The sequence below is a fragment of the Meleagris gallopavo genome, chromosome 17, assembly GCF_905368555.1.
Source record: "Meleagris gallopavo chromosome 17, MGAL_WU_HG_1.1, whole genome shotgun sequence".
Classification (NCBI taxonomy): Eukaryota; Metazoa; Chordata; class Aves; order Galliformes; family Phasianidae; genus Meleagris; species Meleagris gallopavo.
The window spans coordinates 2,810,627-3,287,738 of NC_139420.1; the positions used below are offsets into that span (position 1 = coordinate 2,810,627).

Genomic DNA, 477,112 nt, shown 5'->3' on the forward strand with positions numbered 1-477,112 from the left:
AGCCCCATTCAGATGCAGAGGATTGGAGCTCTGGATGTCAGAAGCAGGCGAAACCAGAAGTGCAATTTGCAGAGCAACTTTGGGAAGTTAATTATTTCTCAGGATTTAACTTTAATGACTCCTGCATACTCCCTGGATCCTCAGCAGCCAGCTATGTCACGATGCATTAAAAGCTGCAGCAGACAGCCCAGCATCAGATGTGGGGGGAGAAAGAAAAGAAGAAAAAAAAGAATGGAGTCCCAAATGGTTTCCCTTTTCCAAGATCAAACATATGCAATAGCACAGCACTTTGGAAATAAATTGCTCATGAACCTTCTGGCTTGAAGCTACCAGTAAATCTTGTTTGCAATGATGCCCAGGTATATATGGCAGAAATCTTAGGCTCTATTAAAGGCCTTAGAGAAAAGTCTCCCTACTTCACAGAAAAGCTCTTATTTACCCCTTGTGTCCTCGGAATAACAGATTACCACAGCTCCTGGCAATCACACACAGCTCAGCTTTGTGTCCACACTGCAGAATAAAGTCCATTACATAGATTGCAAAGCTGTTACATAAACCAAACTTTTATTATGGTGGTTATAGTAGCAAAACGTTCAAAGGGACACTTTATGTACAACCTCTCTCCGTGCTTAATCAAAATACAACGGAATGCCTTTTTAAAAAAGAAAAAAAACAAGCCTTCACTAGAGAAATGCTTTATTATTTTTAAATCATCCAATACTTCACCACTAATTCCCTGCGCTATTAAAGCTTGAACAAGGAGACCAGGGTCTGGCTCCTGTAAATCCTCCATCTATTGAGTTTGGGGTTTCTAAAGCCTCCACACCAGGCAACTCAGACCCAAATCCTTTGCATTAAAGCCATCACAGGAGAGGTGCCAGCAGGCAGGAGGCTCAGAACACCCCGCTCTGCCATTACTGTCCCTACAGCATGCCCTGGAGCGTGCAGCGGGACAGAAGGTGGGCACTGCTGCAGCCTGAGCACTCCATGTGGGTGCAGGCCCCCCAGCAGCTGCCCACCTGCAGGAAGAGCTGGGGCCAGCACCTTGTTTGCCAGGGGCTTCCTAAGAAGGCTATGGGCAGAGCATAAGGTGGGGTGTTAGCTACAGCCGGCCTCTGGGGTAGGAAGCCTGCTGCATCCCTCTGTCGAGCTGTACCTACTGAGAAAATTTATGTAGTATTTCCTCAGCCTTCAGGGAAAAAAATAAATACTATCTGGAAAATAAGAGACCTGTGGAGGCTGTGATTTGAAATTCATCACACCATCATACCTCCTGCTCCAGAGACATGCCTAAGGACAGATACTTCAGAATGTATAAAAGTATTTTCCAACTTAGCCTCATCCTGCATGTCTGGTTTGCTCTGATACTTGCTTCAAGAGAAGAGCATCGCAGGGGTTGCTGCGGATGTTTGAAAGGGAGAAAAGAGCCCTTTGGTGCCCAGGGGGTGAGCAGTCCCTCAGAGGAGGAGAGGCACAGCACTGTGTTAATGTGGAGTCTGATGGATAAAGGGTTTTAACTATAGAAGCAAGCAAAAATAATAATAACAATAATAAAAAATCATCACTCACAATAAGCAGAGAAATTAAGACAGTTTCTTGTTTCCCCCATAGCTTCCTTCAAATAATCCTGCCAAAACATTTTTCCTTCATTCTGAGGCTTAGAGGACAGCCAAGAAGATTTAACTGTTAAATAGAGCCATTTATTCTAAAGGTTGTAGTAAAATACATATAATTTTAGCAGCAATTGCCTTTGGGCAGCAAAGGGACGGCTGCTGAGTGTGCCATTAGCAGAGATTGCAGAGAGGGCGAGAGGAGAGAGGGGAAAGGGCTCCGCTCCCCTGCGGGTCACAGCCCTGCAGAGCAGACTGAGGGTGAGTCCCTCCATCACGGCTGTGTGACACGACAAGGGGATGCGGCTTCAAAGCATAACTGGAGATTAGATGGCGTAAAAGGAAGAAGGTTTTTGCACCAAGGGTGGTGAGGAGCTGGCACAGGGTGCCCAGAGAGGTGTTGGTGCCACATCTCTGCAGACACCCACGATCAGGCTGCTCCATGCCACACAGCCCCCTGTGCTCACAGAGGAAGGGAGCCCCTCATCAGCCCAGGAAGACCCCAGCACACAGCCAGTAAGCACAAGACATAACGTGGGCTTCTCAGAAAAAGAACAACCACCAATAAAAATCAACTTTGGAGCATTCAGAAACCATTTGTCAGAAGTTTTCGTTCACCTGAAAAAATTAGATGCTTAAGAAGCTTCTTTTGCTTCATGTGTTTGTACACACATACAAATCTATCAGCTTCCTGCAGGACTCTCCACACTTCAAAAAACAAAACTCTTCCTACTCTGAAAGTGCTGAACCACTTCCTCCCGCTCCCTTCCCACCTCCACTTCCCCATCACTTTTCCAGAAATCACACACCACACTTACCTGTACCTCTGACACTTCCCTAGGCACCTTCTGCCCCTCTCCAGCCACATCTCTGTGTCCCTTCCCCTTCCAACCACGAGGCAGTACAGTTACAGCACCAACCCTTCACCCAGCACACACCACTCCTTGCTGCCCCCAGGATTTCCCTCCTCCCTGCACAGCTCCCAGCTGAACCCTCAACCCCACCAAACCTTACAGCCAAGCAGTGCACACGGCCAGGTATGGCTGCAGCACGTGAACACCCAGCTGCAGAGGATCAGGAGGCTGATGCTTCATTAGAACACCTGCTGAAGTCTTTATAAAGATGTAAAAGGGCACTGCTTTCTTCCCTACCAGAAGTATAACTTTGTTGTTTAATAATGTGAGTGAGGCTCTTGGCTGTGTGCTCAGCAGCTCACCTTGCAAACATGGTGCTAAAATCGGATCCCTCCTGGGATGTGTCCTCCCTGCATAGAGGAAAGGGGGGTCAGGGCTGCTGATATGTTCTGTAAGTGGAGAATTCAGCTGCATCCCACATCTCCTATGTCAATATATATATATATATATATATATATATATATTTTTTTTTTTTTTTTTTCTTGAAGAAATCAACACACTTGGGGTTGAGCCCAGCTTTATAGCTCCCCTTTAACTGCTTGGCTTTTCAAGTGATTTCATACAGAGGGAGACCAAAAACATCTCCCAGGCAGGGGGAGGTTGTTGTGTGCAGCTCTGCCCATTGGGTGCAGTGGCAGAGGGGATTGCAGGATGTCCAAAGGCAAAACTTTCCCAGCACCGCTGAGAATGGGGATTGCTCCAGGGATTGCTTGGCCAGGGCTGCAGCCTCCTGTGCTCCATCCCAGGGAAATGGCCCTGAACACAGTCACGGCACAGCTCCTGGTGCAGCTCCTGGCACTGACGGGTTGAGTTACATCCCGTGTTTTGAGCTGAAATGTGTAAAACGTGCTGGAGAAAATGAATCACGGGGAAATGATAGGGTGAGAAATCGGCTCAATAAAACCAACTGCCCTGGGGGCTTCCTGCACGTAAAAGGAGTTGACGTATTGCTGCATGGATGGGAAACGATGGACTTGCAGGAGAAATGCCAGAGAAACTTGGTTTAAGTTTGGGAAACTACCAAAAGCAATGGGAAAACTGGTGCAGAATGCTTCAGCGCCCTGGTCCTGCTGCCACCTCTGTGTCCCCACCTCTTCTTGGGAGTTCTGCTGCTGCCATGGGACTCGTGGTGTGTGTCACTCTTACAGCACTGAACACAACTGAAATCCCAGTGCATGCTGTTGTAAAGCAGCAGGGCTGACTGACGTGTAATCTGCTACTGAGCCATCCTCAGAGTGGGCACACCAGACTGATCCCCAAAAGGTGAAAGGCTGAATTAAGAGACTTGAGAGTAAATTGCAAATCCTGTGTGAGCAGGTTCTGTTTGATGAGACTTTCAAGTTCTTCAGGGACAAAGCTCATTTAATTGTGTGGCCACTCCAGGGCTCTTTGCTGCCCAATGTGTTTTATCAGCTCAGCACAGGCTGGGAAGGGCTCAGGGGGTGTTTGGTTTTAAGGAGCTGCATTTTGCAGTGTCTCAGCCCTGCTCCTATGCACAGCTGGGATGTCACCCAGAAATCGCCCAGGTGGTGACAACAACCAGATGCTGATCTTGGAGGTTTGGCCCTGGTTTAACACTCCTGCAGCGCCCTGGGGACGTCTGCACTCAGCAGCTTGCATTTTATGACTGTTCCTGCAAGGCAAAAGAGAGCTGAATCTTGTGCGCACAGCCGTCCCACTGAGGGCTCCTCTGAGCTGCTGTGCCCAGCAGCATCGCTCTTTGTTTTGGCCATCTGCATCCCCCTGATGGCTGCTGGGCCCAGACGTGCACTGCTGCGACCAGGAGCAGACTGCAAAGTATGTGGGAGGGGAGCTGACCCTCCCCAAGAACTCATCCTTTCAGTTTGTGTGCTAACAGCACGCACTGTCACAGCTTTATTTTTAAATGGCCTTTCCCTTTATCACTGGAAAAATTTCTTCCCATTGACCTGAACAGCACTAGCAAAGTCAAGTGGAATATATATATTTTTTCCTACTCACTGAACATAGTCATTGTTAATCTGAGCATGTTAAAACCAAAATGGACAGGACCTGGGAGGTGGTTAATGCCAACACAATGGGAGCAAAGGAAAAGGGGTGAGGACCAAGCTTGTCAAAGGTAGAATTAGGAGTTTAAAATGGAAGCAAAGTGACTGTTAGGGATGTGTGGCATCCACCTGTATCCCAGAGGATGTGGGCATGACACAAAGACTCAGGGCTGAGAAGAGAAGGGAAGCAGTGGCCTTGTGGCAACAACAGCTGCACGCACAGCAAGGAGACACGTGGGAAACCATGGGAGATCCAGCACCAGAGTCAGCAAGAGCAGCTCGCACAGCACTGCTGAACACACGGCTGTCAGCTCACTGGGAGAACGTTTCATAGCCATGCTGAGAACAGCAAGCCAAGGCAGCAGATACTCAGACACTTTTTGAATGTAGCATCCTTTTCTTTTAAGCCAGACTTTATGTAAGTTCAAGGTCTGGGGTACACCATTTCTTTTCAATAAGCCATGACTTATTTTGGTCAGGATGGCATTAATAAATAGCAATTAGGTATGCAAATGCTAATTTGCATTAGCAGCATTTGAAGGTCAGTTGGTAGCACCACGGTCTCATATGCAGATGAAAGGAGGAGCAGCCCTGCATTCAGATCTCAGCCTGCTGTGGATGCCTGCAGCTCCCTGCCAGGGTGCTGCTGCCTGCAGAGGGCTGGAAATGATCTTACAGCTCCCCTGGAAGTGCTCCTTGAAGCTCTCCCTTTCCAAGTGGAGTTTCTTCTTCCTAGCACAGAGGGGTAGAAAATCTCTGATCAAACCCAGTGCCAGAACAATGGACTGCAATAAACCTGCCTGGGCTGTCTCAGCATTAGACATGCTTTGAAACCACACATCTCCTCGAGCGTATTACCTCCGCCTAAAAGCACTGCTCAAGTGCTCCAGTACAGAAAGATGCCACATCCCTGGGGGGAATCTCCTCCAGCTCCATGTGGAACAGGGACATCGTTGTCACTCGTCCCATGCTGCACACTGCTTTAACAAAGTGCTCCTGGTAAAGAGCAACCCGTAATGATTCTTTTGCCTTCCTCTGGCTTTAAAAGCTTTTGTTGGTTTAAGTGGAAATACCCCTCAACGTGAAATAAGCTCAGAGCAACCCAAAAGCTTTTCTTCCAATCAATCAAAACAACAGGAGGAGAAGAGTCCTTGAAGGGGTGAAGGGGGAGATTGATGTGTGCGATATCCTCGTTGCTCCTCCAGGTGTAATGCACACACCTGCAGTATGTCTAAAGGGGTCTTTGGGGCAACATCCACTTTTGCCCTGAAGCAGCACCAGAAAGTCAAGAGGAGGAGCTGCAGCATGCAACAAGCAGACGTGGCACCTGTTTGACTATAGGAGGGAGGACAAATGGACTTTTCTTTCCACGCTGAGCTAGGTTTGTATGTTGGGATGATTTTTAGCACAGAAAATTCCAATTCTAACTGTGAAATTCATCTGCAGCAGAAAAAGAAAAAAAAAAAGAAAAAAAGAAAGTACCAAATCACAGCAATCCATCAGGTTCTGTCAGAACTGAAAACGTGTGCTCCTCATTCACACAGTGCCAGACGTGCAGCGCAGAGCACAGCCTCCTGCTGAACTGTTTGGATGATATTTAACTGCAGCACAATTTATTCTGGGGGGATCCTGCCCAGTAAGCCTGGGACGTGGAGAGGAAGAGAAGCAAAATGTACGTCTGCTTCCGTTGATTCCATGCAGCCCAAACTCAGCAAAGTTGTTTATTAGCCATACATTTTTACCTAAAAGCTAATTAGAACTGTACTGCAAAACTTAGGGGCTGAGGATGGTAAAGGTGAAGTTTAATGAAGGTTTAATTACTGGAACAATCACAGAACGTTTTGGTTCGGGTGCCTTCGGCAGCAACAGGAGCTGCAGAGGCGCCTCTGCTCCAGAGACAACAGTGACATTCAGCAGAAATAATGGAACACTGCAAGGAACAGCAACATTCAGGAGTCCCCAGCAGATGACGTTTTTGCACAGAATCATCATCAGTGCAGAACAGAGCGAGACGGCTTCACACACAGAGTGATCATTACTCTGCTGCCAATGTTTTTTCAGCTCAGAAAGCCAAAGTGCCCTCATTTCTGAGAGTGATGAGCCGAGCTTCATTTTGGCTATAATGGCCATTCAGAGCATTAGTACCAACACCTCCTCTCTAAAAACGTGTGTTACTGGTCTATGGAAAATTCCCATTAAGAGAAAAATCATTATAAAATATTTTAACAAATTGGGACATGGCTATTTTAATGAAAATGGATGCATTTTCATTGGTAAGAGAAATATTTGCTTTTTCCTAGGTGCATCACAGCAGCAGCCGCAGTGACTTTGTGACCCCTGCACAGAGCAACACTTTCTAACTGGAAACAGCATCAGCAATGCCCAGCACATCTGAAAACTTGATTTCTCTTTAAGGCATTGCTAATCACAGCAACGAAGGCCATAGTCACAGCAGATAAGACCCATTCCATCAAGCTGCAGCATTAATTAATTGAATTATAATTAACTTGGGGTTCGAGTGAACATGAAAATGACAGGTCTGACACTATATTTCTATCATTAAAAAGAAGATCAAAACAATAGTATCAGCTGTCTACATGAAAGTGAAAACAGGAGAGCCCATTGCTTGTTCTGTGTGCTGAGTGCTCCTGCTGCCCCAACCCACCGCCGTGGCATTGGGTGCTGGGTTCTGGGTGCTGGGGCTCGGGGCAGCCCCACAGCCCTGGGACCTCCTCGTGCTGGTGAGGCTCTCTGTCCTGATCCAAGTTCCCACATGCAGTGCTGCCCTGGTTCTTTCACTCCTGCTTCTCCAGGCAGGACTGCGTGCAGGAGCTCAGCCCATCACTGCCTCTAACCAGGTGTCCCAAAAGGTTTTTATCACATGTATTTATGTGACAGCAAGCAAAGCCAATAACCCAAACTTGTTTTTGTCACCATCTTGAGGTTCCTTACTCACAGCAAATGCCTTACCAGCCATTTAACTCTCAGCTTCATGGCAAGGCATGGCAATGAGAGGAAATACAAAACCAACAAGGCAGCTGCAAACTACCTCCATGTTCTCACCCTGATTTAATAGAGATTCATGAGGCTTTGCACTAATGCACAGAACAAAAAGGATTACAGGGTTCTTGCACCTCACTCAGATTTAAGGGAGGTGAAAATCAGCCATCAGCCTGCAGATGACGAAGAGCATGCAGAATTTGTCCCCCAAGAGGATCTTGGCAACGCAAACCAAAGCAGCACCACTTCAGCTGGCACGGTGCAGCCTGGCCAGCCCTGCAGCTCTGGAGCTCAGCTTGGAGGTGGAGGAACAGAGGACATGGGCACACGGTGAGGGAGTGGGAGAAGCCAGACAGCTTCCCTCCAGACCCAGCCCTTCCCCAGTGTCTTCTCTTGCTACAAATGCATTTTTCCACCATGATGCCGTGTGGACTTCAGGCAGAGCTGGGCCATTAGCAGGGTCTGGCTGCTGAACTCCAGCTGTCAGCGTGGTCAGTGGTTTGCAGTAGATGAGAAAGTCCCTTGTGCCAGAAAACACCTCTCTGCTCATTTTTTATTCTTTTTTTTTTTTTTTTTTAATTTCAAGATGCAGTTCATTCACATGAAATGCAGCATGCCCCAAGAAGGCCTTTCCACCTCGCATCCTCTGTCGCAAGCTCAGGAAGCCATAAAACTGGCTGCTATATATTTTCCTTCACCAGCCAGGAAACCTTGGCTGTCATTCAGGAATGTGCCTGGGATATAACAGTGCCACCGAGCCTAAAGCAAACCTGCGTGTGATAGGATTTATTGGCACCAAAACAGCCCTGAAAGAGCTTTACCGGGACCAGGCTGTGCAATAATGGGCACAGGATACAGCTACAGAAGGGATCCTGAGCCTGAAACCCCTCATCAGGCAGCAGGAAGGAGACAGCACACGTAATTACCCTGTTTTATTGGTGTGGAAGCTCTTTGCCATAAATTGCACAAGCCTTGTGCTGAGCCAAGAGAGGAGTCCCAGGAACAAAGCCCATTTACTGCCCTAGCTGAGCCACGGGGCCACAGCCTGCTGCAGGTGGGGACACTGGTTGTGCTGGGGACGCTGGCACTGGGGACACGTGCTGCACGAACCACGCTCAGGCTGCAGTAAATAAAGTGGGGCAATGCACAGCAGTTAAACCAGTGCTTTTTTGCTGTCCATATTGAAGACACTGACCTCTTTATGCTCTGCACATTTCTTATTGAAAATAATGGAGCAGATTTCACCTTTGTAGCTTATTTCCAACGAGCCAGCCTCCGTGCCCCTAAATGAATGATAACAGCTGCCGTGCTGCTGTAACTCCCGTGCAGCAAAGCGTGTTGAAGCCTGTTAGCTCCTGTTTGTTCTCAGCACGGATCATTGCTTCTTCCACTGCTGCGGGAGCCAAAACCAAAAGGTGGGCTCTGTGCAGAGGGCTTAATGGCTGCACTGACAGCAGTGGGAAGGAAGCTGCAGCCGCAGTGGGCACGAGATGCACTGCAGGGCACTGGGGATTCCAGCACTGACTCAGGATGGATCTCAGGTACAAAGCCCCAGATGTCAGTGGTTTCCAGCCACAGCTGCATGCAGGCACAGTGAAAGCTCACTGTGCTTATTGCTCAGGTTGGCTCTGTGAAAGAGGGCTGCTTCGTTCTGTTTTGTACCTCTGAGCTACTGTCAGCCTTAAGCCAAGGACATATAAGGCAAGAATTATTTTGAGCAATTTGAGGATGTTTTTTATTGCCTTTTTAAAGAAAAAGAACTTTCCAGAAGCAATCATTTTTTATTCTGCACATGGTCACATTCAATATCATAGGCACAGAGTGCACTTAGGCAAAGCAAAGGCAAGAATTCATGTAAAGAAAAAAAGAAACATGCTTTTTGTCCAGTCCTCCAATTAACTTCGCAGGCAATTTGTAACTGGGACTTCGTAAAAAATCCTGAGGCGCTTTTTAGAAGTAAGATGGAAAGTGTTCTGTTATTTTTTTCATCTCACAGGACTTTTCCTTTTCTTTCTCTGCAGCAAAAGCAAACATGTCAATAAATAAGGAATGAATCTCTAAAAACTTTCTTTGACTCAAAGGCAACCTGAAATTATACAGCCTAATTCCTTCTGAGCACTCCAGCCTGGCCGATGTGTGCGTCATTCCCGGAGGCAAGTGCTGCATCTCCAAAGGACAGTCCATTAACCAGCACAAAAGCCCCTCTTTCTCTTTGACATATCGGATTAGATTGCACGTTGACTCAGTGTCCTCATCCCCTCTCAGCGTCAAGTCCCTTAATTCGGCTCTGATTGCTGGCACAAGCAGCAAAGTCCTCTGCAAACATCACTTTTCCTGCACATCTGAAGGTTGGTGATGCAAAAAACAAATCCTGGATGGCCCGACGGTGAAATATTTTTGCAGAAAAGGACCTGCTGTCCTCACCATTGTCTCTGGTGCTCACTGTTCACATTGGGATGGGTGTCGGTGGGGAGCAGCAACTCCCTTCCCCGCAGCCTCCTATTGCTTTGGTGCATGGCGAGGGCACATTGTCAATTTCAGCAAGTCCTTCAAGTTGTCATGAGGGTTTTGTTACTGAGAGAAGAGTCAGATGTCATCTCCTTTGTAAGAAAAGCAAGTGTCATAAAAAGGCACTTGAGCTGTTCTGGTTGTCGGCAGCAACCATGAATGTGTTGGGTAAGTTAGGTCACAACAAGCATCAGGAGAACTTATTTTGTCTTTCAGACTGTTCAGTACCTGGGAGTCATTTGGAGAAGGCTTTAAACAGCACAACCTGGCACCAAAACAGCAGTGTCATTTCGGGGGGGGGAAGGGGGGGATGAAAAAAAAGGATTATCTGGATTAGGTGTCTGCTCATGGAATTAGACAGGGCTTGAGAATTGAGTACATTTCATGACATGCAGCAGGGCAGGCCAGCACAACACTCAGTCCATGGGACAGACACAGCTGGTGCCAGGCAGTATGGGACTGCCTCTATGACAGCATGGCACAGAGAAGTTGTGGGTTTGCTCTAGAATGTAGAAACACACCTGGAAAAAGTATTCCCCAGACCAGAGCTTTTCAGCCACTCAGTTCCCAGGAGAAGGAAAATGCTAATTCTGCTGCACAAGATCTGGTGGCCTCAGACCCCTCCTTCAAACACATCCACCCAAGCACATTTTTCCACTTCTCATCTTCCATCAACAGTTACTTCACGGGCTTTGCTCTTCCCACATCCCTCTTTTTCTTTTTCTTTTCTTTTAAATCTCCCATCTGTTAACACCTCTTTTATTATCCTTTTCACTTCTCAAGTCAATGACTGCCATCCACATTCCCTTCCACCATACATCTGCTGCCGTTTGCAGTTTGGACATATTTTCAGATGCCCATTTGAAGGCTGCCTTAAAACCTTAATTACATCTGTTTCTCCCAGTCTGAGATAATTGGGTGTTAGAGACTGCTTCTTTTGCTTATTTTTAGAAGAAGGTAAGGCTGCTTTACAGGTGTTTCAGCACCCTGGAGGAGGGAAGAGGAAAAAAGTCAATCATACGATCTGAAACTCTTCAGTGCTTCCCCAGCTCCCTGCCCTCCTGTGCAGAAATTGTTGGTGTGCTGAGGTGAGATGAAGTGCCTCAGCAGCAGCAAGGTTATGTTTCACCTGACCCCAGGGTCCTTGTCCTCAGCTACAGCCAGGTCTTCACCACTTCTGTTCTGCAAAGACAAAATGCTCCAATCTAAATAATTTTAAAAGAATATAACGATTATTCAGCAATCTTATGCAAATTAGGGTTTCCTCCGATACACTTACCTAATTATGTGGGATTTAAAACTGGAAACATGACACATTGTTCAACAGCCAGCATCCCGACCAGTTGGTAATTCCTCTCGAAAAGAAGGATTTAAATAATGAACAACCATTTGATGTATCTTTGTGGGTGCGGAAAGAAAGGAAAAACCCACATCAGATCATGGAAACTTGCTCTGTAGAGAAGCTTCAAACATCAGTTCAGTGATGGCTGTGGCGATGTCTCAGTGCTGGCCAGGGCCAACCCACCATTGCCCTTTGGAGCTGTGACCATGGGACAAGAGGCCCTGTTAACTACGTGCCTATTTACAAAAGAACTGAGTCAAAAGGCTGCTTTGCTGCAAGTTACTCAGGGAATTTATTGGGGTCAGATCTCAGAACTAAATGCAGACTTCCTGAATCCCCCCAGGTTCTGTAGCAACAAGACCACCGCTAGGAGCACTTGGGTCTATAACTGGCAGCTGATGAATACAGAGATGCCAGGAAGGCAGCAGAACGGCACCCACCAGCTGTAAATTCAGCTCAGAAGCACTGGCTTCTGAAATAACATACATGCAGTCATTTTTTAGAAACTATATTGACACTAAGAGTTGCATGAATGCCAGTAAATCTGTCATTAGCAGTGTAAATTAGCATGATTTTTTTTAATAACCATCAGAAAAAAAAAACAACTAATCTATATTTAGCAGAGGAAGAATATAATTACTTAAAGGAACCTCTTTGTTCTTCTGTGCTGTTTACAAAACAATGTTAGAATGTGAAAAGGGCACGGGTAAAACAGCCATAATGAAAATTTCTTTGAACATAACACTCCTCCTGTAGTGGCGGAGGGCACGGGGTGTAAAAGAGATGAGAGCTGGGTGGGGAATAAAGCACACTAACAGTTTTCCACAAAATACACTGATTCCCAGGATCAATCTCAAGGGCTTGGGCTGGGCTCCCACCCTAGAAAGCTGTTCTCAGTGCGTTAGTGTACACAAATTCACCAGCAGCTCTAGAAATATTTGTACAGGGTAGTGGAAAGGAGTGGGTGGATTTCTCCATTAAGCCACTCGCCTGTAATTTCTTGTGGAAAATTGTGTATCGCTTCAATTCTACCCAGACACATTGAAAGAAAATGTGAAGGTCACCAAAGCAGTCATTAATATTGCACACATGTTGCAGATGACGACGACAGCAGGTTGTCACTCACCGAGAGCTGCCAGGGTCCTGAGCACACGCACACACACACACACACAGGCTGCTGTGAGTGCTGGCACTGGGTGTGAGGGTTTTGTCTGGGAGGAGAGAGGAAAACAAAGCTTTGCTTTGGATCTGATAAATGGGTCTCTCCAGAGTGCTCTGGGAAGATCTGCAAGGGAAAAAAATGACAGTCCTGCATGTACATGAATTACGTATCAGGAGCATTTGTAGGGCTGGGGATTTGTTGGGAGGCAATAATTTTCAGAAGAATAGGAAGAGAGAGGCAGTATGTTTGTGAAGACTGTAATAATGGTATAATTTATTAGGGAGATGGTCATAAACGCCCATTTCCTTGTTTGTATCTGTTCACACTTTGCTCAGTTTTCCCTGTTCCTGCCCAATCCCACTGCTCCTGTAGCTCCTCTCTATCCCTACATCCCCATCCACGTTCTCCAGCTGTCCTGTTGAAAATTCTTCCCTCCTCTCAGTCTCTTTCTGACTTCACTCTGATGTTCCAAGGCATTTTGTTAAGCGCAGGATTTTCCCCTCAGGGAGGTAACAGGACTAGCCCATTGTCAGGGCTGTTTGGTCAACAGAAGCCAAAGAGCGGAGCCAGGAGCAGAGCTGTGTCACTCATATCCCTTGCTCAGCAACCGTCTCAAACACAGTGCTGTTTCCTGGTCTTACCCTCCAGATCTTAGGACTAGTACTTCCCAACAACTTTCATGTCTGCAAAAGCAGACTGTCACTACTCGCTGGACAGTCTGTTCCAATACATTTTCACTCTTTCAGAGAATAAATTTTTGCTAATATTCAATCTAAATGTTCCCTGGGGCAACGTCATAATCTCTTGTCGTATTGCTAGTTACGAGGGAGAAGAGGCTGACATCCACCTTGCCACAATCTTCTTTCAAGCAGTTGAAGAGAACCATAAGATGTCCCCTGCTCCTCCTCTTCACCAGACTAAACAACTCCAGTTCCCTCAGTCTCTCCTTGTAATACTTGTGCACCAGACTCCTCAACGACTTTGCAGCTGGGGACCCTGTGCTGACAGCAGTAACAACAGAACAAAGTGCCAGGTTTCAGCTCCACTCAACAGGTTCCTACCAAGAAGGCAGAGACCCCATCACTCAATTCATCTGCTACTGCTTTCGTTCTGCCTTGCAGGAGAAAGCACTGGAAAAGCTACTGTGATGTGTGGTAATAGTCAGTGAGTAGCTCAGAGTGGAAAGAAAACTGCATGCTAAAAACCCAGCACACTGATCATCAAATTCATTGCTGGTTTAAGAGAGCACAGATTGAACAGAATAAACGAATTGTGCCAGCTGCAAAACTTCTGGCAGATGGAGCAGGAAAAAAGCAGCCTAAGATGCTGGGAATGATCTTCACCTCTTCTGAGGGAGGTATTTCTACAGTGAATATATTTAAGAGATGAAAAAAATCTTGTGCAAAGATGATCCTGCTTCTTTCTCAATGTTTCTTTGAAATAATTATTTCAAACACAGCAGCTCTTAAAAAGATCAATGGCTAGCATTATAAAAATATCTCAGCACAGACAGATCACTGCTGAAGAAAGAATTATTACTAAGGTTCAACTTTACGTTTTGGTATTAAATAGAGAATATTTACAGCCCAGAAAACTACATGTTTCAAGATCTGAGATGTCATTTTTAGCTATGCATTAATCTTTTAGGTTCACATCAACCACCATCATCCATTAAGTCAATAGTTATTTTTCCTACCTACCTCTGAGATGCCCTGAATGAATCCATCAGTCACATAAGTCTTCAGTTCTACTGCTGCTGGAAAGAAGAAAAAAACACGCGGCAGAAGCCAGGCAAGGAAAGTTTCTTCATAACTCATCACTGAGCCTGTTTTTCAAAAATGGGTACAAAACACCTCTTATGTACATGAAGATATTTAAGATGTAAATCAAACAAAATTGCTATGCCAGATTATGGGCATTTGCTGTGAGATTCTAAGACACAAGTATTTAATCTATTTAAAATTAATTCCAAAGTCAATTTTAATGCTGTGATGCATCTCAAACTGCAGGCTCTAGCAAAGGTGGAAGAGGATACAGTTAAAAAAAAGTTAGAGGTCCTGTAGAACATCTCTGGTACTCATAAACCTCAATCCATCTCCACACAATTGGAAATGAATTTCACATCAAGTATGGGTGCATGCATGGTGACAGAGCATCACACCTTAGAACAGGAGTGCAGACATCTCACTGTAGTTACTGCTGGCATTACAGTGTGGCCTCCAGAAGATTTTAGTCTTGTTACATGGTACATACAACAAAGGTACGAGGCTCATAGTTTTGAGCAGCAGTCTCCAATCACGCACTACAATAGCAGTGTCACCTCTGCACTCCTTGCTGGGCTCAGCCTGAGCTTTTCCTTCTTGTCACCTCGGGGCTACGATGGAAGGTCTCCCAGTCACCACAGTACCCTTCAACCCAGGTTGTGTGTCACTCGAGCAAAGCAAACAGTGCAATGATCTTAATTTTTCTGATATTGAATTGAGCCCTGAAAGTCTAATACGATCAGAATGAGATCACACCAGTAGGCAGTGGGAGAGCTGGGATCAGAGCACACTCCCACCAATCCGATGCTCTGCCCACACCCAGTCCTGCCCTACTTTTAGACAGTTCCAATTTCCAGATTCACTTTCTCTCTCAGATCTGCTTGGCACGTTATTAGGATGTTGTAGGGAATAATACTCCAATCTCCTGTTTCGGGAACACACAAGCTAAGAGGATAGTGACAGGTGAGAGGTACAATTCACAAATAGCTATTAATTATCAAAGCCTTCTGAAAATATTTATCTTAATAAATTAACAGGTAGAAAGCTCAGTGCAATTAGCAGGAGAGCCCACAGCCTGATGCTGTGTAGTTGGCCCAACTTTAATTAGTTAAATGGCAACACATTTGTAGGAATCTTGACAACTAAAGGCAGCAGGTAATAACAATCACAGTGCTAAGCTAAATTGTGTACACACAGAAATTGTAATACACTAAAACTGAAGCTATAATGCAACCTCTCAAGAACATTTCCTGCAGATATCCTTAACCCTTTTACGCCCAAGGCCTCACACAAATTGCTCTGGTTCCCACATGACAGCAGAGGTTTTCCCCTCCCTTTGGCGAGGGTGAACATTTTATCAGCACTACTCAAAGGGAAAAGCTGATTGCTTTCTGTGCTGGCAGCAGCTACCTCCCCACTTCCCACTCAGTGCAGCATTCCATCAGCTTCAGACCCACTGGTAACAAAGAATGTTTTGCAGTGAGGAATCAGTCTGTTACGATTTATACTGATAGGGAGAAAGGGGCAGACAGACCAACACTGTGCTAGAAATTAGCTGCTTTAATGTATTTCTTCTGTCCCTTTTGAGTTTTCATGGGTTCCTATAAGCACTGTGTGGCCTCACCATCCTGACAGTCCAATTAAAAGAAAAGCTAGATTTGGAGATTCAGTATTTTAATACAAGCACTGTTTACAGCATTTTTCCTCATTATTTCATTACATCAACAGTTGGCAGAATAAAATCCATTTTATCTGATTTGTTGTTCATTGGCCTGACTTCCATTTGCAGACTGCTGAATTTTTGGAAAGGAACATTTTTACATCGCAGCAACAGCATTTCATTTTCCTCATAAAGGCAGGTTTTCTGATAGCTGCAGTTACAGCCACACAGTTGAACCAAGCTCTTAGGTATTTCAAGATTTAGCTCTTATCCCTTCCTCCTCTCTTAAATGTATTAAAATCTCCTGAACCTTTTGGTTATCAGCAATGGTTTTTCTCATGGCCCTGAGTTCTACCAGCCATGTAAGAGCTTAGCACTGTGGGAACCAGCAGAAGGTGAGACCCCACACAGTGCAGCACAGCCATGCATGCATCCCTTCCTCTCAGCCCCATGGCAGCCAGAGGCCCAGCCACCACCAGGCCTTTTTAAGTTATTTTTATACTTCTTGGGCTGCAAAATAGGGAATAATTCCCTCTTTTCACGCTTTTATCTGAAGCCATGCCTAATAAACCCACACACGTGACTCAAATTACAGCTGCCCACCAGCAAACAGCAACCTCTTTCCATAACATGGCGTAAGTCGACGTGCTGCTCATCCGGAATGCTTTTCAGAGTGCTCAGCTATGCAGTCAGAGCTAAAATACCCCTCTGAGAAGGTGGGGAAAAGCAAGAGATCAGCATGCCATTTTTATTTACTGGCAGATCATTCACAGCCCAGGCCTGTGCAGTATGAACAATGGGAGGATTTGGAAGGCCTTTTACAAGCAGCCCATTCTACAACGATCATTCGTTTTCAGGGAGGTTCTACAAAACCTCCTCACTGCAAATTTCTGTCTAGGCAATGGAAATGGTATTGAAAGCTTTTTCTAACAGAGCGAGCAAGATTTCAGTTGAATTCAAACTATTTGATATGGATAGAAAAAGTAACTGTATAAGAACAGGTAATAGAAAGCTGTTCCTTAAGGTAATACTTAATTTACAGAAGATGGATGAGAAGCTGCTTTTGTGCTGCTGACAATGCCACAATGAAATCAGTGATTCTACAATGACTTAAAAGAAATTGCAGTTAGATTGTACTTTGTTGTATCTTTTATTAAGGTGTAAAACTCATTACTAGTGAAGGGATAAAAGGATAAGTTTGGTCTTGAAAATTCCAGTATTAAGATGATGAGGCCTCAGAAAAATGGGGCTTGAATGGGCTGTGAAGTTCAGAGTTGGAATAGGTTTAAGGTGTTTGTCAGAAACACAGAGATGTGGCATGCCACTGCTCCTTTAGGGTCATCAACCCATTTGGCCTGATGACCAGAAAAATGTCATTCCTTCCAGCATGAGACAGGCACCTTCAGGAAGCCCAGGATGAAGCTGATCCAAATGAGTCACTAGGCAAATGGAAAGCAGGCGAAAGGAGGAAAAAAAGCCACATATTCTTAACTTTCTTAAATAATAACTTCTACTCTGGCCTTGGAGGATTGTCAAAAAGAAGCAGCAAGTTCAGTGATTCTGAAGGTAAGCAGCTCAATCATTCTCTACAGCAAGCAGCTGACCGCATGCATACTGCCTGCTACCTTACCCTCCAGGTTCTTTGGCATAGGACTTAATATCCAGGAAATTGTCACTGTCACAATAGAAAAACAGGTTCTCAGAAAACCATTTCAAGGCCATTAAAATCATTAGGTTGTCAGAACTGAGCTGATATCGCTTTGCCAGCTAAACATCACCAGACAAATGCCATCAGATTTGCCAGCACTGCTCACTCTTTTTACAGTATTGTCTTAAATTCAACACGGAATATCAATACTCGTCCATTTTGCATCCTTATCTACGACGCCTGAAAATAGAAATAGCTTTAGGATAGGATAAAATATGTGTTTAATTTTTGCCAAGTGTGATACCACTGAAGTCATTAGCCAATATTGGTTCCAACAGGAGATTATGAGCAGCAGGACTTGAACGTGCTCCCTTCACAGGATTAATAGATACATGTCTCATAATGCCTTTGTGTGCAGTGACAGCTTGAGGCTGTCAATTTCTACCCTTTCCTGATTAAAAGCCATCAGATAAGCTTACAGCTATTCAAGAAGCATGAAGAGAGGATGCAGCTGAGGACAAATAGCTACGTGATGTATGAAGGCTTAAAGCATAGCAAGTTTCTGGCAATGAGATGTGCGGGTTCACAGAACATTTTAATTGGATCACATTCTAAGAATGTGCCAATGTCCTGCTACTAGAACACTCAGATTACATAGCATATTATCATTTTTAAAAAGTATCTTTTTTTGAAGGGAAGGGAGTTCAATGAAGGCTGCTTTAGTATACTGGCTTTTTTTCAGCCACTGAGACAATTTCTATTGCCTACTGTAGTAAGATAGGGATCATTCACCTTTGGAGTTAATATACCTCTGTAAAGCTATTACAGAGACACACAGGACAGCTTCCCTTGAAACAGACAGTCTGGAGGGCAAGACAGTCATTTCAATCCTGATTAAGATAGCCAGTCTTTGACTGTTAGAAGAGAATCATAGAGCAGCTGAGGTTGGAAGAGATATCTGGAAATCATTTCACCTGAGCCCTCGGCTCAAAGCAGGGTGAGCTGGAGCAGAGTGCTCACAGCCGTGTGCAGTTGGGTACTAACCATCTGCATGGATGAAGACAACAATAGCAGCCAGAGAATTAGACTAGAGCAGAGAGCCAGAGCAGCAAGACCCATTGCCTTGCACAGGCATGACTGGGAAAATGGATGTTACAGCCTAGCAGGAACTGAAGGGCCAGGGCTGAGCTGAAATAGAGCCTCTGGTCAGAGGATGTGGGTGAATGGCCCAAGCTGAGCCATTAAGGTCTATTACTACATTCAGGGCCCTGACAGGGGGAACACAAATGAAATAGAAATATATTCCCACTGATAGATTGCAGCATTGCTCACAGGAACAGTATGAACGCAAACAGATAAGGGACCTGCACAAAAGAATAATGATCATCTATTCTCTCTTTGCTGAGAAAACCATTAACTTACAAACTTAAAGGCCTTCACTATTCATGATTCAACAGAGTAAACTGGTGGCTTCTTATTATGCAAATACATGAAATGCTTTGTTCTGGGAATATAAAACAAAACAATAGATTGGAGCATCTATAAAGAACTTTTATTCCTCTGTATGTCATTATTATATCAGACTTACATGTCACATATCTTCCCCACCATAACAATCCAAGGGAATAAAGAGGCCTCCCTCTAGTGATTCTACACCTCTTAGTAGCTGCCTGTTCACTGTGTTGATAATTCACTGGGAGGAGGTTTCTAGGTGAAGACAAGTTGCTACAGGTTTCTAACCCCTCTTGCAACATAGGCAGCTTGCTGAAAACGGACTGTAATCTGCTGTAACACAGGCTTCTCCCATTTCCTAACCTTTCTTTAAATGCAACATATGATTTGATAAAAGTCTGTTAATCATTGTAGTTGGTGATTTATAATCATTATGCACAAGGTAGGGTACTCAAAGACCTGTGGACAATGCATTTGGAGTATTTCAATAGCTTAATGCTGAAATATCTTTTAAGCTTACTCAATCTAGAAAAATACTTATCTTTTCAGCAGTCATCCTTGGAAAATGAATTAAAACATTAAAGCTTCAGAAAGAAGGAATAGCCATTACTTTTTCCTTCCAGGTAAAGCCAAACCCCCTGACCTGTTTCTTAATCGCAGTTAAAGGTTAGTTTTCTTCAAGCTTCGGCATATCTGTAAGAAAAAAAAAAAGCTGTTATACAAATGAGGGCTTAAGAGACATTCCTACAGTCATCAAGGCTACCACGTCCTAATAAATAAAGCTGCATAGACATCTTTGGATTGCATTTCAATAAGAAAACCTGAAGCCTGCTTTTTAAGGATGAAATACGAGCATACACAAGACTTCTCTCTGGAAGAACACATTCTTAGATTATATTTTACAAAATGCTGGGCAAGAAAAAGCTTGTATCCTTAAACTGTGCCAGTTTCAGTGAAGAAATGTATCACACCTGCCAGTCATTGTGTTGCCTGGGGAAGTCAGCATCTGTCCTTCTCCAATCTTGCATACTGGGATGTTCCTCACTTTATCACCAACAGTATTTATAATACTGTCAAGTACCATCAAGAAATCATCACATTTTCTGTTCAGACATTAACAGTTTAGTATTCAGTCTTAAAAATAAGTCTGTCAGCATCCATCTACATGTGTGGCCGTTTTGTCTGTACCAGAAAAACAAACAAACAAAAAAAAAAAAACAACAGTACATCTCCAGAGGAGAGTATGGCAGCGATCCAAAATGGCAGATTAGCACAGCTTTTAAATTGGTCTGGCAGAGCTTTTTGTCATGTTTGTCATGCTAAATGATCAGGATTAATGGTTGCCATGAGATTATCATCTTCATTCAAATTAAAGGTGTTAATACCACAGAAGTTTCAAATTCGCTGGAAAGTTGAAGTGGATTTGTTATAAATAGTCAGGAATTTGCTTTAAGATGGCATAAAATCCAGCTGGGTATTTCTCCATCTACACTCACCTCCTGTGTAATCCAAAGCAGGGAATATTAAGGTGAAATCAAAGACACTTTATATCAAGAATTATCAGGAGTCCTCTGATAGAACAAACAGAATAACAAATGAAATACCACACCAGCTGACCATCAGAAAGATAGAAATTTAGCAGGTAGGTAGGCATTAGCTTCCAAACTGCTTCAGTAGCATCTTTCCCCTTACAAGTAATACAGTGCTGACAGAGCACATCTAAAACCAAAATGAAATATTCAGATCGTGCTCACAGTGAAATCATAACAGAAGAAACAAACACTGAAGTTCCAACTTTTAAGAGCTGCACCTTCAGAGAATTTCCAATGACTCTTCATATAGTCAAATAAACTTATGGAACAAAAATAAGGATGTTAGAACAGTGTAATGCTGCACTGAATGCTTTCAGAACATGAGGCAAAATTAGTGAAGATGATGCTTTACTAACCTCAATCCACAGGTCTACTTCTTTGCTTCATGTACTTAGTCACTTGGTAAGGATGGGAGAAGTTAAGCATACAGTAAACTTGATTTAAGTAGTAATTTAATTAAAGGGGACTTTGCAATGCATTTTCTTCACAGAAGATGATATTGCCTTAAATCCAGGAAAACATTAATTCTGATGCTATTATTTGTTGTTCCATTAAAAAAAATTGGGAGTATGGTCTCAGTTGTCTTAATGCATGAAGGTTAACAAGTGAGAAAGTGTATGTTCCAAAATTATTGGTGGTGTCAAAACGTTACAATATGAAGTGTTACAAGTGACAACTGATGTGAAATCATGATCAAAGCCAAGACACTGCAGGTATATTTCAACAGCTGTCAGCTTCTTCGTAGAGCTAAGTAGTTCAGTGCCAAACCATTAACTCAATTTGATAGTAGCTGGACTTTGTGTAAGCGAGGTCTCTCTACTTGAAGGAAAATTAATTTTAAACGTTCCACACTAAGACCCCCAAATAATCGACTTTTTGTTTTATAATTAACAGGTTACCCAACAGCTGACCGAAGAGCCAATTAGAAAGCTGTCTAACTCATTAAAAATAGAGAATCTTTAGTAATAGATATTATGCATATACCCTTTAAACTATAAGAAACGAGTGAAAATTAGAACCGAACTCATAGTAACTACAATTTGATTACAGATCAGATCACAGACCACTCTAAATAACAGATAGTAATTATGCCTCCCTGTTCAGAAACCTCCACTACTAACATCCAAATAAACAAGCATTCTTAGATAATCCTGTACCTGAAGTGAGATGAAAATTATTTTTCATCCTAAGGAAGCTAGACGGTTGTTATTTCAAAAAGCAGAAAGAATTAAAGAAAATAAATATGTATCAGAAGTCAACCTCAAACAGTTAAGGACTCTGGAGCTAATGAAAGATGTTTCGTTCTTTATTATTGTGTAATACTTTTATCACAGAAACATAGTATTTACAAATATACACATATAGACTGCTGATCATAAAATGTTACTGAAGAATTAGTCAAAAAATCAATATACAAAAACCAAAAACTTCCCAAAGATATTCTGCCTGAAAAAATTTAATGAAATTTCAAGGAGACAGTTCTGTACAGAAAGATAGGTTTTAGCTCCTCAAGTTCTGGTAATATTAGAGAAGAGAGTTGTGAACCAAGTGAGCTACGCTCAGCTGTACATTTGAGATGAGGCAGTTTTAACGTTGTTCTTTTACATAATTTCTTGATGATCAGATCAACAGGTCTCAGGAGGCACTAGTTTGAATGTTTTTGGAAGCTGCAAGCATTGCTCTCACTTTGGCCATAAGATCCTGTAGAATACAAGAGAAAAAAAATGATCAGGCTTGCTTGGGCTTTAAACAAAGATAAAGCATGTGACCAAAAAAAAAAAAAAAAAGAAAAAAAAAGAAAAAAAAAGCATGAAGGTCTCTGATCATGTAAAATACTGAAATTCATGATCACCAGGTATTAACAGTCTCCAGGTTAAGGAAGTGAAATAATTTGGAGAATGTTCATATCACATCAACTGTTTTCATAAGTCTGTTTTCACTGCAGTGCTACAAAGTGCTCTGCTTAAGTAATTAGAGTCGTTTCTAAACAACAAAACACAGAAATTATCTTAACTGAAACAGAAAGAAATTATATCTCCTCAGCACTGTAATAAATACATAAAACTACTATCCAATCAAGGCAAAGAAAGAGTGCAAGAGCTCATTAAGATGAAAGCACTAACAATTCTTTAACAGAGAGCTTTTTGTAAAGCTGAGCTGAAAATTTACATAGCAGCGCTATTTTTACATACAACAGTGAAAGAAACATTAAGACTACTGTGAACCCACGAGCAATTCTGAATCTTATCAAGAGTATCCAGTTGAAACAGCATTACAAAAGGAAATTTTCCATGTAAACACATCTGATAATTGGGTTGCAAAAAATGATCAGAAAATAAGAAGTGTTTATCAGTAATAAATTACAGATTAATTAACACATTTCTTCACACATGTAATGTAAATAATCCTTAGTAATTTTAAAGCATTTTTCATCCGAAGCTCTTAAAACACTTGATTGTAGAATTCAGCATCACTATTTCACTTTGCAGATGTAAGGAAATGAATGAGAAAGGATACTGAAACCAGGGTAAACTAGCAGTTTGGCAGCAAAAAAATCTTTCTAATAATGAGGCAAATTAAAATTTCTTTGGGCCTTTACAGATAAAAACATGCCAAACTAAATTATGCCAGGAAATATCTTGGAGATACACAGAAGTCTAATTGTTCTTCCTTACTTTTTGAAAACTGTAAGAACTGCATTTTAATGTCACTTTGCAGCTACTGAACAGACGCATTCTAAACTGTACTGCAAGTCCATGTTCAGTGCTAGTGATATGTGCTCCTCTATCAGCTGCCCTTTCACAGAATCATAGAATCACCAAGGTTGGAAAAGACCTCTAAGGTCATCCAGTCCAACCATCCACCTACCACCAATATTTCCCACTAAGCCATGTCCCTCAGTACAACATCTACACGTTTCTTGATCACCTCCAGGGAGAGCGATTCCACACCTCCCTGGGCAGCCCATTCCAGCTCCTTTGAGCAATCAGATGAATACCAGCTAGCAAATCCTGTGGCATAAGCAATATTTAATCCCAGAAACTCATGAATTTTACCTTTGTCTAAAAGAAGTATGTTTTTAAAAAGGTAAGGCATTTACTGTACTTTTAACACTTAATGTCTCTACTCTTACCAGGAATTTCCATGCATTTCTCTGGTAGCTTATGAAGTGCTACGGTGTCAGTATTCCATTTTCTTTTGCCAGTGCCTGCACTTCCTATTTGATTGCATATTCTTGTTTATGGTTTCTTTTCAAAATGAATGACATATTTTATGTAAGATATTAGTCTACTTGTATTAATTTCCAATTACTTCTATTTCTCTAGAGGAACTAAATCTTGGAATGATACTGAAAGGATAATCTACTCATTGGGGAAAAAAAAAAAAAAAGGAATATAAAAAGCAATTCTGATTCTATATTGTATATATCCCAGAGCATAATAAAGAGCTTTCCTGCTCTACACTTGGCATACTGAATTGAAAGAAGTTCAAAACGCATGAAGTTTCTAAGAGGATGAGTAAAATTAAAAATTTTAGAACGGTTTTTACCAGGCAGTAGCTTTTAAAAAAGAAACTGTATTATTTTGACAGAGAATGGATATCTTAAAACTGTGATGAGGATAGCGAATGCATTTAGATTATGGCATGCCATACAGATGCACATACCTGATATGGTTGCAGAAAGCTATGCTGTGAGCCACAGCTTGAATATAGCAACAAGAAGTTCATAGGCATAAACAGCAACAAGGGTAAGACAAATAAGCTGTAGGTATTGCTCAATGCAAAGCATGCAAACTTAAGTAAGTGTAAGAGGACACATCTTTCCTCTACTGACAACATTACAAACTTTGCAAGATATTCCTTCATCCTTTCATAAAACTTGTTAAGATCACTACATGATAAGATGGACTCTCAGTAATACCTGCTGTTTGCAGTTGGTATATTGTTCTAGCATAACGTGGACTTTCATATCTTCACAGTATACTGCATCATGATGAACATAGCTTGATCTTTAAAGGTTTAATTAAACTTGAAAAGAGAGCCGCTACATAAGCAACAAAATTGCTTTTCTCATAAACAAACAGATTGACAATAAACGTCTCTATATTGTATGCAAAGCTAGAACTGCACAAAGTATTAAGAATTTGCCATGATGGACACACCTAAGTAAGCAACACACTTAATTTGTCTATTTGTACCTGAGTGATTTTACTCTGCACTGAAGACACAATCGCTGAAGAGATTTGGCCATCTTTTTCCTGAGAAACTCCCCTAAAAAGTACAATGAGAATTAGAATTCTACAGCATATGTTTTCAAAATGCATTTCCACTCATCATCACAATTTGGAGCACCACTATACAACTATCTCATGCATTAGTCACAAGTTCTGTCATTCAACCAGAAGGCAGAATAAGTCAAGGTCAGAAGACTAACTCCTACACAACTGATTAAAAGAAATCTGAACAGGCTAGGGATTATCAACAGGACTGTAGGATACTCTGTGGAAATAACTGTGAATTTCTCAGAGACACTGAAATTCAAACCATTCTGTTAAAATTTTTACTTCAAAGAGTTATCCTGCTTAGTGAGAATTATAAACTTAGAATTACATCGTGGGATATTCCACACAACTGTTATTGTAGGAGTACATCAAGATGTGTACTTGAACAAGAAGCAGAACCTTCTGTTTACCACACTTAAGTGATCCTATTTCATCTCAAATGTAACATGAAAAATCCTTTGACAGATTAAATTTGTACAGGGATTTTCTATATAAAATAGCAAATGTAGCATAGAAAGTGTTATGTGTTTTCCAGGCTTTACAATCTGATCCTGAATTACATGAAAACTCCAGCAGAAAACGGTGTCACTGTTAGACTGACGTATGCAGCACTGCTCTCCCAGTGTCTTCTACTTTTAATAAGCACACATATGTATTTGCACACAGAGCTTCTTACCATCCAAATTATGTCAAAAGACACATTCATAGTCAAGAGTCATCAGCATAAGAAAGCATATTACCTGGAGCGTTCCTGGCTGGATTCCCTGCTCTCCACAGGAGAGACACTATTTGAATGCACAGAATTTTTGTGTGTGGATGGTTTGCCTGGTGACACAGCTGGTGAAGGAGACCTAGCTCTGGACTTAGTTCGTGATCTAGACCTCCTCTTCTTCTTCTTTTCATGGGGACTTCTGTGAGGAGAAAATATTCCATTGAAAGGTATCTACAGCAGCATGAAACTAGCTCAGTGGAAGGCACTTTTCACCCTTCTAAAGGATTATGCAGTCCTCTTCCATAGAATACATGCACTGAGGATGCATTACAGTTGTACCACAATATCATACTTTTAAGTCCAATATTGCATTTCTCTGGCTGTATCAGAAGCTCTTTTTAATAAATTGCAATAAGCAACTGCTAGTATTTAAAGAATACATGGAATACTACTTCCCAGGTACAGAGGAATTACAGACAGTATTTGATAGTCTAAAGCATAACAATGAAAAGTCTTTAATTGAAAATTTGCAGAATAACTTTGCTAGAAGTAAGTTCCTTTCCAAACAATATCAGCCACTTGGAATATAATGAGGAATAGAAGCACTTATATTTCCCTGTATTTCTTAGCCCATAAATGAACAAACCATGGAACTATCGATAAGAAAAAGATCTAAAATGCAAATCCACAGTTGGTTTGCTTGCTTTTTAAAATTATCTCAAGTTGATGAATATGAAAAACAATCAGTTGAACTATACTGATGATCTCATTCATACGTATTACAACTCAATTCATTGAGGGCTGTCAAAAGATGGAAAACTATCTTATGAAACAATACAAATATCTTAAAAATCGCAGGTGAAAGTGATCACTGCTTCCAACTCCACAAGAGAGACAGAAAAACAGCTTAAAACCTAATCTTAATGGACGACAAAAAAATTCTGTATGCTCAGTTTAGAAACCTTAAGATACTGTATTTTGCATACACATTAGCTGCACATAATGAATTTAAAAAATTCATTTGCGTATTGACTTTAGAGACAAAACATTTCAAGCCTTTTGTGCACACACTTTCCAGATGCTTTTATTTTGCAACTGTTGATCAGAAATAAAGGTGGTTATGCTAGCTCGATGATAGCAGGTTCAGAGAGACTGCATGCAAGGTGCTCTCAAAACAGACATTACTTGTTTCATATTTCACATTCTACTCAGCCAGTAAAGTAATTGTTGAATGTAAAGCATACCATCTGCTAAGCTGGATTCTCCCCTTATTTGTGCAGATACAATGAGTACCCAAGCAACTTTCAAATACCACTAAGAATAATACAGCATATGACCTCTGTAGGGAGCAAAAGAAGATTTGAAACTCCAAATAAATCTCAACTTTCACAGCTTGTAGACAGTAGTGTATTAATGCTTGCTAATTCAGTTGTACTTTCAGTGTTCAAACACAATCAAGATCAGGTTAACAGGAACCAGTGCTTGGTTTTTCTTTTTCCTCCACAGAGTATTTCTTTATTAAAACAGAGCCCCATAGCAAAAACACTGGAGTTTTACCTAGGGACTATACAATACTTCAGGCAGCATTTAAAGTATCTAGTGATACCAGAACATAACCTTCACTTGGATGAGGTGTACTTACTTGGATCGTGCACGTTTCCTACTATTTCCAGGACTATTACTAATGCGATAAGCTGTTGGAACACTCCTTTCCTCTCTCCGCCTTTCTGGTGTGTGAGCTCTCCTCCTAGGTGATCTTGATCGTGACCTAAGCAGGAAAAAACATCCAAAAGTTTGCTTTTTGTTACTTACGTTATCTGTACTGCTATTTTTATTTCAGTGGAATTAGTGCTGTCACCAAAAGCAAACATATCACCATTCATATTTTTATTTTATACCAACACGGGGTACCTATTCTCCAAGACTTGTCAGTTGCACAAGAATTTCTTACCCACCCCACACATTTAGAATGTAGTTATGCTTTTCAGTCCCAACAGTGGGGAAAAACTTTTTTTTTTTTTTTTTTTTTTTTTCCAGTATTGTGTGCTAACATCAATATTTGTGTTAGTAGGTGGGAATGTTTCTCTTCAGTGCAGTCACCTATTGTGGCAACAGAGTTTACTAATGCTGGTACACAGAAGTCCAATTTGGCTTGAAGCCTGGAACTGTCAGGCCTGACCTTGTCTTCTCAGATTAATGGTATGTTTTCAGAACTGTTGCATCATAGAGATAAATGCAAGTTTTCGTTTTCAATGCATCTCCAATACTGACAAGTCCAGGAAATTTTATCCCCACTGCTGCAGAATAAACCTAACATAGCCAATATTTTCACCTGTGCAAGTGACCAACTACCCACAACTGGCATTGTTCGGCACTAGCACTTCAACTTAAAGTATTTTTTCCTAGAAAAAGACCAAGATGAAAATAAAGAATGCATGCCCAGTTAAGATCAGAGATCAACTTAACAGCATAACTCTTTTCTATGATCTGCAATTAAGTGGATATGAAAAAAAAGTGAGTATTTTTTAAAAACCAAATAAATTGAATGAGAAAAGTCCTGAAGGATGGAAGGGAAAGGGAGATAAGGTTGAGAAGGGGGCAAGATAAGGTTCCAGCTTGAAAAAAAAGAAAGAAAAAACACCAGACCCAAGATGTACCCCCAATTCTTTGTGGCTGCAGTTAATTTTGTTCCCACTGACCTATATAGTTCTAATAATTTGTTTGCTTTCAAGTTTATCTATGTACTACAGGTACACCATTCCATGTATACCAAGCACTCATTCTCTTTCATTCTCTTGCAGTGACCAAAAGAGAAGCAATTTGTGAAATCACTGATCTGCTGAAGACTTAAAACTGTATATTTAGCATATACACACGTTCCTGAGCCATTTCTCTTATACCTACAACAGAACGGATCGATTGAAAACGAATAAGTAATCACAATGGCAGTTAAGTGTTGCAAATTAACTGCTCAGTCCCTTAGAAATCTGATCTTTACCAGGCCTTTCAGAAGGAATAAAAAAGGAAAAAAAAACAACAGATCATAAAGTTTGGGTCAGTCAGACACCTTGACATTTTACCAGGATTTCCCTCAAAAGAGCGCCAGCAGTCAAATCTTTTCGTTGTCGAAGCTGCCTGATAACTTTCCCGCTCTGTTGCTGCTGCCACTGATGAGCTGCTCAGACTCGGTTCCATGCTCAGTGTCCCTGTGGATGCTGTGAGTCTGTGATACGGAGGCACACACTTCACATTCAGAATAAAATGTGCTAGTTTTGGTATTAACTAGAATCCTGAAAGGGCTCCCTTAACCAAAAGCTGAACCTTAGTGAAACATGCCTATATGGACCAGCCTAAAAAAAGTCCAAACAATCAGAAAGAAAAATGCATTAGCTTCATTTTTATGAACTGGATATGATGGTTTTGGTTTTACAACATTCTTCCAATCGCTAAACGTTAAGAACTTTGGCCATTAGTTTCAAACAATTAAAAACAGCTTAACAGTGTTACTGTGACATTACAATTATTACCTTCATTACACTATTATTTCAAGACATTCCATTCCTTTAAAGTCAATAGAACTTGTATTAAGAAGCGTTCCAGAAGTTCAAAGGATTACAAAGCTTGGCATGTCTCATTACAACATAAGAATTAAAACTAAGTGAATTGATACTGCCTCAACAGTAAGAGAATTGGTTTGGAACAAGGAGCAGTTACTTCCAAGTTTCATTTTCCTGCAGATGAGGCAAAAAGTCAGTCTCTATCTCACACACGTGGTAGAAAGACAGTATAATGAAACAGGATCAATATTCAACAGAGTTTCAGATTTCCATCTCTACTCTTGTTCAAAATAAACTTTCAGATTTCAACTAACCAAATTATTACATCATTCAATATGCAAAGAGCATTTCTCCATCTCCTCCTCTCACATAAACCACACTTCCACACATCTTTCATATATCATTAGCTTAGACATGCTACAGAGAGATCTACTGATAGAAAATAGATGCAGATAAACACAGTCATTCCTTACTCTTACTGTCCACTTGCGAAATCAAACTTTCCACTGAAGCAGCATACTTAAAACTTCAGCAACTGACAACGTACACAATTCACGTGAACTTTCTATGGCACCTTCAAGTTGATTAGAAGAAAGATACCACAAAGCATTTACTAGAGATGACCAGAAGGCACCAAAATCTGTTTGCCAATAAAGATTTAACACATGTGCCTCATACATAATAGTTATCTCTTTGGTACTAACATCTCCAAAATAAGCCACACTAGAATACCCTACAATTAAGTTTTTGTACATGGCTTACTCTTTCTATGGCTTTTGTTTAACTTGTCATGTTGGTCTAGAATTAAAGCTGGACCATCCGAGGAGCTTTATGGGACTGTTTGCACCGGAGCTCCCTGAATTAGCCACACTTTCTCACCTGGTGCTCAACCACTGTTTCAGGCCATAACTTGGCAATTACCATGCACGAGACAACAAATGGAAATAATTTTCTACACTAAATATGGGAATATGAAGAGAAAAAAAAAGTCACATCTAGCTAGGCACCAACATTTGCCTCTTCTGGGGAAATTACTAAGACAAGGCATTATTTTTACCAAAACATTTGAGAGACAAAACACTTTAGTATCTCAATGGGTTTTGAATCAGCCTCCCACTCTTGATTACTTGATTATTTTAACACCTTTCAAGTTTCAGGAGCAAGAGCTTTAATTTTGGAAATATACTGTTTATGTTAAGGTATAGCAAACACTTTCAGCAAAGCTTGGCTATCACAATCATTTCTTGTACAATGTCAGACTGTGTGGATAATTTTTCAGGGACCTAATTAGAAATACAAAGTCTCAAGAAATCAGACTCCTTAATACTCTCCAAACCATCATCCTTAATGCAGAAATTTCCCATGATGGAGCTTTTACAAGCTGTATTAACCACTGAGAAACTATAAAAAGCTTTCTAGTCTCTCTTCTATCAATTTACATCCATTACTTACTGTCCAAACCCTAGAGACTGAAGAAGAATGTTCTACACTTCTCTTTTTGGCATACACAACAACTCAATTAATCTTTCTCCAGTTTTTTCACTCATCATTCTAACTCTTTCCCCCTCATCCTATCTAAAGCCAAACAAATCAACAACAAAAATATTTCCCATTTTAAACATATCTCTATAAATCTTATTTGCATTTCTGGAACTTGTCTTCTAGCCAAGGATTCACTCTATCAATATTATGTAAGACCTGCTTGTCTTGCCTGACTTCTTCCAATGTCAAATTTTTACCATATTCCCATCAGCCTACTCCTTATTGATAAATAACAAAAAATATATGTGATAAAATGATACATTTCCATTAAAGTAAACCAATACAGTCACCATACCAAGATCCATGAAGAAGGTATTCTGTGTTAGTTAGAGAACCTCAAGCAGAAGGTTAGTTACAGTCTTGTGATATGCTGTAGTTAGTAAGGTAAATTTTGATTTCTAACAGGTCTCTTGACCAGAAATCTCACACATGTCCTGCAGAAATCTCAAAGTGAACAGGCGGCCACTCAGCACTGAAGATACTGCCTAAAGTTCCCATTACACTATTAGTTTCTGACTGGGAGACCCTTTGTTTGAACTGGTACACTCAGATCAGAAAATATGATAGATGAGAGTCCTTTCCTGTTCAGTTCTAACCTGGCTAAAGTTTTATGATGTGCAAAATGTTCTCAGTGCAAGAATTGGCGCAGTCCTGAAAATTCAGCCAGCCAGAAAAACACTGGACTTCTCAGGTGTATCATTCAACAGAGACCTAGGAAAATCCATCCAAACTTAATTAGGTGTTGTGTTGATTCATTACGTTAGGACTACTATGTAACTATTAATTAATTTGTGCCAGAAGGCATATTCAACATCGCACACAAAGATCAGCTTCACTGAGCAGCATACACAGGTGCTGATAAGAATCTTCTCAGATGATACTTTTTCAAGGTGCTAGAAAAGAATATATTTTTTTAAATCATCACAATCATGTTACTAATTCCATCCTTTTTTTTACCACTGATAAATAAAATAATGGATAAACATATGAATCACAGCTTGAATTAAGACATGCTGGAGCTCCAAGTGAAGATACGGCTTGACAGGGAGTCAAAAAAAAAAAAAAGAGATTCAGTTGATGAGACTTCTCCTCAAGATATCTTTAACTCTGAAAAGACTCATATTCAATTCATAAGCAAAGAAAGCTTAATTTAGCACCATTCCATTTACACATTAGTTATGTACAAAAAAGGAATGGTACCAGATTCTGGAATGCAGCTAATAACATACATAGTACTGTGACTTCCAGTTAGTTGAATAAGCAGTGTGTCAGACTGATTGTTTAAAGCCCAAGTTACGTTCATTTAATTTCTTTCATCTCCGAACAACAGAGATGTCTTCAGTAAAGTATCATGCTAAACCTAAAAAAACCTAGTAGAAAATAACATGTCGTAAAGCATTAACACTTGCTCATATTACCATACTTAGACACTTTGTTAAATAAACAACAGCAACAAAAGTACAGGGAAGATATATGACGAGAAGATCTGTCACATCACCATCAAGAGCTAGAAAAAAATTGAGAAATAACTGGGCCATCTGTTTCTGGGGAAGAAGCATTTAAGCCACAGGCATGTCCACTAAGATAATAAATAATTCTGCATCAGACACACACAGCTAAGGTAGTATTTATAGGCACAATTCATTTGAACTACAAGTTACAGAAATACTGTTTAGGTATTCTGTTGCATGATCCAGAGACTATAACCCCAATAATATGCCTTTCTGACCAACCACAGTGACTGCTACATGGCCTGACATTAAGACAAGACAAAGTTTACACACAGCAAACTTTGAAGGTTCTGAGACCAAATGTCTTAGATGTAATTAACAACATTAATAGAACATAATACGTATTAGTTTACAGCTAGATAATTAACATAATGTATTTACCCTCATTAATAACCAAATATACAGTTAACTGTGCTGGGCTACACTCTCCTATGGCTTCCTTCAGCAACTCTGTTTTCACCCTTCTTGGATGCCTGCCACATCTCTCCAGTCATTCATCAATCACATCTTTTCATATGCTACCCAACTGCTTGCCTTCCTTCTGAACTTTGCTGTTCAACTACCTGGTTTTCTTTCCTTATTTCTTACTTCAATACCGTGTCCTGGTTTCAGCTGGGACATATCGTTACTGTACCGCAGCAACAGGCACAAACTCCTCCTGTTACAATCAGACTCCTAAACGATATTGCCAAGTAATTCACAGACCAGAGTGAAATCTACTGATGAACATTTTGCACTGTGTAATTAGAACTTAATGATCATTCCATTAAAAAAATATTTTCAGAGAAAAATATTTTCATTAAAAATATTTTCAGAGCTTTTCCACCGTTCATATTTACTCACTGTCTTCAGGGTGACTATATCTCATCTAATGGGTATGAAAAATGCAATATAATTAAAGAAGTGCAAAAACATTTTCAGTATTAGCCACACAGCACTAAAGAACATGGTTGGTTTCCAAACCCACCTTGAATGCCTGACAGTCCTATAGGCAGTGGGAAGTGAGTGCTTTGCTTTTGAATGTGATCTAGATCTGGTCTTAGATGATGAATGATACTTGAAAGGTGATCGAGATCTTGACCGAGATCTTTTCTTGTGTTTTTTTCTCTTTTTTTCTTTTTCTTCATCCCGAGGAGGATCTCTGCTTTTGCTTGAAGGCCTTTCTGCTGCAGAAGTTCTGCTAACTTCTAAGGCAGGTAACGTTCTGACTGCAGTCACAGGACATGATATACTACTGACACTCTGAAATTAAATGTAAACAAAGAACAACAGCGTTCAGATCTCAAAGTTGCATACAGATCTTTAAAAAGTCATACACGTGTAGACAATGCATAAGCGTCTCCAATCCTTTATACTAACAGAGGGCTACATCTACTCCTGTGCATGACACATAAATATACACTTCCAGCGAAGAAACATAAGATATCCCACTTGGTAGCCTTGTCAATATACATTTATATAGAAGAAAAGCAGGATAACAAGTACAACAGCAAGGAAGACAGTAACTAATAATATTCTTACTTTTTTTTTTTTTTTTTAAATCATAGAAGTGTGAAAAACACAACCATCTTAAGAAAATAGTTGTTAAATCAATAACAGTTTAACCTTCCACTACTGTTTTAAATCCTCAGTGCATTAATACTACGTAAAGCATGTGTAAGTAAGGTTCACATCTCCAAAAGCACAGATCTAACAGTATTTAACGGAGGTCCATACAGTCCCTCAAAGTTATATATGCAAGTTGTAATACACATGCTAAGGCTGTCACCTTAACTAGGACACAGTCCTGAAGTTTTCATCTTTAATTTTTAGAAGAAATGTATTCTAAAAAATGGGTACTATCAGATAGCTTTTTATCCATTTGTCCCTTTAATTATAAAGGGATAAATTTGAGAATACAATCAGGATCTGCTGATACTCAACATCAAGTTTTAAAGTCAGTTTCATCCCTGAGCTCTGATATTTTGGTAAGAACCTCAAGGAAAACAGCAAAATGAAATACAGCCGATAAAAGTTATTTCTGTACTTTGTGAAATAAGTTTTCTTGCACGTAAAGGGTTGGAACAAAGACAAAAGTTATTAATCTAACAATGGAGCAGGTCCTTGCTCAAATCATGTTTAGTCAGTCAGTAATTCTGACTACAATTAAGTCGATTAAGCAAAACCTACCGCACTCCAAAAAGTTTTCAAATTATCTGCTCATACCCAAGAGTATTCTGCTCAGCACCTTGTGTAGAACAATTCAAGTCAGGCACTGTCGATATGCTCCTCATTTCAAAATCTGTCATTCCCTCAGCTGCCATTTCAAGGCAACTGGAAAAAACAGTTTCCCTATCATAATTTCTGCTCCACCTGATCTGACACTTTCACTGTTTGATACAAGAATGCTCACCGTGACCAGAATGGAAACTAATACATTAAAAGCCAAAATAACCAAATTAGAAGCAGGTGATCTTTTCCTCTCTCTTTACCCCTCTTCTACTGTGAATATGTCAAGGCAATAACTGAGTACATTTGAATAATGAGAAATTTGGTTTTGCTTTATGTTAGAGCAATGACTCTTTCCTGAGATTTAACTGATAACTGTGATCACAATATTTACAAAAACAGCAATAAAGCAGCACTAAAGTGGTTTGCTTCAAGGACTGTAAATATTTTCAGTCATGATCATTTGAGTGACTGGTTTACCGGTGGCCTATTTCCAATTTCCCTAACTTCACAATCCACGTGCAATTCCAGACACCTCATTTCCAAACTCAAGGGTTTCCTCAGAGACTACTGCAGTCTACTTTTGTTCCTTCACAATGTTATTCATGTCTTTATACAGTACCCCAGTCTTCTCTTTGAACACTGCTGAATATGTAATAGACCATTTTGCCTTGAAGTAGATAACTCTAATAGCCTGAAACAAAATAGCTGTAGGCAAAGTAGAGTTAAGAGGAAAACAAGACAAGAAAGAAAAAACAACATTTTTCAGTGCCCGAGTTTATTTGGCTGCATGAAACATCAGCTATTATACCACTACCAGAAAGGAAGTTAATAACTGAACAACACGGGTACTTTTAGCTTACACTCAGAGACTATTTCAGCAATCAAAATGAAGAACTCCCCCAGTGCTAAGCATCCCTACATAGATACCAAAAGCACTGGATGCTGAAATGGAGGTCTCCCCTTGTCTTACAGGACACTCACCACTCCTAGAGTGTCCATCTCTCAGCTGCTCCGAGTTACTAATGAACCATGTTTGGAAAGCTCCAGCAGAAACCATACTGAGATAATGGAAAGATCCTCCAAATGAACACGTAGGTCCCAAGTGTAAGACTACAGCTAACACGGGGAGAGAAGCCACGTATCAGCCAAGCTGAGGCAGCACGGCAGGGACCAGGTGCTCAGAAGTCCTCAGGTTCCAACAGCAAGATCAGCTGCCAATAAACATGCTGAGTCCCTCAGCTGCAGCTCTGTTTGCCTTCAAGACAAAAATCATCAACAAAATGGCTGGAAACAGACCTGGAGGCAGAGCTCTGTGAAATAACTAAATGCCAGCAAGTTGCCAGGACACACACAAAAATTTCAGTGTGTATAAATACTGCTTCAGAATAAATCTTCGAAAGAAAACAAAACTGCCTTCTGTCTCGCAAATGGAAGATGCTGTCAGTGACTTGTGCTTTTACAAGGGAAAACTGACCCGTGCAAACTAAGGTAACAGATGCAAGAGATTGGAAGTGAGAATGGAGCAAATAAACAAAGACTCAAAGCCAGTGCAGATACTGGGAGATTACCGAGCATTTCCAAAATGCTGTGTTACTGATCAGACTGTGCAAACCTGCAGGTCAGCAGAACGCAATTTCAGGAAGCGTGGCAGCAAGCTGATTACCTGACAAGTCTTACAACGCATCTCAAGGGAAGAGAGATTAACATTTTTTGAGAGCTCTGCTAGGAAATGACATTACAAATTTTCCAGGAAGCGTTCAATGAACCACACTTCTTTGTCCATCTTGACTAACAGCCCCTTTTTTCACCCCTCCTTAAATACTCCAATAGTCTAACACCATTGGAGTTCCTCTTGAGTGTTGTATTTGGATCACTGAGGGAAATTCTTCTAAAAGAAAGCTTCCTAAAATAAACACCCCTTGTGAGAAACAATTCAAACATACTTCTTTAGAAAACAAAGATGACTGAACAACTGTTCTTTAGCAGCAGTGGGTTAGGAAAGAGCTCTCTCTCAGGAAGGCTTTACAGCAGTGTGAGAACAAAACCAAAAGACCACTTCATAACAAGACACTTACTTACTTGCAGGATCCGCAACAACAGGACACACACATTTTTTCAGGGGTTACATTACCTAATCAATACTCAAAAGCAACATCTGAAGTGAACCAAAAAGGTGCCTATCACAGCAGAACAGAACACTGGCACTGCTCCTGGAGCAAATTAAATTAACTGCTAAAGAGCATTACAACTTAACTAACACTCCTGCAGGTGGACAATATTTTTTCCTACTCTGAACAGCTGAATTTTGCATTAATTTGAATCTTTATTAGATCAAAGTTGGAAAGACAGAAGCATGTTACAACTGCAAAGAGTTAATCAACAATTCTTTTATTTTATTGAAATGTGAAATCGCTTCACTCTCTCTTCTCTACCACAGAACCTTTTTCACTGCAGACTCCCCAAAGACTATGCTGAAATACTCCCTGACAGAGAAGTAATAAGTAAATGTCTACCAGCAAAGAAAACATAGTATTGCTTTGTGCACCAAAGGGAGCAGAGTTATTACCTTAAGAAGATTTCATTAGTCCTACCCTAAATAAAACAAATTACCCCAAAGCAATTAAAAGAGTGATAAAAACACTTGTTCCTATAGAACAAATTAAATACTAAATACTCAAAAACCCAACTGTTTCATCTCTGTTCAGCTGCTGCACGATGTACAGCAATTAACATTGCATTGACCATGAGAATTTCTTTGAAAGCAGAACTTCTCATTTTCAATTCTGAAAGGCCACTGAAAAAAAAAAAAAAAAAAAAAAAAAGAAACAACCGTGGTTGTGAATCTGTGTTAGTTACATGGAGCAGTATGCCTTTTTACCCTCAGTAACATGAAGGATAAAATTCAAGGCATAGAACATTCTTAACTCTCCCACATATCTAAATTCTTTAGGTGGCAGCTCCTGATATTTAATTTTTTTTCCTTTAAATATTAGTTAAAGTAATTACAGTGTAAAGAATTACAACTCTCATGTAGTTTTTTGTTTTGTTTTTTAATGGTAGGGTTCTCGCAGTTAAAAAAAAAAAAAGTCCTAAATGCCAGCAAGGTCTCCACCACTTGTGCCCCAAATGCTACACCAGTATGCAGTCTTCTGAAAAGGTTAAATAAAAAGAAATTTCCAAACAAACTAGCTAACAACCCCACTAAGCATTCCATGCTAAACAGAAGATAATGATACATATATTCTGAACAAAATGTAAAGTGAGAAATGGATGACCCTAAAACATTTGAAAGCCTTTTTGTTCCTCTGAATACTAAGCATATGGTATTCTTTAAGCAGTTACATTCTGATCACAAACTGATTTTTTATTAAATTTACATGCAAACAGAATATTATGCTATAAATGATTATTATTCTAGAGAAGCATACAGTAATACCTACTGCCTATTGCTCAGAAAGCAGGATCATCTACAGCAGAAAATGTGAAAGATGCACATGACCTGCAGTTCTTGCTAACCCTGTTAAGCTATTCATTAAACTTAAATAGCACCTTGTTTTTAAACCTGTACTACAAACTTCTATGTCACTTGTAAACAGACTAGTCTGCACACACACAGAAAAGAATACTGTTATACACAGGATGAAAGTAAGCACAAGCCATCTGAGAAAGAAGCAAAAACCAGGTCTTCAAAAGAGAAAGGATGAAAGAGCCAAAACAAGTTAAGTACTGCTTTGTTCTACAGAATCTTTATATTCAGAGGCACAATAGCAGATGACATTAGGGACAAGCCAATCAAATTATGTGCTTGCTTGTTTTTGCACCACTATGATAGTGGATTTTTTCCCCTTGTTTAAATTTGATTTTAGAGTTTATATAGGTAACAGTTTGGATTCAGCCAACTGTCTTTTACATACAGATCAAAGTACTTATCCATAAAGCATTTCTGCCAAGATAAAACACGAGAGATGAGCAGAATACTCACTAGTCGATAACCATCATCAGTGATAACCATCACCAGACATGCTATTAGGTAAATCATGCCTCGTATACAAAAATTACACTGTCCTACACATGCAGAACACCTGTCAGTGCACTGCATAGCTGCTTTGAAGAAGTCAAACAGACCAAGCTGCTGGGAGCACATAAAGCCTGCCTAGCCAGTCACCAGCGCTGCCCCCTCCTATTTTTGTCACCACTGTCCCATGTTGTCTATTGTACCAGTAAAGTCTGGGAGATGCTTTCCCTCTTAACTGACTTCAGTGGTTGCTTAAGACTTCTTTCTTTGACAAAGAACACACCTCTGCATTTGTGTCTGCCTGCAATTTCTCTTTATTGACAAACCCCACAGATTTCTCAGCACGATTTTCTTGCTACAAAAGCATGCACTGATCACATACACAAACACAGAAAGGGAGAGGCTACCCTGTTACTGTTACTCATGTCTCCAAAAAGGGAGGACTTCACTTGCTGCAATGTTACTGGAAGCTGATCAGTTTGGGAATCCGAGCTAGTGCCATGTTTTACAAGCACTGCTCGGAGGCAGGACTAGGCTCTCTGCCCTGACTGTTCTCCTGTAACACTCCAAAGACGGGTGAGGATTTGTTTCAGAAAAGCTGTGCTGCTTCGCTGCTCAAGCTCAATTATTAGCTTTCTGCTCCTCTTGCTTCATTTCGCTTTAAAGGAAAGCAGGAAACAATATAAAACAAAGAATTGAGCTAGGGGAAAAAGTGGATCTAACTGTTTTTGTGATCCATCTGAAGCCAAAAAGCTTCCACGCACTACATTCTATGGTATCGACTGCCCTTCACGTGCAGTCAGTGCAATCAATCGTTTTCAAAGATGTAACATATACTCACTATCAGCCATTTTCTTACAAAAAGCAAGGTATCAGGAAAATCTGACAGAGGTCAAAAAAGCTTTGCTCATTTAATGCATTTCTACACAGTGTGATAAACAGGTTTTCAGCATCACTCTACACTGAGCATACGCATAAATAGCATGACTAGTTTTTATGCAGTATTTTGCCAAGGACAATCTCATGGGAATTATGCATCTCCCATGGAAATTCTCAACCCACTTTCATGCCTTATTGTATTTTTCAACCACTTATGCCATTTTTGAGACAGATTTTAAGCTACCAAAAATCACTGTACTACATTAACTCTATGACCACTGCGTATCAACTTTTGCTCCCTGGATCCACACTGGTTGCTTCTATTCACAAAAGGGAGGTGAAATATGCTAAGTGGTATTTCTGGTGGACTAAAATGCTTATGTTTTCATTTTATTAAATTTCTTTTAGTTCCACTGACCAAAACTGCAAAACTAGTTTTATGTCCCCCTTTCTATTGATTCTATGTATTTCCTTGATTACAGCTATTGTAGCTACTTTTTGTTACTGGAGAATACTTTTACCATCAGTGTTCTCAAATGAATCTTTCTGAAATATGACTGAAAAAAACCCATTAAAACAAAACAAAAACTGTGCTATGCATTCCTTTATAAATAGACGTGGATACCATGATGCAGCTTACTGGATTTTGAGCACTGACTACAGCAAATGCCTGCTCAGTAAGCCAGTACTGGCACTCCCAGTACAGCAGTCAATTTTATTTCAAAAATGAAGGTCACATCAGGAACACTTAAATATACATTTGAAATTCTAAATAAGCCCATTTACAAACAAGTAATTTCCCAACCTTTTCTACTGGTAAGAAGCAGTGAAACTGGTTGCATTAAAATTCTGAGATATACCAGACTTCACCTGTGAGAAAAAGAAATGCCTTCTCTGAAGCTGCAAATACATGGTAGAAGAAAAACAGACGTTTTTAGCAAGTAAGCTTACTTAGAAATGGAATAAGAGTGAGATTTTTGTTGCCAAGTTGACCTGTTTTCTAATAAGTTCAACTTAGAACTTCAGAAATTTCAGATGCGAGTGGAGACACTCATCTGCTCTTCTGAAAAAGACACAACTGTTACTGAAAAATTATTGATTTTTTCAAGCATTCCCTTAAAGAAAAATGACAAAAGAATCTTAGCTTAGAAATATCTATGTCCTTGGAAAAATCCCTTAAGAAGAACAGACTGAAAGCCTCAAGAATTCTGCACTGGCATGGTCTCTTTGCATTCACACTTCAACAAATAACTGGAAAACTATATTGAATGTGTGCCAATCACAGGGAAAATTCATTAGCATTAGCAATGAGAATCCTGAACAGGATTTCTTTTAGCATGCGATCACTTTTAATTCACAAATCTGCCACTTTGTGCTGATATGGTTCAACTAGAATACACGTAATTCTCTTTTATATGTCTCTTCTCCTAAAAGTTTTTTGAAGGGTAATTCATGATTTACTTTGAAAAAATCAAGAACTGGACAATGAAATATTTGCACTGGAATTCTTTCTGTGGGAATGGACATGATTGAAAGACACATCATTCACTCACGTTCCAGTGTGTCACAGTTATTACCTGAAATTTTCAATCAATATCCAAAGACAAAGTTTTGCTTGATCAATGCAATCAAGAATTTCTCGCTGGCCTTTCTAGGAGTGACATAGTTCCAAAACCAGAAAACTGAGGTTCTATTTGCCAACAATATTTGTGTTTGCAATATGCACGCTAAGCCTAACTGCAGCACACATAGGTAAACACAAAAATATCTTCCTGGTTGGTGTAAAACCCATAATGGCACCTTGAAACTACATAAACTTCAGCCCCAATTTATGTTGAGTTACAGGTAACTACACAGCCTACACCAAATCTTATTCCTACCTTTTTCCCCACAGGCACTGACAGCTACTACAGTAAAGCCCTGAGTCTAAGCCTTTTTCACTGAAAATTGGCTTTGACGTGATTTTTTTTTTTTCCATTAGGAAAAGGGATTGCCTGGACTTGCTGGAAGTGACCATGCAGATGCTGAAAACACACAGCCACATCTTTTGGCAGGCATGCATGACATCACACTGGGCTGGAATGTGTTATGCTAAAACAACGCTCAGGCTGAAAGAAAAAAAAAAAAAAAAAAAGGGTGACACTCCTGGAAGTAAAGTTATCACTTCGTAAACTATGACAAGCACTGGCAGAAAGAGTGGCTCACTGTAATAGCCAGAATGAGTGAGGAAAAAAAGGACAAAAACCAAGAAGGAAACTAGCTCCTTCTCTTCTAGGGAAAGGATGAAGTTAAGCAAAGAAAAACTTAAATGGAAAATATACAATGCATGTGGGAATGTGATATTTGGATTGAAATTACAGCTCTGCTGCCAAAACCTACAGATGGAGAGAAAAGCTTCAGGACAGAGCTATGATGTATGAAGAAATCAATACTAGAAGGATTTTCCTATATAATAAATGTAAATCCCTTATTTAGGCTTTTAAAATTGTGATTATTTTACTGAAATCAAAAAGGATTTATGTGAAATATGTTAATTCTTAATTATCGTGAATGGCAATTTTCATTCATTAACAGGAAAAAAAGCAGCTCTGTGGCTTTGATTAATCAAGTTTTTAGAGTTTGTTTTATATTTCAAGAATAAAATTTGCAGAGAAGTATTTCTAGAACCAGTATCTACAACTAAAGAAGGGAGATGAAATTCCAGATTTCAACAAGCTGGAAATGATAAATTCTGGAAACACCATCTCTCAATTTCTATATAGTGATCTTGAAGATGCAAATCAAAATTATGAATATACTGTTAAAGTAAACAGTCTACTGAAGTAAGTCAACAAAATATATTTCACTGTTACTAGAGTGCTGAACATGACTGAAGTACAATAAACAAAAATTACCAAAGAAAAAGCTGAGACTTTAATTCCAGTTTTGTCTTCAGTATTATAAAACACAAAATTTGTAATCTGAATTTCTCTATAGCTTGTACTTTGAGTTCTCTTTTCTTGCAGACTGCCTCTTTTTAAAACAACGCAGAAATAAGCATTTTGAACCAATGTTGATCTAATTTTGTGAGCTCAATCACTTCAATTTGAACTTCTTGTTTTGATTCTTTATTGACAATCTGCCCAAAGAGGAGCATGTACAAACACGTTTGAATTTTGCACCACTATTCACAAACTGTTTTATTTTTAAAATCTAATAACAACAGCAATAATAAATCTCTTATACTAAAATTTAGCCTAAGAGGAAAATCTCTTAGCATTCTAGTCTTTTAAAGCATCTGCATGAAACACTCAACTAACATAATGATGAGTGACAATCATTATAGAGTTTAGATTTTTCCTATCTACGCATTTATTTTCTCAAGCTAGAAGCCTTGAATTGTATGGATCAATTCCATACCTTTTTATCACAGTTTTACATCAGCTAAATTAATAAAATTAAAAAATAATCAACAAACGCACCAAAATAAGTGAAAAGTAAGCTCAGTTGCTGACAACTATTTTAAAATCTTGAAGATGTCTAATCACAACAAAACACACATTAAATAAGGAAACATTAAAATAAATACCTAAATAAATTTGAAAGGGAAACATTCAAATTCATGGGCCACTACTGCAGTTAATTTTGCAAGCTTATTTTGCTTTTTCTAACTGGCAAACTGAACTCTGAATTTCACATCATATTTCTCTACCAGTACTTAACTGACATGTAAGAAACATCTCAGATAACTGAAAAAGATTAACAGTTTTTAAAATATAACTTTCTCTCCTTTTGGAAAGATCTTCCATCTCTTCAGTCAATCTGATAAAATACTGTCACATTAACATCCTACAAGCAAGTCTTCCGCTAGCTTTATGGTAAAGAGAAATTTATCCCCTCCTTACCTCAACACTGAAGGAATTCTCCTCAACCTTCTCAGTTTCTGCCTCTGACAGAGGATTTTTCAGGGTCTGCAAGAACAGTGCAGCTTTCCTTTTGCGTTCTGCTTGTAGCTGCTTTTCCTTTGATTCCTTGGAGGCCTGTGCAAGCTTCTCTCTTGCTGCAGCTGCTAGTCTATCCTCAAGTTTCTGTTTTGCTAAGAGAGACAAACATTAAGTTTAGTGTGAACCACACATCCGCAACTTAAGTTTCCTTCAAAGAAACAAAACCCAGCAGACTAACCAAACAGCCCCCCCAGCTACATACTCAAACATTTTATAGTGCTTTGAAAGGAAGTACTAGAATGACATATTAGCTTGAAATTATGAAATTCTAACCATTATAATTTATAGATAACGTCAACTCCCTAACAAAAAGCATTAACAGATATGTAAAAATCTTTAAGCTTGAAGAAAGTGACATGAAAATCCGATCCTGAAAATGCAGGATACTTGTGCTTTACTCAGTATTTACGAAAGCTGTCTAAAACAGTAGCAACATACATTTGGAGGCTTTTCTCCTTCATACTTTTTAAAGTAATGCAGAGTCTCCATTTTGCTTTTCTCACAGGCCAGACCATTTCCTCACATCTTCCATCCCATTTGCATACCTCTTAAAAAAGCTCCAGATAGCTTCAGAAACTGTTTTGCCATTGTTACAAGCAACAATTACTGTTATGTGATTAAAGAAAGAAAACAACCCACTTCATTTTGTGATGCATCTAATGGAAATTTTGCCTAAACTGCTCCATCTTACACTTCCAGTTTTGTGTTGTGTACATGCAGCATAACTTATTTGATTAGTTGCAGTTTACCCATATACAGCTTTTTCCAATCATCTCTCACATTTCATGTATTATCATGGAAAATATTTCCTATCTGCTTTAGATCTGTAGCACTACAGCATACTCTGCATAGAAAGAAACTACTACTTAGGAGTGCAAAAAGTATATTTTGAAAATGAAAAAATTAAATTCCTGTGGCATACTTACAGTTCTAAGAAAATATTAAGTCTTTAAGCTGGTACACACGACAGCATCTCTATTTTATTAAACAGTCTCTACTGTGCAACTGCCTGGGGGATGATTCCTTTAAAAGACCATTTCATTCAAATTCACACAGCCTACCTTTGTGCCCTTACATACACAAACACAGTAACAGAAAAACCCATACAAAGATTTAATGGCACTTCATTGTAACAGTAACAAAACATCAGCAAGGTGATATTAGTGTATATGGGCATGCTACATTATTGAAAAATAGCTGGAAGCATTCATTGTTCTGCAAAGAAAATGAGAAATGGACATGTCTTTTTCTGGGCTGTGTTAATGCAAACTGGAAACCAGAAGTTTAATGCTTTATTCCAAGGCTGTGAATAAAATAAGTAACAGTAAGACCACGTATTAGGTCAAAGCATTCAGTGACAACATATTACAGCGTCAGTTTTAGTTGAGCAACCAATGAAAACTCACATTAAAAATAAACAAGGAACTGTGGGAAAAGGAAAAAAGAACCCAATTCCTACTAACATGACAGAGTGATACTGAAAATAATCAAAATGCTATGCTTTACGAAGGACTCAATCTGTCATTTTGTTTTCAATATAACATGAGATACCTTGTTTAGCTTCCAACTCCTCCTGTGTAAGTTGAGGTTTTTTCTCTTCAGCAGCAACACAAGGAGTGGTAACAGCTGGAGTACTGTTTGAAGCATTATTAGCATTCTCCTGGCCCTCCTTGCCCTCTTCTTCCTCCTCATCACTGTCATCATCTAATTTGACACGGTTTTTCTCCAAAGGAAGAAGGTCATTTTCTTTGGCCTTGATTGCAAAGCTTATTGGAGCAAATGATGCTGTGAATGAATGGGTGAGATTTTACACATCATTAGACTACAGTGGAATGCAGGTTGAATTTGACTTTACCATCCATAACATCTGTAGCCTACACCATGACAGAAACCAAACCAAAAAAAACAAAAACAAAACCAAACAAGCTTGTAAGCTTGTATAATCCTCACACTGTGATTTTATTCTGAGGGATAGGACAACATAACCATTCTTTTTTTTTTTTTTCATTGAAGAAATTTTGGAAGCTTCATTTGCCCTGTAACGTTCAGTCTCAAATTAAAAATCTCCATATTTCAGTTACAAACCATTTTCTAGACACAACCATATTACATGGTTGTTAAAATGTTTCTCCGTTTATTCAAAATTAGCTGAGGGTCTCCCACACTTAAAATTACGTGTCTCACACAATAACAAGAGTGTGTTAGCTGACTGTCTTTCAAGAAATCCTTCCACATTATCCTTGTATTTGCTGCTACAAATGCAAGAGGAGCAACAGTCCACTTGGACACAAAAAGGATTTTTTTTTTCCAGTATGACTATCATCCAACACGCTGATTAACCAAGTAATAAGCCTAATGCACTTCCTCACACATATGGTTTCTAAGAACGTTGCTTTTATTCAGAAGGAATAACTTCTTTCTCACACGGAGCTTATAACTGTCAAGTTTTAAATGACAAAAATAAGATTCTATTATGAACACTGATGAAAGCTTTCAACTTTACACAAAATTGAAACAAAACAATTTATTCTGTCAGACAGTAAATACCTCACAGTCTGATAAAAAAAATATGAAAACAAGCAAATCGATTACTTGCTACTTTTTGACTCTTTTAATGAAAATGCTTTCTGCATGCTGAAATTCTTTCCCACACCTTCCGCCACCCCTTTTTTTTCTTCAATATGTGCTGACAAATATTTTTATGGCCAACAAACTGTGCCAACATACCTTTTACCAATTTGCCATCACTGACAGTTTTAGGAGGAACATCCTTTTTAGTTTCTAGAGCTCCCTTAGCACTGGGCTCAGATCCATCTTCAGGTGTGTGCCCATCTGCAAGCTGAGTTTCACTTGGTGCATCAGTGGTAGAATCTGCTGGAACATCTTTGGATGAAGATACTCCCTTTTCAAAAGAAATACACAAACTTACCAACTGAATAGCTTATGATAGAGTTAACACAGTGCCTGGGGTGCTGCAATTCTGCCAGCCATTTCAAAAATCACTATCAAGAACTAATTGTACCTCAATAAGCAGTCAAGACTGAAAGCCTGCTTCTTATAAATACAACACACTGCTTCACATAAACCCACAGGCTGCACAGACCAAAGATCTGCAGCAAGATGTTATTTTACAGGTAAGGAAACGTTCTTCAGCCAGTACATTTCTGCCAAACAACTGTTTCAAAAATGGTGCTTTTTAAAACTAGAGCCTAAAAGCATACACTTTCTTTCCAAAGTATATCCTTTTAGGTCTTGATCTCCAGGGCCCAGGACAAAATCCATTAAAGTTGACTGACAGTGACAGAATGAAAGCTCCTGACATTTTTTGCTAATGTATAATTGCACGATACTTTCTTTACAAAGTCAAGTTATTATAGAGATGAACACAGGTTAATGTTTGATGACTTCTAGCCTTTTGCTGAAGAACATCAGACCTATCCATGGCTTTTGTGGCATTAAACTGATGTAGTACAGATCTTCTAAGATTTTCAGAAGAGTAAACAGTCACTGTTATGTGACTGAATCATTCAAGAAAACTTCTAAACTCATACTATAAAAATACTAAGACAGATATTGTAGAATATTAAACATATTTACACAGCAAGTTGGGTGATCACATTAAATAATTTAACATTTAAATGAGTCTCTCTCAACATGGTGTTAAATATATTTAATATTGAAATATAATGTGTTGAAGAGATCCCTTCACTGCTCCCTGAAGCCCTCCCCTTACCAACAGAACTAATTACTGAAAATCTCTGGGGAAGAAATGGACTTCATGTATTTACTGAAGCCAATAGTACAATTCTCTATTAACTTTAATGGCCAAATGGAGAATAAACAATTGCATTAGTTGCCCGTATTTGTTATTAAAGCATAAAAATAATATTGAAATCTTTATTCTAAAAAATTAAAAAGAATGGCATTATCTACAAAATCTTGCAGTAGGAGGATATACACTGCCACATACAACCTCAGGGAACTTGAACCAGTTTTTCTGCTTATTTCTTAGCAAGCACCTAGGAGGAAAAGGTTCCTAAAAGGAACACCTAAAAGGAAACTCCTGTTATTACGTTTTTGGTTGGGGTGCAGTTTCCCCAGAAAAAGAATATTAAGTCCCAATTAATTAATTATGTAACACGTATGAATTCAACAAACTAGTTTGCAAATAAGAAATTCTAGAATAAAAGTTATCATTGTGGTACAGGATGATTTTGCAGTAACTTATGAACTGAATAAGATTGTATTTACTACAGCTTATCTTTAAAAACAATGTTTTCAAAGCATTTTTCACAGTTAAAATATGAGACAAGTGTTTCAAACATTGCATATTACTGAATTTCTTCATTTTCCAGAAAGTTATTTTGAGGAGTATACCCACAGGCCTACCTTCTTTCAGTTTAAGTAATTAATTGTTGAGCACTCCAATATAAGCCTTGAGATGACAAATGACATAGGGCCTAAAAAGAAAATAGCTCTTTCCCATGAAAAGTTAACATCAGATAAAATATTTCTGATAATATTTGCAATTTTCTTTTCAGTAAGAGAACAAACAATCTAATGCTATTAGCTAACATGAGAATGGTTAGAAATAAGGATGCCAAGTCTGGATACTATCTTCTAATTACACTAGTAGAGTAAGCAAAGGAAGCAATAAGCTGTCATGAGATTTTGAAGGTCCAGTATTATTTCAGTCAGTCGTGCCAGTATTCTTCTCTTATAAAATCTCCCTTAGAAAAAAATCATGCCAAAAACATAGCTTAGCTACTATTTTACAAAGAATCATGAAGCTGTTAAAAATTTATATCTCACCTTTCTGACGAAACAACACTAATCCTAATTCTACAAGTCTCTAGACCTCCACAAGGCATATATTCAAAAGATTCATGGCTTGCCATTTTAGAATACAACAACAGTGAGTGGCTGTTCACACTAAAAAGCAAGATCTAAATATCACATCACCTCACATATCCCAAATTAAATGCTATACAAAATTAAAAAGCAACTTGCTGAACAAGTTCTCCATCATTCAAAGTTCAATTTTTAACAAGTCTCACAGTAATACACTCAATAAGCAAGTGCTTTGCTCACTTACACTGCAGTTTTAACACACATACCTGACAGTTGTCACTGCTCTCTTTTTGAAGGAAGAACTGTTTTTTAAATTCATAATAAGGGTTATACTGGTGCCATGGTTGTAGGAACTCAAATCTGTTAAAAGAAAACTGAATTTGTGAAAATGCACATGAACACAGTAAATACCAGCAATCCACTGCTATCTAAATCTTTCTTGCAGATGGAACCCTATTTGGAAGTAATGTATGCGTAAACTTCCAGGTCTTATATGCTGAGAGCATGGTTTGTACAGAAGCTTTCTGGTTGCTTGGTTGCTTTGATGATTGGAGCAATAACACTCTGGCATTACCTTTCAGTAGGACCCTGAATTTCATTAAAACACAAAAACAAAAAAAAAGTAATCCCCTTCTTGAGATCTGCATGCCATTTTAATATACTTGTAAATGAAATCCTCAACTTTTAAAATAAAGACTGAAATAATGTTTTCTCTTACCTGAGATCATTCTTGGCACGAACACTTGTTTCAAATTTTATCCCATTCCTAGCAACATACTCAGCCAGCTTGTCAATAACAGGTTGGATATCTGGGGGTGGAGGTATAATGGCAACCACTGGAGTAATTGTGCTGAAAACATAAAAAATATACTGTTTTTATAAATAGAATATAAATACCTTTCAGTCTCCTGTTTTAACAAAAAACATGAAATAGAGGCTTGTTCCTTGGTCTCATTATGCAGTTAAAGTAACTGCTGATTTTTCAACTAGCAAAAACTTCATAGAAGACAAATAAAATAACCACACATAATATCAAAGACCAAAGTGAAACCAGGTAACCAAAGCTGTACTGATAATGGCAACATGACTGAGGCATCACCAATCACAAAGCTGTCATTAAATATTTTGTACTGCATTGTAGGAAAGAGATCCCTCCACCAAACAAGCATATCTATAAAATTATGTGGTACCTTGTAGAAGTTGTGGTAGAGGTCAACCCACTGCTGCTATCAGTTGTGTCAGGGGGAGGTGGAGGTGTCGTACCAGGGGGTGGAGGTACAGTTGCTACCCCTGTAGTGCTTGATACAGTCACCCCTGCAGGCAAGGCATTGTAGTAGGTGGCAACATCTATTCCTGGAGGTGGAGGTGCGAGGCAGTAGGTTCCATCAGGTAGCATATAGTAACTGTAATACATGGCTGCCACAGTTGCTATAAAAAAACATTTAAAACATTTATTTAAGAATCATTTTCTTTTAAAAGAAAGACATCTAATAAAAAAATAAAGTAATAACTGCATCAGTACAAAACCACGAGAATTTAGATTCATGCAACACACTAAGAAATGGTATCTAATTCATCATGTTAAAAAATGAAGAAATGCATAGATTCAAAGACAGAATCAGAATATACTGAGAGACAGCTGGAAGCCAAATAAGTAGAAATAATTTACAAAAAAAAAGTGAACCAGTGGAAGCCTACAGAAAACAACCACATACAAAATAATTTCTCCTAAACTAACTCACCCCAGGCTGTTCAGCTTAGTTAAAATTGTGTATGCATTAAGAAAGATGAGCATATATTCAAAACTAACACTGAGGAATTAGATGGCTATTATCAGTGGCCAATTAATTAAATTACAGCATTGCTATAAGAACAAAATGTATTTTCAATACAGAAAACAACAGAATTTTAGGGTTAGTTTTAAGTTCCATTTTATTAACAACCTTTCTAAGTACTATTGGTCAAAACAAAAGTATTACAGCTATATAAAGCTGGTAAAAATCTGTTTTGAATGTTTAAACAGTTTTTCTTCTTATCTGGCAAATACATCTGCATTACCAGGTTTGGTTATTACAACTGTATATCCACTTAGATAAATGAAAAAGTTGTATTTCTATATTTAAGAAACCAAAGGTTTTCAGCATTAGGGACTTTGAAAAGAATTAGAGACACACAAATACAATGAAGTTTGACTTCACCTTTTTGGTTATGAGAATTCACAAAAGCTGCACGAGCTTTAAATATGTGTCCACCCTCCCCACCCCATTTAAGCTTTTTCTAAGATGGTAGCAGTTTGATAACTACTCAGTGGAAGAATGCACCTTCAAAGACTGAGGAGATTGGAAAAGAATAAATATCAGTTATGAATGATTAAATATGAATTTAACTTATTTTCTTCCCACTAGCCTCTGCACACCACCAGCTGCCTAATCACAATGCACTTACAATCAGAGGAATATTCCACTTGTGATGTTTGTACAGCTGCCCCATCTGTTGATTGTGGTGTTGATGAATTATTATCTGATTGTGCTTTGCGGACCAGTGCTGCAAGTGGATGATCAGGATCTACTACCTTCAAAGGCTGAAAAAATTTTGAGAGTAAGAATAAGTTAAAACTTGAAGTACATATTTAAAAAAACATGGTATGATCAACCGAATTTGGATTACATTAATTAATTATCAATAATATTGTCCAAATACTGAAATTACTGTTTCCGTAGCTCCTATATCAGAATCGGCTTATTTTTCAAAAACTTGTGGAAAAAAAACAAACCAAACCAAGGCAAAAAACCCCCAAACTTTAATTTGATAAAAACACAGATCCATATCATGAATAAATAAGTGGTTATTATTTTATTGCTTACATACAATGCTGGAATAAGACACAGAATCTGAACTGACTTGTCTAAATATCAGACAGCACTGCTGCCATTTCTCTGGGAACCTCAGATGTGTACAACCATCCTTCATTCCCTTTATTCCATCACTGATCAAACTCAGAAAAGAAAAACATCTTTAACACTTCCAGCAAAATTTATAATTAAAGAGCAGCATTTTGCTGAAAAGTTATTCACTAAAATTGTTACATTACGCCAAGATTTTATTTACTAAAAGCTGAAAACATTTCATCTCAGTTTTTATCAAAATACATTTGTTTCAAGGACAGCTAAACTTGTTAGCAGGAGATTAACACCTGCATATCGTAACCTCTATGCCCTGTAAGCAGATGTTTTAGAAAGTTACTTTAATACAATGAAGTACCTTCACGAGCTCTTCAAGTCTACTGGATTTTTTTGATGCAAAGAGACTCGGGTGCAGATAGTTTCCATCATCGTCATCATCATCATCATCCTCTTCCTCAGATTTGACTTTTGAGTCTGAATAAAAGCAATGTCTGAATTTAACTTGGGTTTGCTACAGATTTTTATTGGGAGAGGAAGAGGGGACAGGACAAGCATATGTTCTTCTTTTAAGAAAGAACATTTTTCATAAATCTATTATTCACAAAAACACAGATAAATGACGACACTGCTAGTCATCAATAAACCTTCTGTTGGACGAGAGCTACAGAAGCGTTTATAAAAGTTCCAAGACTGTAGCAGTTTTGTATGAGCAAGTTTTCCTAACATTTTTTTCTTCTAGAAAAGCTTATCCAATTTAAGGGAAATTCTGAATCATCACATCAATCTCAGTTACAGTGTAACAGTACTGCTACCACAATACTCCCAAAATATATGGCTATGTTACCTAAAAAGACCAGTGGATGTCCCAGCGATTCACACCCCAAGGCCATTTATTTAACAAGCCACTACTTACGTTTTTTCTCGTCTGCTTTACTCTCAGAAGGAGCGGCGTATCGTCCCTCCTTCATAGCTTTCTGAATGAATTTGTAGTAGGGATTGAGGTAGTGATCAAATCGCAAGAAGTCAAACTGGGAGTTGCGTGCTTGCTTGGCTTTCAGCATAATCTCAAACTGAGCTCCCTGCTTGCAGACAAAGTTTGCAGTTCGTTCTATAATCGCATGCATTTTTGCTGTTGGTGGCTGTGGGAGTAAAATAACACGTATTTATATTTTCATAAGCAGCTTGTAGAGTGCCAAACTCCAGAAGGAAGTAGAAAGAGCAGCAGTTCCCTGACCGGCTTCTCAGCTTTCTCTACCAACAGTATCATCATCACTTTCAACTGGTGGAAGCATATCAACAATGAGAAAGAAAGAAACAGTCCCCACCTCCCCCAGCAGCTCATTTTCTTTTGCAAGATGTTCTGCATGTTTCACACCAAACTGAACTGGGGAACAAATTCTGGTTGAGCTTGATGCAGCAAAAACATTCTTTAAAGCTAGGCACACTCCAGAGCCATACCACAGGCAGCACAAGAGAGGAGACAGACATGTTTGTTGACACAGCAGTGCCAACGTACAGTGGATCTACCTTTAGATCTCAAAGTGCTCTGGAGATCCACCATGCATGGTCTTATGTCTAAAAGTGCAAGTATTGTTCCCTACCTATAAAAACCTCTTACAGTGTTCCCTCATGAAGCCCCAACTGGTCTCAGGTCTAGATGACCTTTAAGGTACTTTCCAGCCCAAGCTATTCTATGACTCTGTCTTTCCTTGGAAGGGACATGTTGCACTGTAAGAAAAACATACTGCAATTTTATGTGCTATCACATCCCACAAAGAGTCATTAGCTATTTTAACAATAAAAGAAAATGAAGAAATGTAAGTAGCATCTATACATTTCCACTCCAGCAGCCCATGCTATGTCAAGGAGTGAGAAGAACAAGAACGAATAAATTCACCATTAACTGTTCTTAATTTCATACTTAGATAGGTCTCTTTTTTTCTTGTGCTCAACAAACTGTGCATTTCTATAATAAATGAAATGTCACACTAACAATTCATTTCAGCTTTGAATTTTTATTGGTCCAAAGGCAGATGTATGCCACAGATCTCAGAAAATCTTTTTCAGAAGATCAGAAGCACAAGAGACAGTGGTGCTCTATTCAGGGAGAAAGTCTGAATGACACTAAACAGCACATATTTAGAAATTATTTTCAGCCAGTTGGAATCTATATTAGAACAACATGTTCAATCAGGAAAAATAATTAGTTGTTTCAAATTTCCCTTGTCCCTCTAGAACACTACTGAAGATTATTTTAATTAGAGATAATGAGGTTCTCAACAAATGGACTGTTTTGTTCTTAGCCTGCTTCACAATTTAGTCATATATGAAATTTATCCTCTTCTGCGGTTCTTACACTGAAATATAACGTTTATTTCAAGGCCTAGAGATTTACGAACGAAGCAACAAATCAGCAAGGAAGCTCAAGAAAGATCGTACTAGAAATTACTATCTGGCTTTGAATTGGAAACTGACATTGTATAAAAGCTCTGAAACACCAGTGATCTGCAAAACTTCAGAAATTTTAAAAGCAAAATGCATTAAATCACCATCAAGTAAATGCAGATGTCACAGATATATTTTACTTTCCTACAACATTTAATTAAAAGACTGAATTAAACTAATTAGAACTATTTGTTATAACTTCTAAAAGCAAGACTACCTGCCAGAACACAGAAAAATAGTCAAATTATGGAAGTGCTATCATCTAGTCTCATATTCTGTTCCAATCTTTAATTACTATGGTAATTAAAAATTTTTCCCGAGTGAGTATTCCTTACTGCTAGTTAAACAACAACCCTTCACTCTTGACTGAGCCTGGAAATCTTATCTTGCCTCTCAAATATGCTCTTTTTTGAGAAAACACAGCAATTTTCAACTTTCTTCATAAAACTGATAATATCCTCTTATTGCACACTTTCATGGCATCCACAGACTTCTTAAAATGCAGTGGTGAAAAAGCCTTGCCATGAACCCAGACCACAATCTAAGCGGTAGAAGACATGTATGCATGACATAACTCTTGTTTTTATGTTCCAGAATGACGTCACTGCTGCAGCTGCAGTTGCCATACACTCAACATTCAACAACTCAGCCTCTGGATCTTTATTTAAACAGCAGTGTTAACAAAATGCAATGCATCTGTACATGTTTGCCAATAAATTGTGCATCAATGTAATGGCAAATTATTATTATTATTATTTCTAGACAGCAGGGTAGAGTGAGCAATATACTTCGCAGCAATTGAATTAACACATGCAAAAAAAGCCCACAACAGAATATAACCTTTCAATGTTAAAACTGAATTATTTGCTTGGAACAACAACAACATCATCATCATCACCACGGCTCACAAAAATATTCCCAAAATTTCCAGTCCAGGGTCAAGCACACATTGTTTTCAGAATGCTGTCTAGACCTTTGTAGATTTGTTGGTTTGTTTTAAAACCCAAACTAAACATTCCCCTTCACTTTCTGTTCATTTGAATATACTGAATTTCAATAGCTGACTTACATGAGAAATTACTCCAGTAAGCCCCACACTCCACTCCGCAACTATATAATTTATAAGAAGTTTCAGAACAAAAGACAGCAAAGCAGATTTCTAAACAGCAAACTTTCTTTCACCTGCAGACACTTTTTGGAAACTGCATACAAATGCCAAATAAGCAGTTTCTGACCAAGAACTCAACACTCCTAAGACTAAAGGGTAACTGCTAATCTAAAGGCAATAATGTACAAAAACCTGAACTCAGAAGCGGGTTTGCAAGCACTTAACTGTTGAAATATATTGTAAGACTGCACAGAAAAAAATAGAAAAAGCTGTATAATGGAGATGTTAAACAGCTCTTAATCATATATTAGAAACAAAACAAAACAGGAATTTTCAATTAATGGCTAATGAAACAGATGAACAGTCTCAAAGAAATACACTGTGTTCATGATCAGTTATTCTAAAAAACTGCTTTAAGTCTTGACTATCCAAGATTATCAAGCTGAAAAGGCAAGCCAAAGGCAAGGACAGTACAGAAGAATATTATGAGACTTTCCAGTATCTCTTCTGAAACTTGAAATTATTCAAGTCTTCATGTTTACAACTGTTCTGAAACACCCATATTACTTCAGTGAAAGATCTTGGAAGGAAAAGAATTGTTCAGTTTCCCTCAAGGAAAACACGCAAACTGCCTGTAGTTTAGAACGTAGCAAATCCTGGTGCAATCACATGTAGGGAAAAGCTTCCATAACTTTGAAGTTACTTCAGAATCTTCTAAAAATAAACCACTGCTTTCCTCTTTGTCTAAGTTAGTCTAAATGCAGCCTTTATGTCTGGTCACTTCCTATACCCTTCAGACTGGGACTGCACATCCATCTTTCCACATGATTTATAACACCTGAAGTGATACTAAATACACTTAGTGTAAGCATTTCAGCATGAATAAGAAGATTCAAGAGACTTAAAGAGAACTTAAAAATTAAAGAAGTACATTTGAAATGAAGGTACAATTTGAGAATAATTTCAAGTCCACCAAAATGAAATTAATAGAAAAAAAGCACCACAAACTCCTTGAAAATCCAGAGAAATGCAGTATATGTTAAAAGTACACACATACCAGTTCCACATCAGAAGGTACATTCAGTCCTGGAGGGGCAACAAAAGGTTCTTCATTTTCTTCCACGTTTTCTGTCTGAGCTGTTTCTACAACAAATGACAGAGGAAAACATTACAGCACATAACATGACAGTGTATCCAAATGTTAACAAAAAATTACTACAACAAAGTTTATCTAATAGGATACACAGTGCAGAAATTTCTCAGATGAAACCTATAAACAGTAACACTAAAGATATTCAGATATGATTCCTCTGCCTGATGTTGCACGTAGTTCTGTTTATACTAAATATGACTAAGGTTGCATAGATTAGGTATTATAAGAGGTATTAGGAAAAAGAGAAACCTGTGCACATCAGACCTGACTACAGAGTTGGAGACAGATAAGTCTCAAATCAAACTAAAAACATGCACTCTCATTACTCCTTGTTTTTACAAGAAAACCTACACAAAATTATCTCATAACAAAATATAGACACCCAGTATCTCTGAAGCTATTAAGATCCACGCATCAGGTCTGACTTCAGTTCCCTGTTATTTACCACTTCAGCATATACAAACAAGTCAAAGTACTTTCACCACGTTCCTTGCCCTAATGAAGACTGTAGAACAATGCAATAGAGAGAACCAAACCCACTTTCATAACCTATAGAGATACACCACTAGTTGCCTTAATAATTGATCAAATAAATGTTGCTATTCATCTTAGAGTTCAGCCTCAAGTTGGTATGGTTGCTTTCGTATCAACTTTAGCATAGCCAGATATTTAACAGATTTATTACATGAATGACTCATCTGAAATAGCTATTGCCTTACAAAAGTCAATTACATCCTATTACTAGCTATATCAGAAATATTACTCAAAAAATCTTGCTTTATAAAATATATTAATTGAAGCAGTTTACATTTAAATGCAACTTTCAGTATTGTCTATTCTTCTAACTACGGTTTCAACATTTTAAGGAAAAATGAACTTCAGTTATATTCTAGCAATTTAGAGAATACAAAGAAACCTTAAGGGAGATTGAAATATAACTTGGACACTGAAGTCGATGCCTGTATTCTAAGGTAACGTGGTATCATTCTGATGTTACACTTTTATTACTGGTCAGCTTCAAGAAGTTACAAACAGTTAAATGCAAACTAACTTTGCAGAGACCAGAAGTGTAAATAAACCAATGACATTTGCACAGTAATGCATGAAAGTTCAAGTCAATATTTTGTGTCCTTTAGAAAATGCACGTGCAGTCTAGATGCTTTTACACATTGTTAACTGCTAGTAACCTCATATGGGTCAGGAAAACTATGGACACAGGCAACAGAACAGCCTAGTTGTGCATCAAGAGTCATAGTGGCTACTCGCATGCAAAGTGTTACCATGCAAGAAAGAGAGCAAACTTCTCTATTGCTACAGCAATTTTTTTTTTTTTTTTAATGTATCCAAACATTTTAAGTCCACAAAGGTACACAGAAATTTCAACATTAGGGAAAGGAAGAAGGAGCAGACAAAGAACAACTCTGCTTCATTTGGCAGCAGCTCCAACTAATATTTGAAGTGTTCACAGAAGTACAGCCTGTAATTCACGTTACCGTTACACGCATCTTCCAATACTGAATTTTACTCTATTACAATTTATAACAAACAATTTAAGGATTTATAGTCCTATATTATTGGAAATGGCTACCATACAACAATCTATTAAAAAGCTGTACAGTTTCAACTACAGCAAAATGTAATACTGATGTTTCTCTCTTCTTCTCCAACTACTCTCAAATACTACTAGGACGTGCCCCTTTGTCATCCATCATTACTGTAAGTTTTCAATTTGTAGTCTGATAAGAAAAATAACAACTAAGATAATGTTCCCATGAGCTACTATGAGGATTTCTGCTTCTTGTCAGCAGCATTAGAACTCTCACATTACAATGAAAGATTTTGTAACAGTTCAGTATGGCGCTCCCATGCAGTATCAAATATTGATTAAATAAATATTAACTTGAAGATTGGAATAATTCTCTCTTTTTCAATGACTCAGTAATGTTCAAGCTCTACCTTAATCCTGGAAAAATGATTCCACTAAAACTGAAATACATTATTCTAGGTATCTCATCATTCCAGGAAAGAAAAACCATGTACAGCAACCCACATAAAACTAGAACTCACAACTCTTTTACTATAACACTACAGCACGTTATCACAGCTTTGCAAATGCTTCTTTCAATGAAGACATGCTATAAGGTTCAACAGATTCCATTTTTAGCAATCAACAGAGAGGGGAACATTCACTTTTCTAATGTGGCAGCCAAACTAAAAACATGTTCTTAACAATCCCCAACTTTTCTGCAGGTGCAAGCTGAACACAAATCTTCACAACATGCAGAACAAACATTTGACATGAAACACTGAAAAACTGTATGCAAAGAAGACACAGAAAGTATTCAGTTATGTAATCTACCAGACATAAGGGAATAAAACAAATGATTATACTGAAGACGACAACACAAATTCAGCATCAGTACTGAAGAGCACAGGAAAACCCACTTGGTGAAATGCAAGCACCAGTGCCACTGCTCTGACACAGCCAACCTTCCCCACACAACAGCAAGAACAACCAATCTTTAATAGCTAAAACAATCCTGCATTATATCCCATACCTTGGTAAAACAAGCACATCTCATATCTCAGTAACCCAGTAACATATAGTTAAACAAGCCCAATCACTTATTAAACAATCCTAACTTCACTAAGACAGAGTTTGCCAACACTTGAAAGGTTCCTTAAGATTTCATATTAAAAACACAATCGACTTCAACTAACGATTATCATAGGAGACAGAAGAGTTATGCCCTTCCCCTTAACTAAGGCTCACTACTTTTATGCCTTACCTCTTTGTTTTGCAGGCTGATGCTCCTCCTCCTCAGTTGGTTCTGAAGGGTCATAATAATCACTGCCATAACGAAATCCCACTGCATTATAGGTACCATCTTCAGCCAAAGCTTCGCTCAGTCTTTTATATTCCTCCTCTTGAACAAAAACACAATTATCAATTAATACAACATATTTAAAAGCTTAAGTCATAAAAAAAATAAAATAAAATAAAAGGTAATGATTCTTACTTAAGTTTTCAGATGAGACGTTTTCACCTAATCAATTTAACTTTCATTAAAAATTAAATAGAAAAAGGCAGCATGTACATATGCTGACTACTAATATCTCCCTGAAGAGATAAAGGCTGATGGTTAAGACACTCTAATGCAATTATGCAGACAAGAACAATGACTTTCAGTTATATGACACTGGAAAAAAAGCAGGATGTGTTTATTTTATTCTTTTTGGGGGAGGGGGGGTTGAAATCCCAGTGCCCTCAGAATCAGGGCAATTTCTGTGTGGATCTATATTTAAACTATCCTGTGGTCCTCTCACATACGCAAAGACTCCCGTTTTTCGAATCCACTGGATACTGTCAAGATAACATCAGAAAAAAGAGAGTATAAAATAAGTAGGAGTTAATTTAATTTCATAATTATTTATTTAAACATGTGCTAACTAAGGAAGTTTCCTTGAGCAATACCTTGCCTCGCCTCCTCCTCAAGCAAGTCCGTATGCAAGGCTAAATACCTCTCTTCATCACAGAGGGCCTCTATTCTAGCTTCCTCTTCAGATAACTGATAATCTCTGTTCCACGTAGAATATTCAGCATCATATTCAGAAAGGTCATGCAGGTGACCGCGCCCATCATACCTGCAGGACGAAAAAGCTGGTCAATGCAAAAAACTTAGGGCTTGAGTTCATGTGACTACTTAAATACTTACCCATTAAAAATGAAAAAAAATAAAAACAAAAAAAAAAGCACTTTTATGTTAAAGCATACTTCCTTTTAGAATTTACATTTAATTTTGCTTATCATTTGTCACCAACTACTGAAAATTTGTTTAATAGTCTAAATTCCTCTCAGAGAAACTAAAAAATTATTACGATTAAAGGCAAAGCTATCCTTTAATAGTTTAAGCGGGATCCATTTCCTTAACAGCTCTTACCGTACGTGGTTCAACCAACCAATCAACGTCACTTGCAAAATATCGTTTTCTGGAAAGTCAAATAGCTTACATTCACACAAACCCGAATACATAAATACCTATCCGTAAGAACCAAACGGTCGAAATTTCCTCGCTTCTTTCTGCTAGTCCCGAACTCTCAGGAGATATCTTCACCATAGAAACTTGCGTCCATTGGAGGTAAAATCATGGCTAGGCTCGGCCCCTAGCCATTTGGCTGAGGAAATAAGTTCTGGGTTATGTGATAGAGAGACACACATACATAGGAACAGTAACATATACATGCAATTTAAGGAGGTTCACCGTCAAAACGGCAAAGATCAATGATGTACACTTCCTTTCTACTACGCAGAAATCATTTTATTTGCAGGAAAAGCATTGCATTGGGATAATGTGTGTGCATCATAAAAGAAACTGATTGAAAAGTGTCAGTAAAGTCCACTCCGCTGAGGTGTCTTCCCACACACAACTCTTGACTTGTGCCAACTTGCTAGACCAAAAACAAAGAAAGTAAATATTCTAATAGCAAAAAGTTAATGAAACATGTAGGTCTGGTTAATCAAGCTCTGTTAGAGAACCTTCAACCCATGTCTTCTCACAGCAACGTGCTTTTCTCAAAATGGTGAAAATGAAGACTTCCTGCTGCTGGAGATAAAAAGAATCTAAGCTTCTAAAGGAGTCTATAGGATTAGTAAATGCAAGCTTCCTTAACTTATGCATGTATGTTATTTGATTTTTTGGGGTATTATATGTATGCACATACATGCACATACTTATTTTTGCTCCCAACAATTTCTGTGACTACCACAAACTGGGTTACTGCTGGATATAACCACAAAATGGCCTCTACCTACTAACAAGATCAATCATAGAAGTGAGCTGCCATCAGAAGTGTGTATTATAACACTTCTCATGTGAATAAGAAGTGCGACATAATATCAATATACAGTTGTTTTTTCATATATTCATATTTACTCGAATTTAAGAGATAAACTTCAACCATAAGAATCCAACATAGTGCAAGGTTCTTTCTTTTTTCTCCACTCTTGTGGATTCTTTTTCAAGACAATTAGAGTTGCGTTAAATTGAAACAAGAAAAATCATGCTTAGCATTAAATCAACAATGAAATTGAGGGAACAAATATGTACAGTATGCCATGTGATCTTTTTCAAGCCAAAATTCTGCCATCTTTCCCAGTGAAGTGGTCAAGGTCAGCCATAACTCTTCTTAAATTGTGCTAAACTGTACTTTTAGCGTTCCACTCACGTATACCGAACTTGATTTCTAATTTTCTTGTTCCAGGTAAATGCTCAGAAAATTCATCTGAATAAACTGTTTCTAAATCCCACTCTGCACTGCTGATACTGCTAAGAGACCAGAATAAAACTCAAACCACCAGATTCTGATACACTCTCTAGCCATGGTACTCTCTGGTACCTATTCCTCAACAATCTAAGAAGCCACCTATAACATAAAATTTGAAAAGCAAGTGCCCAAAATCAGGGCCATTCTGGTTGATACAGTGATTTACACATGGCACAAGGAAAATGCAATCAGACGAAGCATTACTTTTGGGGTACTCCATCAACAGCTTGTAGTCAAGATTATACAGAAATAAATCTCATTTTGTGCAAGGTGGGTAGACATCTTTTCACTTCCCACGCTGCACCCTGTTTGCTAAGAGAATGCATAACGCTCCTAATAAAAGCTCCCATGCTCTCTTGGTTTTCGAGTGAGAAAAGATGTCTGTGGTTTGCATGGAAAACAGATCATTCCCCCCTTCCATTCCACAAACTCAGACTGAGCAAGTGGAGGAGGAAGACCCCACACAACGGTGTCAAAAAGATGGAAACTTCCCAACACTGCCAGAAAGGGGAACCCCAAGTTCCCATTGCTGGGGACAGCAGCATTCCACACACACCACTGGAAGCAGCCCAGCAAGAGGCGCGGCCCTCCAACGCTGCCAATGAAGATTCCCACACATCTGGCAGCGAGCCCTCCGCTCATCCCCCGCCCTCACTTGCCCACAGCACAAGGGGAGGCACAGAAAGAGGCTATAACAGGAGATCTCGCAGCACAGTCTAGGGGTTGTGTTACACCGACCTATCGATCATGATCTTGGGGTCTCCCATCCAAGGAATAAGGTGTCGCCCCTGCTCCTGGTACTGAGCCTTCTCATCATCTCGAAACAGCTTGCAGGCATAGCCGAACACCAGCAGCTCCACACGGCTATTCCCACCTCCACCTCCTCCTCCTCCACCTCCTCCGGGGGGCCCGGGAGCCGCTCCCCCGCCTGACAACAACATGAGGGGCGGCGGGCCTGCCTCTTCTGCGATCCGTCGAGAGCCCCCGACCCCTCCGTATATCGGCGGAGGGCGCGACGAGGAGGAGGAAACTCGCAGTAACAATGACTGTCCGAGCTACGAGTGCCCCAGGAGGCCGGGCCCGCGCTAAACTCCACAGCTCCAGGGCAGCACAGTCGCCATCACCCGAAACAAAATGGCGAGCCTTCCGCTTCCGCTGGCCGGGCAGAGAGCTGCCTGGTTTCCGGCACTCGATAGATTCGCCTCAAATTTCTGGGACTCGAGCGAGAAATTAAGCGAGTGTGCAGCGCGGACGGACTCCGTGCTGCCAACGGTCGTGGTGGGGGTAGTTCGAGGCGGCGTGAAGTAGAACGGTCGGTTGTCCTGAGAGAATTCTTACGTCAAGGGCGTGGCGAAAGTGCAGAGTGGGGGGGGCTCGGGCCTGGTTGAGGCGCCTTTCGCATGTGCGTCATGCAAAACGCTGAGGCGGCCGTGCGGGGCGGCGCGATGTGCAGAGGGGGCAGGCGCGGGCCCGCGGGCGGGAGCTGAGCGGGATGAGCGGCGCGGCGCGGTGGGGCGCGCGGCCAAAGGGCGCGCGGCTGTGTGGGATTGGGTTAGCTCACAGTCGGGGCACAGCAACCCCGGAACCGGAGTGGAGGTGGATCGCCGCGCTGAAGATTTTTTCGAACAATTGAAAAATTACACTTCTGCTAAAAGCACGTAGTCCGGGACAGAATTTTCAGTAGTGTTTATTTCAGCGTGATGACTTTCTTCACCTCAGTAAAGCAGAGCTCTTCAAGAATCACTGTGAAGAAACGATTTGTCTGTGTTGCAACAAACGTTGTAATTAAGCGCATCACGTTTCCCAGTCTGAAATGGGGGTTAGTCCATAGCCTTTGTTAACAACAATTCTGGACACACATGTTTTTTCTTTCTTCCTTTTTTTTTTTTTTTTTTTCTTTTTTTTTCTTTTTTTTCTTAATTCTGTACCAAGAGTAGTGACATCACTGCATGGAAGGGAAGGGAGGACATAAAGCAGGCCAAGAAAAGCAGTGCGTGGACACTGGGAAGCAAACAAGCAGCTTGTGTCAGCATCTAGAAATACCTGCTACCGTGTACACGTATTGAAGAAATTAAAGCTTTCTTTGGACAGTTACTTGTTTCAATCGTGGCCATGCAATTGAAAATAGAATCCGTTGGGATTCCACCGTATCTGTGACACTACACTGCAACGTTGAAGTAAACTTCATAGTACTTCTTCTAGGTAATTGTGATGTAATGCACCTGCAATTCCACGTCCAATAAAAGATGGTTAAAAAGTGAAATTCCTGAAGTTTACAAATTTGTACCCCAAGAACAAACTTCATGATGAATACTGGAAGTTTTGCTAACTATTTGATGGCTTCACAGCCCTAAGTGAGGAAATCTATTAAAGGTTGATGCTTCAGATGTATCTTGCTGTCTCTTAAAAGTAATGACAGTTGTTTTAAAAAAGAGTAGTTATTATTGTGTTCCTCTTTGAACATATGAATACCAAGGCGATGCATGGGAACAGGCTTGAACATCACCTCACAATGTGCCCTTTGGAAAACCTGCAGTAAAAAAAAGTGTGAGAAAAAAACATCAGAAGTTAAAGGACAAACAATAGACTGTTTATGAGAGGGTGTATGAAAATAATTTAATATTGATATATGGTGACGTTTTCATTACTTCCTTAAGTCTGGTAATGCAAATGTGCATAAAGATAATACAGCACTGAAATGGCTCTGAGCAGTTGAAGTGGTCTTGCAATAAGTGAACTTCAGAATATTTTACCACGATATCAGCATCTGAGATGAGCGTGTGAGCTGTGCATGAGTCAGATAAAGGACAAACACAGAAATCTTAGTTACAAAGAATGCAATTACAGAAAGATGGAGGGAATATTCTAACGAGCTCTTTAATGTTGAAATGGATAAAGGCAAACAAACAGCAAATTTCCAGTCAGCTGAGCTTTTTGTGGAAGAATCAAGAGGCAGTCACAACACTCAGGAACAATACGGCACCAGGTGCTGATAATGTTTCCACTGAATTATTAAGAACAGGAGGGGATATGCTAACTCCAAGACTATAAAAGCTAATGTGTGTTAATTTGGTGATGTGAAAATAATGTAGAGAAATGGGTAAGAGCAAGTGTATGTCTGTTTTTGAAACAGGATAAAGTGAGACCTAAGGGCTCTAGCATCATCTCACTGTTTATTACAGCATGTGATGTTCTAGGCTATTTGTTCACATGCAGTTAGCCTTCTCAAAGAACAGGAGTACAGCACAGTGATTACTTTCAAATTGTAAAGTACTCAAGGAAAAATGTAGGAACATGAGCAGACTACATATAGAGATGTTAATATAAGAAAGCACATGATGGTACATTTGCACTGTAATAAAAACATCAATAATAGATTTTTTTTTTAAAAGTATGTGTAAATATGCTACCCCATTTTTATTTTTTATTCTAATATACGTCATCATCATAGTCAGAAAGGAAACTTGGTGCTAGTCGTAGGGCATGTTTTGTTTTCTTATTTACTGCATTTAAAGACATTGAATTTTAATACCAGCTAATAAGAAAATACAACCTGAAATGATGGTAGGCTTCTGTTTTGAGGTCTTTGTATAGTAGAATGCGTGTATTATTTCATGTAGACACTCAGTTCTAGCTCAACTGGCTGGGAGAAAGAGTAGCTAGCTATAACAAATATAAATATGAATCTTTCTCCCTCTTAATTTTTCCATTTTTACTCTGTTGGAGGTAGGAAGCCCTTTTTGGGGCTCATACCTATCTTTTTTTCCTCCATCATAGAACTGTAGTCATCTAGTATCATGCAGTTTACCTTTAGTTAAAAGTTTAGAAAACTATATTATATCTCAGTTCTGAAGTAGGTTTGAAAGAAAAGTGTGTTGGGCTGATTCTAAAGAAAAATACTGTTTGCCTCACTTTTTGTCTTTCAGCGATATAAAGGAAATTTCAAGCATACCAAAAGAATGTTATGCCAGTCAAACAGGAAAAAAAGAAATCTCAAGTGCTGGAGTTAAGAGACCTTCCTGAAAAGTAAGCAAAGACAAGATAAGTTCCAAATAGAAATGTGCTATTTTTTGGTAATGAAGAAGCTGTAATTTGGGGGTGGGAATTTATATAAATTCAAAGAAAGGGATTAAATTCCTTTATTTTGCTTATATAGAGACAAAACTGCATATAAGAGTGCTACCATAAAAAATTATTGTTGATCAACACATGCATAGTGTCCTTTGTAGTAAAAATGGAAAGCTTACATATCATTATATCAGTTTTGAGACTGGGACTCAAAGTAGGTTTGTTATTTTTGTAGAAAATGCTCTACTTAAGCTGCAGCCAAGATCTAAGGTTTCTTAGATCTTAAGTTTCTTAGTTCACACAGAACATGGTGTGAACTCACACTTCTGTCAGATGTCTTTATTCTATCTCAGTGGTATCTTGTAATGAAAGAGCTGCTGTGTTCTTTAGGGAAGTATGCATAGAATCAGTGAGCTTTACTTGAACATTAAAATTGTATATAATTAATTTCTTAAAGAAGACATGCTCTAAATTATCATGGCTGTTTAAACAGATGTTAGTGTTACTTCTGCCATTACTATAGAATCCCCATATCAAACATACAGTAATTCCAGTCACATTTTATCACATTTTAAACACAGAATTGCAGTGTCTAGGTAAACAACTTATAGGTATGGTAATGGCTGTAGTATGTAACTGGCCACATTAATGACTGGGAGCAGAGTAACAAAGTAATGGTTGAGGATTTCTGTCTCTTCCTATTACAAGGTTCCTGTAATTCATAGCGTAGTTACTCAATTTATTTCCAGAGAGTTACTTACTACTTACATGAAGCTTATATTTGCTTGTCTGTATAAAAATATAAGGTTAAATGCTCTCTTCTTTTTGATGCAGCCATTATATCTATTAAGAACCTTTTTTATGTATCCTCTGTTGCGTTCTTTATTCTGTGTATGTATATTTCACAGCTGCCAATTTCTATGACTAATTTATCTAGTTACTATCTTCTGGCCATAGGTCTGCTTTCTTGAGGGTGATTTTAAGAAGCAAAGATGCACATAAAAATAAACAGAAAATGTTATACCAAAGCAGGAATAAAAGGGAGGGGGAAGGGAGTGGGGAGTATCTGGGAAAATATGTAACTTTTTTCCCTAGAATCATAGAATTATAGAATCATAGAATCACAAGGTTGGAAACAGCCTATAAGATCATCTAGTCCAACCATCTTCTCATTACCACTGCTACCACAAGCTACTAAACCATATCTTGCAGCTCCTCATCCAGACATTCCCTGAGGTGTTTACCTTGAAAATGCCCAGCAGGTTGTATCAGACACTCCTTGTCACAGAACTGAACAACACAGCTCAGCTAGTAGGTGCTGTCATTTGGTTGAAGAAGTTTCAGTTACTTTCATTTTGATGGAGTAGAATTTAATGTGCAGCTGATGACAAAACACAACAAAATTAAATAAACTTGTCCTTTTTTTCCCCTTGTATTTCTTTATTCAAAACCATCTTCACTGTTGTATCATCAAAGGCATTTTACTACTGTGTGCCTGGAAAGAGTAAATTAAGGTTTATGAGTAGCACTAACAATCAATTTTGAATTTGCTCCTGAATTCTCTTATAGCAGTAGCTCTGTTTTCATGCTGTTTTTTTCCCCAAAATGGTGATTTGTGTATGAGACACTGCAGTTAAAATGTGTAACAAACCTTTTCTGTTACTATATAAAAGATTTGAAGAGCAAGTTAAATAGTTTTAAAATATATTCAGTTTATAATTAATCAAATTCCTTAGTTTCAGCTTTCGTTATAGATTTGCTTTTGTTGTTACTGTGGAAGCCCATTACATAAGTTGTTTGCAAAACATAATATCACTGGAAATTAGTTTCCATTCTGTTTTATGTCTTGTGTTTGTGTTGTTTTTTAAAGTAATGTTCCATCTTGCAGATAAGGTAACCAAAATGGACTGCTACTTTCTCAATACCATAGTTATGTTTAAGAGCAACCTTCAAAGTTGATAGCAGATCTGTCTTACTGCAAGGAGTTTTTATGCTAAATTCTTTATGCAACAAAGCTTCCAACCCTGTATTACAGTTTGTCCAATTGTATTTAATCTCCTCTTAGCCATTAAGAAGAATCCTCTCTTCTTTTCAGAAGGTCATAGCTGAGTAAGTTTATTGCATGTGGAAAATAGGCTTATTTTTCCTGTGAGGAGTACCATTTGTTGTGGTGCAATAGCATTCCTAACCAAACCTTGGCAACTGTTCATCTGCTGCTTGAAGAGAACCACACTTTATACAGGAGGAAATAAAAGCTGTCTGATTTTTATTTTTATTTTTTACTTTACACTATTGGAATATACATATGTCAGAAGATCCAAGTCTGCCTTATGTAAACTTGTGTTAAAACCACTACTATTTATTTATGATAGCATACTTAAAGAACTGAAGACGTTCATTAGCTTTAATGGATTGTGAGGCCATATTTATTGCTAGTAACAACAAGGGAATACAGATTATAAATAGCTGTCATTTCATATTATAAAATGAATGTAGAAGCTAGTTACTTGCAAAGTTTGTGGTTCTGCAAATTCTTCTTTTTGCAAATGAAATGAATGTTACTCTTAAGGTGCCACTGCTTTTTGAGCCTTCTCTCTTAAATGATGCTGTGTGCTTTAGAAAAAATCAATGCTGCACTGCTATGTGGACATAATTACTAAAGATTTGGGCCTGGTAGGCTACTATTCATTCCTAGAGAAAAAAGATAAGGAAGCAGCAGTTTGCATTGCTCAGTAGCTTTAATGGACTTTGATCTTCTGTTCTGTGGATTTGTTCATTTTATTTGCACCTAATTTTAAAATATTTTCCCAAAGACCTATCATTGACTGTAACCTGATAAAAGTTTCATAGGTGGGAGTGTGAAAGCAGTCGCTGATGGTGCATTAATCGGTGCCAGATGGCACAGCTGGACAATGTACTGCAACTGTTCTCTGCATCCTGAAGTTGCCTATTGAGCAAAGACCTCTAGCAGCAGTGTCTTCTTTCTGTAAGGCTGTATGATTCAGAGAGATATCAAATGAGAAGGCTGAAGGGCCTTCATATTGCTACTGGCAGTTCAAGTAACCAGACCTATTTTTCTCTCCAATGCTTCAAGTTTTCTTGGATGAAAACTCCTTAGATTTTTCTTTCAGTGTTAAATATTTAGCTTCCAAGTGTCTCAGCAGTGTCAAAAGTTTCATGCTCAACAGGTGGTGGTTTCAGAGTATTGTATACACTGTGCCTTTGGATCAGCCTGTGTGAAACCTTATGTTATTTGCCACTTTATTCGTGTGCTTTTTTTCTCTAGTGCAATTTGTCATTGTCCATAGCACACAACTATTGCCTTTATCATTCACACTTTGTCTGGGATCAAGTGGTGAACATGGGAAGCCATTGGAGCTGTCAGACCTTGATGCTGGATCTTCTGTGTATAAACTGCCAGCGTTTCCATGGTGCAATAACAAAAAAGCTCGGTGCAGCTGTTCATTGAAGTGTGCTTAAGTGCTTTATTCTCTGCTGTTTGATTGAGGTAACATCTATTTCTGCAAATGGATGAAGATGGAGAAGATACCTCTACTTTCAGGCATGCACTTGTACCCAGTGATTTGTAGGAGGTGTGGAACTAGGTGATCTTTAAAGTCCCTTCCAACCTAAGCTATTCTATGATTTATTTCAAATAATTCAATCTGCAAAAAATGTTAATAAATCTGAGAGTAATAAATTCTCATATAGAATGCCTCTTTCATCACCTAATCGTCGCTTTCTACTCAGAAATAGCACTGACTAGCTCAAAGTGGTGCCTGCCCTGCTGTCTTCCTCTATTGGTGTTGCATTCCACAGCTCCTTTCTGCTGTTTTTAATTACTGCTTTTCATAATGCATAATTCTGTGTGTACGTCTCAAAGCATTATTGCTCTGAGTGGAAAAAAACTGAGCTACCACATCTGGAGGAAAAACAATCCAGGTTCTCTTGATGCTTCTTAAAGGTGCCCCTCTGCCCAATGTAGTGGTTATGGTTTTCTTAACTTGCAAGTCTGAACTGCTGAAGGCATTGCAGTCAATATGACTTACCTGTACTGGAAAAGCAAAAACAAATGCTTCATCGTGCTGAGTAAGTTAATAGAATCTGCTATGGTTACTACAGGCACACAGACAGGATGCATTTACCATCTCCATACTGTGTGTAATTTTAGCATCTAGGGAATGTATGCATAATAAGAAGTCAGTATTGATCAGCATGATAAGTTGAAGTCTCAGCATACAAGCAGTCCGAGTCTTAAGTCATTTTTCTTATTTTGCTAGGCATCATAATAAAGGAGAACTTCAGAGGGAGATTGCAGCCTAGCATCTGTATCTGTGCAGCCCAAACGATCTGTGTATCAGCACTGCTGCCCAGGCATGTTGTGTCTGTGCTAGTCCAGCTATAAGATGAGACTTTTAGTAGAGTTTTTTTCATGGCTTTTCAGTGTTAGCAATCCGAAATCTTTATTTATTCACATTTTAAATGTGAATATGTATGTACTGAAGGCATTCGATCTCATCTCAGAATTATTCGGTTACGCTGTGATTCTGGTTCTTTAATAACCTGATGTGTCAAAGAAAAACTTTAAAAGAGATAGGTGTGTTGAAGGTCAGTCAGTGTTAACTTCTTCAGTAAGCCCAAGGGTTTCCACTGCTATAGACCTAAGGCAGAAGGACTCGATAATTAGCTCTGTATCACTTCTGTTCTGATCTGCATAAACTTGTTCATATCTTACCTTGTAAAAAAGGTGTCAGAGTGAAGGAGAGCACACCTAAATGTTGTTAACACAGAAAGGAAATAAATGCTGCTCAGCAGTTGCACGTTCCAGAAGTTCCTTCCAGTAAAAGTCATTTATATTCAGTACCTTAGTGGCTTCTGGTTAAGAACTTAAGGGTTTGAAATATTGGATCAGACAGCTGGTTCGTGTTTCAAAGGGAAATAAAGCAATAACATAATGTAGGTGTTTGATGTGTCTTGGGAAATAAAATTAATGTCTTAGAGATCTAATTTATGGCATATGCAGCAGTATTTTCGTAATGGGCTCTCAAGTTAGGATGGACAACAATAACATGCAAACTGAAATGAGAATGTTAATTATGCATGTTACACTGTATTGTAAAACTGCTTTAACTCTTTGTCCCAATGATAAAACCAAGTAAATAAATAGAATCAGCCACACAGATCCCTAAAGTCTGGAATAATGAAACTCTTCTTCATGTCCTGGGTTGCTGTTTCACAGAAAATCTCTAATTTTCATGGATGCTTTAATGTTGATTTCTGGAAGCTTTATACAGTTTCTATATAATCAGTTTCTGGAAGGAGAAGCATCTTCAGAAAATTGTAACAAATAAAAAGTTCTGAAAGACATAGAATATCCAGCCCAAGGATTTGGCTTAAGCCTCGAGTAACTTTGTCAGACCTCATAGTCACTGTTTCAGGCAGGTGGTTGAACTGATGACCTCCCGAGGTCTCTTCTAATCAGAATTATCCTATGAATCCACACGTCTCTTCCACTGACACATACTTGGTGTGAGGAATACAAGGTCTCAATAATTTCAAGTAGGTCTCCTAGGCATGCAGGTAGCAAGGAGTAGAGAATGGGGACTATGCTGCTATAAAACCAATATGAGCCTTAGGGATTTTATTTGTTTTTTAAGTTTTCCTCTGGAGCGTTTTACTTGTTCACCAGCATTTTGACTGAGGTTACATTTTTCTTTATTACCAAGGCTGGAATAAAAAACATGCATTGCTGAAGGATCCTCATTTTTTCCCCCTTCTTTTCAGGGCAGTTATTTTTTCCTTGTTGCATTTCCTGGGAACTCACTGTTGCCAGCAGATGAGATGACAAGCTTCGAGATTAGCATTTCATTGAGCAACATGGACAGTAGTACAGCTACGTGAATCACTTTTCTGCACTTCTGCCAAGATGCCGATCAATGAAAAGCTCTTAATGTTAAGTAGCATATATGGGTGTGTAACCCCCATATGAATGAGGGAGTGTGATTGTCTTGCTAGCAACCAGGGAATGAAGAACACTTACTTTCTTAAATTTCTGCTCATTTTGTGACCCATGTGTGTGGATTTAAAGTGCTTTGACAAGGAGTACCAGAGGAAGACTATCGAGGATTACAGTGTATTGATAACTGGTTGTGTTTTACTTACGAATATTGATCACTGGACTTCCGTGAAAACCAGCGAAGAGACTGGGTTTGAGCTACAAAGCTGAGTGAACATCAGCCTGCTTTGATCACTGAGCTGAGTGGTTGAGGTGCAAACCAGGCTTTGAACTATACTAGTGAAAACTTTGTGCAGAGTGCAGACATTAAGCTGAAGATGTAGAACATATTTTCTTTTAAAACACAGAGGCTAAAATTGAAAGCCTTTATGGGAGATCTTTGACAGCAGAACAAATGTCTCAAACATAGGTAAATATCAATTTGTGTAAACAGGACATCAGGATTAGAAAAATCCTGGAACAGGACAGCAGACTAAACTGGAAGGCTTTCCTCCACAACAGAGGAAAACCTTAAGAAAAAGCTGCTGTCAGACCTAGCAACTTCTGAGCAAATCTGAAGGAACCTAAATTTACTGTGCTCAAAAAATTACATGATTTATTAGAGACAGAATGGGATCATCTTTATACTGTAAAAGAGCAAAGACACTGCTTTTTTGGTTGTTTTGTATCTGGGTGATTACTGACAACCTGCTGTCTTGATAATATTTGTTTCTGGGTCATTCTATATTAATTAAATATTGAATTAATTGTATTCACAAAAGGTCAGTATGGTTTGGGAATATGTTCTAGCAATGGAGTAGTTTGTGGTGGTAGTCTTCACAGCTTCACTCACAAAGCAGACTTTGACTGTATTTTCTATTGGCAGCATTGAACATAAGCAACCAAGCACATGGAGGGCAATAGAAATGGGAAGTGAACAATTTTGAAGTAGAAAAATCTCTTGATATGACGTTCAGTGGAGACGTTGGAAAACAAGGCTTAGCTTTGCCTGGCTCTGAACAGGAGATGAAATGCCCTCCAGAAAGCACTTTACCCCTTGGGCATTTGCTAACCTGGTACGATGTGCCTGCTTTTCACTCTTTTTTTTCAGTGTAAAGAGGGAAACTATTAAAGTAAAACTTACATGTAAAGTAGTATTTCAAAACCTACATTTCACGGAACTAATACTTTTCAACCAAGGAATCTGAAGTTTTAGGCTGTGTGCAATTAACACTATCTAGAGATCTTCACATTACGCCAGTTGTCCTTGCCACACTTTCTGACCTTCAAAAGAAAGAGCTGGCTTGCAATCTGTCCTGCAAACGTTTGCAAAAAACTTAATGCTTAGAGAAAATTCTCCACTTCTCCATTTCTCCCTGCTTTGGGAACTTGGAGCAACTTACAAAGGAGGATTTTAGCTGATCATTCACCTTTGGGGAGAAGAAATCCATAAGTGAATCATTTGTTCCTGCCTAATTAGTGCTGGCTGTTTGGGGAAAAAAAATAATCAAACAAACAGTGCTAATAAAAAACTCATACTTCCAACCACATCAAATATACCTGCTTGGAGCACGTCCATGTTTTTGCCTTGTAGTTTTACATGGGCACAGTTACTGCAATACATTTGAAGAGGGCAAACTATTTTATAAATGCAAGAAGCAAATACCACTTTGTTCTCAAATGCACGGTTGTCTGCTGAGATACTTTACCTGAGAAACCAGTGCATGCAGTTGTGCCAGTAGAGACGACACAGTCTGACCACACGAACCTTTCCCATACATGTACTCTGTTGGATTATTTAAAGCTGACTTTCTCTTGGGGAGCTTCTGTATTGGCAGGCCCATAAAGAAACACTTTCCTGTCTCTCCACAACAACTTGTTCTCGATGCAACTTTACCAAAAGTCACTTCTTTCTTCTTCTTACTGCTAATATTATTGTTTTTCAAAGGCTTATGCTGAGCAATAAAAATACATTTAGTTATTCCAAGTAAAGACTTCTTTTTTTAACAAAACGAGTCTTAAAATTCAGGCTGCCAGAACTGTAATGCCAGAAATGACTCTATTGTCCTCTGTGGTAATCTGCTCTAACCACTCCTGAAGACTAGTAAGATTCATCTGGGACTTGGTGTTCTCAGAAGACAAGGAAATGATAATCTTTTCATCCCCTCCAACATCAATTCCGCATTGCATCTGATCTTAGGTTTTCCTTAAAACAAACACAAGTCTTACAGGATCCGCAGTACATCTTTCCTTAACTGGTCTTTGGGTTTGTACCATAAATCCACTACAACCCACTTATTCCCCTGAGAGCATATCTTCCTCAGACGTAATGGAGCTCACAATAAACAAAAATACAATTCCCAAGTGATGTTGTGTATTCAGCTAGTGAAGTGTGACTTCTTAGTATGAAGCTGCAGCATGGTGTTTAATTATTTTCTGTGCAATTATTCCGGCATTTTTACCTGGTTCCTTCCTTAGGCAACCATCTCCAATGTTATTGAGGTATTGCTGAGAGAAAGCTGAGTGCAATATGAGTATAAATAACTTCAGACCTGGCCAACCGAAACATAAAAAAACAAAAGTGTTGAATTAGCCTTGCAGCTCTTCTAAGACTGCCTGAAAATGTATCCCGAAAAATAATTTTCAGCTTCTAAAACTGCCTCACTACTGCACTTCAATCTTGAAGGTGGTTCTTTCCGCTCCTGCATAATTTTTCATCCTGAATCTTCTTTTTCTATTTTTTTCTCCCAGGAAACTGTTTCAGAACTGTGAGGGATGTGACATGTTTTGGCAACATTATATGTATAAAGATGTGTTCTTTTGCTTTTAACTTAAGAGCACCAAGCCAAAAAAGTCCATATTTGGTTTAGTAAATAGTACAATTAAAGACATATTCAACCTATTGTCTTGATAATTCCCACACATTACATCTGACTGCACAAGCCCCTAGGTTGCCTTTGCCTAATGCCAGGGTCAGGAAGGCATTCTGTCCATTTCAATACTGGAAGACTCCAGCTTTCAGTTTTCTCAAATAGTGCCAGCCGCAATTTTACACTTCACCTAAAGGATTGTATGTTTTCCCTGCCCAGATCTGTTAGATGGTTTGGTAGGTCTCAAACAAACATGCAGTCCTGTGTAAGTTACTTCATTCTTTGATATATTTTCCATTAACTGTAAATTTAAGGACAAAATTAACTGCAATTTCAAATAAATTAAAATTTGCATAGGAAATATTTTCATGATTATGATTTAATGTATGCATATTGTACAGTCAATTTTCTGCTTAAAAAGTCTTCAAACACCAAGTAAAAGTTTACTCTTGATCTAATTACTTACACTATGCGACGAGGAATAAGAAGTAGCTTATTAGCCAGTTGTGACCTCTTCTGATTTCAGATGAATAAAACTGAATTTCATCTAAGTTTCTCCTTAACATCCATTTTAGAACTGCTCTGTAAATAAATGCTTGTGTTTGAGAGATATGAAAGCTTTAATTAAAAAGACAGAACCTCTCTTTGACAACGTTTTGTAAAAAGATTCTTTTCGTGAGGAATGATCCCTTTTATATGCAGTATGTGAAAATTAATCTTCCTCGTGCTTCTAAAACCTCCTTTTAAGCATCACCTAGCTATGGTCACATTGACATTGCTCTATCTTAGCCAGAGATTCAGCCAAGCTCTGGGAAAGAAATGGGCACTCCTGCCCCACCAGTGCCTGCTGCTGCCCTCGGCCTGAGACCTGCCAGTGCTGATTGTTGTGCTCTGCCCACTTCTCCAGGTGGGAATTTGTGGGACAAAATACATTTATTCTACTCTTACCCACTCCTGTTGTTTGTTAATGAGAAAGCGTGGACTTTAAATGTACGAAGGCTGCTCTGAAAGTAACGACTCCTATTTTATTATGTTGGTCCATGATGTCAGAGGCGGATGTTGGTGGTGTGGAAACAGAGGCTGAACCTTCCCAACAAAATTCCCTCACATTTTGTTGCCATGTGACAGATGGCAGCATATGGGCAGTCTGACAGAATGGTGTCTGAAGTGCGTAGGAAGCAAAGGTGAGCCACTGAATTCCTCCATGTGGAGAAAATAGCATCTACTGGCATTCATCAGTGCTTGCTGAATGCTTATGGAGACCAAAGAGTGGATGTAAGCACAGTGAGGAGGTGGGTGGTGCCTTTTGGCAACAGTGACAGTGGGTCACCTCTGCTGCTTCAGATTTTTGTGAGCGCTGCATGCAGGCTCTTGTTCATTGCCAGAAAAATTGCATAGCTAATGGTAATGACTGTGTTGAAAAATATTTTGTAGCTGAGAATTTGCTCTATCAAATTTTTACCTGTTGTAGTTTCCATGAAAATAAATAAGAGGTGTTGCTTTTGGAGAAACCAACATAAAAAAGGTGGCTTTAAGCAGACAAAAGAATTGTAGGTTTTCTTGAAATGTCTGCCAGCATCTGCCTGAGCAGTAATTGCTGCGAAGTGGTACCATCCCTATCTTATTTTCCTGCAAGCATGGTTAATTAAAATTTTAGAATCATAATCTGTGAAGATAACTATCGTCTCTAAGCAGGATCTCGTCAATCAAACTCTCCCCAGTGAGTGCCTTTTATCTCCAGTCAGAAGAGGATCTGTTAGGAGGCTGCAGTGAATGCTTCTCAGCACCAGTTGAAATCTTGTTGTTTGGGGAAATTAAAACAAAATTAATTTATATAATCCCAGTTTGGGAAGGGAGGATGGTTTGGAAATGCGTATAGCCAAGATTGCGAGTTTAACTGGAAGTGAGCTGAGCTTTTCACTTTTTTATTGAATGTATTTTTTTAAGAGATTGAAATGTTTCAATTACAATGAAGAAGCATTTTCATGGGGAAAATCTGTTAAGTCCTAAACAGTGTTTTCATAGAAATTGGAAAATGGAAACTGAAGGCAAACATATGCCAGTTAAAAAGACAGAGATACGTTACAACTGCTGAGATTGATCCGTAGTTCTCTGCCCCAGAATGTCTTTGAGCTAAGGTTAAATATCTTTCTGGAAGATTAAATTTAGCAAAATATGAGTTAAGCTTTAGTCAGATGTAAGTAATTGCTCTTGGTCTAAGTGTGATACTTTTGCAGACAGCCATGTGGTTCGACCTCCTGGGCTGCTGGCTCAGGATGGAGCACAGCTGCCTCCAGCAGAGCTCGGAGCAGAGCTGCGGAGCTGCAGAGTTCATGTTTGGTATTAGATCTTGGGAAAATGTGAATGGAAATTGTGGGGGGCCTCAGGAGGATGTTTTGTTTGTGGAAACAGCCAACCAAAGAGCATTCTTGGGAGACTGAGCAACCTACATGGCACACCATGCAGTAACAGCATTAGTACAGCTACCAGGCTAATAGCCTACTGTGAAAACATCTTGAACATCATGGGAGATGGGAACATTGCAGCTTCACACTTGCGTAAGCTAATGCACTCTCCTAAACGGGATGCTTCCTCATCAGCTGTTAATGATGATGAGGGAACATACTGTTCTGGAGACTCCTTTTCCGTTTATGAGCAATGGTAATTGAATAGCAGGCATTCGGAAAACACATAAAGAATTTCTACAAATTAATCTGTGAACCAGAGCATTTGCTCAGCTCTTAATGTCTGCTGTTGTGTTTCAGGCTGTACGCATGACTCACCTCTGCAGCAGGGTGTAACCTCTGCTATGCTTCACAGCCTTTGATTTGACTTTCTATCCATAGATCCAACTGTATCAAATATATTGCTGAGCACCGGTCACTGGTGATTTACGGATCTTCATTCTCTAAGCAGTGCTCAGGAAATCAGCAGTATAAGTGTAATAAAGGATCTTAGGGCATCCACTGGGGCAAATCAAATGTTTCTGTACTCACATAGAGGAGATAAGCTGCTGTGCCAACACCCTTTGTTTTGCTTTTATAAAAATGTATTCTCGTGCTCTAAACTACTTGTTATTGTCTTCAGTTCTGATAGCACAGAGAAAGTGGCACACTTACCATAAATCAGCGCGTGGTACTGCCTTTGTGTTGAGAGAAATATTGTTTATTAGAACAGCAGTTGGCAGCACTTGCTGGCAACTTTTCTCATCTATTTCAGTGATAGATAGTAGCCGTTGTGCTGCATGCCTAGATGCACCTTTGGTCGCGTGCTGTTTTGTTCTTCATGCAGGATTAATGTATGGTTTGAGACACTTTATGACTATAATAAACTATGTTGTAGTTTATTATACAAACCTAATTTCACAGAAACATATCATCTCTTTTAGGGTTTGTTTCCTTGATTCTGCACTACTTGTGGGGATTAAACCCCACAGATGTTTTGTACAGAGAAATCTGATCACACCCTGAAAATATAAAAATGCAAATAGATTGTCTTGAGTAACTTCCACCTACTTCTGTTAGTGATCTACCTACTGCAAGGAGTCAGTTCCATGCGGGATCAAGGCAGGTCTAACCTGAGGAAAGGAGATCTTTGTTATCATCCTTCATGAAGATGTTCAGGAGTGCACAAAGAGTTCAGCAATACTGATGACTAGCTCCAGATTTGCAGTTCTATTCCAGTAATTTGAGTGGAGTCCCAATTTTTTTTTAAAACTTGCTGTCCCTCAGAGTGAAGTCAATATAACATAAAGGTTACACTGAATTGTGTTCTGGAGCTCATGAAACACTACTGATTTCTTTCACATTGAGGGGGGAAAGAAATGGAATTACATGGTTGACACTGAGTGTAAGAATCACAGATTTCTGCAGAAAGCTTGCAGAAATTGTTATCCAACTGTGAGCTGAAGCTGAGCAATGAGACTTGGATCCTCCTCAAAGCTAATTTATCACAAAAGTGTTTTGCAATCAAGGTTGGTCTGATCCTTGAGTGCAGTGGAAGCTTGGCCACAGGGCTGAACCTGCTTGACTTTTTTCGTGTAGGCCTTGGGCTTAGTTATCTTTCGTGTTTCAAATCAGTGTGGTGTCTCAGTGTGTGCCAGCCACATTTCTCACTGGGAAAACCTATGAGTCCAGGGCACCGAGAGGCAGGTGCTTTAGCTGCTTTACCAAGTAAGGGTCACTTAGTTACGAACAGCAGACTGCCACATTCCCCCGAGTCTTGCCCCAGTAGTTATTGTTCCGGTCATAATTATCCTTAGTCAGTAAGTCAGGGGTAGGTCTGATGGGATAGTTGTCTGCCTGCTGTATAGGCAGTGTATAGTGCAGTGCTGTGAAAAAGCATCACTACGGGGCTTGAGGTCAAAAGCGATAGATGCTGTACAACTTTCAGCCTAATGGCAGTGAGGTGCCATAAAGCCTATCCTTAGGCATGACAGCAGTAACTATGAAGTGCAGGATGGACATATCCAGTTATCTCCTATTTATTATATTATCTTAGAGTACTTAACTAAAATAATAAAACCAAACTGACTCTTGATATCAGTGAGTATTAAAATCTTAAAGGGAAAAAAAAAAAAAAATACACGAAATAATTCAAGGATTTTAGTCATATTAAAAAAAAAAAAAAAAAAAAAGCTTGTTATTCTTCTACCAGGCAGCTGCTGTGCCTGGTAATGAGGAGAAGAAATGAAAAACCTTCAGTTCATCTGTGCACTTCATTTTTAATGCAGCAGCAGAGGAGGAGACACACCAGAGCCCGTGAGAGATTTTTGCTTGATCTTTGAAGGGCAGGGGAGTACTGAGCAAGGTGAAGCTACTGCTAATAACAGGCATGAACTTTGCACATCTATGAAAGCTTGCTTGCTTTCTCTTGAAATTACCCACTTTTAGGGTGCTCCCATAGCAAATTAATCTAGAAGTTAATCTGCTCACCTTGCTCTCTTTCTTCATTCTGCAATTTACACGTGTGCATTAGGCATGCTTGATGTTATTGTGAGTTTACTTCAAATGAGGCTTACATTTAATTTGAGAATTTGTAGGACTTAGTTTATTAGGCTCTTTCAAGGGGCAGAACAACACATAATCTCTCTAACTGTACATACAGGCACGTATACCCCCCTCCTTTGGTCTGTACTGGGAACTTTGTTATGTTAAGGAACTGTGTAGTCCTTGCATGTCTCAGTGAAAAGGACAGGATAATCAGTAGTGGAAGTCAGCAGTCTGATGACTTCACCCAGTTGGGCCATTGCTTTGCTATTTGTCACCTCCTGTTTTACATCTACAGCTCAGTGCAGCATGGTGGCTCCTGGACACTTGTATAAAGAAATTTTCACAGCATGATTTATGTTTTCAGAGAACCATCCAGTCCCATTTACAAACATGATACACATGCATGGAAATTACTGCAGTGGTCTGCAGAATGCTTTTCTGATCAGGTCAATAGCATCCTTTATATTTGCTTGCATGATGGTCATTAGAGACCGATGATAAATGCCTGTTTGGTTCCATGTCTGCAAAAGATTAGTTGATGCAAAAGTGCTAGCAAATAATCACCATTGAAATGCTTGAATAACTTGAAACAATTAACTGAGAAAGTTTGAGTCTGCATCAACCAGAAACCAACCTCCTTAGAAACAGGAGTGTGAGATCCCCTCCGGCTGGTGGGAGTCCTCTGGGAGGAAACAGCTGTTAATGAATACTGTATTACTTACTAGCCATGGATTTTGTTTGGCACAGTCCCTTGTTTGTGCCTCTTTTCTAGTCGCTCAGTCAACCAAATTATGATCATGTTGCACTCTCAGTTATAAGCCTTACAGAAATAGAGGACTAATAGAAATTAGCATAATTGTTTTATGCAGTGGATCAGGAAAATATCTTGTTATGTCAAAAAACAGTTGAATTTCAGTTGAATTTCAGAGTTCATTAAAGAAGTCTTCGAGATAGGTATAATTTGTTTCTTTGTATACATTATACAGTCATGTATCTGTGACATTTATATGTAGAACATTGTATATAGCCTAGAAAGATGCTGATTGTAGCAGCATGTTTATCTGCAACCAAATATTATTCTGTGCCTGCAGATTACATAATAAATGACTCAAATTAGAGGAGATATTTTAATCAGAAAGCTTATGCAGATTAACACCCTAACGTGGATGATACTGTACTTATAAGGTGCAGTATTACTGTAACCTTCTTTCACAATTGCAGTCTCTCTCTCTCTGTGTTGCTACTGTAACACATCCAGCCTGATTACTGTATTAGAAATTTTCCAACAGAGGCAGAAGTTGGTGATAATTCATGCCAGAACTTCATAGTTTGAAGCTATCTGAGTTATATATAGTAAGAATCAAATCCTGATTTCATTAAAGCTTGATGGCAATATTCCCATTGACTTAAGTGGGACCTGAATTTGGATTCCAAAGAGGAAATTGTCCTAAGTGCATGTACTATAAATATGCAAAGTGCATAAGGAGGACTCAAATGGTATAGGATTACAAATGAAATACCTCTTTAGTGCGTCACAAAAATTACTGGAGTAATATTCCTTCTCAACATCAGTTGACGGTCTATCTTTCAGAAGTTCTTTTTTTCTTTCTACCGTATGTCAGGTTAAATAACCTTGGTCAGATGACAACCCAATCACAATTCTTTCCAAATACGTGGTTTGAAAATACAAAGTATATTTAATCTCATTAGGGGTGACCACATGAAAATAAAATCAGTGTCCATGTAATGAAGCTGTCAGTGATGTCATATGGAGGATGAACACCATGAATCAATACAAGTTGTTCTGCTTGTCAGCATTCGGTGAATAAGATGAAAGAAAAAGAAAGCCGAAGGCAGGAAGCTAGCTGAAGGACTCCCTTAAGGACTCACTTCTGCAGAGCTGCTCCAAAAAGGATGAGCCTTGGAAATCGGCATGAACAAGCTTAGATTCAAGTTCTCATATCCAGCAATGCTTCTACAGAGATGGGACAGTTTTCAAGTAGCAAACTAGCTTTAGGATGTAGATGGCAGATAGGTTTGGGCATGAAGGCCACCCTAACTTGCTGCTAGAATCACAGCTAAGGCCATACTTACATGCTGCAGTGCAGCACAGGTAGAATCACTGGAGTAACTCTAGACAGCCTGGTGCAGTGCTGCATGTCTTAAGGTCCAGAAGGAGTAGAGGCATATATTCTGTGTGTGGCCCAGGAAAAGTAACTCTCCAAAAGTTGATTCAGAAGCTGCAGGAGATGTACCCTTAGCAGCTCCAAAGCTTCTTTTTCCAGCAAGGCTGAGAGATTGCATTGTGCTGGGACTCTGTGCCGACACCTACAAATGCTTTCAAACAGAGAAAAGAACAGGCTCATAAATACACCCTCCTGTGCTACTTGTTGAGAGAGTTAATCATTCACAGATTTTGCTCTCAATGTGGTCTATGTTAGTCTACTTTCTTAGGGATTCTCAGCTTTCTGCACTTTAAGAATATAGAGGTGATGACTTTGCTACCAAACTGCTGTCACTTTTCAAGCAAAGCTTGACAGCTACTCAGCTGCTATAAGCAAGACTATAAAAGTGCTGTACAGCAGCTAGCACAGCTGCTTATGTACAAAAGAAAAGTGGATAGGTAAGTAGCAGGTAAATCTCCTTAATTAAAGATATAAGATCTTGCTAAAAGGAGGTTGTGCATTATGATGAACTTAATGTCACTCTATGAGCTGTTTCGTACATCTGTATAAATCTCTCTGTGGAGTGCTTGGCTTGATGGATCTGCTATTGGTGAAAGTAATTTGAAATCCTTAATGAGCATCACAGGTATCCCGCTCAATGGGGAATAGCATCATTAGCACAACATACAGAATAACCAGACTTGCATGCCTAGTAATTGTGCTGGCTATCATTAATTATCCGTTCCAGAAAGTGCTTTAAGAGTATTGTAGGAATCTTCTATCTATCCAGTGATTGTTTACATCTGCTTAATGGGGAGGTCTGAATGATTTGTTGCCCTCAGTACTAAGCTGAATGGTTTAGACAAATGGCCTCTGATTTTTTAGAGGGGAGTAATTTTTTTGTTCTCTCTGGTTGTCAGATTATATGCTTTTTTTTTAATGGGCACACTTGTAGTCAGGCAATTATAATTTTGTTATTGGGTTAAATTGAAAGGATTGCTGTATAAAAATGACAGGTCTATGCATGTTTCAGTATTGCTGAACCTGAACAGTATGCTCTTCATCTCATAACCATACCCATCTGCAATCTCCCCTTCCTTCACTCCTTGTCACTAACGCAACAGCAGCAGAGCAGCTGCCTGATCACATGTGGAGAGCATATTGTTGTAAGGCTTCTGGCTTGTCTTCGAGTCATGAGATGACTTAACTCTTATAAAGCAAAGGACTCCTTGGGCTGAATGCATGCTGCAGTCTCTTGTGTGACTGAGAGACAACACAGCTTTCATAGCTAAAGGACTTTCACCAAGTTGGATAACTTAAGGAACAACCTAGAAATAGTCACTGTTTTGATCCGAATTACCACAGCTCTGACCTCAGAGTACTGCAGCAACACACGCAGCATGCCTGGGCTAAGAATGGCTTGACTAGTTTGGGCACTACAAAACAAGGAGCATTGCTGGAGAAACAAAATACAGAGTTAACCTGAATTGACTAGAAACCTTGTACAGCACCAGACTCGTGTGGGTCTCGGAGGAAATGAGCTTTCTTCTAAGCCTGAGTGATAAATGATGTTTAAATTTAGTGGAACAATTATCACTTAACTTCATTTTTAGGAGTAATGTGAGCAGTATGGACAGCGAGGTGTTAGCCTTCCTTTTATGGTTTTGGCTTTCATCATATTCTGTTGGGAACTAACATCTACAGGAAGGCAGAATTTCCTACAGTCAGTGACAGTTGTAAATCAGTTCCCAAAGGTGCAAGGTATGTGCAAATTAGTTCCCTGCTGTGTGTGTGTGTGTGTGTGTGTGTGTGTGTGTGTGTGTGTGTCTGTGTTTCTCTTTCCTTACTCTTCTGAGTCAGAGAAATGCAGGAACTCTGAGGAACTGTTTATATTTTAATGGTCATCATGGAAGTTAGAAAAATTATTTCCCTTCCTGCAATGAATAATCTCCTCAAATGCAGTTTTTGAGAAAACCTGTATTAAATGAAAGCCAGAAATCTGAACTGCAGTCTTGTCTGTATGGAGAGTGCACAGCTTGCCATGTAGTGTTCTATCTATTCATACCTTCCATGGATAGATAAAATATAATGCATAAATAATAATAAAAAAAAGGATGTTGGAACTATCATGTTGTTTAGACTTCTTGTTTATTAATTGGTAGTATGTAAGAATGCCTTTAAAATGAATATAACAGCTCAGTATGGAATAGCCTGTGTCAAGAAGCACACATCTCTTCATCCTAAATCAGTTATAATTTGTAGGTATTTTTAATCTTTTGAGGCATACAAACTAATTCTTCTTCCAAAATTCCTTTGAGGAGGTAGATTTAATTTGATTATCTGTTTTGTATTGTGTGACGTTGTCTGAGTAAGTATTTAGTTACAAGAATATCCACAACAGCACTTTATGATCCTACTAAGCTCTTCCTGCATCCTCTTTTTGTTGACCTTACTAATTGGTAGAGTTGCTTATTGCATGTGGGAGTGTATTTAAAAGAGAGGTTGACATGGGCAGTGGGAAACCTTGTGTATTAGAGAAAAAATTTCTTGCATGTTTGTTTCCTTCAGATGAATTCTTCAAACAAGCTCCTCTGACATTTGGAAAAATGTGTAATCCATTATGCTAAATTTCCCAAAGCTGTTGGGATTCTTGCTCCTTTATGTTTGTGAGTACTCTCAGTGTGCAGAAGCCGTGTATGTGAAGAGCCACAGACTCTTTATCCTCCTTTTGGTAGACACCGGGTATTTTTGTTTTATCTACTTTGGAGAGGAATTATCAGTACAATGTATAATCTAGTTGCAAGACCACCAAGACTCAATCCTTGCCTGGGGTGGTTACAGTCTTTACTGCTTTCTAGTCTTTCCCATGCAAGAGCATCAAAAGAAATCATCCCCCTCCCCACCATCTCTGCCATGTTGTGTCCCAGGCAGTTGTCAGAACTTGGAATGGACCCAGATTTCTTAATGCCAAGCGCAGTGCTCTCCTCACTATGCTACATTTTTCTTACTATGTGATGTGAACTGGCCTTTGGTTTTCCTTGCACAGTTGTTAACTTTGCAATCAACTTACTGGATGGCGCATGCTTGCTAAATTTGTGTATTTGCTTATTTCAGCCTTCTGAAACAGTAGATACCTCTGTGTAATGAAAACTCAATAAAAATTTAACGGCTTAAAATCAAAACAAACAACACAACCACCAAACAAACCCAGAACAGAAGCCAACCTTTTCATCAACAGATCATTATCTCATTGCTGGCAAGTCATGCCAGAGTGTTGTGGGCCCAGAATCTAAACACTGACTAACCAGGAGAAGTCATTCTTCAAACATAAGTCCCAGAATGAGCAGTTGAGCAGTTGTATTATATAAGATCAATGAATTATTCATCTGCTCTGATTTAACATTCATCCTGCCACTGAGGCGGAAGCCAGCCATATATTTGCTGGTAAAAGAACCAATTTACATTACAGTGGATAATAATGCAAATTGTTATTTTATCCTTAACTGACAATATCATTACTGTGATGACTCTAAATACAGATAGAAATCCTGTCACTTCATACTTTGTAGTCTTCTGAGACCCACAGTAATTCTTCTAAGCTTGTTTTATATACTTACGTGTGTGTGTTTTTATATGCATCTACACAGTCATATACAGATGAAGTTCAGGCTTTGGATTTTGTGTAATACCAGAGAGGCAAAATAAAAGGACTGTGGAAATAACAATGTACTCAAAGAGCTAGTGTTGCATTTTACTTTTGGTCACAAGCAATCTTTCATGTCTGGTTCTCTTTCCTTCTCCATTCATTTTTCACCATGACTTTTCCTTATGCAGTGCACACCATGCATTCAGTATCTCCTTTTTTCAGCCGCAAATGTTACAAATTATGTTCTCTGACTTTTTCCCTTTGTTTTTACATAGCAGCTGAATACATTGACTCCTGAGGGTAACAACCTACAGTGACCAGCTCTGCCTGGAATACTGAATGTAGAAGTCAGTATCATCGATTGGTAGTATTAATTATTTCAGCCAAGTTTCTTAGCCCTGTGTTGCAGCTTTCATTTAATTATATAGTTAATTCCTGGTAGTTCTATAGGACAGCAGCAATGTGGGTAATGTAACCTAAAGGATAGGTTCTTTTTATTTTTAAAGAAATTAGTGCAGTCTTCCTGCAGTATTAAGGGTCCGAGCCCACAGGCCCATTGGGCTGGCTACAAAAGAAGGTCCACAGCATGTCAGTTGCACTGCAGTAGTCTGAATGCTTGTAGACTGACTTGAATGGAGCTTTTCCCGCTTGGGCTTGTTTCATCACCCAGACAAACCACTGACAGTGCCATCAGCTCTTTACAGTCTGCCCATCTGGCCTGTATATCCCACCCTCCTGTCCTCACCACCTCCAGAAAATTCATTAAAGACCTTGAAGTGGATCTCCAAAGTAGGGCTGAAGAGTACACTCACTATATGTGGTTAGAGATGAGGGAAATAAATGTGATGTTGTGTATAATCAATGGATATACAGATGGTATATAGTCAATAGATATACAGATGTATGTGTGAGTGTGTGTGTATATATATATATCCAGGAGCTTGGCTAATATAATTTATATTGGAGAAATGAGAGAAAGTCACTCACCCTGTCCTGGGCTCACAAGATGAACTCCTGATGGAACAGATCTCCAGAGAGATCCTTCCCCACTGGCAGTCAGCTCTTAAATGGCTCTAGGAGAGGTGCAGCCAGGCTCCACCCCTTCCTGCAGCACAGGTGAGTTGCCTTCACCTGTGCTCCTGTGGCTGACTCATTGCTCACCTCAGGTGATCAATCAAAGGTTCAGGCCGTGATTCAGCAGTCCCATACATGTTGATAAAATGAAATATGATAAACATATTTTATTTTTAAGTCATGTGTCATTCATCTAAGATTCCAAAACACATATAGTGTGTCTTTAAAAAGTGAACAAATACATTTGACTAAGATCTCCTTTTTATATTGAGCCAGTGATAAATGATTGGCCATGTCAGTCTCTCTTGCTATCGTTACATTTTTCCCTTGCATTCCAAGCAAAATTCCACTTTGGGAATGCTCTCTTAGATTTTGTTTTCTTTGACTTTGTGTGGAATAATTTGTATGCAGAGAGTGCTGCAAAACAAAAACAGCACTCTAGTGCAAGCCTGGTGCAACCTATTGTCTGCCTAGTCCCAGTCCCAGTGGGAGCTGGACGCGCATACCAAAACAGCCTGCACAGCCGTCGTTTTTCCTGGCAGCAGTAATGCTCTGAGTAGAATCTGCTTCGCTCTTATTAGTCTTCAGTCATCAGAGATACAAACAGTGCTCTTTATGCACTGGCAGAAGCAGATGTTTCTGCTTGTGCATAATGGAGAGACTTTCCTGTGGAGAAATAGAAATAGAAATGTTTCTAAGGAGAGTTGCTTGTCATGGGGGGTGCGAGAAGAATTGCATTTTTTGGTCCTTGCAGTTAATCTTGATCTATTTTGTGTGTTTAAAGTAGTGGAAAATCATCTTTAATCACTGTGGGAAATAAATAAATGTATGTTCCCTTTATCATGGGTGCAAGCTGCTCTAATCAGCAGAGCTCTTGTAAAACCTTGCTGTGTCAAACCCAGTGTGTTCTGCCTTTATTATTTGTATGCGCCAACTTGCTTACATGCACAGGCCATTTCTGTTGAAAATTATTGCGGATTTAAACATGAGAGACTGGAGAGTAGTTTGTTTAGTTCTAGCAGAGGCATTGAGTACTGGTTGCAGTGTCTCTTAGATCTGTGGTGGAAGAAACCATCTCCTTGGTTTTCCCCTTCTGCCCATCTTAATTCAACCCATCCTGGTAGCCTTTACTCGCCTGCGTCATATGTATTGCACTGGACTACTGAGCAGATGTGAATTAGTGGCATCCCTATAGAACAGGCTAAAAGTCTGAGGACAGAGACAAGAAGAGGAACGGGCATGTAGAGGAAGCACATCAGGGATTTAAGAGTTGTAAGAACCCAAAGGAATAACTCTGTAAGGATTTTGCCCCAGCCAGGTTTGGCTCCAGCAGAAGCAGTGCACTTGTAACCACAGCTCTGGAAAATCAGCCCTGCGGGGCTCTGGGATCAGACACCCCCAGTGCTTATGTGGATCCATGCTTAAGATTTCAGAAAAGGGCTAGAAAATGGTGAAGGTCAGTCTGTATCATACATACATGAGACTTAAAATATAATATCAATGGGCTTTGATGTATAAAGCAATAGGAACACCCTTACACAAAAACCCTGCTTCTCTGCTGTGGTTTATTTTGAAGTACTTGTCACTGGTGCTTTCATACTGCACATGTACATCACAGCACTGTTTAATAACCACCTATTAGATTATTTTCATTCTCTCCACAATTTCTTGCACTTTTTTTCTTGGATCCTTAACTGTTGTGCTAAGGCTAATGTTAGCATAGGAAAACTTGAGAAGCCGCATATGTATTATTATGAATTTGGCTCTATACTTTCTACTTCAGAACAAAACTGTCATGAAAGGCATCGCAGAGGCAGTTCCTGTCCCAAGGAACTTACTGCCATGACAGGAGCTATGATGGGACCTTTGTTTGATGCTGTGCTATTATCTGTTGCCATGTTCTGGGGCCAAGTCTGCAGCTGTTGAAACTAAATATCGTCAGTGGTTTCAACAAAGTGGAGAAAAAACCTGCAAATTTCCCACATTGTGATTCTACACCATGGTAGAAATAAAGCTCTTGCTAGTTCACATGGATACTGGCAATTAAATTAAACAATGCCTTAAAATACCCAGCTTTGTGTAATTTTCAATAGTGGCTAATTTTTGCGGGGGCACTTTCTCATGTATGTGTATTTTTCTAAGATGATTTTGACATAATATCCATTATTTTAGAACTTTAAATCCCTCAAGGGCTTGACCAGAACCTCTTTCTCCTAAGCAGAACCTAACCTCTTTCCCTTCAGCGGAAGGGAAGGGAAGAACATTGTTAACAAGGCAAAAAATCAACTTGGATAAGCAGCTAATTTCAGCTTTTTATTAAGGCTCCTTTGATCTATGAATCAAGGATATATAGAACATCTTTCTTGATCTCAGGAATTTATTATTCATAAAATAGTTGAAGTCATTCTCTGTTATATTTATCTCAGTGAGCATGGTGAGGTATAAAGCAACAGAACATTTGGTAATGTGTACCAATATGCTTAGAAGTGTCCTAGTACTTTTTGTTATTTCAGATTAGACTCAGATGAGTACCTGCTACCGGCACATACTGTAGTTTTCTAGTTAAAATCTGTGCCAGTGCTCACTGCAAGAGAGAGCACATATTCCAGCAGATCTTGGTGTCCATCTCTCAGTTGTTTCAGGAGCTGATATCATAATCTGCTTTTCCAGAACTGAGTGAAGTGAGATTTCTGTTATCTCTTCAACACAAGAAAGTAAGCATGGAGTTAGAATTTAAAATATGGTTTCACTTCAGAGACTATCTGTCAAATAAACCATCTACAACTACATTTTTCTTCTGCCTGCTTGCCTTCCAACATTCACCTAATGGCTGGAATGTAACTGTGGGCTACCTTTTCCACATCTTACAGTAGCAGACTGTGAATTCTGCTCAGTAAACTTCCTGAATTTCTTACTAACTATTGATGATGTAAATGTAGTGTGATGAGATGCTACCCTGGATCTTGTTCAGTCTGCAGGTTCTAGGAGGGGAATGTTGAATGGGTTGCAGTGTGGGAGGTTTCTCTCAGCAGCAAACAGCTTGTGAGTGTTTCTGGGGCTGGCACCTCCTTCGTTGCTCTGTAGGATTCACTGTCTGTACAGCAGCTAGGGAGACGTGAGGCTGTCTGCAGGTGAAGAAGTGTGAATTTACTGCCATGGCATTACCATTTGTTTTTTGGATGTGTTTTTCCTCAATTTTCTGTGCCAAAAACAATTGCATCTAGGAATAATTTTATGGTAAAAGCAGCAAATTCTTCCTCTGCTCACAGTTCTATTTTCTTTAAAAGTGCTTTTATTATGCCTTAAACACCTTTAAGCTGAGGAAAATGGTACTGCTTTCACTGCCTGGTTTATAAATGCTACAGCAGCCCTGGTATGGTTTCTCTGTGCTCACTGTGCAAGAAAAGCACAATTTGTGTCACCTTGTTATTTCCCTATCGTCTCAGTAGTTTAATGCTGGTGAGAAGGGGGGCACACACACTGGGCCTGCAGTTCCCTATAGGCATGGTCTCCAAGGCTGGGATGGAAGGTGCAGAGGAATTGCTGGCTGTCACAAAGTGGGCAGGAGTGCGATGTGGTGATGGCTGTTCTGAAGTCAACTTTTGCTTCCTTTCTTTCAATGGAAACTGTAATTTTGGTCTTGTTCCCTGCTTAGCTGCCAGTTTTTATTAGGCTTAGAAGCATTCATTTAGAAACCTTTTTCTCTACCAATTTTATTTGAAACCAGCCAACAGGTTCAGAATTCAGGTGGAAGGAGTATTAACAGCACATGGATAGGCAGATGGCACAACTGCATAAGTTTCATTTCCTGAGGGAAACCAGACACAGCTTTCCATCAAAAACTTGCAGTTTTGAAACATTTAATGGGAAGTCATTCGAAGCAAACTCTATAAATTGCAGAAACTTCAACGTAATGCGTTGGTATCTGTGCATAGTTAAGTGGTGTATGAATAATACATACACTGGAGATAACTGTATCTTAAGTGACTCGCATTTTGCTGAATTTAGGGTTGCCTCTCTGCTGGCATTCCCCTTCTGTGAAATGGGAATAGCACTAACTCTTAAATCTACAGTACTGACAGAAGGCAATTTCACAAAAACGCTGTAAGAAGTGCTCCAAAAAGCCGGCAAGGAAGAAGAATTTTGTTTACAAACCAGGATTTACCTATGGTGCCGGGAGAAGGGTCAAATGGGAGGCAATAAAACAAAGATTACTCATCTGTCAACTAGAATGCTGCCCATTCTGTGCATTGGATGAAGCTGGAGCCCTGTGGAAGTACCAGTATGTGGTCACATAACTAAAGACACAGACATAATGCATTCTTACAAGGTAGTTTAGCTAGGGTTGTGTAAATAACACCAATTCTGGCATTTCCTGATGCCTGAATGCTTGGCTTTTTACTATAATAACACTCTTCCAAGTTTCCTTGCATGCGTCTCAGTATACCAGCTAGTTTCTTCTCCCCTACAGAATTGCCTATCTGCATAGCAAATACAGGGACTAGCTCTGGGTAATGCAAAAGGTCAGCAGAAATTATTTGATTCTGGTTAGCATTTCCATCTCTATATTTTATTTACATCTGTTTGAATCCCCTTCGTGCCACTAGTTAACATATAATCCAATTTTTTTCACTCTTCCAGGAAATGGCCCTTTCCACTGACAACCTAGCAGGATCATTATCCTGTCTCAGTATCACACTGAGTGCTCTGCCTTTAAATTCAGCCCTTTGCATGTTCCACCTCAGGCAAAGCCCTGTCAATCAGATGATGAATAGAGGAGAGAAAAATGGAATTCATTTTCCCATCTGTGAAATATCCACCTGTCCACAAAGCAGTTCAAAAACCATAACTGTTCCAGTGAAATTTACAAAAATTCCTGCAAAAGTATCACGGTCACCACCAATTTTCTGCTTTCTTATACCCAAAACACTTGAAGCAGAAGATGTCTGCAATTCTTTTGCATTTCTTAGCTGGAAGTGCATTGAAGTACATTGCACTGATATGATGACAAATATCTGGGAAACTGCATGTCACAGACATACAGCTGCTCTGAATACTTTTTTTTTTTTTTTTAATACTACAAAGATCATGGATTTCAGGAATGAATAACTCAGTATGCCACCTGGATTCTTATGTCAACAGTTTGCTCAAATCATGAGACAGTATATGCAAAATGCAGTGAAAGAATCAATCCTTGGTAACATTCCCCTAACTGACTTTGACAAATGACACATCGTCCTGAAAACATTCTCTACAATTCCTCAGTGTATCTGGAGTGCTACCGAATGTGTCTAGTCTTCCATGAGATCTCAGATCTCCCTGGGGCTAGCAAGCCTCATCAACTTTTTAAACCTGAGTTTTGGAGATCAGCTTGCCATGAGAGGAAAGGTAAATAATTTACAGGTCTGACACAGGAAGGAGTTCTCGTATTCTCGTTCTCATCTGAGGTGCAGTTACATGCCATGAGGATATGTCACAAACATAGGATTTCAGTCTTGCAAATCAATTAACTCACCTGTGGCTGAAGCCTGGATAGATTATGGAGGAGAAAATCCATATCAGTATGTCTGTAAAACCTGTAAAAGTTTTGAGAGCAGATTGAGCGCATCAGATACAGCCTTTCCTACTGATGCAATAGTTGTCTCTCCTGCAGTACTAAATGTTAATTTCTGCAGTGTCAAACGATGATGTAGGACTGTTCTTTGTTTATAATCCTTGTATTTTATATCCTATGATATTGAAATAAACAAAAAGCAAAAACAAAAAACAATCCCACCAAACCACCCCACACATCAGAGAAAACAAAAGAGAACAAATCCACATAGCAACCCACTGTGGGATTGCTGACACCTGAGAACAAGAACTCTCAACATTATCTAGGCATTCTTGGAATCCCCACTTCGGTTTGTCTCCATTTTCATTGTATGCACCTTCTTGTGAGTGATACTTTCCGAAACACTGAAGAACAAGAGCTGCCTTCTAAAGAACATAACTGTTCTGTTAAGAACTGCAATCACGTGCTTGGAAAGCAACCTTGCAGTCATTATCCTATCCTGCAGAGATGTAGAACAAAGTGTTGAGATTTTATGCTCCTACTGCTGTCTCTTACTTGCTTTCATCTTCTGAAAGAGATGAAGAGAAAGAAAAATATTAAAACCTGCAATACTTTCCTATGTTCCTGTATTTAACTGAGCAAGAAGCTTCATCTTTGGACCATGATCTCAGTTACATGTGTAGATGAGAGGAATAGGTGGCAAGAATCTAGCATGAAAAAAAGTTATTCTAAGTAAAGATTCATTACAGCTGTTCTCTTCCATTGCAAAGATTATTGTAGCTGTTCTTGATTAGAGCTGTGTTGATACAGTCCTTGTCTGCTGCGTTAGTTCCTCCTTTCTTAATTCTATATACAAGTTTCTGTACTCTGCTTTGAATGCTCATGTGCCCTGAGATGCTGGTGTACTCCAAGCCATGGATATTTCAACAGCATGTCATGCACAGTGCAATCCATGGAGAATTAAATAAAGACACAAAGAGACAAAACAGTAGGAAATGAGGTACTTCAGAGAAGAACTTCAAGTGTGACTGCTGATGTGGTAGTACCCTAATGCAGATGCTTTGAAAGCATAGCCACCTGTCAGTCCTGGAGTGTGGGACTGTGGGTCCTTTTGTCTTGTGTCACAGAACTGTGACACCACCTAATCTCTAAAAATTGTCATCATGATGTCTCTAAGCTGATATCTAGGACAGACACTCTGGAAGTCACTGTGCTCTACTGTTTTCTAGCATGGGCTTTTATTTTAAAAAGAGAATAGAAAGGATATGAAGAAGGAGAATATTGCAGGGGCTGAGAAAAGTTTCTTCATGGGAACTTTACAAAATTCATCATTGTCTACACATGTGAAAATGACTGCTGTTTTGCCCTTGAAACAACAGATAGGCTAAGTTATTAACTAAAGCTTTTATTAATGGGGGAAAGAGGGAATGTAGACACCTTAAGAGCCTTCTGTTCTCATTACAAGAGGAGTATCTCCTTTGTTTTTGTAATCCGTGTAAGAGTAAAAGGTGCAGCTCCCAGATAAGAAGCAATATCTAGTTAAAGATGCACCATCACTTCTGCCTTTCCAGGGCATTATTTCAAATGAAGAGACAGTGTCTATAAGCTCTCAGTGAGGAAAGGTCAGCCTATCAGCCACCTTGCTTGTCTTGTACCAGGCATGAATCACGACCGGATTGCTGCAGCAAGTTCTGAGCATTTTGCCACTTTTGTTGCCAATTAGGAGCCCATGTAGGTCCTTCAAACTGGCGATTCCTCTTTGTGTTAGGCTGTACGTACAGCAGCGATTTCTTCCTCTCTGGTGATTCTCCATCCATGCATCTGATGTGCTTGTTTTCTTAAGTGCACAGAAGAAATACTCTGGGGAAGGAGGTTATCCCGCAGAATCCTAGGATGTGCTGATGACCATCATTTTAATTAAACTGTCTTTCTGCTTCCTCAGAAGTCAGGCTAATAGAAGTATGGTGAATTAACTAAGACTACAGTTTGCACACTCATTTGTAAACCATGTGGGCTCTTGGGCAACGTGCATGATGTGCCAGCTTGGCTTCCAGCAGTGGGTGCATCATGTGAGTCAGTTCTGGTTTTGCGGTGAGCTGCTCAGATGCTCACTGCTAAGATTTGTAAGCAAGAGTGTGGATTAATCAGCTGTCCTTTGAGACAGAGGCTCTGACATAAAATAATGGCTGCTTATTTTAAAAATGAAGCATGCTCTCTGGAATGGTGTGTTTAAGTTCACAGTGAATTAAGAAAGGCATAACACCAAAGGCGAAGATGACATCTTGAGGCAAGGAATCAAAGCTGACAACCTCCCAGAATGAATTAAAAGAGAGGGGTAGGCAACTCGTTGCAATACACGGAGCAATGATAGGTGATCATGTTTGTTGATGGAAGTTGAGTAATGAGGAGCAGTCAACTGAGGAAGAGATAAAAGGCAATAACTGCAGCGAATAGCAAAGTCTTCACAATTCACATAGAGTTTTTTCTTATTAACAAGAAAATAGCTAAAAGAAACCCCACTCATTCCTAAACAGCAATAGGTGTGAGACTATTTTTAAAGAAATGCAGCAGTATATTGGAAGCTTTCACTATGTTTTGAAAAGGTAACTTGCACAGTATTCCTATAAATTGGAATGAGTTTTATTTCCATGTTACACTTTGGAACTAAGGCACAGAGGGGTGAGAGCAGGAGATGATTTGTTTAAGGTCACACAGAGTATGACTGTTCCCAATGCTGGCATGGTCCTTAGCTAATAAGTTGAAATGACTTATTAGTGCTGATTTCTCTTTACCAGCCCGCAGGCAGCAGGACATACAACAAGATATTGACACAGAAGCAATGTCTTCATTTTACTAACAGGCTGTACCGTATATTGCCACTAACCAGCATCTTTTCATAGATGTGAATTTTCACAATAGCTTCAGAGCAGTTAGGATTTGTCCATTCAATTAGCACTGTAACCTATGTGATATGCAGAGCTCTCTTGAAATATGGTGAAGTGAGGTATGTATGCCCTGTTGGAGGAACTGCTACATGAGACACAGCACTTGGAACCAGCTGCATCTTCTGAAGAATTTTCCTAGGGAGACCAGCAACTAGAGGAATACCAATCAGTGCACTGGGTGACAGAGGCATTAATCAGAGTAGTTGCTGCTTCTATTTGTACAAGGTCTTGTCTGAGGTAAACTGTGCACAGAAAGGAGACTGTTAGTATTCTTCATGATGTGTAAAGGAGAAAAAAAAACCGGTCAATTCCTAAAGTTTGAAAATTGTTTGTGTTTAATAAATTCCCTTATTAAAAAGTAGTACATCCTAAATAATGCAGAACCTTAGGACTGTTCTATTTGAATCAGTTCCTCTTTTGCTTACATTCATTTGCTCAACCATAGCACTTGGTGCTAGCCATCTTTCCTGCATACATGAGAGATGCTTGTGGTAGAATGCTTTTGTGTGACTTTAGTAGTAATGATGTGCCTTCAATACAGTCTCATACCAATACAGTGGTGTGTACAGTGTTTAACAAAATATTTGTGGACCTGTTTTTTTTATACCTTTGTGTTAGGAGTGAAGGTCAGAGTCATAACTTGTCAAAGAGGAGGTAGCATATCTGGGGAAGGCCAGAAAGCAGGAAAGAATCATGGAAATATGAAAAACCTTGCAACACTTAACACTGCTTTGGAGGTCACGAAGCAACAATGCATGAATCCTTCCTTCATCCACCAGTCTGTGCTCCAGTAGAATGGAGATGGTTGTTGAACATCATCATAGAGCATAGGACAGAGCATGCCAAAGAGAGAGAATTATGCCTGGGAGAGCAGCAAATATTCTCTTAGATGAAAATGGGAGAGATGGGGAAAAGCTGTTAAACTAAGGAATGTTGTGTATAAATGCTTAACGGATTGTGCCTTGTCTTTGTCGAGAAGGTCAAAGGAGAAACATATATCTCCTCACTTCACCTTTTTCTCCCTTCCTTTCTCTGTCACATTATCTTTTTCTCCCTTTATTTCTCTGTTCTCTCTTAAAGTGTCTAATTCACACTAGAGGGAAAAAAGATACTGACACATAACTGACCTGAAGATAAGTTTTAAAAGGGGAGATTAAAAGATAACTGGCATAATGTGCTTCATGCTAAAGGCACCTAGGAAAAAAAATCCGGTTTTTGATGTTGTTTCTTCCTCTTTCAATCCCACACTCAGCAGCTGCTCAGTAAAATCTTGTTGAGTAAATTCCTGAGTTCTGGGTTTTCTTCATGTTCATATACTGCTGGTGTGCAGAGATCCTGGTAACTATGAGCACACAATATTTCCAGTTTTCCTCAATTACTGTATTTAAATCATATAGATTATGTCATTGTATGGGTATTTGTACTCATCACTCACAAATTAGGATCAAATCTAGTCCCCTGTGACTTCTTGCACTGGGAACCTGAAGTGCATAATTCACGCATAAAAAGGTTAATATTGATTTTGATACAGGAATAACGATCTTTTTAACAGAGAAACAGTGATTATAAAAGAGGGAAAGGAAGCTTTTCATTCTTCAGTAATTCATGTGAGGAGTTCTAAAGAATTAAAGGAAAAATCGTCCTGAGGTATATGTTACTTGGTAGGCCCATGTGAGCAAAGAAAGGCTCCAGCCCTAATCCTCCCACACTATGCAGATATCTCAGCCCTTCAGTCTGTCGTCTTTAGAGCATGGCTGTGTTTGTGCAGCAGAGGGTTTCCTGGTAATCATTGGTATAGGTGATGACGATAGGCTGCAATGGCTCACAACACAAACAAGTTCAGTTTGTGTTTCTAACTGCTCCTGTGTTGTAGCTAACACACATGGGAGATGCTCAGACATGAAGAGAGGTGAACCATCCAAGGTCTCAGTTTTGTCTCTGTTGTTTCGCAGCATAATTATTTCTCACAGATGAAGGCATTTTTTTTCATGAGGGGATAAGATGGGACTCTTTCAGATGGACTCATTTTCTGCAGTGGAGGAGGATGTGTGTTTTTAACAAATGTAAGCAAGAGGTCACAGAAGAGGGTCACCAATAACAAGGAGTTTCAGCTATTAGTTTTTATGGTTCAGAATAATGTCAGAACCACAGACCACCATTAACTTTCACTCCGTAATGGAGCATAATACCAGCCAGAGATGGGATGCTTGGTTAGCATATGTCAGAGTAATTACAGAATTCATATGAAAAGTACAGCTCTTAATTAGCTCTACAGTCCAGAGGAAACGAATGACAAACTATCTGTATAATTCATGACCTGCCTCTGTTAATTTGATGCTGTGATGCATGAAGTTCAAATCCTCTGTTTCCTACCAGTCATTGAAAGATTGTTTATACTGATATGCCTCTGAAAGGACATAGATATAAAGGAAGATGATGTTGTAAACTTTGACAAAGAATGAAATGAGCAAAATGTTCTTAAACTATCATCCAGTGTCCCCTCTTTTAAATCACGAGCAAAAGAGATACTGCTTGCATAAGCAATTGTCTCCAAGTTGTTTTCAGAGGCTTGATTAGAATCGAGTCAGTTCTTAAGTCAGTCTTTCTAGAGAGTGCAATCTGGTGTAACAAGGATTCACATTAAACATCCCACGCTGCTGAAGGAGACAGATGTCTTTGCAAAAGACCGAGAACGTTGCCTTTCTGAGCTCAGGTGCATCACTTTTTAACCTGCTTGGCATTATAAAGATTGCAGAATTTTGCTGGAATCTTCTCAGTGACACAAATGAATGTTGCATCCAACCCTGAGATAATGAACAATCTATGTTCATGTTTTCCTTTCAAGCGAGACAGAAAAGTAATAATTTGGGGTTGAAGTTACTTCGCTGCTGATGAAATGCTTTTTACGTAACTTTGAAAAGTGTAAAAGTGTCACTGTTCATGACTGCAAATGAGAAGAATGTGAGGAAGTATAATACTCAAATGTGAGGAAGTATTGATGGGAGAGAGCCTACTGAGGAATGCATTTTTTCCCGTTTTATTTCAAGACTCTGCAGATTTTTAGTCCAGTGCCTTGTTAAATTCCTCTCCACCATCTCCTGGCATCACACCACTTCCATGGCATTCCAGCCTTACCCCAGCATCAGCTCCCATAGACTGAGAAACAATTTAAGTTTGTGCATGCTAATTGTTCCATTTTTATTTTTGTGGGAAAAAATATAAATAAAAATCCTACATCATTTTGCTGTGAGATAATGAAGTAAAACTTATTACCCATCTGTTATACACACATTTCAGGTAGCAGATTTTTATTGTGGTAACACTGCAGAGGCTCTTGAGAGCAGAGGATTGGGTTGGTTTGATGTAACTCTCCGTGATCCATGTTGGATTCTGTCTTGTCATCTTCCAAAGGCAGTGGGAATGATTGCATCCATCTTTTGGCACATTATGAAGGTCCAGTAATCACACTCCCCTGTGTGTTTCCCCAAGGTGTGCAGCACATTGCATGCATGGGCACGGAAGTGGAAGGGGATGGAAGGAAGCAGTTGGGGGATGCTGCTGGAGGTGTGGCTGTCCCTTCGTGCTGCTGCTCCTTTTCCTCACCCCCTCCCTCAGCTCCACCTCTGCCACGGAAGGACGTTAGAAATGCAAATACATTTGTGTCACCCCTTGGATCTAATTTCACCTAAGTGAATCCTCATCATGTTATAAATCACTCAGATTGTATAAACCAGTAATTAGACATTATGACTGGAGTTAGGTGTAATTAGCTATTTAAAGGAGAGCTAATAGTGCTGCTAGTGGAATTTCTCTTTGTGGGGAGGGAAGGGCTATAGCTTTGAAATACATTTGTAAGAGACTCCAGTTAATGCATAGAAATAGCACTCAGCTGATTTTCTGTGTTTTGTTCTGTAATTCTTCAGATAAAAGATGCTCCATTTTACTGAGAGATTAGCTCTAACTTTAGCTGATGGGAAGCTGCTTCTTGTTAAGTTAATGATAACATAATTTTTCTGAGCTGTGCAGCTCACACTGCAACTACTGCTTGCTTCCAGAGTGAATGTTTTTGTCTGATCATTTTATGTTGGTTAGGAAAATGTCTGATCATGTAGTCTGGGTCCCACAGGATGAGACATTTGTATATTATATATGAAGCCTGTCTTAGAGTATGCTTTTACGTCACATATCTTGAGCCAGCCCAGAGCACGCTGAACAGAGGGTAACCAATCTCTCTGAAAAACCATTTTGCTTAATATGACTCTCACTGGCTGCCTTCCTCATACTCCTTTAAGCAAATAAATTGAAAGTGTTGCTTAGTGATGGGTAATGCTTTTTCCAGTTGTATGTGGAAGAAACCTGGACTGTTACTGCTTTTGATTTTTTTTTTTACTCCCCCTTATACTAAATTTCATTTAACAGTAAGTGATCCTCCCTATTTAAAAAATACTCTCTATATAATTTCGTCCATCTGTGTATCAAATGGCTGTCAGTAGTTATATTTAACTCCCAAAGTGCCATAATTTAATTAGCCCTTGAGAGTCATATTTTCCATGGAATAATGTTAAAAAACGAAACAAAATCCCCAAACCTCACCCTCCAAATCTTTATAACTGAAGTTATTTCTGTTTGTTTTGAAATATTCTTTCAATAACTACTTGGAAAAGTCTTGGAACTTTTTGGTCAAAATGCTGGAAACATTCAGGATCTGATGCGTATGGTGACAAGAAAGCTAGACTAAAGCTTAAAAAGATATGTGGAGAAGAAGTTGTCGGTTAGTTAAGGTTAGGAGGGACCTCAAGGGATCTCTAGTCCAACCTCTTGCTCTGACAGGGTCAGCTGTGAGGTCAGACCAGGTAACGCAGGTTTGATGCCATCTGGTCCTGCAAACCTCAAGGGCTGGAGTCCAGAGCTCCACTCTGAAGGGCTGGATCTACTGCTTGACTGTCCTGGTCGTGAAGAAACTGTCTTGTTTCAACTTACTGCCATCATTTCTTGTCCTACTACGGAATGGCACAAAGAGCCTGGCTCTGTTGGCTGGATGGGCCTCCTTATAGGTACTGGAAGGTATCGGTTGACATTAAGTCTCTTTAGCATAATGTGCTAGGGACAAGGATTGTGTTTACTGCTCACGTTGGCTCCTCCAAACAAGAAAAATACTAAAAAAGAAAAAGAGAAAAACCTTTTCCAGAGGAAGGTTAGGTGAGGAATGTGCCCACACAGGCTCACAACTGTTTTTGAGTGGCATCCAAAGATTTATCAAACTTTCTAAGTTTTGTGCTAAGTAATAGCTTAAAAATAGCAGCACTAGAGAAAAGGAAAACACTTGTAGCACGCTTGGAAAGATCAATGATAGTGTTTCCTATGATAAAGAGCTAACAAGTCTCCTAAGGGCTTGGAGACAGAAATAAATATTTCAGCTGTAGGATCTTAGGAGCTGGGACCATATTTTATTCAGTTTAATGGGAGTGAGGGCTTGAACTACTGTGATACAAATTATAGTATTAGTAGAATCTGTACTTCCTAAAGTAAATTGTACCATGAGTTTGACAAGGACAGCGTGATTAATTCATTAAAAATAAAACAAGGATTTGTTCAAACTCTGAATCTTCGCTGACATGGTTTTTGGGTGTTTTTTGACATACAAACTCTGCCATTAGAGTTCTCAAGTTCTTTCAAATACAGTTGTGAGATTAAGTTGTGGGCCTTTTTGCAGCTCCATCATCTGGCTTCTTGAAGGTAGGGATGCAAAGGGGAAGAAAAACAAAGTTTCCTTCCGCCAAAATGGAAGGGGCAAGTCTGTGCAATTCTGTTAGGCAGCTTGTGCTTTTTTCTCTCTTACCAACTCTGTAGTAGAATGATAGAAAGGACATTGAGCTGCTGGAGTATCATCAGGAGATCTACATGAAGTAGAAGAACTTTATTTAAAATCAAGCAGGAATGTGGTGTTGGTTTTTTTATTTGTTCCCTTCCTCCCTCCCAGGAAATATCATTGGCTTTAATTCGAGTTGAGAAATAATTTTTTTCTTTTTTTCCTTGCATTACATTAATGATTTATTCCACACAGAATCCCATTTTGTTTCACAGTGAAAAAACCTCTGTTGTGGATCTCAGTCTAGTTTCAGAAGAAAGAACCGAAGGGTTGTTTGTTCCCGTCTCTTGCTGAAGATGTGTTGTTTAGCCCATGAAGTCTGACTGGTAATCCAGCTACTTCAGGCTCTGTCAGTGAGTTGTTTTCTCCTGGAGCCCATAGGGAATGAAATTTCTCTCTTATCCTCTGTGTTTTGAAGCAAGCTGTTCTGTCCAGTCTTCACGGTTTGCCTTTTTTTCTTTGCTATTTCTTTCTTGGTGGAGAGTACACCACAAAGCGCCAAGCAAAAGGCAGGAGAGACAAATCTGTCCTGAAGCTTCTTCAGCAGAATCCCTGCTCCTTATCTGCAGTTTTTGAATAACAGCTGTAGCTAGCCAGAAGTCCTTGGCGTAAATAGGAATTAACTGAAGTCACATACTTTGTTTGTGACTCTGAAGGGCGAGCTGACATGCCTTGGCAGCCAGGAACAACCACAGCATCAGATTCAGCAACTCACTGAAGCTAGTTTTTTGGGCAGGGATTTCAGAGACATCACAGAAGGATACAGGCCTTTTTTTTTTTTTAAGATTAAAGGTGTGACATGTTAAACAAATGCTTCCTGACCTTAAAAGCAAATTCACTTTTTAATGAAAATGTGAGGACAATGGATAGTAGGGCAGGAGGTTGAGCTGACTTTTGTAAAAAGTGTGGAGCTGGGAGTATTTCAGGACAAAGTAGAGATATGTGGGTCCTGTGGAAGAGTTATTTTATATTTTAATCATACATAGAAATGGGTTTCGTTTTCAAGTGAAACCTATATCAAACCTAAAATCATAATCTCTTTAAAACATAAACACTGAACAGCAACCAGAAAAAATGACTGAGCCTCTTCTATTTATGTTTTTTAAAAATCAATTTAAATACCATCTGTCTGTTTTTGCAAAGCAGTGAAGAGGAACCAGTACGAAAACACCAGCAGTGTTTGGTACACTTTCTGAACAGCCTATAGCTGCAGATTAAAGATAGTGCCACGTTCCCTCTGTATCAGCAGACTATTTTTCCAGGTGTACCACCAAGGGGACAGCGAGGATTGGTGTGTGACCACCTGGCTGGAAGGACGAGTGGCCTGGTGCTCCCAGGGGACACGTGGCAGCCCCATGCATGCCCTTGCCTAGGGCTGCTGGCTGGAGCAGACTGAGCACTCAGTGCAGCCATCTCTGCTGCCTTGCTGCAGTCGGCATTGTGAGCAGCTGAGGCAGGAGAGTAACTCATGCCCTCCTCTTGGGCCTTCTGTGATTTCCCTTCTATTTCCTGGGCTGGCTGTTTCCCTAATGGAATGAATTGCTCATTCTACCATTTCTGCTCTCTGGAGGAGAGAAGCAGCTGAGTAGTAAGCAGCGTGTGCTTGGAGGTAGGCCCAGCCAGTACGCTGAGCCACTTCTCATTTAGCCAGTACGGGATTTATTGCACCTCTGAGCTCCCACCCAGAGGGTGGGGACACAGAGCACTGAGTGCTCGAGCTTGCAGCTGCAGGAGGAAGCTGAAGGGAACCCAAGAACTACTTACAGGTCTTTTGGCATTAAGGCTTGTCCAACTATGCAGAAATTATTCATCCCCAAAGTTTTGGTCTAATAAGGAGCCTGGTCAAATTTACTGTGACTGATGTGCCAGGGGTCAGTTCTATGTTTAGCATGAGAAAACCACTGATGAGGCTTTCCAGTAAATGAAAACAAACCTTGTGCTGGAAAGAAGTAAAGCCAGTGCTTCTCATCATTAGAAAAATCAATTGTTATTTTATAGTCTGAAGACATTAAATTGTGAGCGGGGTATTAAACAAACTTTATCAAAAGTGAAAAGGAAGAGAGCTAGAAATTGTTGTTCAAAACAGCCTTGCTCAGCTCTCCTCTAATTTGCAAGGAAATAGGAATACCAAAGTACTGAAATGCTGTTGTTGGTGTAATTTCAAACAATGTAAATATTTAATTTATAGATGTTAAACAAAATCAGACATCAATCAATCAAGCATAAAAAGAAAAAAAAAAAGCAACCTGCGTCAACATTTTATAGGCACTGTTGGGCAAGCAGCTTTCCATGCTGCCACAGATTAAAAAAGGTGGGCATTGAAAATTAAATTGGATATTTCTTAAACCAATATTTTAATTTAAGTCTCAAAAATACCCCAAACAAACAAGAAAAGGACAAACCCAAACCTCTTCGGTGGCATATTAGAGAGAGAAAATTAGAGAAGAGGGGAATGTACAAAGAAAACCTGTACTCAATACCAGTCCCCAAGCCTGCTTTTCAGGTATCCCAAATAACAGTTTCTACAAATTCTTGATGGGAATAGACATGGTGTAAGCAGTAGAGGCTCACTGTAGACTTCCAGGACATTAATTTGTTCATATTGCTTTGTGCTTCAGAATAAATAATTATGTTTACTTTCAATTATATAAAGTCTTTTCCTATCAACTACCTGACTGCACATGAATCAATTCCTTCAGGTCCCTGTTTTTTTTTTTCTCTTTTCTGAATTGCATACAGTCTTTCAGCTCCTCTGTGATAATGAATAATGATAATGATGATAATGAAATGGAGTGCTTACAAAAGGCTAGAGAAGGAGGAAAGTGATGTGATTGGAAGACCGCTATATAAAACTCATTTCTTTTATATTGGTTTATATTGTGCAGATGAATTTTTGCATCTAATTTGCCATATTTCTCTGCTCCTGCATTTCTTTCACTGGTGCAGTTTCCTCAACATCTCTCCCATTAAGCTTCATAATTGGCTTTATAATTGTTGTGGCTTCCTGTATGATGAAGAATGTTTTTTTCAACTTAATCTCCCTGTGTTTCCACCTGTATCAGTGATATTTCTTCAGTGTACTCTTGTCATTGACTTTTATTCCAGTTTTCCACGTCAAGATAATCTGCTAGCTAGTAAATCTACTTATGGATGCTACTTGTTTCTACTGCAGAAATGCTTTTCATGCAGCACGATGAGGCATTTTGCTCCCTACGGCATGGTGCTGGCACCAGCCTTGCTGAGGTTCCCTGCTGAATCCATCCCATCCAACGTGAGACCATGAAGACAACCTCCTTCTCCCTGCAAGTTGCTCAAACCATCTGTGTGCCACTTTCTCATAGTAAGAGCAACAACAGTGTCAACAGACTAAATAAGTCTGCACATCTTTAAGACTAATTTCATCTCCGGGCTTTCAGATTTTTGCCAGGTATTTCCATCTCCTTGCCACTATTCAACCTTCCCCTTCAGCCTCAGACATCAGGCTGGGAAAGAAGGAAGCAATTATTAGAACAGAAATGATGTAGTTAAACATGTTACAAGACATCACACTGTGACTACATCAGCCATTGAAACTTCTCTTTCTAATTAGCCTGAATAATTAATAGCTACCTCGAAGCAAGTTTCAGATTAATTCATTCCCACTAAAGTTGCTGTCCAAAATACTCTTTTGACCAAATATTCAAGGTACCTCATTGTAGCATGAAAGTAATCTAGGAAAGTATTATTAGCAACAGTGCAAATAGTGGTAAAGTTTGTAATTTTGTTGCTCTTTTTTCCGCTGTCTGGGAAAAAGGAGAAAAAATAAAACTCTCACTATAAGGCTGTATTAATTTCTATTTCCTACATCACCCTGCTGAATAATTTAAAATGGCATAGCCATATCTTCATTAATATCTTAATGAAGGGAGGAAAAACAACCGAGTTCTTACTTTGGCCCTTCAAGTAGACAAACCATAGGTTTTTAGTCGTCTATTATCTTATTTATCCAAACGTGCAAAGTGAAGAAGTGAAAGCAGACCTCAGGTGACCTCAATGGGACACCACTGATTTTATCAGAAGTATGATTTATTCTGCAGTCCATGTGTTATGTAGAGTACTGATTGACTACATCAACAGTGATAGCTAGAATTTCCTGCTTACAGCATTCCAAAAATTGAGTGATAAAGTACTAGATCTGCTGTTCCCAAATAGAGCTGTTCTACAGGTTCATTCTCTCCTTAGAACATGAGCCTAGAGTCTTTTTCTACTTTCAGTACAAGGGTTTCCTGTGTATTTTATTCCAGGGACATCAGTTTTTCTTTGACTCTTGAAACATAAATTAATTGCAGATCCACATGGCAGCTTTCTCACTCGTAATGCCTTTAAAGCTGCACTGGTAATATATGCATGAGACCTTTTTACCAGCGTTTTTGTTTTAGGAGTTTTACTTCCACCCAGTCTATCAAACAAGAAAGATGAGCAGAGTTCCAAATCCTCTGAGGATTACATCACTGAAAATGATGAGGCTTTGGGGAGACTGCCTGCCCTTATCCCCTAAAATCTGTCTTGGGAGGATTTTCGTAATCTCTCTGAAATCCTGGATTTCCAGAACTCTTCACAGAACTCAGTAAAACCTCTCCTTTTCAAGAGCTGCACAGACTGGCAGTCACGTTGCTCTGCTGCGATCTGGCTTTATGCTGTTAATAGTTTCCCTACACCATCATGCATTTTTAAGTCTTTCTAAAGACGGAATGATCACATGAAACAAATATGTATAAAATCTACTTTGAAGGGGCTGGTGTCTAGTTTTCAGTTTAGCTTTTTATTTGGAGGTGGCAGAAGGTATTTTGTTTAAGAATACAGGAAGAAAAAGGGTTGTAGGCAGAGGTAAAATCTTTTAATAGATTTAATGGCAAAGTGGGAAAAAATGAGTCTAATGTACCCAGGAAGTTGTCTGAAGAAGGGATGTTAAAAATAAGTTGTATAGCTGTAAGCTTTTCTAATTTGTCCAAGTAAATCAGCTGATCTGATACAGCTACTTGCAAACTCTGCCCTTAGTGTAAAGGAGAAATGAAAATCTTACAGCCTGTTGAATATCCGCAGCTCCTTTGGGATGATCAAGGCTTTTTATGTAAAAAATCTAATTATTATGTTAATCACTGTTCAGATGGCATGTAGTCAACTACAGAGCTCCAATTGCAAAGTAACAACAGGAAGATATCAATCATTAGATTTGGTTCTGGAATAAATGAATGTTCATGGTTTATTGAAAGCAAACAATCTCTCCAAGGGAAGAATGCCTTGAAAATCAGTGAGGTCATTGCAGTTATAATTCAGTGTTTTGATAAAACTGAAAATTATCCAGATAAAATTCTTGTCGGAAACATGAATGGTTGTGCAGAGAGTTTTCTGTGTGGTTGTTTAAATACGTTTATTTCTATGTAAGAATGTATATGTTTAATTTCTTTTGCTTTGGTCACATTGTTTTTAGCAATGGAAAAGACAGCTCAGAATCAAAGGATGATTAAAAAAGATTCTTTTCTTGATAGTGCTATTGTGTTAGGGGAGGAAGAGGAGATAGAGAGCCTTTGGAGACTGCATCATCGTGATGCTGCAGCGCACAGGCAGTAACAAGTCTAAAAATAACAGCGTATGGGCGAAGTCAAAGAACACAAGGCTGCATCTCTGCAAGATGCTGAGCAGCTCCTGAGCATTTGGTACCTGGTGGTGCTGAGCTCCTGAACAGTGACACCGGGGTCCTGGTTGTCCACCTCACTTTGATTTCACCTTCATCTTTCACAAGTGTTGAAGGTGAAAGAGTGAGACAGGCTGGGCTGAGCAAGAAAGTTAGACCTGTACGAAGTAATATAGCAAATTGAAAGCAGAGGGGTTATTGTGGTCTTGAATTGTTGTAAGGAGGTATCTGCAAACGTCAACCATCGAGAGAACAGCCCAGGACTTGGAGCATAGGGATATAATTTGGGAGAAAATCTGAAGATTCACAATAGATTTCTCATAACTTTAGAACTGCAACTGGGTTTCATGAGGATCAGTCTCATATTTTTAATTCTGAGGTGGAAAAATCTCTTTTTACATACTTCTGTGGAAGAATAAGCACTTTCCAGACCTGCTCAGAGACAAAGGTGTGACGTGTTGCAGGGGCAATGTAAGCACATTGGAAGTTCATCAGATTTGATATCTACATCACAGCTGTGACTTTCAGTTTCCATAGCATGTAACTGGTGGAAAATTCATCTATACCAACAATAATCCAAGTGCTTTTTGCTTGTCTAGAGCTGCTTACCATGGCACAGCTGCTGCATTTCAGGTGCAGGATGAGCTGCTGGGGGTGTGATGGGTTCCTGGTGTCACATTCTGTTGTGGTGGAGGACGTGGCCAGGGACTTGATTTGTAGCAGGGTAGGACTGACCTCTGTTCTAAACGTACACTTGGAAGTAACAGTGAGCAGACGGTGAATGTGGAAGGCACAGCTGACCTCAGTTGCTAAGGGGGCTGTCTCGAGGAGGAGCCTTGTCACATCTGCTCTGCGTATAAACTGTGTGACACAGGAAGGTAACTGTGGATCACATTTCTCTGAAAACTTTTCTTGGTCCCTATTTGGGAGAAAAGTCAGATTCTGCGTGCCAAACAGGACTGATCTTCCTCATCTCCTACAGTTAATTAAGAAAACCTTTCCTCGTCAAGCTCAGGACTCAGCCAGCAGCTCAGGGATGTGTTACAGGACATTTGTTCCTGAGGCTGCTGTTTTTCTGGTGAGATGGACAGAACTTTGTTGTATGTCAGTGGATACACTGACAATCCCACACCGTTTACCCACAGAGGGAGCTATTTCCTGTGTTCTGGCTTTATTCCATTTCACGCGGTTATTTAATTTCATGTCATTTCAATTAATGCTTGCAGGCATATGGTGACATAGATTGAAGGATGACTGAAAAGACTGGAAGCACACTAGGGAGCAGAGAATTAATTGGAGACATTGGTAGGTTCCATGTTTGCTAAAGGATACACCTTTGTCCAAATAGAATCAGGAGACCGAGCCAAATTGAAGATGACAAATTCAAAAGCCAATGAGGAAAATGCACTTAATACAGCATATAAATAACTCGTGCTTCTTGGAAGAAGTACTGAATTAAACGACATAAGGACCTACCATTACATAAAAGAGGAAGCAAAAATATGCCTCTCTAAAAGCTCTCTCTTCAATTTGACTCAGAGAGTATTAAAGCACAGACTTCTAGCTCATGAAAGCCTTGATTTAGTCAACTGCTTGAGCATGCTCCAGTATTTTAGGCTCTAAAGTAATTCCACTGACTCCATTAGCATCCCATGCTTACTTGGAGTAAAGCACATGTAGAGGAGTTTCATTAGATGTTAGCCTAAGAAAGCTGTTAATTATATGGCATAAGGAAGATTTCTTTCCCTGAGAGCTCCTTTGGAATTAGTTCTGGTGTGTTGCTTTTTTCTTGTAGTGCTCCATAGGACTGCCAGGAGACCTGAATGCGTTTGTGGAGTTTGTTAGCCTTACTAAACTATATCTAACATAGAAGTCAAAGAACTGAAAAGTATCATCAGTGCCTTCAGTTGTATTAATGGTAGACTTGAAGAACAAAGACTTAGAATCAGTGCAGGTAATGATGGTTAAAATAGAAACAATTTATATAAAATGATTTAGTGTCAGGCTAAAAATATTTAGCTTCACATTCAGGAAATTTATGAAAATTAGCTTGAGAAGTGAGAATGGACTTCTGGTATCTTCACAGAGAGGATGCACTTTGTTTAAAATGCTATTAAATCAATAACAAAGTCTATGTTCGTTGGCTTTAAATCTTTGCATGCTGCTGCTAGGCTTCCTTTTCTCTGAATTTCAGAAAGAAACCAATGGTCATCAGCATCACTTTGTGCTGAGGGGTTCTTCTCTATGGCCCTCTGCTCCCATTACACATCTTGTACTGCCACCAAAGATGCTGATCTCTCTCCAGGATAGCTAAAGGGAAACTGGATCTATAAAGAACTTTAGCACCTGCTGATCTTCTAATTTTGCATTGATAACTCTTTTCTATGCATGTTCATGATAAAGCTTTGTGTGGAGAAGGCATATTGTGCCATCTCGTGTATTGGTAATTTCTGTGGATTAATTTAATTAGACTTGTATAGCATCCTGTTTGCTTGGGGTCAACTGCATCCTCTTTCTACCTTCAGCATCATCAAAGTGGGGTACTGATCAGTGCCAGTGCAGGAAAATGACCTTTACCATGCATTTGTTCATCTTTGCAAAGCCTTTCAGTAAAGTACAATAACATTCAGTGTCTGTAACATGAAAAAGATCACTGAGGAGGAACACAGTATCCTATTACCTTTTTCTTATGGCAGTCATTACAAAATCAGTCACATGCCACAAAAGGGGCGCATCACAATTCATCAATTTCATTGTGTGTCAGTAATAAATTTAATGTTCTTTTTACAAGAAATTCCATTAGATTTTTATGTGATGCAGAAATATAAGGATTCTATTAAACCCAAAAGAAACCATAGCACTCCTTTAAAAAGGACTTACCTTAGAAAGAAACACCGTGTGATCCCAAATATATTCCTCCAACTTAATTTTCCTTTGCAGCATTCATTTTTATAATGTGAGCTTTACTCTATTAAGCTACTAGATAAAAAGGGAACAAACGGCCTGGCCACATTTTCCTCTAACAAAGGATACATTTAGCTAGCTCAATTACTAGTGGAAGCCTTAGATAGAACTGCAAAAAGGAGGATGACAGAACGATTTATTTTTACAATAAAACTATTAATTCTTGCGCCCTCCCCTCCTTATAATATTCTGATGCTTAACGCTACATTAATGAGACACTTTTAAAATAATTATGGTTGCTTTTGTTCCAGCTTTTCCTGATTTTTCGATGTGGCCTTAGAATTAACTGTCCTTGGCCAGAGTTAAATGTTCCCCTTAATTGGTCTGAAACTGTCGGCTTTTTACAATTTCCTGCAACATCTTGTGCTATATTTGTTACCATTTGGATTTGGGGTGAAGAAAGAAGAAAGCACCATGTCACGATACTCCTCTCTTCAGATAATTTAACCAGTCTAAAATCTGTAGCATCGTCGCTGGAGACTGCAGTCTGAAGCTCAGCATATGGCCACCCGACTGCTTTTCATCACAATTTTTGGACACAATATAAATTACCTTTTTACAGCAGGCTAAAATACACAAGATACAACTCTTAATACAAGCAATTCACTAGCAACAGGCTATGTTGATCCTGGAACTAAGCACAGCAGTTACCCAAGAGGTTTTTATATTTTCTCTTGAACAGCTCTGTGAAGGAGCAGGTTATTCATGCAGCTGGCAGCCAGCTGGGAGCATTTCATCTTTGGGTTGCTGGTCAGCTGTTGGGTTCTGGCTGTGCCTGGTCTCCCTTGTTTGTGCTCTGTGACAGAGTGGGCTGGGGCTGCACCCAGCCAGCCAGTTTGCAGGCTCAAAAACATAAAGGAATAAATGGACCAAAGCAGCTGAATTCTCTTTTAATTTCTAGCCTGCCTCCTTCCACTCAGTGCAGGGAACAGAGCGCTTTGTAATTCAGCTCACCGACTTCACTTGTGGCGTTTCCTTCATCACTATGCATGTTGTGAGCTGTGACTGGTCTTTGATATGGTTATGAAATGGCCTTTTGAATTACATCTCTCTCTTCCTGTCTGAAATTTATACCATTACCCCCTTATGCATATTAAGAGAAAACCGGTCTTTTGTTTCAGCACAAAAAGTGATCTTCTGAACATAGGTGAGAAATTCCTCTTGTTCTTCATGATTCAGTTCCCCTGTGAACTTTATGAGCCACTACACCATTATAATTCCAGCCCCAGCTCTTTCAGATATGTTGCATGGGCAGCAGACCTTTCTCTTCAGTGTGCAAGAGAAATTCTGTTGTCTTTGTTGTACTCTGCACATCCAAAGCCAGGCGATAGCTCTGTTCCCCACCAACCTTCCTGTGCACCCGAAGCCCCATGCTGCTGCACGTGGCTCTTCAAGAAGAAGGTGTTGTCTTCTTCTGCTCTGAGGTCTGGCTCAATGAAGAGAATTGCTAAGGGATATAAACCTCCCACTGGAAATACAGTCTACTGCTTTCTTTCATAAGGAACAATTCCTTCAGCATTCCTGGAAAAATCTGATGTATTTGCATTCACACAAATGAATGTATTTTGCATTCATACGTTTAAGAAGTGTTGGAGCTCAAGGATCTTTAAGATCCCATCCAACCTAAGCCATTGTATTGATTTTATGATTGTTTCACATAATGACTGGTGGAACTGTGTTGTGCAGCTCAGGGACAGGTCGGAGGTAATTCCACAAAGTGTGGAGCAGTGCATGGTGGGAAAGCCCTGAAAGAAAGCTGGGGTTTGTGCTCTGGAGAAAATAAAAATGACAAAAGAATAGTAATAATAAAAAATATTTGGCTTGTTTTAGGAGAATAAATAGCTTACGCAGATAATCCACTTGGGATTTGAAGGGATTCCTTTGGTTGAAAAAAATGATTAGGAATGTTATTCGAATTCTCTAGGTGGGAATACGTGAGATGGATTGAGGCTGTGTGGGTGGAAAGACAAAGGCCTGCTCTGATGCTTCGACAGAATGCAAAAGGGAAGATTTCAAATTAAACGGAGGCAGTAGGAAGCAATTGCTCTGAGGGCATGGAGGGGTTCCCTGGGGCTGCCCTGGCAGAAGGGAAGAAAGGTTTATAGGTTTCATAATGCAGTGTTTATGTGCCGCGCTCGCTTTGCTGCATCACTCATCTGAGAGCTCCGCAGCTGTGCGCTGTGACAAAGGCACCGCAGCGGTAATTTTCTGTTGGACAAAATGTGGTTTTCATTACCAAGGCTGGCAAAAAAGGATAATAGAGACTTTTCTAACTTTTCTATCAATGCGTGGAGACTGCTCAGGTCTTGAAAAAAATCACAAGAGTCACTTGCTTCACTGCCTAAGGCCACGTGCTCCGGTTGCTCCAGGGTAGAGATTAATATTTAATGACAAATCACTCTGAAACTGAAGAAAAAAATTAGTGGTCATCTTTGGCCTGCCATGTTCAGGGTTTAGTAGAGTGTAATTCTTAATAAGAAGAAATCTTAGCCAGATATTTAAATCTCGCATTGTCCAATGAATCATTCCATGATGAAATATTCTGAAATCATTATAATTTTTAAGAATTAATCATACATTAAACTTTTTGTACCACTTAATGTAGCAACAAAGGATACTATTTAAAAATTATAGACTTCATTCGCTGAAACTAAGCTACTGTTTGAAATCAAGTGCATGAATCTCCTATTGAGGGATATCTGACCTATATTTATTTTCTGCTACTGGAATAATTTTAAAGTGCATTGTACTGCCATTGTTAATTTTGGCCTTCATGTTGGGAAACCTTGCAATGTTCTGTTTTGAGGTACAGGCGGGGTTGGAAGCTGTTTTAGCACCGAGAAATTTGCTGACTCTTCCTATTTTATTTGTGTCCGCTTGGACAGCTCTTATAAATATTTATTTTACTGACGTCCCCCAAGAAACTCAGATCTGCACAGTACCTAAGAGATGGTCTGGATCAGAAGAGAGGAGTAAATATCCATACTCACCTGCTTGACTCCTGCACAATATATAATCATTTTTGCTGATGTGGTGACGATCTGGTTGATATAACGGGCCTGTTAAATCTGCAGACTCTTTGTGTACGATGGCCTTATCCAACAAGAATTCATTTCATCTGGTATGCTCTCCTTCTGCTTCTGTACACTGTCTGTCTGCATGCAGCTTCTCAGTAACATAAGTTGATAAAAGAATGCACTGATGTGTACAGTTGAAAACGCGACACGAAAAATGCTAGTTTTTATTAGAAAAATGCAGTGACTGTTATATTTCAATAGCATGTTCTGTTTCATGTGAGGTTACATGGGTGCAATCAGAAACGGTTATCTCTTCAGGTATGTTCACATAAGATCAATAACTCATTGATCAAAGTGATAAGAGAATTACTATTAGATTTTATGAAGTCATTAATTAGCAAACCACCAGTAGTGCTTACTGAATCACTGGGGTATTATTCCTTAATTATATGCCTAACTAAGCATACCCTCTGCTCTAATTAGTGGAAAATGAGTTAAAAATATACAGGATATGGCCTACTTCTGTTCCTAGCTACAGCTTAACTCATTTTCTTTAATTTCTAGATATTATATCAACATTATAAAATATTCAACGTGTGTGTTTCGTAGCTCTGCTACCATTAGTGTCAATTTTTTTTGATGTAGCTTAACTGATCTAGAAACAAGTTTAGAAATTAACATATTGCTTACAAAGTCTGCCATTTGAAAAAATTCTTTCATCATAAACAAGTCATATTAATTTCACGTGGTTATGTTAAAATACGATTAAATACCAACGGGAGAGATATTCAGTAAGACCAGAGGTACAGTGGAGAACCCCTTTTCAGTAAAAGACTCTTCATTCCTTCTACAGCAGGCAACATCCGTGGATGATTCAGTAGCAGAGATTGTGTTAGGTTTTAAATTACACTTGTTAGCTGAAAAATGTGTTGAATAAATTACTGTTCATCAATGGATTTAGCTGTGATCAGTCAGTACCTTTCAGCAGAATCTTGCACTCTCTGCATCGACACGCTCCAGGTGTGAAGGAGACTAAAATCTGAATTCTGCTTAGCTCACTTATGTTTATTATAAAGCTTTTGGTTTGGCTTGCATCTATTTGCAAGCAGTAGGAGTTTCAGGTGGTCACAGTTCAGAAGTTCAAGGTGTCATCAGGTTGTGCCTCCACTTGCTGTCCTGTCAAGTAAGAGCGCCCAGGGTTTGGGCAATGTTGTAAGTGACTTTGGCTGGAAGTTGTCTTGGAAATGTGAAGTGCTACGAGGAAAAAAAGAAGAAAAAATGAAGCAAAATCCATCTCAGGCTGCTAAAACCAACGAACTCTCTAACACCTCTGACTGCAGAAGCATGAGCTGCGGATCCCTGGATGCTGGGAGCAGTGTCACACTGTGTGTGCCCTGCTCTTGTTCTCTCCAGCACTCACTGCTGGAGACAGACTCCTGTTCTGCACGGCCCTTTGATCTGACCTGGTCCGGACACCTCCATGTAATTAGTGCTTGTCACAGCCTGCAGCCATCTGTGTGATCCGCCGCGTTTCTCTGGCTGCCTCTTGGCTAACAGGTGGTCTCTTGCTCGAGTCTCAAATAGCATACATTAGTGTCTGTGCTGAAATCATACTTCAGGCACTGAAGTTAAAGGCTTCCTTCACCTACATCAGCCTGCAATTTGGATCAGAAGCATCAGTGTACCATAAGGGCACTTTTTTCATAAAAGAGTTTTTGAATGGCTATGTGAAAGCTGTCAGCTATAAAATTAGAATGGATAAGATAGATAAAAACCTACTTTGCATAATTTTTCAAGCCTTCTTTACAAAAATTTGCATTTCATGCTTTCCTCTGCCACACATATTTTTGTTTTACGTATTTTGATTATCATTGCTGATTTTTGTCTTGTGTGAGTATGTAGTAACTCGTTTTCAGTTTGAAGTCTTCTACTCTCTTAAAAGATGTGTTCTATGGCAGGTTTGATACAACATCTAACTTCTACACAGACAAAAGCCACTTTTAAAACTGCACATCCTCAATGAAAGGGTACAATGTAGCTATTTATACAGAAATCTACAGCAATTAAGACAAAACAATCTTGACAGCATGGAATTAAACATGACAATAAGAAACCAAATAAAATCTTTAAGTATCAGTACAGAGGGAGAGTGAGAGATGTGCTGGAAATTTGTTCAGCAGGAATTGGTGTAGTCAGCTTGAATGAGGAATATAAAACCAGTGATGTGTGGATACCCCTGCCTGAACAGCACATAATTCCTGCAGAAGGGAAAAAGGTTTTACAGAGTCATGGTTAGCCCTCCAATGATCACAGCAATAAAATCAGTTCTAGGCTGATTCCACTGGGCATCTTCTAGTGCATATCGCCAGGACAGGCCATGGAAATGACTTCCTTGTGAATGCTTTATTATCCTCTCTTCTCCTCCACCTCTGTGTGCATTCAGGGCTTTCTTCCCACAACAGGAGACTTCAGCAGATGCATCATAATCCAGTGCTGGAGTAGCACTGGGAGTTTGTGCAGCAGTCTCACTGTAAAGGTTCTGTATGGAGGAACAGAACAAGTTAAGCCTGAGATCAGAGAGCAAGTGATCCCTTTAGAGAGTGAACAAGACCCTGAGCTTTGTTCAGCCCTGCCCTGAGCAGGGGTTTGGCACTGTATCATCCACAGAGGTCCCTTCTGACCTCCGCTGTTCTCTTATTCTGTAAAATTACGTCTGTTAGCATGCATGTCAAAGTTTTCTTGGTATGGCAGAACATCTTCCAGTAGGAGTACAGAAAGTATTCAGGCTCCTCTACAGAAGTCAGTCACTCACAGCAAATGTCTTTATATACATGGGAAATGCCTGTGGGGAGATAGACAACTCTGTTATTATCTGCTGGCAATAACACATTGCTGCATATAGTTTCATTGCCATCAGTCATATTTCCCTTGAGCGTACCCAAAGTCTGGGATATCCAGGAGATGACAAATGTACTGGTATGGAAGAAAACTTTTTCAGTAACATCAACTTCTGACACTTAAGAGTGGTGCACTGAATGTACATCTGTGCTTCCACCCTCACAAAAGCCATCCCAGAAAAGCATAACAAACTTTCTGCACAAGTCCTTTTGTCCCGTTAGCTAAATCTTGGCTTTCCCAATAGTCTTGAGTCATACCGATCTGATACATAGCAGGAAGCTGGCATAGCACAGGAACTTCCTGAATTAGTAGTGCGTGACATATTTCACTCACATTTCACATTGGCTTAAAAGCCTCTCTAGAATGTCTGATATGTTATGTATGACATGACAAAGCCCCAAGTCCTTTCCTGTGTGTGGCTGTCATAAAAGTTCCCAGTTTGCAAATTCCCAGTGGTACAGACACTGCTCCCTCTGCTCAGGCCTGGCCTAAAAACCCCAGCAGGTTAAGCTCATAAGCTTAGATCCAAATTCCATTTATCACCTTCTGACCAATTGGTCTTGTAGCTTTACTTGAAATTCTGGTCACTTAACTGTTATAAACAAGTGTAACCCAGAATGCCTTGAAATCTGGAGATCTGTAAAGCATTGCCTCAAGCTGCCTTGCCTCAAGCGTCAAAAGAGCCACTTTAAAGTCTGAACCCCAAGCATCCTTTCGTACATACCCATGAATTTCAGGTTTATTGAAGAAGGTTGTTGCCAAGAAATCCTGAAGGGAGTCTCTGGAACTGAGCAGAATCCCTGGGTAACTCCAGCTTCAAGAACCTCTTAAATGAACATTTTATAGAGGAATATATCTCTCCTTAATGTTGCAAGTCCCTCCCAGAATGCATTTGCTGTCGCGAGCTGACTCCTAAAAGCATTTGCAACAAAACCTACAATATACATAACAGCAACAAAGCCACCCAAATGACTGACTAAAGAAACGAGAACAGTAAACAAATGCATTACTTATGTGCTGAGGTTTTGCAGCTTGCCACACAGAACAAGCTCACAGAGCCTTATGTGGCTCGTCTAATGCGAGTAGATAAAAGTAAGAAGTTTTTACACAGAGAAGCTCATAGCTCTTAAAGCTTTTTAATAGGCTGAAGTTCTTGGTGGAAGCTATTTAAAGCAGTCTTTAAATCTGCTTGAATAACACGCTTTATAAAATTTCACTGTAAATTAAAATGTCACTTCTGATATTAAAAAGAGTTGAAAGGATACTTAAAAACATGTGGGCAGCACCTTTATAATTCATATGAAAGCAGATGTCTGAAAACTTCAGGAGATGACTGAGCAGTTTGACCCCTCGCTTTGCTCACCTTTGAACGGTACTTTGCTTACTTTTGAATGCCAGAAAAGAGCACATCACACAGGTATGGAGATACTGACATTGCTATCCCTGCTGAAACATTTCCAGTGCAGACATCCAGTATTTGCTGCTATTCCTCTCAGAAGTCCTTGGAATACCTTTTTTTTCATATGGTTTTATTAACAGATTTCTTCTGAGTATTGATCTGGTGAAGTGTCTTGAAAAATCCTCAATGTTTTTTTCTGGATTCAAGCACTCTGTAATGGCTTTTAATTGTGTGACATTTGGAAGAGCTGGTGAGCAACTTTCATTCAGAAAATCGCCCTTTGTATTTCGTGGAATAAAGCAAAGAGCCTGGTCCTCACTGTATCACTTTAGTGCCTGCTATATGAGGTATGTCTAAGGAGGAAGATCAATAGGCAATACCATTTCCTTTCACGTTTTATGCTTTCCACTACTCACACAGTTTCAGAGATTGCTAAGGCAGCTCTATATGTTGCCTCCACATATAGGCACAGCACAGTGTTAGACTGTCATCACTTACTAAGAATTTTTCTTTCCCATTTTACTCTGAGCTTTCTCTCTTTCAACTATGCTATCATTATCAGAAAGACGAATCTCACAGTGCCACAGTGATTTGGTTTCTCCCTTCTGAGTTTTATCCACGTACATCCACTTGGGAGGGGGGAAGAAATTGTTTAATCTTTGAAAATGATGCAGCAGCAGAATATTCTTAATGAGGAGGGTAGACATGTTACAGCAAAGGAGATATTGGCCAACAGAAAGAGGCAAAGAAGATAATCTCTACTCAGAGAAGTGGATTTTGATGTGCAGTCAACTGGGAATGGAACATTTTCTCTAACAGCTATCAGCAAGTTTTGTGCTGACCTCAAAATAAAAAAATGTACTGAGCCTGGTAGGTTAGACTGATATATAGTTCTACTGGAATGAGAAATGTTTTCGAAATAGAGGCCAAAACAAGCCTCCAATACCAAAGTTGTTACTGGCCAGCTCTGCTTACACAGCCACAGTACCATAGGGGTGGGAAGGGACCTCTGGAGTTCATCTTGTCCAGCCCCTCTGCTACAGCAGGATCCCTACAGCAGCCTGCACAGGAAATCATACTGGTGGGTTCTAAATATTTCTAGGGGAGAGTCCACCACCTCTCTGTGCTGCCTGTTCACTTTTTTTGGAAAGGGACACATCTCTGTTCTTGCCATGGCCCACAGTTGTATGCTGTTTGCTGAAATACACAAGTAGCAGAATATTGGATGAGGCAGTGGCTGAATGCCAAGAACTGAAAATATGTTCATTTCTACTGTGTAGACTTAAAAAACAACAACAACAACAACAAAACTAAATAAGATTTTGTTTTAAAATGCATTTTATTTGCATAGCTTAATCATATACCTGTTTGCTTACCATTCCTCTCTTGGTATTTCGGAATAAAAAAATTCTTATTTATCACAACAGGTAGGTCTTCAATTTCCACTCAAGTCTTCTAGAAGACAAATAAATTCCTTCTTTTCCAATTCACAGGAAAGCAAAGATAAATATAATCTTCCCTACCTGTAATTGCACTGATAAACTGTATATATATGTGGCCACTGATAAAAGTATCACATCTGTTTTAAGGAGTACAGCACTATAAAGATTGCCCTATTCATTTCTAACCATATGAATCTGACAGGATCCCCTTAGATTTCTATTCTACGGTGTGTGTCAGTAACCTTTGAAAAATGCATTTCCCTGCCCTGTGAGACGGGGTTGATAAGGTAAACTATTAGAATGGGGTTTAAGTAGTTGAGGGGACTTCAAGGACATCTGCTGGGAGGAAGAAGCTGCTTGGTTTTCTCTGTTTCTCCTTCATTACTAGGTGTATTTATGCCATGGATTAGCAGTACTTAGAACTATCTGCATTATCTTCTTTTAAAGAGTTATTATGAATATGCATATATGCCTAGAAACATGCAACTGAGCTGTGTAAATTAAAGATGTACTCTGTCCTTCTCCAGCCTGGGGCTTGCAGGTGACCTCCCTCTGAGTCTGGAAGCTGCTGTCAGGAGGGCTGCCTGCCCACAGCACTCCACTTGCTCTCTTGCTGCCTGAGAAGAGGTGAGCACCTTTTCTTCTTCAGGCTGCAACAGAAGCAGCAGCACTTTTCCCACTACCACCTCGATTGCTTCTGGAAACTTTGCAGTTAACTGGACAGAGCATGCTAGACTTAGCCCTTCTTACAAGTACCTACCCAACCAGGGACATGGTCTTTTCATGCTCTGTCAGACAGCAGAGCAGAGAGGGAAGAAGGCACTGAGTCAAATCAGTTATTCCTTTCTTCATGAAGCATTACTCAGTGATTTTTTTGTTGCTTTGTCCTCCTAATCAAGCCTTGATGGAGGCTTCCCACTGTTTTCTCCTGGAGTCTGTATCACAGTCCTTAGAAAATTTTCCTGGAATTCATCCTAAAGATTTCCTCCCTTTTCCTGGTGTCATTGCATTACTCTTGGTTACATGCTCATTGATTCCCTTCAGTGATTTCCAAATGCTCATTAATGTGCCCCATAGATGTGTTGGCTTATCGCGAAGTGATGCATTGGGTGGGGGAAGGAGAAATGAAGCCAGGCTTGGTTTTATCCTCCATGTACACTGCAGTGGGCCAGTGCATCATTTAGCACATTTTTTCATTTATAGGAGAATGTGGAAGGTGTGTACACTTCATGACAGCGGTCTGCACGCAAACAAATCTCATCACCAGAAAGTTCTTTGAGGCTGGAACTCAGCCCAAGAGCCTTGTATTCAATCATACAATGCTCTACCTCCTGGTAGCATTGCACAATATTTCCTTCCTTTTAATCTTGTGCTGGCAGTGATCAGGGGACTCTTAGTCACTGCTAAACTGAACAAAGGTAGCCTTTTATCCCAGGGGTAGGAAAAGTACCACATCAAAAACCTAATTCTGTTTCATAGACTTCGTTTCCATCACTGCACTGCATATCACCCCAAATCTGATTGACAAATTAATTCATAGTTTATAGTTTGACAATAAAAATAGACTTGCTGGAATGTATGCAGACATTCTCCAAATATGAAGCTGAAGTTAGAAGTGTTGAAGTGTTTAAGAGTCCATGAAGCGATGTTGAAGATGCTTGTTATCGTCTCTATTTTCCTTTGTGAGTAACTCTTCTGTAAACCAGAAATAACAATAAATTATAAAGCCAATTGGTTTAGATTGAACTATAATGAGAGCATTTCAAGCTATGTTCTGCATGGATGACGGTGCAGGAAAGCTGTAACTAATTTCAAATGTGCTTGCAAGAGATTGGGTTCTGGCCCAGCTTTTAAGCTTGTGCGTGTAAACTAACAGGTAGCTCAGGACTGAGATGGGCCCTGACTCCAGCTGAGCACGTTCTCACTGCTTGTGGCTCACTGCTGGCTGGTATTGTGATTATCAAGCTATCTTTGACCCAGAAGATGCACTAGACAGAAGAACAGGGCGCCCTTTCTAGAGCCAGCCTCATGCAAGGCACCTTAAGTATGGCACAGCCTGCCTGCAGACTGATGTTTGGAGGGACTGAAAGAGCTGAGCTTACAATCTAAAGGAAGGGAAGCCACCTGATCTTTCAGTGGAGGAGGGAATTAGCTGGCTGCTGGAGGGCAGGAACAAGCAGTGCCGCGCTGGAATAGTTGGGGTTATACTTAATAGCAGTGACAAATGTGCAGTGGCAGCATCACTCAATTCTTCATGCCCATGAGCAAAAATTAGTCTGTAAATTTTTCTTTTTCCAATTTTCCGTAATAACAGGGCATTATTACCTAAGTGTCTGACAGTTGAACTGCTGAGGTTTTGGCAGCATATGAATGAAGTACCTAGATACTACAATGCAGTCAGGTGGCAAAGGAAGTGAAATCTATATTCTCTCTGGTGCATATATATAAGTATATACATATATAAATAATTTTATGTGATAAACATGCATTATATTTCATGTAAATAATAAGCAATGAAACCAGAGTACACAACTAGGTCAGCTAGGGAAAAAAAAAAGGAAATAAACCTGGCAGCAATGTACTGTTCTTTAGATGAACTCAGAGATAGCCTTGTTCTGGTCCTACTCTTGTCCACCAGCCTAAAATAAATGAATGGACAATAAAATATGAAGTATAATAAAAGATCAGGCTAAACTGAAAGTGGTTTTAATCCCCTACCATCGATGTCAAAGCAAAAGTATAAAGCACTTCTATAGTGACACAGTTTCACACTGAAGCCTTAAGGAAGTTCTTCAGTCATTGAACAATTTGAATGAATTTAACACTAGATAATCCCATTGACATCATAATCATTATTGTGGTGTTACTGGGAGGGGAACAGATCCTATGATTCAGATATTTAGAACAGAAAAGCAGATAACAGGTGGAGAAGAAATTAAAAGCCTGTTACCTCGTCATAGTAGGCTGAAAACAAGGGAAATAAGATATAACCTAATCTTACGGTTCTCATGCCTGAAATTAACATTTACACCTAATTATCCGAATGAAAGTTCTGACAAAGAGTTTGATTTCTAAATATTATTTTCCTACCTACATCTCAATTCAGTTGCTGGTTATGGTTGAGAGATTCCTGTTGGCTTTATAATGAATGATGATTCAGAACTCATCTCAATTCATGCTTATTTTTGAATTGGTGATCTAATAAAATAAGCAGATGAATGATGACTACTTTTTTTTTTAAAGGATACAAGTGTTCTAATCTCTCACAAGCTAAAGTTTGTTCTTCCATTTTCACCCACACAAGTTACATTTTAATTCAGTTGCGAAGCTTGCAAAGGAAGCACTAATAATTTTGGTGCCGTTTTAACGCAGCATTTGGGTCTTAAGTGAATAATCAGATTGAAGAGGGTTCTGTTGCAAACGTGACACTGCATGCTGGGCTTCTCAAAGGGATCTGGGCCATCTTCATCTGCAGTGCTGCTGAGAGGGGCAGAGGGAGCCCACTATAATCCAGTCTTCTCCCTTCTCCCAGCATTAAGCTTCGTGCAGCCAAGAAATCACTCAGTTCAGGAAACTGATCTGGCCCCAAAGCAGCAAAATATTAACATTCAGCTTAATCAGCCTCCTGATTAATCTGGCTGCAGGGCCCAATATATCATGCTGGTGCCGGCGCAAGAAAGTGAGCATGCAAGCTTGCAGTTGAGAAAGAAAAAGGCAAGATCAGCATTAAATCAATTTGACTGTGAAACAGCATTTCAGGTCTAATAAACTACATAATGAATTGCTGTTTAAAACTCTGGTGTAAAAACCTTTAATGTGTGTCTAAAGCAGAGCTGTATTCAACACTAATTGGCAGAGAATAGCAAGCAGGGCATGCCGTGTTAAGATGTTTCCCAGTCGGTCTGCTGGAGATGCACTCACTGTCTCTGTCAGACCAGTGAGGGATGGGATGCTGTATGAGTGACAAGTTCCTTGCTAGACACAAAAATGAGTGGGAGCCCCTTTCTTTGGGGAGGGCACCTGCAGCCACTTTCTCTTCACATTTTTCTGCTCTGTCAGCTGAGCATTCTCTAGGGGCCCTTCCACACTTTGCTACCAAGGCTTTCCCATATGGCAATTCTGCAACCCAGATGTTGTTTATTTATTCATTTGTCACTTTAAAGGGAACAAGACCAAGAAAAGAATAGAATGAGACAAGTTTGTTCTCCTTCAAGGAAGAAAGAAGGAAACTTGTCAGAGTTTCCAAAATTTGCCTTTTTCAGCTCCAGAAAGTTGTCGCAAACACTTGCTCCTCTCTTAGAAGATTCTTTCCCATTCTTTTTCTGCAAGAAAACTTCTCCTCTTTGGGAAGCTGGGCTTTAGAACTCCATTCTTAAAAGATCTGAGAGGCATTCCAGGGGAACTACTGACATGTTGTACCTGGGATACTTCTCTTCTGCTGTTGGGTTAATAGCTCTGTGATGGCCTGTGGCAGAGCTCCATGAACATCTCTGGAACGCCTCTGTGAGGCACGACTGCTCCTGCATCTTCCATGGGGTTAAAATACACATATTTTGGAGGCACGCTTAGATGGCTGCCTGTCACATTAAATGTGTGTAGGCAGCTGACAAGTGTTGCCATTTCATTTTCAGGGACCTATTTCAAAGGCACAGTTAGCAATCCCCTGCAGACGGCCCTGCCAGATCATAGCATCTCTTATTAATATTGCAGAGAATCCAATATTTATGAGATCAGCCTTTTGCAAGCATTTGAATAATAGCGAGTGAGGAAACCTTGGGTGCAAAAGTTCAAGCATCAGTAGCCTTCCCTCTGGGGTACTCAGGACCACTCACTTCCGGAGGTCATTCAAGACCTTTTCGACTGCACTGCTACGCTGAATAACGGGACTTTCAGAATTGCATCATTTTTTCAAAGTGTTTCTAAAGAGATTTGAGAAGGACTTGGGCTACAATCTCTTTAATGGTATCACTATAAAGGCTGAAACTCTTGTCCATTTGTTAGAAAGCATTTTTATAGCAGATACAGCTATAGAATGCTTGTCATCCAAGACTAAATATAATAGCAAACATCACACAGTACTTCACGTGCAATGCAGTTCTCTTTCTCTGCATGGGACAAAGATGTTCAAGCAGACTGTGGTCTTTGACATCTTCATCTGTTGCACACAGTAGAAATAGATGTGCTACATCTGAACGAACACGTGTCAAAGACACAGTCAGTGTACAGTTTGTTTGGCTCTTGCAAGACCTAGAAGAGCCACACTTCTTTTTTTTTTACAGATGTGGAGAGTGCAGGGTTGATGTATTTGTATCTTCCCTGCTACTGATCACAGCAGCAGCTGAAGTAAAATCAGTCTCATGATTAGCAATGCTCAGAGCCTGAAGAGAAGTTTTAATGGAGCTTGCGGAAAGTTGTGGTTTTTTTTTAATATATGTACATTTTTCTAGAAATTGTTCGCAGTCCTTCATTGAAGCATCTTCTAGGAAAGCTTGTGGACAATTTCAGGCTTTGACAGGATGGAGCCCATTAATTTCTACCCAAGCTAAATGTCAATGTACATACTAACGTCAATTTTTTCTTACCTCAGTGTCCCCAGCCACATTTTTTAGAAAACCAAATGCTTAAAGTAATTTTTAATCCATGAAATCACAACAGTTAAGAAATCAGCCGCAGGTATATTTCTCCAACAGGAGCTGCTATGTAGTGAATTTCAAACTGTGGGCTTGTTATCTAGCTCTCTTAGAGAAGAAAGTGGTGTTTAAAGGAATTCTAGTAAGAGTAAAGTTTTATCTATGTAGTAAAAAAAGATTAAATACATGAAAATTCTGCAGAACACTGAATGTTGTGGGTTTTTTTCCCAACTTTAGATCATCAGAACAAATTAATCTGTAATTGGTGATTAAGAAGATTAATAGAAATGTTGTAGAAGGCGGTGAATAACAATGAAAGAGAAGATGTTTCTCTTTTTCAGTACATGCACGCAGGAGGTAAATCCATAAGACAAAAATAGGAGAGCTTTTTGCATCCATAGAATAAACATGCCAAGCTTGCTCCCAAGAGATACAGTTAACAGAAGTTTGTTCACATTAATTTAAGCATCCACTCCTTCAGGCAGAGATTTTTTTGTTGTAAAAGAAAATTTAATCATCAGAGATTCGTGCCATGAGCTAAGTAACAGCCAGGGGGGAAATATAAGAAAGGGTTTTAAAACCATTTTCCATAACGCTGTTTTGTCAAGGTTTTTGCTTCTTTCTTTGAAGCGGTTTGTGATACTTATTAAGGCAGGACTTTCTTCTAGGAATAATCTTCTATTTATTCTTCATTTTAGAAATAAATTTCCTTGAGCCATATTTGTGGTTTGTATTCCTTTTGAAAAGCTTTGCTGTATTTCATTGGCTCTTGGAAAATGTGGAGCAACACGTTGCCAGGATCAGGAGCAATATAAGTACCAATGCACTGCACTTGAGACAGAAGAGACAAACAAGGTACGAGTTCTTTGGCCACCAACTGCAGCCCAGCAAGAATTGCAAAGCAAATATTTCATAAAAATGATTAGCAATCGATTTTTAATTTAGTGGCGAGGAGCCTTGTTTTGACCAAGTCTGTACCGGGCAGTCACATCTTCCCCATTTAATGAACATTTCAGAATAGAAAATATTTGCATACAACACTGGAATTGCTACAAATGAATGTATTTCTGCTCCCATGTAAATTAAAAAGAATTTATCATTATTTTGAAGTGCAAGTAAGGCAAATTTTTGATTTCTGAGACCTTCCTTTCAAATGCACGGGGTGGGATTTGCTGCTGCTTATTATTGCTGTCCTTCAGTAAGACCCAAAAGTTGCCAGCATTTGCAGATTAGTGGGTACTCCCAAAGCAGTAATTTAGTAAAACCAGCCAAGTCATATTTGCACCACTGCCACTTTTGGGCACTGGCTGATGCTTCATTGTACACGTGCCAAGAAACAGCAGGAAGCTTTCTTGACCATAGAACAGGTCCTTATAGGTAAGCTGAGAGCAGAGGTAAAGTAGCATGACTAAACTTTTCCATTTCTGCTGTTAATAGCTTCTGGTCTTGGTCCAGTACCTTGTGATCCAATTTCTAGGCTATGGAGTGTGCATGATATATATTTTTGTCACCTTGAAAACGTGAAAATACTTACTAACTGGCTGAAGAACTTCACGGTGAGTGGAAAGTAATTTTTTTTTGGTGGCTATAAGCACCCTGAAGTTTATAGACCTAGGCATGGAGGAAGCTACAGACTAAATGCCTGCATATTCAGATTAGCACATTTACATAACATACTGAACAAGTGCCAGCCAGCTTGTCCACCCTGTACAGAAAACAGAGCCTTGGATGTAAGTTATCTGTAGGTGACAGGACAAGCTGTGCATTCAGATTTATTTTTGGAACATCAACTATACAAACTTTTTGTAAACTCATGGGGTTGGATTTGCAGATTTGAAAACCTTGGCTTCACAGTGCATCTAGCAAAACTGTTGCTAGTACCACCAAGAAATGTAAGCGATAGGCTGGGATGCATCCCAGTTGTTTTATGTCACAGGTGAGAGCTGTCGTGTCCCCAGAAGGCAGTTCCAGGCTGATCTCCAGAACAGAGAGGGCTTGGTCCAACTCCAAATCGATTTCTTTTTTAAAAATGCTTATTGCATACAACATCAGTAAGAAGTTTTACAAATCTCACTTCCCATTTTGACTTGTTCCATGATGGAGATGCTAAATGAAGAGATGGGAGAAGCCTACAGCCCCTTACAATTTGAGACCATTATAGTTAGATTATTAATATTGTAGATGGGGGTGAAATTTTGTTCTGTTGAGCTCTGAATTTTTACAGCAAAGTGCAGGGAAATCATTCAAATCAGGTGTTTCAGTAATTGCAGTGCATTAGGGGCAATTCTGAGCGCTGAATAGATCCCAAATTTACCTTTTCAGCTGAATGATGCAGCGGTTCAGCATTAGTATGCAAGGTAATAAATTGCAGGCAGGCTGGCTTTAAACTGCAGTTTTAATTGCATTTTGTGTCTTTATCTTTTGCTTGCTTTTGTTTAGGCCTTTGCACCAATATAGTGATATGGAAGGTAAACCCCTGCGTTAAAATGGAAAGAAAACTGCTTGTAATGGCTACAAGTCAGCACATTTACAGTATGCCCTCCACTCTGGTCATTGGCCTCATGTGTGGGACTCAGGAAATGATAAGGTGATACCCAGAAGGAGGGCTGGGAATTGAAAGTATTGGGAGAAAGGAAGGGAAGATGACAGGGAAAATTAAAAAATCAACTGTGAACTTCATAAATCCCAAAACGTTGGGTAGCACTTCACTTTAAACACATTTTAACGTACTGTCCCAAGGTACTGTTTAATGCAAGTCTGACGTTCTCTATAAAGTGCAGATTTTCTACTGTACAATTGCATACGTGTTATCTGGCTTGTCTGTACATCTTTTTTTTCTAAGGCCTGTGTATGACTTCCAGTGTTGTTATTCAAATGTTGTCTTGGTATTTTAATTAGATATTTATGAGTACTTCCAGTGAAAATATTATCTCTTGGTGGAGTTCTTCTTTTGACAGCCACATCTGGGTCCTTCTGACAGAATATTAAATCTGACTTTTGCTACCTGTTTTATACAGTCAGCTTCTGCATATCATTTCCAAATAATACTCGAAAGGGGAGAAAAACAGGAAGGCAGCAAGCTCTGTAAATGAGTTTCTGGAAAGCAAGAAAAGTTCATGAAGCTTTTCAAAGTTCAGCCAACTAAATCCCAGATCTTTTCAGTTAGCTACAAAGATAGGTCACCAAAATTAAAAATAAAATTAAATAAATGAAGTTATCTCAGCTGGTGCTGCTAATGTAATTTTGGCTCATTTTTGAAGTCCTTCTTGAATATCCTTTAATTTGTTAAGTGATACAATTTATTTTGAAATTGGATTACCATGGGATATATTTGGCCTATTTCTGAAAGATTTAATAAATTTGCTGTGATAAGATCTATAGGTTTTATATAGCATACAGTGTTTATATATCATCACTTATTTTAACGTACCCTAAGCCAGTTTTTTGAGTATTAATATGCAATTATGAGAAATGTGGAAAATAGGGTTTGCATAAGGAGATTTGTCTTTGAAGCAATATGGATAATCCTGTGCTGAAGCCAGGATGAGCTTTAACAGAGATGGGTTTCCAGCAAAATTGCCCGATTTAAACCAGAACATCATTCTTAAAAAGACAAGATTTTGACATCTTATATTTAAGGATTGAGCATCTCTGTCATACTAACTCTGATAGACTTTCCTTGTTTACAAGAAAATTCAATTGTTTGTGAGAATCATTATATCCCTTTCATGTATCATCTGCATTCTATTGTTCATGAAGAGGGCAGAAGTTTTCATGTTTTTAAATCAAGCTCTTTCACATGAACTCTCAAAGCTCCCTCATTTTCCTTTTCTTTTTTTTTCCAGTAAAATGGAAACTTGTAAGTAATGGAGGTGTCAGGAATTTCCGGGGTACGATATATTCAGACGGCCCTGGAAATGAATCCTCCAAAGGTGTTTCTGCAAAGAGGAGGGGTGTCATTTTCAGGGCCTCATTTCATTGACCTCTCAAGCTGCTGAGAGTTTTGAAAGCCTGTACAGTGAATGCAGTGTAGGTGTCCAAGTGAGGCACTTGCAAGTGATTGGTACAAGCACTCCCGTCTTTCCCAGTGAGAATTTTGGGCCTTTGTACATCAGCATTTGTAGTTCCTTCATTAAACATCTCTGCTTTGCTTGCTGGTGGGAAACTAACATAGAATCACAGAATCACAGAATGGCCAGGGTTGGAAGGGACCTCAAGGATCACGAATCTCCAACCCCCTGCTGCATGCAGGGCCACCAACCTCCACATTCAATACCAGCCCAGGCTGCCCAGGGCCCCATCCAACCTGGCCTTGAACACCTCCAGGGACGGGGCATCCACAACCTCTCTGGGCAGCTGTTCCAGCACCTTACCACTCTCTCTGTAAAGAATTTCCTCCTGACATCCAACCTAAATCTCCCCTCCCTCAACTTAAAAACATTTCCATGCTGTTCAGTGCTGTACTTCTCTAAAGACATAGGTGTTCTTCTCCAGAATCCTCACAAAAGACACTAAGATGATGACAGTCTTGCACCTGGACATCACCCTTGGGGTGCAGAACCTAATGCCCTGGCTTTGCCTCACAGTTCCTGTTCCTGCCAGGGCTGGGTCTCTGATAACCTTCTGCAGGTCCCCAAACACAGGAGGAGTTGTTACCTCAGTGAAGATCATTGTTCAGATCCTAGGAAAAGTGTTCAGATTGTAGGGCAATGGGACTTACTAGAAAATTATATTAACCTTTAATAAGGAGGTGAAACCTATTTAAGAACCAACCACAGCATATGCAGAAAGTGCAGTTGAGTGCATAAGCCTTAGAGAAGCCACAGCGATCCACGTGAGCAGGAATGCATGCTCCAGGAGGCTGTACGCGGGCCAACCTTCATAACCTCTAGCTGTCAAATAACCAGCATCAGTAAAGGAAGGCAAATATAACGAGGCTGAAGCATTCCACAAACAAAATTTATATCACAGAGCTTAGGAGCTGCAGGCCTGGTGCAGTGCAAATCTTACATTGCCTTTTTCTCATCTGGTTCTCAGGAAAAGCAGGGTGGAATAGTAAACAACGTGTATGGAGGGAATATAAAAAGGAGCACAGATAAGAAGCAAAGGGATGTGATTATTCAAAAAAAAAAAAAAAAAAGAAAGAAAAAGGAATAAAATAAAAACATGAATAAAGCCTGCAAGATATAAAAACACTTGGCTGACAGCTGTATCTCAAAGGAAATGTAACAGTGAAAGCAAATAATGCTTTCTGCCCTGACAGCATTTCTCTCTTCTACTCTAAATCTAGTTAATTTTTTTTTTCTTTGTCTCACTGATCTTTTTATGATAGAAGAAGTGTATCTCTCTGAGCTGGTTCCAGAATACTGATTGTAGTGGTGCTTCCAGTGCTACTGGAATATAAAATGTTCTTAATTTGAAATCAGCTAAACATAGTGGGGTTACTCACATGCTCAATATTGAGCATGCATTTACATGTTTTATTAAATTAGTTCCCATATTTACATCTTCAGTGCTTCCGTGCCCTAATAAGAACTTAGCCTTCTAACCACATAACACGTTGAGTTTGCATACTGTATGAACCACTACTACAGGGATTTAACAGGCTAGATTTCACTGTAGGTAAGGAGGATTAACTCAAACCCCATTGGTGTCATTGAGAAGATTCCTACTGATTCCTATACTTTTTGAATATAGAAGAGAGAAACTAGAGAAGCTTTTCCAGGAAAAGAAGTGGGAGGTTCTTGTAAGTTACAAAACAAAAGATGTCTTAGTTCTATGTCAATTATTTCATTTGTGATTACTCTGCATTATGACCCTGCCCATGGTAATTTAAATTATAGCATCTGTGGAGGCCTGTAAAAGATGTTATCTTTGTGTGGTAATGATACACTTGAACTGAGTTTGTCTTCTGGGAAGCAGTGGGTAAGATGTGAACGTAATATGAACCACAACAAGGACATCAGTGAAACTCTCGTAAAATGCAGAAATTATGCTGAGATGCTTACAGTTTGCTCTTGCTGCTTTCATTTTTATACACAGTTCTCTTTGCACAGAGCTGCTTTGGCTGAGGGTTACTGTATTTCTGTATTAGCTTCTAAAAAACTTGTAAGGAAGGTTGCTGTGTTTTTGTGTTTTTTTTTTTAATCATTGTCATTATTTGTTTGTTAGCTTGTTAAATAGAATCATAATGATGAGGAGGGCAAATACAAGCAGTTAATAGCACATATTTGGTGTAACTAGTCAGCATTCAAAGTTGTTAAAGGATGTTATTAAAAGGATGCACTTAGTCCAGCATTTGTAATGCAAATTGGAATCCAAGATGTATTTTTGCGAAGGTTTGTACAGCTGTTCTGTAAAGCTGCATTACAAACTGTCAAAACATGAACATTTCTGCCTTTTGTTCCCCAGCTCTCTGTTAGTTTTTGTTCTACAGGGAGCAGCACACAGAGGAATAACTGGAGGTGTTTTTCCACGAAAGGTCCCTTCACTTTTTCTCTCTCCTCCATCCCATGGATTGTTATTATGCTCAGATTGTTATTAGTTCAGAGAAGATCAAGGTCATTTACATGCAGGTCTTTGTCCTCTACACACTTAAATAAAATTCCTGTCATCTATGTGTGAAACCTGCAGCAAAAAGTTCTGTAGTTGCTAATGAATGACTGAGTGGCTACTGAATTAACCTTGATCATGAGCCAAAAAGAGATAGAATACTGGGCCCTGGTTTCTTTGTGAGATCAAGCTGTTTTTCTACATGGAACGCCGATGAAAAGCCTCTTACTTGTCATTATTCTTCTTTTGAGTTCTGTGTTCTTGTGCATATGGTGCCTTTCCTACAGAGCTCAACTTGTGTTACTCCTCGAGGCGCCGATGATAATTCCAAAGCTTAGTCTTTCCCTCAGAAGTTAAGGCGGTGTTGGGAACAACATGAAATGGGAAAACCACAGGAAAGAAAGACATTTCTTCTGTCTGTGGAAAAACCAAATAAACAAAAACTTTTGTAATTCATTAGCGAGTCAGTCTGTTTTCTGACTTGGGCCGTCTTATCCGCGGAGAAGGGCTCACAACGTTACTCCTTCCTGTGCCTTATCATTTCTCCTTCCCTGGTTCTTTTCTGTTTTTGTGTCCATTCATATTTCTTGAGACTAAGACTTGAATTTTTTGTCTGCATAACACCTAGGATATAATTAATTCACAAAATGAAACCCACTGACTGTAGGTAACTCAGCTGGGAAGGCTGTAAAAACTGCAGGAAGGAAACAAGAGCTTTGGCAATTAGTTATTTATTTGGGGCATTTGGAATTCTTAATGGCCCCATTAAGCTTATGAATACCGCTGATGTGTTTGCTGCACAGTGTCATTGAGATATACCATTACAAAGCATTTAAATGAAGGATGAGGCAGTAACTGTGACTTATTGGCTTGACTTTTATAAACCTCCACAGTGTCAGGTAGGGAGGTTGGGGCAGTTACGCTAGTTTGATTACAGCCAGGACTGGTCTATGGTATATGCAAAGCCTTTCTGTCTGTGTGTTCATGCAGGCAGTCTGCTGGAGCTGGGAGCAGCACTTCTTCCTGGACTTGGTCCAGAAGCTGATGGCTGTCAGCTCTCCAACAGCACCGGGTTCTGCTGGTGGGAGGCAGCACCGCTCCCCATGTCAACGCGTGTTTTCTTTTGGCATTATGTTCACTACTTGCTGAGATGCACTCTTTATTTCTGGTGATTATACCATTAATATGCACATTATGCAAGTTGTGATAAGTGGTTCCAGAGCTATTTACTAGCAGGAATATGTAATGTCAGATGAGGCTTCTAACTGTGAGTATTCTTTTCAGTATACTGCCCATAGTTCTGCTGCAACCTTCTTAGTTTATGTAAGTAAAACTGACAGAGTCGTTTCATTTGTTAGCTATAACTGCCATATGATGTGTATTCTTACTCCCTTGAAAATCACAATTGCTGTATATTCCAAAGAGATCTACTCTGGAAGCCAGAATACCACGTAAATTGTACATTTGTTTAAAAAGTGCTACATAGTGAACTATATATTTCTTCAATTTTAATTGGGAAAGTTTTGTAGAAGGAAGCTGTAAAGCAGCAAGGCACACATACCTCTCTCTGCCTGTGAATGTGCTCCAGCTTGCCAAGAGGAGACACAAAATGTTCTGGAGAGTGAAAGTGATTTGAGTGGCGGGACAGCCTCAGTGCAATGCCATAATGCAGTGGGACTGCCTCACTGTGCAAGAAGTGATTGCTCACATAAACTTCCACTGCTTCCCTTGCCTGACAGGTTTCAAGAACCACACAAAGTGAATAGCTTGTTCTTTCAGGTTCTGGATATCCTTCAGACCTAGAATGGCAGCAAGTGTCAGCAGAGGCAAATGGCATTGATATCAAGCATGGGTAGGGGTTACAGACTGATACTGAGATCAGAATAAATGTCGGCATTTAGAACAGCAGAACGTTTACACTCAATGAGCAGAGATCAGTTCTACAAACCCAGTGGCTGCAGGATGAGTATCACCTTGTCTTGCTTGTACTCACGTCAGGGACATCCTTAAAAGCTTACCTTCACTTCAGCTTTGTGGGTGTTGAGGGACAGGCTAATAAGCAAGACTTGTCAGTCTTTGCTGTCCCAAACTGACCTTAGTCATTACTCAAGCCTAAATCTTATGCTCATCATTGTAGAGGTATCTATCCAAAGTATAAAATTAACTGTATAAATTGGTAACTCAGCCTGTGCCAGAGCTGATGACAGTGAGTAAACCTGCTTTGCTGAGAGCTGATCCTCTAGATAAATATTAGATATTGTCTGCAGAACACCCCTGTCCTCCTCCTCTGACCCTCAGACCTCACAAATATTACTCAGAAGCATTTCAGTGCAGGTTTTACAGTGCACAATATTAAATCAGAATGTTTGTGCTTTGCTTACTCGCTCAAAACACCACGGAAAATGCAACTACTAAACTAAAATATTAGATTTTCTTACATTGTTCCATAAAACATTTATTTTAAATTTAGAGAGATGGTTGGATGTGTGTAAGACTTAAAGGAAAATTAACCAAAATGTAAACTTCTGAGGAAGATTTCTGTAGCTTTAAGCTGAAAGGAAACAAAAATATCAAATGCCCAAGGAAGGAGCACCCTGATCTCTTTATTCTGAGCCTTGAACTCCGGCTGTTAATAGTCACAGGAACTTAATCCAACAGGCATGTATATAATTGATTTGTATACACTTTGGAAGCCGAACAAATCTGTGAACCCTAAACAAAGCTAAATAAGGAGGATATAAGGATAACTTATCTGCAGAGTGAAGATTTTCTGATGTTCATTATTGTACTAACTTGGCTTTCACCAGGGTAAATATGAACTCGTCTCCTTGAAATAGAGCATTTTGGAAAAAACCCACTTATTTTCACCCTGATCAGTTCTGTCCCTGCTTAAAGAGAGTGCTATTAAATATTATGCTCATGTAAAGATTCAAATTTTTTATAGCCTAGTGTGGTATCTTTTGAAAGTGAGTGCACTGGTACCACATGGATAGCTTTCCCATCTTTAAAAGAACTTCTAATTAATAGAGGAAGTTCCGTTCTGCTGATTTCTGGGGGCTTTCTGTGCTATGCACTTACTCAAGTGCTCGTACCGTTTTTCTCATTAACATTTACTGGAAGCTTTGCTTGCCTAAAGAGGACGTGAAGTGTCCATTGTGTTCTCCACATTTTTTAATGGAATAGAAGAATTAAGGGGAAAAAAAAAAAAAAGGAATAGAACTCGGTGGGAAACAAGGATATAAAGGATATATAAGACTCACGATGTAAAGAAAACTCAGAAGAAACAAGGTTGACTAGATTAGAAATCAATTTCTCTAGTGTAAGAAATGTAATCTAATCTTAATTTTAACCAAAAATTTGTTAAGTACTTGGCAAGAAAATATGGATTTTTTTTACAAGCATTCTGTTTCAATTTTAAGTGTAAATGACATTTGGCAGTGGTAACTGAACTGCAAAATGACTTCCTCAGATATTTCTAATTTTCCTTGCCTGTCTCCTAGCTTTTGGAACTCTAGCTTTACTTGCAAACTTAGAGAAATTAGCTCTGCAGTTGTATGCAGTTGCTGCTTCTTATTTTTCTGACTTGCAGGAATAGATATGATGTGTTTATTAATAAAACATGAAATTTTAAAGAAAATAAACATGTGTTGATCAGATCCCCACTTGATTGATCCTCATACAGCTGATCTGTGGGAAGCTAATACCAAGCAATTCCATAGGCATCAAGTGATATTTTGCTTTTTTCCAGGGATGATGTCTAAGGTAACATACGATGCAAACATGAGATAAACTGATGTGATTTACATACAGAGAAGAGTGCTGCAGAACAGTACTTCGGAACTGGGAGCAGTGAGGAAAAGCTGAAACCCTCCTAGACTCTCACTAAGTTCACACCACGATACAGAGTAGCCAAAAGCATGGCAGTTAAAATCACAGTATGACTTAAACACATTTAAGTTCTTGCTGATAATTAGCCCAGTATTTCATCTGTTTCCTAGATTGGTTAAAATCACCCAAATTACCTTCCTTACAAACACACAGACAAAAGAGAGAAAAGCGGATGTTTTGTTTTCTTTTTTTCCTGCTCTAGCTGTTTTAGAAAGATGAGTGCTTGAACGCACAGCATAGGCACAGTGAAATTAAGACATGCCACAGCTGATATTCCACATGGATCACAGAATGCATGATCCAAAACAAACAAAAATAACCACCCCAAACTTCACTTTTTTTAACATTCTGGAAAAAAACTTGATTTTCTTCTGGTAGGGAGGTAGTAGAATGCTTCAGACTTCTTCCTTAATGATTGGCTGAAATTTGAGAAGATAAATGACTTTATTTTGCCTGTGAATAACACTGGGCTATCGTAAGCTAAGTCAATTGGTTGAAGCTTTATGGTGAGCTAATAACCAAACTATATGTCTAATACATTTAAGTATGACTGTGACCATATTTTCCTACTGTAGACATTCCCACAAAAAAGCATGCTCCTGAATGAGGATTACCTTTTTCTCTGATAGCACAGTATCAGAAAAAAAAGCCCTCAGTGCCTCTTCTTAAACCTTCAGCATCATCTCAGCAAAAATAAACACAACAAAATGCAATCTCTAAATCTTCTATTAAAAATGTTTAGTTCTGCATTCTCAGCCTAATTTGAGTAAGAAGACTTTCGTATTTATTTTTTCATGTGTCAGAGCCAGTTAAGAACTGATTGAGTATCATAAAATGGTAAATGTTTCCTGTGTGAGGATGAGTAGCCAAACCCGTCTCCATCTCAGAGGGCATTTTTTTATTTTTTTATTTTTTCCTGCTATCAGTGACTTAGAAAAACAAGAGGAAATTGAATCCAGAATTTTGGTGCGGCGCACAGTCTAGACAGATCTCATGTATCAATAGAAAGAGAAATATTAAGGAAATGTTATTCAGCCCAAAACAAGAGCCAGCTACAGCTGCTGAAGGTGGTGATTTTGCTCAGGAACTTGTGTGGAAGAGTTGTGCAGTGAACAGCACGCAGCAGAAGATATATGATCCATCTCGCAACAAACCCCAAGTGCTAGGTGTTTTATTACCTTACACAGAGTTACTTGCAGAGATTGTAAATTTTTTTTTTTAAACTTCCTTTGTTAGCTATAATCACTTTGATTTCTTCCTTTAATTAAGTCATACAAATTTTCTGGCTCTTTTTCCATTGTTCTTTTTAACTACTCACACTCTTTTTAACAGCAATGAGCAGAGGAAGAATAAATGCCTGACAAATATACCTTGACAGCAAAACCAACTACAGTAAATCCTGTGACTGAAATACCAAGTTGTATTCTGAAAGATATTTATTGCATTTAGTCATCCTGGAAGACAGCTGTGAAAACTCTCATCTCCCCTAGAATCTCAGATTAGATGCAGTAATATGATAGGAGATGGATACAGTTTTTAGGAATGGATTTTCTTCTACACATTGTAATTGTGGTCTCAGGGTGCGCGTTCTGTCTCTCGTGCTATTTAGTATAGTTATCTATTGATAAAACATTTTTATTATTACATCTCTTTCAGTAATGCAATGTGTGTTGAATGCTGCTTTTGTTTTTACTCGCTCCAAGTTTTTCTTAGCAGCACAAGGAAAAAGGTGGTTAATGATTGAACTCAAAACAAAACAAACAAAAGACCCCAAACACAGTACTGATAACTAGTTAGAACATAGCTTATTTTTAAAATTACTTAATGGAATGATATTGAAAGTAGGAGGAGTAGGGCTTGTCTGAACATCTGTCACTAGTCAGTGATGTATACCCTGTAAATGTGACAACTCCTCTGCCAAGTGAGTTCATCAGGTTTCTCAACAGGTAACAATGCTCTACAAGACCTTCCTATTGCAACAATGACTAATAAGGACTAAGAGTAACTAAAAATAACTAATGCTGGCTAGAAGAATCACAGTTACCCATTCTCTGCCCTGATTCTGTTTTCTTTTTCTTTTTCTTTTTTCATTTTCTTTGTTCCTGTGGCAGTCGGCACGTGAGACAGTCAGGCTTTTGCCATAAACAACAGGTTGGACAGAGTTTTGCTTTTAAAGCAGGTCTGAAAAGTACATTAAAATATAAAAACAAGGACCAACCAAAAATCGATTCACAAAATCTGTGAACTGAAAAGCAAATTCTATATTTGATTTCTGAAAATAGTGCAGTGTAAACAGAGAATCGTAACAACACTGCTGAAGTAAACACTCCTTCTGTGTTTGCTTGTTTTGATGTACATGCTTGACCAAAAATTCATTGGGTGTTGATACACAGTTTGAGTACAACTGAATCACAGATGTCTTAACTCTTGCAGTTTCAGAGGATCTCTGGAGTTTTCTAAAGATATATCTGAAGTTTCCCAAGCTCTTTCAGGACTGAGATACAGTATTTAATTTGGCTTTATACAATAAAGAATTCTTCAGTAGCAAGAGCATAAATGGCTGCGAATTCTTCTGAAGGCAGCCTGGCCTCAGGCTATCTTAGAGGTTCCCAGGGAATAACTTCAGATCGCCATGCGCCTCCTTCCTGGAAGAAGCGAGATGGTAAAACACATCAGTGCCTTCTTCAGTTCTTTGCTCATAACGTGTGACATACACAAAACCATTTCTTAAATTATCCATGAATTCTAAATGGGTTTATATAATTTATATTTATTATAGAAAACAATGTTTTCTACAATTTGGTAACTTAACCCATAATTATGACTAAAACTGCCTCTTCATTTAGTAGAAGTTAGTAGTGGCATTTCCTCCCTAATAATAATGTTGTTGAACAATGTGTGTAGCTGCATGGAAACCATTAATTCCCCACATGCAGAATGCCACTGTCAGTTCTTGAATGTGTGAACAAAAGCTTCTGTAGTAACTTCCAGATGAATGTGTGAAATTGCTCTCTGCAAGGATTTAGGCTACTAGGGAGCAATCTCAGTCTGCAGACAGAGCAAGGAGAAAGTCTCCCACACCATTTGGAGTCCAGTAGATGGTAAAGGGAATAATATTCTGTTCTCTTCAAATCCTGTAGAAGTGCATAAACCAAATATATATATTTTTAAGTGAGATATCAGTAGCAAATTCCCTGGTAAAAGGCAGAACTGGAGAGACTTCAGTTGAGAACTTAGAACATTTGTAGTATTTGTAGCTTCTGTTTTCATTCCATATTACATCTGACCTTCTGAGCCACTTATTCTGTGCTCTTATAATGCAAAGGAGGTTAATTTCAACACGATTCCATGATTTCATTGAAAATATCTAAAAAAAAATATATATAATGATATATATATATATTTTTTTCCTGATAAAAATATCGAAGCAAAGCTTCACAGGTTCTGAGGTTTTTACTCTATGCTGTAGTTGCCTCATCTATAACACATGGGTCAAAATAATATTTGGTGAGATACTTTTTCACCTTAAATTCTCAAAGCATTTAAGTGTTAATTGCTGTTGATGTTTGAGAAATGTTCTTTTCATAATCAGCTGTTTCTTTTCATTATTTGCTTAAATATTCTTATCACGCAATGATCTTAATTGGTCTTAAATCAATTCTATCCTCTGGTTAGGAGCAGGAGCAAAAGCTCGTGGATTATACGTTTTAGATTTCTATCTTCATTTGCATCTGAAATTGTAACAATGTAAAGGATCCTGAGATGCTTTCCTGTCATGTTTGATAAAACTATAAGAGAAATTATTTCCCCCCTTCAAGCCTGCTTTTATTGTGTTTATTAAGATGAATGCTCTTAAAACAGTTCTCAAGAATAATCTCTGAGATTAAATAATTCCCACTGGCATCCCTCCACTAATGAGGAAAAAACGTAGTACTGAGGAGGCCACACAGTGGAGACTGGATAGCCTCTATAACTTGTAATGCAAATTAATTTGCTTTGTATTGCAGTAAGTGATCAGTGAAAACATCCAGCTACTGCACTTCAGATAAGGACAAGCAACATTTTAGAATTGCTTTACTACAAGTGCAAACATCTTCATGTTCACACCCTTGTATTTCTCTGCATTGATTTAAAAAAAAAATAAATTGAATAGGGATAAAATGGACAGCAGTTTCCATGCGTTAGATTGTGTGAAGTCTGTAGAGCTCACCTCTAAAAATAAGCAGGTGGAATACGAACAAAATAAAAGTCTGTAATGTGAAAGACTTTCTGGCAGTAAGCACTATGAAGCCATACTTGATATATAAAAATCTTCTTGTGAAAGGATTCCCCACTGTCCAGCAGGTAGTGTGCAGCTTCTTGAGAGTAACTTTATGATCTTAAGAGCAATGTATTTAACAGAACACAAGAAGACATATTTGTTAAAACTACACTTTATGATGATAGAACTTGTGCAACAATCAAAGAAAGAAAATGTACCGCAAACTGAGACTGTTTATTTATTATTCCATTTAATGAGGGAATCGTTGTTCTATTCAGTTTCTAGCAACAGAACATCGTACTGTCAAGCAAGCACTGGCTGATTTTAGGGCAAATTATTGGAATCAAATTTTATTCTAAATTAGTGAGTAGCTTGAAATATTTTTATTGTTTAAGGCAAAGAGTACATTAAGCCTGTATCTTGTGGTACTTCACATGCAGTCTTCTGGATTGTTCTCATTTCTGTGCCTGCATCTGACAGCTCAGGTGCAATCATGATGAAGTACTGTTCAAACCACTCAAGGCAAACTCCAGGCTGGTATAGCTACACAGCATACTGCAAAGCCTTGCAGTTACAGCAGCGAGGCTGAACACAGGCTGCATGAAGGCACTGGAGCTGCATAAAGACTTGCTGGTTTGCACACTGGCATCCAGCATTCTGATACTGACTGCATATGGAAGTGGGTGGCATGCATTGTGGCACTGCCTGACACTCCCTGGTGGTGCCGTGCCCTGAAAACTGGAATCTCATGGGGTACAGTAATGGCACATCAGCCCAATGGTCTGCCCGTTGTTGTTTTTTTTCCTTCTTTGTTTGTCAGCCATTTCAGCAGAAATACAGTGCAGTGGAAAAACATTGCATATGCTTTGCCTCCGTTTACATGAAAAGACAACAAATACACAGTGACAATTAAAAAAAAAAAACGCTTTAGAATTTTATATATAAGTGTCAGAGAAAACTGTATCTACCAGCAAATCTTAGACTGCATTTTCATTTGGAACAATAAATCTCCCTACTGGTCTTCCCCTCTGGTCCATATGGAAAATCATAACACATCACTTCTCTTCATGTACTGGCCATGCTTTTGGCAATATAGCCCATTACGTGGTTCTCTCCTTGTGCTTCTTTTTGGACTGGAAAGTAATTTGGCAAATTTCTGATATAAATGAATGTATATGCAGGAAACGTGAGGTGCCTCCAGTATTTCCATCATTTTTCCACAACTCCAGAGTTTCCATCATTTTTCAATGGAGATTTATCTTAAATGTAAAGATTTTTAAATCTAAGAAAGCATGTGTAGAGTAAGTCATGTCTAGTGAACACGTCCTCAGCTCTCATATCCAAGCTTGTTACTCAGGGTAGCTGTTTAGTAGTCTTTCTATACTAAGGTTTGTTGCAAAAATACTAGTGCTTTATTGCAATCACTTTTGTCATTTCCATCAGTTATATGCATAATCTCTTAGTCAAAATTAATTTGAACTTCTAAAAGAGGCTGTACTTCTCAGGTAAATAACCCATTTCTTTTTATCTCCTTTTCTTGCTTGTAGTCCTTTCTGCTGCCCACGCGCTCTCTGTAATCTCAGCAGCAATTCTGACTTCTCCCTGCTGCTTCTTACCCTACTGAAATTTCTCTGCGTAAATCCTGGGCCAAACAGTGAGAGAAATGTGTACTGCTTAGCTCACAGCAGAGCAGAAGCCCTCAAGACAGGAAGAGTAAAGGACATTCTGGAGTTTTGCAAAAAGAGATTGCCTATAAAGTTCTGCTTTCATGTCCACTTCTGAACGTTCTGGGAAGGTAAGAAGTGCGTGTGAAGGATGGCTCCTGCTGGTACCCAACCTGAAGGTTTTTAGTCAAAGACATAAAAACTACTTGCTGTCTGAAGGCATATTTTATTTTACTTTATTTCAAATCTCTATAGAGACTGCAATATATAGGAAAGAGTCATTTTGTTGCCATTAAAGCATAGATGTGTGCGTGTGTGTGTGTGTGCGTGTGTGGAGTAGTTTTATAGATGAAGGTGATATAAAGGAATGCAAATAGTGAGTGAGAGCGTTTAATGTCTTCTAATCACGAAGAGGAATGCACGATGTGCTTTAAATCCAGTGAAAAAGTGGGAATGCAAATGAAGTTCTGATTAAACAACGCAGCACTCAATCCAGAACTCGATTCAGGAAAGCACTTAAACAGAAGTTCCAGTCCTGTTAATTTAGAGTGTTATCTCCTGCCCTTAAATGCACTTTTTAAAGTATTTCTCTGTTCACGTGCACTTTACTAAGTCAGAAAGAAAAGGAGGACCCGCTTCCCGCCCTTTTTGCTCAGCGCGGTGCTGCACGGCCGCTTCCCGCCCTTTTCGCTCAGCGCGGTGCTGCATGGCCACTTCTCGCCCTTTTTGCTCAGCCGTTGCTCCCTCGCCTCGCGCCGCCCCCGTCTCGCGTCGCCTGAGGGGACCCCGCTCTGCTGCCCGCCGCTGGGCACGGGTCCTGGACAGAAGCAGAAAAAAAGACCAAACATAGCACAACATTACCTTGGAAATGTTGTCAGAAGGTGCTGCAGCAAATCCTGAAAAGACTTGCAAGTAATTGCATGGCTCTTTTCAAGATAAGAAGGGAGAGGAAAGGGACGATGAACTCCGTATTCATCTGAGGTACGGGTTGCCTGGGGCTGCCCTGGTGGCTGTTAGCACTCGGGTTAGTTGTGGATCACATGCTAGGACCGCTGGCTGCAGACTGAAGCTGTTTGGTCCTCTGCCCCAAGGCTGACACAGCTACAGCCGGGCCAGCCCTTGAGGTGATGGCATCTTCAGTAACACGGATACATTGCTGGATCCCATCTTAGCTCCTGCATCATACCTGAGGCTATAAAGATAAAAATACTGCTTAGGTGTTGATAAAAGTTGCTTTATTTGAGATGAATGCGTTCCAGAAAGCAAAGCCTGCAGAAGGATTAATTAAGATAAGCTATGTTTACGTCAAGTGGATCTGAAAATTGAGTCTCTTTGCATGCAGCTTGGTTAATGGAAATATAAGTTGTTTTATTAGTCAAATGGCACAATTAATTATAGGGAAGATATTTTTTTTTTCCTCTGGGGCTTCTTTATGACTCTGCTTACACTGCTTAAAATTAATCCTAATGGAAAGATCAGACTAACAATCCACAGTCTCTTGTAAACTTTCAGAAGCTGATTATTGCTTCCAAATGCCCAGTGCAATGATGCCTTTTTCAGAAAATAAGCGTTCTATGTTTCATACAGTGGATAGCCCAAAATCACTGTTTTCCTGCAGCATCTGATCCAGGCAGGGTGTTCTGGGTTCTGGAATTGCTGCTTCTGGCTGGCTGCTCGTGTGTCTCCTTGCTCCCAGTGCACCAGGGAGCATCGTTCCTTGCAGTGCTGAGCCACTGAAGCTTCAGCTGCAGGACTGTGTGGTCTTGTTGGTGTCTACTGATGTGCTCAGCTGTGTGTGGCTGCTGCTCAGTCCACCACAAGTATTGCCACCCATATGTTTGATTTATGCATGTAATGTGTTAGAGTTTTGTCTTTAAAGCTGAGTTCGGAGCGATGCTGTTACAGACATGTTGTTTGCCTTTGCATTCACTGAGCTTCTTGGAAGGCAAACAGCTAAAGGCAGGGAAGGGACAGGGAACTCATAGTAGGCTAAAAACTCCTTTCATCCTGTAGCTTTATGGACCTTGATGTGTCCTTCCTATCTATTGAAATTGTGGTTACTTCTGCTGTTATGAAGGCTGACGTTTTTGGAATATCATAATTCAACTGTAACACTGATGTGTTGGTAGCAGAAACTCTCGTTAGTGGATTGCAAAGTGCCTTCCTCCTCTTCCTCTGAATGAGACTGAGGACTTTCATGAAGTATTTTAATATCATTTTAGAAAATACATTATTTATTATTTTAATGGGAAATGGATCAAATTGGGATGGCTCTTTTACTAGAACATCTGCTAGGGAGCAGCGCTGGCTTAATGTGAGTGAGCAGTAATGACCATTGCTCACTGGGGACAATGTCAGCAAATGCTCTGCTTAGTGGAGATGTCCTTAAGCAGTGCCAAGAGATACAGCGGTGATCAGTCAGACTTAAGGAGTCAAATTTGTCAAAGATGGTAAGCTCAGACCTACTATTAAGCCAAATAAACATTAAATGCAACAAATTTTCTCATACATTATTCACTAAGATACTGCATTGTCTTGTGGAGGCTTCTCTGATTTATTTTTTTATAACGTTCTTTCTAATTGCTTGGTCCAAAAGGCTTCAATTAGATGAGCATTTCAGTGATTGGAGGGATCAAGGCCAGGGCACACTGCCTGTTGTAGTTGTTTTAATAATTTTAGCAGTCTCCAGGTATTTATTACGTGATTCTCAATTTTGCTGCAAGATGTGGTGAGATTCAGCTCAATAAATAAAATAGATTGTCATGGACTAAAAAAAAAAAATAACCCACAAGCTTTTTTTTTTTCCCCTGAGCTCATAATCATAACATATGGAGTATCTTCAGGCTGGTGCAGTAGTCCTGCAGGTCAGGGCTGCCTGAGTGCACCCAGCCTACCTCAGCCTGTGTCAGCACCATTCCCTGCCACAGGGTGAGGCACGGTCTCTGAGTCTGGGCAGTGGGAGGGAGAGAGAGGAAGTCTTCAGAATCTCTGAGTTAATCAGTGCTGGAAAATGTTTTCTGATCCCATGCTGAAGCTGAATATTAAGATTTTTGGGTATCTAATGTGCTACACAGACCAGATAAAGAGTTTTAAATAAATGGAGCTACAGCTTGGGAATATAGAGATGAATCTTAAAATGCTTGAAAAACTTCAAAACTTTCAAAGCGTAGATCAAAAATGCAAAGAAAAAGACTCTAAGATTTATAGTTGATCTTGACTGATTCTGAAAATGTAATATATACAGAGGGCATGGGATTTTGTTCAAGTTTCATTTTTTCTTAGGAAGGTGTTTTATATTACTGTTAGGAATTTCCTGTCATATGACTCTTGATGGCTGGCCGTAGCATGCGTAAGGGTAATTTCTGTCAAATTTTGTTTCCACAACCCTATGCTTCCTAACCCTTCCAATATATTCCTGTAAAAAGCCAACCCACATCCATGCCTTCTGCTCCCCTAAACTCCAGCCTGTTCTCCATGAGAAAGGCTTTGTGGAACTACTGATGATAACTGCTGAAAATGAAAAGTCAAGGAGGCATTGTAATGAAGTACTCACCAGAGAGAGATTCTTTAGCTCCCTTATTGTATTTATGAAGCTGAAACCCCTTGCCTGCTATTAACCAAGTTATTTGAAATAAGGATGAAATTGGAACGATGGGAAATAATTTGATCTTAAAACTAGAAAGATCAATCTGCATATTTCATAGAGCTTCAAATAATTGTGACTACCACCACTTTACTACTAAGCAGTACTAATGAAGAGTTATTTATGAAGTCCATACTAAATGCAACTCTGAGCAGCTCCATTCTGAGAGCAGTTTTTCAGAAGAAATAAGTGGAAGACCATAGTTTTAGTTACTGTATCTGCTCTTTTCTTCTTTTGAATAAAAGCCTGGATTGGACTCACAGACTGCTCTGTGTTTCAGCCAGACATCTCTCAACTAGTCGTTGTGTTGCCTCGTTTTTCCCTCTATTGTGGCTGTGGGCTAGTGCTGACAAATGGGAGCAGTGGAGGAAGGATCACCAAGATTATGTTTGAAGATTGAACTAAAATGTCCAAATGCCTTCCTTATCCAAGCCTTCCCCTCTGAATCTGAGATGCATGCATGTTGCACAGATATTAAAATTTCCTTTAGCACTGATATGAATGTTGGTTTCCTTGAAAATTAATTTAGGGTATTTTGCTACAATGATTTGAAGACTGCAGGTTGTCCTGTCTGCTACCTCTCATAAAGCAATAAAAATAGCACAATTGTAAAACTGTTTTTATTGTTCTTAGTCTCTCTCTCTACATATTTTGTAACAATGTTTATTGTTGTAGCTTCTATCATCTAACTTATGGTATGCAACTTGTTATGGACAGTGGGTATCCTTCTGCAGCTTTGTTGGATGTCCAGGCAGCAACATGCCTGCATCGGATGTTTTGTTCACTGTGGGTTGCATGTAGCCACACCATTCTGTTTGAATAAGGGCAAGAACTGCTATGGCCTGAATAGCCCTCCCTGCTGGGCCTGTTCTCAGTGTCACTTGTTCCTATTGAGGCAGCTTAGAAATTTTACAGGGCAAATTTGAGAGCAGAGGATGAGCCCCCCTTGATCAGGCAGTGGCGTTCTTACTCTGCTTGCTAGAAGCTTGAGCACTCCAGCCTTGACCCAAAATGCTGGCATGATTTACAGTCTTCAGTTCTAGTGTTTATTACTGTGGGGCTATAAGACAAAGCAGTCATCCTTTACGTTTTGTTACCTGACGTTCCTTCCATTTTGGCAGGGAACAAGCTTAGCTGTACTGAGCTGTCTTAAGGTATGAAATGAGATGTTGTTGTTGTTATTAAACTAGTGAAGCAGGAGACGAGGAGGGAAAGAAACCTCTCTTGAAATAACAGATGAATCCATGCCTGTTATTCATGCTCAGTTATTACTGTTCTTACAATTCAAAATAGAATGATGCTATACAAAATATGTATATATATATAAAAGGAGAATCATTAGTGCTCATTTGTGATTACAGAGAATTAGCTAGGTCCTGCATCCTGTGAGAACTATCGTTTGTAAGAAGAGTGTACTTATTAAGGAAAGAATGAAAGCTGTAATTGAGGGTATTTTTTCTAACAATGACTGTGACTGCATTATAGATTACTATTTCTACAATAATTTTCCAACCATTTGGCAGTGGATACGTGTAAATCCTCTGCATAACCTGCAGCAATAGCAGCTGGTTGTGTGATTCTGAGAAATACCACACACACACACACACACACACACACACACACACACAAAAAGCCTGAAGAATAATGAGAAATCTTTTAAAAAGGATGGCAATGATACAGTAGCATCACCCCTCCTGGATAATATCCACCAGTAATTGTATGGTCCTTTGCTGGAAATGTGGCAGTTGGGGTTTTATCTGGTGCTGAATCCTGTACTCCTGTGTGTGACTTCAGTGGCCCAGATACATTTTCTTATTTCAAAAGTCAGTTGCTCTCAGATTCTCTCTAAGGCTCCAGCTTTAGCAAATTACAACCTCAGTGCCTATCTTTTCCTCCTTACTCTGTGCTTTCTGCAAAATGGTATTGCGGGATTATTTTGCATTTGTAATTTGCCTCTTGTGTCAGGCAAAAAATATTGTCTTTTTAGCGATTTTTTAGAAGTCAGTTTTCCATGTGTTTCTTTGGCAAGGAGCAATCAAGTAAAATTGATTCTGTTCTGTGTACATGAAGGTGCCCTGTAGTCTTACAGTAAATTAAATCACTACACGATTAATGTTCACAGTCAACAAAAATCCAGTTCATCTAGCTGTGAATATGTAGTACAGAGTTAGAGGGCACCTTGTCCATGCAGCTCTCGTTGCTTTTGTTGCAGAGAAAAAAAAATCATGGCTCTCTGAAGTTATCAATAGAACATAGATCTACATATGAAATAGAGACTATTTGGATGTGCTCTCATTCTTATGAGGTTAACTATTTGTAAGAATTATTTATAATTCGGAAACTTCAATCAACGCTTTAAATAAATAGTAGAAGAATTCTCTAGAGGTCTTTTAAGGTCAGAGTAAATGAGAAAGATTTATAGCATCTAAGAACATACTGAACAGGAAACACTTTGGTAGAAGTGCCTGCGAGGACGGTGTGCAGTGAGCCACACAGGTTAGTGGGTATCACCTTCAACTTTCCAAATGAACTACAAGGAAACACAACATGATGCCCAAATGGTGATGTGGCAGGCTGGGATGGATTCTGCTGTCTTCCTTCAGCGGATCTGTGGGTGAGCTGGCATGATGACTAAACTCTAGGAGAGCGGAGATTTCTTAGAAATTCATCACAAAAACAAGCAGTGATGTGCTTAAAAGCAGTGGAAATGCTATGTAAATGTAAATGAAAAGGCGTTTTGAGCTTTTGAGAGATGCATTGAAGCCTTCCATCAGTGATGAACTTGTTGCTTCTCATTGATGAAGCTCCTGCTGAGGAGTTAGCCAACTTGCTTTGCCATAGTAGTAGGTAAAAAGTCCTGAGTGATGTAAATGCGATTATTTCTGCAAGTTCTACTCAATTGTCTGGTTTTCCTGAAACAAGCAGTAGGCACTGTGCTGGAGAGTCCATAGAGCTTTGTTAGACTAATTATCAAAAAAAGAGAAAGGGTTCTTGCAGCTCTGTGCTGCTCTCTGTGCTAGCATTTGTTTTCCACCTTAGAAACTCTTTTGGTAGATGAGATGAGACTCCAAGAATCTTCTAGAACAGAACAGACTATTTGGTTAATGTCTAGTTTGTACTAACTTTAAAAAGGATGTATTTAGACAATTTGGGAGAACGAGATTTATATTTAGTGACTTTTTACATTCAATGCTTTACATAAACTCCTACATCCAACAAATTCAGCAATTTGTGGAATTATTTTGGCAACCAGAATTACTGTGAAAGGAGTGTATAGCTGCTCTGTCAGGTCACTGCTAATTTCCTAAATGCAGGAGACTTAACAGCAATAAATGGCTGAGTAGACCTTGCCAGTCTTTTAGCCATTTTTTCCTAGGAGACGATGTATGTCCAAACAGAAAATTCTCCTAGGTATGAGATTTAAGCAATTGTGTGTTAAGTATAAAATGCAAGAGGAGCTGGTTTAATAGTGTTTGGAGAATATAAATGCTTGATTGGTGTACAAGTTGGATACAAGGAGCCTGCTGGGGAAAAATGTTTAGTGATTGATTGATTGAGAATGTGCTATTTAAACCTTTTTGGATTAGAGTAGTCAAATACAGTATTTTATAGTGAGCATACTGTCCTCAGAGAATTTGCTTTCCATTCCCTAATCAGGTTGATGAGCACATTAATATGCAAGTAAAGGAAATCTCACAGAAGAGTTGATTATCTTATCACGTGTGAAGTAGCTGATATAGGAACATAATTGAAGCAGTGCTAAAAAAGCTTTTTTGGGTCAATAGTTAGCAGTACCATACTTAAAGATGCAAAAGAAAAGACTGTATTTTAACACAAGGATAGCAGTATTTTGAGAAAATAGGTTGGTTGGCCTAGTCTCAGCACTTGGTTGCAGAACAGAGGTGGTAGCTGCTTTAGAGACTTCTTCCTGCGTGGTGTTTGCACCAGTTAAGAGACTGCAGGGTGTTTTTTAGTATAATAAAAAATGAAAGCAAAAAGCTGTGTTCAGAAAATGAAATACACTTTTGTTAGGAGAAGTTCTGATTCCTTGCTGAAGAAGACTGCAGAACAGGAAAGACCACGCACTCTATCTTGGTTTTTATATTTCAGCTGACTTAATTAAATTCCTTTCATGTTTTCCATGTGCAAATACAAGGTAGACATGAAGGATTGAGATTTCATTAGTGTTTTGTGTAGGGGAAGGAAGAAAAAGAGGTAGCGCTTCCACTTCAGATTTTATAAATATGAGGCTAATCTGAATGTTTGTCTATGTTTTAATAAGAATATTTAAGAAAAAAAAATGTTACTCATAATATATTAATATTATTCTATATTGCTCTGATACTGCTCCTTCTCGCAACAATTAGATCATCTGTCAAATCTGGAGGACTCAGACTTTTTCATTTCTCACAGTGGTTCTTGTGCTGACTCCAGGAGCTTGTGTTTGACAAGTGCCTGTGTGGTGTTGACTTTAGAGATGGCAGGATGGCGTTCCCTGTGGCATTAAGCTTTTGCATTCTTTTGCTCACTTTTTGCCTTCACAAGTCTGCAGACTACAATCAGGAGGAAGTGATGGTTATGAGGAAAGCATGAGCTGAAGTCTGATTCTTGTTTGTACATTAGATCTGCGTTCAGTATTTTCCAGCCAGGTGTGAGCTCTCCTCCCTGCCCCCATGCACAGGAATGCGCTCTGTGCGCACAGTCAGTGCCAAGCTGAGTGTGAGCAAATGAAGCCTGTAGAGAAACTGTGCACTGTGAGGTTGAGTGCTGTGCTTCACCTGGTCATTGCTGTGGCTTCCAGTCAGCTCAGTCTGTGGCAGAGCCAGCTCACCCCTGCTAGCAAAAAGCTGTGTGCAGCATAGGCATGTGCATCCATGAAGCCTTTCTTGTCTCCCTTGTGCTCTTAGCTAATGATTCTAGTTAAATATCTGATACATTTTTAAAATGATGGTATTAAACCTTACCATCATGCTGATTGGCTCGTTTATGTAATCTATCTGGAAGTAAATACAACTTATGATTCACTGTGTGGATACCAGTAACCAGCTGCTTTTAATCACTCATGCATTTAAAAGGGTACTGCACAAAAATTACTGAATACTTTCCAATATTTGTGAAACTGGTAATAAATAGCAAATGTATAAAAAGGTATAGAGACTCAGTGAATAAATTACTGTTATTAAAAATGGAACAAATAATGACCACGGAGCAAGATTGGTCAGCATTTTATGAAATATCCTAAATAATATAAGTTACAAAGAAACTTTTCTCAAAAGCAAGCAAGCTGGGATAGAATACATTATGGGTAATGAGCTCAGAGAATGATGTAAGAGAACAGAGATTTATTGTGGATTGATTAAACAGAATGTATTCATCCTGATCTTGAATCATAAATGTCTTGTGACATCTTGTATTTTACTTGTTATTTAACTTGTTGAATGGCATGGAGCTGCATAATGGGAGGTCAGATTGGATATTAGGAAAGGATTCTTCACTGTAGGGTGTTTGGGCACTGGGACACGCTCCCCAGGGCAGTGGTCATGTCACTAAGCTGCCAGAGTCTGAGAAGTGTTTGGATAATGCTTTCAGACACAGAGTTTGGAATTTGGATTTGGATAGAGGCTGGAGTTGGACTCAGTGGTCTTTGCTCTCTTCCAACTCAGGTGGTCTGGTGATTGTTACTTTTCATCAGCTGCTCATACACTACCCATGGGAAAAGATGGGAAAATGATGTAGAAGTTATGAGGGTCATCAACTTAAAGACTCAGACAACTTGGAAGGGACTGCTAGAGAATTTCAGAGATCTTTCCACCTTTCTAATATAATGTTTTCCATTTACTGTTACCTCTCAAATTCCATTCAAAAGATTTCATGTCAGGATGTGCTCCTCCCTCCAGGAGGACAGATTATCTGTCAGCAGTTGCTTGGTAGACTGCTTAGTTTTGTTTTAAATTTTTGGCATGTTTCAATAGTTACAGCTGTTTTCAGTTAGACCTAGCTTTCAACTGAATCATCTTGCAAAAGATCCTTCCTACTCCGAGCATGTTTCAGCTGTTACAGTGGTTTTTGAATGCTCCTTTGCATTGTCACAAATGTCTGTTAGACTGATTTCTGCTGTGTAGCTGTATGAATGTGAATTAAAAAAAATAAAATTCCAGTGATGAACTGATTACCAAAAGCGTATGACTGGATACACGGTCACTGGCATTTATACTCAGTTTAAAACCTTACTGTGAGTGGGTAAGAATGTGTGTAATTGCTATTCTGGATAAAGGATGATTTTTATTTTATTAACAAATTTTATTTCATTTTTTTTGCGATCATGGAAAATTCACACAAATTCTTTCAATGTAGTTTCTCCACAGATGATTGGCTGAAATAATGCATGTTGGGCAGTTTATTCATTCTGGAAGCGGAGCCTGTTCTTGCAGGTGACTTGAGGCTAGAAATTGGATCCCATCCTGGACATCTCACCAAGGACAATGCCGTATCAGCTAATACTTTGCAAAAAAACATGAGAGCAGCAAACAGTCTGCTCCTCAAATAATTTAGAGATAGTCATCACAGCTTATATGAGTAAAATTAAACTATCTTTCAACCAGATAACTAGAACTGCCAAGAATGCAATAGTGTAAGCTACAATGTCCAGGAAAATATTGGCCCATGGCATCCAAGCCCATTTCATGATACCAGGAGCAGAAGTATTGAGAAATGATAGAACTATGGAAGCTCATACCACACAATACTAGAGAGAAAGGAGAAATAGTTTTATCTCTGCTTTAGAGAATAGCAGTGGATACACTTCTTGCTAAAGATCACTCATATAGCCTGCAGCAGACATCCAAACTTATCTTGCTGCATTTGCTGTGTGACTACAGATTAAAAGTGCAGCTTAAGTGTGCATTGTGGCCTGTAATAAGACCTAAAACGTTCAGAGCATTTGAGTGCAGTCTTTTCTCCTAGCTCTTGCGGTAGCAAAGCCTCAACCATGACTAGGTTAGAGATTTTGTTGCTTTCTATTTGTTATCAGAGTGAAACAGTTATTGCTATTGCAGTGCTAAATGAGTCAGGTGGAAATGGAGGTTGGTTACTGAACAAATTAGCAAAACTGTTGTTGCCAAGCTAGAAAGAAAGGACAGTGAGAAAGAGTGCACTTTGTTACCATGCAGTCCTAGAAGAGAAGACATAGAACACATAGACCAAAATACAATTTTGACCTTGATCAAGAGCATCATTGTCATTTAGCTACAATCATGGACAGTCAAGAGAGTAAAGAATTCATCCATATTTCTTCTAGCTGAAATTGTTTTCTCCCAGTATGTGACTGGAAAGTTATTTAAGTATATTGCTTTATTGACATATAATTCATATGCTAACATTGTTTTTATTCCAAAAAATTTAGTAAGCAAAAATCATTCTGTAAATGACTTCTTCCTAGTAACTTTTTTTGGCATGGTTTATTGAGATAACTTGGATTAATGGTCCAAGAAATTGGAAGCCAAATATTCATAAATATTGATAAACGAGAGCTTTGTAACATCATTTTTGGTGGGATTCCTAGGATTATTCTTATCAACTCACACTGCTAACGTAACATTCAATGTTTATGTTATGTTAACAGGAAGAGATCTATTCCTCAACTGAGGAAATTATCTGAAGCTGAGACTGTCCTGTGCTTGAAGCATGACAGGTGATGGAGGCAGGCCAGAAGTAATTAATATCTAAATAATCTCTTTGGGTCTTTGGAGCGCAAAGGAGGTCTTTCCTCGAGGGAGCCTATGATCAGCTAAATGTGCTTGTAGATAAGTTCTCGTATTTTTTTGAAAAGATTGTGTGTTTAATAGGAAAAAAAAAAATCTACAGATAACTGACACAAATTATTTACCACATCATTGCAAAATATTGCCAGGTATTTGGCAGGAGCCTGTAGAAGCTCCAGGAAACAATGGCAACTCATGAGTTAAATTGTGATCCTCCTTTAACTTAAGGTAATTATGTAAATAAGTTATGTCATTGTTCTCTGATGCTAAGGAAGAACAACAATGCAATAGAGAAGATATTCTTATCACTTCATCTAGATACACTGAAATGAGAATTAATAAAAATTTAAAGTGGTAATTATTCTTTTTACTATGTGAGCCAGTCAAGGCAAAAACTGCCATGTTCTTAGCTCAATACAAAGAAGTCTGAAGTAGCAAACATCTAAAATCTTGGAACTCACTGGAACTTTAGTGCTCTAGTATTTTGTCATCATCTATTCACACAAAAACATGTTGGACAAGCATTTTAACTTAATCATTTGTTCTTGTTTAAAAAGCCATGACTTTGTACAAGGCTTTCATATCTTGTTAGAATTAGCTCTGTATTTTCTCAACTTGGTTTTATGTGACTTTATGCTAGTTGGCTTTATGCAATACACTCTAAGTAATTGCTTACTCTGCTAATACGATTGTAAGCCAGAAAATTTTTGTGTTGCTCTTACAGAAGAGGTCCTGTCTGAAATGAGGACTCAGTTGGGCTCAATATTCTGTGTGCACAGTTATATGCAATCATTGTCTGAAAAAGCCATCTAATTATAGTTAGTGCCTTTGCCAAACATTGTTCTAAACTATTAAAACTACTATAAAACCACACTATAATCCAAGTTAAGCACACCACATACTGATAGAAAACTACTGTTTTGGATTCTAAAGTAAAATCCTAAACGCATTAGTTTTTTCTGAATAACTGAAACAGTTGAACTACTGAAGCATAGAACCGACATGGAACAACCCTCCCTATGGTACAGAATTTTTCAAAGGATGCCCTATGCAAAATCTTTTACTTATCGTTATTTTACAGAAAGAAAAATGCTGAAGTGCTTAAGTAATCTATCGAGAGCTTTAGCAAGCAGAGACTGAGTCAGATGAGGCTCTAACCTTCACTGAATCCTTAGGTTTTCTGTGGGAAGAGTACAGTGCCTGCTACAAGGCAATATAAATACTTCTGTGGAAAACTGGAAGCTGTCCTCTATAGACATTTTCAGAAGTCTGTTACTGAATGAAGGGTGAGGCAAAGGACCATGCTCTGTACTGTCATGGGGAAATTGAACTTGAAGTATGCAATTCCTCTCATGACATTATTGCTGCTCCCAACGTCCTCGTCTGACTGTACTTTTTGGTTTTTATTTTTCTTTTGTCAGTCTGAAAATTCAGAGTTCTCCATTCTTTGTTTTTGCTTTGTCTTTGCTTTGTGATCTCACTATCTGAGATCTTTGGAGGGAGAAATTCCCGAAGAAAATTCCAGTTTTGCTTGCTGGCTATTTTAGCATGCTGTGTCAGAAAAAAAATAACCACATCCTTTTGTTGAATTCCACGGAAGTTCCCTTAGCTTCATGCTGATTTGTATGCTTTGCAGTTCTTTGCTTTTCAGACTTTGCATGCTTAGTACTTTTCTGTTAATTTCCTTTCTAATAGGATTTTAATACATAGAAAGAAAACAATCTCTTTTGAATGTTTAAAGTCCTAATCTAGCTGTGTAAGTCTCTCATTATCTAAGCATTTCTTATTCTTGATAGCTATTTTAAAGCATTTTCTTGTGGCTTTCACAGGAGTTTTGATTTGCATTTGGTATCTAGGCATGTAGTCATTTAAGTCTCTTACAATATGCTATTTAAGTGTGTGCTTATTAGCTTGAGCAGCATTTTGGTCTGGAAGATAAGACAGTTGAAGTTAATAAAATGTGAAAAAGTATGAAGATGACCAGAGTTTTTACTGAGAAATTTACTGTACTTAACATATTTTAGCATTATATTGAAGTATTGGTAAGAATATTTCTTGTAATTTCAGTGATAGAAAGGTGAGCAAATAGAATAACAAAGTCTGAATATGCAAAACTTAGCAGAACTTATAAAAAATATGTGAGTGATCCTGAACCTGTTTTCTGGCATTTCTGTTGTTAGCTTGCTGGGGTTTGAGGTAGATAGAAACATTGCGAGTGAGAGAGAAAACTGCAGTGTTGATGAAAGTACTGTGCATATCACCTGGAAACTGTAGGTCTTCAGAGCTGAAGGAAAGTGGGGAGCAGAGAGAAGAGAGATGGACTGCACACTGAGCAGGTTGTGACAGTGACAGGTTGGGTGATGGCTGGGGAGCTGCAATTGCCAAGAGTGCCAAACTAAGGTACTCATCGTGTGACTAAAGAAGATGGTTTGTGTAAAAAGATTGAAAAAGATCTTGTCTTTCACTCTGAAGAATATTATGTGGATATTAATGATGTCCTCAACAGTCTCCTCATTTTTATTCTTACAGTATATCTTTTTCTCTGCCCCTGGATGCTTTGTACACAGAAGACAATCAGCTTTGTATTCTCTCTTGTCTTCCATTTCCTCATGCAGCTGATACTCCATATTACTCCCTATAGACAGCTTCTGGAAACAAGGAAATAAGATCTTTCTTTGCATATTGCTTGTGGTTGTCATATTACTTGTCTGCTTAGAAAAAAGTATGCGTAGCATTAATAGCTGATGTGTATCACGTCTAAAAGGCGGTGCTGTACCTTTTATTTGCAGTGTGTTGCCCTCTGTTGGAACATGTCTCTGTCTATTCTGTTGATGGTGATAACAAGGTGATGCAGCAGTTGTACTGTGGTAGGTAATGCAGCACTGGGCAGAGGAGATGCTGTCAGGTTATAATATGGAGTTAAATGTTGCAATTGGAGAGAAGTTGCTGTCAGCTTAAAAATGTTATAGTACAAATATGCTGGCAGTTTGGGAAGGCGTAAAGCATTTTTTTCTTGATAATGAGCAGTCCATAAGACAACTGAAGTACTCTTTAATTTACCCTTTCCATTCTGAATAGTAAACAGTCAAATAATTTTAAAGAAGCTGCACATAAACAACAACAACAAAAAATTATGCAATGATGGATGCGACGAATTCATTGCTGAATATGTGACTGAATCTTGCTACTTAAGCACTAGAAACTACTTTTTCTAACGGTAGAGAAGATTTTGTCTAATAATGTATAAAAATAATGTATTGATGTTATAGCCACGAAAATGGTCTCTGTAAAGGACTGTGGCACTGTGTTAAGCAGACAAGAAAGCTGCTTTGGAACCACCATAATAACCCGCCACAGTCAACTTTGGAACAGCACAATTTGTCTAACACATACATTAAGAACAAATTGAAGTATTTAAGCCCAATTAAATCTATTTTAACAGAATATAACAGCATTTATCTACCTGTCTAGATTTGAATTTGTCTCGAGTCTGCACCAATGGCTACATAAGTCACTGAACAGATTACTGTCAGCTTTGGATCAGGCAGGCAGATGTATACCATGACACTGGCATAACAAATGGCAGAATATGTATTTCTGAAGCCAAGCTGTTGTCTGGCAGCTGTTCCTTTAACATGTATCTGAACCTACAAGATCAGCTACCCAGTTAATGGATCATAATGCATATATGTAATTGTTGACTGTTTCCTGCTAAGCAAACCGATATCTTTCTACTTGAGCACGGGCAGATATTCCTTCATGTATTAATTAGACTTCAACATAAATTCTAACTATGAACTTCATTTGTTTTCTTATGGACCTGAACGTTCCAGTTTCACTAAGATCCGACCTCTCATAAAAGCACTTTTTAAATATGAATTTAAAACAACAGGACCTACCTAGTTTAGCACCCAATCCAAAAAGAAATGTTACTTTATATCTTTAGAAATAAACATTGCATCGCAGGAAGAAAGCTAAACACGCTTGCCAGCCGTGGGATTATTACAGGTAATGTACTCCATTAGAACATTTTAAAATCTGAAAGGTAATGCTGTACATACAATGTTATGTTAGCTCTGTTTCTATGTATAATTGGATGAACGACTTAAATAGCATCTCTCAGTGAGAGGGAAACTAAATAGGCCAACACATGCATACAATTTTTGTCTTTTACTGTGGATCTGTCATTGAACTGATGAGATCTGCTGTAAAGCAAAGAGAAACATCAATATTTTTTAGAATATTTTAGAATATGATGTAGCGATCGTATGAATTTTTGGTAAATATTTGATTTGGATTACTGGCCCACCTCCTGTGAGGAACAAGATAATGTTTGAATATTAGTTAGGTTCAGTTAGAATGGGAAAATGGCATTTTTTGCTTTTAGTTTACATCAAAGACCTTCCTGCCTGCCTGTGGCTTTTGGCTCCCAGCTCTGCAGGCACGCTTTGCATCCACACCACTTAGCTGAGGAGTTTTGTCTGGACTTCATCTTTCTTAACCTCACATGTTCTAAAATGCTGAAAAGGAGAAAAAGATGGTTGCATTGTCAACGGAAAAATGTTTGAGAGCAAAAAATTTTGGCACTGATGTTTCAGTTTGCAGGGATATGTATAAGGTATAAACTTGTTATGAAAAATCATATTTGGGCTTTGTGAGTTAAAAGGATCTGTAAATTAATGTTTTAACTGATACCAGCCTTTTTTTCATCTGACTGACTTAAGATTTTCGAAGTGGTAGCACTTCTTTTTGAACTAAGGTTGTATGTCTCTCATGTGGTTGAAAGTGTCCTAGAAAAGCTTGAAAGAGATGCTGCATAGCTGGAGTGTCACTTTTGAGAAAGTTGCATGTTGAGATCATTACAAAACACCCATGGCTTTTCACAAGAACAGGAGACATTTGGAGTTCTAGTTCCACCTTGTATATTGCTTTTAGCCAATGGATATTTTTCACAGCCTGTCAGTAGTGTATGGAAGTGAAGTGCAGTAGCAAAATATTGCTCTGTTCCACTTTATCTTATTCTTTCAAGGATATAATGTGTCCACTTTCTATTTTTCTTTTGAGCCTTTTGCTTTCTAAGAAGGAAGGGACCCTGCTCTCTTTATTTTTAAGGGATGCCTGTACTATACTGTTTTACTTGAATCATTCCTTGAGGTTTCAGTAGATGAGGAGACCTCTCCTAGACCATAGCTGTTCTGTCCCCAAATACAACTGGAGGGTCCAGGCATGCAGTGTGCTGAAATCAACCCAGATTACTTTTGTGTGACCAGTAAAGCTTCCTCAGGCTCACAGCAAGTGAGGGAGACATGTAATGTTAAAAATAAAATGCAAATGCCTGAGTTATTTGAATATAATCACTTTATTAATTTAACTGTCTAACAGATACTGATGGCAGTCTAATAATAAGGTCCAAAATGTTCTTTCTCATTAAAGGAATTAATGAACTCACACATCTTAAGAATTTCATTTTAATTAATTAGGAATAATTTCTGTGAGACAGAGTGGGGAAAAAAAAAGTGCCAATTAAAAAAAAAAATCCCTTCTGAGAGTGGAAAATTAGTAAATCTGTTAACGAAGGATGCTGAATGTCAAGGTTTCATGAAATGGGTGCCTACAGTTTTCTGACTCATGTAGAAAGTCACCAGGTGGTGGAGTCTTCCAGAATTTCAGCACTCTTGGCATTTCCACTCATTGCTTTATATAAGCTAGCAAGTACATAATCCCTCCAGCAGACACAACAGTCATTTGCTTCATGATAAAAAAAAAAAAAACCCAGTCACTATGCATAGGTAAAGTATAAAAATGTGACACTGCAGCTGTCACTTTATTTTTTTAAACTACGAGTTAGTAAGTATTTGTTAGTAATATCATTTTTAATAAAAACAAAGTTACAGAAAGTAGAAAAACCAAACAGAAATATTTTCCATGAACTGTAAAGTATGTGTTTCTCTTTTGAACTATAGGTCTTTCAAAAATTAAATTTCTAAAGCTGCACTTCAAAAACACTCATTTTATAACTAATCATGTTCTGTGTTTCTGCAAAACAGAAATCTTGACTGCCACTACACTGTATTATGATACTTTTTCATCTTTCAGAGCTTAAAGAACAGTATAGTGGAAGCATTTAACATGTTACTCTCAGGAACCAATTTCATATATGAGCATTTCTGGATTTTATTATTATTATTTTTTAGCATCTAGAATGAACTTTCATGTCTGACTGAAAATGAACAAACTATCATTTTGGTTTATGCTTCATTGGTTTAATTTCCTTTAACTGTCATACCCAGATTTCAGTACATGTTGGCTTCAGAATCTTGTTAATGTTAAAAATAACTAACTTGGAACTGTTGGAGCCGTGATTGATAACAGGTAAAATTAAATCTGCAGGAAATTCTGAGAGAAGTAAATTAGGGATAAGTACTATGCAAACAGATGCTTTCTCGAATTAGGATCAGTATGCAAAGTTGCTAGAGTTAGGATAGGAGCAAGGGAGTACTTACTGTTACAACTTTTTTTTCTTTTTTTTTAATATATGTTTCATGCTGTAGGCACACTTTAGGAAAGACAACTCCAGCTGAAACTCAATGAACAGAAGAGTAGGGCATTTGCTTTGCATTATTATAGTATGACAGATAAGCTACATACATTTAATTTTGAGTAGCAGCTGTTTCAGCATTGTTTTTAGCTTCTGCTTGATTTTTTTAGCCATGGAGATTGTAGTAACTACTGTGCAAATTTCCAATATGTGAAACTCAAGCTGGAAGTGTGTGTGTAGTGCATTTGGTAGGAATGCTCTGTCCTTCTTGGGGACGTTGCCTTTATACTTAGGGACTGAATACTATTTTGACATTAAATTCTTTGGCGAAACACAGGGAGTGAAATCAAACGGAGAACTTAGTGATAAATGTCAAATAACATAAATGATCTGCTGGGGTAAACTCCATTTGGAATTATTTTTACACTGTGTAAAGAATGTATGGCTATACATATATATTTATACTTTTACAGACTAAAACGTTTTCTTACTGATTAAATATTTACAGATCACTATAGTTTCCAAAGGCTTTTAACTTTCTGCTAAAAAAATACACAAGCCTGCAAAGAAAGAAAAATTCAATTTAGACACATCTCAAAAGGATTGATAGAATATGGTTACAAAAGTTGTTATGCCGAATTTGTGTGTGTTCTAGAGAACAGGGTAATAGGTTGGAAAATGGGAGATCCACTTTTCCTTCTAATGTGATTGCTTTGTAGTTGAGCAAACTGATTCGTGATTTAAAAGCTCTTCTGAGCAAAACCTACTTCTTACTCCAGATTTGTCTGCAGAAATACACATTACGTGCTCATCACCACTGATGTATGGACATTAGAATAACAACAAAAGACAGGAAGGAGTGTATAAGCTTTTAGGCAGAATCTGAATGGCGTGGATGGAAGCAAGTAACTAAAATAGTAGATTTACAACTTTAACATTCTATCCTGTATTGTAAAAATATCACCCAGTGCAATCTTAGAAGAAAAGGGTGCCAATGAATCTTTCTGCAGGGCTTGGGCATTTGTGCTTCCTTTGTTGTGATAGTGAGGAGTCAGCGTTACAATTGTCCATTCAAAATGCCAAATGGAGGAAAACTGTATTTTTAGGCAGGCAAATGTAATTTTAAAAATGTAGTTGAGTTCAACAGCACTGACTATTTTGATGGATAGAAACTTGGAGATGGGTAGCAAGGCATAATGATGGGTGCTAGGAATCTTTTCATTAATATGCAAGCAGTGTTTGGGAAGATAATATAAATTGGTGAAACCTGGGCTGATTTTAGCAAGGTGGGGGTGAGCAAAAGACAGAGCACAGTGCCACCTAGTGCCTTCGGCAAAATCAAACCGAACAGTCTCAGTCAACTTTCAGGCAGATACAACTGAAAAATAAATAAAATACGTGAAAGGGGCATTAATGTCTTAAAGTAACATTCTGAGGGCTGGACTATCCATCAGGAAGCAAGTCTGGAGTTCTGGGAGAACTTCCTAGGTATGAGAAACATTCTCAATTTGAGGGGAGTGGATCCCACCTAAGTCCCTTTTTATGGTTAAAATACGGGTGTACCCTGGGCAAAGAAAATGCAGTTATGCATTAAATCTCAGCAAAAATTTCGTGTCCTAAAGAATATTACAGACCACGTGTACAGTTAGGCAACAGGGGTAATGTCATGCTCGGAGGCCAGATGCACAAGTTCACTTGAAATTCGCATGAATAAGCAGAAGTTCTACTTTGTATTATATCAGTCTTTTGTATCGTGCGTTTGATAAAGGGTGTGTCAGAAATTTTGATGTAAAGAGAGAGTAAATATGATTTAAAAGTACACTGTTTACAGCACTGAAGTGTGACATTTGTCCTGGGAAACACAGACCAAGTCTGCTCTTTGAGTTTAATTGCTCTCAGGACTTCCCTGCCTCCATTCACTGTGGAGGGGGCTGGTAGTGACTGTCTTCTTTTGTTTCCTTAGGTGAGTGGAATGAATCTGAGCCAAGGCATGGGATGTTTGGGTTTGTGTGAGTGCATATCTGTATATTAGACTGCTTTAAATTTTCAAATTTCATGTGTATTTTCACATGCCAAATACAGGGGAAGCAATAGCTACATGATTGCTTACAGAGAAAACACAATAGCTTTGCCCTGTGTGTCACTGTAGGATGATAGTATTCCTGCAGTAATACAAATGAAGTACAGGCAGAATTACAATCACAATGCTTTTCAGATTCAAAGGAAATGGGACAAACTTGTAGCATCTGATAAAATGGAATTCTGTTTACTGTCAACAAAGGATATCTCTGTCATCTTGACAATGCTTAAGTATTAGTAGTTACTTCTGTTATATTAATGAATCTGATTTCCCCAGAAATGAGCTAGTTGTATGTGAGCTAGTGGAGAATCTCTGGAGGTAGTACCAGGGAGTGGATTTGCTTAGAGATGGCTCTAAAAGGAGGTATCAATCAAAGACTTCTTAACTTCTTTACTGTTAGGATCTTTGTGGTCAACACCCCTTGGATTGTCTGCATTTTGATGCTCAGAAACTTGGGATAGAACAAAAATTTGTAACTTTTTTTTTGCAATTAGATCTGGTAGAAGTAAGGGTGATTATTTTAATGTTGTGCAATTGTAAGCTATGTGTAAGACGTAGTGCAAAAATTAGTGCAATTTGTGTTCTTAAGGAGTCTAAAGCAGTTGTTGGTTAGTTGCTATGCCAAAGGTTTAATTTTATTTTTACTGCTTGTCTGAGCAACAGAAAGAAAAAAAAAAAGTAACTTGTGAAAAGTAAACCGCTAAGTTTATTCTGCTGTGATTCATAAGTTCCATTATTTGATGACTTGCTATTTGTATTATTCATCCAAGTTATTTAAATCACCCAGGCTTCTATTATCTTAGCAGTGATGTGGGTTTTTTTTTTTTTTTTTTTTTTTGCAACAAAATCTCTTAGCCAATTGTTATCCTCTGCCTCCAAATATCTCAGTCATCCAGTACAAGGGCAGAAATAGTGCTGTGAGATGCTGAGTGATCTATTAGACAATATGAATAATGTACGGCACATAGTGTCGGTCTCTTGAGCTATCAGTGTCATTTAAAATAAGCAGCTTTGAAAAACAAAAATAAAAGAGGAAAACTGCTTAAGAGATTTCCTAAATTGCTTTTTGCTTACTGGTTGAGCCAATAGTGTCATCAAAACTTAAAAGATGTAGTTAATATCTTTTCCTTTTTGCCTGGTTTATTGAAATTCATTTTTCATTTTTGTCACCTTTGTCATTCACTTTTTCACCTCCATTTGCATTTACCAGAGTTTTTTAGTCAAAGTACGAAGTGAAAACTGCAGCACTAATCAAAAGTGATCAGTTAAAACAGATGCATATTAATTAGACTAAATGAAAGATCATCTATCCTGCCTTGAGATCCAAAGCCTTGAAGCACTCTGAAAGTCCTCTTCCTTTCCTCCTCGGTCAATCCAAGTGTACTCTGACAGCCTTTGTTCATGGCACATAGCTCATGGTCTTAATTAAATCACAGATGGTAAGCAATTGCACCCTTAAAGAATCCTTTGGACTTCTTTTCATCTATTAGATGGTTTATATTTCTGAGGGCTTTGATACATCCTGGAGATTCATATCTACCTATTGCAAAATTCTACCAGAATTGCTTTAATAATAGATGGGTGGTATTGTTGAAAACAATTTTGACTTCATGTAATTGAAAGTTTTAATGTGTCATTGGAGGTTGTTTGAGGTTTAGCATTTAGCACGAGGTATCGTTTGTACCTCCTGGCTTAGCAGAAAAAATAATTGTAAGTATGCTGCTGAAGCCAAGCATTATCTTTTTTTTTTATTGCAATCATTTTTAAGAGTAAGATCAAGAGTCTAAAACTGTGGATGCTGTTGGTAAACCACTTGAAATAACGTGGGCCCTGGCCTCCTGCTCAAGGCGTTGTTTTATAACCATTAAATGCTAATGACAGTGGGTTGTTATGCAGTAGAGTTTCAACTTCTTTTTTAATTTTTGCTTCACTGTTGCCTGACTGTGAACCCTTGTGATTGTGTTTTATATGGATTAAAGCTATTGCATCTATTCTTTAGGAAATACCTGGAGCATGAAAACTGTTATATTAAATGGGTTCATTACAGCATTACCTGCATAACTGCATAAACATCTATTTGGTCTTTCTTTGATCAACACTGATCTTGGCTCTTACTGCTACTGACACCTATGAGCCTTTTTTTTTTTTTTTTCCCTAGAATGTTTTTTAATTCTAATTTGGAGTTGTCAAGTATAGGTTCTCTTATTTTCTGTGATAATGACTTTCCAAAATTTTTAAAATACCATGGAATTTAAATCAGTTCTACTGGAGGCAATTTCACATCAACGTTAAAGAGGCATTGATGTGCCAGCAGTGTTTTGCTGCTGCAATGTGTTTCACCTGGAAAAGCACCTTGGTCTGTCACTGAAGGGCACTGCATAAATGCAGTATAGTATTATTTATTTATTATCATAGCACCACACTCCAAGCTACCTCCCAAATACATCAGTAACCAACATACCTTGGCAGTTTTGTCATTTCAATTTTCTTTGCTTTTTCTCCCCCTGTGTCTTTTTACTTATGGCTTCTAGTGAAATTGCTGTGGTCTTTCTGTATAATTAAGCACTAGCCTGCTGTACTGAGTCTACCTGGTTTAGCCCTTCGAGCCATTCATTTATTATTATGCTTTTTTTCCAATGCGTAGTTTTTAAGTGGCTCATTTCCCCTTACTGTCATTGGTATTTTGACATTCACTATGTAGGCTTTTTTTTTGTTTGTTTATAACAAGCAGCAACATTTTAGTCCTACATTCTCTAATGTCAAGGCTGTGTTTCTAATTAAATATTTATTGTACTTGCTGTTGAATTCCAGTGTTGAAGACAATTTAACGCTGCTCCAAGATCAGTCCTAGCAAAAGACTGGAAGACAAGTAAGGTGGAGGGTATGTCAGAGGGAGAAGGGTTTGCTTGTAAGTTTGAGTGAATGTTACACTAGTTTTAGGTGTTCATGGGCACCACTTCAGGTGGAGCTTCAGTGGGCTGTTCTCACTTCTGTTCTTCTGAATGGCTTTACTGCTTTGCGGGCAGGTTCCTTGGCAGAAGGAAAATAGTTTGGTGAGTGCAGCTCATTGCTCTTTAAACGATGAGCTGAACTCATTGGTTTTATTTAGATACTTGTTTCCCTGTTGAACATTTTAACAACAAGATGTGCAAGTTTAAGTTCAAAACATTTCTTAAATGAACAAGGAAGCCTACTGGTACAAATATTGGAGATTTCTTGTTGTGGCACTTCATTTTATGAGAGCAGATATGCAATATTAAGCTGTGGTATTACATCCTAACAGAATAATAAAGTACTTCATGCTATGTAGAAATTTTACTAGGCATCTTAATCTTATTTTATTTATATGCATTATTAGCCAGGTCAAGTTTAAACAAAAAACACTGTTTTTTGCCCTGAGGATTTTTTCATAATGGTACATACTCTGAAGGAGGTTTTGTGTTGCATTTTCCTTTAAGTGGTAGGGGAAGCTGCCATTGCAGTGGATGACAGTTAAAGCACTATGGACTGAACCATCTCATGCAGTATAATGTGATGTGTAGTTTTAGACGATTTCCTCTGGCTTTTGTAACTACTCTGCTATAGTGCTGAAAGTAGGAGTACAAATTTCCACTTGATATTGTCTGGCAAAGCTGAAACTACTGTGTGGGAAAAGAAACCTCAAACCATCAGGAAACAAGCTAACAAGCTTCTGATTTGAACAGCTTTAATAATTTTGTGAACCGTTCTAAACCTACTCATACTCCAAATGCATACAATTACCCATAATATAAATTGTCTTGGTCTTATAATTGTCTTGGCTAATTACCTTTTTAGCAAATTGAAAGGTGAGAAGGCTGAATACTTATGTCTGTATTTCTTTAGCAGTGGACACTTATATTGTTCCTTTGTTCATTGATGTGGATCTCTAGTTTAAAAATGTTAGATTTCCAGTTTTCCTCATTAGCCCAAGAAAAGCCTGGCTGCCCAAACTGCGCTACCTGTAAATAAGAATGTTTTATAAATAAGATCCACAGACCTCTCTTTCTGCAGAACTTCTTCCAAATGGGAGAAAACACCCGAATAAAAGCTACTTGCAATTAAAAATCATCTCACACCTTTACAATGCTTGCAGTGGCCTGAGGGATGGTTTTCTTGTTTTCTAACACAGCTGAAGACTGACTGGATTGAAAAAGAGAATGCATTATGAAGCTGAAAAGAAGCAGAGTAAGCTCATTTTATCACTAAATAAACATAAGAGAATACCTATAGAATTGGCAATCCTGCCTTGACATTTTAAACCTTTTATGCTTCTGAATTTGCACAAATCCTGATCTATGAATAGGAAGAAATGTAACAGCTAGACAGAGATCTAAGCTGCTTAGAGTTGGTTCTTCTTGTTTGAACAAGATTTGTCATAACAGCCTCCCAGCCAGAAGGCAGAACCATAACAGCACTACCATTATTCTTGCTATTTTCCATTTCTCTGGCAAAACTTTCAGACAAAGGAGTTAGACAATGACTCGAATTTAAAAATGTGGCTCTCTAATGTCTGTCTATGAAATGATACAATGCGCCTGTGTACTTAAAAACTTACAGATATAATTGCATATATCCAAGTGTTGCAACTGTTTTGTATTCATCTTGGGAACAAGAATGCATATAAGCAGTTTTTGCCCACATCTTTCTCAACTAATTAGCAATACTTCTTAAGTTCATTTCAATATAAAACCCCTGAATTTTCACGTCACTGAGAAGGGTTTGCAACCTATGTGAATTAGGGAGCTTTTTCTATGTAGTCTGCTCCTTTTAGAACTTGAATAGAAGAAATAAGAATATGATGTTTTCATCACTGCTCCAGTTCACTTTCCTGTTGCTCTGGCAATCCACATGGGAAGGAGGGCTCTACTACTCACTGCCTGAAATGATCTTCATTGAAAAAAAAAAAAAAAAAAAAAAAAAAAAAAAACCCAGCATCCTGGTTAACTTACCTCTGCTGTGATTATTTCTGCTTCAAAGCTATATTGGAGTTATTGTGTGATCATTTGCTCTGTACACTCTGCACAAATATATCCTCTGACTCTTGGAAGCAAATGCAATAAGGCAGAAAGAATCAGCTTTGATACTTTCCACTGGATTACAGGATAATTTGTTTGGCTTCTGAACATGTGATGAATTATAGGAAGGCACATGATAAGTATTTGCACTGAGAAAATGCTTCTAAGCTACTGGAATGAAAGCAGCATTCTGGTTTTCATTTACATCTCCAGACCACCCAGATTAACCCAACAGTAAATGCCCTCTGTGTTCAGTTAGGAGATTTTTTTTGTGCCTGAATGAGAGAGGAATAAGAGGTTACATGTCTGAGAGCTTAGGTAAGTTCTCCAGTGAAGACTGTTGTTGCAATATGGATTGTGCAATATGCCATAAAGAATGAGTATTGTTGTCCTGCAGATGACAGCAGATGACGGTCCTTTCTCTGTTCACGTAATTTCAAAATGAGTTCTGCACAGAGAGCTTTGTATCAGATCAGCATTGTTGCTTTGAGGTTTTTTCCCGTCATGTTTGCTGAGACTGGAAATTTGGTCAATCCAAGGCAAGTTTGAGACAAAGCATAGGACTCCCCATATGAAGCATAATCTAGTTTTGAATCCTAGTTTTGATAATAAAAGCAAATACCTAACAATATTGAGAATACTCAGTGCTCTCAAACTCCCCTTCAGCTAGAATTGTAAAAGCTGTTTGAGCTTAGAGGACAAGTTCTGCTTCCTCTGTGAGTCCCTAGTCCTACTCTTTATTTAAAGGGCTTTAAGCCAGTTAGCCTAGAGGGGATAAATTAATTAAAATCAGTAGAGGTTTTAAAACATAAAGGTGATATAAAACAGTAATGTTACAGGCTAGATTCTCAGGTAGTCTGAACTAATGTATGTCAGTAGCTTCAATTTAGTGCAAGTGGAAATCCTTTTCATGTATTTGTTTTGTTGTTTTGTTGTTTGTTTGTTTGTTTTGTAATCATTTTAACCAAATTCTGAATAGCGAAACTTGTTAGAGGTTTTTTTTTGTTTGGTTGGTTGGTTTTCTTTTTTCATATATGGTTTTTCATATCTGGTCTTTGAGCCCCTGCTTCCTTTATTCTGGCTTGCTAATTTGTACCTGATGAGGGCTTGTAGGAAAACTTAGAGAAATCTCTCCTATGCAAAAGCTCCCTGCCTTGGACTTACTTTGGCTGCTACTTACCACTTCTGTCAGACTCTGCCTCATAGGCGCAGAAGAGTAGCTCTGTGTCTAAGAGACTGTCCTCTTTCTGTTTCTTTGTGTAGGTCAATACCTTTGTACGACTGCATGCTTTGAGGGAAGGTAGAGCTGCAGTACTTGGGCAGCAGTTGCAGACTAGGTAATGCGTTAGATTAGCACTTTCAGGACCATAAAGTACATAAGATATTCTTTTGGTGCTTTCGGCGTGTGATATTTGTATTCTAGGAGACATTTCTAACAAGTGCATTTCTTTGATTCTTTACTCTGCCATACAGTTCAGTAGACAGAGAAAAAACTGATGGAAGTAAAAGACTGAAGGTAACAGTACAGAAAAGTTTCCTTGGTCTGTTAGACTTCTTTGCTTTCATTTATTGCCGTCCTTCTTGCTGAGTGCTGTAAGAAAGAAGTGATAAACTATAACTGAAGAAGACAGTGGTCCTGGGTAACATTTTAGCCTGTAAGAACATATGCTTCTTCCAGCTAGGTGTCATTTTTGTGAGAATGTCTGCAATCAAGAAATAATAGCACATCTCTTTTGTCAGTTAGCTGTCTGCTTCAAGATGTGAGTCCAGATGTCTTCCAGAAAACAGATGTACAAACTACAAAAAAAAAAAACAACAAACCCAACCCAACAACACAGATATGACAGCCACGTTATTCAGTGAGTAATAATGTAAATCCTGCTACATCCAACTTCCTCCATGCATTAAAAAGATTCCGTTTTTTTCACTCCAGAAAACAATTCTGATCAGAACAATGACATGCCAGTTTCTGTTTTTGAATTCTCTCTTATTTCCTTGCCTAATAAAAGTGCTAATACTTTTCAGTCCATAGTATATTCCTGTTCAGAAGCCATCTGCTTGTTTATATATAGAAATATACTATGCTATCACTCTTTGTCAGCTTTGTTATTTCAATTTTTTTCTTTTACTTTTTACACCATTGAGAGGCATATCACCTTTAGCATGATTAACTTTTGTCCTGCTGACCTAATGTTGATATTACAGGAAGATTTTGAACCTTTGAGTGTCACAAATGTGACATTTGTGTTTTGAAAGCCCAAAGAAAGTTATCTCAGAATGTGACAAATATCAGCTGTTTCACAGATGCCATCAAGAAGTTATTAAGGCTAATGAAAGCTGAACAACAAATCTATTTATATAGTACAGATGAATAGAAAAGCCAATAACAGAAATATTACAGATAGCAAAGAATGAAGAGGGACATAAAGTTGGTGGTCAAGCCCTGAACTTCATCTTAGTAAGCCTTGGAAAGCCAAGAGACCTCTCTACTTCCACTGGCTGATCTATGAGGTGGGAACAGAGGGAAGTGTTATAAGAATGTTGCCCAAAACACCCAGCCTTGGTTTCCCAGAATGTACTAAATCTACAGATTCAAGTGAGAGAAGGAGAAAGCTGATACTAACACAAAGCTGTATCATGCAATTTCACTTATGAATGGGTTTCCTTCTTTAAGCTAAAGCTGAAGTTAGGGTAACAGCATTAAACATTTCAAATAGCTTAAACACTGTAATTAGTAATAAGAAGCTGTAGAGTATGGGGTACTAAGAAAAACTGGAGTTGTTAGGGACTGGTGCCTTTAGTTGTCTTTTATTACACAGCTGAGTCCTCTCTTTCATGTTGATGTTAAGGTGAGGATCACAGTTAAGCTCAACTTCACAACCAAAGCATAATGTTTTTATGTGTGCACTGCGTGACCCATTTTTCCAGGAAAAAAAAAAAAAAGGTGATTTATTCAGAGGTTTGGTGTTAATGAGTCATTTTGTGAGGATGAGCCTTTTCTTTGTAACAAGGGGCCAGGTCAAGTAATGGTTAGGCAATGTAGGAACTTGTATGTTTGCACTGGGGAAAGATGTGGCTTGCTGTTATGGATGTGACAGATATATTTGTTATCTTGTTTCTTAGCATTTTGTCTGTGTCAGAGATATTTCATCTGTCTGTGTCATTATCATTGCTATCTAAATAGCCTGCCTTTCTTCCTGCATAGCTTTTAGATCATTAATGTTACCAGAGTTCTACAGTATAATTACTTCTCCATCTAAGTTCCTTAACTCCCTCATTATCTTTACAGTAAATAAGATTGATAACTTTATCTCGGATCACAGTCAACATTTGCAAGCCCTTATTTTACAGTCCTTTACCCTCTCTGTCAGTACTTGATCAATTAGCGATAGATCCATTCAGGAGCATGAGCATAGAATGTAAAAGTACCTTTTCGACTGGTAATGAAACTTGTCTTTCTGTGCTTGTAATTAATCTCTTATTCATTTACTTTTGGCTAGTCAGGGCTTCTTCTTGTACTCACAATTAATTAAGTTGAGAAAAGTATGTTTCCTGCCTTTGACTATTAGTATTAAGATCTTTTGTTTCTAAGAAGTAACTCAGGAAGATGTTGAATGAATCTGTCAGATAGTGAAGGTAGAAAAAATATTTTGTGTTCCTCCGCATCCTTACATTCAAATAGAGTGCAATTTTCCAGAATGAAGTGACAATGATCCAGCTACCTGCCACCAGTATATTCTTAGCTTATGTAGATATACACTCACTGTTGTTTTCAAAATTGCCTATACTCTATTACTGCCTGATGGCATTGTAGCCACGTCATGCTCTCTCAGAGAACTGTTGATGTTACTTGCACCCTTAGGCTTGCAGTCCTTTATCCCAGCAGTGGTCAGGAGTGTAATTCAAATATGAAGTTTTTTTGAAAGGTCCACCAGGATAGAATGTGCATCCAAGATATTTTGTTGTGCCACTTCTAACTATGTGATATACCGTATTATTGATTTTACAAACCTTTAACATGTTCTTGGTGAATTATCATTGTGAAAGTTTCATGAGGTCAGAGAATGAAATAGGGAGCAGAATACTGGAAACTACAATAGAAGATGCTTTCATCTTTAGTGATATTCCTAGTCCATGTGATCTAGATTGCTTCTCTAGAGAGACAAGGATGTTCCAATGTTAGTTATTTTAATAAGTCTGAATGTGAACTCTCAAAAATAAACACGGTGATTAAAGTGAAATTTCAAATGAGAAATAAAGATCATTTTTATACAGCTTTGTAATATTTTGTCATTTCATAAAGGTTCCCATGCTGATAATCAAATAGAAAATAGATGTCTTTTTACCACAGAGAGAACTGAAATACAATTTGTTGTCTGAATTAGATTTTTTTTGGTGTGTTTTGTATTCTTTTTTTAGAACTGGAAACTTTCAATCATTCTAATGCTTGAGTATTGATTGATGTCTTGGATTATCAGTCTGTGCTAGTGTTTTCTGCTCATCCTCATTTTCATGGAGTGCTGTTCTGCCTGAGCTTTCTCTCAGAAGGGATTTTGCATTTTTCAAATAGAAAGTCAGAGATGAGGTCTACAGTTATAAGATGTGCAGTTGAAGAGCTCTTTACTCCTGGAGCCATCGGCACATGTGGTTCTATTACAGACAGAAAACAAGCAGCTGCTGAAGGCAAGGAGCAGAATGGTAGCAACAGGGGGCTTAATTATGCCCAAGCTGCACAACATTTAGGTGCACCTGGCACCCCTCAGCAGGGTATGTAGGCTTTTATTACAGAAGCATTTGTTGACGAAAAAAGCTATTTAGGATTTAGCAAACATTCTGTAAAAGTATTCTATTGCTATAAATGGTAATTCAGTGAAGTTGATGAGATGCTATTTTTGATGTGTACCTTACAGGTGTCAGGTAACACTTGTAAAAATAAAGTTTCATTGTTGTGGTTTGGCTCTGTTAGGTAAAAAGCAAGGTGCATAATGGAAAAGCCTTATTACCTGCAGGAGTTATATGCAGCTGTGAAGCATGGTGCAATAATCATCTGCAACCTATCTGAGAATGTGTGGGGTAAGTGTACAGCAGCAGAGTGTAAGAGTGAGAAATCAAAAACCATCAGATTTGTGCTCACAGCATTCCCAGAGGGTCAGAGAGATCTTACCCCTCTTCTGATTGGTTTGGAGATGTCTGTTGGATGCACCTGTTTTCTACATCTGACATGCCTGTCCTCTTCAGGGGTTTACAGAACCGTAGAGATATTCAGGGCTTTTGTTTGTTGTTGTTGTGGTTTGGTGTTTTTGTTTTTTTAACTTCCGTTCCCTGTTATTTCAAGCAGTCATGCCATTGTTTGCTTTCTGTGTCCTGAACAAGCTCAGTGTTCAGACTAAACAGATTTTTTTGTACTTCTCCTGGCGCTGTCATTTCCTGATCTAAAACTTCAGAGCCAGTGGAAGGACTGAATTAATTGTAGTTCTGTCAGGAGGCTGAACAGCTGAAGAAGAATTGATACAGGATTGTGTCCAGTCTTCTATTAGTTTTAAATTAAACAGGAATCATCCTGCAATATTTCAAAGTACATGTATACAGACTAGTATCTGTCTTCATGGTTTATTTTCTGTCCCATTGAAAAATAAAATAAAATGAAAACTTAAAAACCAAACACTAACTCTTCCCCCAAGCCTCATGTCTTCTGCTTACTCAGCACATTAGTCTGTCTGACTTTGAGTCCATGCTGTGCTTAAACACTGCTTTATGTTTTCCAGTGAGTAAGATGTAAATTTTTTAAGAAGTTATAAAAGTTTGAGTGAACTTTGTAATGCATTCTTAACTTCCAGACTCTTAATGAGTCAATTGTGTGCATGGAAAAAATGAATGTAAGTTTTCCTAACTCTTATTTTGAGAAAACAAACAACATTCTGAGGATTATTCGTAGTAATAACAGATAGTCCTGCATAATATCAACGAAAAATAAAATAAAATGTGACTTACCAATAATTTTTGAGGAAATACGCATCTATACATTAAGCACCTTTTCCAGAGAAATAAAAATAAAGGAATCCTACATTAAACCAAATCTTCTTGTTTTCTTCTGTTTGAAGAAAATCCATCTCTTTTGAGTTGCTAGGGGTTGATTCAGTGCTCTCTGCTATCCCAGCATTTGTCTGGAAACTTTCATTACTCAGAGAGATGACGACTGTGGTAGAATTCTAATGCAACAAAATGCATTAAGCTCAAAAAGCAAGAGCTTTGCATTTTAAAAAATAATAACAAAAAGGAATTTTGGAGTGAGCAATGAAAAATATCAAGGTGGTGGTGTTAATACATTCCTCCACAGGTCATTCTTTTACATAGGAAGTTCTCTTCATCTGAATGGCTTTATTTATCACACTAGTAGAAAGGGATCTTGTTCTACTTCAGACATTTAAATTCTGAATTTATTGTTGAAACAATGTCTGAGACTTGAGTTAAAATTTGGAGATTTTTTTAATAGTCTGGCATACTTTGCATAGCATTAAAACCAAAATATCTCAATAGCATACTGTTTGTTTGTGACATTATTTGCAACGAGTTCTTTTATTTTCATTTCAAACTGAAATGTTTAAATTTTACTCTGGTAGCTCTCGTAGTCATGCTCTACACTGCATAATTTTGACACTGTAAATTGTATTACACTTTAAGTGGAGCTTGAAACATGTCTAATTTAGGAAATATTTACATATAATCAGGGAAACATGACAAGGAAATCTATTTAGTAGCAATGCAATCAACACTATAATTGATATTGGAAATCTTTCTAGGGGGATGCAGTTAGTTTAGCAAAACAGTTATGGCTTCATATCTTGCACATAAAGGATACCAGCGAATTGCACTACTTATTTATTTACCACCTTCATCATTCTAAGTAAAATTCCTGTGTGGATCCTATTTCTAGCTATTTAGCAATTTCACTTTGTCATGATTCAGTAGACCAAACTGCATTTCTGCATTTTATGTTTCATATTCTTTCCATGGTTCAGTGGGGTGTATGTGTGTCTGTGTGTGTTTGGGGGAATAAAAAAAGAAAAAGAAAAAAGACCCAAACCAAACAACAACAACAGAAATCAAACTAACCAGAAAGGTAACTGACTTCCTTTACTGTTGAATGTATACAAGGAGAAATCACATAGAGGACAAGTAGATTTTTCAATCAAGGGTAAAAGAGTGTGAGGATAACAAGTACATTGTCTTATAGTATACTGGATGTTGCTAGGGATTGAAACTGTATTAATTTTTAGAATATGGTAACTAAAGTATTTCCCTACTGAGTTTCAAGAAGTCACTTTATGATCCATAATATCTTACAGTACTTCCAAATAACTGTAGAGATTTTGTGGACAGAAATGATCTTGTTTACACCCTGCGTTTTGCTGGTGATTTGGGGAGCCAGCTGTGAGTGAGCATCACAGCTTGGCTGCTAAGTGAGCAAGTTGATAAGGATGGCAATGAAGAAAGCTGGTTGTTTCTGGAGTTTTCTTTCTGAAGGGGTTTCTTCCTTCTCTTTCCACCTTCCACAAGACATCCGCCAGTATTGTGTAAATATAACTTCGCCTACTATTTTCTCTTTATTCTTCAGTATTAAACTTGCAGCAAGTACAATTTTCTTTTCACTTCCTGTAGTTTCACTGGTATACAAACATTGATGAAGCTAATATATTTGTAAGCAATGTTTTATTAAATACATTTATATTGTTCACGTACCTAGCATTGTGCTGAATCTTGGATAACAGCCATATCTTTAAAAGCTAGCACTACATCAATGCACTACACGATTTGTGAATCAGTGCCCAGGAGATGTGGACTGCCACTTCTTGAAATTAGCTGTGAAAATAATAGGTACAGTTCTAAGCTTGTGATGGATGCCGCTTATTTCCATTTGTTTTTGAGATATCTCAGTTCTTCTCTTGAGTATGCAAGTATCCATTGTCTACCAAAGGAAATAGCATATAAATCAAAATCTGGCTCCTGTGTTCAGCAAGAACTCATGAACTCGTAAGTCTTTTCATTTATTTTTTTTCCATTCATTTTGAATATTGACACATGCAACATTTCTTGAGCCAGATGCAGCAAGTTTTTCATGTAATTTAGTGACAGCCTAAGTAGCTGTACCAGCATAGAAGAATACAATCTTTCCTTAAATTGTAATTGCTATGACTGTGTGAGCTTAATATAAAGTTACTAATCTGTTGAAGATGAAGGCAATGAATTTTACTAGTGCTCCAAACAGAAAGTGTAAAGTGTAATACTGCTCTAATGATCAAAACACAAAATGTAAATGTAAAGGAATGTAAAGGAATAAAGAGAGACCTCAAATCTTTTAGAAAACAGTGGTATTCTGTTTGTCTGGAAGTACCTCACAAGCTGGTGAATCAAGTTAGAAAAAGATGCTTGTTCACCATTAGTCAGTGAGCTCCCTAGCTGTGACAAAGGTTGGGGTGTTTAAAACCTGGATAATTTGAGAGAAGTTATCTGTGCTATATTAAAAAGGAGTAATGAATTTCTCTAGAAATTGCTATGAAGACTGAAAAATATGCAGCATTTAATATTGTAGGAAAAAAAAGAACAAAACTAATAATTGCGATAGAATGGTTTAAAACTAAATATGAGGGTAATTTTATACTCAGTTCTTGATTACTTTCATGTAAAGATTAAAAAAAATTAAATGAAAATGAGAATTTTCTTTCCACAGCTATTAACACAACAAGTGAATTAAAGAGAGAGAAAAAAACCCAACAAAGCATTGGCTCAAGCAACTTTTTTGTGTGAAAAGTAATTTTTAGTCGAGTCTAATACAACACAATAATTTGCAAGAAGAACATGTTGTGTTGCCCCTCCTTTTGTCAGGGGTATTTTCATGCTATAATTCTGATCTTTGACTAGTTATTTCACAACAGGCTGAGGTTAGTAATTAAACAGTTAGTAATGCTATTACATGGAAAAATTTCCGGAATAGAAGGTGTCCTTAACTTTATTTTTTGATTCTTAGCTGTATTTGTTTTGAGCTGTTTTTCTTTAGAAAGCTCAAATTTCCTTAAATACTTCTGGACCAAAAGAGCCTGGATACTGCAAAATGTAATAATAGATTCAGATATATTTTCACTTTCTGGACATATGGAAGACTACTGTTGGAGTAATATCTTTCCATGGATTTTTATTTTTCCATGGTTATTTTTCCATGCATTATATAGAAGCTTTCATCGTGGTTAGAGGTAATCCCCTGTGGAATGTGTATTGAGTTTTATGTAGAGAATGAGGCTTTAATTCAAGTTGCAAATTGTGCTCAGTATCTCTCATCCCATATCTTTTGAGATTATCTCAGTATCTCACTTAAACCAATCATGCTCTCAGTCAGGATGTCAAAGCTAAGAAGGAAGAAATTTGCCTTTGTACTGTGTAGATCTCATTTAGATGAATTACAGAGGGGTCGCAGCTTTTCATTACAGACAATTGCTTTTATTGGATTGCAGGCACCATTGTTTCTTCCTTCCTATGTATTGAGAACCAGACTGGAAGTAATCCAAACAGCTCCTTTTTAGCCTGAAGTAGTGAAAGAGGTAAGATATTGCCCCTTTTAAACTGTATTTCAAGCCACTGTTATTTAAGGTTCCTAAGAAAAGTACAAAGGATAAAGTTGGCTAGTAAATTGCTTTAAGATTCTAAGAGCTACAACTACAAAGAAATCTTCAAAGACACTTCCTTACATCCTGTTTCAGCATCACAAAACAATTTAAGCATTCTGGCTATATTATCTCCTGCCCCAGAATAGCAAGCTGATGTTCAGTTCCCTCCAGAAGGCAGTGCTGCATCGGTTCTGCCAACTGTTCCTTTGCTGTATCACTCAATGGAAAATAATTACACGGAACTACAGCAAGAAGCCCTTGGGAAACTCTAGAAAGGGGCAGATTAGAATTCCTTTCACCCTTTCATTTCCTTCCCATCTCACTTCACATCTACTTGGTCCAATTCTTTTCATCCTTTCTATGGAAACACTTTTTTTTGTTGTTATAATTGAGTTAACTGGAGAAATGTATTTTCATTGACCTCCCTGAATGTGAAATCATAGAATTATGGTGTTTTATTGAAGGGTTTTCTTTGATATGAGTATACACAATAGAAATAAGGGGTTGAAAACTTCCTTAAAATGATTCAGAAAAAAGTCATGCGGAAGAGAGAACAGCATAATGAGAGTCCCACGACTTGTAGGTTTTGAATAAAGAGCTTTTCTTTTAGGTTGTAATGGATTGTGAAGTACAAACAAGCAAACACAAAGATTATAGTACCAGAGAGTCAGTATGAGAATTTTATGAATCCAGGTGGATAAGAAACAAGAGCTGATCTAATTCTATAAACTCCTTTTCTGACCATGTAACATGCTGTAACTCAAACTTTTGTTCATTCTGTTTGAATTCAACGTGGAAAAAAATCCGTAAAATGAAATGCAACAGTAAATAACAACATTGGAGTGTGGGAGTAACATCAAAACTGTCAGTACTTGTAGAAGAGTTACTTTGGAAAAACACTATTTTTCTTTGTTTTATTGTCTTTGTGCCTCTTACTGTCTATTCTGAGCCTATGGAAGCTAGGGAAACTTCATATTTACTTCATCCCTTCAATGTAATGCTCCTTATCTTCTGCTCATATACTGTCAGTGTTTCAGTAATAGCTCATCACCTGCACAGAACGTTGTTTCTCTAGTATATTACTGAAAAATTATGTAGCCATAGGGACTAACTGGCAGAGCTGCAGCAGCAAGCATTCTTTAAAATATTTTCAGTACTTGATGTCATTAATAAAGATGGCAGTGGTGTACATAAAAGAATTGTACTTTATGTTTTTGAAAGTGAGGAACAAACTGTTGTTTATTCACTGAGCTTCTGCACTTCCTTTAAAAATACACTTTAAAAATACAGCCTTATGTTTAAAAATGTAAAGAAAATGTCGGCATAAATGCTTGTGTTGTCCAGGAGCATAAGCTGGCTTTGCTGCCTACATTTTACATTTTACTCTATAAACCTGTATTGTGCCAGGTTTATAGAGTAAAAATTAATGCTAGAGTTGAAATAGAAAGATGGCTTAACAACTCAGAGGCATGATTTAAATGTCTAATTCACTTTGCGTACCATGAATTGCCTTTAACAAAACACGTCCAGATTTCTAAAAGCATTTAACTTAAACATACCAATAAATATGTGTAGCAAATAAAAGACTGCCAGAAGTCCCAGAGAAACTGGAAATACACAGAAGTCATTGCACAAGCTGCAGTTTATTTTGCCATAATCCCATACTCTGTAGCAAAATATCATTTTAAAATGTTCTAATTACATGTTGTAGTAGTAGCAAAAAGATGGCAAGTTTGTTTAGTTTTCTTCCTGCGATGCAATGTTTATTTCTAAAGATATAAAGTAACATTTCTTTTTGGATTGGGTGCTAAACTAGGTAGGTCCTGTTGTTTTAAATTCATATTTAAAAAGTGCTTTTATGAGAGGTCGGATCTTAGTGAAACTGGAACGTTCAGGTCCATAAGAAAACAAATGAAGTTCATAGTTAGAATTTATGTTGAAGTCTAATTAATACATGAAGGAATATTTTGGGATCTCATCTGCCTGTGCTCAAGTAGAAAGTCATTTCTTCTAGTTTTGGATTGTTTTTGTTGAATGGCTTGGTTAGATGGTCAGGTTTATTCTGCACTGAATAATTTTACTGTTTTAGATGTAAATGTTAAATTCTTAGGGTATGAACAATTTCTTCATGTTTTTCTTCAAAATCCTATGTGAATATGTTTAGTAATTCAGTTGTCTTCATACCTGTTATAAACTTTACATTCATATAGCCATCATGACACCACAACCAGGAGCATGTGAATGTCTCATTATTAGTGCCCTGTCCCATTAAATGTACTTGAGCAAAGCTGGGGGCATGTATGACCTTGCAAATCTCTTAAAGACAAGGAAATCTCATGTACACTAAGAAGGTTACTGCTTCTCTGTGGGAGGAAAATGATTTCTTGATGTTTATCTACAAATGAGGGTGTCTGAATTTTATAATCTGTGTTTAATGTAACAAGCTTTACCTTCTTCACCTTGATTCTAGTTGCAACTATTATTGCATTTTTTCTTTCCAGAAAATATACTAAGTATTACAAATATAAGTTCTTTTTAAAAAGATATTGAGAACCAGATGTGCAATGGGCTGCTCATTAAATAGAAGAACATGTATACTAACGTGAAGACCTCACATCCACATTTCTCCCGCTGTTCCTAACAGATAGCTATAGGCAATAGCTAGTTACTGCTGTGCTCTCTGTTAATTACGTGCATTCTTCTTCCTTTGTCTCCTAATGGATAAAAAGTAATTTACATATTCCTTTATATGAAATCTTTCTCTCAGTGGAGATGTTTGTTAGTGTAATTGAGGTGTCGTTTATCCAAGGTAGTGTCACTGCTGTTCAAGTGACTATTATGTGCATATATTTCTTTTTGTAGGATTTTATAGCAAACCAAAAAACACTGGAAATTTTACAGAACAAAAAAGAAGCCTTCTCTTTTATTAAAATTTCTGTGTCATTTCAATAGTGTGCTGTAATTTTAAAGAGGAGAGAAGAAATTTCTGTGCTTACTTTTTCCTTTGCATTTCTCATTTAACCTCCATGCTAGGCTAGCAAACCCAGAGAAAATAGCTGTGTAATATATTATACACAGATCTGACAGCCATGCAAGTATTTATTTCATTGCCTGGGTTATTTGCTTAGTAACTCCAGTTCTTGGTATTATCGTCAACTTTAAAAATCCCTGAGCATCTCCAAATGACTGATGCTTGCAAACCAATGCAGCAGCAGGAAAGCTGCTGGAGATTATCAGCATTAAACTTCTTTCCAACCTATTGATACTCTTAAATATATATTGCATGCTTTCTTAATACAAGACGTTTATGATGGAGAGTTTTCATTCCTGGAGCTCATGGGGACCAGAACAACTTCTATCCTGCTGGTGATTTTCATATATAGAAAGTATCCTGTTTGGGATGTCTGCTCTTATGTCAGGTTCAGCTGAAGTCAGCTAATAATTAATAAAAATGTGAATGAGGAAGAGGTAGAAAACACTGTAACCTAAGCCTAATTTTCTTAAGAAAAGTGGCTTAATGATGGTTTAATTCTCTGTTACTTTAATTATTCAGATAAAATATTACAGGATGTAATACAAATAGGTAAGAAGCAAATGAAATTTTTCCTGTATATTCTGTGCGATGGATAGTGATGGGCATTGCAGAGTTATTTTTTTGGTGGGACTCAACGTTTTTATCCAAGAAAAGAATTATTATTATTATTTTATGAATTTCTCCACTTGAGCTGCTGTTCTCCTGTTTACTGCACAGTATGAATCACTTTGGAGTATATTAAAATGTATGAGGAAGTCCAGACACACAGAAACTGAAATGCAAGCAAGAGCATATTGAAGCACTGCAAATACCAAACGCTTGACCCAGAACACTCAGGCTGGGAGTCCTTTCTGCACGTATTATTCCTTTCAAAGTCTAGTTGGAAATAAATCTTCTCCCCAGTGAGGCAATAAATAGAACTTTATGTATTATGAACACATACTAATTTGTAGCTGATCAGCAGGTAACATTATTCCACTCTGGGGCATCCATAGCAGATATGTGGCCTTTGTTCTTGAACAAATAGATCTGCTATTTGTAAATTTTGTTTTAGGTGGCGGATTGCTCTCCTATTGACAGTTAATCTTCTACTGCTGATGCTCCATAAATTCAGCATGGGTCAGTTGCACGTAGTGGCCAAAGTTATTGTCTTCTTGTGGTCTTGGTCTAATACATACAAATAATCATTTTTAAAACATTATTGGATATCAACAATAAAAGTTGGCAAGAAATGAATGCCAGCTTTTGGACTGTGAGTTACTGCGTGTTTTTGTTTGTTTGTTTGTTTTTATAGCCAGTTGAACCTCTGAAACATGGGATCCCTGCCATAAGAACTGCTGTAAATATTAGCCATACTGAATGGTTCTGGCAAAACCTAAATCTAAACTTTCTGTTTTTTCATTGAGTTCTCTAGTCAGTCTAAGTACTTTCATTTATCACTAGACATCATAGCTCTACAAGTTGGCTTCTGTACCGGAGGCCATGTTAGAAAATAGATACTAGTTTTAAATTAAGCTCCAAAATACGCCTTTATAATCCAAACATTTATTCAAATTTAAATAAAACTTCCATGAATCTGAACTGCTGGACTTGACAGTTCCAGGCAAACATGTAGAGCTGAGAACTGGAGGCTCAAAGGTCTCTAGTGCACAGTCAAGCAGTTAGTCCTTGGAGACTTGAGGGCTATGAGTAGGTCTTACATCCTTTGAATTCATAAAGATGAAGATAACAAATATCTGTATAAAATACAGAAGGAGAAGCAGTAACAGGGCAAGAGAGCTTTTGATCATCCCAGTGTGCCTATTCTTTCTCATGAAAATTTAAAACTTCTGTTTTAAGATGGAGGGTGTAGGATCAGACAGAAGGTAGTCGTAAGAAAAATGTAAGATATTCTGTTCTCAGTTTCGTAGGAGGGTAGTCTAATTTGTAGTTTCTTTTCCTCTTCATTTTTCTGTGTGTACAGTCCTTCCTGAATCCTGCATTTGATTTTGATGGAAAAGAAAAAAAAAAAAAAAGATGCTTTGTGATGCTTTGAAAGACTAAAGCTAAACTCTCGTAGCAGTTGAGTTGCCCAGCAGCCTGTGTAACTGTTGGTTAGGCTGCTGGAGATTTTCCAGAATTATCAAGCTGTTTTGTATCCATGAAGTTCCACTGCTGTGAGTGTAGCTGTATAGTAGTTGACACAGGCTGGAAAGTCTGACATCAGGTTTCTTCTGTCACTGTTGGAGAAATTTAGGAAATTTGCATCTACACAAAACTGGAAAGAGCTCCAACTTCATGTAAACACAGTAACTAAAAATGGAGCTGGCAGAAAGCCATTAATTATAGCATCCTTGTGTAATCTGCAGTTGATTGCAGCAGGTTTTTTGATGTAGATAGTGATTGGAACCAATACAGATTTTATTACTCTTGTTGCAAAGCAGAAGATTAAACTGTTTTAAATTGCTTTATATAAATGCCAGGCTGACCACAAACTAACTTGATGTGTATAATATGGAATAACTTTAATTTGTGCATTAATTATGTAGCCCCTGCTGAGTTCCTGCGTTGCACAAGAGGATGATCTTTTTAAGACTGTTTCATTTTGATGCATCTTCATGTGTTAATAAGGAAAAAGATTAGAAGATAATTGTAACCATTCTTTACAAATCTCAAGTTCTTCCTAATGTTACCTATTGTAGGACCATGACTACTTCCTTTGCATTTTAATCCAATTGCATGCTAATAAGAGAATATTGTGAATTTGAGATTGTGCATGTTGCAACATCATGGAAAATACAACTGCTGTATAAGAAAAAGGCCATTCATGCTTTTGAGCTTTTCCAAAACTGTATAGGTATAGACATATCTGGTATATTTGCTGACACATTTCCTCATCTTCAATTCTGTGTATTCACAAAATATTGATGAGGGTAGTTCTGCACTGCAAGAGATTGCAGTTTGGAGGTTTTCTGGGGTCAGCTAAGCATAGCCCTGGCTCCCCTATCTGCTTTAAGTAGAAGGCTGTGCTGGAAATCTCCAGGCTGTCCTCGGTGCCAACTGTGCTATCATACTGTGATTCACTTTGTAGGAGTTATGCTCTTCTGCACTTTTTTCTTTAAATTAACTATTTTCCTGTATTGATGCCAATCTTCTGAAAGAAATTTTTCAGTCAACCTTTATGTGTTCATCAGATATTCTTTTTGTTAAAGAATCTGTTGCTGTGATAAAAGCTCAGAGTCCATGACACATACAATGTACGAACAGATTAAGATTTTCTTTGGTAGACCTTAAAGAAGCTTTAAAAGCATATTTTGTCTAAAATATAAATGTGAAAGATCCAGGAAAGGAATTTGTGTAAATTAATTCAGACCTCATGAGATTTTTGGATTTTTTCTTAATCTTCCACAGTGTAGAACTAAATAATATTTTTGTTTCTTCTTCTGTCTGTGTTAAAATCCACATTTGATCTCTTTTGAGTTATTGTAAGGTACACAGAAATTTACTGAAGATAAGGTAGTGAAACGTAAAACTTATTTCTTTGCCAAGTAGAAACAGCAAGAAAAAGGGAAATCTTGTGATAAGACCTACTTACTTTTTGTAACTTAAAAGTTAGTAGAATGGTCCTAGATACAAGTCTATTTCTTACCTGGCAACCAACAAATCATCTGTTGATCATGTAAATACAACTCACTCCAAAACAAAGCAGTTTCCAGGCCAGAGAAATGACAGTCTATGGAAAAAAACCACGTTGTTCTTTTTCTCACTTTCATTAACCTAATAGCAGTCTTATTTCATGCCTTAGCGTTCATTTCTAAAGTGTACTTGTACATCCTGGAATTTACTGAAAGGAAAAGCTGCATTATTTTTAGTATTATAAAGGCAAAAGTCCAAAACTGCCATACCAGCTACTCTTTATTATCAGAAAAATCAGCCATTAATCATCATTATAGTAAAATCATACCTTAAATATAGTGTACACATTAATCTAAGCACCAAATTATGAAGCTCTGTGTTGCCAAGTGAAAACCAAGGACTTAATCTTCAGTTCCTTATATTGCAAATAGATCTGCTACATTAGAGAACTTCTTGTGTGAGTCAGCTGATGAGAAAAAAAACCTACAAAACCCCCACATGCTTAATGGGGCAGGCTGTAAATTAAGAAGTTAATGATTCCAGGACACTTAAATGAGAATGGTAGAGCTGGACTCCAATTTCCTCAATGGAATTGACTATGCTCATTGTACAGAGCATATGTTGTGCTTTGAATTTCAGTATTCCTTTGACTGTAGGTAGAAAAATGGCACCCATTACGTTATTTATTCTCCATTAGTTTTCTGCTGGTTTAACCTCCCTGACTAATTCCTTTTATAATTTTTTAATTACAATAGTCAATATGTTCAGCTTTTCACAGATGATTTATCTCAAAGGCAGGAGAACTTGGTGTCCAAAGTACCTGATACGCAAATTATCTTGTATGATATTCTTCTACTGATGCTGTAATCTGCACTATGAAAACCCAAAACGCTCTATAATGTTCTGTGTTTGCTACAGCCCACACCTTCAATTTCATTTGCTTTGTGGATTGGGTATTGACAGTCTTTTCCCAAGCAGTTTTTGTGGGATAATTACAGGCCTAAAAGTTGCATTTTTTCATTCATTTAATCTTTTACACTGACAACTAGACTGAAACCAGTTTTAAGTGATAGCATTGTTTTGTTGGAACAAGGCACACAGCTAAATAGATTTGCTGGTATAAGACATATTAAGAATTTGCACAGATTATATTCATGACTGTGTAATGAGCTAAACTGAAACTTCAGAATTTCAATCAGATGGGAATGTCAGTGCCTTTCAAAACATTAACTCTGTGTCTAAATCCAAAGATTTGAATGGGAATTAGGGCTCAATCAAAGGGATCTAAAGTATCTTTCATTTTAGGAGAAATGAGTCTCATTTAGAAAGTTATATGTCTCCGTGAGAGCTCTTAGAAGGATCATTCTCTGTTACATAGGGAGTAATTTGGTATACCTTCCCAGTAAAAGAGGAAAATCTTCCCTGCTGAATTCCATGAACTTTTCTTTGAGAACTGCTATGTGAAGACTCCTGACATCTACTTGGAATGTGTAGTGTAAGTTCCAGAAAGCTGGATTTTATTACAGGGAGAAACACAAGTAACCTCCAACCTCAGCAGAGCGGCTTCAAACCTTTAATGTTCACATCTGTATTTAATTACAGCAGTCAAGGCTCATCTGTAGTTTGCAATTCAAATCGTGACATTTGCTTTTGTTACTGCTTTTTGTTTCTATTGCTGTGCAGCTTATGACTTTCTCTTCTGCTCTATGGGAAATAGGTAGAAGCTTTTAAGCAGCATCACAGAAGCATAGGTGGGTAGTCCTCTCTGCACAGAAACTATTGTGTGTGTTAATTACTATATGAGACTTTTGTTTTTGAGCTTTAGCTTGATAGATTCTGGACAAAGTAGCAGCTTACAATTTTACAATTTCATGTGTTTGGTCTCTACATGTGGAGACCATCAATTTTGATCACAAGATTATATCCAAATTAATGTATGTTGTTTTTTTTTTTTTTTTTGTTATTTTTTTACATTTATTCCACTAATTGTCACTGTGCATTTTGGTCTCTCAGAAGAACTCTTAAAATTGCTGACTTTCCCTTGATGTACTTGGAAAACATCGTTTATATTGTCATTCCCTCCACCACTTAAATTTCTTATATTCGTGATCTATTACATCTGAACTATTCCTCTGTGGTTGGAACCTGATAAGCAGTAGTTTCACAAGACAGCCTGCAGCTAAGAGTTGATGTTCCCAGGCAGCCTTCACCTGCTGGCAAGAGTTATTCTCTACCACAACAATTGATCAGAGAAAGAGATGTACATAATGACCTGCTTAGTGTACATCAAACCTGAAATTGTAGTTATTATAGTGCTCACAGTCACTATGCTAGTTAGAGCTAAGCCTACTCTGAGCTAGCAGTGTAATTGATGTTATATGGTGGTGCTAAGGATTTCTTTGTGTTGGTATTTTGCTGCAGTTTCTCTGTTTCATTTAGTGACACTATTTTCAAAGCACATGTGAAAAAACATCTTGGATGTGAATTGTAATTTTATCATAGCTCACTAGCATTTAATGTCTCTGAAAATTCGTAGGTGTCAATATTGGCCAGTATTGCATGGAGCGTTGTGCAATATTCCAGACTGAACTGACTGAGGAGTGGGAGGTTTCTGGTGATTTCCAATTCTGCCAGTGGTTCTGACAACATTGCAGGCAAGTGAATTTGAAAATTATCACTCGTGTAAAACTAAGTAAAAATAGAAAGGAAGGGGGAAATGTTCATTGGTTCTGAATGATTAAGTTTTAGCCAGATTTGCCTATATCATAAACCTGCCAGAACCAACCTTAAACATTGTTTGACAATGTGGATAAACTCTGTGGGAACTCATAACAAAATGAAAGATAAAATCAGAACTAAAGCATCCCACAGTAATCGTGGTCTGTAAGATGTATTTCTTGTCAGATGTTTTAAACGTGCAGTTAATAGTTTGAAACTTCATGAATACTAATCCTGAGACATCAAAGTAAGATTACTGTGTATAACAGCAAGCTAATCTCTGAATTTAATATACACAGTGCACTTTTAATTTAGATAATGAAAGGCTTAGAGTTTTAACCAGTATAAATTCTGCGTAGTGATAAAAGAATTGATAGTTTTACTTTGCTGATTTACTCTGATGGAAATGCTGCAGCAACCTTTTCTTTCTCTTTAACCCTAAAGCTTTTAATCTTTTTATAATGTCTCTTTTACAAATGGATCACTGGTGCTTTTAAGGTGATGTTTTAGGGTACCACTGCCAGACACATCACTTCTGGAAATTTTACTTATTTCAGTGCATATTTTATTTAAGGAGACCAACTAGAAACTGACATGTCCTCAGTCATATCAGAAAGCAAGGCTTGGATGTTTTAAAGCTTTGTGTTACGAATTGAGTCTCCAGATCTCTAAGCAAGGACTATTTTACAAGAAGTAAATGGTTTTTAAGGTATTTCAAACTTTGTTGTTTTTTTTTTTATATTTTTTTTCACTGAATCCACTGAGTGCCACTTTTGGCGAGTTTCCTTTGTCCCCTTTATTTGAAACTGTGCTGATTTTGATACTGCTATTAGTCCAGGCTTGGCACGCTCCCAGGATTCTTGGTTTCTTATGGCACATGAAAAACTTCTCTATTTGTAGTAGTGCCAGAGGGTCCCTGGTTTTGATTGCTGCAACTGACTTACGTAATTGAGAAGTCTTGCACAAAGTAAAATGAAATCATTACAGGAACTGAGTTTGTTTGAGAGCAAAAAGATTCTTTTTCTGTCCACACACAGCTTGTAATTAAACAGGAAGGCACTAAGTAAGCAATGAGTATGATGATTTGTAGCATTCAAATTGTATTTTAAAACACAGGTTCTAGATTGCTCTTGACAGATCAGTTGTAATAAAAGCATGTTTCCAAAGCTGGCTGTGCTTCACATCAAAATTCACAAAGTATGGAAAGTGATATACATAGGCATTTTCTTTCTCACAAATAACATATGATATGTGTGTGGGTTGTTTGTTTTTTTTTCTATATGTTCAATTACAGTGCACTATTAAAAAGAACTAAATAAGAAAAAATTGTTAAGGAGGGAGAGCAATCTTCTGGAAATATTAAAACAAACAAAACACAAACTTATCTGCTCTTTTTCTTTGAAAGAACTTGCCTTTATGCAGAAGAATATTTTAATGCTGAATAAAATTGGTCTGAATACAAATGACTGTTACTGAAGATTTGAATAACGATCTCCATAGAAAAAAAAATTACATCGTAACCACTGAACAGCTCAGTCTTAGGGAATGAAAATAAAAGCTAGTTCCACCTGGTCAGTGCTCTGATGCTAATGTAATGGACTGGTGAATAATTTGCAGAATCAAAGAATGTCAGAGATTGGAAGGGACCTCGAAAGATCATCCCATCCAGTTCCCTGCTGGAGCAGGAACACCCAGATTAGGTCACCCAGCAATGCGTCCAGGCAGGTTTGGGATGTCTCCAGAGGAGACCCCACCACCTCTGTGGGCAGCCTATTCCAGTGCTCTCTACTCGTACTAAATTAAATAGAAGAAGGATAGATGCAGGATATTACTGGGAAATTGATGAAAAATCAGCAGTTGTTTTCCAACAAATTGAACAAAAAAGTTTGACTAATTATCTGCTGGAACAACCTGACATAATTTCATCAGTTTCTGTATGAAAATAATATAATTGTTATTAATTAACCATAAGAGATAATCTGACTTTTATAATTCTGAAGTGCATGTACCACATATCACCCAAAAAGCCTGAAAAATGAAAGTAATATGATAGATGTTTTAAACAAAAGAAATAATAAATTAGTTCACAATACTGCAAATGTATGTGCAAAGGTACTACACGTGGCAGGAAGGTTTTGCAAACATTACTGACTGAATTTTACATTCCTTTTGCACTGTCATCAGGTAAAGTAAATAGTCACTAGCAACCAACATTCAGACTGGGTAAGAGACTCTTACAGCTGTTTTTATGGTAAAAATTACAACTGAAGAGGAGTTTATATTGCTTGTCAGTGTAAATACCCCAGCATTTCCTAGAGCTTGAAAGCAAACATATATTTCCTGGTGCCACTTAGAGTTACAGTGTGCCACTGTACTCTTGCATCTGTCACTTACAAAATTCACACTCAAATTTTAAAGGGTGGAAAGGACCAACTTGCAAAGAATTATGTGATTTATTATTAATGTATGTGAAAATTGCAAGGTGTTGCTGAACCCACTCTGCTTGTGCTGTCCTCAGTTGGGGATGCTAACTTGTGCTGTCTCTCAAGATCAGATTTAATATCTACTTTTTTCATCTTACACTGTGACAGGATTATAAAATATGAGGGCAGAGTTTATTACCAAGTTGTCTCTTACTTAGCAATGTTGCATACTGATAACAAAGTCTGCATATTATAAATTAACCAGCTACTACCATGTTTGTAAACCTTTAACATGTTGCAATGTCGCTAATTGTTGTCTCTATTCAACATCTTTAGCCTAAAGGCCCTATTGCAAGAAAAAAAGGAGTCAGGGCAGGGTTTCGTAAATTGTAGTCATGTAGGCATTCAGCTTTACCAGAGAGCATGGCAGAAGTTGTTCCACAGTATTGACCAACTGAAATAATTGTATGTCATCTAGAACAAGAGAATGGCAAATTTCTAAAGCCAGTATTATCTCTTTTCACTTCTTTAGTACTTTTTCCTATTGTGAAATCTGTCTCAGGTACCAGGAAATGTGTTTTTCTATGAGCTTGAAACAAATTGAGGAGAAAGCCCACAGAAGACAATTTTGGAGTTCATAACCCAAGCTGTAGCATGAAAAGTAATTTATAGATAACAAACCATTAACCTTGAAGAGGAGAAGGTCAGCAAACTGGCAGCACTTTTATTAAAAAGCTGTATGGGAAGAGAAGAACAGTATCTCAAACCTATCACAAACACGTGAAATGCTATGATCATTTTACACCTCAGAAAGCAGTGCTCCTTAAAGAATTCACCTATGTTAGATAGAATTATATAAGAACATACCAAAGGCCCACAGTAGTATTGTAATACAATGTAGACTTCTGCTAACAGTACTCTGAAGGTTCTGATATTTGTAACTGTGTGTTTAAAGCATTTAAAGCCCATTAAAAATAGAATATGTGGGTACTGCTACTTCACTGCTAATAGAAATACTCTTGCAGATTTTCTTTCATTTACTCTCACCTCTGCGCTGGTTCCTACAGGAATTTAACTATATATGATCATCTGCTTACAATCATTTCATGGAAAACACTCCTGAGTCGTGTTTGTTCCCTGTAGCTTTTAAGTGCTTAAATTGCATGTGTTTCACTAAGTGATATCATTGGTTTCTCAGCATTTTGGCATCATGTCCATAAATACTCCTAGTAATAGGATGACTGTATTGTTTAAGTAAGTCTACATATTTCAGGTAAAATTCTAGCATAAATATTCTGAGTAATTGAAATTTCTAGCAAATTCAGAATGAATCAAAATTGCAGGCAGATTCCAAGGAAACTTTCAGGAATAAAGGCTCACTCTAATATTGTTCTTTAGACCTTCTTTATTTCTTCTGTTGGATTAGATTACAAAGTAGGCTGTGAATCCTATTCTTTCAGCTTGTCAGCTCAACATCGGCACTGCAGTTAACAAACAATATATTTAGAGAATCCAAAAGCAAACTGTAGTACCCTAGTTAGCAAACTGGTGGATTGTCTTTCCTCCTGTGTCTTTTTCTGTTGTCTGCCTATTTGAAAACGCATAAAAGCGACAGAGTCCGTAAGTTTGTTAAAGATAGCTTTGCTTGGGAATAAAAATATTTGAAATGGACTTGTCAGTAGTGTATCTTCCACTATCATTCTCATCAGATGACTGCTGCCATATGGGTAACAATCAGCTTTTCTTAGCCATGTTGCTGCAGTGAGTTCCCAGAAAAAGCTTAGCAAAAGTACCATAGAAATAATTAAACCTTCTAGATGAAGAGTATGTACTGGTCTCTTAAATATAAAACATTACAGAGTAATTATGTTAATAATTTGTAATTTTTTTAATTATATACCATAACTACGATCCAAATTAACAGTGTTTACTATTAAATATTTTTGTGTAAATGTACTTATTTAAATAGTCTAACAGTAGGTAAATAATGACATTTATTCAAAGAAGGTAAAGCATAGGAAATGCATGGTTCCACTACTTATGTAAAAGGGGCAATGTCCTTAGCCAAATCATGTAACTAATATTATTAGCATGATTTTCCAATGAAGCAAGACCTGTATACTTGTCTATCTGTCACCTCCTATCTTTACTTCTTCCTTGTGCCATAACTTTTTGAATACTTGGAACAGTATTGATTAGAGAAGGAGACTTTGAAGACTTAAAGTATTTCCAGCTGAATTACTCAAAATACAACTCAAGAGATTCCCATAGTCTTCAGTGCTGCTGGCACAGGAGTGAACTGGCCAGGACACTCATAGTACTGGCCCCAGAAAAAGTCCTCTGTGACTCGGCAGGTGTAGAACGGGAGGATGCAAAGCATGGAGGCAGCAAGAGCATTGCTGCTTGGACTGAAGTGTGTGGAGAATCAGGAAACAAGAAAAGAGCTGCATTAGCAGTGTCACTCAGGGAAATTCCCTCATCCCTTACATCACCACCATGGGGTACGAACTCCATAATATTTATAATCCTCTGTTGGAGAGGCAAATAGATTCACTCAATTAATATATTTTCTATTTAGGTAGATCATAATTTGGAATTAATTCTACCTCCTGGTTAGAGCTGATTGATAGAGGATTACAGTACAAATGCCTTATCAAATATCCAGCAATAACAGCTACAGACTTTTTAGGTTGACCTTGGTGCTGTGCAGAGCAATTATAATGAATTTTAAATAAAAGAGAATATCAAGAGATAAATGCAGATTGTGGCTGACAGAAAGTTGAGGGAGTTTGCCAGTCATGCAGACAGCTAGATTACTGTCTGGTCAGAGAAAAATTCCTTGTTGTGCGTAGTAACAGAACAGGATATAAATTTAATAATATAAAGTGCAAAGTTATGCCTTAGGGACTGAAAATGAGGATGTCTGGCTACAAGAAAAGATCCTGAATTGCTTTGATGGACGATAAGATACCTGCCAGTGAGAGCCTGAGCATGAAAAAGGAACTTATGCACTGAGTCAGTTAGTGTACTCTGGAACATGAACCCTTCTCTAAAGCACAGGGTAGAGTTAGCATCTCAGAAAAGAAGGGAGCATTCGGACTAATGCTAACAAAAAAATTAGCACCTAACATTTTCTGATACAAAAGGATTCCAGAACATTTGTAATGCCTCTAGTCTTCTCTTTTTCTAAGGCGTATTTTGGTCTTTTGTGTATAATGGTTTTACAATAATAAAGTTTTCTGTGATTTATGATACATGTATTCAATTCCATTTATGTTAATGGCTGATTTTGCAGTGGTTTCACGGTGACTCAGAGAACTCTCCCACTCTTATGTTTCAAGTCAGTAGTGCTACAGTTGTATTAGTCAGCATATGATTTGGACCAATATAGCTGATGCTGAAGTCATCTTTTTACACTATAAAGTTTTTAAGCTGAGTGACATAGAACATCAGAAAATGTGGAAAATGATAGACTAGACTAATAATTTCCATCAATCTCCATTTATCCTGGATTACAAGTGTCTTAGAAAGCATAGGCAATGACAGTACTTCAGTGAAGATTATAGACTGACTACTGTTCAGAAAGTCATCTTTTTAACTACCTCAACAGATAAACAGACTACTTAAATACATTCAGTGTTTCCCCCCCCCCAACCTTTGAAACAGGTGCAAGTCTGGATATTACATAGTGCATGCTCATGAGGCAGCAATCATTGGGACTGTTATGTTCCAGCTACCAAATATATAGCCTTTGAAAATAAAATATTTTATGCAGTCCCATCTTCCCTAAACAGTTATATATATAAAAGACCATAATCAATCCTACAATACACTGTAGACATGTATTGCATAGCAGTTATCAATAGTAACAATGTTCTTCAAACACTGCATGGACTGTAAAGAAAACATCAACATTACATACTCCTTGTTTATGGTCTGCTTGGAAATTTATTATTTCATTATAATATAATGAAATAATTAATGAGATGCAAATATAGTTATGCTATGTGGTTGGTTAATTGGTTTGAAAATGGAGATATATTGAACATATACCACTGCAGTAGAAGCACATGGAAGTGTATTCAAACAGTTCTAAGTTATGATGACTGAGCATTTGCCGTCTGAGTGTTTGAGAAGGTAAAAACAGGTAAGTATTCATATTTAACTGAACAGATTGAAAATGTTATTGCAGTTGGGTATTCTTAGAGAGTTTGGAAGGAATCATAGGCACAGATATTAAAAAAAAATAAAACCACTGCTGTCAGGTTTGTCCAGCCTTTCTGACTGTGTGCACAGAATGAATATAGATGTTTAAAAGAGAACCTGTTAGTTTTGGTTTTTGTTTCTTGATTTGTTGCATTTTTTTGTTTTTTGTTTTTTTTTTCTCCAGCATGTGGCACAATGGATTTCTAAGGAAAAGCTAAAACATTATATGCAAGCAAGGTTTTTGTAGGGTCAGAACTACAGTTTTCCTTCACTATATCATACCACTCATGAGATATAGTGAACAAGTAATTAATGCTATCTGTCAGGTATTAGGAAAGGATTTAATGAATTTAATCAAAGACACTGGAGACTGTGGAGGAGACAGACATTAAAAAAAAAAAAGATAGTAACTAATAAAAGAATTAAAAAGGGAAAAGAAAATACATATTATGAAGTATTGCAAGTTTTCTCTCACATAGCTCTTCTATTTTTGTAGAAGATTCCATAGGTTGCTCACAGGTGCAGAAATACTTCGGTTTGTTTTTTTTAATTTTAAATTAAATGTTCAGCAAAGTATCATAAGAAGCCTGACTTGGTCACGTCTGCTTTCTGTGAATATGTTTCTGCACTTATTCTTGCTGGAGCAAAGCTATAAGACTGCATTCCTTTGGACTTCAGCTCTTTCTCTAATCCTTCACCCTCAAGAGTACAGGACAGATTTGATTAATAAATCAAATAAGTTACAGAAGGAGTACAGAGAAGAAAGCACTTGAAGGAATGCACTGCATTGCTATCTGCACGTAGATAAGGCAGTAGAATATTTTCTGATCTTTTTCAGTTTAATTATCATTCTGCTTATCAATATGTTTTCTCTTAGTTGCTTCAAATGAAAAATTTATGTGGGGAATTCACTGGGGAGAAGTGAACTAAAGAGTAAATTCTGTTTCCCACGGCGAACAATGCTAGTTCATAGTGATGGGATGTCTGCCTCTGGAGAGCATCCCAGTGACCAAAAAGTAAATAAATATTAAGTCACAAAGAAGGTTTGGTGACATGACTGCTGCTGTCAAAAATTTCTGATTTATTCACAGAGAAAATAATGATAGTTTCATCTGTCACTACATTAGAGCTTGTTCTCACACCTACGTATTGATTTTATAGAGTTAAACTCCCCAGGCATAGAATTAGTACATGCATTTGTTTATTTGCTGGCTTGCTTGCTCTCTGTGACCGGACACACCACCACCTTCAGGAAGGTTTGTCATGGAGTGAGTCTTTTTTTAAAAATTCTGAGATTGTAATTAAAATAAAAACAGCGTGGCCAGTAATACTATGCCTCATTAAACATTACCTTGAACATTTTAATTTAGCCAGTTTAAAATTTTATTAAAATGTCATTTATCTCTGACTGTGAAGGTGGTAGAAAATGCAATGAGAAGAAATAGTCAAGATTAAAAGGAGAATTTATTCTGATTACAAATATGATAGATGAAATATTGCCCAGAATGGTGTATGTGAGTGTGTTTTACTCTGGGTATTGACTTTGTCTAGAGGATAAAATAAGAGTGCAGCTTTCAGAATAATGAGTTGTTACGGCTCAGGCAAGTGAAACTAACAAAAAAATCCCAAACTCTGCCACTGCCATTTAACTGTAGCTAATAGGAACTGTCACTTCTGTAGCTGACAGGCCCTGAATTATCACAGAATCTCCCAGTTTGTCTCAGTGCTGGCACCATCTCACAAATGGAAGTGAAGACGAATTCACAGTGTTGATGCAGATGAAGCATTTCTTAGCATCATACTTTTAGGTGGCACTTACGTATTTTTGTCAAACTAGCCAAGCCTTCTGATTCTTTGCCATGATTGGTATCAGAGATAATACTTACGATAGTATTCATCTCAGATGTTAGGAGATAGCACAGTACCTCTCCCTGCAGTGCTGGCGTCCAGCCATGTCCTGTGGCCATGAGCTTCTTCAGGAAAGCCCTTGCCAGAGTGCTTCATGCTCGTGCCCTTAAATCCATCAAAACTGGGCTACAAGGCAGCTGTTCTGAAACACTGCTCAAAAATCTGCTAGAATTAAACTATGTAATTCATACTTGTGCTTGGAATTGGACACAATCGTGGAATTGTGAATTTACTTGAAACTGTCATGGTATCAACTGTTTCACAACCAGAGAATAAGAGCAGTAGCTTGGGAGAAAAAAAATAGGAAAACAAGTGCAGTTCTTTAAAAATAGGTTTTCTTTTTAAATCAGATGGATTTGCATTCAGTATCTTAAAATTTGAAATGATAACTCAGTGAAAATATCACCTGTTCTTCTTGTATGTTTTTTTTTTCCTTTGTTAAGAATAGCTTTGTCACTTTGAATTTGGTGTTATATTTTCAGTCTGATCCTATTTTCCTGCAAACGTGAAATAATCAGTGAACTTGCTTGAATGCCTTTAACCTCTAAAAATTATTCAGGAAGTCTGCTTCACTCTTCTAGCTCTTAAAATCACTTTGTATGTTCAGGTCAACAATGGCAATTTCCACCCAAAATCCAGCACAGCTGCGTCAGAGAATGCAATCTTCACTCCTGCATTTGTTTCTTGCTATAACACAGCTTTTCTCACCACGGTGAAATTTCAGAGTTGGTTGCATTCATGTCATGGAGTTGGGATGATGTGTTTGACAGCTTGTTCTCCAAAATGAATGTGCGCTTACTGTTTGACTTTTGGGGCTCACCTGCACTGAAGTACACCTTGTCATGTTTTGCCAACACCTTGGAAACCATGTAGTGAAGCATGGCTCCAAGTACTTTTTCTTGGAATACTCAAGGCTGAAATACTTTTTGTTTAAAAGCTATTTAAAATCCAGCCTGATATCCCAATGTGAAAGAGGACATTGAACCTTAAGTAGAAACTCTCTGGTGTACAGACTTTTATGTCATTTTAACAAATGATAATATTTTTCAAGAGGAAGTGTGTACCAGATATGATGCTGGCAGTCCAAAATACTTTAAAATGATTTATTTTAGTGTTGATAAAGTTCTATAATAAAAGGTCACACTTGATCTGCCTAACATTTGCTCTCTGATTATGCTGATAGCTGTATCCATGGACTGAGAATTATTGGATTTATAAACTATAGCCTATAGAAACTATAGTATTTTTCTATTCCACCAACAGTATCTTGATATTCTCAGAATCCTTAGTTCTTTGCTACTTTCGTATCAGACAGGATATGCTTATCTAGCTCAAGCAAAGCCGTGGTATAGATAAACAAGTGAATACAAAAGTCAGTGTGCTGCACCATGCACAGCCACTACCTTCAGTCCTGGAAACACTATCTGCCTGGACTCAAGCCAAAGTAATTAGTTCTGCCTTTCTGGAAGGGTAATTAGTCAGAGCACCACACTTGGGCAGCCATGGTGCTTCTGCCTCCGGAGATAACTCCCCACGGGCAGCCCAGGTGCCTCTGCAAGGTGCGACTCCGCAGAGCCCAGCACAGGCTGTGCCTGCTGCAGTGGAATAGCTTTGCCTGCTGTGAATTGCTGTGCCTTTTAATCATTTCTCTTTGTAATCTAAAATAAAGAAAGCGGCTTTGGTTTTATTTTCCATATGAAATTTTACCCTTGTTTTAGTTAAGTGAAGGCCAAATCTTCCTTCTCTTGCTTAGTAAGTTCTAACAGCCACATCTGTTATGAAACCATAGTAGCTGACCAGAGGACAGTTAAAAATATACAGCATGTTATGGACGTACTTCATACTTGATATGTGCAGTAGAGCGATCATTTAAATAGTTTATTTTATCATGTTTGCCTCATTTAGGTACTTCAGTCATTCCTTAGAAGAGTTTGTCACTTCTTAGACGTGTTCTCTTGAAATTACATTGCTGAAATGAGGTCTGCTTGCTCTTCATCCCTGCACTCCGTATAGTGATACATTGTAAATAATATACTGTTTTGCACCTTTCATTTGCTTCTCTTACTATTCTTTAATCTGTGTTTTCAACATTTTCTTTTTACATTCCCTTATAAGACTTTTATTTTTAAAGCAAAGTGCAACATGTGTTAGAGCCACTTCTGGTTTAGAATGTGTTGTTCACATGCTCAGATATGAGCCTTATCTCTGCAAGCCAAAAAAAAGGAGCTAAAACTTCCAAGTGCTGAAGTGGTCTCCCAGTGCTGACTCTTATTTAAATAAATTACATTTGTACCTGCCAGGCAGTGTTTGCAAGCACCAAAATTGCAAAAGACTTTGCTGAAATGTGACTGGTCTCATACATAGTGAGCTGCCAGAATGTCCTGCACGTAGAGCTGAGCAGCTTGTCAGTGAAATAGAAAAAACAAACAAACAAACAAAACCCCTCCATACCTAGAAAAGCATAAGTGGAAGAGCATGAACAAAATGAGAATGAACAAAAAATTATTTATAGGAAGCTTCTGGCACTGTCATTCCTCACGTTTAATATTTTTCAGTCTTTTTAGCACATTTTGAAGTGTGAGTGAACATCTTCCTGCATCCTGATGTGTCAGTGTTGAATTGCCTTGGAATGACTGTAAAATTAAAAAATAAAACAATAAGCTTTTCTCTCTCTTGCCTAACTAGTTCTCTTAGAATGGATATTAAGAATGGGCTGAGTTGAAAAGGACCACGATGATCATCTAGTTGAGTGCATTTTAATCTGTCTTCCATCTGTACTATATCTCTAGGCCACTCAATTCATTCTTCAGTAATTATGAGGACATATTGATCACTGATATGATAAATATGAATATCTAACTTGTGCATCATGCTGTGAGTCATAAGAAGGAAAATTTCAGTTATCTTTGGCTGTGGTTTCTCTTGCTTGTGAATATGCCTTCTGCATATCGACTGCATCTTATAACTTCTAAGTTAATAGAATTAATTCCCTGCAGACTACACTCATTTATTGAGTTTGCCAGTGCCCCAAAAAACGGTCATGTGCTTCTTAATGCCTTTAGCATTCTTGGATCAAGTTATTCTTTCATTTTGGTAATAGCAGCTGATGTGGTATGGTCAGAAGAACTTGAAAAATTGTTGTATAAATGTAATGTTGATTTTGTGTTCATAATTTGATCCACTGGCTGAGCAAGTATCACCAGCTACTAATGCACCAAATGCATGAGCTGAATAAAATACAGCAGGCAAGAACTTCAAAATCACCTACCTACCTTGACACTGATTCTCCCAGATTAAAGTATAGGATAAAGATTTAGTTACTGGCTTCTATTCCATTACACACTTCAAAATAATTACTAATCAATATCAAAAAGCAACAGAAAATGGATTTCCTGTAACTTTGTAGATGGGTAGAGTGAAATTAATAGGAACAAAAGAATTAGTATATTGGATAAGATTAGGCCTATTTATCTTGATGCTGACAAAGATATATATTAGATCTTTCAGAGGAAAACTTTTGGAAAGCAAACTTTATTTAAGAATGTAAGATAACTGTTTCCTAAATCTGCTTTCCCATTATAGTGCATCTGAGGAAACATGGTCATAAGGCAACAATTTTTCAGTGTTACTGAAATCAGATAGAAACTGTAAACAATACTGAAAGCCTGTTGGTTTTTTTTTCTTGCTCACATTTGCTGTTCTTTCTCTTTGCTTTGGTTTTTTATATTCTTTTATCTTTTGTTGTGAGAATTCCATAAAAATGGTGTATGGTGTTCATCTAGAACTGTGCAGTACAATTTACAAACGAAAGCACTGCTTCATATTTCCTTTGTCTTGGAGCTGCGGTTACAGTACAAGTGCGTGCAGTTTACTTTTGCAGCACAAAGAGAAAATGTAGCTCACAGTAATTACAAGATTATCCAAAGGCTCATCAAATCATAATGAATTGTTTTTCTATCTCCTGGGTAACAGGTTTTGCTATCAATTGTTTATCATTTCTGTCAGTAGGATCTTCCAAAATTCTTTTTCAGGGGGAAAAAAAAAAAAAAGAATGCTGAATTACAACTATATATTAAACATATTTGCATGATTGGTACAACACTATTTTACTTGGGAGAAAGTTCAAGTTGATCGATCATCCAAAGAAGATGATATATTTCAACCAAGCTGTTAATAGACTGAGAGACTTCAGTCTTGCATAAGAGAAAAATGGCAGAAGCTGTGCAAGCAGCTGTGGGAAGTGTTCCTGGCCGTGACCTTCTACAAGGTGGGAGACAATTTAGCAGAGCGTCAGCATTCCTGATCCCTTGATTCAGCCAGTGATGCAGGATAACTTCAGGAGTGTCTGAATTGACTTCTGTAAAAGTCTGCAGTGCTATAAAAAGGTAAAAAGTATGCAAGCTAGCAAGCCAGTCAAGATAGCACCGACTGACCACCCATATAAGCGACTCTTATCTGTTGCAGGCTTGAAATTCATCACAAATATGAATATGCCAAAATTATCTCCCATAAAATTCCTGTTCCAGAAATTAAGTTGTTTACAGAATGTTTCAGACCTTTGTATGAATCAAAATCAAGCTTCAGGATCATACGCATAACAAATGGATGTGAGGAAGAATTGAGGATCTTCATGTAATGTGAAGATTAATCTGATATATAAGACCAAAACTTTGTTTAAAATCTAGTCCTCTGAACTCCAGATGGATCTTGTTTATTTTAACAAGATGGAAAAAAACTAACTAAAAATTTGATTTCAATTACTTTTTCATGACTAAAGCAAAACTCTAGCAGTCCTAAGAAGTATGAACCAAACAATATGACAGGTCTTTTAAAGGCAGCGTGTTTTTTTCTTTTTCTTTCCTTTTTTTTTTCTTTTTCCTCTTCTTTTTCCCAGAGAGAATATACAAAAAATACTTAGCATCAATTTAAAAACAAACAAACAAACTTAATGTCTTCTAGAGTGGGTGAAACTCTCTAAAAATATTTTTTTAATTAGAAAAAGTTGGAAGTGCAGGCATTGCGGGGCTGCTCATGTGATATTTGTAGGAAAAGAGCACATTAAAAAATACTACAGTAGGTTATATTAGGTGAGATGAGGTGCTGATTCTTTCCTCCTGTTTTTAGAATGAAAAGATATTTGTTTTGTAACTTCTGTTTCTGTATCCATCAATAGGCAAAACAGTTTATATACTGATAGGCTTATGATGGATTTCAAAGTCTATTCACAAAATAAGTTGAGTAATATGTAATGTAATATGCCCAGTGTCTGTGTGATTGGAATGACACAAGGAAAAGGCAAGATAATGCTCTGAGGAAAGTCCATTATCAATCACACACTATATTCAGTGGAAAAATGTGCCATTCTATGAAAAACTGTAATGTAGTGGGTGGTATTTTGGCAAAATATTTGTGCAGTTATGCAAATGACTGCTATTGCATTGTGTAGGTCTATGGCTTTACTACTTGTATTCTTGCTAAGAATTTACATGCAGGATGGAAAACATTTGGCACTGAACAAAAGATAATGATTCCAAAAGCAGATGCTTGAGGGCTAGGCTTTGATCTTGTCCTTTATCTGCAGTGACTCCCTCAGAATAAAGCCAGTATAAGAGAGAATTCTGTTATTTAACATTTTTAGACGATTCCCTTGAAAAAAAGCAACTCTTTCAGCTCTTATTTTATTATTATTTTTTTAAGATTTGCTAAACAACTTATATTTTAAAGTGGAACTTAAGCACATCTCCCTTCTCCCTTCGGATTACATATTACCTCATACATTTATTTTAAAGATGTACTCCTTCTGTGTTAGGTGGACAGTGGCTCAACTGTACTACTGGTGACCAGTGAATATTTCCAAAACCTTGGAATGATTTGGGGTGATGGAGAGGCACAGAGCTGCACACACAGCTGTTTCTATAAATCCGACACCACAAACTGATTCAGGCACACAGTTATTAGAATTGCACCATAGCTGGAGTTGAAGCTGTGTGGCAGTGTTTGGTTGAATCTGAACTGCCAAGAAAAACTTGCAGTATTGACACAGGACTTTATCATCCTGGTCATACACCATTTACATCAAATGCTTCATATTTCAATTTAATCAAAGCTGGCAGGTGTACCTGGCAAGACATAGATTAAGAAAATGAATTAATAGTAGGGTAGGAGTGAATGCAGATGTGGTGTAAAATGTATGGGAAGAAGACTGTTGAGCCGTTCATACTGCAACATATGATGCAGTTAAACCACCCAGATCTGTGTAAATTCAGATCTGCCTTCATAATGTCAGTCCAGCCAAATAGAGTCAAGGAAAATATTTTTATTGATGTCAGACTGTGATATCAGAGCCATGAATACCAAGGGAACTAGCACAAATTAGATCTGATAAAGGTTTAAAAATATTCATACAAATTCAGAGAACTTCTGGCATGGAGTTAAACTAAAAGCTGATCATCAGCTCTTAATTGTGAAAAAGAAGAAAACTTAATCACTTCAGTTGTGTTTTGACAGCTTGTTGCAGGGAAGGACAATTTTCCCAGAACTGTGCAATTCTTACCACAGTAGTTATGGCAAACTCACAGTTGAGCCTCATATACTTTAATTCTTATTTCGACTGCTCAAGTAGCTCTAATATAAAGGCTTCAGAACTAGTTGAATCTGAATTTGAGAACCTTTGAAATCATCCATCTCAAGAAAATAAAAATGGTACAACTATGAGAGAAGTTGGTTTGCAATTTGAAGGCTTTTAAAGATTTTAAATCCAGAAAATTAAACATCTAAAAAACCGTACAAAAACCTCCTGTATTAATTAGCAACAATCGTCATTTCTTATGTTGAAACAAAATGATAGCATCACTGCCTTTGTCTACTAATGAGAAATGAGACCTAAAAGTGGTATGAAATCAATTACTTCTATGATTGTTAAGTGTTACGCAATCAGGGGCTGCTTTGCATTCATTGCACATCCAGTCCCTCCTATCTGAATCAGCTCATTTATTCTAGCTGTTTCTCTAAACCTTTGTTTCTTCTGAAACTAAAATCTTTGATTGCAATAATAGTGCAATTTACTGCAAAACACTTTTTCATCCTATGCTCTAAATTGGCAGCAGCAATATGTAATAATATTTTGAAGGTCATACATTTCAATTACACTCAAACTTACGCATAGGTTACAAATTGCTTTAATCAAGGATGTGTGAGGCAAATACATAGACTCTAGAAAACAGTTTCAGCTATTGAGTTATTCTTTATTTCTTAATAAATGTTTCTAAAAGCAATGAAATTGTTTTGCCTGAGATGGCAGGACAGAAAACAAGGATACTTGCTCTGGTGAAAAATATTGATTCACTCTTATAATATTTGGAATGATAGGATCGAGTAGTGGTGTCAGACTGCGACGTAAACGTTTCCTTCATTAATCAGAATTGTGTTGAAGGAGAACTGTACCTGGGCATTTTCTGATTCATGTCATGCAGTGGATCTGGGAAAGGGTTGGAATACATGCAGTGCTAAATTCCATCATATTTTAAGCTCACAAATATGGCAATAGGCAACTTTTTCTAGTTACTTAAAAAAATCCAAAATGTTTACATTGTAATATATAATATTTTCAGAATTAAGCTACCTGATTTATGATTCTTAAAATACTAAAACTCACTCAGTTTGTTTCAGCATTGTTCATATAGCATCCTGTTAATAAGTTGTACTTGCTGGATGCATATAAATTGTCTTTTTTGTTTTAAATGGGAAGGGGATCCTGCAGTCCTGAGCCCTTTAAGTTCACTGGAATTGTTAATTTTCTTGAGGACTGGGAGAAATATATGGCGTGTTTGGTGGAGTCAAAGTCTTAAGAACAGAACTAACTAAGATAACAAAAAGTAACAGATGCTTTTTAATGATGAATGTGCTCTTTTGCTGAACCTGAGAAAATTTTACAGAAATGTATTGAGCTGCATAAAAATTTTAATAGGTTGAGTATCTGAGATCCAGGATGAAATGTTGAGAAGAAAAAAGGTGTTCTTACAGTAGCTAATTATGCTCTAGTGCACTCATTTGGTGCTGGGGAAATATGGTCAGGTTCCTGTTCGGGTTCTTTTCAGTCAGTCATTCTTGCAGGGACTCTTCTCTCCTTCGGTGCAGATCAGCAGGATCAGAGATGGATCGCCCCAGAACGGCGTGCTTGGTGCTCAGTGGCATCGTGTCCCAGGGAAGCCAGCTGAGAGTGCTGCCGTCTGCTGCTCCTGTGCACTCATCAGAAAAATAACCTGGCTGAGAAGAGATCTCTGTAAATGGTTCATTCATCATGAGATTGGTTCTCCGCTGCTTTAGTATATTGAAACGGGATCTGAATGACACTGGCACGAGTGCACAAGTGGGAGCAGGAAGAATGTGCAGGAAGAGGACAGTTTCATATCAGCAGACTTAGCAGATACATAGTGCTTGACTTGTCATAAGCAAAACTATGTATGGTTTCTCTCACACCTATTTGAGTGCACCTGATAGTTTTCTGTCTTGGATTAAGGTCAATTTTCTTAATATTTTCGGAAGCTTTTCATTTGTTTTCATCTATGTTAAAGGCACTTCTTTCCCTCTTTGCCTTAGCTAGTAGTCCACCAGCATACGCTTCCTCACGCATCAAAACAGCTCTATGCACTATGCGTTCTGCTTACAGTCTACTGACATAACAACATGTCAGATTAATTTTGGAATGTAGAGTACATCTGAATCATGAAAGATTGAGTGTATAAAGCCTTATGTGTATTCCTCAACATGAGCAATAGTACTTATCATATTGACTACTAGCTGTCATTCTTTACTGGCTTGCAATGCCACACGTAAATGTTGCTAAGCCACAAACTTTCCCAACTTCACATCACTGCATTTTGTGAAATGCTGAACAAAGCATCATGGCGACTGATTTGTACAAGGAAACTGAGATGTTGACAAGGATTATCCTTTAAGCCTCGTTCCAGTTTTTTTAACTTTTAACTTTCAAAATCTCTTTTCTGCTTCTTCAAACATGTCTCCCTTTTGGCTAGCAAATGTTCACATTTCTTCATGGATATGAAACTGGACTTCTCCAGAAGATAGCATTTTGAGCAGCTGTTCAAAAAATTAGAGGTGGTGACTAGAGAGAAGTAGAATTTGCAAGTATGTGAATATGAGTGCTGCAGCAACAACAAAGGAAAAAAATGCCTGGCTAAATCTCTGGCCACACATCCTACCCACTAACTCTTCTGTGACTTCTGTTGCACAGTAATTCCAGAGTACAGAGTGGCTCACTTTGAGTCCTGGCAGTGATTTGGGTTGAGAAAGAATAGGAATCTGTAGTCGTTGTGAAATTCTACAATGAATTTTTGATCAACTCTTAGGTAGTCTTAAAGTAGGAGGCAATACTACAGGGAAAATCGTTTTGTAAAATCCATCACTGCCAAAACAGTGATGAATGTTGCTCAGGTTTAACTCTCCTATTTTCTTGAGTGGTCAGTGTGCAGTCAGAGGAAATACTTGGGTTTTACTGTGTCTGTTTCCAGAGATATTATAACGATGGCAGAGTAGGCTGTATGCCTTTCACTTTTGGGAATGACTGTTTATTTCAAAGTCTTTATACCTCCTAATGTGTACAGAAGAAAAAAAATGCCATTATTTTTCAGAACAGCAGATGATGTCTGCAACTGAAAATGTGCTTCTCAGAAGCACAGATTGCTTTGGACAGCAATACACTGTAATACAGTTGCATGGACAATGTGTAGATTAGTATGCAAAGTATTTTATGGTTTGAGAAGTAGGAAAATATGTATTCCCAATAAGTAAGTAATTATTAGCAATATTTGTGAAATATGATCCACTTACTGAGAAATTGCTCAAAATTTTCCATTTATTTAATCCTTTTTGAAATCAGGTTCAAAATCTGATTTCCCTCTAGCCTACTCTCACATTTCTGATTTACTAGTCTCAGAGAGAGTCTCCTGTATAAGGATGTGACTTTAAATACATCTTCTGTTCTGAAATGCCCTATTGCAACATGGATTTCTTTTTCATCAGGTGCCCAAATAGATTCCTACATATTTATTTCAGAAATTATTTGCCTTAAAAATGATTTAATGCATTATTTTATATCCTTTTTGTTCCTTTTTGTTTAACAACTGGCAAACATTACTCTGAGCGCCCTTACCAAATAAAGTAGATTTTTTTCAGAATGAAAAGTAGAATGCTTCGATACTGTTAAATACTGATTGGACACCAGAAACTGTTGTCTGCCACATGGGTTTGCTGGTAGCTGCAGGGAGCTCGCTGGAACAATTCCTGCTGATTGTGCATGAAATCCAGCTGAGGCTGATAAATGCTGGATGGTCCAGCTGGTTAATGATTTCAGGGGTATGGAGAATGGAAACGTCCATGACAGCTGTTTAAGATCAATCAATACAGGAAGAATATCTTTCTCTGTTTCAAGTGGATTCTCTTTCACAGAGATCAAACACTACTTATAGATATCCCATAATCTAAGAAGGTGGAAAGGTTCAATAAATCATTTTCCTGTTCACTCAGTGGAAGTTCAGATGAAAAGACACGTTCTTTTCCATCTATTTTATCTTTTAATGTTAAAATTCTTTCTTAGTTAGGAATCTTTAGACATTTATTAGTGTTCTTGCCAAATTTGAATTTTACTTCTCAGCATTTTTGGTGTTGATCTTTAATTTAAAAATAGCTTTATATTCACTTCAAGCTTCTGAAGTTTTCTATTTAGGAGTTAGGTCTAGCAGCTGAATCAATCAGTTTCTTCTGTTTTTCTTAAAGGTCTTAAAAAAAAAAATACCTACAAAATCTTGGGGTTGGAGCATTTGCATTCATAAGTGGTACTTATTATGCTGAAATCTGATATGTGCAATAGCAAATTGTATGCCAAAATTAACAATTGCCATGTCAAGTCTTTCGATTTGAACTTCTTATAGTCAGAACAAAACAGAATTGCTAGAGATTTAATGATGCATTATGCTTTCTTCTGAAATCTTAAGTATATTGAGCATGACAGGCATTTTCTCTAAGATTCCAAGAGCTCAAATGCTTGTTGGAATATTGAAGACTCTAAGGCCTTTAAGCACTGCTCTGTTTTAAGAACAGCTATCTAGTGAATTGTAAAGTATGTGATCTCTTAGTGAACTGGCAATATTTTGGCATGATTTTTTCTTATATACATCCATTTTCCTTGGGAAAGATTCACAGTTTTATTTCATACAATCCAAAAATGTAATTTCTCAAGCCTAAATTCTTTTTGCTTCAGCAAAAGCCGTGGTTTACATTGGTTTCTATTGGATAGTAAAAATATGCATTACAGGAAGGAGTAGCTGTGATTTGTTTCAATCCCACTGACTATTTTCAGCTGAGATGTAATGCATTGTGTAAAATAGTACTGAAAATTTTCTCCCGTTTCTTTCCTGTGCTTCAAGCCAGACACCTAAGGCACTGAAAGATGAATAACCTCTTTTTCTTGCCCAAAGGCATAGCATCAGTAACATCAGCTTTCCTCATGGCTGATGTCTGTTTCCTTGGTTGACGATTTTCCCTTTTGAGGTAAACAATAGCATCATTCATAGGATTGTATGCATATATTTGTAAATAATCTTCTTCTTTTTTGAATTATGGTTTTGGGCTGTATGCTGGTACATGTGCTGGACGTAGGGCACATACTTAAGCAATTAATTGCAGTTAAAAATTCAAAGAAAACTTGATGCTGAAATGACACTGTGGCACATAGCTTTAGCCTGTATGTTGTGTGTGTCTGTATAGAACAAACAGCTTGTATGCAGACCTACACCAGGAGCAAAATGCTTGACTTTAATGGAGGTATTCACCCAAAGCTACCCAATCCCTTTTTTTAAATAGGAGTCAATTGAATCTTACAGCACTGTTGGGTTGGTATTATTAAACCTGACGTATTATTACTGATGAAAAACCTCAGGCAGAGAACGTGTTATTTTTTCCAGTTCCATTATTTTGAGAAGCAGATCCATAAATAATACATAAACTCATGGCTACTTGTCCTCTCCTCAAGCTATTTCTTCTATCCTTGCAGATGTATGATTTCTTTAAAGGTCAGTAGGACAACATCACAAAAGAAACACTTTGACTCTAGGAAATATAACTGAAATCATTCCTAAATTGTTGTGACCTTGTAACTTCAGCTTCTACTGATAGAAGTCTATTTTTTCTGAAGATCATGAGTGAAATATCATTCTCATGCCACAAAAGAAATCTCAGTTCTTTGTAGCAATATGTGGCAAAGCAAGGCACTAGACAATTTTCTGAATACTTGCCAGCACAGTCAGAGAAATTCTGGATGGAGTTTGGCAGTGTGACATTGGTATTGCGTAGCAGTTGGCATGTAATTGGGCACTTGGCTTTCCCTGAAGGGCTTCAAATATCTAAACTATTATTTTCTTTCTGTCAAGTAGGTTGATACGTAAGTTAAATATTGGGATTCATAATCTAAGTTGTCTTACAGCTCTCTACATTCTTAATAGTTGAACTTCACCTGTTACATCCCAACCAAAACTACTGTTCATTGCTGAACGCTAAGGAAGCTGGTTTGCTAACCCCACAAAGCTGGTTCGTACCAGGAAGGCAGTACTTCTTCACTGGGTGTGTAAGGCTCACTCTGAGCCTCACTGCAGCCACCTACTGATTTTCTAGTTGGATAAAGCAGAATTCTATTTCAAATTAGACTAAATTTTCACTGAGCTTTTACCACTGAATCAACACCATTTTCCCTTTAAATATTAGTCTGAACCTGGATGCTATCTTAGAATTATTTCTGAAAGTAATTATGTGGCATATTTTATAGTGAGACCCATTCATAAAAGATTTTCACTTTATTTCTGAAAATTTAGTTTATGAAATGATTTTCTAACAGATATACTACAGATTTTTTGCTGGTAAGATTGATTGCTCTTTTGGTATTTAGGATAATGAATATGTGGATGCTATCAGAATGGCAATGGAATGCTAGATCTTTATGGCTCCAAAGTTAATACTTTGACTGATGAAACAAGAAACCACAGAAGCCATATTTTAAAATGATGGATACAGAGTCAATACTTCTGGCTGTATGAAAATTGCTCTGGCAGAATGAGGGAGATTCTTTACTGGTTAATGGTTAATATATATGCTCGGACTTGGCATAGGAACATCTGTTATGTACCTAGGAGTTTCTTCTGTGTCCATCACATGTGTAAGGGTGGAGAATGTTTTCCCTGTATTACTGTACAGATCACTCTCTCCCACTGCCCCTCTCTCATTTGCTATAATTAATTTTCTTAAGCTATGGGTTAGAAACAACAGAAACAGACAGAAACCAAACCCGCTTTATTTTTTGTCTAATGATATCTGTCTTCACCAGGAACTTTGTCTAAGACTTGCAGGAATTATTTCTTTGCATGAATTACAGGTATGTTTATAGCTAATGCTGATCAGGGTTCAGAAAAACAGTGAACAAAACATTTTCAGACTGTAAGGCATTAATTAATTCATTCCAAACAATACATTTAGGAAGGGAAAGATCATAAAGTTTTCACATGGAAATCAGAAGTGATACATAATATATGCAATTTGCTCTTCATAAGCATTTGGTGGAGAAGGTAAATATTGCATGAAAAAGAAGCTTCTGTAACAACAGTAATTCCTTAAGTTCATTTTCCGAACCAAATTGAATGCTGAAAACATATTGATGTGATTATTTATTCACATCTGGCTATTTATGCAATTAATTATTTGAATTCAGAATTGGTAATTCAAATAAATGCTCACTGTCCATCACAGAGTCATTTTAGAGGGATTTATCTGTATCCCCAGCTGTTAAGAATTTGATTTCACGCACCCCCCCAAATTAATGCTTTTGAGTGAGTCACATTCCAGACAAACAACTTGAAACTTAATGTCCATGTCCCATTTTTTCCTTCAGTAGCTTGACTGAAGTCAAACACAGGAGCGTCATTATGGCAGCTACCTCTCAGGTAAGTAGTGATGATTTGTGAGGAAATTAGTACAAACAAGTACGTAAATAGGGATTTGAAGAAGAAAGGACATTCTTGATATATGGAAGGTGGTAAGTTACAGTAAAGGCTGGCAATGGATTCCCACAAGGAAATAATGGACTTTCTGATTAGGGTGCAAATAAGTGTAGGAGAGCATCTTGAATCAGATTTAAATGCCAAGAACAGTTTATAGGAGAGGGTTATGTATCGCAACAAGGCCATATGAACAAGATGCCAATCCTGAAAAAAAGGTTAAATCAATCTGTCAAAAGTACAGAAACAATATAGAAAAAAAATGGTACGGGCTTCCTTGTAGCATGAGTGCTGTGGCAGAGACTAAATATGGTAGAAATTCAGCAGCACATGGCATGCTGACAGGAAGGATTCAAGAATTTGTTTGCTCTTTTCAGATGCTTTTCTCTGTATTTTTGCTGCTTTCTTTGTTACATCTCTTTCCTTTTCTGTCCCGTGTGTCTGAGAACAGTAGAAGGAACAGCTTTGATAATTGTCTGCTTGGATTCTTTGTTTTATTACAGTAATATGACATAAAGATATTAATAATTTTGGAATGTTTTTTAGTGTATTAATTTTACTGCAGATGAAAAATCTGTAGTCCTTTGCATAAAGTGAAGTGTGTGAAGTACCAAAGTGCTCTGTGGCTCTTTTTATATTTTTTTAATTGGATATCTTAGGAGATTTATTTTTTTTAAAGTATTCCTGTCCTTCTCCACAACTTCTAGAAAAAAAGTTTTTCTCATATGGAGCCTAAAAGCAAAGTCACCCTTTTTATTGTGAAGGGTTGTGTTTGAATTATGTTTTAGTTTCAAGTATCTTCGTTCAAACACCTAGGCAGAAGAGGAACTGTGGCACTTAGCTGGTATATACTATAGCTAGTATGCTACGTTGCCTTAAGTCTTATTTAAAGCCACTGTAGATTTTCAGGGAAAAACATGTTGGATTGCAACTTGAACAGTAGATGAGAAGCTGCTCTGTCTCAAACTGTGTGGCTATGGACTACAGTGGTTCCCTGAAATCACTGCTGGAAAAGAGTGTGTGCAGCCTTAGGAAAACAGTGAATAAGTCAGCTGTCCATAGCAGTGGAGTAACCTGTTGTGTCCAAGTGTAGTTTCTCTAGGACTTGAAACTGGCAGACACAAACTGTGTTTAACAGTATCAGAAAACTCAGACTAAAATCGAAACCTTCTCTCTGCAGAGATCCCAGTGAAGCTACCTTAATTGTGGAGGGTTCTTTGCCTTTAAAAGTAGAAAAATAGAAAGCTACCAACTTATTATGTATAGATGTCATGCTATACACATATATTTCCTTGGATTGGAAAATTAAACTGAACCAGTGGTATAATTTAATACTTTTTTTTTAATTTACATTACTAATACATTAGGTTGTAGAAGATAATTAAATGACATACTTTGAAAGCTAGGTATTAATTAAATGCTCACTAAATGCAATAAGGAATCAAGGTTAAATTCAAAATTATGATGTTTACTGAACATTTATTGATGGTACAGGGTGACCAAAGAACTGTAATCCATCTATTACTGTATTTGGTTGAACTGTTGATTAATGAAACAATTGATGAAGTGGAAAGGAAGATTACTTCATAGAGCCTGATCAGGAAACAGATGGGATTGAAAATGTGTTTCAGGTGTTTTAACATCTGTACTGTGACTCCTCACAAGCACAGAACAAAATGGCTGGGCTCCATGGAGACGTCGGCAGAGACTGGCACAGTGTTATTTAATTAGGAAATTGGGAATAACTGTAAGACAACCCAGTTCAGAGTCTGAGACAGACCAGGATCTATTCAGGAAAATGAAGCTGTCACTGATTTATATCTCATGATTAAACATTACATTTTTTAGTGTATGAGCTTGCATTTAAGAGTTTCCTTTCAGGTACTGAGACACTGCAAGTCGTTGTTTAAAATATCACCCACCTGAAGTACCAGTACATTTTCTTAGTTCATACTCAATTGGCTGCCAGTGTTACAAAACAAATTTAAGATTTCTGATTTTAATAAACATTTAACTCTTGTATCATATCTGTGTGAATAGACACTTTGCACTTCTAGAGTGTTTTTGCATCAGTTTCTAATATCCCTGCTTGCTTGTAAGACTATCAAAACTAACAGCATGAACTCATCTTGAAGATAGGATTTATCTGTAGGTTACTTCGATCTCTTCCCTCTATCTAGTATCCCTTTTTCTTTTCTTTTTTTTTTGGTGACAGATTCTCTCTGCTTTACCTCAGCCACTACCATAGGAAGCTAGCCACTGTTCTTCTCACTGGTACATTGGTATTTTCCATTCCTACTGCTCTTGTCTTGTATATATCAAGAAAGAGCAGTGTGTTCAGTGGTGTTGCCATGGCTTACATGCATCTTTAGGCAGCACTGTAAGGATCTAATTTCCTAATTTCCTGCAGTATAAAAGGATTCTGTGGGCATGAAAGTTCCTACAATAAAAACCGACTTTATTATCTTATTGATTGCTCTCACTGGGTGCATTCATATTATTTGTTTGTTTTGAATTTCTGAAGAGGAGATTGCTGTGTTTTCCAGTTTCTTTCAGAGGATGGTAAACCCAAGAAAGCTGCAGCTTGAAAAAATGACTTTCAAAAAAGATGTACCGTTCTGTTAGTATTTTGGGGAAGCTGGAAGAAAACCATTTTTCAGTATTACATCTCATCTCTAAAAGCTAAGCATGTTATCACTAATCTATAAAGAACAGAGCTCTTTTCCCTAAAATTATAATTTTGTTTTATTTGATTTTGTCCCAAAGATCTGAGCTACAATACACATTTTGTGGTAGTTCTCTGATTTACACATATCCCATCTGCATGGCCAATTATCTGAAAACTTTTTTTTGTACTGGATTAAATGGTCACAGGATCTGCCAAGCTGTGACATCCAGCCCTAAATAGAAAAAGAAAAGAAAGTGCATAGAATATAAAAACTACAGGACTTCTTGGAATTGAAGGACAGTTACTTATTACTTTAGGGATTTCATAATATAGAGGATCTCACTTTTTATGACTACAGGAGACAAGTTTTCTCAAATCTTATGTAGACATTAGTTGTATGAGTCTCCCTCCATCCATTTATCCATTTTACATTTTCCACAATTATTTTTTTACTCTGAAATGAGCAAGTTCCACGGGAAAGAAAATAAGTTTTAATGATGGAGTGTGGCAAGTGGAAAACAAAGTGGCAGAACTCCAGTAAAAGGTTTAAGCGTTTCCACGAATTAACTTTGTTAGCAAACATTGGGTAAGACGTGTTTTCTCTTGAGCAGTGCTCAAAGAGGTCTGATAGTGCTACTGAAAACAAATAACTTCTTCCATAGGTCATGAAGAACTGAACAGCAGAATGCTGCCTTTGAGCCCCAAAGTCAATTTTATATCTAACCGAAAAAGCAGTGCGTTGCTTTCCACCAGGATGTTGTATTGCAGGCAGGATGGTCACAGTAGCCTTGGCTCATTTCTGCTGCCTGCCAGGTGTCTCACTGAGGTACTGCGTCCTTTAAAGTGACAACAGAACAACCCTATTAAACACAGAGGATGACATAAATGTTTTCAGAATGCTTAAGAGTGAATTTTCTCCTTTCTGCAGACTTAACGCAGTTTAGTACAAAAGGTTAATCGTGAGATAAACTCCTATCTTCCTGTTTTGACTTGGCAGCTCTTGTAAAAATAGATGATAGGAAATAATTGTGATGATCTTTAGACCTCAATTTTAAAGATTTCATTAAACTTCAGACAATGCAATTGCTTCTAAGCTTGTTCCTAATATGCATTTGTCAAGCAGATATTAATCTGCTTGTAGAGCAGTGCATCTGATAGAAGGTGGCTACTATGTGTTACTTCTCCCCTGCATTAAAGGAAGAATGTATCCCGTTAAGTTTTCTTGAAAACCTGCTGAATAATGAATATCCAGAGACAGACTATGGAATATAGGTTAAAAGGTGTATAAAATAACAGACCACTTTCCAGTGATTTGAAATGTTCTTACAGGATGCTCTTCCTAAAATATGGTACATAACTTGCAGTGATCCACAATTAAAACGATTTACAGGAAAAGATCTATACAGTTAGAATCTCACTGGGAGAACTGGATCAATTATATTACCTTGTTGGTAATTTTGAGTACATGTGTTTAATAGTCAAGGAGAGCATTTCTGAACTCCTTGCTAGCTCTGTGTTCAATGATGATGCCCCCAAATATTCAGACTTTCTAACAGAATACCATACATATTGATCTTTTTCTCTTCTGTGTTCTTCGAAAGAAGCCTGGTTAGTAATCTCTATTTCCAGCAGAGACACACATCTTCCATTTCTTACTGTTTACTTATTTATCAAGGAGCAATTATTTCTCCATTTTCTGAATTTAGTAGAACATTACAACATACATTAAAAGTAAACAATGTTTTAAAGTGCAAAAAGTAATATGGTTGGGATTTTCTTTCCTGTGTTGATTTTTTTTTCCATGAAGGGGTAAATGTATTGTCAAATTATAACAGAAATTGATTAATTATGCTACCATTCAGGAAAACCATCATTTTTTAATAGAAATGTCTGAGCTCGGTACAGAAGGAAAAGAAGATAAAATAAATGTGTTTGTTATTTTATTTATTTCCTTTGGCAAAGAAAATTAAATGTCCTCAAAACTAATGTATTTTCTTTCTGTTTTAAGTTGATATTAAAAGTGCATGTCTCAGGAAAAATACACAAAGTACACACTGTAATAATTGTGTTGATCAGGCTGTTCTGCCATACAGTGGAATTGCCCTGTACTGATGCCCCTTAGTACTATAATTTTCTACCCATTCTACTAGAAAATGATGTTAGCTCAAAGTTTAAAATGTACTTGAAATACTGAACTGTCAAGGAATTGGAAATGCTAAGAGTCAAAACAGCTCCTGCAACAGTTAGATCTGCAGTGAAGTGAGGAAGTATAGAAATAAAAATTTGATTTTGGAGGACAGAAGAGGCTTAATACTGTTTTGCTTCAGTATCATTGTATCTCCTTGTTTGGTGCTGCTGGTCATGTTTTTAAAAAGGACAAACCACCAGAAAAATGTAATTCTTAAAAAGTTGGTGAAAAAAAGCCATTGTGCTTCTTCACCTGTATATTGCCACTGCACCGCTTGGTCAAAGGTTTCTTCATGCTCGTGGGATACTTCAGACAAAAAACACTCAATGCAGTTCTAACTGACAGTGACTGGAAGTACAGTTAGCTCTGTAACCATGGCAAAAAGCTCTCAGTGTGCACACAATACAGGGACTGACAGATTTTTGGCACAAAGCATTATAGTTTCTTCAGGTAGATCGACTAAATCATATGGCATTCTGTGAAACTCATCTGTTGTGTTTAAAACAATACAAATGCTGTGCCTTAAACAGCTTTATCTTTTTTGCTCTGCGTACGGCTTTGTTTTCAATGCTCCTATTCAGTCTGGTTTTCCTTCCATTTATCTGGTACTCTGCTATTCAGTTCTTCTGAATGCTTGTTTACAAACAAAGCCAGACAATAATTGATATGGAAATGCAAATACAGTAAAAGCGATCTGCCTCCATTGCATTAAGATACATAGAAAATAAGTGTATTATACCATTCTGTTCCCTGCATGCGCACACGAAATAAATATTGCTAAATACTTTTTTCGTCTCAAAATGGGCCATTAGTGAGCTGTCTGTGTATGCCAGCAGCCACAAGCAAACAGCTAGAGCCAGCTAACAGTAAATGCTCCGCATTTGGAATTAGACAGGAGGAAAAGTTTTGACTGTCTTCACACTCGCTCTGTATCCACTGGCTTCTAGGGAGCCATCATGTGGTTCTTACCAACTGAGGGAGAAGAAAATCAGACTAAAATACAGTTTCAGAGCATTACAATGGAATATACGATATAAATAGAGTAGGATGTGCTGCAGATGCTGTCATAGCAGCTGTGCAATGCCTAGGCATTTAAAGCCTGTTTATATTTTTCTGAAGAAGTCAGTCTTTCATTGGAAAATGCTTGTTCAGTGGAAACTTAGTTTCCATAGTGGAAACTTGGTTCTTATGCAAAATAAAAAGTAGCTTTGCTCTTTCCTTCTTCTCTTGATGCTACAGTTTTGAAAATGAAACATTTCTGCAGGATGGAAACTTTGGAAATTAGTGTCTGTCCTTTCACAAAACTGCCATGAATTTTGACAGTAATCAGCAGGCTCCAAATGGAGCTGTAGATTGAACATGAGATTGGCGGAGTAATTCTAAGGGAGAGAAGTGCATTCAGGTTTAGCTTGAAACAGCCAATCAGCATTAGAAATCAGAGCGATGGAGCATTGGCAGAGCTGTGCACTGGGAGCATGATCTGGGTGTTTATCCTTCTAAACAAGTAAAACCTCAGCAAACATTCCTTGAGTGATTCAGACTAGTAAGTGTACTGTACTCAGAGCCTAAGATAAATTATTGACTGTATTTTCCATCTAATTTGTGATGCGTGATGGTGATTTGTATCTTGCACTGAAATTCTTATAAGAAGAATAATAAGAAGGGAATAAGAAGCAGAGCACAGTACAGAATTACACAGAACGCATTAGTTTTTGAACATATGGTTAAAGCTATTAGCAGTTCACTTTAAATCAGAAGCAGTGGGCTATTTATTCCTTTTGTGTTTTGAGAAGAAATGCATATTTTGACTTTATACTTGTTTGGCATTTTCCAAGCATTATTATAGTAGACATTTCCCTGGTTGAGCTAGCTTACAACGTGCCAAAAAATATTTTCTTAGATCAACACAGAGTTCCGCCACTCACTTACTGGTAACATTTTTTGTCTTTATCCTTTCCTCGCTACATTCTCAATAGGCTGAGAATCAATTAGTCTGTCAGCATGGCTCTTCTTGCTGCACATGCACGGTGTGCTGAAGTAAGGAAGACACTTGCAGGTCCAGGAGGTGACATTTCACACAGTGTCTTGATCAGTTGTAGGAAAATGGTGGAAGTTACAGACACGTAATCTTTGTCAGTTCTGTGATCCACACTGAAACAATGTTGTTAAGTGCAGTAACATAATGTTTTTCTGGTCAACAACAAAACCATCTAACAACAAAAATTCTGTGATCTTGCTCTGGACACTTGTGTCTCACTGAAGGAGAAAATTATTTGATTTTTACACTACTGATTTCCATGATCTCATTTCTAATGATCAAGTAGAATAATTTTCCTTCCTAAAATGGCACTTTATTTCTGAGATGGAACATCACCATTCCAATCTTTATCCCTCCCCCACAAGTCACACATAGCAAAGGATGTTAAAAGATATTTTTGCTCTAGCTGGGATAGAATATGCTTGCAGTACTCCTAGATAAATGAAGGACCAGACAATAGCATATTAAAAAGCACCTTGCAATGATTTGCTTAAAAAAGAACCAAGTTATTTCATTCTAATGTGCAACAAGGAGAATGATAATCCAGTAGTATCAATATGGAAGTTAGAAAATCTGGGTTTAACTTTCTGCCTCATCATCTCTTCTTCCACAACATCTGATTCAGCAATGAATTCTGCTGAGTCTCTGCTCCCCTTCTACAGAACAGTGGCAAAAACAGAAGATCTAGCATGGAGATCAGAGATGGACTGACACGGCACGTGTTCGTAATTCCCAGCACTTACACTTCTAGAATTCCTTGTGCACAAATCCTCTTACTGCAGGTAGCTTCAGTTCATCCTGGTATTTATGCACTTTTGTATAAAAGATCATTGCAACAGCGAAATGGGAGATGGTGGAAATTTTAAGCCAATCAATCCTGAATATATATATATTTAAATTAACATTAAATTTCATTTGTTCATAACTTAATAAATTGTAAGCACAAGATAAAGATTCTGAAACACTTCAGATTTCATTAGGTGTTGATGTATATTAATATGTACACAGCAGGTCAAATTTTAAATTTGTGTCACAGCTGCGCTGACATTTCTGGAGCTATGATACATATTTAGCTCAGCTGACAGCTTGGGATTTCAGGTAATAGATTTCAAAGTAGCTGACAGAGATTTATTTTATTATCTCCTGCCTTAATCAATATTTAATGAAAGTAGCATTTACCTTAAAAATTCATCACTTTTTAGCAGAAGCTATTTATAATTTTATTTAAAAGTAAAATGTAGAGACCATTCTTTGAAGAGAATAAGAGTACATAAGTCTTTTAAATTGTATTCTTTTTTTTTCTGCTTTGTAAAGAAAAAAAGTGTTAAAAAATTCCATTCATTTCCTAATCTCTTAAAGTAGCCATAGAATCTCAGTCCTCAAAACACAGACAGAAACAGGTTCTGATGAATCTCTACAAAAATGCTATTCTTTAGAGTCTGACACAGGTAGCAATTCATGCCATTTTCTCACCATTCTCTATACACTCACTTGTGCTGACTGTACCATCTCTGCATATTGAAAAAAAACCCAGAAGGCACTTAGGAGTTGTGAGGATTTGGCAGCCTAACTGGGTAGTGGCATTTTACCATTCCTGTTGCTATCTGATTTCGACTCGAATAGCCTGGGAAAGCAATCACTGCTGCCCAGAACGAAGGAAGGCAGGACGATGCTGTGTGTCGGGGCAGTGCCTCTTGCTGCAGCAGCTCCCAGGGTGACTCCCAGGCACGCACATCTCCTCTGCAGTGCTGGAGGGGCTCCTCTTCCTCCATTCATTAACTGATGTCTCTGCACTGAAATTGGGGCTCGGTACTGGGAGAAAGATGACCTCTGCCACGCTGACGATCACTTTAGAACTTGAGGAAATGAATGGGATGAGGTTTGCCAGAAAATATTTTGTCTTCTTGACAAGTAAACACTTTAGTGTTTCTTTCAAATGGTAATAAAAATGGAATGGCTTAAAGAAAAAAGAAAAATCAAAAAGACATGTTTTGTATTTCAGATGTTTGCTGGCAGGACCTGAGGTGGTGTAAATCAACTCTGCTCCATTAAGTCAGCAGACTTCTGATGATTTATACCACAAAGGATTTGTACTTTTTATGTTCAGTCCCGTGGAAGGAATGCCTCACTTGGAAATATACAATTTCTGAAAGACGGAATTTTAACCAAAATGTGCCTTATGGGAAAAAATAAGAAAAAAGAAAAAAAAGAATAAAAAAGGTGTATTTGTTGTTATTAAGGATGTAAAGGCGTGTGTACAAGTGTATCCATTCAGGGGAGAAAGAGAATACTATGCACATACTATGTATGTGTAGGCTTATCTGCAATGCTTCCCACTCAGCCATAGCTATCTATTGGAAAATGGCTCTCTGAGATTAGTGGGAGGTCACTTTCCTGACACAGCTCTTATGAGAGGCTTAAGACTCAGTGGAGTGAGTGAATTTACAAAATGAACTGCTTGGCAGATTTGAGTAAATGTGCTCAAAGCTAATGGTGCTGGACATGCTGGTTGCTGTGTGAATGCTGTTTTGCATGGACTGACCTGGTATAAGAGACAGTTCTAGCTAACAAACAAAACAAAAAAAAACCAATTCTTTAAATGGAGAATTGCATTTCCCTTGGTATTTCAGATTCATGTAGCAGCTCTGGAATATGGTGGGCTATGAATCTAGAAAGGCAAAGGCATGATCTTATGACTGCAAGTAATTAAAATTGCTGTCCTCCTATGGGACGACAATACCAACAATTGTGTTTTGGTTTGCATTTAAGTGCAAAGGAGGACTAGGTCAATGTCTTTATTACATTTGGGGAAGTGATAACCTAAGTACTCAGCAATCTGTTATTTCTAATCCTTTGACCCTCTAGGATTAGTGCATTTAGCATGGTTTTTAAGGGTAATCATTAGCAGGATCAGAAGTAATTATCAAAGCAGGGATATGGATAACAGGTTTGAAATATCTGGGCATACAGAGGTGCTGTGTTCTCAGTGCAGTTTTTAATTTCTGTATGTATGATACTTGGGTCCTCAAACATAACAGCAGCTTCTTTACGGTGGAAAAATATTAAATCTTAGGTGATAGTGTGAGAGAGGATAATTTCTGCCACATCAAATGACCAAAATGCTGAATTCATTTCAACTCCAAACTATTTGTAGACTTTAATGGCTGTTTTTCATACCATAACTATCTTAACACATCCAGAAAGACAGTTCTGAGTTCTAAACCAAGTTCTCAACTAGTTTAGTTTGAACTTAAAAGTCAGCTAGGGAGGCTTTCATTTTCCATTGAAATTTATGGCATTGACCATTCCATGGCAGTATTTATCACACAGAATAGGTCATCGATGAATAAGTGTATTTATTATATTTATTTATAATATCAGTACATTTATTATTGGTATTATCTGTTCATATTGCAACACTGCCTGCAGACCCACATCGGAATGAAGTTAATCCTTGTGCATGGCCTCGTTCAGTTACAGTCACAAAGTCTTAAGCCCTGCTCTCAAGGGATGTACAGTTTGAATAGTCACGATGGATAAGAGGTGGAGAATGAAGCTAAATTATTTAGGGCTTGCAAATGCACGTCGAGAATGATTGCTCAAGGTCAGCGCCCTGGTGCACGTGCCTCTGCCTTCTCATTCCATGCTGCTTCCATTGTAGCTCATGACTAGTCTACAAGAGCAGCCTTCTTTATTATAGACCAGTCTTTCTCATTGTGCTCTTTCACTATGCAGTCTCCTAGGTGATTGGGAAGTAGTCTAATTAAGTTTTGTTAATATGAAAAGAAAAGGCCATTGTATACCTTGGAGAGGAAATGCTATACAAGGGTCGATTATTATAATGATAGTTATTATTAAGTATTTCAGACTATCTGCTCTATTGACAACCTATTTGCAATTATTATTTTACATGAATATTCATAAAGACTGTAGAGATATAAAGTATGATACTTGGCAACATTTATGCAATTAAATGCACATTTAAATTCTGCTGGTAGTACTGGAAATTAAAATCTTCAGACTGATTAGAAGAAGGCTAGGGTCTATTAATCCCCACCATCTATACATCTATCCCTGTAACCTTCTGTCCTCTCGAGATGTTTCAAAGGTGTTCCTCTGTGCCCTTGAAGTAAAAAATAATTTAGACTCTTTTATCGTACTATAAGATGACACAGCTTCTTTAAAAATGAATATGTATCAGTATTATTTACATAAGTATCCACATTAATGTCTTTATCTCTAGAATGTAAAAATGCTATTTTTCATGCACTCAAAGCAATCAATAGCTTTTCACTGTAAAGAAAATTATCCTATTTGGACAAACTAAAAAGAGTAAAGAGAGATTAGGACTCCACTTTTTTGATGGATATAAATTTCAAGACATATAAAGATCAATGGTTATTCCTTAGTTTCTGAAAGAGACAAAAACTAGGTTTCTCTAGAGTTACCTTTTAGCTAATTGGCACATTTCTTCTTTTCAACCTTGGCTCGGGGCTGCAGGAGGTGGTGATTGTTCCTGGTCTCTTACTGCACCATGAGAAAAATAATCAGAAACTAACTTCAGTTTCCTTGTATGCCATTATCATGAAATAAAAAATCAGGCTGTCTGCTTGCTACATTTCTGAACTTTTCTTATTTTATGTATATTTTAAGGAAATTGCAGACTTACAATAGAATTTTTGCTCAAATGAAATATTGCACTTGTTGAAATTTTGTTTGTATTTTACATCCATTGTCAGGAAAGAGAAAAGAAGGGTAGCAGTAAAAGCTGCCTTCAAATGTTCCCGTCTGATGTGTTTGAACAGACAATACTCCTGCAGTCATATGAAGTATCCTCCAGAGTGGCTGCTCACCCTTTGCGTAGCCCTGAGAGTCCATTTATTTCACACATCAATTACACACTTGACATTTTAACACTGTGTCTCTGATTTTAATGGGTTTTAGGAAGAGCATTATGATTAGAGAGAAATGTTTCATTCAGGAGAAGAGACACCAATCTCTTACACTAAGAACAGAAAAATAAATTGAAAAAATTAATATAACTGGGATGCAAAAACAAGACAAAATACCTGTAGAATTTCTATTTGTGAATGTATTTATCCCATGAAAGTCTAGAAAGTACACTGCTGCTGTAATACTTACAGATTTTTGGTTCTTCACCATTAAGAATGGGATTTCCCTCAGTTACTGCATTTAGCATTGCTTCAAGGATGATTCAGTGGAATTTGAACAGGTCTGAAATCACAAATAATGTTGGTTTGAGCGAAAGAAATTCCCAAGTAGTGACTTAATGTTTTCAGCTTTTCCTAAGAAACATTGTTTAGTTTGAGCACCAACAACATATGGCTAGTGGTTGAAATTACCTTTTAATGCTTTCCTCAAAGAATGCTTTGCTCTTTGGTTATTTCTTTTAATAAAACACTTCCCACTAGTAGCAATTAATCCAAAGTGAAGGTAGGTTTTTTAAGTACAAGAGATTCTTGAGAGCTAGGTTAGACAGCCTCAGTTCAAAAAAAATGCACAAGTCATTTTAGAACAGATTTGCTCTTATTTTATTATAGCAGTGCATATAAAAAAAAAAGTCTTATGCCAGATTGGAATCCACAATATTGCATTTGATTGAGTCTACATAATCATGCCAAAGTGGCACTTAGTCTGTATTAGGGCTTTATCTCTTGACCTAGTAGTCTATGACAGATATCTGAGAGCCTCACTGCAAATCAAGTCATCTGGTAGACTGAGATCTGAAGTCTAAGTCTCACCTCCCTACTTGTTTAGAAAGAAGGCAGAGCACAGCTCTTGTCTAAAACCATATCATTAAGACATTGCTTAGAAAGCAGCTCCTCGTCACCAGGGAGCAGTTGCTTCTAGGAAGAGAGAGTTTGTGATCTCAGTATTTTCGAAGGCAGAATCTATAGCACTTGCTTTCGTATAATTTAAATTAATCTGCTTGGTGAGAACTGAGATGATAGCATGTTTAGTGATTATTTCAGGTGTGTTTGTATCTCATCACACATAGTGCTAATTGATTGTGCTCCCCTGGGAGATAGGACAGGAGGTCCATTTATTGCTGCCTTCTGCCTGGCTGTATCTCAAAAGCAACGGTTCAGAAGGGCAGACAGGCTGTCATTGTTGCAGCTTCCAACTAAAAGAGTCATTACAGAAGATGAGAGCATGTTTCTGATGTGAAATATTTTTCTTCTTTTAATCTTCTGGAATCATTTTTGTTTTATAAATGAAAATGAGAAGTTTAATAGTGTTGTTTAATGTACTAAAGTTCTGATCTGACAGACAATACTATTACTACATGAGGTAAATTAAAACTTAATCAAACCGTTATGCAGAGCCTGCAGGCTGGCCATGTAGGACAGAGTGCATAAGTTGTTACCACTTGACCCAAGGCACAATAAATCATATTCTCTTCTAGGCACAATTTCCTCTTTATTTTCCCTAGATTCAGTGTGCCAATACAGAAGGTGAGAAGAAAGTTATTGGTTTATGCATGTGAATAACCTAGATATCACAACTAAGTTTACAAATAAATTTTGATTTCAATGGTTGTTTAAAATCTGAGTACTTAAAGTATATTTATATCAGCTTTTCAAGAGCAGAGAACGTTGAAAATTAAATCTACACTTCTCTAAAATTCACTTGCAGGAATGGGATCAAGTAAAATAGCACACTGATCCTCAAAGTCAAAAAGCACATGTTGGCTACAGGTGCTACACTAGAAGCAAAGTGGGACAGACATCAGCTGCACCACCCAGACATCTACACATCTCCTCCCACACCCCTCCCATGTGCTGGAGAATTACAGATAGTGGTAGCTGCATGGCAATTACTGCTTGTTGTGCATCTGCAACAAGGCAATTGCATTAGACTTCTAAAGGATGTCTATATTATCTTCCAACCTGCAGTGTAAGCACGTAGATTAAATTATATTTATGCCCATATACATAAATATTGGGGAAATCTTGATGGCTATAAAAATGTCTTGATATAAAAAATCAAGACATTTTGAAAAGCATTTAACATTTGTCAGTGTGGATTTTAAATGATTCAACCATATCAGAATGACCAGGGAGTATTTGATCTCCAGGACTGTGGCAAGAGTGGCTGTAATTTCCATCTGCAAGTAGTTGCACACAATCAGGGTTGTGTGAGGTATTGAAGAAAATCTAATTTAAGACAGACAGACTTCAAAGACTAGTTTCCATATGTTCCTTATGGAGACAGGCTCCTGCTGAGTTAAGCTCCTGCCTCTGACTCATTGTCTACAGACAAAATCAGGAATCCAGAGAGTTAAGCTTTCTAAAACTCAATTTGTGCTTAAAAATAGATGGTAGAAACATTGCTGTGTTTTAGATAACAAGTAGGCCAGGCTTGCTAAACTGTATTTCACTCATGCACTGAAATGACTCAAAACATCATTTTTCAGCGCCAGGTTCCTCAACAAACTCTACATGATACCAGCTTAGAGTGGGCAGAAGAAACATGCCTTACAATCCAAGATGCAAGCACTGTGCTTGAGTTCAAGCAGAAGTTTAGTGCCATCTTTATTTTATGCAGAAGATCAGATGATGTTGGGCCCCAAAGGAAATGTTCAATCTAAATGTAAAATACCAATTACTTCAACTTCAGTTTTACGGTCATGTCTTTGGTTGGTGTGCTGGTCTCTGAATGGTATGAATTGGTTTTGAAGTATTTCTTCTTATATGAACATTTGAAAGCAACTCTTGCCCTGTTGCATTGCTGTTGATATCCTCTATGTTTTCTTTCACACACATTATCAAACAGGTGCTTTGTTTTGGGGTGTAGAGGAAGCTGAGCTTTATCTCTTTATGCAGTGGTTCTTTTTTCGATCCTGTTTTGATGCTCTTAATTAGAAAGGATCACTTTCCACTACAAGTAGTTCCACTTGTCAGCTACATACCCAAACATGAAATGAAAAGAATCTAACCAGACCTCTGTGTGTCAGCAATCAGATTCTGTATTTACGGTTCTTCAGTTTCTTAGGAACTTGCCCTTCAGAGATCACTCAAAATAGTTATTACTCTAGGATGAATTTCATCAGTTTCTGGATGTATCTGAGTATGTCTGCTCTTCCTTATTCTGGCATGCAAACCTGTTTTTCATTGAAATTGGCACATAAAATATCTGGTCTTTAAGGTGCCTTCTGGTCTGCCAGCTACCTAGCTGAAGCCAGGTGTATAAAACAGCACATTGCTTTTAAGTCATGTAGTATCTTCATTTCAAAACTTTTTGTAGCTGCGCTGGAGTAGATCAGGGACCAGGTAACAGAAAAAGAAAGAAACTCTCTTGTCCCTTTCTTTTTTTTCAGGAATAATTGTTTGTCTGCCCATGGCACATTTTCCTCCACACTTGTTTAGCTGTACCTGGGTGTGCAAGAATCTTTACTCTAGCCTTTTTTACTGCTCTTCCTCTTGTAGTGATGAGAAGTTCAGCTGAAGTCTAGGAGAATAAGATCTGTAATTTTATGTTAGTTTCAAGCTGTAGTAGTTTATATCAGGAAAACTGAAACTTTGCAGGCATGGTAATTATTCAGTTATTAAAGACAGTAATTATTCAAGGTTAAGTACAGTAAAACATGTAAGTTGAGCAATTAAATTAATGAATTATGTCAGTGTTGTTTTATTAATTTAATAGAAAATGAAGTGGGAGATATGACTTTGGAATGATTCATTTCTGATTCCTTGTGCTTGAATTTGTGTGTATAATTTTGCAGTTCAGCTGAGAATTATAAACGGTAATTTGTTCAAAACAAATCTTAAAATGATTCAGTGGCATCCTCACTGCATTGAAGAACTGTGCTAAGATATCTGCTTGCAATTCTTTATGTCGTTTAAAAGATAGATGATCAAGGGCTCAGAGTTCTCCGTGGTATTTGAATGATGGATACATCACGAGGGCAGTGGGGTCCAGAAGGCCTGATTATGCTTCTGCAATTTGATTGTTGCAACATGTGAAGAACACGGGGCCTTTACTGAAGCATCACGGTTGAAGGTTAGGAAATTTTCCACTATGAGATTGTCTTTCCAGTCTCCTTTCATATCTCAGTTTAGGGCCACATTCCTGTTTGCTTGCTTGCCCTCCCCAGTCCAGTTAAACCTTGTGACCTCAGCTGCAGAGTGGGACATGGCAGGTCTGTAGGACCTCCTGGCACTTTGTAGCCCAGCGACACCCAGTCTTTGCATCCAGTGAAGCTGATGATGAGAGCAGTGAGTCTCTATCCTTCCTCTTATGAGTTTCTCCTATGAAGCCACTCTGCAATCTGGGCACTGGCGCTAATTTCAGTCACCACATGTGAACAGCACTGCAGCAGTTATATTTGGTTTAATGTGTGAAATGTCAGCAGTGTGTCTTGGGCTTTGATTGAGCACTCTGATCTGGGAGAGGGGATAGAAACTATATTTCTAGTCTTTGGTGCTGCTTTGCTAGCATTAGCGTAGCATTTATGGAACTTTCAGTGGAACTTCTTGGAACTGACTTAATTTGGAGGGATCAGATTTATCTGGTCAGTACTTGGACATTTAATGTGTGCAGTTCTCATTGCACTGCAGATTAGCTGCCACTCATTCCCAGATCATTGCAGATGTGTGTGCAACATTCTTTGCTGTGTCTGCAGCATGGATATACTGCGCTTTCCAACAGGGAATAATAATGCTTCCCCACTGAGCAAGGCTGCAGCGAAGTAAGGAACAGATTGTTAGGTATGTGAATAATCTAGCTGGATGGATGCTAGAAAATATTGCATAGCTGTGGAAATAAATAATGCATTTAAATCTTAGTTTCTAGTAATTTTATTTTGCTTCAAAGTGACACTAACAGTTATCCCAAGATCAGCTCATACGTGGGGAGGTGGAGGACAGTGGGACAAATGATCTGTACAGCTGCACTCCAGATCTTTTGGCTGCAGGACAAAAGTTGGGCCCACCTTGTGCATGTTGTCTGTTTCCTGATCAGAAATGAAAAAACACAAGAAAGATATATGGCAGAATTAAATTATATACATTAAAAAGATGTTCCTGACAGACGAGATCTCTTTTTTAGTGTTTTGATTTTACTGCCTCATTGCTCTTAGTGTATCTGCAAGGTTTTCTTGCATTTGTAGGGAATTTGCATTTTAAATTGCATGTATGTACTTTCTTTCCACCACTCTGATTTCTAAATGTCCTTTTGATTATTAGTATGCTTTGACACAAGTGCTTTCTAGCTCCTTTCTAGCCACTGTTAGCTTCTGTTTTTTTCCGCAGACCATTTACTGTCCAACATGCTTTCATATCCCTTCTTACAGGCAACTACTTTTCATTTGTTCTCTTTACTTGCAGATTAGCTTATTTTTCTAATTTGTTCTCATTTTTAATCCTTATACTCCAAGGGTAATGGAAAGCCACACGCTATCCTGAATTTTTTAGCATTCTGAGGTTTATTTTAATTGACACAGCTCTTCACTGAAGAACAGCACATTTTTTTCCGCCTCTTGCTCTTCTCCAAAGTGAGCTAGAGGGCATGGAAACCATCCTCTGTCACTGCTGGAGGCCAGGGGCTATTGCAATCTGGCTCTGCTGCAGGGAATCCTACGCATTGCCAGCCTCTAGCCCAGCTCTCTCATCTTTGGCTTCTCCAATCTGTTTTTGTGTCATGTTTATTCCTGGCCACTATTGCTCACAGGCTCTTTGATCCTTACAAAACCTCTTGAGAAAAAAACAATTCATAAAACACATCAGTCGCTAGCTCTGCTTCTTAATGACATTGAACAGCTTTTCTAAAATTAAACAAGTGTTTTGCACAATTTAGTTCTAGGCAAAAGTCCAAAAGATATGGTTCATGTCAGACACTGTTGGCTTGTAGCCACTTACCTTGTTGGCGTTGCCTTCTTGCCATTTTTTGTCTACTTGCTTAGAATTTAGTTTATACAAATCTTACACCACCATGGCACAATATTTTATGGCAAGAATTTCTTGGAGAAGTTTGACTGATTTTTCTCTTTGTCTAAATAAACATTAGCACAAAATTGCCACGTGTTATCATTTTATAGTTTGATACATATTGTGTGTTGGGTGAGAGTCTTTGTGACTGCTATTTGTGTTCCGATTTAATACTTATGCCTTCACCCTTGGATTAATTCCTACTTAAGGATCTTAAAAGCATAGATTGGATCAAGTGGAACTTTTGTTTAGTGCTTCAAAATGGCACTGTCAGTGATGATACAGAGATGATCTCTTTTACACACAGTGGATTTCAGAAACTCATAGAAAAAAAATGTACTTTCTGTTGAAGGAAAAGAGACAAGGAGGACATAATACATGTCTAGACTTTATTCTGAAAAAAAATCAGATATATGTCATTTATGAAAATAACTTCTACAGTAGTTATTTCTTTTCTATGGGGTTAATTATTCTCTCTGGTGTACCCTCCAAAATTCTGTAGGCAGTAAGAGCAGCTGTTTCTATGTATTGGCTTGCATTTGTGATTGGACTGCCTTTAATAATTATTTGCTATCTTTGTTGAATTTCAGTAAACATCAGTCAGTAAGAATGATATTTATTATCCTCATTGCTTTACAGCTCATCAGCTCATACAATTGAAGACAATACCTGCTTTCCTCACAAATAAGCGAGAAAGAAGTGGCTTGCATCACGGTCTCTCTTGTCCTAGATTTCATTTCACAGGAATCCCAGAGTTGTAAGTATGTTTAGATTAGCAACTCAGCTTTATATGAAATTTATATGACTAAATAATTTAGAGACTGTTTGACTTTTAAACATGGCTATTGAATCCCTTGATATCTTCTCAAGCAAGGCAGCATTCAGTAAGAGACTGAGTTTCAGACTTTGGCTATTAAAGTCAAAATAGATTCACTTTATTTATGTGGATAAGAAAAAATAAATTTGTGAATTCTTCCTAAAGATGCCATTAAGAGATACTAGCTATTTATACAACACAGATTTGTCCCATATGCTGGTAAACATCTCCATCATTTTTGATTAGCAGTTCCTACCTGATTTTCAGCTACCTTTGGAGATACCTATGTTTTACCTATAATCACTACACACTGCCACATAAGGAGAGCAGAGCACACACAGTGGGACTCAGCTCCATTCAGCAGGTTGAGCTGGCAGAACTGCAAGCTACAGTCAGGCTGCCTGCCAGGACAAGGACACTGAATGGGGCAGACAGACAGCTCATCAGAGCTGCCACATTCATTGCATTGCAGGGATGTGCTGGTAATAAAATGCCCGAGGTTTCTGTTCCAGGTTCAGGATAAATGCCTTCATACATTTCAGCCAATGGTGTCTGTGTTTGTATGTGTACACCATGCTTCTCATGAGAACCAAGTATCTATCACATGTCATAGCTCCTGCATTTGTGTATGTTCATATGCCTATAACAACCTAGGACACACAGATATTCTAAAGTTTGTTTAGGTTTTAGGTTCATTTATGAGGTGGCTGCCATCCTTCCTTGCACTCATCACGAGAATCCCAGTTGTTACTGCAGAAGGTCCCCCTCTATGCAAGCCCAGAGCCTACTAACATTATTAACACTGCTGACAATATCCTTTCTGGAGCGGCTGCTTGGTGTGCTGCTGGTGCTGCCCCAGATGCAGCTGCCTAGCAACCTCTCTTGCAAAGCTGCAGGCTGGAACTGTTGGCTAGCACCTTTTCTCATCTGGGTTTTCTTTCTTCTATTACCAGACTATGTATCAAAAGCTGTCTCATGCCTTTTGCCTTCAGGAATGCTGGCGATGATGGTTTGTCACCTGTCTGACTCTCATTATCAGTTCATCCTATTTTTGCCCCTTTCTTTTACTTTTTATCTTTTTTACCTTTGTGTGTGTGTTATGTGTCAGGGGACAGTAGCTATACAGTGCCTGAGTGTATCACACTGCAGTAGTGCCAGTTGCTGCTTTCTGGAACTCATGAGAAGTATAAGACAGGATGAGTTTATATGGCCTACTTGTACCAGCAGCAGAAATTTCACTACAAAACACAAAGTGAGAGGAAACACAACTCAGTTATCTTAGCCTATTAATATTCATAACAGGAGCTTCTTCCTGAGGCATATCTCTATTTTTATAGAGTGATTTGGAGTATTTTTCAAAACATGGGCAATTAACACTGACTTATTTTTTTTTAATGACGCTACTTAAGGTACCCAAATGTGAGCCCAAGTTGTCCTTTCCTAACATCCTCTAAGTGAATACCCCAACACAGGTACTTCACTTTCTCAGGTGGAAAATGCTTTGTCTGGCATCTCCTTTCTCTCGGTTTCCATTCTCTGAACTTACCTGAGTGGTGACTGATATACTTTCTGAAACGGGGAAATATATTTCTAGAAAATATTTTTATTTCCATTACTTTTATTTGATGGCAGTGTCCAATTGTGCTAGGCATTGTACAGACACATGGCATTAAGTATTCAAATTACTCAGGATTGGAAGTAGCCTGTAAAATTAGGCTGGAGTGTTTCCAAATTCTCAGAGGTCAGCAATGAATTGATCCTGATGTTTGGATCTCAAAAAGCTCATTTTCTCTGATTGCTTTCCAAAACACAGTAACTGATCACTACGGCATGTACCCTGAATACTGGATCTGTGAGTACTGATTTGTGTCTGTGCAGGGGGCACCACCACCATGGAGCTGGGCCATACCTCCTCCCTCCTTTGGGACTGGAAAGCACCGACTTCAAGGAGTTGGAAATACCTATGTGCACTGTTTCAGATGTGAAATGTCCAAGCACATGAACTTGTCAAGTGGTTCTCCAGGGGTGACCCTAAGAAAGGAATAGCTTGCAGTCAGAATAGCTTAGGTCCCACGCTTGCCAGATGTGCAAAGCACATACATACAGCTGTGCCACTCCTATTTACCAGATGAGAAACTGAGGCACAGAGAGATTATGTGATCTCCAAGTCAGTACCAAGCCAGAGAGTTTATTGTAAAACTAGCCACAGTACAAATTTTGTCCAGATTTCCTGTTTCTATAATTCCTAATTATTTTTCTTCTTTTTCATTTTCATAAAATGCTATGAATAAATCATATGCTGAATTTACTTTGGAGGTACACCCTCCATGTATTCATGTACTTCTGGGCCCTTGTTGTGGCTCACATTGCAAGTGAGCTGACAGTAATTGCAGGAGTTTCCAGGACTGGCTTTTGTTTTAAGATCCTCTCCCCTACGGTCCTTTCTGCAGTTCCAGAATACTGTTTTTTCCATCTTTCATCACTGTGACATCTCACTGAGGGCAGAAATTTGATGTTGCCACTAATGCTGCTGTGAGGATTAGCTGGCAGCGAAAGAGACTGATGGCCCCACCACTCTTCCCAGGTGGAGAAAACTTCCAGCACTGCCAGAGAAAATGTATCCCATGCATTGCTGAGAGGAGGTGGGAGGTCTGCTCTCCGCTTTGTACCCAGAAAGTCCATCACCAGCTTCTGGGGGGAGAGCAGAGATAGAAAAGAGTAGAGGTTTGAAATATACCACCCAGGTGCAAAATGAATGGAAGAAACAATACAAAATGAATTTTCTCGTAACAACTATGGAAAAGAAAAAATACAGCAGCTGATAAATGCTCTTGTTTTGTAAGAGCAACACTCTTTGTCAGCTCCATGTTTTCAATTCTCAAAACCTCAGAGAATTGCTGTAAATGATGTGCTCAGGATTTTTAGGAGCTATGCTCTTGCTTACATTTGATTCTCTTCCTTATTTATGTGAGGTTACATGCACACATTATTTTAGCCCCAAGAGAAATAGGCTGGCTCATTTCTCTAGTTTTCAGAACTAGATGAAAAGGAGACTCCATAGTCTATATACTATTTAAGGCTCAAAAAATAGTCTGAGCACATTAAAGATCCTCCTGAGATAATGAATCTGTCATTGTTTTCAGAGAGCAATGCAGAACATTATTTTTAAACCAGTAACTTTCAAAAGAAAATCAGGACTGTCTTCTTAAAATTAAAATGAAATGTTTGACTGCCATTACACAGAGGACCCTGTTTTCACTATAAATCACAGTCTGTTACAATGTATACAGATGAGACCAGCATGATTGCTCCCTAAACAGTACAAGTTCTTCCTGGTGGCAGCCCTTTCCAGCACAGCCATTGAGAGCTCCCCCCAAGGCAATGTGGCTGCAGAAGGATCACTGCTCACCACTCACTGGGGGTAGTGTAAAGCCTGGAAAGTGGAGGAGTTCTTTGTTCCCATCACTTGGGAATAAGAGAAAAGCCCACACATTCCCAAAGACTGCAAAAGAAGAATGGAAAGTGCTCCCTCAACTAAGCTGAATTTGTGTGTTTTTCCTGTTCTCTGAAGATATTTCAGTTTAAAAATGCAGAACAAAATGAACGGAACAAAGATCAGGTTTTTTTTACTGGAAATCATTCTATCAAACGTGAACAAAATGTTGATGTTCTCCTAAACACAGACATCCAAATTCTGCCTCTGGTGAGGAGTCACCCTGGCCTCACTCTGCAGCCTGCACTGGTGAGATTAAAAAGCTTTTGACGGTTTGCTTTTTTTTTTTCTTTTCCTTTTTGAAATGAAGCAAAAAGTCTCTATATTGTGGATATGAGTTTTGAGAAGTCTGAGTTCCTTGACCCTTTTTCGAATACTTGAGCCAGCTACAGTAGCAGTAGCCCTGAATATTGGCAATGCACCATAGTGCAGAAAGCGTGGTTAGTAAAATTAATTGCTTAAAAACATTAAAAATAGTATTTCTTTTTTATTTTGCAGACTACTACCACTTATTCCATTTGGAAAATCTCCAGAAGATTGAACTTGTAGTACAGGTAGGAAAAGTTGGCTTTGCTGATGAATTTTGCTTAGCCACAATGTTAGCATATCCATGTTTTATAAGCTGATTGGGTTGTCTTCAGAGATGTATCTCTGTATTTTTAGAAGTTAAGGATATATCAGGAGTAGTATACAGAGGTGCGCTTCTGTTTAACCTGCAAATTGATAGTATGGAAAGTTGTACCTGTCTGGCTATACATGAAAAATCCAGAGAATATGTTTCACAGCTCTGTGAGCAGCGCTCCCTGGTTTGAGAAGTGTGAGCACCCCACCACTGCGACCAAGAGCCTTCTTAATTAAACGTTATGCTTTCTTTCATTGATGGTTTTTGCGGGTCATAAAAATCATGAAAATCAGGATCAAGTGGCCATTTTATTGAGAGTTCAGATCCACAATGTTCAGACCCATGGAAGTCGCCTACCCAAATGCACAGGTCATGCCACACTACCAGGAGATAAGAATGGGAGCTGCTTTGTAATTGCCATGGCTGTAGAGTGGGGAACACCTCTACAGATGCAAACATCTTTAGAAAGGATTTGTATATCCAGTGCTCAATTATTTTTAATGGAGTGTGAATACAAACTGAGAATCTCATCGTTGTTCTTTTGGGAAATCTGCCACTAAGGATGATGGTAAATGTCACTGGTTTTGTTTGGAGAGGGATGGAGGGGAACTGATTTTTCCAAACACCTGGCAAAGTGGACTGAGCTAGAGAAAGCATGTTCTGAACATTAAAATTTGGCTGTACAACACAAAGTTCTGAAGACTATGAACTTCCAAATCACGTAGTGTCAACTTGTGGTTTTTGATACTGTGGTATTAATTACTACAACAGCTTGCTGAGTTTCTGTATAAATTGCTTTTGCAAGCAAAATTTTATTTTATATATGAGATGTAGCTCTCTTGAGTTTGCCCTTCTGTCACTCTCCTCACCTCCTCCTCCAAACAGATGGTCCTATAAAGTGATATGTCATTTGTTCCTGAACTTTTCTTAATGATTGTGGTGGCATTTCTAATATTTCTTGGAGGTAAAAGCAGCAGCTGCCACTGTAATTGTTTCACTAAGTGAATGGAATATGTTTTACCATCAAAAAAAGTCCAGCTGTGATGTTGTAATTGTTGCTTACCTTGATTAGCTTCAGAGCTAGACATTCACCCTGGTAAGTTTGGCTACTCCCCACTGCTGAATCCAAGGTTTGTTCAAAGCTCAGTTCTTATGCTATTTGTTACACATGATAACAGATATTTCACAGCTATGAACATTTTTTCCAGAACAACTGGTTAGGAGACATTTTGACTTTATTTCTTTGCCCTGTTTTAAATTCTCCACCTCAAGTAGCCCTTATGCAGACTCATGATAGAGAATTTATGACATCATTTTTCATATCTTGAGCTATCATTTTCTTGTCCCACAAATAGACTTTTTTTTCTGCTACTGATTTGTCTTTTCCACCTCTCAGTGATTCAGCTTCCTTGTTTATATCTTCATCTGTCTAACCTCCTCTGGAAATAAAGTTTCATTTTTGAAAACACAGATATGTTCTCCTGCAAATATCACAGTGGAATTTAGAAGGTGATGTTTACCTACTTCATTTAACCAAAAACACTTAGAACTGGCTATATCTGCGCTCACTTATCCTACAAAATATATTCTATATGATCTCCATGTGGTGTGTGTAATATATGTCCATATGTATTATTTGTTTTAATGATGAATTTATAGATGTGAAGAAAGTTTAAACTCAGATATTGAGCTTGTCTAATGGGCAGCTAATCCACGATAAGTACAGCAAGGGCCAGGAAAGGAAACTACGAGGTATTGTTCTTGTTAACAAAGTAGTGATGCTGTCTTGTCTTTTTGGTTTCTTCAGTCATCCTAATTTAGTTTTGACAATTGAATTCATCAAAGAAAATTTCCTTTTTAAAAAAATTTGCTCTTCAGCCTACTACTCATTGATAATATTAGAAAGAAATTAGGTGTAGAAACTGCAGCATTCACTTCTTTTCAGCACTGAAAACAGTGTCTGGTTTTGGTTTTGATCCAAATTGTGGTGTGGTGAATGCCAGGCTTCTGTTTCTCTTTTATTCCTTGCAGCCTGACAAATTATAACAATATGACAACTTTACATCAAAGCAGAGTTCAGATTTGTTTCTTATACCTACATTTGGTAAAATGCATAAAGATATTATTTTTTTTTATAATATTTACTATTTGTTGTATTTTCACTTTTATTTTTTTATAATATTTACTATTTGTTTTATTTCCACTTTTTTTTTTTAATAATATTTACTATTTGCTTTATTTCCATGTTAAGCCCAAACAGAACAGTGGAAAGCTAACTATCCCTCTCCCAGTGTCTCATCTTTCAAACTACCCCTGAAAGCTAAGTATTGGTGATCTTTTTCTGAGGATTTTTGTACTGACATACCTGATTCAATTGTTCCTACCAGAGTATTCAGAAAATCTTAGAAAAAAAGAAAGGACTGCTTTCATACTTTTTTTTGGAGTGTCTTGAAGGAGTACTCAGAAAAAAATGGGTCAAATTTAAGAAGACCCCCAATGAGGAAGATTGACCCTGTTCAGTGGGAAAGAAACCAAAACCAATGGAACCCAGGGGACAAAAAAAAAAAAAAAAAAAAAAAAAAAAAAAAAAAAAAAAAAAAGAAAGAGGCCAGACAAAAGAGAACTTTCACCAATATCCCCTTCAAGACAAAATAAGAAGGATGACTCTTATCCCCTATACCAACTATTAAAGCATCTTTCATCTAGGCTAAATATTAGATTGGCTTCTAACAGTGAGATCAAATTATAGAACAGAATCTCTACTTTTGATATATTAAGAAATCCATGCATCTGAAGTACTTTGATATACTAGAGATTTTAAAAGTTACAAAGAAAATATTACCTTAAAATTAATTTCTACAAATTACAGGAAAACATCAGTGTTGCTTGTCTGTTTAACTGGTCAAAAGGCAATAGTGATTGACTAGTGCTTGTGTATCTATGCATACAGAGCAGATGAGGAGTTTCTGCTGTAGAGGCTAGCAAAAATGAAAAAGAAACCCTGTAGAATCCACAGAGTAAATAATCCCACATTTAAGTGATTCATTTTGAGACAGGCTTTCTGGAGAAGCAACTGTTTCATCCAGTTCTCCATGATCTGATCGCATATGGTTGTAAATCAGCCCTCCCACCACTGATAACAACAACTGGTTACAAAAAGATCCATCTTTTGATGGAAATGCTTTCATTTAAGTGATTCATAGAATCATGTTTATTATGTGGAAAAGTGGACATTAATTTGTACAATTTATTTATTTTGACTTTCTTTCCTATTCAGAATGAAAATAAATGTTGGAATTTGATGTGGAGGAGACGTTCCATTTTCTGGCCAGTCCTAGGTTGCCATCAGTTATTCACAATAATACTTTATAACTTCTGAAAATTTTTCTTGTAACAACACTTCAAATTTGATGGAGATATCTATAATAAACAGAATGGCAGACATGTTTGGCTCAGGGACAACAGAGGAATGAGATGCAAACAGAACTCAGTTGATACATGCCATGACCTCAGCTGAGAGGTGACAGCTAATGTGAGATTTCTTACTGAAAGAATAATTCTAGACAACTCAAATGTGGTAGGTGAGTTGTTGTGCCAAAAACCATTAGAGCATTTTCTGGGGAAGGGATTCAATACGTACTGGCACAGGCATGATGGCACTAATAGATATAAGTAACAAAGGTGCCTATAGAACAAAACAGCAGGGAATGTTAGCCCAGAGCATGTAACACAGGACCAGTAACATGCAGTGATCCAAACAATTTACCTCTAAGGAAATGAGAACTTGGTAAGGTTGTTTTTTTCCAATTTTAGTTTAGTTTGGTTGGCTGGTTGGTTGTCTTTACAGGACTTTAACTAGTTTGTTGGTAAATATTCATGGAGGATGCAAGCTTGTCACATCAGACATGGACTTTTTTTAGAAGCAGGTTGCTTCCATGTGCAAAATATTCTGCTAGTAATGACCTGTGTAAGGGATTAGCATTTTCTTAGCTTTGACACCACGGCAATATTTTCAAGCAACTGATCTGATATCCAGGCTGTCGTTGCAGCCCTCAGCTGAATTTCTAAAAGACTTTGTGCAGCAGGACTTCCTGTGCTTATGCAGCAAACTCCCTTCTTGCTTATCTACACACACCCTTGGACTGTGCTTTTTCAAAATGAGGTCAAATGTACAGAAAGGCACGTGGCAATTAGAAAAAAATAAACACTTAAATTATTCCAGTAGCATCATAGTTCTTGAAATGAAATTGTCCGAATCAGAACCATAAGGGAGATATAAAGGCATTTAGTTGCTTTATTCCTATTGAGATAGCCACCTGAATATCCTAAAAAAAGCTAACCCTCTCACTTCAAAAAAGAGCTTCATTAAGCTCTAAGTGCAATATGCAAATTGCCTTTCTAACCTCTTCCTTTTTACTGTCTGCTTTTGCATAATGTAACAACAGGGCTTTGAGATTCATGCTGTGCTCTCTTTCTGCTGGGCAATCCATATAGCTACTGACTTTGCAGAACAATGATAAAGATTTTTTTTCCCCTGTAAGACCGGATCATTTACATAGCAGATGTCTTTCTTTTTAAAGAAAAAAGCAGAGTACTTATAATTTTGAATAAAAATCTACTCGGATTTTTTCCTTCCATTCACTATATGCCAACTTGAATATATCAAGTAAAAGACTCCCCTGGGAGAAAGACTTGTAGCCCTTTTTTAACAAAATCAAATTTGAGATTTAATGATATTAGGAAAAAAGTTTATTTTAACATAAACATGTTAAAAGAAAACTGTAAGCAGATCATTGATCTTTTGGTTGAGATTTGTTTTAAGGAACCTTTCTGGTTTTCAAAGCTAATAAATTGCTGCTAATAAAAATTAACATGCAGAAATAAAAAGGCATTATAGATTCTCTATCAGGCTTTCCAAAGTCCACTCAAGATGGAGGGAGCTTTTGCCCAACTTCAATGAGCACTATCTCAGATTTGAAGCAAGAATGGATTTCAGAAAAACTGCTACCTGCTCCTTTAAAGGGGAAGAGTTGGACCCTTTCCCTGCCTCCTCTTCTTGCTTTGGGAAGATCCAAGCAGTTTTGTTTCCCTCGAGGGAAGCTGTACAGTTTTGAAACGTGGTTCTACTCAGATGAATTAATGCAGTGTATTTTCTAACAACAGGGATTTCAGCTCAGCTAATGGTTTGAGCTGGTACAAAAAGATAATTACTTGCTTGGTTACTGTTTTCATCAGCTATACCATATTTTAGAGATATGGGTTACAAATGTTCACAGATAGTGTCACGTGGTTCCCACTGTATATTCTTACAGTGCAACCAGGCAAACAACAGGTATATTATGCAAAGCAGCCTCTGCCAGAATAAAACCATAATTGAAATGGACATTGATGTCACTGAACAATTTATCTTCCTTAAAAGGGTTTTGCTTTACAAAAGAAGCTAATTTAGTCTGGGAAATTAAATTGATAGCCATGTGGGAGCATTTGTCTAATTCACTTACAGAGTTGTATCATTAACCATGATTGTTTGATCAATATTTACAAAACAGTAGAATTTACTCAGTTGACAGATGTCAGAGTTCCTCTCCTCATTACTGAAAGTAGATTCTTTGTGGATAACCTGCAGCATCCACCTCTTCAGAGACTCAAAATGCTAATACAGTACTAATAATGGATTTTTAAATACACAGCACCGTCTTCTGCAATCTTTCAACAGGCAGTTAAAACCAGGAAAATCTCTTCCTAAATCCACAATATTAATGTGTACCAGATAAAGAAGTTTTACTGTGACTTTACAGCATAGGACTTAACATGGAAGATACAGGACTTAGTACATCAAGCATCTAGAAGAATAATTATTCCTTCTATCCTTGGGTTACGTGCGAATAAAAGCAAGGAGGGTGCTTCAGAGGAAGAAATCCTTCTGTAATTATATATGTACTGCCAGGATTGCCAATTATCTTTAATCTTATTTTTCTTGTTTCCATTTTACTTCCATTGTGTCCATTGTACTTCTTATATCCACAGAACCTGATGTAAAAGATCTGTGGAAGCTGAAACTATACCAAATGTGTTCTAGATTATTACTAGAAACAATTCAGGCAAAAAAATATCATACATGTTCATACTTAGTACACAGAATATTAGTGTTCATTCTCTTCATTAAAGATGTAATTCATTCTTACAACTTATATCATCATGTATTCAACTGTACATTCTCTGAATCACGATCATAAGTCTCTTCAAATGGCTTATCTGATCTTAGATCAGCATTGTCCAATTTTGGGGAGAACTTTTTATATTAGGCAGCTAAAATACAGGGAAACTCTTCCTCCCTTCTCAAATAAACCTCTCTTACTAAGTGCCCTTCCTTTGCTGCAGTTTTAGCAAGTTCTTCATAAGATTTATCACTATCAGCACTTCAGAATCTGGATGATCCTGAGATGCAGAATCTATATACTCATAGGAAATCCCAATTTCGTACTTTGTCAAATAGGTTTTTATAAGGGAATTTGAAATTCTAACTACTAAATGTGTCTGTATTGATAGTGGAGTCTAGGCTGAGAAAAACTGGTATGTAGATTTGGAAATTTGGAGCATGAAGCTTTCTTCAATTGCATTTCAGTGAAGAAGGCTCCGTGTCAGTGTTGTTCCACTACAGTCATTAGAGCAATGGTGATATTTGAGCAGAATGCAACTATGAATTACATCTATTCAGAAAAGTTGGCCACAAATGTAATCCCAGCTTCTTTCTGCACACACAGGAACACGATGGGAAAATGATAAAGGCAGAAAAGAATCAGATTTTTCATTTTGTTTGTGTTTGTTTCTTTGCTTTAACTCCGTATTTTGTAATTTTAATACATCTTTCAAAGTTAGAAGACATCATAACCTTTGAGATATTCCATACTAAATTCTAATTATAGGTCTGAGAGAGCTCTGTTTAAACAATATAATTATTCTTATGCGGATCTTGACTGTTTTCATAACTTCTATATCTTTTAATTTCATCTCTGTGGCTCAGATTTTCACTGAAGTAGTGTGAGTATAAAACTGGACAAGTTTCTTTTGAAGTAAATGGAAGTTATTCCTTGATTATCCTGGCTACACTGACATCAGATTTTAATTCTGCATTTATTCTTATTCATTTTGATCACTCTTTTTTTCTCTTTCTCTCCTCTTCCCTTTTCATAGTATTTTCTTTTAGTTACGTTCTTTTAAGCATCTCTGCGTGTTGGCCTGGTTTTAAAAACAGCACAGTTACTTCTGAATGACAAGCAACACAGATGGAGTTTTTTCCAGTTTCTTTCCTTTTTTACCACTTGATGTGCCTTCTGCAGTTAAAATAATATACTTTCCTCTTACATAATTTTATGCTCTTCTTAAACCAATATGCACAATAATAAAGCACAAGCACCTTGGCTGGCTCTCACTGACACTCAAGGCCAGAAGCGTGACTGCATTATGTAAAATATGCCTTTTCTTTTTACTGCATTTTCTATCATATACTTTTCTTGTATTGTAAACACTTAAAATACGTATACTAATCTATTAACCAAATATCATGGCACTTTGATGTGCTCAGCCATCGATACATGTAGTAGATCACGACACCTGTAAGGAGCTACAAATCTGAGGGGGGACAGATCATCAGCAGTTTTACTGACACCTGATCCTTGCCTCAGCATTTACTGAGTATTTATCACACAGATGGTAAATGTCAGTTCTGTGGATGTATTCCACCGTGTGCAGTGTATGGGGGAGAGGCACCTGGCCTCTCATCCAGCTCCCTCCCTCTAATCAGTAAATGTGAAGGTAAATTGAAGAGAGACTTCTGCCTAGTGCTCATACTTTCACAGGAGCTGAAAGTGTAACTTGTTTGTGACCTGCTTGAATTCAAGCCAGGATAGCAAATACAGCACAGAAGTGACTTCTTAGTTTTCTTAAGAAGTCAGCCCCATCTGATACCCAGTCTCATAATTTGGGGGTTTAGTCATTGAGATTTCCTGAGTGGGCAGTTCAGTTACGTAAAAATAAAAATACTGCACTCCTGTTTTCAAATTCAATTTCTTTAGATCAGTGTACTGTGAAGAACTCTAGGTTTTCCATGGGTTGCCATATGCTAGGACTTGGGGCTTTAATTAAAATTGTCAAATTGGTACTTTTGTGAAGTTTATTTCTTTGATTTCCTCCTGGTTTGAAAGTAGGAAAATAGAGACAGACGGTGATAGATTTGGCAGCTGATCCATTACTCTCCAAGAAAATGATACAGAGATGGACCTTCACTAATAAGAATTCAGAAGGTATTAATGTCACTTTCAATCTAACAAATGTTTGACCTTTATTATGGTATTACAGAAATGATAGCTGCTCATACTCACTCTTCAATTTTAAATGCATACTGAAAAATGTTTAAATGTAGAAAGCCCACAGATTGAAGGCAAGTTCAAGAAATTGCTTCTGACTTCAGGCATTTTCATAATTTATCAATAACAGAATAAGCCAGTTCATGCTGAAGGTGGCAATCTAAAGAACTGAAAATCCTGTTCATGAAAATACATAGCAGGTTTTTCCTTCTTTGGGAATCTGTGTGATATGACTCTGAAGATTTTCATAGGTGTAGTGACATTCCCTGCTCTGGGAAGAAAGCCAGAAGTTTAATCCGATTTTATAAGTGATTGGGGCCAAATTTTATTCCCAGAAAATTTAAAGAGAATTCTGTAATGGAGTTTGAAAGGATTGGGAATTGACCTCTATCTAATATAGTTCAGAATAACTTATTAAAACTATTTCACCTTTTCCACTATGGTACTGCCCATGCAAATATGCACATTGGGTTTCAGACTCAGGTGGAGGGAAAAGCAGCTAAATAAAAATTGAAATTCCAATTATGTTAGCTTTATGCTTAATTTACGTTGCTTCTAAAAACAATACAGTGCGCAAGTTCATGACTTTATAGAAAAAATATTGCAGGAAGGACCATATCTGCTAAAAAGGATGTACTGAATAAAAGAAATAGCTTGAAGCAGCTTGAAAGGCCCAATGCCTTATGCTCATTAAGTGAATATATATAACTTGATCCAAAGAGGCGGTGTAGGACCGGAGCTCCAGATGGAATTTATGCTCTCTTTTATTAAAATCTGAAGTAGAAAAGGCCTCAAATCATGCAGCAAGTTTAATGTTAAACTGCAATTTTTGTAATACTTCAAGTGAGTGGTTAATCCTCAGCTGTGCAATTCCACCTTGCTTTCCTGGTTAAACTCTCTTTGAGCAACTTCTTAAGCTTATTACAACTCATTGCTTTATTGAACTTCTGTGATAAAATATTTCATGTCATCAGCCTTTTGTCTGGAATGCTCTCCATGGTGAAGTATAGTTGTATTGCCCAAGCAGCTTTGCCTGTAACAAATTTCTCATTACATACGGAGTCATTCATACTTAGCAGGTAACTAGGTATTTAACAAATTCCTATCAAATGTATGTATATGGATTAAGTTAATGCACAGTCAATATGGTCATAATGAATTAATCCTTTAATGAATAAGCAACACTCATTCTTTTAGATTAGGATTTTTCAAAGTAGTTTTGAGGGATTAACATACTAAATTCCAGTAGTGCTTTGAGGTAATGGGGCACCTAGCTTACTTATGTACACGTGACAAATCCTGACTGAGTTTTGTCTCTCAGATTTGGGTGCAAAGGTGAAAGAAGAGAGAATGAGGATGGGTTTTTCAGATGTGAGAATATGCACATATTCTTAAAGTTTTCATTCCAAGAGGTATTTCTGTTGAAGAATGGAACTTTTTGTGAAAACCAAAGAGATCTGTTCCAAATTGAGAGAGCCTCAGAGGCTGATGTAGACAGCCCCTATTTGAGGAAACTGGTCTGAATCAGATACAGCATAACTTTAAATCCTGGGCACCAATTTTTCAGATGGGCTTTTCCTTCTGACATTTACTAATCCACAAAAGATCTTTGAAAGACCTTGGTTTTGGTTTTGCTGTACAAAAAAAAAAAAAAAAAAAAAAAAAAGCTTTTTAAAAGCTAATTTCATGAGAATGGAACCATTTGCCAATTAACTTTGTTCATGCTGAATAATGAGGCCCTTACTAAAGGCTGAGATAGAGTCCTGCTCACTGACACAGAGATAGTATAATTGGGCCCACAGTAAGAAATGGAGTGTGCATTTCATGCTCAACTTCAAGCTTTTGCTTACATCCTCACTGAAGTTAGTACTTGTACTAATACGTCTCTCTCTTTAATAGCGTTTAATTACTTTGCTGAATCATGTCATATTTTCTAGACACATAGAATAATTGAAGATAATCACTTTGATCTATTGCAACCTTGGGAAAAGATTTTTGGTACTGGGCTGGAAAATGCATTGAAAACTAAAGAGAAAAGGGGAATGAATTTTGAGAATCTTTGTTCTGTGTACTGAGTCGTCTGCGTAAAACCACAAAAAACACTGACTTTCATTCTCAAGTACATTTGTGTGAGTATGTGAACAGTAGCAGTTGTAACTGCAGTGTAAAACTGAAGTGTGGAAGTTTTGTTAGTCTTCAATTTTTCTAGATTTCTTTTGTTTCTTTTATTATTTTTTCCTTACATTTGAAACATGTAATTGACTGTTCTGTTCACATGAGATCTTATCAATTTAAATTGCTGATTTAGATTACTTAGGTAAGCAGCTGAAATTCCTATCAGGGATGACATGACCTTTGTCACTCCAGAACAAGATAAATTAAAAGCCATGTGCATGTCCTGGTCAAGGCCATAGTCAGATGATTGCCCCAGTCCTTTTGGGAAATCTGGCTTTTCAAGTTCTGGAGTCATTCAGATACTGTAGAGGTTGTGCTGGTGGTTCCAGCTAAAACATAAGTGGCTGAAGGCAAGGAGACAGAAGGCTGGGTAGAAGTATTTTTATTGAGAATGGTGGTGGAGAGGAATATGGACTTTTAAAACAGATTGTATGCAGGTCGGTTAGAGATAGGGGACTTCATAAAAATAAAAAGATATAAAAGATAGCAACATAAAAAATCCCTGCTAAATTTAAGAAAATAAAATGCTTTTTGACTTCTGTTTGTGTGCCAGTCTTCTGTTAGTCGCAAAGCAATGCTCACCACTTTGTTTGGTACAATAACACTCAGCAGGAAAAAAAATCAGAATATTTGTATTTTTAGGGAGAGGAAATGAGCCTTAACAGTTACCATAACCATAATAACTTCAGCAAAACTGTGAAGATTGTAAAAAATAATGTTAAGAATTCCCCCTTTTGAAAATCTAAATGACTTGTACAATTTTGCCACTATTCACTATAGTTTTTGTACTATTTTGGCACGTTTCCTTTCATCCTGTGCTTCTCATATTTCAAGTAGTTTTGATTCCTAGAGTGAACTAAAAAGTACAGTAAGATGTGCCATGTTGACCCTTTTATCATAGCAAACCATAGTGACCACTTTTTTGGTAATTCTTGCTTTGCTTTCTGAGTGAAAAATATAAATAGTTGATTAATATGGTACTTCTCAATCAACTGATAAATTAGTCTTAATCTCTAGGGGGATAAAATGCCAAATAATGTAGGCTCATTTCCTCCGTCTAGTTTATCTTCCGTTCTTATTTCCAGTGTCCAGAAGTCAGATCCAAGCCTTGCAGTCATGATAGTTTTCCTGACTGCAAACATAGCTGTCAAACCACATCAAAAATTGTTTTGTGATAAAAGAGAGGTGAGAACATAATGACATAAGGGCACAAACCATTCACCTTTTTTTTTTAAAGCCACCAGCAGCATGGAATTGGAATTATATATACGTGTTTTCATTTTGCATTCTATTTTGGTGCTGTCTAAATAAAATTAAGTAGAAAAGTAATAGTTAACTTATTCAACTCTTAGTGCTTCAAAATATAGTTCTTCCCAAAGGTTCTGTAGCAATAATATTTTGACTGCTTTTTGTATGCTTCACATGAGAATTATCTGTGCATGAGATAACATTCAAGCATGTCCAAGATTTTAATCTTTTCCTATTGATACACAATCAGAAGAGAGAGATTTCTGTGCTGTAGAAAATGATGATCCGTACATCAAAAGAGCACACTTAAGTGGAAGATTTTTCAGTGTCTTTATTGGTAGAGATGATGCCTGATACGTAAGCCTGGGCTGTGTGTTAGCATTAAGAGATGAGAGATTTTGACAAGGTGCCATGCAAACAGTTTCTGAAAAATATTTCAGGTGCTTCCACTCAAAATTCTTAACCTGTTTAACGTAATGTGTTCTTCCAGTTCTACCAGAAATCAATATTTCACATTACATATGGTTGTTGTTGTGATTTTACATTCTATAATTTTATTTTTACTGCTCTTTTTGTTATTACGTGTTGCCATAGAATTCATGCTGTATTTGCTAATAATGTCACTTTTGACAGAGGTGTGAAGTTGTGAGATCTCTAGCATCAGAACCACACAGTTTTGCAGTCACTTGCATAAATCCACTAGCATGCTGTATCAGAATCTTTTACTTTAAACTCTCATAAAAAGTACACAGTACAAGGAAATTTAGCCCAGTGTGTTTATGTTTGAGTTGCCAGATTTATTTAGTTATTTAACTGCATTAGAGAAACTATTAGGTACCATTTCAATAAGGGATAATCCCAGCTTCTACTTTTCAACCTTAGCAAAGAGAAAGAGGTTTTTTTTTCCTAGTAGATAAAGAACCATCAGCATCGATTAGTTTTATTGGACACCCAAAGAACTAGGAAAGCATTTAACCATGATTTAATGCTTAAACTATAGGACAGCCATATCAAAGAATGGGAGTACACAGTACGTGTCTCTAGTGGACTGCTCTGATCTAATCTGATTGTTGACAAAACACTAGCCTTGCATCCATGAAGTTAATAGAGACAAATACTTATGCCCGTGTGCAGTTTAGATCTGTAGCCAGAACCATCTGTGAAATAAAACTGGATATATTAAAATGCACCGGAGTACGGTACAGTCAGATTGCTAAATGATATAAGTTCCAAGTTCTTGTTCATTTAACCAGTAAGATTGCATCCACACTAGAAAGATTTCACAGCTATAATTATGTTTTTGGATTAATTAAAGCAGTAAAACTTTCTAATGCAGATGAGCCCTTGTTCATCTCATTTCTCCACTTCCAGCACACAGTCTATTGAATTTGGAGTGGAATTTAGGCGCCCTTATTGTGTCATTTTGCATACATCCTGGTTGAGTTCCTAATGGCTTCACCCACTCTTGTGTTAACATTTGCCTTGCCATTTTCACTTCATGATTGCACTCATTATAAATCAGCTCACACTACAGCTTTTTTTGGAAGCACATTTTCTTAGGTTCTGTGGCTTTCAGGCATGGAGGGGTTTTATTAGCAAATTTTGTACAGTACAATCAGTATTACATCTGAAATGGTCTTATTTATCCTGTGATTATGACCCCTAGATGTCTGGTATGTGAACAAGTTCTCTAATACCTCTTCTACTGGAACAGAATTTGCATTCTCTCCACACCAGCAATTTTACTGAGGCAGTGAATATGATAGATTGTCCTGACATATAGGTCCAGTGGTATCAACATATTTATAATCACTTCTGTTTTTCAATCTTTTTTTTTTACCTCTGGGGCCAAATATGGAAGTTTTGAAAGGATTAGATGGATAAACAAAAAAGATAGCAAATGCTGGCTATGGATATTATACTTTAGAGGAGGTACGAGAAGAGAGAGATGAAGCAGCAGCTTTACGTATTTTCTTAGCTTCAGTGGGCAGCTGTGTTCCACACTTGCTATCCTACTTAAAGGCCCTTTCCAGTTAAGAGCATGTGAAATAACATTTCCGCTGCTCCCTGATGATTTAGTTGAGTTGCATAAAATAATTTTTCAGGTCTTGGCTTGATACTGAAGCAGACTCTGCATCAAACTACTTCCATGCACGACAAGTATAGCAATGGGAATAGCAGCCCCAAGAGTTCTAAGTTTATGATTAAGGTCCACAAATCATGAAACTGGATTAAAATAAGAAAATTTAAAAATGAATAATTCGTTTTTACTTGGACCTCTGGGGTATATATTTTGATAATTTAAAAGATTTTCTCTAGCATCATAAAAGCTTTCATCGTTCCTCTCACTTCTTTAAAAAATAAAGTTAATATTTTCACAAACTGCCCTATTTGCAGACTTAAATTACAACAAACTTCCTCTTAAGTTACAACACTGTGCATAAATATTGAAGCATTAAGAGTCTCTTAAACATTTTAACAATGGAACTTGTGCTACAAAGTAATACCAATCAAAACAATTTCTGCAGTTTAACAGCACAGACCAAACTAGTCTGAACCCTGAAATTATGGGCTTAATTATAGTCTTGCTTTTGTGCTGTGGGACAATGAAAGAGTCAAACAGAACTCTGCCCTGTGGCACTGTATAGCTGATGAAAACCTGGCCCTCTTGGTAATGAGTTATAAAGCTTATGCATTTTCTGGTTTATAGCATGGTTCCTAAGGCAATACTGGATCACTGAAGTGTTTAATGCATGCATATGTTAGTCTGATTTAATAACAATCTGCAGAGAAATAAATAAGCAGATGAGACCCTGGACGGGCACCGACATTTACAGGGAAGTGCAGTTGGATTAACAAGTTACTGGTCTTAATTGTAGTCACAGTTGCTGACTGTGTGATTGTCACTTACTGATAGTGCAAAGGAAAATGTCATTTAAATAATCCACTGATAACAAAACAAAACAAAGAAACAAAAAACCTGACAAACTACTCCTCAGTAAATATATTTGGATTTAGGCACAGTGCGTTCATGTTTCTGTGCCTGACCAGACCCAGGATAATCATAACTGATTTGCGGGATACAGCAGCTCAGGCCTCCTTGGGGAGCACATAAATTTATCTGCAGGAGAGATGCAATCACAGAAAGCACTCAAAGTCAAAGTTAATCCCATGAGCAGATGAGTGAACCCGGGCCATATTGTGGTTGACATTACAAACAGTTTCTCTCACTTAGAAACATATGTGGTTTGTGTTGCTGGCAGGAGTTAAGGATACTACAATGCTGCAATTTCAGCCAGCAGAAATGAAGAGCACCTCTAGCCAATTCCCTTCCTTGAGTTCTGCAAAACTATGGACTAACTAGCTTTTATTTTTGAATAGCAATACTCCCAGTATTGATGAACGGAAGGATTAAAATATGGGACCCCCTCTGATTACAAGAAGATAAACAGTCCTGTATGAGCACTAGATGTATCTTAAAGGCAGTGAGTACTATTTTTAGGCTCAAGTTCATAAACAGAATGGGACAAAAGGTCAGTCTGACATGTATGGCTCATTTACTCTTAAGTACCACAAAGAACCTCATAATATCTGGGTTTTATTGTAAGTGAAAAAACAATGGATGAGTGGGTATGGAGAACTAACTTCCTAATTTGAATGTTATTGAAAACAATTATAATTGTTTGAATCACTTAACTACATTTACTTGTTTTCAGTTTTCCCTTTGGAATAGCTCCTGGTTTTCTATCACACATCACTGGCTGGTAGATACTAGGCTGCACTTGATAGCAATATTATTTTGAGTACTTGAGTAGCAGCAGCAAAACACATCCTGGGTTGCAGTTATGATCAAATCAAATTCATGCAAAATGAGGGAAAAAATAATGTTGTGTAGTGACTGGCTCTAGTGGGAAAATTGCCTGTTGTCTGCAGAAAACAAGGACAAAACAAACCCACAATGGTTGTAAAGAGCATCATGACACTGTGTAGGGTACATAAGAGAGCGCTGATATTCTATCAAAATCCCCTGTATCTGTCTAAGGAGAAACATGACTTACTCCATAATATGTTCTTCTTAAAAAAATAGAATAACATCTACAAATAGATAAATATCCAGTGCAGAATCAGCCAATCTGGGTTGTAATCAGCCTTTTTGTAATCATCACTGTGCCTCCTGGGTCAGAACTAAGCCTGATGGGGAAATACAAGAAGTGAGGCAAGCTGCCCATTGCTGCAGGCACCAAGTACTGGCTGCAGGCAGCTTGCCAAAGGCTGGCAGAGCTCTGAGCCTCTGTGCAAAGCACTGCTTAGGGCCAATTCCCTTGTGATGTCTCAGCTCATCTCTCCAGGTGGAGAGGATCTAGCTACAGAACAGACAGACAGAGCAGTGAGGACAGTTAGTGTGGCAGGCTGAGAGGTGGTCTGGGTGAAGAACTGCTGCCAATGGAATGGGTGCCAACAGAGGGGCTCTTGTGCAAGGTGAACTCTTCTCTCACAGGTGGAGGCTCTGTGAGAGAAGCCACATGGAAAGGCTATCTGGCATCATTACTTCCCTTAGCAGATTAAATCCAAGAAGTTAAAATACTACCTGAAGTACAGACAGATGATACCACTTGAATATCAAAGCCAGCAGGAACTGAACCAGCATGAAAAGCTGTGCATCAGTGCTTACTGTGAGGGGTGAGTCTGTTAAATGTGTAGCTGACATGTGGCAGTAATGTCCTTTGACATACATATAGATTTGTTTGATATTTTAATTTGCATGCAAGTTTTATCATTGGGAACAGAATTACTCTTGCTGCAGAATGAAAGAAGGCTGTCTTGAGCTCAATTTCAACAGGCTGATGTTTCTGACAGGGCAAGTTTCTGAGCACCTTTTTAATTGCTTTAGCAAGGATTTAGCAAGGCATACCTGTATATATACTAGGAAACAGCAATTGTTTCCTCCGTACTGTGATAGGCAGCAATAAACAGTGAATTTCTGTAAACTAAGAAAACTTGTTTCTCACACTGCAGTCGTTGGAGCATGCCATGTAGGACTCTGCTGCCTTAATTTAGACATCTGCAGTACAGACAACTCTAGCTGAGCTAGGCATACAGCGTTCTTTATAGTCCATGGAGAGAAATAGGGAATGATTTGTCTTATTCTACAGTAACTGTCTAAAATGCCATATAAGTCATGCTTTCGAAATGCCTATATCTCTCTAAGGGCTATTAAGGTTTTAGATAAGTAGTTCAAGACTTCTGAATTTACCCATCTATAGGCAGGTGAGATGAAACCCTTTCCTTGGTGCTCCAGCAAAACAGTGAGACAACTGCTGGCAGGCATGGCATCACACAGCCATGTGTGCACAGCCCTGTGCTGCTTTAATTCAATGGTTTGCACCCCTTTTCCATGGGAGAGAGGCCATGCATAAGGGATACGATCCAGTTTGCAGGACCTAGCAGAAACATCTTCCTTCTCATAGCCAACTCTTGGGCTGATTCGTTCTCATCTCAAGCCCCAGTTTTTTTCTCCAAAGTTTATAGACAAGTGCTGAGCTTATTTTCTATTTCCTTGCACTACACAGTCTTTTACTTAAATAACAGCAGAATTCTAACAGTTCTGCAGTCAAAACGAGGACTCAAGACAGAAATTAGGGGCCAGATTAAGTTCTAATTTGCATATAATTCTGGATGAAGTGCCCCTCCTTCTCTTTTCACTCATACTAGCTCTGTTTCAGTGTTGCTTTAGGGTTTCCTCTGTCCTCTTTTGTGTTGTGGATTTGTTCCTTGATTGCCATGTGATTTCAATAATATCAGTAATTGCTCAAGTTTCAGTAGCTAACTATGTTAATTGAAGAGCTGGACAGATGGCTTTAGCATCTGATATTAAGCTTACTGTGCTGAAATGATGTAGCCAGCAGGGTTTGGAGTGTTACCATGGGAATGCACTTCCAAAGGCTACTGAGTGCTGGAAGCATTACACAGTGACACTCGTGCCAGGGCTGCAGTGACACCAGCTTTTAGGGGATCGAAAAAGGCAAGAAAGGATTGATTTAAAAAATCCCTGGAAAAATACCGTGATATGTTGGTATTCTCCAGTTAGATGCTGCATGGTCAAAAAAGGTTTTTTGTGCATTCACTTCCAGAAAAGCAACAAGGCTGTGATAAGCCTTTCTTCCTGGAATAAAGTAGAATTGTCATTTTACAACTTTCATTTTAGACTTCAAAGTGAGATAAAATCTTTCTGGTCTTCTGAATCTTCTGTTCATCTCTTTGCAAAGACTTTTCAGTGGCATTCAGAAAAGAGGGATGGTTTGGTAGCTAGCTAGCTAAGAATTTTAATGTAATTTTACTGATACCCGCAATTGCTCAGGTTTCAGTAGATAATGGTGCATTGAGATCTGGACAGCTTCTTCTTACATAAAGCTCACAGCATTGAAATGATGTAGACATTAGTTTCAGAGTAGCATATGGCTCCTCCTACTTTGCATGCTTTTGAGCAAGTCATTTTTTTTTTTTCTTCAGAACAAAATAATTGAATTTTAAGGCAGTGCATTTTACCTTCGAGTGGGCAGAGGACACATTAGCTGACCATAACCATCTTTCAGCTGACAGAAGGAATTCATTGCAGAATGGGACAGACAAGGGAACAGAGCACAGATGTGGGCCCTAAACTCTTCCCACTTCCTAACTCATGCACCCATTGCACTGCACTGCTGTAGTATCTTCTGCAGGGAAAACAAAGGATTTACATGGGGATTGACATGTTCCAGGAGATGAGATTAGAGTCGTGCGAGAGCCAGTGTATAACTAAGTCCAAACTGCCCCCTTGTCTTTCCCTGGGATAATGCTATCATGGGAACACTTCATCACTTTAATCTTTCATATTCTGCAGAGGGAAAAATAATGCACGTGGGCCTAATACTGCAGATCAACTGGAAAACCTGCCATTAACTTCAGTCGGTTTTCTTTAGTGAAGAAATTATCTAATCTGATTCATGCCCATCTCCATGGTAACTGAGCACTGTGTAGAAAATTACCTATATCTGTAAAAGTGTTTGCACATTCGCTGGATTCTTGCCTCCCTTTTCCCCCTTTATTTATACAAAGATATTTAGATTTGTTGTGTTGGGTTTTTTTTTTGCTCTATGAGAGTTGCCTTAAATGGGGACTAAGACCTGTGTTTGCTTTGATACCAAAAGTAGTTCCCTGCCATAAATGTATTTACCATTTGTTATCCATTCCTACCTAGTGCATGTGTGTAGTTGAGCTGGCTAGCAGATAAAAAAAATTCCACCCCCCTTTTTTCTTTTTAACCTTCTGCTGTAAAGATGCATAAATATAAATCCCATCTGCAGGTATAGCATCTTGAGTGCTGCACATTTCCAAACTTCTCCAGCAGCTGGGCTTTACATTGGGCTTTACAGTTATTTTCTCATACTGAATTACTGTGATATATTGCAAGAGTTCTTGGGTGTGATATGAAATATTTCTAACTGGAATTCCCAGCTAGCTCATGAGAAATGGAGATCATTTCTGCAAATTGGTGTGTGTTGTTTGTTTGTTTCAGCAGAAACTTTAAAATTGCTTTTTTTTTTTTTTTTAAACCTAATATACCCTGTTGAAAGGCTCGACTGAATGGTTTAAAGAATACTCTTCATCCCCCCATTTCCACCAGTCTTTTTCAACTAAAGAAGGCCTGTCCGTGAAGGTCACTCACAACTGGACCTGTGTGCCATACTTTGTCAATGAAAATACAAGTAACAGGAAGTGAAAAAAAAAAAGAGAAAGAAAAATTGATTGGTTATTCTGTTTTCTCCTAGAATGTATTTTTATTGCACTGCTTTATATTGTGCCTGGGATTTTCTATCACAGGACACTTTTCTGAATCTGTAGACTTATTATGGCATTTAGAATGGAGCTGAGATTGCTAGAAAATTTGTGCCTAGAGTACAATCTTCACCACAATTGCTTGGTCATAGTGAAAGCCATAGAGGGAAGCAGGGCTGTGTGCCTGGGGCCTGGCCACATCTCTAGCTGCTGTGGTTTCACAGAAATGCTGTGTGAAGCCACTGAGTGGCACTGGGCAAGATGGCCAGATGTGCATTCCATTTCTAACAATGCTCCCTTTGCAGGACTTGTAGCTGGAAGGAAATTTCAGAATGGTTAAAGTACTTCAGTGGAGTAGGAATGAATATCAGCATTGCTCAAAACCAGAGCCTGGACATATGAGCTTCATTTTCACAGTGCAAAAAAATATCCTGGAGACTGAATGCATTTGTGAATCAGAGTTGTAGACAAATTCTAGCCCTGCGTGAACGTGATTTGTGACTTACAGCTGATGGTATTATAACCTATTGTTTTAATTCTAGTTGTGTATTGCTTATAAAGCGCTGCCCTTCATTCCCAGCCATAACAATTAGCAATTTAAATATTCCTGCTGAAATTTACCAAAAGCTCATCGTGAGCTTTGTTCTTTAGGCCACTTAGAGCACTGCATTCTTTTACTCCCTTTTCTTGCGCATTCTGTTACTGATGCAAATTTCTGTTTTTCAGAAATTTTGTCAGTCTTGCAATAGACCTGCTTTATTCTTTGTAATGTTGATATTAAATACCTGTTTCTCTCAGTATGTCTTCCAACATCCAAAATGCACTGAAGAAATAGTCTCCATACAAGTCTTCTGCTTTATTTATCCACATTTCTAGAATTGCTAATCTTTTTTTTTCCCAGTTTTGTTTCTTTTAAAGCATATTCATGAAGAAAGACTATACTTACTATTAAAGTAGTAACATTTGATTTCTCATAACAATTCTTCTGGAAAATGTTTTTTTGCAGTAAATCAAGTGGGAATTGCTAAGGGAATTGTGGCCACCCCTGTGTTACCACATTTGAGTGATCAAACACAGTGTCAGATTTGACTGGGGCCAGCAGCACAGGCCAGCTGTGAAGAAGGAAATCAGCTACAGGAACACTGGGAAAGAGAGCTGGGATTCAGAAAGCTGTCATTGAATCAAAGGGCTTTGGTAACTATTTCTAGCATAATGCAAACTCTTTGTTACGTTTTGCTTAAGGTTTTAGGGAAAACTGAACTCTTGTCCCAAATTCCATAATAAAATTTTCACAGTGGTCTTTGCAAAATTATTGAAAGTCTTTTTAATTGACTCTTCAAGATGTCTAGTGAAAATGCCATTCCAGGATGCAGAGAGCCAAGTTCTTTGGTTTTCTCAATATTGCAGTGATGTAGATGATAATACAGCTGGATCATTAACTTTAACAATGTCAGCGTGTTCTCACCATTGCATTTACATTAATTAGTCTACATATTATTATTTAACAGCACACTTCTCTCAGATGAATTTGCTAATGTACTTTTTGGCTTCCACTGTGTAAAGTACCTCTGCTTCAGAAATCATTAAATGCTAGAATATGTAGGAACATGGGTGGAAATACACCTCAGAACACACCTATACATAATGCACATAAAGGTAATAATAACAATGCTTTCCTGTAGCAATCTTGTGCTTTGTACTGTGCAAGCAGCTTTGTTTCCTCCTCCCATTCAAGTAGGAAAGAAAACAAAAGGCAGACTCAGAGGAGTGGATGTTTATGGACCTAAGACAAAAGATAAATGAATGATTCCAACTAGATTGTTTTAGCATAAATTAAGACACTGATCACAGCTCAGAAAAGGAGCAGGAAAATATGCTGAGATCTCAGTTGTTATGAACTCAGGTTACGAACATCTATTAGTCTTCATTGCTTTCTTTAAGTGCATCTCTTCACAGCCAAATCCAGTGATTGAAACTGAAGTATGTTGTGTTTGGATTGAAATGCAGTATCTAAGGGAATTTGTTCTTCTCTTTTTTAATCTGTGCTCATAATTGTCAGAGCTAAGAAAGGCTTCTTGGTCAGGAGTTCAAATGGAATATGATTTTTTACATTGTGCCATATTTCATGCTGTCTTTAGCTGCAGAGCTCAGCCTGGTCCTGTGGGCTGGAAAGGGACATCTGAGCTCCATCTTGTTCTCAGTGTCTATGAACTTCAATTGATATTGCAAATAAATTGTAATCTAGTTTTAATGGAAAAGCCAAAATGTGTAATCAATGGAGTAACTGAAGAATTGTGTGATTTGCAAGGAAGTGTGTTGGATATGAAGAGTAGTGGGCTTCTCTCTTCTTTTTTCCCCTCAACTTTCTTTTGAAAAGAAACAAAAAACTCCTGTGTTGTACATTGTGTGATGTAAATCTAGCTATAAAAAAGGAGAATGCAATAGAAGTGTAGCAGAATGCAAGGCAGAGGAATCAGAGAGCCTCCATATCAGACTTATGTGCCAAGAGAAAGACAAATTTATTAATGAATAATGATAAATATTTGTTGAATCTCTTGATAAGTAAGCAACATTATCGTGGGGAGAACGAGCCTGTTCTGAAGGCTGATGCACAGTTTGACTAAACATAGAATGAAATATTAAAGGTTAAATCTTTACATCAGCAGTGTCATCTTTGAATATAAAGTTTTTCTCTTTTAATATCCTTGTAAAATAACTTAAAGTCGACTTATAGAGACAACTGTCTATAGTGGGTGAGATAATGAAAGGCAAGTTTAGCTATGGGAGCCCAGATTTAATTTATTTTGCTGACAGTAAGATCAGGCAGATATGAATAGGATTCCATTTAAGGCTGAACATGGCACCTGATGCCATTTGCACAATGTCAGTCAACAGGTTGGAGTCACACTTCAGATAAAAGAGCTGCTGAGACCTCTTTTCTGAGTGTGTTTTGAAATCAGACTTGCAAATAAATACGCTACTGAAAGCAAGAGGAAAGAAGAAATTAATCTCAAAGGGCCACAAGTTCATTCGTGTGTGAGCATCCATCAAAGATTGTACCATTAGGTGGTAAAAGAGCAAGTGAAGCAACAACTTAAGGATTCTGCTACCCATAAAGTGGCACATTTATTCAGGAAGAATCAAATTAAAACTGCTGTATTGATTCAGTCAGTCTTGTAAAATGTGGGCATTGGATATTGATACTTTAAAACTGCTGTTGTATTAGCAAATGCAGGATGAGGATGGGGTGAAATCCATGTGTGACAATGCAATGAACATTTTCATTGCACATCTCTGGTGCCAACCACGAACAATTCATGAACATTTCCAATTCAGCAAGCAAGATATTACAAATATGCCCTAAGCTTTGTTGATATTTTGGCCAAAAAGAAAGTGGAATTTTCAGTGTTGTAATGTTGTTGAGAAAACAACTTTTTGAATACTTAATTGGCTTTGATTTGATTCAGTGCTTGGGAGATACAGAGGTGACAGTATGTTCTTCTAACTCAAGTGACTCTCATTTTGGTTTTGGGTTATTTACGTTACTGGCACAAAGAGTGCAGAATGTGACTCACTAGTCATGGTACCAGGTGGAAAATTAATTGACTCATTATCATTAATCATCTTGTTTTACTTGTGAAAGTCTCATGTTCTGAAGGTGATGGTGTCTACTTTACACTCATAAATAAGCATTTACCACCCACTGTTGTAGGGCAAACTCTCTCCAAGTAACATTTAAACATGTATACAGAGGGAGCTTTTGTGATTTGTTTAAGGAACAGAACATGTGCACTCTCCTGGATAAACAGGTGTTGTTAGAGAGGCAACTCCCCTGTGCTCCAGTACCTGCATAATGTAAACTGGAATTTGCTTTAGTTCATACAGTTAATGTAATTTTGCCATTTATAATGTGTAATAGTTCTTACTAGTAATATCTTACTATAGCAGAAAAAATAAGTGTTTTTTCATAATTATTATTGCAATAACTACAAATTTGAGAAGCATGTTGAAACATTCATACTGATCCCAATACTGCAACATTCTTAAATGTTTGTGAGAGATCAGTTCCCATTAGTAAGATGTCCTCTAATATTCACTTTTTTTTGGTTGATGTGTCTGTAGTTTTGTTCTGCTTGGCAAGGAAACCCAAACACTAAAGTCAGAAAAAATGTGGTGCGTGAAATAAGAGTAGATGAGATTTTCACACAACCTTATCTTTATTTTTGGCAAGTGCCAGTGGAAGAGATGCATTTGCTAATCATTCAAAGATCTGACCAGATCTTATTTAGACTTTTGTAGCCAGCTTTACTCAAGGAGGCTAGATGAGCTGCACTAGCTAACCCCTCCAGAACATAAATACTTTCTCAGATTTGGAGCTTGTGGTGAGATCTGTGCTTGTTTGGTGTGCTGCCTTACAGTAGAGCTTTGTCTGCTCCAGTTCTACACAACCAACAACAATTACTGATTGCTGTATAACAGCAGGATATTTATGTGATTGCGTGGGGTCTAATGAAAAGTGGAATTTCAATACCAGTTTTGTTTTCTGTTGTGATTCTCAAAACTACCGTCTGAAGGCTTCATACATATTTCTAGATTGCTACCATTCATTTCATCTCAGAGTTCTTAATACTATCATTAAGCAAAATAAACCTTAAGACTGTGGGGATGTACAAGTGCCAGAGCAACTTCCACAAAGTAGGAACGATGTAGACCTGGCAGAGTTCTGTCACCTTCACTGTGCCTTGTGGTCATAGCATGGGGACAGCAGAAAACCAGGAAGAAAGACTCTGAGAAGCGGAGTGTCACCCAAGAACACTGTGCTGCTCTAGGTGAGGTAGCTAAGGGACAGAAAGCTTCCTAGGCTGAAGCAGTATTTGGGAGGCACAGTAAACACAAAGGTGTGTTTGCTCCTTCTCTTCTTTGAGCTGTCTTTTGTAGCTCAGATCTTGAGATGCACAGCACATAGTTGGGTGTGTGGGAGGCAGGGAATCCGTGATTGAACTGCTGATTTAAGTTATATATTGCCCATAACTTGTTATTTTCTGGGACTTACCGTCTTCATTAAAAATCACTTTGAATTGAACATTTGTATGATTTTATCAGTTTGAAGCTGGCTGTTTATGTCTCCAAAAAAAGCCATTTTGCACTTACTGAATTTTTAGACTTTTATTGCACACTTGTGTTTCAAAAATTTAAAGAAAGAAAGAGGACCAATACATTTTTAAAAGAAGTTTTTTTGTTTTTGTTTTTAGTATTTTGGATGAAATCATGAGTGTTACAGTGGAAATCAACCAGTTTTTAAAATTACAGAGGTAATTTTTTTAAAAATCCAGAGGTAGCTGAGCTTGCTATAAAACCACTCATTATGTAATGATGGCCGTAGAAAAGCAATTATACTATTTCATTCTGAATTTTAATTATATAATTGCAGAGAATATGTTGATTGAATTCTTAGAATGTTTAATGATGTTAAAGAAAATATTATGACATTTTAACCCATGTTCTTCACAGTCCTTTTAAATGACATTGGAATTGCCATGTTTCCCTTCACTTCAGTGTCATTTAAGGTGATGTTTATTTTGAATGAAGGAGAGATGAAGTGAAAGTACAGCAGATTTCCAAACCTGGATCCTCCTGCAAATGCTATTTTCCACTTTTAAATGCAGGTTCGTACTTCGCAGCACCACACAGGCCATGCAGAATAAGTGCATTAACCAATGTCTAACAAACACATTTCCAATAGAGAAGGGAAGTATTAAAGCACTGAACAATGCACTAATATAGCCTCACATAAAATACCTTTGCAATTCTTCATTTATGTTCAAGAAAAACTACCTAGAATTAGAAAAAGAGAAAAAAAAAGGTTACTAATATAATTAGGAAAATGGAGAGATGATCAAACAGGAGGAAACAAGGGACTGTCTCATTCAGTCTTACAGAATGAAGTCCGAATAGGAACAGGATTGCTATGTGGAAATGAAACTGCAGGGAGGGAGGATAATGCTGGTATAAGAATAAATAAAGAATAAATGGATGTAAGGAGGTCATTAAGAGTTTCAGACTGGCAGGTTAGAAGCAGGTTCCTATCCAGCAGAGCACTGAAATGCAGCAACAACCATCCTATCAGAGTAAGGGAAAAGAGCCCAGCTTTTCTTAAGATAGACTTCAGTGCTTCGGTAGGGAGGACTCATGGGCACAGTTCTTGTGACGAAAGAAAATATGACCTTTTGATACAGAATGACCCTTTCTGCCTTGTGTTTCATTTTTGCCTCAAGACGGCAAATTATTTCAGCAACTTGGAATCATAGAATCATAGAATCGTTTGAGTTGTAAGGAACCTTTAAAGGTCATCTAATCCAACTCCCCTGCAGTGAACAGGGACATCTGCAGCCAGATGGGGCTGCTCAGAGCCTGGTCCAGACAGACCTTATGTCTCCAGGGATGAGGCATCCACCACCTCTCTGAGCAACCTGTTCCAATGCTTTACCACCCTTATTGTAAAAAAATTTTGTCTTATATCCAGTCTATATATTTTTCTCTCTTTTAGTTTGATACCATTTCTCCTCACCTTGCCACAACAGACCCTGCTAAAAAGTCTGCTCCCTCTTTCCTGTAGCTGCCCTTCAGATGCTGAAGGGCCGCTCTCAAGTCTCCCCTCAGCCTTCTCTTCTCCAGGCTGACCAGCCCCAGCTCTTTTAGCCTGTCCTCACAGGGAAGTGTTCCATCCCTTGGATCTATTCATCTCCATGATTCTAAGTTACATGGTAACAGGACTATTCCATCATATACTTTCTCAGCTACTTACATTTTTACCAGTTTTAAAAGGACTTTACAAGACCATGGATGCTACCTCGTTTAGGTGGTTTGATTAGGAAATAAAGTTTTCGTCCCCATTGAGTTTATTTAAATAAATCTTACTTCATTTGCTTTTTGTTGAAAGTAAAGTGTGCCATCTGAAATGACTTTGGGACACACTACGAATATCCACGGCTCCCAAAGGCATTTGATAGGTATTGTGAGACTAAATACCAGCACGGAATTACATTCCTTGGATATCAGTGCGTAGGTCTTAGCTGCACTGAGGGCATATTTCATGCTTAATGTAATTACTGCATCTTCTGAATCAGATTATACAAATATGCAGATCTCTTTGGGACTGGAGTTGTCACTTGCTATATTATTGGACAGTGTCTATGATACTGGGTTTGCTACTTCATTAAAATTTCTAGGTGTTACTATGAGATCTGAATGTAAAATTGTAATCAGAAAAGCCTTCTGGCTTTCCTCCCCTCGTAATTTATCAAATTGCTCGATATATTTCTCTCTAGCATTTCAGCCTTTTCCAGGGTTTTAATGGAGGTAAAAGTGTCACACACACACAAAAAAAAAAAAAAAAAAAAAACAACAACAAAAAAAAAACCACCAAAAACAAACCAACCTTTTTTTTGCATGCATTTCTGTAACATTTACAATCCAGAAAGCTTTTATTTTGTTCCAGAATGAGAACATAAATTAATATACAGCCTGGGCATCCTCTCAGCTTTTTAAAAAGTCTACTCTGAGTTTATCTGAGTTCCTCTGAATTGTGATAATGTACAGTACCTTTATAAAAGTGCCTGTCCTAACCAAGAAAACTTAACTTCCAACTATTACTGTCAGCAGACATTTCATGGAGATGTATCAGATATACAGGAAAACTTACAGGACCAATGCTAGCAGTGCAGCCTTGATGCTGTAATCATTATTCAGGCAAAACTTCCTATAATAAATTGAAAATCTTAAAGATCTATGATCGAGTCAAAAACTCGTAATGGTACCATCACACAAATCCACTATAACTAATGCTTTACTATTCAAAAATTGATCAAATTCTTTCTGACATAGCACCAATGTTTTCTTTGAAATGAGGAGGCAGAGTGTAAACTACAGGAAAAAAACAAAATCAAGGTAGACAAGCTCTTACTCAGTGACTAAGCAACATCTCCATCTACCTGTCTCTGAGTTAATTACATATGGGCAAAGATGCCTGTCCACTGAACAGTAAACAAAGGCAATTTTTAAAACATCAGCTGAAAATGGATAAAAGCAGTGGTCTTTAGTACTACTTCTGTCATATTTAAGAGTGCCTAAGTCTGTATCAAGCCAAGTCGAGTGTTCCCTAGAACAAGCTATCAAGATCTGGTTCACTTCAAGCGTACGTAGTTCTCCTTAGAGCAATGGCTTCTCCAAAGCACACAGAGAAGTGGGAGAAGGACATTCATGGAGATTGTCTGCTAAGACTGTCACACACATTGTAATGCTAGTAAAATGCACACGACTTTTTTGCTCTTTTGGAGGTGTGCCTTTCTCTTGTCATCCTGGGCATCAGGATGAATTTGGGAGGCTTTTGTTTCACCTTTTTGACAGCACATAGGAAGAGAAATTACATTATTCATTCTCTGTATGTTATACCTCTTGTCAATTTACCTCTTGTAATTGTAATTAGATAACATTCTGATCGTCCAGATGCAGTTTTTACACAAAATTCTCAACAGTTTGGTGCATTATAGCTACAAGGCATCTTTATGGAAGAATACTATCCATAAACTTCCTTACAAGTCCATAAAATTTCAATCTTATTCTGAAGAGCAAGTTCTTATTAGTATGGCTGGTATGAGCAGAGACACAGAGACAGGAAAACTGGATTCAGTCCCCAGCCCTTTGTCTTCTAGGTCATGGTAGGCAAATCAGTTGGGAGCTCAGAATCCCCATTTTTAAATAGGTCTTAATTTTTTGACATTAATTTAAATCACTTTGAGATTTTCAAATATAAGATACTGTATTAAAAGTAGATGGTATATTATTGGACTTGCAATTCCCATTACAACTTGTCAGTATTAATGAGGAGTTGCTATATGATCTCAGTGAGATTGTTCAAGGACAGACATTTTAAAATAGTTGGAAACAGGAAAGTATTGTTAATTGGTGGTTGCTTTTGAAAACATGACTGTTACCCTTTCCGCTGTGTATTCCTCCATTCTTTTTAAAAGAGTGAAATTCCTTTTTCTCTGCCTTCTGTGTTCAAGTTCCAAGGCACTGGTGTGTTTGTAAAGCACTCAGCGTAAGGACACCCCCTACCTGAATAACAGGTGTGGGGTCACAGACACATTCTTAGCTCATGTAGATGAGTCATTTCCTTTGCGGGGCAGGTGGGAAGGGTTCTGCTGCATGCTGCCCTTAGGCAAGGCAAAGGACCATTTTCTTTCCCCAAAAGAACCTGCTGCCCAAATAGATGTTTCAGACAACCTCAGTGTGAATTTAACCACATTATTTAAGATAAAAGCAACTACAGATAGATGTCAGCTCAACTTTCTAGGCTGATGATTCAATCTAGTAGTATCACTTATCCTATGCCCTGTGTCTTTAAAAGCATTACATAACGCGTTCCAGAATGGGGGAAAGAATACGTAAGAGTTCAAAGGCACATACCTGGGGCTTCAATGCTAGCACATAAAATGTTCCTTTCATGGAGAACAGTAGTGTTTGAAACCCTAGAAAGCTCTGAGCTTGCCCAAAACAGTCTGTGATGTGAACCACACCATGCTCTAGGACAAGGTAACCCGTGGCAGCTGGGAATAAAGAAATGGGCAAGCTGTAAAATACCTTTAATGATGCTGTTCTCTTTGACAAGGAAGTTCCTTCAATATCAGTAGAGATGGAGGAAACCTCTAGCTAGACATATTCTAAGAACTGTGGGTTTTTTCCTTAAAGATGTGCGATGGATAGGCTAATCAGAAGGGCTACCTTGACCATCATGCTTCGTCTGCTTTCATTAGAAACTTGCAACCAGAGTCACTGAGTGCCCAAAGCCTCTTTGGGTATTCATTACTGTATGGTAATGAATGACATCTACCAAGGACAGGAGAAAAAAGAAGAAATTAATATAATTAATCAGTGGGCATAAATTTCTAACAGATTTGTTGACTGTTAGATCAGGTAAACCACGACAACTCATTCTTCCAGTTCTTCTGAATAACAAGGAGCCTCTCTTCCTCACATCTCATTTTTTGTCCTAGCTTTTGTTTGTGTGCTTGTTTATTTGTTTTCTACTGATAGACCCATATTTTTTGTCCATTTTGGAATGACGAGACAGTGACACCTGGTGACCAGTTACGTGTATTTTATTTTTGATTCTTCACCATAAAGCACTTTCCTCAAATTCTGGTAATTATTGTGGAAAAAAATCCATTAATAAACAGTTTGGTTAGTTTCAAAAAGAAAAACCTCAGCAGGTCCCATAAAATGAATATGAATGTCACCCTCTTAGTCTAATCTGCTGGAGAACTAACTATTAAGTAATTACATATCCATGTAGCCATCTGTTTGCTATTGTCACCAAGCTGTTTATGTCAGGTCCTACACTGTCCCCATGGGCAGGGAGCTGTGTCATTCACAGCTGCTGGATGTGTGGCCTGAGCTGCTGGCCCCCCGCAGGCACACGGGGCTATTTGTTGCACTTAGACCTTGAAACAGGTTACTGACTTCTCCATATACTTCTTAAAATTAAAAAAGAAAAAAAAGGAAAAGAAAGAAAGAAAGAAAAAAGCTGAGCACTCAGCCTAATCTGCTGCCATAGTTTTGTGATATTTTTTTTTCTAAGTGGGCTGCCAGCAGGGCTCCTGCTAATAGCCCGATGTCTCGCTGTGCTGTGCTTTTTGGACCTATTAATTTCATAAACAGAAACATCAGTGCTTCTCCTCCCTTCGGGCTTTAAGGGCATGTGCATACTCAGTCTGTGGTAGCGCAGTGCTGTGGCTGCTGAAGATGCATCAGCTACATCATGCAGCTGCTTTAGCTCTGTCATGTTCCAGGGGTTGTTCTGATGATACTGGGGAGCTGAATTTATCCAGAGATTCATGAAGAAGAAAGAAATCAAGTGCAATAAAGTGCAGAGCTGACTAATCAAGTGAGCTTCCTGTGTTCTCCTGTAAGGATCCAAGGATGAATGGTGCTGTGTTATGCTGTTATCCTTTGTACTGGTGCTGTCTATTAGGATAAGCAAGGCTGTTCTTCTGAGAAATGATATGTCCTGACACTTAAATACCATCCCCCCCATTTCCCTGCCACCTGTGCCCTGGGTGCAGCCCATCTGGGCAGGGAGCAGGGAGGCAATGGAAGTTTCCCCTCTGTCTGCATCCCCGCCGCCCGCCCTAGGCAAGGGCAGGAGGCTCCTGGCCTCCCCTTCCTAGGCAAAATACTTGTGGTTTTCCCCCAGACCAGCACCAGAGCTTCCCTGGAGCAGTGCTGCTTCTTAGAACAAACTTGTGTTTCACTGCCTCTTGGTTTCAGGTGAATATTTTTTTCATAAGAAAATGTTTAAAATTTTACTTGCTGATGGTATTTTGTATTTTAGTACTGCTTTCAAAAATTAGATTTCTTTATTGAGATTCTAATGCTTTTCCAATTTTGAGCAGAGGAGAGAAAGCAACGCTTTTAGAGGCAGATTTTCAGAGTCAAATGACAATTTAGGAATAGAAGTACAAGCAAAGGGAAATTAATTTCATAATCAAGTTGTAAACAAGGTCTACGTAGTTCTCCTGTGCTGTTAGAAAGCTTGCAGAAAATTGTCTAGGTGTGCTCTGGGGAACTGACAAATGAGTCATCTTCTCTGTGCTCTGAAAAAAATAAAAGGTATCATTTGTACGTGTACATGAACAAAATCAAATTAAAATTTATGCTGCACCAAGGAACTGGTTGATACAGCATCCAGGGATGCTAAAGCACCGTTCAACAGACGATTTAACTCAGATATTTAAGGCAGCAGACTTTGCATCATTCTCCCTTACCTTGCTTGGTGACAGACCCATTTTCTTTTTTCATAAAAGTAATTGCTAGGAAATCCGCTGGAACAGGGAGGAAAGTGCAGCCAAATATCTCAGTGAGACTCACGACATCACTCCTTGACAAAGCTGTGATGTCCATCCCCTTCCACTCCCATTCCAGGCCTTTCTCTCTGATGATGGGATGTAACTTCATATCCAGGGTCACACTGAGCTCATGTCAATGTGTGCGACTCTGGAGCTGAACCCTACAAATACTGTAAAAAAAAAATAGAGGACCCAACAGCAGAGCTGCATCTCCCAGGCTCTGCTTGAGCCCCAGAGCTTTCTGCCACAGCAGCCACGCTGTGAGCCCAGGCCACAGGCTTTCTTTGCATTCTGCCTGCTCTCCTCTGCCATTTCATCGTATTGTCTAGAAAGAAATGCAACTAATCATGAAATACTAATCTGCTATTAGTGTCTCCACTGAGGTGAATAAAGTGGTACAACATTAATTAAGTTTAATTTCTCTGCATATTTGTTCTTTCTGTATTCCGAACTCCTGCAGGTTTTAGCAGATATGCAAATTATGTGTAATCCGTTATGAGAAATAAGTTTCAGTTATTAGTATTTTTATAAAGCAATTAGAATAATTTTGGAGTTCTTAAAGATATTTTAGGTCTGTATCATTTTCTTAACCGTACTGCTGAATATAAATGAAAATGGTTGTTGTAGACTCCTGACCTAATGCAAGTAATTCAACAAACATTACTATTCCAGAGATTTTTTTCCAATTTTTTTTTTTTTTTGGCCATCATCTGAGCATTCATTTTCCAGAATATCATTATAAAGCATTCATAAAGAATAATGTTTTGTTTACTGTGAGTGATATATTTTAAATTATATTTAACACATCTGACAGTAATTTATCCCAGAGCTATATGGTGTCACGGGAGAAGAAAATCAAAATTCCTTTTGTCTTTGCTACGACTTCAGTACTGCTTGTAATGGTAGCTGAAGTTGCTATTTAGAAAAATGGAGTCCCTAAGCAGCTTGAGATACAATGTCTGTATGTGAGGAAATCCGTGTGATTCCATGTCTGTAATTCCCTCAGCCTCTGAAGTACTTTAGAGCTTCACTTTCTCATTCAGGTGCCTTGGATTTCTATGACCTTGTGTGCACTCTGATGTTGTACTTTCCAAAAACTACAATTACAGCTGCAATTAAATGTCTGAATTTGTGTTTTGAGGGCTACTTTGCAGTGGCTATCACCAGCACCACATTTATTTGTCACTGGCTGTTGGTTTTGTGTTATTTACCGTTTACATTGACAGAGAAGAAGTTGATTGAGTTTAATAACATTCTTTCTAGTGTGGCACTGTAAGAGCTAAGGATGGACATTGCAGGTTATTTTTACAGTTGTTAAAGGAATGTTCTTCTGGGTGGTTTTGGGGCTGCAGAGACTTTTGAATCCCTTGTAAAATAATTAGGCTTTAAAAAAAGAAATGAAGAGCTATAAATAAAGAGGAGCTAAAATCTCTCATAGTTTGATTTCAAGGAGACTGCATCAACTTCCTTCGGTTGCTTGCTTTTATATCTAACAAGGGACAATTTCCTTATTCAGATAGAGTTTTTTATAAGACCTCATGTGATACAAATGCGAGATCCTATCAGTAAGTAAGGCAAACCTTAGAAAATAAAGGATTAAAGAAGCAGAGGAGTGTTGACAACAAGCTTTGCATCTTTCTCTCAGCAGTACGGACACTTTGATGGCATAGTGTGTGCTTCCCCAGTGAGAGAACACAACCCACAATGGATGGCAGTCCCTTGTGGTGCTCAGCCTCACGTGTGACCCCAGGCAGCTGTAAAGGGAGGGAGAAGGCAAGACCAAGCAGTTTGTTAAAGTGAATTCCCAGCATGAGGAAATAGATGCCCTTGAAAGAAGAGAGGCAGAGGATGTTCTGCGCTGGTAACTGATGCAAAGAAACAACATGATCAGCGCTGATTTCGTGCTGGGAAAGACGCTGATCTCACACACATTGAGGAGGGCTGGGAAATTCTGAAAAACTTGCTGGGATCGCAGAATGAAACCACTGCAAAATGTTTGATTGTCACGGATAGCATCATCCTTAATGACAGCAATCTTGTTTAACCCTGTTTAACCCTTCCATCATCTAGCAGCCTCATTCCATTCTTGTTAGCTAAAACTGGGAATCTATAATGTGTTGCCAAGGGGTAGGATTTGTTTATCAGAAGGTAGCAGAAATCTGATGACATAAAAAAATAAGCCTTTAAGTGTTTGCCAAAGCCACTGTGTTTTATTTCATTCATTTCAGTTTTTACCTTTAGCTGAGGATAGAATAAGTATTGAAATTAGTAGGCGCTCTAGAAAAGCAAATGTCCAAGGGAAGATAAAAGTGAACATTTATGATTTAATTACTAATGGACAGATAGTGAAACCCGGTAGAAATATCTATGTATTTGTAAAAAAATGCAGTACATTTTAATGGTACTCTGAGAATGATCACTAATCCTTTTGAATCAATTAAATATTACCTGAAGTGCTAAAAAAACACTGCTCTTCTTCAGGAAGCACAGTAATGTCTGTGAAGATGAAGTAAGCAGAGAGGAAGCATTGGCAGGCGTGTCAATGCAACGTGACTGCTTACCAACACGAGCAGACATATCTTCATGCTGACCACGTGAACGTGTGACCATAATCTTTTGTTTGCATAAAGACTACTGAAAGTCAGCCTCTCAAATCCAAACTGAGATACAGGATGACTCAGGATGTGTTGTCTCCATCAGTGCTAGTTCCAAGCAGAGCATATCAGTGACCTATACCTCTGTCCTTCTGACTCAGTACATTATTGATGTGAAGGATGTGAAAGTATTCAAAAACTTCATTTCTCCATCTCCTGGCTTTGAGAGGAAAAAAGATACTTGGGTTGCTCTCAGTCTTGGAGGATTTGTGTAAATTCATTCATCTGTTTTTAGTTTAGTCTCAAACTTCTGTCTAGAGACATAGACTCAAAATATTTTATGTTCTTTGAAGACATCCATCTGACTTCCTGCCTCACAGAAATGGAGTGGGTATCTGAGAAAATACGCTGACAGTGGCGGCCCAAAGCATGAGATTTCTCAGGACCTCTGACTTCTGGCAGGAGCAGTCCTAGCCTGAACCACAAGCTATATCTTTTTAATAAGCTTATATAATTTCTGAATGAAGTTTTTCTTTTTTTCTTTTTTTTTTTTTTTTTTGAATTACATAAGCCAGAACTCAAAGCATTTATAAATTGCTGTAAGGAAGTACTGGTGACTTCCTTCCTCCTGAGCTACATCCACCCAGCCTGATCATTAATTAATGCCATTTGTTTAGTGCATTCAGTGTTCATCCCAAGTGGCTGAAAACAAGGATTACAATCGGAAAGAACTGGTAACGCTGGGTGAGTGCTACTGATGTGTGATTGCAGCCTCACTGAACCTATTGCCTAGGCTTTGTGAATGCCACAGCACTTCCTCCTCATCTCTAGGGATGAGCAAATTTCCTTGCTGTGGTTAGTAGCACACATTTTTAGCGTGTTATTTCTTGCAGTATAGGTTATCTGTAAAATTCAATTAGGAACTAACTGAAAAATGAAAAACAGCAGACTGTTTTTACCTTCCACTAATTATGGATGGTAGGGAAGCCAATTAATACAGAATATTTGGAGGAACATACAAAATGAATCCTGAAAAATTGTGTAAAAGTTTTTGGTTTTTTGTTTTGGCAAGAAAAATTGAACAGAATATAGAAGGAATGCTGGAAATTGATAAATATGATTTGAATATCTGAAACAGGTTAGAGTTTGTAATATTTTCCATTTGAAGTGAGTGCAGACTTTGTATTATGTTACTCAAAAGCTTTTATGTCTTTTTTCTTTAACAAGGAAAGAGTGTAAGAAATATGGGTCAATATGCTGGATAGCTGGCTTCATGACAAGTTTGATTCTAGTAGGACAGAAAATACCTTTCTATCCCCTCCTTTTTTTTCCTTCTCTGCAGTTCTACATTGTTGTTCGGATCATTGCCATTGATCATTAAATTATTTCTCTTTCAACTTTACTTCTAACTAGAAGGTGCCACTCCTTAGTTCCATTTATAGTGATTGCAATCCTGTTCTAGTAGTGCAAGATGCAGTGGTTTATGGAATTATAACAGAGATAATGTTTCATGCTCAAACTAGCAGTTATCAGCAATTTTGATGATGTGTTGGAATCTACCTAAGCGTAAAAGGCTCTTTGCAGTTAAAGAAGTGCTCAAATTAAGTTGAGGCACTTTCCTTTGCAAAAATCTCTTTAATAGACTGTTTAAAAGCTATTTTATTCCAGTATAAATTCACCTGACTTTGCCAGAGAAAACTGCCACCCTCAACGATTTTAAGTCAGTGATGGCAGATTTGGCCATTAGTTGCCCCCTGAAGTCAATCCCAAAAGATAATAGTCTTATATTTTTTTTCTAGAAGGAGGCTTTTGAGCATGGGTGTACAATGAAGCCTGCTAATGTGACTTGCGTATCTCCATGTCATAATGATGTAAAGCAGTGGCCATGAGAGATACAATGATGGATTAAATTTTGGCAGCAGTGTTGTGCAACCAAGTCCACGTGCGATTCAGTTCAATGCATCATTTTTACCACTGCTCAGTGTAGTTTTAACCTTGCTTGCTATTGGTTATGGGCCAGATCCAGGGCAAGCAATCTGGCAACCTTGGGAAAAATTGAAAGCTAATAGAAAATCCTGCAAGAAGTGAAGAATACATGTGGAATGAAACAGTCAATGAAACAGTCAATTGAACAGCCGTGCCTGCGCTGCAGTGAGCAGGGCAGCCTGCGGAGGCAGTGATGCTGAAGGGCTCCTATGGGTCACACAGGGCTGGGTTGTTTCCTGGTGACTCTGGGAATCTTGCACTGATAGGTCCCAGCTCTGTGTCACTGCATCTCTTCATGCATGGACTTTGAAAAGCCATGCAGCAACACATTATTTTCCGTCTGTACGTGCACCAAATATATATATATAAATAGATTGATAATCAATAATATATGGGCAATCTCCAGTTATATGTTAATACTAATGTCAGCATGAGAAAAAGCATCCAATAAAGCAGAATATATGCTTGTGTCATTCCTGTCCTTGCATTTTTGGGCATTGCACTGTGAGGTTTATGAGCACAAGTTCTGTTCTATATCCTTACAACAACATGTGCCACCACAATTCATCATTTACTGCCTGCAACAAATATTCTTTACTAGAAGTTAATCTTTTTTTTCATACATAGCTGGAGATGCAAGTAAGAAAGAGATGAAGTAGCCAGGCAAAATTCAATATTTTCCACTCTCTGTGGAAGTTTTTTGGGAACTGTTTTGTTTTGGTGTGTTTTTCCTTTTTTTTTTTTCTTCTGACTGCAGCACTTGCAGGGACAATACCCTGTGCTATTCTTGCTTTAAGAAGACATTGTGGATATCAGTGCCTGCAGAATACAGTGCAGTGCTAGGACTGGTTCATGATAACCAGCACAGAGTTCCCTATGTGGATAAAAATGGATTTTGAAGCCCAGAAGACACAGACTTTGAAAACTTGGACTGTCTGTGAGGCAAACAGTGAGAAAAGTAGTGCTGCATGGGTACCAGAGCCATGTGTTAGGTAGCAGGTGGAAGGACCTCTACGTCTTTTTCTCCCAGGTATTCTCCCCAGAAATCCATCATGCAGTACAAGAAGTTCCCCATCCTTGATTTCTCTCATCCTTTCCTCCCATACTTGTGTGCCTCTTTTCCTTTCCTTTCCTCTGTATCCTCCATCTTCCTCTGCGGGATTCAAGAGACTGTCTGATGAATTCTTTCATTGAATTGGCAGGAAAAAGGGAGAGACCGTGTATGTAATACCTAGAGCTAAAGAAAATAAGCCATATGAAATGAGAATCCAGGGGAAAATAAGTAGTATATATTTTTATTCTGTCTGTAGTATTTCACATAATTGCTATTGTGCTGTTGCTATGGTAATGAGAGCACTTCTCTATCTCAGTATTGTTCTCTGTTCCATCACTTAGATCTTTTACTGCCCCTACTTCTACTAACAGTTGAATTACCCATCTAGAGGAGTGGGTCTTTTTAAGTTGTTTTTTCTTTTTTTAATCCTGCTTTCCTGTAGTTAAAAATAGGCACGTGCTTACAGGCTTGTTGGTTTGTTATCAGTGCATTCTCCATCACATGATCAAGGTGCTAAAAAAGTGATCAAAGCTCTCTCACTCATCCCACAGTGTTTTAAAGACCTCTTAAATTAAGGCCAGCATTGTCTCTTGAACTGCTTTAGAAAACTGACATAAGAAACACTGAAATGAGAATACATTTATATATATAAAGTCCACACTGTTTTAGCAACTGTAGACCTTCCACATCTAGTGCAATCTTGCATTTAGAACTTGACAGAAATTGAAAGGCTGTAAGGCAATGGACTGGATGCTAAGCATTAATCATCATTTAGAGTGCAAAGCCAAGATATAACATATGATCAGGACACCAACATTTTTCTTAGTTTGGAAGGCTGTTTCCAGTAGAATTTCACAATCTGAATGGAAGAGTTCACTAATAGTGGGCAGCATATTATAATAATAACATATCATCTTGTAGTAGAAGCATCATCATTTCTCAGGCACAATGGATGCTTCATTTTCATACTTTAGAAAATCAGAGCTAGTGACTTTTCTGGAGAAAAAAAAGAGGATAATGAAGTACAATTTCTTAAGACAAATTTTATGACTAAGATGGTTTGTTACTTATATCCAGATTAACCATATTCTGAATTATTTTGTCCTTCCTGGTATCATGAAGGCAGTGGGGCAAGAAGAATAATATGGGAGCTTTCATGAAGAACCAGAAAAATTGTGTTTCTGCTAGATAAGAAACCATAACATAAGTGAGAGAGAAAATGAATCCAACACTTCCTGGACCATTGAATCCATATGGGTGAGTTTTCCCCATTTACATTGTGGTATTTGAAACTAGCTGATTTGGCTACATCTCATTAGAGTGATTGACATCCGTCTTTGTGACTCCTGCTCTAATTATGTTCTCCAAGATCTTTCTGTCACTTATCAGCAGAGCATCTGCTCTTTTCTTCATAGTCAGGAATAACTTCAAATTGGAACCCTGTCCCTTCCTGGATCACAGTATCTCTCTCCAAACTGACATCTTCTGTGGGATATGTATGAAAAAGTCCAGTGCCACTTTAGGACACTTTCCAGTGCCATCTTGTCTCAGCTTTTTTTAACCTTAACATCTGCAGCAGATTTCATTTTTTCTTGGAGAAAACCAAATGCATGCAAGCCCGAGAAAAGGCAAATATTATCATAGGATGGACTGAGACAATAAAACAAAGAATGCTGTTTTCTTTCCAATCTTCAGATAAACATCAGTCTTGCCTTATCCTGTTCATCTGAAAAATATGGTTACTGCTATTGCCAGTTGTTCAGTGACAAGCTCCAACTTGTCTGCAGTCCAGTTTATATCAGAATGGCAGCTGTTGATAGAGACTGTAATTGCTAGGTTTTTCTTTTTCTTTCTTTTTTTTTTCTTTCATCTGTTTTCCCATAAGACCCATATAGTTATCTAAGCTGCAGAATCACTGGCCATGACAATTGCACCTGGGTTTCAGCATTTAAAGGCTTGAACTTGTACTGGCCAAGCTGAGAACACCTTGTGTCTCGTGTGTAGCCCAGTCACAGTGAGGAGCTTAAAGCATTGTATGCTTTGAGTTTACACTCTGTGTAAAATGACATTTTAAGGTAGTGAACAATTGCAACTCATTGACAAAATCCTGTGGAAGGGGGAACATGAGATACCACATGCCTTATAGCTTTATAAATGTAAAAAGAAGTAATCACAAGAAGTTCAGTTAGCTGCTAAAACTGTATATAAAGCTACAGAGAAAATTCATTGTTAGCTCCTTTCCACTTTTGTTTTGTACCTTCTAGTGGTGTTTATATAAATATTGCCCTTTGGCTTTGACTCAGTGTATTCTGGATTGACGCTCAAATCAAAGCAGAGCTTGAAATGCAGCCTGATTTTACATTAGCAAAGATCTGATTGAAGAATCAAATTTTTGTAAAAGTAAAAAAAAGGGATTTGGGAACAACAAAACGATTAGCTTTCTGGGGAAAGGATATGCCCAATTTGCAAAGAAATAAACATGCAGATTTTACTTGGGAGGGTGTTAGCTAGTTGGAGGGGACCCTAACACAATTTACAGAGGATAATATTTTCAGTAATAAGATTTTTCTGAACAGGAGATGCATTCTGACTCGTAGTTATATACAGCAACATGCTCAACTGTTGGAAATTCCACTTTATGCAGCCATTTAATGCTGACTCAAGAAGTTAAATACTTTAGAGCCACCAATACTTTTTTCCTTTGCTTTTCGTTTCATTCCATCAGCCTTCAGCTTTGGAAGGAATTTTCCTTGCTGTGTTTTCAGAGGCCACTACTGATAATTTTTAAAAATGAAACTTTTAAAAAATCAAAACTGTAGTTTTATTTTAATTTAAGAAAACTTTAGTTTGAAGTGTATCTGCTACAATGTTAACAATTATTTATGAAAGTCAGGTCTTACCACAGCTTCCTATTTACATCTTCTGAGAGCAGAGGAAAGATTTTGTCTTTGAAAGAATCCCCTGATGTTGATCTTCAGGCTTTTGGCTGGTCCAATCAGAGGGACGTAAACCAGTTACTTTACTGGAACTCTGCTGTACTGCACACTGATTAAAACAGCAATTTTTACCAATTGACATAAATGCTGTTTCCATTTTCTAGAGATCAGCTGATCAGCTTTTAATGTTTAGACTTAATGGCTCAGTGAATGTGATAGAGATTTCTAGTGGCTGGGCTCATGTATGTATTTTCATTTTTCTTGTCCTATGGCAAAAGCCTTATCTGCTCCGATAGCTGTGACAGTAATTTCTCCTCATCGTTTCCAAAGGGAATTTCACTGTCTCAGAATCTGTGTCTAAACTTATTTCTGGTAAGGTCTTCTTGGTCCCTCCATGTGTGTCCTTTTTGGTGCATAATCTTACTGTTTATTGTACTGCAACAGAAAAGAGTTTGTCAAAGAATGGGCCTGGGTCAGCTAGGACTTGTGTATCCATATCCCAAAGCATTTAAAGTTCTTATTTAAGAAGAAGAAAATACTGAAGGAAAAAAGTCTTACCTTACCTTTACCACTGGGAAGGGAGATACAGAACAGTTTAATTCCTTGCACAGATCTGTATGTGGGAGAGTGGGAAGTGAGCTCAGATCTCCTGTAGCTCTAAAATGCACATCTATCTTTCCTTTTCAATTTAATTTAGAATAAGTGTCCATTTTAAACTGTGCTTCCATATAAATCATTTAGTAATAATCCATCCTCTTGAAACGAAGGCTATAACAATCAGTTGGGTATGAATAATTGGTACTAAAAGATAGGTAAAAGTGTCTCTTTCACTATAAAAATGTCTCCCCTTCTGAATCAATTCAGCATTTTCTCTCTCCTAGAGAGGATATTCAGGAGGGAAGAAGAGTTTTGTTTTCATTAAAAATTCTTTTTTTTTCTCAGATCAATAAGAAAAGCCCCATCTTTTCATTACAGGGCATGTCTGAAGAAGTGGATTCCTCCAGCAATTCACAAAGCATCTGTAACATGTTGTCAAATTGCCTGGGGCAATTACAGTGCCAGGCAGATTTGGATTCATTGGTATTACTACCTGAAATGCTTACAATAATTAGCCAAGTCCCTCTGGTGAAGAGAAGATAGTCTTTATAACTGAAATGCCACGTCTCGTTTGCATAAAAGAAAGCAAATTGCTACTCACATAGGGTACAGTGGGTGGTTTGGAAGTGTGTTTTCTCTAGACAACCAGCAAACCTGATGCATCAAAGGTTCTGTACTTTTTACATCTTTTTGCACCAAAATATTTATTTTAGTTATCTTTGTTTAGTTTAGTGACCCTTTGAATCAAAACTTTCAATAGAAGGCATGGAAATATTTACTGAGTTCTTTGTATTTAATAGAAGGTTGGTCAGGTTGGGTTGTTCTGGTTTGTTTGTTTGTTTATCATGGTTCCCCTTCACACAAACACAGGATCCCTGGCCACCCACGAAACAGTGCATTTATCTCCTCTCCTGTGTCATTTCAGGCAGCATCAATTTGTAAACCATTAAGAACACTTAGGGGAAAATTAAAATCAGTGAGAACTGGAGATCAGAAGGCCTCTTTTCAAGTTATGTGAGCTCATTTTAAAGCTAATCACTGCTATAGCAGAGGATCCTTAGAGGAATGGCCATAATACCATGTGCTGGTAGATAACAGGTCTCTGCAGATGTGTTCCAGAGTTTATGGTGCGGTTTCCAGTCTCAATCTATATGGCAAAAGAAGCCACATGTGCCGTGAAGGGCTCACATTCAAGATGAGGATGAGTTTAATCCAGCTGAAATTGAGGGAAATTCTGCTAAGAGCTTCACTGGGGCTGAGATTTCACCTTTAGTTTTTGCAAAGGAAATGACTGCTTCCCAGTTTAATGATTTATTCTTCCTTTTAAGTTCATCCTTTGATTAGCATTAAATTCGGGTTAGAGGTTCTCTCCTTCATCTGACAGAAAGCAGCAGTGGCAGCAGCACGTGGCTGCAGGGAGAGGTGAAAATAGCTGCCTTCAGAGGCAGGCAAAGAGGTGGCTCTGTTTTCCAGACTAAACATCAGCTTCAAGACTAAACAATATGAGAATACCAGGGTAGTGAAGAACATCAATCATGACATCTAATTTAGAGTAATTCAAATCATTAAAAGAGCACAGAAACCTTTGAAGAAAAATTGCTATTTAAAGATGATGTCTATGTTCTCTCTTTCAGTTCTGGATGTTTCTTAAGCCCCTGAAGCCAATACAGCAGTAAGGACAGGAGGCTCTCATAGCCTGCAGTGGGGTTAAAGCCTCCCGAGTGTTCCTGCTGCCATGTCCCATGAAATGAGACCTGGGGTGAGGGGGGGTCAGGGGGGCTCACAGGGGTCCTTTTATCCTATCGAGCTCTTTAGAGAATTCCTATGAGATGGGAAGAAAATAGCTTCCATTAAGACAGGGAGGCAGGAGCTGAGAAAAGCTTTGACTCCAAGGAGGACCATAAAATATTAAATTGAATGGTTTCTGGTGAGTGAGTGTTGTACTGTGTCTTGTTTAATAGAAAGAGCAGAGCATTGATTAGAGAAACTGGAAAAGCCAAGCACGCGGGAGTGTTTATTAATGCTGTCTGGTTTTATGCTTATCTTTCATGTGGAAATCCTACAAACAGAAAATATGTACAAATACTTGAAAAGGGGAATCATCAGAAGGATGAATCGGTCTTAGATTGATTGTTTTGCTATCTAAAAGGGAATGTGAGAAATTCAGTGCTTCAAAAAAACTCTTAAAATTGTATTTTGTGGAAATAGAGCTGAAAAGTTTAGATCTGTTAACAATGTCTGCGTTGTTCATTACTGAGGCCATGAAAGCTGGGACAGTTTGGTATCTAAAAACCAAAGGATTTTTGCTGGTTCTGAGTATGTCCTGTAAAAAATCTACAAAACTATTGTTGTTCAACTATGGTGCTTGAAATGATGAGTAAATAAGGACTCAAGGCCCACACATTCATTTTTAAACAGATGGTTAAGGCCCCTGACGTCAAGGATCTTACACAGTCTCCTTTACAACGTGCTGCACTGCAGGCTCATTATTTCCATCCTGGCATTGGCTCTTTGCCCTGCGTACACCTTTAATATGAAAAGCTGAAATATGTAAATGCTCACTTAAATGAATTTCTGCAAGAAAATCATCCATGCAGACAATAGCACTGCTTATTCTCTGTCCTCTTGGCATAAAATAATTTACTGTTGATACATTTGATGGACAATGAGCGGCCTGAATCATAACTTCTTATAAGCAACTGACAGTAAACTCTTCATGGGAACCTTCACATTTGTCATTTTTACCTGTTTTTTTACAATACAAGCAGGAAAAAAGCAGTGGATTTGGTAGCTTTTAGTATGTTGTTTATTGTATCACACATTTAAATGTGCAGTTATCATAGACAAGTGCTTACGTGATCTCTGTATCTACATTTGTTTTTTCACTAAAGGTAAGAGAGGAGTAACCCATCTCAGGCATCACCGAGGCTTCAGTCCTAATCTGAAATCAGAGGGACTTGTTTCTTTTCTCCCTCAAGCAAGCACTGGCTCTGCCACATCTCGCTACCCCCAGTGAGTTCTTCTGACATTTACTTCTGGCTGAAGAAAAGTCACATCACAATATGTTCTCTAAAATAGCAGCCCATTAGGCATTGCTCCGGGCATTGCTCTGGGCATTGCTGCTTTTTACAAGTGTGCCATAAAGTCTTTGGAAAAAAGTTTCACCCTGCTCTTTCTCAAATGAGCATGGGTTACGCAGAAATATTTTTTCCCTCTCAAAATTGTTTAGAAGCTTTCAGTAGTTGAGTGATACAGTAGTTGATACGTACATACGAAGATCGTGGTGCATTCAGAACAGCTGGAAGTTCTCATTTCCATCTTATCATTTTCACTTATATTTTACATAAACCTTTAACAAGCTGAACTTGTTATTTGACATATTAGATCTCATGGAATTTCACATCCCACTGTCAACAAGTTGTGTAATTTTATAAGAAATCTCTTTGGAAACATGCTTGAGATAGCCATTAATAATGCCTTGCTAGTGTCAAAATAGTTGATTTCTTTTCCTTGTTGTTTTGTTGTTGTTTTGGCTTGGTTTGTGGGTTTTTTTTAGGCTTAATAGCATTCTATCATCTGGCAGCTTAATCTTTGCTTTAATGAACAGCAGCAACACATTAAAATGATGGGGAAATTACTACATTAACTTCACAGAAAAAATATTAGTACAAGAAGCACATTAAATTCCTCAAGGATAGTTCAAGTGCGTGGATTTAAAGTTGATTAGTACTTGTGCTGAAATTATTTTAGGATGTTAGCTCCCCTTTGTCCCAGTTTAGTTTACATCAACTATTACAGGATGTCATAGAATTATAGGTTCAGTACAGATATAATAGAATCTTCATGTTTGTAAGGATATTAGATAAAATACAAATAATCACAGTTTTTAATGATTGTGGCTGGAGGTCTACCTGTGAACTACCACCATACACCTGTATTGAAGATTTATGTGGAATTTTAGCACGGTAGTACTGAAAGTTTTAGAGATCTCAATTGTGCCACTGCTTTTTTAGGTTATAGGAAGTTAATCTAAACGTCTGGACTTCATAATAGAGGTGGTACAATAACGACTTTATCTGATATATGCTCATGTGTTCAAATGGCAATATATGTAATATGAGGAATTTATAATTCTGTTATTTCCATGTATATCTAAGGTGACAAAGATGCTTTTTTAGTTGCAAAATTGTCATTGTTCTCTTTTTTTCCTCTAAGACTGTTTCTGTTCCAGAAACATATGTGATGGTCTAGATGTTGAATTGCTTCGGTCCGTGTTACTGAGAAGGTTTCCAGGGACTACATACTTTACCACTGTGAGTTTGATAAGATGAATCAGCCTTGCTGGACTGTTTCAGGTTACCCCTGCTACACAGATCAGTTGTGCATTGGACACAATGTAATGTAAAGCATCCGGGCCTTGGGTGAAATTCAAACAAGGCACTGTATGGCTGTAGGATAAAGTATTTTTTGGCTTTCCTTTCCTCCTGGCTCATCACTCGTTTTAGTAAGCATATGATCACTGGTATGTTCCCAGCATCAGCATCATAAAACAACCTCCTCTGAGTCTTCCTCTGCCATTACAACCTTTGTGCTGAATTTGTTATTTTCTCGTAGATCTGAAGGCCTGGAGGCAGCCTATAAATCAGGCTGTGGGATTTCATGCTGTTATTTTTGCATTGAGCCCCAAATCTTGAATTCAATTAAATCTGATCTTTCCAAAAGTTATCACTTTGAATCTAAAGGCTTCAAAATGTGGAGGCCAGCTTCCTTTCTTGGGTACTCATCCCTCATTTCCTCTCTTTTCCCTCCTAACACAGCAGCTGGATGAAGCTACAACTCCTTCCTGTGTGATCCTGCACAGACTTATCGCCTTGCTTACAGTGCAGCACTCTGACCTGTGGCAAAAGGACTTTGCCTGCAGGGAGCCCATGCATCAGCCATCATAGCACAGCATTGCTTGCTGTCTGGGTCTCTGTGCTGGCTCAAAAATGTCCTATTTTTATGAAAGGCTGTTGTCTGTCTTACTGATCAGCCTCCATTTTTTTACAGACCGCTCAATTTCCCTTCATAGTTCACCATCTGGGAATCTTTCTGATCTCCAAATTTAAATGCTTTGCAGCCTCAGACGGCACTTTAATTCTTTAATTTTTGGTTATTCTGTCTCCGAGTTGATTCATATTCCTATGATTGGGTAACTCTTCTCATTTTCTTCAACACAAGAAGTATCCTGGTCCAAGCTGGGGCCAGTGATATTGGAGGTCTGGGCTTGGATTTGGTTTGGGAATCTCCCTAAATCTCCTAACTTTCTGCTGAGTTAAGTCAGGATCTTCTGGCAGCATCTGAAATTTGCAGAGCATATAAATCTCACTTGTGTCTACATCTAGTTTCAGTTAGCTGTCACTGCTGCTTCCCCTCCCCGGGCGCTGTCACATAGGCTCTAGCACACATGATACTCTCCAATGATCTCCTCTGTTCACTTCTTATACTTTTTGGCCAAGTTAATGTTATTTCTTTGGTTTCTATTTCTTAGGTGTCCTTTAGAGTTTCTGAAGATGACTTTCTCTCATCTCTGGAGGAAAATGACCTACAATGTCATGCAGTATACTCCCTCAAAGCATTCAGAACACTGAGATCCTCTGTTTCAGACCTTAATCTTAATTTCTAAAACAGTGTGACATGAAGCCTGGATACAGATACATTTTTTATGGAGACCTGAATTCCTTTTTGTATTTTTGCCCTTCTTCCAGTCCATGTTTCCACATACCAAGCTATTATTATTTATTTTCAGATTCTCTTTATCTGAAAAAAATAAAGGTCAGTTTTCTATCCCGTCTGTCACTTAGCATGAATTTTATCCCTACTGATAACACCAGCAAATTGCCAGATGTACCTTTAAGTTCTCTGCTTTGTTGATAAGATTGATATTAATCCCATCTTTCTTGGCAATCTACTGAAGTACTTACCTGCCTGAGATCATCTTTTTGTTTATTTTTGGATTCTAAATTCTATTTTTTTTTCAATATCCCTCCTATATGCTTTTCATTTCATGTTGTTCAGATGAGTCATTACTAATCTCAGGTAGGGAATGCATTTTCCGTGTCAGCAACTGAATAACAACTTTAGACCATTTCTTTTCCACAGACGATTTTTATGATTATTATTTTAATCTTAGCTATGTCTTCTTTCCTGATGTGCTTCTGAGAACTAGCAATAGTTCTGTCTGTATTTTGCATTAGAGCTCTTTTCTGGCCATTTAAAAGGGCATTAAACTGGAAGTAAATTATTTGTTGCTTTTTTCTGATTCTCTTAGGCTGCCAACATGGTGAGAAAGGGATTTTGTGTAAAAGACAGCTATATTCTAAATGCCTCTAAAGAAGTAATAAGCAGTTTAGACCAAAATGAATGAAGTTGAGGAATTTTCCTGTATTACTAAATAAAATATTATATGCTGTAAGGCCTTATTTGAAAAGGAATTGAGTTGTAACCCCCATTCTCCCAGGAGTAGCTTAGGAGAGGCCATTTCCAGCTCATTACAGAAAGGTGATCCTTTTCCCAACTGTTTTTCTCAACCTTGCTATCATGTAAACCTTAGAACATCATCACTGTGTGTCTTTATCAGAAGATGGTTTTCTGGTACTGTGGGGAACTCAAAGCTCCGAGTTCTGCGGGAGTATAAATATAAACACTACAAAATTTGGAGCAGATTTTGCATGAGGTCAGTCCCTTCTCTGATTATTCCCAGATCCCTGGGCTTGTCTGCATTTCTCTTTTCATCAATAGGCAGCTGTCCCTGAGTAGTTTTGTCCACAGGCTCCCTGCTAGGCTTCGTGTCACTTCTGAAGTGCGCGTGACAGCACAGGTGTCTGCATCTGAACGGCCATCTAAGCAGCCAGCAGCACAGAGAGGCACTGCCAGTCGCCTGGCGTGCTTTGAAGGTCTCCGTGAAGCTGAAATACTGATTTCTGTTTCTTGCCTGCTAAAGAAATCAGCCTCCATTTCATATGCTGATTTCTGAATGGCAGATACTTAAATTCGGGTAGGTGCTGCCATACCCTGTTTTGGAAGAGGATTCAGCTGCAGCAGAATAGGAGTATCCTCATGGGATTCTTCAGGAATCCCTGTTGAAGTTCAAACTCCCACTCCAAATTCTGCAGCTAGATGCTCAGTATTTCCTCAGCTAAGTACGCTCTGCTGCCAAATACTGACCAGTAGTAAGTAAGGCGTCTTGAGCGTACGAGGCTGTCATACCTTTATAAATTTACCTTCCTTGTGTTTGCAGCTGGCAGTTCTTTCTCTCCTTTCTATGCTACAAAAACTTACATATGATGGCATTGTGTCAGTCACAGACCAATAACTGAAATAAAACTTCAGCCGTCTTCCTCGAGTTTTATTTGTTGTGATGATAGCAGAGCAGTACCCACAAAGCAGTGTCCATAAGAGCTTAAAGCTTCAGAGTAGCCCAGTTCATAATGGATAAACTGTGCTTTGGAATTTTAGAAATAGTTTTAGAATGTGTTCAATAGCTGGAAATCATAGAAAATACTAATTATACTGATTAAACAGCAGTTAAATGAAATGCATAACAAGCTGAATGAAAACCTGAAAGTACGAGAAATGAAACTTAGGGGACCTTCCCATCTATTTCTTTCTCCTGGATCCCACAGAGTGGAGTCTCATGTTTTTTCTGGTGTAACTACATGTTAGCAATAGGAGTAAGAGCACACCAGATTTGTGGGTAGTGCAAATAAATTTGAAGCCAAAAGAAACATTCCTCAAAATAACAGAAAATCGCATGTTAAGTCTGATAATTTTCTCCCCCCCGAGGCAAGTGCTACAGAGTATCTGAAATTATATTTTAAATGATTTTCTTTTCTTTATAATACAAAACAATTATTTCTACAGTAAGTAAATGTGATTTCCCCTTCCAGCTTTGAGGAGACTTATATTACAGATAAGAGCTCAGTTCTGCATCCAGCATTGCATTAGCAGAGAAGCAGTTCCTCACACCTGGGGGCTCTGCCTGCCATCTGCACAGTTCTTGTGCCAAATGTGGACATCTATCTTGGGGATGGCCGTCAGCAAAAACTCCCATTCAAAAACGTCTTTGGGTTTCCTGGGGGCTCTCCTATAGTTTCCACGAGCAGAACTTCTCACTCGCACAAAAATTATCTATTATTTACCACCTGGTATTCCCAGAGACTGGGATTTCTAATATTGCCATCCTGTAGCTTAGAAGTCTATGTTGCTTCTGCTAGTGAAATCAAGAGAATTCCAGTGCATCTTGGTAGAAATAACTGGGAGAAAAAGGAGAAATGCCGATTACTAAAAATGAATGAACAAAGGTGCTGTTAAAATGTAAAGGTCATACTGCCTTTATCGCTCCTTCTGAGTCTACTGACAAATCAGCTGCCATAGTTCAAAGCACTTGTTGATGAAGTGTTAGCATTTATGACTGCTAAAGCGTCAGCTTCCTCCTGTCTTCCAGTTAATACACAACAAGAACAAAAATGGTATGGAAATAAGTAACAGTTTGCTTTGAGTTTTGTCAACGGTTTACGGGCTGGTTCGGCCCGGTTCCGTGACTAGAAGGGCGGAGGGATCCGCGGATCCGCGCCCCCGGGAAAAAAAAGAAAATAAGGGACCCCGAAATAATTGAAAACAGTGGCAACAATCTGAGGTAAAACAAAGTAATTTACTAAATATGGTATCAACAGAATTTTATAAGGAGAGAGAGTGTGAAATTGATAGTGGATCGGCCTTACCGCAACGCTGAGATGAGAAGCGCAGGCAGAGAAGCGCAGGCGAGAAGCGCAGGCAGAGAAGCGCAAGCGAAGCAGCGCAGGCAGAGAAGCGCAAGCGAAGCAGCGCAGGCAGAGAAGAAGAGCATCAGGTGACCTTGCCGGGAGTTATATCTCCTCGCTGACCGCAAAGCCCCCTGGGGAAACGTAGCTGCTCTTCTCCGCTGGACAGGCACCCGGAACTTGAGCATCAGCAGTCAAACCCCCAGTGCATTGCATGATGTTATGATGTGGAATACCGATAATGAAAAATCATGAAACCATGACATTCCACCCCTTATTCCACATCACTACATCATGCTTAATATAGACAAACAAAATATAAACACACGCACTAGGAATTACTGACTGCACTCCCTCAACATCAAGTTCCCTTGCGGTACACATTGAACATCCCCGTTTTCCTGCATCACCCACCAAGTGGACCCAGGTCCCTGGGCAAAAACAGTTCCACGAAGAGGTTTGTCCTTCTCAGAGGCTGGAATAACCCAAACTGCCTTTCCCAACATATTCTTTACATGTACAACAGGGACTTTATCTCCCTCTACGGTATGTAGGGAGCTGGACTGGGTTGGACCACCACGATTGATAGATCCTCTGGTATTGACTAACCAGGTGGCTTCTGCCAAATGCTTCTCCCAGTGCTTAAATGTACCGCCTCCCATTGCTTTCAGCATAGTTTTTAACAACCCATTGTATCGTTCAATCTTACCTGAGGCTGGTGCATGGTAGGGAATATGGTAAATCCACTGAATACCATGACCTTTAGCCCAGGTACCTACAAGAGAATTTTTAAAATGAGTCCCATTATCTGACTCAATTCTTTCTGGGGTACCATGTCGCCACAGGACTTGTGTCTCAAGACCTAGTATGGTATTTCGGGCGGTAGCGTGGGGTACTGCATAGGTTTCAAGCCACCCAGTTGTTGCCTCCACCATGGTGAGCACATAACGCTTACCATTACGAGATCGTGGCAAGGTGATATAATCAACCTGCCATGCCTCCCCATATTTGTACTTTTGCCATCGCCCTTCCTCCCAGAGAGGTTTCATTCTCTTGGCTTGTTTAATTGTGGCACACGTGTCACAGTCGTGAATGATTTGCGCAATAGCATCCATAGTTAAATCCACCCCTCGGTCTCTAGCCCACTTATATGTCGCATCTCTCCCTTGATGGCCTGAGGTCTCATGGGCCCATCGGGCTAGAAATAATTCACCCTTGTTCTGCCAGTCCAGATCTATTTGGGCCACCTCAATTCTGGCAGCTCTGTCTACCTGATGGTTATTTTGCTGCTCTTCAGTAGCCCTATTCTTGGGCACATGGGCATCTACGTGACGCACCTTTATAACCATATTCTTTATTCGGGCAGCAATATCTTTCCACAGGTCAGCAGCCCAAATAGGTTTACCCTTTCTTTGCCAGTTGTTTTGCTCCCACTGCTGTAACCACCCCCATAGAGCATTTGCCACCATCCACGAGTCAGTGTAAACATAAAGCATTGGCCACCTCTCCCGTTCAGCAACATCCAAGGCCAGTTGGACAGCCTTTACCTCTGCAAATTGGCTCGATTCTCCTTTTCCTTCAGTGGCCTCTGCAACTTGTCGTGTGGGGCTCCACACAGCGGCTTTCCATCTACGGTGTTTCCCCACAATACAACACGATCCATCTGTGAATAGGGCGTATGTCTTCTCATTTTCTGGTAGTTCATTGTATGGTGGGGCCTCTTTAGCACGTGATATCTCTTCTGCTGGCGGTGTTCCAAACTTTTTGCCTTCAGGCCAGTCCATGATCACCTCTAGGATTCCTGGACGGTTGAGATTCCCCATCCGCGCTCGCTGCGTAATCAGCGCAATCCACTTACTCCAAGTGGCATCAGTAGCATGATGGGTGGAGGGACCCTTTCCCTTGAACATCCAGTTCAGCACTGGCAGTCGAGGTGCCAGAAGGAGCTGTGTTTCTGTACCGATTACTTCGGAAGCAGCCCGAACCCCCTCATACGCGGCTAAGATCTCCTTCTCAGTTGGAGTGTAGCACTCTTCAGACCCTCTGTACGCCCGACTCCAGAATCCCAGGGGTCGGCCTCGGGTCTCTCCTGAGGCTCTTTGCCACAAACTCCAAGTGGGACCTTTCTCTCCAGCAGCAGTGTAGAGGATGTTCTTCGCATCCTGTTCCATCCGTACTGGCCCCAGGGCCACGGCACGGGCTATCTCTTGTTTAATCTGCTCAAAAGCCTGCTGCTGCTCAGGACCCCACATAAAATCATTCTTCTTCCGTGTCACCTGATAAAGGGGGCTTACAATGAGGCTGTAGTTTGGAACATGCATTCTCCAAAAACCCACTACACCCAGGAACGATTGTGTCTCTTTCTTATTAGTGGGTGGAGACATGGCACTGATTTTGTTGATCACATCTGTTGGGATGTGACGACGGCCATCTTGCCACTTTATACCTAGGAACTGAATTTCCTGGGCAGGCCCTTTCACTTTGCTTCGCTTAATAGCGAAACCAGCACGCAGAAGGATCTGGATTATTTGCTCTCCTTTCTCAAAAACTTCCTTTGCTGTGTTGCCCCACACGATGATGTCATCAATATACTGTAAGTGCTCAGGAGCACCTCCCTGTTCCAGTGCAGCTTGGATCAACCCATGGCAAATGGTTGGGCTATGTTTCCACCCCTGGGGCAAACGATTCCAGGTATACTGAATGCCCCTCCAGGTGAAAGCAAACTGTGGCCTAGATTCTTTGGTCAAAGGAATGGAGAAAAAGGCGTTAGCAATATCAATGGTGGCGTACCATTTGGCTGCCTTTGACTCCAATTCATATTGGAGTTCTAACATATCTGGCACAGCAGCACTCAATGGGGGTGTGACTTCATTCAGGCCACGGTAGTCCACCGTCAGCCTCCATTCTCCACTGGCTTTACGCACTGGCCATATGGGGCTGTTAAAAGGTGAGTGAGTCTTGCTAATCACTCCCTGATTCTCTAGTTGGTGAATCAGCTTCTGAATGGGGAGCAAGGAATCCCTGTTGGTGCGGTACTGCCGTCTGTGCACCGTTTTTGTAGCAATCGGTACTTGTTGCTCTTTCACTCGTAGCAACCCCACGGCAGATGGATCTTCTGACAGGCCAGGCAAAATAGACAACTGCTTAACACCTTCTGTGTCTACAGCAGCTATTCCAAAGGCCCATCGATACCCTTTGGGATCCTTAAAATATCCCCTTCTGAGGTAATCAATACCAAGTATGCATGGAGCCCCTGGGCCAGTCACAATAGGGTGTTTTTGCCAGTCTTTACCAGTGAGGCTGATTTCGGCCTCCAACATAGTCAGCTCTTGGGAACCTCCAGTCACCCCATGAATATAAATTGATTTTGTCCCTTGGTGACTCGAGGGCATTAGAGTGCACTGTGCACCAGTATCCACCAGGGCCTTATATTTTCGTGATTCTGATGTGCCAGGCCATCTAATCCACACAGTCCAATAAACTCTATTATCCCTTTCCCCCCCCTGGCTGGGGGCAGGGCCCCTCTATTTGTTACCTTCACTGTCTGCAGCAACTGGAGCAATCACCTTTTTAGAGAAGTTCACCTTGGTGGTTGATTTGTCTTGTAACTCTCTTACCCGTGCTTGAAGTACAGGAGTAGGTTGTTTATGCCACTCCTTCATATCTTCTCCATGGTCACGTAGGTAATGCCACAAGGCAAAACGTGATGTGGTCTTACTGTTGTCACTTGCTCGAGCAGGAGAACGTCTTCTTTTGATAGCTGAGACATTAGATGCCACCGGCTGGGAGGAAATCAAGTTGATCAGCCCCTCCAATAGGCTGTTTTGGGGATTCTGGTCCCCATTTGATGTATCCGTTACCTCCATGGATTTATCAGCTTCAGGCACGGTTGATAGTTTGTCTATTATATCTTCTTGTTTGTTTTCCATTCTGTCCAGCTTTTCAGCTACCTTTGTAATGGCTGAAACACAAGCTCGCAGAGGGCTTAAATGTAACTCAAAGTCTTGAAGTTTATTAACCAATTCACTTATAAGGGGTCTTCTTTCCCCTCTGCCATACATTGCTGCAAATGTGCTGGCGTACCTTTCTGGTGCGGTCTTTGTGAATGTACGCCACATGTTTGGTGTACACCTGACTCTCTCGGGATCATGCTCTTGGTCTGGCTCGTCAGGAATGAAATCGGGGCTATGTAGCATTTCCACCACAGCATATTCTCTTAAATAACAGATGCCTTCTTCCATATCAGCCCATTTCTTTTTCTCAGGCATCAGATCATCTTTGAAGGGGTATCTTTCTTTTACAGCTAACAACATCCGCTTCCAGAGGGTAAAGGCCTGGTTCTGGCATGTACTAATACCTCTGTCAATGGCTGAGTCCCTAGCAACGCCACCCAGTTGGCGAGCTTCTCTACTATCCAGCCACACACTGTTGGCCCCATTGTCCCAACATCGAAGTAACCAAGTGGCAATAGGCTCATTTGGGTGACGTGAAAAGTCTTTTCTCAGACTTCGAATTTCATTCATTTTTAGAGATCGATCAACAATGGTAACGATATCTTGCTCACCTCTTACTCTTTCGGGACTTCTTGTTGCCCTCATTGGCGCCGGTGACCGTGGTCTTACTGAGGGCCCCTCCCCTGGACTTAGGGGTGCTTCTTGTGGATCTTGGAGCCACTCCTCTGGACCTCTCTCCTCTTCTTTCTTCTCTTCTAACTGAGTCGAGATTCGTTTCATTTTCCGTCCTCTTACAGGGGCAAGTGACATCAATTGTGGTGCTTCCTGTAGTTGATCAGGTTGGTCAGTTCCAATGCTCTCATCCTCCAGTTCAGCTCGGAGCCTGTCTCGTTCGATTATGAGAGTATCTAGCTCAGATTGGAGGGTGTCTTGTTGAGATTGAAGACTGTTGAGTTTGGATTGCAGGGAGTCTCTCTCAATTCGGAGGGCATCTCTCTCAGATTGGAGGCTGTTTCTCTCGACCAGGAGACTCTCTCGCTCATTTTGCACTGTTTCCCTGAGACTCTCCTTTTCAATTTCACAAACTCTCTCCCTCTCCAGGATAGTATTGAATAAGGCCCGGTAAGCATTAGCCAGGCCCCAAACAATTTGGGCCTCCTCAGATCTTCCTGAGCCACGACATTCCTGTCTCAAATATCTGTTTAAATTTTCAGGGTCTTTCAGGTGTTCTGGAGTAAAGTTCCATGACACCGAAGATTTCCATCTCTCTAAAGTCTCACCCAGGCCTCTCCACATTCCCTGCCACTCAGTATTTACTGGTTTTGGGGCAGACTTCCTCAAAATATAATAAATACTAATAATAAGTGAAATGGTGAGCAGTACATTCACGGAGATTAATAACGTGATCAGGTGAGCATTGAAAATCCGCATAAAGAATTCAAAGGAGAGGCTGGAAACCTGCTTAAAAATCCCCAACCCTGTAAAATTAGCAGCTCCCTCTGGAATGGTATGCCACATAATATGCAGATGCCACATAGTTATTTCCATCCATGTTTTCAATTGGCTATATATACCTATTGCTCCATAGAGCAAAGTGGTGAACTTAATTAAGGCCCAGTATGTTTTTAGCATTAAGAAAGAAGAGACAGTGGCATGCAGCCCCTTAAAAGGCAGTTTCAGTAGAGAAAGCATTTTTTCTCTTTTTTTTCTTTTACAGAAACAAGATAGCAAGGCTCAAAGTTTACAAATATCCTAGAGTATTGGCCGTCCGCCTGGACTTTTCAAGGTCACGCTTTCAGACAGTACTGGTGAAACAGATAAACTTTCCCAATGAAGCTGTCTGAGAGCGGAGAGAGAGATTTGTTCAAAAAGCTAAAAAGCAACTGATGCCCGCATTCTCCACCAAGAATGTCAACGGTTTACGGGCTGGTTCGGCCCGGTTCCGTGACTAGAAGGGCGGAGGGATCCGCGGATCCGCGCCCCCGGGAAAAAAAAGAAAATAAGGGACCCCGAAATAATTGAAAACAGTGGCAACAATCTGAGGTAAAACAAAGTAATTTACTAAATATGGTATCAACAGAATTTTATAAGGAGAGAGAGTGTGAAATTGATAGTGGATCGGCCTTACCGCAACGCTGAGATGAGAAGCGCAGGCAGAGAAGCGCAGGCGAGAAGCGCAGGCAGAGAAGCGCAAGCGAAGCAGCGCAGGCAGAGAAGCGCAAGCGAAGCAGCGCAGGCAGAGAAGAAGAGCATCAGGTGACCTTGCCGGGAGTTATATCTCCTCGCTGACCGCAAAGCCCCCTGGGGAAACGTAGCTGCTCTTCTCCGCTGGACAGGCACCCGGAACTTGAGCATCAGCAGTCAAACCCCCAGTGCATTGCATGATGTTATGATGTGGAATACCGATAATGAAAAATCATGAAACCATGACAAGTTTTTAATTAAGTTTGGCAAAATAAGGTCAGAAGAAGAGTATTTGAAGTTGCCGTAGGGATTTTTCATACTTTTTCAGAAAAACTGCTGCCAAAAATATAAAGGAAAATATGAGATACATAATTGTCATGACTTTAATTGCTTTATAATCAGCCTGCTACTCCGTAAGAAATGTGAAAATTTTTTGTTGACAAGTTTGGAAAGGGAGTTGACCCATTGTTTACTCAGTAAAATGATTTGACGTGATGATGATCCGCAGAGCTGGTTTCTAGAATGTGCTGAGGCTGAGACTCAAACTGGGAAATAAATAAATAAATAAATGAGCGAGTAAATGTTGAATGCTGACATGGAGATGCTGAGGATGTTAAATACTTGTGTACTTATGTTTCTACATTTTTATCTCCAAATTAACTTTTAACGGGCATTGGGTTACTTGGTTTGTTTCTTCTACGCTGCACCACACTGGATGCTGTCTGACACAGGTATGCTAGAGGGCATGCGTAAAGTTATTTATCTAGCCAGGTTCCTCAAAGACTAGGTTCAGAAGAATGGGAGCTTATGTAGAAAATTTGTGAGGAAAGAGTCTAGTGAAACCACAGGTGAGAATTTCTTGTGTGACATTAGCCAGATCTGTGCATCATTCATTCCCCGTTCTTTTCCCTCATCCTCTTTGCTATGTTCAGCATTTTAGCAGTGGTCAGATGATCCCAAGCACTGAAAGTATTCAGTCAAACCCACATCAACCTCAGTGACTGTTAGCTGTGTCCTAAATGGCTGTGCCAACTCTAGGTGAGTGGGGAGGGGCTACAAGCCAAGCACCAGCGTAAATGCTACATTACAGGCATACAGCCCTAAACACTGTGTGAAGAATGAGTTACAACATTTAATTACAGTGAACTGATAAATTGCATTTTGATGATCTGCTGTTCTAAAGAAATGCCACTGACAGCACTGGGACAGGTGAATCAGGTACCACTTCTGGTTAGTTTGGCTTATTGCTGAACATCACGTAGCAAAGGGTTTAACATTTCTGGTTTTAAACCTTAGCAAAGAACAATTTTTTTCTCTCCTTTAAATCTGCTCTACTGTAATTATGTGAGGCAACTCATTTTTACCGTCACCTACAGGCAGAAGCTATAAACTGCCATTTCTTCCAGTACAGCTGTCTGGTCCAGTAAGTACATCTTTGGGACTCATTTGCATTAGTTACCAAGAGATAATGTGCAGCAGTGAATGGGGGGTTGTGCTTTGTAATGGTCTTCCTCAGCTCTGGCTTCCTAATGCTCTTCTGTTGTTAAGGGAGGAGTGCAGACTCAGTGCTGTGCAGGAGACCTGAAGGTTAAGATCAAGTAGCACAGACATCCTCTGGCCTTCTCCATGGTATCCTGAAACAGCCTGATGCCGTAGCAGAATTTCGGCTGAGTTTCCCTTTTAAGGCCCCATGGCTACTTTTCAGAGTTTTGTCAGTGTTTGGTAGTACACTCTGGGAACTTATGGGAGAGAGTAAAGTGCACGCTATTCATGTTTGTAGTTACCAAAGAAGTAGAACGAGCCAAAGGGGTCTGCATTTACATAATTTCAAAATGTTTAATGTGGAACATTATGTTTTCAAATGGAACATTTGAAAAATAAAATGAGTACTACCCTGGGAGGTAAGGCATTTTCGACAGAAAAAGAAAGAAAAGATACTCACCCCTTCAGTGGGCAGAGCAGCTTGTCCCCAAGATGTGTTTGCCAGCTGTCACATCCCTGCGCAGAGGTCTGGGGAGGCATGCCATGGCTCAGCTGGCCTTCAGAGTAAAGGGGTCAGAGGAACACGTCGGAGAGTAGAAGCAGATCCTGACAGTGCACGTCCCACTGCTTCTCAACGAGTTGTGCTCATTGTGCAAGATAATTTGTGTGGCTGTGATTTCAGGTTTCTGTGGTTTTCAGTAATACATACTAGGGGATTTTACTATACACTGAAATCTTGAATTGTTTTTCCTGGCTGATCTACAAAAAACATGGCAGCGTGAATTTGCTGTAACAAGTAAAACTCATTAGCTTCCAATAGAGGCTCTCTTACTGTGCACTTGGCATATTTCTGTGCTCAGGCAGGAAGGACTGCAGAGTAACTGCTTTGTTTATTGTGTACTGATTTCCCAAGTTAAAAAAAAAAATGGTGTTCTCACTGAATAACATTTTTCAGATTGATGTAGGTTTTGTTGCAGTACAAGTTGTTTGGGGTTTTCTCTGGCGCAAATCAGGTTGAGAGTGAACTAAAAGCTTTGTCTTCCAAATTTGTAACGGAATGGAAGCAATGTAAGAGTGTGGTAAAATTATATATATTTTATAAGTGAATATAAATGATGTCTTTAATTGTGTAACGTGTTCCAGATTTCTTCTATTGTATTTGCAGCAAAGAAAAGGGAAAAGATACTGAATTTTAAAATATCATTTAAAAATATGAACCTCAAAGGGCTGCGTTCCAGGTTTTCAAAATCATCTGAAGAGTGTGCACGGTATTTTCATTGTTCAGTGCTGTTGTCTACAGAATTGTTCAAAACCATATTGATAGGAAAAATCCAGCTGGCCCTGTGGGAACAGCTATCTGTAGCTGTTTCAGCCCATGGTTATAGCACTTTTGGCTTTGTCAGGCAGTAATCACTCTGTTCTTGCTGTTTCTTGTTATGCACCCTTGTTGCATGTATAATTATTTTATACATCGAAGCTTGTTTTAACTTTTACATTGTGCACCTTATCCTAAACAGTTTAACTCTCTTTTTCTCAAGATCATTTACTGAATGTGTCTGTCAAAAATACCTCTTGCCCACAGCACATACAGTTTCAAAGTCATGCTCCAGATGTGAAAAGGGCAATCTATTTGCTACCAGCTAGGAACTGTTCTGTGGTTTATCAAAAAGAAAGTGCTTGTTTTGCAACAATGGTTTTGGGATAGATGATTGATGTCACTAATTGGAGCCTGTACTTTTACTCTAAGTAGATATATCAAAGACTAAATAGACATGAAAGCTGAATTCACCTCTCACCCTTGCAAATGAGCTATCTCTGCTGGGCTTGGAGCATGTTGTTTAATCAGAGAGGAGCAGCCTCTTCTGATACTCCCAACGTTGTTCCCATTTGTCATTAAACAGAGGTCATTAGTCTCTGTGACTCTCACTTTGAACTCAGTTTTAAATTTTCTTCAAGGGAAACAAAAGCACTGTTTAGTGAGGTCTGGAGACATTTGCAGGGCTACAGGTGCCTTCCTCGATTAGAGGCTAAACTAAGTTTTTGTAAAATCTAAAGCTTCCATTTATCTTGAAGGTGGGGGGTAGGAAGGACAATTGTAGGTAGTTGAAGGTGGGAGAACAAAAGCAACAGATTTAAAATCTGAATACCTATTTTAACCATTTTACCCATCAGAAATGTTTTGGGTCTTTTTTTTCCCCCAGCTGGATAGTGTGAGACAAAGCTTACAAGGCTCATGTTCTGGCGATATCAAAGTAGCTTCTTCTTTCCGTGTCAGATATCAGACGTATTGTAGGAATAACATTTTGCTACTTACATTGTAATGTGAAGCTGAGTGTCTAGTATCATGGTTTTCATCGTTATGTTCCCATCCAGACTGGGTAGTTTGCTGCCAAATATACATCCCATGTTCTAGGAAGCCCTTTCCTTTCTTGCTTCAGCATCCATCTTTGCATATCTCTGTCCTGTGCATATCTCTGTATCCTTTGCCTCTTCTCTATCATAATCAAATGCTGACATCTGGTAAGAAAATATTATGCTCTACTTTGAAAGCTTTTGAAACCATTCTCCTTTTCCAGCACTAATTATTAAACTTTTCAGTGCCAGGCATCTTTGTTGGCCTTTCAGCCATATCTGCCTCTGGAATCACAGTTAGTAAACACTGCCTGTGGTTTAATTTCACCTCTGTTTGTGCTTCTTTAGCCATTTGGATCTTCAAGGCTGGGGAGTACCCACAGATGAAAATAGGTTCATTATGTTTTAAAACATAATACGTATATTTAACTTATCAGGAAATCAGAGATAAAAAATAAATTATGCTTTGCATTTGGGAATACTTCAGCTGAGAATAATATTCCTTCTTGTTTCACAGTCCATAGGAAAGTGTGTTTCTTAATATTGATAAAATAACATAAATTTTATTACACTGTAATTGCAGATGGAGAGACAGAGGGGAACCCTTATAACTGTGAGAATTAGATTTGAAAGAAAAACAGTGTTAGACTGATAACTAAAAGAATATTGCTTAGATAACACGATAATGTTCTTTGTAGAAAGCTCTGATCAGATCAGCCTGGAACTTACTGAATAACTCCTTTTTTTGATTATAGCCCTTGGCAAATTGTCTGAAAGTATGCTTTGAATTGTATATAGATTTAGTTGCTAATCACAGTAGTTAAAGCAATTTTCGTGATCTAGCGCATTGCAAACCTTCATCTACCATCAGATTTTATTTCTTGCTCAGATCATTCTGCCTTGTGTGAGCTGAATACAAATTTCCACAAAACCTCTGGAGTTCTTTTAGAGAAGGTATGTTCACCTCTAGGTGAGTCTACAAGCAGGAGAGAAGAATTCACTGAGGTGTTAGCATGGATACAACTTGACCACTGTGTACGTTTATGATCTTTACCTGAAAGCTGATGAGCATGTTGCACTGGAGCAGCTCTGGTGTTCATTTAGCTGGGAAGAATTCAGGCAGTTCAAAGGGCTGGTAAGGGCTGGCAAGCCACTCAGTTCCCTGTGATGCAGCAGTCTCTGGGTTTGCTTACACTGGACAGGAACAGATTTAGTATTAAAAAACATCTAACTACACCATTATAAGATTGTCCATACAGCTATTGGCACCACTTTAGATACATTGGTTTAAACTTAATGGATAATCCACTGTTTTGTAGTGAATGACTTCAGTTCACTGGCAGACTAAGGTGAGGAGAAGCAAGAAATAAAGCAAAGAAGTTAAAGAAATTAACGTATAATAAACACATCAGCTTGCAAGGATAGCTGCTGTGATCTCTTCTAGGTGGATGTTTTGTAATTGAGGATGAGAGAACCAGCAAAGGGATGAAGGGCTTACTGGAAGGTTTCTGCTCCAACATTCAAGGATCTTAACAATCAAAATATCCAACTCTTACCCTTACTGAATAAGAATTCCCATCAGAAAAGCACAACGTGGGTCCACCAACTCCTTTGTGTGAACTGGATGCCTGAGTCTCTGATCTGCAGTAGCTCTCATTTTTGATTACACTGCAAGGATTACCAGCAGCCATCTAATAATCAGATCAGTACCCTGCCAATTTCCCATATCTGCACATCATCATTATGTGTTTATCCTGCGTTGTCTGTGATCACAGAGCAGCTGAGCAACCAGAAGTGTTCTTCTTATTCTAGAATTGACATTTTTGAAGTTTCACATGTGACTGCATATACCTTAGATATGAAAACTGATCCATTTTATAAGAGAGGAAATATTATTTTGGCAGCAGCAGAGCTGTTTGTACCAGAGTTAGATGTATTCAAAACTTCACAGAGTTTAAACAGGATTTAACTGGGCCATGAGTATGCTATACGTGGCCACAAAATAATTTCTGTTGCTTCCTTGTACCTGGAAGGTGATGGATTTCTCCAAGGCAAGTTAAAGATGGAGAAGCAACATCTCTCCTGGGATTATGGCTACTCAGAATTGCAGGTAGTCATCATTGTTGTATATTTACCTTGGATCCAAATTTCTTTGACATAGTAAAATCATGAATTAAATGTACATTCAACCATTGAAACAAAAACTGAAGTAGGAGATTTCCAGAAATCCATGGTGTTTTTCATTATCTAACGGGTGTCCAAGACATCAGTGATAGTAAACTGAGTTAACCCATCCTGGAAGCATGAATGTTCAAACCAAGACACCAACAGTAACAGAGCTTGAGGTTTGGTTGCAGCTTTACTCCCAGGTAGTACCAGAAGTATTTCTGCAATAGGCTCAATCATTGGTTATATTTGAGAACCTTTCTGTGTGACACCATACTATTTTTTACACTATTTTCAATGCGTAGCAATTTGGGAGCTTAATATTATCTGAAATAGACCTTGTGGCCTTGAACATAAGGAATATTCTGAGTTTCCAGTTTGTGATTAATCTTAAATCCAAATCAATGGACTGGGCTGTACTCTGGTTCCCAAGGCCTGCATACTGTCACAAGGACAGCAGCTTTACATCTGTTATTTAACCTTTCCCTTATTTCTCTTGTCTGAGCTCTCACCTCCTCCTGGGGAATTTGTTTTATCACGTTTCCAGCCCTTCACTTTCACATATCTAATGCATCATTCTTCTGCTCTGAAAACCCTGTATCTGGTTAAGCTCATACGAGCAAAATGAAATAACAGAGGCTATGACATACCAATTAGACCACTAGAGAAATCGCTCTCCGTTGCCATTTCCAGGAACAGGTAGTACTTCTGCAAGACAATACTATTATTACCTTGCATTTGGAAGTGCTGCAGACTCTTTCAACAACTTTTGTGGATGTTTGCTTCAGAATTGACTCCAATTTAATTTAAATTTAAATGAAAGGTACATAGGGTTTAAATGTTTAACAGATACACAGAGGATTTTGCACAGAGCAGATTTATTCATTTACTATGTTCCGTAGTGGCTATTATTCATTTATTGCCACATCTATATTTCTTAATCAAATCCAGATGATTTCTGCAGGTTCCCCCCTCCCCTGCACATAGATGGCCTTCAGGAAGACTTCCCAAGAGCCATGCCAGCTTGGCTTCTGCAAGACTCTGCTGGTTTCCTAAACTCTGGCTAGAAAATAGCTTTCATGACCACAGAGCATAACTAATGCCTTCTAAAACTTTCTTTGCAGTGATAAGCAAAATGGAAGCAAATGATGAGCCCTAGTTACTAGTTCCTAGTTACTGCAGCAATTCTGGACTCTGGCAGATTCTCCTTGGGTTTGCTGGCCTCTTTTTACTGAAATAAACTGCATGTTTGAAAAGAAGGGCAACAGGGAGTCTCTTTAACTTAAAGTCTGTGGTAGTTTTCAGCTCTTAAAAATCACTGCTACAGTCTTAGAGCTGAGAATGAGGTTTATCCATATCTGTGAAGCTACAGATACATTATACTTCTCACATTTATTTGTGGGTGTTCCGTGTCCTTGTAAAGGCATTATTGGTATTATTTTACATAGAACTCTCAACTGTCTGTTTATTATTATTATGAGTTTTCATAGAATCACAGAATCCCAGGGGTTGAAGGGATTTCAAGAAATCATTGAGTTCAAACCCCTGCTAAAGCAGGTTCCCTACAACAGGTCACACAGGTCAGTGTCCAGCCAGGTCTTGAATATCTCCATAGAAGGAGATTCCACAACCTCTCTGGACAGCCTGTTCCAGTGCTCCATTACCTTACTGTAAAGTTCTTCTGCATGTTACTGTGGAGAGGAGTTCATATTGCCAGGGACTGGCTGGTATCTAAACACATTGGCTGAAAACACTGTGCTGAACCCAAAATACAGTATAGCATAATGTACTACATGACAACAGATGCAAATGTAATCTTGTACACCATATTTTAGCAAAAAAAATTATATTTTTTTAAGTTTATGATGAAGGCAACTGTGTGATAAATAATTTGAACCCTCTTTAGTTAGTCACAGTAAAGAAGCTACATAAATAATTACTGATTTACTGCCAGCAATTAAGTAGGCCTAAGAACCCAGGATTGATAACACACTTACTCTGCTCATTCTCTGGAATAATGACTTAGATGCCATTTCTAAATATCATATACCTTTATCTTGGGTTCTGATAACTGTCAGCTTATACTGTCCAAAGAGACTATGAAAATGTGGCTGTAATGGAAATTTCCCTCACCTCAGTAAATCTGTCTCCCCTGGTGCCTGTTTGTGCAATAGTCAGGGTTCTAATGAGCTGCTCTTAGTTTATTAGTTTTATCTGAGAAGTTAGTTGTTGCAGGTTTTGGTTATACAGGGCAATGGACTTTGACTTGAATGAGATTTCTCATCCTTTTCAAGGATACAAAGAGAATAATGAAAGTATTTTGACTGTTACTGTTTTAAAGGTTAAAATTCAAAGGCAAAAATCCAACTGCAGCAAAATCTGTTTGTAACAGCCTACCTTTAGCTGTGTGCAACAATGTAAAAACATAATGTATTCAAAGATTGCTGCTACCTTAGAACCTCCCTCACCCCTCCATATTGTTATAAATTCTTTTTTGCAGGACAGAAATAAGACAGATTTCTGAAAGCTTCTGGCTGATTTAGGAATCTAAGTCATATCATTTAAGTGTCAGGGGGCCAAAGCCACATGGCTGCGACTTCAAATACATCTTTTGAAAGCAGAAGTTAGACTACAGTTTGCTTTTTGAACGTTTTTCTAGGTATCCATTTGCATTTCAGGAGTTAAGTAGGTTTTCATGTCTGTGCCCAAGCGATTTAAACTTTAAGGCCCATTCAATGCCTTTTGCTCCTTGGCTTCCAGCTGCCTAGTCACTTATGAAAGTGGGATTTAGCTGTTCAAACCCTTTAGACTTTGGGATGCTTAGTGCAATGGCATGAAAAAAAATTGAACTGGCTGCCTAAAGATACAGCTAAGTAAGTACTCAGCAGTATGTCCTGAAGTGCCTACACAGCTTAGGCTTTAATTCAGTTTAAGCAAAAATCACAAAAGTATCCATGCTGTTTATTGAATAGGGGCTAATTAGTATATAGAGATAGCGATCCAATTCCTTTTATCCTTCTGTAAATCAGGAGCGATTTTCTCCTTGTGTATCCTGCAAGGTGTGCATAACTGCAGGAAAGAAACTATATAAATAATCATGCCAAAGAAGCCGTGCTCTGCCTTGGGCTACGTGACAGCTCCTGCCCTCCGGAGAAGTCCAGTGCCACTGCCTGATAATGCCACCTATTCATGTCTCATATCAAAGGCACGAAGAGACTAGCTCTTGATGCTCTTTGTAAGTAAAACGCTGAGCAGCTTGCAGTGGTTGTGAGCAGATAAAGCTGTATCCTGCACACTCTACTCCAGCCCTAACTGCCCTGCTTTAGCAGTTAAAAGAGTCAAAGCCAGCCAGTACTCCAGCACAGCGTGTTGTTGATAATAGCCTTGATTGCTCATGCCTACCTGAGAGAAGGGTCTCTAGCCACAATGTCAGAAGCGTGGCAGCTAGCTGCTCTTTGCCCCAGTAATAAATGGATTTTGGATTGTTCTGTTAATGTTTGGCTGTTTGTAGTGTTCTGCTTTTATTCTAAAGGCTTTTATAGATCTGAGAGGGACATTCGCTTGACTTTTCAATTCTAGACTGCAGTTTAGTACACTTGGGTTTTGGAGTATAACAGCCTTCAGCTCTATCCATTCTTCTTTTGTTTAGAACAGAAATAAAAAGCAGGGGCTTGATGAACAAGTTGGAAAAACACTGCTGCTACTGTAGCACTGCATCCCATGGATCTCTCAGGCCTTTTGGAGTGCCTGGGTGCAGGGGAATAATTCTGGTGTGACTCCGTGCATGACTGAGCCATCTCACTAGTTGGAGATGTAAATCGTAGCCAACTGTCAAAATCTGAGAATGACAATCTTAATTTGAAGCTGATTATGATTTCGCCAGTGTTCACTGATTGCACTGAGTTTGTTCTAGTCTTCTGGATTTGTCAGTGTTTGGATGAGGGTGTATTTGTTACACTCCCTCTGCTTTAGTCAGTTTTTAAAACGCTGACAATGGCCCTGAAGTTTTATGTAATTTGAAATCCAGTCTGAATGGGTAAATAGATGCAGCATTTGCAAGTAATGTGAGCTGTCAACAATTCTGTTTCCTTTTAATAAAACATTAGGAGTTTAGCTTTTATCAAAAACTTAACTAAAAACTACTTATTGCTTGAAGTCTGTTGGGATATTAGGAACCAAATTAATCTAAGCAAGTTAATGAAGTCACTTTATCCTTTGTAGATCTTTTGATTTGCTCTACATCGTGGCATAACATTTAGAAATGATAGTGTTGTCAGAGGGAAGATCCTTAAGCGTTGCCAGGGAGGGAAAGGCAAACCACTGGCTGCCAGCTGTGACCAAAGAGGAATCTTTTGCAATTCCCTGGTGCTTGGCAGCATGTTCCAGGCTGTGCCAAGGTTCACTTGCAGTACTGGCTTAGCTGCACCTAAGTGGTAGGGGCAGGGTGAAGGGAAGGGTTCACTCCTGGAGAGCAAAAGACCTGCCTTACTCGAGACCTGAGGTTAGATCTCACCTCTGCTGTCATAAGTGTGTGACACTTGGGGATTTTCTGGGTTCCACACCTACCAGACAAGACTACATTTTACAGGACTGATGTGTGGACGAGGCTCACAAATTTGACTCAAATGTGTAAGCCAGTGCTATTTTGTTTGCTCATTCTTCAGCTTTCTACTTGAGCTACAGTGGTGATTTTAGGGGAAATTAAGGGATCTATTAGGCTGTGGATGAACTAGAAATAACTATACTATTTCTAGATATAAATTCTTATTATCCTTTTGTAATTGCTGTGATATTATTATTACAGTTGTCTTTACTATTGTGCTATGATTGAACTTCAAGGCACTAAGCAGAAATCTAGATCTGGAGTACTATGTGGATTACATGTATAGAGCAAGCTCTTGCCTTTTGCTTCAAAATGTTCTGGATTGGGCCAGTCTCCAGCGCATTTGTTTCATAGCATCCTGCTTGGATAATGTGACCAAGGTGTTTTTCTCCAGCTTACCCTCACATTAAAATGGAATTTTTGTCATGATGAAATGCAGTGTAAGGAAGAAGATACGGAGATTATTCAGAGAATATACCTTGCTGCAAAGGATTCTTTTTTTCACCTCGTTGCCTGGAAATGTCCCTAATGTATTCATTAGAGAGTGGATGGATCAGTGTGACACAGAGCCAGAATAAGATTCACACCAGGAGATATGAAAACACAATATTGAGATACAGAAAGAAATTATTTTCATGTATGGAATGGAAATAATCGAAATATACAGTCTCTGTGCTTGTCTTCCACAAATATTTTTCTTTCTCTTCTTACATTTCCATTTGGAAATTGCATTTCTGTATAAATACTTTTTTTTTTTTTTTTTAATGAAATGGCACATGCTATAAACTGATATCTTACTTAATAATGACAGCTCTAAACTTCTTGCTGGTGGCTAGAGAACCAAAAATGTATACTGAGATGAATAATGAGAACAAAAGCTTATCACATTATTTATTTGAATTCAGCAGTGAACCCTGGTTGAAGTGGATCTGTGTTTGTTTCCCATGAACATTCAAATGTTTGACCTAAATATGAGAAGCTGTCGTGACAGTGTGTGGGCACTTCACTCTGAATTTTTACCAGAAGTAACCTTGCTGCACGTTTTCCTATTTATCTGCATTTTTCAGGCCCAATAAGTGATTAAACAGTTTCCAGCTGATACAACATATATTCTATTATAATTTTCCTTTTTTTTTAAGTAGTCACTGTTTTTGCTATTAGTCATTTCTTAGTAGAGCAGAAGCCACTTGACTCATGCAACAAAAACTCCGTGTAAATGGCAAAGGACGAATGTTTGTTACAAAGTTTTAGCAAACAGTCTGAAGAATGGTAGTTACTATGAAGTAATTAATAAATGTCAATGGTTCATCCAGTTCCGGAATAAGAGAAGCACATGACATAAATCCTATTGAAGTAGTGGTAAGTCTTTCCACACGCTAACTGCATCTGGCTTCAAACTGAAGGAGTCAGTTAACTGAAATGGGGTGGTATTTAGTTATTTGTACTATTTGTAACACATTACTAATAGTTTTTCTCTATCTATTTTCTATCTATATCGCAGATATTTGTTCTAAAATATCATTAGCCTTTCTCTAAACAAAACGTTTGTATCACAAAATTTCTCATCCTGTATGAGACAATCTTTATGGCAACCTGCTTTTTTATGCTTCACCTTCCTCTGTTGAACTGGGAGACTCACAGGAAAACTAACACTAATGCAAATGCAAGATAAGATTTCTAGTCAGGCTTTAGGAGGATTTTTTGGAGATAGAGCATATGTATATTTTAGGCTGTGGCATATTCCTCAGATGAGATACAATAACCTCAGCATAGTTGTAATGCTGTAGTTTCCATGCAGTCAGACATACAGAAAGATTAAGTACTACAAGGGAAAAAGCACAGTAGATTTTATGTTCCCTAAATGTGGTCAGTATCATTCCTCTGTATCTGATACTAATTTTGTACAAATGCTCCTACGGAAATAATTAGTCTGAGATGCTCTACAAGAGTAGCATTGGATCCTTCTCCCATTTCTCTGACTATTAAAACTGAGCTGTGATGAAACAGCTTCTGTTGTTCCACTGTAGCATTCTAATTGACTACAAAATGTTCAGTATCATCCCTAAAAAAACTGTCTTGTTTTCCTATCATAAAAGAATTAAGTTCACATTCTGTGACAGTCTTAAATGATTAGACCAGGCACATGCTGCTAATGCAGAAATGAGGCGGAAGCAAACATGACCTGTTTCTTTTTACATTCCAGTTTCCTGAAAACAAATGGAGTGGGAGGCTATGCTACCCAGAATTTCACAGCAGCCAAATTATTCTTTGCTCACATTTCAAAGGCTTTTTCCTGAATACTTAATTGACCAGTAAACTTCCTAATGAGAACACAAACATAGATAGAGAGTGCTTCTGGCTAAACATGGTGAGAAGGGTGCTATAAGAATATTGAACATGCTTAGGTCCTTATAACACTGAAATATATATGCATTGTTAGATTGTTATCCCTTTATTATATGCGTGCCTGTTCTGTGATGTGTAACAGAGTAAATTTTCAGATAAAATACTGGCTTTTCACCTTTGGGATGAATGCCCAGTTTCTGTCCATATTCACACTTAATGTGAAATTAGCTTTATTATAGCTCTGCGTGGCTCTTCTGAAAAGCCTTTGGCACTTAAGTAGTTTTACTGACATTCCGGACAGTTTGGGCCACCTTCCATTTCTACTCAGGAAACAACCTATATGAAAGCTGCAGAGAAGTGGGTCTTCCTTGGCATGTGCCCATATCTTAGTCACTGTAAGAGGTGCCAATGATGGCTACAATGCATGCCCAATCCAATCCTGAAGATACCTAACGTAGATTCTTTCTGACAGTTCAAAGCAGACATTACAGGGGCAGCCTCCATGCCACTGAATCACCAAAACAGCCCTTCCACCTTCAGAGGCAAAACAGCAGCATTAGTTGTCTCTCATGCAAAGTTACAAGGAAGTCTAGGAAACAGGTATCCTCTCTCAGGTGGTGTATTCATCCATAAAAAAGATTTGTTCTGACATCACCTTAACTGGTATTGATTCTGGTACAAATACTGTTCAGTTTGCATTGCCATGTTGTGCTAGTTAATATTGTTTCTAATTGGTTGTTGATTCTTCCTAGACTCATTTCTGTGAAAAAACTACAAATGTTTAAGTACTGACAGCTTTCAAGTCATCCTGGATTTGCAATTTGCAGCAAGGCTGCAGATGCACAATTCTGATATCAGGGACAAAATGTCTCAGACTTTCAGATCTTTATGTTTAAATGTACATATACACATTGATACCTACCCATGTGCCTACAGAGATCTCCAAAGAGAAGAGACTTCCATTTGACTTACAATTTGATGTACTTGGAAACAAGAGTTTAGCTGAAATAGATAAATAGGATTGTATCAACTTCATAAAAAAATGTAAGGTCTAATTTGAAAAATTCAGCATCAAGTGATTCCCTCATTTGTCAGGCCAGCTTCTGTCAAGTTCATTACTCATTCTTGATTAAATAATTTCTAATGATCTCTACCTGAATGAGAGGCAGAGAGAAGGTAGTCACAAATCACTTCTAGAACAGTTTCTGACAGGGATGTCTATGAATCATTTATGTTCAGCTGGATGTAAGTTCTTAATTCTTCTTCTTAACTCAGTAACAAATGTGGTAGGGTGCAAGGGAAATTTCTACTGCACTATGGCTGGGAGTTATTAGAATGCTATTCTAAAATTCAGACATAAATACTGGCGTAATGTTTGTGCACATATCTAATAGGAAGGACCTTGCTTAGCTCTGGTCTGGATGGCAGTGCTGTGTAGCACGTGCTTGTATCAGCACTGCAGGATGAGAGGGACGCGTGCTTCACCAGGTAGGAGTTGGAAAAGAAGGACTACAGCCTCCTCAGCTCATCCAGTGAATCTGTGCTTAGTTATGTGCTTCCAGTGAAAATGTGCTCAGTGCAGAATCACAGATTCCTTGGGCTTGGCCTTCCAGTTAGAAGTGAAGGAAAAATATGTTATTTTCTTTCTCACACACTTTTTGCCTCCTCTTTCTCTCTTTTATCTACTTTTCCTCATAAGGTTGAGTGTAAACATTGCCTTTTCTGTCAGAGAACTGGGCTGCTCTGAGCAAGATAACGAGATGTGTTTTTTCTCCCACCTTCCCTGTATAAAAGAGCATTTCTTATTCTATTTGCTTTGTTGCCAACTCTTATCTGTAATTTGGATCAGAAGCCAGAACTCTTTTTTCCAGGAACACTGAATAATGTAATGACTGGTAGATTGTGGATAACATTTTCTTCATTTTTCTTTTATTCTTATTTTTTTGTTTGTTTCCATTTTTTAAAAAAGCAGAAACAAAGGCCTTTTCATTTCTAGCTGATATGTTTTAACATACTGTCTTTCCCTTCTTTACTAAGTTTTTTCAGTGGAACTAGCATGAGTCAAGGCCTGATCCACATCTGACTGCTGTTAGTGGCAAAAATTGGTCATTTTCTGCTGGCTCAAAGGACTAATGTGAGACCAGAGAGGTTGGAGTCTCTGGCAGAAGCTGGAGACAAATGAGTGCAACCAGTGCTAGTTGGCCTGAGCCAAGTCACTAATTAGAAGATTCTTTTCATGTAGCTTATGTGAGAGGAGCTTTGGACCGTCAGTAAGTAAGCTCTTTATTTCTCTTGATAACCAACAAAACTGTTAATAAGAAGATCAGTTTTAAGAGCTGTACCAGTTTGGATTGCCATGGAGACCACTGACCTGCTGCTGGAGCAGCGCAGGACTGGGAGCAGCCCCTGTGGCCTTGCTGATGTCTGAGCACATTCTGTGACCGGGATGAAAATACAGCAAATTACAGCCTGCGAATCTCAGGCAGGGTAAACCCAGATGTCATGAATCTCAGGTCAAAATCAATTATTTTCTGCTTCAAATAAATCCTTTCTTTACAGTGCCCTTGCAGACTATCAAATAGAGATTGAAATCAGGCTATGGAGAACCGCAGGAAGCATCCAAGCACAGCCTGTCTCAAATCAGGGGTGTAAAACAGGGCCCAAACAAGGCCCCATCCCCATGGCTCTGCTGCATTCTCAGTGATAAAGAAGAGTACAGCCTTCATTGTAGGACTCCATTCAGCCTTCCTTTGCATATCCCCATTACATGCCACTTTATTTGCTGCTGCTCTTAAAAGGCTTCAGAAACTTCTGGTGCAAAGTATACTTTTTGCAATGTGAATTATTTTTAGAGAACTGTCTTGGAACAAATTCTAATAAATTCAGATCAGCTTGCGTTCTATCTGTGTGGGAAAAAATATCTTCCATAGTAACTGGCATCTTCAGAACTCCAGAATCCAGCTTAAGCAAAATTCAACACATCAAAGCAACATCAGGCTGTGTTCAGCCAGCAACTGCTGACCAAAATGTGGGGCCAGCCCAGCAGGCTCGTGTGAGAGCAGAATGGCTCCTGCCTTCCCTTGGTGCTGAAACCAACCCCAAGCAGGAAGCAGAGGTGGGGAGGTAAGGAGCTGAACCAAAGCCCTCTCAGGGCTCAGGGTTAGCTGTGGCTATAGAGGAATCAGCAGGAGGCTGGCCCTCAGCTGTATCCCGATCTCAGAGGCTCATGAAGAGGGTGTTTTCAGAGAGTTCTCAGCCAGGTATGCATCCCTGCAAATGAGTGTTTATGAATAAACTTTTTACCACCTGGGCTTTACAGATAGCCTCAAATTTCACATAACCTCAGTCTCCCCAGCCAGGCAGAGCCATGTCAGATGAGTGTGGCAGATGCAAATCTTAAAGGAAAAAAGCAGAATGTAGACACTGCAGAAATGAACATTTACAGTATCTGATGTAAGTGCTGGCAAGAGCAAGTAAGAAATGCCTGAGGAGTTAAATAAACTGAAGAGATATTTATGGGAAGGGAAGTAAGTAGCAAGAAAAATGAAGAAGGAAACTAGACTTGTGAACGTATTTGATTACCAGAAACAGACACCAGCTGCCTCACATGTCCTAGACAAATACAGTTTGAGTTGTGATTAATTTTGTTGTATAAAATCAACCATCTGCCAGGAAAAAAAAAAAAAAAAAAGCAGAAGGTATAAGTGCTCGTAGCATATCCTCTTCCTTGTACCAGTCCCCGTATTAATACTGTAAAAAGCAGCAATGTCCATAGACCATGTTGGAAATAAATCATAAATATGATTTATGACATCTGTGCTGGCTTCATGTCAGTGGATAAAATCAGAATAGTTTTGGGAATGATTACACAAGTGACCAAATAAATAGGTCAATGAAGTTCTTAAAGCATTACAGGAGGTGCCTAGTAATGTGATGTACTTCAAAAAGAATCTTAGTTGTCAAATAGTTGAGATATCTGGAATTTGGGAGTTTTAAATGTGTTTAGTTTAAAATGTCACAAACTAGTAATACAATTCAAACTCAAAACACAATGAGGAATAAAAAGCATGTTTTCAGATAATGGTTAGATTAGAAGTTTAGGTTTCAAATTGATTCAAACTGGATTGCTGTCTGTTTGCGCAGTTAAAACAAGGGGCTAGAGTCCTGATCCAGCCCCCATGCTCTGCAGAGGAACCACACAGATTTAGCACAGTAACTGATGCAGCTAAGAGGAACATCAAACACAACACACCTTTCAGCTTCTCTTTCTACAGACTTTCCTGGCTCTCAAGCATCTGTCAAGCTTTTAGGTCTTTAGTGGGACTCACTCCTGAAAGTTGCTTAAACAAGGGGATTTTAACATGGATTACAACCTTATTGGCACAACGTGACCCAGTTTACAGTTTTTTAAAAACTTTTTGAGTCATCTAAAAACAGCAGCAAGGAGGAGATCTCTGTTAGACTGAGATAGAAATAAAATAGCTGCTGAAACAGCAACAGAGTGGATGAGAGAGCACTTGCATTGATTGAGACAGAAGCAGGTAGGGCTTGACTTTACAGACAATACATTGTGTTGCTTTAGCAAAATGCTGTGTGTGAGAATTTTATTATTTTCTGGTAAGAATAAGCTGAAGTAATAACAGTGGTTTTGGCCTTGGCAGAAGGTGACCACTCCTGTGATTTATGGGAATGCCTTATTAAACAGAACAGGAAATATTGCTGCTTCTGGCCTCCCCATGGCCAGTGTCCTCAGCAGGAACACTTGCAGACTGGTACATCCCCTGCATCCCAGCAGTTCTGCACGGACTGAAATCAGATATTTTTGGCTAAACTCTCCCGTGTGGGCAAGAAGGGAGGTGTATTTTTGCAGTACGTATGTGCACAATGCAAATCACTTCCATAAGACAAAGTGAGTTGACATCTGTGGCCCTTGGCCTAAACAGAGTGTGCTCTGCCTTTACATTACTCAATCAGCATATAAATTTTCTGTTTATTTTCCTTTTATTTTTTTCCTTAATACGAGTTTCTAAGCTCTCACTTGCCCAAACTGGGGGGTACAATGTTTCACAAATTATAGTAAATAGGAGGAAACTGGAGTTAAGCTGGTCTGAGCTTCCCAATTAACTTTTCTCATAGTGACATTACTGAGGCTGTTACCTGAAAAACTGCTCTATTAAATGAAGAGCTTTGATATGTAGGAAGATTACCTGATGTTTCTTTCTAAGTAAGTTAAATTATCGTACTGCAGGAGGGACTGTATTTTTCTTGCAGAAAGAACCATTAGCTGCTCACAAGACCAAACATTTCGTAAGGAGAAAGTGCTGTTAAAAGTTCTTCAACAAAATGCTTTGCTGCTTGTCGTCATGCCTTATGGATAATGTAAAAGTTATGGGCGGAAGATAAACTATTGTTCACTGAGACTGTGCACGTGCAGCAGATCTGCAGAGGGATTCGGGTGGCTGGAGGAAGAGGATGGCAGAGACAGGAGCCTTCCTTCAGCCTATAAACCAAACCTCGGTGCTTGCAGGAAACTAAAGGTGTTTTCTTCTCTTGTGTTTTCTCTGAGGTACCTGAGGTGGTCCCCCAGCTTTTGCAGGGTCTGCTGTTGGACACGTGTGTGGCTGTCACCCAAGCCTGAGCCTGAGCACAGAGCTGTCAGTGCCTGGGTTTGCAGTGCCTGTGCCTTCTGCAGGGCTTGTACTGCAGCAGACTGGGAAATAAGTTTGGTTTCAGAAGTTCCTTTGATTTCAGCCACCTTGGATTCAAATATAAATTACCACCAAAGTGACTTTCTTGAAGCCGTGGCACAAATATTACCCTTTGCCATGCACTGGAATCTTCCTAGGTGGCTACTCTGATCCAGATAAGCTCTGCTCTTAACATGGCAGAGCGCAGTGTGAGTTATTTTATTTTGCAGAACAAATGTATCTTGTATTGAGTGTCTGAGGCAGGCAATTCAGTGGGTGTAAATAATAACTGATTTTGACAGAAGTGCTTTGTACACTGGAGACACTTCAGACAAGCAGAGCGCTGCTTTCATACTTTTTTACCAGCTACACTGTGGAACAGAAAGTAGAAATCTGGATTTGTGAGACTCTGGGTGATTCCTGTTCCCCTACTGGAAAAGAAGAAAAGGCTGCATTGCATCACTGGTGTGGCTTTTTGTCTGTGACAAATGCACTGACATGACTTTTCCTGTGATTATTCATTTTCCTTAGTGGGTCTGAGAGAGGAAATTCCTTGACAGCCCTGTGGAAAGAGGCAGCAAGTACACTGTGGCAGATAGGAGGTGAAGGAAATGTAACATAGCCTGGCTTTGCAGCTGAGGAATGCTGCGCTCTCCCTCTCAAAATGCAAGCAATGCAGACTCCTAACCACTGTGGGGCAATCTGTATTTTTAACTGGGGAAGAGACTCTCCTGAAGAAGACATAAGCAGTGAAGAAAAGAGAATTTTATTTTTTTTAAATGAAGGTCATTTTTGTAAGAGTAAATTGCATCCTTCTTTTGGTTTCTCTCTTTTTTTTCAAATGTTCACACTATGAACATGATTTGGAAGGACAGCAGTTTAGGAAAGACAGATTAAATTCCAAAATGCTCCTCTATCATGGGGCTGGCTACTCATGTGAGATTTTAGTGTGTGTTTAATGGTAATACACAATATTAAATCTACCAATTCTGAAATATAGTCCACGGATTATTTTTTTTTTAACAGTTATGGACTTTGCTGCTGCAGCAGAAAGGTGTCTGCACAAATAGCCACAGATGCTAAGCCCACATGCCTGGATCCCTAAGTCTCCTGTGCACCCATCAACAGAGTGTGAAAGAGCCAGGGCACAGTGTGAGACCTAAGCTTTGCCCTTTTCCCTCTACAAACACATGCCCATTTCCCCCCCATCTCTTTTCCACTATTTTTTTTCCTTTTGAAGGCAGTAAAATATGACAAATCAGTGCTACGTGAGAGGCTGAGTGAGAAGATGTTCTCACATTCAGTTGACCTGTGCAGGATCTGAAACAAAAAAAGCCATCAGATAACATCCTGTCATCAACATAATGTGATTTAATTTGCCTAAATCCTACAATATAAGGCCGAAATTTTCCAAGGAGTATTTCTTCTTTGCTGCTTACCTTGAGATACTGGTAGGGTAAAAATTTGCTTTGGTTTTGTTGTGCATTTTCATCCAGAGTATTAAGAGCACAGGCTAAAACAAGCCCTGTGTAATGACAGAGATTGACAGAATTGATTCTTGTGCCTCAAAGTTGAGTTGTTTTTCTTTTAGTTTTTGCTCGAGTGCTTTGTCCATTATTCCTTGTTTGTAATAAATAAGGAAATGCTTAACTTGGAGACTGCTTGAAGAGACTCATGCAGTGTCCAACACAGCCTGCTTTAACCACTGGAAACAAAGTGGAGAGAGAAAGCTTTGTTGCCTTTGTCATAAGTAAGCTAGCCGACCTGAAACTGCACTAAGGCAATTGTCCTCAGCAAATTAGCAGCTGGTCAAGAAGTGTTTCCTAAAGATGCACTGAATAGTGCCCAAAAGCCACCCTTATGTCTCAGTGTTTCTGTCATGTGTCAGCACCAGGTGAATACACTGGTGTCGGTGTTACATTTAGTGTTGTAATCATCCTTGACAAAATGAAATATGGTCTCTGAATTCCAGGAACATATGGGATTATTGAGAAAGAAAATTGTGTGAACAAGGGCAATTATAGCAGTAACTAACCATGGCACAGACTGCACTGAATCATCCAAGCATAACATAGATATAATGAAAATATTTTTAAGGCAAACATTATGTAAACCAGTGCTAAAATTATCTAATTTACTATTCTGACACAAGTGATAAATGTAAAAAGAAAAAAAATGTATATCTCTATTTCACAGAGAATGTTCCTTTCTGTATTTCTAGCTACATGACTTGGATGTTTAAAAGGAAGTGAGGTTTCTTTGTAAGGGGTACTGAAAGGTGGTGAAACACGTTTCCCATCTGAATTCCAATCCATAGTTTTTCTGGATACAGTTGATCTTGTTATTCAACACCACAAAATTCCCCTCCCATCTAACTTTCCATCAAGGCCCCACCACATCTACACAGCTGTGCAGCACAGAGGAGGCAGTCGGCAGCCTATTTATTACAATAGAACTGGCTTTAACCTTGAAAACAGGGCTGCTCTGAAAGTAATGCCCTCTATTTTGTTATGCTGGCCCACAACATCAGAGGTGGATGTTGGTGGGATGACAGCAGAGGGGCACTCTGACTGAATGGGAGTGTGTCTGGAGCAAAGGTGTGGAATTGAATTCCTCCATGTGAAAGAACTGCTGCCATTAACATTCATTGATGCCTGCTGAACGTTTATGGACACCAAACAGTGAATGTGAGCACAGTGAGGTGGTGAAACACTGAGGAACAGTGGATCACCTCCACTGGCACAGATGTTTACGAGCACAGCGTGCAAACTCTTGTGCATCACTGGTGAAGATGCACAGCCAGTGGTGGTGACTGTGTTAAAAGTAGTAGCTGAGAATTTGCTAATAGTCAAATAGTGTTATTGTGTTCATAGAATACGTTGTCGTTTCCGTGGGAATAAATAGGAGGTGTTACATTTGACGTGACCAGCGTAATAAGTGCTCTGCTTGTCAACTGTGAGTTACAAAGCACTTAACGAAGAGGACAGTATAATTATTTTCATTTCCCTGATGGAATAAACCCATAGTCAGGAAAAGCCACTTGCTGAAGGTCATGCAGTGGGGTATGAGCAGAACAATGACAAAAGAAGAAATAATAAGCATCAGATGCTTCAGAAATCTTCCTTAAAGCCTGTGCTTGGTGTATCCCATAGGTATAAACTTAATGCAGAAATACCATCTGCAGTTATCTGTGCCGTGGTGGACCATGTGATTCACATAGTAGGACTTCTCAGATGAGTTGAGATCTGCTTGTTTGAGCATAACATTAGCACTTATAGGGAACCGTGGTTTTTATACTGTTGTTTATGTCATTTCAAAAGAATAATTTGAACAGATACAAAATTATTTTAGGAAATTAAGATTTATTATTTATCTGAGGAAAAAAAACACAATAAAACTAAATTGTTTTCCTACTTACTGGCAAAGTCATTCCTACTACATTACACATTTTAAAACTCACATCTCATTCAATTAAGGTTTCATACCATTGACAAAATGATGCTGTCCTGAAAAAAAATATTGCAAAAGCCACAGTATACATGCCCATAAATAAACTGCGAGATTTCCAGGCTTCAAAGACTGAGGACAGAAAGAGACTGTTTAAAGATTCATTTGTACATTTCTTATTCAGTACATTTGCTGCATTCGCTAACAACAAATACATTGAAACAAACAAAAAGAACAGATTTAGATGGCTATGGAAAACGGTTTTTGTGTTTTTTTTCATCAGTCTATCAAAAACATAAGAAACCCCAGCCCCAAACTAACATAAATACCATGTTCTAACTCCTAACCTCACGTGACATAAACAAGATGTACACTGCTTCATCACAAGTCATGTTCAAACATTAAAGCATGGGACACAGGTTATCCTCAGTGGATCTCAGTAGATATGGGATAATAATGCTCCCTTAATATCTGACACATCTATAGCACATTTTGTAGTACAAAACCAACACCTGCATGTTCTTCTTTTTGATAAACAAATTTAAAATCTGGTATATATCTGGATGAAACCCAGATTTAGCTCCTTGTATCACTGTCATTTGGTATTGTCATTTGTATGTCATGTGTTGTTTTCAGATGGATCTTGGGCAGCGATATGGGTGGCCAATATACAGCCAGCACAGGAGGAAATGCATTCAATGAAAACTGCGTAGAAAGAATAAGTCTTCAAAAATAAGATTTTATGTTACACTACAATGAATGGAAGTTATGAAGGAGGGTTTAAATGGATACCCATGATCACAGTGTTAAAACAAACAGACAAAAAAACAACACACATGCTCCAGTATCAAAAAATATGCTTAAATACGCTGTCTGCACACAAAATAGACATTTTGAACTCTGCTATCACAGTACAGTTACAGTCTTCTCCATACATTCTGAGGGCTCCTTCTACTGTATCTTTTGGGGCAAACCAAACAAACAAAAGAAAAGACGTAACATTCTCAGACCAGGAAGAGTCAGTATGTTTGTACAGCTGAAAGACAGTCCAACTTCTTATAAAAAAAATAAGAAAAAGCTATACACAAATGCTGAAAGAAGGACACGGCCATTTAGACATTTAGCTTTTACTGACCCTCTCTAGCTGTCAACAACTTGGGTTTATTTACCAACTGGCAACACAAGATTAGAAGCCTATAATTTTATGTACGTATGTGTGGATATGCAGTGTGCCACATTCTGCTCTGAAATTCAGCACAGGTCTGGAGAAACCAGACTTCTTTCTGTAGACTTTAAATTTGTAGGCACAGACAGACATGGGTGGACTGTGGGCTTTCATTTTGGTGACCATACCAAGCCTTGGTAAGGATGGACAGGAAGCAGCGGGGATGGAAAAGCTTGAAGCAAACTGAAATAGTTCATTTTCTCTTTGTGCAGGCAGGAAACATGGAGAAAACTTGTTTTGGATCAATAGCAAATGAAATGTACCAATGCTTTCTAAAATTTCAACTTTACTGCTTTTGGATTAAACTTTTCACTGAATTCAGTCCTAACTGATGAATGCTTCCTGTTCCTAAAGTCCAATTGGTTTATTTTTTTTTCACAACTTTACTGAGCAATAAATAATTTCTACCCTGCAAATCACAGGCAGATATCTTGCTAGATTCACTGGGACCAGATGTCCTCCTTTTGCAGTGGTTTGGAAGCCAGTTGTCTTACAGAGGCACTTGGGACAAGGAGACACGGCACAGCCACTCGGTGTTGGAGTCGCATCATCACCGAAAACTGCTTTTCAGACTCTGGCTGCTGATTAAACCCTAGACCAGTATTGCATGTATTTAGGGACTCTGACCACCTCTGGGGCTGATAGCCTGCTTTGCCCCAGCTGGAAGGTTGCATCATTGGCACAGCAGAGATTGCAGCCCTTGTAATCCAAAGGTCACCTTGGTGAACATACAGAACACTAGTCTAAAGGAAAAATGCATTATTTTTTCCCCTTGAAGACACTTCATAACAGTACTAAAGCAGAAGTTATTAGGTGTTGAGCAGAGTTTAAAGCCACAGAACACTCAGTGGAGATCTGTTTAAAAGTTGCCTGTAGGTAACAACATACAGACTTATTTGCAGTCTGGCTGTCTTCACAGTATACCATTGTGTAACATTTTTGTGGTTGCAGTTCAGTGTCCCAATCTGACAGGTAAAAGGAGAAGCATAAGTCACAGCGCCAGGCTTTGATTTCCAAAAGGTACAATTAATGCATTTGCAAGACGCGTTTGATGGATAGTTGTTGATTGCATCCAAAGCTTCAGACAAAGCAATACAGATACTTTGTATTGCAATGTGTCAGCAGACACAAATCAGCCATAGGAGGCGTGGACTGCTATGGGACAGCCGTAGCCATTTCTGCCTTCTATAGATACGTTGTAAACAGCAATATCTAAAATACTAATAGGTTCGTTATAGAAGTATTACACGTTGCATGTGCTGTTTATGTGTACAGAGACATACGTGCTGCTCAGCTTTGCTAATTCCACACCATATCTGGGAGCTGAGTAGCCTGGATTTGCTTCTCCCTCAAGTCTCGGTTTCTTTGTAGCATTTAAATTAACCACCACACTGTATTTTGAATGAGCTTCGCTTCAATAACTGGATTCTGTAAGGTAATAAGTGTAAACAAAGTGTGCACTGCAAGACCAGAAGAGCCCCATTACAATGTCACAATGGGAAACATTTCATTTTAGAGCATAAAAATCCATCTTTCCCAAGGTATGCTGACTTTCCTCTGTTCTGGGATCTGGAAAGCTTCGGATGGCAGTAAACCCTTTTTGCATACCTAGTGTTTTCATCAATGCTGACAAAACCATCCAGTGTATATTTGTGCTATTTACTTTCACCAATAATGCTAATAGGCAAGTGGTAGAATGTGGTGTTTCAAAGACAAACAGAATAGGGCTATTTAGTCAAGAAAACAAGATTGCAATTTCCAATCTAATAGTCAGTGATTAAAAACGCAATTTTCTACTGGTATTAACAGTGAGAAAATACTGGTGGACATTGTGTCAGAGGTCCTGAACGTAGGGCTTGATTTTCACTGAGAAGCTGGCACTGCTGTCAGACTGCTGATAAATCAATGCGGTTGGCTGAATTGGTGCTTTTATCCCAGGTGTTCAGCTTTGTGGGGGTTGTGCCCGGCCTGTTCCCGCTCATCTAGAAGAAATAACATTGAAAGTAGATTTATTTATTTTGCTAAACCACTCTTGTCTGATGAAATAAGAGCTTGAAAGGATCTATTTACATTACAACGTTGTCACAGAATCTTGAAAGCATATTCCATAAAGGGTTTTTAAGTTATTGCCAGAATCTAAGGTGATTGGCAATGATCACTTAATAATACCTATCACTTCAGAAGTCTGACTCTTTATAAAAATAAATATATTTTGCCTCAAGGCAATCTAAGCAAAGCTGGAAAAGCATACGCATGCATTGATTTATTTAAGAGTTTGTTTCTCAGACTGAAAAGTAAAAGTACCCTATCAAAAAGGCACAGATACATTGCCAAAATGCTGCTTGACTACATAATGTGAAGTTCTTTACAAGTGATGGAGATGGACTCATTGAACCATACTCCAGAGTTGGTAATGCCTGCTTACTTTCATGTGATGGTTTACCAGGAAGTAGAATTGTGTCCTTTGCTTTCAAGATATGTACTGTAGCTGCAACATAATACTTGCTGATTCCACCTCTCTTCACTGTGCATTAAGTTAGGGATCCACACACCTTTTTGTGCCCTGTTCTTTCAACAGAATGTGATGTAGAACCCTTTCACGTACAATAGAAAAAAAAGGACAAATACTCACAACGTCGGAATTGAAGGGTTTTACGTTGATGTTGCGAGTCGAGCTACTGGTGAGGGACCACACCTTGGTTTTGTGCTTAAAAGCAGCTCTAACCTTTGGGAGGAAAAAGTGGTATAAGACAGAAGACTTATTTTGGAAAAAGTTGTGTGTATTTTCTCAGGTGCTGCCTACAAATACATCCCCATTAACCTTCCCTCAAATTAATGTCACTAACAACTATATTACGTACTAAAAACAGCAGTCTGCTCCTACATTTTTGTTTATACTTTAGTTATTTATTTTGCAAGTACTCACAGATTAAATACAAAACATTTTATAACCTCATTATGTCTCATTTCTCAGGCAGTATTTTCATGCTATCTGGGTTATCCCAGCCTCCTAGATGTCCAAGCTATTGCTATTCATCTTGTTTGAAAGAAAAAATATGTAAGCATACATTCTTTGTATTTGCTGTCCTTGTATGAAGGAGCACCTTTGGGCAGGCTCTCCCCAGTGATCTTGCAGCCCTGATGGTACCCAGACACCTTGAAGATATAAGCCAGCTGCCAGCCTGCCCTTCTCTCTGCTTGTGCATTTCTTGTCCTTGAGCACAGGGAACAGAGCTCTGTCTTTTACCCAGCTGCATGGAAATATCTGTGGATTTTGCTTTACAGTGTCTGAGTTTTACTTCTGCGGTAAGAAAGAAAGCATTCTCACAGTTTAGCTGAAGTATTTTAGAGATGCATAGCATACAGCAAAGATAATAGGACCTGCTCTCTAAAAGTGCTTGTTCACATTACCTGTATGTGAATTATTTTTTGAGTATTCAAATCCTGAAACGTTACTGAATTTCACTTCTCATTAGTTTTCTGGAAAAATGCCCATGATTCAAACATTTATATTTGATATAAGAAGTGATGCTCGATAGAAGAAAGAAGGCTTTTAAGTGTGGGGCAAAATAGGATAGAGAAGTACTTTATCTCCTTACCTTTAGCCTGCCTGCTTAACTTTAGTTGATTTCAATAAAGATAAAGAATTTCACAGTCAGTCTTGGCTCTATAGAACTGACTGTAGAAAAAAATCACATCAGCGCTCTAAAACTGAATATATTGGTAAATATTAATAAGCTATAATTGCTTACTGAAACATCTCCTTGGAAGAGCTGGAGTGCTTTTGATGCATGGGAACTAAACAAGCTATAGGGCAGAGCTATTCCATAGCATCCAGATGGAATAACTGGAAGAATCAAAGCTGTGTAAGCATTCCCTAGGCAATGCCCACTGTGGGCATGTGAGAAATGATTTTTGTAAGAAATTTTCATTATCAGTAATGCATATTGCTGAGGATTTTCTGCTGTCTGCCACTGGAAGAGAGGATGCTGTGAGCTGCAGGCCAAGCAGGAATGCCTCTGCGACATCAGCCCTGCCTTGGCTTTATCCCAGCTGCTTTGAGACAGCCTTTGTGTGAAAAGATGCCTCTTGGTCCACTGTGAATACCTCAACTCCTAGCCAAGAAAAATACCTGGAATATGTTCTACACTGTTTAGTTTCCCATTAAGAACTGCATGAGCAGTCTCCTAAAGTATGTTTTGCTGAGATTAATGCTTATTTTCCCCTCTGGAACTGCAGATGTAACAAAGCCAGAGGCCCCCAAGCAGTGCCTGCCAGAATGAGTCCTGCTGCCACCAATGTGAACCCCTCCCTCAGAGCACAGCCTGTGCCCTGCTCAGCCCCCCCAGCCCCCAGGAATGTGTCATTTCTTTAGTCTTAAGGTGCCTTCACCTATCCCTTGGAAACCTTTCTTTGTTAAATGAAATAAATGCCAAACGTGGGTCAAAATGCTGCAAATCAGTAGCAGCAGTCATACCAAATTTGCTAACGCCATTTTGTAACGTACCTCTGAATTCAGAAGACAGTGAAACAGGAACATGAAAAACCCCTGAAAACAGAGAAAAGGGTCAAGGATAAAGAATGGCTGTGAAGAATGACATACTGTAAAGTATTTCTCACAGCACTGTGTAACTATAAACACTGAAAACTGGGATAAATTTTGTCCAACGTTGAACTGGAGAAAGATGCAACATTAGGTTCCTATGCAGCTTGCCTAGATCTTTTCATGTCAAACACTGCCTCCGAAACTTTGGGGTTTTGTAGAAAAATATCTAGTAGAAAAAAAGCCAGAATTCTTGTCGTGAGCTACATGAGAACATTTTGACTGTGCCTGAAAAAGTGGAGGCTGAGAGAAATGCTTCAGAGAATTTCCCCAGTGTTCTTTTACTGAGTTTGTTTTCTTTTTGATGAAAATTTAGCCTTTTCTAACCAGTCTATCAAGAGCACTATGTTACCATCTTTCTGTGACCATAGCAGTGCAGTATTTGTTCCTCAGGTAGCATTTATAAAAGTTAACATTTTCTTTTACTTTGTAATCATTATTTGGGAAAGAACTCACCTATAGATTTATATCTCTACTGGAAGCTGTGTTTAAAGCTAGGCAGTGCTTGCATTCTTTCCCAAACAGAACTCTTTTTCCAGATCAGTGTCTTAAGAAGTCACGTGCTGCTTTCTGCAGCATGCAGAACAGATTCCTTTTTCTACTTATGCTGCACTGTTCCCAGCAACTTCTGTTTGTTTTCAGTTATTCTTGGTAACGAAGCCTCAAACTGACGCAGAAATTTTGTTCTAGTAAATTTACAAGAAGAATCTTGCCTTTGCATTTAAGAATCCTGCATGTGACACCTAGTGCTAGAGGAGTAATCTATTTCTCTAGCTCACTCTCTAATTTATTTAGCTACTGCTACTAGAAGCACTAAGGAATGGGATGAAAGTTCTCTTCATACAGAGATTAAACAATTGCCAGCACTGTGTGGTCAGCACACACTTAAAAGACACAGGAAGGAATAGAGAAAAATCCAATAAATGAAAGCATGTGAAAACATTACTAATGATCATTTATTGCATCTCAACAGCAGTTCAGTAGCCACAATCTTTCCAACCAGGTACTTACTTGTAGTGAATTGAAAACAGCAAACATATACTGAAATATTAACGTGTGGGCATTGACGGCCAGAATCCCAAAGATCCACGAGCTTCCCAGGATTGGTAAGAGAACTGCAACAGCTTTAGCTGTAAGTCTGAAAGAGAAAATAGTGAAGGAAAACATGATGAGATAGTTAAAATTTCAGGCCACACACCAGGGAATTTATCAATTATTTCTTGGTAGAAGGCAGTGTGTCTGTAACTCTCTTTGCCGTGAAATTCCTCCAGTGGGCTGGTCTCTTAGTTACTCACTGCTCATCTGTAAGAATGGGGATAACAGAAGTTTGATATCACGTGGGATAAATACAGATTGAGAGAGTCAGTGACTGAGGGTGCCAGGGAAGGGATGGAGAGATTGTCCTATAACTACTGTAGTTTACCTTCAGTTTTCAGTAATGTATAATCATCTCTTCAGTGAGGAGCAGTAAGTGTAAGGGTCAAATGCAGAGGGCCAAAACTGAGAACAAGAGCAGTATCACGTGGAAAAGAATAAAACTATTATGTAGTATATCCAAAGTACATTTGCTTACTAGCAAGACAACTTGGTATTGCTCTTCTGGAAAGTGACTTGGGATTTTTAATCACCACAAATGGAATGAAACACTATCTACCTCTGCCAAATGCAAATCCTGTAACACCGCGGTATTATTCTGCTTCCTCTCTGCTTTGTCAGAGTTGATTCAGAGAAATATATGCCAGATTCTGAAATAACTTGTGTTTCTTGGAGGTGTCTCCTGATACATGTTCACTCTGCTTAGCTTGGAGTATTTGGCAGATTTTCAGTAAAAGACGGTATGACAGCTGAAAATGTAATAGCATTGAGAAAATGAGAGGGATTTTTGGTTCTGCCTTAATGAGCTGTGCCTAGGATGTTCATTATAGTGGAAGATTAAAAGAAATTGAAGAAACTGTAGTATTCCAGAGAACTATATGATCACAGAAAGCTTTCTGCAGCAGCTGAATTCTGACGATCAAATTCTATATAATTTGGTTCTTGCATTTGTTTTCTGCTTTCACATAAACATTGCAAATGTATCTCTCTACAGCAGAATACTACTCACGAACTTCCAAGAAGGTCAGGCTCAACTAATGAAATTTAGTTCACTAAATTAGTGCTTATCCTACACAATTGTCTTCTCCTTATGAAGCCTTCAGAGCATCATCCTGGTGCTAACGAATTACACTGAAGTATTACACCCTGTAATATTGACTGCAGGAGTCCTGCAGTGGTATCCCTATAGAATGTCTCGTTTATTCACAGAAAAAGGAGAAGACAATGGGGTTATGCTATGGAAGTCCTTGCTAGAGGATGTTACAGAAGTCCAATACATCCAGTACATTCACAGAAGTTCTGCTGTGGATTGTTAAATGGTTCAGGATTGTTCAACAGTTCAGGTGCAGCTGCTGGTGCAGAAAGTCCCTCATATTTTGTATGCAAAAAGAAGGGAGTGTGCATTCAGAGAAGAATCACTTTGCTTGTCTTTTATAATATTTATAATATTTATAGTCTGTGATTGGTGGTCCATCCACTTTAATGCAAGATGGTAGTTGCTCTGTTCTTAGTTTAATCCATCTGTTTTTAGATTAAGACAGTAAACACCTTTGTTACTCTTTGCATCAATTGAGCCAGTAAAGGCAGGTACGAGATGGAGCGGGGCCAAGCGACTCACGATGGAGTTGTTATTAAGTTGTCTCTCACTTTTTCCCAGTGAATGCCATACACCTCATTCACAGCACTGAGCAGCCCAAAAGCATTTGTGATCTCTGTCCACTCTGCAAGCTCTCAAAGCTCCTCACGGATCCCCCAGGGCAAAAACATGTTTGCTGTCAAAACACTACTAAGTAGACAGCCTGGTGCTATTCTGCCTGTCAAGGATGAACAGATGTGCAAAGAACCTTTGCACACTCAGGCATCACATTTTCAGTGACAGCTGGGACAAACTCTTCCTCTGCAGCAACTGAGTCCAATGTTGGTGGCACAAAATAGAAAGCACAGGGAAGGAAACTGTCCCTGCTTGCAGGGCAGATAGATCTGGTCTCTGTTTACCACAGTGCTTATAAGCAGGTACTTAGCTCCTCTTGTAGCCCATAGGATTTAAGCACATTCTTACACTTAGATATGTGCTTAAAGTATTTTGTCAATTTAGTCTATGGTACAATTAAAGAAGGCAAAGAAGCAGTAAAGAGAGTACAGGAAGGGAGAATCTAAAAGACTGTCCAAACTCACATAAGCTCAATTTCTCAAAAATTGGCAGATTTTTATTTATCTGGAAACCTATACAGAATAGAAAGTTGTTTCAGAGAGATTAATGTTGTGTATGTGCCATTTAGCTCCTCATACAAGCTAAAGTAGGGGTTTGGGATAAAAGTGCACAGAACTGCATAACAAGCAATCTCTTGTAACAAACATAAAAATGTGATTGTTTCAATTCAATGAAGAAATCTTTTAATTAAATACTTAGATCCAAGACATCTTGTTCATTTCAGTGACCTGAGCACACACTTCATTATATCCTTTATTAAAATCTGTGCTGAAATACTGCATAGGCTTCAGTTTTACAGGGAAATCTGGGACAGGGAAGAATCTGAAATCTATTTTTTTCCTGTATTGATAAGTATCTTAATGTCCTTGGCCATGACTGTTTCTGCACAATTTAATTTAATTCTGCAAAGAGTCTGTTCAGCCAGAACAATGAAAAAATACAATAAAGCCTGAATTCACTTATTTAATTACAATATGCATTTTAAAAGATACCATTTTAAAGCAACTTAGCGATAGAAGCTTGTTTTCATGAATCAAGGATGTTTTCTTTTTCTCTGTTAAGATTTAAATTCATCACCTCAGCTGCAAGAGAAGGCACGTGCTCAACCAAGGAGCTGCCAGCAGACCAACTTTTGCAATAAATGCTGTGCAGAAAGATCTGTGTAATCCTACACATCCCTCAAGTCCTCTGGCAAATGCATCTTCCCAGAACTCAGAGCAGATAGAAGGGGGAGAATGCATGAGCACACAGAGGATGGGGTAGCTACATTCAGGGGTTTAGAAGTCCCCTGTAACCCAGCAGGTGAGCAGTATGCCCAGCACAGCTACATTTGTAAAACACTCTTCATTACAAATCACCTTTTTTCCTTTTTCATTCTCAGACTCTCCATTTTTATAAAACTTGCAATATAGAATATGATTTTCCCTAGCTGCTTTATTACCAGAAATAAGTTTTCATTATCTCTTTTTGAGTTTTAGCATTACCAGCTTCATTCACTGTAGTCTGGGAGACAACAGAGTTAGCTTCTCAGTGTCAGTGTTCTTAAAACCAATCCTACTCTTTGGACTTTCAAGAATTTTTAACATCACAATGCCTCTAATATTTAAAAAAAACAACAACACAAAAACCCACAAATATTGATTAAACTCCATTCACTTTTAAGCACAGAGTTCAGCAGAAATACATAGCTAAAATAAAAACAAAATGCAAATATATGGGATTTTTCTTGCACATGTATGCAGTTTCATGACTATTCACTTAGAAATGCAGCAGAGGGTAAAATTCATTTAAGGCCATCTAACTGTTACTTCTGCCTGCACATCAAGATCTCACTAAGCCTTTTTTTATTTTCTTAACTGTTTACCTGCTCTGAATTTCTTTGTTCACATTGTTAGTTCAAGGTATTTGTGAGCTTTACTCACCAAGCAAAGGAGTCAGCTTTGTTTTTCCCAGTCTTTCATTTTCTTCCACTTACCCTTCCCCTCCCCATCCTTATTTCATTTTGTCTTTGAACTTCAAAAAAATAAAATATTAACTGTAAAATGCTGTGTCAGAATACCACTAAGGCAGCAAGGTTAAAAATCACTAAAAAAAGCCTAAGAAATACAAAAGCTAATGTTCCAGTAGGAACATTAATTTCATCATACTGCACATACTTTTTTTTCTTTTATTCCCATTTTTCTCTGCTACATGAATATTTCAGTAGATTGGCTCCAGTACGCTAAGATACAGAGCACAATCTAATACATGTTGTGTTTGGAGAAGGAATACAGCATGGCTTCAACTGCGCAATATTTAGAACAAATTTTAATCCCATCGTTCATCATTTGAGTTTTCTCCATCTGTGAAGTTGGTGACATGAAGAACCAAGGCAGAGGCAGGTGTTACTTTGCAGATATTGCGGTCTGGTTCAATCAGGGCTCCATAAACCTTGCTAAAATCTTTCTTTGTCCTTGTGCCCTAACTGCGTTGGAAAGCAGAGTGGCCTTTTCTCTAAATCTCTCCTGTGTGCCCTTCTCATGCCTTGGCTTTTGAAATTAAAAGCAACACAGCAGCTTCTTTTTCGCACCTACTTTTTAAAGTTTGGATATTGTTACTCTTCTGCACTCCAACAGTGTAATTAAATTAACGTTCTGTGAGCTTGTTGTGTCTCTGCATCTGTGTACACTGGGTGATCACCACTGGGATTAATCAAGAACAAAGCAAAATTAGCACAAAAGATTTATTTTATCCTATTCCTATTTCCTTTACAGTATTTTTATGTATGCGCCTGTTATTTCATAATACAGAAAACTTCTGTGAAACACAGAAGAAACTTAAGTCTGATTAAATTTTTATATTCGGTGTATATGGAATAGCCCTTGAGATATCCTGTCTATCAATTCATGCTACTGCTAGTGTGGTTTCTCACTCTGACACTAACGGCGTCACTGCAGCTGGACTCAGCAAGAGCTATTCTGGCGTCACTTGATTTCCTTACAGTTTTCATGGCTGTTTATTGCAAAATGGAAGCATCACCAAACTGGCAGAGCACAGTACCATCCTATCTGCAGCCCTGACCTGTGCACTAATCAGTTCTTAGATGAGAAGGAAGTCTTCTGAGTTGGATAATTATTGAAGCTGTATGGAAGTGCCGGTGTTCAGGTTTCAGCACCTCTGAGACATATTTTATTCACCTACATCACATAAAGTCATTGCACTATTAGTAAAGTTTCTGCAAATGTTTTTCCAAGAGCAGAGGTGGACCTCATAGTTTTATTGTGTTTGCAATTGGTTTGGAACAGCTCTGCTCAATTGAGATTGCTCCCTTCCCCTTATTTAATCTCTGCCCTTTTCTGCTATTGCCCTGAGCACACTGTCGATATCTTATACCAATGCAGAATGACTACACTGACAGCTACAAGAAAGAAATTTCACTGCTATTGCTTCTGTGAAGGGGACCCCTAATTCACAAATCAATTTTACTGGCTGTGTATGAAGAACTAATACTTTTAAGACTCTGATATCCACTTTTCAATGACGATGCCTGCTGAAGTAAGAATTAAATTCAGATCCATAAACAACATTATATAATAGTGGAGGAAACGCTGTCATAAAAGCAAAAAAACTTTCACAACAATTCATCAAAATTGTTACCCTGACAAATAGGCCTTTTAACTGTAATTTCCCTCTTGTTCTTAAACTCTTTGCTAGCCACTGTCAGCAGTATCCTTTATATAAAAAATAAATGACTCCATTGGCCTATAACTAACATTTCAGACTAATGCTGGGAAAGATTGAATTCAGCCTCAGTTTCCCATTTGCTACAGCTAGCCAGAGAAGATACGGCTTTGTGGAAAAGATCTTAGCTGTAACAGCAACTATCCTGTGGGTGAGAAGGGGAGAGTGTTCCTCCTTTCTTGTTACACTCAATGTACAACACAGACATCTCACCACTGACCCTCTCAAGAAGGCAGTTGCCACCAAAGCAGTGGGGCTTCTTGTAAGCCTTCCCAAAAGGTAAAACTACCTCAGCATCTTATACACTGGTAAATAAGAAAAGTTCCTCCTTTTGAGTCATTTGCCTATAACCCTGGATTAACCACAAGATTTAAGGCAGTCTTGTTCCCACTGCTCGCTCAGCAGCAGTTTTTGTGGATGGAGCCCTGGTTCTCTCCTATGCTCTGTTCTACACTCAGACACTCATTTTGCTCTTCTCACTGGAGATACTAGTTTGTTAGGAGGAGTTGTCCTTGTCCTTTGGTACCTGAGCCCTCTCCTTCAAACAGATCAAGAGAGTTAAGCTCTTGTGTTTCGTAGGATGTGCCCCATTCACTGGCTAGGCCAGTAGATGCAGCACTGGCTCAGAATATACTGGGTCTGGGCTCAGATCACTCTTCTGACTATGACACTGCAGCTCGCTTTGTCCCCCAGATCATTTTGACTCTCTGCTTGCTGCTCATTCTCTCCTACTGAACCTGCTCTGCTTATACTGAATAATTAAGTATTCACTGGGTCAGAGAGATTGGTTGTGAGGCACCCGCTTGAGAGGGAATTCCTACCTAATCTTTGCTTTATTAATATTTCCTAGCTTATTTTAAATATTCAGTGGAGCAGGAACTGAAATTCAAGTCTCCCTTCAAAGCCTCATGAAACCTGACAAAGCTACAGGCATGGCCAGAAATGGAGGTACTTCAGGAACTTCAGTGCTGAGAAGGCAGCCCTGGGGGCTGGCAGCATTGACTTTTGGCTTCAGCACTAAACCAGGGATTTAGGAATCCATGCCTTGCTAAGGCCTCTCACAGATCAAATCCTAGGATCATGTCCTGATCCTAGAATTACAAAAGAAAAATAACACTTGCCAAAGAAAGTAACAAACACTTAACTTAAACTTGTCCTTCTCTTCAATTCAAGCCATTAAAATAATATAGGGAATTAAAATGTAATATTCTTACAAGCTGGATTTTCAGGGGTGAAGATTTGCCCAGGAGAACTGTGTTTGAAGAGGGATTTTTCCAGTTTATCTACAATACACTTCTCCAACATTTTTGACAGTAACGCTCTCACTGCACTGCTGCTGAGACAGCATTCCTTGTTTCTTGGTCCCCAAATCCAATGTTAAAGCTGATTTCCACTGAATTTTACCATTGAGTCATCAAAGAAAATGATAACAACTTATTCTCAAAGCAGAAGAGTGTTCCACATCCAGCTGAGGAGTATTGATAATTTGTTTTGGAAGGAGATGAAAATACTACCTGCACTGTGAGGCTTTGCACTGCAGGATACCCAGCAGTACATGCATTCATTCCCAAGAGACAGCCAAAAACTCCTATGTTCCTACTGAAGTCGGTGTTGTCTTTTAAAGGTGACGGGGGGCTTTAGCTAGCTAACAGTCTTGCTGCTTCAATCAAAACTCTGTATTTGTGTCCATGCGTTCTGCCCTTCCTGCTGTTTGTACTGAAGCATCTCTTGAACCTCAGGAAGAGCCCCAGTGTAACTAAGGATATATTTTCTCCTTTATCCCATAATAACCTCTAATACAGCAAGCAGCATAACAATTTCTGGTTAGTTGATGTGCAGAGTACCATCACACACTAGCAACTATACAGTCCTGCTGCATACAATCATTTATATTGGCCATCAATGGTCTTTTTTTTTTTTTCCCCCCAAAACTAAGTAGAGTAAGGGGTTATTTATTGCAGCTATACGTTAATTATTATTTTTTTTAATAATAAAAATATGTCTGCTGAAAAAAAGCTTTTTGGGGGATTCCAATCCTTTGTGACAGGAGAAAAATTTCCCAGTATATGGTATTGATGACCATGGCCAGAAGACAAAATAATCAAATTCTCAGAAACCCCTCAGCGGAAGATGAAAGCAATTTAACAGAAAAGGGAAAAGAGCAAGACCTGACCTTACCAAAGTATAGATTTGTTAATGTCTCAAACACAAACTGTTCATTTCCATAGTTCTTGCAGTGTTTGATTTTTCCTTAAAAGCTGAGTCTGGAATTATTTCAAAGGAAGCAAATGGAAACAAAAAACCAAGAAATCTTACATGATTTCACTTTAGGAGTTCCTTAATAGCATCACAAAAGCACAGTGACAGGGGAGTCTGGAGGGATTAATTTGTTGTTTTAAAAAGAAAGCCATTTGTAATGTTGTAATGTGTTGGGTCATACCATCATTAAAGGTAGGTTTGTCTCCAAAAGTGGAACAGACCTCTTACTTTCAGAGTTTCACTGTACAGAGCAAGCACTCAAGAAAAGAGCAGCATTTTTTCTCATAGCCAGAAAAGAAAAATTATGCAGGAGGATTTGTTTATATCCACATCCTGCTAGCAACAAGCTAGTCCTGGGCTGAAAAAGGTCATGAAATTACTTCTGTTGGTAGAACAGATGAGCAAAAGATATCAAATAAGTAATTGACATAATATAACCATCAAGTTATTTGCAGGAGTAACATATTAATAGGATAATCTTAAGCTTGGCTGCTGCCGAGGTTCTGCATATGTAGAAACAGATGTTCCTTCAAACTCTCCCCTTCTAATGTGGACCTAATGCCTAGCTCGACTTTGGACTCAGCCCAGGAGGAGGAATTTGTTACAACAGCTTATTCCCAGAAAACTCATTACCTGTCTCTTCCAAGGACAAGGCAATGGAAATGTCCCAGAGGGCTAGATCCTGCCTGTGGGTGCCAGATGGACCAGGCTATGTGTCATCCACTTCTTTTCTCCAACATTTGCACCTAATTATTTCTTCCACTATAGCCTCCATTGTCTTAGCCATTTTCAAAGCTCCCAGCACAGGACTTCTTCCATCTCAGGACAGCTTTCTGTATAGCCTATCCCTAGGGATCTTCTCAGCATGAGGAATTACATTAGCCTGGCACTCACTATTTTTAATTGGCTAAATCTCCACAAGTCATCTTGAAACAATATACTGAAATTAGTCTTATTGTGCTATTTACAACCATCTGAATCTTTTTTATGATTCTTATGCCATGCGGCGCAAATATTTGTTTTCTCAATGATAAAACAAGATGACAGACCAAGAGCTAATAAAGAGGGATTGTCAAACTATAGAAGTTATGAAAAGAACCTCATAATGTTCGCCTTTCCTCATATAACGGAGATTTGATGGTAGAATTCATATGACTTGAATTCTGATGTGAAACAGCTTGTTCTGAAGGCACATGCAGAGAAAAAGAAAGGCGGTATCAAAAATGTAGATCTGCTCAGAGAGCAAGAAAATATAGGCAGACAGACCTTTTGAAAATATCTGTGCAAAATAAAGGAGAAAGAAATGGGAACAGTAGGGCAGCATGGCGTCTATTTTGGCTTGCTATCCCATGGGGATAATGCAGATGGAGCCTTTTTTTCCTAAAGAGTTCCAGAGTTGTCTAAAGGATTAGATGTTAGCATGGAACCAGCTTGATTTAATTGATGATATTGTTAATGAAATGCGGAGTTTATTAAGAAAAAGGTTTGTAAAACTGCAGAAAGTGATGCAATCCCATTTTTCCATTGTGTCCCTCAATATCAAACCAGGAACAACACACAGTAAAAACATAAAGTTCCCTGCACAGTACCCTCCACAGGGTACTGGCAAGCTCTAAGCTGCAGCATCATGTTTGGATTTGGATATCATTCTTCAAGAAATATATGGTCATTCTAGAGGCAAGCAACAAGAAAGATCATTGAGTTAGCAAGCATGGTCTGCTGAAAACTTCCTAGTAAGGGTCTGAGGTTTTCAAAAGACAAGTTTGCTTCAGCAGGGAGAAAAGAAACTGCTGCCCACATCCACTAGAGGAAGACAGTTTGTCATTTCTTAAACTGCCCTTGTAGAAATGTCAAGCTTTTCAGAAGAATCCAATAGGAAAAAAATTCTAAACCAGCTACACCCTGAAGAGACTCAAATTTCTGTCACTGGAGGCTTTTAACAGATAGTGCTTTACACTGTATTCAAAATGATGGGAAGCAATTACACAGCCAGTTACCACGTTTCAGCTGACAAGTGGCAACAACCCCATGGCTTGGTAGTTTTCTGTACCTGGGAATGCCCAGAAAAAGCAGCTTCATGGACACAGTTTATTGGAAATGTGTGGATTGAGTAAATATTTCTAGTTCTTAGTTTGGAGCCAGTGGGGCTTAATTTAGGATGACAGAATAACAGTCACATCAACCAATACACAAACCTTCTGTAGAATAACAACATTCATCCCCCTGGAGATCTGAACTCTGAAAATGATCTCTTGACCTAAGCAGTCTCAGTGACCCTTAATTATGCACTGATATCAACAGAAAGATTATTCTTCTATTTCCATGGTAACGGTACCAGCGAACAGCAAAGCTATCAAGGTCAGGCGTATAAACTGAGAAAGAAAAGTAATTTTCTGTAATGGTTCATACGAGCCTTAACTGCAGCACTGCCAAATAAATAGCCGTATACTTGCTTGATCGCCTGTCTCAAATGTACGTAAGGGGGGAAAAAAGAATTGCCAGATTACAACTACAATCACACTGCCTTGCTGCCTGGTTTCTAAAACTGCTTGCTAGTGACTGTTGCTTCAGAGGATAACACAAACTGCAGAAAAGCATTTAGCTGTGCAGTGCTGTGATGTGAGGAACTCATTTTCTTATTAAGTTGGTTTTAAAGAAATGAGGCAACATATGGTTTTTATTGTGTTTATCAAAGTTAATGTCATAGCTGACGCTGTATTACTTACAAAAAGCCCAGCAAGAGGTCATAAAAATTCCTCCAAAATATTTTCCAGCTTGTTGAAATAAAAATGTTTTACTTACGGGTTTGATTCCCACCTTCTCTAAAGGCCTACCTGCAAATGGAAAAACCAGAACAACCTACGTACTTTCCTACTAACCTTCTTTCCAAAACGCCTGTAACGTATCTACAGGTAATGGCACTTCATTATGTAAATGAAGACAGTATCTAAAAGCTTGAAAGGACTTCTGATTCTAAAACAGGGCATTTTCTTTGTTGCAATTACCCATATTTTTCATTTATTTTCTGTATTTTGTGAATGCATTGTCGGGAAAATATGTAAATCACAGTTAGCTAAGAGCTGTGTCACACTGGGTAGTGATTTACATGGCTGCTCAGAGCTCTGCAAAAGGTGCATGTTTAAATAAGCGTTTACTTTATGCGTTGGTATAACTATAATATTTGTCTTATTATTCTGCATAAAGCTGACAAAGAATTCTAGGATTATAAATTAGGCCAGGGACATAAAAGCAGCGGCAGTTCAAGCAAGCTCTTGCAGTTATTGCTGTTCACAGTGAGTTGTACCATTTCATGATGAATGACCAGCATTTAACTGTTACTCTGGTACCAGGCATAAAGCTATGACTAATACACCATCCTCCTCCTGCTGAGACATTTATGGCTTAAATCAGGTATTAAAAGATTGAAATCTAAAAGAAATTAAGGCATTTTTAAAACAAAAGAATGTGCACACCAAAGCACTTTTTCACTGCAGATCTTCTGAAGTTGACATTTTCTGCTGTTTTAAGTCTAATAAGCACTGGGCTGAGATCTGTAGCGGTACAGAGAATAGTTAAACCCCACTGAAGTCATCTTAGGCTCATGATGTCTCTTCAGAGACGTGAAAAGTACAAAGCAGAACACTGGAAAAAAAGACAGAAAGAGGAGGAGAGTGAAGGAAAGAGAGGGACTGAGAGGCAGCAGACAGTAAGAGATTTGTCACTAAGGTCACACAGCAAGTCCCCAGCAGGCCCTGGCATGCAAGGCAGTGCCCCACAGACCATGCTGCTTGTAAATGGGGACACTGGGGAAAAAAACAACAAAACTCTTCTCTCAAAAATGAGCAGTTTTTCAAGTAGGCTCCTGGAGCAGACTTATAGATATCAGTGTTACATTCACATGAAGCAGTTAGTGTTGGGAACTTACGAAATCCCAATCTTACGAAGAAAAACCTATTGCTGTCTCGGGGCTCAGAAATTAGGGACACGAGCAGTGTGAATTTTAGCTAAGCTGTCAGTAGTTCGTCTGGTTGTTTATCACTGTTAACGTCGTGTCTTTATTACCCCTCCTAATAAAGAAGAAATTAGAACATGGAGTTCAGAGTTCCTTTGGAGCCCATAATCAACAGGCCCTGCTCACTCTTGCGCCGTAAATCCTATTTAAGGAGAAAAGACAAAGGAAAACCAGCTCCCATAAAGGATGATCTTGGCTCAGAAAAAGGCAAGCAAGAAAAAATAAGCTGTGAAAGGACTCACAGTGTCATCTTGTCCGAGTCAGCCACAAGGCAGAGTCATTTGTCACTCTTGGCATCAGGATTAGCTGTGACAGACATTTGTGCAGCCACTTCTGGAAGTTGTTCAAAGACAAACTCAGCAGCTCATCAGGTGATCAGCTCCGTTGCTTTGATACTCTCCTTCCACTATTGGAAGTTTGAAGATACTTGATTTTTTCATCAGTTTAGGATTCTTTCTATTTGTCCCTTTTTCTGTGCCCTTGAAGAAGTGCCTCCTTCCTACAGCAGTGTTTTTACATACTTGCAAACTTTTACCACTCCTCCTGAAATGTGCCTGGAGCCTTTCATCAGTGCTTCAATTCTCAACATCTGTACTAAAGGAAGCACTACCATTACTGACATTATGGTTACTATAAGATTAGCACTTCCCATTAATACTCTTATTGCCAGCATTTAAACCCATGTATTTTTAGTTTAAAATGCTGAGTTTAATAAGATACCCAAACTGCATTTGTATTTGTCATATTCAATGAGCCAAAAATTTAATTTTGTTGAAGACATTATCATTGGCAGTAGCATGTCAGCTCACTAATTGTCATTGCTTAATACATCCCTTTTAATTATTTCCTTTATTGCCAGTCACTCTCCTCCTTCCAAGGGTTTCCATGACGTACATCGCTCATCCTGTTTGAAGCCATGTACAATGAACATGATTTCTTACGGTTGGAAATTGTTAAGAAAGAACTGCTGAGGGCAGATTCAACTTGCCAAACTGTTCTTTCTAACTGATGGCTCTCCCTCAGCAAACAGAAAAAGCTCATTTCTCTTTTGACAGAGCAGAGAGAAGCAGAGCTCTGTGTCTCTGAGGGATGCAGCTGCTGTTTGTCAGCAAGGCACAGAAAGGATTTTCTAGTGCTATGGGTCTTGAATCCCTGCGGACTTTTAGAAGAGTTTGACAAGACTGTGACTTGTTTCTCATCCTTGAAGGGAGAGGGGAGAAAAAGAAATTCTCTAATGGTATTGCAAAGGGGTGGAATTTAGTTATGTAGAGAGGTTATGGTATCTTCTTTGTTAGGAGAGCTCTCATGAGAGCTTCAGGTTATGTGTCGTGATTGACAAGTGCATTCTCCAAAAATGAACAGCTGGAAATAATCCTTAGAAAGAGAAGTCTTTGCACTGCAAGTGACATGAAACAGACATTGAGTTGCAAGAGAAAAGTGCAACTAATACACAGTTCCTTGCAGAATAAAGCCTCACATTAAAAGCAGCTCTGACTTGGAAGAGTGTTACTTGAGACAAAAGGTGACTGGGTTGAAAGGCAGGCAGTATTTCTATAAACAATGTAAAATAGTGATGTGGAGTTGTGGCATGGAAAGGATCACTGATTAAGAGGGTGAGCAATTTGCCACAGCACATTCAGTGTGCTGCGGAATATAATAGATGGCTTTGCAAAGTGCTTCAGAATGGTCAATTACGTGTTTGAACTCTACAGATGTCTGCAGCATCATGAGCTGCTGGCAGGCAGCCCTCATGTATTTGGATCTGTCAAAGGGAAAATTTTTCTGTACGGCTTATTTCCCCCCAGATAACAAAAGGAAAGAATAGACTTGCAGTAAAGCTATGTACCCTGTTTTCAAGTATGCCCAAGGTGGTTTATGCTACCTTTGAAAGTGCAGAAGGAGCTGACACAACAGCTTGACTTGCTTACCCTGTTGAACTTTTCTTGAAGCCCTGTCTTGCTATTGCCATTCATTCCAATATTCAGTCATTAATTTAACTAAACAGAAAAAGCGTAACTCCTTCCCTCAGCGGAGAACTAAGAGACTGTTTCCTATTTTACTGAATGAAGATCAAGTTTTGAGGGATGAAGGAAAAGAGTAAAGTGATCAAAAAATGGAGTAAAAAGCAAATATTTCTAATTATGTTGTAATTGCTTTCTCTGTGAATGATTACAGTAGCTATAACGTCAGGTTCACTGGCTTCTGAACTGTACACCTTATAGAGAAATTATATCAACTTTTGCCACTCTTTGGGCCATTTCAGACCAAGCAATGAAATAGTATATGACAAGAGCTGGACTTGGGCAATTGATTGAAGAAAAAGTTGATGGAATTCTCTCTGTTCTGCTCAGTACAGTGCAAAATGAAGTAGCTGTGGAAGTGCAGAGATACAGTTAAGAATTATATCTTTATTTCTAGATTAAAACTACTTTTACTGCAACAGAGGTGTGTTTGCCTTCTTCCTCTACTACAATCCCTATTAAACTTACTGCAGATTTAAGGTCTATGAAAATTGCATTATAACCCCTGTAATCCAGGAGACAAGTAACTCCAATAATCAAACATCCTACCTGTGACAGACTTAATCAGGAAAGAGTTCTCCTCTTGGAGTATATCACATTTTATTACAAATGTGCACATTTTTAAAGCACTGTCACGTTAGACGACTTTTCTCACTGTAACAGAGAAGTAAATTCCCAAGTAAACACAGCACCAAGGCTTGGAAGGGGCAGAGCAGCAATTAAAAAAAACAAAACTGTTTTATTCCTAGCCAGAGTAAATGCATACACTAAGAGAGGAATTAAGATTTTATATGCAGCAGGAATAAGTTAAAAAAACTCAGTGTTCAAATGGTCCATAACTCAAGAAAGTAATCATTTGCTTCTTCGAGCACGTGAGCAATTCCATTAAACTAATCTGATTTAATTGCATTTAGCTTAGAGAGACTACTTATATGTTTAAACACAAACATATAATTAATTATTTCCCTAAATGAAAGTCCAGTCAAGAAGAATGAATAATGCAAACAAATGTGCATATGCATTTAAATTTGTATTTGATTCAGTATTCTATATAGTAAAACATTCAAATTAACCTTTTGGTGGGAAGTCTGTTCCCTGACTGCAAAACATTCTCATAATGCAACATCCAAATTAGTTATTACATGACATTACTTTACTGAGAGTCAATAGTCCATCATCTGGCAAGAAGCTCAAAAACAATCCATCGCATCTAAGTGAAAAAGCTCAGACAAGTTTGTGGTCAGCATGCTTCAGAAAGAATACAGAAAGCATAATATTCAGTGAATTCAAGTAAGAAATAGGATCTCTTAATAATTCCTTGCTCATCTTTCACCACCAAACTGTTTTGCAGTATTAGTTTCAGGTGATAAATAAGCGACCACTCACACATACACACATTCTAATTATACAGTGACCAAATATCTCCTGCCAGACTGTCACAGGAGTCGTTATGTGTTAACTAGCATCTCTGATCATACACTGTTTAATTAATTGTATTAATTTTTCCTTAGTTTCTTGTGTTGTTTTTTTTTTTTAATTATGTATCACAGACTTTACTCCTGTATACTTTTTCAATTTATATTTTATGTTGGAGCTATTATTATTTTCTTTTAAAAAATAATAACATAAAAACACGTCTACATCTGCCTGTATCTCCAAAAATAGGGGGAAATGATCAGCAAAATTCTGTCTGATATCTTCATTATGACAAGCAACATAATGTCCAGCACTTTATTCTGGGCGGAATGTGAATTGGGAGGACTATGAATTAATTATTTTTATGATATAAAAAAAAATAAATTAATGCTTTCCTTGTCTGCTTTGGCTTTTAAACATGAAGTTTGATGGAAGCTGCCTTCAGAGCTGAGCAGTGGCTCATCCTGATGCAAATTCTGTGGTCATATTCGAGTCAGCGTTTAAGAGGACCTGTTGCCACACAGAAAATCAGGAACAATTACTCTAAATAATTACATCAGTTTATTGATGTCTGTTGCCAAGAGAAACAAGTCTTTGTACATAATATCCAATTGCGTTGCCAAGTAACTTAATCTTTAGGGAAACTAAATACAATCCAGCACTAACACTTCTCTTACAATAAATGTCTTCTCTAATTGATATCATCATGGCTCATAACTTTGTCTTTGTTCTGACAATTTCCTAAAGTAATCTCTGCTCAGTCATGGCCTGATGCCCTCGAGGGGTGAATTATGACACTGGACTTGTTGGTGCTCAGGGGGTATCTGTGTTGGAGCCAGGCAACCTGGGCTTCCTTCAGATTCACTGAGGAGAAAGCAGAACCTTTAAGGCAAGTGTGTCAAGCAGACGAGAAGGACTGCAGGGCAGAAACACACATTTCTCCAGTGATCAGGGAGTGCAGGTGAGTAGAGGTTTCTGCTTTGAGGTGCTCTCCCACCCGGGCTGCCAGCTGAAATGGAAGCCAGAGCTCTTCAATGTGATAGAACTCTTCCTTCGGCCAGAAAGCCTGGCGAGAGACAAGCCTGATGATGGGCCAGCTCTGTAAACATGCAGGCTGAGGTTTTCAAACCTGAATGCCTGCAACTGCTGTTTGTTTGGACTCAGCAGCAGCTGTAAGGGTGAAGTCTGTTAGGTGCCTACAGCAGATGTAAATATTGGCCTGAGTTACCAAGGAGAGACAGCCAGCACCTCTCTTAACACTCCTATCACAGCACTTCAGATGCTCTTTAGCCAGTTTTGCAATGCCTTTTGGTTCATTACCACTTGTAACCTTCTAAGCCCCCACTGTATCATCTAAATTGTTGCAGACAGAAACTCAATGTTTCTTACTGTGCTTTCCATTTAAATTTCATTCCAGCTTGAAAAGAATGCATTGAAATCTCTTTCCCTTTCAAGTTTATTGGATTGAGCAGTTCTCATTTTCTTTATTTTGTCTTTTGCTTTACAAAACAGTGAATGCAGCCCAAAAACCCCCTTCCTCCCTATGAAACACTTTGCTACAGCAAAGAACTAAGACACCGTGACAAAGTACTTTCCTGTCTGACCAAAATCATGTTATGCCATGTTAATTTAGATGTTTCCAAGAAAAGCTTTATAAATTCTTTCTAACATATTCCATTTTCCCCCATAGCTAATGTCAAATGAATGGCCCTACCCAGATGGGTGCCTGACAGGCCCTTTGTTTAAGGCTTGTGAGGCACAATGCAGTTTGTGATCTTCACTGATTTCTCCCTAAGCCAATTGCACTTGTTGATTCAAAAACCACCTTGTGGTTCTTGCTGACAGCAACTTGACAGGAACTGGAGGGCTATTGCATTTTTCTGTTATCTCTGTGCTCTTTGTCACTGATTCATTTTGCTGTGCTTATCCACTCTCATTAGTTAACAGCCTCTAATCAACATCTATGATTCTTCAGTGGTTGCAGGCATTTTCATTTCACTACAAAAAAACATTTCCCAACCAGCTGTCAGAACAGAGCCCGCTCTTGTTTTGTTCTCTTCCTTCTTGGAAAACAGTACTATGGACAGAATGATTTCACACCAGACACAAACTCTTCTCACCTGTATAAGGAGTACTGATGACAAGAAAATAAATCTATTGCTACAAAGGCCTTCTTTTTCTTTTCTTTTTTTTCCAACAGATACACCAGTTACTTTTTCCATGGCATCCGCTGTACAAGAAATTCTAATTCAGCCTGCCTCACTGCTATGATGAATCAGGTTGTTAACAATCTCTAAGGTCTGTACAGCTATTTATGCTTTTCTCCTTTCAAGTTTCTGAGGACCCATTTCTGTAATGGTATCTATAGAATAAGAGCTATTCTGTATGTTCTGTCTACCTTTTGATATATCTTATTTAATCAATTTATTTTTATGAAGAAGAGCTTATTCCTGATTGTTGTCACATACACCTTCTCGTTAGTTATTAGGTCAAATCCTAAAACCATACTTTGAAAATACTTGACACAAAGAACATCATCTTAAGGTGCACAGACACTTCGTTTTTTCAGTACAGAGCTCTACCATTCACGATCTATAGCTGTTAATATTTAAGCTATAGTCTATAAGCTATATATAGTCAAGTGTAAATGCATTTCATCTTATTTCTAGAACAACTATCCTTAAACATTTTTCTTATTTATCCATACATAGCTTTATATGAATATGTATATATATTTAGAGAGAGATGGAGAGAAAGAGAGAGTGGTGTGCAGGGTACAGCGTGTATTGAATCGACTCTTCATTGTAATACAAGTAAGGAAACACCTAAGTGCATAGAGCTATCTGTGCAGCTCCTATCTGTGGATGTTCTCTTGCTTTCATAATTCTGACAATGGATACAAATTGTCATTGACAATACACAGTTATTTGCTTTCCAAAGTTCTATATTTCCTTTGTATTTCTGAAGGTAACAGGGACTCATCCAAATCTGAAACAGTTATTTTAATTCCCAGTCTTTTCATTTTACTACAACTTAATTATGGTATAGATTTTTGTGTAGACTTATTTACTGTTTTTCGTCTCCTGTGGGTAAGTGTACAATAAGTAAACAAGTTTACAATAAGTAAACTAACATCTATCAGGTATCTGTCACCAATATCGTAAACTTAATGGCATTTTAAAAATTACGTAAGTAACTCAAGCATAAAAATGATTCCTTATGACACTAATTCAGATCAGTGGCGCCGCACCTTATCACACAACAGCCTGTGACTCAGAAACATTAAGCACAAACCATCGACACATTCTTCCTCTACCCAAGTTATAAACTGCTTGAGATATTACAGCCTATTTTGTATTTGAACTAAAGTGTCTTTAGAAGGTAAAACTCAAAATGCAACATTCAGCATCTTACTTTAAATTCAATATATTAAGTTGTCCTCTTACTTAACCACGTATAATCCTACAGGCTTTAGACATCAGAATTTATCCTTACGTACTCAGATGCAGCAATGTATCTACCTTAAATTTCCCCTCTAGCCTCAATAACACAGTATTTAAAAGATGATACACTCAGAGAAGTCACAATCCCTGGGGGCTCAAAGCACCTTGATATAAAGACACAATTGAGTTTAAGAACACATTTAAATCCAGTGTAAGTCTCTGTGCTTTGCAGTATCAAGAGAGTATTAAAAATAAGCATATGCCTCAATATTTTGCTAAACTGGGGCTAGAAACAAGTTTATCCTTTGAAAGAATGGAATAGTTGCAATACCCAAGTACAGATTAATCATACTTTAAAAATAGCTGTAAGAGGAAAGTCTCCATTGACAAAAAAGGAAAATAATGAATCAGCAAATGCTGGAGATTGTAATAAGCAGAAAAACAGCTTAGCTCATGCCAAAGTAAAGGCTTCATACCAAGCTGCATTTGGCTTTCATAAAATATAGGTTAATTGGCTGCATTCAAGCAAATAATATGCTGCCTTTATCATTATTTGCTTTTTATTAAAAAGGAATGGTATCGGTGTTCTAGGAGAAGACCATTATACATGTCCCCAGGCTGTGACATGGGAGATTACTAACTTGTTATAGCAGAATTCAAGTATGAGAAACTTACTTGAAGGCATTGGCATCCCCGTGGACCTTATAGTTGTCTGCACTGATTCTTGAGATAACTCTTGTAACAGCAATGAGAATACCAATATTGACCTGAAGAAGACGAAACAAAACTTGATCAGGAAATCAAGAACTGACTGTGTCAGAGGTACAGAGTGCCCTAAGAGTGTACTGTGCAAATGCAACAGAAAATAGGAGCTTTACCTGCTGCTTTTATTTGGTGAAAGAGAGAGATTTCCAGTTTTGGACTGGTATAGTTTGACGTTTGTCAATGGATTTCCCTCTCCCCAACGCGGGTACTTGTGGCAGCTTGTGGTTTTTTTCTTTCTTCAGAAACAGCTTTCTTCTTTCAGATGAGGCCAGATTGACACACTGATTCACAACTAAAGTGTCCAGGATCCTTATTCTACAATTAAATACTCTGATAACGTACCACCAGGTGACAAATTAGACAAGAACTTCAGTGAACAGGAGTCTGTCTGTGTCTGTGTGCTCTTTGGTTTTGTCCTTTCATATGCACTGGCTTCAGAAAGCACTTTTCTCACTAGACTTCACAATGTATTATTCTTGTTTCTTACCAAGTCTGCTTGCAGCTTAAGGATGAGATTATTTTAAACGAGCAGTGAGAAAAATATGTTAAGCCTGAACTCTGCTCTTCAAAAACCCTACATGTTTTGATGTCAGGGATGAAAAGAATTCCCACCAGAAACCTAGGAATTCTTGAAACACCTAACACTGAAAAGGTGCAACAAAGGGAAGTTTCTCTGGAGTCACAGGTGAAGAAAGAAAGAAATCTTCATCATTTTAAGGAGATGTGGCAAAGACTGTCTTGTTTTGCAGAGACCTTAGGTCTAAAGAAAAAAGAAAAGGAGAGAGACTGTGAAGGTGAAAGACACGTCCCCTCTTTCTGTCCAAAGTTAGGCATCAGCTACAAAGCTGATAATTAGCTTCAAGAAAAAGGAAAGCACAAAGCTCTCTTAAACTAACATATAAAAATAATTCATTATAGTACGACTGCTCAGTTAAGACTAAACCATCATAATACATTTTAAAATAAATTTTCTCATTTGGGTAGCAAGGGGGGTGAGTTAAAAATGATTAAGTTTGGTGATAATTGTTTTTGTGTCATTTTTCAAATTTCATGACCACTTCTTGTAGGTCTCTAAGGGTAGATTATCACCTAGTGTAAAATGTAAGGATAGATGTGGTAGTTCGTTTCTGCCATGGCTTTTTAGCCCATCCATAGAATTCCCTGTAGAACAAAACTGCTTTTCAATTACAAGTATATTCATTGTTCAATCGGCTTTACAGAGATTAATAAGAAGTGAAATTGAATGCTCTTGTGATCATTTTCCCTATTCCCACTAAATCATATATTGAAAATATTTTTAGCATCACTTTGAGGCAGTAACAAGCATTTCTGAGAAACCCATTTATATGCTAAATATGCATGTTGACTGAAGCAGCAAATGATGAATATGAACAAGTTGCACTTTCTCTTCTTTTTCTCTTCTTCCAAACTCTCCAGTTTTCTGCTTCATGTCCACCAAGCAATGCTCTGCAGCTCTTCATGGGAATTTCACAGGAATTCTGTATCCTTTACTTCTTCCCAAGCAAATTATCTCTCACCAGCCCTGTTTGGTCTTTTGTCCAAAGTATCAGTCTCCTCGTCTGACATTTCCTTGCAGATGTCTCATTGACAGCTCAAGTCCAACTGCTGAACCCTTTTTCCAGTGACTGCAAACAGCACTCCTGCCAAACTCAATCACCCCAGCCCTTACTTCCATTCCTAATTCTTGTTAGACAAATTGTCCTAGATTTTACCTTCTACACAGCGGTTTTTAAAATATGCAGATTGTGCATAAGTATTTAAAAAAACTGAAAAAATAAATTCCAGTGAAGTCAAGATGAAAGGATGAAACCTCATTCCTTAAATTCTGAGTTTCCTACAACTCACCAAAGTCAACAAGAGCTATAAGCAGCAACAAAGGGATACTCAGATTCTTGCAGACTTTCACTCAAACTGGACGGGAACCTTAAGAAGTGGTTATCAAAACACCACAAGCAAGATGGTCTCCAATGGGACAGAAACAAGATGGTTTGCTAAAGCACAAACAGCTGAGCATCTCCAGATTAATTTTAATTTCTTATGTAAAAATAAATGAAAGTGGAAATGAATTTCCTTTACATTTTGGCTTGTATAAAGTTGAAATTTAAGAAGACCTCGAGCTCCTCCTCTTGTGCAGTCAGTGTAATCATATCCCTTCCAGGGTGCTTTCGTTAATTATTTACAAGATGTGAAGAAAGCCCTGTGATCTGGCTGCTGATAAAAATAAGGTACTTGTAAAATTAACAACCAACCCTTATACTCAAGTCCCAAAGTTCTATGTTTAAATTTCCTAAACCACTTCAAAATTTCTGTTTAGATATTTTGAGAAATTAAAGTAATCTCAGTCAAAATAAACAGGCTAGCTATGAATGTCTTCTTTTGTTAATGTTTCGATAAGCAAAGCATGGAGTTATTTCCACTGTCTTTAAATGAGAAACCAAAACCAAAATACAGCCACTGAATTGTTCCTCCCAGGGATTTTTTTGGCATTTGAAATAAATGCTTAACTAATAACTTAATAGCAGAGTGATCAGTTGATGAAGCACTCCTTATGTTTTAGCATATATCAGAATGTTCAAAGTAGGAGAACAAACATTTAGATAAGAAAACTGTACATAAGCTCCTATTTCTTATTCTTCTGAAAGGCCAGACTGCCTGCCAGTTGCAGTTATTTTGCCTTAAAAGTACACAAGAACATGGAACTGACGACGCTCTACTTTTCAAGTACAGCTAATAACAATAGCACGTTTCCTAACTCACAGGATTCCTTTCAAGGCAGCTGGTCTGACCTCAGGAAATCACAACTCTGTGAAATCAGCAGGAGCTGCCACTTCCCATTGTGGCAGGCTTGATCCAGAGCCCACCAGAGCCCATGGAAAGGTCCCAGGGGCATCAGGAGCTCTGGCTCGCTCTGGTGGCAACCTGACTAACCTCACCTGACTGAAAATTGTCAGATCAGCAGAGAGTGAAATGAGTAAAAAAAGAACTCTCTCAATGTGAATACTTCTTGCCAACAGTTCTTTGGGTCAGATTTTTGGACATGGAAAAACACAAAGTTCGTGAGCCAAACTATCAGCAGTTCTAACACCTGATGCCTTTTCTCAGCTGTCCCAGTGGGATTTCTTGAGGTTCTCACTGGAAGAGCAGAATGAATGCAGCAAACAATGCGGTGAGATGACAGAAGTGATGAATTGTACCTTCAATACTTCCTCTCACTTTTTTTTCAAGGTTTTCACTCAGATTCCTTCCAGGTCTCATGAGATTTTTGTTGTTTCCTTAGTGCAGTGCAGAAATCCCATGAGTAAAACCTTCTGATGTGGTATGTTACATCCTGGCCAAGGAAAGGCTTGGCAGCACAGAGGAAATAAAATTTTTAAAAATGGATTAAACATGTTGCCTTAATTAAATCTATTGACCAGCTTTCCTCTGAAACCATAAACTATTTTAAGCTCCACTTCAGTTTTGGACAATGGTACAGGGAATTTACAGGGAATTATAATTGTTTCTTCAGATCTGAGATTTAACATATTCTCTGACAGCACAAGTTACTCTAATCTCTGCCATGGCATCATTAGTAGCACTGCAAGCTGTTGGAATTGCACCCCACTGCCAGATCACATCAGAGAAATCAGAGAGTGCGATGCATTTCCATACACAGAGATGTTCAAAACTGGGGGAATAATTTTGGAAAGCCTCATATGACACCTACCAATGCTGGTCCGATGTCCCAGACCAAATACAGGCCAAAGAGACTACTTTGAGTTGTTTTAGATTTCTTGTACATAACTTTCAGTTTTAATTTCTTACAATTTGTCTCATTGTTCTAAAAATCATTTCCTGTTTTTCTGTTGGTTAACTGAGAGGAAATTTAATTCTAAAATAATGACTAAATCCAATTTTAAAATATTAAACTGACTTATAACTGAGTGCTAGTAAGAAAAAGAGTAGCTTTGCTGCTGTGATCTGTTTGTTTGTGCTCTGTTTCACCACAGCACTTAAGTACGTACTTGATTTCAATAATTGAAGAAATCCTACTGTTTCAGCACCTTTAAACATCATCACTCCAGTTCTGCCACTTTTTCCCCTGACAAATGGTGTCTAATAAAGGGCATAAATTGCCACTTTTAAATCAGTTGGGCCCATCTGCAGAGTGAGATCCAATTCAACATACAAAAATGAGCTTAATTCTGCACTGGTACATAAAAGAATGAATAAAGGAAGACCATGAGGCTAACAGAGCTTACTAAAGCATGTATAAGCAGCAGGTGTAAAAGGAGGAAATCTCCTTCAAGATGCTTAACACTCATAAACAAGCACTAGTTGAAGCCAGCAGTGGCAGTCTCAGCCTGAGATTCAAGTTTCATGGTGTCCTATCTGAAGACACTGGTTACAAAACTAACATCCCTACAGCACAGAATTATGCTAGCAGTATGCTATTGAAAATCATGTAAGTCCATAAAAATGCTGTTTATTAGAAAGACTTGTGAAAAGTCATTGGGCAAGTAACTGCTTACAGAGAAAAGAATAGAAGGAACTACAAGAAACAATCCATCGCTGGGGGGAGATTGGGTTGTTCACTGTAGCACACCCACTGCTCTGCATACACAGATGCTTTCAGTAGAATTTCCTTAATTCTGCCATATCTATGGAAACACACCAAGGTAGCAGATGGTTGATAACAAACAAAGCCTTCTGCCAGAAGCTCTTACTGTCTTGTTCCAAAAATTCAGGTGCTTCATCAAGTTTTGTTTGTTTGTTTTGTTGTTGTTGTTTTTTGGCTTTGAAGTCATATTTTCCCAGGCATTCAACACTGGCTGAGGTTAGGCTGGCTTTCAAATTAATTGCAACAGTTTTTGTGGGAAGTTGCCTTACAAGGATGCTATTGAGTTTTGGTGTTGTGGTTGGGGACCAGGGGGATCTGAAGTGGATCCTTAAACCTTAAGGTGCAGGTAGAATTCCAAGGACCTACACATGGAAGGCACAATTTCTTTCCTCATATTCCTCAACTTTGGGTATGGGAATCCATTTAGGGCTGGGAGGATCTGCAAATTACTCCCCAGAAAAGTATGTGTGAGTATATTTTTCCCAGTCACACTCCTACCACATCATTCTGTTTTAAGGCTCCATGCTGTCTGTATTGACTGCGAGGCTGCAGCAGGACAAAAGCAGACTGGGTCTGCCTATTCTCTAGCGAGCGGGAGCTGAAAGGGGCAGGCCCCCTGTTTTCTTCACAGCATAATCCTTTTTCTTGGCAGAGATAAATTGTGGATGAAAGTCGTCAAAAACGGCTTTTTGAGGCGTATTTTCAGAGCTAAACACTAATTCACACAACTAGTGGCTAATTTTCTCTTTAAAGAGCAGAGGCACACATGCACACACAAAATAGTGTTTAGCCTTATTATTTCCCTATAGGCACTAACGTATTTTTCATCTAGCATATTCAATGCCCAGAGAGAATAATTTGTCAGCCAGCTTGCTGCTATTTTGCACAGAGAGACTGGGTTTAGACTATTTAACAAATTGCTCTACGTGAATCAACCTTGTGAGCTCATTCTTTCTCCTTTGCAAAACATTTGCATTCCTACAAGAATATAACTTGAGCTGCATAAATATTATATATCATAAGTGATAGCCAGATAGTTAAGCCCTTACGTTCATTGGCAAGCAGCTATGAATGCAAATTATTGAAGGCTGTGCTCACTCAGGTGAGTAAGTGCTTCACTATCTAGCGTGTTTTGATTAATATCATCTTTGGACAGCAGCTGGGAAAGATTTGATTTTACAAGTTGCATGTCATTTCCTCCTTTGCTGCTGAACAACGTCCAGAAAGCAAATGCTAATGTGAGAGGAGATATACATTATTTTAATTGCTCTCCAGTCATCAATATCCACACATCTTTGAACATAAACTCACATACAGAAGGTCAAAGGTACTGGTGAACACGACAATAACCTTGTCAGAACACAGTTCAGAGCCGTTTAGCCAATTCTAATCCTGTGATCAACATTTCTTATTTACATGCTTATGCTTTCCCTTAGGTAAAAGAAATTCTGCACAGGGATTTTCCACTGTTGCCATTAATCATTTCATTAAAACGCTAACATGAGGCAATTTCTGCCACATCGACATAGCAACTGTTTCCAGTGTTTTTTACATATGTTTATACAGCCTCGTTTTTCAGAGCCTCTATCTCGAGTGGAAGACACTGGGCTAAGAGCTGCTGGTATTGTTGTCTCCATGGCAAATGTTAGAATGTCAACATAGGTGCAGTATAAAATTACCTGTGATGGTACTGGTCAACCAAAGGGCCACCTCCTGCTTTCCAGACAGTTACAGAGATGTGCAATGGCAAACACTAGCACTCACTGCACTACTATATCTATAGCTCTCCAGCCTTACTTTGGCTGGATTTCTGTCAGCAGGACCTGAGGGGTTTCTCTGTGCAGAGAAATCTGGGGATGTGTCTGTGCTTTCTGCAGAAATCCTGGCTTTCTTGGGGAAGTACAGGGCAGAGACACTGGCTCCAATTGATGCTCATCCATGCAAGTAGTCAGGATCTTATTTTATCTGACCCTCTTTCAGTGCCACAACATGCTGGACTAGATTTGGGGTCATACCTTTCAAATCTTGCAAAGCTCTGAAGGCATCCTGATTTCTCAGATCAGTGGATCTATTCCATGTTCATGTTCTCACTCTTACATTATAACTTGCAGCAAAAATCGTAGACAATGTGATCAGTAACTTTAAAGGAAACAGTGCTGTAGGAGGAGAAATCTCCCACTTAATCCCTACAGATCCCTGACTCCTTAAGCAATCATCATGATTGAGTCACAGTGCACTGTAATTTAATGTGTAGATATAATTAAACTGATGTAGGGCATCCATGTCCCAGTACTGCATGCTCCTCTGGAAAGATGGTGTTCACTGCAGCTGAAAGGTGTCCTGGTAGCCAACCTGTCTGAGCCCTGTCTCAGTCGGCCCAACAAACTGCCACAACCAACATCAAAATCCCCATGCAGAAGAGCACAAAGATATTATCACTGTAAGAAGGCAGATGTGGAGGCCACTTGTTATCTTCCCCAGAGAGCTGACAGCTCAGGCTGTTGGTTTATTGCATTTCTGCCAGCTGCTGACTGCTTGCAAGCCCTCCTGAACATCATCTTCACTGCGGGCATTCAACTTTCACCCAGAAAAGTGAGTTTGAAGCAACAGCTTCAAACACCCTCCAGCTGTGTTCTGTTCTGTGCCTGACAGACATCCAGTATGAAACCAGCAGCCAGTTGTTTACCTACCAGAATTACAAACAACGCTGGTGCCACAAAAGCCCAGATTGCTCCGTTCTCTAGGGAAAGCCAGCAGCTGCAGAGAAAAATAGAATGATTTTAGATGAAACACACAAACATTTAATAAGTAATGTTCTTGATTTAAAAAGAGACTAAAAGTAAGTTTAAAAACACTGATGAATTTTAAAAGCAAGAGTGTCAATAGGAAGCTCCTCTTCCCCTCAAATCCTGAGTCAAAATCTCATTTAGATTTGCACCTTCCAAAGAGTCAGGGACAGCTACCTGCCTCAGCAGGGCTCCAAATAGCATTAGGGGGAGAAAGATGGGAAGAAGGGAAAGGTTTTATTTGTTATTTGTTGTTCCTGCACTCACTGCTTCCAGTGCTGAAAGCACTGCCTTTGTAGTGACAAACCTAAGCCTTTTCTGCCTTGCCCAGCTGGGAATGGACAGGAGGTGGGAAAACACAGTCATACATTTTTCTTACAGCACAGGAGATGTAAGCCACTTAACCACACACAACAAACAACCTGCTCCAAAACTTTCACTTACATAATGGCAGGATTGAATCCTGTGGTATTTTCTCAGATAATTTTGCTTTACTTTTTCCAACTTAGATTGGAAGAGCTTAGATTTTGGATATTTTTTTAGATATTTTTTAAATATCAATTCTAAAGCTGTGGATGCTCAACTGCAGTTTTTTTCAAAAAGTTGAATATCTTTAACTGAAGTTTATTTTCATCTTGTCAGAAACGCTTCAGCTTTATTGTGTATGTGAGTGAGCAGAGTGCTCCCACTGGGTGCCCACTGTCAGAGGCAGTGACCTGCACCCATCCTCCTGCACATCCAGAATGGTGCAGAGCTGCCGCCCTGCTCACAGACCTATGAGTTTTTCTCCCCTGCAGATTTTTTATCCGTCTTGTACCTGACGTGGAGATATTTCCATACTCACTTGTCACTTTCTCCATAGCTGTCTAAGGACGATGTTGCAGAAATTACACAAATCACCAACGGGCAGCCTGTGAAAAGGCAGAGGTCATGATAGTTCCAGTAAACCCTGCAAATTCAGCCAAACTTTGCTTGGACAACAGAGCAACTCAGAGCAATTTTAGAATTAGGTCTGACTCCTTCTGCAGCTGTTGAATGCAATATATTTTAATCAATTAATGTTGGACAAACAAAATGACTTTTCAGTAAAGCACTAATTTAACAAGTAAACTGAATTAGTGCTAATTTCACTGAGAATCGTAGAGCTTTTTCAGCTCAGTTGGTTTTCTTAGTATGATTTCTGTCTCTCACTATTTGAACAGTGATATTCTGTGAAGCAATACCAAGTTTATTTTTACCACCTTCCCCCAAGAAAGCTCACCTTGCTCGAGAATTGAGAAACAAATGAGTTTCTTACAGGTATACTGGACTAGCAGGTGAGAAGACAGAAACAGTGACCCTTATTGGCCTAGAACACTGGCTCAGCACTGAGAAACAATTATGAATAGAGCAAAGCAAACTAGGATCCCACTCAGGTGCCAGACCAAGATTTATTTTAATATAAATATATAATAGCCCTGCAAGATTTCTGAGCTTAAAGTAGATGATGCTTCCAGATAGGTTTTCACAGCTCCAGTATGCAGCATCCTGCGTGGTGGAAGAGTGCTTGATGGGATTATGCAGAGATTATCCAGAGGCAGATGAATATGGCCCTGCTGCCAGGGATGGCTGTGTGCTGCTGGCCTCAGCACTGTCCTCTTGTGCCACTTAACACAATTTCCAGGCAGGGAGCTGGAAAGGGAATGAGGGCCTTTTTGCCAACGGTTCTGAATATAGGGAAACCTCATCCCTTTAAATATTAAATGATTGTCTGTTAACCCCTATATGATTTAATAAAATGTGAAGGTTTAGGTTTCTGTCATCTTGTGGAATTTAATAACCATGTCCCAGACAGAGTATTATACATGATAGCTTGAGGTTTCAATTTTCTTTTAAATTCTTCAGGGTTTCTGCATGAGCTTTTAACAAAATTTTCTGACAAGCAATTTCTGCTTAAATGTATTGAGTGTTCTCATAATCTTGTTAATCATCTTCACAAAATTCTGCAAAACTTTCTTGTAGTTGTAGAACAGTTATTCTTTGAAATAGTATCTTTGTTCTTTAACGACTGTGTCTACAATCACCTTGTTAGTTAGAAATGGGGAAGATGCAGCACCCACAGTCACTGTTTGGTCTTCCACTTTGAAATTCATTGGGAGGATTTCAACAACTTTGGAACTTGCTCCTGTTCTCCCATGCTTGTCCAAATACGGATTCATTCCTCAAAAGCATATTTGTGTAAAAACTAAGGGAAGGCAAAATTTTAATTTACATCTGTCTGCTTAAGAAAGGAGAATCCCATACGTATTTGAACAAAACCAAGAGCAATCATATTCAACATAGCAATTATGCACTGACTTAAGCCCGTCTGCTGACAATTGCTCTGCCATGGCTATGTGGACTACCTGGACTAAAAGTCCCTGGACTATGCCTTCATATCCCTGACCACAGACACTATTGGTTGGCACTGTTTATCTTCTGATGCTGCCTTACTTCAACAAGCAAGCTCTGCCTACACATCACAGAAGCAAAAATATGTGTGTCTAACTCTCCTCTACACTTTCTGTTTGCAATTTTTTTTTTCCAAAGGCCAGATATTCAAAGGATTTACTGTGACATCAATTTTAAATGGCAGTGAAGAGGAAAATTAAATACAAAGTTCTTTTAGAAGATAATAAAACTTACGCAGATGAAACACAGGGCAGTCATCTGCATAAAAAGACCTGTTAAGACAGGGGTAGTAAAACGTTCTGCAGCCTAAAGTGCAGTGGTTGCTTTTTCTTTGCATTGACAGGGTATTAAATACTAACGTATGCAGCATCAAGGTTTTTTTACAGTGAAATGAGACCCTTTGCATTAAGAAACAATCTTTCAATAATTCCATAGAAGTTGAAATAAAACTATATTTAGCCTAGGAGGATAGTAAGATTTATTCTGGACTGAAGAATTCATATGGATTATGTATTATACACAAAAGTAAATGTGTTTGCTTAATCTTCTGTCAGAAATAATTGTGTAAGAGCCGTGTAGCCTACCCCCATAATAGGAGATGTTGATGTTGTGCTGGCACTGGTTACCATCCATGAGAGAATTACGGTTATGGTTCTTGACTGTATCTGAAAGTTTTCTCAGTTAACAGATGCTACAAATATGCTCACCAATTCTGCCCAGAATTGCTATATTTATGATGCAATAGACCGTGCATTCCAGAGCACAGGATCAGATGAAAATGTTCTAGTCCACGTTTCTGGCAGATGATCTATGGCAGTGGTGTCATCTGTGTCTCTGTAGTCCCAGCACAATACAATGTCACCTTTAAACGGGACAAATAATTCCACACACCTCCCTGTGCTGCTGTAGCTTGAGTTGTCCAGGTCCCCAGGCCTGCTAATTTAAAGCTGCCTCCCAAACTCAGAATCAAAATACAGCCTGCAGTGTGAGCATAAACTCTGAGCAGCTGGGCACAGGAAGCCCAAAAGCACCATCTTTGCTCAGATAGAATTCTCCCTAAATTCAGCCCGAATACAGTCTCAAGCACAGAGCCTAAAATGAACATGAGATAGATTACCAGTTTCCCTCCTCTTCTTCAGCATCAAACTTCACATCTAAACCATTTGCTTTATGTTTCTGAAGGACTAACAATAAATTAAATGGACACAAATGAAGCATATTCCTTTCTAATACTTAAAAGATCTAATTTACTCAATGGGGAAAAGTATATTCTCCCATCTGTTTTGAAGAAGTTAATTTTGTATGGTTTCCTTTAGCTGTATTATACCGTATCTATCTGTGGATAAATCTGGGACAGCAAATAAGGAAGCTTAGATCTTTTGACAGCTTAGAACAAAATTCTCTATTCTTCAAAAGAAAAGAAATTGTCAGGGATTGGAAAACAGGTTAAGGTCAAAGTGCTGCAGCAAAATCTCCAGTATCACAGCCATTATCATCAGCATCCTACAGATGGCTGGTTGGGAAAAGTTTTGTTACAATAACCTCTGTGTGTTACACCCAGCCACCAGGGAAATAAAGCATTTTTTTTTTCCCCAGATTGTCTCAGGATAGCTTTAAAAGTAGAATATTATCACCCTCCTCAAATTGCTCTATTGAATTACAACTGCAGGTTTTAAGGTAATTTTAGCACCCTTGGGACTAAGGATAATACACAGGAACTTCAATCAACTCTGCATATTTGGTATCCTGTCTCTCTGATTACAGTTAAATTCATTTTACAGAAGTAATATCTCTCAGGAGCCTCAATAGATATTAGCAGATCAATGGTAGTCAGTGTGGAGTTCCTTGTTCCCAGCTTCTGTCAACTCATGCCTCACGTTCCAACTTGTCATTAACAGTCTCTGCAAACTTTCATATATGTATACATAGACCTGAGCTTCTGCTTAGACAAAAATCATGTGTCTGAGTTTGTAATTTCAAGACTGGTCTTCACATTATTCCAGGTCCTACGAGTTTGCAAAAGTCAAATGCAGTAAACGTTTCAAATAAAAGTAAAGAATCAAAAAATGAACTGTTGGATCACTTTTTTATAGGATCACTTTTTTACATATGCTTCTGAATATAATCTTGTTCCACAACGAATAAATGCTTACCCCATCCAATTCCATAATAATATAAGTGCTTGCTCTCTTCTGACCCAAAAACTTTGATCACCATACTGTAGAGGTGAAATCCTTCCACCAGCATCCATGCAAAAGCACTCAGGAAGAAAAAATGAAGGAGAATGGCCAAGATCTTGCAAGGCACCTAGATTAACAACAAAAATTAATAGATTACTTCTTTGTGATGCAGTCATATTGCTTTTGCAATTTTTTTATTTCTTTTTACATTTACACTGTAGGCTAAGTCACTCGTTAAAAACTTTTTTACAGAGCAAAGCACTGGAGGACTTCATTTCTCTAAGGCATTTTGAGATAGCTTCAGAGTAACAAATTTTCTTCCCTTATCTCACAAAATAAAAATAAAAATTAAAAACGTACATTGGCAGACATGCTGTGGAAAGTAAAATTGATTATTTGTATGTGCATAAGCAAAACTTTTACTAAAGTCTACAAGATATTTAAGAGTTCAAGCCTGCAATTTCAGTATCTTGTTGCCAAGTCTGTAGTGAACATAAAAGAATCATGGAAGTGGGAGTACTGTGCTCCGCAATGCTCCCTGTTCTGTATCATTCTTCATAATGAAAATATGACAACACACAAATTAAATCACACTGTATTCCCACTTCTGTCTGTCTAGGTTTAAATTTTGAAAAGTTTCTTATTTTCTTCCATTAGTAAAACCAACAGAGATTTCAAAAAATTACAGTAAGCTTTAATTGGCTCCCAAGTCCTAATTGCTCTGTGGTTTGTCTAGTTCGCCTGCATGTCTGAATTCTCAGTTTTCCAGATTCCATGTATCTGCTCCATACAAAGCCATGTTTGGCAAGAACACGCCAAGCAATTACAGCAAACAGCTGACATTTTTCTCCATAGAGACCTTACAGACATAATCTTCTGGGGGACTATGTGCTATCAAGTTTCTGGAAGCAGGAGCTAGTACAAAAGTTTACGCAATGGAAAAACACCATGCATAAAGCAAGCCTACCTGGTGTAAACTGGACTATCTGCTCCAGTGTAAACTACTGCATGTATTGAAGTGAAATAAATGCCTCAAGAGAGGAATTCCATGCTGAAGGCAATGCATCGAGAAGTAACAGCATCCTCTAGAGTTCTGCTTACACTCATCTCAGTGCTTATGGCCCGCTGTGGACTAGACGAAGTGTAGCTTGAGCTTAAGGACCAACTTTTCCTTAAGGGCTTTCATAACAGCTCTACCAATTAATCTTCAAAGAGACCTTACATTTTTCTCTAAGTCTCCTATCAGCCTACCTTGTGACAACAGTAAAATATAATCCTTTCTTCTTCCCTACTCCTCGCGTATTCACACAGCACAATTCTCCTTTTCCCACAAACTGCTTTTGGAGGATGTCTCGCTGTGAGCTGTTTCCCTCGTCATACAGTAACACAGCAGATATGACTGCCAATGGGCTAACCACACAGCAATCTCATTTGGCTTTCTTTCACTTAAGATACATTTTAAACGTGCTCTTGGAATGAGTAGCAGCTATATCTGAGGTTTGCACCCTGCAGCATCCCTTCTATCGCACTTCCAGAATTTTGGAGGGGTTGCTTGCATAATGTCCATGGGAAGATTTTTGTTGTTTTCATGGTTTCACTGCCTCACCTGGACAAGTCACAGTGAGGTACCCAGGCTGCTGGCGCCTGTGTGCTGAGGATTCATTACCAGTAGAAACCAGTTTGCTTCCACAGCGTTCTTAAATATCTTAATCTGTTGTTCCCTTTGTTGTGTCAGCTTAGCTTCTCTATGGTGGCATTTTATTCTTTTTGTTGATAGTTTAGGGCTTTTTGTACTAATGAAAATTAAGATGTGAGAACTTGATAGCATAATGCAATTTAAAGGCTTCCAGTATGTTCTCACTTGCACTCAGCTGGTTCTGTGCTTGTACAGGGACATTCCAATGCAAATCCACTGTGATTAGATGTATTAAAAAACAATAACTTTGGTTTTAATTTGTGTAAGTGAGATCTGTAAGCGGTTAGTATTTCAGAATGTTCTATGACATAGAGCTAAACCAGATTTGCTTATTGTCCACAACTGTAAAAATCTTTCCAGTTAATTTTATCAGAAGGCTATGAAACCCATTTAAATTCCTTTTGATTTCCAGCAGAAGATTAGTCCACAACATTATAATTGCAACATAAAGCTGACTTACAAGCTCCTCTTCTCAAATGGATGCCTTCAGTTTTTCAAGAAGCCAAGCAATATGCATCACAAAACAGCAAAAGAAATAAACAAAGTGCAGTAGCAGGAGTCTGCTCTGCATACAGTGCTTGATAATACTCATTCTGCATTTGTGCCTTACTTACTACTTTGATAACATCCTTAAATGACAGAATAATAAAAAGATCTTCCTGGATGTATTAGATAGATCAAAGTCCTATTCAAAGAAGTAGAGATTTGTTATTAGTAAGTTAAAAATTACTCCTACGCTATAAAAGGAAAATTGCTGTAGTATAAATTGCAAAAAATTAAATGATACATCTGAAACTACTAGGGAAATACCGTGTGCTATATCTGCAATCAAAACCTAAATATCAATAGAGGTGGAGAGGGAAAAAGGATGATGAAGTCATACAAGAAAGTGATGCCAGCTCGTGGCCTGTTTATACAATGCCATTCCTTATTGCGCTGTATTTCCTCAAGCAAACTGGTACCATTTGTCCTCCGAAGCAGGGCTCTTATAAACTGTTTAGCACTAAATATACCCATCTTTGACAGATGTAGAAGATTAAGTTCACCTCCCAGTGTACATATTGCCTCTCTCTTTTTGTAAACTACCATTTAGCAGTCCGATTACAGCAGCAATTAAAGGTATTAAAATTGATGCCCAAGCTGGTGAGAATTGAGCATGCAGAAGGTAAAGATGCAAGACTAATAACAGCATGAATCACAACACCTCTGATCCCTAGAGGTTATAACAATAAAAATAAAAGTGCAGCAGATACGTGCTTGGTGCTTTTCAGCTTCGAGATCTTTATAGAATTGTGTCCTGCAATTATTGTTGTTACAGTTATTGCTGAAATATCCAGGGATTCTGTGAAATGTTTGAAAGCCTAGTGCATGAAAAAAGGGCTTGCTTTCTGTGAGCTATGGTTTTCAAAAAGAAAACTTCACTTGTAATCTCCACTTGTAAACATGGTGGACATTTCAACCTCAGATGTAGTCAACTATGGAAGAGATCGCTGTCTGAGATACATGCACAGATGGACAGATGGATCAGTGGATGGGTAGATAGGTAGGCAGACAGATAGATCCTTTGCTGCTCTCCACTGTCTCCATTTTCCATCTAAATCATTCCTTATTATTTTCTCCCTTGCACATTATCTTACACAGGATCTACCAACAAAAGAGTATGAACTTAGATTCACAAATTGTTTTTAGATCCTCAGGTAGTCATAACCTAAGTAACATCAGATATTATTGTTATTTATAAACTTAAGAGAAGCTCAAGGAATTCAATTTGAGATGAATATAAGCGCAGACCTGCACTGGAAAGCGCTTTACTTGCACTGGAAAAAAAAAAAAAAAGATTAATATAAACTGTTGGAGCAATGGCCGGCCACAATAGCAACCCATTACAAGTTTTGCCAATTACAAAAGTCAAAAATAGAGCACACCTGAGGTCTGTTTTAAAATCAGGTTTTGTTTCTGCCTTTTTCAAGTGGCACATTACATCAACAGATCTTATGTTTAGAAATACTACCCTACCTAAAATTCAATTCATACAAAAATTTCCAATACAGAATTCATACAGTTTTCAGTGGAGGAAATGGATGAGATACACGTAAACCTTGTCAGGCAAAAGTCAGTCGATCCATTTGAACATGCAGCTGGAACTTCCTCATTACTATAGTGACTTTACTATTTGTTGGGCTCACATTCCCTTCTGTTCTGCAAAGAGTCAAACATGGACAGACACTATGATAATGCTATTTGAATTCACAGAAGGCTTTATCCAGTGTTGTGGGATGGCATTTTTTGCTTGGCATGTTAAAAATGGGGGGTCTCACATCCAATAGACATTGTATGTGGCATTCATGCCATGCAGAAGTCTTGCAAAAATGTCATTGCTCTGTCTCACTTACTGTTCCAGGGCTGAACTGAAAACTGGTGACAAGCAGGATCTGAGCTACCAGGACAGCAAAGGACAGGTTGGCATGGATATGATAGCGTTGGTTGCGGATGGTGCTCACAGACCTGGCAGAAGACAGAAAGGTATGTGAACAAAACAATATTCTGAGATGCATGAACATATTTATGACTCATCAGAAATACTTCTGATTGGCTTTTGGTAAATTGTTCTGGTGGAGTGTCTGCTGAGCACTTCTTCCACCAGGTCTGGCTTTCTGTATATTCTGTCACCATCCCAAAAGCAGTAGAAGTCTGATTTGCACATTAACTAGCTCTGCTAATTAGCTTTGACTGGCTATTAACAAAGAACTTGATTCTAAATGGTGCTGAGTTGTCAAGAAAATCAGATCTGTGCCTCACAGAAAGCATTCAGCAGTTTATAACACATAGCCCACATTCTGGCACTAAGTTTCTGTTTGTGTTTTGTTTGTATTTGCCTGTATTAGAAATAAGTAATTCAAAAACCTCCAGGTACACTTCTGGATTTACCACTATCAGCTTTTTAGCACGGGAACTATGGCTTCATACACATATGGATGGTGCCTATCTTGACAGTGCACTGAACAAGATTACAACATTATTTGAACCTCTCTCTCTTGTCTTTGAGAAACTGGCTGGAAATTTGACAAGAACATGCTTTCCTGGGAGTATTCTGACCTTTTGCTTCTGTAATCATCCAAAAACAGGAAGTAGGAAACAAACAAAAACATTTATCCAAACATTTCAGGCCTTTTGCATAAAGAAAAGAACGGTAGTAGAGAGAGGCTTTCTTGTTCAACATATGGCCTGCCAGCCCCGTCACTATCAGGAGACCTAGACCATTTGGCTGCATGAATGGCACAACTTCCTTTGCACAACAGTATGCGCTTCCATCTTTTCTTATGCTGCATTGTGATGACTTTTGTAACAGCTGGTGCACATTGTGCATGCCCCCTTCAGCGGGGTAGCATAGGCTCAGCAATGCAGCTGACGTCTTGCTATTAGCCCTGTACTTCCAGCACAGCTTCAGCCACTGCTCTGTTAGAAAGAAGCGAAGAGGGAGGCAAGAAGAAATATTGATGCCCTAAAAGTAATTTTGAAAGACAGGTTGTGCTGCTTGGTACCAGTGGCTTTCTAATAAGGAACTTCATGCAGTCACACAGTGGAACATCATTCCCCAGAAGGCAGGCAGGACTGCCCTCCTGGGAAGCAGCCTTCCTTGCCAGTACACAGAGAAGCAAAGAACTTGCCAGATTCCTCTCCGCTTACCTCATGATCATCTAACACTACATTGCAAAATTTCACTTCAGCTGTCTAATGAGGCCCTGCTCTCCAGTGAAAACCTAATCAAATTATTTTTAATTGGTAGTTTGAATGATTCTGTATGTAGGTGGGGTGCTTAACACTGTGATAGTCAGCCAGATCCAAGCTCTCTTTCCAAGTATGCTCAAGGAGTTTTCAGCCCAGCTGCAGCAGTACCAGCTCTTTTTGCTCATTTTCCTCTCTAAACACTAATATCCAGTTCTACACTCAGACAAAAAATGGAGCAGATCCTTCCCCTTTGCTAAATACGCTAATAGCACAGTGCCAATTAGGCAGACATTGGACTTGTTTAGGGTGGATTTTGCCACACATTACACACTTACTCCAAGTATGACCAACACGTATCTTGAGACTTGGAAGTAATATGGCTATTGGAACAAATAAACGTTGCAATCAGTTTACTTTGTTTAGCAAGCCCTTTTTCCTAGAAACTGGCCTCTCAGCATGGTTTGATGCTTAACAAGCAAGGAGACGAGAATCACATTCCTTGATATGATCCCAATCTGCTGCACAACCTTGGATGAGTTACTTCACCCCTTGTTAGGTTTTCTATTATTTGTTTAGATGGAAAATTCTATGAAAGCTTTTTTCCAGAAATGTTTGTATCGAGCTTAGCTGGGCCTCAAACTCAGTTGTCACTGCTAGAACATAAATAGGCAAAAAGGCCCTAAAGCACCCATGGCAAAAACCTTCACTGTGCATAAAGCCCCCAAAGGGGCTGCTGTGTTACAGGTGTGAGGGTGCAGAAATTCAGGGATTTAAACATGAGCCACAGAGTGAATTTCACACTTCATTCTCCTTAGCAACGTGTTAGAAAGCCAGCCTAACAGAGAACAAAGATACTCAAAATTAAATGTAGGTCATGTGGTGTAATTGTACACAGTATTTAGGAAATAGAAACGAGGCAGCTGATGTTGACTGAGCCTTCCTTTCCAGACATACCTAGGTAGTTTATAAATACACTGCTTTACAGGCAAGATGTAAAGCAGAAACTACTGCTTCTTTCACCCCAAGCAATCCAAAGATAGTTCTGCTGGGGAGATCCTGTAGTCCTTGCTTCTGACAAGCACTCCTACAGCCTCCTTGCAAGATTCCTGAACATGGCAAAACGTGGAGGGTTTTAAAAAAATCTAAAAATCTCTCATAGCATGAAAATAGTTTGCTATATAGGGACCACCCCATTTTAGGAAATTAATTTAGAAATAACCAGCCAGTACCAATACATGTGCAGAATCTAATTAAGGGTGGTTGAAAAATTAGTAGCCTTCGTTTTATTCTGGGCCTGAAGGGATCCAAACCAGTGACCTGAAAGGCACTGTTTGGCTTTCTGTACCACAGCAGCTCAGCACATATTCAGTTAAAATCACTCACGACAATACAGCAAATGTGACCAGCGTGATCGTCAAGCAGAAGATGGACAGAGCACAGCCAATGTAAGTGATGGAGGAGAGGGCCACCTGGTGTTCTCTTGTTAGCTGTACACAAACAAAATAAAAAGAAAACCTTTTAGTTGATTTATTGCACCACCAAACCACAGGTCAGCCCCCCTGCACGTAGCATTTCCTCTTCCATATACAAGCTGATGTTCATGATCGTTCACTGTTCTTTCTAACGCGCAAAGTGAAGAGCTGTCTCTGAATTGTAGTCACACAGCCAGGGAATCCACGTGCCCATGGCATTTTGATTCCTTGTTGTATTTCATAAATCAGTATTTCCTCAAAATGAGTTTGCTTCTTCACAGCAGTGATAGAATCAAGCCTGATTGAAGCAGCTTATTGGGCTGCACAAGCAGTATTTAGCAATGGGATATTTCACAGCTTGCAGGGCACTCTGCTAATGCTCTCATGCTGCAATAATTTACATCTTTGTGCAAATACCAGAAGTGCTTCACAGTGGTGAGAACTGACAAACCAAGATAACCCATAAATCACGAGCCATTTATAGCCCACTTGTTTTGTTTAATGTATCATGTTTTCAGTGCCTGTTGAAGGGGCTGGACTAACATCCACAGCATGGAAAACCAGAGAAAAGACCTAGTAAGAGCAGCCAGCATGTAAACCTTTAGCTTCAGCCTCTGTTTTTACCTACAGGCACCTTTTGTAAAAGTAATTCAATTTTCAGACATTTAATCTGTGACTCCTCAGTACACAGCACTACAGTTCTTGTTGAAACCTGGATAGATTCAAAGGAGGAGCGACAGTTTGTTTTCACCCTCCATCCTAAATTAATCAGCAAGTATGCCTTAATTTTCCGTGCAAACCCTCACAGAAGAATGACAAAAAAAGCCACACCTAGCAAAGGGAGCCAGGCGGTGTTAATATATAATAAGTAGAACAGAACTAGGCAAGAAAATTCGTTCTCATCTCAGAAGAATTTTCAAACATTTCTCCTGACTTGAATTAGGATAGAGTTGACATTTTCATAAACTGAACATTTGGGGGAAAAAAAAGTAGTCAATCAAAAAGTTTTCATTTTGATGTTTGAAATACTGTGTTCTTATTTCCTGTAAGTGAAACTCCTAGCTGAAAACTCATTCAAAATATTTATTCATTCTGAAAAATACTGAAAGGAATGATATTTTTTCCAATTTTTTTAAACGCAAAATCTGATGAATAAAACTGATCCAACTCATAGTTTGGAGTTTTCCATTATTTCCACACACACACTTTACGTTCCCCCACGTAAAGTATTTCATCAAAGATTACTGACCTCATCAGTTCTACTGATAAATTTCCCCCTGAAATTTCTTTTAAAGGAGAAAAATAAATGTTATGTGGCTGTAAGGACAAAAAAAATCATTTTAGATAAAAGCAGAAATGATGTGCTGTATAGGTACGTTTTTCCTGTAATGATCCACCAACAGCATCAGCTCACGTGCAGTTTCATGGCAGAACAGATTGTGGCTCTGGGCAATCTGAGGACTATTAAGTGATACAGCAGCAGCACTGAAAGACAACTGTTGCTATGGTGTTACTGCTCCTAGGAAATATGCTCCTTAGTAGCTTTTTTCTCTGTCAGCCAAAGACACATTTCTTGTCCCTGGCTTGGACAGCATCAATTACAAAGACAAAAGAGCTCTGTGTGCTGGACTATCTTAAAACGTCCACATAATTTCTGTGAAACGGAAGCCACATATAGCTATTCTTCACAGATTGTTCCTGAAATAGGAATATCTTGTACAGTAAATTGGGTAGCTTTAAAATGATTTCCTCATCAGGGATATTCATGTCCAAAATGAATGGGCCTTATTCCCTGATCGCTCTGATACACATCCATTTCTCTTGCTATGGGTGCTTTGCAGTTCTCCAAAGAGGGAAGGGGATCAGAGGAAGCTTTCCTGGCTTCAAGTCACTCAGGAATCAGAATTTCTCAGCATTTTAAGGCTTTCTTTCACTCCTTTCTTTCCCAACAAGAGCAGCCAGAAAATGCTTTCTCTGGGTTTTAGCCCTGTCTTCCTCCAGAAAACAGTGCAGGGCAAGACAAGGCGTGAATCAGACATTCCCAAGTGGAGCCTGTATGAGTTGGAAACCACAAATAAAAAAAAAAAAAAAATCACTCCTCCATAAACTGTAAATAAGTTATTCGAATCTAAAAGAACTTACATAGGTCCCTGCATCTGTGAACTGGAAATTGCTCTTGCCTCTGGTAAACAAAATCTGACAATGCTCTAAGATCAATACCTACACCTGTCTGGTAACAACAGTGACATCAAAAGTGACATCACTGTAGTTCGATTTCTCATCTTGCATAGTATGAGGGACACAAAACATAAAGCATGAAGTAGGTAGTTCTGAATAATTTTTTTGTTTGTAAAGGAAAAGGTAGAGCCCTGTAATAGCTGTTCTCAAATTGAAGAGCCAGGTTGGAGTTGTGCAATAGTCCCTGCTCACATTGGCTGCAGCCACTGCAGCCAACACCTTTTGGTAAATGATATAAATTGTGAAGAAAGGATACAGCACGAAGAGGCCTGGAATGATTTGCAGGGTGTGCAGCCTCATTTCTGCAGACAGGTGTATGGTGTGGGAGAGAAGAGTCTTTGTTTAAAATATCAGGTCTCTACTAACTTCTCACAACCCAGCTATTACAGCACAGCTAGACAGTGTGTGTTTATGTTCATTGTAAGGGATAATAAGCAGTTTTTAGTTTTTATTTTTAGAAATACCTGTACTGTCAAAGCATTGTGTATCATCAGTCGAGAAACAATTTCCTGTAAGTCCCCATGCTCTGAAGTGAGCTGATTTCATCTTACCTCAGCTTGTCTTTCTGCAGTTTTTCAGACTTAATGCATGACATGGAATGCAAAACACTAATTTGGCATGATCGTATAGTCAGCACAAAAATGCTAATCAGGCTGTAATGCTATTACTAAAGAAAATAGCATTAAAAAGTAGCAAATAAAACATCGAACAATCTGTGAAGTAGTCCCATGAGCATGATTCTCACACTTGTCCCAATCTACATCAAATTATTCTTTGCTTCTCAAAGAATTTGCTTTGAGTGCATAAGGTCATCTTCTGAAGTCTGCAGCAAGCTGAAGCACTAGGAAGCAAGTTCATGCAGTCATGAGTGTTAGTAATCATGAACACTATTAAAAAAAACAGATGTTTCTCAGTTGCACCTTTGAGAAACTGTTACATCAGAAATTCATACTCCATATAATCCCCCCACACCCTTTTTATCTTAGCCTGTGACAGCCTTTGCCTTGCACGTGTCACTAATAATGTGAACAGAGATCTGGCAGTTTCAGCAGTTACACACATCTGAAACATTATAGACTATTGTCTTACCCCACTTTTACCTTGTAAAAGAAGTTAGTACATTCCTTGACAATTTTATTTTGGAAACTCACAGGCAAGCGGATGGCCTGAGAAACAACCCTGGAAAGACTACAGTTCAGACTCCAAATATATATTTTTCTTTTATGATGTTGTTAATAACGAGAAAACGAGTGACACCTAACTCCTCAGTTTAAAAGTAACTGCACAGGAAGATGAAAATATATTATTATAATGAGATGGTACTTTTCATCTCCAGAGCGTCTGGAAAAGGTCAGTTGAAGCTGAAAGACTCGTTCAGTAGGTTACACACTGAAAATTGTTTTGTCTGTATATAGATCAGGAAACCTATTTCTTTATGTAATATTAACAAGCAACCACATACACCACAAAGCACAACAATCTGTCAAAAAGCTGACTGTGCTATAGAGAAACAAATTATCAACAGATCAGATCAGAGCATCTGTCAGGGCAGCACGGGGCTCTTTTCTGCTCAGCATCTCCTTCCAAGTGTTTCTTTGTTTCCTGTGAAATCTGTACTCCTGTTCCTGTTTTTCACTCTTCATCCGACAGTCAGTTAATCCCCATTTCTCCTTTGCAGAAGGTGCACCAGAAGGTGCACTTTCAGCTTTGTCTAGAGAAAGGATATTTTGGGGGAAGTACTGATCTATGCTTTTATTTTTTACATACTGCATAATCCCCTCCATGTCTGCCATTAGAGACAACACATCAGACACAGGGCCGAGTTCAGGAACCTAAAACAAGGTTTGTTACAGATGAAAAGTTTTGTCTGTATACCAAATTATGACTTATGACTTCTCAATTTAGCCACAAAAAGATTATTTTATTTTCTAGTCCTCTGTTACGAAAAGCAATTCACCTTCTTCCAAAAAACAGCAATTTTTGAACCAAAAAGAAGTTTTACAGCCTTAAGAAATGGAGCCTGCATTCTAAGAACTATATCATACCCACGATTCGTACTTTAGAGTATTAATTACTGGTACAGCACAGAATGTGATGTGTTTATATAGCATAAGCATTTTATAAAATTTATTTGTTTACTGGTGGAAATGCAAGGTATGGACGCTGTACTTTGCCATAAGTCTTAGCATAAGAGCAAATGATACTTTCCTGTTCCTCTTGGTCAGCTTTCCATGTCAAAGAAGCATTACCATCATGAAGTAACTTGCAGTAATGTACGCTTTTTGCACTGTTTACTAAACTGGCTGAGATCTGCCATGAAATATCAGCCACCAGCCTGGTCTGAAATCTACACTGTAATCCTTTTGCAAAGGCTTGAAATGATTTCTGATGAGACGTTTCTTGGGGGTAGGGAAGGGAGGAGAGGTAGGGGTGAAAAATTAAGGTTCAGCCAACCCTCTTGAAGCTGCACCTTTAAAATGCAATCTGAATCCAATTAAGAAAAGGATGAATAATTAACTTTGGCAGCCTGAGTGTTTCAGAGACATTAAAACGCTGGCCTTGGCTGATGAAGCTAATGGTTTTAATTGCCTCCAGAAAGGCTGCTGAAATTCAATTTCAGTCCAGTGAGGCCTTTATTTATATATTAAATAATAATAACAATACAAATCACTGTTTTCCTTCAGCTTGCCAAGCACTTTGTTATGTACATAACATTACAGTTTGTTTTTTTTTCAAATTAACATCTGTGTTTGGCTCAGGAGGCTCAGGCACGACTCTGGTGGGGCCACACCTATGGGGGCTGCACAGTCGTTACTCACATTGGGAAAATATAACTTGATTCAGCCACAGTATATCTAATACCACAGAAAAAAAAATCTCCGAGAGTCATGCCCTGCACTGTAATCATCTTTATCAGACATTTCCAGCAGAACAGCTTTTGAATTCCCATTCTCTATTAATTCCACATCTCCAAGTGATCAGCAGTAAAGTGCTACAAAGGGGACCTTTCAGGGTTTGAAGGAACATTTTTCTCCAGGCAGACCAGCCTTGTGGCTGCTTATTTAAAACTTTTCACTGTGACATGTAAAATTTAGAAATTTCCAAATGTCTCTGCTGAGGTGTTAATTAGTATTTTTTAAGGCCTACATAGACTTTTAAAGTACTTCTGGGCAAGATGGCATCAAACAGTGGGTAATCTGCTCATTACAAATCTCATCCAGCAAGATATTTGTTCAGTTGAAGCCTGAAGGAAGCATGGTGGGGGGGAAGTACTCCAATTGTGAAGTTTGGAGATCAGAAAAGTAGATAATTGTGAGTCCTTCCTCAAGTCTGTGTTTGTGTAACAAAAAGCAGTGTGCTTTTCTGCCTTCTTTCCAGGGCTAAGACTTTCAGTGGTCATAGAAAAATGTTGAAGTGTTATACTTAGAGCAGACCATCCTATGTGAATCTGAAGGAGTAACTTTTCCCCATGCACCTCAGATTTATACATCTGTTCTCTGCTTTCTGTTCCAACAAGAGCTGTTGTCCAATTAACAGGCTAACCAAGCCATGAGAGAGGCTTAGGAGGAGAAGAAAAGCCCGTGTGGGTCCAGCAGCTCTAGAAGGCCAAGAAATGATGGTCTCCTGCCAAACCAAGGCTGAGATCTTTTAGAGCAGTCGAGGATAATTAAATACCCAGAGCCCAGCACAGTTCAATGAAAATGAGTATGTCCACCTCCCCTGTCCCAGCCCTGGGCTCTGATTCAGAAATGCCTGTTTCGATTTGGGGCTGCAGCAGCTGTGGAGGCCCTAGGTGCCCCGAGCTCCCTGGCAGCACACTTTGGGGGAGAAGGGGCACCCAAGGTTGGCAGCTGGGGCACTGACCTTGAGAGCATGGGCGGATCAAGTTCAATGATGTTCAGCAGAGAACAGTGATGAGTAGAGGTGTGGTGTTGTAATATTTTCATACTACGTGGGGAAATCCTTTAGTCAGCAAGAATATCTAACTGCCAAACAGCTCGGTGCTTTCATTTCCAACCTAGGAAGAAAGTCTATGCTATTTTGTTAAGCATTCTGATTACAAAAGAGTCTTATTTCATGCTCCTCAAACAAAAGAGCTGTTTGACCATTAACGCATTCTTAAATATTTGGTTCCTCCAAAATAGAAAGCAATTTTTTGTTCCTTTCTGCTCAGTGAAATTCAGTAATTGCCAAACAATTCTCCAAGGGATGTCAAGGGTTTTTGTGTTCTGCAGCATTAGTCCAACTTTTTCTATGTAATTCTATGGGATTAAGGACAGACCCAGAGAGTCTCCTATTTCCTCCTATCAAAATTGACAGAGCTGCGCTGGCGGAGGAACAAAGGAGAAGAATGAATGATGGCTCTGAGTTAAAAATCAAGATCGGTGCTCCATTTTCAGGAAAGATGAGCATGGGTGTAGTACAGACAAAGACATACAATGCAAAGTCACTCTGTGAGCACATCAGGGAGATCCTCCATGGGGGCAACACTGACAGCGATAAAATGGAGGGGGAAGTGGAGAGAGTGAGAAAGAGCAAAGAGGAAAGCTTACAAAGCGATGTGAGCATAAACACAGGCTGATTTATCTGTGTTCATCTGTGGGTAAGGGCTGACTAAACTGTCTGAGGAGATCTCTTCAGTTAAATAAACTGTCAGCGGTAATAAACAGGGACAAAACATTGCAATGCCTATTCAATTTTTAAATATACAACATACAAAAAAATTACTGGACTAAGGCACTATTCTTTTTTATGTTCTCAACAATGAAAATCATGCTGAGAAGAGTAATTGTGTTAAAATAACAAAACAGCAACAAACCATGTTGCTTCCATTTCATCATCCCATTAAAGTACACAATCTGAACAGTCTGAAAAATTTAAGAACAAAAGTTATCATTTCAGACTGCTGTTTTAACGTCCTCTGAGTGCAATATTTGATTAATAGCTGGAATATTTGATTTAGGAAAATACTGCACCAATCTCACAAATTATACACTTATGCCCAATATTTTTTAAGCATTTGACAGTGTTAGGATGTTTTCAAATAGTCTTTACAAACATGAATAAATGCACTTTGTTCTTTCTCAGTCAGGCATATATTATCAAAAATTGCTCACAAAATCAGCTATAGCATTGGAAATTAAAATAAAAACACAAATGTTTCCCCAAAGAAAATAGTGGGATTTCTTTTCTTTTATGAATAGACGCCCATACACAATTCTCAAAGCTTCTGAAAAACCCTGGGCTCCCTGATAAGCTACAGGTTGTCTATAGATCCATCTGCAAGATCAAGAAGTTCTACATATTTTCCTGTTCATAAATTCTTCTGTTTTCAAGCCCAGTGGTGGGCATCTTGAACTGCATTGTTTGGTCTTCACTTCTGTATCGAAAACAAGATCTCCAAATGGGATGAAATACAGTTCTTCCTAGTTTTAAAAATGCAGAAAACGTGTCCAATTAGTTAAAACCATTACTTTGTTGTGAATGTCCATGCACATGTCAAGTAGTCATTTTTACACCCCCAGTTGAAAAAAGACAGAAAGAGCAAAGCCCCTCAGGTAAAACCAACCTAAAAGAATGGTGTACTACTGCTGCGTCCGGTATTGCTCACTTACTGGAGAGGGACCCAAACTTCACGCTCTATTTTTGCCGTGGGGACAGTGATTTCTCCTTTCTAAGGCTTTGGAACTCTAGGCCCCAGGTATCCACCATGCTTTTGCTGCTGAGATGACATTTTTGTGGCAGATGGTACAAATAGCCTGGCATGCCCAGTAGTTGTTGGATCACTATAAAAATAAAATGTGCCAGATGGCTGGCATGTTTGCTGGCAGCAGCACAGGACCCCACTGACTGTTGAGAGGAAGTAAAGCTGCCCAAAAAGAAATAATGGCATTTGACTTTTCTTTGGAGTGCTTTTGAAATGTGGCTTGCTCCACGTTGGATTTGACTCCTGCTGGCTAGAAGCACTCTGTGACATTCCTCTGCATGACTGTGCAGGAGGAACATCACCCACATCTCTCCTCCTGATGTCAGCTGTCCTTCCCAACCCAGGCGTGGGCATGTTCCTCTCCAGCAGGAGGTACCATTTGTTGCAGGTTGAGATCTACCCAGCTCCTGTGCAAGTGGAGGATGCTTAACTGAGGGAACATCTCATCTGCTGTCCTCTGCTGTTCCTATTCAGGTTCAAGTCTACAAAGACTGTAGTACTTCGAGAAAACCACCAAAATATCACTCCGGGTGCTCTCCACTTGGAATTTTTCCAAAAGGAGCAAACATACATCAGTTTAGATATACCAAACAAAATGGCTTATTTATTTTTCCTACTGCAGCTATATTAATGCATCTTTGTCTCCCAAACTGTAGCACTGCAGGGCAGCTGGCAATACAGATTTGCTCAGACAGCAGGAAGCACAGAGTGAGGTGAAAGGTAGAACACAGTTCTGCAGATCAAGAAAGGACAAAGACCGGCATGAACCCCTGAGAGTGCAATTTCAGCAAGGATTTGCTACATGGGACGTTTTTGCTTTTTCTCAGTTTCCCCGTCAGAAAGAAGAGCATAAATTAATTGGTTAATATCTGCACAACTGCTCTGAGCATCCCACTGACCTGTTTTGTCAGAGTGGTGCTTCTGTAAAGTTCTCAATCTTACTACATCGACCAGAGTTGTGAAAAGGCTTCTCAATAGTTTCCATGTTCTGATGGTATCCTGGCCTTAACTGCAACCTCACAAAGGCAATCAAGGGCTGAATGTGTTCCTTCAGGAACAATCTGCTCATCGTTAGTCACATTTTATCTTGGATTTGCTTATTTATTTAAACAAATTGATTGCCACAAATCTCCAAAACTCCATGCAAATGGTATGATAAATGAATCTCCGTAAGCAAGTCTAATTCTGGGCCAACCATAACAACAGAGTGGTGAAGACACGAATAATTTTGGCACTCCACGTGGCCAGTTCATCGGCAGGCTAACAGGTCAGTGCCAGCCTGACATTTCAGTGCCACATGTTTGTAAGCTTTTCCAGTATTTTCTTCTCATTCCTGAAATAAACTTGTTACAACTGTGACCATCCTTCATGGCTGAAAGCAGCGAACTGCAGACATGGATCTCAGGCTCATCAGCAATATTGTTAGTACTGCTGTTCCACAATCATAGCAGCTTTAGCGCATTCAAGTTGTGCTGAAACTAATGTGAAATTTGAAGTAGTGTTCAACTACACTTGTAATCCAAACTCAGTTTCAGCTAATTCACAGCATTCAAATAAATTCTTCTCCACGCACTGTTGTATAGTGCACTGATTTAAAAGTGGAGGTTAATTTTCTCACATTGAAGTTAGCATTCCAGAATGTAAAGCTTTCTTTTATGCACTCTCAATTTCTTTCTCTGAAATACTGGGACAAAAATGCTCTTAAGTCTCAGAGCTCCTACCTCCCTACTTTCTTGTATTTCTGTTTAAATTAGGCCCACCTGACAGTCTGCCTCATAACTGCCTAACAACGTCAGCATTCCTTGTCTCAATATATTTCAAGTTTTCAAGAGAAAGCGCTACAAGATGCCAGATATCCTACAACTCTGTTCATATAAATGTCCCTCTGAAAGAAAATAAAATCTGTACGACACATTATGATTCCTCTCCAAGCCAGATGCATTAAGTATTTACCTAGATCTTTTCCTTGTAATAAAATTGCAATGATAAAGAATCTTGAGAATTTATAGTCACTCGTGCTCACAAGTGAATTGGGCCAGTGTTAGCAGGAAGGGAGGCACGAGGGCAAAATGCATCAAAGCTGGTGGGTCTGAATCATGCTATTGTTCTAGAAATGGAAAAAGCCAGACTTGATCATGGGAAGGGACAAAGAATCAACCAAGGAGACTCTTGCTTGAGTTTAGCATAACTCTAAAGACATAGTCACTATCCTTGGTAAACAACTGTCATCCAAACTCAGCTCCCTGCTTTGTTAGACATGCTCACCACAAGTACTTAAATGGAAGGTTATTTCTGAGGAAGGTTACTTGCTTAGAGACACCTCAGCTTTTTCTGAACTGAGAGAGCACTTCATGCTCTCCTGTTTTGAACAACAAATTCTCTTTGAATACTCGCAATGCCTAAAATACACTTATGCTTTTTTTCTTAAGCAAAAAGAAAATCAATCTCTTTCCCGTGGAGAAGGGCCAAGTACATCAGAACACATATCACACTGAACTGGTCTCGAGCATTCATGGATTTCCACATCAACATGGTTCTCTGTCAACCAATGCATTATGTTAAAACCTGGGATTTTAAGTGAAAGAGGTTATAACAGAAAAAGATGGGTATTAAGGTTTCTATGCATCAGAGTGTCTTGGTCTACACGTCTCACATGAGATTTTACATCAGTTTTGTTTTCTAACTTATCATAAATAAGTAAAATAGGAGTTCAAATACATTTTACAAAAACTGGGACAAAATACTGAAAATAGAACCACTAAATGACTGTGAGAAACTGGACAGTGCATTCATGTTTCCTAGTTATGCATTTGAGATCTCTTTAAGATAGTCTGACTCAAAAAGCTTTGGTATAAAATGTCTTTGATCTCTAGTGACTAATACTGCATATTATTAAAACTTACCCCAACATCTCTTTAATCATAACAATCTCACATTTGTTTGTTTGAAAGTTATGGCTTTCAGAATTATTCCCCAATGGAAAATCAACTAATCTTTCACCAGTATGTAATTGGTGGATGCCCTGTTCAATTGTGCTTAAATCATTTAATCTCTGTATACTGCTCTTTAAAACAATTTTAATAATAGCATATTTCTACCATTCTATTTTTACCTCACAAGTGGGAAGCTCTGTAGGCAAAACTGCATTTTATTGTGAGCACAAAGTGTTCCTAAGAAAATGATACTTAGAAATGAGCTGGGATCATTAGGCGCTTTATAAGTCACAAGGACAACAAAGGGTAGATAAAAACTGGGAGATCTGAACAAGGTGCCCTCCCTCTTCGAATGGCTAGACCAGTACAGAGGGCTCTGGGAATTAATTTATTTGGATTGCAGACCATTCTGTTCTACACCCTTACCCCAACTGTGATGGCGTGACACCACGTAACTGGGATAATCATGCAAGCACTTGTGCTAACAGTGTTACTGAATCAGTAATTCCTACTGGCAGTTATGAATCATTCATTCCTTGAAAAATCTTTGCTGCAGCTCAGTGGGATAGCCCTGATTACCCTGAGCTGCAGCTCACTTTTCTATCTATCTGCAAGAACCACAAGCACAGGCAGCTCATCCTGCAGCAGCAGCTAGGCTACTGTATAAAATAAGAGCAAATCTATCATTCAAATCAATTAACAGGAGCCTGAGACATGGCCCACTACTCAGTGCATCCACACCAACCAAGCTGACAAATACCCTCTAGCTGTACCACAGAGGACACTGCACTTGTTAGTAGCACACTGTGATAAATGTCACAGTACGACTCCTCCTGTCCCACTGCAGTTCTTCTTCACTTGTTAATTTATATTGTTAGGATGGTGCCTGTAAAAAGCTGAGAATGTGCCTGAGAGTATAAATTTGACAGACAATCAGTATAAATTACTTTAAATGTATGGTCTGTAAATTATTTATATTATAGATTCATTATTTATCAGCTGGGAGTTTTCCAGAGCAGAGCTTTGTCGCTGCTTCTATAGGTCCTCCCTGACAGTAGCACACCAAATAAAGCAGTAAAATCATATTTCTCATGCTCATGGCAGTGCTGCCTGTTTGCCTGCTAAGACCCAGCAGGGGTTTGGCCTTTCCTGCTACTGAGCTTTGGTGAGGAATTCCTTCAGGAGGCACAAGCCAGCACTTCACCTGCAAGGAGCAACGCTGCCATCTCTGAGGAAATCTCAAGGCATCACACAGCATTATGAAGGCAAGAACATGTTCGGTGAGAAAAGTGATATGTTTATCATTAAACTTCATTTGAAAGCAGAGATGAGTATGAGAGTCAAGTAGAAAGCCTTGGTCACGTTCTGGCTGCAAAGAAGTAAATCTGCTTAACAACAATTTGGACAAAGGAACCGAGCATAGAGAAACTATACATAAGGGTTCAGTCTCTAAAACCTCCATTGCTTTCTCACACTTCTACACAAGTCTTTGCTTGGCAAGAGGGTGAAGAAAGAGTAGCAGAGAGGCACTTGAAAAGCTGGCAGGGAAAATGGTAGGGCCCAGCTGGCAGCAGTTTGCTTCACATGGAGTTCAAGCTTGGCTGTTCAAATTCTGCAAGTCTACTTAGCAAAAGCCTTGAACAGCCACATCTCAGCTGTCTTGGTCTTGAAGCGAATCATCAAACCCAGGCTGGTCTGTGCTGTGTTTTCCAGTGCTTTTCCTGTCTAATACTTTAAGAAATAGTACTAAAAGGGTAATAATAACGTACAGTACTTCAGGACTCCCACCTATCACAGAGATGTATGCTCCATTCAGTTCCCAAATATTTTAGAAAACATATATAGTCCAGAAGGATTAATACAACATCCCAGTAAACAAGCTGTAGATTAAATCTGAATAGGACAAATACGAGCCCAGTTCCAATCACTTATTGATGTGTGTGTATTTATGTTTTGTTTCCAACAGTTACTCTTTTGCTTAATCTCACCTTCAGAGGCACCACTTGCATCAGAATGGCGAAATTAGTGAGGTGGTTACAAAGACACACGGAGTAGTTGAGGTCCCCGCTCTCACGCACACAGCCTTCATTAGACCAAACTCCAGTTCCGTTGCTGCAAAGCATACAAAAATGGCACAGTCTCTACCGAAATGCATCTTATTCAGGTTAGTTTGACATATATTGTACTGTACAGGAGGTATAAAGGTTTGAAAGCCATTGTGGGCTTGTGTGCTCATAAACGCTCTTAGTGTCCTCTTAATTCCACCATGAAAATAAATAAGGAAAATATTGACCAAGAGGGCCTAAATCATACCCCTATCTGAATGTCACTAGAGATTACTTTCCAGTTTTATAACTAATGAATACCTACATTTCTTCATAACATTGTGCAACTCACTTATGACCCAGATTTCTGTATTTCAAGAACTATCATATCAGACAAGTCAATAATCTTGCAGAACTCAAAGCAGATTGTATCTTCTGTCTTTCTCTTATTCAGTGTCCCACTTGTCCTAACAAAGAAAGTAATTTAGACTGACTGAACATGATTTCTAGTGAGCTACCCATGCCAATCGTTTTTCATCATTTCACCTTCTGGGACAATGAGAGCAGCTCCTGCTCCACCGAGGATATGGCTGGCCTGGCCGTATGGCTCAGTCCCAGGGCAGCAAGGGATGTGATGCTCATAGTTTGCTTCCTGGAGCCAAGGAAAACCTGGAAAGCCTTGTGCTGACACAGCCCTGCCAGGAGTCCTGTGACAGAGCGGGAACATAGAAGCCACATCTTGGTGGAATTTTGGGCAACATAGGTCACTGCACTGTTTCGTAACTATTTATTATTTTTTATATTATTGTGGGTCCTGAAGCTAGACTGAGTGATGAATATTTCCATCGGAGCTTATTTTACAATAGGTAAAATAATCATCTTTCATTCTGTCCTTTGGGACCTCCGTGAATTCTCAAAGGGAGCCTTCTGCACATTACAAATTGCTTATTCTTTAACTACCATCCACCAGGGAATAAGAATATCTTGACACAAATAAAACTCATTTGGAAGGATAGAGTTTGTATTTCAGTTTCTGTCCCAAGGCACAGCCTCAAGGGCCCAAGCCTCAGTGGAAAACCACACAGGAACAATGCCCCAGCCAAATTAATTTGCTTCAGTAAAATCTGTTTTGAATTTATTGTAATTTGTGAGTAACCATAACGACAATTAACTGCTAACAGCTGGGACAGTTCAACATCCTTGAAACAAAACTTTAATAAAACAATTACAGTGACCTTCCTGTGTGCATGCTGGATAGGGCAGATCACGGCATCGCAGTCCTTTGCTACACCAATTAAGCTTATATCATTACAGCACAAAAAATATTAATCCCCATAAAATTCAAGATTCAGAAAATACTTTTTGTATTATAACTCAACAAGAGCAACATGCTCAGAAATCAAAAACAGGTTAAATAGATTGAGAGCTAAAAAAATAAAAAATGAAAGCTGTTGCTTTTCCATAGATCCCATTTTCTGAGTGACATTTAATTTATTTACCTTTCCTTTTAATTTGCATTCAGAGGCATAATGTTTCTTCATTGCATGCATTGGCCAAAATTCACAGCTCTTTAATACTGATCTCACATGGTATTGTGAAACAGGCAGAGATCCAGTGAAACCAATGGCTCTGCTGGAGGCTTGCCATCTAAAAACATCCAAGTGTCTGCCCAAATGGGTATATTCATAAACCATCATAAGCAGGATCAGTATCAGTCTGCATTTTAGTTTTGATTCCAAATTTTTCAAGCTCTCAATTCCCAACTTAACACAGGGTCAGTGAAAAAAAACAACTCCTAGTTATAGTACAAAGCCACTGTGAGATTGTATGTGTTGTAAACTAGTGCCTTCATTACTTTAACTACTTCTATAAAGGAAAGAGATCAAGAAGAAGATAGGCAACAGAAAGCATCACAAATGACATGCTCTTTGATTTAGCCAGGTTAAAGAACTTGAACTTGTATAACATACCTGTAGTCTAGAAATGCACAATAAAGATGGACTCTGTTACTCTTGTTTAGTGCTAGGCTGTATTGTCTGGGAGTCTGCAAGAAGGAAAAAAAAAGCCCTGAAGGAATGTTTTAAAGGAACCAAATTCCAATATTCAACTTGTTCAAATTCCTATTGTTCTAGTAACTTCAATGGATTTTCCTGATTAATCCACCATACTGAAAGGAAATTTTTTTAGTCCTCATGGCTTTAGCACAAACCTCACGCATGCAAGGGCTGCTATTGTCTAGAATTTACACTGGGATTAAATTCATGTCACTTGGAGTCAGAAATTGACATCTTATTGAAGTAACAGCAAAACAGTCTTCCCTGTTGTACATAAGCAAAGTACAAATGTGTGCACTCATTTTTACAGCATGTATTTCACTTCTCTGGGTTTTGTTCTCTCTAATAAGGATCTCACACTGTAAGATGAATAACACTGAAGTACATACAGTGACCAACTCACAGACATTTTCTTTCCACAATACCAATTCTTTTTAAATATAAACCAAACTGAAGGAGCAATGCTGTAATCCAAGATTTTATTTTAATAGACTTTCGCATTATGACAACATAAATTTTATCTTTCACAAACAGATTTGGCAACATTCAATCTCATCCATTCAGAAAGGATTGAGCTCTGATTCTCAACTCTGTTACATCATTTTCATGACAAAATCATTCAAACAGTATTAGGATGAATTAGTCGTTTGTAACAGATAAGATACGCAAACAAGAGGTTTCCAGGATTTGTTCTACCTGTTTTAATATAAAAATCCTCCAAGTCTACTCTGTGTTTAATCCTATCTTAGGGCTGTTTCATTTTATCACAAGCACCTTCAACATAAATCCCTGATGAATTAATAGACCTCATATCATTATAGCACAAGGTCAATACTGCTGTGAAACTGGAACACAATCAAGAATTCTTCTCCTTGTTTTAGAGAAGAAAAACAACAAAACAAACAAAAACTGAACATGCTGAAACTTCATCAACTACAAGAAGTCTCTGAAACAATTTTCTTTCTCCTCTCCCACAAACCCAAGAACGTGTCAGGCGCAAGGTAGCACAGCAGCCTCCTTACTAATCATAATGAAGCTTTTCTGCCCAGCCCGGGGCATTCACGCTGGATTTCCACACACTTCAGGTAGCTGTGCTGTAGACAAAGCCATTTATTTCTTCTTAATTTACATCTGGGTAACGTAAATTGAATTTTCTTATCTACTTAAGCAACATCTCTGCATAAAACTTCTAATTCCCTAACTGACCCTGTTTTTCCTAAGATTTCATAGGAGAAATAGCTGAGATTGTAGGTCAAGTATTCCCAGAAGCTGAGCTCTGAGATCACAGACTGTCACCAATCTGCTGAGAGTCTCTGTTTTCCTCTGGCCACATCCTGTAGCCTCCTTCCATGATGGGAGCAAATTAAATGGTAAAACTGAAAGTGTATGAGACCAAAACTGAATGCAACCAGATAAAGAAAAGCTGGTTGCTCCTTGTCTTTCTCCTCCATGCTCAGAACACAAATTGACCCTGCTGCATTTTAGGAAGTTACTATATTTGAATCTATGTGTAATTCCAGCAGTGTGGTCTGATGACTAAGTGCCCTGACAAGGCACAATCCCACCTTTTGCTTCTCAGAGCATTTCCAAGGAGTACTAGTTCAGAACCTGCAGACAACTAATGATCCATAACCCACAGCTGGAAAAACGCCTTCTGCAACTTCAGTTAACATCAAGTTTTGTTGGCAAAGTTCACTTTGTTTTACCAGCAGAAAAGGCATGTAGCATAATGTTTGCCTGTTGTGCTGTACAGTTTTATATCTGTCGTGACGTAGCTTTCCTGAAGTGTGTAACTGAAAGCATTCATAGCCAGCTTGTATTAGGAATTACTTCACTTTTATGACAGACAGATGAGCGGCAGTTTAATAAAAAAGAAAAAAGAAAGATCTGCTGTAACAGCAAAGATTTTACAGTAAGTGTCACTTCTGACTTGTAAAATAGCTCTATATAAATCTTGACTCTTAATATGCTAAATGAAAAGGGCACAGCTGGGTCAGGTTGAAATCAGACGTAGTATTTCAGTTGTGTATCTTTTCACACAAATAAATCCCAGATGTATGTTTTCTCCTCAATGTCACTGGCAAGGGACAAATTACTGTTTTTCTCCATCTTTGACTCCAAACACAGATGTCACCAATTAGACGAAGAAGCACACCAGGGGAGGCTGCTCGGACTGCGAGCTGTCCAGAACTGTGTGCAAACACATGGACAAAAACTAGATATCTAACATGCATACAAATAGAACCCACACTACTCTGTCTATTAATGTTCCTAAAGAATGTATTGCTTGTTTTGACACACACAACCAGGCCTCACCAGTGCTGCTCTTGATAACTGCATAGCAGTCATCTTCTCGGACTTACGGAACTACTGGTAACAAAACTGTCAGCAGAATAGAAACTCACACAGCATATAAGAAACTGGCTACAACAAGGAATAAACCCTCATAGATCTTCAGCAGTTCTAAAGTACTCTGTAATCTTTGAAGAAACAAACTGACTGTGTCTCAATACTGTATTTCTGAAGTTAAACTGTGTGTGATGGCTTATATGTGACTTGGATGCTGCAGCACTGAGAATATTGATTTAATATCATTGATAACAGAGAACTTAATATGGAAGTAAGCTTTTGCACTAAGAGATTAAGTACTGGAGTGCTTATAAAAGCCTGTGAAAGGACAGTTTGTGCATCTTTTAGTGGTATGGAGAGGGAAAGTACTGGTACACGAAGAAAAATAGGGTCTGCGCATCAGTTCTCCATCATTTCAGTTCTTTACATAAATACTTCTGCATGAAGAGGATTACATGCTGCAAGATCAAAAAAGAATTACATTAAATGAAGCAAGTGTCAGGATGGTGGCAAGCAATAGCCAGGAACAGAACACATACCGCTGAGAAGCTCGGTGCAGACTTTGTTTTTCTGATGGACCAGGTAGCTTGGGGAAGTACTGTCTCTATTTACACCCCCAGCAGAAATACAGCTGTTCTGCATACCCTACACTAACCACTCACTCTCAGTAAGTTAGTAAGATTTCCGTGCCAGCCGCAGAAACTCATTGTATGTGTTGAGGATATATGAGGTATTTGCATGGATGGCGATATGGTCCTTAAACAGCTGGGAACTAGGCACGAGTCCATGGTTGGGGGGGGATGAGGCCAAAAAAGGAGGGCAGGGGGCTGAAAGGACTGCTGGAAACCTTCAGAAAAACCTAGTTGCAGGAAATGTCATGAGCAGAATTGCAGAAGAAAAACAGTCAGCCAGCTGCTGCTGGGGAGCCTTGCCAAGGAAGAGAAGCCAAGCAGAGGGTGGGGTGAACCTTTGTGAGATTAGCTTTTTTCTCCTCTCCTCCCCTGAATTTAAAAAGCAAACAAATACTTAGTGGCCACCAAGGGAGGAGGGTGTGCACTTGCTAATTCAGTATGTATTTTTCTCAAATGTGAAGGAGAACTCATTGGGATAGTTCTGCCAGTCACCTAAACGCAGTAGCTCCAAGCCCAAAAGTTTGGTGTTAGACTTACTCTTATCCAAATACTTGATAATTTATTCTATGAAGATAAATTTGGAGGTCACTTGACTCTGTTTACAAAACACAGAATTCTGTCTAATTCAGAGATTTTTGAAATCTTGTCATCTCAACATCCAAACACAACGGATTATATCAAAGGTGTTGAGAAAGGGCTCTAGTACTGACAGATCACTTGTTTTTCACACACTTCACAGCCTCACTGAAATATTCGTACAGGTCTGTGAGTCAGAAGCTCATTGATTCTAGTTTATGGATTAAATTAGAGACTAAGCTACCAATTAGAGGATTTCTAACTGTTCACATCCTAATGATCTATCCAGGACCTCATGATCTACTGACTTTCCCAATTATACAAAATACTTCTAAGTACCTAGAAAATTAAAACTTTAAGGTACATCCATCTACTTGGTTCCATGGAAGAAGACAGACAGACAAAGAAAGAAAGAAACAACCACCTATTTTTATGTTGGCTGTATTTTTCCAAGTTGTGAGAATACTGCGTTGCAACTGACTTAGATCACTCAGCTATTTTAATTTAGAGTTTTTTGGACTGATTCACACCAAGATGTAACTAGCACACATAATGACAATATTGTTACAAACTATAAAAAAAAAAAAAAAAGAATTTATTTTATTAACAAGGAATTAGAAAGTGTTGTACATAAAATCCAGACCTTTAGTTGATGTAAATTGACTATGTTCCATTGTAGCCAACAGATCTATGTGAGCATATGCTTGCTGAAGTGATGCAGTAGAACACCGTAGGACACAGGGTCAACGTGAAAGCTCTCAGAATGTATTTCTTAATGGTACAGACATGCAGTTAAAAATAAATGAAATAAATAAAGCATGGTGACACAAAAAGTGGAAGACTATGGCAGAGAACAATATAAGGGAAAAAAAGCACAGTTAAATATCAGATCCTAAAAGGCATATGAAATTAAAAGAGGTTGCCATATATAACTGAATATGAATTGGCTTTGAGTCTTCCTTTGCCTGAGGTTAAGAATAGTCAGCATTTCAATTTCCTGCAAAAATACTGTTAATCAAGCACTACTTCAGTATTTTTCTCTAGCTCTCAGAGTTCTCCGTTTAACAGCTGCTTTTTCAGGCAAGCAGTGTGAAAACAACAAATATAATTTTAAAAACCCTGTGAGCAACAGACTAAAAAATATCTTGGCTTCTTTATTAGATAGCATTTTTATAAAGAGGAAAAGAAAACGAAGAGGGAATGGACAAGGACATTGTCTTGGTACTCTTTCTCTGTTACTATGTATAACAAAAAAAGTTGGATTGCTCCTGAGTGTGTGTACAGTATCAGAAGATCTTGCTATTTTTCTTTGAGTAGCAACTCTGCATCTCTTTAAATAAAAATGCCATCCTCTTAGCAGCATCCCATCTTTCTGATGGCACTGAACAAGGGGCTTCATCGAACAGCTGCCAAGACAACATCTGACCACTTTGCACATCTCATGTGGCTGTCAGGCTGTACATCTGCAAAACAGTTTTTTATGGTCTACAGGAACTGAAACTATCACTTGCTGCTCATCTCCCTTCAGTTTGTCTCTTTCATCCACTTCAGGTTAGCTGTTTATAGCACTGATAGCCATGATAGCATCTACAAAAGATGGGGCAGTGTATCATAAATTCACTCTAGGTGAAACTGTCAGTGTTAAAAAATGAATAGCCCTCCTCTCTGGTTTTGAGTATTAAATAGCATAAAATTCATTTTTTCCCAAGGAAAGCTGCCTAGATGTTGAGCAATTTTGGCAATGAAAACTGAGTGCAACACTTGAGTTAAAATTACACTCACCCTAAACATGCATACACAGCTCAAAAATGTCTTTTCTGTAATTTTATAGACCCCCCAAAATCCCACTCTAACATAGAAGATAAATTAACACAGGTCCATTAGGCTTTTAACACAGTACACTATCACTGGGTCAATATGAGGTCTGTACTAGGGAGCTTCTGAGCAAAAAGCACCTTGCTCACGTCACGAAACCAGACATCCTCTATGGATGATACTTCCATACAGTCCTCAATTTCAAAGATCTCAAAATTGCAACATCTTTCTTTCCTTTTTCTTTCTCTTTGGCCTGAGTGCACATGGGCATAGTGAGTGTTTTGTATGTATTTGCTAACACTGGGCAGTGACAAGTATTTGCATGCCAAATTCTTTCAGCTTGGATGCCAAAACTATTTAAGACCCAGCACTGCAGTGTAAAACCATGCCAAACTCCCATTGACTGCGATTGGGATTAATAATACTCACAATATTGTTGTAAATTATGGTAATAAATGGAAAGCACAAAAAGGATGAAAATAGCCATGGAAAGAAAAAGGTTTGTTTTCATTACAGATGAATAGAGTTGACTTCAATGGAGGCATGCACAAAAAGAAACTGCAGGATGAGAGCCTTTGAAATTCAATTTTGGCAGCAATTAAGTTACATCAGTAAATGTTTAAAATTTTGAAATGTTAGTCAGTGGGAAATGGGGCCTAGCAGGGAAGCTTTTCCTTACAGAAGTATTGGTAAACATGGCACTGAACTGATGATCTGGATCAAAAGCTGCTTTAATACGTGGGTGAAAAAATGGTTTCTCATGTCCCTTACAGGATTGTTCAGTTCCAAAGAATGAAAAAGTCACTCTGGGCATAACCTCCAACTAGATATTACCTCTCCAGAATTACTGAATACAATCTGGCTCCAAACAGGTCTAATTTAAATCAGGTAATTTAAAATGCAAGTTATTTCACTCAAGGTGCCTGTGTTGGAGCAGTTACTCATTGCTCTAAGAGCCTTTTGATCTCATACAACCTTTTTGGGCACTCTCATAGCAATGGCACGAGATGTGGGCACAGCACCACAGAGTGCATTTCTGCTCTTTCCTTCTCCTCTCCCCTCCAGCACATATTCAGATCTACCAGACCTTCACACCACAGAGACAAACTCTGTCTCCATTGTCAGGGCCTGAGAACACTTTATCAGACTGTCAAACAGTTTTTCATTTTTAGACCTACTGGAACTGGAATTTGCTGAGAGGTCGTGAACACAGAATCCTACTGGGTTGTTATCCCCTAACCCAGATCCCATCTATATCTTTTACTCTCTGAAGTCTTTCAACATGTCTCAGTTAGGTGGACCAAGATAAAGATCATCCTTCAGCACAGATAAAACAATGATAAAAATACAAAATTATCCCAGACCTGGGCATTTGGCATGGCTCTTCCAAAAAGTCATTTTGAGAAATGCTACTTGTCAAGGTTGGCAGTTAACGCAAATTTTGGTCACTTTCATTCCTCTTGTCCAAAATTATGTTGCGTTTTGCTGCTTCTGCATATTTAGGCTCCTTGAAAAAATTTTCACGTGAAGAAATGCAAATACTTACAAAGTTCTCTGTGTAGGTTATCCACCAACCTTGAAATATGTATTCACATAAGCTCCTAGAAGCTTGCTGATCTTTTCTGATAGATGAAATACCACTTCACTTCTTCCCCAGTCACCTTCCAATCAGCTAATAAAGTACAGTTTGTGGTCATGTTGGTACAAATCCACGATAACTTTCCAAAATTGCTTAGTGAAAAGGACTGCAATGTATTCGCTGAGGCTTTTTCTTTCTTTTTGCTATGCCTTTTTCTGCTTCTCTGCATTATTGTATTAGAAATGCATTGCTTTTATAAAATGAAAAGCAGATGCTCCTTCCTATACACCCTATTTTAATCTCCTTGAATTTGCTTAACTCGTGAAAATACTGCTAAATGAAAACAACTGGTCTGATTGATATTGAAAAGGCTATTAAAAATGAACGTATTTTCTAATCCAACAGAACCATAATGAAAGACATAAACAAGTGATCTTTTCCCCTGTTCACCTGTAGTATTTTGACACAGGCAGAAACATTTCCCTTTGCCATGCAATTATCCAGGCCTGTTGTAGAGCTCTGTAACAGGAAGCAATGTCTAGGTCATGACAGGAGCTGTGACAGGGACCAGAAGGCAGGCACAAAGTATAATCCTTTAAAGGGATGCACTGAGTAGAACCAGTTTTAAGAATACTTTTCCTATTAGGTAATATTTCCACAATTAGTTTCCAAAACAGTGCTTAAACTTTTCCTCCTTATAGCTTTTTTTTTTTTTTTTGGTAAGAGAAACATTTGCATCAGATGATAACCATTCTAGTCACTAAGCTTTAACGTATAAACTGCAGTTGTTCACAATCCCCTGGTGAATCAGACAAGGAGAATTCAAACCAGAACCAAGGGGCCGTGGCACGCAGCTCTAGGAGGGATGGACAGCCAGCAGCATCCACCTGGTTTTGCTCCAGCATCTATTGTACAGTCACAGTCTCTCATATCCCAGCTCACACATGCCTGGATTTTGGTAATTAGATTTCACTGAGCTTGGCTGCAACTGAAAACCCTTGAAACAGAGCTTCTACGATTAACTTGCACCAGTAACAATGAGAAAATGCTCTGAATTCAGAGACAGCACAAAGCTACAAAAGCAACAGCAGCAGTAACTATCAGTGTACTTCAGTTTTGCATACTTCTTTGTCAATACAGAAATGAAGACTGGATGAGTAAACATCCCTTTTCCACAGAACTGGAAGTAATAATTAGGAGACCAATCAATCAATATTTATTCCTATCCATTGTAAAAGAGGCTTTAGGTGCTATTAGGAAATTTTGCACACAGTGACCCATAGTAGCTAGGCTAAGACAGATTTTCCAGTGAAGAATCAATATGTATTGTCTTTTCTAAGAATACGAAGAAAAAAAGCACAAAAACATCCTGATTTTCCTACACAACAAAGTCTGTGTCCTTATTTTGAAGAGCAAAAGGACCTTGGCAGCCTGGAGGAATGAAACATTAAAATTTCAGGTACTCTGCACAATAATAACAAGAACAAGCAATGTTTGTGGAATTATTGGGAATAACGCATTCATCTGTCTTTGTAAAGACTTCAGTGCCCTGCATTTCACCTACAAAGACAAAAATAGCTATGGGAATGGGTAGCTTTGGGAGTCTGGGATTGAAGGACGACTGCTAAAGACAAATTTTGTGCACAAAGCAGAATTTGGTGGCGTTAGGAGATGACTGGACTCGATGATCTTATAAGCCAACCTAAATGGTTCTGATGGTTTGGCAAGAGGGCCAGAACTGCAGCCTTCCTGAGCACAGTCCCATCTCCAATGTACACATCTGCATAAGGAAGGGCTTTGCAACCCCTGATGAAGTGGAACAGAAATGACAGCAACGCAGCAAGACTTCAGTGCGTACCAATGGAGAGAGGTCTTCAAGGCACAAGCAGAAAATTCCTGATGGCTTTCTGTGTGCCCAGCACGTAACTTCATAGGACCCTAGTTTACTGCTGAGATACTCTAACATGAAAAAAAAATGTACTCCTACAGGAAAATGTTGGATTCTTCAAATGTCAGGAGAAACCCTTCATCAGTTTCAGTGAGCATTTCATCAGGTCTGCACTACATGCTTTGAAAAATACTTTTTTTAAGATGTTCAGTTGGTACATCATTATGCATTTGTACTGTCATCTTTGCTAGCATTTCTGTGCAAACAAAGGCCTGTGTTTTAAAGGGCATTTTGAAGACATGATTTAAAGAAAGCTTAGGCGAGGTTTTAATAGTTCACGTCAGAAACAGAGTAGAGGCTTAATGGTAAAAATATTTACCACTCAGTATGCCTGTTGCTAATATTTTTTTATAGGATTCAATTTATATGTTAGCATTTTCCATTCTCATTAAAATCCTGGCTATGTGAATGTTGCCTCTGAAAAGCAATGCCTCACATTCTTTATGAATTATATATGGCAGACTTTGTTTTATATTGACCCTTTCAGCTCTTGTATCCCTTGATGAACTGCTAATCATCATTTATCCTTGCTCTGACTCGGCTAATCTCCGGGGAGCGGGTGGGATAGGCAGTCAATGGAGGCAATGGAGTATAAATAATGACGGAGTACAATAAGCATTCCAGTTGTAATGCCACAACTCATGACAAAGACTTTCAGAAAGATACAGCTCACAGCCCGTCTACGATAAGGCTGTTGTAACCAGACTGGAAAATATTACAAAAACCTTATGATTGCTTAAGCCCCGAGATATTCAGGCCCACTAGGTGAGATAAGGGAATGTTTATTTTGTGTAATCAAAAAATCACTTGGATTCAGGATTCTTGTTTTTATTCCCCAATTTATTTTCCCCACATGACTTTTCATAGGTCCTTTCCTAGCTCTGTTTCATTTCACACCCATTATCCTACCTATTTGTTCTGTAATGTCTCAGAATAAAATATATCTCCTGAATCTTGTTATGCTTTCTGCAGTGGAAATCCAGCTAAAGTATGTAAAAACCAGAGTAAAAGCCTGTGTTAACACACAGCCTAATACTGTGGCATTTTTTGATGAGCAGCATTGGATCATCTGAATACCTCATTAAGTATCCAGAGAATGCAGGGGCTTTCTTCCCCTGACAAATCTCTCCCTAAACTCCAGATGGGAAACATAACTGCTTCACTTGCTTTGTTGCTAGCAAATATACAACCACAGACTAAAACTGACCTGAAAAAGAAACCAAAACAACAAAAAAGGATCTTGAGAAAAATATGTTTTCTATCATTTTAATAAACTAAAGCTGCTGTCTTAACAACACGATCAGTAATTGTGACAAGCATCCCATGGCAAACAGTGCAGGCAGAGGAGTGGGATTGCTCTGTTAGATACTGTCCAGATCCAATATTAATCCTCAGTCACAGATAAAAATCCTTTTCTGCAACACTTCCTGAGCAGAGCAGCACAGTGATGTGTCAGGGCCTCTTGTAAGGCTCTGTGAAAGGCTATTTCTTAAACCTTAACATTCTACTAAGATATCATACTCTCCTGTCTGAGTCTTTCTACAATTAAGCTCGTGGTTTTCCTTGAGCTTTTTTTTTTTCTTCCTAATTCTATTGTGAGACAGAAGTCCTCTCAAGAACATTTACATTTTTCTTTCTCTGATTTGAATCTTTTTCTCCCATTCCTGTATTTTTGCCAAATATGAGTTCTCTTTTAGTCTGTTGCATGAATGGGGATGAAATGCACACAACTATTTAGTTCAGCGTCATTTTTCATTCACAGGAAGTGTCAGGGTGCCAGAACTATTTGGTCTGTGCATCAGCCCCATTCAGTGAATTAAAAGCCACTAGGCCTACTCTATTAACTAGAGCTAGAAAGTTGAGTAACATGAGACCAAGCCATTCAATTTATCTTTTGAATGACAAAATGGCAGTCTGTAGAGCTTTGCGTGTATCTGCAGACATACTGCAAATAGGGGCACTGTTGCTGATATAACAGAGAAATAGCCAACTGATTCAAGTTGTGGCCCAGCTCTGCACTGATGTCTGCTGCCCGAGAGCAGCGTGCTGAGGCTGCAGGGCTGCCACAGCCATTGCCCTCCCCCAGCTTTCCACTGGGGCACAGTGCCTGACCAGCAGGCACTCTCGAGGCTAGGTTTACAGTAGTGCAATAAATGCAGCGCTCTTGAGTAGCCAGGAAGTTCAGTTTTTTGTATATGATTTCTTTTCAGCATAACCAGGATAAAATTTTTAAAGTAGCAGTACGTTCAGCTTTCAGTTTTAGCCCCTTTGCAAAGAACACCAACTTTTCTCATATTTCCATAGCCAGAAGTTTACATGAACACCTGATCAGAAGAGCTGTGCAGCAGAATCAGTTGGGCAAAGCAAACCCAAAACTCAAGATGAAAAACAAGCAGCCCAGTAATGTATTACTGCCTGCTAACCCGTTCATCAGGCAAGAGAACAAAGTGTCACATAAAGTCATCTTCAGCCATAGAGTTGAATACGTTCAAAATTACTCAGCTCCTACTTTGCACTGTTTGCCTGGAGCTGTTTTTCCATGTGATTCCTGAAATCAGCAATGAGTCCCTCTGGAAACTGATCTAATGGTTTGAAGAATGTAGCTGTGGTAATTGGAGCTTGGCAGTCTTTTTCTGCAAAATCTCCAGGCTCTCTTGTTGATTATTTAGCACAAAGAATGAGAAATCTCATGTTCCTCCACTGGAAATGCTGCTGCACCCTCTTCTTTTCTCTGACTTGCTCTTGAGCAAGATGTCACCATTTGGTAGCCTGGCTTTCTAAGCATCTCAACAAGATGCAGTGGACAATAGTTGAGCAATATACCAGAATTCAACATTCCAGTAAGCTCCTGTGACACGAGCACCCTGCATATCAGTTGGCATATTTTCTTTTCTTGTTTTTAAGTAAAATATATTGCTTAAATAGGGGAAATGCTTTTAGACGTAATAAAACTATAATCGTATGCAAACAGAAATGGCGGACTGCACAATTTAATTTACTAGGATAATTCTATATAGCTTCTGAAAAAAAAAAGCAAACCAAAAAGGAAGTGCCACCAGCAAACTGTGGCATGACAGCAGCTTTTAAAGGCAATCGTTCAGCTCCTACTGAACTTAGGAGGGAAACTCCCTGTAAGTGCAGTAGGTACGAGGCACAGCATTTCTTTTCTGCTGAGAGTTATTAATAAGAAAGACTGCTCAGTTCTGGGAACTCTGTGTCTTAGAACATAATAGCAACTATTTCAGTGTCATAGCCATGGAGCGTGGAGATTTCATTCTTTTGCTAAATGTTATTTCTGGAAAAAGACCTCCTAGCATCCGTAGCAATATATCCAGAGGGGTCACACTTCCAATAAAGACATTCCTTTTGTAGTTTACAAATACTCTAAGAAATGGCTGATGGCCTTAAAAATAAACGTATTTTTTAATAAATGGATAATGATCAACCTGTCACAGAGTCCAAATAAGTCAGGAAATTCCTTCCAACTATTACAGTGTTAAGGCCTTTTAGTGTGCTTATAACCAACAATGACACATGCTGCCCACATCTATCCCACGTCTATGTAAACTACTGCTCTTTTAGGAATCTTTAGAAAGTGATTCATTAAAATAAAACCTTTATTTTATTAAAAGACAACAACAACAACGCCAAGAACCATAGATGAAGTGTTCTTTTGCAAACACACATGATAGGTAATTCAGAACCAAGTATTCAATTCAAGTACTTCTAAAGACAGAAATAGAAAAAAAGAGGAAAAAAGCCCATCTCTGGAGATATAATTAGATTCTCTTCAGTGCAGTAAGTTGGCATCAATGCAGTGGCATCTATGCAATCACTGGAATTCTTGGACAGCCCTGCACACAAAAAGGCTTTGCTGTGGATAGTGGGAACATAACACAGAGTCTCACAGGCATTCTCTCCTAACTGTAATCAGAGCTTTGTTACAGGTTTTCATCACATTTTCCAATAAATCATTAGTATCCATATGTTCAACCCTATCTGGCTATGATTACAGAATGTATGGCTTGATCCCAAAGCTATTTGGGCCAGTTAAGGTCTTCATTTGGATTTAAAGGAGTTTTGGACCATTGTCTCTATCATAGGGCCAGTAAAATTTCTAATTGCACCTTCAAAGATTTCTGATACTGACAGATTTCATTACTCAAAAGTGCCATCAGACCAGCAAGAGCCTTCCAGAACTGGAGCCCTTTACAGCGCAATGGCTTGGCTTGCTCAGGGGATACATTTCACATGTTGCTGTTATTCAAGGTTGCACTGTTTTCTAGCATTTTGTTCTTAATTGACCCAGGTGCAGGCAGCCTTAATACATGCAAATGTGAGCTGCTATATTCAGAAAGAAATTTTTTTGCCCGGAAATATGCAGGACAGAAAAGAGTTGCTGTATGCAATGCCTCCACTACCCGCCTCTACCTGCTTAATCTCTTCCATGGTTTCCAGCTGTATCCTCTCCCCAGAAATACTTTTCTGTGAAGAGGAATGTGCAGCCTTGCTGGAAAAAATTTCAACCACCTGCATTCAGACTTGGAATTGTAACTAAAGACTGATCCTAGACCACAGAGATATGAGTATTGTTCCCACATGGATCTCCCCATGAAAGGAAGGTGCAACTCAGATAGTCAAAATTATGCGTGTATTTTGGTCTGCAACATTGTGAGGATCTTTTAATTACAGATACTTAGAGAATGCAATATAACCATGTGTCATAAGAACTTGCATGAAAGAAAAAAACAAGAAAATATGTGTTAAGAAGTCTGAGGTATAAATGTGCACAATCAGGTGTACTGAGTAGCTATTTGATAAAATACTGAGGGTTATTAGATGCATCTGTATTGCACATGCATGTCTTATGCTAGAAGAATCGAGGCTATAGAAATACTATTTCTCCCCATATCCACATCCCACTTGTTCTGCTTGTGGCTTCTCTTTGTTCCCTGTCCTCAAGGACTGAAATCATAAGAACAATCAAATTATTTTTAATTTAACGGAAGGAAGAGTGGAACTAATTCCAGCCTTAGGCAGTCCCAACAGCAGTAATCTCTCTCATCCTTGACGTTTTGTACGTAAGTCAGACTGCAGCCAGACCGTAGGGCTCCACTCTGTTCTTTTCACTGGGTCCCTGACAATCTCTCTCAGTGAAAGCATGGTAAAATATTGAACAACCTGAAGATAAATGAAAGCATACATAGTAACATACTCCATGGAACAGAATTTGTGTAGATGGCTATATATGTTATGCAGATTGCAGCGTATGTCTGTGTGGTACAGGGATATTATAGGTTACAGCACTCGCTAGACTTGGATTCTTTGACTTCAGCTGTCAAAAAATGACATCCCAAATACCTACTTTTCCCTACTCCTTCCTAGTAATTAACACAAGCAGCCTTTAATGTATGTTACACCAGGGGACTGCCATCCAACCGTTAATAGCACACGGCCAATGAATGTAGCAATCATGAGACTCTCTGCATGGCAGTCTCTTGTTCCCCAGCATCAATTACTCACACAGCTCCTCTGACACAGGCTATATAAAGCAGTTTGCTGGCATGCTAAGGGCTGAGGCAAGGTTTAAAATATCTCCAGAAAACTATATAACACGTGCAGATTTCCCACAATTATAAGCAAGGGGTTTTCTACTCATTCTGATTATAACCTTTATAATATTCTTTCATTTAACAAAAAAAAAAAGAAAAAAGAAAAGAAAAAGAAAAAAAGGGGAGGGGGCTTATTTTATCTTGTTTTGTTGTGGCTTAGCATGCTTTTCTTAGAGGGTCATTTGATGGAGGCAAATGAAAACGATCCTTCCCCTTCACTCCTTGTGGTGACAGAAAGCTCTTTGAGAGAATGCTTCCATTTTAGGCTGAAACACAGTGGATATTATTTAAACAGAACTATTGCCATCTAATTCCAACTTCGTACATCTAGAGTGGTGCTTTTCACTATGTTCTCAAGCTGAAAGACAGAATGTGTTTGGGCACAGCATGAAGCTGCAAACTTAAAGACATTCTCTGGACAATGCCAACAGCATTTTGGCCGTGGTTGGAAACTGCACGAACACATGGATGAACACAGAGAGACAGAGCTTCACAAAATACATTCTGCTCACAGAACAAACTCACTGTGATTAGCTTAGGCTCAAGTTTATCTGATAGTAAAGAAGGATCTTATCCAAAAAAAAAGGGCCACAGCCAGAAATATTGAGTGCACAAACAATCTGTGCTCAGTCTGTGCTCATCCTATTCAGAAGCCTGATGAAGTATGAAATTATCTACAGGAGGGCTTTGGATTACTTTCTCATACACAGACTGCAAAGAAGAAAATCACATGCATGCTTATCCATCAAATTTTTTTCTGTGACGTGAAATTACACTTTTTCTAAGTTCATCCGTTAGATTGAAAACTCTTCAAAAGGTGTTTTCCATAAACTTTATATAAAACTTAAATACTTTTCTTTATGCCCTTCTGAGTGAAGAGGCAACTATTTTAATTTTTTTTGACTTTTCATTTTTGGTGTAACGTGGGATTGGACAACTAAAATTTTCATGACAATTTGAAAATTAAAGTAAGGAAAATTCCACGTTTCCTACACTATTTCTTTGTGTAAAAATGCACTGGGTGATAAAGAATTGCCTCATTGGGGAGGGAATAAAAAAAAAAAAAAAAAAAAAAATTTCAAAACAATTTGATCTGTCTCTCTGCTGGGTCTCATCCTCATTGTTTTCAGCTTACACGTAACAGAGTAAATTATTAATTTCAATCACCTTAATTCTCTGCCCAGAAAATATATCTTGGCATCTGAGTTATTTACGTACCTAGCATCCATTCCTCAGTGTGCTGACACAGAGACATCGCCACAATCTGAAGCACAACAACAGAACTGCTTAACATGTTTCTGGATAACATACAAGCTGTGAATCCTGAAGGCACATTTATCACCTCCATTTCCAAGGACATTTATGTCATTTTCCCTTTTGCACATTTTCCCTGTTGATATCTTACTGCCTTTCCCAAGTTGCTCTTCCTCCAGTGTTGAGAGTTCTTTCTGATTTTAGTGTTGAGAGGATCAGATCCACCAACTCTGTGTAAACCTGCAAAAGCAGTCCCACTAGGGTAATGATTTCCAGAGATACTCATTAAAGTAGAAAAACCAAGCTTTGGATTTTTGTTTGTTCATTGGTTGGGGTTTGTTTTGATAGATTTTTTTTCATGGATTTTGTTTTGAGTTTTAGAGCATGACAAAGCATGGCCTGAAGCCAACAGTGTCATTTATTTATTTAAGACATTTTGTTGTAAAGAGCTTTTGTCGTTTTTGAAGAAAAGGAGAGGGGAAGGGAACAAAAATTTTGCTTTGAGCTTGCTTCTGTTACTTCAAGTTTTAACTCTGAAAAGCTTGAAGGCCAAACTGTAGACAACTAAAATACAGGGTTTCTAAAGAAAATGCTGACAGCCTCTGAACTATAAAAGTTATGGAGAACCCTGTAATAGTAATAATAACATCTTTCATTTATATATAGCACTTTTTGTCCCAAAACATCTCATAAACTGTAAGTCAAACAATCACATCTGTAGCAATAAAACAGACTGAAATCAGAAGTATTGTAAACTTCTGGGTTGGAGAAAGCTTCCACTCCCAGTTCTGTTGCTGGCCCCAGCTTTGTTTCCTGTAAAATTAAGTTCAACTAACCAAAGTAATATGGGCAGTTCACTTGGTCACTAGAGCCTTCCTCTTTCACTGGATGAGAAGGGACACACAGTAAAAGCAGTTGTCCAGGGCCTGGCGTGCTGAAGAAAAAAGATATCCCATAGGTTCTGAGTTCTGAGCAGCCCAAAATACAGACCATAGGCATGGGCTGTAACTCTGAACCTCCAGCTCTTGAAATTTCCCTCCAAATAGCTCAGGAAGGAGCAAGTCACCACTATAAAGACATGCAGGCTCTTTATCTGAGCACATAATAGTTTGGAAAGTGAAAAAGATACATTTTTCCAGCAGGAACAAGTGAGGGTGCATGACTTTCCCAGTTCCTGTTAAATCTTTCTGTTGAAATGGTGACTTCAACAGAAGAATAAATTTTCTCCTGAAGACCAAAGTTGCAATAAATAATAATAATAAACATATGTGAATCCTACACGACTCTTAGAAACTAAGCACATAACTACCTGGGAAATACGGAGGCAATGCCTTTCATGTATGCTATTTCCTATCACAGTATGTGGTATACAAGAAGTCTAGCTAAAAATATGACATGACTGAGAAAGTAACTTCAGACTGAATTAGGCAGTATTTTTTGCATAACAGTTTCTTCTTCAAGGATCCTACTAGCAAGTGAAATAACAAACATCTGATTCAAATGTATGATGAAAAATGGACACAATCCAAATAGAGAAATATTTGTGGCATATGGAAGCCAGCAAGTATGTGAACTGCCCAGATTGCTTGCAGTTAGTTTGTCTTGCTTTTATTTTAAAAAGAAATAAAGAAAAGATACATGTAAACAGCCAGCTCCTGGTCTCTCTGGAGTCACTGGAAATTTCACCAGTAAGACCAGAACAGAGATTTTAGTTATTCTTTGGAAAGTGGGGTGGGAAATTGTTGTGGTTCTGTTGTTGTTTGGTCATTTTGGTTTTTTAATGTATGTATTGAAACAGGAAGATTTCAAAAAATTATATCATACATTATCTTTCAATTAAAATCTATCAATCATGCAGTTGTAATATATGCTGTAATCTGTTCCAAGTCTTATTTGTATTATTCCAGTATGCCAAGCTCTGTGCACCCACAGGTTCAGCTGTGAAGAGCCAAATATTTAAATAGAAAAGAATGTTTAAGATTAAAAAAAATTGATCATATCCATTTCACAGATGGGGAAACGGAGGCACTGATTATTATAGAATATCTCTCTTCTGGAATTTGACTCTGTAATCCTTCTGGTTCCCTCTGGAGTCTTTCTAACTTGGGATATTCTATGATTCTCGAGATAATTCATCATACTACTTATTTCATCTGAGTGGAGGATCTACCTTTAAATAATTTGTTCAAATTCACACGCTAGATCCAAAAACTAATTTTAGGTATCAAATGTTTGGTTAGTGTAAAACTACCCTTTCACTCTTCCTCTGTAATTAAAAGAACCCACTTCTCAGAATGGTAGTAAACTAGCATAATGACTGGGGGAGCACAGCAGCTCCAATCCTGAAGCCATGTATAAAATGCCAATATATTCCTATTCATATTTATCCTTACAGAAAGCAGATTTTGCTACTCAGGACTGTAATTGTGAATGAAAGCAATTTATACATAATCTCGTAATGCTTTGCAAAACAGCGTATACAACAAATGAGTATGTGCTAAATAACTTGGACAGAATGTCATCCATGCTTTTGCCTCAAACCAACAAGTCTGTGTAATGTGTTACACTTTGTCAAAAAGCTACCAAGTGCCTGGCTTTCCAGAATTTGCAAGTGTCAGGTTTTGTACTACAGATGAGCCTCTGTGCCTGCCTAGGATAAATACACTCGGCTTTTCTGGTGGCTCAGCTTAATCAAACTGTATCACAAAGCCTACTTACAACTGAAGTGGGCAGATCACAAGAAAGGGATAATAATGAAGAATGGTCCGCTTGCATAAAGAGGAACTGTATCAAAACCAGATCATTTCCAGTCCATTTTTTTCTTATTTTAAATTTAGAAAGCTCAGAAATCTGGGATGCTGCTTCAAAACAGCGTGGTTTACTTATAGCATCTCTGAAACTGGTCCCACAAGCTGCATCTTCCTCACTTTCATGAGAATGATGGTTGCATGAAATTCCTCATAGTGCCTGGTTAGCCATGGAGTGCCACATGAAAAGCTTTTTTTCATGGTATTTGCATTCAGTTCAAACCCAAATCAAGAAGTGCACTGTGTTTTTAAGCTAGCAATATCTTTCTAAATCTCATTAGGACTTAGGTGCTGTTTGGTTCAGAGTTTGAGTAAAAGTTTACATCACTTCTCATTTATATTAACTGCATGTAAGTTTCTTGTGCTCTGTTCTACAGTCATTTCTGTAAGGCTGAAGAATCCACAAAACCTTCAAAGTTTTCTGAAACAGCTGTGTTTAAACTTTACCCTTATAATTTAACTTGCTGGCCAAAACTTTTGTTTGTGTTAGGTTTTTCTATCCAAATCTTTTTTAGTACCTTTCCTTGCTTGTTTTAAGACAGTCATTTTTGTGTCAGCTTTTTTTCCGGCTCTTAGTGTTCTGGATTTCTAGAGCATGAACAGATACACGTTGAAGAAAGGTCTTGCATGATATTAAGCTTAATAAAAATGAGGATTAAACAGAAATCTAAAGGACATTTTAATAGAAAATAAGATCCATATTCTGAACTCGGTCTATGAATGCCAAATTCTTCTGAATTCAGCAGGTTTTATAGCAGTTTACACTCACTGAGCACATTGATCCCTGGGCAGGACATCTTGTAAAATATTACGACTGTTTTAGTTTGATGATTTTCTTCAGATGCTTCTATCAGTTACCAGTCACTAGGGTAGATTTTTGGACGAGAGCATTTATCACTACCAGAAAATAAAGAAGGCAGCCTGGTGTGGACACCTAGCCTTGTGCCTAGGCTTTTGGGTGCAATCATTCAGTATAGTTTGAAATGGTCAAAAACAAGACAAAATCTCATTGTAATTAAGGGCACAGAGACTGTGATTAAGTTGTGCATAATGCACTTCTAACGCCCACGAGTACAGGCTTAGCACTAAGTGCAAATTCCTTTTGTTTTTGTCAGGAACTATTTTAGATTAGCTAAATGACGTTTCATGATTAATTATTTAAAAGACGTGGAATGTGAAATGAACAAGTATCCCTTTCTGAAATAAAAGAGCTCAATTTTTTATATCAATCGAAATCATTCCGTCTACTTGAAAGGGCAAATTACAGCTTGATTGTGGGCCAATTATTCTGGTGGATCACTTGACTGACTATAAATGTATTCTTTTATTGGCAGTATTTGTCATTTTAACAGCGACATTATTTAATTAAAGGATACAAAATGTCTCAGGTCTTTTAGGTCAAAAAGTCATTGAAATCACTGTGGTACTCCGTATAAACTGTTGCACTTTTCTGGATTGGATCTTTCAGACTTGGAGGCCTGAATCTCCTCTCATTTATCCAATCAAAAGCAGTTCTGATAACGTTCAAGGAGCAGCAGAGCAAAAAGCACAGCACGAGCCCACAACTGATCTTACGGTGTTGTCCTGGTGTCAGTGCAGCAGAGTGCCCACAGTTATGCAGAGAAGTGATGTACTTCTAAAGAACAAGTGTGGGCTCCTCAGCTCTTGTAGTCCAGATCGTGGTGAAAATAAAATACGAGCAGAGTTTAAATTCCGAGCATTAAGCTTCTCTCTCTCAAAAAATGTTGTACATCTAAGGAACAGTGATGCAGGCCTCATTATAAAGAGTAGATTAAGAAGGCTGGGTTATTATAATCTGATTAATATAATAACCTACTTTATCCAGCTCCATAACAGTTCAGAGCAGATTATCTGGAATACTTCATCTGGTTGTGCTAGCCCACTGAGAAGTCTTTCCAATGGCACTGTCTCGCATTAACTTAACATGAAAATGTTTACTGTGTTAAAAATAACCCTTTCAGCATTTAGAAGAAAAATCCCTGTATTTGTGTTTATCTTTTCATTCTTCACGTTTTGAGTCATGTCTCAAGATCAACTAAAGGAGGCCTTATTGTGGTTCCAATTATATAAATTCTCCAAATTTATGCCAATACTTTTATTTGTCATATTTATTGGAGCTGACATTTTTCTGGACTCTATTCACACTCTGACTTATGAGCTTAATTGAGTTTCATTTGTTTTGCTGTTTAAAATAAATTAAGACCAGGGTGTGGGGAATTTATTCCTCTCTTGTGATCTTTATTTTCTAATATTTTGCTATGTGAATTTGACATTCGAGTCACTATTAAATCATGTCATCTTCTTAGAAAAGACCTGACCTAGCTATTTGAAAGATTCACTTCAGTTACTATTTAATTCAGTCCCTATAACAAAATATGGATTTCATCTTATTTTACTCATGCTAGGGATGAGGAACTGAAGCAAGAAGACAGAGTAAATTAGTCTTTGCCTGAGATGCAATGGATACACATGGGACTAACGTTCAGTCTACAAAACCTAACCTTAGGTCATACATGCTCATAAAACAAGCAACAGCAGAGGAAGAGGAACACTAGAGCTTGCCAGAGCAAGTTAAGGCTTAAAGGACTTTAGAAAGTTGTAAAGAAAACAAAAAAAAAAAAACAGAAACAATATGATAAATTATGCACTCAATTCTAAGTTACAAAACATCACAATTCAGGAAAAACTTCTCCTCTGATACTGCTAGTGCTGCAAACATCTGCCATGTGTCTAGACAGCAAGATTTCTGCCCTTTCCTGATGGTCTTCTGCAGATATGAGCTGCTCAGCAGAGGCCGAGAAGAGAATAGGGTGGTGGGGGTGGTTACTGCCTCTGCCTTCCACAAAGCAGGTGCTGAGAGGCTGTAGGAACCTCCGACATGGGCATATTCAGCTCCACTTGTTTGGAATTAAGGTTCACAATCCAACCACCAATGAAGCTAAATCCAGTTTACATCATGGTGATCCTCCAGACTGAGAGAGTACCACTCAGGTGAAATGAAAAAATATTAACAACAAAAATTGTTAGCGAATAGCAGTGGTGACTGCTCCTATGTTATTCCCACAGGCCAGATGCTCATTCCTCCTAGAAATGAGTTGAAATCTTAAAGAGAGAATTGAAAACTCATGGTAATTCTCTGTAAGATTTCAGTTGGGGTGGCTGATTTCTGATGAGACTGTATTGATGAAAAGTCATGCTATTTAAAAGCAATTCTATCCTTTGCCTTTGAGGCAAAGTTTGCTATTAATTGAAGCACTCGTAAGAGAAGACACTAAGCAGTCCTGCTGGAGGAATAGCAGGGTGCTTCAAGGGCAGTGCAGACAGAAAAGGAAAATGTCGATGGGCCCCAGAACATTCTCACTAACTATTCTTTTGCTATTCTTTTAAATCATGTTTCACAAAGTTTTATGAATCCGTTTCCATTAATCTACAGAGGATCAGACAAAACCAACCCCAGGATAATACTTTAAAAGAAATTGGATTTATGTGTGGGAAGAAATAGGACCACGATATTTTTCACACAAGATTTCTCACCAGCTATTCATTTCTGAACTAAGCTTCTGAAGTTACGCTCCACTCTCACCTGATCGAGTAGGTCACCTTCTTCAAAAGCCTGTTTACTGTACCTTACATAGTGACTAGTTTCTCCTCAGCTTGCCCCATTTTCCCCATCTGTCTGCTCTGCTGCAGTCAGCTCTTTTTATAAAGTCCTGAATTTTTTACTGCTCAGTTCAAGTACCCAGCCAATTTTCACCCCTTTCTTTATGCAACTGGTAAACAGCAAATTTAAGTCTTCCTTTTGATACCTAAAATCACCTTAGTCATGCTTGCCAATTCTGGGATTGTGCTTCTCAATATTCTGGGATGACATTAAATGTCCATTTACCTATAAAGGAAGGCATATATATGAGTTTTGGTTGTTAAGAGAGTACAGGAAGGTGAATACAATTAAAGCTGTAGATGCCTGCAAACCCCAGACGGGAATATGAGTATTGATCACTAGAAGTGTATCCAAGTGCTGGCCTCTACATACATTTCTCTTTATTATGCATATTTGGTCTTGTATAATTGCTGTATTTTACTAGGTTTTATTTTCCATTCTATTATTTCTTCAGTCCCATCTAACTAGTAATTTTATACAGATGGCATTGAATACATTGATACATCTGTTACTTAATCAACCCAGTCCTGTCTTGACAGCAGGGATTGATTACATCATCCTGCTTCTTCTAAGCTATCTTGCCTGCTTAAAAGTTCCTGAAGAATTCTCCCACAGTGGAATTGCTTCTTTATCCCTCTGTATAATAAAAAGCTCTGCTATTCCAAAGAAGGCTGTAAGACAAGCACAGTTCATTTGATTTTTATTCCAAGTAGGGAATGTCATCTTGTTAGCATGAAATCAGGTGTCAAATTTATGTCAGGCTAAAAAGAGGCTTAGTATTGTTCTGGGAAAACATTCTAGTAAGATTCAGTCTGTAAATTTGGCATATCTTCTACATAAAATTATGAACAGACTTTCAATATTTATCTTCTCATCCTTGAAAAGTATGTATAGGATACTGTTTCTATGTTTTGCTTTCTAATTCAGGAATCAAGTTAGATTAGACATTTACCATTCTTGACACAGAGACTAGATCCTGGTATGCAGCACAGAAATTTGAACTTTGATTTCATAGACCTATTAAGGAAAATCAAAAATCACTACAGTCATACACAGCAGCAAGATAAAGAGTTGATGTACTGTGGTTTTTCTATTGGAACATATGTATCGAACCACAGACATGCTGTGTCATGGTTGATGAGAAGGAGGTAAGTAACGGTGCTACAGTACACTGATCTAAAATGTCTGTTTCAATATAAATTTCAGTTAAATCCATCATAATTCCCAGAAAAAATGGAACAAAACACAGGTGTCAGAAACCTGCAAAGAGTACTCGGTGTTAATCTCAGAAGACATCTACTAAATTTAATCAACCGTGTCAGCACGTGTTGGTAACGAGAGTGGAGAGAAAGAAAAGTTTTGGAGATTGTCACAGCAGCACAGATGCAGTTCCACGGTTCTTCTGAAAAGGAAAACTAAAATAAAACATACAAATAAAAAAGCTGCTTTTAAAATCATCTTCTAAGCTGAGCAACCTAATCTTAGTTCAGACTCAACAGGAGAAACATCACTCCAGGAGCTTGCTTAAATTGTTTCATGAAGTACCTCTTATCTTTCCTGACAGTAAGGTGCTGCAGTGACTTTCTTGGGCCGTGCCATTCCCTAGTAACCAGCCTCAGACACTTCCCCAGTTCTTTTACTTTTTAACAAAAGGAGGAACGGAAGCAGAAGCCTTACGTTATTTAGGGCAGAGGCATGGTCTCATTTTTCTGCTTTCCACCAAAGAGAGTTTTGTTACATACTTGTTAGCACAGAACAAATTATGACCACAGTTACGCCAATGTAAAATATTTCTGAAAATCTTATTCTACATGCTATCATTTATGCCTGAACAAAACAGAAGGAGCATCTGCTCACATCGGGCTACTATATTTTACATGTATTCTTCACAGCTATAGAGGACTCCTACAGAGAGCAGACAGTAGTGAAATGTGTATAAGCGGATTTTTTGCCTTATTTATGGCTATGTCCACACCTGGCAATATGGAAAATAGAAGTGACAAATAACGAAGTTGTTTGTACACTGAGTAAAAACTTAGGAGAGACAAAATATATCATCAGTGCAAAGGTATTATGGAAGCATTCTTAATAACGTATGTGCATTTCTAGAATAGCTAATTACTTCATCATGAGCAAACAACCGATTTGGCTAAAGTGCTCCAAATGAACACTCTTAAGTTCTTTAGAATTTGCAAAGACAGTAACCATCCAAAAAACAAGAAACAAAAAGCAGCATCTTAGTGCACAGAGAAATGTAAAGGAGCACAAAAAACCAAACCCAAACTCCCTGTGTATGTGACAGGCTACTGCTTTTCTGAGTAACTGCTAATCTTTTCATTTAAAGTGTATTTTTTGCTGTGTTTTAGACAGCAGGTGCACATGTAATTGAAAGTGGTTGGTTATGTCAAACAAGATAAGTATTCCATGAGATTCCTTAAAGAGCTAACCTATACCCTACTAGAGAGAGCTGAATTCACTGATCTGCAGGAGAAAAGTCCCAGCTGACTGCAAAACAAAAGCGCCCATTTGGCCTTTCTCCACCACTCTTGATGAAATCATGCTATCTAGGGGCCAGTGCAGTTCCACAGATGTGCTTCTGCCTCATAAACAAATGAATGAGGTGCCTTGGGAACAGGAGCTTTAATGCACAAAACAGATTGCATTCTGTTCTGCCACAAATAGCAGATAGCTATTAGCTACAAGAAAATAGATGGCCGACTGAAAAACTGATATCTTCATTTGCAGATATTTCCAATTCTTTCCTTGCACCAGGCTACCAACACTTTCATCACAAAACTTCAGTTCCTGGAGCTTAGTCCAGATTTAAGGGTTTTGGCCTGAAGTAAGAGGGAACATGATGGATGTCCTCCTATCTGCAGGCTGGTGTGGGTAGGTCAGTACATTACATAAATCTGCCAATTCTTTCACATGATTAAGAATATAAAAATAAATAATAATATCAAAAGATCGATAAGATAAGAGATTGATTGGAACAGAGCCAATTTTATCAAAAGGGTGAAGTGCCTGTGTGAGTGTTAGACATTACTGCCAGCCAGAGCGTCCTTTTGCAAAAGAAGTCATAGTTAGGGCTTCTTTCGCAAAGCAAGTTAAGAAGTCTCTTTGATGGCAAGGGCTGGGAAAGGCAGAACTTGGCCAAATTGAAAACAGGCTGAGAAGACTTGCCCTTATTGTTTTTCCTTCGGACCTGAAGGAGAAACAATGAAGATGACAAGGAAGGAAGCAATAGAAGCTTTAGTCTCCATTTGGAAATTTAAAGGTTTCATATGCCCTAAGAGACTAAATAAGAATGGCAGCATTATGACTAATTCTTCCACATCATGCTTGGGCTGCATGTTCCCTAGCATTTTCCCAGCTTTGTATTAAGTACTCCCCTCCTTTATCCTTTCTAACCTAATTGAAAAAACTTAAATTTTTGTATCCATGTCCCACATTCAACCGAGAGCCTCCTGAGACCTCGCATCCTGGAAACATCCTGCAATGTCTGAAACACTGGAAATCTTGAAATCCTTTGTACCTTCGAGAGGATCTGTCTGTATGGTTCTAACGGGCGGAAAAACAGTGAACAATAAGGAATGGGTAATTGCTTAAAATTCACTGATTATCTTGGGATCTTATTTTTTTTTCCCAGATGTTTAAGCCTAATCTGTCTGCAATTTCAACACACCACCTAAGAATCTGACTTCCTAGCCATAATGGGTGGTCCAAAAAATCTATTAAGAAGGGCAGGATTATATTACAGTGAAAAGTGCTTTGTTTCATAGACTCATCCCAAGCAACTTAGGTTTTGAAAATCTGATTGGAAGGACCTAATACTCATACAACTTCTACGCTGCAAAAAACCATATCAGGTCAAGCCAACAGGAGATTTCAGCAAGTGCATTCCTTCCCCAGCCTGGCCTGGCACCACCAGGAACAGCAGCACTGGAAGGCACTGCCTCATTGCTAACATTTTCTTCAAGTCTGAAGTTTTTGTAGTTGGCATGAGCAGTGCAGAATGAACCTCAGAAAATACTTGCATGGATTCTACTGGAGGAATGGACTGCCAGAATTAAATTATAAACAAAAGTGACTACAATTAAAATATCATAACAGGTTGTGGGAATCATTAGATATGATCATTTAGCATCTGACTTTCAAGATATAGTGGATGAGTAGGTGGTAGATACGAGAAGGAGGAGAGGACTCCTGGCTGGCCTGAAAGTTCATGTGATATCCTAGGTGTGATCTGCATTCCTCCTCTTTCTATCTCTCCAAATTACTTCTCCTTGACTTGGCACCTAGAAAATCTGGTCACCTTAATATATAGTTGGCAAGATTTCAATGTAAAAATCCACACTGACATCTGAAAGTGATCATTTTACTGCCCACTCTGGAGGAATGCATCCCCACAAGAATAAGGAATTTTATGAGTGTTATAAAAAGTTACTGGCACTACAACATATTATTACCGGGGTATAAATTACCGATCTGCACAGAGGCCGGCTGGGATAGCATCCAGAACCATTCCTCTGCTCTGAAATCTGCATGGGCAACTACCTCCCTTTGTGGCCTTCCTCCTCAGTGTCAGGCAGTGTATTCCTCCTCAGGAGTGATAGATATAAACCAGAAGGCAGAGAGGGGTGGAGCAGAAAGTTCTTACATCACATGCTAATCGTAGTACAACTGTGGCAGCATTCAGTGTTGAGGTCACATTTGTCTTGCTGCCAATAAATAAAAGTTAAAAAATTAACAGAGCTTTTCATCAAAAACTACCAAATTTGCACAAATTACTCTGCTTTACTGGAGTAAATTAAACTGAATATACGCAAATACATGTAAGTACACTTAGATCTTAAAATACAAGACACTTAGATTCTCATCAGGTCTTGTATTCCAACTGCACAATCTTTTTTCTCCAAAAGCTCTGAAGTTATGCATTTTTTAAGCCTATACTTTCTTAAATCAGCAGATGTTTCACAACAGAGAGGGCATTGATATTGTACTAAACGTGAAATATTGATATCTGTACTATCCCTCACATTCCTTTGCCAATCATGCTAGAGCTGCCTCATTGAAGCTGTTCTGTACCAGTAGTAGCAGTGCGGGGAGAGGGCATTTTGCATGGGGCAGCTTTTTCCACCTTTGCAGGAAGCCAAGAGGTGCAGGCAGACATATACAGTGCACAGGTAGCACAAATGCAATTTATGCCAACATACTCTCGCCCAGTGAAAAGGAGAAGACAGAGGAGAGTATTGGCTCAATCTGGTCCCCTGCTGGTCCTTTACTTTGAGAAAAAATGAGCAGTATCCAAGCCTGCTCATTGAGAGTTGTATAACTAGAGTAGTACAGGACTGAGGATCCTGTAAGTTAGCACAAACTACAGGGACTTGATACATCTTTATCTCCTGTTTAGAAAATCAGTACCATGAAGCGATGGCACAAAGAATTTTGTTAGACAAACTGCAGCTTGAAGTGAAACAATCAATCTGAATGCAGGGAGTGTCATCATTTTCCATTAGTTTGGAATCTCCAGCCCTGTCAGTAATCCATCAGTGGCTTTAAGACACATTTTGTATTTCAGGGTTCTGTAGCTCTGGGGTAAAAAGTCACGTTTGTGGTGCAATCAAAACTTAGGATTTGGTGCAGATGTGCTAAAAAATATGGGGAAAATAAAGGATTTTTATAGCTTAAGTACTTTTTTCTTCTGATTTTTTTTTTCTCTATCTTTCTATATGCATTCACTAGCTTAAATATGGTGCACTACAGAAAACCCAAAATGTGGCAACTTCTAATCAACACATACTCCAAATTGTTATCATTAAAAAATACAGATCTCCATATCTCACCTTCAGACAAGAAGAATTGTGCAAGTAAAGATAAAGCACCACAACTTGCAAGAAAAGCAAAATTCAGTATTTCTGCTTACTCTGTAACTTGAAAATGTCCCATCAAGTTTAGGTAAATGTGGGTGCTATTGTTTTTATCTCTGCTTTAAAAACATATTGATGCATTGGTTAAGATTATTATATAAATAAAACCTTTTCCACATCAAAGGACAAAATCTTGTTAGATCTTCTCAGATAGGATAAGGAGTCTCCAGGACTAAGATGGCACGATGACAGCATGGAATAAAAATGAATTCAGGATATTTTATGGACTTTCAAAGTAGCAAGTAACTCTTTTTATATTCAGAATTTGGCTGAGCTTTTTGCTCTTTAATTGTAGAGATGTTCAGAATATATATCTGAGCACTTCAGTGACATGCAGAATTCAAGACACCATTAGCTGTGACAATCCCTGAAGTCATGGATTATAATTTCTCTGCAGAAGGAGCATAATTCAAAAGTCAAAAGTCACAGTTAAACATTTGGTTTTTTGAAGTCTGCCTTCCAGGAAAAGTCTTTAGAAACCACTTAAAATTTGCTGTTCTGCTAAATATTCTTGCCTGTACATGTATTTTCTTCTGGCTAGTTGATAGTTACAGGGAATAAACATTAAGTGATTTTTTTTTTTGCTTAGGTGGAAGAATATTTATAGTCACTTTATTATTATTACTATGTTTACTGAGCTCTAACTTTCCCCAAGAGAAAGTGAAAGAATGAGTTAAAATATGTAAATCAAGTTCTGAAATTCACAAAACATTAAAGTGAATTTGAGGGAAGTAAAAACCTAATCAACAGTCTGCAGACTGTGCCAGGAAAAAGAATAGGAACATACAGTGAAGAAATATACTATATACTGAAGTTGCTCTTTTATTCTCTGGAGTACAGCCGTTAGCACAAGAATAAAGCACTAATCCCCTCTCATTCATTTTATAAAACTTACTGGAACTATTTCCATTCTTCCCTCAGGTTTGGAGTTTGTAGGATATGTTTGATGTTTGTGTGGTTAGCTGAGAAATACGTGAAGTGGCATCACTTAATCCAAGGATATTAGAGGAGTGGGGTTTCACATTCCTTACAATAAGTAGTCAGGCTTAATATCACATTTGCAAGGAGTTGGTACCTTCCATGCTGCCTTCAAAGGATCATGTGGGACTTCTGCAGCAAATGGTTTGCACACAGCTTCACATTTCACCTCTGCCAGCTGTCCATTTCCATGCTACTCTTCATTCCTGTACATTTTAATGCTAACAAAGAAAAACCTGCTACAGAAAAGAAAGCAGAAAATTCCCTGCTAGACACATGACATATCTCTAGTTAGGATTTAAGGGTGGGAATTTCACTGTCCAACACAGGCCTTTGCTTGATGCTGTGGCTGACACACTTGTGTGATGACTGCAAGCAGATCTACGCACATACAAAGTGAGTGGCTGCACAGAGAAGCACCTTCTTGCTGCTGTGTATGAATGCAGCCTGTATCAGTAAGCATCTTTAATGCTCCTGCCAGTTTGGCTGCAAATTCCATAATAAATGGGCCTTGAGCATCTAACTGAACCTCACTTAGCAAAAGCTTTGACCTGAAAGATCAAGAGTTAACCTAACCTTATCAGATGCTGAGCTCCAAAGAGAACAGGAGTTGACAGCACTTGGCCTTTTTGCAAGAGAACTCAGTCCCGCAGAGAATGCTGAATTTTTGCCTGTTTGTATCACACTGCCAGCTTTTCCCAAGAGCAAAGTAATGCCTCTCTGAAACAGAAATGGTGTTTGTGCCGTGCTCCCTTTTGCTACATTAAATTATTCCCTGGGTGACTTTCTTCCTTCACCCACACCTCTTTTACCCCCTCTAACAGTTTAATCCTTGGCGGATTTTCAAGGCAAATATTTCAAAAGAAATATTTCAGTAGAAATATTTCCTTGAAGGGATTTACATAGAGCCCATCTGCTTTGCTAATGAGGAATGTGTGAAGCTGTCACATCTCCTTAGCGACAGTTTAGGAGGACTCAATGCTGCACAGACAGGACCAAGAAAGGGAACATTTTTACCTCCTCTGCCAGTCATCAAACAACATCAGCTCAAGGTTTAATTTTAAGTATCAAAGCTCATTTATGCCAGTCTGCCACAATGGTTGCAAACTTACTGGTGGCATTAAACGGATTCACAGTAGTCACATTTTTATATATTTTAGTCAGTTTTGGAAGTGCAGTGGCTTTACAATAATGCCTTGAGAGCCACTGTGACCATGCCTGAGGTCTTCCCTATCAGACATTCCTGCACTGTGTACTAACTGACATCCTTGTATTAACTTCTGTGAGCTCCTGCTGCTTGAATCTACACAAGGCTAGATGTTTAGTCAGGTTTTATAATCAACTTTTCTCTCCAGCTTGAGCAAGAAAAAACAAGACTGTCAGAGTAGAGAATAGATCATCACAATAATACAATAGTTCTGATTAATTTCATTAATTTAATATTGACATAAGCCTAGGGGAAAGGTTCTGTATGAATCACAACTCAACCATTACCATTTATTGACCATATACAAAATTATTTTTAGGTTTGAGGGAAATGAAAAAAAGGGATTCCTTCTAAATCTGAAATTTCACAACTTGTTGAGGGTAAAACTGCCATCCCTAATAACAAGTGAAAACTAGAAAGATTTCATCAGTGCTGCTGAAAACATTGCTGAGGAAAACCAAATTCCCTGGTGTGTCTGATGCTTTCTCTATTTTTTTTAATTTTTATTTTTGCTGGCTATTCAAACAATAATTATTTGATATAAATTATTACTGCACAAAGAAACAAGGAATGAAAAATACAGGCACAGTTCTTCTGAAGTTGTAACTATTGAAATTATTTAAAACATCCTTAGACTAATATAAAGTCCATCATAAAAACTGTTGCCAAAAAGCAGCATAATTCACGTTTTGTACCACGAGCGAATCCATTTCTTAAGTGCTGTAGGATATTGCTTCATTTGTTACTTTATTAATTAGAAATCTCCTTGAGGATTTAGCTCACACATTCACCAATTTATAGCCACAGAAAAGTAAAGGAAAGTGTCCGTCATGCACGACTGCCCTGCAGAAATGTCAGATCTTACAGATGCTTTTCACACCAACCGATATTGCATGTCATAACAATTTCTCCAATTCATGGAGAAAAAACACTAAGTATTTCTACAACCTCCATCCTTTCTCCTGTTTATACAGATTGGAGGTCTGGAGGTAGCGCACGATAACATCTCCAGGCTTTTGGAAGTACCATGTTATTTCATTCTCGCACAGAGCAAACAGACTGAGTCATACTCTACGGGATTAAATATTTCACAGCTCTGCATTGAGCATGAATGCAAATATTGGACACGGTGACTTACACTGAACTAAAAGTTAGTGACTAAATATTTATATCTAGATAATAAACAACTATGCATCTAGGGATTATTTCCACCCCAAATCCGTGCATTGTCTGCCAACTTATATCTTGTCATCCCAGCTCAGTAAATTCTTCCTAAGTGCAAAATGCAAATAAAAGCAGTAGTCTAATTCTATGGTGATGTTATTATGCCTCCCTTTTTTTAATTTAAATTTTATTTTTTAAAAAAGGTTAATATTCTGAATTAGACTTTAAAATTACCACAAGATTTACTTACTGCAAATGATTAGATTTCTATTTCATTTTATTTGTTCGTGGGATTTTTCTGTTTATTGCTTTTTCTTCACTCTCTCATTAATCAACACCCTGTAAAACACAACTTCAGCACAGCGCTTAGCAGTGTGCTTGATCCAGATAACATGATTAATCCCTGTAAAACACACTGCTAAGTTTTTGCTGTCTCACCTAAACTGTGATGCTCTGGTTGTCATGCTGAAAATATTATGATATAAGCCTTGCCTTGGTCTAAAGCGTACTTTTTCCTTGCAAGCGTATGTTAGTTATTAAATGATAGCTTGAACAGATCAAGATTACTGAAATTTATTGTGAGTCACTGCAGAGGAGGAAGGTATGCACAGCTAGCTTCAGCATGAGTCACTGAAACGCAGATCCTTTTGGCTGGCCTGTCCTGATAGGAATCTTGTTGCTGATCCAGCTCGTGTTAACTTCTTAAGTTGGGAAAGGCTCTATTTTCTATTTTTTAAAAAGGGAAAATCCCTCCTTAATAGCTACACATTGCCTGCTGAAAAAAAACAACTCCAAGTTCCTATTACTAGCTGTTAACATCATTATCTGCTCCTCTGTTGGGAAGCATGGGGAGTGGAGTTAAAACTTCTAATGTAACAAGTGGTGGTGGGAGAAGAAAAAAGCAAAACCAGAAACATACCATCCACAGATTTCTTTCAAGTATGACTCCTCTGACATTCCTAAACTAAAATTAACACTGCTTTGTAAGCCAAACTTTCTATTTGTGTTGCATGAAAAATAGAGGGACTGTATTCGATTGGTGGTGTTACTTAACAGCACGTAGGGATACTGCTGCCTCAGAGGGATGGAGGGGAGCTAAACATCTGGAGTCAGAAGTAAGGAGTACCTATTGCTAATTCATTGCTGCCTCAATGAACTGCTCTCCATTAAGCCTAAAGGTCACCTGGAAATAGGTATTTTTCAAAGATACTATTGCTGGTGTAGCAATAATTTGGCACAGTGTAAAGAATTTGGAAATTCCGTCTACTTATCTAAACTCTGACCGTAAAAAATGATAGAGCGGTTACCATTTCAACAACTCAGCCAGTAACCAAGACAACAACTGACAGAACAGCCTGTGCTCAGATCTTGAATCCAGGTAGAATCAGACAGAAATGTTCTTTTCTGTCTGCTGAGATTTGCTGGTGTTTTGCCACAGCGAAGACAGAGGGAATGTGAAATTACAGAACTAGGAAATCGTTTAGGCTGAGAGACATCTAGGGATCACCTCGTCTGAGCACCGCGCTGAGGCAGGGTCAGCTCGATTTGGGAGAGCAGGACTGCTTCCAGTCTGATCTTGAATCGGACTCGTACCTCGCAAAACTTGAACCTTTCTCTTGCCCTGAACTATGTGCTCCTTTTCATCCTCGTGCTGAGAAAATGAAAGCAGAGCCTAAGGCCATATATAATTTCCAAACAGGTTATTTTCACCATGAGCTTTCAGCTTCTCATTTCCTTTATGTGTGTTCTGACAATTTTGCACTTCCGAAATCATTCATATATTTATTGTTTCCCCCCAAATGCACACCTGAGCACATTTAACATCTCGCATTTGTCCTGTGCAACAAGCGGTGTTGTGGCAATTCTCTCTCTCAGATATACACAAGAGATAAGATGGAAAACTGGCTTATGAGTAATTCACAGCAGTTAGGTTTGTGGTCTTTTCAGTGAGTTAATCTTTGCCATGTGTGAGAACACAGTAAAAAAGAAAATGAAATAGCAAGTGGCTTCCATGTATAAATCTAGATCCTAAAAGCTTGCCAATACGCACAAGACTTCAGGGTGAACCCAGACAATACACAATGTAATGCTAAAATGTGATGGATCAGACTGTAACAAAATAAGAAAAATAGACAAGGACTTCTTTTCTTAAACTTCCCTTCAGGAAACACTCCACTGTAATTACCTGGAGTCTAATCACATTGACCAGGAAGACAGATTGAGCTGAATATGCCTAGGGTTAAGCTGGTGGGACCAAAAGATCCAAAAAGTACTTTTTTTTATTGTTTTTATACGAATTATTCAAAATGTAACCAGTAGGAGTAGATTTCTGTACTTTGAAAAACAGTGGCTACCGTACCATCACCAGACAAACCATCTGAAACTTACCTTCGTTTTGACTCTTCAAACTTGATTTCTCCTTTCTATTTTCTTCTTTTTTTTTTTTAATTTTCTATTTTCTATTTAATATATTATCTTTGAAAAACTGTTTTGAAAGAATACTCTTTCAAAATACCTGACTGTAGTGAATTTGAAATCCTCAATTAGCTGATCAAGATATTTCTAACCCTTTCTAATTTATTTATTTATTTATTTATTTTTAGGAAAAGTATTATTTTTAATGCAAATGGTGGCTTTCTGAATTTCAAATGCTACAGTCCACTTCTGCCACTCTGCATCAGTTTGATCTCATCAAGACAGGTGTCACGGGATGCTTGCTCATAGTGCAGGTAAGGGGATAGTGATACACTGTTAGTCCTTTTTGTTCATAACTTTAAACAACATATGAGTTTAATCAACATATGAGTTGATCCACCGTAACTTTTTTCCCATAATATTTTAAATATATACATATATATATACCTGTGTTAACATTGTGCAAAGAAACGCTGTTTTACATCAGGAATCCTGACTTCATTTAATGCGGCACAACTGTAGGAATTCCTGCAATAAGCCTTCACTGCATGCAGGCTGCTCTGAGGATGTAATCAATGATGAGGAACTTAAACAAGGGGAACTAAATGGAATTTAAAAATTGTGAGAGAGGCTGGGAGAGAACTCTGCCTCATTGGAACAGATTTGATCGCATCAAATATAAACCTTGAATTTTTCTTTTCTCCTCCAGTTACAAATGTTCAATCAAAGGGAGCACAAAGTAGCTCAGTATGCCACAGCTCTGTTAAATACAATGATTGGGGAATTCAGTACTGGGTTTATAAGACAGCAAGATTTTTCAGAGTTTATTGCTTGCAATGGACTGATCTTTGACTGCTTATACAGTGTCACTTGCAAGCAGAAACTTGAAATAGAAAAAGCAGTTGTGTTTTGCTGTAGGTTATAACACTTGGCTCCAGTCACCAGAGACCATTTCCTTAGGTAAGAGGTAGTAGTGTAGATATTAATTGTAAATAGAAGTTGATATATAAAACTAGCCATGTACTGAGGAATGAAAATCAGAAACTGAACTTAGAATTGAAAGCAAACGTTACTTGTACACTTCCAAAAGCATTCAACTACTTCATGGTGCCCTCACTCTTGTCACAATATCCCCCTCAAAGGGTAAGGACTCATTTACAAGCATTGAGGGCAACTCATGACAAATGACTGATAATACCTGCAAAGTGCTGCATCTCCAAACACTAAAGTCAGTTTTAACACAGAAAATAAACTTTCTGTGGGTTATAACTCACTGCAACGTAATCTTCATTATTACAGCAGGCAATTGTAAACGTGCTTAATGAAAAGATGTATTTTTTGTTACTGTGCCGTTGTAGGCTTTAGAATGGATTCTTATGAGAAAATGAGTCCTAGGATGTTTCTGTTAATAACATTGACAGTACAGAAGTATTGCTGTATTGTTTAGAGATGTCGTATATCGCCATAATGACTATTGCTATTTTAAGGTTGCCTTGGAACAAGAAAGTTAGCTGTAACGATGTTCATTTCTCATTTGAATCCAATTGATTTTCTGTACTCGTTGTAGCAAAGATTTAACTTATGTAAGAAAGTACTGAACTGTGTATTGATTTTTAAATTAAAAGCTTTTATTGTTTTTTCCTTTATGTTTAATTGTGGAATACCCTGTATGAGCCACAGTTTTAGTTATATTGTATTCAAATTTTTCTGGCAAAATCTACCCAGTAAAAAATTATGCCTTTATTCTTCAGATGTGAGCAAAAAAACCATTGTTTTTCCACAATCAATATATAAATTAGTCAACACTTAACTTGCCATAAAAATAAATTGACTCCATATTGATTTGTCTCTCTCATGGCAGCACTAATATTTGTGTACAGATTGGAACTTGTTCTTCTCTCATTTTATTTTCCTATCAGTAATGTTAACCAAACGTTGGGACATTGCATGCTGCTGGCCAGACAACAGAGAGAAGGCAACAGAGAGAAGGATCATGTCTGGGTACATTTAGAGCTCAGTCTCATCATAAAGAGCTCAGTGAAAATATTCTTTAACCTTTCTTCAATCTTGGTGATCTGCAAGAGAACTTCCAGCCTGACTTTATGATGGGAACAGTCAGGAGAAGAGGTTCAAATTTTCCCTGTGCTTTTCCATCTCCAAAGGGGTGCCCCAAGAGAACACTTCCCAGACACACAGGCAACACAGTAATAACACTGACATTGTCGTGTGATTCCTGGTTCTGGAGAGTTAAGGAAGTAACAGAACATGAGATAGGATTTACAGGAAAACCTGAAAAGGTTTCACTGATGAAGGGCACCAAGGAGGCAGGACTTTGTATCCATGGCAGTAACAGCATATTTATTAACCATGAGGTGACTTATCCTTTCCTCCCCACAGCTCTGGTTTAGCTGGGCATCACACTGAGCCTCCAGCCTGTCTTCCAGGCTGGCCACCCATCAGTTCTTCATACTTAGTTGTCACCACCCCAATGATGCTGTCTACAAAAAGAGGAATTAACATGTCACATATATATTCACTACATTCTTACCTAAATGGTTACTAATATCAGTTTACTCAGTATAAGCCACCAACTTCTAAAAGCGACATCTAAGATGCAGGCAATTTCAGAGAGATCTGGAGAATTCTGGCCCAATGGAAGATTTAACAAGCAAATTAGTCTGTGGAATTATAAACGCTCTCTGAAATCTTGAATCAAATGCCAATACTCAGCTCACTCAGGACATTCACTCAGGAATACTCAGGACATCTTCTTAAAACTATTTCCTAGAGCAGACATGTTTCATTTCACTGCCTTTTGCTTTCTGTTGCTCATTGATTGGCCTTCTTCCTATACTCACGGGAAAAGGAATAAAAGCCTTACTGCGCTGTGCCAAGCACCACTACAATCATTGCAAGAAAACAAAACGTTCTCCTTTCAGTTCTCACATTTTTCTGTTTCTGCAGTCCCATGGGCTCCACTGGGGTAGCAATATCTGAATCAGTTCCACTGAAGGAAGTTAGCATCAAGCTTAAATTTTCATAGGGAAAGCTATCTGTTTGGATTTGTTACTTTTTCCTTTGTGTTTTTATTATTTTGCTTTCCTCTCTGTTAAAGAGAGAATACTAAGTGAAACTAACACAGCTGAAGGATGTTATTGGTATCCTTATTAAGTGTTACAACCACTATTATCTGAAAAGTAAGAAATATTTCAGTGCACGAAACACGTTTTTAAGCTGGATTTCTTGTTCTTGGTTTAGCAACTATATTTGATCATAAATTTCTATAAACGGTTTGACTGTTTTTAAAAGAAAGTACATATTTTAACACAGTGAAATTGCAGCCAGTATTCCTTTTGAATTTAAATTCTACTTTTACTTTATCAACAAGCGTATGGAAATGGGTGAGACCAGAGTGGTAGCATGATAGAAGGGACTTGTGCTGCTATAGTATGAAAGGTTTCGGAGACATGCTGTCATTTCACACTCTACTTGAATAAATTCAATTAAATTTACTTACATAAATTACTTAAGAAAATTTAAGTATGTAAATTCACAAGTTGCCTGAATTCAAATTGTTTAGAAGTACTCCGTGTACTTCACTGGAACCATTTAAAATCTACAGCAGTGCAAAAGAGAACAGGCCCACTGTCATCTTACATCAACAAGGAAGTATGATCTACTCATCTACTTCTTGATTTTAAGCATACCTGATAATTAAAAGCGAGACATAAATTATACTCCCAAAGCCATAGGTGTCGTAGGCAAGCAGGATCCCTAGCAAGTCCAGTGTATATAGCACTTGGATAGCAGAACTTCACTGTACCTCTTAAATTTTTGACAAGTAACTGGGTGGTACCAGTTAATTAGGTGTAAAAGCCAGCAGCATATTATTTCTAACGCTTAATAGGATATTAATGACAGTTATCTTTTTATAATTAAATCTGCTATTACGGATAAAGAAAATGTAAGAGCAGTTGCAGCTTATATTGCAGACTGTGTAAGTTTTTTTGGTCCGAGGCCAAAGATTTTAACCTGTTCCTATTATTTTGCAGGATTTTGGAGCACAAAGTAGCAGGTCTTATGCTAGAATGATGACATGACTCTCCCCCAGCCTCCCAGCTTGTGCTATACTTAGTGTTCAAATGCAGTCTAAGTCAAACCCCACCCAAACCAAATGATCATGTGCTCATCTGTTTGCTCTCAACCTATAATAAGGAATTATCTTTGGAAGCTAAGACAAAAAAGAAAAAACAACAACAAAAAAAGCTATAGAGACAATTGGGATGCTTTTCTTTTTTCTTTTTTAAGTAAAAATAGATGGGTTTAAAAATACTGCTATGCAGTGTGCTGTGATGAGAAATGTGACATTTCTATCTGCATTCAAGGATCCCAGTGATATTCACAGAAAACAGGCATAAAGAAAAAACACAGTAATATTTAATAATCTGCTGGTAAATCACAACACTAAAAGCCTGAAGAGATATCTGAATAAATAAATTTAAGTGCATTTTATAAATGATCTTCAGATAATACAACCAGAGTCTCACTGACCAGTTCCACCTCTTTGGACCATAGAACATTCTGGAGAGTCCTCAGCTTGGAAAACATCAGCTAACCACACTTTTAACTTCTATATCTAACGTTTTTCCTCATATCTGTTCCCCCGTCTTCTCCATCTTTGCGCTAAGCCCAACAGAAATAACAAGAGGTGTCACCGCCTCAGAATTTAAATTAAACTGTTCTCCACTTTGACTGATGAGACAAAAAGATGTCTTTTTCTCTGAGAGTGAGCAAGACCAGCTGTTCCTCTAGTTTCTTACTAGAATACATTAATTGAGTGAATTTTGCCTACTGAAATCAATCAGTTTGAACACAGTTTGTCTTGATGTTTCTCAAATTCAAAATAAGAGTCCTCCTCTGTTCTGTGGAAAGGACAGGTGCAAGATCAGAGTTGAACCTGCTCCCTTCCCACCCCGAGAGTTGCTCTGCCCATCGTATTTGGAAGGGTTGTATCTCTTGGTTCATTCATGAGAACATTCAAAACATGAGTTTTATATTAGTGTAGAGAAAAATCAAAAGCAGAAACCATGAATAAAACATTTTCTGACAGCTCCAGTGTGAAAGCAGTCATTCACTCTGTTGCAAATTGCACAAGCATAACCACAGAACAAAGTATGTAGAAAGTCCTAAAACTATACTTCTCACTTCATAGTCTTTTTCAGCACACGCAGCCTTTTGCTGTGATGGAAACAGAAGTCATTTATGTGCAATGGCTGGAAAAATATAATATTGTAGTCACAAATGCCATCCGAATTGCTACTTAAATTGCCCACGGAAGTTACAAGAAATCGACACAGAAGTCATCACAGACACCGAAGCTTTGAACAGCCCTCAGGATAGCCTAAACTGAGAGTTTCCATTTTACTTACCAGTATGTGGGTGAGCTGGATGGTTATAAGAGGAGATCCTGACAGATTGTGGGACAACTTGGGAGGAGGATCTACTTTGATAGAGATGAGATAACTGGCTGCTGAGATCATATAGCCTTTGTAAGCAGCAGCTTCTGCAATCCTTAGGAAGAAAGAAATATATTAGATAAATAGAAAAAGAAAGCCTTTTTACTTCATGCTAGTATTGACCTCTTTCAACTTGGCCTGGGAAACGTTGCTCCTGTCTGAAGCACCTCTTGGAATAATGTCACAGTTGTGAATTATCCAAGCACCCACTTTCCTAACAAACTCCCTCAACCAAAGGGTTGTTGAGAGCAGTGGAAGAGATCATTAGTGAAGTAAGGAGTATAAAAGTAAACCAAGCAATGTAACACTCAGGCAAAGAGAATAATTGCCTAATTAAACATGCATACCAGTATGAAGCATACACTGGTATTGTATGCAATGAATAGATTACATATGTTATGCATATATTTACAACAATTTATAGTTTTACTTTGAAGACAATGCTTATTTCCAGTAACATTTGTTAGAGAGTAACTGGGGACACAGTACAACAGAGGAAGGCCTGACTAAACATCTGATTAGCCCAGGTGACTTGTTTTTTTTCCTGAGCTGCATAGTTCTGCAGTACATGGTAAGAACATTAATTTCTGCCTTCAGGCCTTCAGCTATAACTTATGACTTTCACATTTCTGTGCATTTAGGAGTAACTAAAATCTATTCAGCTGCAGAGTAAAATTTTTTACGCTATCAGTAAAAAAGAATGTGCAGGTGTAAAACATTCTCTGTCATTCAACTCTTCGGCATATGAATGAACATTATTTACAATGAAAAATTAGAGCCATGGAGAATTAACCATAAGCTTCGGTATCCAAACAAGGCATACTACAAGGGAAAGCCGTATTTGAAAGACACATTAAAAACTATTTTTTATCTGCCACCTGTTCGCAATGTTTTCTTGTTTTTCTTTGTGGAAAGAAGAAAAATGTCAGATATTAAAATAACTTCATTCAGTTCCTCAGCAAGATCAAATAAAACAAATCTCATTTGGCACAACCCCAAGCATCAATCCTTAGTTCTGATCAGGAAGAAAAGTCACTATAAGACATTAATTCTTATCCCAGTAAGTAGAACGAGCAGCCTCTATTTTTTCATGTCAGTAAGAAATATTGCACACTAATGACACAGATCCTTCACAGCCACCTGCTAAGTGCCCTTTTTTTTAAGAGAGCAGGGAAAGCAACAATGCAATTTACTACTTGATTTTAAAATGCTGTTTAGTAGTAGTTGTCATTATCTCAGTGCGATCAATCTGGTCATAAACCAGGAACCTTTACCCAGGATATCACAAATGATTTCCCGCGATCATGACCTTCCATGTAGCTGTACGTAGAGAAAGGAAAGTAATCCCTAAAATAAATGACAGCTGAGATGCTTCTTCCTTCCTTCTGTTGTCATACATAATATGATGAAAGCCACACTATGGAAAAGACAGAAAGTGTGACCTAATCTACGTATGTTAGTGTAGGTCAAACGAAAACATACAGTCATACTATCTTAAAGGAAAAGTGTAATGATTTACATGAACGGCCTTGCAAAATTCTCTGGGGATCTCAGGCTGAGAAGCATATAGGTCTCCATTTACTTATCTTATCTGCTAACGATTTCATTGGTGCAGCATATAAAACAGAAGGTCTTTTAAGCATTGCCTGGTCTCCTGTTGTAAAATTATCTTACAGGTTTCCAGGATTCAGATTTTATCTATGGAGGGATGTTGTTTTCTTACTTGTTTCATTTCAGTGCAAACTTTATATGTGTCAGGAGAAAAGATGTAATTTGCCTTTTATAAAACAGATTAAAGTTATGAAATTCTAACAGCAGATCTGATGAACAGAAAGAGAAGACAAGGAAAGACAAACATGTTGCCATGGGAATCTATTTTACTATGGCATAAAATAAAACATCTAACTTAAGATTTAATCTGACTCTAGTTAATGACTACATGTCGTCAATATTGCAGAATCAGGATCAAGGCTCATAATTTATTTACAGTTGATAATGACACGACTGCTGTAAAGGTAATAAACAAGCTGTTACAGCATGAGAGGTCTCAGGTACTTACTTGGTATCCATAGGGTTGATACTATGAAAGAAGTAGTGCATGTTATGGTAAAACATGCCGACAATGGTAATCCAAGCTGTGAAAAGGAAAGAGGAAACAGATGTAAGCAAGAGGCATTTCTCTCCTAGAATTAAAACTTTATTAAGATCTTTAGCTTCTGTAATTCTCATTATTGAATTCTCAGTATTTTTTAAAATAAGTGAAGAAGTAGAAGTTAGATATCGAAATAAAAGGATGCTTGCCCTATGCAGCTGTACTTCCAAAATGAGTAAGTTGTTAAGTAATCGTTTGTCCTTGTAAAACTCCTACATGTCACTAGAATGGCTGCATGACTTATGTAGTCAACATCTCAATGGTAGCTACAATAACCTCAAGGCTATTTAACCACTATGTACATTAACTAGCAGTTTACAAAACTTGAGCACAGGCAACTGGTTTCTGCTTTGACTGCCTGTTCACTGTCTGCATTCCAAGTTTTTATGGGTTCTTCAGCATCTAAGAGGAGAGAGAGATGTGTATTTTATAAGTGCCCTTTATTATCCCTTTTGCTGGGTTCCAAGTATTTATGTGAACTGCTTGAGGCGGAGCAATAAATGTTTAGGTTAGTTCTTTGCACTGTGTCGTTCAGCATAAGGCTGAACTTGTTCAGAAGTGAGTTTTGGCTGCAAAACACCCCTGCAGAGTATCTGCAGCTAATTTTGCACTCTGTGAATAAGGAGCAGGCTTTTTTCAACAGAAATGACTGAGGAAAGGTCTGTGTGTGTGTAGTTCTGTGGATTGTGGGTTAGGGTACATAGGCTGGATTTTCAAAGACTTAAGAATCTTTGTAACAGATTTCTTCAGTCCTTGATTACACCACAGAATTAGGTTAAAACATGTTTATTTTTTTTAATTTCGACTGAAATTTCAGATTTTTGTCATCTTCTCACTTTTTGAGATAAGCTAAGATTTTAGCATAGGCATGAGTTTCTTAGTTCTGCCCTGTTGTCTTGACTGTTGTTCACATCTTCATTCTGTTTCTGGGTATGTTGTTGGTTAGCTCTGTCATTTTACAGATAAATTTCATAAAAAATGTTAAAACAGATTTTGCATGGAAATATAAGTAATGACTGATCTGGTAACCTGAAATTTCTTAAAAATAACCAGTTTGGATGAATAAAAATCATTTAAGAAATGAAGGCTTTTTTCACATTTCAGCATTAAATGGCTGTCTTCTTTGCAGTCTAGCTGCATTATCCAAGTTGAATTCAAGTAATAGGAATATTATTCAAGTAAGATGAAGAATTCTACCACATTGGTCATTCATTAATGTGACGGAAGAGCTGTTGTAGGTTTAGAACCAGTATGATCAATGGCAATCAAATTGGTTGTTTGTGAAAGTAGGGCAAACAGAAAACTGTTTTCAAGCAGAATTATTCTTGAATGTTACATGCTCCTGCTCTCCCTTTAATTTTTTCTTACCTCTTTCTTGAAAAGCTTCACTGGGAATAGAAATATAACTCTGTCCTCGAGATGGAAAGCGATAGTGGGACAAATTCAGAGTCTTGGAATGCATTTTGGCCAAAGTGTAGTCTGTGTGAGAATCCAAACAAAAATATCAAACAAAATCAATTGCCTTTATTATGAACTTCATGAGTATGTAGCTTTGCTTTTCTAACAGCTATTGCAAATCTTGACTCTAAAATTCCATATGTTTGCAGAAAGTAGAATAAATTCTCTGCATACAAAGTTGCCTCTTCTACCCAAATTCTTTAGGAGAGAAAAGGCAATATACAGGGTGCTAGTATATGGTGGATCACTTCACCCATGCTTGAAAAGCAGATTGATAGCAATATCTTCTCTTTCCACTGACATTTGAAAGTGTAATTTCAGAACACTTTCATTGAGAATTCCAGTGTCCAAGACATCTTAGGGAGTGTGTGTGCAGTGATTAATGGTACTAGTGACTGCTCAAGTAGGTCTCAATGAAGTAGAATAGAATGCCAGAACAGATCAATTACCTTTGCTACCTGTAGCAGATGAAATCAGGTTGTAGGATGCAAAACAGTGGTAAAAGAAAGCATTCTCCTGAAAGGTTTAAACTAAACTCCCCACCCCAAATTAAAGTTTTCTAGTATCTATACATTTGCAAGTTTAAAGCATTGAATAAAACCTCTGGGCAATACTTTAATTGCCTACTAGTATAGTCTGTGCTCTGCTAAGTCTTTCGTGTAGTTTTATTGGGTTCATTTGCGAAATCACTCCCCAGATAAACTCAAGAACTGAAGTGCAGTCCGAGATGATTAGCTCCAAACTTTCTGCAGCTGAAATGGCATTCAAAAGAGAATAATCTGTTCTGATTTCCTCTTAAGTGTTAGCAAAGTAGAGGGGCTGCATGCCCAGAAGCATTCAGGACACCCTGACAGGCCAAACAGAGAGAACAGCTCTGTTAAATCCTACCTGCTATGGATGATGTACCCTCAACAGTTAGAGACAGCGAGTTTTCTTCCAGATTGCATGTCATATGCACCATCACACTGTCAATAGTTTGAATTAAGCTTCCAAATATGTGAGCAGTCTGGGAGAAGAAGAAAGATAAGGCTCTACAACAAGAGAAATTGAAGTTCACAGCACAAAATGCCAAGGTCCCATGATAAATTCCTTTGTAAGTCATTGTTTATCTGTCCAAAGAATCATGTGATTTTCTCCATAACATTTTCCACATATAGTGGATGAAATGTTATTTAAAATGATGTCACACAGAGCCTGATCTTGTAAAATATTATGTTTTCTGGAGCATCTCTAAAGGACTCTTTGCTCCTATCAGCATTTGTCAATTATATTCAGGATTCAGAAAAATGACATCAAGAACTGAACAGATTATTTTGTCAATATTTAAAGACTAGGATCAGACACTCTTTGGGACATGATTTAAATACACCATAGACCAGCTCTTCTTTCATCTATACTAGAACATTCCCCAGTACAAAGCTACATTCAGATGGGTGACCAGAAGAGGAAGATCGCTGATGCAGGTTGCCTTTCCTATGTCAGATGCTACCTCTGTCAAAGTTTCACTCCACTAAATTAGATAAGTGCTGCTACATACTTCATGTGTTCTGAAAAAAGTCAAACTACAAAAAAATATACACACTAATTACAAAAGTGAAATGCTTAAAAAAAAAAAAAAAGCTAACTTTGGGGCAAGAGAGATTAAATACTGACTTCATTGACAATGTTTGTTATTTTATAAATACAGTTTTAGGTTGTTTCTTTCACCCGGAAATATGTGGAAACATACAGATAAAATTTACATACTTTAGCCCTAAAAATCACATCTATTTTTTAATTGTTTTGTATGGGGATTTTTATTTCAAATGCAGAAATGGCATAAGAGCAAATAAGTCATCCTGCTAGTTGTAGCAGGAATAGAGGCAACCAAATTCATTACTGTCTACTCTAAATTGCACATCTGAATTAACCAAGAAATCAAAGCTCATTTCTCTTACCTCAGGTATTTCAGGCCAGTTGGGTAATAGCAGAAAGTCTTCAATAACTTTTAAAAATGCCTAAAAGAATGAAATAATATAATTTTGTTTTTCATCTGGTACATCTCCTGGTAGGCACACAAAGCAGATTTCTTGGATTTCCTTTGGTTTATTTTAAGATTACAAACTTTTTTTTTCACTCTAGCCAGGTTCATCCCCACTGCAAGCATTCCCATCATGTTTTATGTAGTATTTTAGATTAATGGCTTATTTATTAAAAGAAGCACCACTATGAAACTCCCAGAGTACAATAATTACATCTGATGTGACAACACTGGATCTTAGGGTAAAGAATTTATTTTCCTAGTTTATCTAAACTCACGTGACGTTAAAATGCCTCTTCATCTATGATTACATATTTCATCAGCACTGCATATAAATTTGGGCTCCATCAGCTGCTAAATTTGATTATTTCCTGCTTAACGTTTTCACTTAAATGTTTTTGAGGTCAAGATCCATCATTATGAGCACTGTTCATGATACAGACTCTGTCCTAAGGAGTCTTGCTAACAGAGATAAATGCAAGGAGGGGACGAAGGACACAGAAAATGACCAAAAAAATCAAAAGAAAAATCACATTCCTGCTTAAACATCTTTTTCATATACCTTAAAAGCACTGACTGAATATGAAAGTCTCACTGAGAAACACAGAAGAAAGCAGCAAGAGTGTTTTATGAGCACATTTTTATAAGCAGTGAAACACAGGGCAGTATCAGAGCTTTTTTATAACCTTTTACTTCTAGCAACTGCAAGCTCTGTGCTGCCTCTCTGAAACACTGAGTGTGGCATGCACAGAGTTTACCTTAAAGCCAAGACCCAGCCCAAACTGCTGAGAGCTTTCAGGAAGCATCTCTTCCCAAGACTCAGCAGCACTTCAGAATTAACACGAAAGGGATGTATTAGACTGCTAGAAAAGGAGGGAAAGCAGGAGGACTGGAACAGCAAGGCAGAACAGAATTATAACAGAAAACATGAGTAAGATTTGTCAGAAGCAATACATTATAAGTATGTCAGTAATCAGACAGCTTATTGCATATCACTTACATCAAATTTTCTTGTGCTGTGAGGCATATGACAACCAGTAGAGATACCTTTACAGAAAATAGCGTGCATGCTCAGTGCTTGTCTTTCAGGGAATTAGCTTCAGACAGTGCAGAGCCTGTCAGTCAGACAAGTGACACAGTCTGTATGTATGAACAGGACTCTGATGTTTATTTCCCAAAACAGATTTGCTAAGGATAACCATGTCCTGCTTCTCTGTCTGCACATCACATTCACAACACACAAAGCAACAGATAGTGTGAATGAGCAACCAAATCACAACTGAAATGATGTGGGCAGCAGGTGTGACATCTGACAGGATGGTGTTTCATTTTCAAATTAGAGCCCACACAAAATTTTCAGCAAAACAAAGGGAACAATAGATAAGAGATTTTTAGAATGATTTTTGCTCTATATTAAGTCGTGATTCAAAAAGGCCAAGCTTTACATTTTGCAAATGTTAAGCCTTTGACAGAAACTGTCAAATGCTGGCTGTGTGTTTTCAGAGGCATTTATTTATACTGTTGGTCCAAGTAAATAATCCTTGTCACCCTGGTATTACCCCCAGGCTTAAGGAAACAATCCCTGGTGAGGCCAGAGCTGACGGTTGCTATAATAGTTTTTTAGCCTGCTGAAATCAGGGAATTAGCTGCCCATCATTTTACAGAAGGCTAACTTTATGTTAGCAAAATGGGCCCCTTGTCATCAGTTCAGACCATGAAAAATGCCCTATGCTATGTATGACATACACTGAACACACAGCTGAAAAAATGAATTAGAAATTATTTTCTACTTTCCTATTTTCTGTTTAACTAAATCTTTAATGTGTAGTCATTGTTCCAAATATCTATAAAACTTAAGCTTTAAGTAGCATCCCCAAGAACTAATGAACTGTTTTCTCTGGTTGTAGCTCACTGTCTGCTATTCTCTAAAGCTGCTGCTGCTTACTTCATACGTATATTCTGCAATCTGCAAAAACTTTCATAGCTGCATTCCATATTCCACCTGCTGGGGAAATTTGAGTGCTATCAAGATCCAGACACAGAATTTAGAAGTTTACCTCTGTCAGGCTTAGAGCAGTATTTTCTGACAAGGATTTATTAGGCAAGCTGAATGAGACATTCTCCAGGTATTCCAGCAGGATGTCAGAGGAGTGGAAGTTGCCTCTCTCTTTGGTCAAATTAGTTATGATGGGATGATAGGCGTTTGTAGACAGCTGCAAGAGAGAGATACAACTCACCAGCTCATTCCAAACAGCAGATGCCATTTGTGATGTTAGCTCAAAAGGGAGCTAAGGGGCAGTTTTCAGTTCTCCAGGAATCACTGTAGCATTTCTGAGTGGTGCAGCCTTGGGGCTGCCCATAAGCATTTCTAGGGTCATAAAGTCTGGGTTGAACACTTTTCCCAGCACACAACAGAACCTGCTAATGGGTGTGGAGGGTTGTTTTTTGTTTATTGTTTCTGTGTTGGTGCATTTTTTTCTGTATTTTGAGGCATAGCAGACGGCTGTGATTACACACAGGCAGTTGCACAGTGTGAACAAATAGGATAGTCAGAATTTACATGTATAGGTTCATTTGTTCGTAAGCAATTCAGGTCCTATCTGACATGGTTTCCTGAAAGTCTAAAAAGTAATAAAACTTTGGCACTCCAGACAGCAAGAAAGTGAAAATACACAGGAATAACTGTGCATGTAGGCTGCCTACAGCTAATTGCATACAGATGGCATATGAAAAATAAGAAAAGTTATCAAAACATTTTTGGATGTCCTCCATCTTCAAAATCCACTGAAATACTGTTGAACAAGTTTCTACTTTTTTATATAGAGGAATTATTTTTATTAACTTTGAATTCCTGTTGTCTATTCAACATTAAGAGTTCTGTAGCTTTCCCACCTTTCAGTGCTGGTTGAAAATACTCCCTATGCATCTCTGAAAGCACTTATAAAAATACTCAAGTACTAAAATAATTGTCATTAATGATATCTGTAAAATGTAGGTCTATAATTCTGTATTTATAACAAATTCTGATGTTTTAGAAAAGAGTTATGAGGACTATCTTACCACAGGTTTTGTAGTAGTTGTCATCGTAGACCACGAAAGTGTGGAAGAGAGCAAAAACTGCACACCTGGGGAAAATTCATACATAAGGGAATTGAATTAATTTAAGAAAAAATAATTTTAAAAATCTCCATGTCTTATCAAGTACAGATAACATTTTGTGGGCACTTCTGACTATCTCATGTGTGGCCGAGTTTATTTCTATATATATGAGACCCCAGCATCATATATTCTTCAGTATAGGGACTGAGAAACATGCAGATACTGAAAAAAATTCAGAATACTGTCAGCCATGTTTTCCAAATGCTAATGTTGTCTAAACAAATGTTTATGTCATGAGCCTAAATTTCTTGAGTGGCAAATAAAATAGTGCAAATTCAGAAAGACTGTAGAAAAAAACTCAAAATCAATGAAATATTTCCCTTACTTTTGTCAAAACTGAGGTATCACTCAAATAAAACAACATGGGTAGAAACGCTGGCATATTAAACCTAATGTGGCATTTTACTTTTGCATAAAGCAAGTAATAGGAGTCAAGGAGTGAAAACAACTTTCAATAGTAGTCAGAGAATATTGCACATAATGTGTCTGCTCGGTGCTTTTAAGTTGATTTGAAGCAACAGTAGGGTTGCTATTAATCAGATGGGCTTCAGCAATAAATATCACCCCCTAGAACTACACCCGTTGAAAATTACCATATAAGCATGCCATAAGTGATCTGCCAAGCCAGAAAGAATAAACTCAATTTGGAATGGTTTCCAGCTGCTCCATTTTAAAAAATATTGATTCCTTTTCATGCAAGAGAATTTATGGGTCATTTATGGGTAGAGAAATAAAATTTTCTTCTCAACTACATCTTCCTAAAAATTTATGTTTGCCCAAGAGTATGGTATTCCAGCATAATCAAACAGTAGTGGGATATGCTGGGCATATTTTTGTCACATGTCCAAATGTGATGTGATTATTCATTCTGTTAAGGTACAGGCTGTCCTATAAGTTTCTTATGTCAGAACACATTAGTCCAATTTCATCACTGTTTTAAGACCTCCAAGCTCACTCAATAAACAGATGCCAAGAATAACTGATTCACTGTGTTGATTAGTCTTGCAGTGTCTATTACTTCCTCTGAGAATGTCCCCGTTTCATTCCTAATTCCAACTGGAAATTAAAATAAATAATAAAAGAAAATCTAATCGGTCCATTACTTTGTGAAAAATCAAAAGCTCAATATTCCACATTTCTCAAATTCAGTTTAACACTTTAAAATAATATTGCCTTTGTGCTTATAAAAAAATAATAATACCTGGTGCCCCTTTACATTTTAATTCCCATGCCTTTAGAAAAAAAAATGCACATCAAATTTTAATTTCAGTTTAGATGTTAGGAATTTATTTTAGATTTTTCACAAAGTTCCTGATGATCCTGAAGGCATTTGAACCGAGGCTTTAAGAAAATTAAAAACAGAAAAACTTGGTATAATGCAAATTTCAGTAAACATTCAGCTTCACACCAGCTCATAGCACAGCAAGAAGGTCTTAATGTACAAGTCAGGGAGTTCGCTATGTAACTTTCCAAAAACCAGCAGGGATGGAGTAAGAAGGTATAGGCAAAATTCTGTATAACTCTTCAAAAATTTTGACTTAATAGAAATCATACTTCTCTATATACATAAAGACAATTGGGTTGATTTGAAAGCATCCATTGCATTTGAAGTTAGCAGCATAGCATTCTACCCTAAATCAAAGGATGTGTGGTAAGGTATCTTTGAGCTGGATACTGCTATAATAACCCTAGGTTGTTGTGAAAGATTAAACAGCCAGATACTAGAACTGTGTTTCCAACACGACCAGAACATTATAAACTTAATAAAGCATTTTAATTAATTTAGTTAGATTTTCAAACATGGAATAAAAATTTGTACTATTTCCTACCTTAAATGAGAGATCTGAGAATGTTTGAAGGCATCCATAAGAATCACTTCATAAAGCATAAAATTTGAGCATGGTTTCTGTGTTGCAAAGCATATGATCTGCTTCATTATATACTAGATGTAGGGTTTTCTTTTCAGTGGTTTCAATTCTATTTTATTTGTTCTATATTTTTTCTAATATACTATACATGTAAGTTGATTGCCATTATCAAACCTGGATCTCACAAATGCACACATTCTCATTTACAGGTTTGCACCTGTGCTGTGTTATTCAAAGAGTGTCCGTTGTGAAAATTGTTCCCATGGGTTTAAAAGCACATGAGTAATTGAGTGTAACTGTGTCAGCTCTCAGTAACCTAATAAGAATTAATGAAAATAGAGAAACCATCGGCTAAGCTAAATGTTCCAGATGCCCCATAGCTTTATTCCTGAGAGGGACGTTTTCTGATTGCTACTCAAACACTTAATAGCAACAGCCTCTCTTGTACTTAAAAGTTTATTATGAATATCTGCAGCACAGCTGACATATTACTGGCCACTGCCTTCTACATTTTTGTTCAAATCCTGATTCTATTTTTTTTATTTATATTAAGTTTTAGCAAATATCTTTCTTATTTAGTTCACAAACCTTCACGAGTTATTAAATCTTTGTTGCTCCAGGAACTGGAGAGATAAGCATTATTGTCCACATCTGTTGAAATATGCTAAGTGAGTTGCTTCTAAGATTACACAAGAGTGTTAGAAATCTGGAGTCAATATTTCTTAATAGCATTCTGTCTCAAGTCTAATTATTGCTCTTCTTCACTTTATCCCAGGGGGTATAAAAATGGCTGCAGACTTCTGATCTTGGTAAACTTTTTTGACATTTTTAAGGAAGTAGAAGCCCAGATGAAAACACTGCGTGTCCAAAGACAGCTGAATATTTCAGTGCCTTTCATAAATGCTTTTTTTCTGCCTCTGAAAAAAACTACATTAAATAGCTGAAAGATATGAACACAAATCCTACACACTAACCATTTTTAAGACAGCATCTTTACAGAACATGACTTATGGCAGTAAGAGTGCACGTACTCACCAATAGCAGCTGTAAAGTACTGCTCAATTTCATTGGGGGTGAGTGCCCTTTCCCATATAATGAATTCATCAAATGCTCCGTTCACATAGCGCTTCGTTTGATCCCCTTCTGTTCCAGTCAGCAGATTTGCACTGGGGTCTCCATAATCATAGAAAACTTTCCCGTCTGGATCAGTTGTGTTTAGAGTTCCATTGATGTAGACCTTCAGTCCTTCTCTTGATTTCCAAGTGAAGAGAATATGAGTCCAATAAGGACCTAGAAAACAGTAAGTCACAGCGAAATCTATGAATCATTTCCATTTAGTGCCTCTCCTATTCAGTAAGTTTTTGCTGACTTGTGCAATGCTATGGAGAAGTATAGGAAGTGCTAAAAGTGAATTATGGAATGCTGATGTCATGTATATTAATCTTTACGCACATGGGGAAGCCCATACTTTGGCAAAACGCCTGTTAGCTTTTGTCTGAACTCTTACTGAGGCTCTCTGCAGTTCCATAAATTACACTTGCTAAGTACTATTGGCCAAGACTTGAAGTCTCTTCAATACTGTCTCAAAATTCAATTCAGCAAGAACTTCATAAAGACCACAGGAACTGGAGAGCAGGCAAATAGACTAATTAAAGCTTCACACTTTCTTTGTTACAGTTGAAAGGCTGAAAACACCCTACTCATTTTTACTTGGGTTGAATAACCCACAAATGTGTAAATTATTCTTAACTTTTTTACAGCTTTTGAAACAAGATTTCTAAACTGATTATAGAACTTTGGTACTATGAGGTGAGAAAAATCCTGTATTCCCAGTTTGCAGATAGTTAAATGATGGCAAGAAAAAACTTTAGTGACTGTCACTGCCATTACTCTAAGTCCAGAATTTGTCTCAGTCACTAGGTAAGAGTTTCCCAACAATACAAAGTTTAGCTAGAAGCAGTAAGATATGTGCTATACCAAAATGCTTCTTAATACCATGTCATGACATATCAAACTTGACACTTAGCAGTTGACAAATTGAACAAAGCACTAAATATCCAGTTAAATCGTTACTAAATAAAGTCTCTATTTTGGAGATAGTAGAGTCCTGTACACATATAGATTTTGGAATACATTGAGAGTCTAACCTATGCTCCTCACCCAGCTGTTTCCATCCAAGCACCCATTAATCTACTTATGCCTATAAGAACTGCAGTTCAGAAAACTGGAAGTCAGGTCTGAGTACTGCTGCTGAACAGCAAATGCTGTATAGTTCAGTATCAGTGAGATAGCAGTTCACCCTTTCTCACACTTTACTCCCATCGTGAGAACTCAAGCGCAGAGCTCTAATTATTTTTATGTCCACATTTTCCTGAAGATGTGCTTGTACCATTACATCTCCCTAATCTCTCTACAAGAATAATGTAAAACATAAAGAAAAAAAAGGTGAACTTACCTGGTGGACTAAAACTTGCTTTCCACTTCATCATTGCATTTCCACGGGTGTAAAATTCTACTGAACCTTCACCTTCACTTGAACAGATTTTGAAACCACTGGAAATCACTTGCCCACCAGAGGCAGGGGGAAACTTCGTCTGTTGGTCTTGAGTCTTCCAGAAAAAGGAAAATGTTACTCCTGATGGAAGGAAGCAAGAGTGGATTTTCAATGAAAATCTTCCATCTCCACTGTACTTTATGATGCTTGAGTAACTTCATGAGGTGCTGACAAAGTGAACACTAAAGAAACTTCTCATGATGAAAGACTCAGGAAAGAATGTTCTTGTTTGTTAGATACTGGGAATGCTCTGGTGTTATAAAAATAAATTATTCTGAATATTATATTATACTATGGATGTAGAAATAATATGACTTGCAGATATTTTTTACTTCCTAGTGGTATGAAAATATATATTAGAAGGTACTGTATGTATCTGACAATATGTCTGCAGTGGAATAATGAATTCTCTTTTCCACTACTCACATGTAATAGAAAAGGTATCTTCTCTCTGAGTTTCTCCTTCTTTCTTAGAAAGTTAATGCATAGCTAAAAAAAAAATCCTATTTCAGGTTTGAAGAATGGCTTAAATCAGTAAAAGCAAGAAAATTCAGTGTTATCAACAGTGTTTAAGATTAGGGACTTCTAGAGGTTACGTATGGAACGATCAGAATAGTAAATTGTGGTTTTTTACTTTGACTAAATCTTAAGTCTCCAGCATAGGTATTGATAGTGACTGGTTGTGTGCTTATGTTGATAGTTGCATACAGTTCTAATGTTCTTCTATAATCAACGTGTCAAATCAGTGCACCCTTATATCACTGGTTATTTTGTGATCTTTAACCAAGAAGAAGAAAGGGAAGAGAACAGAGGGAAGAGATTTAAGTGTCTGTGGATATGGGCAAATGGACTCCAAGAAATCAGAAAATTTAAATAATTTTGTCTCCAAAAATAAGTTTAAAAAAAGCATTCCTACTGAAATACCACACATTTAAAACATAGTTTCCTAAATTTCACCTGTAGGATGACTTATATTTGTCACAGTTTTGTAGCACCATTAATCTTGGTGCTGGATGAAAGCTTTATGCTAGTGTAAGCTTATTTTTGTTTTTGTTTGAGTTAATTGTGCAGTAGATCATTGATCTGAGCAGTTAGTGATTACTTGTAATTTCAAATGCAGTTAGGAAAAACCTGCATTGTAGCAGAAATGCTGAGTCAGGGCTTGAAGCAGTGATTGAGCACCTGGTGGGATGGCAGGGCCAACCCAGGGGAGCTCAGGTGCATGCAGTGCTTGCGTGCAATTTAAGGGTTGGCAGTGGAGGCAAGGGTGTATTCCTGTATGCCTGAGGCCTTTTGAAGGTAAGCAGTGTCTTTCCTTTATTTCTGTGCCCATGGCTGTTATGCTTGAGCAAACCCTCACTTACTGCAGCCTAGGACCATGCTGCCATGCTGTTGTTGTTGTGCTTTCCACTGCATTACACACATTTTCAGTAACCTGCATGCACTTGTTTTAAAAGCCAATGAAGAAATGTGCCATGCTGGAATTTTAGAGGATTCATTACATTATTATTGGATTACATAATTTGATAGTAAAAGCTAATATTAATAAATTAGTTTACTAACCTTCAGGTCCACAAACTTCTGGGTTACTAATGCAGGAATTTTGATATCTTCCAAAGAAGAGAAAGGTAACTCCTTTCTTTTCAGTAACATAAATTCCTTTGTTCACCATTCCTTCTACAATGTCTAAAGGAAAAGCAAAATACAACTTAACGTTTGTGTAAGTTAAAAATTGTTGGAAACATGATTTTTAGCAGGTTTGTACACTTCCTTAATTTTCTCTCATCTACAGTTTTTGTTGTTGTTGGTTGGTTCTGTGTTTTCTTTTCTGATTGTTTATTTTTGAAGTCATACAGATAATTATTTCAAGTTTGTAATAATGATACTCTTCACCCCAATTCTTGCTTAACTAAAATGTATTAGCAGAACTCATACACCAAAAACAGAACCCAAAAATCATTATTTTGGAGTACTCAGAACAAACGTTACAATTTCCAGACTGGGCACATCATGCAACTGTTTCTATCTTGCTGTTAAGTAGAGTTGGGCAAAACAATCTTTAATCAATAAAAAAAGTAACAATATGTTTTCACTTTTTGAAAGGGAAATTCTGCAATCAAAATCCACTTTTAGTTATATAGGAATATAAATAAAGTATACTTGACAAGCTATATTTAAAAGACAAGAGAATATCTTTTGATCATGCTTTGTTATGACACCATTTATTTATATGACTCGTAAAAGGTACTCTGTCTAACGTGGATAATGATTATTTGTCTTGTGAGTTACTTGTGTTCTCTACTTTAAAAAGCACTGTTTATTCATTCCCGAATAACCAAAGCACGTGAGGCATCCTAATACTCAGAAAACCTGACACATGTTTGCCATAGGAAACCTCACTGAGATCTGAGAGTCCAGCTGGTTATGATAGGAGCTCTGCAATGGTTATGAAGATTCAGTATCTTGGTTTTAAGACCCTTCTCTGTAACTTCTTCTGACCAAAAAAAAAAAAAAAAAAAAAAAGAAAAGAAAAAAAAAAGTCTAAGGGAAACATCAGTACTGAGCTTCTCCTCTGAAGTGCAGAAATTGTCATCTAGGTGCTGTTTGATATTTGAGAACTGAATGAGATTTATAATGGAAATGAGAAGTGCACAAAAATGGTCTAGAACACCAAAGGGGTGGGACATAAAGGATTTTCCTTTGTATTTACATCTGTCTGACTTGATGTAAGCCTTTGAACAGTGAAAATCAAACCAGGCCCAGGTTGATGCACAGGCATTGCTGCAGTCAGACTGTGCGTCTGGAGTGATACTCAGAAATAACGCTGTCACTGCTGCTTCAGGGTGGTGCATCCCCTCCTGCAGTGGAGACCTGTGTGAAAGGGAAGTCACTTCCAGAATGTAGGCGACCAGAGGGAATAAAGGCAGTCATACTGGCCCACCTGCAGGGTAACACCACTCAAGAAGGCAGCAGATGCAGCGTGTAGTAGTCCTCACTGAACACACCCAAATATTTTCTTAGTTCATCCCAAATCTCAGTGCAAATACTAGAATTCTCAGGTGTGTTTCCCTGCTTTTGAGCAAAAGTCATCAAAACAGATGAGAATTCGGTTCTTTTTAAAAATTAGAGTAAATACCATGGAGGGAAGCAAATATTTCTGAGTTTAAGTAATTCTGGCTAGATCAATATTTAAATAAATACCATAAAGTATTGCATTTCTGTTTCCATTGCATTTACTTTGCCATTTTAATGTTCGTGCTGAATGTGTCTTACTGCATGACAACTATGCAAAAGTTCTATAAAGCAGATAAATGAGGACTGGAAGGAATTGGGGTCATTTGACATTCGTTATAGAGTTCACTTTTGCCAGCGTACTTTAAGAGAGCAGAAAAATAGTTGTTTATCATTCTAATATAGGCTTCTTAGTATCCAAATGACTTCTACCACTTTCATCCTTCTCCTTAGATTAGATTTTCCAATGACTAGATGTGAGCTGATACTAAATCTTTAAGTGGACAGCAGGTCATAGATTGATTTTACAAGTATAAACACCTACTGACTTCAGCTAAGTGGCTTTGGTTACATTCACTTAGAAACCAGCCAGACTGGAAACTGCATGGAATATTGTCATTTTCTGTTCTTCCTTTAATATGCTACCCCATTGATGGGGGAAAAATCATTATAAGGCTATATATCTAAGATTTGTGTTAGCTTTATTGTCATTATTAATATGTTAATCAAACATGTAATGATTGACAAGATTACTTTCAGGACTTGCAAATTCACTTGCATTTGCCTTTCTTAATATGTCCTTTAAAAACGAATATGAAATGATGATAAATAGGTCTTTTTTTTTTTTTTCCCCAAGAAATAAATAGGCATTTGTTCTTACATGATCCATTGAAATGTTATCTGTTTCCCCTACATCTAGTAAAAAAAAATAAATAAATAAATAAAAAATCTTAGGCTTTTGAGACCTACTGGGGTCCATCCTTCCATGGGCTGTTTATCAAGGGAATGCCACTTCTAGTAATTTGAAGTAATTCTGGTAGTATTTTAGCAATGTTTTTTTAATTTCAGTCAGTGTAAACATGGATCTTTACCAATGAGCAAAACTCAACTTTGAGTACAGTGTTACAAGAACCCTCCAAGCCTGACAAATGCACAACAATAAAAATGTAAATCCTCACCTACAGTTGCAGAGAAGTTAGAGTAGGCAGAGTCATTGGTATATACAAAGGTAGAGTTATGGGAAGGAAGCACAGTGAAGTTGTGGATTCTTAGAGCTGGGTGAAACAACAAAAAAATAAGCAAATAAGAAAAACAATGAATAAACACAATCAGTAATGATTTGACCAGTTCATATCTCTCAATTTAGCTCAGATCATAAATGTTGGGCAGTGGCCTTTAAAACTGTCGTGTAACAATGTCTTACCAACAGTCCGTATGTATGTGAATGTTTGTGCTCCTTTACTACACGATTTAAATATAGTATCACTAAGACCACTTTTCTTCCTGGCAGGAATACAAGAGGAAAAATACAGTAGTGCAGCTGCACTTGGATGAAGGGCTCTGAATACAATCAGGTCAGAAATAAACTCTTGTTATTTCAAAAATCATTATGTGGTGAAAAAGTTACGGTAGCTCAAGTCACTTGTCCATTTCTGTATTTCCCCAGTACAAGAGATACATGGACATATTGGAGCAAGTCCCATGAAGGGCCAGAAAGATGATGAAGGGATTGGAGCACCTGACACATCAGAGGAGAGTGAGGGAGTGGGGTTGCTCACCCTGGAGAGGAGAAGGCTCAGGTATCTTATCAAAGCACATAAACACCCAGTGGAAGGGGTAATGCCAGACCCTCCTTGGTGGTGTCTAGTGAACAGGTAAGAGGCTATGGGAGCAAGTTGAAACATGGGACATTTTATTTAAACATGCTTTTTGTCTAAATATTTCTAATGAAAAATTACGAGGGTCAGGTGCTGAGTAGCTTGCAAAGAGGAACTGTTGTGTCTCCATCCTTGGAGATATTCAAAACCTTATGGGACACAGCACAGCCATTGGCCAGCATACTCTCAACAGGTCTGAAAGGACAGCAGCAACACTTGTTTGTATCTAGAGCCATTCCACCTGCTATGGTTCTGGGAGCTATCAAGTTAATTTAGGTATCTAACAATAATTTTTTTTTCCCCTCCCCATTTTGATATTTTGAGAGTATCTTTCACACTAATTGTTTACCCTGGGTGGGTAAACAGAGCTTGATGGAAAGCCTGTGTAAGTAAATAGATGTGCTGACCTGGGATTTAGACCATCTGGGCTCACGGGGGGGGGGGAGGAGGGAGATGGGAATTGAGAAAATATGTGGAAAATGAGGGGTGAGATGAAAACCTGAACATGGCCACTTTTTTTTTTTTTTTTTAATTTGATGTTTTTCAAGTTGGATGTTTCCCTTCAGTTCCTTTTACTGCTTTTATTTTTGAGGTAACTGAAAAAATAATTTACTGACACTGCCTTTCACAACACAAAAACATTGAGAGATATAAATCTGGCTTCACACACAATGACTTCAACAAATAAAATGGATTAACATGACGGACAGACTATGATGCTTCAAGTATTTAAGAGAAGAAACATGGAATGAAAATAATTGCATGAAATTATGATGAGTGGAAAAAACAGGACTAGCATAATAGAGTTGTGTAATCAGAATGGTTTCAAAATCTAGCAGATTGTTACCTGCGTTAGATTACAACAATTAAACTTTTCTTGTATCAAACATCAGAGAGGTACATAAAACTTCTGTATGCAGTTGAAAAAAAGAATTGTGCTGCAGAGAAAAATATTTTTGGCCGCCACGTAGTGAGACAAAGTCCTCCAAATCTTTTTTTTTTTTTTTCCCCAACAGGATTGTAAAGCTGGCTATTTATAATGTTATTTTACACATAATAGGATTCAAAGACAGTTATTCACGTAAGCCAGTCTTATTCTTCTTTGTGGGATCAGGAACTTTTATATATTCTAATTCACTCTTTCATGCTACCATTGAAAAGATTTCTGATTTTTGCTGAAATAATGTGATTTAACAAGTTTCAAAAAATAATCTTTCCAACACTGTGCAATTATAATTTGTCCAACAGCTGTAATTCATGCTAGATTTAAATATTCCTCAATTACTTTAAAAACAAGTTTGTGATAAGAATGTCGAAACAATTTAGAAACAACTTAGAAAATGACATTCAGACTTTTAAAGAACTCACATCTTAACTTTCTTTAGATCGAATTCTGGTCCTTTTAGAATTAAGTAGGGATGCTGCCATCAGCCTCTAGTGAGAACAGAATATTGCCCAGATTTGTTTCTGGTCAGCCAGTTTCATTCCTTAAAATAATTCCTGGAAGGATGGGTCAAACAATCTAAGTTTAAAATACTTCAGGATTATGGAATAAGAGGTTTAAGATATTTATAGATTTTTTTTTTTTTTTCCCTACTTAGAAACAGAGATTTATGTTCCCATTTATGTATAATAAATAGCACTAGCTCTGCACTTAAGTAACATTTTTCATGTAAGATTGTAAAGGTCTCCAATTCTTGTTTTAATATCTTGCTGTCATATTTCTATGTAAGAATACCGTGGTCACCAGTAATAGTCCTGCTGCTACTCTTCACTAGTACAAAAGTTTAGCTCAGTGGCCAAAGAGGTCGGCACAGGGTGGTAAGTATTGGGGAATGTGTATATCAGCCCAACTTACAGGTGGCTAAAAAGTCTCAAGGGAAAACAGTTCTTGTGTGGAAACTACTAATGGACTTTTGAGCCTCAGGAAGAAGCAGAATATAGCTGAAAATTGCTCCTGAAAGGTACGACCCTACAGGTTCATAATGCAGCAGTGGGATATTGTGGTTCTGCTGAAACTCCATCAGTTACACCACTTGCACATTCCTGGGAAGTCATCTCTTCTTTCCAAAACATCAGAACCAGAAAACTGCTGAAACCAACCATTCTAATATCATTCCCCCTGAGTTGTTGCAGTTCTGACAACTGACTTTCCAATCAGTGAGGGTTTTGCTTTACCAAGTCTTTCTAGAATTTGCTCAACTGGAAAGGAAAAAAAAAAAGAAAAAAAAAAAAAAAAAGCACAAAACTACTCTTGCTATAATAGGGCTTTTAGAGAAGTATCAAAAAATATAAAAATGATTAAGAAGTATTCAGATAAGAGCCTTGCACTTCTCTTTCTATGGATACTAAATGTGATTTTTCAAAAATGCCTGTAGGGTTTAGGCATTTAACTACTTCTGAAAAGTTAAAAAGAACCAAGCATTTTCACTGCTGGCATAGCCAAAGATCTCATTTGCTGAGCTTATTTAGTGCATATTATGCATGTACAAAGTCAGCTAATAACCATGTTATTTCAGTGACTCTGGATCATGAAAAAATTCACTTCATAACCTTAACAATGCATAGACAGAATGTCTGAGAATGCTCTGCAGAACTCAGCTCTCAAATATAATATCACTTGAACATGAAAGCATTGCAGAAACATTAACTTAAAATCTCAGCTGCTGCGGTAAAAAAAAGCTAACTGCTCTCATTTCTCCTGCTTGCTGTCTACTTACAGACTGCACAAATACTTATGTTATTGCCACTGTCAATGAATTCTTTGTCTACCTCCGTTCGTATCCCGAAACTCATGAATTCCATCCACGTCTTCCAGCGGCCAGTAATGGGAAGCTGATGAAAAAACTTTGAACCCTTTCAAGGAAACAGATGAAGAAGGTGTTATATCTCTTGTTGGACCCTACTTTAACAAGTTTCTACAAAGGAGAACGATAGAGGAGGTCAATAGGTCAATTAAAACAAGATATATTATCTGCAGTGTTTGATTCATATAAGCAAGACCATGAATCAAAATGGCAGGGGAGATTAAAGCTGGATATCTGACTGACCGCTGTGGAAAACCTTTGCTTTTAGAATTCAACTGGTTTTTTTTTCCTAATTATACTTAAAATCTGTAATCATTTCTGATCAAATTTCTGCTGGTGTATCAGGCAGAGTTTGTCAGCACCAGCTGAGAAGTTGTTCTGATAATTGCAGGATTTCACCCAGCTTTTTAAACACGTTATGGACAGTACAAAACATCAAGAAGGGAATGTGGAGGGGGAATGTTTCATTTTTGTAGAACAATTCCTCTGCTTCTGCCTCCTCCATGCAGGACTCCAATACCCACACTTAAATTGAAATTGAGAAGATGCTGAAGAGTTCCAAAGACCCTTATCCTCTTCTCAAAACTGACAGGAAAATCAATGCAACACTGTCAGATGATATTAATGCAAGCATTTTTCACTTTTGTCCTGTACTGAGGAACAGTAATCTGAAATGAGCACTAGCACAGAAATGAGCACTGGTGTCTCCAGGTAATTCACACAGTGACTGAGCACAGAGCAGAACTGTACCCTTTAATAGAAGGAATCTGATCTTCCTCAAGAGAAGTGGTTCCAGATTGCTCAGCTACATGGTGGAGGGGATGCTTGTGGCCTTTGTTTTCCTAAACGTCCTCCTTAACACCAGATATGCTGACAAATGCAGAACATCTGCTGGTTTCCACTGACAGATTTAGCAGTATAGCCTAATCGCTATGAGTTAGAGCAGATTTTAGGAACTGTGACCACTCTAACCTGAGCAGAATGCAATCAAATTTTGTGTTCATGTGTTGTCTATTCTAAAGGTATAGCATTAATAATGTGGGAAAACATAGTCTATAATTTCTTTTTAGCTGCAAGAAATCCTTTATTCTGAAAATAAATAATTTAACCAGCTGTGTTAGGAGAAATTGTTGATCTCCTGTATCCAGGGAAGTTTTAGAGGGTTGATACAGATACATGGAAATTTTACTGTGAACACAAAATCATGGCACGGGGTCCTATTAATTTGAGTTAATCTTTTCTTTTTTGGAGGAGAACAAAGTGAGTACTTAAAATCAGCATTTTTGACTTAAATTTCAATCAAAGTGATTATTAGGTGTTTTCTGGTTCTCCCTTAATATCCCTACCCTCAAATTAAAACATATTGAAAGCATCAAGCATTCTCTTTCCTTTTCCCCTCCTCATCTGCATTCATACAATGAAGTTCCAGATTTGTTCAAAAAAAAAAAAAAAATCTCCCTAACCTCCTTGAACTCCCTGACTATGTTTTTTAATACTTTTCATAAAATGCCACTGAGATACAGCCCCATCCATCCCCCAGACAATGCATGAAGTAGAAAAAAAGATAACTAGCTAGCTTCAAGAAAATCCCTCTGCCTTTCACATCTTTGTTCTTCTGATGGATATTTAATATTGAGTTTGAATTGATCTAACAAAGTACAACTTAAACTCCCCAAAACTCTTACCAATGAATAATTTTCCTTAAGAAAAATAAAGAACAAGTGCATCTTCAAGTGTAGGAGTAAAGAACTTCTCACCCTTCTGGGGTCACCAAGAGTAGTGAAACAAACTTACTTATAAAGTTATACTGTATGTGTAGTTCTTTGCCCTACAACCAGTTTGGGTTTTTTTTCTGTTTGGTTGTTGGTTTTTTTACCAAGCAACCTGTCAAGAGCCTCAGAAACAAAGAAAAGTTTCTTAAATACCACTTTAACTGTTGGGCACCATACAAAAGCTCTCAAAACTGTGTGCAAATTAAAACAAATCATAAATAGTGTCCTTTGCCACTTAGAGACTTTCTGTACTCTAAAGAGAGATCTGAATAGCTTGCCCATTTGACAGTTATTCTACCATTTTATTATTCTGGATACAAATTAGGTTTCATTATAATGGAATTGCAGGGGCTTTAAGCTTCCTAGTCAAACCGTGGAGCGATGAACTCTTGTGATGTTTCTCATCCTCATAGTATATTTTCAGAGCTGCAATGTAGATGTGGAGAGGAACCTAAGACCTAATGGGAGTATAGAACTGACAAATTTCTTAAACAACACAATAAACAGTCATAGATCTGAAAGCACAAAACTATATGAAGCTTTGATTTTGTAAGAATGAATGAGCTACTCTAATTCCCTTCCAAATGGAATAGTACCAAAGATACCTAACAAATTGTTCCTAATTGACCAGGAACTACAATTGGCCTGTCTAACTAGGAGTGTTTGCTGTTGACATAGAGATTTTCCCACGTAGAGGGAACATGAGTGTAAATAGAAGAGATAGGGATGCGTTTAGAGAAATGGATGAGGTTCTGTGGTCACATTGCCTTTGGATATTTGAAAAATACAAAGAAAAGCATAGTTGCTAACAAAAGGAGAAAGCTACTGGCAAGGTAGGAGAATAATGACACAGAATAAGCATGCACAAAGCCAAATCTGAGAATTCCAGGCAGTCCAACTCAACTAAGCTGTGTGTGGAAAGGCATGCTGAGGGAGGAGGGTGTAGGAACAAGCTCTCATTTACATAAGCCATATCTGGGTATGTGTTCAGTTCTATCTTCAAAGAGTACATTCTAGCTGCTGCAAAAGAAGTTAGAGTGATGAATTTCTGTGATAATAAGAGAATCCACATAGGTAACCTGTGCTGAAGGACCTCCATATCATCCTCAAAATGGACCTATTTTGCAGAGCACAGAACATGCCTGCTGTTTCACAGTGTGCTTATCTGCAAATAACTCTTACTTCCATTAACATTTTCTCTTTATATCAGGGGAAAAAAAGATTAAAGTTAACAGAAGTGTTAGAAAAATATAGCAAAACAGAGGAAAATAGACAAGCAAGAAAAATCTCTGGGAAGGAAACGAATTGATGCCAGAAATTGTATCATGATATGGCATGAGTATTTTATTAATGGCGTAGTGCAGTTGGTATCAAACAGATTCCTAAGGAGGAGCTTCTAAGAGCCTTAAATTTTGAAGCTGGGAAAAACGGGCAAAGAAAATGGGAAAGCAACCAGAGATGCAGCAAAGAAATGAATCTCCAAGAGCCATGCGGCACGTCGGTGGCTTTCCTAGCTGCCAGTTCTGAACTATATAAAGCCATGCTGCCATCTCACTTACAGCCCCAAGAAAACTTCTGAAAAGAAATACCTATTGCTTTGAATTCAGCTTATACATGTATAGTTCTTACTCTGTGTTTAGAACAAAAGCACTTCTGAATTGTTTACAGTCTCTACAAATTCAGAAAGCATCACTCCCAGCTACATTTCCCTATAGATATTGTGCTACAGACAAATGTCATGTAGCTTGCCCCCCCCAGTGAGGGAGACCATTTCTCCCTTACTGGTTCTACTGGCCAGAAGCCTGTCATCCTTACTGATAGGAAAAGAGATGGTATTTCCTAGTCTGAATGAAGGTAGAACACGTAACTGGTCTGAAGTTACTGCAATAGCAGACAACAGAACTCCACATCACACTGTATTTTATTTTGAGCGTAATTATATATTGTGGAAACTTAACAGCACAAAGCAATGCATGAATTGCAAAGCAGTAAAATTGTACTTGTACACCACCATGAGGCTTGAGGTTAAACTATTTATATAAACAGAAGGATTCAGCAGTTATACACACAGACCCCAAATAAGCTTCGAATGAGATTTTCTGCATTGAAAACAGATGAGAGATCTTTAAAACACTCTAGAACTGATTTTAACTGAAGCATGATGGCTAGGAGGAGGGTAGATCACTTGATGCTGTGGCAAAGTACACAGACCAGCACGTCTAACCGTAAATCAAAGAATTAGAACACTGAACACCAGAAGAGAGAGAGAGAGAAAAAAAAACAGCCTGTGTAGAAATCTAGTTCAGAAAATATACTCTAAAACATAATAATAAGCACTGTATAGAGAAATTCCCTATCAAATACAAACCATTTTTCTTCAAACGTACTTCTATGCAGATGTTTAGCAGATAGGCTACTGAATTTGTACTGCCTCAGGATGGTCTGATACTTTGATAATTCAGTCTATTGTATTTTTACTAAAGAGCTGACATTCAAATGTGGGGTCACTGATTCTTGGAACTACTAAACCAATGAAAAGTACAAAGCAAGAAAACAAGGTATACTATGCATACATATATAAAAGCATGGTGTCTAAAGTATAAGTAAAATATTCCTTACCTGGGTGTTCGAGTAGCTGGGAATAGTTTCCATACACCTGCACATAAAACATTTTTTAATGAGACACAGTGAGGCAAAACTTGCTAAGAGGAATCCAAATATACGTCAGTGCTGACCGTATTCAGAACATTACCTGATATTTGAACTGAAATAAAATCAGCAAAGAATAACGACAGCAAAGCAGAGATAATAAATTCTTCATCGTCTATTTAAGGTTAGAAGTACAACCGAGATCAAATTCCTGCAGGTTTTCAATCATAAGTTTTCCTTAGCTACTTTTTGTATTAAAAGTGACATTTTCCATGTTGGTTCAAGAAATCTGTTCCTTCAGTGATGGTAAAATATCCTTCCGACCCTTTAAGTAGTATTTGCTTTCTTCACACTTTGATCTCTTCATTTAACCATAAATAAATTACTGTGATTGCGGAAGAATTAGAAGCAATGTGCATCAGATCCGAAAGTTGTACCGTTCTGTGGAAAGAAGTCAAATATTTCTGCTAGAATCTGTGCCAAAAAGAAAATATCTTGTTTTCAACTTTCTTCCTATGGTTGTCTTTTCCTTTCAATTACTTTCACGTTGTCAGAGATCCGAAGCCAGTTTTGGTTTTGCTAGCAAGAAAATGTACTTCCTTATAGCGCATAAAGCATAGAGCTCTCACTCTCCCTGGGAAATGAACTGAAAAGACTTGCTAACTCCTCGCTTGTCCAGCTCACGTTTGCACCTCCATCCCAGATCTTTTTGGGTGGAGAGCAAGTCTGAGTGATGTCATGCTTTCTTCTCAAACTTTGTCCCATTCTGGTACTCTATTTATATCACGTTGCTGCTGTCTCTTTTCTGGGTCCTAACACCAGCCAGCCAGGAACAAGTGGAAACAAGCTAATGTGCCTCAGCAAGCAGATTAAAGAGATTACAGCTTTTAGCAATCTGCACATTCAAGAAGAATCAAAGCCAGACCAATTGTTCCCAATTCAGATGTTTAAGAACAATATAACAGATTTTGGATAAAAGTCTTTGAAGGAAAGCTAAGAGCTATTCATCAAAACAACAGACTGTATTTGTTTAAAGGAACATGACCTTTATAAAAATACTGCTTTAAATCACACTGCACTGAGAGGTTAGTATTACTGGGTACCTGTCGAGGAGGGGAAGCTGCAGCATTAAGCCATTTTACTGATTTTCTCAAAGATACACAACAGAGCTAGTAAAATAACCGGGAAATCCCTTCTATAAGAGCCACAGCAATGTCATTGCCTTTATTTTTACCAAAACATAATTACGTTTTTTTTAATTATGTATATGTCTCCCAGATTTGAACTTACCTTCAGCCCCTGACACTTAATCGGCGAAGCACTGCAAACACAGAAATCAACGCACACGAAAGATGCACATCTATGGAAAAGTGACCACACAACCTGTTTCCATGTGTGCCACTGCCCACAGTGGCTTTTCTTCTGCCCGTTAGCGATTCCCCTTCCCCCACCTATTTTGTGGCTCTTGGTCTTATCTCTTCAGGTGCCATTATCAGCCTATAACGGCCTGGTTCCTTCTATGGCATTTACCCTTTCTTACTGGTACATTTCATGGCATTTGCACCAAACTCTTGGGTTGAGCCGGTTTTGTTTTTGTTTTGTTTCTTTCTATTTACCCTTTCTATAAAGGTTCTGTATTTGGAAGCCCAGCAGGTTGGCCTTGTGACTGTTTAGCCAGTTGGTTCCACAGCAGTCTAACTGAACTTCTGAATATTCTGGTGGTAACTCCTTGCCACGAACTGAATAGATGGAACTCCAGAGTTGAGGGATTAAAGGAGCTTTATTTAATTCAGGAAGTTGCACGATACATATCACATACGGCACAAATTACCTTCTGTCACCAAAATTAATTATAAATCTTCAGCAAAATATACATCTTTGGTTTGTAACCTCAATTTGGAATTTTATCAAAGTAGTTTTGAGAGTTTTTAACTTTAGTTCATTCAAAAATGTAGTTTCCCACTCAGCTATGCACAGTGTGGCTTCTGCTTATTTTCACTGAGTTTTTGAAATGTTGTTTTGTTTTGCAAAGATTCTTTCCCTCCCTCCTGTTAGCCAGAAAAATCCTCTGTAACCTGAAAGTAGAATGCTGTGTAAACCCCAGGAATTCCGCATCACGTACTAACAAGTAGAGCCACCCTTAGAAATAATAGAAAGTTGCAGCTAAAAATCAGGAAAGCATTAAACTGTAAAAAGAGAAGGACAGGAATTTGAAATATTTGCCAAGAGGGGCCTGTCAAGGGAGAGAATATGCTTACCAAAACAATTGTGAGAATCCAAGCAAACATGCTCACTGCCAGGAATTTTTGTGGAAACGGCAAATTGCAACCAGACATCAGAGATTATTTGCAGAAACAATTTCTAAACATATTCGTATGATCCTCTGGAAACCTGATCTGAGAAGTCACACTGCTCCCACCGCAGACCAGAGGTAGCACTGGGCACCTTGCGTGCAAACCCAGTCACTGATCCAGGGCTCAGAAAACAAAACAACTGCAATGGATTGCTCTTGAGTAACCTGCAGATAAAATAATGTCCATTTAAAATCCTTGCACGTCAATAAGAGCACAAATATACAGCAGGTAACTGTGGGCAGCCTGTGCTCAGCAGCTGAGAGGCTTTTCCCCAGGACAGCTCTCCCACAGCAGCGAGGAAGGGAGGAGCTGTGATCTCCTGGTGCAGCAGTGCTGGGAGGACTCCGTGAAAGGCTTCTCCAGATTATCACATGCCCCAGGTTTCTTTTTTCCTCTTTTCCTCCTCTTTCTTTTGGATGAGGGAGGGATGCAGTGGAGAGGTGTGTGGAGGGACACAACACTTTCGGTCAAAACGGTTTAAGGAAAAAAAAATCATGGTTTATGTTGGTGATATCACTTGCAACATTCCCACCACGTTAATGAGTGTGACTTATTACAAGGTGATTAAACTTTCAGTTTCAGCTTTCCCTGTGCAGCTCTTGTTCCTTCAACACTACTATATTATTAAAACAATATTGGTAAATGCTGTGGTTGCCATTTAGCAGGAAATGAAAAACACCCTGATGTTAAAAATCTTTACTCCTTGCTATGTGAATACAAACAGAGAGAACAATCCTTCAAAGCATTTATTGTACAATGCAGAAGACAAACATTCCGTTATATGGTTTTCTTTCTTTATTTTCATTGGAATCATTAACTCCCCACGAGAAATCCAGTGCATAACTGGGACCGAAATGTTTTATCAAACATCTTAGAAAGGAATATTTTAAGATTAAATCTAAATGCTGGGTTTTGTTAAACTTCTCTAATATCACAGTCTGCTCACATGCCAGTACATATTCAGGATTAAAATAGCTTCCTAGTCAAACTCTGTCGGTAACAGAAATTACTAACTAGGTGCTTGTAGCTGATATATCAACACCAACCTGCTGAAAGTTGTAGTTTTAGTGCCAGCTTGACATGGAACTCCTGCATTTGTGGCTGTAGAACTGCTGTTACTTAACCTCAGTTACACAAGAAGTTGTTTTGTAAACACAATCATCTCTCCTTTGGCACAGAAGACATCCAAGACAACTCCGCTGTTTCTCTTGAAGCTGTTCAGATATGTACATATGCACAACTTGGTTATATTTGCACATCTGCAAGGAACCTGAACAAAAGTCTGTGACACACACATCTCCATCTCAATGCACGTGTTCGTACCAGTGCAGCTCCGTTCATAATGAGAATGCTATTTACTCACTAAACTTCAAAGCAAAAGCAGTTTTTACAGAGGAATGGGTCACCTCTAGTGGTTTATTATTCTTTATATGATGTTATTCCAATCTGGAGTTGGTGTATTCCAGCTGTGTTTTGCCATGGTTCTGTCACTTTTGAGATAGTGGTATTTCTATAATTGCCTTCCTCATTTTTTTCCATCGTAGGCAAACAGCATTAATTTTGATGAAAATCAACAAATGTAAATCTTCAACATAGAGCAAAATATATATATATTCAAAGATCAGTTCTAATAAAAAGGAATAAAAGCAGCATTTTCTAGATGTTATGGGATAGTACAATGCATACAAACTGTGTACAGTCATATAAACAAGTTTTGTCTGCAAGATGTGCATCGCCCGTGGAAGAACTCTGATATGGGAGGGCATGGATGTTTCACTAGCATGAGAAGCAGTTGCTAATAAGTTCTGTGCGTATCTATGGCCGTATTGCTGTGATTAACAGTGGGATGATCCTTGATGATGCACCTTCTCAGACTGTGACCTTATAACAGTGCAGCTAGAACGCTGGGTGAGAGACTGTCAGGTCTAAGACAGCAAGCACCTTCACAAGTTCTTCATTGTGGCCCCGGCTCTGGGTGAGATCTCCCTCACAACGGTCGCTCAAATGCTTCTCAGGTCAGCAAAGAACCACATCAGCTATGAAAAAAAGCTTGGTCTGTAGAACAACCTCAGGCGTTACAGTTCTGATTTGCGTAGTGCCACATTGACAAAGGACGATGTATGGGTGGCAGTGGCCACCGTGTGATGCAAGTCTTTATATTATGTCAGTGAGTAAAAGATACTTTGGCAAAAGATGAGAAAGCGAAACTCACACTCATGAAAATATTGCATGAGATTTTCCTTGAGGTGATTGTAAACAAAAGGACAAACAGAAAAGTCCAGACTGAAGAAAAAGCAAACAAACAAAACTCCTGGAGCTAACTCAGCAAGGCTCATGCTCTGATGAAAAAATATTGTTCTAATTAGGAGAATGAGAATGTTCTGAGTTGATGCCAGAAAATAAAGGCTTTTGGCAACAGAATTTATAACTAATCAAATGAATATATCTTTCTAAGGCTAATATAGCGTTATGCTGACTAACTAATATATTCTTTTCAAACACCAGCTCAGAAGGTGAATAACATCATATAAAAAGCCATGCATTTGAGTTTTCTTTAAATAAGGTCCCACTGTAGTTATTAGATTACTCTTTTTTTTCCTACTTACCATATCATCCTATTTGACTTGTTTTTCTGTGGCAATTCCTTGAACATCTCATTCTATATACCAAACAAAATAGTTGATTTCTTTTTCTTTGCAAAGTAGCATAAGCTTTTGTGCAAAACCTGAAGATTTAATTTTGATCTTTAATTATCTAGGCCTTAATGTCAACACAACCTTACATTAAATTTCCTAATCATATAATAAATAAAAAACACAACTTTTTTGTTGTAGTTGTTTCATAAATATACATAATTAAACCAAGTTTTATTTGCAAAAAAAACCCCTGCCTTTAAGAACTGCATTAAGAACTACCATCATACAGGTAGCCAGGTTCTCTTAATTACAAACGTATTTCATCATAATAAAGTTCTGTCTTTGGAATATGTGCCAGTTTTCCTCTAATAGTCTTACCCAGTTCTCTCTCGCTCTTCTGGGTAAAAGTAACCATGAAAATTCCATTCGGCTGCTTTGTGAAACAAGTTTGCTGGCACAAATGAAGTTGATCTACAAGGTGTTTCTCAGCAAAAACATCTAAGCCTATTATAAACGTACATACTACAGGCTTCTCTTTCTTTGGGGAATAACTCACTTTCTGTCTTTTGCAGTTTCTTACTTTAGATCTAAGTGGGAAAAGCAACGAGAGTGGGAACAGAAACCATACAGAGTGCTAACTTAAATATCCACAGTAGCTTCCAAATCCACCTTCTTAGGATTTGAATAGTCTTCAAACCTGAAATGTTTAACTTGAGCGCATAAAATCTGAATTCCACAATACCTAAATTTCAGGTTTCCCGGTTTTGGGTACTGGGTCTTGGAGTTTTAGCCATTGACAGAAGAGGGTCAGTACATGCATCACATCCTGACATAAACGCTCTTTCAGGCATTGTTGTCCACTTTAACTGTTACTGGGCTGGTCCTCACTCTGCTAAAATGCTTAATAACCTAATGAGAGAAATAACTTCTCTAGTAGAGAACTATCTATTTAGAACCATTTAGAACCATTCTCCAGAAGTCTCTCATTTCTCTCTTCCTCCAAACTGCATTTTTTCCTTTCTTTTTTTTTTGTTTGTTTTTGTTTGTTTGTTTTTGTTTGCTTGCTTTGATATCTAATTGTGGACTTCCATTAAGTATAACTGTTCTAATTAGTTATGCTTTAGATCATTGCATTAATAATTATCACGTTATTACCACACGAGAACTTTGCTCTATGATAAAGTATTTATCTACTCTCCATGCCTTTTCTGGTAGATCAACTTGCACGTGAACTTTCTTCTTCCTGGAGTAGAATTCCCTCATATTCCTATGGGTTCAGTCCATTACAAGTGTCTTCTCTCTTGTGGCTCGTTGCTTTATCTTATCAGCAGTCCAGGCTATACTTCTAAAGGTGCCACATTAGTTTTGTACCACGCTGCCTTTTCTTCTCTTATGCAATAGCTGCCATTGATTCAACAAGCACTACATCAGCCAGGAATTTGCCAGCTTGTAGTCAGCCACCTGCTTATTTCTGCCTCTGCTCCAGGAACCTCCGCTGCACTGCACAGAGGTGGTTCACATCACCAGCATCCCAACATCCAAGCAAGGTAGTGTTCTCCAGCACGATCAGATCAAACTGCCACAGGGCATTTCTTCCAGCTGTGTTTCAAATCTGAAGGCCTGAGCAGGGAAAGGTTTGCTCCCCTAATTATAATTATAATGAACTTCTGTTATTTAAATACATCTTTCTTTAGTTCACTCTGTTTCACATTTGATGGATTTAACTGCAGATGAAGGAAAGACCCAATGAAAAGCACAATTATTTTTAGCTTATTTTACACCAAGAAAATGGGGTAGAGTGTTATCCAGTTTTAAACGTCTGTCAGTTAAGAGCTAGTACTGCTGCCAGCAGTCACAGCCATTTGCTACTCTTAGTAAACCCACAAGCACCCACATCACTTCCTCCGGGAGCGGTGCTGTGCATGCAGTCCGAAGCGTATTTCAGCTGACACTTCTGTTCCATCATAGCAGCTACAGACAGCGCGCTCCATCCTGTGGCTGAAACCGGTACCTCAAAAACAGCTCTCATCTGCCATCACATTTAAGAAAACCGGAATTAACGTGTTCTCAGGTGCTACACAGCCTGCGTGCGCATTGCCAGCAAGGCAAAACAATTATGCAGTAACCAGGATTATTTTTTTTTAAGGCTATATCAGACTGAAGCTAATAACTGCTCCTATAACCTGATGCAGTGCTCATTTATCAGGCAACTTGTACACTTCTGAGTGGCAGAAGAGGCATTCCAAATGGCTTTTACAGCACAGCATTTGAAAACGTAATGCACTCATTTACTACAGTTTGAATCCAGTGCTTTGCACGTGGAAACCAGTTTTAATATACAAATAAAACACCCAAACCCAAAAGAGGTAAAAAGTACTGCTTCCAAAATCAAATGGCAACAGATATTGCAAAAATAAAATATTTTAAAAGTATTTTAGGATTGCTTATGTGTAGGGCCATGTGCATTTGCACATGTGTATGTACCCGAGTCCAAGCATGCAGGAGCTCATGTCTGCATGTGCACGCCTTGGTTGCTCTTCACTATTTTGTAACATTACAAAAAAAAACTGTCAGGAAAGCTGACTTTCTTTTATATCCTCAGCATAAGCAAAATACACATTCTCTCCAGTGCTTTTTTCAAGAGACATGATGATGTGAAGTCATCAGTCTGTTACCACCTTTGTGTAGCAATCCGCTTACAGTAGCAGCAGTAGATCAGACAAGCAGTTCCTGTGATGGTAACTTACATGGAGGACTTCAAAGCAAACAAGAACCATATACATTATTTACATGATTTGCTATTTTTGGTTCTGCATTTTATACAAAAAACCTAAATTAATGATCCTGATGCTTGAGAATACAGTCAACAATTTTACCGTAGACATCATTATGTGACACACAGTAGTTAAATTTTTTTCTTTTGGTCACTAGCATAAGAAACTAAACAAAGGTAGGGGCCTCCTGTTTATGACTTCGTTACCCTTACACATTCTTCATTTCAGCTGACCTTTAACAGTGTGTAGTAGAAATGCTGAGTTACAGCTTGAAGCAGTGATGGAGCACCTGGTGGGAAGGCAGGGCCAACCCAGGGGAGCTCAGGTGCAGGCAATGAACCTCAGTGATTGGAAGGGCTGGAGCCAGGATCCAGCCCATCCCAGACCTCATTTAAGGCTTGGCAGTGGAGATAAAGGTATCTTGCCGGAGATTCCTGCTTACCTGAGGCCTTCCAAAGGTAAGTGATTTTTTTTCCTTTGTTTCTGAGTCTATGGCTGTTGCATTTGGGCTTATCCTTGCTACCCTGCTATTATTGCTGTGCTTTCCATCATGTTATAGCATTACAGTGTTGACGTAGAAATAGACAACAGAATAAATCAAGTTCAATGCCTCTTAGTTTTATCAGTGCAGCTCTAAGTTACTAAGTCTTGATTTCTTTCAATATTAAAAGCATGATTTCAGAGACAGTGGATCAAACACTAAAGCTATTATAAATGTTACAAAAAACCTTGTTTCATGTGATTTGGGTTCTTGTTTTCTTTGAATGATATTTGGGAAACTTTCTTGTTTTTTTTTTTTTTTTTTTTTTAATGTTTTGATCCCTTCAAACAGTAGGAACATTAATTTCTACCAAAAAAATAAATAAAACTACCTTTTCTTCCAATGAACATCTACAGACACCTTTTCATTTCGGTGATCAACCTCTAGAACACTAAGATCTGGGGGAAGTACCACTCACTAAACAATCTGTTCTCTTTGTGACAAACTAAGAGAATTACCCACACCGTTACCCACACCATTAAATTCCAGGTAGTTGTCTTTCTGAGTCCAAGTCTGTAACACCTCCCCTCCAAATAACAACAACAACCAAAAAAAATCACTAGAATCTTGGTATTGACAATACAACTTTTGCTTCAACATTCATGCAGTAATTGAGTATGCAATGAGGCTGTGGCTTGGCTCATCACTAAATCACTGTAGGCCTGTTAAATAGGTTCATGATATTAAGCCATGCTTTCAACCATGAAGTCCTTTCAAGTTCAGCTTTACAGGACTCGTCAGTCAGTTAATTTTACTCCAAAGCAGAAATAGTAGTTGTTGTTTTTTTTGTTTGTTTTTGTTTTTTTCTTTCTACTTTGCTGGTAAAGCAATAGCTTTATTATTATTATTTAGGGGGACAAGCTGCAAACAGAGGGCCCCAAACACTACAAATCGCCATGGCTGTCTCCAGAGCAGTGGCAGAAAATGTTATTGGCCTAGGAGAGCAGTTGCATATATACTCCTAACATCAATTCCCAGCTTGAAGGGCTTCTAGACACACAGATGGTTAAAATTGTTCCAGGGCAAGTGCAAGAGCTCCTTCACGGGGTGCTCATATACCAGTTTTAGCCAGGAAAAAAGATTGCTAAAGGCAGCCTTTCAGATCAATGGAAGGACAAAAAAAGAGACAATTAACACACCCACATGAAAACCGACTGATGAAAGGCAGTGCAAAACTTATCTTTTCAGTTGTTTCAAAGACATTCACTTTGATCCCACTGCAGAGGCTTTTAAAGGCTCAGACAACTACTGCCAAAAGCCAGGTGAGAGAAGGGGACCAGTACTGCCAAGTGGTTTCAATTAAACTCCAAAAGAGAAAATAATTCTCAGCATTGCTTTTTGTAGCAGTTAGCTTGAGTATGAGCAATGGAACCATGTATAGGAGGGAGAGGGGGAAAGATGGAGGTAGTTGTTGAACTGTAAGGGGGAAAGATGGAGGTAGTTGTTGAACTGTAACTTCCAGACATAGGATGGACAGGCTTTAAAAGCCTAGTAGAGAGAAGGGTAATCTTAAATTTCCTGAGGAGACACTCAGCCCTCCTTCAGTTAATGATACAGACACAGCAAAATGTTTCTTCAGGTATCCAACTTGCACACTGCCATCACAGCTTTATTATGGAACTGGAAGTAATGAGCTTGCACCTTATCCTCCTTTTGAATGTCAAAACTGAGTCTAGTCTAACAGTAAGCTATCCAAATACCTGAAGCAAGGTGTTGGAGTGGGAAGACTTACTAATTGACGTGTGGCAACATATCAGAGCCCACCTTTAACCTCACACAGCAGTTAAGGAGGCAGAACAAAGTTGGTATTGCAAGGGATTTGTCTCACATCACTAATGATATGACTATTAAATGGCTTCTTAAAATAATGTTCCTCATTACTTGACTAAGTAACTTTATCTTCCTTAAACCCAACTACTGAAAGGCTGCAGAGCTGTAAACCTTTTAGTTTTAACAAACTGCAACTGAGGAAATTGCACATTCACATCAGCACGGCCTGTGTTGTTCAACCATTAGCAGCTAAATACAGAAAGGAAAGTGTAATACTGCAACATGTGCATTTAATCCTACTCCTGAAGCATTTCAAGTTGGAAGGTTTGCTTAGGACTAGAATTGCTGCCTACTCCTGTTTTGAGGACTCTGTGTTAACATTTACGAATCTCACAGTCACATCTTTTAAAAAAAAAAAAATGAGCTACCTCACTCTTCTTTAGAAGCCTTTAGCTGCTTGGTAGTAATTCAAAGCCTAGTACCTGGGTAGAGCAGGGGAGTTGTAGAGATTACAGCACACACACTATGAAGTAATGCAAATGTAACTCATGCTATATTCTTTTCCACCTTGCACTACCACCACTGTGTAATTACTTACTTTTCTGAATTATCTACACTTCTGAAACAGCATATTTTTGTGAGATAACTTGAAGGCTTCCCCACCCAGTAAATCAGCAGCAGGTACTCAAGCTAGCAGAAGTAACAGGACACATACCAGTTAGTAAACTCTACAAAGAACCTGTAATAGGAAGCTGAAGCAAGATGATGCAGCAGGAAGTTCCAGTGGGATGTTAAGTCAAAATTTTTCTTTTCCCAGGGCAAGCATGACATTCCTCATTTCCCCTTCAGTCTCAGTGAGTGAAGTGCTTACCATCTCATTAATTTTAAAATCCCACAGAACTTAAACTTACACGAATTATATAATATTGTTCTCAAACATTTAATAGTCAATTTTGGCTGATATGCATCAGAATGAAGTGTTAAGAAATACTCGAGTTATGTATACAAACATGCAAGTTAAAAGGAATGAAATGCTCCACTTTATTAAGAAACCAAAAATACAAAACTGAAGAGTTCCAAGGCTTCACATACTCAAACACTACTGAGAAATGGTATTTTTGTTTACTGGTAGTACTAATATTGACCAAGATTATTCTCTAAGCATTGTTTTCCATCATTTGTGCTGGAATTAACTAGTTTCAAATTAAGAACTTGGTGCAGTTACAGTAAAGTCTAGGTATTATATGGGGTTTCAGTTAATATGCTGTTCTTTAGCCAAGAGCATTTTAAGCTCATCTATAACTGTCTTCTAGTTAGTGAGTTTAAAGATGCTTAGTTTAATTGACTATAGTTCTACTGAATGATGCTCCATGCAAAGATACAGCTTGTAGTCACTTAACAGACCTAAATGTCATTTATTCTTGGCTACTTAAAAGAAAACAGCTCTGTGAAGGCATGTTGTAATGCAGTTAAAGTTGAGAGACAGTATCTAAAGGTAACATATGCAAGCTGAACTACATACTTAACTCTCAAAGACACTCCTCAGACCACGTGGTATAGGTCATTTCCCACTTGGTATAGGTCAATTTATGCTTAGCTGGCAATCCAGCTCCACATGCCAGTCAAGTGTTCACTGCTTTAGTTTTACCTGGCAGTTAGTTCAGCTTCCCTCCAATGCTTTAGGTGTATGCTTCAGGAAATGAATGGAAGGTTAACTGTTAGCTCTGATTTAGTAAGAGGAGCATAACAAAGGGAAGAAAATACAAGACTTTTTCTAACAACGCATGAAAATTCACTTGCTTAGAGATATTTGAAATACAACTTTATTATCTAAACAAAAAAAAAAAGAATGGGAATGACAGAAACAAGATTAACCACATAACACTTTGATGTGACTGCAGCAGTCTTATATTTGAAACTCAAAAGGGAAAGTAATTGCAGTCCAAAAAACAGCTAAATATGCAGGTCCAAAATTATGAAGTTTTGTTGGTTTTTTTGTTTTGAACTGCCACACTCACTCCGAAGCCCATTCATCTCTTTCAGCATCCCAAAGATTAAGCACATGTTCTGCTCAGCTAGATAATAAAGTGGCAAACACGCTGCACCACTGACATCACAGGACAGTTGCCTATAAAACTAGACTTCTGACGCTGGGCTCCAGCTTCATCCCTTACAGGTCATCATCTTCATCTGGCAGTGCAGTGGTTTGAGCAATCTGGAAAAGAGAAGTAACATTTAGGCACTGATCTTAGTATCTGGGTTCCTAGGGCAAGTAGCCATCTGTCAGGTAATCATTTGACTTTAGCACTCTTCCTCAGTTACCTGTAAGTCTTGCTCATACTGTGCTGCCAGTGCTGGGTCCATAACAACTTCAGGTGGTGCAAGAGCAGGCATGGCAACAAATTCCAAGTTAGGATCTCCAATTAGCTTCCTAGCAAGCCAGAGGAACGGCTTCTCAAAGTTGTAGTTACTCTTGGCTGAAATGTCATAATACTGGAAAAAAAAGTATATTCAATATATGAAAGACCATCTGCCACCAATACTTAGAACATAGTAAGATGCACACAATCATGCACACAAGCAGTTCTTATGTGTCTTAGTAGTCTTTTTAACTTCATGACTTCTGCCTATGTCCTCAGAAATATTTGAAATATGAGAGACTAGAAATGCAGTTTCATACCAATAGGCAGAAATCAATACTCTTAAGGAACACAGTGTGATCAAAGATGATTTCAGGACACAATAGCACCTCTACTTTTTCCTGTGACTTGGTCTAATTTCATCTTATTCCTAACTCTGAATGACTGAACAGTACAAAAATGCAGTTAATATACTTAATAAATCTCTAATCCTGCAAAATCATGCCATCATACCTGGAGATTCTTCTTCCTGTGGAAGACAATGGATTTTGCCTTGACTTTTCTGTCCTTAATATCCACTTTGTTGCCACACAACACTATAGGGATGTTTTCACATACCCGTACCAGGTCTCTATGCCAGTTAGGTACATTCTTGTAAGTAACTCTTGATGTTACATCAAACATTATAATGGCACACTGAGCTGTAAAAAAAAAAAAAAAACCCAAACAATTACATCAGACAGTAAGCACTTTCTTATAAAATGGAGTGGAAAAGAGTACCCGCAATAATCACTTATTAAGAGCACTAGCATTAGCTTTCTCCTCAGTCTCACAGTTGAAAATATGCTGTTTACCAGACCAGCATGCAGGAAGATCTATGTGCAGGAGTCCACAGAACTCAGCCCGTGACCCTGTCCTGTCATCTTACATGTGGTTCTCAACCCTAAATGCTAACTAGTTTTATTCATGCAGCTGTCCTGTGAACATTCTACTGTTGTATGGCACAAATTACACAAGAGTTGCAAAAGAAAATTTTAATTCACCTAAATACCTGAGAAAAACATCTTAACACCTATTGAACTAATCTCAGCCTATTGAGGCTTTCACACAAGTTGAGAGTTTGTAGTTCACATCTCAGAATGCCCCTGCCAGAACAGCTTGCAGAACACCTGATTCTATATTTCTAAAGGAAAAGTCAGGCTTTAAGCCTCCCTTGCAGAATGTTAAAAGATATGCAGGTGACCTAAGTATCACAAAACAGAGCTTGAAGATAAGGGACTAACACTACATCTTTAGAAAGGCAACTACATATTCTTGCTAGAGGCTGGAACTTCCTTATACTATTTCAAGTTTTACAGTTTGTTTCTTCTAAGCATCTTACTAGCCTGTGCTGGTGCAGAGAATTTTTACTCAAGCACACTTATCTCTTAACCACTTAATTTCATGAGAACTATCACTTAAGGTGCATGATTACTCTTCAGTAATATCAAAACAGCAGCAGACTGAAACTAAGTTTTAGTACAAAAATCTATCTGATCATATTTATACAGAGTTTGAAAACTCATAAACCAGCTCACCTGTGAAAGCCACACTGAAAGCTTTCGGAGTGGCCAAACTGAATAGAATACAGGATCTCTCTACATATAAGCATCTTACCTTGGATGTAATAGCCATCTCGCAGACCACCAAATTTCTCCTGGCCAGCTGTGTCCCATACATTAAATTTAATAGGGCCTCTATTAGTATGGAATACCAGAGGATGAACTTCAACACCCAACGTTGCTGCGGTGATAGGAAAAAGCACTCAGTAAGTTGAGAACTATAATTTCAATTGTAATACACTAGATCTTGAATATTTCTTCAGACATACCTACATATTTCTTCTCAAATTCACCAGTCAAATGACGTTTTACAAATGTTGTTTTACCAGTGCCACCATCACCAACCAGGACAAGCTGTTAATACGTTTAAGAAAGAAGGTCAGAGCAACATACTTTGTCTTACAAAATACTGTAAAGCAAACACTGAAATTCCCAACAAAATAACTTACTATGTTGGGCTCTAATTTGTTAAACTTGTCATTCTGTAACTCCTGTCCAAACTCAGCTAGTCCCTATAATTGAGAACTAGAACACATCATCCATATAGTTATACTAAACTACAAGCATCTGAATTACTGGAGAAAAAAACTGTAATCTTGCAATTGGAAAAAAAAACTGTTTTACTAACAAATGAAATATACTGGATGAACACACACAAAAAAAAAAAACAAATATCAATCTTCCATGAAGCAGTCTTAATGACTTCTGGCTGTTAAGGTAACAACTCTGCTCAATGATGTTCTGCCCCTAGTAGTTGATGCAGTATAAAACAAGTTGCTCTAAATCACTCTTAGCACTTAGTTGCTGTGAATATCGCTCCATGAAGTCAACACATCTTAAGTGGTGCTTTACGTAAAGTTATTTTTATATAGAGCTGCAAATAGCACCAGACTGATAGTACAATAGAATGCTGTTGTAAGGCAATGCAGCACACAATGGGCTAAGCACATTGCTAAGAAGTCAGCACTTTAAAACCAAACCTACCATCCACAGCAGTTCTTGAGAGTTGTTCTTGCTACTCTTCTAGAGGAAAAGGAAGAAAAATAGAAAGTTACGACCCCTTACCTTAAACTGCACTTGGGGCTCTCCTTGGGCAGCCATGCTGGGTCTGCAGGGGAAATGGAAGCATGTGAGCTCACAGAGACGAGCTGGTTCAAGGCCCCGCCGGAAGGGGCCGGCCGCCGTTCTCGGCTCCCAAACCGCCTCCCGAAGCGCGTGCTCCGCGCGCCAGTCAGCGGCCGCCGCCGCGTAGGCCGAGCTTCGGCCCGGGCCGCCGCTCCCCTCCCCGCGTGTGGTCCTGGGCCCCGGATGGGGCAGGAAGAGCCTCCGAGCCGCCCCGCACGCGGTGGAAGCGTGCGGTAATGGCGGCAACGGCTCCCCGCCCAGCCCCGGAGCCCGTAACGGAAGGCCGCCGCCGCGCCCCTCGGGCTACTAGGCTACGAAAACGGGGCCGAGCCGCGGCCTCCGCGGGGTGCCTCAAAGAAAGCCGGCCTCGGCCTCGCTCCGTAGGAAGTGCCCCGCATCACTCTCCCATCCCGTTGGAAACCTCCCCGGGCGGCGGAGCTCGGAACGCGTCCCGCGGGTCTCCGAACGCAGCTCCCATCCCCGCAGCGCCGGCCGGGCCCCATGGCACCATGACTGAGCAGCGCACCGCTTCCCCTCCCCCACGGTCACCCGGGCCGTTGGAGGCCCCGCTCCCATTCTCCTCCCGCCCTTTCTTCTGGGACGGAGACGGGCGCCGTTCTCGCACCGCTCCGCTCCCATCAAGGGGCGGAGGCCAGGGCCGCCACGCAGGCACGGCGCCCGGCGCGGTGCTCAAGCTAGCCCGGCCTCAGCGCGACCCAACCCAGCTCCCACCAGACGGCCACTAACGGCAACCGCCCCCACCACCCCATTCACGGCGGCCCTGCTTCCCCCCACCCGACCCTAGAGAGAAGAGAAGGACGTCTCGACCCCGTTACCTTCCCCGAGGCTTCTATCCGCGTCGCTCTGTGCCGTGACTGGGCGCTGGGAAGATGGCGGAAGCGCGGTTCAAATACCCGAGAGCGACGCCGCGCGGCCGTGGGGAGGGGGAGGGGCCGGCGTCACGTGGGCGGGCGGCCGTTGTTGGGCGCCATGGCGGCGGCTCGCGGAGCCGGCCCGGTTCTGCCGGCTCCGGCACCCCGTGCTTGTGCGCGGCCGGCAGCCGTCGGACCACGCGGCTGCCGCTGGAAAGGAGGCAGCTGGGCAGTGCTTGGCTCCGCGCTGCCCCGTAGCAGTTCTCTAAGCCCTCACGTTCATATTATAGCGGAACGAAGTTGTTCGTAAACTCTTTCAAAGAACGGAGCAGATGCTTTGCAGAGAGCGATGCATTCCCAGTTCCTGGCTTCGCACTCATGTCCATCTGCTCCGATTTTTCCCTTGTTGTAGTTAGGCAGTGTTCGTGTGGTCTGCATAATGCCGGTTGGAGCATCCGTAATCTAGAACGGATGGATTTTTAAATGACTCTGGCCTGAAATAACACCAGTGTTATTCAATGGTAGATGTTACATCCAAGTGCAGCTTATGTCCTGTTCGTTTCCCACTTCGTAGCAAAATGGAGAGAAAATCTACAGGAGTCACTGCACTCTGCTCTACATTTTGCTTATTTGATAGCAATTGAATCTTAAGCATTGCATAAGATATTCTTTGTTGAAAAAACACTGCCTTGCTGAACTGGTTGCTCCTTCCCTCCCCTTTCCTTTTCTTGGACAAACTAGATTTTTAGTGCTTGTTTTGTTGGTGTTTTTTAGCATGTTTGTTGATCACCTTCAGGCACTAGGAAGAATATGGAATATGTTTTAGAATATGTAGCCCATACATTTTTCTCAGCACAGTACTACCTTTATAAAACCCTTGTGAATTCCACTCTTTTGACTAGTAGGTGTGCATTTATAAATAGAAGCCCACAAAGCCAAGTTAATGGACTTTGGCAGTTTTTAAGAATATAAAAAGTTTCCAGGGAATAAAAAAATCAATCTCTAACTTTGTTTGCATAATGCTCAATGTACTTCACAAACTTCTCAGAGTAAGAAATGTATAAGTTAACAATCTTCTCTTTCTTGAAACATAAGCGGTAATACTATTTAATACTTTAACTTGGAATAAGTAAAATCAATGGCTAAAAGTCCCTTACCACAGGTTTTGAGCTCCTGTCAAATATTGACAAATTCTTATAAATTATTGTGTGAGATCCAGGTGTTATCATCATGCAAAAGTCAGTGTTCGGTTCAGAGGATGTACGAAACACCTTCTCCTGATAGTTTCATTCAGGAAGGGCAACAGAATGCTTCCAAAGTGTTCATCAGCAGTGTTAGATTACTATCTAAGAGATTAGCCAATATCACTAGATAATCAGCAGAGTAATTATCTTTAAAACACTCCTACGTGACATTCCCTATATCTTGATTTGGGTCAGCCATGAACAAACGCAGCATCTCGCTGAGGCAGACACGCGTGCAAGGTAAAAGGCAGCCCTTCAGTAAGGGTGTGAAGGTACCTCTGAGGAATGGTACAAAAGGATACAGTCACAGAGCTGAATGGTATCTTAACTTACTGACTGCCCTGTTAGCAGGAAACAAAATCAATTTGTAAACTGTGACAAAGACAACATGTGGATATACCTCTCGGGTCAAGCAGTGATTGTAGAAGCATCTCTGGAATAGGAGCTCCAGCAGGAGCCAAGGTCTGCATTGATATTCAAAGCAACACCAGAAACTGCACTAAAAGGTTTGAAGGGAAGTTAGTGACTTACAGCACGGCAGGCAAAATGGATCATACGCTAGTAATTATAGTTCACATTGCTAAGTCATGAAGTTTAAATTTGCAGTCTAACACTAGGATAAAATTCTTTATTGCTTTGGGTGTCCTATCATTGCAAGGCAATGCCTTTCAACGCTTTATAGCTGAAGAGTTAAAAAAAGTGGGTGTTCCATCTTCTGTTGCAGGAGAGCGTGCTTCTCATTTCCAGTCAGAAACAGGTCGCTCAGCTGCCGGGCTGTGAGTAGCAGCCGAGGGAGGAGCAGCCTGTGCTCTTCTGGGACTAATCATGATTTCGAGAAGCCTATCCACGTCAAACACCAGAGAAAAATTAAATGAAATGCAACGACATGACAACGTTTTACAACTGTCTCCCTCGAGACAGTCACAGTTTCTTGAGGGTATATATCTGCCAGCACTGCCGCTTCGAGACCGGAACCTCCCTGCAGGTCACTGCGCTACCATACAGCCGCCCGCGCGCGCTCCTGCTCACGTACGTACGCACGCTTTCCCGCCCATTCCCCTCACAGCACGATCCCACCCCCTCCGCTCGCGCAGCCGCAGATCCCTTCCCGCCCAGCATCGCCTGCCCGCCCACCGTGACGTCCGAGCCAAGGCGGGCTTCCCAGTGCGGCTGGCGCCGCCGGGGGCTCGTAGCTCGCATGCGCGAGGCCTCATAGCGTCACCCTGGGGCGCGTGCGTCGTGTGGGGAGGGGTCGCAGCCGCCGCCCCTCGCACCGCGGAAGGAGGGCGGGGCCCGAGCGCTGGGCCCGGCCTGAGCGGGGCGGCGGCGGCTACAGCGGCTGTTGCGAGCGGGCGGCGAAGGACGAGCGGGCCCGCTGGAGCGGTACTCGGCGAGGAGCTGAGGCGCCGCGGGGATGAAGGACCGGTTGGCTGACCTGGCAGAGGTGAGGGCGGCGGGGGCCAACATGGCCGCGGGGCGTAACGGTCGGAGAGGGGCGCGCGGCCCGGGCCGCTGCGGCTGCGCCGCAGGAGTGTCCTCGGGCGGGAAATGCGCGGGCTGCGGGGCTCCGGCCGCGCCGGGCGCGTTTTGCTGCCCTGCGGTGCGGGGCGGGAGACGTGTAACTGGCAGTGCGTCGGTCCAGCTCTCCGCAGGGTTTATTTTGCCCGTGTTGACAAAATAGAAGCGTGTCGTGTTTATCCGTTCCCTTCCTTCCCTTTATGTGTGTTCTGGGAACGGCGTTCTGAGAAAGAAAATGGGGTAGTTGGAGGGAGGTGCAGCGATGTCTCTCATCAACAGGATGTGGCCTGGTCTAAAGGAAAGTTTTCCTGCGTGGCTTGTCACTTTTTTTTTTTTCCTAATCTGAGAATAAAAAGAAATGGTGAACGCCAGTGTCTGTTGTATATGCTCTCCCTTTTTGGTTAAGCGTGGTATTTATTTTAGAAGAAATAGAAACTGAAGTTTGCATGTTGTTAGAAGCAGTAATGCCTTTCTTGAGCCCTATTTTTGGAGGAGGAAAAATGTTACCTGTCAGTGCTTGTGGTTTATTAAGATATAACATTGTAGCTCTTTGATAGTTTTGTTAATACATTGTATTTGGTACTTAAACAGTGTTAAAATACTTGCTGGAGAAAGAAATTGCTTGCCTGTAACAGTTACTATAGCATTCAGGTAATACTGCATCTCTTTCCCAACTAGAGGAAATTATGCCTTTTATAGAAGGTGGGAACCTTAGTGTGGTGCTGGACCTGCCAGCTGCCTGGCAACTCTTTGGCTGTCAGAAAAGGAGCAATCTTGGTGCTCTAAGAGAATTTCTTGAAACACTGGTGTGGTTTGAGTAAACTGTTGCAGATCAGGGGGAAGCCTGGTGCCTATAGATTCAATGACACCTGTAGCAACACCTCTGCAGTAGGAAATTCTCTAGTAAGTATTTAAGGAGGCTCAGAAGACTTCAACTTCAATGTGGGACCTATAGAGATCAAGTCCAACTTTCCAACCACTTCAGTTTTAACCAAAAGTTAAAGCATTGACGGCATTATCCAGACGCCACCTGAAGACATGAGGTGTCAAACCACCAGGTTGTCTGTTCTAGTCTCTAACCACCTTCATGGTGAATAACTTTTCCTAGTATCTGATCCAAACCTCCCAAGTGCAGTTCTGTGCTGTTCCTGTGTATGCTGACATCGCTTCCATGAGAAAAGAGCCCAGCACTGCCTCTGCTTCCCCTCCTCAGTAAGTTATAGGGAGCAAGGGCGTCAACTTGGAGTCTCCCTTTTCTCCAGATTAGATAAACCAAGTGATTCTAGAGTGCATAAAAACACATTAAGTAGTATTTTTTACGAGTTAAAGGTTGCTTGTATAACAAAGGTAATGAGTTACTTGGGACAGGCAACCATAAAGATTTACAGTGTCCTGAAGATTGCTTCCTTATATGCCATTCAGTTCTATGAATAATGTGGGAGTGCGTGTGTAAAGCTATGGTGTGCAGGGATAGCTGTGAATCTGGTATTTGTGAATCTCAGATATGTTTCTATCCCAAATAACTTTAGACAGCACAGCTTATTTAGCCTGTAAGTTCTCTGTGCAATTTTTAAAGGTGTTACAAGTTGTGCATGGACAGCAGCTAGGCACCTGCTGCATTCTCAGAGGGGGGGGTAGATGGGGTGTGGTGGTGCTGTACTTCAGGAGCTGCTCTCACTGCAGCATTCTGCTCCAGTCTGTTAGCTGGTTGGCTCTGACTCACTGGGGTGGTGATGGTTAGTTCTTTTTGTAGCCTGACACAGGAAGACAGCTCATGATCTGGACTCAGAATAACTTTGAATTGAATTCCGGGGCAAGTAAAAGTCATTTTTAAACCAGAAATCTGTCTATTTCAAAATTTAGTAATTAATTTGGTAAGGGTTCTTGTACTAGCCTTGCTTCTGCCGTTATGGAAGGCATGCAAAATGTCAGAAGTTGAATAAAAAGCATCCCATCTCAGATGGGAGCTGAGAGAAATGACATTTGCCCAAGTATCTGAGTTCTGTCATTTAACCCCACCTTTGAAGAAACTTGGTACGTTTTGTATGTCTGAATGTTAGAGGTGTATGGCCCAGATTCTCAATCCCAAGGTCAAGGTTAGAGCTGCAAACAGACCATTAGCTTGCTTGGTGTTGGCATCAACGTGGGACTTTTTTTATCAGTTCTTTTTGTAATAGTTATTCTACAGAGATAAGGCCTAGGAGAAGGAATATGTTTGTGCTAAATTTCATCTTGGATGGACTGTGCTTGTCAAAAGAACATGTCACTTCAGTTGAAGAGTTAGTGAATAAGCTCTGTCTTAGGTATGTGATGACTTAAGTACATAAAGAACAGAGGGTGACAAGTCATCAGGTGTCCTTCAAGTGCTGATGTTCAAAGTAGACAGTACATAAATCTTTCAGCAAATTGTAGGGAGCCAATTTATCTGTCATTCACGTCACTGCAACCAAACGTGAAGGCGAAGTATATGTGGGACAGACTGCAGGCTGCCTGATGGTGCAGCTCTGCTTTGTTGCAGCTGCGTTTGTACAGATAGGACTTAGGAGAAAGACTTTATATCTTTTGTTTGATTAAGATTGGCTCAGATGTTTAGTGTTTCAATAAGATTTGACCACAGAAAAAGCTAATGTTTAATCTTTTAACTCATACTATTTTCTTTTTTGTTTGTTTCATTATCTAAATGATTTCCTTATAAATAATTAGAAAACATTTTTATTCATTAAATGTATGCAGAAGGTGTTCTTTACATAAATGATGAAAACGGACATCTTTTAAAATATAGCTCATTGCCTTATGTCTGGTGGCTTTTCAGCACCACAGTCTTTGATATGAGCAAAAGTGATTTATATTAAGTGACTTCTTTTGGGCATAGACTACCATTCATTTTATTAAGCAAGGCTGTTAATTTGTTACAGTCCCTAAGGATGAATTCTTTAATATTGTCATAAGGATCATCTTCCCATGAGTAACTACCAGAAATGGCTGGGGATGTGACATGAAGTGAATTGATCATGGAGTGGTCCAGGAGAGCAGTAACATCTCAAGTCTTTTATTTCAGCTGGGACACTGTGGCTCCTATTAGCATGAAAAGCAGATGATTTCTGACAAAAATATTATTATACAACTTAATGGACTCCTTGACAAAGTGTAAATGAAAAATTTACTTAAAGATTTGGAGTACCCCTGGTAGATTTTATGCTCAGACCATCGTTGAAAGTAACTTAATTAGACAATAACAAAGTTTTGACATTAGTTGATTGTGAAAGTCCTTTAATATTACCTATCTTGTAATTAGTTTTTGTAAGGTGATAATCCATTGTCTGTGGAACAATACAGTAATCTTGTACTAATTTGGATTCAGTGCAGTTCAAGCAGTCTCTGCACTACAGCGGGAACTAGAGAACATGAAGCTGGAACTCCTTACTTCTGTCATGCATGGCTCTCTTCCCTTGACCAAATTTGAGTCTATTTATATCAAGAAGCACTTGTGCTGAGCTGACTCACCGTTTAGGGAAGTGCCAATCAGGGAATGCACTGGGCTGAGTGCTCTGGAAATCTGCAGGAGCCATCACTGGGAGCTGCTGCTTGGCTAGCTCCTGTTCCTAGGGTTTATCCATTATGTAGTGCATGCATGTTTAGTGTAACATAATTATCTCTAAATTGGTGTTGAATAGCAGCTTTGAAAGCATCCAAGGATGAAACTAGTAAATAGTTGTTGATAGCTTTGTTCTAGCTTTCAGTGTTTGAATCATTACATCACATGTCAGAAGATCATCAATGCCTCTCTTAGTGGTTCTGTGTGAGGGTTTCATTTATCGTCTTCATACTGGTGAAACTGGATATGATTTGTTGGTTCATGTGGGATTCGATATGGAAATATCTTTACCAAGTGAGAGAATCTATATATTTATTTGCAAAATTATATTTTAATACTTTTTTTTGACAGGGATTGCAAACTGTAAGAGCTCACAGACTGGTTCTGTCTTAGAGTTGTTTACAGAGGAAGACGTGCTTTACCTTCCTAATTTTATAGTGGTCAGGTGACTTTCTTTGACCTCTGCTTATTTGTTTTTAGATTGCAGTCCTCAGAAGAGGAACAGCTCCTAACTTATCAGGCTGCTGACAAAAACATATGTGCAGAAGCAATAGGGAAGAAACCTTTGTGGTGTCAAAATAGTATCCTGAGTTTTCATAGATTTTGTTACCTTTTACAGTGTAAAGGAAATGAAGATGGAGAGACTGTTATTGTTGAAAAAGACCATTTTATGGATGATTTTTTCCAACAGGTAAAGTTTTACATACCTTTTTGCTGCATTAAAATTTTCTTTATTAATTTTTGTTATTTCTGTAAGGTCCTGTTTTAATAAATAGGAAAGGCTCTAGATTTCCTGTATGCCACGCAGCTCCCTTCTCGGTGTTTTCCTGGATTCTTTTCCATGGTACATAAAAGTGGATTTTATTGTTTTGAATGTAAAGCTGTTTAAATGTCCACGGGGGGTGATTGCAGTCCGAAATTTGTCAGATATTTACTACTGCTGTGATTGAATACTTCAAGATTTTTAGTACCAAAGATGTATTACAAAAACCCAACAACTTGATATGTGATTGTTTTAATGCTTTCATTGACATATTTCTCTTCTTCTAGGTTGAGGAAATTAGAAATAACATAGCAAAAATAGCACAAAATGTGGAAGAAGTGAAAAAACAGCACAGCATTATCTTGTCAGCCCCAAATCCTGAAGGGAGTGAGTATCACTTGTTCTAGATTTCAAGGATGTGTGACCAGATAGGTGAAATAAACAAATTTGATTTCAATGTGTCAGAGTAGAACTCAGCAGTTTTTCTCAACACTTCATAGTCCAAGGCATGCCTGTGCTTTAGGCAGGTTTTAGTGAACTGGGAAGAAAAGATGCAAAGGTATTTTTGTGGAGTAGTTTTTTGTGGACCTGATTCTTATGTTATTGTTGAAACTGAACTTCTGTTTTTAATTTTTTTCTCCACATCTTCCTTATTTGTGGACAGATGTTTGTGCATTCTTTTGAGTGATTTCTGCTGATTGCTTTTTTTGCTTTAAGTCAGAATCAATGATCGTTTGATTAATGAAGCATTCATCTGAATCCTTAAAATCCATGGTCCTTGCTAACTCGTCTGATAGAGCACAATTTTAAGCACAAATGCAGTAATGCATCTGTACTGTGTAGGAACATGACATTGCTTGTAATGACATTGCTAGTCATAGGCAGTTTCTAAAGATTACTTGAATGTCTTTTGAGAAGGACACTTTCTGATATGTTATCAATCATCAATAGTTCTGGACTTTTTTTTTAAGGAACGAAGGAGGAACTTGAAGAATTAAATGAGGAAATAAAGAAGATTGCTAATAAAATTCGAGCTAGGTTAAAAGGTAAGTTGTGGGGAGAATTAAAACTGTCATCACTTGTAACACGTTCAGGATGCTAGCAGTAGCAGTGTTACAGATGTGATGCATTGCAGCTGAATTTATAACCTTTAACTCTGTTCTGTATCTGTATGTTATACTGTCCAGCTCTTGCCAGCTGGTCCCCAAGTCTTAAAAAAAACTTAAGAAAGTAATTAACTGTTTTAATCATTTCAGCTTTTTGCATGTGTTGATACAGATTTGGGTCTTGCATGGTTTTGAGTTCCATAACTCAACATATTATTAATTACTGTTGGTATTGGAGGAGAGAATTGCAATGAACTGTGATAAGGGCTTCTGTCTCCATATATTTTATGTGCTTCTTTTTTTTTGAATATATACCATCAGGACCTTACTTTGTCTCTCTCACTGTTGTGCTTCCTCCTCCTTGCTTAACATCTTGCTCCATGATGTCAACATTATCCTGGAACCCTGATAATGTGTTTTTGCAGTACCTGTATTCTCTTGTTAATTGACCTTCTGAAAATAAAAAAACTTCCCCATTCTTGCCAACTGATGTGCAGCTTATGTCACTTACGTTATTCTCTACTTCATCCTTCCTTAACACACTTCATAGCTGATAAATATCAGGTCTCAGCACTGCCTGCCTGCTCAGGGCAAAGAGCTTGTTTGCAGAAATAACCTAGAAGGTACAAAGTAATTTCTCTGTGTAGAAATGTATTTTGTGACTGAAATGTTGTTTTGGGAGAAGCTCAGCTGCAAAGAGGCAGTCCATGTGACAAATAAGAAACTGCTCTATAGCATCTGTTGTTTTAAATTTCTTTAGGCCAAGTAATTTTATTGTGAGTTTCCCCATAGATGTTCCTTTACCTATTCAGCATAAGTTTTGAAGTGTATTGATTCTTTGAATATTTCTAGATTGCAATTACTATATACTTTTGTTCTCTAAACAGTTAGATATGGTGTTTATCACTTAAAATGTAAAAGGAACCTATTTTGTTAGATTTTTTGAGCTGTCCCCAGAGTAAGCAGATATTTGTGTGACTCTACAAAAGGTATTGATGTAGTTACTATTTTAAAAAGTTATTTAAAATAGATATAAATTTCACTTCCCTTCTCCCTCCTTATCACCACATGCATGCAGAAAATGTGCATGCAAGAAAAGTTAAGCATGTTTATGTGGTGCTTGTATATGAAAAAAGTAAAAATGTGTAGTGTTTACAAAACAACTGAGCTGCATTGTTGAATCTATACTATCTCATGTACTGTATTTGCGCTGTTGATTCACACAGTTTTTGTATTTTCTCTTAGCTATTGAACAAAGCTTTGATCAGGGTGAAAATGCAAATCGAACATCAGTGGATCTCAGAATAAGAAAAACTCAGGTATGATAACATCACAAATTTAAAGAAAATGAAAGGATGTTACTTAATCAGAGAATAAGTTTCATGTTTCTGTTTCAGAACTCCACGTTCTGTTTGACTGAAATTTCAATACCACTTTTGATTGTTGTACAGTCGTATTTGCTCTATTAAGAAAGAAAATAAACCTTTTTGCACATTTTTAAATCCTGAAAAAAACAGCACTCTGTATTAGCTCACAAGTTTGTGGAGGTCATGACGGAATACAACGAGACCCAAACTCTTTTTCGAGAGCGCAGCAAAGGTCGGATACAGAGGCAATTAGAGATAAGTAAGTGACCTCAATATGCTTTTTTTAAGATAAAATAAAAATAAATATTGTATTGTTATACCTCCCTTTTTTCTTATTACTTAAAGGTGGTACTGAAGACCATGCACCTTGGCTTCTTGAAGCATGTGAAAGGGAGAGGAAAAGAAACATTTCTGTTACAGAATATTAAATAAAATTCCTTTATTTCTTAAATTTTCCGCAAAGGAAACATCTAGGTTGCATGCAAAAGCTGTGTTTTCAAGATAATGAATGTATTCTATAGTGACTGTTATGAAAAGCCATTCAAAAACATGATAATCAGGAAGTCGTCCATTCTCACGTTGTGCTGTTTGTGTCAGTAAGAATCTGTGTCTTTTTTTTTTTTTAATTCATCTGCAATAAAATCAGTGCTACTGTTAGACATACTGTAATCATCTGTTGAATGATTCACCCTCTTCTTTCATTAGTGATAACTGTTGATTCCTAAAGGCCCCTAACTTTGACCTACTTCACCACCTATTTCAAAAAATATCCAAAGCACCCATAACACCTTGTAGCTGAAGTTAGACTTGTGAATATTTCCTGTAAAGGCAAATATACATTTAATGAAAAATGCAAACAGAAAAGTTAGCAAATTGTAAGACTTCACTTAACCTCTGCTTCTCCTTTCTTTTTCATTAGACTTGCATACTGAGTATGATTTAATTCAGCATTTCAGTGTAATTTATTTGGCGAGTTAAGTTCGTTGCTCATGTTTCTGAGGGAAGGGACCATAATATCTCAGTATGCAGTTCTTTTAAGTTAATGTCACAATGAACTAATTTGCTCCTTTAGCTTTTCTTCAGCCCTTTATGGGAGGATTTGCAGCATTCTTGGGTATTAATTTAATTAACGTTAAAACTGTAATTTTCATGTTAAGATAAAATTAAATAAACTAATACAAATCCTTAATCTTCCTATGTAAAATAAGTTGAATATCTGTATATACTGTGTACAATAGAAATAACTTGAGTATGCAGTGTAACTCAAGACATTTGGATCCATCTTACCACTGCAATGGCTAACATGCAGTAGTGAACAACATAAGTTGTTAGGTGAACTATGAAAACTGAAAATGAGGGTAGTCTATAGGTAGTAATCTTCTCTACGTGGGATTTGAATGTAACCTTGTTAGCTGCTAGAATCTGCTTTCTGTGAAGATTCTATCCCTTGCCACAGTGGCTGGTGGGAGGGAGGAAGCAAATCAGGTGTCAGTGCAACTTGGTTGCGCAGGTAAATACTGAATCTTATGTAAATACTCTTTGAGTTCTTCCTTGTGCAGAACACCCACCTGGATTCAAATGTGTGTTCTAAACATTTCTGATCAAATTCTTCAATTTGACCAAAAAAATCATCAGCAATTCTTCACCCTAGTTTTGAATCTAGTACATTTATCTGGCTACTACTTGATATTTTCTGTTTTTTAAATGTAAGGTAGTATGTAAGTCACTGTATAAAGTAATGCCTCTCATTTATTTCTGTGGAAACTACAACAAAGAGTGCAACAACACTATTTGATAGAGCAAATTCTCAGTTACAAAGCACTATTTTTCACCATAGTTACCACTATTAGCTGTGCATTTTTTTGCCAGCTTTGAACAGGAGCCTGAATGTAGCTCTTGTAAGTATCTGCTCTAGTGGAGGTAACCCACTGTTGCCACTGCTGAAACTCACTATACACTGCCTCTCTGTTCACTAAGCATCCATGAATGTCAGTGTGTGCAGTTCTTTCTGCATGGATGAATTCAGCGACACACCTTTGCTCCATATGCACTTTCCTGTCAGATGCCTTTTTATCAGGCTGTCCCTCTGCTGTGAGTTGTTACATGGCAACAAGGCATAAAGGAATATTGGCAGAAAGGTTCAGCCTCTCCTGTCATCCCCCATTGTCTGCCACTGACATCATGGGCCAATATAATAAACAAGAAGCATTACTTTTGGATCGGCCCTGATACCCAGTAATGGCTAAGTATTGCTTTTTTTTTTTATCTTGAAAAATTGCAATACAAGAATTTTCTTATTGTTATACTTCTGCAAAATTTTATTCATTAATGTGTGATGTTATATGAAGTACTGTTATGTTTATTCTAGCTGGAAAGACCACCACTGATGAGGAACTGGAGGAAATGTTAGAGAGTGGTAATCCTTCAATTTTCACTTCTGACGTATGTATTTCTGGTCCAGTCACGTCAATAATCTGTTCTGTTTGTTCTGTTATTTAGAAGTGTGTGTCAATGCTTAAGTACTTATCTCTGTATCTTTTGTTCTACCAAAGATTATATCAGACTCCCAAATAACTAGGCAAGCTCTGAATGAAATTGAGTCACGGCACAAGGATATTATGAAACTGGAGTCCAGTATACGGGAACTACACGAAATGTTTATGGACATGGCTATGTTTGTTGAGACTCAGGTAAACGAACCAATTAAAATACATTTACTGAAGTTAGATTTTTTTTTTTGTCTTCGTCTTTAGAAATATGTGGAAGTAATGCAGATCTGTTTCTTAGTGTTTTTGGGCCGCAGTTAGAATATATGAAAGTTCATCACTAAAATTTGTGTTTCGTTTTGAACAAATGTACAGTTGAGATGTACTGATGGTATGTGTTTTGGATAACTAAGCCTAGAATTTCTTTGCAGCTAGGATCTTAAGTATACTTTCTTCTGCTGCATACTTGTATTTCAATACACACTGGAACCTTCTATGTGTGTTTAAGAACAACTCTGTCCTGGAATGCTGGCTATTGGTGTGGAAGTCCAGGATTCTCCCTGATATGGTGACTTGTAAGAGTTAAACGTAGCAAGGATTTTTGCAACTTGCGTATAATACAAAGGCATGATTATTACAATAAGCACAAATATAAAGGGATCAGTTGAAAAGTAATTCAGTTTGTCTCATTCATGTTCTTCAACTTGAGGTGTGTGTAAACTTGTTATATTTGCAGTCTTTGTATACATATTAGCTAACTATAGTATTTTGAACTTCCATTCTTAGAGTTTTTTTTATTTCTGCTGGGAAGTGAGAAGAATAATGTTCAGGAAAGAAACTTTTCTGAAGAGGACCTTTTTCTAAATTGAGTTTTAAGTCTTATGTTGCTTTAATACTAAATATAGAGACAGGGGAAACTGGTAATAGTTTCCTAAAGAACTAGAACTAAACAAACAAAAAAATTACTTGTGTATCATTCTTTAATGCTTTGCTGTTTAATGCTGCTGATTTTTTTTCTTCTGATGGACAGAAATGCAGGTAATAGATTTACTGTTACTTTTCACCAATCCTTCCATTTCATTTCCAAATTTCATTCATCATAATTAATTTGAATTTATGTATTGACATTATAAACACTCAACTTTGTATTTTGCTTCCTGATGTTACCACTGTATGTGTGGGGTTGTTTTTTTTTTTTTTTTTTTTTTTTTTGATAACCATTAGACTTTGTATCAAAATAGTCAATATCTCTCCCCACTTCAAAGCACCATCAGGGATGTGTGACCTTATGGTATGTCAGTTTTAGACTGAACATCTGAAAACATATCTTTGAATGCAAGGTATGTTTTACCAGTCAATGGTGTATTCTTTCAAAACAGAAATACACCTCCCTTGCCCATGAATGTCACTTCCTTGGTTAGATCTTTGAGCCCTTGCTTCTCATTCCCTTTTTTTCATTGCATATCAAAGCACAAAACATCTCTGCCACTAATGTAAAATATTTTGATTAAAATGATGTTGTTATCCTGTAGCCTTTTTTCTCAGATTCATGGAACAGGGATCCCCGCATGCCAGTAATAAACTTTTTTGTTCAACGTTTAATTTTAAGGGTGAAATGATCAACAACATAGAAAAGAATGTGATGAATGCAACAGATTATGTGGAACATGCTAAAGAAGAGACAAAGAAGGCGGTTAAATATCAAAGTAAAGCACGAAGGGTACGTGGTCTTCTTGTAATTGTCCTAGTCAGCAAGTTAACATTGCGTGCTGTTAAGCAGCCTTCAATTTTAGTTGAACTTTTTTATCTTATTCAGGTAGAATTAATAGATGTACTTTACTTATTTTAAAGATTTGGTATTTAAAATTAGAAAACATTGGTTATAGGGCTTTTGTTATAAATCTGTATATGGCAGAGGGAGATTTACCAAAGGATTTCATGAACCAAAACAAAAACAGTGTGTTGAATTTGTTTGATAGCTTTAATACTAAAACTTGGTGTTACTAGCAGAGAAAGAAGCTTCCTTTTATTCTTATGCCTGTTTTATTAACTATAGTTAAACGCCGGAAGAACCCACTTACATACTTGTAAGCTGTATTTTTTTTCCTTTTTGATCACTACATCAGTGTTAATCACAGTAACTTACCTGTAAACACTGTTTAAAAATGTTTTTTTCTTATACCAGAAGTTTAGAGAAAATTTTATCCAATTCAAGAGTGTTGCAAGCTTTAAAAATGAATGGGGATCTCGGAACTGATTTTTAAAAATTGAAAATAAATATAAGTTTTAATGTGCTTGATATTAAAATAATACCTTGTTTTTGACAGAAAATGTGGATTATTATCATTGTGTCATTGGTGTTGATCGTCGTAATTGGTCTAATTATTGGTTTGTCTGTTGGTATTCGGTGATACTTGGGTAACTTCAGCATGCATGACTTCCTGCCAGTGTGGCAGTAAGTAACTAATCAACTACTGTTTTGCTCTGTTAACTTCTTTGGTGTACTAACTCTTAATATGCTTTTGGTTACTTCTGGAGAGGGGAGCAAACTTGACATTAATTGGTGACTACTTCTCACTCTCTGCATGCTATAAAAGTTCCATGCATGTAGATGCTGAAAACTGACATCTAGTGGTGAATTGTTAAATTTACAGATTGCAGTCGTACTCCTGATGATCTGTAAACACAAAATGAAATGAGGAGGAGAAAAAAAAAACCCACAACTTATTGTCTCAATCCTTTGAATTTCTAATATATTTCAAGTTCACATCGACAGACTACATTAAGATAGAGATTATACCTTGAACTTTGTCAGATGTGATCTTCTCTGGTTTTAAACAGAGCTTGCATTGAAGTAGGTGTCTGCGGCCATAAAGTTGGCTATTTTGTGTTGCAGAACATCCTAAAATGAAGCTCTTATATTAATAGTAGACCAAATGAAACCAGATGACAATGTATTTGTAAGAGGAATATCTGCAAAGATTCAAACCTGAATTTGAGGATGTAAATGTGAGAATTCCTTCAATCTTCATACTTTTGCTATACTTATCTACTTGTTATCATAATAACATCTAGCCAGGCTAAGGAGATTATAGTAATTAACTCAGAAGAGTCCAGCAGAAACTCAACTTTCTATCTCTAGGGTCTTGAAAATATTTATGAAGGACCATGAGGGAGTATGTTCATTTCAGACACTAGTCAGGAATTCTGCTGTCTGTACTAACACAATTTTTGGTATGCAAACTTTTTAGTTTTAACATTAGATTGAAGTTTCTGTGCAGATAACAGGCTTATCTGTATTGTTGCTGATAGAACTACATGACCTAATGTCACATTTCTATGCACATTCATAGAACCTTTTAATTTTTGTGTAGCTCTTCTGAGCTGTTAACTGTACAATATTCTTAATGATGATTTGTTCAATTTCCCTGAGTGCAATTGCAAAAGTTTGAACAGGCTACAAATATTTATCTAAGGTGGGCAGCTCTAGGCAGTGTTAGCATATTTGACTTGACTTTGATAAGTAGCTGTTTGTTGTTGTGGTTGTTTTTATATGTAATACTTACAGAAGTTGCATATAGGTAATAATTATTCTCAAAATAAAAACACAGAATTCTTACGCACCTTAGCTACTAATTGTTAGAAATCAATGACAAACAACAGGAAATCATGGCAGTAAGTTTTATTCAAAAAGAAAATCCAAGCTTGAAATAGATACCAGTGTTATTAATTTGCTGTGGGTATGACATATGTAAGAAGTTCCGTATCTGACTGGATGCTTCAATTTAAACTTGTCTTTTTTTTTTTCCAGAAATTGATATTCATAATTATATGTGTAACTGTACTACTTCTGATACTTGGAATTATCCTAGCAACAACACTATCATAGCAAGCGTATTCTAAAAGCTACACGCTTCCAGAAGCTCCAAAAGATATCTTCAGTAAAACCAAACCTTTTCTGATAGAAGATGCCTTACACAAATATGTGATGACCTGTCATTAATGGCTAAAATGAAAACAGTCACTCTTATGTTTACTTATAAATGAAGATTGGAATGTACCAGGTTATGTATATTTTTATCATAAACTATAAATTTACAGTAAGACTGAAACTTGCTTTTAATTGTTTTGAACTAAAGCAACTTGGATGCTTTCATATTTCAGTGTTACAAACAGTTTAAATAGGGAGTTAAGATACTTGAGTTTTAACTGTTTGGATTTTTTTTATTCCTATCACTACTATAATTCTAATCACAATTTTTATAGCCTTGCCTGTGCTGCTTCTAAGTTAGTATTTCTGTGAACATATTTTTAACTGTACCTATGCCTTTAAATATATTTATTCATCTTAACCTGTCTATCTTAATACTTAAAAGTTATTTCCAGCAAGTGAGAAAATATTTTATCCTGAAAAGACCACTTAGATATTTACTGGTCTGCCTCCTACATTACACTTTGAAAAGCAAAGATTTTTTTTTTAAAACTTAACAGTTTTTTTTTCTATATGACTATGGCTTATTGCTTTAAATATTTCCTTGTCTTTATATTAGAAAATATTTTCTGGTAGAAGTAATACAGAAACAAAGCACACAATTTGATCTTCATCAGGTAATTTTACAAATGGTCTTTGTACAGAATAACAGTTCAGCCTTATTGCTTGCAGGAATGATAGAAATCATACTTGCTTCAATAAAGCCAAGTCAAGATTTGATTTTCAGAAGCTTGCTAATGTTGAGGTGTGAATAGAGCACATGGAAGAATAAACAGTCAGAAAACTTAAAAACGTAATATAAACTAAGACACTGATTTGTTACAAAATGTATGTACTATATAACATATATGAAGTGTTTTAGTGAATATGCATCTGTATTGTAATACTAGCTTGCAGTACTTGAAAGTTTGAAAGACTTCAAATGTAACCAAATAACTGCATTTAATGTTAAAGGTTATTTTTGTATTTTGTGTGTAAAATATTTGTAACTTGAATTTTTTGATTTCTCATTGTTTAGGATATCCATGTAGATATGTAGATATATTTACACTGTAAGAGAAATAGAGGAAATTATAATGTAACATTTTAAGCGCGATTTAAAACAGTGCTTGTCAATGTTTCCAAATATTAAACTATAACATTATTTGCAATAACTCAATTAGAATCCTTGAACTTATGTTTTATGGGAAGTGTCTGAGATCAGTTATTCACTAAAATGTAATTCAGTCTTTTTTTTACTTCGTAAAATTCAACCAAGTTTACAATATATTATATATGTATGAATATTCCTGCTTTGTCCGATTATCCTGTGAATATGCTGGAGCTATTCAGATGTCAAACATTAAAGACTTTAAAAACTCTCTTTTGCAAGCCAGCCATAAAGAAGTTGAAGAAATTAACTTCATTAATGAACTTTTTTTTTTTTTTTTTTTACTTTGACATCCAGAACACTCACCAATGGTTGTGGGGAAGTTTACATGCAAAGTAAGGAAAGATTGGTTGCATGTTTAATAATTCTAGGTAATATATTTTCTATTCTATGGTTTTCTAGATTTTAAAAAATATTAATTATTTATACAAAGTATACTGGGGAGGGGATCCGTTCCATTCAACATCTGGTTATCTTAAATAGTGCCCCAAATCCAGTCACGTTGATTCTTTTTTCTTAATTAATAATGCAATACTTTGCCCACTAAAAACAAATTAGAATGTACCACTCCATGCCTTCTTATTTTCTTTTGTTATATAGCTGTCTCTGTTTCAAAACAGAACTTGTTCTCCACAATATTAACAGAATGAAGAGGTTTATGTGAAAAACATCTCTAACCTATGCACGAATAAATTTATCTAAGCAAGTATCTTGTGGCTATTTTTATATTCATGATGTTATTGTGACCTTTGTGAATATTTCCAGTAAGTGTTTGAATAAGGCTGGTGTGCTTTTGCATACCAGCACACACATCAAACAACTGCTGTGTCTTACTCATTTACAGTATTCTCGTGTAGCTTGATTAAACATTAAACCTGAAAAATAGAGTAATCGTATAAAGATACTCATGTATTTTCAAAAAGATCCTTATAAAAGTACATCTTCACTATACTGAATTGAAATGATGACTTTGCTTGCCTGCCCTAGCTTCTCAGTTAGTAAATAATTGGAAATGTTGGAATAGATTCAGAGTTGGTGTACAAGTGTACTGGTTATCCACTGTCTTTTCAGTCGCAGTCTGAAACTGCTTGTCAGTGTTTCCAAATATTTAAAATTTAGATTGCAGATGACGACTCTAATAGCTTTTTGCTGACAAGGCATTGAATGGTGTTATCTGAGAGGTGATGGTATAACCTATTCTTTCTCCTCCAGCTGTGTGCAGTACTACTACCTCTCACCTGCCTGCTTGTCTCCAGCAGCAGTGGTGAGCAGGAACGAGCAGTCTGCTTGGAGCTGACAGCTGCAGCACCATGGCTTAGGAGGAACAGCTGCCACCTGCACTGGGGCTCGTCTTCTGGTGCCTTTTCTCCTCCTACTTGCATGTGTCACATACTGAGGTGGGAACCTTTCCATGGTCAGTGCCATAACAAAAGCACTGACCTCAACAATCCTCAGTGTAATATTCTTTGAGAGGAAAGAGTGGTTGTGCTCTTTTTGTGGCTGGGGAGCTTTTTCAGAGAATTTTTAAGAAAGCATACCTATGGCTTCATTAATTTAATTTGATTCAATGCAATCTTCACATAGAAGTAAATTTTCTTAGCTTCTTTAGCAATCTAACACCAGTGGAGATGTGCATTGGAAGTAAATACCAAAGCACTTAAGCATTGGGAATTGATGAATTTGTCTGACTGTAAGATAATTGAGCAGTTATATTTGACTTAGGAGGAAAAAAAAATAAAAAAGCCACAAATACAGAAAGAAAAAGCCAGCTGAGTTTAGTGTAGGTTGTAAGAGAAAGCCTTCAGTGTTTTGTTTTTTTTTCCTATTTCAAATTTAACGTAATGTTAAATTGATTTGATACGTTCATGTGGCTTGATAAGTGACTACAAATAACCAGGCATGCTTCTGACTGCAGTCAGTGGGTCAGCCTTTGCACCTGTGGATCAGCTCAGTCTTTTCTGTCACGTACAGTAGCTGTCTCAGTTGCACAGTGTCACTATTTTAGTTACCTCTGTCAAACATGTAAAGTCCTTCCACACGCACAGTGGTTGTGCAGCATTTACAAATCAGCTGTTTAGAATAAAAAGACTATTTTATAAGCACTTATAACTAGATTTTGATGAACAAAAGTACTTCTCAAAGATTTTTTTACCAAGGGAAACATAGAAATGGTAAGTACTTACAACATAATTGTTTGCGTATTCTAAAGAATGTTTTGATTGCATTTCTTAACTGCTTTTGAATCCAATTTTTTTTTTCATTTCTGTAAGTAGGGGAGGAAAGGAGGATTTTGATGTTAAATAGTTCTTAGAAATTGCTAAGTTATTATATGAGTAACTAACAATATGTAGCAGACTGTGGACTGGGAAGAAAGCAAGAGTTATGCATAAGAAAACAAACTGTATTTACTATATACAACCTTCAGAGAGAACACGAGAGTATATTGGCTCAGCCCGTGCTGGCTCCAGTCAACTCCAGTAAACTGAGCTGGACCACTTTAAACTAACAGAGGGCAGCTCAATTTAGAGAATATGTCAGAATGAAGATGGATCAGTAGAGGTGCCATTTATATAACAGCTCGTTTTACAGCCCTCACGTGTAATTTCACAGGCAGGTTCAATGCATGTTTGTTAAGGTAACTTAGTCTTACTGTATAGAGCTGTTGACTTTTTGTAGTTAAAAGGCTTTTAGTGTTTTGATACTGTGTAATCTACACTGATGTTTTTAACATTGAGTATGTTTGTTATGGAAATTATATTTAAAAGTCCTGAAATCATCTGTGGAGGCTGGTAAATGACAAAATATACGAGCACTAGTGTATATAATATTGGTGGCTTGCTCTTGGTCAGGCCTTTCCTGAAATGTGAGATGAACCTCTGATGAATATCCATATATCACTGAACTGGAGAATAACTCAAGTTAGAAATCTCTGGAGTTTCTCTAGAGCCCATCGAGCACAACCTCTTGCTGAAAGCAGTGCTGTCTGTGAGGTTAGAATAGATTCTTTTGTTGTTTTCTATCACTGGAAGAAACACCTTTTGGTGACTTTGTTTTCTTAAAAGAAGTCCACAAAACAAAACTATTTTACTAGTCTAGAATCTGTTGAGGACAGAATTGACCTAGAGAAGAATTTGTTCCTTGGCCTGTTTATGGAGCAGGATTTGTTAACTAGAAAATTAAATGATTATTTTGAAGGGCAAATTGCACATTAAATTAATTAACTTAGCAAGACTTAAGAAGAAGGGAAGAGTGTCTGGCTGTGATATTTTACAACAAACATAACCAGACACATTTCTTTCACAAATAAGGAAATGAGTGGGGGGAGTTAAGACTTGAATTATATTGTTCTAATTGAAGTCTGATTATATGTTTAATTTCAAACTGCAGTCATCAGAATATACTTTAAATAAGACTATTAAGTTCACAACACTGATGTCTTAGTATTTGCTACAGAAGTGCAGTAGTATCTTATTAAGTGGTGATAGTTTAATAAAGGAAAACAAGTCAACATTTACCAGCCTTCTGTTGTAATGGACTCTTACAGGCTTACTGTTAATCTCCAGATACTCCATCATGTGGAAAATGCTTATAAATGCTGACGTTGCAGTAACACAGGAGGTAGTACAATGAAGAATGTTTCCTTGGATTTAAGTATTTTGAGTATGCATAATTGAATGTATACTGAGTAAGATCCCTTTCCTCTATACTGTTCACTTTTTTTAATGAGCACTGATTAGGCTTTGGAAACTAACATCTGGGAGGCATTTTCATTTCATTCTAGCCTTTTCAATGGTGAAAATTTTTGTTTAGTAGCCTGTATTGAATAAAAATCTGAATTTTGCAATAATAGAATATATTTCATGTCTATTACTGCAACCTTTATATACTGTAGGATTGTATCAGGGCATATATTGTCAGTCTTGTCACGCATATTTATCTAATATTAGCTCTCTTGCCTCTGCAAAACTCGTCTCCGTTCCCTCTGTAGACTCTGTGGTTTTTACCGATCTCCCTTCTCAAAATTTAAGTAATCATCTTGAAAATTAATTCTCTTACTGCTGATTTTTCTGCCATGTTCTTTTCTGTCTAAAGGATTGAATGACTACTAACTTGCTCCACAGACGTTTTATTCTTGCTACTTTTTTTAATGGACTTCTGGCAGAGGCCTTTTAAAATACTGTGACTCTTAGCAGCAGCCTTTGCAGTGCAGCACACCTATTTGGGACCTGATCAGGAAAATATTTGCCATTTCTTCATGGTGTTATTTTAATCACTGGCAGTACTCACAGAGCACTGTTGAAAGAGATACTCTTCAAAATGCAGACTTTCTTAGCTTTTGAACCATCTCACTGCAGGTCTTAAAGTTTCTTCCAATTTCTTCTCTTGGTCTTCTGCTTTCCTTCTGTTGATGCCATTGGTTTTAGAGGCATTGTCTATTCTAATAGTGAATCTACATCATGGTATCTGTAGTGAAGAAAGCAATGGTATGCATGCCTAGTAAACAAGGATGATTACTGATTATAGAGACTAATGTTAGTTCTATCCACATGGCTGCCAACCATCTTAGAAGTATAAATATAGCTGATAGGAAGCTGATCTAACTGCATCAGAAAGCAAGCTGAGGAGGAAAAATACATAGATTAAAAAATCAAACAGCTTTTAACCTTCTGAAAAGTTGTGGGGGAAAAAAAATCAAAACATTCTGGTTCTAAGTTCATGCAGATTTAAACATTGCATTTCCAGCTCACATACTTCTGATTTTCCCTTTTGGCAGTTTGTTCACATTAGAGTCAGTGCATGGAATCTCAGAGGAGAATAAAAGCCAGTGTTTTGAAAACTAATGAAGTAATTATCCAAAGCATTATTTACAATGATTACTTAGAAGATAATGAGACCCTTTAATTATGTTTGTTCTGCATAGCTAGCCTTTCAATAATTCAGAGTACTACTGTTCAATTTCCTCTATATTCACTTTGCACATTTTTATTTGGAAAACTGTCACAGCTGTTTGTTATGTGTGAGTATGGGCCCTCATTCTGGATGTTGTTTGTCACACCTGCTGACTTCAGTTGGAGTAGGAGGCTTTTTTAAGTTCAGGCTTCTCTGACTTTTCAGTAGCGTGGAAGAAAATTGTGGGTGAAACAAAGCTGTGTTGTGGCTTAAAAGTAGCACTGCTGTACAGTAACAAGTGTTAATCCAGTAAGTGAAGTTTGTGCTACTGTTTATCTCTTTACAGATAAAGTTTGAGTTTAGTTTCATTTTGGGAATCATGTTAATTTTGTTTGAAGCGTAAGTTTGTGTTTGTTTATTTTTAAATAGCCTTGCTCGCTTGTCTATAAAAAATTCAGAACATCATTAGTATTTTAGCAGCTAATAAATATTTCACTAATATATTCATAAGCATCCGTGAATTTGTTGCTAAAATAGACAATTCTACTTAAGCACATGCCTAAATGTTATGGTCTCCAAGGAGATCTATCTTTTGTCACAGGCTTTATCTTAATTTGATACACCAATGAAGCATGGACTCGCTATGTGCAGTGATGCTACTCCAGATTAGTAGGGCTGATGATGTAGTCATTGATGCTTAGAAATCAATAAGACGAATGTTAATCTCGGAGAGGCTCCAAAAGCTTGGAGTTTGTCTGCTGGCAGTTAATTCAGACTTAAATCGACTCCTGTTGGAATTTTTCCATCAACTTGGAGAAATACTGCAAAGGGCAACTGATCTTATACTTACCTCTGATTACTTGGAGGCAGATATGCAGCCTAAGCAGAAGTATATTTTAATTAAACTGGAATATATTATAAATAAGAAAAACAGAACCACAGTAGAGTAAGGTAGAAGTTAAAATTTCAAAGAGCATGTTAAGCAATATAGTTTTCTGTTTCACTTGGTCACTGTGAAATTAAATTTAAAAACAATGTATTTAAGTAGTGATTACATTTATACTGTGACTGTTAGCCATGACTCAAATATAAGAGGCATATATGTTTCAGTGGCTAGTACAAAAAGTACTAGTTTCAAAGGGTCAAAAACACTGTGATTACTCATTTGCAATAAAACTTTTCAGGGAAAAATGGGAATCTTTTGAGTTCCACTTATTTATCCTGTGTTATTTGGGTTATCTTTTGTTGTTTGGGTTATCTTTTGAGAAGTCCAACCAGGAAAAAGGGAAAGACACTTCTTTCCAGGAGTGTCAGAATGCTGACCCAGCATCCCTAAACCTTGGATTAAAGACACAAGGTGGGCCATGAATGTTTTGGAAAGAAGAGAACAAAGGCGTCGAGAAAGGAGAAATATTTGAGTAATATGTCTGTTGCCTTGAAGTTGTAACTAGTGAAATGATGCTGTCTGACTTTATTAAGTCAGAAGATCTGTATGCCAATTTAAGCTTCTCTCTAGGGAGTTGAAATGCTCTCAAGCCACTTTTCGCCCTCTATTACAGAAGAAAGCTATCAGTCACATTCTGGATCATGGCTGTTCTGTACTGGATTCCCCCAAGGCAAATCAATCATTTCCAAAGGCAGCTATGTCCTTGATTAAAGATCAAGAGGAAGACAAAGTAGTGAGTAACCTTTTCCAATCTAGGATATGTCAGAACTTGTTTGAAGGCTTGCCTGGTGTTTCTCGTTTTGTTTTGTTTGTTATTGTTATATTATTTGCTTTTTTGTGGTGTGATAAGTAAATGTCTAAAATAAGCATTTTTTTAAATCTAGACATAAAGAGTTATATAAGAGCAATATAAAGCCTCATTAACAAAAAGCTTTCTGCTATAGGATCAGTATGCAAACTAATTAATTAAAACAAGAACCTACTGCTTGGCACATAGTTTAGAAAGGGGAGATCCGAAAGCATCGTGTTTGTGAGCCACAACATTATAACACTTGCAAACCTCATTTGGCTACAAAGGTGGCTATTTTGGATATACTGTGCCTGAAATCGCATGCTCATTCTATGAAGGAAGACTTGCTCTAGAGCCTGTGAAACTTCTGACAGAAGGTGCGTTCTTGATGTCCCTGGTAAGTCTGAAATAAGACATAAATCATGTTTAAAGCCGAAGCTTACAGGTCCAGGAGGCTGTCACTACCCTCTCAATCTGTCCCTCTTTCTTTCGTCTCTGTTGAGGACGTGCTTTTAATCTTCACAACAAACAATTAATATTAAGAATTCTAGTTTAGTATGTACTTCCCTCTGACTCCTGGGTGTCTGCCGATGGTCATTGCGGAATGGTTTCCACACAGTGCCTTGTGGATCTATATTCAACTGTTACCCAATTTGTATATCCTTGTGACCTTGTTATTGTCCCTCATCAATAGATTCTTAAGCATTTTTGTTAGAATAACTGTAGGTCCTTTTCACATTCCCCACATTAAAAAGTCTCTTCTTCCTAAGCTGCCTACGAAGTGGCACATCCATTTTAAAATAAATTAATTTGCATGTGTAGAAGAGTACATTTAAGTTTACACCTAAATATAAAGCTTTATTTTAACCTACAGATACTGTTCACAAGACTATTTAAAAAAAAAAAAAAAAAAATCACTGAAACTTGGTTCAGAACTGTTATAATGACTGTAGCAAGTTCCCAGAAAGGACTTTGAAGTTATTTAATAGCATAATGTATGATTTGCATTTCTGAAATGGTTGGATAGTTGACAGCCTACGTATGAATTTCGGAGGCTAATTTTAGGTTACAGTAATCTTGCCCCGTGCCTGAGAACTTGATCCTACATGGTCAGGTCACCCCACTGCCAGGACAAGTTGGGAGAATGGCTCTGATGCTCTGGGTCTGTGCAGAACATGACAGCTGGGCATGTTTGTGTTCACTTGATTCTGGAGTTGTTCATGAGGCTTTTGTTGCTCATTTATACAGTTTTCCGCTAGAGCATTCGGGTGATTTTCCTTGCAGTATGAGGAAAATAAAAAGATGGAACAAATTAAAAAAAAAAAAGGTAAAATCACAGCAAGATAAAATTCAATGAGTATTGAAATGTACTTTTAATTACAGCTGATATGTGTGGGGTTTTTGTTTGTTTTTTAATGCTAAGAAACAGCAGACATTGTGAACTTCAAGTGAGTTTGAAGAAAATAAAGGCAAAGCTCCATTGCTGCCCTGTAATCCATCTGGATTTACAATCTATACACAGCAGAGTTGGGTTTAGCTGACAGGTTGGCTCTCTACATTCTTCTCATCTAAGGTGGTTCATTGCTAAACTATAAGTGAGCATGTGCTATGAACAATGACTAACAGTCTTGTAGGCCAGGATGGAAAAAACAAGAAAAGCATTAAGCATTTTTTATATGCTACACAGACATAAAAAATAAGCGTTCTCGTTGACTTCCCTATCATCTAGTATTGGGAAAGTAAATCTGAAAATATTTTGATTGCATTAGAACATATATTTTTTGTGATTAAAGAAGAACTGGTCCATTGCCACCTGTAATAAACTTTTAAGTTCTGTGCTTGCACGTTGATGTATATAACACTGCTACTCAATATAGTAACACATAAAAGGAAAACAACTGAGTTGTGTAAATAGTGGTTATTTAAGTAAATAAAAATGTATGTGATGTTCTTATTTAAATTAATGATTTATTGCAGTTTGAGAGAAAGCCAACAGCTTTGTGAGGAAGCAAGGTTTCAGGGAACCTAGTGGTTTGGAAATGGGAGCTTGGATAGGAAAATTGTTTTCATTTTTCTTCCCCTACTCTTGGGAGGTGAAATAAGCTATAGGAAGAGAAAAGGGGAAAAGAAGTTGTGAGCAAGGCCAGGAAGTAGCAGATCCCTTTGAGGAAAACTTCATTTTGTTTTTCCTGGTGGCGGTAGTACAAGTACCACTGCCAACCCTGCTGCTGTGCAGATTGCTCCCATTAGCACCAGCATTACCTCCCTTCCTCTCACCATCGCAGCCTTGCCAGCTCTGGTCCCAGCCAAGATCTCGTTCAGCTTTATTTCTCTTTGAATTTGGCTTTATTATACAGCAGTCTAGTAGAGAAAAGGTATTCGTACTTGTCTGCAGTGCCTACATGGATGATGTAAATGGTCTAATTCAGTGTCCAGCAGTAACTTTCTGGAAAAGTTTTCTAAAAAAATTGTTTAATCCTCATCAAAATGTTTTTATATGCAGTAACTTCCTCTGTATACAATTCTGTGCTCTCATCTCTCAAATATGTTTCCAATTATTCTATATGTTTGCTACCTTTTCTGTTTCTGTGTCTTTTGAAATGATGTTTTCCACTGGCAAAATGTCAGGTAAACGGAAGAGAGTAAGAGAGAGGGAATGGTGCATTAATTGCTCAAAAAGGACTTCTGGATTCCTCCCAATTGTCCTGGGCAATAACTAGCAGAAATCATCAAAGCTAAAACTGTGACAGATGGTTTGTGTTTGTAGTCTGAGTGGTTCTACTGACCATCTTTGCTTCACAATGAGTGACTGCAGAACAGCTACTAGAAGGTTTCTTTTCAATCTCAAGCAGCTAACTGCTTTATTAGAAACAATTCACTTTTCCTTTATATTTGATTTGTTTTACTGCTTTTTCCTCCTACTGTTTTCTGGCAGAAGTTGAAGCATTTCAAGAGCTGGCTAGAGAAAGAATTGACTCAAAACTTCCTCTTCTGCAGAGAGCCTCTTGTGTGCTACTGTAAGGCCCAACATTTCCCAAACATGAAACCCACTCCCCAAATGGTACAAAATGCCAACTCATGCTGATGAAATAGAGATAACCTGACTCAGGATTAGCAGAGAAAGGATGACAATATGAGTAGTGGTGTTAGGAAAAACAGATGACTTTCGTTTATTCTTTGGGAGTGGTCTAAGTTATCTTAGATTACTATGTTGCGCAAAGTAAAATGCCACCTGCTTCACTGGTGCTCGTAAGACAGCACGCAGTGTGTGTGATAACAGGAACCTCCATTATGAAATTTCCTTTAAACATCCATGAGCAGAGGAAAGAGGAATCAATCTTCCTGAAAGAAGGAATCCTGAACTGCAATATGGTGTGAGGCCATTTCCCTAGCTGCTTGATGTTGGTCGTTTAGGTTTCCCAGTTCTATGATGCAAGACTTGCTCATATTGAATGTAGCACACTGTAAAGTTCATGTGATTTCAGCAATATCTTGTAATTTACAAAAGCAATCCACATTAAGCTCTCTAGTACACTTCAAATAACAATGAATAATAGTGCATATTTACACTGTACCCTGTCATTCTGTATTGGGTAACAGCAGAAAGAACAAAAGTCCCACACTCTTTGTGCTTCTTTATCCCATTTAATTCCAGGGGTGCAGCAGAAAATGTATTTCTCTGCTAGAGTAATCTGATGAAGCAATACAACTTACCATTTAAATGCACGCTACTTATAACCCTGCTCTTTCACCCACCTTCTACAGAAACCTAACATGAGGTTCTTCCTAGAACTGACAAACAGACAAAATACCACGCAAGGAGCAAAATGCTTCTAATAATATTTCTTATAATCTGGTTTGCAATGGTACCTAGTCTCCCACTTCATAGCATCAGCACTACTGACACCATGCTGAGCACTGCACAGCCCCAGAACTGGTGTCTGGGTTCTGCCACAAATGTATGCATCCACAGACAACGTGTGAAGGGCACATCTAATTTGTTCCATCAGCCTTCTTCAGCTTCAAGGCTGTACTTTGAATCTGGTGCTTTACTATGCAAGAGCAAATTTATGTAATACCAGCCGACTCACTGAAATATTTTAGATGTGCTGCAATGTGTTTTAATAAGAAATTGACGCATTGCATTCCACAGTCCAGAAAGGGCAACAAGAAAGCAAAACAGACACCTGAAAAGCTCCCACACTTCAGACCTGAGGACAGAAGCAGACGGAAAGAAAGCTCAGTAACTCCTAAGAAGAGCAAGGTAAGGAGCTGTTATGTGTGTCAAGTCTTCAGTGGCTTCACTGTCAATTGCTGAAGCAGCTCTCATGGTGTCGGCCTGAATCAGAGCAAACCAGTTTTGCTTCCCTTCTATGAGTATTTTGTTTTATGGTCTACATGCTGTGCTGTCTGCAGTTTTACATAAAGGAAACAGAAGATATTGTCGAGATGCCCTTCCAGCTGAGGCAGTGCCCCATTTACCCCCGCAGGAAGGCTTTCCCAGCCATGCTGGGGGTATCAGTGGTAGGGAGATTCATCCAATGTTTATTCTGCCTCATGTTTTCCATGTGCTAATGGATCAGCTCTCCAGAGCTCTCAGTGCTTCTCCCTTCGGCAAATACAAACACGTTAAAATTTCTTTTAAAAAAAAAAAAAAAATCAATGAACACTTAAGTGTTTGGCATCTCTTGGACTTTTTACTGTGCCATTTACTTGATGGCTTTATGCTTAACAGATGCAACTTGCCTGTTAAATACTCTTGCAAATTTAACAGGTATAACACATCACAGTTTAATTCGCTTTTTCTCCCTCTTTGCGCTCACCACAAAATAAACCGTTTCAGAGCGCCGCGTGCAGCGGGGCTGGGCGCCTCTGACACGTGAAGCGGCGGCGCGAGAGCAACGGCTGCGGGGCCGCCACGTGCACGGGAAAGGGAGGGAAGCGGCCGTGCAGCGCCGTGATGAGCGAAAAGGGCGGGAAGCGGCCGTGCAGCACCGCGCTGTAGCACGTTCTTCCTGAAGGGGGAAGTAGAGGAGTTGGGAAGGAGGGGTGAAGCGGAGGGACGAGTAGGTGGTCTTTTAATTTAGGTCTGTGTTTTTCACCATCCAGACCTATTTTAAGTGCAAATGCTTAGATTTCTTGTTCCCTAACTTGCTCTGCTTTCCCAGTGGCAATAATTGCTCGGCGGTGCTCCAGCTTTTGTCCCAGCCCGGTGCTGTTGAGGGATGCAGGCACGGCGGTGCGGTCTGGCAGCAGCCACGGTCACCCTGGCACTGCAAAAAGAGGATCTGTGTATAAGTCTCTATAACCAGTTACCGTATACATCAGTTTAGGCTGGTTAACGTCGGAGAATTTTATTATTTTTTTTTTCTTTTTGAATTTAAATATGGCATCGCGCTGCTTGT

The 477,112-nt window shown here is 38.4% G+C and overlaps 5 protein-coding genes and 2 long non-coding RNA genes across 18 annotated transcripts; 3 read left to right on the top strand and 4 right to left on the bottom strand.

Moving 5' to 3' along the window:
* Window positions 1-9,259: 9,259 nt before the first annotated feature.
* LOC146543165 (uncharacterized) lies at window positions 9,260-21,825 on the bottom strand. The gene is made up of 4 exons (XM_085238149.1): window positions 14,264-21,825; window positions 12,528-12,686; window positions 11,189-11,241; window positions 9,260-11,046 (listed from the first exon to the last, which is right to left on the bottom strand). The coding sequence occupies exons 1-4, from the start codon at window positions 14,378-14,380 to the stop codon at window positions 11,028-11,030; spliced, it is 348 nt and encodes a 115-aa protein (XP_085094275.1). The 5' UTR covers window positions 14,381-21,825; the 3' UTR covers window positions 9,260-11,027.
* Window positions 21,826-21,963: 138 nt separating this feature from the next.
* SFSWAP (splicing factor SWAP) lies at window positions 21,964-62,299 on the bottom strand. Of its 6 annotated transcripts, none has more exons than XM_010720031.4 (19): window positions 61,895-62,298; window positions 59,307-59,476; window positions 58,621-58,758; window positions 55,736-55,821; window positions 52,039-52,264; window positions 51,484-51,599; window positions 50,668-50,803; window positions 49,413-49,650; window positions 48,941-49,072; window positions 48,489-48,582; window positions 46,099-46,273; window positions 44,923-45,156; window positions 43,273-43,463; window positions 33,251-33,525; window positions 28,754-28,896; window positions 27,316-27,441; window positions 25,702-25,872; window positions 24,878-24,950; window positions 21,964-22,379 (listed from the first exon to the last, which is right to left on the bottom strand). In XM_010720031.4, exons 1-19 carry the CDS (start codon window positions 62,095-62,097, stop codon window positions 22,361-22,363), a joined length of 2,946 nt encoding a protein of 981 aa, XP_010718333.2. In that variant the 5' UTR covers window positions 62,098-62,298; the 3' UTR covers window positions 21,964-22,360. The 6 variants fall into 6 exon arrangements, with proteins under 6 accessions (XP_010718333.2, XP_010718332.2, XP_019476536.2 ...); XM_010720030.4 differs by having other exon boundaries at window positions 28,741-28,896; window positions 61,895-62,297; XM_019620991.3 differs by having other exon boundaries at window positions 28,741-28,896; window positions 59,354-60,007; window positions 61,895-62,034.
* A 29-nt stretch (window positions 62,300-62,328) lies between these two features.
* Window positions 62,329-68,891, top strand: LOC104913529 (uncharacterized). The gene is made up of 3 exons (XR_014886909.1): window positions 62,329-63,358; window positions 65,083-65,182; window positions 66,437-68,891. It is a non-coding gene; the product is annotated as an uncharacterized LOC104913529 (long non-coding RNA).
* A 155,987-nt stretch (window positions 68,892-224,878) lies between these two features.
* LOC109370309 (uncharacterized) lies at window positions 224,879-426,848 on the top strand. 3 transcript variants are annotated; one of them, XR_014887063.1, is made up of 7 exons: window positions 224,879-225,002; window positions 229,054-229,109; window positions 331,138-331,235; window positions 349,260-349,381; window positions 401,173-401,298; window positions 424,234-424,297; window positions 424,390-426,848. It is a non-coding gene; the product is annotated as an uncharacterized LOC109370309 (long non-coding RNA). The 3 variants fall into 3 exon arrangements; XR_014887062.1 differs by lacking the exon at window positions 331,138-331,235 and having other exon boundaries at window positions 424,390-424,597; window positions 425,617-426,848; XR_004161573.2 differs by lacking the exon at window positions 331,138-331,235.
* On the bottom strand, window positions 306,771-432,684 carry ADGRD1 (adhesion G protein-coupled receptor D1). 3 transcript variants are annotated; one of them, XM_010720036.4, is made up of 26 exons: window positions 431,932-432,684; window positions 431,799-431,835; window positions 427,373-427,456; window positions 423,902-423,997; window positions 421,275-421,397; window positions 419,613-419,792; window positions 418,193-418,447; window positions 415,191-415,255; window positions 414,188-414,343; window positions 412,048-412,107; window positions 410,999-411,116; window positions 410,021-410,131; window positions 408,560-408,635; window positions 406,414-406,555; window positions 366,953-367,026; window positions 364,926-365,049; window positions 351,971-352,074; window positions 349,252-349,363; window positions 345,136-345,289; window positions 341,397-341,463; window positions 340,457-340,523; window positions 333,056-333,147; window positions 313,715-313,841; window positions 312,608-312,649; window positions 310,733-310,825; window positions 306,771-310,082 (listed from the first exon to the last, which is right to left on the bottom strand). In XM_010720036.4, the coding sequence occupies exons 1-26, from the start codon at window positions 431,998-432,000 to the stop codon at window positions 309,987-309,989; spliced, it is 2,724 nt and encodes a 907-aa protein (XP_010718338.2). In that variant the 5' UTR covers window positions 432,001-432,684; the 3' UTR covers window positions 306,771-309,986. The 3 variants fall into 3 exon arrangements, with proteins under 3 accessions (XP_010718338.2, XP_010718339.2, XP_085094831.1); XM_010720037.4 differs by lacking the exon at window positions 423,902-423,997 and having other exon boundaries at window positions 431,932-432,677; XM_085238705.1 differs by lacking the exons at window positions 349,252-349,363; window positions 351,971-352,074 and having other exon boundaries at window positions 431,932-432,676.
* Window positions 432,685-443,924: 11,240 nt separating this feature from the next.
* On the bottom strand, window positions 443,925-447,941 carry RAN (RAN, member RAS oncogene family). The gene is made up of 7 exons (XM_085238512.1): window positions 447,826-447,941; window positions 446,930-446,972; window positions 446,134-446,218; window positions 445,920-446,045; window positions 444,777-444,964; window positions 444,226-444,396; window positions 443,925-444,118 (listed from the first exon to the last, which is right to left on the bottom strand). The coding sequence occupies exons 2-7, from the start codon at window positions 446,963-446,965 to the stop codon at window positions 444,074-444,076; spliced, it is 651 nt and encodes a 216-aa protein (XP_085094638.1). The 5' UTR covers window positions 446,966-446,972; window positions 447,826-447,941; the 3' UTR covers window positions 443,925-444,073.
* Window positions 447,942-450,245: 2,304 nt separating this feature from the next.
* On the top strand, window positions 450,246-465,790 carry STX2 (syntaxin 2). 3 transcript variants are annotated; one of them, XM_085238710.1, is made up of 11 exons: window positions 450,246-450,549; window positions 454,838-454,909; window positions 455,269-455,368; window positions 455,953-456,027; window positions 457,333-457,406; window positions 457,605-457,713; window positions 459,823-459,896; window positions 460,007-460,144; window positions 461,550-461,660; window positions 462,268-462,316; window positions 463,752-465,790. In XM_085238710.1, the coding sequence occupies exons 1-11, from the start codon at window positions 450,520-450,522 to the stop codon at window positions 463,841-463,843; spliced, it is 924 nt and encodes a 307-aa protein (XP_085094836.1). In that variant the 5' UTR covers window positions 450,246-450,519; the 3' UTR covers window positions 463,844-465,790. The 3 variants fall into 3 exon arrangements, with proteins under 3 accessions (XP_085094836.1, XP_085094833.1, XP_085094835.1); XM_085238707.1 differs by having other exon boundaries at window positions 450,248-450,549; window positions 462,268-462,395; XM_085238709.1 differs by lacking the exon at window positions 462,268-462,316 and having other exon boundaries at window positions 450,248-450,549.
* The last annotated feature ends 11,322 nt before the right edge of the window (window positions 465,791-477,112 follow it).

Bases quoted from the DNA above. Each gene is read 5' to 3' on its own strand.
- LOC146543165 (XM_085238149.1), bottom strand. From the start codon at position 14,380: ATGAGTTATGAAGAAACTTTCCTTGCCTGGCTTCTGCCGCGTGTTTTT. The intron at 12,687-14,263 runs GTAGGTAGGAAA...TTTCCCTTGCAG, and splicing joins TCATTCAGGGCATCTCAGAG to ATCTTCCCAGAGCACTCTGG. The intron at 11,242-12,527 runs GTGAGTGACAAC...TTGTCTTTGCAG, and splicing joins CAGGACCCTGGCAGCTCTCG to AACAGAAGTGGTGAAGACCT.
- SFSWAP (XM_010720030.4), bottom strand. From the start codon at position 62,097: ATGTTGTTGTCAGGCGGGGGAGCGGCTCCCGGGCCCCCCGGAGGAGGT. The intron at 51,600-52,038 runs GTAAGTAGTGGC...GCTTTTATTCAG, and splicing joins TAAAGCAGACGAGAAAAAAC to ACTCAAAAGTCAAATCTGAG. The intron at 48,583-48,940 runs GTAAGAGAAAAC...TTCTTTTAACAG, and splicing joins CGTGCCAAGAATGATCTCAG to ATTTGAGTTCCTACAACCAT.
- STX2 (XM_085238710.1), top strand. From the start codon at position 450,520: ATGAAGGACCGGTTGGCTGACCTGGCAGAG. The intron at 457,714-459,822 runs GTAAGTGACCTC...TGTTTATTCTAG, and splicing joins ACAGAGGCAATTAGAGATAA to CTGGAAAGACCACCACTGAT. The intron at 462,317-463,751 runs GTCTAATTATTG...TTTTTTTTCCAG, and splicing joins GGTGTTGATCGTCGTAATTG to AAATTGATATTCATAATTAT.
- RAN (XM_085238512.1), bottom strand. From the start codon at position 446,965: ATGGCTGCCCAAGGAGAGCCCCAAGTGCAGTTTAAG. The intron at 446,219-446,929 runs GTAAGGGGTCGT...ACGTATTAACAG, and splicing joins AGCCCCAAGTGCAGTTTAAG to CTTGTCCTGGTTGGTGATGG. The intron at 444,119-444,225 runs GTAACTGAGGAA...TCTCTTTTCCAG, and splicing joins AGTATGAGCAAGACTTACAG to ATTGCTCAAACCACTGCACT.
- ADGRD1 (XM_010720036.4), bottom strand. From the start codon at position 432,000: ATGAAGAATTTATTATCTCTGCTTTGCTGTCGTTATTCTTTGCTGATT. The intron at 427,457-431,798 runs GTAAGGAATATT...TTTCCTTGAAAG, and splicing joins CCAGCTACTCGAACACCCAG to GGTTCAAAGTTTTTTCATCA. The intron at 410,132-410,998 runs GTAGGATTTAAC...ATTCTCACACAG, and splicing joins GGGTACATCATCCATAGCAG to ACTACACTTTGGCCAAAATG.